The following is a 487,587-nucleotide window of genomic DNA, read 5'->3' as shown; positions in this document are numbered from 1 at the left end:
GTTCATTGCTCCTGTGTCCAGACTGTAACATTACAGAGCATATTTAAATGAAAATCCTCATCCACTGCGTAAAAATAACAACCCCAGGACAAAAAATATGTTCAAATTGTAGCAATTATTGCTCTTATTTCCATAAAGCTTAATCCTACCCTGGGCTATTAGACCAAGTCTTTTTAAAGCCATGTTGGACAGAAGGGTTTACTGAGATCAATCTGGAGGTCACCCAGCGCTTTCATGTTGTAGTTAGAGCCTCAGTAACTTCAGGGGGTCTGTGCACAGGCTTCATGGCAGAATCAGGATGTCAGGGATGAGGTAAAAGAAGTAGTCCTGGAATAACCCAATGAACTTGTATGGTAAGGCATGGAAAATGCTTGGTTACAAGCTTGTTACTTCATTCTGGAGTGAGGACAGCAAAAATGAAGAGAAGGGAAAGGTTGGAAAGGATTGTTTAAAGCGAAGCTAATGATAATAAAACAGCACATGTGGAAGGTAGTAAATGTGCTGGGATGGGATGGGCAGCCATTCACTGAGCACTTTATGCAGATGGTAGCTAATAAACCAGCAGTGGTTGGGAACAGAGCTCGTCTCCTCTGTGCATTCCACCCTTACTTGAAGTAAGTTTTTTCCTCCTTATTTTTTTAAGGGAAAGACTTAAGTGATGACGTGCAAATCCAGGGAGGTGAGAAGTATTGCTGAAATGAAGCAGATCTCATTTCATTCTTGCAGGTATCGTGTTAGTTAAACTGCAGAGAAGCACAAACACAGGAAACAAAGATACTCACATCACTGTCACATTGAGAGTTTTCCTCACCTTGTTCTTGCTGCAATTCCAGTTGGTGGGTGATGAGAGCGTGTAGGTGATGCATCCATCCATCACCGGGATAAATTTAAACTGGAAAATGTGATAAATTGATCAATTTAATTGGTTTAAATTGGAAACAACTCCAGTTCTTCTGCATAGCAATTATATTGTTCACTTGCATTGTCTTAAGAGCCCAGAAAAGACCAGTGTCCCCCTCTTGCTAAACTGCAGCACATGCTTTGAACAGATCCCACCCTGAGTAGACAACACACAGGGAATTGTTCCAGGTTTCCAGGAAGTCAGTGGCAGATCAGGAATGGCCCACACTTGCTGAGCCCCCAAGTCATTATACAGTCCCAGTGTCAAACTCCAGTGCTTTTCCAACCAAAAGCACACTGAACTGAGGTATTGATGTGAATGTACAGTTGAAAATGGCACTGGGGGCATTGTTTGTACGTGCACTGCAGAGTTCTGTCACTACTCTGGCTTTCAGGGACCAAGATAAGGGTACACTGAGGGAGCAGTGTGATTGCCAGAGCCCCTGGGCTCCCCAGGGAGAGAGGAGCTTTGCCAGAGAGATGCTAATAACAACAGGATGTCAGAGAAAACCAGTGCAGGAACAAGCTGCCAGTTCCACAAAGCAATCCTATGCAGCTTCAGTGCACAGTTTGCGCTTATACTCCTTGTGGAAAAGGCAAGGAACGGAACGTTGGGTGTGGATACAAACTCTCTCCAGCTTTGGGGATATTCTTATTCAGTGACTATGGTTATGGCCATTTTTCCCCTCTTTCACTCAAAGACAAGAGTTGTAGTTGGTGTATGAGACACTGTAACAGCACAGTTGGTTTGCATTGTGGAAGGGTCTGTCCTCAATACTTCAGACCAGCTCTTTGCTATCCAGGACAGACCCTTTCACCCTTTCAGCTGGTCTTCTACAGCTGTCCCCTGCCTGTTAAGTCAGATATTTAGCTGGATTATATTTGTGTGGAGTGATGAGCTTTGAGATAATGGCTGCTTTGTGCTTGGGATGGACAAAGGGAAGAAAATCCAAAGAGAAGGAAAGAGGGTAAAAAAAAAACATGGAGCAGAAAGGAGGAGAAGGGTTTATTTGTACATACAGACTGTAAAGCAGTGAAGAGCCCTGGCAGTGTCCTCAGTGAGGTGGGGGAATCTGCCTCCACCAAATTCCATAGGGGGGTTGAGCTACAGCCTCTAATTCAGTCTTCAGCTCCACCGAAGCTGAGGGCATTTGATTTTGGTATCAGTCCATTGCTTGCAAAGGTAGCTTCATGGAAGCCCCTTAAGGCTTCAGAGCTTGAGAACTGGATGGACTGGAATGCTATGGAACTAATATGAGTCCAGTTCCAATTAAATTTGGGTAGGGAGGGAAAGAGATGTTGCGTGGAAGATGTTAGTGAGTCTCACGCTTTGTTGTGCTGGAACTGGAATGTTCCTCTCAGACTGGCATGTTGCCCCGGGAGGGTGGGAAGCACCAAACTGGAGCCTGTACCTTTCAAACTCCCCACCCAGCCCACTCCCCATTCATGAGATGTTTGATCCCTGAGCTCACTCCTGAATGGGGTCCAGGTAGCTCCTTAGTGCTTCAGCTGCTCATCCTGGAGCCCTGGATCACAGACTCCCCTCCCATATGTTTCCTATTAATCCTAGTCTTGCCTTCAGAGAAGCTTGCTATGGGGATAGAGGGGAGTGGGTTCACAGAGAGGGATGCTGCTACTCTTCTCCATTGCTCCCCTTTTCATTCTTCAGAAAGCAGGATTCTTTCTGCCTATATTTGGCTGTATTTGCACTGAACTGCCAAGGGGTGGAGGATCTCTGCTCACCCACTGCTCTTCAGTAATGCTGGCTCTTGGGAAAAGGCTCTCATGGGCTCCTGGTACTTCACAGATCCCAGGGATTTCATGTATCCTTTAGAGGGAAAACTACTGAGGTGTCTCAGCATTATGCTACAGGTCATCCTTGCCCACAGCGTGCAGTCACCAGGATTTTCTGATGTTCATAGCAGAAGCAGAGCTGCTCTTCCCCAGTCAATGGCTGGCACATCTCAGTCAGCACCAAGCCAGGCTGTCTCCCAACAACCAAGGACTCTCAGGGCTCAGTCATTCGTTCCAACTGATTACACCTCCTGTTCTTCTAGAGAGAAAAACCAGAAGCCTAAATTCTTGGCCTCAGAGGCATCCTCTTACCACAAGCCCCTGAATCCAGTTCCATGTTAGTGTGGAAAACCACTTTTTGCCAGTTTGGGGTTTATGTAGTTTCTCATTCTCTTGAATGCCCTTCTTGTTCGTGTGCTGACAGCCTCCTGCTCCCAGTGCTGGGTCAGCCCTGCAGTGGCTGCATGACACAGGATTTGAAATGGTAGCTGCTTCTTGGTGTCTTGGCCTCGAAAGTGGAACTAAGCCTATTATAGCAAGGACAAGATGTGGAGTAACAGAGGCCAAGTCTTGTAACAAACCAGGCCCTCCATGTGTAGCATCTGTGCACCGCTGACTGGGAGGCAGTACATGGTACACCAGACAACTGCTGACCTTTGGGCAAGGCAGGCTCTGCCCTGGCCTCCTCTCTGCTGTTCGTTTGGTGCCTGCTGTCTTTGTGCTTCTGCTTCCCACATGTAAACCAGGAGGAGTCTGTAATCGCTCACTGCAGAATGAGCCAGAAGGAATTCAAATTATGTGTGTAAACTTTACAGCCTTTAGGATGTTCATTAAATCACTCACAATGCTCTCAATAAAACTTTGCTGACGGGATAGCCAGGTGAGGTGGCTCCTTGCTATGTTTGTAAAAATACACCTATGTCCTGCATGTTCCTACACCCTGGACTTTGGTTACTCTTTTAGACATACACTTCTCCCAGGGCTCCTCCCAGACTCTGAGCTCATCCATTCTTAGGGCAGCTGAGCACTGTCAGGATCTTCATCACCACCAGAGAGTTTTCTTTGATGATGCTCCTGGCAGGGATGCACTTTGGGCAAGAGAACAGAGCTTCACATGTGTGTCAGCCTCCACACACACCAGCTTAGTGCAGGCTTCTAGATTCCTTTCACCAGGTGCTTTGGCTGCTCTAAGCTCAGACCGTCTGTGTTTGCAGGAAAGAAACATAATTCTTCATGCTCTTGCTTGACTGTGGTGCTGGTTTTAATTTGAATGCCAGAAAACAGCAGAGCTGCAGGCACCTATCTGTTGTGTTGGACTATTTTACCAATGGTTCAGCTAGCTGAGGGCTCGAGACAGAAGTGTTACAGAAATGTCAGCCCCAGCTCCAGCTGCACTCAGTGGTAAAAGAGTAACTGACTTCAGGAGGAGCTGGATTGGGACCTAAAACAGTGAGTGCAGTGGTGCTGCAATGTCTTTCATCTCCAAGTTGCTGGGTGAAATCCAGACTACACTGGTAATGGTTGGGAAGCTGCCAGCCGCTAATGATGTGGAACAAGTTGGTGAGTCCTTGCTCCAGTCTGTAGGAAGCCACCAGACAAAACAAGTCCCAGGAATAGCCAGCTCAACCCTTTCCTGGTTGGGTTCATGCTGTACTGGCAAGGGAGTAATTTAGAAACTTCCCCTGATGTGGCTCCTGTGGTGTCTGATCTGTGGAGGCCACAGTGCTTCTGTGAACATTTATCCTCATGAAATTCCCTGGAAATCCTCAACATGTTATGAAAACAGTGTCTGGAACATAGAGCTTTCCCAGATCTGGCCCACTCTCCTGGTGCTTTGATACGCTCACAGTGTAACCACAAAACCTGTCTTCCTCTTTGATGTCCCTGCCTGTAGCTGCATCTCCTGGACTCGATACCTACACTCTGCAGCGCTCACTCTTGCAGGTCCTATAGGTGAAGGGCACTGTGTGGCAGAAGAGCAGACACATCACAGTGTGGGATACCCAAGAACTCAAATTCAGTGGATGGCTGAAGCAAGAAAGAGATTGACTTTCTAACAATATCCCCCTGGGCATGTGAAGCAGTGTGGGAGATTGGACAGTCAGTGTTTTTCCCTGTTTGAGATCAAGACTGGAAAGCAATGATGAGGAAGGAGAGGCAGCCCACAGCACCGACCATCTGTACAGCTGTTAGTACAAGCAAACATACCTCCTCGTTCCACCTGGCTGAGGGAAATGAAACTGAAGGTGATGACAGCCAGGAAACAGGTAATACTTTTGCTGTCTGGCTCAAGTGAGGTGCTCCAATAGCGCCTATGGCTTTGTTTGCCAGGGCTTCAGAAAAAGTCAGCAAAGCCTGAGCTTTTTAGAACTGATCTCCCCTTTGAGATGTGTTTTGTGAAGAGGAAGCCACAAGACAGAGCATCTTCAAAGTGTCCAGGGAGGATGATAGGCCTATATGGACAAAACTGGACAGAGAACATGCGCAGGATCTGTTAAGAGATCAAACTTCACATGCCCAACTCCTCACTGCGCTAAGGCAGCTCTGCTTCTAACACTGCTCTTACAGTGCTCTCTGCTGGGGAATGAGAGGTAGAGGCAAGCATGGCTGCAAGTAGCCTTTCGTCTAGAAGGTGGATAAAACCATCACAGGCTAAGGAATGGTGTGCAAATTCAGCTTCTGCATTGCTGCAATGAATGTATACAACGTCCTCTGGCCCACCAGCACAAACCAGCCGAACCTCTGCTCCAGGAATAAGTTTCTAGTCAATGCATAAATTTCTGGAGCCAGTGACCTGTTGCTGTTCTGGTGGTGTGACAGTGGTCCCCAGGCAAACAGGCTTCTCATGCAGCTTGGAGCACATTCAGGCTGCCCTGTCAAGACACCCAGCTGGAAACAACTATAACAGGCTCTTTAGGGAGCTTGGCAAGACAGGATTAGTGCCTTTCACCGCTTCCACTCTGCTGCTGACCATGGTAAATAGGAGAAACAGTCTCCCTGGGACAAGTGATCACCTAGTAAAATGGAAAGCCATATGCTGTTGATCACCTAGCAAAGGCCCTGCTAACCTCGGATTTGGTGAGGGAAGAGCACTTTTGTCACCTTAATGTATGTAATATTCAGATTGGTGGCTTGATGGAGAAAACCCAACACCTTTCTGTGCTTCCAGAGGGTATTTCCACCAGAGGGCTCTGCGGACAGACCTTCCCGTTCAGAACTGCCTCTAGTACAGATGAGCTACTGGCTGAAAAGGTACAGTTTTAGTCAAAATCTTGGTTCCAACCAGTATGTTATGTTCTGGTAGAGTCCTCCCCTTTAATTAGTATTCTTTAAAGGCAGTGCTGCCCATAAATAGCCTGTAGCTACTTTACTGACATAGTATAACCTCTCAATAGCTTGCAACTTGTTCCTGAACATTCTTAGCAAGGATAAATTGGGATATGTGGTCTCATACCCTACAGCAAATAGAGAACTAAACAGAAGTGTTCATAGGTAGACTTGGTATTTGCCTAAACAACCTACATGAGCTGCTGCAATGTATTGAATTTAACTGAAATCTATGAACATCTAAATTGCTCTGCTGGGCTGTAGGTGTGATGACTGAGGAGTCAGCTCTGCCAGTTCTGTTGTCTGAAGCAAGACATCCCCTAAATTGCTTGCACATAAATTATGAGAGCTCAAATACCAAACTTCAGTGGCTGCTGCATGTCTCTCTGGCAGTACCAAGGGCATAAAGTGAGTGAAGATGCTTCTGTAAGAGTCTGCCCTTACAGCTATTTTCTATTGCTGCACATCTTTGCTTTTGTGAGGGGCCACTGAATACAGAGTGTACATTAGGCCAAAGATCCAAACAGTGTGAAGTTTGCTGACCTTCATCTGTCCTGCCTCCGCAGAGCCCACATGGAAACAGAGAAAGCAGAAATCAGGCCCTACAGCTTTAACACTGAGAGCAGTAACACGACCTCCCTCCTACACACATAACCCTGCCATGCCAGCCAGTGAACCGACTCCAAACAGCCTTGTTTCAAAACACCACAGCTCTGGCCACATCCTTCCCGGGTCTCTGCTCGCAGGCAGTGCTGCTGGAATCCCTCGTGCAGAGGCTTTTCTGGGCTGCTCTTTGATGAGTGGCTGTCTTGAGCCTACGCCTCCCGCACACCCCGCTCCGGCTGAGGGCCTGGCGCTTCCCTCCTGCCTGGCAGCAGCTCTTGTTCCTCACAGCAAACCCACTGCCCGGTGTCCAACCAGCAGCTGCACGAGATCCTTCAGTGTGCACAGCACAAGGGCAGGGAAAGAACAAAGGAATGGCAACAGAATAAAATCAAGGGAAAGGACACCCATCCCATGTTTTCCATTCTGAAGGATCCTATATGCTCCAGTTAAACTGGGGTTTCCCTCCTTATTTGTGCCAAGAAGGCACAGCTTCTTCTCTCCTCATTCCCCCTTGCCATAGCAACTTCCCATCCTTTTTCATACAGCTTGCACAACTCTGCCCTGTCAGATCCTGTCAGGATCAGCTTCCCCCATGTCTTTGTGCTCCTAAAACAGCTGACCAATCTATTTCCTGCTTAAACATTTCACCTTCTTTCTTTCCCTCCCATGTCACAGTCACCCCATGCAGTGTTGGCCAGGAAGGCCGATTTTGCCTTCCTTTCTTCTGCCCCTGGCTTGAAGGAGATTTCTTCTGTCACTCAGGTCAAGCTTCTTGTTTCCACACTGCAAAGGACAGCCAGGCACCTCCCCAGGTTACACAAACCCATCTGATCGAGGAGCTGTTTTCCTTAGTTTGCTGGTGGGCTAGAAATAGCCTCCTCCTGCTGCACCTCCTGTTGTGTTTGTGCATGTTGATGCACTGTGAGAGGCTGCTTTGCCTCTGTGGAACTGGGAGCACAAGCCTGGGCCTTAAAACTGGGTTTGATGTGGGGGGAGCTTTTCTCTGGGCACATGGGAAAGCGCATGGCCAAACCCCATTGAACTATGTGTGTGTATGTATGACAGGGCTCTGTGTGTATGGATACAGAAGGCTTGTAGTCCTGTTGTTGTGCATTTGTAGTTTATGTATGTGTGTAAATGAGAATCTTTGGTCCAGCTTTCACTGTGTGAATTACGTGTGCTTATGTCAATCCTTACAGATTTGCAGCGTGCCACTGTTGTGTTGAGCTGAAGCCTTGGTAAAGGGGTCTCTACAGCCAGCTTGGTTGTGTTGATGTTATCAGGTGCTGTAGATGTGTTTACTCAATGTTTGTACCTATCTGGAAGTTTTATCACTGGGATAAGGTGGGTATTTTTTTGGGCTGGTGAGAGGCACTATAAACAAGGTGGGCCTCCAAAGATCACATGGTGGTGGAATCAATACCTCGAGCAAAAAAGAGGTATGTTAATAGTCATCTGCATTCTGACAGCCCTGCAATGGTTGGTTACCAGCTCTCTTCTGAGTCATCCTTTCTCCAGATTTTTTTATTCTTAGATTCATTTGCATGACCTGATAGAATTACACGTCAAAGAAAACTCTTCCTTTATCTCACCACTTGACAGGCCCAGCATCCTTGATGTATTTACAACTAGCAAATCCATGTTGCAGTCTGGATCTCTGGTACATATTCTCATATCATTACAAAGAGTGACTTTATAGACTCTCGATGACAACATGGGGTCCTCACACCCCAGGATGTGTGGGGACCAGGTAGTCAGAGCTATAACTTTGCCTCAGATCCTATTTGCACTTAATGCTGCATTTCCTTCGTTTCAGCTACCTCTATAGATGAGGGATCCCATCACCCTTGTCCACTACACTGATTCTGCTTCAGCCACCACACAGGATCACTTAGAAGCAACTGTTCTTTATAGCACCATCACCTCATAAAGAAACAGAAAGGTCTAGAAGGGCTGTGCTTTGAGACTGAGGACCCAGGACAGGCACATCCAAACAGCATGACCGTGGTGTGGACCCAGGTATGGCTTCAGTCATGGTTTTACCCTCAAGCCGTTTGTTCCTCTGAGGATGCTGAAGTCTAAATGCTGGGAATGTGCACACTCAGTTTGCAAACTCCAGCACCTGGCAGCATCAGGACAGGGAAGTTTGGTTTGTGCCATAAGGCAGGAGTGAAGTTCATGTGTGAATCTGGATTTAAGCTAGGAGGTTGTTTGTTCAAGCTTGTTGTCAAGGACAATAGAAAACTTGTGTAAATGGAAAGTATGCAGCCCTATTTTAATGTTTTCCTCAGGACTTTAACTGTCATGTTGAAAGCCAGACATCTGTAAATGTCCTGCCTGTGAAATTAACCCACAGCATATAAATTGATGGCATCTATCCTACAGATGAGTGTAAATCACTGCACTGGGTTGAAGATCTTCCACTGACTTGAGGGGAGCATAAGTTTTAAAAGCCTCATGTCATGTGTCCCTCCAGTACAAATACTTCTACAGGTCACTGTTGAGCCACCTCTGAGATCGCTTACCCAGCAATGCAGATGTCTGAGCTTTCCCCAGGGCATTCAAAGGACTTTGAATATGTAAACAGCACTTTTGATATTTTTTTTGTTGGATTAGTCACATAACTGAGATATTTCCTCTGTTCTTAGTATTATAAAAACAGAAGAGCCATCTGCATAAACAAGAGCTTGACATTTTTGGAATCCCTGGGGAGTAGGGAAGGACAAGGACTATTTCCATACTGCTCGCTGGATGCCCCCATTCAGACGTGCTACAGCACAGGTTACAGCACAGCATGGTTTCCAGATGTTTCTGTGTGTCCATGTCATTGGCCCATTTAGCACATCTATGCTCTTCATGCAAGGTCTTAGTTTAAATAAGCTGCCTAACCCATACACCCTTGCCATGTAGGAATCAAGAGCGTATTATGAAAGGATGTTTTATCTGCAAGGAGATGTTGCTGCCACAGCAGATGGGATTTACAGTGGTGGAGCTGTGCCTGGCTGTGCCTCACACCACAAAAGACCAACTGAGCTTTCCCTGTGCCAGTTTACATCCGTCCCTGAGTGCAGGTGTACACCTGAAAACGTGGGCCCGGAGAGGGCAGATTGAGCAGCTGTGGCTGCCCCATCCCTGGCAGTGTTCAAGGCCAGGTTGGACACAGGGGCTTGGAGCAACCTGCTCTAGTGGAAGGTGCCCCTGCCCGTGGGACTGGAGGAGCTCTAATGTCCGCAGCGGCTGTCGCTGCTCTGGGGTGACCAGTCACACCGGTCTCCTGTGTATTGCTGAAGAGGCCGTGCCTCACAACGCCATCTTGTCTGTCACTGCGGGGCCGGAGGGGCTGAACCGGCAGCTCCCCGGCCACAGCGGGACCCCATGTCGACGCCCCCGCTGCTCAGCAACCGCCGCTCCCCGCCCGCTCCCGCTGTGGCACGGCGCCGATAGGGGCGGGGCCGCCCGCGGTGACGTCACGCGCAGCCGTTTGACGCATCACGTGCGCGCCGCGGCCCGGCCTCCGTCTGCAGCTGCCGCCGGCGGAGCCGGAGCCCGGGCCGGCAGCAGCGGCAGCAGCGGCGGAGGCATGGCGGGCGCCCCGCAGGAGAACACGCTGCTGCACCTCTTCGCCGGGGGGTGAGTGCGGCCGCCGCGGCGGAGGGACGGGCCAGGCTGGGCGCGGGGTGCCGGCCGCCGGGGGAGGCCGCACGGAGAGGGACGCGGTGTCCCCGCGGGCGGCGGCTCCCCGCCGGCGTGCCCGCCCGCTGCCTGTGCTGAGGGGCGGCCGGGTGGTGGAGGTGGCTGCGGCGCGGCCTCCCCTCCTGTCACCTCCCGTCCGCGCGGCCCACGGGCCGGCAGCGGGGAAACGGGCTGTGGTGGCCGAGCGCAGCCCGTGCTGCTTCACTGTCCCCTTCAGGAGCCTGTGCGCCCTCAGAACAGCTCGGGAAGCGCGGGGCTTTCTCCTTGTGCCCGTGCAGAGGAGCCGGGCAAGGGGTGCCTCTCCACAATTAGAAAATACATCCTTAGCAAGCCAGGCAGGAAGGGCGAGGAAAGATCATGGTGCGACTTGAGGTCATCGCTGGGCAGTCACTTGGGCTGCTCTGACATTTAGCTATATATAATTACCAAATCTTACAGAGCTGTGGTATCCAGCTCTGTTCAATGAAACACTTTAAGCCCAGCTCCTTCTGGAATAAGCAGGAGCTGAGGGTTGTCATCCAAAAAGCATTGTCCAGATAGCTTTTGGTAGCTTGATCTTATAAAGGAAGGTGGTTATTTGCACAACACTTCAATAAGCTCTGTGTAGGTGACAGTTAATAGTGGAGGCGCTGAATAGCGGGGGCTGTGTAACTGCCTGATCCCTGTAATTATATTGAAAGGCAAGTACTCCAAAAAGGGAAAAGGAGTGGGGGGAAAGAGAGATCGAGAAGGTGCTGGTACCTCAGAGCAGGTGACTTGGCATGTGAAGAAGTGGCCAGGCCACTTCTTAGAAGTTCTTGCAAGGCCTTGTAAACTTCTTATTTTTGTTGTGTTAAAGGCTTAACAATCCCACCCACCCCAACCCACAAACCACCAACCAAAACCCGTCCCAAAACACCTTCGGAATTATTTTTACGGTAAATTTACTAGTAGTCGAGTAATACCATTTTATGGTGTAAATTAAAAATAAATACTTAAAAATCACTGTTACGCAGATAGGAGGTGCTGGTGTTGGTGTGTGCACTTCTGTCCTATTAGAAATCTTAATATTATATTAATGGCTTAACCTATTTGTAGAATATCCTGGAGCGGTTGTCAGCTGAGAAGAGTTAGGAAGCCAACATGAAACTGTTGTTAGTTTAAATCTGTTTAATGGTGACCCATTGTTTCTTGTTGCTGAACAGGAGACTTCAGTCTCCTCTGACATGTCCCTAGAGCAGTAGGTTCATTTAATATAATATTAAACCCAACAGAGACCCTGCCCTTCTTCTGCTGACTCGAATATGTGTTAAGTCCTCTCTTCCCCTTGCCTCGCCCACATGCGTTGGCACAGTACCTGGAGCCTGGGACAGAAACTGGGCTTGAGTGTACACATGCAACTGGTTTGGATAATAACAGTGCTGATCCAGAGCTCTGGGTGTCCTCACACAGCCCATTGGACTATAAATAAATAGGAATTTGAAACTCATCAGTGTTTTAATCTGGTGCTGAGTGATCAGCATCTTCCTTACTCATTTAATGTGCCCTCCACATTCTCTAAGGATCCCAGTAAACGTTTGCTGCAGCACGCCCACAAAGTCACTGGGTCTTATCTGGTTTTGAGGAAGCATGGAGAGAAAGAATGGAAAATTGGTAGGGACTATCCCACCACCCACCCTGGTATGATAAGATTGATCTGTTTCTAAAGCGGCAGTGGAAATACAACACAGAGGGGAAAAAGGTGGCCTTTTAGGGTATACGAAGGTTTAAAGGTTCATTGCTGGACCCCATTCTTGCTACTTAAAGACACACAGAAAAGTGTACAGTCATTTATCTTGCTGTGGTGTTACAGGCAGGAAAATGAGACAGCGAATTTAGTCTTCGCATGCACTAGCTGATGCCCAAGTGTTTGGTCCACCACACACCTACCCACCCAACCATCCAAACAATGGATTTCAGAGCAGTTCCCTGTTCAAGACCATGAACTTCCATATCCTGTGTGCGTACACTTCTACTGATGCTATATCTCTGCTTTTCAAGTGAGAAATGCACATTTCTTGGGGCTCACTGGATGGAACAAGAAATCAAACATGATTTTTTGAGCTGTTACCCAAGATGTTAAACACATTTCTCTACATGTAAGAAATGTTGTAGGGAATAGGTGATGTGTTTGGAGGGGCGCTGGACCAGCCAGCTGATAGGCAAGTTAGAAACCCAAATTGTAGTAGATACGAAGCTCAGTGCCATGTCTACCTTATTAACTTCTATTTTGAATAGGAGTAGTGATAAAGGATGTCTGCTCAATAAAATCTGATTAAAGGAGCTCAGCTGTGATAATATTTTGCTACATCTGTTACATCATCAAAGGAATTCTAGAAAGAATTGTTAGTGTGTTAGTTCTTGGCTAATAGTCTCTGTGGAGGTCTTTCCTCAGTCCTTCAAATACCTTTACACTTTCTCTTAGAGAGGTCTTCCATAATAACTGGGTTGTGTTGTGACCTAAAGTTGTTTGCAGAACCAGGACCTTGGATGAAATTACCCCTCCAGCAGAAGAAAGTGCTGGAAGTTCAGAATACTGTATAAGTTGTGGAAGATGCTAATCTTTGTTGAATTGTAAAGCAAGAGCAACCCATTCACTTGAAAGAATTTTGATAGAGACATTATTGGGATAGTTTCCTGTGAAGGTGAGGGTGGGATGCAGTGTCAGCTGAAGAAGATGTAATACAGTGTCTGTGCACAAGAAAGGCAGCCTCAGATAATGACAATAGAAGTGTTTACTGCTTCAGAGGCTAGGAGTGATGAAATGCACTGGACTATTCAGAAGTGTTCTCCAGTTGTTGAAGGAGATGGCTTTCATTAGCTGATCACGGGCAGGCAGACTCATTGGCTTCCTTTTGTTTCTCTTAGTTCCTTTTAAGGCTTACGATAGGAACAGCAAACCAAAGGGGCCTGGCATTTTGGTGGGAACATGACTCTGAGGGCAGGGAAGATTTCAGGAGCAAAACCATCCGTGTCTAAGTTGCACAACAGATGTAAGCATGTTTACAATGCTGGTTCCTGCTTCCCTGCTGAGGTCAGTGCAGTTGTTGCTTATTTTTGTCTGGGAAAAACTTTGGACTAGGCTGCAGCAGAGGTTACTCCATGTTCTCTTCCCAGGTGAAGTAATACTGTTTGCTGCAGGGATTTCCTAAGAAGCTGTATTTAGAGGCTGCAATGACCTTCATAGAAGTGGCAAAGAGCAAAAACTGGGAACAAACCTTTTCTCTTCATTCCATATAGGTACAGTGTGGTGTGTGTTCTTTAGCAGTTTGGTTCAAACTGGGGGAATTGCTCATTTGAATAAACCCATGTTTTGACTTCTTTTTGTCTTGGTAACTCCCTTGGCTCTGAGAAGCAACCTTAGATACCAAACCTTACTTGAGCCACCTGTAAAAGAGTTGGAAATATACTTTAGGGAAGTCGGTGACATCAAGCTGCTTTGAATTAGGGGCATGGTGACATCTGTCTCCATGGGCACAGGTCGATTGTCACTGTCGCTTCGAGAAGTGTTTGATGCACTGGGTTGCTGAGAGCCGTGTTTAAAATGTTGAATTTGACCTGAGTGTCTAGTACAGGTCACAGAACTAATGCAAAGTTACTCCCTGAATTAGTAACCGAATGAGTTGTGGGGAAGAGGACTGGAACACTGCTCCCACGCACGTTAATTGTTAAGCAATGTGCTAATGCTGACAGATCATTTGGGAAATGATGTTTCTGTTTGTAAACTGGAGGGAAGCAGTCTTCACCTGAACTATGTGGCTGCTCTACTGTGTGTGCTCCTGGACAACTAGAGGTGGTGATGAGATTGTTTTCCAGCCCTCTGCCTTGTTTAGGTTCTTGGGTGCAGTATGTAATTCATTAGCAGTGTATCAGCTCAAGGAACACAGTAGGTGCCTACGGGAATATCTGCACCTGATGATAATGTTTTTAGCTGGAAACTTACTGAATGCATAACAAGTCAAAATTAAGGCATGAGGAACAGTCTGTATTGGTTTAGTACTTAGTTTTCTTAGGGCATCTGAGAATGCAGCAGCTTGTTTTGTTCCCAGTCTTGACAATGCAGTAATGAAATGTCAAAGCTAGAACCTGCTTTGCTGTTTGTCATGCTAGAGCATGAAGAGTGAATTAACACATGCTTCCCAGCGTGGTTCTTAAAGCAGCCCATTAAATATAGTTGTCAGACTATTTGTGCTAATGCTTCACGTGTTTCACTTGAATCCTGTCTGTCAAAAATTCCCTGTTAAATGTGGAGTGTAGTTGCTTCCTTTGGGAAGGAAGAGGTGATTTCAAATGCTCACACAGCCAAATGTGTGAGGCTGGCTTCTAAGTCCTGGTTGCTCTCACCAAGCAGCTCATCGCCTTTGCTTATGATCTTGGTAAGGTCAGTGGTGCCTCACTGAAAGATCTGGTTCTATTGTTCTGCAGAACTTCCTTTTACATTCAGCATCGGGTTGTTACTTGGTTTAAGAATATTACAAGTGATGAAATCCAGGACAGATGAAGTCATTAAGAATCTTAATTAAGATTCTTGCCATCTCTATTAATTGTGCTAATGGGTGCTGAAAGTTTATTTCAAATGCCAGTCATGGGTACACTGGGGTGGAATTTGTCAAGATAGAAAGCTGGCAGCAAGAGGAACATGGGAATTAGATTCTGACATTTGCATCCTTGGCATGTTTTTTAAACAGTGTTTTCTTTTTATGGAAGTAAATATTTTTCCTGTAGCTGTTAAATTACAGTATGTTCTGTATCTCCATAGACACAAAATATGTTTCATTAGTCTCACACCAAGAGTTTCCTTGGTTCCTTTGTTTGGACATCACAAAGCAGAGAAGTGTATTTTCCTGCTGTAATGGTGATACATACCTGGCCCATCATGCAACTAGAGGGGGCATTCAAAGCCTGAAGTGCAAATACTGTTTTTCTGGCAGTAAGTGACAGGCCAAAGCAGATGAATTGTTGGGGGTCTCACACTGAAGAGATTTTGTATCTGTGATGCAGAGCAGAGCTGGGAACTTCTTGTGACCTGTTGAAGATACTCTGCTGTAGTGTTTTGTTTCTAGGGAGGTTTCTATCCTTTGACTAAGAACAGATTCAGACATTGTTTGGGGTTTTTGCTAGAGGCTAGTGCAGTGAGCACTGCTTAACATCTCTGCAACTGGACTTCTGCACTGATGCATCAGAAAAACCCAACCTGGCTCAAACCAGTATGAAGGTTTGGAGGTTTTGCCTTGGTTGCAGCATAAAATTTTCCCAAATCAAGTTTATCTGCTGCATATCCATGGCCTGAACCTTTCAAGGTTCATGGCTGTTTATATAGCTGAGGAAAGCTGGTTGTTTCTCCTTTCTTCCCAGAGGTAGGTATCTGGAACACCCTACAAAGTGTTTCTTTTATGCACAGTATGTTACTTTTCATCAATCTTTGCAGGGAATAGAACAACACCAGGGTATGATGCATAGAATTCCCATCTGGTGGAAGATCAGCTCATCTGAAAAAACTGCCCAGTACATTACTTGGAACTATCTGCCACGTGTTTGTATTTGGGACATAATGTTTGCACCCTGCTGACATTCTGCCTATTGCTCTGTTAGATAGTGCTTTGTTAGGAACTGTCACACTGACAACATAAACTCTGAGTTGTCAAAACTCGTGATGCAGATATTAACTCATTGTGTTGAATAGCAGAGGATTGCATATGCATCACCAGCAGTACTTAAATAGTAACGGGTGCATAAAGGAACTGGATTGTCAAACTAAAAGGATGAAAGGGAAGGAGTGGGCTAGAAAGACAAGAAGAAACAGCAGATGGAGTTTCAGTGTCCTGAATGCATGAGTTGTTCCTGTGAAAGTATTGTTTTAGTGTTCATAAATGTGAAATAAATGAGGGCTGAAGACAGTACACCGTAGTGGAGCATTGGTAGAGAAATGAATTGGGAATGTAGGCAATCAAATTTTCTTCATGGAGTTGCCACAGACTTACAATTTCTCTTGAGTATGTTGATTTGTCAGGGGTTAGTTGTACAGACTTGTGTCTGTATTGGATATACATAGCAACAAAGGTGGCAGCAGGGATCTGCAAGAGGGTTCCTCAAAACACTTCCTGCTCCGAGCTGTGGGAACTGGAAAGGTTTTGCTGGAGAATCCATTCCTGACCTGTCTCTTTTCCCCCAAGATCGAATTTCGGAGAACCGGGAGCAACATGAGATGCATCTGCCAAAACAAAGAAGGAGAAACTGAAGCGATGTCCTCCAGAGTAGTATTGCCGCAGCAGAAGGCTGGTGTCCAAGCCCTGGTTCGGTACATGATGTAATCAGAGGCTTATACAGGCTAATCAGAGGCCTGATAAGGTCTCTGTGAACGCTGTCGTTTTTGAGCCAAATGACACAGCTTCAACTGCTGTGTACCTAGTTCCATGAACAACTCTGTGACTTTATTCAATGGGCATATGTAAGTGGTTTAGAAGGGATGAAGACAGCTCTTTCTTACAGTATGTGTCACTTTGGATGTATGGTTTGTCCCTAGTTGAGGCTTTTTCCCCTTTCAGCAGGGAAGAGGAAGAGGCAAGAACTCAGAGGAGAAACTCATTGAAGCCATGCTGTTAAATCATATTGCTGGTCTCTTGGAAACACGGTTTCTTCTGTTGCATGTGTTTGCATCTGAAAAACATAGCGTTTGGGATCGTGTACTTGGACAGACTCTTGTAGGACGTGAAAACCATAGCGAGGAGGTTGTATTCCCCAGCCATGTGGCCTGGGTGTCCTTTTGAACTGTATAAAGAACCTTAATGTTTGTGGTTGTACAGCCAGGGTGGGCAGGCTTCAGGGGTTTGGCAACGGATGGTTTGTGTTTGATGTAAGACTTACTGTTTCGGCAAGCAAAATAAGCTGTACCAGATAAAGCATTTATAAACTAGGATGTATCCACAGCCTGGGTTTTTCTGCTGTTCTTTTAATTGCCCTTTTCCTGGTGGTTAAAAAAAGATTCTGCTAGTAAAATAGTTCATGTATATGTGGGGCTTTAGAAAATATGCATTAGTACCTTTACTAATAGCCTTTTATGGATCTCTGTTCCCAAATTAGTGCCTGCAGACTTCTCCTGACTCTAGCAAGCAATGGTACTTTTTTATGTGCAAGACAAATGATAGGATTTTTCTTTTAATTAAATCTCCTTTTCATGGAAAACTACTTAAATTACAATTTCACAGTCATATCTCAAGTGAGTTCAGTTGTTGACTCATGGTGGTTTAGAAGGAAAATTGCAAACAGAGGTTTTTAAAGAAATCACATGCTTTGATACCTGTGCAAGCAAAGAAACTATTTCCTAATCAGTGGGTCCAGTTGTAGTAGCTGAAATCTAGTTAAGCCTTCTTAAAGCCCAACATGTTCGATTAATAACGTTTAGAATTGTACCTTTTAGCCAACCTCAGCATCATGTTTAATTGTGAAGTTGGGCAGAAGGGACTTTCAGTTACCAGAGAGCAACAGCAGCAGAATGAGAAATAGTTGACCAGTCACTTTCCAGATCACTGATGAAAATGACGATTAGGACTCATACACCTTCTATTCTTGGTCCAGAGTGCTTTTTGTCAGGCTTAGTCAGATGATGAATGATATATTAAGATGAATATATCCTGATGGTAGAATCATTTATTTCTTATATAGTTTTTTGTATGTAGGAGTGTGTATAATCTTTTATTTCAGTTATCAGACTATGGGAATTCTGGTTTTTAGTAGCCTTTCTGTCCCGTGATTCTGTTTTGCCACCATCCTTGCAGCTTCCTTCCCTCACCCCCCCAAAAAAAAGTTGATATCCATTGTTTTTCAGAGAGCTTAACTTAGTGTAGTTACAATATTTCTCTAGGCAGCTGTTTAAATCATAAGCACTGAAATGGGGAAGAATTATTGCTGTGTTTTCAGTCTACAGTGTCCTAATCCCCAGTGGCTTGTTCTCATCTGCCAGCTTCCTGCTTCCCATAAAAAAAGTCCATCCAAGGGTATGTCTGTTTTAGGACAGCTTGTGAAACATGGATGCCTCTGAAGTTTTTACAGGTAGAATTCCACATCCTGGCAGAACATGCAACCAGCAGACGGTCAGTCAAGGACCCTTTGTTAGTGCTGGGTATCATCTTTGTGTTTACCAACCTCATCACTGCACGTGATCATTGTAACAGTTTCTCAACCTTCTCTCCCCTCTCTCAGGGCTTGGGAACAGTCACCTTTGCCTAATGCCAAACCTGCCCTGCTTCCTAATAATCCATCCACAACACAGAGCAGCTGTGTTCAGGTTTTATTCATACTCCGTGCTGTGTTTTGACACATCTGTGCAGCTGTTTTCCTGACTTTGTCTTCTGTTTAAATTGTGTTTTCCAGATGCGGAGGAACAGTTGGTGCCATCTTTACCTGTCCCTTAGAGGTAATAAAGACTCGGCTCCAATCTTCAAAGCTAGCCTTCCGGGCTGTCTACTACCCACAAGTCCAGCTGGGGACCATCAGTGGTGAAGGAATGGTCAGGCCAACATCTGTATCACCTGGGCTCTTTAGTGTTCTCAAGTGAGTACTGCTCCTCCTGTCATTCAGTATTGCTTGACACCAGTGAGCTGAGTTCCAGTTCCTCTCTGCAAACACAGAATGCAAATTTTGCTCCAGACTTGCACTGGAAGGGTTTATGTCAGTTGGATTTCTGCCTTCAGCAGTAGAAAGATGAATTACTCTTACAGAAACACATACATATTCAGGACTCCTGAGCGTTCCTTTGGACTTCCACAGAAATTTGTTTCCACCATTTAGAAACTTTCCAAAGTAAATTGATTTGAATAAGTGCCTGGAGGGGTTTGTTTTTAAATAGTCTGCTCAAAATGAGGCTTTTTGGCAGTGAGGAGTTTGTAGGGATCAATACACAGGACGTACTGGAAACTCTTGATAAGCCCTTGCTTGAGGGAGCTATGACAGAAAATATTCTGGAGGAAAGGGCTTTCTCTCTTTCAACACTGGGAAGTGTTGTCTTTGTCTCTTACTGGGAATAATCATGTTTGCAGTCTCCTTTAAGCACTTTAACAGGTAATCCTTACTAGCTGGGGCCAGTTCTTGGCAAATGACTGCAGGCCTGAATAAGCCATATAGGCTGTATGTTTTCTTTTTCCTGGAGCCATTCCCAGTTTAGCTTTGAGTGAGAAATAGAGATACTTGTGCTGTTGCTGCCCATGCTGTTTACCTGTTTGCTGGAGGGAATCTTTAATTCCTATCTTGAGGCGCTCTCTCTTTGGAGCATCATATAAAAGCTGGATCCTTTCCTTCACCAGCATTGTACCAAGGTTTCTAATTCTCTGCACATAGTGATGCATGTCAGCCCCTGATCTCTCTTTGCATCTGGCCTTGCTTTGAGCGTGAGTCTGAATCAGATGACCTCCAGAATTCAGTGTTCCCATATATTTTGAGTTACGCTTGTCTGCACTCTGGTGTGGATGATCTGTAACTGAGATTTATGGGAGTGGGGGAAGGACACTGCAAAAGCAGTCTCACTGAAATAGAATGTCTAATAGGGTCTTGGAAGCTTGTGTCTTTTCCTCAGCTATTGCTGACTTACTGAGCTCTCTGCTATTAGATATTGTCTTTGCCAATTACTATGCATCAATCCTTTCTCACCTGCATTACTTATGATCTCTGTTAAAAGCCTTCTATGTGGTTCAGACTGCAGTAGTTGATGCTCCACCTGTTCCCTTTTCAGATGTGCATTCATAAAGAAGAGGAAGTGTGCAATCTTTTAGCTTCTAACTGCTGAAGAGTTTTACCAGCAGCTCTGAAGTCCACATCTCTAGTGCTGCATTTCATATCAAAACACCGTGAACTCACTTTTCAGGTCTCATGCAAATGGACTGAATTTGTTTGAATCACTGGGCACCCCAGGGTGATGCCGAGAGGTCCTGTTTAGATCAGGTAGCTGAAATGCCAAGGAAAATAATGACTGGCAGAGCAAGCTGAATGGTTTTACGTAAGGCCAGCAGCTTGGCAGGCTGCCTGGGGAGAAGCTGCACAGTTATATAACAGCAGAGTGCTAATTCACATTCTCTGCAGAGCTATCTGGCTAGAGTCATTCAGGGACTTGAGTTTCTGTATTGTAAACAGTGCTGCTTTCCCCTGCCAAACGTTGCTTTGTCTATTCAGAGGTGAGTCTAGAACAATTCGTGACTGAAAATAGTGCCAGTTGCCTTTGATTTTTCATCTCCTTTCCCTTGCTATTTTTTCACCTTGCAGCATTGGACTGTAGGCAGCTGTAACTAAAGGAAGTGAAAACTTCAAGGCACAAAGCTCTTAATTCATCCCCCTGGGCCCATCTTTTTCTGGAGTTGTCTTCTTTCTGTAAGGGAGAGAGGAAATGTTTAAAATTGGAGCAACCTTTTAATATAGTTATTAATAAGCTCATTAGATTTGATTACTATGATCTTGACTTCATTTCACTTCAGGAATTACTCAGCTGTCTGTATCACCAAGTTTTCCGCCTGCTTAATTCAGAGGATTGAGAAGTGAGAGCAAAATAGTGATGCTTTCATTCCCTTGCAGGCAGCATCTGTGAAGAACAGATGATGCTTTTGATCATGATCTTTCTGCTAAAATACAAATGTAGGAAGAAAGAAGGGAAGTTAGGTCCCTCGCTTTTACTCTTCCATCCCTTTCTTAATCCTGGGCATGCATGCATTGCCAAACTGGACACAACTTGGTCCTTCTGGTTTGGGAAAGTTGTGTGGCTAAAGAAGCAGCAATTAGAGCCCTGCATATAAAATCGCTCTGTAAGAGTTAAAGGTGTTGAGTATGAAAGCCCCTTAACTGCCATAAATAGCAAGTAAGTAGGTACTCAGGAGGGCAGCTTAAGCCTGCTGCTGAACAGAAAGCACTCCAGAAGGACACGCTGGTTTTGTCTAATCCATTTAAGATTCTGATGAGTTACCCCAGCTGGAATCTGCAGTCGTGACTGCTAAGTGACAAAGAACAAGTAGTTGGTGGATTTGTCTCTGTGGAGACACTCAGCCCTGGAGTTTACACAGCAAGTTCAACTCTGCTGCAGGAAAAGGGTTTCAGAGGCTCCTGTATCATCATCTGCCTTATGAGCTTGGTGTTGGAATCTGTGGGGAATGTTCTCAACAGTGCTAATGATCTAGCAAGTTCCAGCAGGTGTATGTGAACTTCCCCTGGAGCCTGGTGTTACCTGGGTTTCCTTGCATGGGTTTCACATGGTGACTTCACCTAAGAGAGCTGCTGTCTAGCAGATTGTGCACTGAAATCCCAGGGACTGCTGGACTGTACCTGGCTTTCACTGGTTAATACTTAGCCGTTGACTAGTGTTCAGCTGTTGGTTTAGTCCTTGTAAATATGCCTGCTGTTAGTAGTACAAGGAATTGGGAAGATAAGTCTTTTTTAATGAGGCACTCCAGCGAGGTATTATAGAGAACTTGGCAGCTGCTGGGGAAGCTGTCCAATCAGTTTATCTTCTTCAGAGAAGTCCTAGCCCAGAGTGCCTTCTAAGGTGTGAGGGAACATGGGTGGAAATGGCTTTTGCAGAGCTGCAGGAAAACATCATTTGGTGGTGATCTTGCTTTAGACCTGATCACGAGGATGCTGGAGAGTGACTCTTCATCAGGGGCTGTAGTGATAGGACAAGGAGTGATGGGTTTAAACTGAAACAGGGGAAGTTCAGATTAGGTATAACAAAGAAGTTCTTTACTGTGAGGGTGGTGAGGCCCTGGCACAGGTTGCCCAAAGAAGTGGTAAATGCCCCATCCCTGGCAGTGTTCAAGGCCAGACTGGACAGAGCCTTGGGTGACACGGTCTAGTGTGAGGTGTCCCTGCCCATGGCAGGGCGTTGGAACTAGATGATCTTAAGGTCCTTTCCAGACCATTCTATGAGGTCCAGTCCTGACAGTGATTCACAGCAGTACCTCTGTACCTGGAGTTTACTTTGAAAAGATGATATAAACCCTTGAATGCCCTCAAAACCGGGTACCCTGAACTACCTGAGGAGTCACAGCTTGTAGTATGGTTGCCACGTTCAACTTTCACTCTGGGTTAAAAACACATCACTAGGTAATTGTGAAGGGGAAAAGGATTTAATTTTTTGTATGTCTTTATACAGGAAGCAAACTCCTGAATTGCTTAGATACAGAGAATGCCAAAAATATTCCTTGTCATCAGTCAACTCTTACTGGGCTCTCCAAGAAACTAATTCAATTCCTGACAACTTCCAAAGAATGGAAATTGTAACCTGGTGCCACATGGCACCCATTTGCCTCTAATGCTGAAGTTTTATAGTGGCTTTTATTCAGCAGTGTATAATTGTGCTAATTTTGAAGTATATTATTATAGCTTAAAAGCTAATAGCTCCACAATTAATACTCATTGCTTATGTACAGTTCTTCTGACTGTCTTAACAGAACAAGAAGTATAATTTTTAACCTAAATACTCTTTTTTTCCTGTTTGCTTTTATTTTAAGGTCAATTCTGGAAAAAGAAGGACCAAGGTCACTCTTCCGAGGGCTGGGTCCAAACTTGGTTGGAGTTGCACCATCAAGGTAATAGTTAAACTGTTGCTAAAAGCCACATTTAAGATACCAACCCAAATGTTGCTGAGCATTTGTGATTCAGAATAATAGGTCAGGAAGTTATCCTGTCTGTAAACTGGGATTTATGACTCTATCTGTGCACTGTGCTACCAAGAAATACTTCTGAAATCCTGCTTTCCAGTTGTATAACACTGAAAGGTGCGGATTGAACAAGGCACTTCAATTCCTTGTCAGTGCAAGAGCCACATATGATATGCTTGAGAAAAGAAGAGGAAGTAGTGCAGAAAAATCTGCAGGATTAATATTTGCATTTTTCTAACGTGATCTGCTACTTCTGTGCAAACACATAAAGGTGTTGCCAAACACTGAGCAGGAGCTGGATGCCAGGGGAGAGGAGGTACCTGTCTGGTCCTTCATTGCTTACATTAATTGTTCTCAGATCTAAATCCACAGCTGAGGGGGAAAGATTTGCATTGTCCAGTTCTTGGCAGGGTGAAGATCTTTGTGCCTAGTAAATGCTAGAACTGGTTAGCAATCAGGAAATTGGCAGCTCTCTTCTGCTTGAGGTTGAGCCAGTTCAAAAGGAACTTGAAGAGCGGTGTACTCCCTCTCTGGCCTCCTGCCTAGTAGGTAGGATGTTCTGTCCCGGAAGTGGGAATCCTGTTCTGCACAGGGATCTGAAACCAGCTCTGCCTGCTTCTTTATGCAGCTCCTGCTGTTGTTTGTGTTCCTTCATATTCTTCCATAAGATTGGAATAAGGTTCTTTATGGAAATTCACAAATTGTAGTCAGCATTATCCGCCTTTTTCTAGCAGTTCAAGGAGCTGTGATCTGAACACACTTGGTTCAGACAGCTTCTCACTCATCATATTGATCAGCTGAGCTCCCTCTATTCCTCAGCATTACATAGGGATTTGAGGTGTGTAAAACCTTTCCAGTCCAGGGTTAAGTGTTTAAAACACAAAGTGCTGCTAACACAGTGCTGAACAGATTTATGGAAAACATAGGCTCCAGGTGGGAAAGAAACGTTCCCAAGTTTACAAAGTGTGTTTAATGCCAGAGCTGGTGTAGGTGTCCAATCTAACTTGCTTTGGCTGCAAGACCCATCTCAGAGTTGGTGTGAAAGTGAAATATTTCTACCCTGTGGGTGTCAAGTCAGGTGGTAGCACTATAGTGTAAGAGAAAAAACCCCAAACCAGCAACAACCCTGAGTCCTTGTAGGAAGCAGTCATGTGGAGGCCTCTCTGGAGACAAAGCCTTGGGGTTTTGGGGGGGAAGAATAGTAATGTGGCTTTTCTTCTCTCTCTTATTTGTTTCTTTTTCTTCTTTCCCACAGAGCTGTCTATTTTGCATGCTACTCCAAAGCTAAAGAACAATTTAATGGCATTTTCGTGCCCAACAGCAATGTTGTGCACATCTGTTCTGCAGGCTCTGCAGGTATGTATTTGTAATCCCTCTTCATATGGTCTGCAGCAATACCCCAGTGTCCAGGGGGGCAATACTTGCATTGGCTTTGAGATGCACCTTAATTCTTCAAAGTATTTATTGCAAGCTGTTGTTGGTAAAAGATTTCCATCCCCCTCAATAGTTAGGAAACAGATAGAATGAAGCATAAGGTGAGGATTGAACTTTTGAGTCTGTCTGTACAGGACCTAGGCTAACACACCAGTCTTGGCTTCCAGCTCTGCATAGCTGTGGTATATGAACAAGCACAGAGGCCAGTATGTGGTGCACTCTGAACATGTACACTTAGTGTGAGGCTGTATATGCCAGAAAACAGGAGTTTGCTGGCTCCTGACTTACTTTGCCTACAGAAGAACTGTTTTCATGTTCAACACTTCAAAATATTTCTAGATGGTTGTTCACTAACTTGGAATGATCTGTTTTCCAGCTGTGATGCTGTGGTAATGTCTCTGAGTACAAGAAAAAAATAGTAGACACCAGCAAACTTTGATACTGTTTTAGCCAAATTGTTTTAGGATATTGTCTTTTTCCTACCAGGATGGGAAAATAGTTTGTTCCTGTTGGAAAAATACTGCAGAAGAGCTCCACTAGTTCAAGGGTCAGTCACCAGAGTGACCACTAAAAAGAGTCTTTCCCAGTTCATTATGGGTGGATTCTGTTAATGAGCTGGCTCAGTGGCACCATCTAGAGCCATGGGGAAAACGAAAGACAAATACATGTGTGTTTCCCCCACAGGTTTCCTTTTATCTATCATTCTAAAACCCAGTCAGTAAGGTGCCTTGTCTGCAGCAGTCTTTAGAACATGAAGTACACACTAAAGTAGGTGCAAAAAGGAAGAAGCCTTTAAGAAATTCCAAGGCCATTAGTCATTGCCTCCTGAAGTTTAACATGGAATGGTTCTCTGGCAAGGGAGAGGTTGTAAGCTGCTTACCTGCATGTCTTTTGAAACCTCTAGATAGAACTGGTAACTAGAACTGTCCCACTACACAATGTGTGAAGTTCATGTCTGCCATGGCAATACACTGGCCCGTATTTAACTATACTTCTGGTTTTCTTGTCTCTTTTTCAGCTTTTATCACAAATTCCCTCATGAATCCTATATGGATGGTGAAAACCAGAATGCAGCTTGAACGGAAGTAAGTAACCGATTGAGGGAGATTGGATGCCACTGAGTGGCTAAGGGAGGCTCTGGAAAACTGAACTTCCATGGTTTTATTCATGGCTCTTTGTACTTTGATAGATCTTGCCTAGTGGTTTCCCTGAATTGCAATTCCACTTTTCAAGCCACCATGCTTCTGCCTGGTGAGACTAAAGGTTTAAGGTTCTGTGTGTCCTCCTTCAGATTGATGCACTGTTACCATTGAGAAGGCTGTGGAAGTTGCCTTGAGTGCCGAGTTAGGTTCAGTTTCTGGTTTCACTGTAAATCTTAAGTAAAGTTGGACACAGCATTATTTTTTCTCACAGATTCCTGCTTTCAGAGTCTTCTGTACTTCAGGGGTTGATGTTAAGGATAAATATATCAAGGGCTGAAATGCTTTGCTACAGCAATAATAGAGGCTACGGAAAGGTCAGAAGAGCTCACGTGGGAGGCTGAGTGTGAGGTTGCAGGCTGTCCCATTTGGCAACCTCAGTTGTACTGATCCTAGATCACACTAGATCAGACTGTGTGTTACTGCAGCAATCCAAGGTTCTGGTACACAGCTGTAAAGAGAAAGGCTGATAGTTTTAAGCTGTAATGAAGCCACATAAAACATTCTAGAGGCAATAAGAATCTGTTGCAGTGGCTTAATGTTCTTCCTTCAGCACTATATTACTGTTAACAGTACCTCCTGAAGACAGAGGGAATTCAACAGCAATCTTTTAGCTAAGTGATTCACAGTCACTGGTGGATATTGTAGCAATGAGAGACTCTGCCAATAACGTGACTGCTTAGAATGGAAATTCTTTCCTGCAAGGACATGTTTAGGTCAGGTGAGAAGGATCCTTTAAGGCACCACAACTTATAAATAATTTATAAGACTTAATTCCAGCACTTCACAGGGTGGCACCTTTGAAGTGAGAACTGCCTCTTAAAATAAAGGATCATTTCTCATGTAGGGCCTCTGTGGCTTGGCCTGCTAAAGGTGGCTTTAAATGGAAATATCAGTTAAACACAAAGCAGTGTCTCTTCAGTGCTTATTGTCTTCTAAAGCATTGGTGTGAACTGTGATAGATTGTATAGAACTGAGCTGAGAGAATTATTACATGTATTGGTGAATTAGCAGAGCCAAGTGTGCACTGTTAACATGATAGTCCTGCTCTGTGCAGCTTTCCTAGAAGATTCGTGGACTAAAACTTAGCAGAGAACCATTTCTATAGTTATAACACCTATTAAAAGCTGTGGGCTTTTGAAATATTGTATTAATTCTTTTTGTGGGCTCATTATGTGCTTTGTTCTGTTTTGTTTTTTAGAGTCAGGGGTTCGAAACCAATGAATGCTTTGCAGTGTGCTAGATATGTTTACCAGACAGAAGGTGTCCGCGGCTTTTATAGGGGCCTGACTGCTTCCTATGCTGGGATTTCTGAGACCATTATCTGCTTTGCTATTTATGAAAGTTTAAAAAAGCACTTAAAGGAAGTGCAACTGCCCCCTTCTCCTCCGAACGGGACCGAAAGGAACTCAACCAACTTCTTTGGACTGATGTTTGCTGCTGCTGTTTCCAAGGGCTGTGCTTCTTGTATTGCTTATCCACATGGTATGTTAACTTTTCCATTTATGAATCCAGTAGGAGCAGCTGTTGCCTGTAATCCAAGACAAATGTTGGGGCTTAGGGCTGTAAAATTCTTAGTCGTTTGAATGGCCATGTTACAGTGGTGTGTGCATATGCATTGGCATGCTCAGTACCCACCATTCACAGCCATGTAGTTGGTGATGGGGAGTTCGTATTTTAAAAACACCACCAAAAAATGGCAAAAAGAAATTGAATGCCTGATGCTTCTGTTCTCACTAGTAGCAGTACTCATCTAGCTGAGTACTCACGGCCTTTGGGATGCTGTGATCAAGCAGTGAGAAACACTTGTGGGTTGAGCAGTGCTATTCTTTTTGGACAGATATGAATGTAATCATGGTTATATATAAAGAGCAATATTGATGATGAGCATCAGTGAAGCATTTAGTTTGGTAGTAGCTTGAATGAGCAAATAGTCTGTTTATTCCAAATGAAAGAGAATTCATCTTTAACTTTGCTTCTTGCCTGATGGGCAGTGTGCACAGGATTCCATGGCTGATAATATGGCAGGCAATTGGTACAGAAAGGTTTTCATGTCCCTCACTTCTGCCTGTGCTTTCATGGTAACGGGATGTTTCTCAATGGGAAGGTTTAAGTCTTGTTAACTTTGGGCTCTCTTTTATTTTCCTGCAGAGGTTATACGGACACGGCTGCGAGAAGAAGGCACTAAGTACAAGACCTTTATTCAGACAGCACGTCTGGTAGCACGTGAAGAAGGGTATTCTGCCTTCTACAGAGGACTCTTTGCCCAGCTCATCCGGCAGATACCAAACACAGCCATTGTGTTGTCCACCTATGAGTTAATTGTCTATCTGTTAGAAGACCGTGCAAAGTAGCAGAGCCAAGACTCTTGTTACAGACTGTAGACCAATTTCTTCATTGAACAAATAGTCCTTTAAGAGACTGATGCAGGTGGCAGTGCTAGTGGAAAAACAAATCTGTGACCACCTGCTGGATATTTCCTTTTGGATTCATGCTTTCTGAAAGGTCTTGAGTCATTAACGTTAACAGTTAATTATAACTTTTTTTAACTTAATGATAGTTAAACTGTTACTAAATTAAATTACACTATTTAATTTAAGTATATGTTTGTCCTTTTCCTTAAGCACAGCCATATGTGGTCAAGGAATGTACCTCATAGTATCAAATGATCTCTTGGACTGGTGTTCATTAAAACTGTATTAAAACAGGAGAAGAACTGGTTTGGAAATGTGCAACTCTGTTGTGTTCCCACTGGAGTCATGTCACTTTAGCACTGTAATAGCCTAATGCCCAAATAAGTTTGAGAGTTCTTCTGGTTTATTCAAGGTGCATCATTCATTGCTGTGTGATCATCCTGGAGTGTTCAAGTAGGACATTCATAGTATGTTTCTCTGCTTTGATGGTATGAGATATGCACACCAGAATCTCTTAGGAGAGCCATGTATTCTGGCAATGTTGTTGAAATATGATTGTGGGAGGCTTCTAGTAAAAAATGAATTACAGTGCTGTGTGTACCCCTGCATTTGGGATACATGCCTATACTAGTGTGTGGGAATGGATCTGTCATGACTTGGCTTTCAGACTTTGCTTTTGTGAGGGACCAAGAGCATAAGGACAGTCCGTGGCAGTGGCCTGGTTGCCCTGCACAAGGCAAGTCCGTGAGATTCAGTAACTTGGTCATGTATCCTGACCTCAGCCTTTTACTGTTATGGGGCTTTCTTGTGTTACATTTTCCTTATATTTCAATACTAGGGGTCTGGAGATTGGAAGAGAGGATAAGATAGGTCCCAAGTGCTATAGACTTGGGAATATTCTGCTTTAGAATATGATAAATATGTCCCTCTTGATCTGATGTCTTTGTAGAGCAGTGCTTCTGATGGGCACGAGATTCTGGGTTATCTCATGACCAGCTCTCTGGAGTTAACACCAAAAAAATCCACATGTAAACAGTTTCTTTACGTCATTACTTGATTTACCTACTGAAGGAAATAAGGAATTGCTAGCTTAGTGCAGGCTGTTGACAGTTCTCATGTTTCATATAGAGAAGATATCTGCCTTCCCCTTCAAAGACATGATATCTAAGGGGTATTCTTCAACAGTAGTCATAGTACAGTCTTAACTATCAGTTATAAATCAAATATCCTGCATGGTCCTTTCATAAATATTGGAATATGCTTTTAACTTCAGTAGGCTCTTTACCACTCATATTGCAGCAGTACCTTGTGATTAAAGTATTGTATATGAATAACTACTTCTAGTGCAGGACAAAATACCTGAGAACTCGGATGTAGATTTGTGTTTTGCTTTGACCATGCTATGCTCTCCTGTTCATTACTGTCATTTGCTTTGGCAGCTGAGACAAACACTGCAGCATTTGAGCCCAGCTTCAGCCTTCCCTGCTGTTCAACTGAACAATGAGCTTCTCATGAGCTGAGCAGGTGTTGAGTTCTTGAGCATAAACCAGAGTTTACAGACATCTTTGACTTCAAGGACCACATACAGCAGACCATGGTGTTTGGACTTGGAAGGATCATGCAGACCATTAAGAAACAGCCTAGTAGTGAGTGTTTTATAAGATGAAGTTTTCAGGCTAGTGTTTTGTTGCAGGGATATATATTGGGTAGATAATTGGATTCAAACCCTCACGACTGTTCTCTTTCGGACCTAACTGATGACTGGTACTTGAGGTCACATTTGACATCAATGTGCTGGAAGAGCAGAGTGCAAACAGGCTACAATGTCTGTATACCTCATTATGAGGCAAAACTGCAAAAATAACTGATTTCTATTATGTCTTACTGAAAAGAACGTATCACATTACCCCTAAGCTAAAATAGGAAACAGTTGAGTAACTAAAAACTGGCATGGCTTTTTTTCCGGCGCCGGTGAGCAGCAAAAGCTGTATCTTTATAGGAGGCAAAACTGTCCTACAGAGCTGCTTCTATTTTTGAGAACTGGGGCACTTGTGTTCCTACTTTGAAACATTTTCTGAGATTTGCTTTCTTAAATTAGCATTCCTCTGTAGTTACAGTACAGGAGCTCACTCCTAAAATCTTAGTCAAATGTGTAGGCTGCTGATCTCTTTTGAGAATGAGGGGAGGGAACTCAAACCATTTTGGGGAGTTTGGGACTTGGGAAGAGAGAAAGCAAAAGAAAAAGTGAACACATTTCTGTTCTGCCTAAATCTGATGGAAAATCAGGAATTCTGCTGGTTTTTTTGTTTTCTTCTTTAAGCTTTGCTACCAGCCCTGACTGAATTAGTCTTAATTTGATTGGAGGTTAATAAGCTCTATTGGGAGCTAATAGAATTTCTGAATGAGTATAATTGAATCCTTGTTCCTTCCTTCCTCTACTAGATTTTTAAGAACTCACCAACCCTTGCTTCCTTAACTCTACAAAGAGTTAACATTTTTAGGTGATGCTCTGTGAGCAATCTCATTGATGTCACTGAGTATGGAATTAAGCCTATTACCAGAGGGAAAAATTTGAAGTCGTTTATTCCAAAGGGATAGCTGGATTTAAAAATAACCAACCTTTCTCTGGTCGTGAAAGAAAAACCAAAAGCTCTTTTCACTGTTCATTCCACTCCAGCTCCCACAGCAAGCCAGTTTCATGGAAGGTAGGTAACCATTTGTTACTGGTTAGCAATTCCTGGGCTGTTTCTCTCCAGGTTTAGGCTTCATTACTAGACTCTTTCTAGCTTCATTATCAGTAAGGTGATGAAACTATGGTTGTATCTGAAGTGACCTCAAAGTTTCCATTAACTCTCAGGACTGAGTCTATTCCCATTCATAAATTGACAGTTAAATTGAAATTACCAACACACTGCTGCTACAATAGTATGAGCTACTTGTGTTGGTTAATTTAGCTTTGGAAGCTGAATTTCTTGGGCATATAAAGATGGCTCAGGTCCTTATACTATACTGCCTCCCTTTAGGTATCCATGGTTCCCTTGATTTCCCCCCAAATTACCTGTATTTACTGATGGTTGTGATACACACTTGCATTCTGGTTGTGCCCCTTACCATGATTTATAGCTGTTTTGCTCAAGTTCCTCATTAGCTCCTTTAAGGAGGAAACTTCTAGCAAACAATGCATCTGTGAATAGACTGATAGTACAGATAGGAAGGGAGGGACTTCTGCAGGGAAAATAGACAAGCTCACAAGTGCAGCCTGATGTGCTAAATGACTGAGGCGTTGTTCTTCCTCCTTTCCATATCTTTTGGTCTCATAAAACAATCCCTAAATAATCAAGTTAAACAATGGAAGAGAGATGGAAAAAAATCTGTCCACTTGAATTTATCAAGAGGAAATAAGTGTTATTACATAGAATTCATTTCCATGGATAAATCTGTTGAGAGAAAGGGAACTGTTAAGACCCCAACCACAGTTAAGACCCCAGCCACAGTTAAGACAAGCTTAGATGTACAGCTTGCTTCCAGTCCAAGTATTTGTCTATGAAGAGCTTTCCCATTTGTGGCTTTTTAAGAACATGAGAATGACACAACTTGGTTCTCCTCGATTTTAACCAGTTCTGGCTCTTGTGCTGAGAAACTTCTGGGTTTAACCAGGAAAACAGCAGTGCAATTAGAGGCAGGGTCAGTCACATACTTTGAAGAGGTTTTACTTCTCACTCTCCCAGGGCATGGCTGTCAAACCACCAACTGCCTCCAGTTCTGCAGAACCAGTAAATCCCACCCCTGTGTGCTGAGAGGGGCAGAGCATAAATGGGTGTTACTTTGCTTTCTAGAGGAGAGCTCCTGAACAGTCTGACTTGGGAACTACTCCCAGCAGAGACCTGAGGGATTTCTGCAGAGCTGTGTTTATCTAGAGAGGGACAGTGTAGAGCAGCAGGCTCCAATTTCTGGCTCACAGGTAACAACCTGCCCACAGAGCCCTGCGCTTTAACTCCAGCTCCTCTTGCCATACGGTCCCTTGGCTAACGTGAGGTGTTACTGCAGTGATTTACTGGGTAACTTGATCAGGGACTACACAAGGGATAACCTGTGCTTTAAAATCAGTGGGGAGGGTACAGTGGTGTAACTGGAGGGATGGTCCATTCTCCCCAGGCAGCTCCTGACAGAGCATCTAGTCTCTTGGAACTGTCTCTTCATCCTCTGCCCATTCTGTTTCCATAATTCTCTATCACAAAGCACAGCTATCCTTTGTCCTCAGTAATCAGAATCATAAAGTCATGGCATGGTTACATACAATGTAAGTTAGATTTAATTGCCTTGCTGCAGACCCCGTTGTTTCTGGTTTCATTTATGCCAAGTGGGCCTTGGGGGGGAGGACATATCCGCTCGCTGCAGGTGTGGGTTTAAACCCCTTTCCCAGGCTTAGGCCTGTCGCAGCACCAGCCCGGCCGCTGCAGCCGCCCTCACCGGGGTTCCTGGCTCCATCCCCGCCAGGGCCGGCACCCGGAGGCGCTGGGGCCGCTTCGGTCACGCAGCACGTCTAAATATAGCACGAAGCAGGGAGAGGGGCGCGGGGCCAGGCACGCCGGGGCTCCCCCCCGCCCCCCGGAACGGCTGCGGGCCCGCCGGCCGCCCCCGCGGCCACGATCTCGGCCTTTGCGGCGCTGACTCACGGCGCCGCCGCACGACTCCGGCCTTTCACGCCGCGGCCCCTCCCGCCCCTCGCCGTGACTCACGGCGCCCGCCCCCGCCGCGGCGGACCGGAGGGGCGGAGCGGGGCGGCCTCGCCGCGTACAAAGCGCCGCCGCCGCCGCCGAGGTCACAGCGGCGGCCCGCGTGTGCGTGTCGGGGGGAGAGCGGCATGGAGGGAGCCGGGGCGCTGCTGGCCCGCGGCCCCGCCGCCGGGTTGGGCGTCACCGTGTGCGCCGCCGCCGCCGGGCTGCTGCTCTACCGCATCGCGCGGAGGTAGGGCCGGGAAGGGAAGCGAAGGGAAGGGCGGGAGGCGGGCAATGGCCGGCCGGATGCGGGCCGCGGCGGCGGGAAGGCTCCGCGCGGGGCTCGGCGGGGTGTGGAGGCACCGGGTGGGGCTGCGGGGCCGGCTCGGGCTTGTCCCTCTGTCCCTGTGCGGTGCTGCTGAGCCGGGTGTTCGGGGGGAGGGACCCTCCCCGATCGTCCGCGGCAACAAAAACGTGTTGGTGAACGGCTGGGAGCGTTTTAACGTGTCCCCTTGGAATCGCTTCGTGCCTTTGTGTGCCAGAGCTGGACACCAAGGGCTTGCCGGCCCCCTGGGGGACCCGGAGCGTTTCCCCCCTCTAGCCGCGGTGTGCGGGTTTTCCTCTAGTTTTCGGACGTGTTTGAGCAGGGAAAGAGAATGTTTTGCTGCTTGCGGTGGTTGGTGTGGAGGTGAAAGCGTGAGCGCAGGGGGGACAGTGGGAGAGGGCCGTGGAGATAACAGGTATTCTAGTTCAGCGCCAAAACTTGGGCAATATGGTGGAATCAAAGATGACAGAGGAGTCAGAGTTATTAGTGACCAGAAGCCTTTGGTTATTTCTTAGTTGCACAGAAAGTTTCTGACCTTAGAATAAATTTAAACAGACCAATTGAAAATAAGGTTTGAGAAGCATCAGGAGAGAAGTCAGCATACTGATTTCATAAAAGGACTAAAGCTTAATTTGAAAGGAATGTAGGAATATATGGAATCGGAGGGACTTCAGCCTTTATAACAATAGACCTGAGCAGTCTGTTCATCTTCTGAGTGCTTCTGTAGGAGAAAAAAGCAGTCCCAAGGGCTCATTGCATTAAGGTTCACTTCCAGTTTACACATAGAGGTAGAAGCATGTTTCTGCATCCACAATAAAATACTTACGGTTTGCTCTAAAGCATTTGGTGTTCATGTAACCATCTAAATGGTCAGTGCTGCATTAGCCTATCTACAAGACTTGGCATTTCTATGGCATATTTAGGGCAGCTAGGAAATACTAATAGCCTAAAGCAATGCCCAGTGAAGCAGGCAGTGTTTCTTTGACCCAGTTGAGGCTAAGATGCATTTTGAGGGAAGAGATTGGTTTTGTTTTGCTTAAGTTCATCAAACGGTCTCTGGAATGGAAAGCATTTCTTCTAAGTCCTTGAAGGCTGCCAGTGAGCTGCAAATGTTTTCGGGAGATAACCTTGATAATTCTTTGGGGCTGCATATTTGTGTTTCTCAATGTTGTTCTGATGTTACCTGATTTCTTACTTTGCCTCGCTTAAATGAATGCTCCATCTGCCCCATTTTCAGCGTGAGTGCACTTACAGATCTAGCAAGATGCCTTTGCTACCCCCTGCAGAAAGGGAAACAAAACATATCAGAGCAGCCTAGTGCAAAGTAGTTCTGGAATATCTGTCAATATGTGGAGTTACACTTCAGTAACTGCGCCAGCACCCAAGACTGTGCTTTCGTATCAGGAAGAACAAGATTTGATGTCCAGGTATGCACAGGAACTCCTTAAACCTCAGGAGTTTGGGCCAGATAGGAAAACTGATGTCTTGTGGTCTTTCTTCAGGATCAGCTTGACTACTTGTTTGTTATCTATAGTTGGAAGTCAGGTTGCTGAATTCAGACTAGCCGCATTTCCTTCATCTTTTGTGCCTCTCCTGATTGTCAGCTACCGACTTGTCAGAACCAGTATAGAGTAACCCATGAGTATCTCTTTCTTGGGGCTCTTTGGGTCAGTGATGGCAGAGACTGCTCCTTCTGCAAGTCGAGATAAGCCGTCACTCGCACGAAGAGGCCAGTAGGAACTGTTCAGTTAGTTGAGAAGCCTGTCACGGATACTGAGATAGCAAAAAGAGGCACCTTTTCTGGAAGATCCTGTCCTGATGGACTGATTTCTCCAGGTACTAAAGTATGCTAAAGCTGCAGTTTCATGAAGACAGCTTTTGAGGGAGACAGCACAGGAGGTGGTTATGACTGCGGGTCTGTGTCCCTGCCTCGGTCCACTGGGCACCTTTTTCCCTGTTAGAAGGCACCAAGTCTGGCTCTTGGGAAAGGGGATAGGCTGCATTATAACCTATTGAATACTTACTAGAAATCTGGTCCTGTGGCTGAATCTTCAACCCTCTCTGCAACTGCTAGTTCTGAGCTAATGCATCTCTGATATCCTTTGCCTGCTGGTATCTAGACAGCTGTGATGTGTTTTTCTCATGTTGGAAAATGGGGTTTAGCATCAGGTCTGTGCTGGCAGACCCCTTTATTGATAGGTGATGGATATGGGCACAACCTGGAATCACAGCAGCTCAGGGAGCTGCCACCCAGGAGCTTCCCTGTCTGTGAGCTTCTTAACTCACAGACCGTGCTGAGAGTACTGTGCCATGGCCTGGGTCTGTACCTTGGTTATGTCAAACTGCCATCAGATGTTGTTCTGATCAAAACTGGTCTGTGCAAAAGAGCTTCTTTTCCTAGTGTGGGGTTTTTTTTTTCCTTCAGATTTGCTGGCATAGCTGTTTGTATAATGGCTTTGTAATGCAGTTGTGCCAGAATGAAGAGTGTTGCTTTAAGTGCTTTTAATGGAGAATTGTTTTTTCTTTTAATCCTTGGCAGAGGGTGAGGGTAACCCAGTGAAGAACTGCACATCCACTTGAGAATATGGAAACCCAAACATCTTAATCTTCTGACCTAGCAGTAAATGAGGGGGGAAATAGAATGAGGGCTAAATAAAGTATTAACAATCCATATTATTATTATTATTATTATTATTATTATACTTGCACTTATCAGGGAGAGTGTTGTTCTGGCAAGCCATTAAAAGTGTGGAATTAAGCATGACCTTAAAGGCATGCATAAATGGGAATAGTGGAGACTGTTGGGAGTTGTAACATAAGAAGGAACTTGTCTTCCTTCCAAGAGAGGCACAAACTAGTTGCTAAACAGTGTTTGTCAATGGCTCTACCTGCAGTCTGATTTTTGTTACCAAACTAAAGGAGTCCGATAGCCTCTCACAAAGGAGTGTTTTATATCGGACATTTAGGTGTTGATCTCCTAACTGAATTTACTCCCATTGTCCCCCCAGTGTTGTCTTGAGCAAAGATCTACCTGCAAAACAATTTGTCCAAACCTGGGAATGTTTTCTAGCTTCTTTGGGTGTGCAGCCCACATCCTGAGCTAGCACAGCAAGCCAGCTCTTAGTGGAATCTTTCTACACAGGAATTCAATCACTTCTTGTTGTTCGAGTTTTATTTTGTGGGGTGGTTCTTTGCCCAGTGAAGCTGGTTCAGGTTTATACAGTGTTAGATTCTAAACTCCTTCGGGGTGATTTGCCTAGTGTTTCACAGGGGTAAGTGCTTAGTTTTGCATTGCCTGTCTGCTCATAACAGAGTATCTGACTTTGGCAGCAGTGTGTGCTCTAAGTTACCATGTTCAGCCGCTGCCTGAATTCAGTCAAGGTATATACAATACCAAAGTCATTAAATCTGTATTTGAGAGTCCTTCCAAATGCAGTACATGGTTTTTGTTTTTAAAGTCATGCCCAGTTACTAGAAAATTAGCACCCTGCCTACACGTTCTTGCCTGAAATGACCTTTGTTGGCTTTTTCCCTTCTTGTTGCATACAACAGGTTGGGAACTTCTGATTTTTTTGCATCTATTTCTATGGCAACAGATTATAAGTTCACAAAAGGAAAGGCTTATTGCTTTTTATCCTAAACAATCCAGGACTTAGCAGTTTCTTTTGCATACATTGTGAGAATGAAGGGCTGCTGTGTAACCCTCAGTAGCACTTCCTCAGCATCAAGAGAGAAATGGAGTCCTCTTTGGAAAAGGTGGGAAGATCTCAAGTATATTAAGATTGTTCTCAGATAGTGTTTGACATTGGTTCTTTGTTTGCTTTATAGCATGTATGCTTTGCTATCCTTTTTGGTGTGTGCTTTCCTCTTCTGTGTTACCTTTGAAATTAGTGCTTCTACCTTCTCTGTCATGTCATGGAAGTTAGAGCCTGGTGGTAGGTGGGGACTGAAGTGGTGTCTGTCTTATTTCCATGGGTGCCAGAGGGTGGTGTCACATGAAGGTGACACCTTCAAGGGCCAGTGCAATAACCTGCATCAGAGGATGGAGTTTAGGTTGTGTTTGCTATCAAAGTCTATGCTCGCGGTGCAGTAGGATTTGTATTTTGGTGGTTGACATACTGAAACTTAAGTGTTGTATTTTCATAGCTTTTACACCTATGATGGTGAGATAAAACTAGTACCAACAGGTATTGCAGGTGTCCATTCTTCCTGTGGCTGTGGACAGCAGTAGCTCTTGGATAACTTGGACTAGCAGCCTTGATTTCTGTCTGCTTTCAACTTTCTCTTTCTTTGCCTGTCAGTTTTAGTAGCAGTATTTTTAACTCAGATGACTTACTGGTTTGAGCCCTCTTGGCAATGAAGAAAGTTGAGCAGTGAATATTCATTTTAAGAGGGGTTGTGGGTGTGTGCATCTATTTTGAGATGAGAATCTGTCACCCTAGTAGCTCCAGCTATTTTCTTTCAGCATCTGGCAGGGAAGCCACTGTGCACTCTGGCTTCTTAGGCTTCAGTTCAAGCTTATCCTCATCACTAGTACTGAAACAGGAGGCCTAAGCATCACCTGAGGGTTTGGTCTTTTATGGACCAAGTTTCAGAACATGGTCTATGGAAATGGGAGTGGGGTTGTAAGCATCCAGCTGCAGAGGTCGTGGCTAAGAGAGAAGCCAGCTTAACTTAAGAGGAGACCTACCTGCCCATTTAGTTGCAGGTTGTCAGACAGCATCTCTGCAGTATCAGAAGGTGTTTCTCTAGAGAATGTTGTAGCAGAAGAGAACATGTCCTAGAGCAGGAAGGAGAAAGAGACGTTGCTCTCATCTGGTGAGCACTTTGGCTGCTGTGACTTGCATTCCAGGCCCTTGGTGAGCCTGCTTTTTGCTTTCCCTGCTACTTCAGAAGCTGTCCATGCTTATTGCTTGCTGGAGTTGGGCAGCAAAGGGTGATGGCAGCTGGGTCCATCTGTCTGCATAGCTGCCATAGCAAGTCCCTGCCTGGACTTTGCCTGAGCAGCTGCCCTCCCTTGGAGGTGTGATTGGGTTGGTTCTGATAAACCCAGACAACTGGGCTGAGTTGCCTTAACCTGCCAGGAGGCTTCCTCTTGGATGTTGCACCACGTTTCAAGACAATTCAGACCTTTAGCAGGCAAGCTCAAGGGTCAGGCCACCGAAGTTCTGTGCTCAAACCTCTGTCACAACCTGTTGCAATGGGGCCATGTCACAGCTGGTTCTCTTGTAGTGAGTGGTGTTTTAACAGGATTCTGTTAAAGAACAAAGGGCTCATGGATCCAGGTCATTAGTTTTTTCATCTCTTCCAGTGCATAAAAACTGGGTGTTGATTCCTCAATTCCTTATGTGTCTAAAGCTCTGAAGAAACAGCTTTTTGCAGTGCCTGAACCTTAGCATAATTTGATATCCTTCTTTCTAACGGGCAGGACGGATAGAACTGTAACCATGAGCCCATTTCCTAGTTTTCTGGGTACCATCATATGCAGTTCTTGTGGATCCTAACTTCCACTTCCCAGAATCCTTGCATATTTTGACACTGTTGATTATGGAGACGACTTGCACCCCCAAATATGCCCCTGAAAAACAGTGAAGTGGGTTATTCACAAGGTGGTTATTAAAGTTCTGGCATGTCCATGGTATTAGCACAAAGAGATGAGCATCAGGCAGAATTGATTCCTACTTTCATAGTCCATCTTTTCACTGCTAAAGTGACTACTCTGAGTCATAGCATCAAACATGCTGAATGGGAAGATTGATTGTTATTCCAGCCTCTCTTGCATTTCCCTGTTTGAAAGCCATCACTTTCCCCTACATCAGCTGAAATCAGTGCCTGACATGTTTCCTTCCCTAACAGGAAGAAGCCCACACACGTGACGGTGAACTGCTGGTTCTGCAATCAGGACACGGTAGTGCCATATGGGAATCGCAACTGCTGGGATTGCCCCAACTGTGAGCAGTACAATGGGTTCCAAGAGGTACGGGGACAAATTGCTTGATGGGTGGCTGGGAAGGTGCATGGTGCATGCCCTGTGGAATGGGCCTTGTGGGGAAAACCCTCCTCCTCATCTAAGGTGATCCAAGCCCAGTACAGATGAATATCCAGGGTTTTGACAGTGGTAGATCTGTGCTGAGCGTTTGTGAACTGATCACTTGATAAAATTTGAGGAAGAATCCTCTGTACTGGGATGTGCTGATGTAGAATGGTAAAGGCAAATTTTTCTCTCTTGCTTCAAAGGGCAAAAAGTGCCTGAAGAGTTTTTCTTTTAATACATGGAACAGTTATTCCCTGGTTTTGCATTTAGAACAGCTGAATTGCTGTATTTAGGGTATTAAATAACAAAGCCGGTCTTAAGCCAAAATCCACCCCCACCAGCTGCTTGCAATAAGAGTACAGAACAGTGGAGGAGGGAGAAGATTTGAAGCATTTTGTCTCTTATTTCCTTTGTTGCATAGGTGAATGCATGGAGCGTAGAGCTCCTGACAGAGCTCAAGTATTCTTGTTATCGATCAGAGGATATCGAGTGTTGAGTTTATGATCTCATGTTTGCTTTCCCTCCTGCCTCCCCCTTTGCTTCTTGTCAGAATGGAGACTACAACAAGCCCATCCCTGCTCAGTACATGGAACACCTTAACCATGTTGTCTCGGGTTCTATGACTTTCTGTGATCCTACCAAACCACAGCAGTGGGTGAGCAGCCAAATTCTGCTTTGCAAGAAATGCAACAATCATCAAACCACAAAGATCAAACAGCTGGCTTCATTCTCAGCAAGGGAGGAGGTGAGTGTTCCTTAGGGACTGGTGGCACAGGAGAATGTTTGTCCAAGGCATTCCAGTGCATGTATCTGCTATTTCTGCTCTGTTTAATTCCATGCTGCAGCCTAGTAAGCAGGAGAGAGAGGAATTTTTCAGTGTGCTGTGGAATGATGCTCCAGTAGTCTTCAGAAGCAGTATGTGGCACTCCAGTGCAGAGGTTACTGATTAGTGTTGCAAACTTACCTAATCCAGCTCCGAAGCCAGAATGTAATAACCTGTTCCAGATGGACACTGGAAGTTGAAGCTCAAGCCCAAAACCAAACGTGTACGTTGCTGAGATCAGCTTACACCTCCAGTACTTACATTGACCCAGCTGAGCTTACAGCATCTGGGAGGCACAACAGCCTGCTAATCACCTTGAAGCCTTAATAGATTTTGTTTTTCCTGAGGCCTTGGCTGTGCTGCTGTGCTTTTACTAGTGGAGTGAGAGAGGAATCCTGTGCAGCCACATCATCTCCCTGGTTAGGCATTCGTGCCTAGGAGGGCAAAGGGATTTTACAGTTACAGCAGCAGGATTTCCTGCTGAGCAACTTCTTGGCCTTCCCGTTACTTAATATGCGTGGAGGATAGAGGGGTTTCTCCTTCATAGTTTCATGGCTCCCAGGGTTTCATGCACTGAATTCATGCACTCCTTTGCTTTCAACTATGGTAAAGCCTTGGGGTTTTAAGACTGTGCTATAGTGGGATGCATTCATCCTCTGGGTTGCCTAATCCAGTCTGCTTTGTGTAACCGTAATGAATTTAATCAGCATGACTCAGGGAACAGATATAAATTTGATCATGAGAACTTCATTGGCTGATTCCCTTTTTTCAGCTTTATTTCTAGTCCCTGCCCCTTGCCAGACCTATTCACTTGCTCAGCTAACGCCAGCCTTTGGCCCCTTTCTAGTCCTTCAGTGCGCTGCAGTGTCTGTGCCAGCTCAGAAACATAGGACTGTGTTGTGCAACATAGATAGGTTTATCGGTGACAGGAGCGGCCTCTCAGCATTGCTGGCCTGTCCAGTAAGGGATGAGTCTGCTGCTACTGGTCTCATCCATGTGATTCCTTCTCGATTCCAGCAGATGGAGCCTGTGAAGCTGCTGCAGCAAGTCCTCAAGCAGCTGCAATGCATCTTCGTACTTCCCTCTCCCAAAGAAGCTGCATGCTCTCAGCTGTGTGCTTTTGGTACAAGGACCTTGAGAGAGGCTGAGGTGGAGATGGAAAAGCCTTAGAAGCCTCCGTGATAAGAGATGTGTGCACTATAGTGACACTGAGAAATGTACCTTTGACCCTACTCGCTGTTTTTACAAGCGCTGTTAATGATTTATGCAGCTCATCTCGCCAAGGCCTTCAAACAGTGACAGCCTTTGAGCCTGGGGCTGAGTTTTGGGAGGAGCTTGTTCCTTTCTCCAGCAGAGTGCTGTGAAGGGCAACATGTCTTTTGTGTCCACTCATTTGAGGAGGGGAAGAGCAATGCTAGTATTTGATCTCCTGTATTGAGTTCATAAGGTCTTGATACCGGGCCACAGAAATTCACCATCCTGAAACTGGGTCAGAGCAGCCTTCTCAAGGGCTGTTTTGTCTTCTGGGAGCTGTATGCAGAGTTGGTTGTATGGCTGGCCTGCAGCTTGGTCACTGTTCAGGCCTGGTTTCAGGGGGCTCTTCCTCTGGAAACTGGAAGCATTCCTTGCTCACATGTCAGTAGCAAGAGTAGTGGTTGAGGGACCTGCAGTTCTCACCTACTTTTCCTCTCCTATTCTCTCACCAGAACAAATATGATGAGGAGATTGAGGTGTACAAGCACCACCTGGAGCAGACCTACAAGCTGTGCCGACCGTGCCAGGCTGCTGTGGAGTATTACATAAAACATCAGAACCGGCAGCTCCGGGCGCTGCTGCTCAGCCACCACTTCAAACGCCGTGAGACAGACAAGACCTATAGTCAGGTACATGTGGGAGAGAGGAGGGAATTTAGGGGGTAGTGAGGAGAGCTGGAAGGAAAATAGCGGGACAGGCAGAAAGGGGGAAGAAGGGAAGCCAGTTTGTGACTACAATGCAGGAAACTATAGATTACAGGGGGAAGACAAGAACGATGGGAAGTGAATTATGACCACCTCTTTCCCTCACTGCCCTGCCTGAGCTTGGCTTCTGCTCATAGCTCTGGTGTTTCTCTTGGCTAGTCTTCAACATCCCATGTGGTGTCAGTACAGAGACTTAAAAGGACTTGAGCAAAACTGTCCAGTAAACCCTATAGTCTGGAAGTGCTTCATAAAGCACCATTTCAAAACCTTGTTGGAGTTCATTCAGGTTTTGACAAAGTCTTTCTCCCTTTCTCTGCAGAATTTATGTTCATCCACCTCTTCTGCTTCCATAACCACACCAGCTCAGGTGATACTTCTGCGGTTTTTGGCCTTCCTCAGCTGTGCTTTCCTGGTTCTGATGGCCTTGTACGGGTCAGGCGACCCCTTCTCACTCAGCACAGCGCTCCCTGCTCCCATCTCCTCTGGCCCAGCATCCACTCTGAACAGGACTGGCACAAGCTCACATGGAGACTTGGAAAATGACTCTTCCATGACGGTGGCTTGCTGGCGGGAGCTGCTCCACCTGCTTCCAGAACACATGGTGGAGAACCTGAGTGCAGCATGGGCTTACGGGAAGAACCACCAGATTGCAGTCGCTGTCCTTGGGCTCTTCACCTGCCTGCTGGCCATGTTCTTAGCTGGGCGGATCAGGTGCGTGGGCTCTTCTCTTCTGGTTCACTTAAAGAACAACTGCATTATGTTGGAGGTCTTCTGCCTTGTCTTGACTCTGTGAACCAGGGGGTGAACATGTGCCAGAGTGGCACATGTAGTATTGGGTGGTACCGTTCTCCTTGTTATTCTTTGAGTTGCTGGCCTGCTGGATGGCAACAGCAGAGCTTACTTTGGATCTATGCCTTGGTTTGTTCCAATTTAATCTTGAGTTACCATGAATGAACAACTCCCAGCGCAGCTCTAACCTGGTAGAAAATGGGACTGACCTATTCAGGTACTTCACTGCAGCAGTGGCAAAACCATAGTAAGAGATAATAGATAACCTGCTCAGTCTGTGTACTCTCCCCACCTTTTCCCCATCTTCCCTTCTTCAGGACCAAGGCGGGTTCGTTGGTGTTTAAACTCTTACCTTGTCTCTTGTTTGGTTTCTTTTTGGCATTGCAGGCTCCGGAGAATCGATGCGTTTGCTTCAGTGTTGTGGTTCGTAGTGATGAGTCTGCATTTAGCTGAGAGGTACCTGAAGACAGAAACACCCAGCTGGCTGGACACAGCCAAATTTGGCACCACATCCTTGTGCTGCTTGGTGGGCTTCACCGCAGCAGTGGCCACGCGGAAGTCAACGGGCCATCGGAGATACCGGCCCCGAAGGTCAGAGCCCGAGCAGTGACGCTGGGGGAAGGAGGAAAAAAAGCCTTGTGAACTCTTTGCGACTGGTGCTTCTCTCTCCTCTTTTGAGTTTCCCTTCCTCTGTTCCTTTTTTTTTTTGCTGTTGTTTTTTAATTAGATAAGCAGTGAAGATCTTTTCTTCCTTTTTAGATCTTATTTTGTTTCCCATCCTTGCTTCCCACTGTGCTGGCTGCTTGGAGCATTTCCACTGGTGCTAGCCATGGAAGCTACTCCTGCTGCCTCCATTCTCCCTTCTTCCTGAATCCTACGTCAGCAGTGCAAATATCCAACTTCCCTAAAGCCAATTCTTCCAGCAGCTGCTTCACAAACTGCTCCATAAATGCAGCCTCCTTCCCATTCTGCTCCTCCAGCCAAAGAGATTCTGGCTTCTCCTCTCCTTCTGGTTCTTCTCACTGCCTGTCCATCCTTAGCCAGTCACAGAGGAACCCTCTGCCTTGATCCGCCATGGGGCCCAGGCCACCTTCGGTTTTCTAATGGTGCTGGTCGTTTTAATATTGAACTGATGGGAACTTGCCTCTGGATTCCAAGTCCTCGTAACGTGTGCTGTAGTGACACTGCATGGTGTGCAGGCATGCGAGGGAGGGGTGTCCATAACCTGGTGGTTCTTGCCTTCTACTGTGTAGCATCACTTAACTGCATGCTCTCGCTCTGCCATTCTCCTGTGACTCCTATTTTAAGTGGAGAGGCATCCTTAAGTGCTTTTAACTGGAACTTCAATAACTTCCTTAAAAGTGTGCTTTAAAAGGTTCTGTAGCTCAGGGTGTCAATTGAATATCTGAGAGTGCTCAGCTGGTTTAGGCTAAAATTTCAAATCTGCCAGTGGCTGTTGCTTTCAATGTTGGTTCTCTTTGGGATTTTAACCCACCCCCTGAGGAGCATCTGTGTAAAAGCACAACTGGATAAAAATGTGAATGTGCCTCCACTTCTGTAGCCTTAGAAGGAGAAGAAATATGGGACTAACAATCTCATGGTGTATGGTCAGCTTTCATTGTACATCACTACTTACCCAGTCAATGGTTGAGAACACAGATTAGGAGGATGTGCTATAGGAAGGGGTGGGAGCCTCTGCTGCAGGCAATAGAGATGGATTTTTCTTGTTCCTTGGAGGGGTTCTCTTTTGAAGTCTGGCATTGATGCTAATGCTGCTGAACAAAGGGGTCTGGAAATTGGGATTTGGAGTTGAGCGCCTGGCAGTCCTCCACTGAAAGCTGGGATAACTGGTTGTTACTGTGTGGGGAGGAAGGAGCTTTCAGCTGGTTTGGTTTTTGTAGGATTAACTTGTTGGGGCCTCTTAGGATAAGCAGTCTGATTATCCTGCAGTGGTTTTTGCAAGGCACTCCATGAGTTTCTCATGCAGATTTAGGTCTTTTGAGAGGAAATAGCATTGTTACGGGAGATCTGCTATTTTCTGGTCAGAACAGCACAATGGAACTTGCCACATTAATGGCCTGCCAGAAGTTAATTGGGAGTCTTGATCTTCCTATGTACAAACTCTCAAATAGGAGCTCTCATTATGAAGTATCCGCATCTCCTGCTGAACAGTTCAGACACTACTGGATGCTGCAGATGCTGGTGAAATTCCAGAATCTTTTTTAAATGAAACAAAAGGTATTGTATAGCTTTGCATAGTTGATGTTCTTCAAACCGGTATCATTGTGAAAGCAGAAAGGTAGCACTACCCAAAGCTCTGTAGAGATTCAATAACAATAAGCCAAGTTGAGGGTGTCATGGGAAGGTTCAGCTCCTGGCTGAAGGTCCATGTGCCTCTAACTTAACAACTGGCATGGGAAGGGGACGCACAAATCTGCTTCCCACCTGTGCTCTCCTTTGGAACTTCCTTCCAGTGCCTTCAGATAACTGCAATATCCACCTCCAAGCAAAGAGAACACCTTTCTCCATTCTGGTGCTTGTCAATGGTGCTGCTCTGAGGGTTGTTTACTTACTTATCCGCAACAGGAATCCAGCATCTGCAAAGTCTGGTTCCACTCTTCCGTGTTCCCATCACTTACCAATCCTGACCCAAAAGGTTTGTCTTCCAGCTCACAGTCACGCATTGTTTCTTGTTCCAGTCTCAGACTTCCAAAATGCTAAATTATAACCATTATGTCCCATTTTCCACTAGGACACTATTGAATTTAGAGATTTGTTTCAAAGTAAATACTACAACAAGCCATGTGACTTCATCAAAGCAGGAAAAAAAGCCAGCAGGGTCCTCAGTGCTGGGTTAGACTTTCACAGTCCCTCTGGTACCTCTTTCCTACTCACCATTAGGAGGTTTAATGGGAAACATTCCTTAAAAATCCAGTCTTTTTTTCTATACCTATCAACCTATGGGAGCAGGGAGCAATGTAAAGACAGCAGTAAGCTGGGGAAAGGACAGGAAGTGGAAGGAAAAGAAAGGAGGACACTCATGATCTTGCCTATGGATGTGCTGTCACTGTCTACTCAGCGTTCCTTTCAGTGCAGCGATGGCTCTAATGCTTTCAGCCCTGGAGAACTCCTCACTGCAGCAGCCCTTCCAATGCGGCTGTTCTGCAGCCCAATTAGTGGATAAAGCCACCTAATGTAGTGGGCACTGGAACCAAAGCCAGTGCCTGCTCTGTTGTTCTCTAAACAAGCTGCACAGAAGACCCAGGAAACCTTGAACTGTTATGTCCATTAAGTGAAATAAGACATACCTAGTCTCTTTTTTTCCTTTCTCCTTTCTTCCTGCTTCAGTACTTTCAAGTTTTCCCCATAAACGTAGGAAAAGATCGTTTCTATTTAGCTGTGATTGTCTTGTACACTACAGGCTGTCCTGAAAGTTCCTGCTAGCTTCTAGCACATGAACATACCTGGTGTGGCAGAGGTGAGCAGTCCCTCTTGCTGCTGTCAAGTATGTCCAAGTGATGGGAGGACTCTCATGTTTAGAAGGATATATTGAGACTGCTAGAAGGAGGAGAGGGGAATGAGCACCTGACAAACTTGCAGTGTGTGTGATGGTCATGGCAATGTCATGCCTGATTTCTCATGGCAATATCTTCTTTTTAATAAGAATAAAATGAATCTGTCCAAATTTTCTTGCCCAGTAGCAAAAGAAACACTCTCCCTCTAAAGATGTTCGTCAGCCTCTGCCCATGTTTTGCTTTCAGGAGCTGAAAGTCAAAGCTGTATTAAGTTTCACTTTATTCTGTTTCATGTGGCCTCCTGTGTCTTTTGAGCAGCTATTTTCCTCCCTTCTTTTTAGCAGCACCTTTTGGGTTTTTTCCTTTCAATTTAAACAAGGCCCATCTTTGGGCTCTCTGGGGTCTGGCGCCTTTTACCATGTTTTGCTGTTAAGTGCTACCTTGTTTGCCTGTGCCTGATCTCTTCTATTCTCTTCCCTTTTCTTCCTGTGCAGTACTGGGATGGGGAGCATGGACACTAGGCAGCAGGGACAGGCAGGTGGTAGAACTGTGGGATTTACACTGTGAAACCTGAATAATACTGTTAAGAGATGGTTTAGCTCTGTTTACACAGCAAGTGCAAATCTATACCCAGTTTAAAATCTTGTCCTCTGGGAGATCTGTTACTTGTGACATGCAAGCAAGAAATCCATTTGTCTTCAAACAAAAGTCTTTATGCAGATTAATACAAACAATGTATTTTTACAAGTTGAACTAATTTTATATGTCAGAACATCAGAAAAGGACTTTATTTCATGGCCAACCTGTACAACTGATGGCCTGGTCTCTGTGGTGCTTTGTCCACTACTTTTGGACTCATAATTGGAAAGATTTCTCACAAAATAACAAAACACATTGAAATGTGGTTCAATTTTAATGCCAAAGAAGCTTTTGTCTTTGCTCAGGTGTCACCTTATTTTCCCACTTCTTGGTGCCTCAGCATGTCTGTGCTGCTGCTTCTAAAAGCAACCAAAAACCTCAGAGCTGCAAAAACAAACTTGCAGCAATTGGATTTGTGGTCTTTTAGAGACTCTGATGCTGACAGTCTCCTCTCTTTCTGCTGTTCTCACATGCTTTGTCTCACTTGCTTTTGCTGATGGAAGAGGATGATTGATCTTTTGAAGGAGAGGGGGGAAAAAAGGAGTAGAAAGGTGTTCTATTTCTATAACCTGCTAGCATTCCATCTGTACCCATTGCATCTCCTTAGACAATTAAGCCTGAAGATCAGTTATAAGTTGGCAGTATTTCACTGTTAACTGCTTCTGGAGGAAACGAGGTTAAAGCACCCTCGAATCACAGAATGGTTTGGGTTGGAAGGGACCTTAAAGATCATCCAGTTCCACCCCCCTGCCACAAGCCTTTACTGTTCCTGCAATACACTATTTCAATGCCAAATAGACTATTCTAAACACTGTGCCATTCTGTAGGTTCTGTATGGAAGGTGCTTTACCAACTTTGCATTTTTTACTTGTGGTTCAGTGAGGATATAACTCAGCAGTGAGATCTGTCATCTAACCCTGCCTGACTGCTGCCCCCAGTGAGTCCAGCAGAAGAAAATGTATGCTTCCAGCTCAGGTATTTTGGTGCCAGTCCAACATCTGAGCACAGTGCTGCCAGCTTCCTGAAGCTGAGGTGCTATTTTGTATGACACATGAGTATACATTTCCTGCTGCTGAGGGGGTAGTAGCTAAACAGAGCTTGTAACTTTCTAACGTGGCTGACACAATAATCATCCAGAACCGATATGCTGTGAGCTCAGTGCTTTGAGCTTCTTATTTTCACTTAGTTGGACTCTTATTTCAGGCCACAGAGAAATGTGTAATCTGTGGTCACCAGATGCAGCTTTGTTGCCCGAGGATTCTCCCAGCCATGCAGGCCAGAACATGCAAACATCTTAATATGATTAGAGGTTTTTAGCCCAAAAACCTCTAATTTCGGGTGCTACTTTTTTACACTGGCCGTAGGCTGGGTGTCTGGAGCAGAGGATGGTACTGCAGAATGCAGCTCAGGTGGGGAGGGTTTGTGTGTCGCTAGAAATCAAATGTGCTCCAGCCTAGAGTGGCTCACTCTGGCTCTCACAGTGGCTGTGGCTGATCTGCCAACTCGGAAGCATCTTGTACCCTGCCCAGCAGAGCTGGACATATAAAAGGGCCGATGGGAGTTCATTAAGTGCCTTTCCCTGGACAAGGTTTTTGACAACACTGTGTTGCTCTGCTTCAGTGGAGCTGATGCAGCTGCAGCTTGGGACAGCAGTGCCTGTATGTCTGCCAGGCTGGTGCTTTTGTCCTTCACGTGCCACCAGTGAGTGTGGCTGTGAATAGGAGGACACTTGGGCTGCACTCTTAAGTTTCTGAGCAGCTCTGCAGACTATAGGGGGGTTGAGGGAAAACCCAGAGCAACCAAGTGAGCATCTCTGCTGCTGCTGCTGCTTCTGGTCTTCCTGAAGCCCTCACTGACATCACTGCATGCAAACTGACGCCTTTGTGGCCCTTTACAACTCTAAATGCTCTATATTTATATCCCATTCTTTCCTTTCTATTAGCTCCTCCTTGCCTACATCTGTGCTTTGCATGCCCTAGTGGACTGAGCTTGGGTATGTCAAAGGCTGAGGGCAAGAGGGGGCTATAAAAATGGTGTAGTGGTGTTTTATTTTGGCCTTATGACTATTTTTCCAGTACGCTGAGATGATGTGAAGCTAATAATCATGCTTAGATACTGTAGAAAGTATGTATTCATGTATTGTGGATAAATTATTTATACTCTTATAAAAAATTAATATAATTAATAGCCAGATGATTGCTCAAGACTGACTCCACTCCTGAAAGCAGGGAGCTGTGGTATATGGCTTTGCTTTGGTTTTTAAAGAGATGCTTTTGAACTTGTGTGCTGTCACATATAACCTGCCAGTTCATTCCTGGTGTGTTGTCACCTGCAAGTACATTGGGGCCTCTGAGCTATAGCAGATGCTCTCATATGAAAGGGGCAGTACTCAGTCCTGAAGTCATCCCCTGTAAAGCCTCATTTGGGACCAAAGCTATCCAGTGCCCAGGCAGGGAAGAGATCCTCTGAACGCTTTTGTCATGCCACAAGTCTAGACTGTTGTAGACATGGGATGTGCATATACACACACACTCCCCCTACCTTTGTGCTACCAGCTAGCAGAGAAGGCAACATTGATGCCAAACATCTGTGTCTACTCTAGAGGGTATTAGTGCAGGACCTGGCAGCTGGAGCATTTTCATCTCTAATTCACCCCTCCTTTTGTGTCCAAAGCAGGACAACGTGTAGGAGAAAAGAATTCTTAGTCTTAGCAGCTAAAGTTTCTAGCTAAGTCACCTTAATGTGTCTGAGACCTGTGCCCCTTTTAGCATTATTCTTCCCTCTCCCTGTTTTTTATTCACTATATTGCTCTTTACCCCTAATTATGTCAGCATATGGAGGCACAGCTTATGGCCCTGACGGATGTGATGCAGCACACGAGACAAGTGACTGCAGGTCAGCTCACACAAACGTGCTTATCTCACTGCCAGCACTAAGTGAGCTGCTGCTGCAGGCAGGGCAGCAGCACCCGTGCTGCCTGGAGAAAATGGTGCAGTCATACGTGGGTAACTCATAGCTAAATTATGATGGGACCTTAAGTCCAGAGCAAACACTATAACCCATGACTGACACACAGTGCCCTGGCTGCCTCCAGGCAGATGGAGCTGAACACATACAGCACATAGAGCAAGCTGCCTGGCTGTGGCTGTCTTACCATCTTACTTCATGTGCTGAATTATCCGACAGAAGGAGTGGGTCCATCTACAGCCCTGTAGTCTGACCTGACCCGTGCTCTCCCATGTCTGTATCCCAGGGCTGATGCAGCATCCCTGGTTAAAATGTGAACTCGAAAGGCACACACGTGTGGTGGTGTCTGTGGCTAAGAGGGAGGAACCGGGACAAGAGGAGGGGAGGCTCTGCTGGCAGGAGGTTTTTCTTCAGGACAGTGTACGGTCCCCTACCATGTAATATTCTTCTTTAACCTTCTATTTATTTATTTTTAAAGTATCTGTGTAGCAGAGTTGTGCCCAACTGTAGTAACGCTGTGACCATTGTAAACACTGAGATACCCAATTTTTGATGTTCACAATACCAACTTCTGAAATAAACGGCTTCCGGGCCCTGACTATTTCCACAAACTGTGACTCCAGAGCCTTTTTTTTTTTTCCCCCTTCCTTTTTTTGTTACTTTTTTTCCTCTGTTACCAGACCCACTCTTACCACATGCACAAATGGCTTAGAGCAATGCAGTAGAGCAGAGATGCAGCTGCACTGCTCCATTCCAGGGCTGCGATGTGGCTGCGTCCTGCCTTATGAGCCTCTTGATATCCTCAGCTTTTTCATCTGCTTCTCAAAGAAGTTTTAGTTGATTCACCATTCTTGGGCATGAAGTGCATTCCCATGGCAGCACCCCTGCTTCTTAGCAGCATCTACCCCTCTTGACATGACAGTGGTGAACACTGAAGAGTAGAGTACACAGGACTTTTCACATGTTGCAGGAATTCACTTTGTTCAGAGCACATCAATATTTAAACTATTCTTTGGTCAGCACTCAATCCTAAGGCATTAATGTGTTATGCTTAAAACTCTTCAGCTCTTCTTTGCTAACTAGAAATATTCCTTTTTTGAATGCTGCCAGACAAAAGATTCATCAGCTGCCCAGAGGCTCTGGCTGCAGTTGGGAAGTGGGGCTGTTGAGTAGCAGAGCCCATGGAAGTCTGATCCTAAAAAGTTACAATCCCAGGAAAGAGATGGTGGTTATGAGTGATAAATGACTCTAGTATCTTCCAGCCTATTAAGTGAAAAACTGCCAAAAGCCAATAAGCCAGATAAGGTGTTTTCCACTGCAGCAAGGAGCTGTGTGAAGTTGGTCCCTGAGCCCAAAGACACAAATAGTGCAAAGTTAGGAAAAAAGAGCTGTGTTGTCACCTGGTGATGCTCTACTTTGCCCTTCACAGACATGCCCCAGTGAGTGGTAGGTATCACTCTTTCTGATACCATTCACATCATAGTCCTGAGCTGCACTTACCATTTCCTTTCCCATTCATTTCTTCTTACAAAGCTGAGATGGACATGTACATCTGCTGTTTACATCTGTGTGTGTGGTGGGGCAAATGTGTCTATGTATGTGCACTAAAGGCCTCTGCATGTTTGGGAAGCATGACACCCTTCCCAGGTCCTCTGGAACCTGAAGAGGTTGGGCAGTTTCTGCTGCAAGACTGAGGAGTTCCTTGCTGCTGTTAAAGGCATGTCCTGCTTGCAAGCACCAGGAAGCTGGTTGGCTCAGATGTTGCTCAGCCTGATTAAGCTGGTCGGGATTGCTGATGTCTGCCTCGTACTAGCAGATAAGTAGTTCCATAAGATATTTTAAACTGTAATCTTAACTCTAGACTGCTTCTTCTGGACGTGCTAGCACTGCATAATCTTGCTGCATCACCTCTTTAACCTCCAAGAGAGAATGGCACATGCATAAATCGTCTCACAGCACAAGGTTGAGATATGTATATTCCTTCATACTCTGATTTACTACTTTCCTCTGACAGAAGAAAAGCCACGTTGCTGCTCTCATCTGTCTCTGTTTTCATCAGAAGTAAGCTTAACCCTCCAAATGTTGCAGCTTGATTGTATGCTGCAAAGTCTGATCTCTCTGTTGTAAAATATATATGCTTCATACTTGGTTAGTACTTCATCATGACTTGACAAGTGTATTACCTATTTCTAACTTAACAAAAACCTTACAGGAGATCCGTGAGAGATCTTGTTCATATTCTAGACTTTCCTTCCTGTACTTTTTTCAATTGTTCAAAATAGTACAAAATTCCTATACTTTGAACATTGCAACCTTCTTAGAACGCTCATTTTGATGGTTTGATATGGACACAAGTGAGACCCCAAAGCTGACCCCTCATTTCTGATGCAACACAGTCAAGTAAACCTTACATACAGACTAAATCAGTGCATGATTACAAGGCGCAATATAAAGAAGGTAAAATTAGGAGTAAATTTTTGACAGGTTGTTCAGCTTAGGTTGATCTTTAAATTTTAAACCATTGCAAAGGTAGGTGAGGAAATGGGGTATCAGAAGTTAATTGCAGAGTTTATTTGCATATAGTAACTGAGTGTGAAATACTGTGAGAACTTTAAAATACAAAGTCCTTTCATACAGTGGACTAGAAGTCAGTTTGTATCGGTAGTACTTCAAAATCAAGCTAGCTGGTACAGGTACCCTTAGTACATTTTGTCTCTTCTCTCTGGTCGTGTGTTCTCGAGGTGGACACGCTGTTCTACAGCTCCACTCTGTCACTTGGAAAGAACCCATTGAAAACAACTCACAGACCTAGAAATACAATGGCCATTATTATTGCCAATGTAAATTTTTTCCAGTTACTGTAATGGAGATTGGTTTTTACTCACTAGAAGCCAGGCAATTCCTGAAGTGTATGCTACAGGAGCACAGTTCCCTCTGAATGGCTTTGCTAGTACATACTTGTGGCTAATTATGATATGAGAAAGGAAAATGTAATGCTTTAGGCCTCAGTTTAGGGTTGGAAAACCCAGGTTTGTGTCTATCTTCTATCATAGGATTTTTATGTGACCCTTGACAAGTCACTTAGCTTCCTTTTGCTTCTCTTTCCTATCTGTAAAATGAGGGTAGCGAGTCTTCATTACCTCACATAATAAAAGCAAATGTATTAAAGAGGCTTGAATGGTAGTTTTAAAACAGAGCTCTTGTGCCTACATCTTTACCTAAACACCCATAAAAATACTTTTCTTTAGACTGGCATCAGAGGGAAGATGCTGATTCTGGTTTCTAAAGACAAAAAGACTTGTAGATAACTACTTGCTTCCCAGCCATGACATTTCTAAGCATGTTGTTTGCATGTGCACACAACAAACGTAAGGTGTACTCCATCATTGGTCCTATGTGTATCTGCACTTTGAAAAGCCTTCTGGTGGGCTCTGGGTAGTTTCCTCATCCAGGGAGAGAACCAAGGTACTGTGTCTATTTGCACCCGAATTCTTAAACTCTTCTACCATTTTTCCCACCCTATCTTGTGGGACAGGCTGCTGCACAATAATTGAAGTAAGGTTGAGCAGTTCTTCCTTCCCTGGCTTCAGAAGTGTAGGAACATTCCCATAAACTCCTGAGCATTCTGCAGCTTGCACTCCTGCACTGAAAAACTGGTTCAAACCTGATAACGCAAAAAGTACAACTGAGAGAGAGGTTACTGGAATGTTCTCATTGCTAAATGTCTGTCATGCGTGTCATTTGCAGGTATCTTTCTGGGGATTCCATTACTCTCTTCCCCAGTGGCACTGGGACTGGCTTCACTTCCCCTGCTACATCCCTCTTTGTCCCAACACCACCCAGTATTCTCCAGCTGACAAACCAACAGCTCTTCAGGTCCCCACGCAGAGCTTCTCCTTCCTCTCTTCCTGGACGTCTCAACAGGGCACTCTCGCTGGGTACCATCCCCTCCTTGGCCAGAGCAGGTACGTGTGTGCCCAATGGAAACGACAGTGGAGTGGTGCAATGCTTCAGAAGGAAATGGGCTGGGAGGCATCCACATAGAATCACAGAATAGTTTGGATTGGAAGGGACCTGCAAGGTCTAGTCCGACTCCCCTGCAATGAGCAGGGACTTCATGTTACAGTCCTGTTTAGGGATTGCTGCTGCATTGGTAATTTGGGGTTTGGCATTACAAAATTATGCAGCCTACTGTTGCCACCTTGGTGAAACAGCAAGTCTCAGTGAGTTTGCCTGCTGTGGCTTACAGAAAGCCAGAGGCTTCTCCAGGCATTCATGGCAGTACAGCACAAGCTACAATGTGTGGGAGAGAGAAGGAGCAGTCAGACGTGGGAATGGAGAAGAGCAGCGTTAGGAAGTGGTTGGGAGCATGAGGATAACTGATTTGGCAAGAGCGATGACTCCTCCCCTAGCTGCTTTGTGTAGCTTGCTTTTCTTGCTGCAGCTGAAGGGAGCAGAGCTGAAGCAGGCTCTTCTTGAAGTCTGGATTTGATATGCAGCAGCACAACTATTCAAACTGCTGTAGAGACCCCATTTCCTCCTGTTTTTAAGGGCTCTGTGTGATTTAGGGAAGATCTATAGATCTAAGGAAAGACTCTCTCCCAGTAACTCAGTAAGCCCTCAGTGTTGCTGTGCTTGAAACTAATAGATGGGAAATAGCATTCAAGTGCTACCCTCCATCCAAGGAAAGCTAAGCTTTCCTGTGTCTCTAACTGATTACCATAAGGTCAGAGGCCAAAATGGGGCAGTTTCTGGGAAAACACTGCAGCAGAGAGCAGTCTTGCAGGGACTTTTACTTCATTCAACTTTTCTCTAGCTCTTTCTGCTGGCAGTTTTGCCAGATCCACTAAAAGAACAAGAGAAAGACCAGCCAGGCAGCGTGGCAGCTTTGGGCACAGCCTGCACCTTCCTGGTTCCCAAACTGGCATGGGAAGGGCAGGTGTGGATGCACCAGACGGCTGGGATCCCCCCCGCATGCAGAACCACCCCTGGGAGGTCTGTGCTTGCTTTTGCTCATTGCAAAGCCAGACAGACTGAACAGAGCATGCTGTTGGGGCTGAGTATAGAAAGATAACAATCATATCTTCACCTCCTTTCTTTCAAAGCAGAGGCACCCCAGCTGTGATAGAGTCACAGGGTAGATAAAGTGAACGTGATGTGTTATTCAGAAGTCACCTAGCAGCTTTGCAAGGAGCTGGTGAAGAAGTTGCCACCTTTGGAAGCTGCCCCATCCTTCTGTTGCTGCCTTCACAGCAACTAAATTGTGTGTATACTTGTCATCTACTCCTATGCAACGTTAGGTAAATTATTATAAGCCAGTTCTGTGGCAGCTGGGAAAAGTGGATTATCCTGATGCTGGCATATAGCCCACCCAGGAAAACAAAGACATTTTTCCTGCCTGCATTTACCACCCATTCCCCTTCTGAGACAGATGACAAGCTGATGCAGTTACATTTTTGGGGTACAGACTGATTCAGCTGGGTTCAAACTGTTTCATTTTGCTCTTTAGATTCTGGCTACTTGTTCAGTGGAAGTCGCCCAGCCTCACAGTCATCTCAGTGCAAGGAATCTCCTACATCAGGTAATGCACGAGGCCTTCCAGAGCAACTCTCTTTGCAGGTTTGCAGGAAGTGGGTTGAAACACATGATCCAAGTTTAATTCTTTCATCCCTGCTCACGTCCCAGTGAAAACGTCAGGTTTGCTGTTAGAAATGCTGCAGAGGGAGTTCCAGCTAAGAGTGGGATTGCATTAAAATAAGGTGCTGGATGTGTTGGATGTCCTTCTCCGTGGGAGAGGTCACACTGAAACCAGTGAGACAAAGCCAGGATCCCTTCCCTGCTCTGCAGCTGAGTTGAGGCTGCTTTGACAGGAGACTAAACTGTTCCTAGCACAGCTCTTCTGTTTCACTTTCTGAGCCAGAGAAGCTGCTGCCCTGTCTGCTCTGCCCTTTTGCTCCCGTGTCCTCCAGTGACCTGTCTGTTGCCCTCCTGACCCCAAATGGATCCTTTGGCGGTTTGTGCTGCTTAAGCATTTGCTGCTGGAAATACAGGTACAGCCTGAGCTAATGCAAACCTCCTCACACGCTGATACTCTTTGCCAACAGCCTTTAAAGGACATGCCAGAACAGTTCATTCACCTGCAAAACAGGCTCCACTGAGTGGACACAACCGAGCAGAGAGAAAGCTCACTCAGCTCCTGATAAACCCTTCTCTAGTCTAAGCCATTCTTGAGTTACCAAAGTGCATGTGGAATTTCTCCATGTTTTGCCATGTGGGAACTCAAATGAATAAAGAATTTTAGTGGAAGATATGTTGGACATTTGCAACTCCCGTTCCCTTTTCTTATAGAATCATAAAATCCCAGCCTGGTTTGGGTTGGAAGGGACCTTAAAGCTCATCCAGTTCCAACCCCCTGCCACGGGCAGGGACACCTTCCACTAGAGCAGGTTGCTTCAACCCCTGTCCAGCCTGGCCTTGAACATTGCTGGGGATGGGTATCTTGTAGAACTGTTAAAGAAAACAGTGCCTATTGTGTGGGACTATAATCTCATCATTTTCTCTTTGGGATGTTTCCATTGCAGAGCACTTCTCCCTGCTGTCAGGGAGCTGTGCTCCCTCCCGCATCCCGTCCCCAGCACCGTCGGTGGCTGGCTCTGTGACCTCCAGCTCGGGTTCCCTGCGGTACCGCCGGCCGCTCATCAGCCCTGCCCGCCTGAACCTGAAAGGACAGAAGCTGCTGCTCTTCCCATCTCAGAACGAAGCTCAGCTCACTCCATCTAGCTCAGAGGAGCACACCCACTCAGACAGCAACATCTTTGCCACTGAGCTGCCCTCCTTTCCAAAGAAGAACCTCAGCGAGCGGGGAATTCATGGTATGCTGGCAGCTTGCTGCCCTCTTGGAAGTGCACTTGTAGGAAGGAGTTGGCTTGCAAGCAAAGCCGCACATCATCTAGGTGACACAATAGAAGGGAAACCTTCAGGAAATCCTAGATGGTGATGACTGGTGGGCTACCAAAGCTCCCTTAAGAATCCACTGGCCTGGAGAGACTCTTGTCTGCCAAAATAGATGTCCCATTCTCAGTGGTGCCTCAGGGATACTACTGCTACTGTCTGCACCCTTGTATGGATAACTAACCATAGATGTGGTGATACTTACATGGACAGTGCATGGGACAAACATGCAGGCAGCTTCTGCTGCACAGCAGTGAAATTAGCCTTTTGTTTCCAGCCCCTATCCTCAATCCTTTCATGATTTTACCATTACTCATGTTCTAGCTTTAGTCTGGTAACTTCTGCTACTTTTGGCTTCTTCTGGTGCCTTCTGAATTTTCACCTTTTTCTCTTTGCAGATGTGAGATCTGCTGTGGAAGGAGGGAGTATTTGCAGTGATAATTCCATCAAAAAGGAGGATCGCTCATCGCACTCATCTACCTGTGTGGTCGACACAACTACCAAAGGGGAAGATTTGGCAGGCTGGAGAGGTAGGTGCAAGTCATGTGAGTGCTTCCTCTATGTGTGAGCATTTCTGTGGGGGTAACAGAGATCTTTCCTGTGCTGCAGTAGTGATCTGATCTTCAGATCAAATAAATAAGTAGTACCAAGTAAATAAGACAGTAAATAAGACTGTCTGAGGAATATTGACAGCGTATTGAACTGAGACAGAAGGAAACGGGTGGAGATGTGGGTGTTGAGAAGAGCAATGAGGTGAAAACGGAACCAAAGAGAGCAGCTGAATCTTTCCTGACAGGAAAAATGCTTCAGCAATTTCTGCTTATGGTGAAAATGCTGGGCAAAGAGAGAGAAAGAGGACAATGTTTACTGCTATTTATCTCATCAATTCTTTAATCTCTCTTTCTACTATTCCTTTTCTTTCTTTGTGTTGTCCTCTTCTACTAAGGTCATTTTGGTAACTCTGCTCTCCGAGGCCTGCTGGCCCTGAGTCTGACTCTCAATGCTATCTTCACATCAGCCTATGTCTACCGGAGCCTGCGCTGATTTGTGCCAACACTCCCTTTATTTCTGGTTCCACCTGCTTCGGAGGAGACAAGGATTCAACCATGGCTTCATGTCTAATGGCCGTGCCACTGGTGCATGCTGGTTTTTAACGAACTGCTGTATACTCAACTGTCATGACAAGGAACCCAGTTGCTGCTGCCATCACTTCCAGGTAGAACATATCCCAGGATTGTCCCTGGAGGTGGCAGGATTCCCAGAGAGCTCCAGTTCAAAGTAAGAGGCCAGTCAAACGGCCCTTGTGCTTGCTTTCAAAGGAACTGACCTGAGAGACAAGCCTGAAAATGTGTAAGCTGCATTTTTAGGACCCTATCCCCAGCTCTTCTTTCTGACACATGAACCTCATGCCGATGGTGCTGGTAAAATGAGGAGAATTGGAACAAACGACCTGGAGAAGAGGGATTGCTTAGTAGCTGGTGCTGCGCTTTGGCTACTGTAGCAGCATTCCCAGCTTCTTTGCCCAATGGTTCCTCTTCTCTCTTCCCCTTGGCACTCTCCTCTAAATTATCAGTGAATTTTCTTTAGTTGCCTTAAGCCTGCCTAAGCACATGGGTGACCTCGGCTGCTCTGTCATGTTCTTGCATCTTCTATGTCCACGTGCTTCCGCCTGGGCTGTGCCCTGAGGCCACTTTCACCAGCTGCCATTCTGGTCGTGCTGGTTCTCAGAAACTGCTCTCTGTGCATCCCTCCAGCCAGCACTGTGCTGTAGGTGTGCACAAACCCCAGACAGGCAACCTTTTGTGGTTTGCGTTAGGAGGAGGAAGCCTGTGCTTTGCTTTACCCAGGAGGCATTAATTCTGTTACAGTGAATTCTGTAGTGAGGAAGGATCCCCCTGTGATGTGCACCACGGTCAAAGGGCTTCAGCTCACAGCTCTGCTGGTGCTCTCACTTGAAGCAGCTTGTTCTTGCTGTACATCGCACAAATCTGTTCTATTAGAAGATACATGAGGAGCTGTCTTGATTGCAGACATTTATCCATAAACCTTCAATCTAATATTGGGATTTGCTAAGTAACCATTGAAGATACTTCTTACTTAGTTAAATGCCAAGGTGCTCTCAGTTGGGAATGCCAAACCTGCTTCTGGACAATCCAGCCTTCTGGATAGATTCTTCTTTCCTAACCCAAAGGAAGTAGCCCTAGATTTTCAAAAGCAGCTTATCATTTGGGCACTTATGCTTTTGGTGAGCCTTTAGCATTGCTTAGAATTCAGGGGCCATTTAGAGTATTGTGCTAAATACTCATAATCATATAGCTAATCTTAGGAACAAAAAAAGTCTTGATGTTTTGATTCTTAAATCCCAAGTGCAGAGAGAAGATTTACAATGTGTCAAGCACACGTGCTCAAGAGAGAAAGCCAACTGCCATTAGCTAGCTATTTCCTGAAGCAGGACTGACTTTATTAAGATGTTTTTTTTATTGTCTTTTCTTTTGGGCTCCTTTACCTCAGACTCCTGCTTCCTCTCCCTCACCCCGTAGTCCTGTGTTTGCATCTTGAATTACAGTGTTACACTTACTGTGTCTTTTCCTCCCTTTCAGTTCTGCTGCTGTTCCCTCTCTTGTACTCTTGCATGTGCACAGAAGCAAAGTGTATCTCTGCTGGTAATTCTCTGCTCTGAGCCTGAAATTCACACCTCAGAGTGATGAGCACCCTTTCTTTCACTTCATTGTTTTTCTTGCATGTTTTGAGTTCCTAACACGCTTAGTACATCATGGGAGTGATAGCCAGACTCTTATCAGCACACTGTATGACACATTACATGGGGCTTTACTGCTGGTGATTCAGGCACTGAAAAATTAAGTCTCTCTATTCCCTTCCATTTCTTCCTGCATTCTTTTAGCAGCCCCTTCCAGCTGCTGCTCCCCATCCTCCCTTCCTGCTCATCGCCTGCTCTGCATCTTACAGGCAGAGGACAGACCTCTGCCCACACGTGCTGATCTGAGAGACTCCGGAGGTGTCACTCCTGACCCTGCACCTTTCTCTTGGCCTCTTTAGAGTGTTGGTAAAGGGCTGCACAGCCACCACCTCCTATACAAAGGCCTAGATCCAGGATAGAGACCTGCAGCAGAAAGATGTGCTGCAGGTTGATGATGAATTCTTTTGTAACCTGCATGAATTGTTGTAGCCAAACCGGACCCATAACCTTGCAGTTAAGAGATTTTTGTCCCTTTTGTAGACTTCTGCAGGCTCATTTGAGCATGTGTATAGGCAAGATGCTAGCAGACCAACTTAGAAGCTTCTATTTAGACTTCTGCTGTTCTAGTTTCATGATACCCTGGTGCAGTGTGTGACATCCCATTCATGGATCCTTGTCCTAACTTCCAGTGTACCCAGGGGCCTCCTATGCAGAGACAAGAAAATGCTGTGGGTTTGCTTGTCTTTATTATGCCAACAGAAGTGCACTGTGACTTCATGTATGCAAACTTCCCACCTCCACCTCCCAGTCTGCGCTGAGTCTCACCATCGCGCTCGCCTGGAGTCCACGTTGGTCTCTGTCTCTACCAGATTGCAATACAAATGTTCTCCTCCTTTCCAGCAACCAAGGAGCTGCAGCCTCTCAACACGCCTCTTCTTGCTTGTATTCCAGAACAGGAACACTTTAACCTGTCACTGCACTTCTGGGTCTGCTCACTGAAACTGTTCTCGGAAGGGTGACTTTGTCCAAAGCGATAGAAGGACTTTGGATTTTATTGCTGAAGAGGGAAGACAACCAACTATATTTCATTCTGGTGCTAGAACACTCTCCAGTGGTGCTTTCACGGTTGTGAAGCCTTTGCTTGAGCAGCACACACAAGTACAGGGGTGTGTGCATGTGTGTGCACGTGTGCATGCATGTGTATGGAAACATTTGGAGGGTTTCATCATTTCAGAAGATCTGAGCCCATGTTTGTCTTATATTGTTGGCCTTAATCTAGCTCTTAGATACTGTGTCTATCTTGCTGCTGTTTTCTCTATGAAGCTGGTTTGGAGGAAACTGAAGTTTATGTGGCCCCCCTGTAAAAGTCTGTGACTGATGATGTTGATCTTCAGACAGGATTGGTCAGGGGTGAGATTTTATTTTTCTAATGTCTTTCCTACTGTAAAAACTGTTGGAGTGTATGGAATGGAAAAGATCCTGACAAAACGGTCTGATAAAGATTCGAGCATTACTTAACACCAACAATTAATGATTGTGTGGGAGATAAATATGCTCCATTTCCAGACCTTTTCCATTACCTACCTTCCCTTGAAAACATCCAGGTACTTTTTCTTTGGCTATGAGCTTGTGGGCATGTTCTGAGACCTTGCAGAGACTTTTGCTGATTTTGCTGTTTGAATTAGGAAGAATTTGGATTCTGGAGTCTGGTTCCAGTGCCGCAGTGTGGGCAGTTTGGCAGATGCAACAAATACAATGCACACATCCCTTTGATGGGATACAGAGTTGGTAGAACAAGTTGCTGGTTTCTGAAGGTTATCATATCTTTTTACATAAATTTTTAGCATGACATTGGTCACTGTGGCAATGTGGAAATCCCTCATTGCTGGCATATGTAGGCCAGATTTACTGAATTTTAGGCTGTGATTTGGCCTGTGAATGTTTTATTCCCAGTCCCTCTTCTCGGGTGCTGGGAACACCTGTAAAACACTGCTGAACTGACTGGGTTCCTTAAAACAGGGCAGCTGGAATGAAGGGCTTCTGTTGCCTGTCGATGCTGCTATATTATTTTCTTCCAAGCACCATTCCTGGAAATAACTATGGTCTTAACCTCTCTCACAGACATTTGTTAGAAGGTTAGAAAGGGCCAATCTGGCCAATACTACTTTTCTTTTCTTTAATATACTTTGATTCCAGAAATTACCATCACTGTGTCCTGTGGTGGGACTAAGGGACAGAGTACTTTGGGATGGATTGGGTATCTAGAGAGGGTGAGGAGGTCAGTTTTGAGTCCTAAACCTTATTTCCTGTGAAAGACAGACTGTATGTCAATGTGTGTGTACTTGTTTGGGGAGCTCTGACACTGTACAGTTTAGTTAAATGCGCTCCAGGGGAGGCGAAACTGTTCCTCGGAGGTTTTTAGTTCATGCTTTGTGTTCAAAGAGGAATATTTTTCTTTAAAAAATAAAAACAGATGAGTTTTCACCTCAGTGTGATTCTGTTTCTGGGGAGGTGAATATTTGGGGGGGGAAAGCGAGACATTGTTTGTGCGTGTATGTGTGTCTGGAAAATTCTCTTCACTCTTTTAAAGCTGGCAAGAACTAAGAGAAAGCACAAAGCTTGGTGAGCTTCCCCAAAGCAAGGAGAAGCTTATGACCATGATTCAGAGATGGAAGGCGAAGCACATTGTTATGCTTTGAGGGCTTTCCAACAATGTAAAGGGAAGTCATCTGCCATTAACTGATGTTCTGAACTTCAAACCTTAGGATTTGTGCTCATTTGGCACTTCAGGGATATTTTTCTTCTGTGAGATGGAGACTCTTCCCAAGATTTTGCTTTTATGTATTATTTTATGGTCTTTAATTTACGTTTTTATTTTATAATGTAAATTAAGATGGGTGGCACAAGCTTTTATAGACACAGGCTTTCTGAGCACAGGCTTCAAAGGCTGTAGTTTTCCTCAATTTATACTTTTATGACTCATGGTTTACTTTGTTAAAATGTGCTGCTAATTTGTTTTAAAACCTGGCAATGTGTTCTATCTTCTCTTGAAATACCTGGAGAAATTCTGTGTACTGCTGTGCAGGAAGCGATACACTTCCCTCCTCCTTTCTCCCCCTTTTCCTTCAGTTTTAGAGACCAATTTGGTTCTGGATATGTTTTTATTTTCAACACTGGTGTTGTGTTGAATTCCTTTTCCGTTACACAGAGCTAGCAAAAACCTAAACTGTGGTCATACAGGTGGGTCTTCCTGTGCTCCATCAAATTGCTTCCTTCTCCTGCTGTTACAACCAGTAGGGATGTTTCATGCTTAATAATTTAAGTATTTCCATCTACAGTGGAAGTGTTCTATCCAAAGTATTTTAATTTAAACCAGGAGACATGGCAGTGTTGTTTGACCCAGCACTGAGCTAGTGTTGGTAGTTTTGATAATCTGAGAACAGCAGCCTGGTAGTCATCGATGTTCTTCTGTACAACCTTTGGAAAAGAGGAGCTGATTCCTTCCAGACTAGTGAGTCATGATTTCTTATCATTAAGGGTTGGTGCTGGGGTTTGGGTTTTTAACTTCATTAAGGGTGATCAAAGAAACACTTTTCAAAGGAGGACGTGTGTTTTAATGACATTACTGGCATCATCCCACTAAGAATTCTTTCTGCACAGATGTATTTTGAAGCATTTTGGGTGCATCTGGAGACAAGGTTTTTCTTCTGCGAGTTCACGTATGTCTTGCTGCAAGTGTCTACCAATGGTATTTACTGACCTCTCATCTATCTGTACAGAAACAAAAGGGCCTGTAGTGACAGGACAAGGGGGAATGGCTTTAAACAGAGAGAGGGGAGATTAAGATTAGACATATTAGGAAGAAGTTCTAATGTCTAATTAGGAAGAAGCCACAGGGAAGCTGTGGCTGCCCCATCCCTGGCAGTGTTCAAGGCCGGGTTGGACACAGGGGCTTGGAGCAACCTGCTCTAGTGGAAGGTGTCCCTGCCCGTGGCAGGGGGTTGGAACTGGATGGGCTTTAAGGTCCCTTCCAACACAAACCAGTGGGATTCTATGATGCTGTTTGGGGAATCGCAGTGCTCTGCTCTGCTCCTCCACCTCTCCCTCGGTATCTGCTGGGATGCTGCGCGATGTCCAAGGGGCAGAAGCATCCCTTGTAGGTCGCAGCTGAGCTCCTCACCCCACGGGAAGGGCAAGCAGCGATACCCTCGGCCTGGTTTTGCTGCAGGTGCTGCCTCAGCAGCGCTGAGCTCCGCGGGGATGCCCTCGCCCTGCCCCAGGAGCCGGCGCGGCCGGTGTCCGTGTGTCCCCCCCCTCCCCCTGCGCCGCCTGTGCCCCGCTCCTCGGTGTTTGGGTTTGCGGAGCCGAAGCGACGTCCTGACCCGCCAGCGACCCCGAACAGGCCGGGGGGGGGGGGGGGGGGGGAGAGGGTTTATTGGGGCAGCGGCGGGGCCGGAAAGCACCGGGGAGCACCGGCCATGGGGGAAGCAGACCCCGGGGAGGCGGCGGCGGCCGGCCCAGGCTTAGGGGAGACTCCGCAGAAGCCGCCCTACTCGTACGTGGCGCTGATCGCCATGGCCATCCGCGCCAGCCCCGAGCAGCGCCTGCCCCTCAGCGGCATCTACGCCTACATCGCGGGGCGCTTCCCCTACTACCGCTGCTGCCCCAAGGGCTGGAAGAACAGCGTCCGGCACAACCTCAGCCTCAACCCCTGCTTCCGCCGCCTGCCCCGCAGACCCGGCCCCAACGGCCCCAGCCGCGGCGGCGACTGGGCGCTGGACCCCGCCTTCCACGACATGTTCCCGGAGGGCGACTATCGCCGCCGCCGCCGCAGCCTGCCGCCGCGACCCCCCGCCCCGCCGCCGCCGCCTCCCGCTGCCGCCGCCGCGCCCTGGCCGCTGCCGCCGCCGATGCTGCCGCCGCACCCGGGCTGCCCGCACGGGCCCTGCGCGGCGCTGGCGCTGCCCCGCGGCTGCCGCTGCCCCGAGCCGCCCGCCTGGAGCCCGCCCGGCTTCCCGGCACTGCCCGCCTGGGCCCTGCCCGGCCCCGCGGAGCCGCAGTGGGGGGTGACCTGCGAGCGGGGCGCGAAGCCGCACAACGCCTTCAAGTGAGACCGCGGCGGGGTGCGCGGTGCGGGGCGGGCCGTGTTCCGCCGGCAAGAGCTGGAGCCCGCTCGCGTTTCGCGGTGCTGCCGCATCGCGGCTCAGTTTGAGACTCAAAACCGCTCCGCTGTTGGAAGAAGACTGGGTTTGGAAGTCTTGGTTGCAGTGATTAAGATGTGCCACCTTGTTTCACTCTTCTGTGCTGTGAGGAGAGTTAATCGTGCTCTGTTCTGCTCTATCAGGTTGGATTTGGGGGTGGGGGGGGTGGGGTGTTACGATTCTATTGTTTAAACTTTGAGGCAAGCCTGAAAGGCAGCTGCAAACTGAACAAGCTCATCAGTGTCTTGGGTCTTCTCGAATCCGAAAGTACCTGAAGGGTCATGTAGATGCTCAACCTGAAACGGGTCATGCAGGGGAATTAATTTTTTGAAGTGTCCTTAAACTCATTTTGGAGCTTTTCTTCAAAGGCTTATGAAAAAGCAATATATGTTTGGGGGGTTTTTGGGGGGGGGGGGAGGGGAAGGGGGAGGCGGGAGGGACACGGGATAAAACGCACCAAACCCCAGATATCTTTAGAGTAATACTGGAATCTTGTGGGTTTGTATTTAAAATGAATCTCTGGGATTTTTCATACAGAAAAGGGTATTTTATATTGTTGTTCATTATATACATTTACATATATATTCATTGTTAACATGTTTCTTATAAAAGATGTTATAATTACTATGTAAGGGTCTTTTCTCTTTCTGATTTCAGAGGGAGTAGTTTCTGTGCTTTTCCCTCAAAATAAGGGTTCAGAGGCAAAATAGGCTTCTAATAAGAACCATGTTCTAAGTTTAAGGGAGAGAAGAGTCCAGATACTGTTATGTGAAGAGCAGCACTTGGATGTTCTATTTTATTTCTTGTTTATTAAATAGTACTTCCTAAGAGTTGTGGCTTCAGAAAGAATGTAAACTATTTTGATGCTTTCTTGATGATCCCTAAAAGAAGGTGCAACTTAAATCCAGTTTTCTAGTTATTATACTTAAACTTACAAAGTGATTCTGAATGTCATCTTTAAGTTCTAGTGATATGATATAAATAATGCTGGAAATGCTGTTAGATATAGCTGGGACAACAACTTTATGGTGGGATGACAACATTAAAGATACTGTGGTTTTTATGATTTTTCAGGTTGCTTTTTGTTCTCTTTTTATCTCATTTTTCATGTAGCTCCTGATAATGTTGAACACTAAACCACTCACTATACTTCGAAAAACTGTATTTGGACTTTGGTTGTCAGATCCACCAGTGCTTAAGAATTGTTGCATTTTGTAGCTGGTAGTAAATCTGTATGTAACTGAAACAAATTCTTCCAGGGTTTTTGTTACAAATAAAACATGGTTCTGTTGTGTTTTGGAGAAGTTTTTAAGTCCATGCTGTGATTTAGAGCATGTGTGAACAACATATGTATGTGAAAATAAAGCTGCTGAATTTGGGGTATTAAGATTGACCTCTGCACTCCCATTAATTCCACTGTGTGCAGAATTGGGGAAATAAGAGTTTCTGAAGGTCTGACTTTCTTTGTATGTGCTTCCCAGGTTGTTTTATCAGCTAAGCACCGAATGCAGGTTACTTAATGTGATGACGTCTCAGCTGATGTTTGGCTTTTCTGTAAAACAGACCTTGCTCTTCAGAGCTTGAAAGAGTAATAACTGTTTTCTTCTAAAGGACTCCCATTTTATTCTAAAATAATGGAGGCATTGCATAGGAAGATCAAATCAGTTTCCTGGATAATTGTTTTGGTTCAAATAGAATTGCCTTAAGGGCATGGTATAGCTGGTATTAGTACAAATAGACCCAGAATTTCTTCTTTTGATATTTCTTTGTACTACTCCATTGTAGGTGATGTGTAAAGAGTAAGAATCTCCACAGTCATGCACTCATCGTACACTCATGCATTAGCTAATTGTTAGTCCAGGTATTAAATAAGGTTTTACACATGCATAAACTGACTTTGCCCTCATGCATGAACTGGTTGTGTGTCAACTTTTAGCTCATGTTGGACTCAGTATGCCTTCAGGTATAAACTAATTGTGTGTAAACTAATTGTGCCATCCTGCTTGCAGAGTGTGGTGTAACTGATCTTAGTAAGATGGACCCCGACTTTCTACTCCATTGTGTAGATACCTTGTGAAGGGTGAAAGCATCTGCTTTTTTGTGTGTGTGCACTTTCATATGTAGATCTCCAGAGCTAGAAGCAGAAAGAAACCAAGTCTTGGAGGAGACTTGCTCAGGGTTTTCTCTATGGCCTTGGCTGCAGTGCCACTGGATAGGCAGTCGTTCACTGGCTCCATCACACTCCAACCCCATGAAAAATGGGATTTTTTGTTTCCCAGGTAAAGTTCCAGTGTGTGGGTTCTCCTTGGAACCCTGTGGTGGGCCATGGCCCTGCTGCAGGCAAACCAGTTACTTATTGCCAGTTACTACAACTTGTGCTCACTGATTTAGGTACTGGGAAAAAAACCCCATAAACAATTACACACTTAAGGAAATGCCTTTCCTCCCTCAGGCTCAGTTTAAGCCAGACCCCAATGCTTCTCCTTCCTAGTCCCAGCTTCCCTTGTTTTTGCCAAGAGTTGTGCTCAATAAATCCCAATTCCTTTGAGGAGGTAACAAGGCGTGCAGGAGGTTGGTTATGTACATAAGGATTTCTGTGTGCTGCTCTGGGTGCTTCTTACTGGGTTAATGCCACCTTGGCTCCCAGCAGGGTGTCTGCGTCACCTTAATTGTGCTAATTGTGCCCTCCTGTGCAAATGCAGCACAAGCTGCAGTCCATCCCCAGTGCAGGCTGCAAAGCGAGGCCAAAAAGGCAGCTTTTTGAGAAGGCTTTTCTGTTGTTTTTATATAGAAAACCTTCTCTTGGAGAGGGGCAGCAGCGGCTCCAGTTCCTGAGGGGCCGGGTGATGGTTTCTGTCAGGTATCCTGCTGTTACCACTGGTGCAGGGCCCGCCGGGGAGCAGTGCTCTCCCCTCAGCACCTCGGAGCACACGCAGCTGCAGCCGGTCTGTGCTGATAGACCCAGAACCTTCTCTGAGGTGCTGTGGCGGGGCTGAGGGGAAAGTTCTGGGCATGGGTTCTGCTGGTTCATGGCTCTGCAAGATGCAGCTCTTGGTGTGGAAAACAGGGATTGCCTTTGGAATAAAGCTGTCTGCAACCGCAGGAGGTGTCTGGCATGGGATGGCTGAGGTAAGTGATGGCAGTTTTTACCTCCATAATGGTTAATGTTGTGACCTCATGCCGGTTTGTGTGAGAGGAGCTCACTGCCTTCCCCCTTGTGGTGTTCTGTTGTGTGTACCCCCACCAAATACATACACAAAGCTACTTTTATGCGAATTTAAGTAAAGATTGCTCCTGTCCCTGTTACTATCCTTGAAATTAAGATATTATGAGTGTATAAAGTGAATGTTATAGGCTGAGGAAAGCGTCCTAGGGGAGGCTGTGTGTGTGTGCGCCTCATGAGGTACTCACAGCTTTGGGGGTTCAGAGGGAGGAATTTGTTGCTGATTCTCCTTAGTGTGTGTTGTGGTGGCCTCAGGCCTGGGTCAGGACCCAGATGAGAGGCAGAACAAAAAAGGTATTTACAGCTGTTTGAAAGAACTTACAACTAATCAAGCACTCTACTGTATGTGTTGTCCAGCTCATGTAATCCTGCACGGAGCCAGAAATAGCATGTCATATTTAAAAGTGGACCTTACTGTTGGGTTTTTGTGGCTTCTTTTGGTTGTTATTTCCTGTTTTAACTTTCAGATGACTCTCTGACTCTAGTGTCTGGGGCATCATTCTCACAGGATAGATGATGAGCACAGTGGAAATTATTAGCTACATCTGGTCCAAGGTTTTCAAAACTAACAATTTGTGTCCTGGACACATGATTTTGTGATTTAAAAGTGTTTCAGTTTGGACTTCTACAGTTGCACTTGAATTTGGGAACAGCTGATTTATTATTAATCCCTTGTCTTTGCTGATTTAGTAGCTGGAAGCGTTTTGTATGTCTGAAATCCTTCAAAGGCTGGTTTAGCCTCCATCGTTGTGTGTGATTCTCTGAGCAAATAAATGATCTTCCCAATTGAATTTTGGCTTTTAAAGGGTTTGGGGGAGGGAAGTGTTCTCAGTGTTTGGTTGGTTTGTTTGGTGTTTTTTTTAAGGCTTCAAGATTTCCAGAAGCAGTTTTAGTGTGTTAGTTTTCTGGTTGTATTTAACTATAATTGTAGTTTACGAGCAGACTTCTGTGTAATAGTCTTCACAGCTACAGCATTCACACCCGTGACATTTCTATCCTAAACAATGTTTACTGTCTAGAAAAGGAAATTGTGGTCAGTATATAAACCTTTGCTTTATTCAACGACTGCACTACAGCCTCTAGAAATGACATTTCAAGCTTTATGTAATTACAGATACATAGCCTGAGCTCTGTTTATATGTTAGGTTGCTGAAGAATAGGATGTAGATGTGGATGGGGCTAAATCCTGAAAAATAATACTGTGTATTAGAAACTGGAATGCCAAGTCCTAACATTAATTTTTTTTCTAGAACTTTGAGCATCACTTGTTGTTAAAAAGAGATTTCTTGGGATTAAGCAGCGAAGGTCTGAAGGGATAGCAGCAGTGCTAAAGAAGAGGTTATCCCTGTCTAATGCCTGGTGTATACATTTCCCTGCTACTTGTGTGGATATATGTGGCTACATATACATACAAGTTTGCTCCTGCAACTGCCCAGAGAAACAAATTGAGTAAATTAAACTGTCCCTTTCATCAGGGTAAAGCTGCTATGCTCTGGTTGTACAGTAGCTCTGCCGTGGGATCATAAGGTAAAACCAAAGTCATGTGTCATGCTAGCAGCCTATTTAAATTGGTATGAGTGATTTATTTGCCAGCGCCTTTTTGGTTCCACAGCTTTTCCCTTTGTGATTGCCACTAGATGGTGTGTTTGTACCAGCGTACCAACGGCAGGGACCGTTATTAATGAGGCTGAAGTGGGCCTCGAGTGAAAGACCTCAGCATCTCCGTCCCCTGTGGAAAATGAAACAACAAATACGTGTTAGAGCAACATGAAAGGGAGATTCTAAAAATCTGCAAATGGAGATCATAGATTCACAGACTGGTTTGTGTTGGAAGGGACCTTAAATGTCATCCAGTTCCAAGCCCCTGCCACAGGCAGGGACACCTTCCACTAGAGCAGGTTGCTCCAAGCCCCTGTGTCCAACCTGGCCTTGAACACTGCCAGGGATGGGGCAGCCACAGCTTCTCTGGGCACCCTGTGCCAGCGCCTCAGCACTGGGAGTTGGGAATATGAGTTCAATTGCCATTCCACCTGCCGTGGTTTCTCCTGCTTGCCCCTTCCCAGCATCATGCTGGGCTTAATCAATTTTTCTTAAGGTGATGGGACCTATGGGCAGGTCTAGTCCAATATAGATGGAATTTATTGTATTCCTTGTAAGAATAGTAAGGATGCACATGGCTGAATGGCCATCTGTGGTTGAAGTAATTAGATTGCAAGACCACATTGTAAGGGGCCTTGTTCTTCCTCTTATGCTCCTTATTGCATCTGCTTTGTCCTTTTTCAGGTTTGGCTAATGAGCCACAGTGCCAATAGCAAACAGTTAATGTCTCTGACAAGGGTATCTTGATGTGAATGCCACAGAAGTTAATCGTCTCTTCTAGCTGTCTGCCTTCTCCAGAGGCTCCTTCAATTGCCAGTTGAGATGGTCTCTTCCAAAGAATGATTCAGAGCATTTAGATGAAGGTCCTGCTCTTAATCACTGCTTGTAGGAGCATTTATCTTCATCAGGTATTTAAAAAGACAAAACAAATAACCTAATTGCCTGGGAAGTCTCACTGGCCAGCTCTGCCAACAAAGGGAGGTGCTAAGAATCCCCCTCAGCCTCATCCATGCACCCTCACACATGTCCCCCACTCCCTACCTTACTTCTGTGGCTGGAATAGAAAACTGCAGTGTTGGCTGCATTTAAACCAGGGGGATTGTTCATGATTTGTGTGGCTTTTTTAGCAGCTTAGAAGCATTGGGGCCTCTCCTGTGTTTTGCATCCTCTAACAGCAGAGGGGCTTACTGGAAAACCTCTTGGGTTTGTGACTGCATTCAGAAAACTTAACCTCTGCTTATTTTTCTTCAAGTTATAGCCTCGGTCAACATTCTTATAGGTTTTATAAATAAACCCCAGCACAGCATATCCCTTTGCAAGCAGTACAGAGACTTTGAAAATGCCTAAGAAAATACTGCATTCCCCTTTCCCACCAGTAGATATCAGACTGTTTAATTCTTTTCTGTTGTGTTGCCTCACATCTGTCTTCACTCCTTCCCCTTTTGGTTTTAGCAAGTAAAATAATGGGTTTATGTGGTGTTAACAGTAGAAAAGGACAGTTTGCCTGGGCATGGTGTGGAATTAGTACAGATGTAAAGGACTTTTGGCAAAATCCAAGCTAAGAACAGTGTAGGGAGATGGCCTATAATTGATCCTGAGCTGTTACTAAGGGACGTGCTAGGTCATTTTGCAGCTTCATGTAACGAACAGTTACCTGCTATGGCTCAGGTTATGCACGCTTATCCCACCTGCATTCACACTGGTCTCCAGAAGCACTAACCAGGCTGTGTTTTGTGTTTGGCTTTTCCCCTTGCTTTCAGCATCACCAGGATTCCTGTGACATTGCTTCTTTTCCTTTTGTTTTATCCAGTTAGTTGGTTGACATAAACATAGACGTGGTTACCTGCAGGTATAAAGTTGGAATTACTTTGTATGAAATAGAAGCCAGGGTCTTTTCTTGCTTGTCAGTGGTTTGCTTGGCCTTTCTGTCCCTTACTAGTGTTTTTGCCCCTAACTGTTGTTTCCTCATCTCCACCCTTTTAATCTCTTAGCCTGATGTAGAAGACTGAAAAGATAAGGGTATGAGCAATGAAGACTCCTGCAAAATAGAAACCTTTCTGTCAGAAGTTGCCAACAGACTGTGAACTGGGAGAGCTGTGAATGCTGAGAGCTGTAGGCAAGCTCCTCAATAGAGAGATGTGACTCAGAATCCTTATTTCTTAAATAGGTTATATATGGGTGTAAAAATGATGCTAAGAGCTGTTTTGATGCAGAAGGTCATAGATGAAGCTCAAACAGTCTGTAGAATGGTCCTCAGTAGGTATTTGAAGCTGCAAATCTGAACTTGGGGGTGAGGGGGTTACATACTTTTTCCTTAGAGTTTAGAGCATAAAATGGATGCAGAGCTGCCTGTGGAACGATGTCTGTTTTGAGCTGTTCCTTTTACTCTGTGGCCCTGGGACCTTTGGAGCAGGAGCTGGTCTTGTATTGCCTCCCAAAGCTAGTCTAGCTTTAGGACTTTCCCTATACATGAGGGACCAAGAAAGCCCTGTCCAAGCTACAGGGAGATCAGTGTGTTAAAAAGCAAGCTAATACTTGTGAGTGGCCTAGTGCAGAAGCTGCAAAAGGGACAAATGGGCAACAACTTAGTCTTGTGTCTCCCTTCAAAAATCCCTCTTTAGCCTACAAGAACTGCGATGAAATTTGCTGAACTTCTTGAACCTAGTGTGCTCAAAGTGGTGGCTAATAGTGGTGGTGGAAAGGCCAGCAAGGGATTAGTAACTCGGGAGAAGAGAAGGGGAGGCAAGGAGCAATCCCAGTTCTCAGTGAGAGTTACAAAGCTCTAAGAGGGGAATATATGGGAAATGATGCTTCAGGCATTGTCTGGAGGGAGGTAAGGCACAGCTCCCTTTGCCCCAGATGCGTGCTGCACCCTTTCTGGTCTGTTTTCCCCTCCCCAATGTCCCTTGGCCATCATTCTCTGTACTGGAGGGCAGATGCTGGTTGCAGTCAGTTTGGCTTCTCTGCGAGCGTGGCAGGGGGGCTGCATACCCCACACAAGTCTGGAACAGGCCCTGTGCCTTCCTTGCTCCTGGCTGCTGCGTGGTCCCCATCAGCACAGCCTCCTAAAGCAGAGTGTGCAATAACAGGAGCTCTTCACACTCAATCCTGCCTTTTACACCACCCAGGAATAGGCAGCGTGCGCAAGGACTTGTGCTGGTAGCAGAGTATAGCGGGCACTCCAGGAACTGCTAGTACCTGTGGGTTTAGTCTGGCTCAATACATCAACTGCACTCCCACCTCTTCCCCTTCCACCTCCAAGACCAGCAGAGTCTAGTGAGATGCATTTCCCTTCATGCTGCTGGATTTCCCCTCCCTCGGTGGCTCTCTGGCCATGCAGCTCCGTAAGCAGTTTCCCGTCACAGCACTTAGAGCGTTTCTCACCGAGAAGGTGGCCTGTGGTAAGGGGGTGGGAAGGGAAGAGGGGGTGGGGTGCGTGCTGGGGGAGCTGTTGCTGCTGCAGTTCTGTGCCTCAATCTGTATTCTCTCTCTTCTCTGCATGGCTTCCTGTTTTTTCACACCACTGCTCTTTGAAACAACAAGCAGCAAGGAGGGCAGGGGGTGGAGGTTAGTGGGCTGGAAGAAGCCTCTGCCAACACTTGCTACAGGTCTGGGTGCAGGCATTGGGAAAGATGCTTATCTATTTCTACATTGTGATCCTGTCTCTGTGTACCACAGAAGTGGCTCTGTGAGGAGGTGGTGCTGTGGTATGCATGTGCTCCTTGCTCAGTGCTGCAGGATTGCAGCAGAACTGTCCTTCAGTTTTCCTATTTGGCAGTTGTCTCCTTCAGCTGCTCTTGAATGCACATAACAAGACTTTCTCCTATACTTAGACATCTTGTGATGTCTAAGTCAGTGTAGTCAGTGCCAGAAGAATGCTGGAGGATGAACCACCAGTGCTGACTGCTGCAGAAGGCTGGACAATTCCCTGAGCAGTTCACTGCGCGGGGAAGTGATTCCTAAACTCCCAGCCAGACAGCAGTTGCTAACAGCTTGCAAAGAACTGAAAGATCTTGAGAGATGTGACTTCTGTTTTTCAGATGCCTGACAGCAGTCATAGAAAACAAAGAAATTGCATTAGGAGCTCTGCTGTCAGCGTAATTCCTGTATTTACTGCTGTTTTCTCCCCTCTGTTTTGAGAGGGGGAAATGGTCTGTTTGCTCATCAGGAAAAGGCAAAACATGAAAACAGTGATGTCTGGGATATGATTGGGATGAGGAAACTGCACCATGAGGTGTCCTGCTTGAGTCAAACCTGTAAGAGAGTCCTCTTCTGAACAGCAGTTGTTAATGTTGCTATTTGAAGAGATTTTTCCATTCTCTCACAGGATTAACATGAGTGAGTCTGTACTCAGGTTAAATCTGTAATTCATCTTTGGTACATTAATAACTTGCAGGGTTGAGGGAGCTGTTCTACCATATAGGACTGGTATCACGTTTGCTTTAGTATCTAATCTGTGCTGTTTTTCAACACCATGTGCTTTAGAGAGAGGCAGAAGTCCTGTGCTCCAGTCAGTACAATTGTTGCAAAATGGGAGATGATTTTTAATCAGCAATCATTCTTGCTGCCTTGTCTGCCAGGAAGATAAATTCTCTAGAAGCAAAAATTTCTGAGGAATGGCGCTAGATGGCTACGGGTAACTTTGGTTCAAGGCACGAGATAAATGGGTGCTTCTGAGATGCTGTTTTTACTGGTGACATCAGAGCCTTGGTTTGCTAAATGACTTCAAAAGCTGCTCCTCTGGATAACAGTTGCAGAGTCCAGAGAAAGGTAAATAGAGGATTAGGTTGCGAAGTCTTGTTCTGGCAATGGTCCCTCTCTGCAGGAGGCGGATGGGCAGCCAACTGAGCACAGCTGCTCCTGGAGCTCCTTCTTGCCAGACAGTGCTGTAGGAAGGAGATGAAAAATGGGAAAGATTGCATCAATTATTAAGCCTTGTAAAAATAATTAGCAAGACAACAGCAGGCAAATGGGCAGGGAGGAGAAGAAAAACAGCTGCCAAAGCGTGAAAGGATAGGACTTCACTAGAGATAGGAAAGGAAGGGAAATTGGGTAAGGCACCCCTTTATTCAGTGGCTGGGGAGAGAGATGAAAAATTAACGTATGAGCTTTGCATATGCACATTAGGGGAAGGAGGGAGGGGACATCTCATTTAAGTTGCCCACCAAAGGCTCCTGTAGATTGAATGCCATTTTTGTGGCTTTTCCACAGACGTTACCAGTGGTACCAGATATGACCAGGGATACAAGGAGAGGCAAGAATAGATTGTGCAAATGTTTGTGGAGAAGTATTGCCTGGTTTTTCAGTATATGAACTGGTACCAGGGCTGTAGAGGAACTGGCCAGAATGCTGCTTGGTCCAGGTTCCCAAATGGCAGGAACAGGCTTCCATTAGGATTCAATTTTCTCCTTCATTTTACAGTTTCCTTCAGAGCCCCCAGCAAGCACATGAATGATTTTTGCACTGTAATGCTGTGGTCTCTGATCTGTGGGCAGAGCTGTCTACTGTGATACAAGGATGCAGTGAATAAGATTTAACAGTGAGGCTCTGCTGCGTGCTGAATGTAACTTTGTCATTGGTGATTTCAGCATGATGCCTGTTCATGTCTTCTAGATTAATTCCTAGGGTCATTATTCTCCTGGATTTGTTTCCCATGACAGGTCTTCAGGCACCTCCGTCTAGAATTTAGCAGATGCTCTCTCCTCACTTAAGGCAACCAGCTAAAAAGGGGAGGAAAGCACTGCAGGGAGGAGCTAGTCACAGCCAGATGACTTCTGAGCACTTGCAAGCTGTAGAACTGCTGATATGCTCCTTTCCTTTAGGGAGAGTCAGCTACACATGTGTAGTAGAGGGTGATTCAGTCACCCGTGATAAGATCTAACAGCTCTGAATTGAAGTAAATAAACAAGTATCAGCATAAACCTCTAATGGGTGTCTTTACTAGAGCTCAGTTGCCTCTGTGTAGTGGAAAGTTTCAGGGAAACTTTGGGGGAATTTGCACACATGAAATCAGAGCTGCTGACTCTTCATTCAGAGCAGAGACAAACATTGTTTTCAGAATCACTTGTTGCTGCCTTTTTTTTAATGGCCTCTTCCTCTATTTTTTTTTTTTTTGCAACATAAGAGAAGCAGTGTGACTGGTTTTAATTTTCTGCCACGAGCCTGGTCCCAAGGGAGTAAGTGGGGAGTACTGCTGGGCAATTCACACTTAGCATCTTCTCATGGTGCTGCCATCACGGAGAAAGACCACTTTCCCCTGGACCCAGATGGTGGGAGCACTGTTTAGTGCGCTCATTCAGTTGCACGCGGGCAGAAGTACCAGGACATGTGTACTCATGCCAGCTTGTAGCTACAAGGTCTCCAAAGTACAGCCAAGTAGCAGGCACAACCATCTGGCCATGAGGTGGAAGCACTCATCATCAAGAAGGTGATACAAAATTAATCACGGTTTGATTGTCCTGTGGCTGCTCATTTGCTGTCTGAAGTGCCTGAAGGGGAAGACTTTGCTCTGTGAGCTCTTTCCTGTGCGAGTTTGTCAGGTGTCCTCATCTTCGCTTTGTTAAACATAGCAGGATTTCACATCCTACATTTTTGATCATTTCTAAACTGAATAGATTTTTGCTGCCTTCCCTCCTTTGATCAGCTGGACCCCAAAAAAGAGGTTTACAAGAGGAGTAGGGAAAAATGCTGTGATGCTCTGGATTGAGCAATTCCCAGTGCCAAGTGAACTATTATCACCAAACATGCTGGGGGAGTCCTTATCAGAGATAAGGGAAGAGAAAGGTTCAGTAGAGACAAGCAGCCATAGGGGACAGGAGCTCCTCATTCTGGCAATGGGATCAGATGTATGTACTTGTCCATCTCCCTTGGCAAAATAATTTCAAATCTCTGTGGGCTTTTGCTGGTTGCCATTCAGCAGAGAAGAAAGATGAGGTGTGGGTTTTGAGGGGTTGGTTGGTTTGGGTTTTTGTCATTTGCTAATGAGGCAGCTACTCCAATCTTCATGTTTGCTATGTGGATATTTATGTGGCCACAGGGAAAAGAGTCTCTGGTGTTTCAGGCACAGAAAGCAGTTGCTAACCTCCATTCCCCTGCTGCTGCATCTGACCTCCCGACACAGGGAATGCGCAAGCAGAGTTCAAGAGAGTAAGCAGCAGCAATCAATAAAGCATTGAAGGAAGAGAAGAATGGTAAATAAATAATGTGCATGGAGGAATAGTCAGGGCATGACCTGGTAGCACTGAATGGTCTGTAAGTGGGTGCTGTGGCTGGGGTTGTAATGGCATGACATTAAAAGCCCATATGGCATCATCAGGAGCTCTGTGTTGTGAGAGGGCATTCGTCTGGTTCCAGCGTGTGAGTTAGTAAAAGAGACCAGTGTGACAGGCTGGAAAATGGCACAGAAAGAGAAATGCTTCTGTGAAAGGAGAAGTCTGAGGAAGAAGAAGGATATATTTTTAGTGCCAAAGGGCTTGTGAATTGCTTTTGCTTTTGCCACTGAAGGGATCACGTGTAGTAGCTAGGTATGTTTTTGTGGGGGGCTTTTGGGGATAGGGAGGAAATGTCTTTAGAGGCCCCTTTTCATTGCAAACTGTTCTTCAGACAGTTGAGTGAGCATCTCTGCTCCCCAGAGGGTCCCAGAGGAGCCTAACATGAGCAGGTGGGTGGTGTGTGGTCGCCACAAAAGCAGGCAGGAAATGCTGCCATTAGGGGCTCATTGGGGTGAACCTGTTGGGCACCTCACTGATGAGCCACACATCTAGCGAGTAGATAACCACAACAAAAGGCGCTGTCAGTCGTGTCGTACTTTTGCTCCCCAGTTCTCCAGCCTGCGCAGCTCGAAACAGTTGCTGATACAGTTTGCAATTGTGCAAGCCATGTGCATCTGCACCCCAGTGACAACGCTGGGATCGCCCAGCTGCAGAGCACGGCCCTCTTCGTGCTACAGGCAGCTCTGTGCCCATAAGCTATTTGGACAGTGTTGAAGCCAGTGCTTCCCAGAAAAACATCTACTTAAAGACTTGGCATCTCTGACCTCTCAGAGCAAAGCAAGCAGTGTTTCCTACTGCTCCCTGTCATGGGAGAGCTGCTCTTCAGCTCCCAGTTTGAAATGGGATGGTAAAGAGAGACTCTTTGCTGACACTAATTTAAATGGAATAGTTCCATTTTCTGGTCCCTTGTTTCTTGTTGCTAATTCTTTCAAAGCTTTTCTTCCTAGAAGCAGGCTTTTATGGTCAGGTCATTGGAAACAAGCTACATCCCCTCTTGTGGTGCTCTAGCAAATGGCTGTATTCAGTCTGTGTTTTCAAGTGGTTTCTGTGTTTCTTGGTATCTCCAATGGGAACTCCAGATCATTTTGTTCTCAAATTTGTGCTAAGCAGCGTGGCTTGGCAGTGTGCTTTGGCAGTATTACTGTACATCATAGCACGTCCAGTGAAGCTGGTGCTTACGGAAAGAGGCCGCACAGATTTCACTAAGTTTTTCCATTACATTTCCAAGCCTAATTCTGAAAGCATCACCTTGCCAGAGTTGTGCAGAACTCCGTGGCACAGTCTCCTTTTTGACAGCAGTGTGTACCTGCCTTCTTCCTGTAGGCATTCAGGCGTCATGCCTCTTGCTGCCTGGGAGCTCTGCTAACTATGTGTATATGTTACTGTCCTCTCTCCTCAACCCTGCCATTTTATCCAGGAGACTTTCATCTGTGTCTTTCTACCCATGGCCTTCAGAAGACCAAATGGAAAATCTGGCTCCTGACTGTAGCTAATTTACACCAGTCACTCAAAACACTAAACAGAAAGTGGGTAGGAGGAAGGAAATGAGTGGTTGAGTGTTTTCCTGTTGCAGGTAGCATGGAAATAAAATAGGAAATTCAATGCAAAGTTATCAGCCTGCTGAGCCCTCACCAGCACCGCAGGCTGCAGGTACCTTAGGGCTGCTTTTGTTGGTTTATTCCTGTTAGTGTCAGGTTAAAGCTGGATTTAAGGTCTTTGTGAGGGTGCAGAACAGGCTTACAGCAGAGACTGTTTAGAAAAAGGACTTCCAAGCAGTCTGGATAAGAGTGAAATGTTTCCTGTTTATAAGAGATGGGGGGGTGGGTTGCTGTGTGCCTGTGATGTTAATACGGAAGCTGGCTATTGAGGACCTAGTGGAAATAAAGTTGCATCAAATTCAGTCTAAAATCCTCACCGTTTTCCAACCAAGTGACTGAGCAGTTGTACATGCAGAGGTATGTGAGGGGTAATTCATATTCTATCACTATCCTTCTGTTAAAATGGAAAAATCACTTAGGTGAAGCCTCATTACTCAGGGCTGTAAAATGTACAAATGTGAAGGTAGACTGCAAGCTCTTCTGGTAAGCAGTTAAGGCTGTCTGCACATGGAGACTGCTGTCATTTGATTTAATAATTGATATTCAGTGTTGTTTACCAGTATGGACTGTTTTATTATCTGTTCAGGAGCAGGTGACTTATTTAAGTGCTAGACTCAGGTAAACCACCAGTTAAATGAGTGGAACCCCTTCTCCCCGCTTACTTTTCAAACATTCAAGTATTTTCCTTGAAATAAGCCCTGAGAAATGAGCAGTGTGGTCATCCTGGAAACTTGAAGGAAAAAGATGCTAAATAAATAAATACATTTCACTTTTCCATGGGTGGTTAGGGAAAGTGAGTTACCAGGAATGCTGTGCTTTGGCTTTGAAAGGCAACCATTGGGATGAGGACGTGGGCAACATCTGCTCAGAAAGAAGTAGCATGTCCTGTATGTGCAAATCATAATGACATCCAATTTGTGCAGAAGAAAAGCAGCAAACTCTGCAGCTATTGGTAAAAATTCCAGATGACCCAAAAGGTTGTTGTACAAGATACACACATGGGAGTGAGTTGGGGTTTCTGTCAATAGCTTACATACAATGCCTATCTTAAACGTGCCTTCTGTATGTCTCGCTTTGCTGCTTTGCATGTAGCTCACCTCTTATTTTGTATGTTCATGTAAGGTGTTGTGTGTGCTCAGAGGCACACCTCTCCACCCTGTGTGGCAGTGTAAGGCTCATGGCTGGCTACCATAGCGTCCCATTTACCTGAGTGAAAAAGTGGATGTGGAGAGTGATGCCACTTCTAAGCATTCTAATAGGAAGAAGGTTTATTCCTAGGGGTGTATCTACACTCAGCTGGGCTTGCAGAACACCTAGGCTTTGCTGGAGATGTCCATTCCTACCCTTGTAAAACATCAGGCTACTGGATGCCAGCCTAGCACTGAGCAGCTTTTCCAACCAAACTGTGTGCCAGAGGACCCATCCCAAGGACTGGCTGAAATTATCCCTCAGGCTGTGATTTCCTGCTCATATCCACACTGGAATGATTTTGGGCTGGTGGAGAACTTTCCCAAAGGCTCTTCCCCACCAGATTCCCCTATATGTCTGGTTTTAGGTGACTGGCTTTAAAGACTTTGCTAGTTTGTGGTACTCTGGTTTTCCCCTTTTTGATAGCAGAAAAAGCAGCAATGAAGACAGGGAGGAAAACAAAACTCTCATCTCTGAAGTGACCCAATACTGAACGTTGCTGTTCCCACTGTCCTGAAAGGGAAGCTAAGGCAGCAAGTTTGTAGCATGGCCAGTAGCATGGAAAGAGGCAGGATGAGACCTGCAAAACTCCTTTGAGGCAGCAAATGTAGCTGCTTAAGTGCATCCTGCTGATGTGAGGGGAGACCTGACCTCACTCAGATCCTGGCTGGTGCCACATTTGAAATGATGATACTGCAATAATAAACAGTGAAGCTTTTTGTTTTATTTTGAGAGGCACACTCACCCTTGTAGCATGTAGTGTAAGTGCTTAGCATAGTTAATACTTGTCTGGTACAGTTTCCCAGTCCTAGTTCTGTTTAGGCTGGCTGCACTGTTTGCTTCTATGAAATACATCTTCTCTTCTTTGTAAGAACTTTTCAAGACTTAATGAAAACAAACATTATCTATTTCTGGCCCAAAATTTGAGGACAAAAACTTTGCACTTTCCTGCTACCGAAAAGAGTTTGTTTTTCCTTCAACACTGTTCCCAGGGTAGAAGCTGTAGCTTTACCTCCTGCTATGTAAATGATTCTTCATTGCTCTGTCTCAGGTGGAAATTCCCCTGGTCACAGATGGAAATCTTACTCTGCTAACAGTAAAAATAATGATTTTCTTTTCAGCCCAAAGCACTCTCTCATTTGAGTACCAAAGAAATAAACTCTTCACATTCCTTTTCTCCTTGTTGTCACTGATGACTCACACAATGGCCTTTGCTACTTCTTTCTGACTCTTAAGTGATTTTTCAGGTGGCTGCTAAAAAATGCTTCAGACATTTGTCACTGGCATCTGCCTCATTTTGTAACACAACACATTCTGGGGGTTTTTATGTGTATTTGTTTGGGTTCTGGATGTTGCTTAGTTTGGAATATCCACTTTAAACATCAAATAAAGCAAAACAAACAAAACCCACCCAAATATAACAAACTCATGAGGTTGTGCAAAATATTTAGCAGGGGAAGGCACCTGCATCTGGCTGTGTCATCAGGATGCAGACAGCCACCCACACTGTAGTTGGTGAGATCCGGCCTTACTGGGAACAGTCAATAAGGACCCCCAAAATTCCCAACTTGGATGAAGGACTTTGTTTTACTACTCTGTCACTGAGGTCTAGTTTTATATTTTTGGGGGAACCCAACACTCATGGACTTGAACAGTGCTTCTCAGGGTGGGAGAACTGGTGCTGCTCTTCTTCTGGTAGCAGAGAAAAGGATCCAGAATCCCCTAACAGTAATTTCAAGATGAAACAAGGTGGTTTTGTTAAACAGGCAGTTACAACTCATAATGGAAATCTGTGGGTTTACAGATCACTCAGTTTCTGCAAAAAGGACTCCCAAGAAATGCTTTTGCAAAACAACAGAGGAAAGTTGTTTGTTCCTCCTGAAGAACCCAATAGTCAGAAAAGGGATGCAGCTTCTACCCATGTGTTTGACATTCTTTGGTTTTGTATCCAAAACCCATCTTCAACAGGAGTGAGGTTTTGAGAGGCATTTCTTGTGTGTGTGGAAATGCTGTGTGTGTGTGTGCAATTATATTTTGGAGTGATAAAGAAGTCAGTGATATTCTGTGTTGAGACACTGATGCTTTGAACCTGTGTAGCACCACCCGTCACAGACCTCAGATGACTTGTACAAACAGCAAAGCTTCACAAAATGCCCTGTAGAATGTGGAGAGAAGCAGTGGAACGACTTACTAACAGCTGTGGCATCAGTGCCAGTATGAGCAGTTTAACATGAGCACCTTACTCCAGGTCCTGTCCTTGAAAGCATTAAGTCTTGGGTTTTTGAAGCAGTGTGTGTAATTTTGGTGGGGATTTTTGTTGGTGTTGGTTTGTTTTTGTGTGGTTTTCCCCAAACCATTTTATCTTGTGTTTTTGCAGTCAGCAGCTCAAACTGTATCCCTGATATAGCTGTGGGCTCACGTATCTCACAGAACTGGGTCAGTAGCACCTCCTCCTATCAAGCATTTGACTCTGTTCTCTGGGATGTTGTGCTGCAAGACCAACAATTAAGAGAACTTGCTTTTTCCTTAACACAAGACTTTGGCACAGGCAGAGGTTGTAACATTGAAATTCTGATGAAGAAGCAGTCAAGGAGGTATCAAAAGAAGCCGCCTTGTTCATTTTGGTCACCTCCTAAAGAGAACTGCCTCCAGGGATTTTTCTCCTTCAGAAATCCTTTGGTATTGCTGCTGATCAAGACAGGAATCTCAGCTGCTTGCTTCAGCTAACTCAGGTCAGTCCTTGTTGCTTGTTTTTCCTCTGTAAACATTCATGGGGAAATCATAGAGGAATTTTGTTCTCAAGTCTGCAATATTCTTCTTTTAAATGTGTAGTCACACAAATAAACAGAGATTTTTGTCTGGGCAAGGACACCAAATGATGCCATTCTGGCCTTCAGCAAGAGAGCTGAGTATCTTTTTTTTTTTGTCATCATTTTTCCTGAGTGCCCGGGCTTGAAACTATTTCAGAAGCTCTTTGAACAAACAGGCTGCTCAGGTCCTTGAATCCCACCCCCTAATAATTCACCATCACCTCCTGTACAGTTCATGGGATTTCACTTAGGCAGTTTTTAATTTGAATGTGTGTCCATCAAACAAAGAGGAAAAACATGCTGGGACTTTGTCATGGTTTTCTGCTCTGAAATCTCTCTTGTGGCAGTGTCAACAAGCAAACTGTGGCCTTGTTCTTGAAAGAAAAACAATTAATATTCTAAACACTGCGCACTTGGCTGTCCCCAAGTCCAAGCTACGAAATAACTGGAGCATTTTCCTTTGGAGAAAGATCCTCCTCCTGGGAAGGTTGCTTGAGCATAGATGAAGAACAGGAGAAAACCAGAATCTGTTTGAGGGTTGGTTAAGGATGTGTGCTTCAGGATGTGACAAGTTAGCAATGCATGGAGGTGGGATTCCCTTCCTCAACCCTGGCAGGACCCATCATTACCATAGGAACTATGGGATCATATTCCTTGCAGGTCTTCCCTGTGTGGTCATTGTCCATCGTCTCTTTACATTTCCATCAGTCATGGGTCCCACTGCACTTGATGGCCTTTGCCCAGTCTCCCCCAACCTGCTCGAGTTATTCTGGACCCAATGGGGTTTTTTAAGTCACCATTTCCTCCACTTTTCTTCTTCTTTCTTCTTCTCCTCACTAAATATTTAGATGTTCAACAAGTAAATTCACATTATCCTAATAAAACAAGTCCTTTAGCAAGGACACCAGAGATTTAACCTGAGTTTTCCACAATTCCCCCATGCAGCTTTTGGCCAATTAATTTGAACAAACAGGCTGCTCAGGTCCTTGAATCCCACCCCCTAACAACTCACCAGCACCTCCTATACTACATAATGCTTCTGGCAAGGTGAGCAGTTTGTGTCTAACATCCTTCCACACTGCTGTGCTGTATGAATAATCATAATGGGCTTGACATTAATACATAATGGGGCTTGACATTAAAATTGTGAGTCCATATCTGAATTTCCCCAATAAAATTTAGGAGGTTTTGGGTCTGCAGCTGCTTTAGATTAGTCAATGCTTTCCTTAGAGCACTAGCAGTGATTTTTCAAAGTGACGAAGATCTCCTCTTCCCCTCATGTTTTATGTTGTGTCCAACTTGAATAAACATGTATAAAACAGAGCAATATTAAACTGTTTATGAAGTTCATTGTAATGGATAAGGCTGTGGCAGCTCTGGCTGTTTGAAGATGGAGAATTGGAAAGTTCAAAATAGGAAAACTAATGTGTACAGCAGTTGGAGGCTGTGAGGTGCAGTTAAAATACTTCATACAGTTTGTCCTGATACCCTAACTTCCCTTCAGTGTGTACAACACTTGATTTGCAAGAGAGCCTGGGTGCCGCGTATCTATGTATGTGTGTGTGTCTGTTTAATGAAATCCCAAGAGAGAATGAAAAGCCTGTAGTAGTGCAGCATTATGCTGTAGCATAAAGACCTTTTGTGTAAGATGCAAAAAGACACAGTGATCTTCAAATCTTGAAGTACTGTTTGGTTTGGCCACAGGCATTTCTCAGCAAGGGATGTATCCTGTGGCTGTACTCGCATGGGTGAGCTTTGCTGCTCACCTCTGTGGTAGCCAGTGCAGGTCAGGGTTATACACTTCATGTAGCTATTTCAGAGCTTGTTGCCAAAAAAGCCTCTTTTGACTTTTAAATAAGAGCAAGTTACCAGCTGTAACTGCATAGCTGAAGCAGAAACGCGGTTTCCCGCCTGTTGGGGAGTGTTAACCACATGGAGCAAATAGTTTCAACTCTCCTAAAACTGCTCTGGCTTCCTGTTTGTTTTGTGGTGCAATTCAATGTGGTGAGTTTGGTGGGTTTTTGTTTGTTTGTTTACCCCATACCCCAGTAAGTGGCGGATAAGCGAGGCTGCTTCTGGCCTTGTCTGCAGAAGTGGTGGATACAGCTTCATAAACATTACTATTTAGTAAGATTGCCAACATCTATGTGGCTCAGGACACGGAAGATCCTGAGGTGTGGTGGTTTTCTCTCCAGGTGCTCCACTGGCAGTTGAAAACGTTCTTGCTGGGCAATCCTGTAAATACCAAAGCACTGTGGTTACATTACCTGCTTGTTGTCATCCTCCTCTGTCTCCCCCTGTTCCTTTTATCCTCCAAAAGCTGGCCAGATGTGTCATCTAGGCTATGAACCTTGGCTACATTTCTCATGCAGCAAATTGGTGTAGAGAAAGGATTTGGAAGAGAGATGGTGAGGAGCTGTACTGCCAGTGTTTCCAACTGTGCCCACTGCGTAAAGGGATGCTGAGGTGGTGAGCAGATATACCAGAATGGTGTACCTGGGGCAGTGAAGAAACAACCTGAAAAAAGAGGAGCTATGAAAGACTAATAATTAAGAAAAAGGGCTCAAAAATGGCTTTTGTTGAAGAAAAGGGGTGTAAAAAGAAGGTTTTATGTGAATAGTCATTTGTAACTGGGCACAGCCATAAGATGAAAAGAAAATTGCACTTTAGATTTGGCTTTGGTAAATACACAGTTGGCAGCAGCCCTTAGCCCTAGTCAATCCCTGCAGGATATGTATCCCCATCCACAGGGATTTCTTCCTCTCTCCAGTGAGCTCTGGACACTCCTTATCCTGCCAAGACTTGTACTCTCAGCCAGCAGTTGTGTGATGCAGAATGTCTGAGAACTCATCACCCCTTTCCAGTTGTCTTTGTGCTCTCTGCACCTTTATGTTAAGCCTGGGTAGTCCACAAGCACATGTTCTTTGTCATGCAGTCTGAGAGAACATCCCTTCTTGCTTTCAAGTGCCTTCATTTATGCATGAAAAATGCTAACTTGTTAAATGAAAATCAATTTTTGTTATCCAGCAACTATGTCCATGTCTGTTTTAGACACTCGGTTGTCTTTGCCTGGTGCTTAGCTTGGAGTCAAGCTGTAGTTGTTGCACTTTGCTTTATCTTTTGTTATTGTAGGGCTCGGAACTGGGGACGGATCTGCCATCTCCCTGTGGCAGAGACTGGAGACAGTCCCTGTGGCCCCTCAATTACGCAAACAGTGGCCGTTCTTTGCTCCTCTGCACTGTCCTAATGAATTGTCCATAAAATTCAGATCATGGTGCAACAGTTGGGAGCACTACGTTGAGGTCTGCATCCTTTGCCAAGCAGGACAAGGCTGACCCCTGGTTCAGCAGGAGCATGGAATCACATTTGTGGCAAATTCACTGGGAAAAGTGACATGGAGCACATGCCCACAGCATGGCAGGAGAACTCAAGAGCTGAGAATACAGAATTAACCTTCCAGAGTTTATGAACAGCTCTGGGTAAATTTACACCTCATTGGCATGGCGTGGTGATGGTCTCTTACAACTGGCATGGCCAGCACATGCCTAATATTGGATGCACTTGGAAAAATGCCACGTGGATGCCACTGGCTGCCTTAGCAGTGTTTTCTTCAAATGCATTGGCACTGTTTTGTTGTCAATAAGAGAGGAAAAACAACTGACTGAGCTTTCCCTTCTGTTCTTCCTGGAGGTCTCGGATCTTTAACCTAGCAGGTAGCAACTGTTTTCCTGACTTCCAGTTCCTTTGTCCATTCCTTATGGTTTCTGTTGTCCAATTTCTTACAGGCCGGGTAGGCAAATGTCCTGTCAGTGTTTGGTACAGTCCTATATGTGAAACGTGGAGATGAGTAGAAAAGCTGTTGAAAAGGAGAAAAAGAAAATAGCAGAACAGAAACCAGAATTCCTGTAAACAGTCTGTTAAAAATATCATCAACACATGTCAGGGCTGGTGATTTAAAATAGACAGTTTGAGCTTTAAAAGGTCGCATTAAGGCATGATAGTAGATTCAAATGGAGTCGAAGAATGAATGTTTCAACAGTCACACTTCGTACTGATGGCAAGATTTCTGTGTTGCCAAGTAGTAATGTTCAGGGGGAAAAAAAATGAGTCAGATTGTAAGAATAATGAGCTTTTCTTGGATTATAACATGGAAAAAAAAAGAATTTATACCTTAATCACGTGCCTCCACCAGGAGAAGATTTAGGGAAAATGGTGATTTGGGGAGGACCAGTCGGGGCAACGTGCTCTCATTAACTGTATCCTGTGCCAAGGTTGGTTGTTTCCATGTGCAGGAGTGAAATACTTAAAAGCATAAACCCAGGTTCACAATCTCTAATTATTTGTGACCCAAAGTGCAGTGGGCACTTCTCAAGTGCAAGAGGAGATGTGGGAAAAGAGAGGCTTTTCAAGTGAGCTTTCAAATGGTCTTTGGGTACCTAATTGCTGTTGAAAATTTAATGAGACAGAGGAGAGACTGTCTTTGAACACTGGAAACATTTCTTATCCCCATCTGCTGCTGCTTTGGGGAATCACCACTGATTTCCTGTGACGAGTCAGAGCGATGCTCTGTGCAGAAGGGTGACAGCAGCCCCACTGAGAAGTGGCTGACCCTTGGGGCACTGGTGGGATAGACCCCTGTGCCATGGGTTGGTGCCTGGGTGGGTGAGCTTGGCAGTTCCCTGCAGCCAAGGGGCCTGCACAACAGGTTGGAGAAGAAAAAGATAAGGGTCGATTACCTGTGTGGCCTGTGTATCCCAGCACATAAAGCTGTGCTGGGTTCCTCTCTCCCATGGTTAGCAGGTGCTAGTGAAAACACCAAGAGTGTTACAACCTAGTGTTACCCTGCTCCTACTTTGGGAGCACCTTTCCTGCCTTGGAGACATTTCTCCTTGTCCCCCAAATCACTTAACTCTCCTTGGTTTGGAGTCATCCCCGTCATAGAATTGTTTGTGTTGGAAGGGACCTTAAAGCCCATCCAGTTCCAACCCCCTGCCACGAGCAGGGACACCTTCCACCAGAGCAGGTTGCTCCAAGCCCCTCTGTCCAGCCTGGCCTTGAACACTGCCAGGGATGGGGCAGCCACAGCTTCTCTGGGCACCCTGTGCCAGCACCTCAGCACCCTCACAGGGAAGAACTTCTGCCTAAGAGCTCATCTCAATCTCCCCTCTGGTAGGTTAAAGAGGGTATCATTGCACAAAACTTTTCAGATGAAGAAAGAACAAGTGCATGGTTGAGATTGTCAAAGGAGCCCTTTCCAGGGAAGGAGTGAATCCCAAACCATCTTAAATCCCCTCTGTTTGTAGTTTTATACATATGTGTTTAGGGCCTGCCTTCAACACGGTGTCCTATAGCTAGACCTGTGACTGTGGTAATAATGGAGCTGTTGGCTGGTGCTGCCAGCAGCATGTCCCTGATGCATCCACAGTGTCAGCTGCATCAGGATGGTGGCAGCTGTGGCCATTTTCAATGTTTGGCTACCAGGCAAATTCTCCTGGGGCCGTTACATTGCTCTGGGCTGCCTAAACCAGTGCTGCACAGGTTGCTGGTGTGCAGCGTGTACCTGGAGTGACCTGTGCGTGACAGTGATGGAGGGTGACTGCTGTGCAGTGCTGCAGTGCTGGAGCACAGTGCCACATCCCTGCTGCAGGGTTACTGTACGGTTACTGGGAACCGGTGCAGAATGGCTGGTGCGGGGCCAGCAGTGCGTGGTGCTCGGCTGGTGCGGGGTCAGAATGGCCGGTGCGGTGCCAGCAGTGCGCGGCGCACAGCCGGTGCGGGGTCAGTGGTGCGCGGTCGGTGCCGGGGCTCAATGTGTGCAGTGCGGGGCTGATGCGGGGTCAGCGGTGCGCAGTGCGGGGCCGCTGGTGCGGAGCTCCATGTGCGCAGTGCGGGGCCGCTGCGGGGCTCCATGTGCCCGGCGCGGGGTACCCGGGGCGCGGGTACCGGCGGGCCAGGCGCGCTCGCCGGGTCGCGGGGGGGCGGTGCGCGCTCGCGCGGCCCATTGCAGACGGTGCCGGGGCGGTGCCGCCCGCACCAGCCGGCAGCGGGGCCGGGGCCGGGCCGGAGCGCGGGAGACACCGCGGGCGAGCAGCGAGGTGAGCGCCGGGCCGGGGCCGGGGGGAAGCTGGGGCCGGGGGGAGCCCGCGGCGGCGGGGAGGAGAAGGAGGAGGAGCAGGGCCCGGCAGGAGCGGCCGCCGGTCCCCACGCCGGGCCGGGGCTCATCGCACCCCATTGCCGCGGCCCCCGGGAGCCGCTGCCGGGCATCGCCGAGGTCCCCGCGGCTGGCGCGGTTCGCCCTGTCCTCCGCGTCTCGCCGCTACGTGTGTGTCTGTGCTGTTTGCGGCGGCAAATCCCGGTTACTGCCCGGGCTCCTTTAACAAACTGTGTGCCTTAGGAAAAGCACCGCTGCTGTATGAATGTGGGGCGTTTGGAGACTCGGGTGTAGGTTTTAGCTGCTTTGGGGTCAGCCCCTGAAGCTGTATCCCTCCCCGCAGGAATAGATGCTTGCAGCAGCGCTCCTCTCTGTTTCCAAGGTGGGTGGATGGCACTGGTGTCTCTCTTTTGGCCAGGAATTGGATGGTGACCACTCGTGTCACCTGCTGACCGACCTCATGGGCTGCTGGGGGGGGGGGTCTTGTCCTGCTGAGATTCCTGCCCGGCCTTTACCTGGGGGGATTGGCACTTGGCACCTTGTCACTGCAATGAAGAGTCACCCAGAGGTTTGGCTTGCCTGGCCACATCTGGCCATCGTACCTGCTCTGACATTGCAGTCGTGCTGCCTGGGTCCGTCACTAACAGCGGTGTGTGTATCTGCTATGGGCTAGCTTTGGATTTTCTGTTTTGGCAGGGCACGAGGAAGACTTAAGAGCTCTCCAAAGAGAGTCTCTAAGTGTGGTGTGTTGTATGTGCTTGAGGTGGGAAGTTAAGTTGAATGTAGCAGTGAAAGGTCATTAGAAATAGTTGATTTTTTTTGTTTTCATCAGCAAGATGTACTTGGGTTTCTGGTCTTGTCCGCTCGTGGGAGCAGTTGAAAAAGACAAATTTCAGCGACCTCTTCAGCTAGAAGCTTTCATTTATCACAACTTCCTCCAGCTCCCAGTCTCTGCGTGTCTTAGCAATAACAGCAAAAGTGCAAAGATCCCAAGTAAGCTTGCCAGAATTTCAGACTTGCAACATCCTTTGTGAGATATACTTGTGTATATGAGAAAATTGAAACACGGAGTTGTTGTTTGAAGTTACGCATCCAACAGTTGTCAGGGTTAGCGATGGAACCTTGCAAGTTGCCAGTTTCAAGCTCTGGCTTTAACCACTAAGTACACTGTTTTCCACTAGATGCCTCCTCAGCCAATACTGAAAGCAGTTGATTGACTGTTAAACTCGCTTAAAAGGCTGCTTGAAAGTTTCCACCAAGCAAGGTTCTTTAGGCCTCCCATCAGATGCTTTTCTTACTCCCTGAGGTTCCTCCATCTCTCTCTAGTGATACTGTTGTACTTCCAGAATGAGGTATGGCTGTACATTTCCATTTCTCTTAAGTTGCTTTACCTGAACTCCTCTTTCCCTCTCTCTGGCTATTACTTGTGGTTCCTGCCGAGCTTGAATGATGGTGTATCACTCTGATGCTCTTTCTCTAGTCGCTCTGGAGCCAGGAGCCCCACAGCCTGGTTTTATCACAACATGTACATTCTGCTTGCCTATCTCTTCCCTTGCTGACAACCCCTTTCATCATCAGCCCTGCACACAAACAAGGTTAGCTCCAGTTCAGATTACATTAGCGTACTTCTGCTTCCCATTACTTTTCTCTGTGAGCCTGTTTTATGGGGTCTGCATGTGTAAGGCGGGCATTGAGCAGTATAAATGCTCAAAGTAAAGGAACCTTTATTTCATAAAGGGAAAAGCACAAGCCAAGGGATTCTTTGGATTCAGTGCTTGTTCAAAGCCTGATCTTTGTAGTCTCCATATAGCTAAAGCAATTCCTTGGGAGGTGGAAAAATCCATGGTTCTCCACTGACATCTGGATGCAGGGAAGATGCTGATTTTGGTGTGTAAATGCTGGTTTGTATCAGCCCCTCTGGTAGGGCAGGGGATGCTCTGTAGTGCTTTAGAGGCCTGCAGAGTTGGCTGTGTGTGTTTTCATCCCTTGCCCAGTTATGCTGGGCACATTCCTTGTATGTCTACCTCAGCCTGATGGTTTGTGTAAGCAAAGTAGGGAGTAAAGGTGACTAATGGAAGGCTTAGAAATCTCTACTAAAAAGCATTATCAAAGCAATGTAACTGTGTCTACTATGTAGAGTTGGATAAACAACAAGCTACCGTTGAATGAATGAACCAGTGCAGGGAATTGTGTGGCAGGATATGAGAGATCAGCATACACAACAGAAGCTGTTAATATGCAAAAACCTTTATTTGATTGTTGTATTTGGTAGAAGTCTTATTATGCTAAACCAAGTAAAGGAGATTAGAGTATTCTACACTAGATTCATTTCATTGAGGAAATGAACCCTGAAGATACAAGGTATATAGATTTTTGGGGGTTGTTCAGTACTTGGATGCTTCTCCCCATCTTTTCAAGGGGTCCTAGTCTTCTCTTACCAAGTCTTACACTTGTGTATATGTGTTGAAGGAGGAACCAGAGACAATTAGAGCTCTGGGGCAACTCAGCCTATACTGAAGGTCCCGCACTGTGACAGGAACTGAAAGAGAGCAGTCGTGGCCTAACAGCACAGTTGGGACCCAGTCTGTTCTTGGAGGGCAATTTTACAGCCTGTCAATGCTCCAGTGCCTTGCCCTAGCATACAGCAGACCTATTTTCCCCTGTGACCCTCACCAAAAAAGCAAGCCCAAGTTTAAAACCCTTTTAGAACACTCATTGAGATAGGACTGCACCTACAAAAACTTAGGGTTGGTCCAAACCTAAGTGTATCAATTATGTGCTTCAGACAAGCCAGTCCTGTGTGTACAGCAAAATTCCCGTGCTCTCCTCCCCCAGCTAAGTTGATGCCTGCGATGAAGGTGACTTCCTGCTGTCTCCCACGCAGCACTCATCACCTGTGAGCTCCCTGGCACTTGTTTCTCATCAACTTGAAAGGTATTTGTGTAGTCCTGGGGTTTAGTAATTTGGTAATGTGTTTGTGGGTGTTGGAGCTTCCGTGCCTGTCTGACGCTGCAGCCTCACAGAGGTTTGTGGAGCACTGTTCCATGTGTGAGTGTGCTACCTTGCTGCTTAGTTGTGTTCTTGTTCCCCTCAAGAAGCTGCATGTTGTGAACACCAGAGCTGTGGTTGATAACTGTGTAAGAGGAGAATTGTGTTAGTGTGATTCGCGTTGACTGCTGGCTTGATAAATACTGACTGGGTAATTTCAAATGCGTCTCTTACACTCTGCATAAATTTGCCTTTCTGTGCAACTGTTTATTCCTCAGGGTGCGTGAACTCAAAACATATGCTACGTCCTGTTACTGGTGGTGTGCCTGTATTTGTTACATGGCATCCAGGAATACTGGGGTTTTATGTTCTCTCCTGGCAGGCTGGTGCAGGGACTAGTCCCATGTGTGTGTCAGCTCTGCCTTGGCCGTCTCTCCCCTTTACTAAAGATGTACATTTATTAACTTCACATTAATTAATGCCAGGGGAAACCTTAGGGAGGTCAAAGCAGTCTGTAGCTTTCCTGCAGAATAGTGTATTGAGGCAAAGGAGGGAGAGGAAGCTGAGGACTTGTCGTCATCTGAAAGCTGGAATTTTGCCTCATGGTTATTTTCCTCCACCTCTCTTGCTGCCCAGTGATGAAGAGGTCTGGGCATTGTAAGATGGGTTCATTGCCCATACAGCTCTCAGTAAAGAAGTGATTAGTACCAATGGATTCATCTTCCCCTATGGCTTCTCTAGGATATGACTCTGTATCCCAAAATCACTGAGAGCTTACGGAGCAATTGCCCACTACCAGGAGGTTTTCCTGCTGTACCAGAGGCAGGGTCAGTGTGGAATGGGTCTGTATGTATTTCATTCCTAGTTTCCTGAGAAAGTCTGTAGTATACAGGTTTTTACTTTCCCCTTACAAAAATATTCCTCATAACAGAAATACATGTGGAGAGGAGAGTACACTTGGATTATCTGGGAATTGTGGAGAATAGCTTTGTGTTTGGACCCATGGAAATCTATTGTTGGGTGCACGCTTGATGCTTTGGGACCTGTGTGGTGTGACAGCATGATTTCTCTTCCTCATATGTGCTCTGAGAAGTCCGAAGTGATTCTGTGCCCTGCAGTTGGAGAGCTTGTTTGTCTGCAGGCTGAAAGAAGCAGCTGTGGTGGCCCCACGGACCTCAGTCACAGCCCATGCTGTGCATCAGCCAGTGCACACACTGTGTGTCCCGCTGCTGGGCTCTCCCACTGGGTTGGGACTGGTCACTCCTTGCATTTTCTTAGCATGATCTGAGGTTCCCGTCATGTGTGCTTGCTGCTTTTGGGAAAAGAGCTTCCATTACTGCCTCCCTGTGGGATGGGAAGAGTGGTTCTTTCTTTAGGGCAGCTGGGGCCCTGCTTATCCAGAGAGACTGAGGAAACTGCATCTTATCTTCATGTGCCAGCAGCAATGCCCCCGAGACACTGCCCCTGCAACTCCTGCCCGGGCAATTCCCTTTCCTGGAGTCAGCACAATTGCGTGGCTTATAGAAGGCCTTCACAGCACATGACCTTGGGTGTCCTGCCCAAGCAAGTACATACCACGGGGCAGTTTTTGGGTCAGGCTTGTGTACAAGCAGGCCCAGAGGAAAACTGCTGCGTGAGATGAATTTGAGGGCCTGTGGTTTCCTCAAATGCTGTGTGTATACCTCCAGTATATGAAGTTCACAACATATTTGGCCTTCACAAGGGCCAGGTCTTTAGCTTGGGTGTACTCATTGTTATGACTTGGGCCACCCAAACAAATCCTCTGGCCACCCAGTCTTGAGGTTTATCTCTTGGATGGAGTGTATGTATGTACCAGCTGTAGAGCAAGAGCTGTGTGTGTTCTGGTTGTCTGTTCTGCTGTTCAGCCCCTACTACACTGCCTGGCGTCCTTGGAGCTGGAACTCAGCAGTGTTCCTGCCTGGCACTTGGAACGAGTAGTTGAGGGTTGTGGGGGATGTGGCTGGTGGGGGAGGAAGAAGTATTATAGGAAGTTGTAGGTGGGGGAATGTGGAAGTATTCTAGCAAGAAGATGTTGTGTAGTATATTGCAGTAGAATGAGTAAGGACTGGGGGTGTCTTGTTGTAGAGAATGGGTGGCCTGGTGTTGATAAGCAAAGGACCTTTGATAGCCTGTGTACCTGCTTGAGGTTAGCTCTGTGGGTTTGCATCCCACTAAAACCCAAGCTTCTGTCTTTCTCTTGCTTGCCCTGGCTTTGAGAGATCTGAAAGTCATGCAGTAAACTACTTTGTTAAGTGTGGGTTGATTAACTTGAACCTCAGGCTACCATCCCTGCCACAATATGGGATTTGTAACACTAATATGTCCATCCACCAGGATGAAAGGCTGAGAGGATGCTGGGGCCTTTAAAAATTGGCAGCATCCTGAATTTAGTAATGGGAAGGGGGGTGGAAAGCAGGGTAAACAAAGCATCAGAGACCATGCAAGTCCGGAGTTGTTCTTCCTGTGGCATATTCACTCCCGGTTCTGTTGGAAAAATCCCTCTACATCGGGAGATCATCAGTGAGTTTGGAAAAACGAAGGTATTGAGCAACCTGAACTTGACATCGTAGTGTTAATAGCTTAGATAGATACTTCACATGTGGTGGGGTGTGATGTCGGGTAGAAACCCTCAGCAGAAGGAAGCAGTTCAGTCGTTGTCCTGTCTCTGCCGCACGCAAAGAGTTGTGGTAAATGGCTCGATGTCCAGTTGGAAACCTGTAACGAGTGGTGTCCCTCAGGGATCGGTGTTGGGACCGGTCCTGTTCAACATCTTTGTCGGTGACATGGACAGTGGGATTGAGTGCACCCTCAGCAAGTTTGCCGATGACACCAAGCTGTGTGGTTCGGTTGATACGCTGGGGGGAAGGGATGCCATCCAGAGGGACCTTGACACGCTTGTGAGGTGGGCCGATGCCAACCTTATGAAGTTTAACCAAGGCAAGTGCAAGGTCCTACACCTGGGTCGGGGCAACCCCAGGCACTGCTACAGGCTGGGCAGAGAAGAGATTCAGAGCAGCCCTGCAGAAAAGGACTTGGGGGTGTTGGTTGACGAGAAGCTTAACATGAGCCGGCAGTGTGAGCTTGCAGCCCAGAAAGCCAACCGTATCCTGGGCTGCATCAAAAGAAGCGTGACCAGCAGGTCGAAGGAGGTGATCCTGCCCCTCTACTCTGCTCTTGTGAGACCCCACTTGGAGTACTGCGTACAGTTCCGGTGTCCTCAACATAAAAAGGACATGGAGCTGTTGGAGCGAGTCCAGAGGAGGGCCACGAGGATGATAAGAGGGCTGGAGCACCTCCCATATGAAGACAGGCTGAGAGAGTTGGGGCTGTTCAGCCTGGAGAAGAGAAGGCTGCGTGGTGACCTCATAGCAGCCTTCCAGTATCTGAAGGGGGTCTACAAGGATGCTGGGGAGGGACTCTTCCTTAGGGACTGTAGTGGTAGGACAAGGGGTAATGGGTTCAAACTTAAACAGAGGAAGTTTAGATTAGATATAAGGAAGAAGTTCTTTACAGTGAGGGTGGTGAAGCACTGGAATGGGTTGCCCAGGGAGGTTGTGGATGCTCCGTCCCTGGCGGTGTTCAAGGCCAGGTTGGACAGAGCCTTGAGCCACGTGGTTTAGGGCAAGGTGTCCCTGCCCATGGCAGGGGGGGTTGGAACTAGATGATCTTAAGGTCCTTTCCAACCCTTACGATTCTATGATTCTATGATTCTCTGCTGGTCAGCAGAGTCATGGTAGTTTGCTGCTTTTATGCCATTGGGCAAGGCCGAGGTAGCAGATCCTCCAGAAACTTGCTGGGTTTGTTGTTATTGAGCAGAAGCAGCTTGTTTTGCTTTATTCAAACTTGTAAACCTTGCCTCCTCCCCCTTTTTACTTCCCTCCTTCTTAAGGCACATGGGTGGTTTTGTGGTCCCTGTATCCGGTCTCTGTGTGACACAGTGTGTGCGCTGAGGAAGCGGGACAGATAAAACATAGCTCAGACTTCTGGGAATCCTCACCTCAGTGCTGATGGGGAAGTGCTGCGCTCCCAGGCACTGGCAGATAAGATGCTGGGCTTCTTGTCATACTGAAGCATAGGGGCTGGCTCACGAGAGGCTGCCAGCAAGACTTCATGATTTGGGAGACCCAAATCTTCAGCAGCATCTTGCTTAATTTCTCTCTAAGTTTGTACACTGACGGCTGCAAAGCCATGTTTTAAATTGTGAATGGGCAAATTTGGTGCTGGTTTCATGGCCTGAGGATACTTGACACAGAATTGCTCGGGACATGTGGAGGGCTGCATTTAGACCCAGCAGTCAGGCTGGCAGGAGGCTGAAGCCTGGCTTTCCACAGCAGCCACGAGCCATGGCTCTGTGAGCACCCTCCAGGCTGTGCTTCTGGTGTGTTTCTCTGCTGACCTGGTGGAAAAGCTGGTAAGTGAGAGGGAATTTGGGTGAGTTGGTTTCTCTGCTGAGGTGGTTGAAGAGAATTAGTTATAGTACTTACCTGTCTCTTGCTAGGAGCTAATGCTAACAGTTCTAATCTCTTCCTGCATATGGGAACACCACACTGCTGCTTGTTATCTGTTAGAGGAGTTTTATACAGCTGTAGTATTATCTTGTGGGCAAATGGATGGAGTAGGAGGGTTTCTTTGACTGTGGTGTTACGTGTCTTTAAGAAAGCAAACGTACGATGGGCTTCTGTTCAATACCTTTTGTTTTAGCTGTGCATGTGTGCACTTATCCTGTCTTTGAAACCACCAGTCTATACCTGAGAGCATTCAGATTCTTTTTCTCTTGAGTTCTTTGGATACACTAAGAATAAACTGTAGAGCCCTGCCAAGTGAAAAGGTGCAAATGGAATTAACAAACCTATTTTGATTGCCTCAGCCTTACGTATTTTTCCTGTACTTGGGGGGGAGAGGGTGATATACAGTGGAATATTATTTGTGTGTATGAAAATGCACACTCAGAACCAGCAACATCTCTTTCTCCCTCTTGCAGACTGGAACTGAGCTCTGGAAAAACAAAGTGGAGCTTGGAGCATGTGGCCTGAGGACTGCCTTACCAAGCCAGGGGTAGGGACTTACTGTTTGTGTTGGCTGCTTGGTCGTAGATGAGCTTATTGGGACAAGTGCCTTTGTTCTCAAGTGAAGGTACTTCTTTAATTCCTTTGTCAAATGCAGATGTAGATGTTAATCCCAGTCTTGAAAGGGTTGCACTGAGGCAGAAGCAAATGCCATAGCAAGAATGCCTCTGTAGCTTAAAGACACTGGGCTGGAAGTTTGATTAAGTTGCACATTTTCCTGAGCTGGGGGGATATGCTGAACCTTCCTTTCTTTGTGTTCTTTTGCATATTAATATTAACTTTCTACAGAGCCCCGCACAGATCTGAGGAGATATTATGTAGTCATCAGCAACAGACCTTGTTCCCCTTTCTTGCAGGTGGTAGCTAAGAAGTGAGCAGGATGCCCCCAGGCATTTACTGCCCTATGGAATTCTGGTCCAAGGGGGAAAACCAAAACATCCAGGTGGACTTTCTGCTGCCCACAGGCATATATTTAAACCTTTCTGTGTCCTGCAATGCCAGCTTGGGCACCATCAAGCAGGTAACAGTCTTGTTCCACAGTCTTATGTGCAGTAGTTCCCAAATAGTCAAATACAGATGCTGGACGGACTCAAAGTATTCAGGATGCCAGCTTACAGAAATTGAACACTGAAAATTGGGAATGGGAGTGATAGAGAGGATTTTACTTAGTGCTTCTTTGAGGAATAAAATACTGTAGTTGAAAGCCTGTGTAAATGAAATGTAGCTGCTTCCTTGTTTCCCTGGGCTGGAAGCCGGGTTAGGGGAGAGTGAAGGAAAACAGTGGGAAAGGTTTTCTCTGCAGCAGCAGCCTGGCCTAGATGAGTCACAGATCACAAGGGACAGAAGCACAGTGCCAGATTATTCCAGGTTTTCTCGGGCTGCAGTTTTCAGGTAAAAAAAACCAAAACCAACCTAAAAACCATAAGTAGAGCTGACCGGTTCCAGCTGTTAAGTTACGGGTCTGTGTTTCACAGCCAGCGTAGGCACTGGGCCAGACCAGAGGCCCATCTACTCTGGAGTTCCGTCTCCTGTAGCAGGCACTTAGGATGAGAGTGAAGAAATGAACAGTGGTGTGGAAATGCCATCCCCTGGGAGTGAAGGATGGAGGGTTCTCGGGTCTTGTCATAGATTTTATGTTATTGGGGGCAAGTTATTTAACTGAGTTTTGCTTCCAGTGGGAGCAATACCTCTAGTTCACAAGGCCAGCAGTCAGCCAGTACTTACAGTGAGGTATTCAGGTGGGGGATATTTAAATAGTCAGGTTGAAGGATTTACTTTGCCTGAAACAAATGGCAAGCATGAAAAGAAGGCAAGTTAAAGGCACTTGCAAATAAATCTGGCCAGCATTTCAGCACAAGTTGGAGCCACCAGGCTTGGCTGAAAAGCAGCCTGTGATTGCAGCTCCAGGAATGCTGCGGGAAGGTTTGGCTGTGCATTGCCTTTACCAAATGGTGTCTCTTGGGGGAATGAAGTTGTGGGGTGGCATCAGAATCATTTAGGTTGGAAAAGACCCTTAAGATGAGGAGGAGGATGATGTTCTGGCAGTGCAGCAGTAGTTTCACCCTGCTGTTGCTCTGGCCCAGGTGGTGTGGAAGCATGCTCAGTATGAGCCGCTGTACCATATGCTCAGTGATCCTGAGGCCTATGTCTTCACGTGCATCAACCAGACAGCAGAGCAGCAGGAGCTGGAGGACGAGCAACGGCGGCTTTGTGACATCCAGCCCTTCCTGCCGGTGCTGCGGCTCGTGGCTCGGGAAGGAGACAGAGTCAAGAAGGTTATTAACTCCCAGATCAGCCTGCTCATTGGAAAAGGTCAGTTCCCATCACCAGGAGTGTGGCAGTGGTGTTGAAACATGCTTCTGTCCCAGACAGCCTTGCTATGTGTGGAATAGTGATGGAGCCATGCTTATGCAGGTGATGAAATGAGCAAGTTTGGTCTCTGGTGGATCTGGTAGGGGAATAGTGTGTGTGCAGGCCCAAGAAGGGTGGTAGAGCACCGAAACAGGCTGCCCAGGGGGGTTGTAGAGTCTCCCTCTCTGGAGACATCCCAAACCCACCTGGACACGTTCCTGTGTGACCTGCTCTGGGTGGCCCTGCCTTGGCAGGGGGGTCGGACTGGATGATCTCCAGAGGTCCCTTCCAACCCTAGTGATTCTGTGGTGTGTCCTGCTGGCAGAGGGCTATAGTAATTGAGTTGGGTGCATTTGTACATAGTAAATAAACAATCGCTCATAGCTTGGCTGACTTCTCCTTTTGGCCAAACTGTGAGCATGAGGTTAGGAAGACTGTTTCACAGACACTTGATTACCAAAGGCTCATTTCCCCTATTGGGTGCAGATGCTTATTTTGCCTTTCTCTCTTACTCTCCACAAGGTTTGCATGAGTTTGACTCAGTGCAGGATCCAGAGGTGAATGATTTCCGCACCAAAATGTGCCAGTTCTGCGAGGAGAGAGCAGCGAAGCGGCAGCAGCTCAGCTGGGCAGCTTGGATGGAGTACAACTTCCCCTTGCAGCTGGAGCCCATGGCCAAAGGCCCTGGCACTGGCCCTCTCCATATCCCCACCAAGAACATTTTTGTCAACGTCAAGTTTCAGTCTGGAGGGGTAAAGCACAATCTTTTCTGTGGCAATGTTTAACTGGTTTGTGCTTTCCTTTTGGGAACCTTTGGGAATTTGGAGACAGAATAATGTGTGCATGGACATTGTTTCCATGTGTTCAGTGTTCATCTTCATTCTCCTGTGGAGATGGTTGGGAGGGAGACTCTGAGCCTCCAACCAAGGGAGCTGTTCTCCTTCCTGAACATGCATTGGGTGTACTGGTTAGCTGGTAGCTGAGGTTCCTGCATGTACATGTGGCAGAAAGCTTTTAGGGAGAGGAGCACAGAATCCAATACATGCCTTTCCTTTTGAACCCAGGAGTCTGCTCAGCTCATGCTCAGCATATGCTGCTTGCCCATGGGCCTCTATCCTTGCCTGCTACCCTTGGGTTAGTGTCATTTTTGCATGTCATGCCTGGCATGAGGCAGGAGTCACCCCCATGGGAGAAGGGCCTTCCAGAGCAGTGCGTTTGAGCATGGTGACCCTAGCCACGCTCTGCCTTGCTGCTGGAGTGACAGTGGGGTGATTTTTAATGACTGGCAACCACATGAACTGGTGATTCTGCTCGAACTGGACTTGAAGTTCCTGATTTCCAGTCTCATGGTTGCGCTGCTGAAAGATGCTCCTGCCCAGTTTGGTAAACATCCCTGCTTATTTGCTCATGTGTGTGTGGGGATAATTCTGCCTTCCTATCCTTCTCTTTATTGTCAGTAGCAGGAATGTTGTTACCTACCTGCTGAGCTACTGCTGCTCCTTGTGCTGGTTTCAGCCCTGTGCTGGTGTTTGACAGTGTATGCTGTGTTGTTGGGCTTGCAGGAGAGCTTCACTTTCCAGATCTCCCCAAATGAGTTCCCCATCACATTAATGAGCTATGCTATCAAGAAGCAGGCTACTGTCTTCCGCCATGAGACACTGGAGAAGCCAGAGGACTACACCCTGCAGGTGAATGGGAAATGTGAATACCTCTATGGGAACTACCCCCTGTACCAGTTCCAGGTGAGCCTTGTGTCTTCCTTTAGCAATGAGTCTGTTCCCATTGCTGGGAGGGTGGATTGAGACCTGTTATCCTCCAGCCCAAGGAGGCAGCGCTGTTTATAGGAATGCAACACATCAGTGGCAGGACATGGATGCTTCTTAGGGGATACTTCTAACAGCCTAACAGATCCTTATGCTTTTGGGGGCTAATGATCTAATTCTGTCCCTGGGTACCAAGTGCTGTGTAAATGCATTTACAGGCTGTGGTTCTGGAAATGTCTGTTTGCTTGCATGGTGGGCTGGGGTTCTCTTTCTGAAAGCTGGGCAAGTAATGCTGTATCCTGTGTTCCCCTGGCAAGGCAAACTGCTGTTGGGAGTGCTGAATCCTCCTCAGTGTTTTCCCTTAATGCAGCCATTTGAGTCAGTTGATGAAATGCCAGCTATAAAAGGCACTTCATATTCTCAGTTCTGGCAACATGAGTCCACTGAGTTGCAGGTTTATAAAGCCAAGAGGAGATAAATTAAAACTGATTTTTGGTTATTGCTGTGTCCTTTCCTTACTCCTTCCACCTGTTTTCTGCTCCAGCCAGTTCTGATTTGCTGCCTGCTCTTGCCTGGCTCTGTTTCATCCCTGCTGACTCTCTCCTCTCTTTGCAGTACATTCGCAGCTGCCTGCACCGAGGCCTGACGCCCCATCTGACCATGGTACACTCCTCCACTATCATTGCCATGAGAGACGAGCAAACCAACTGTATCACCAGCCCCCCCAAGACTGCTACCAAGCCTCCCCCGCTCCCCAAGAAAAAGGTAAAAGGGGGCAGTGACCCAGCAGGGTCAACCTCAAATCATCCACTGATGGAGATGCTGAGCTTGTGTGGGAACAACAGCTGGTTCTCCCTGCCCTCCTCAGGACAGGTCCCTAGCTAGGGTTTAAGAGCCAGGGATTTCCAGTCAGCCTTCCAGCTCCCTCCACAACTTCCCTGGTGTCCCAGACCTCATGCTGCCCGCATGCAGTGCAGTGCTCTTTCCTGTTGGAGCAAAAAGCATGTGATGAAGAGATGAGGTCTGGTGCTGGCTTGAGAAGTCCTTATTGCACTTATTTCTGATTGGAGGAACCCTTTTCTCTTTCTAGCCAAACTATGGTTCTCTGTGGTCCTTAGAGCAGTCTTTCTACATCCAGCTGGTGCAAGGCAGCAAGGTCAATGCAGATGAGAGGATGAAGGTAGGTACTGACTCACTTTGGAGTTTTGGTTTTGTGTTCTGGCTTTCCCAGCTGCACGCCTTGTTTGTGTGGTGAGGAAAGCAGGGGCTGACAGTTTGGTCTCACGTGATCCTCCCTTTACGCTTCATTCAGCCTTTGGGCAGTTTCTAAACTGCAGCACAACAGGAAGGGGAAGGGAACTTGCTAGCCAGCAGCCCAGCAATGCATTCTTAGAAGCACTGCCCTGCCAAAATGGGAGTAGCAGAGCTGCTGCCCTGTAGGAATATGGCTTGACAGCGGCATGGAGGGACAGGGAAGTCTGCAAAGGGCAGAGGAGGGGAAATTCAGCTCTGAGAAGAGAGAATGATGGGAGAGGTTCTGACAAGTAAAGTAAAGAGAGAAGGCATGATGCAGCAAAGCCCTGGGATTTGCAGGATGTCTGCCATGAAGGGAAAGCAGGTGAAGGAGGAGAAAGGGAAGGGAATGGCTGCCCCTAGGGAAAGGAAGGAAACAGGGCAAGAATATCTCACATATGTAGGGCAAGGCTTTATAAAGAAACAGGTAATCAAATAGTTAGTTGTTCTGCCCAGTGCCCCATCATTTTGCAGCTCTTCTAATCACATCTCTTCAGCAAACAAGTCAAGTCCCCGCGGATTCATGGCATTCTCTTCTTTCTCCTTCCCTCAGCTGGTGGTGCAAGCAGGGCTCTTTCATGGCAACGAGATGCTGTGCAAGACGGTGTCAAGCTCTGAAGTGAACGTGTGCTCAGAGCCTGTGTGGAAGCAGAGGCTGGATTTTGATATTAACATCTGTGATCTTCCCCGTATGGCGCGGCTCTGCTTTGCCCTCTATGCTGTCATTGAGAAGGCAAAGAAGGCACGTTCCACCAAGAAGAAGTCCAAGAAAGCTGTAAGTAGAAGCCAGCGTGGGGCTGAGCCAGGTTTGCCAGTGCTGGAGGGCACCATTCTGAACCAAATGCCTTTTGCTTTCAGAATAAGACTTCATTAATAAAAGGCCTTAGAGAATGATTGCCAGTAACATCTTCAACAGGAACAGGAAACTGAGGAGTGGCTGCTTGTAGAAAAGATAGTTTAAATGTAATTTCTTGTCCAGAAAGACCATTAAGAAACATACCCAGCATCTGAAAGCACATAAAGAGGAATCATTTGTGTCAGTGTCTCTGTATTTTGCTCCGCAACTTCCTTGTTTTAGAGTTGAGGTTAAACCATCTTCTGTGTTGCATCTTCTTTCTAGTAAGGTCTTTCATCCACATCTCCCATGGAGCAAGTTAACAGTTAAGAAAGGGGAAGAAAATGAGGAATGTAAAAACTGCCTACAGCACAGCTTTTAGGAGAGGTAAAATGAGAGTGCATCTAACCTTGAATTTTCAAGGTTACAGCAGCAAGATGCTGCAAACTGAGGATGGAAAGTGTTAAACCACTTTGGAACCTCTTGTTCTGAGCTTCTGAATCAGAGATGTAGCGATATTTCTCACTTTCCTCATCTCTCTTCCAAAACTTGTAGTTCATTAATAATTCAGTAACTAAAAGTAGATCTAAGTGTAGCCTGTAATTGAATCACTGGTTTCCCAGTGTTGTAACTTAAGCATGATGCCTCCAGCTCTTTGCACTTGAAGAGTTTTCTTCATGAGCAACAAATGCATTTGTTCCTCCGAAAATTATTGTTTTTGTAGCCACAAAAACACTGTTTCCATGCTTTAAAGAGAGGGTTTAGTCATGCCATCTTTACTAGAGTGCAGAGAAATGAGGGACTGGCAAATGCGATCACAGCTTTTCAGTCTCAGTTCTGCTAGCTCCTTTTCGCTGCTGAAGGGTTCACTGAGCTTTGTTGTGTTCACATCAATAGGGTTCTCAGGGTTACAGTGCATTAATGTCTGGGGAGCAACAGGCAACCCACGAGTCCTGCTTGTGTGAACCAATTGCTGGGTTGGAGACTTCAGACTGGGAAACATTCGGAGGCCAGGACCAGGATCAACCCTTTTATTGTTGTTTTTGCACTTAAGAATAGCAGAGCTCCAACTCCTGCTGGCAGCTTTTGTTGAGCAGAATATCTGATTCATCCACAGCCTGCATTGCTGTGGTCACACTGGAATAATTTTCAGGTTTGAAGCAGTCAGAAGGAAATCTTGCTATTCTGATTGACAAAACATAACCAGCCTGGTTAGCTGAGTTGTTAAGAGGATTTTGTTCACGTGTGTCCTGGTACTGGAGAAAGATGGATGAATTCTGGTGAGTTCTTAATATCAAATCACAATATTTGCTGGAGCTAAGCTCTGCAGAAACAGATTTTTCCACATGGGCAGCTGCAGCAATGAGTGAGGTGCCAGATCCCATTTAAAATGGTTGGTGAGAGGAGGTTACAGTCAGAGCACACCCTGGTTTTTGTGTTTGATGAATAATCTGCTTGCTTTGCTAACAGAACTGAGAGGTTAGTTACAAGCATGTTGTTTGTCTGTGTGTGGAGCAGATAGGTGGGACTAAATGATTTCCTACCACAAAAACAGGCACACTTGCAGGCTGACTGGGATGAGTCAGAGGGTTAATGTCACCCAGAGGGTTGGCTCAGTGTTTCTGTAAGTCATGCAGGAGATATTTCTGTCCTTTCAATGCTGAATCGTTGCTTTGCTGGACTTTATCCACCAGAAATCTTGCCTTGTGTTTTGGCAGGCTCTGCACTGTGGTTTGATGTCACTTACTCTGTGAGAAAAGGTTATTGCTGGTGGTGTTTTGTTTGGCTTTTCCCTATGATCTAGAGGCTGATATGTCAAGTGGGATTTCACTAATCACATCAACTCAGAGGTTTGTGAGAGGCCACTTGCAAGTGATTAATTTTGTGGCATTAGAGGAAAATGCTGACTTTGCTACCTCCACCAAGTCCTTTGGTGGACCTTTGGGGTAAGCCTGATACGTACTTTAGAATGTCTCAGTGGAACAAAAGGATGCATCACTGGGGTTCCCTTCAGATATTCCTTTCTTTGGGGTGCCTTTGACTACAGTTTTGCCTCACAAGCTCTTTGCAAGCCAGTTTCTGTGCTCACGTCTGCTTAAGCCTTGGTGTTTTCTGAGCAACTGAGTGGATTGCTGGTGTGGCTGAAGCTGTTATATGAAATAAACTGTTATATGCAGTAAACTGTTCCATTTGGGGAACCTGACTGCAGGAAATCTTAGGTCATTTGTGGAATATATGTCTGCCCTGATGGCAGGGAGACAGGCTTCTCTGCCATGTCCCAGTCCTCCACTTCCAAGATGAGACTGGTTTATGTGACTGCGTTGGACTTGTGGGTTTTATTTTGGGGGGGTGTGGTGGGGGATTGGCAGCATAACCTTTGGTTTGTATAGATAGTGTTTATGACTGTAGAGAGCAGCCAAGCCTGTTCTTCCCATTATCAGATATATCTGGTGTTCCTTGCCTAGTTTTCTGAAGTCACACTAACTCTGCGTTCCCTGCTTCAAAATTAAGGTTCTTCTCCCTCCCTTCAAACTGTGAAATATATGAAATATGTGTGCCACAGCTCCTTCAAATACCATGGAGTGTGGACTTTCAAGGCCTTACAGGCAACTTAGATACTCTTCAGCTATGCAAAATGAAGAAATTTTAGACATATTTGAGGGGAGAGTTTGGTGCCATTCAGCACTACACAAAAGGTTTTGGCAAATAACTGAATCTGATGCCATCTTGTGCTCTGATTTTAAGAGAACTTAAAAGGTAAGCAGGCAGGCATGGCTACCTGGGGTGGTATACTCTTTATAGGAGGCCCTTGGTGAAGGGGGTACCTCTTGAGTGGGAAGTAACCTGCCTGTAGCATTCTGTGTAGCAGCCTGCAAACTTGGAAAAGATCAAGAATATATAACTTCTTATCCCTGGCTGTTGTGAGGCCTTTGCTTTACATGGGGATATCTCACTTTGTTGTTAAGAACTAACTATTCCCTTCATCCAGCTTTTGCAACTACAGCACCCAAATGAGCTTCTTTCTTTGCTTTGCAGGACTGCCCCATCGCCTGGGTGAATGTCATGCTCTTTGACTACAAGGACCAGCTGAAAACAGGGGAGTGCTGCTTGCACATGTGGTCCTCCTTTCCAGGTATGTCAGGAAATAAAGCTACTGGGTTGGTTTGCATCTTTAGCCCCCACCACACAGACAGGAGATTCCCTGTATTGGTGTCCAGTAGTTGTAGGAGGGCCCATAATAGTTTGGACTAGCAGACCTAATACAACTACTGTTCTATCTTGTGATGACATCTAGAACCCTGCCAAGGTGAAGGCCTTATTTGCTTGGCATTGCACGTATGATATAAGAGGTTGCTCCTGTCCTAAAGATGTCATGTACACCTCACTTGTGAGAGGTCAGGGAAGTGAAGTGAGCTGTGCAGGGCCAGGCAGTGCCCATGACGGAGCTGGAAGCAGCCTGTGCTCTACTTTCTGGACCAAAGCTTCCAAAGATCTGGGTTCATGGGTTTATGTACTTTGCTTTCCAGATGAGAAAGGAGAACTTCTGAACCCCATGGGCACGGTACAATGCAACCCCAACACAGAAAGTGCAGCAGCCTTGGTCATCTGCTTCCCCAGCGTTGCGTCGCATCCTGTGTATTACCCGTCATTTGAGCAGGTAGGGACATTCCCCAGCTTTGCTGTGAATTCCTGAGGAAAAGCTGCTCTCCTAGATGGGCATTTGTTTAAAAAATGCACTTAACTGAGCCGCCTTTATGCTGCAGACAGCACTAGGCTCTGCAGGAAGGAAGAGGAATAAAAGGGGAAATGAGTGAAAGTAGAGAGCTCCCTCCCTTTCAGCACAGGGTGATAACATGCTGTGTGATTATAGGGATTTTCCATCTGTCACTGCCACTGGCCAGACACTTAAAATGGAAGAAGAAATTTGCTTGTTACAGGAAAGGAAGGAGATTTGCTGTGCCAAGGACATAGATGCTCCTTCATGATGCGTGTTCTGGCTCAGAAGCTTTACTAGATTGTGCCCACGTGCAGGGTGGCTTGGGCTGTGCTGGCTGCTTGGCAAACACACGCCTCTTCTAGGAATGTGGAACAACTCATGTCAGCCTGGAGCTCGGTGACCCACAGCCCCTGTGCACAAACTATATGGGTGTGCAGCTGCGTCCCCTTTGGGGAAAGGACTCATCCCTTCCTGCTTGTTCCTATCAGTAAAGGGGCTCTATGGGCAGATAGGTTACACCTCAGAGCAGAGGGGTCCTGCTGAGTACATCACCTACACTTGGGCTGTGAGGTGCAATTTCCTTCTCCAGAGGTGGCCAGTGGCTGATCTCTAATGCACTTAAGTGATATGCTTGAATGTGATATTTATCTTACTATCACTTAAATGCCTGAAGTGATGGTGAGGCAGAAGTACAGAGGAAATGAGAAGACTTTCTCAGACTCTTTCTTTGTGTCCCAGCTGCTGGAGTTGGGGAGGAATGGAGAACAACCCCGTGCTGCACCAGAAGATCCTGAGGAGGTGAGTCTTCTGGCATCAGTTTTTCAGCTCTGTGCAGGCAATGTGCAAGTCTGGTTTCATAGATCAAGTTCTGTGTTTCCACCTTACCTTCAGTCAGCTTTTTTTCACCCAACTGAGTTGTGCCCCAGTCCTGTAGGGGCTCTCTAGGCTGAGCAAGTTCTCTAGGTTGAGACTGAGCCCCATGTAAGCTCTTTCCTATGATTCTCATGAGCAGAAGCTGCAACTGAAGGAGATCCTGGAGCGGAGGAGCCACACTGAACTATATGAGCACGAGAAAGACCTGGTGTGGAAGATGAGGTACGATATTCGTGACCAGTACCCCCAAGCTTTGGCAAAGCTGCTCATCATCACCAAATGGAACAAGCATGAAGATGTAGCCCAGGTGAGGATGCTGGGGTTGGCAGCCAGGGCTCCCTTTTTGGTCCATCTTCCAGTGTCTCTGTTCCTGTTTTGGGTTGGGAGGCCACCTTAGCAGGGGATGTTTTGCAGTGCCCCTGTGCAGGTAAGTTTGGCATCACTGAGGATGAGGAAGATTTTCTGTTCTCAACCATTGTGACTGTATGCTGAGTGGTACCCAGCTGAGTTGAGGGTTGGCTTTGCTTGGGTCTGTGCCATCTCCTCTAGAAACTGGAGGCAAGAAAAAATCTGCTTAATTCAGAGCAGAAACAGGATCTGGATTAGATCTTCTTAACTGATAGTGAGAGATCAGCACTGGCTACCTCAGGGGGTCAGTGAATCTCTTCCACTGAGAGCATCAGACATCAGCTGGGGATGGCGTCTGTGCTGTTCATCCCTCCTTGCTTTGACAGGGCCTTCTAAAGATCTCTTTCTAGTCTACGTTATTATGCTGCAGAAAAGGGCTTTTTCCCAAAGAGCTCATTCCACTCGCTGTGCTATAGCAAATGTAACCCTGCTGTGGACTTTGATGGTTCCTCCTGTCAGCCTTGCTGGGAAGTTTGGACTGGTGGGTTTTGACCTGGTGTCTGCAAACTTGCTCTGAGGCATCTATAAATAGCGACCTCCCCCACAAAGGAGCTGCTCTTCCATCAGTAGAATTTTAGATTTATATCTATTGCCATAAAAACCTTGTTCCTTTTTTTGTTGTTTTTCCCCTTACAGATGATATCCCTGCTTCAGACCTGGCCAGAGCTGCCTGTCCTGAACGCCTTGGAGCTGCTGGATTTCAGCTTTCCTGACCGTTATGTTGGTTCCTTTGCTGTCAACTCATTAAAGAAGCTGACGTAAGTGTTATCCACAAGGGATATGCAGAGCCCTTTCTATTTCTGTGCAGGGCTGCTGAGGGGGACTGTGAACAAGGCTGACAGTCTTGTCTTTACAGTTCTTGCAAGTACACGTGTTGCAGTAAAGATAAGCTTGTCTTTTTCCTTTCTCTCCCCAGAGATCACGATGTGTTCCAATACCTGCTACAGCTTGTCCAGGTGCTCAAGTATGAATCCTACTTAGACTGTGAATTAACCAAGTTCCTGCTGGACAGGGCGTTATCCAACCGCAAGATCGGCCACTTCCTCTTCTGGCATCTGAGGTAAAGAGCAAATGTTTTGGGCTTTTCCTCAGGAATCAAGTGAAACCAGCACTTACTGGTTTTCTTATTGCTCTGGGAAGCGAGGCAGCAAGCAGCTCTGGATGTATAGATGAAAACATACTTATTTAAAGGCTGTTGGCTGTCCTTCAGCCAGTGTCTTTCACCAAAGCATTGGTGGGAGTTCCTTGCTGTCATTACCAAAACCCAGGACTTGCTGCTTTTTACTTTGGGAGACTGAAATAAGAATTATTCAAGGAGGACACAAAATCTTTTGTTTGCTATTTGTTTCTTTTGCTGTTGTAGTGGTGTTGGTGTTTGGATTAGGTTCTGTTTTCAGAATTTGTATATAGTATATATTTTAATATGTATGCATGTGTATAGACATATGTGTGTATACAGATATGTGTGTATACAGGTGCCTGTGTGTTGAAATTTACCGTGGACATCTGTGGCCACCTGCCAGTTCTGAGCCATATGCTCCAAACTGTCCTTGACTAATGTTCTCAAAGGAGGGGTTAGCAATTTAGTCATCCAGAAAGATGTCTCATCATTTCAAGCAGTGGTTTTTCTACTGGGGTGGGTGCAGTATTTTCTCTCCCCAGTACACAGAATCTAAACAGCAGCTAATACTCTGCACCCTCCTCTCCCCCTGCTCTTTGTGCTGGCATGAATGGAAGAATTAGTCACTCACTGCAGTGAGTCAGAATTGCTTTACCCTCCTTTCTTTCTCTAGGTCAGAAATGCATGTTCCTGCAGTTGCCTTGAGGTTTGGCCTGATCCTGGAAGCATACTGCAGAGGCAGCACCCACCATATGAAGATCCTGATGAAACAGGTAAAATCTGCTTTTAGCCATGAGCCTGACTTCCCTTTTCCAATTTAATGGTATCAGCAATACAAAAAAAGCCTTACAACTGCTATATTGGTTTTGGCATATCCTATTAAGAGCCTGGAGTTCCCCCTCACATGTGACTTTACTCATTTCTTAGCTGCACGTGCCCCAAACTACACTGTGTGTCTAGAATGGTTTGAAATGGCACTTTTGCATAACCAGGACTGCCCAAAAGCACTGAAGGCCAGGGGCTATAGGTCTCATCCTCTTTTCTAGCTAGTGCTAGTCCTGCGGTGCTTGATAATGTCCATTTTCCCTGGTGCAGTCACTGCCTTGCAATGCATCTGTGCCCAGCAAAAATCCATTATTGATTATGGATCTCCCTCAAGCAGACACTACTAGATTTGTCTTATTGCAATGTGTGATATTGCCCCAAGTCGAAAAGGAGGCAAGAGATAGAACCAAGGTTTATGTTTCACAGTAGACTTTAATAGTTTTTAAACCTTCTCCAGGAATTTGCTATCTGTTAACCCTGTTCCACCCCTCCCTTGTTTCAGGGAGAAGCACTCAACAAGATGAAAGCTCTGAATGACTTTGTTAAAGCAAGTTCTCTGAAGGCCACCAAGCCTCAAACCAAGGAGATGATGCACGTGTGCATGAAGCAGGAAACTTACCTTGAAGCACTTTCCCACCTCCAGTCCCCCCTGAACCCCAACATTATCCTCGCTGAAGTTTGGTAAGGAAGTTACTGCATCTCTTAGTTTGGGCTGCAGGCTTTGTTCAGCAGCAGGGCTGGGTTTCTGGTCACCCCAATGTCCCCTTTCCTCATGGAAGTCCCCAGTCTGAGCATTTGCTGTTGAATTTGAAGCTTGGATGGCTGCTTTTTTAATAGATGGAAACTCCAGTGGTGATGTTTCTGTTTCCTCTAGTGTGGATCAGTGCACCTTTATGGACTCCAAAATGAAGCCTTTATGGATCGTGTTTAATAATGAAGAGACAGGTGGAGGTGGAGTGGGAATTATTTTCAAAAATGGAGATGGTAAGTCTGCCAAGGACATGAGTTCATAACAGTCTCAACTATTTATTGGGGTGAGTGGGCCTGGATGAGGACCATTAAGATGCTGTGTAAATGAGGACCATCAACGTGCTTGAATTTTCTGATAGTAATCTAGAGATACATCAACTCTTCTCTAGGTTTCACTTGCTGCCCTTCTCATTAAGATTTTAGCCCAGCAGTAGCTGGATACCTTTGCACAGTAAAAAGAGACCTGATGTGGTCTGAAAGAGCTACTGCGCTCCAAGCTGTGCAGGGTTGGAGCATTTGCTGCTCACTGTTGTGTCCAGCCTCATGTTCTCTAAAGTGGTACACTCACTACTATGGGAAGAGCTTTAGCAAAGTGAAGTAGTGTTTACCTCCATTAGCAGAGTCATGTCTGAGTTAAGGCATCTAGAATGGTGGCTTTATGCTATTAATTACTGCACTAGTAGACACTGGTGGCTGCTGCTGTTCTTTACTAGCCAGACCTAGTGACAACTGTGGCAAAGGCCCCTCTAGCAGCCTGCCTCAGGGGCGGAACAAGTGCCACTTGCAAGAACACAAGAGGAGGGGATAACAGGAGGTACTTATGACCCTTTTTTCCCTTGTAATGCTGCACAGATCTTCGTCAGGATATGCTGACTCTGCAGATGATCCAGTTGATGGACATCCTGTGGAAGCAGGAGGGCCTGGATCTGAGGTAATGTGCACACAGTTGTTCTACTGTGATGATATATCATACGTGGTAAGGCCATTTGGTCTGCAAGCTCTTTTTGTCCCTGGTGAGTCGGTCTAGTATTCTGGGAGCAGCTAGTCAGGTTTTGTGTACTAAGGAGTAGAAATATGGAGTAGATATGGCAGAGAAGGGAAAGCTTACACATCAACACGTCCCCATTCTGGGCAAGATTTCAGTGGAAGGGTTTCTTTCATCTCTGCAGGATGACCCCTTATGGCTGCCTCTCCACAGGAGACAAGACTGGGCTGATAGAAGTAGTCATGCATTCAGACACCATCGCCAACATCCAGCTGAACAAGAGCAATATGGTGGCCACGGCAGCCTTCAACAAGGACGCCCTGCTGAACTGGCTGAAATCCAAGAACCCAGGGTAGGTGGGCTTACCTTGCACTTGGTGCTGCCTTACTGCTTCCTTCCAGCTAGAGACACTTCCTGCTTTGCTCAGTTTTCTCCTTCAGTTATGCATATTTCCAAGCTGTCCTACAATATCCAGCTGCTTCACACTGTCTGGCACACCAGAAGGCATCATGTGGATCTTCATGGGTCTTGAGCAGACATGGAGGCAACTGGGTTACTGTCGGCAAGCTTTTTTTGGTCTTTGATAGCTTAAGATAGCACTGGCCACAGGCTGGATACAAACCTTCATCTTCCCATTGGTCCCATTACTTTCTCCAGAAACAGACAGTCAGTGTGGTGGCAGCTGGAAAAGGGGCAGAAGGAGTAATGCCAAAACTGGGAGGTGAAAAAAGCAAGCAGCATAAGAATGGTGCAGCTTGGGGTCTTACTAGAGACGGAGGCAGGCAGCAGCAATACATCAGTGCTATTCCACTGGAACAAGGCACCACCACGAATCATCCTAGGAACCCACTTTGTCTTTTGCATATATAGAGATCTAGAAATGAGTTAAGTTTTAATGAAACCATTTTTTGTTGAGGATCTGGACACAACCTTATCTGGGCCCCTCCAATTACAGATACTGTTATTGCAGCTTTTGTAAAGCAGGGAAGGGAGTTCTGCCTCTGGAGAGCCCTATGGAAATTCAAACATTCCCTTCTCCTGCAGGTTTGCAAGACGGAAGCTGTAAAAACAACTTCCCCAGGGGTGAAGTACTGGTGTTCAAAGCACAGTTCTCATTCCATCTTCTTTTCATCCTCTTTAGCGACGCACTGGAACAGGCTATAGAGGAGTTCACTCTGTCCTGCGCTGGGTACTGTGTGGCGACGTACGTGCTGGGGATCGGGGACCGGCACAGTGACAACATCATGATCCGGGAAACTGGGCAGGTATGGGGCTGGCTGCTGCTGTGGAAGTACTGGAAGAGGGGCAGGAATGCTACTTGGCAATGGATAGATATATCCCAGTGCAATCCTAATGCTAAGGGAATGTACCTCACCTTCCAGCCAAGAGGCAGTACTCTCAATAGAGGATAAATAACAGTTTATAGTTTGAATTCCAATTCTGTGAGCATTGCTACCATCAGCTACTGCTGTTAACACCAACTCTGAAATTCCAGTGGAGACGTAAAACTGTGCAGATGCAGACTCAAACGCTGCACTTACCAGTCTAAAGACTTACTTGGCTTCAGCAGTCACAAATTGCTTGTAGCTGCTAGATAAGATCCTCAGTTACTTACCCAAGCTGATGTATTTATAGTCTTCCTCCTAGGAAAATACTTTGTTTTATTTCTTAAATGAATGCAAGTGATCAGCTTGGTTTTAATGTCACACTGATACTTGTACTGATTCCTTCTCTATTCCACAAGAATAGCTACCAGTTTGTATCTTCTTGTACAGTTTGGAAGACAAAGGGCAAAACTAGGAAAATGCCTTTGATAACAGGTTGTGCACTAAACTACATCACTGATATTTTGGTAAAGGGGAAGTCTAAGCTATCTTTCTTGCTTAATTGGGAATTATACAAAGCTTAAACCAACCCTGTGCTGGATGGTGCAAGGTGAGTCTCCTGCAGGTCTGGTGAAGTCAGCCAGGTAGTTAATATGGGAAAGTAAGGAATTGGCTGCTTTGAGACTCGTAGCTCTCAGGTACACACAACTACCTGTACTCTTCCTGTGTAGCATCCCGCTCCTCTGCATCTTGACCCCCTAAATCAAACAGTCATGGTCAAAGCAAGCTCGTAGCGGCTTGGTTTTGGGGTCACAGCAGAGACGGAGACGCTGTATCATTTGCTAACAGGACACTAATGTCCCTCCATGGGCTGTCACCAGCAGCAACCCTCATCTGGGACTGCCTCTTCTCATCCAGAAACGTTGGGCAGGGAGGTTACAGACTCTGTCTGCAGAGCAGAGGCCACTCACTTACAATCCACTTGGGGGAGCTGATGCCCTGCAGTGCTCAACTTTGGGTTTTGTTACCCGGAGCTTACAGCGGCTCCCCAAAATTGCCTTAGTGTGCAACGTTCTGCAGAGGATCCTCCTTCCCATCACTGCACTGGTGCTGCAATGGCTTCACTGCGCTTGGTATTTAAAAAGATAAAAAGAGGGGGAAAAAGCCTTACCTGAGCAAGTGGTATTTTGGAGTAACTTCAAAAGTGGAGATCTTACCCATCACCCTGTGCTGCCCATTTTAGTTCTCATTTTGCTTCTAGTAGTGACATACTAAGGCTTTACAAAACCCAAAAATCTCTTCAAATATACCAAGTATTGAAGAAATGAGTAGCTTTTCTGTCCCATCCAACATCGAATTACACTGGAAAGTATCTTGGCAAGTAAATGCTGCCTCTTATCCCAAAGGAGTGCCATGGGAGAGGTCATTTTTCTGCCTCATAAAATCCTATGGTCAGTATCTTTTGAATACATTAACGGTAAAGAGACCTCAACACTGATCACCCGAAATAAATAGATGCTATTTAAAACTAGTTATTTATTTTCTTCCTTACTTTCAGCTGTTCCATATTGATTTTGGACACTTTTTGGGGAACTTCAAGACTAAATTTGGTATTAACAGAGAACGAGTTCCTTTCATCTTAACCTATGACTTTGTGCATGTCATCCAGCAAGGCAAAACTAACAACAATGAGAAGTTTGAGAGGTAAGTGTTAGCAGTTAAACTTCAGCTTCTTAAGCTCTGAATTTTCAGTATTATTTCCACCAATTCTATGTAGCCCACAGCTGGCTGTACACATGAAAGTACATAAATTATTTACCCATTGGAGAAAGTGGAAGAGCTTGGCAGCCATCAGTGCAGACAGCAGGGTTCAGACTAACACGTAGTCTTGCTTTATAAAATGGTAGAGCTTGCAAGTGTTCATCCCTTTGCCTCCTCTTCCCTTCTGAACAGGTTCAGGGGTTACTGTGAAAAAGCCTACATGATTCTGAGGCGCCACGGGCTTCTCTTCCTGCACTTGTTTGCACTGATGAAAGCTGCCGGCCTGCCAGAACTCAGCTGCTCTAAAGACATTCAGTATCTAAAGGTAAGAGAAGCAGAGCCCAGGTACAGTTAAAACTGGATACCTGATCTTGTAGCTCGGTGAGGAGTTCAGTGTGAAAGGACATATTCTTAGAAGCAAATGAGCTCCAAAAATAGTGAGTAGACATCCAACATCCCTGTGCAGCACATCAGAAATGCCAGATACTGGCACTGAGGATGTGGCTTCAGATTCTACAGTACAAAGGCAGTAGGTACACGGTAGAACCAGCTTGCAGAGGAGACAGAGCTCTTTGTTCCCAGCTTGCCTCTTAAATGATAACATCCTAGCCCTGGCCAGCTGAGACAGGAGCTGCATACAATGTGCTCAGAGTAGGATGCATGCATTTATTTACCATGTTACTACAGTAACAACTATTAAAAACAATTAACAGCTACTCCTTTCCTACACAGTGCTCCATTCAATGGAGTAATTTCTTAGTGAGTAAGCATTTTAGTAGTTAACTGTTCAGTTGCACTTCCAGTGAGGCCACACTGATTTCTGCCTCTTCCCTTCAGGATTCCCTGGCTCTTGGGAAAACAGACGAGGAGGCACTGAAGCACTTCAGACTGAAGTTTAACGAAGCCCTGCGGGAGAGCTGGAAAACCAAAGTGAACTGGCTGGCACACAACGTGTCCAAAAATAACAGACAGTAGAGCAGTGTCAGCCTGCACACCTGCTCCAAGAGAATGTAATACCTGCACTGAGGCCAGCAATTGCAGACAGGTTTCTAAAGACTGATGGATGTTGCCGTGTTGAAGATCCCTGACCTGCGCTCCCCAACATCAGCCATTGCTGCATGACTGAAAACGTGGTGGACTGTCACCAGCCCCATCATCGTGTCTGCTGTAGGTCTGGGGACAAGGGAGAGACGTGAGGCAATAAAATCACTGCATACAGTGAAAGGTAGGTAGAGGTACTGTACACTTCAGAACTCATTAAGCTTCAAATACATCTTCTAATGGAAGAGTTCAGGCACTTGTAACATCCTTCCAGTGTGTTGATGTGTATATTTGTTTCCTCAAAAAATTAGCTGAACACTGAGAATCTACTATCCCTGTAGCTCTTATACTATAGCCCATCTTTTCAGAGGCATTAACTTTCAGTATACACCAAGGTAGGTCAGCTTAAATCATCCCTGATGCTGACTGGGACAAATTGTTTTACCCTGCATTGTGACAGTAAAAATGTCCATGTTGTTGTATTACCTGCTCCCTGCTACAGAGGCCAAAGTGTTCTGAAACTGAACTGGAACTCACCTATTGCTGTCAAAAAGCTGATGCCACCAGCACAGGCTTGTGTTGGCCAAGGGGTTATGTATTTTTGTTTGCTTTCCTATGTCAGAATTTAGTTGAGCCTCAAGCAGGTCCAGGGTTTCTGCATTTATTCTGGTTTTAAGCCTGAAAACAGTAAGTTTGAATTATCAAATTGGCATGTAATGGTGGTTGCTACACATACGTCCTGTTGGGGTACGCTAGAGCTAGTTTGCCATCTGGTTTCCCAGGCATACAGGCACTGGCCTACACCTCTGGGATCCCTGGGATGTAACACTGTAATTCCAGTGTCAGCTGGGACAGATGCTGCCATTCTGTCCCCAAGTTACTTGGCCAGTCTGCCCTCCTGTGTCGGGACAGAGGGGTGCCAGATGAGTGGGTTTAACACTGAACAGTAAGTTCCATTGCAACAAATGTTCTCATCTTCTTACAAATGTATTCCCTATTCTTTCCACACTCTTCTTTCAACCATGGTCCACAACTCCTTTTATTAAGCTGTCTCTCTGTCTGGGGGTTCAGCCAGAGAGCATCCTGTAGTCATCTGTGCTAGTACCTAAATCAGGACAGCCTATACCAGCCTCTTCCCCTTCTCACCAGTTGCTTCCCTCTCCTTCCCAAGCAGAGTCTGTCCCATCTCCCACAGGGTGCTATAATCAATCATGTATTTCTACTCATGTGTCATGTTTGTCTCCAGCTACTGTCCTCACCTGAGCAGTTCTGAGCGCTGGTGTTATGCAGGGACAGATGAAAGGAGCCACTGGTGCCTCACATGAGCAGAGCGAGGGGCATGAAGCAGGCTGCAGCCTGCAGGTCATGCTGGAAGATAGGTGGAGGAGCTGGTTAGGACCTGCTTCCTGCAGACGTGCCCTGGGGGGGAGTCCTTCCCTTTCCCCATTATCCCCAACATCAGGTTCCAACGGAGGTGCTCCATTCCTGCCTTTTAAGCAACAGTCTCATTTTCAGGACACCCCTGAATCCTCTCTTTGATTTGTGCCCCCTTAACTAGGTTGAGCAATTTTCTTTTACTCACAGAACTTTCTTTTAAAGTCTTATGTAGGTAAAAAACCCACCAGCCATTTCAGAGCCTGTTTCTCAAGTGACAAGAGGTGCATGTATTGTCCAATGATGGGCTGACTACTCCCTCCTGTAAATCCAGCTTTCATGTCTGGCTTAAAGTTCCCATGAAACCCTCATGGTTAGGACAGAGACTGAACTGGCCTGTTTGTTCCTAATAAATCCTTGGATACCGGCGGATTCCCATACAGTGCAATGCTGTTGCCAGTTTAAATTCCGATTTCAAGTACTTACTGTTTCTTTTCATAAGGAACTTACTTATGCTATGAAGTCTGTTCTGTACTGGTTCATATATATTAATATAAACCAGGCTGCCTCTCACAGAGCACCCATTACTAGAAGCAGCAGATACAGCTCATTTTATCTCTGTAACCCTTGGAGCTCCCCTTTTTCTACACCTTTCAAATGATGCCATTTGTCACAGAGACATGGCCAGGACACTTTAAGACCCAATGGTATATATGATCCAAATTACTTTTGGGGACGCTCCTCTGTAGCAGTTCCTCAGCACACTTTTAACAGTGAGCACTGAGGTATGGCTGCAGTGAGTAACTGGTTTTGCTGCACTTTTTGTGTTTCAGACCCTACTTAGTTAGCTAGAACTGAGGTAGCTCCATGTCTCCCTGTGACTATGCATTTGAGCCTAACACTAGGAAAACAGCAGTGGGTAAATGTGTACCAACTGTCTGGCAGGAAACACATCATTTACTTAGAAGTATATAGTTATTATGAAACTAAACTGGTCAAATTATGAGAGGAACCTATGAGACAGACTTTTTTTTGTAGCTGTTTTTTATCATTTTCTTTCCCTGTGCCAGATTATACAGCCTCAAGCTTCACAGGCTTGCAGGGTGCTGGGTGCCACAAGTTAAATGAGGAGTAGGAAGATGCTTCTATCTCTTAGACAATCCATTATCAAATGCAGAAGTTTCCATCCATCCAACAGTGAGTCTGGGCTGTTGTGCTCCTTGGGTTTTTTAACAACCAGATTTGTGGAGACCCAAACTTAAAGGAACAGATAGAAAATTTGCCACAATTGTGGAATAAAGTAAGGTTGGTGGGATCCTCCTGAAATACTAAATAGGAAATGCAAAAAGGAAAATAAGGCCAACACTCAGGCTCTAACAGGAGTTTTGATACTAGAAAATACTGCAGGATTCAGAGCTCTTGCCATGCTGATCAGTGAGAGAACAGCACCAGCCTGAATCACTGCTCCCTCAGCAGGGAGAGGCTGACCTCCGCCTCCTGTTCCTCCCCTGGGGTGGCGTGTCCAGACGCTGTCTGCTTGCAGAGTCCTCTGTGGCCACACAAATTTTAGAGACTACATAAATATTGCCATTTCCTTCCTTACTAAACTGATTTACAGAGCAAGCAGCATGCAAAAATACTAGGCCCCATGCAAGCTGAGATGCACTGAAACCACAACCCCCTCATCAGTGGTTAGCAGATTCTTGTGGAAGGGAAGAAACACAATTGTGTACACGTAAAAGCAATTCTCTTAAGTTGCCACAAATGAGTACCAGGATCCTGCCTGTGGCAGCGCATGGAGGCAGTCCCACCCAGCAGGCTCCTTAGTCATGCTTGGTACATGGTGTACAGACTCACAGCTGCTGTTTTGGTCCTGTTTCCAGACACCTCAGGGCCCCTGCATAGTTCCACAGCAGCACAAAGCAGCAGTGGCTCTTGGCATCTGTCCTTCCTTCCATTTTAGAAGTGCAATAAAACAAAGCCCTAGCAGTATAAATGGCAAAACCCGAGCAATTCCAAAGGTGTTTCTCAATCCAGCACAGTTCTATGGAGAGGTTACTCAGTCTAGAAAATGGACTTACCTGCAAGAAGCGAACACACCAGTGAGTTGGCAGGAGGCCCTTCCTCATCCACCACTGGAGCAGCTCCTGCCCGATGCGCTGATGGCTACACGCTGCGTCAGCAGAGAGCCTCTGACTCCAAACGTACAAAGCAGCAGCTCCCCTGATAGTTGAATTGTACTGAAGATTAAAACTTCAAACACTTTCCAAACTATGACATTTCACTATAAATAAGTAGCTTCTGGTTTTATAAACCTGCTCACAATGACACCCCTTTCTAGTTCTATTTATTTAGAGATGGTTCTGTGTTATTTTTGTTAACTCTGTACAAACTGATTGTGCTCATTCTGTTGCCTTTGACAAGAAGAAATATTTTTTTAAGCCAACCTGTGGTTCTGTAAGAAGAGAATGTTTACATGTTCAACCTTCAGTTGCTTTAGGTACATGTTTTGTAAGTCAAGAAATAAAAGAGATGATTGATAAATTGTACACATGTGGCCAAAGTCTTTCTATACTTGAGAGCTCAACACAACCAGCACAAAACCCTCCTACTGCCACCAGGGAAGCAAATTAACACACACTTGATGTAACTTGACACAACTTTGTTCCATTCAGCAAGAAATAAATGCAAACACCCTTTAGAACCAGAAATTTATTGTAGCTTATAGACTTTCCAAACTGACCTGTTACCAATATACACATCTGAAAAGTTATACCCACAGTGGCTACAAACTGCATCAGGACGTTTACAACCTTTCAGCATTACCATTAAGTCATGATCAGTTTTGGTCTAAAATACAGCAGCTACAGCAACAGTATATGGAAGGATAAGTCTTCTACACATTAACACAGGACAACTGTCAGACATAAGTTAAAAGTTTCCCAGTTTACTTAAAACTAGCAGTTATATTACCACGTAAGTAGTCAAAACCATTTCCCCATTTTAGAAATCTAAAATTTTACATTAAAAAAAACAAACAAACAAAACAAAACCAACCCCCAAACCCAGTAAGCTCCTGGTGTGGGTTCTCCTCCCTGCTTCCAGGTCCACCTACTATTGGAAAAGGCACTCCGCAGTCAAGCGTTACCCCAGCTAAAAGCCACCGGTAGATCCCATCACACAGCGCTAGGTGAGAGGAGGTCTGCTCTGAACATCAGAACTACGGATCTGGATCAATCCTTAGCTTTTATGACCCTCTGTACCCCACCCTTTGGCTTGTTGTTGCTCCTCCAGCACAATGGCCCTGCCTGGCCTGCTGAGAGACACAGGCTGTGCACCGTAGACAAAGGCAGACTACAGACAAGAGCAAGAACTGGAATGTTGCTTACCGTGCTGAGGAGCCAGTGGAGTCCTAGTCCCCTGTCACAAGCAAAACAAGTTACTCTTTTTAATCCACCTCCAAATGTAAAAATCAAATAAGCAGATATTTGTTATTCAAGGTTCTGCATAAGACCAAATAAAGTTAAAGAAACAAGCCCTGCCTTGCAAAAACCACCAGCACTCTCCACCATGGGGCCACAACCTCCTTTTCGTACCTTTCAGCTATTTCTTTAGAAAAGAAGTCCTTTGCAATTCCAAGTTAGAACTTTGATCAGAAACAACCAAAATCATCTGCACTTGGAATAGTATTAACATGATTCCCAAGGTTTTTCTGGTTGGATAATTTATGTTATAGTTTTTCACCAGCAGGAAAACACAATTACTAAGTGTAAACAAAGGCTTAACACACCAACAGTCCAAGTTACTGTACAAGGGGCTACAGGGAATGAGCAGGAGTGTGTTTAATTGACTGGTGTCAGCTATGCCCCAAAGCAGGCAGCCAGCACACCCAGCTGTGCACACACAGCCATGGTGCACAGGCACACAGGTCTCACGCTTCCCACCTTCAGGTACCAACATATCCATAACTGAACAACTAACCCCCCCTGCCCGCAGTACAAACAGACCATCTTGGTACTACAGACAGCCTCACTGTGATGAACAGGAGCTGTGGCCACCCACCACAGCAACCACACACTGCTTTGCCACCATCCAAGTAGTGTTTTTACCCCAATAACTTAAACACCCTTGTGCCAAGAGTTTTAACTGGAGAAGAAAGAAAAGGAAAACCAAACTGTATTGCACAGGGCAGCTGAACCTCTGCAGAGGTTGCTGAAGCCTTTACAGTTTCTCACCAGCTTGTGTGTTCCCTCTGCAAAAATAAAGGAGATTAAAGAAAAGGAAAGAAAAACTAAAGAAAGACCAGAGCAGGGCATGAGCAAACATGGCAGTCAAGGCCAATGACACTGTATTACTGAAACATCTACACTAGATCACGGTGCCCGTGCTCCTGCTGCAGTAGTACGAGACTTGTAATATTTCATGCTGCATGATTGCTTTACTTGAGCATGTTTGAAACCCCAAATCCCTGTTTTCACTACCACAAATGACATAATTACATAATTCCAAGATATTTACAAAATATTAAAAAGTCTGTTAATCTTCTACATATTATCCTCATTCTGCCACTTTACACATGCACTAATTTGGGGGAAAGAAAAGAAATCAACAGGCTGAAATGAGCAGCTTTACCCTTTGTCAACAAGCAATCTTTGCGTCTTTTAGAAAGAGAAAATAGGAACAAAGCCAAGTTCGTTTCACTGAGCAAAAAACAGACAGTTCAGAAATTCATGTGCAATGGCTACAGACCTGTCGAGTCACCCAGCTGAGATGACATGAAGAAAAAAGTGCAAGGTGGTTCCTCACATAGCGTAAAAACAAATCCAGTCACTGAGGCATGGCTGAAGGAGGAGAGGGGCTAACTACGGCTCTAGGAACAGCATCAGGAACTAGCTGACAGAACACAAACACTGGGATGCGTGGGGCTCGAATCTACTGGCCAGAATGAATTTTGTTTTGTTTAAACACCATGAATCCTTGGTAACAATGGAGTGTGTTACAGTGGAGTCTTCTAGAGCAGAAACATGAAGACAAAGGGAACAGCTAGAATCAGTAACTGAGGGTAGAGTCATCCCATTCCAGCTGTTGCTGTCTATTAACATTCTGTTGGTCCTCCTCCTGCTCTCCCTCTTCCTCCTCGCTGCTTTCAGACTCTGCACTAGTGATGTCATCTTCTTCTCCATCTTCACTTTCTTCCTCCTCTTCCTCCTCCTCCTCTTCACTGCTGTGTTGATCCTCGTAAGTCTGTTAAGACAGAAATTACCCATTGATATACTGGCCAAAATCCTTTTTATTCTTCTGAACTCAGGCACAAGGCACCATATTGATAAAGAGCTACTACAGATTCCTTACTGGGATTAGACTTCAGCAGCACTTAAGCAAACAGGAAAGAAAAAGGAAGTAGAGCTCTTTAAAACACCTTCGTAACATTGCTACCAACCCTGTCACACTGAACAAACTAATTCTGAAGTGTGAGCCAGTCCTTCAAATTCTACTGGAAAAGACCTTTCAGTAAAGTCACACAAAGAGCATTGAGGCTGCACATCTTGTTCCTGATTTCCTAAACTCAGATGTCAACCACAGGAGAAACATCATAAACATTGATGTTCCAACAATAAAGTCTTGCAGCTGGAAAAAAGCGGAGTGCAGTTAATGCAGCACAATGAACCCCCGTGCTGGACACTGGCCTGTAAACCCAATTAGGCATCATGAAGCTATAACCCCTTCAAGATCCCAGACACAACTGCTTCTAATTTGTCACTTCATTAAAAACTCACAGTTCGTGTCTCTACTGGGTGTTCAGCACTTGGTTTCGCTCCACTGTGTCCATCACACCCATTACAGCTGGAAAAGAGCGTTTTTTGTTAGGTGCCAAGACACCAGTGTTACCTCCATGGGGTTCACAGTGATGGTCAGAGCAGAGTCATCCCAGTCCATCTCATTTTCCTTTCCAGTGTCCTGGTCACGCATCGTTCTCTGATGTGCAGCTCGGATTCGGAACACTCCCAGAATAATCATGAAAACCAGGAAGCTGACACAAACTACAATCACAACAGTGGCTGTACTTGGAACGACTGCAACAAGAAAATAAAAGGAGTTTCTTATAGCTGATGTAGATAAGTACCTCTTACACAATGCTAGTAACTAGTCCTCTGTTCCTGCAAGAGGGAAGTGGCATTACACAAACAGATGTAGCTACACAGAGGCAGTCTGGCTGAAGCCACTTTAAAGTCAGTTGGAGACTAAGAACTTAGTTCCTTAAGTACATCAATCTGAAGAACTGACAACACATGGAAAGCAGATGCCACCACACACACAGAGAGATGCCTCTATAAAATGCCTGGTTTTCTTCCTCTCATATCCCACACCCATGCCAAATTCATATAATTAAACCAGAAAGGACAGATACCAAGGGAATAGTGCTGCATGTCTTCTCTCATGCTGTTCAGAAGAAATACTGCTCCAGTTCCTCACAGTCCTTTTACCTAGGTCTTACAGTCCCCCTCAAGACTAGTATGCCTCTCATTTTCCAAGGAAGAAAAGAGTATTTCATAGACCTCTAGTAATCCCCTCCCCGCTTGGGCAACAGCAGAACAGGACTGAGTAGCCGCTTAGATTAATAGTGCAACACACTGGTTTAAATGCTGGGAAAAAGAACCCAAACGTCTCTGCAGCCAGAAGCCTCTGTGCCATTTTAATACCAAAAAAACCCACAGCTGAACTGCAGAGACTGAGAATTCTTACCTGAAAACGGGTGAGGATTAGCCAAGTTGTGACCAGAGAGATCAACAAACGTGTGGTGCACCGGATGCACAAACTGTGGTTGTGCAGCTATGTGATTGGCGTGTTCAACTGGGTTAGCGGTGTGGATGACGTTCACCTAGAACAGGAAGAAAACATTAAGCTCCAGAAATGCAACAATTCACGTCTGAAGAGAGAAAGAAAGAATATAAATATATAGAATACAATATGTATAATATAAATAAATAGATATTTCCCAGAGCAGGCATCCAATTCTCCTTCAACACAACAATGGCTTGTCTCAGGGGACACCCATCCCTGTCAGGAGCCCCTCAAGTTACAATTCCTTGTCACAAAACCCTCCAGTTTCACAGCTCTCAAATCTGTTTTAGTTTGTGTACAGACACTTCAGCTTAAAACAGATAAAGCCATTTTATAATCAAATTTGATAGCCGGCCATTTTAATCCTGAAGTAACAGCATCTAGAAAGATCTGTAACACATTCATCGCATTTTCTTCACTCTCATCTTTTCTTATTCCACTGTGTATCTTCAGCTAACAGCAAAGAAAAAAATCCTTATTATAGTCAAAGGGTTAAGAAGAATAAAACCATTCTTCCAAGTTTAACCCACACTGGCTTTTAGGAACAACTGCAAGCTCATCATATGCACAGCACATTTCACATTTCCTTGCCAAACAAGCAGAGCTAAATATACCCTCCTGCAGTGGAACACTGCGATACAGGTACCCGACCAGCTGCACAACAGGAAGAGAGCACATTTACTACAGGACAAGGAAAGCATTTGCAGTTCAACAGTTTGCTAAGATCCCAACTCAAGCTCACAGAATTTCCTCAGGAAACAAACCCACACTACTTAACACAGAGATTTCTGTTCTGCAACACAGGAGGTTCTCCAGCCCACCACAACCACCCAACTGGTGGTAAATACTATTAACTTCATTGCCAGCCCTTTGGTCAGCTTTAAAGTGTAGAATTTCAAGCTCGTAGCTGAAAGATGCAGAGATATGTGACAGTTCCTCTCCATATAAAGAACTTCACATTCCAGCCTTTATGTTATCTTTGCTGGACTTCCATATATTTGATATAAACATACTAAATAATAATTAGCCTGTACTTTACTGCAGAGGAAATTGCAATTTTAGCAATCTAAGCATCCCACAAGCTAAACAGTAAAGGGCCCAGCAATTTCATCTGCAGAATCCCAGAAATTACACATGGAGGCCACACAGTTTCTGATAGCACCACTTTTATTCTATTTGCTAGTTTTTTGCTAAATTAACACCCTGTCTTTCCAATTCAACCTTTTCACCTTCACGCTTCCATTAGCCATACCAGCCAACCCCCTGTTTAGGCAGCCTTATTTAAAGCTGAAATGTGGGATTAAGAACACATTTCTATATAAGATACAGGACAAAAAAATCCAAGTCAATAATTGATCAATTATCTATCAGTTGAGGCTACAACTTCCCTCCTCTTAGCCATCCATGCTCTAAAACTTCTCAGTGATCACAGCTTACATACCTCCACTTTAAACTCGTTGCTGACATAGCGACCATTAAGCTCAGAACAGACTAACTTGAACTTTCTGTCGAAGAGGGAAGCAGTGTGCCAGTTTCTGTAGTGTATCAAGTGCAAAACTTCTTCATAACTAGCCATAGTATCAACCCCTGTGGAGAAAAATAAACAAGTACAACAATTACTTTGCAAAAGACTAGTACAACATCGTATACTCCACAAATATTACTCCTTTTCTTTAAATAAGTTTTCTTGGCTGACAGATTTCCAGTTAGTAGAAAAAAGGAAACACCACACGCATACATGTATGTGGCTCCACTGAAATTCTGTGGATTGATTTTGGGATAAAATCCTCGACCTACTTAGACTTTGAAGGGATTTGGGAGCCTTTCTTTTGAGAACATTAGCATATTCTGAATATAAACTAGAAAGGAATAATGCATGTTCCTAAGCACTGGACTATTTGTGCAAGGAACAAGTGTTTTCTGGGGCCAAGTGCACCTTCATTTCTATAGACCAGAGGTAACCTGCAATTTGGGACATGAGAGAATAGAAAGGAGGTTCTAGAATGATGCATTTTCTAGAATTACAGCTTTCCACAAAATAGTTGTCACACATTTGAGCCTGAAACTGGTCACAAAGTATTTGTAGTAAGGTGTTACAAACCATCTCTCTAGCACATAGTTCTAATTGTCACTGTCACTTCAAACCCTTCCTACAAGACCACCAGAAGTAGTAACCCCTACCTGTGATTATCATGCCCAGGTTGGAACTACTCATCTCGATGCCCTTCTGCTGCAATCGTGTCATATCAATCTCCAGGCTTTCCTGTTCCTGATTCAGTTCCTCTCCTAGCACTGTCACCTCACACGTATCCAGGTTATGCATGATCTCTTCAGATACCAACGACTCTTGTACTGAAATGCACAGAAAAAGGCAGAGCAAATATTAAGATGTGGCCCTGAAGTTAGGAGAGCAAGGATTCATGAAATAATGATTTTAAAAAATATACCAGATACAAACAAGGGTATTTACATGAAGGTAATGGCCTGGGGTTACTACCATTTCCAGGCACATTTTTGTCAGCCCAGAGCAGAGCATCTACACCTTCTCATAAGAGACCTACAGCTTCTTTTCCCCTACTAGACTTTGTATCAGAAGAGAAACCTATGCCTCTTTGCAAGAAGAAGATCCCCCAACATGATCACTGAATGGGGTGAGGTTAAAGGATGTTACCTGTAGGATCTTCATCTCCATCTCCCTCTGGCTCCACCTCCCGTGTAATGGTGCTTATTATGCGAAGCTCAGGAAAGAGGGCAACACCCTCAGAACTCTCAAACTCTGAAGCAGAGCGGGCAAAATGGTTGATGCCGCTAAGGCTGATTTTTGGTTCCTCTGGTTGCAAGACCATTACATATCCCTCCACAGAAGGAATGGAGACACAGGCGTCTTCGTTGAAACATCTATGAGATACAGAAGCAGTTTTGCACAGTGAAGGAGGCTACTGGAGAGGGAAGCACAATTACGCAGAGTAATTGCTTTATGAATTTTTGAAAAGCTCTGTCTCAGACCCAAGAGTCTGAGATAAATTCATCAACTGTGTTGGAAAGTAGGAATTCCCCACCAAGGGAGCAATCTTTCAATTAATTTTTACTTACAGTTAACATTTGGCCCATTTTCTAATGCTATGACTAACAGCCACAGATAACACCTTTAATGAAGGCTGTGATACTGGAGACATACTCACAGCATACCATTGCAGTAAGTTCCTCCTTATCTTACACACTCCTTACTACATTCTCAGGAAGCAAAGAGAGTGCTGGTGCAGAAAACATCTGCTGTATTCAAATGTGTGATAGTTACATACAACAAGACTCCCTTATTTATCTCAACTGAGATATATGAACATTGTTCAGGCTTTGGTATCACTGTATAGTGACATGTTATTTCAGAACTAGGACATACTTGACAACACTGGTGATCTTAAGCCTCCGAATTCCAGGCGTTGGGAACTGGCGGGAATTCAGATAGGAAATGTGCTGCATGGCCTTGTCAACTCTGTCAATGTCATCCCCTTCCACAGTCAGTGTTGACTGACTTGGGTTCATGTGGATCTGAAATAACAGAAAAAGAATGTAAGAGAATGCCCCAACAGTAACATGACCTGGTAATTAAAACCGGAAGCTCAGCACTGCTTTAGCCTGCAAACGCTAGGCCTTGGAGTACACAGTCAACTTCCCTATTCACTTCCTTATTTCAGTGGAATGTATTTAGGGTTCATTCTTTAAGGAAAAAAAGCCTAGGCACCTAGCATAGTTCTGATGTGAAGATTCTAGTAATATGGAAGAGAGACAGCTAATATAAGGGAGAAATTTAGCTCTGTTCACACATCCTTGCTACTAAAAAAAGGCATGCAAGATAAGCCTCATTCTACTAAGCTGCTTGTTAAGAATATCTTTTATTAGTCAAACTGGTATAGCTGCTAAAACAGAGGTTTACAAATATGGATTTTCTCTTCAAGACTTGAATACAGTAACTTTCATTCTTAAACTCCACTAAGACCATGTCTATACAAGAAAGATTTCCTAGTTTCCATGTAATTTTAATGCAAAATGTCACAATGGATTAGCTTGTTTTATTTGGGACACCCCTACTAGCTCTGCCAGCAAAAACCTTTAACTATTATCAGCAAAGCAACATACACACTCCCCTTTATTCACATGCAATTTTACCTTCACGCCTTTGCCAACACCATCAGCCATTTGCAAATCCAGTCCCTCCTTGCAAGTGTACAGGCAATCTATCACCTTCTTGTTCTCCAGTTTACCAGAACGGATCATCAAACCTGCCAGATTGCCTCGGAAAAACTGAGCCATGCGGAGTTCACCACCTTCATAGAGGGAGGAAGGAAAAATCCTTACATGGTTTGATTCTTTCAGCTTTTTCTTGTGTAAAACGGCAAATATGCCTTCTGGTACCACAGAAGTATTATATACATGCGGGTTAGTTTTTAACATCCATATTGGGTGTTAACCTTGTGATTATGTTCAAGCATAAAGAAAGAATTCAACAGTTCCCCATGCATATGGCCTTCAAAACACGTGGGGCCATCTCGAACTGTGAAACTCAGGCTAATATTTCTGTAACAAACATTTCCAACGACATCGCCCATACAGCGAGGTGGTGTTCTTCAGAAAGGACAGACAGAACCAATGAGATGAACTATGAAACCTGAATCTTCACGTTGAGGTAACACCTCCTACTACTTAATTCTCAACAAAAAGGGCAATGCCCATCAGGACAGAAAACAACAGCTTCATTCCTCTAGATGTTATCTATATCTAAACTGATCATCACAGACTCTCTTTACACTCAAAGAATAGAAAGAAACTTCACAAAGTGATTCAGCTCATGCTCAAAAAGGTGTCTTAAGAGTTAACTGCTCCCCTGTAAAGGTGCCACCGTCTTTGCATGGACTCAAGTAAGCAGTTTAAGCTCAGGTAACTCCCTTTAGATACTGAAGTCTGATGAACTGCAACCCAATAAGCTCCTCGTTGCTTAGACCTTTTGAAGATGACATCCCAATGGCCACTGAGTCCATCTTGCTGAATAACGGGGGCCACAGAACCACCATCCAGAAATTTGGATTTCAAGGTCAGCACTTACTAAGCTACCAGAGTTTTAGAAAGATGTCTGAGCTTGTTTCTAAGATTCTAAGTGATAGAAGATCCCTGGCATAACTCAGTACTATTCTCAGTAGTGAACTGTCCTGTTACAAATTATCTATTTTCCAGTTTAGACTTACAGAGCTCCAGCTTCTACCCTCTGGATTCTGTTGCCTCCTTGCCAAATTAAAATGTGATGCACAGCTAGAAACCTCTTGTCAACTGTATCTAGACCACTCAACTTTACAGAAAGAGTACGTATCTTGAATGCACTTTGAGAAACACACACTAATTTTAAGCATCTCAAGGCACAAAATCCACTGAACTATCAGTAAAACTTCTAAGAAAATACAATTGTGTAGCCAACCTGAAATACCTGGAGCCAAAGATTTTATGGCCATTCACTGTAAGTAGAATTTTATATCAACTTCTGATCAAGTGAGTATCCACCGTAAATTCCAGGTCTGTCTTTGAGTTATATACGAGCAATCTGATGTAAATATGAGTGGGGAGCAGTTACCTGACTTGCAGAGGTTTTACCCAACCTACTGAATAATGCTATGATCACGCACATACCTACATATATGTATCTCTATATAGGATGAGCAGTTATGTTTTAACAAAACTGGCTGAAAGACATTATAGCTGCTATTTTACAATCACTTATTTTTACACCACTTCACTGCAATCACAATGGTTGCAGATTTGTACATGGATGTGCATTCGGGTGCAATCAAAACAACAACCAAAACCACAAAAATAATAAAAAGAAAGCAAAAAAATCAGCTGATGAAGCTCTGGAAATAGACGCACAATGAAGAAACAAGCCTAGGAGAGGATTATGTGAAGGTCAATGGCCCGAATGCAATGCCTGCATTTCATGCTGTGTGCGAGATGAAGCAATGTCTTGGCTTAAAAATGAAACAAAACAGTAGGGAAAAAACTCCAGCAACCTGCAGAGGTCTCAGGCACAGTTTCATTGTCATTTTCATTTCCTGTATATTCTGTAGAAAAGCAAGACAAAGAATAGGACAATAGGGAAAAGTCCAAGTAGTTACAATTCGGCAAACTCTCTTATCACAGAAAATACAAAGCAGTGCTTCCCCCCCAAAGCCTGCTCATACTCGACCCAACTACTCAAGGATTACAAGTTGTTTGCAACATGAATAGCTGCAATGCAGGGAAGAAGCACTACTATGTCATTACAAGAATATAACATTCATGACAAGACAACCTGAAGAGCCCCATACACAAGCTGCAGTAAAACCAGTCCCACTGGAGAACACTTTACCCACAGATACCCCATCTCACACAAACCACTATTAGTGATGAGATACAGACCTATCAAGTGGCTCAATTGATTTTCTCCTCTCCCAACTACTAAAGGGGAATTTAAGGTGAGATCCAGCCTACATCAGCAAATCACCACAAGGTATTAAATGCTGATCAAAACCAGCCATTACCGACACAGAATTTTTATCATAATAATAGTATTATCTGTATTAAGCAGTCAATTTATCTGATGGAAGCGTCTTGGGGGAGAAACACCGAAAGTGAAAAACAGCTTTTAATCTTTTAAAAGAAATGTCAAAAGAACTTTTTCGAAAGCCTAAAATCTCTCTTTCCTTAGAGGAGAGCTGTGTTTGTAACTTAGAGCAGCCTGATTTGTTTTCAGATCTTAGTAAGACAAAGAGGATGGCCTTAAGCAGTAACTTCACTCCTTTGGCATACTTTTTCTCACCCCTGTGTTCTAATCCCCTAAAAATCAGGCTTTTAATGGAATTTTTAAAAGGTAGCACCTCAAGTTCTTGTATTCCAGAATTTTAATGCTCCTACTTCAGTCTGCTGTCATTAAAAAGAAAATTCATGTCAGAAGAAATTAAAGAATCACATAATAATGCCAATAGGAAAGCACAGTTTTTAAACTAAATGTATATGCTTTTGTTAGGATGCAGAACATATGTGGAAGCCATTATACAATCCATACACTTAGCTGAACAGAGATTCCAAGCTCCAGTTTCTTGAAAACCAGCTACTATATGTTCCCTTTGAGTTAGAAGAGATAGTTGGAAAGTCACAAACAGGATGAGATGAATGATGGGGAAAATAACTGACTCAAAGGAAAGGACAACAGAATGAATTTAGCACTGAGATAACATTAAAACTTGTCACAAAGTAGTAAATTTGATGGAGATGATATTTTTGATAATTTAACCTTCATTCACACTTCAAAGGCTTAAAACTCAAAGCGAAAACAGACATTATAAGATAGAAGACTGTTAATTAGATTAAAATATCTCAAAGCTTTCCATTTCTCGTTCACTCACAAGCTACTTCTATGCATCACTGCAGACTGCAACTACAGCCTATATTCTGCAATAAAACATGAATGATTTAACACTCTCTTATCTCTGACCAAAAAGATCAGCTTTATACCAGCTAGGGTGTAATTTAATCAGCAAGCAAACACTTCAGGACTGTGAAACTAGACCTTTGTTACAAAGATCTCTGATAACCAGCATCCAAGCTTAGATGCATTCTTCTCCTTTTTCTCAAGCTTTGAAGAATAGGTTTCACAAGTATAAGAGCACATGAATCAGCATTCTACAATTTGCAGAATATTGTGATTTAAGCCACAGTCTGCATACAATAAAGCAGATGCTTTCTATGTTTATTTTTATAAGCAGAAATGGCAAAATATCCAAGAGACAGCATCACTGTGTTGCTCAGCTGAATTGTCTGTGGGTCATGCCTCCATTTATGAGAACACTTTCTACCGTATGCTTTTCAACCTACTTGAAATTAAGTGTTCTGCTTAGTAATCTGAAGTATTATGATGTACTTTTACAACTGTTATTAAAAATAAGCCATCTCTATTCCCATGGTTACCACAAAAATCACTTTGATGGGATGCGCTTGGTGAATAGCTTCATATTTCACATGCACCTGTGGCCAACGAGCAAGAAAACACTCATGGAAAAACTGACTAAAAGAGGAAATATGTGATAATAACTAGGAGCAAAAATAATCTGCAGAAGACAAAACAAGTAGTCCCAGGCTGAGCACAAAGATTGCACTTTTAAAAAGTTAGAAGTATTGACAATTGTGAATAGTTACCTTGCCAACATGCTCCAACTACCAGCTGTGTCTCTATCTTTGAAGGATGAAGTGGGTAGTCTTCAGTCACAGGGAAAGGATCATAGGAAACCCCATCCACATAAAGAGTTACCACTGGAAATTCCACACTGACAACATAATGATGCCACTCCTTGTCACACACCTGAGTGAACCAAGATTTAAAAATTCTACTTTAATTTTGTTTCTTAATCACAGTTGAGTAACTGATCTGGTACTCATTTTGCATATACACCAATGACCTATAAGCCTATACAGACAAACTTTGTCTCATACACATGGCATGCATCTGACAGAAACAAAACAGCTGTCAAACTTCTATAAATTCTTTTCTTCTACTGCCAGTGTTGGAAGCTGTGTGTAGTTCTGCTCCTTTAATTTTTATAATATCTAATAACAGCATATTTCAATTTAAAAATATGTATCTACGTGCAAGCACCTTCTGAAATAGTTATAATACAACTTCACTTGACAAAGGACCTGTACTGGCTGAAAGGGACTGTTTAGAGAAAAATGTGACTATTTTCAATAGAAAAAAGCCTTCCACAACAATTACAGAGAGAGCTGATTAGTTTTGGTAAGTAACAATCTTCCCATAAGGACTATGGGCTTTTTACCATTGAAACAGTAAACATTGCCCTGCACAGAAAATAGGATAGCCTTAAATATGTTAGAAAGTAACTCATCACTTAGGTAACTGGCAAAACTGACCTGTAACAGTAACCTAAAGCAATGACAACAACCTTTATCAATTTACAGATATACAATGTTATTTATCACTCAGATCCAGAGGGCTAGAAAAGCACACAGTTCCTTCTGTCTCACTCTTCATGGTCATAAACGTAATGAATTCACAGAACTAAGTTCCACAGCTCTTAACAGGACCAAAGTGAGATTAGTTATCACAGCCTTCACATTCACATCTAAAATAATTAAGTATGTATGACTGAAAGAATACGAACAGACAACTCCTCTCTCTGAACAGGAAGCAGAAAGTACCTGCATCCCTCAGAGGCCTATTAACTCTTTTTGTGGAGTAAAACCTAATTAAGAAGCCTGATTTGTAGCTGCTGCCCATAATGTGTAAAGAGTCACAAATTTTATTTCAGTGTGTAAAAGGTTTAAGAAGGTAAGTTCTTCTGTTATCCTATTTTAATGCTAAAAACTGGAATACTTCCTGCTCTCCCATGCACACTACCTTATACTGTATTTAGTGAACACAACTGACGTCATAGCTAAGAGACTGACATTGTATTTTCACATATAAACCCACATTTTCCTACCTTTCAGGACAATGACTTGTAATTCATGAGTTTCACTGGGTTTAATAAAACTACTAAAGTAGTATTTTATATTCAAGATGAAAAGGTGAAACTGAATCTCTCTCTGACACTTCAACACCAATAAAATGAGTATTGTTGGATTCTATAAAACATGACATCAGGAGTCTGGAGTTGCTAAGAGCATTTATTAATACTTATACTATCAGGGAGTTCAGTCTCCAATGGCTTTCACTGCATTCTAACATCCTACCCAGCGTCCTTCCAAACTTACTTGGTTCAGTTTCCAGTGAAATTCAGCAGGTTTGTATGTTTTTCCCTCTGAAGGATCTTGGCGGAAGAGGAAAACAAGTCGGCAGTTGTGCACGTAGAGTGTGTAGTGGTGCCGGTTCATATCTGCATGAGAGTTTGTATTAAACATCATTATTTTCTGTAAACCTTAAGAACTCCACAAAATTCACCTGTTCTGCAATTTCATACATGAATTCCCAAGTAACTGATAGGAAGAAACAAATGTAGAAGTAAATCAGACATTCTAGAAGGAACACAAAACATTTACAATGGTAGTTAGGGCAAACATCTTTGAAGAACCCATGAGTAATCCACTGTACAACAAATAGACATGTCACAGATGAGCCTGTCAGCAGGAGAGAAAGAGAAATAGCTCTGTTTGCAAACAGAAGAGCTTTTTTGTTACGAGTGAGTAGCTTCTATCACATCTAGTTACTGTTTTGGAACATGTACACATGATGGCAGGTAGACATGCTTTCCTAAGAGAAAACTATAGAGTCATAGCTCTGAAGGACGGATCATTTTAAATAAATACAAAGGTGAAATGCTAGAGAAACGGGTAGGAAGAAGGAAAAGAAACATTCTAGCTACATCATCCATTCCATGGCATGGAGGAGTCAAGAAAGGAGGCAATGAAAAAAAATACCAAAATCATGTCGATCTTTCAGCCTGACAGCATTAAATCTGACTGTGCTGCTCAGTGCAGTATCGTCAAACTTGCTTCCCTCTAACAAATCTAGTTCCAGTCTTTCAATATTGCATCATATACCATTGAAATGAAGGCAAATGATATTTGTACTACCAGAAACTCTGTTGCCAAAATTATATGGTAAGGTCAAAGCAAGGAATAGAAAAGGAAAACTTGTTTTGAAGGTCTGCTTCCCGTGTACTTTGAAACAGGAAAAGCTGTATTTAAATTTGCCTTTTTTCTCCAGTTCATTCACTTCCATGAATTCAAAGGTACGGGTTTTGGTTAACAAGAACAGATGAAGGCAGGGAAAAAGAAGAGAATATCTGTACCCAGTTCTGCATGTCAGTCACTTTTCTCCTGTTCAAAGAAATGCTTTTGGGATATTACAAATACTGTTAAATTTTTCTTATTTTCAAATAAAATTTAAAATCTATTCAATGTCATTTCCTTTGAAAAAACTTGGCAGCATTTGGCACGAATTATCTTTCTGATACACTGAACAAATCCACTGCTCCAGCTAATGAAACCAAGAATTCTTTTACCCCCATTAGACAGCAACTATGGAAACAGGGTTATCAGATTTGCTTCTTACTAATAGCATCTCCAAAATGATTGTGTCTGCAGCATTCACAGAGACTGAGATTATGCACAGGGTGAAAAAAAACTTCATCACTGGAGAGAGAGAAATTATCTCTTCTTAGAAAAAAAGATACAGCAACAAATGCTGCCACTAAACCTGAAATATGTATTTTAATGATTTTAGGCAGCATCAAGAAAAAGGCTATCTTTGGAGATGCAAAATCAAGACTGCGCTGTGAGGATAAGTCATCTACCAGAGCAAAAGAAATGCATGATGTAAACTGAAACAGAATTAGAAAAACAAGTCTGCCTAATCTGAAACTAGACAATCTAAAGTCACACCTATAGATAAGCACAAGAAAGAGTGACTTTCACAATCCAATTCACTTCCAAAAAACCACTAACCTAGAGGAAAAAAACTAAGGATCTCACAGATGCTGCCACAGCATATAAACTCAACTCAACCCAACCCAACCCAACAATGAGACTGTTCATAATTGAAGTATTGACAAACCTGTCTTGTCTGAATTGCACAGAATTGTCTCTTTCTCTTTGGTTCCAGGCCCATGCCTCATCCATACTGAAATCATGAAGGGCTCTTTTAGATTGACTGTGACAACACCATCTGGAATCTTCACAGCTTGCGTGCCATTGAATTCAAAGACTTGGTCACTGTCGTGACCATTATCTGTAGGAAGTCCTATTGTCCAGTTAGCAGCACTGCTTGGAGGTGGGAGAAGCTCAGCTGTGCCAGAAGCAGCACCTACAATAAAAACACCCAAATGAAAAAAGGTAGAAACTAAAATGGTCTCTGCTAGTTTCAAGCTAAACTGTTTTTCTGAGCACTAATTGTTCAGCACCATCAAGATTATGCACTACCATCACCCATCAGGCAATTCTCCTTTTAAATATTGTGGCATTAATCAGAAACATGTAATAGTCACAATGACTTCTATAAATTTAACTTCTGGGTAGACAACTAATCTCATTGAAATTGTTTTGCTTACTATCTCTGCAGCTGTAGACCCTTATTTTGCCTCTATCTCAAGAACCATTACATGAATAGCACTTGTCCCTCAGGCCCATAAACATGATTTTCTTTTAACAGTACACTAGTGTAAGATTAATATCCATTCAGTTGAAGAGGGCTGCATAAGCATCCCCTCCCAGATCACTGCCCAATAATATCACAGTGAGGAGCAATGATACCCAGCAGATACTTAGATTGCTGTTTTTTCAAGCCTAAATCATTAATGTCACAGTGACCTCATTAGGGAATAGCCTGGGTCTCTAGGGTTACATCATATTCATACTTTCAACTAACTTCAACTGGAGTTGAAGACACAGATCATCAGTGACAATTTGTCTTATCTCAATTCTTCCATATTGGCTACAAAGGATTCATAAACTTTTCATAAGATCTTTAACTGCAGCGTATGTGGATACCAAGGTGCCCTTTATTCCCAGAACAAGCACAGTATAAATGTAGCTGATGCAAGTAAACTGTTCTTTCCAAAGCACACTTTCCTGGTTTTCCATCCACTTTTTCACCAAGTATTTCTTAACTGCGTCCTTCACATCCATCACTGTCCTTGACTGTGGCAGGGGGGGTGGAACTAGATGATCTTTAAGGTCCCTTCCAACCAAACCCTTCTAGGACTCCATCATCATGCCCCAGAAAAACAGAGCCCTTCCTTATATATAAAATTATTTCAGTTCTTGAACATGAATCTCAAGTGAGGGAAATTATTAGTCTGTATAAGCTAGTGGAGAGGCAGAAGAAAGTGATTCTTTACTGCATTTGAGAATTACTTCGTTACCACTTTGTTACATGCTTTTTATTGCCTGCTAAGAAAAAAAGTTGGAGGAAACTACGTGCCAATGAAGACTGTATCTACTCAATTGATTTGTGGTCAAACATAATAGTCAAAGAAAAACTAATAAGCCAGAGAGATGACTTTATCTGAACAAAAGCATTCTTACCACAGAGTCTGTGAATGGATTTCTCAGAGTAGGTGTCTCTGTCACAGCCTTTACCAATATGGTTAGTTTCTAGTTCAACCGTTGCTTGAATTGAGGTTACTGGCTCATCACACATCTCCAAATGCATACTAGGGAAGAGAGCTAATGCACCAGTACCAGGCTCATATTCTATTCTTTTGCTCCAGCCTGTATATTTATACAAAGAAACAGTATTAACAGTCTCTCATGTTTAACTGAAGGTACCAGCAAATGCTAAAAGCAGACAGGCAGAAGATGAAACTAACCTTGCCAGCCAGGCTTGCATGTAGGCTTAATGCTAATTTTAACCAACACATCCTCAGCAGCTCTCTTCTTCCCACAGTCATATGCTGTTACTGTCAGTTTATACTGATGTTCTTTACCATAGTTTAACTTTTCTGTGTTTTTTATATAACCTGACACAAGGGAGGAAAAAAAAAAAAAAGAAGAGCAATAATCAGACCTCAATTTCTATTCATTTCTCAGGGTCATTGCCACATTAAATACACCCAGGTACCACCTCTGTTCTTCATACAGGTACCAAGACTTTAACAGACACACCTCGAGTGAATTAGCTCTTCACTATCTGACTTTTCAATGCCTGACATCAGGCCCAGCTCCTTAAAGATTACATAAATCCAGAGATGAGCACACGTACACAGAACAGCAGATAGATACTTATCAGACTCTTAGTAGCTTACTACTCAAAATGAAACTGTTCAGAGGTGGTAGCTGATACATAAATTGTTTGGCATGTGCCAATGACAATTACCCATTGGCAATTCCCCAAAATTATCCATTGGATTCCCAAAAAACTCAAACTAAAACCCACTAAAAACTGGTTTGCTGTGCTTAATCAGCTTGCTTGAATATTTAGAAGTAGTTCTATAGATCTTGAAGGGTCCACAGATCACCTGTGGAAAGGAACGACCTAAACAAATCACTGCACTTCAAAAATCAATAACCATGATAATCTCCAGAGCCACATATGAGCATCTCAAACGTGAAAAGCACACATGGAATCCCATTTTTTAAAGCTATCATAATACAGAATAGAAAACTACAGGGCTGGGGAAAAAAGCCTACTAGGAGCTGGTTTAAAACATCATACAGCTACCAGAATTCCTTTATTTTGAAAAGCATTTTACAAGAAATAACACACATGCAACACACCATCTGCTCCTGACATCAGCTGACAGCACATGTTATTGGCACTAAAAGACATCTCACTTTTCATTATAAAACTGCTGAAGTGAACACCTCCATTTAACTATGTTGTAGGAAAGGGTTAAACCAGGGCTGCTGCAGTTTTAAGCTGAACTGTTTGAAGTCCTATTCTTAGAGTGGCAAATTATAGTAATTCCCACTTCATTTCACATCGTTTTCTTACCATCTTTGTCAATAGCAAAAGGTACATCTGGAGTTACAATTTCATAACTGCAGATCTGGCTGAACTGAGGTGAGCAGTCTGCATCCACCGCTTCCACTTTGAGGATGTTGTCATACCTCTTCCCTTCAATAACTGTTGCCTTGTATGACTTCTCTTTGAACACAGGAGCATACTCATTAACGTCGTTCACCTGAATATGTACTGTTGCTCTGGAAATAAAACAGAAAGGTCAGTTCCTATATACTGCAAACTCCTATTCATGCAAGGAATCTGACAGAACAGCTCCCTCTTGTACAGATGAAGCTATCCTTCAGAATTCCAAGAACAAAGTGACCAGTGACTAATAAAACTACCAGTCTCAACCACCCTGAGAAAAGCAGCGGATGTTTTCCCAGTGTGTTGCTATATAATTCAGTGTAGTTCCAGGTTATTGCTTACTATTGTTGTTTATTTGCAAATAAAATTCAAAACTTTGTACTGCAACCATTAAATTGGCACCATTTTACAGAAATACAACAAAGTACAGCTGTGACAAAACAGGCTTTTACTCCTGTTAAAACAGCACAATCCTTTTAGTTATTTCCTGCTGTCAGAGTACTTGATACAAACACCTAATTTTTATTTCATGTGAACAAGAATGACAGTTAAGACTGGTCTTAGCATAAGAGCTCAGTCAAGTGCATTTGATTAGCTTGCTTTGGCTAATGAAGTACTGAGCTGTGCAAGTCAGTGAAAACTAGCTTATTTCTTGGATGTAGGAATGAAATTTAAATGGAAGAATCACAGAAGTGGAAGAAACACTTTAACACATCATATAGCTAAGACAGATTATCCTAAACACATTGCAGCTTGAATTACATCATTTCACGCTTGTCACCGATTGCTGGTATATATAGAATAGGAAAATAATGCAGTTTCTGCCAATAACCAAGAAAGAAAGGTGAATGATGGAATGTAAACTAATAAAGAATTCAATCACTACAGCCCTTCCATTAAAGCAAAAGTCTTTCATGTTTTATTTTATCCTATGTGCTCAATAAATGTCACCAAAAAATGGCCTTCTGTACTAAACAGCTTTATACTCCTGACTTTAAAAGCTAAATTCAAGCTAAACTTTTAAGGCCAGGTTGGACGGGGCTTGGAGCAACCTGCTCTAGTGGAAGGTGTCCCTGCCCGTGGCAGGCGGTTGGAACTGGATGAGCTTTAAGGTCCCTTCCAACCCAAACCATCCTGGGATCCTATGAATCCCGAGATGGTTAAAAGCCACAAAAAACCCACAGACAGCCCTGGGCCAGGGAAATTTCCAGAGTGGTTTGTAGGTGCAGGTCTTGGAAACCCATCATTCCTGCTGTGGGTAAAGAGTCGCAGAGCATGCTGCCAGATCTGCACTGCTTCATTACACAGCCATGAACTTGGATAACCATAATTTTTACTAGACTTATCAGAAGTTTGTATCTCAACCAGCACAGGCAGAAAAATACAGCTAAGTTCCACAGTGCAGAGAAGGAACTGTACGCTATCAAACCAAAGAATATAATTCCAGCCAATGCAACAAAACATTTGTTGCCTACTTTCTCTTTGAAATCTTTCTTCAAAAGTCAAACTGAATATCACACAGAGTTTTCCATAAGTGTAATTCTTAAGGAGATAACATTCTGCTATTTGAAGCATACAGCTATAGAGTAACAAGGTCATATTTGTCACCAAGATGACTGCTGCTGTCTATTCCTCATCTTATTTATGCCCTTCTTTGCTTCACACAGATGGTAATCTTCCACATGCTCTGCAGATGTTTACACCAGGGTGTTAAAACAGTTATTGTCAAGTGGATTTTCTAAAGAGCATTTTACATTGTGGTTTTTTCTTTAGATAAAGACTAGCTGAAGATTGCTTTGTTCTCATTCTTTAATCTAGGCAGAGATGAAACTTATGCTATTGATCTGGCTTTCTTCAGCGAGGCTGTCTGGAAATTACAGCAACATGTTTTCCATTTTGGCAAGTTTAATATAGACTGACCTCTTGAACCAGTTTTTGGTTTTAGAAACTGAATTCTGGAACAACATTCAGTCTTGGAATCCCATGCAAACTCTATATCAACTCTAGATGGATTTTAACTATATCTGCAGTTTTCCTGCTTCTATCTCCACCCTATTTTCTAATGCAAATTCAGAGACATCAAAGTACAAAGCAGTTACCAGGAACAAGATGAGCTTTATGGTCCAACCCTAACCATTCTGTATGATCATCAAGAATACAGCTAAAGAGGTGTCAAAACAGCTCACGTTCATTTTGCTGCTATTTATATCACCATTATAGTAAAGTCTTCCAGTAGTAACACTTGGTTTACATTTGCTCTAAATACACAGACCACAAATCACCATGAGCAGGAGACTCCTTGAAACCAAACTTCCCCTCAGCCCACCACAGATTTACTTACTTGTGGGATTTCTTTGCATTTGCTCCATCTGGTCCCTTGCCACAGTCATAGGCCTGTATGGTGAATGTGTAGTCCTTCTGTAGCTCGCAGTCAAGCTTTTCTTTAGAGCGTATTATTCCCTCCCCAGTGGATTTATCCACTACCACTGCTTCAAAGGGAACATTCTGCCCGTGAATTTTAAATCCACAAATCTCACCTACAGATTCAAAGTAAGAGAGGTTAGAACTGGTCAAAATTATTCCACTTTTTTGTTTGTTTTTTAAATAAATGACCAAATATTTTGCAGCCAAGGGTTTGTGAGGGTCTGTGGACAAAGCAAGAGCATTGTGCTTTAAAATGGGTGATTTCTGGGAACTTTAGTAAAAAGAAGCATACGTCTGCCTTCCAAGCAACTGGTTTACTTTGCATCCATTCATGCAGGAATACAAAAGAGAAAAAGAGAAATGTAGACAGGCATTTCACAGGAGTACTTGATATAGCTCTAGGGTAAGAGATCTTATGAGAGCATACAGCCAAGGCCACTGGTAATATCTTCTATGCCAAGCTACTGCGAATAGCCGGGCAGCTTGTTCATTTTGACCAGAGCAAAAGGTTAAAATGCACAGTTACAAGTCAAGGGATGAAAAAGCTTCAAGTACAGGTTCAGCACCATAATTACAGAAATTCTGTCAACAGATCAAACAACAAAGTCTTCCTGTGCAATGTACCTGGCTAAAATTAGGGAATCAAAATAAACTACTGAATGAGAAAGGTAGAAATACCAACTTCTCAGGCATCCATTTCAACAGCTATCTACTAACATAGACAAAATCTGTTAGTCAAGGAAGCTCTCACATGGAATGATTTAGTAGGCTTTCCCTTCTATTCAGACTCTTCACCCTAACAAACTTGCAAGGGAAGCACCTAATACATCATTTTTAACTACATCTAAACCTAAGATGACACTACAAGACCTCGTGCTGGCACCAGTAGGTCCATCTGTCAACCCATTATGGGGAGTGAGCCTAGCACACCTAGCTGTGCTGACAAAAGGCACTCAGCAAACACTTTGACCACCTGTACTTTGTTTTGACCTGCGTAACTTGTGTTTTGAAGGTGATTTTCTTACACCAACATAAAACACTATTTTGCTATTCTAGTTGCAGTGGTACCATAGTACTAAGGATGCACTCCTGCTGTAAACATGGCTAGAGGTAGTCAATAAAAGGTATTTGATTTCAGATTTTAAGCTACTGAAGTACACTGCAGGGAAGATGTTATAATGCTTCAGCAGTTAAATATTACTTTACAAAGCATATGAAAAAAAGATGTCCCAAAGAAGTAAGCTATCAGTGGAAGTATCAGAAAACACTAATTTGCCCCAAAACAACTTCTTCGGTGTCCATACAGTGTACAATAATCCCAAGTGGTTCAAATGGATGTCTGATTTACAGATATTTCTAACCAAGGGTTTGGTTACATACAGATTTTATCAATATATTTTAAAATAGAAAAAAACTGGGAGAATAAATGGGACAAAAGAGCATGACAGGATCTTCTGTTTAAGTGCTGATTCCCCATTTCATAACCAAAGTTAGTAGGTTAATATTCATAAAAGGCATAGAAAGAACCCTTTATCACCTTCTTTGGTGACTGTCACCTCAAAACTCTCTAAAGGGAGAAAAGATAAACCCAAGTCAGTAACAGGAAAAGTTGAAAGGGAGCAAATAAGGAAAAGGCAAAGATGCACACATTACACAGAAAAGCTTTGGAAAAATTGTCTTTTCAAATTCCAGTGGAGATTTGCTGTAACTGTTACAATTTTAGAGTTTTAGTTTTGTTAAATACGATTTAATCTTTTAACTCCAGGTTGCCATTTGCAGAATTTTGAAGGATTTAAGTTCATCAAAAGGCTTTTTTCTTTTTCCCTTTTTTTTAAATACCAACTGCTAAATATATTTTCAAAATTCCATGTTGATGAAGAACTAGAAAGTAGAATTTATCAGAATTTATTATACTAGTCTATTTAAAGAAGACACATTAAATAATTTAAACAAGCTTTTACCTATTATACTGAAACCACCACATTTTTACAATTAAAAAGCTACATATTCCCCTTGAGTTCCACGAAGAAATAATAATAAATTAAATAGTCATGAGATTTTTGTGCTTCCACACACATTTTTAGCAGTTTAGGTCATATAACACTCCACATTTGCCAAATGTAAATTCCACACCAAGCTCAACTTGACAGTATTGCCATAACTCATGATTAAAAAATATACACACTAAATTGTGATCCTGCTGAACATAAAAGCTTTAATGTAAGACACGGGGAGTGAGAGGGGGAAGCTATATATTTTCCTAGCAGCGTATTGCTTTTCCAGGTTAAACAAGCAACCTGCAGCTTCTATCATTTTATCCTACTGCTTGAAATAGTGTAACGCTGGAGAGAAGAGATTCAGGTACTCTAATATATTCATCTGTTAGTACCAAGGACGCCCTAGAATAGCCTGCCTTGCTCCTCCAGCCATCCCAGAAAAGTACAGCCTTGTAGTGTCCTGCATCTTCCACACTTAGGAGGAGATCTCAGCTATAACTGAGTTTTATAGCAGTGTTAGATGACCGACAGGCACTTGGAATGGTTTCACAGTTCTAATGAACAGTTATCCCTGTTCTTCACTCCCCTGGAAATCATAATTTGTTAAACCCCCAAACTATCACCTTTTACGTATCATCCAGCATATCAAATATTATCATCATCTTCGACCTGAACTCCACTACAACAAAGACCTGTATCCTTAAAATCACTTTTCTCAGATCTCCTGGTAATTGTCTCACATTTCAACTTGCAGTAACACAGTTAATTCAAGTCTCTAGAGTGGCCTTAGAAAGAGATGAGGCACTATAGCTAGAAATATTTTTCTTAGGCAAATTTACAGCCTAAAATTGAAGCAGAAATATAATTAATGCAAGTTACTTTACAATGTATGATGCCTTCATTTTAAAAGGAGGCAGTTTCTAAATAGCTCTCAATAGGTTCTCCCTCAAACTCCCTTCAGGTAATCCCTAGATTTATAATCAGCTCTTTTATTTTAATGCACTCTTGTGGCACCCACATAATTTATTTCAGTCTATTCTTACACAGAGTATAAATATAATCCCAGATTTTAATGTGTTTTGGCAATAGGATCACTCAAGTAAATTTTACACTGTTTAAATTCGTGGCTGACACCACTGATTAGCCAGAAGTGACATTCCAACTGCAGGCTTTTAAATATTGCACATCTTTGACTCCTCTACACCCACCTCCCTGCTCCCTTCCAATAACTCCGGGAGTCAAGCATTGTGTGTGAACATGAAGATTACAAGAAAATAAATGTAAGGGAACATTAAAGCAGGAAGCCTGATAATGGGGAGAAGATGGAGAAGTAGATTAATGCAGCAATTACCTCTTGGGAGAAGGGGAGGCTGTTAGAAATTGGTCAGTTCTTTATCATCTGAAGCGACCTTTAACTCTGGCAACCAACCCCAATGTGGCTGCTAGGAAGTTCAGGCTTAGGTTTGGCTTCTAAGCATAAGACATAAATAAACTCTCTGGTAATGGTCTGTGCGCCTCCAGATGCTTTTTAAGGGGTAAAGCTTTGGTTTGCCCTGTACTGTATAGCTTGACTCCTGCCAGATGTTTCTCAGAACAATAACTGACCCAACACAATCATATTCTCTACTTCATACACAAGTAAGATTAACAAAAAGCCTTTTTATGACTACCCAGACAAGGTTCTTGTGGCTGAAAAAATTATCACGCATAAAAACTTGGGTGTTACTTGCAAGTGCTCTAAATAAGCAAATGCAGAGCTCCCAACCTAACAGGCTTTTTGAGCTCCCTTCTTCAAAGTGTCTCTGCAATGAAAAGAAGCAAAAAGGAATGATTCTCTAAAGTACAAAATATTTCCAAATTTAAAGCTCCCTTCCTTTCTCAAAAATATATTACAGACTGTTACAGAGTTCTTTCAAGACAAAGATGACATTCTACAGATTAATATTCCCATACATGGATATTCATTCTCATCTCAGTTATGAAATGCATCTATTTATATAATATAGGTAAGGCTCTTCTGTGACTGTAGAATTCTTGGCAGTGAACTTCTACTGCCATTAAGCAAGCTTGGTCCCATACCACGCTCCCTAAGGTTTCATGCTATGTCATATGTGCTTAATGCTTTTTCTCCTTTCATTCTGAAGTTGAGATATATTACTGAAATAAATTTCTACCTGTCCTGATCTTAGGACAGACTAATGATCAATCTGTAAATTATTTTTTGATTTATTGGAAACTGTTCAGCTGAATATACTGTGACTAGGGGAGCACTTCACAGTGCTTCACTCAGCTGTAACTGCAGTTGAAAAACACATTTTACAGGTAACATTTTACAGCTAACAAACACAGGTTTGTGGAACTTCCATTACACAGAAAACATACAATAATTCTCTATCCTAAAGACATTCTGCATTTCTCCTTTCTAGTGTAGCAGTGCCAAATGACAGTGAGGATGCGGTAGAATTTTAAGGTTTTCTTGGCTTTTACTGTTTTATCTCTCTCTGTACTGTTACAATATAATGATGTAAAATCCTTCATTGTATTATATAAAGAAGGTTCATAAGCTATTAAACTGGACATACAGTATTTGACTAGATACTCCTTAAACTCTGGAGTCAGCTACCCCTCTGCATTCCCATGCCACAGAAGGAGAGGACGGGTATTCTGCTAGCTCTAAGCAGCAGTCTGCATGACAGTCATGGGAAGCCTTCAGGAAAGCCTCCCACTCCAATATGTGTAGAATGCTTCCTAAACAAGTATTTTTCTTAGTACCATACAAAACTGTTGAAAAGCAAAGCCATTTCCAATCTCACAATTAGTGATAATTCCATTCCATTTTGTACCACAAGAGGTACAAAACAAAATGTCATTTCATGCATGCCTTAAATTTGGTGCAAAAATGGCTGAAATACTATTGCAACAAATTTCCTCTGAGGTTTGCCAACCAGCTGTGCAACTGAATCCCTTGCTGGATGGGATGAGATCAAAATCTGTATCTGTTTGATGACACAGTCTCATTCATCCTCTCTACATATCATTTCTTCATAGCCACCATCCAGCTGAGCGCTGCATTATACAGAGGCTGACTGCAGACAGGACATCAGTACACTCCCTGCCCTGAGCAAACAGGGGCTGGTGGTGCAGCACAGACACAGCATCAGTGCTTGCCCACTACACATGTGAACCCCACAAGCCTCTGGGTGGATTTTTAGGGTTTGTTTTAAAGAATGAATAAAGACTCTGCAAGATCATTTCAAAGCTCTACGTGTATTCACGCTCTAAGTCAAAAAATTCCTAACCCCCACAAAAATACTTCCTGCATCCCAGATTCGTAAGGGGAAAATGAAGTATTGTGGCTGAGAAGTGGTTTTCTCTAAGGGTGAGGTGGGGGAAGAGGGATTCAAACCGTATTACAAACACATCAAACCAATAAGGAAACATTTCCTTCCACAAGGGAAACATTTCAAACACCTTGCTAGCGAGACTCTGTTATGCTCTCGTAACATTCATCTATGTGAAGGCATTCAGAATGCAGTAAGAATTCAGTTCCTTTTTGCATAGTAAAGGGGAAATCCGTACTGAGAGCTTCAGACATCAAGCTGATTTTAGATACGAACTACTCAAACATACAATAGAAAATGTAGCTGTCCTTTATGTCTTCAGCAAAACCATTTAGGATCAAATTCCAACATGACTCAATTTGTAACGTAGAAAAGTTTCACTGAGGAATGAGAATGGTCATTGTCTTCTCAAGCAGATGTGAAACACTCATGGTACAAAAGACTGACTCCACAGGGTCTCTACACGTTGGGCAATATGGTGAGGCAACCTGCCATGACTATATTCAAACTCCATTTTCAGAAGTGTGTCATTCCAGATTTAAAGCCATCTATATCACCCTAGAAATAAATGTCTTTATAACCCTACTTATTTTTGTATGCCTGAATTTTAGGGTCCTACCCACAGCACAGAGTGAACAAAGCAATAAAATATTACTTTTGCTTGCCCCACAGTTCATCTTACTACAAAGCATTTAAATGGACTAGTTTCAAAATGTTTCAACATCTCAAAACTGAAATAAAGCAAAAAGCTCTATTTAAAGTATTTTAAACCTGCAGACAGTTCAGAAGCTTCACAGCTCAGCTGGAGGGTACAGTTAATTAAATATCAACCTTTTGAAGCCTGAATAAATTTGATTTATAAGTAGGAATATACCAGTTAGGGCTGAAACAGCCACTTAATCCCCAAACTGCTTTGTTTTGCTGGGAAAACATGTCACTGATCTAATGGGCTTCTCACACTTCCACACCCCCATAGATGCTGCTGGACAAGAACAATGCTGTTGTCCACTCCAGGACACGACTACAGCCCCAGCAGCTAGAACTGATAACGCTGATTCAACACGTCTCCCACATCTGGTCTCCTTAAAGACAGATTCAAGTATTGTTCCATTTAATGGGAGACAAATACTTTTATAGATTCCCACAGCACATTCAAAATTGATGCAATTCAAATCCAACAGAGTCATATCCAGGAAAATTTCTTTACAAAGTTAGGGTGCTGGACTTAGAATTGCGCTATTTTAAAGCCATTGTTCTGCTGCTGGTTAAGAATTGTTAGTTTTTGAAAGCCAAAATAGATAATCTTTATACAAACGCTTAATAAAAGCAACTCCCAGTTGATAAAAATGTTCATGAAATAAAGCAGGTTTACACAATTTACATCAACACAATGGAAAAGCATCTCTCATTTGAAGAGATGCTTTGACATTGGATTTTCCTCTGCAAATTTGACAATATATTTGGAGATATTCTGCCAGTACTTTCTCAAAGCTTCACGATATCCAGCACTCATCAAAACTTTGCTATCCACCAAGAGGTACAAAACTGCCATCTTCAAAATCTGATCCATGCTGCCAAACTCCCAGCACCTACATTTAAAGCACTTGGGAACTGTGAGAGATGATTCACATTCCCCTAATCTCCACAGATGCAAGTCAACCTTCTTAAACCTCTTTTTACAAACACATTTCCCAGCACAAGCTTCTTCATTTTGAAACTTCTCATTTCCTAGAGAGCAGCTTTACTTCTAGTTAGGATTACTTAATTACCTCTGCTATGCGTATCCAACACCTGAAAAAATTTGATTTTCAGAGGTGTACCATTAGCTCGGAACTTTCTGAATTTGTAAGGCAGCCTTGGAGATAATTACAGCCTCAAAACTGTTACTTTAAGTACTACTTGAACAAATTGTGACTGAGTTGCCAGAATACTGTAGCACACCATGCAGTCAGCATGCTGAACATGTGAAATGGCTGTTGATTTAATCATCCTCTTGTTCTATCACTTCCTCCTTGAAGCCAGGCTAAGCAATGTTCCCCAAAACAGCTACTGTCACATCCTCTAAGTATTTTACTGGGATTCTTAACTCTAAAACTCTACCTAACCAAGTAAGCTTCTGGAAGTGTCTAATTTAAACTTGTGTTGTCCACTACAACTAATTTAAATACCTGCAGATGCCCAATGGCATTCTTCAGAGTTTTCTAATATTCTGTTAAACCAAAAGAGTGTTTTCCATAATACTGTATTTTTAATACAGTTTCCAGAAGAAAACACTACTGAAGTTTATAATAAAACTCTCATTCGTCAGTCCTATGTTGAAACTGAAGAATCACCCTACATTTTGCAAATCTCTCAAGTATATTCTTTGCTAGAAGAGAAAAAAACCTTTTCTTAGAGGTAGAAGAGGCTGTCCCATATGTAAAAATACCCCAACCTGCTAAGCCAACTGATCACAGAAATGCAATTTTAATTCTGCTCATTACTGTTTTCAATCTGTTAAGAAACAAATCAAAAGCACTAAGAAAAGCTAAAACTCTCTTCAGAAGGGTAAGAAAATAATTGTTTCAGAACTCCCAGACTGAATGCTGTGAAATGTGGAATTCAGAGGATGAAGGAAAAGGTAAGACACTATGCAAAAAAAACCCAAAAACACAAAACCACAAAATTCCCCCCCAAAAGCAGAATTCACATAAGCACATGACACTGAAAGAAACACGGAATACCTGCAATATAGAGCACTCTCTGGTTTGGCTCTTTAGCTACAGCTGTGTATTTACAGCTGTAAATATGAAATAAAACTCTGGACCATGCACAAACATTTCCTGGGGTCTAAAAGCTTTGAAGCATTACGCTGCCGTTAGGGAAAACACAGTAAGTAACACACAGCATTCGTCCTCAAGAAAGCATTTCCACTTCTCAGAAAACAAATGCAGATGAATTCTTTACCTGCAAAACGCAGAGGTGCATCTTTGTCCAGGGCTATCAAAGGGGGGTCCAGGAGCACTGTGTTGTCGTTTTCCGTAACTATACCATGATAGGTTGTTTCAATCCATGGCTTATGCTTGTTAACTGAAAGGAAAACAAAGTACAAAGTCAAAACGTTTGAAACTGAAAACTTCTTTTGAAAATGCTTTAGAACGCTGATTTCAATGCTTTCCTCTTTCCTTTTTCTAAATCTGCATGTGCATTTTACTAAATTAAAACTTTGAGACAAAATCCTGGCTAAGTATGTTCAGAAGAGTTCAGTGTCCCTGCAGGCTTCCCAAAAGTAACTCAAAGAACCTAAATTAGTCTCTTAACTATGTTGGGAGTTAAGATATCCCTGAAGTGCAACTCAAAAACCTTCTAACAGCGATGGGGAGCCACTGCCATCAGTGTCAAGTGTGACAACAGGAAAACCTATATGAAACACAAGGGCTTCTTTACTTCTCTGTGACTCGGAAAACCTGGGATGTAGTTGGTGGACTGTTCAGATTGTGAAGGCTGCTTCTAGTTTCAGCATTTTCTCTTGTGTAGGGTTTTTTATCATCATTGAGAGAACAGGTGGAAAAGAGATCAAACATAAGTAATTTCTATACAAATTTCTATACAAAATTCATACTAATTTCTACACAAAAATAGTTATCACAAAAGATACAAAACAAAATCAGATGTTATCTACTAGGTTATCATCTACTACCTGACAATCCAATGCAAGACAGCCTTGATTACTAAATATTTATCTTTATGTTATGCTCTCCAAGACAAATACATCTTGTAGTCCATGGAAGCAGGACAGGTAGTGTAACAGCTACTCACTGACATTTGAATGTATTGCTTCTCTTGGTCTAACTCTCTTCATGCTGAAGTTCCACATACATCAGTTTCACCTAAATTGTTCTGGACAATGGATATCTGCTACTTCAAAAAACTCCTTAGGATACCACATACTACTGCTTTTTAAATTAGTATTATTTTCCCAGATCCAATTCTGGAAGGTTGTACACATCTAGCTCCTTACAACCTATGGAAAACGTTCATCTAGAGGGCCTTAAAACTGCTCCTTACCAGACAAAAGAATGATCTTCGGCAAATGATGTATAGTCACGAAATTCTTTGCTGAAGGTCAAAACAAACGTACCAAAACAGCATTCAACAGGTGACATAACCCAGATTTTGGTCTTCAAGAGATCACGTACTTACAACTTCTGAAATAAATGCCTGTGCAATCACAGCAAAGTATATTCTACAGCTAGAACACCATTACACAGTTGAATCCTGCTATTTCCTGCTTTTTTTATATTAGACAAGCAGGTTCTCAAAAGAGGCAGAGATGTAAGGCTAACCTAGACTTCTGAATCCTGCCTCTCTAACAAACTAAAATGGATTCCTGATGTCTCTCATATGATTACCCAGGGGAGTTAAACTAAACTGTGCCAAAAGGACACTTAAGCAAATGATTAAAAATGATAGAACTCACACAGGAAACCATAATACTCTCCCAATATGCTTTTGTCCGCAATCTTTTGTTACTAGCAACAAACTGCTAGACAGGATATAATATCTTCATACATAATAATGCAGCAAGAGAGAACTCACAACAAACTATTTTAATGCAAATAGTGTTTAATTACCACCGTGTGGTTTTACTCAGTATGGCAACACTATCTTTATTGCCTCAATTGCCTCACATGGGCATGCTTTCAATATTCAGCATACCAAACAGCCAGCTCAACATCAACCACATGGTTCTATTTACCCAGAGAAGTACACTGCTGCAGCACCCTCCAAGGAACGTGTTAAAAGGAACCCTGCCATGCTCAGAGGGACTAACACATCCTTCCTCCCTCAGAGGGAAGGCACCAATAACTGTTAACGTTTGAGTCTCCAACAACATCTCTCAATTCAAATCTGGTCTAAAGAAAAGTGTTTCACTAATACAGCTATGGCTGTTAGAAGCACAAGGAGAATGCAGTTGTGTATGGTTCTGTCAGTGCATCTGGGGTGGTTACACCTCAGTTGAACAGCTCAGACCCCTCCAGCCATTCCTCTTAGTCTTCGCAAGGACCTAGTACAAAACACTAAAAAAGATTTCTCCCAAACCCCTCTCCACCTCCATTCTAATGCTTCTAAATGTAGATGACAAATTAATTGGTTTCAAGCATTGAGAAACCTTCTTCTGATTTAGCAACCTACAGTAAATCCCACTACTGTAGGGTAAGGAAGTCCTATAAAAGCTTGAAGCACTGCAACCACATATGAACAGAATTATGAGTATGTTAAGCATCTGCAGAGTCTAGTGAACCTTCAAACAACAGGCGCAGTTAAAAGCAAAGTCATGTCCTTTTATTGTGCTGCAGACAATAAAATCATAAAGCTTAAACCCCTTTGTGTTTAGGAAGGCTAAAACATCACCAGATTTTAAAACGTAAAGCTTAAATCCCTTTGTGTTTATGAAGGCTAAACATCACCGGATTTGAGAACACCAAACTTACTGCTGAATATCCAGGAAAGGCCCCTTATCCATATTTGTGATCTCCTGACTCCAGCATAACTACACACTGTAAGAAATTCTCCAGCTAGCATTCGAAATATGAGGCACAGCTTATGAGCGATACATTACCGCTGTCCCTGAACCAACCGCGAAATTGAACCAAGTATTATTCTGATCTCAGATGGCTTAAATATTATTCAATGTTGGACTGAAAACCAGCCTTTCACATTTTTTGCCTCTAATTGTCACAAACCTCCTGAAATCTAGAGAAAGTTGTTCAAATAAACTGTTCAGACTGTTACTTTCAAACCAAAAGTCGGCCCATTCCAAGCTTGACACTAACAAAGTGCCCTGAGCTGTTAATCTCTTGCCATTTAACTGGGATAAACTACACTGGTTTCCTTGAAACACAATATTCACACTATTTGTAAGCGCCTCAACTGGAATCTGTTGTAAATCCCAACTAGCATTTAATCTAGTCAAGTGGGGGAAGCTACCCTGGCACCACACAGCAAGCTGACTTCTACTTAGTTGTTGGTGGCCAAAAAACATTTTAAAGCCAGCTGAGCATCCTTCTTTTTCCAGCTTGCCAATTGAATTGTAACAACTCAGGGCAGAGCCTTTACTGCTGCCAAGCAATGGCTGAACATGCATCTGCAAGGTGAGCACAAGCCACCTAATGGGGTTTATCTAAAGATAACTGCTGCTAAACTATAGGAGGAAAGGGAACTGGTACCTGATGTGATGTGTGCCTTGAATACAGCTACTTAAAGTACGCCTTTCTTTAGGTAAATGTGTTCGGTTCCCCATGAATGAACAGAACAGCTTTTATAGTACTGACTGGAACTGCAGAAAAAGGAATGCACGTCAAGGAAAGGATGCCTCACCAAAAGTAATACAGAACACAAGCCATGAGATTAACCAAGAGCAACTCTTCCCTGCTGTTTAAAAGAATTAATGAATGTAAATGAATATGTAGGCAGGGCAGGGGGTTTTAGGACTAGTATGGAAACTTTAATCAAAAACTATAATCTTAAAACAATCAGAATTAATCCAGTCTTCTTATTTGAATGTGAACATATTAAAGCTAAATGTACTTATCAGAGTCCTTTCCAAGGACTTCCGTTATCTTCTTACAAGTGGTCAGAACGTTAATTTGACTTAAATGGGATCTGGCACCTACATAACTGAAGATTTAGGCATACCTCCACCAGAAAAGGCTGTAACTGAAAATACTTTTTCTTTTGGATAACTACTTCTAATATATAGCATTGTTTAGCCACGCTATCTTTAGAACTAGATGAAGATGATGTAACAAGTACTAGAGTTTGAAAGCTAGGTGTTCAACCCAGTGACAATAAGCATACTCCTTTGTAAAATCCACACTGGAGACTTCATGAAAAATCCAGAGATTGCATAAAAAGAGAATTATAGTCTTCATCAATTCAAATGAACGGCTCACAATGAACTGAGTGAACAGGCCTTTACTCCTGTCCTGAAGGTCTGACAATAATAGATTACTGTGCACCCTTTTAATTGTCTTTCTCTTGATGTAAAAGAGGTAAGCGTGCCTTTCAGAGAGACACTAAAAACTCTGAAGTATGTCTTACCTTGACTATTCATAATTTAGTTCTGTTCTGATGAAATTCCATGCAATATCATTAAAGCAACACGTCTGTGTAGTACAGAACCACAGAAAAATATAACTCAGCCAAGGAGTAAAGATCTACACAATAAAATAACGCCTCCTCCACCCTGAAAGTAAAGTTTAATAAGAAAGGGTGTAGCACAGCCTGATTATAACATGTGTTCCGTTCCTGCCCTAGGCTCAGCCAACCTGCAATTCAGAGCTGTGCCTCTTATAAGGGTGAGGATTAACTTTGTGTATAAACAACTTGAAATATCTCAGTGGTTCTGAAAGAAAAGATCTATTGTACTTGTTTATTAAATGGGGTCTTCTCATACCTCAAATTTTATCAAAAATCATTGTCTTACAACCAGGTACAAACAATAGGATAAAACTGAACACAAGTTTTGCTCAAATGCTGAGTTTCTTGATAGCATGGAACTTTACAGTATGGGTTTCCAAGACACACTATAATTCCCATTACTGGGACATGAAAGCTGTAGGCACTAATAGGTTATACAGAGATGAATCTGCACAAGGAAAGGGATTGGGTAAAGGCATGGGCATCCACAATATTAACCTCTATGGTTCCTAACTGAAGGAAAATCAGGTGGTTGAAATTCATCCCACAATTTCAGATCTCTATCTTGGATTCTTCGCCACAGTTAAGGAGCATTTGTAATGTCCGCTCTGAAAGTTCAACTGTCATACACTGGGAGCACAAGGTAACATTTGTAAGTTGTCAGGTACCTACAGTTTGAGCCTGCACAGTTAACACTAATTCTCCAAACACCATATTCAAACTAATGGCTGTAAGAGTTTAACAGGTTTTATTAAATTAGAGTTTGCCTAAGGAAAAATCTCTGGTTTATCACCACTTACAAAGAGTTTCCTATTGTACGCTGAACCAGTGGCCTAAACCTGATTTTATTTCTACAAAGATACATAGAGGTTTTGCTATAAGCCTGAAACTAAGGTACATGTAATCACACACAAACTAGTCACAATTTTTAGTATCCACAGCTGCAATAGAAGAAATGTTCAGAGCACCAAAGAGGATCTACTCACCACATTTCAATTTGGAGAAAAGCCTGGCAGGGAAAACAGCAAACCAAAAATATTCCACCACAAAACAGTCTAAACAGGATTAAGGCAACAAAGCCCTAATTTTTAAAGTGAAATTTAAGATGTTTTAAGCGAAACAGAACACTGAAAGAGAAAACTGTGAACATTTAATAAATTCTCTCTTAAATGGGGCTAATTCTAGGGCAAGAATAGAAATCACTTTCTAACTACTGTCATATTTATAAACTTCACTCCTTGAAAGGGAATCTTATTTACAAATACAGCAACCATCATCCCAGTCTAGATGGCACTTCTGGCTTTATCTGTTGATCCCATTTAAAAACAGGGAAACCAACTGGGAGCTGCAGCAGCAACTTGTTTTCAGCCTGAATACAAAGCAAGTGAGACAAGACCTAACACTATAAACAAAAGACAGACAGACAGTTCTTCAAAGGCACTCAGGTTTCTAATAATCCTTTCTAGAGGCTCCTAAGGAGGTTGAGTCCCTGCTGAAGCCACTGAGTCAATCAGAACGAATCAAATGAATTAGAGTGCAAAATAAGATTTAAGACCAAGGCTTCCGACTTCCTGAACTCTCCCATGTTTTGAGGCATCACTATGCCCCTTAATATCACCAAATTTGAGAGACACTTCTCTGAATGCAGCTAAATACAATGAGATAAGGCTCAGGAAAATGGTACAGTGCTTTTGTTCAGGAAACGTCAATGACTACAGAAGTTTTTTCTCCTCTGCAGAACAGTTTCATAGCCACTAAGCCATCGGATACATAGATTTTCATGGCAGAAAATGCTGCTTTAATAGAATTCTAATTTAATTTGTTTGAGATAAGGTGTTGACATTATGCTGTCCTGGGGCCTGATCTGGGTTTAACTCCAAGCCTTCTAACTGCCATGAGAAATGGAAGTCCATGAGCCTAGCTTCTGTCCTTCTCCTAAAAAAAACGAAACCCCAATCCTCTCTGCAATCTGAAACTGGTGATTTCAAATCCACAGAAAGGTTATATACCTACAAGTCTAGAAATGTTTCTGTTGATAAATTTTCCTGCTAACTTGGCACAGACAGCACAATCCTGCAGTCTAATAACATGGGAGAAGTGAACTGGCACAACAGTATTCCAGACACACAAAGTAAACCATGCTTGCCCTCCACTTCCTCCATTTCCACAGCAGTGTATTATTTTATATAATATGTACAGGAAAAGAGATTAAAATAGTTTGCCTAAACAGATGGCTGTATATTGTGCTTTTCCAAGCATTATGCATCATAGAAAGGTCTAGCACTAGTTAATTCTGTCTCTTCTCAGTACTCTCTTACTTTTATAAATCCTTAGAGGTGGGAAAAAACCCAAAAAAGCCACCAGAAATAGCAAAATTATCTTTTAGATAGTCTTAAATTTCCTTGCCTCTAGAAAGGAGATAGAAACTAACCACCAGCCCTGTATTATGAAGGCTTTCCTGTGTCAAAGGAACATCTGCAGTAAGACCGTGGTAGTGAGAAAGTGGTTTGTGGTTTAGATTTAAAACGTTCATAGCACCACATAACTTCCTGAAATAATCACAGATCAGCAAAGCTTCATCAAGATAGTATTATTTTGATCAATACCCTTCCCTAAATGACCGTAATTTGGAAGGGACTCAAGGCAAGAGAGGTATATCCCTCTACCTGGTCAGTAACCACAGAAGCAGCAGCCATTAGCTGCTCTGCCTTCTCGTCAGAAAAGTCATTCCATTCCACTCCCCATTCAGCTCTGTCGGTAAATATCCAATTGTTTCACTCTGACAAGCAGTATGTGAACACACCACTAACTATTGCTTTTCTACTGCAACATTAGTCCAACAAGCTTAGAAATATTTAGGTCAACTTGACCAATCACAAGATAAATTCAGTGAAATTGAGAGTTCTACCGAACAGGAATATACCTCTTTAGAACCTGAAACCAACAAGGGCTTTGAAAGTCACAGATGAAAAAAAATGGCACTGAAAACACAGCCCAAACCTGGAAGTTTACCACAAATGCTTCCAAACAATTGTTTCTCCTAACAACAGGGAAATGAGTTACCCGAGCAGCTTTCCAGGTGTTCTCTAGAGCTCACCTGTTAAATGCATCCTCATGTAACATTATTAACAGGCCTACCTGGAGTAGCCAAAATGCCCTGAGGACTAAGGCAACTGCACATACTAAGGCAAAGCAGATCTCACGCTGTAACTCAGTTATGTGTGATGAAGTTTAACAGACCAGGACCTGCAGTCCAACAGCTCTGTAGATTAGACTGGAGACAAGCACAGTCCCTCACAAACTGCAGAAGAGCTGACAGAGCTGCCTAAATTTGACATTTGTTTCCAAATACATATTAGCTTCTTTGGAAATGGTTTTTGATCTTCGTTTTATTCATTATTTAAAATGATGGAAAAGCCTGGCAATTCAATGAAACTGTGCTGCCGTACTGGTGGGGTAAGCATTAAAATTTCATGGTTGCAAGGATGCTAGTGAATAGGTTGAACTTCAGAGATCTTATACAGGTAAATCACAGCCACTATCTAAACAGCTGGCTGCTGACTTATTATAGCAGCAGCTTCTTGATCCTATGTAGGGAAATTGCAGCAAGATGTGTCCTTAATGACTTGTTTCTGTTTAAGATCAAGAACGTCCCTTTAATGTAGCAAGCCATTTTAAAGCCACACTTCTAATCTACGTTCAAATTAAATACAGGATCTCAAATCTCATCATATGATCGAGTAAATCTTGCAGAAACGGCCTTCTCAATTCAAGGGGTAACCTTCAGGTAAGGGAGCATTTGCAAGCCTCTTATGGAAATCTGCTCAGGAGGAGACCTGCAATGCGTATACTTTTACTCTACAAGATCAATCAATAGCCACCAGGCCACCGTTTAAAAACGCCGTATCGCTCCATGTTTCGCCAAGCTCTCCTCGCTCACAACCAAACGAGTGTTCTCCACCTCAGCCCGAAGGCTCGGCTCCCCGGGGGCTCACCGAGGCGGTTTTATTCCCCCTTCCCACGCCGCCGGCCACCGCGGCTCTCCCCCGAGCCCGTCGCGGCTCTGCCGTGGCGCCTTTCCAAGCGCTCCCGCCCGGGTCCCACAGGCCGGGCCGCTCCGGCTCCCGGTGCCCTTCTCCAGCGGATCCCCCCCCCCCTCAACAAGTGCGGACCCCGCCTGAAGGAGCCGTTATGTAACAGGCGGGCGGGCGGCCGGCACCCAGCGCCGCCGCGCATCCCGCCGCAGCCGGGCCGGGCCCCGCGGCCGAGGCCTGACCTTCGCGATAGGAAGGGGCTCGGGGGGCTCAGGTGAGCACCCTCCGCCCCTCTCTCTTCCCTCACCGCGGCGCCGCAGGTGCAACAGCCGCGGGTCCCCAGCGAGCCCCGGGGAGGGGCGGCCAGCGCCCTCCTTCCCGACCGCACCGCCGCGATGTCCTCCTCCGCGCTCCCCCCCACCTCAAAGGGCGAACAGAGCCAAGGGCACCGTCCCCCCGCCCGGCGGGTCCGCCTGCGGCACAGCCCCACGGGGCGCCCGGGGAGCGGAGGCGCAAGCCGGTGAGGGGGAGCCCGACCCGCCGCCCCCCCGCCCGGTGCTGGGCATCCTCCCGCACCCGCCCCGGCTCTGTTTACCTCGAGCGGCCGCCGCTCCTCCGCAGAGCAGCGCGGCGAGCAGCAGGCAGGAGGCGGGGGCCGGCAGTAGCGAGCGCGGCATGCCCGGGCGGCGCGGCGGCATGGCAGCGCGGAGCGGTGCAGGGCAGCGCGCACCCCCGGCTGCCGGGGCGGCTGTGGCGCCCCCGCTGGTCCGCGCTCCTCTCTGCGCCGGGCGGAGGGCTCGGGCTCGGCCCCGAGGAGGAGGAGGAGGAAGAGGAGGGAGGAGAAGCGCTGCCCCGCTCCGCTCGCCGGTCCTCCCCTCCCTCCCCCGCCAGCGGCACCTAAAATGGCGGCGGCGAGCGCGGCCGGTCCCCCCGCGCCCGTTCCCAGGCGGGGGAGGGAGCGAACCAACGCGCGCGGGGGATGCGGGAGAGCCCATGTGCGCGGCGGGGAGGGGCGGGGGAGAGCGCCGCCTGCTGGCGGCCGCGGTCCGGCCCCGCAGCCGGCACCTCCGGCCCGCGGTTTTGGGGTGGTTTGTTGGGTTTCTGGGTTGATTCGCAGCAGCTGAACCTCCCCCGCCTCGCTGCAGCTGCGGGCACTCGGTAATCAGCGCTGAGGTGCTGCCCGCTGGAGCCTGACCCAGCTGATTAACCAAAGGCTGATTAAACCCCCAACGTTTCAGAAAGTTCAAATCTCATAAAGCTATTTCAGTGTTTTCTCCTTAACATTCACAGATCGCTTCAGCAAAAAGCTGGTTTTTAACCCAATCCAACACTGATGCCAAGCCCACTAGAGGCCAGCCTGGCACAGGGAGCGGGATGCACAGCCCCGGGTCATCTGCTGGGCTCTGAACCACTCCAGCACAGATCAAACTGCCAACACCTGCTTGCAGCAAGCACTATGAAACACATCAGTGCTTTCTTACAGTGTTTTCAAAGCTTTAGAACTGCAATCCTGTGGAAATGTGTCTGCTTCAAAGATAAACGCACCTTAGAGCACCTTCATGCCTCTCCCAGTTGGTGCTTGTAGACTCAAAGGGGTTCCTTGGTGCTCATGCTGCAGAGAAAGTCCTGGGATGCAGCATTAACGCTGCCCAAAGGGAGGAACAGCAGCGCTCACAGTTCAAGCAAATACTCTGCAGAGTGAGAAACCTTTTTTAATGTAGTTTTACTGACTTTTATCAAGGCATAAGACTATTAGTTCTGCTTGGAAAAATTTCACAAGTACTATCTAAATCAATAAGTTTCATATGAATAATTAAGTTGCGCAGAACCTGTCCTATAACAAAAAGTTACTGGCTCTTTGGTCAAAAACTTCAATTAGAAAAAGTTTCAATAGAAGATGATCAGAGTTTTGACAACTAAAATGCAACCAACTTATTTTATAATTAGATATGACTACTCATGCTTTGTACCTATTAGCCATTCCCCTCCCACAGGGAAATAAAAATAAAGTCCAGAATGTTCAAGATCCCAGAGCTGTGGTATTTCTTTATTTTAAAACACTATGCGATTTAAATGCCAAGATGGATCTGTTCTGGAAAAACCTCCTCCTCCCTCCTGCCCAAGGCAAGCCCAATGCTGTTACTTGACCTTGCCTGCTCACTACCTGTTTGCCCCTACCTGAGGCCTAAGGTGAGAAACCAGGGTACTCACTGCCCTCAATGAGGCGCTGAGGTCTCAGTTGGCAGAATCTGGTCTGTGGCATTTGGATATCCAAAGACAAGCTGTTCTGCCCATCCATTCTCAAACCCAACCAGCTTTACTTGCTGTTTCTTAAGCATATTTCTTAATGTGAGTGTGTGCAGAGCAGAAAAGGAATTTGAAGAGAAACAACGCAATGAACAATACCGCAGTTACTATCCTTTGCTGTGGAGGTACCCCTTAACCAAGCAACCAAGTTACTCCACATTTACTCCTCTGACTGTGCTGTAGGCCACCTCTATCAAAAGCTAAGACGTATTTCTTTTTTTAAACAAAGCCTCAGTCTAAACCCCCTTGATTTCTCAGGCTGTCTAACATATGCTGGATGGCAGATCATGTCAGAAGAAGCCCGTAGCCCATCTGTTGCCAGCTAGCTGAGTCTTTACATTCTGCCAACTTAGCTTCAGCTGACAGTATGCTACATTAGGTATTTTTCTTTTGTATGGAGAGTAGTAGGGCTGTCCAGCTCAGTATGACTCTCAGACTAACTTAATACGTGAGTAAGAACCAGCCCATTAATAAAGATTTGCAAGGCAATATATCATCAGCTAAAAGAAGATTGCCCATTGATGAATACATGATGTCACACAAACCTATTTGCCCAAATATTGGATTTTGATTAAGAATATAACTACGTACAGATCTTGAATGTTAATATAAAAGCACCTGAAGAGGGCTTGTAAGTCAGTGGCCAGCTCACATGCAAATATATTCATATATACTCTAAAACACTTTCTGCAAAATAAATTATTACCTTTAAACTGAAGAACAATCTAAGTTCAAGAAGTGTGGCTGAAAACACAGTTTAAAGAGCAAAATTTGCTCTGCAGTCCACCTGGGCTGTGTCACGCATTACAGCAGGGGAAAGCACACTGTCATCGACTCAGTAAGAAGACGGCTTCAGTGATACCATCAGGACTCCTTTAAATGATTCTGATTCTGCAGAATTAGGAAGGGGAGACATTTTTAAGTGAAAAAATGCTATGCCCAGGTAAACCTTATTTATTGTACAATCACGCTACCAGCTCAGATGAACTAATCAGCTGAATCAGTCATGATGAAACCGAGAAATTTCCAAGGAAGGAAAAGGCACTGATTGCATTTCACTCTCTAAGCAAAACTCCTCCGACTCAGTTGTGACTAAGGCACTGATTCAGTAAAGCCAAGAATTAGCCTGTATTTTAAGATCGGTTGGATGATTTTGTTTGGTTAGATGACTAAGTGGTTTGAACGGGCAGTTTCATAGTTGAGCATACAGGTATTATGGGTACTCCACCTGTGCTGGAGACATCAAAATGCAATTCTGATCCGTATCACACTGATGCCCCATTGGCATTTACTCTAAAAGTATGGCAAATACAACATCCTCTCAAATACCTTTTATTTCATAAAGCTAAATCTAATTTAAACTGCCCAGTGCGAGACCTGCTATGCACCAGTCCTGTTTGCTGTTAAACAAAAGCTATCCTGTTTGCCAGAGGTAACTGCATTTCACAAGTTGACAGAGATTCTCGCTTTATATGAAATGCCACATGCCATTATTGCAGAGAAACGCAGAGAACCAACTTCAGCACCTTCATTTTTACCACTTTTCTCCCTCCTACTCTCTGACCTGCTTCTCAAGCTCAAAAAAAAATCCCGACAAAAAAACCACCATTGATTTTTATTTCATTGGTAAGCAACAAAACTGGAACAAATGGCTCCTGGCAGAACATGTTTTCCGTTACAGCTGAAAACCTATTGGTCTGATGTCCTTGAAATGCACAGTGTGACTAATGCCCAGCTTGCAAGGACCCAGGAGAACACATTTATTGCACTTGTCAGAATGGAGCTGAGCAGCCAGAAATTAAAAGATAAGGTGATAGGTAAAAATGAATGCCTTTGCTTGCTACTTAAAGGAAGCCAGTGAATACCATAAATACAGAGAGAAGCGAGACGTGCTCAGTTCAGTCACAGCAGATCTGATTGTTAGAGCTCAGGATCATAAAAGATTTTGGATACATGTGGAATATGCACTGTTACTTCTAGATATTAGATTTTGGCCCTTGTTCAAAAGGGAAGGTATGGGAAAAGGGTCCAGAACTCAAATAGTCTATAATTAGGTTGAGAAAATGGTCCAGTCTTTAAATAAAGAGGCTAGAACTGGTTGTGGGCTTATTTTCATCTCAGTACAATTCATGTCCTCATACTAGTTTGTTCCCAGATTATGACTGCTTTTAATGGGAAGATAGAACTCGGAACCCAGCTTTATCTCCTCCACCGAGCATTTGGTTTATCACAGCTGCCCTGAAACCACTTGTGAAAGGGAACCAATTGCCATAGAGACTATGCAGTAATTAAGCTCATGAGAGAGCTGCATGCACAGCCAAGCAAAATATCAGATGAAGGCAACAACAGACCAGTTTCTGAGGAGCTGTATTACAGCCCCACTCCAGCTCCTCCCATTCCCACCAGAGAAAGCAATAGGAGAATCCCCAAGTATTTGGGGAATTTGAATTGTAGTATTTTTTGGTTCTGATATGGCTCAATCTGTCTAAGCCAAGCAGGAAAAATGAACAATAATGACACTGAGAAATAGATAATTCAAGGTGAAGATAAAAAGTTAATCCTGCACAATGAGATCTATGAAACCCCAGACTACTCTTGTAAAGCAACAGGCAGAATTGGCATCTTTTGGGTCACTCAAAAGATAACTCCACAACAAAATGCTAGAGCAAGGAAAGAGCTTGAAGAGAAAACACAGAGAGATGACTTGTTACATCTTTTCTAGCCTTGCTGTCCTTAATATACACAGTTGCAATCCTCTGAATACAAAGAGGCACAAAATTCATGTGTTTTTAGGTTCAGTGGATGAAGATTTTTGTTTTTAATGCTTTGGAACCTGACTGCATATATTAAGAGGAGAAGGAATTAGAGGACTGGTTTTCCCCACACTTGAAAATTTCCAGAACTGCTTTGATCATGTGTGAGAATTGATTTAGGGGATGCAAATGAAGGCCTTGGCAATCTGAAGAAGAAAATCTTCTCCCTTGACATTTCTGAATGTTCAGAGAATTCTGAACAAGCTATTGAAGTATGGGTTCATCGGAGAGACAATAAGAAATCAGAAATAAGCAAAGTAGTACATAAAAACAACTAGATATCTCACAAGAAAACTAGCAGCATTAGCAATCTCCCTTGTTTAATCCTTTTTTTCCCCCCTTTTTAGACTTACCTTCTATTGCAAAATATGCATCTAGAAACATGAAAGCAATGAGGGAAAGATGCAAGGCTTTCCTTACAAAGAGCCTGAATATTCTGCAGCATCATTATAATATTTTACAACTCATTAGCACCTTCCATCCTAGGATCTCCAAGCATGTCACAAGCTTTAATGAATGCACTCTCACAATAGTTCTGTGAAGTAGAAAAGCAGGTGTCTAGATATTGTGGTGACAGGTACATGACAATTGAATAAGACAATTTCTAGGCTTTTCATTTGCATACTTAGGAAAGCAGGGCACAAAAGGTCGGTAAAAAATCAAGTACTGCAATACTTTGAAATACCTTGAATTAAAAAATACTGTAATACCTTGAAATACCATCAAGAGACTCGCTTTGAAGTGCTTAGTTAAAAAGTAATACTTGACTTAAGGACCTCAGTAAAATTTAGGCTTTATTAATGCAAATGTTTGCATCTAACACCACAATGGCTATTTTAAGCTGTATTATATAAATAGAAGTGGAGTCTGAATGAAACTAGACCTGTTTCTTAAAAATTCATTTCCTTACTTGAAGGGGTTCTGAGGTCTCCTTGAAACCACTGAGTCTCTGCAAAGCATTAAATAAATTACTTGTAAAGCTTAGTAAGAGACCGCTAAAGACAAAGAGGGGGAGAGTAAAGAAAGTGAAACAGCATCAGGTGTTCCTCCTCTAACTCCATAAAATGAGAATTGCAGTCAGGTGCTGTGGATGAGCCTTTCTACAATGTGTATCCACAAAAACCAAACCCATGAACTCCAGTGGTTCTATGTTGTTTCTTCATGTCCTGTACTAACTTATTCTCAAGAGCCAGCACAGTGGGCCATGCCCACATTAAGAATTACTTTAATTCCCTCATTAATATAGAAAACTGAACTAGTGATTTATGCTGGGGATGAGAAAGGGGGGGGGGGGAGGAGAAGGTCATGGATTTTCTTTCCAGTTCTATCACAGACGTTCCTTTGGGTCAGTGACTTGCCCCTACCCTACCTATTTCCCTATCCAACAACCTAATACAGTAACATACCATGTATAAAAGGATGGACAAACCAACTCAAATACTTGCACCAGGTACTGGTGACAATCTTTAAATTACTCAGCTTACAGATTTTTTGTATTCTTTAGGATTCAGTGAACATTTGGTCATACAATGAAGTCGTCTTCTTCTCTCTGCCTGCCTTCCTGCAAGGGAGAAGAATCACATGCATGAGTATTCCCCTCCCTAAGAGCCATATGGGAATGTAAAGGCATTCTCTGAATTCATTACCCTGCCCCACAATATGATTCCCTCTTTGTATGGGCAAGAAAATGGATGTTAATTTATTCCTTATTGCTAATTTGAAAAGGAGCACACACACAACAGTTCCATTGCAGAGACTTCTATCAAGGGTGTAGTTTAAGTCCAATTATGTGCTATTAGTACATTTGCTCTTTGTTCTTGTGGCATATTAATTACATGTCTGGTATTCTGGTAATTAACACAATTATACTCTTTATTTTCCCCTTTCGTTAGACAAATTCTTACATTTTATTCAGATAAGTAATTTTCCGTAGGTAAAAGGAGCCAAATTTTTACATATTAATAAAACCAAGCACGGGGTTTTTAAGTCGGCTTAGACAGAGAAGTTCCAGCAGTGTTCTTCAGCAAAAAGAAAAGCAGATGCTCTCCTGTTGGGCTGCAGTGTATCTCAGAGACTTCTAACAGGAAACCAAATTACAAGGCTCTACTTGTGTATCCAGCATTATAATCACTGGCTGAAGCAGCAGGGCCATAAGGACTATACTAGTACCGCCACACACAGCTCTTCCAGCAATGTCATTGCTGCTGTTCAGGGGCTCACTGTTAACAAGATCTTTCCTCTCCCACTGACATCCATGAAACTCAATGGCGTTTAACCAAAAAAAAGTTACAAAGGGTCAAGCAAGATGGTTTACAATTGCACAGATCATCCTCAAATGAACACTTACCAGCATTCAGGAACAAGACAGAACAAAACAAGCACAGTACGGTGGATGGATTTGACTAAATTAAGTATGTATAGATGTACTCTGCAGACATCTCAAACATTTTAAGGGTATTTTTTATTTTGAATGGTTGACCATTAGACTGAAATTATCTAAGGGCTCTCTGAAAACAGGGCTTTTTACATCATTATTATTTCCCATACAGTCCAGAAACCACAACAACCCCCCAAACTCATCCTGGAACCCAATTGTACTGACCCTGTTCAGAGAGCACAGAGCGCTTGTCCTAAGTATTTGCAAAGGTAAGATGTTGTCAGGACAGGGCTGCTGTGTTCTCTTCCTGACGACACCACTGACATTCTACCCGCAGACAAGTCCCTTAATCTCTCTATGCCTCATTTATCCTTTCAGTTTAATGCAACTTGCCTATTCCACAAGGATATACTAAGATTTCATTAATTGTTTCTAAAGTACTTTAAGATCCTGGGATGAAAGCCTCTCTAGAAATGCAGAGTATTATTATTTTCATTTAAAAGGCAGCATTTATAAATTCCCTGTTATTAAATGATCATGTATATCGTAAACAGCCAGGCCCAAATTTCCAAACAAATCTTAAGCAGCACAAAGTCTGATACTATTTTAAATACACTATGCAATAAGAAACATTCAGAAACAAGAGTATTATGAAAGAGCACAAACACATTATCATGATCCCTACATGACTGTTCATTGGCTTCCAGTTAATATCCTATTTTGTCTGTATTTTCTAGAGAATGCATCCTAAGACTGTAAACTCTTAACACTACAGCCTAGAAGAAAGCCATTGTGTCTAACTTTTTCTTTGGTATTTGTGGCCTCATTATTAAACTGTATTAAAAACATTACAAAGATGCAGCAAAGCTGCTTTTGTCTTTCCTGCCTTTTTTTTTCCTGGAAGCGTGCAACACTTGTCAGAGCAATCATGCATCTGCATCAAATGTTCAGTCTTCGGACTTGTGCTGGAAGTACCTTCAGGACCTATGTAAGGGTATGGAGAACTGGGAACAGTGGCATGCCAGAAGAGCAGATTATTCAATATTTGATTCTTTCTTCAGTACTATTCTTTTCAGTCCTTGCAACCACTTTAGGAAGCTGAAGTTATACCACTATGCTGCCATATTCACATGAGAAAAGACTTGCATCTCCTCTTTTCCTTTGAGTGCTATTAGCAGACCAAATCTAATCATGACCAAGTCAAGCAGACACCACCACTACAGGACAGACAACCAGCCCTGGTCTTCCCATTATCAAAACTCATTCTACTGACAGTCTCATGAGGGGCACTGGAAGAAAGGTCAGCACAGAAACTACTTTATGAAAGACACTGGAGAGGAGCCTGTTTGTGTTAACTGTAGGCTGTTCATAGGTAAATGAAATAAAACTACCCTGCAGCAACTGAGACTCAGAACCAGATGACTCAAAAGACAGAGGGTCAGAACTCATTTTCTTCTTCATCCCACATTCCACAATTTTCTCTAGAGCTCAGCCTTTTTAAAACAAGGCATTTTTAAACATTTGCCCACCTCTCTCTTAATAAGTCTTAAATAAAGGTCAATATGTTCATGAACTGTCTATACAGAAAGCATTTAGAGTAAAGGCTCTTTACTGCCCATGCAATTCTATTAACCAGATTTCTACTAAGATCCTGCTGTGCAATGCATGCCATGCAGTAGGCCTGTAAAAAGCACCACGTTCTGTCTCTCTGAGGTTGGCTTGCTGGGTCAGAGCTGCAGGCAGAGGGACTTATGCAAAGGCATTAGAACCTTGGTTCAAACTCCCAACCCCCTGGAAATAGTTCTGAATTCTCACAAACTTAACTTTGTTGTTTATCCTTCTGTGACATGCAACGACCAGACTACTACGATGTTGTGGTTTAACCCCAGCTGGGTTAATTCATAGGTTGCTCAGCTTGTATATGCTTTAACTACTGAAGTCCTTTTGCTTGTAATTAGACTAGAAACAACTTCTCCTCCATAATTGTGCAGTGTGCTGAATGGATGCTCAGTGGTAACGTACAATAGGTGCCAATGCTGTAGCTAGAGTCCTCGGAACAAGTCCTTCTGCCTGCACAGCCTGTTAAATTAGTTGGTATCAGTGAATTGATTTCCAGGATCTGGACCATAGATTATAAGCTTCCCGTATCGCCTTGGATCTTGAAGGTATAATTTGAATTTTCATCATGCAATATTAGATTTCATATCATTACATCCAAGTGCCTCCTACTCCTGAGAAAGCAGTGAGCGGCATGGTGCTGTAAGTGGGCCCAATCTTGCAGTCTCTGAAGCTAATGTGAACACTACTATTTATATGTGGAAAAATGGGATCAATTTTACTAAACAGTTCCTCTGAGACAGAGTTCTAGTTGCCTTATTTTCCACATCACATAGGGTTTTTAAAGACAACAAAAATAAGCTAAAAATCCATTACATTGTTTGTCTTGCAATTGGCTTCAAGCAAACTGGTGTTCTTCCTCTACATGTAGTATTTGACATGAACTCCACTCCTGGCCTGCTCAAATTCATCACATCTGGCAATAACAGTCTGCAGCTTTGCTAGACATTTCCCACATATCCTCAAAGCATTTCACATGTTGATATATTAAAAGCTTCACAAACCTCTGCAAGGCACGGTCAATACCTTCACTGTCTGCTGGAGAGAATGATGAAGTTCCTGTTTACCAGTCACAGAAAGGGTCTGAGACTAAATTTAGAGTCCCAATTTCTGAGGCTGTGCTTTAGCTACATAAACCATGTCTAGTGCTTTAAAAAATCCTTTTTTTAAAACTATCTGGTCCAGGAGGAAACCTCCCTTTTACATTTTGGTTGTGGTTTTTTGCTTGGTTGGTTTGGTTTTTCCCTGTCTCTAGAATTCCAGAGCTCCTAGTTTCTTTCCAGCAGTGCCTTGGCTATTGAAGTTAGTCTCATCAGACAAGAGCGCGGTGAAACTCTTTGTCATTTCACACACTTATTCCTATTGTGACAGATAGTGGTTGTGACCCTTCCTTGCGGCAAGCCCCTGCCCTCCTGCCCTTCACTCTAACTGCAGATTTGCTAATCACGTTTTGACCACCCACCCATCTAATCGCTGCAAGCCATGGAGCCGGCCCTATTTCCAGTGAAGAGCAGCATAACACGCAAATAGGACACTTGTGTTCTCTTCCGTATGGAGGGGATCAGAGGATTAAGAGGAACAGTCAGCCCTGATTAATGCTGCTGAGCAAGAGCTCCTTGCCAACAGCAGGGGCCGATTGCCGCCCCGTGGGGAGCTCCAAGGCAGACAGTCTCCCTACAAGGACATGTCGGCCTCCTGTTTTTAAAACTAGATGCTGCTTTCCATTGCTACTCTGCAATAGAAAGGAGGTTAAATGCTGAGAGCAGGCTGTCCTGGGGTGGGATGGTTGTGTTAAAGAAGTGGAAAGCTGCTCTGGAGACATGCTGAAGATAAACAGAGGTTTGTTTCTATCACTGACTTAGCCACTGACCTGCCACCAGTAGGAAAACAGCAGAATTCTATTCAGAAGCTTTTATACAGGCTGAATAGGTGTTATTATGAACATAGAAACCTTAAAAGGGAGCCAGCAAAGAGTTGTATTGTCTTAAAGCAGGACACAAACATACACTCAGAGCTCAGGCTCATGTACCCAGCAGAACCGACCTCATGATAGTTTGTACTCGGCACAAAGGATGTCCCCCAACCAACCCAACATATGTAAGTGAATCTGAGCGATTTAGAACAATTACCCCATCCCAACACGTGCTGCTTTAATGTGTTTATTAGATTGTTAACTCCATGTTTTCCTCCACTTGGTGAGGAAAGATAAAACATTTCTAGTGACTTTTTCTAGAGGTTGTGTCCCCCTCTTTCATGGGATCAACTTCCACTGGACCCAACACGATCTCAAGGACCATCCTAGCACCTGGACAAACATTCAGCAGGCTTGAATTTCCACTCCAGCTGTACCTTTTAACATCTCAGGTTTTCTCTTGTTTTCAGTATGGACAACGAGCTTTTGATATGAGACTTCCTACCTTTCCTCCTTCTGGTCTATCCACTATTCTTCTGTGTCAAAGTGGACCAGCTGAATAAGTGGAAGGACACAGTGTCTTCTGCAAAGGAAGCAGGGGAGGCTGTAAATCCCACGTTGTGTTAAATGACTTAAGCACAGCGCTTTGCACTGCCTTCTAACAGCACCCATTTCTCCATGTTTACTGTTGCTTCAACGACACATTGCCCACTGAGTGTAAGTAAAAAGATTATGAGATGAGACAGGCATATCATCCTGTCTGAAGCCCAGCTTACACTGGCAGCTTCGTGCAGCACGAGGAAGAGCCTGTGGGAATGCTGGTGTCTGTGTAATGTTACATTAAAATACAGCCCGTGACAGGTCAAGTATTTGTTGACCTGATCTAAAAATGAGTCTGAGTGCCCAGTTTTCACCAATGTGAACAGGAGGTATATGGTGACACCTAAAATTCCAGAGGTTCTGCAGTGACTGAATCCTCCTCAAACTGAGCGAGATGCACAGGAGCTGGTCTTTCTGCCACAGAGTAAACAGGATAAATGGAACAATGTGACACCTTCTCCATTCGTTAAAGCCATGATTTATGTACAAGATTATTATATGCCATTCTACAGACCTAATCCTAGCCCCTGAAGTAACAGCACAGATTAGTGGTTTTGACCATTTCCTAAAGTGATGTCACTGGTAACCAGTGAGACATCTCAGACAGAAAAGATATTTGATCAATGAAGGGGAAAAAATCCCCTACGTATGTGTGGAATAGCCATTTTCTTCAGCGAAAGGCACACAAAGCCACACATCATATGCTAGATATGCACAAGAGAGTTCAGCATGAGAATGCCTTTATACCCTTTTCCCTGAAGCATCTCCGCTCCCTTTGCTGCCCAGCTCTCATTCTGCCTGACAGCTCCTTAATCACAGCATCTCTGTCAAATGCATAAAATATTATTTAACCTCCAGCACAGAGGAAAATGCATTTATAACCTACTGGGTTTTCCCCTTTAATTTCTCTCTTTCCACCCTTACTGCTCCTCCTCTCTTTTTAGTAGCTCTAAGCAAGAATGGTGCTAACAACCTTCATAAAGATTTATTCAGGCCCAGACAGGAACTGACTCTGTTCACTCTGTCAAGACAGGAGACTGCCGAAACACCACACATGACCTCTTCTTTCTACCCAGGTGGCAGAACGCACTATCCATCAGATCACAACAGCAGCGTGGCCTCTCCTGCGAAGATGTCAGTATGTGTCATTTTAGAGTTACAGAACTAATTTAATTGTGGCAGAAGCACAACTAAGTCACTACTCAATCCTGCAGACTGAATGTTGATGATGATACCTAAGTCGTATCTAATAGTACTTGTGTTTCAGAGATATTTTTGTGGCTTTGCCCTACAGCAACCTGATGCAGTTCCTTCTGACTGAGCTGAATTCAAGGTGGTGACTTCAAGCTTCTATCAGGTCTAGGATCTTACTATGTCAAAACCCTAATTATCTACAATCCATCTCACCAGTACTTAAAGCCATGGTGCTTTTCCTGACAAATTCCCTATTTAAACCTCTAAGGACAGAGGAAAGGATGTTCCCTGTAGAAGAACTTGAGCTGTGGATCTTTGTACGCATAGCAGTGGTACCATGCTAGTCAACTGTTTACTAGAACAGGTACCTATCTGAGCTCTGCTGGTTTTGGTGTCTGCTGTTCCTGTTTGTTACTGATATGTAGTTAATCTAAACACTTCTCAGCTACTAAAGTCTTGCCTCCTCCTTTTGACAACAGCACTGAAAGTGAAAAGACTGCATTTAATTCCCTGCACTGCTCCAATCCTCTGACATTTAGACCATGCTACATTTAGAGAGAAGAGGAAAAAAAAATTTCAAGTAAAAATGATCACATACCTACACTTCAATCCAAATGTCCCATTTAGTTTCAGAAGACTGTGACCTGAAGGTCAAGGTCAGACTAAAACAAAAGGCTCTACTGAACGCCCATATGGTACGAGCAGCTAAGCATGCTACAGAGCCAGCATGCAGCACAGTTCCTTTTAGAGGGAGGCTCTGAAGTCTGGTGCTGCTGGCGAGGCAAGTCAAAAGCTTAAGATCCTGTCTAGTTTAATTATCATCCTGCTCCAGGCTCAAAGAAGCTTATGAGAATACAACAGTGAGGCAGAATCCTCCTCTTCTGCTTCCACCTACAGGAATTCATCCCTTTCTGACCTGCCCCTGTCTCCCTCCTCACACACACCCCAGAGATTTAGCAGCATCTATCCATTAAAAAAATTAAACAACATAACAGAGTACAGACTATGCTATGGACTGTTATACTTGCACAAGAGAACTCCATGCCTAGCTGTGAGCGGTGTCAGGCACACACGTGAGGGATTAACTGCAGACATCGATCAGGCGACACATAGTTAATGTCCGTCTGCTCCTGGCACTTGAGGTACATGACAAAAGACTGAAGGAAAATACTTGGCCACCACTGTCCATTCCAATCACATTCAATGCAATTTACACTGTGCCCTCTGGTTAGGAGGTCACAAGTAAAGCTGAAAAGGGATTACAGTGCATCCTCAGCAGCAACACAGGCTTCTACATCATTCCACAATCAAGCAACCTCATGCATTCTTCTCCTTCATGGGACAAATGTATGTTCATAATAACATCCAAAGCTGCTCTCATCTGAGGCAGCATCCTTCCTCTGAAATCATGGAAACTTTCCATCCCTTCACACAGTTAAAAGCCATCAGTGACAAAGTAGGGAGACCATCATCATCTTACCCTAGACTATAAAGACAGCGACAAGTTCCAGTGCCATCCTCCCTTGCTCCTGTTGGCAAACTGGACATGATTAAGCTGTTTCAGTTCCAGTCTCAGGTTGCTCTGCAGTTCTGGACCACAATTATGTATTTAGCTTCTCTGAAGGAACAGATTAAGGGGCAGGGCAAAAAAGCCCTTTTTGAGCTCTTGTGCAGCTTAAAACAAAACCCATGGGTAGAACAGCTAGAGAGCAAGATTTTGGAGCCACATTCTTGCTCTGGTGTATCTCTACATCAAGCCTTCATGTGAACTTATATTATCCATGTTCATGTCACAAAATCCCCCCCATTTGGGGAAAGATATTTTTAGAATAATCACCCTTGTTTCTTTCATTAATTAAACACTGCATGCATCAGGAGAGCACTGAGTTACGTCACATCCAATAAGAGCAGTAAAATTACTTTCACCCCACTGCAAAATGGGAATGTGTTTTATGTGACAACATGTGGGCTACAGTGTCAGCAGCAAACTCTGCATGCTTGCATAACTTCATTATGATTCCTGTCTTCCAAATTTGAAATTAGCTATACAAAAGTGGTGTGGAATGCAAGTAAAATGCAAGGAATTAACTCTTTGCTTGGGGCTAAAACCCAAAGTTAAGCCAAGAACACTACTGAATACCTATTCAGATATAAATCTAGCTAAATGGGTCCTTCATAGTATCAGAGACTCAGCTCAGAATGCGATGTAAACTTAGGAGCCTCAACTTAGGAACCTCAACTCAACCAACTTAAAGTGATAAGGTTACTTGAAGTAAAAAATGAGTTATTAACCAGCTGCGTTACTCACAAGTGAAGGGCCTTTTACTTTGGGGGGGTCCAAAGAGCTCATGTGTAGCCATGACATGCACAACACAGGGAGAAAGCTGCTTGCCATGCACGGAGTTACATGTCTCCAGCTGCTCCCATCACAGGTACAGACAAGATCATGTTCTGACCCTGTAGGGATTGCTGCATTAAAACTGCATCTGAAAAGGACAGCAATCATCATCTCAGGTGAAAAACTAAAGAAAACTATAGATGCCTCAATCCGCACCTAGGTTGGATTTAACTGTAATTGTTAAACAAAAGCTTAAAGTCTATTTTCTGAGTTTCACAGGCCTCTGGTTACAGATAAGCTTTTAGTAGCAAGGAGAGTTAACCTGGAACGCATCAAGACAGCAAAAAGCTCTGTGCATGTACCTACTTCATGCTGATACATGAGGCAGCTTGTAAGCAGGCCAGGTTATAAAGCTTCAAATAATTTCTTTTTTTCCCTCTTTTCCAGAATAAACAATCCCCCAAATTGAAGTGCTTCAGGCTACAAAGGAAACTAGCCAGGTTGTTGATAACAAACTGCAGGAATTCTGCTTAGGGCAAACCAGCTGCAGAGAAAATGAAAGCAGAGCACAGAAGACAGTAGATGATTTCTGTTTTGTCTTTGTACAGGAACCTACTAAAGCCTGAAAGGGAATGGATCCAAGCTCCTCTCTTACCTTGCTAAGTAACAACAATGCCCCTCCCTGTTATACAGCACTTCTAGATTTGTCAAACTGTGGAAAGTATGAGCAACAAGGAGGTTTAAGGGAAGCTGTAGTGCAAAGGGCCTGTATAGACCCACTGTATTTGCACAGCAGGTCTAAGGCAGATCTGGAAGCACCACAGTAATCCAGTGACCTATTTACTGCAGCTCTGAAGAAGTCACAGATACAAAACCTGCAGGATGCACTATGGAAAACTCATCATGGTAAAATTGGACACATTTTAACACCTTTAAAAGCTTGTTTTGTGCAAGACCATTCATATTGCCTAAGTTTACTGAAATACCTCAGCCAGGCCCAACTGACAGGATTCTTAATGCTACTCTGTGGCAGAAGGTGAAATAAAACAAATGGAAACATTCCACCTAAAAGAAATTAAACAATCAGTTGTATTTCCCGTTGATGCTGTGAACAGGGAAGGATTTGCCCTGCATACAACACATACCTCTGGCTGCAACACTGAGTAACCAAGAGGTCCAGTTTCATTCTAGTGTTGAACAGGTTGATGCTGAGGTTAGATGTATACAAGACTGCTGTCAGTTGAGTTAAAAACTGACTGTGCCCAGCAAATACCCCACCAGGCAGCAACTGTGCAACACTTTAGTGCTCCTGTTACTCTTAGACCTAAGCCAACTATTCTGCAGCTTTAACAAACCTTCTTAAAAGCTCTTTATTAACAATTAAGCTTTGGAACACTCTGATACTGATGAATAACAGTGGGGAAGAGATGCTTACTCACTATGGGCTCTTTCTTTTGTTGAGACTGAATACAACTGAAGATTTCTCAAACCTCCAGAAATGGTTCTTACTGCACTGCTGGTTTCTGCTGGTCCCAGTGCCCTGCAGCCTTTTTTGCTGTCAGCTCTGCCACACAGTCCTTTAGGAGGCAAGAGACCAAGAAGAAAGCTGAAGGACTGATCTTTGAGTAATCCAAATCATACATTCCCCTCATTGCCCAGACATTCAGTGTATCTTTCACAAAATAATTTCTATCAGACATTGCATACATTTGATTCAAACCTTTCAACTTTTGGACTTTTTTCCCCTCTTGCATTATAAATCACTGATAACTTCAGACTTCTTGTAACAGATTCTCAGTAGCTATAGAAATTTATATCATATACAACCCTGAAGTCTTATTTAGGATGATCTCTTCTATAGGTGACGGGGTCTTTGAATTTCATCGGCCGCTTAATCTTTAGCCTTCACCAGAACTATTTAGGCTGCTAGTGAAATGGAAATATAGACCTTACGGAACTGAAACAAATTTAATGGTAAGGCATTAGAAACTTTCACACAGGCCACTAAACAGCCAGGAGGAGACAACTTAGAGTAACTACTTACCTTAGATAGGAATAGGAACAAAAAGCCAGAAGAGTCAATTTTATTTTATTAGTGGTCCAGCTTCTTTCAGGCACAGCTCCTTCCAAAGTGTCCCTCTGTAACTCCAGGGTTTATTTTAGCACCCGGGAGAATCAATCTGAAGGTCTATGTGAACGGTGGAGTCTCTTTTCATTTACCACAGGCGATGTGCACAGACACAATGACTCACCAATAACTACAGCAATTGCTACTCATCGTGAGAGAGATGAGAGGAGTATTTGACTCGGCTCTAAATCTTTTCCTCAAGCTCTGGCAAACACTGTGTGTTAGATGATAAGCCTGGTGAGAGAAGTATAACAGCCCATTCTAAATATCTAAAGGAACATGACTCTCAAAAAGACCACCCAAAGGATGCGTGCTGTTTTTGGAAGATGCATCTAAAGCTTTTACACTTCCTTACTGAATGCCTTAAGCACTATTTGGTTGGTAGTTGAACTACATAGCCTTTTCTATTTACAAATGTATTTCAGTTTCAATATTTCTATACTCACCTCTGACCTTTAAAACAGTGGATTTCTTATTCTTCTTAGTCATGGTTTGCTTGAAAAGGCAAAAGCACAAAGGTAAAGCTAGAGAAGTTTCTATGTACAGTAAACAAGTCCACCATGCTGATGGACTGTGTGCAGGTTTCTCTACCTCCCAACTGATCCAGGCTCCACATTTGTCACAGGGGTTTAGTTTTCATAGCAAGAAGATAAATACTTAGCAATATAATCCAAGGGGAATATTGGAAAGCCTCTTTTCCACTACTGTCTCCCTGATACACATATGAATTCTTTTTTATGTATCTTCCAGCCCTGATTTCAAGTTAAGAAACCACCAGCGAGGAGCAGAGAGCACACAGGTACCAACACAAGCACAGGTATTCTCAAGAGACTACATCTCCTCCAGCTTCTGAGTCCCATATCATGTTATTAAACAACACCTTTTCTCAATATATCCTTCTCAACATACTGCTCAAAACTCCAAGTTTGGAGTCTATGTCGAAATCTTCCACAAAGGTGAAACAAGTATTTTCCATTTGGCAGTTTAACAGTATAATAAATCAATAAGAAACAAGAGAAGCTATTAAAAACTGTATTATTCCCCCCCAACAGTTACATTTTTTAGTGAAAAGATTAAACCACATAAACACTTCACTCTTCTCCTTGAAAAGATTTAACAGCTCAGAATTGCCATAGATACACATGGAGGATGCATGTTAGCTTGACAATGACAGGCCACCACAATCCAGCCCATACATTCCAGCCAGCAGTCAGAAACACACATATCCCCTTAAATTAACCCTTTAAGGGCTGCCCCCCTTTGCACCAAAGTTAAAATTAAAGTGCCTCTTAGGCAACCAGGTCAAAATTTAAAGAATCTTTTGGGCTCATTCCTGGTTTAATGAAGAAATTTCTTATCTGGCCCCAACAAACAGGGGTAAAAGATTGACTTTCACACTGAACTTTACAAAGCTGCAACTGAATCACAAGGATCTTTTCCATAAGCAATGTATAGTTGTTCTCATCACACAGTATTTATTTGCTCAAGATCATTTCCCTCCTTGTGCTCACAAGCCCATTCTCCCTTCTGCATGTATTCCATGGTTTCTCTCAAGTTTTCTCCCCAGTTTGAGACCATAACAGCATCCTGTTGTCATAATTTCTTCCCATGAAAACAGTCACATTGTCACAGTAAGATTCTGGAATTGTCACTTCCAATAATTAACAACCATACAAAAGGAACAAGGAGTTCTGCTTTAATAGGTTTTGAAACATCTTAAAAGTCAGTGCAACCCACAGGAACACATAGAAGTATTGTAAAAATGACCTGCACACAGGAGAGCAAAGGAAGTGCTAGGCTTTAGGCAGCAGTGCTAGAGATTTCATGTGCAGGTTCCTGAACAGTCAATGCACTTTGGGAATTTCACTGCAGGGTTTTCAGTTTGTAGATGTGCATGTGTGTGTGTTTTAAGACCCTGCAACTACCAGGAGAGTAAACCTCAAGAGTGTCACCTGTACACTTAGTACTGGACAGCTTAATGCAGTGCTACTGCCTCTTGGAATGGTGCCTAAAGAAAACGGTATTACCTTAGGATCCAGATAATTTCCATATCACTGAACAGTTGCAAGGAGCCAAACCACATACAGTTTTTCACGTGACTAGAAACTTAGTTTATTAAAGCCCAGTGCAAGTTGGATTTAAGTTAATGATCATTAATTTCAGTTTATGTGAGAGCTACTCTTGTGCAGCAATTAAAGGGTTAAAGTGGAACCATATGTAGTATTTTTAAACAAGTTCACATATTCTCTATACAAATTTGGCAAATTCATGTCACAGCCATAGATCTCATTCTTGCAATTCCTGCAAAATATCTACAGCTCCTCTGTCAGAAGCAAAGAGAGAAGCCACCTGAAGCCAGGTCTACCAGGAGTTCACGGCACAGCCCACACAGCAGCACAGGATGGCTGGTGATCTCCACGTTCCAGCTTCAACAGGTAGACTTATTGAACTAAATATGCTTTCGACACATGCTCCCAAAAGAGCTCGAGGCCACAGAGCAGACGAGTATGGAAAAACTGATTGCATCGGAAACACTGCAGCCAACAGGAAATCAAAACCATGATTTCAAAGCCCACCAAAGTAAAACCAAAACAAACCCCCAAAAGCAAGCATTTATATGTGTGTAGATGTAATAAATATTGCAAAGCACATTTGTCTTTTTTCCCCCAAGTCAATAAGTAATAAAGAAATAACCAATGCACCAAAACATCAGCTTTCTGCAATGAAAATGTTGAAGTCAGTGAAATACTTGCAAGCCAACTGAAGAGAAAACATTTGCATTGTCAACCAACCACAAGTTGCTTCCAGTTCTACGCAGCCAAATCAAACCCTCTTCAAATTCACAAGTTTGACCTAAATAAGCACCTCAGCATGAAAAGCTTCTTTAAAAGTAGAATGTCAAGAGACTTTCTTTAAAATATAAAATAAAACGTGAGATAAAAGGTTTTCATTGGTCAAGTTTGAAAAACCATCTTCCTTTAGGTAACCACAGCCTGTCCCTTTGAGCCAATCAAAAATACACCTTTAGGTTTGTCCTTAATTAACACAGCCCAGCTGAGTAGCAGAAACTTACAGGAATAGATGGCTGTGAGATGCATTCTGAGGGTTGGGCAAAGGGAAACAGAGTTACAAAGGAGAAGGAATACCAAGGAACAATTAGGGTGGGCAAAGGAACTTATTAATGCTCAGCCATCCTCCTCTATCTTCAGGAATCTCACTGTCCTCTCCAGTTCTGTGTTGTTCAGGTATCCTGTGGTTACTGTCTTCTGTCTTCTGTCTCTGATCTGGAAAACGCCATCACAACATCCTCAGCACCTGTAATAACAATGGATACAGGAAAACGTGTGCCATAATTACTTCCTTCAAAGAACAGCAGATAGATGCAATACCCAAATTGTCATTCTACACATCCATAAGAACAATAGGAAAGGAAAAAGAGGACAGAAAGAAGAGAAAGTTGTGTTTTCTTATTTTTCTGGGACTGGAACTTGAAGTGGTCTAAACATTTCAACAGCAGATCTAAAACGTTCCTTTGCAAGCCTAAGGATATCAGTTTGTTTTTAAAGAAAACCAAGAATTCCTTGCTGTCACATATTTCTAAGCAGCAAGACTTAAAAAAACCCCAAACAAACATGGGATTGTCACCACAGGCATGTAGAGATAATTATTTTCTGCCCCTGTAGACTCTGGCACAGCCTAGGAGACTTTCTGCGCTTCCCTGAAGTATGAGGAACTCAACTGTCCAATAAAACTTAAACTGCCCTATGCATCACAATGGCCTTTTTAAGTGATATTTAGATATTCTTTACTTTATGTCTTTTTATCTAGATATTCGTTACTCTCTGCTTTTAAGAAGAGAAACTGTTTAATAGGCCAGCTGAAAGGTTTTTGCTTCCTCTTCCCCCAATGCCCTTTTTAAACCAACATGTCTCAAAAACGTTCCATTCTCTAATGAAGTGCAACATCTTCTTTCAAACCGAAGGCTTCCATTTGCCCATGGAACAGATACAGCTTTGCTAAGTAATGCTTTTATCCCTAGCCTGAAGAAATCTTTTCCAGAAGAATGTGTGGACTCTCTCAGTTATTGGATTTTTTTTTTCCAATTGAGGCTCTCAACTGTGTGTAATAACATCAAAACCCATGTACCTGAAGCACAGAAAGATGTTCATTACCTCCCTATAACCTTCTCCAGACTTGTGTCATCTTTTGAGTGGGCATTTTATAGTACAAAGACCTGAGTGGTTTGAGAAATGTGTCTGATACAGGCTTGTAAAGAACACTCCATGCTAAGCTCTCATTCTTCAAAGATACCTCGAGATCTTCATTAAAAAAATCCACTCTCTGCACTTCCTAACTATAGAGCATGGCCTAAGAGAAGAACAAGAGAAATGTCTTCAGGACAATATGGAAATAAAAATGTATCATACACTAGTGTCAAAGCAATCAATATCTCCAGTCTAGACAAGAGCTGGAAAATAACCCTGAAGGGCTGAGGGCAATAATCTTAAGTTCTTGTAAAAATGTTACCCCAAGAAAGTCAGATAAAAGTAAATGCCTTCTTTCATCTGCAGATCCTCCAACAGCATTTATCTGTCTGACTGGAAAACATGATGAATCCTCCAGTCACTGCCTATATAACTGCTAAAAATCATCTCCTCCATTCAAATGCTGGTGTTTAAGTGCAACAGATGACTCACAATGAACATTTTGACCTTCATTCACTATTTTGGTCTGCCTGGGATAATTTTGCTTAACAAGTTTTTCTTCAAAGCTTCTATTAAAGGATTAGACAACAAAGTGGGAAACGCCAAAAGCAACACCGACTGCCTGTCCCATGCAGGTAACTGATCAGCTCTACAGGATTCTCTTCCTGGGGTTTGGAAAGTTCAAATTCAACCTGGATGGAGCATCAGCATGTAAAAATTCTCCATCTTGTACTCAAAGCACATCAAGAAGCAGATCGCAGCTTTGTGCCTCAAGCAATTTCTGCCTATACACCTGCATACAAGGTGAAAAAAGAGGGCTAATAAAAATGCCTCATCTGTTATAACTACATGAATTCCATTTCTCAGTTATCTAATATCTACACTGCAATACAGAAGGAAAAGTGGCCAAAAAATGGGGGAGAAGGTTGTAAATTCCCCTTACTAATACTCTTAAAAGCCTAAATCAATGCTTATGAAATGCAACTTCATTTATTTTTATACACTGCATAGTTTATTTGTTATACACACTCAAAGGAGGAAATATTAAGGACCAAGCAGTAGTTTGTTTTTCATGAGCAGGACCCCTGTCTTCTAGAACTACATCAAAACCGGCTCTGATGCACCCTCCTGCCAACACTCAGAAGCCCTGCAGTCATCTCCCTTTTCATCTCCTCCACAAACTGTTTCTTCCCTGATCAAAACATAAATGATATATAGCACTAGGATCCGGCTCTGAATTAACAAGTTGCCATGTTGATTTTTTTGTTTTTAAATGCATAAGAACTACGAGCCTCTAAAAAAAGAAGGATTTGATTTGCAAGGATTGTGTGCTAAAAAGAGGAGGGAGAAATGACACTTGGAAGCGTTAAAGCAAGTGCACATATAGCACAACCTATGTCACTGTGTTTTACGTGCATCCCCCTCTAAAGAGAGGAGGCTTTGCTATGCAATTCCAGCTGGAGTAGCCTGGCAACCACAAAATCACAGATGACGTCGCATTAGCACAAGGGATGAGCTGGATTACTTAACAGATGTTGACTGTTTTCCCAGGATCTCCCCCTTCTCCAGGCTAAAGATGAAACAATTCTCACAAGCATCCTTACAAGTTTCACATCGAAAAGGCAATTTCATTCCAGATCATCATGCAAACACACATCAGTGTTTCTGCCTCCCTGTGCCCAGCACCCAGGCGCTTAAAACACAGGATGAGCAGAAATAGCTTTGGGCACAAAGGATGTCGGGAATTCTGCAGTTCGTTTTGGCTTTCACAATCACAACAGCTATCGCCAAAGAGCAGGTTCACACTCAGACAGCTCCTGTTCTAATTTATAGGCCCACCTGGCACTGCTTCAATACCAGCGTCACTGTCAGTATGAACTCCTGACAATTTGCTATTTGCCTGGACTTAGAATAGGAAAAGGGGAGGGTGTAAAAGAAATAAATACAGCTTGTTGATATGACCGGAAAACAGAAAAAGCTAAAGTCTAAAACAGTGTTTTGGAGGAAAAAACAAAAGTACAATAAAGAATACACTGTAAACGTGTGGAAAATGCTTGAATACACATAGTATTACTGCAATATTATTACATGCATCCTAAGGGAAAAAGTAGAACAGTGGATGAAAAATGGGTCTAAAATTCTGTTATGAATTCTAACTTAACTGCTAAGGACATGTAGTGACAGGACAAGGGTAACAGCTTTAAGCTAACAGAGGGGAGATCTAGGTTAGATATAAGGCAGAAATTCTTCCCTGTGAGGGTGCTGAGGCGCTGGCACAGGGTGCCCAGAGAAGCTGTGGCTGCCCCATCCCTGGCAGTGTTCAAGGCCAGGTTGGACACAGGGGCTTGGAGCAACCTGCTCTAGTGGAAGGTGTCCCTGCCCGTGGCAGGGGGTTGGGACTGGAGGAGCTTTAAGGTCCCTTCCAACACAAAGCAGTCTGGGATTCTATGATTCAGGTTTCAGGCTTTCACAGCCAAAGCTAACTGCACAATCTGTGTGCAGCAACCTTGTTTTATCACCAATGTAATAACAATAACTACAGTTTTAAAGTTACCTGAATTCATGAACAAAGTGTGTATGGTTTTTTACCTTATCAACAAAAAGCATGCTCCCTCTCTGATTTTCTTTAGCTCTTTATAAAACATAATTTCCCATATGGTACTTTTTAATTAAGATGGACAATCAGTACAAGAACTAAGATGGGTAAACAACTGGTTAAGGAAAGATGATGAATTGTGTTTGAAGAGATAATAATCATTGGGCTGAAAAGAAGATTACAACTGTGCTTGCTCAACAGTTGGCGTTTGCACCAATTTTACTTAATACTTTCATAAATGATACTGGAAATGTAGTCATACTTATGAAATGTGATGGCAATGCAAAGTTAGAAAGTTCTGCCAAAACACCAGGGAGCAGCAAAACAATGAACAAGAATGAACAGGAGAGCAGTGGAGACCAGAGGTGGCAAAAGGGCTCTAGTTTTTCCTTTTAGAAAGGAAGAAAGAAAGAAGATAAATATTAGAAGTGATATATTTCTATGTCTCAAGGTAGAGTTTTAAACAACATTAGCAAAGAATGGATTTTATACATAGTTCTGAACAGGTTTCTTTCCTGCTCCCTCGGTTCCTTTTGTTATTTGGTAGAAGCACTGATGTTCTCATTTGCAGGAATTACATGCAACCCAGCATTTGCAAATGCCTCAGGCAGTTGCCTTTAAAAAGACAATTTGATCTATCAAATAAAAGATAATAATACATTCCAGGTAGACAAGTGGGTGGGTAACCTGAAGGCACAACACCCAACAGAACAACATCTTGCAGTAAAGTCTCAAGCCTATGCTGATTTCTTTCACTCCCACATTAAAGATCCAATTTTATCCTTAGTGAGGTGATACCTTACGACAAAGTGGAGTCATCCTTTGTCCAAACAACAGCAGCCACATCGAAAGTTCTTGCAGGCTACCAAATCTGGTGCTAGCACAAACAGGACCTTCTACTTGACATCAAAACCAATGGTTCCAAGACAGTATCAGCCCAATTACTCTCAACACATGTATCATGTGGGTACTGCACCTGCTGGTGCTTGTGTTCACTAACAAAAGAGACAGTTCATTATTCAGCACTTCTCCATTCTTCATGAGCATCATGGCTCTTGACTGGGATGTAAAAGACAATTGTATTTCCCAGATCCAGAAGCAGTTTGTTCAAAGGACTTGAGAAAAGGGCAGATACTTTCACATTCATAAGCCGAGTAGTTATAATATAACAACCTCTTGAAGAGCAGTAAGTCCCACCAGTTTTAGCTGAGCATTTCAATGACCTGAATGGAAAATTTCTCTGCTGAACTGAGTAAAGGTAAGAGCACAGTAGGCAAATGAAAGAGAGACACTCATCAGTGCTCTCAACCTTCCAGAAGCCACTTATGGAGCATGATTATTTCTGAAGATGCCCTACAGCAAAAAACCAAGGGTGATATTTGTCCAGAAAAAGGTTATTCACATCCACATTTCTCAGCACAAAAGCAGGTTTTGTTCAAGTCCAGTCCTACAACCCAAACTATCCAGAGCTAAATGGAACCAATCTAACAAGTCTGTTCATTAAGCAATTCTACAGCTGCCTATGCTCCTGTTCAAAAACAAATAGTTCCAGAGAATAGCATAGGGGTTTCTATGTGGTCAAAGGAAAACAGGGATTAAAGTACTAGTGAATAGAGCTTCTGCTGTAGTCCCACTTGGCTCCTACAGCGGATGTTTTCTTTCTAATCAAGCAAAAATAAAACTGCAAAAAGCAGAGCACAGGTTGTAAGTTAATCTGCACGTTGCCAAAAGCCAGCAACTAAGACAATAGGATGGTGAAACAAGTTTACTTTTAGCACATCCTTCACTGAGCTTTGCACTTCCAGTAATTAATGTATAGAACAATGAAAAAGGCACACTTATACCTGACCTTCTACATTCTATACATACGAGTTCTCTCTCCACAGCTGTCCCTTTTCTGGGCACATACTTCAACACTGATACAGAGACTTACATATACTCAATAAAATAGTCCCTATCTTCTTTCCTGAGCAAAGCATTAATTGCCACAAACTTCCAGACATGCAAATACTTCTTCCACTTCTGCCTTACACTTTACCACCCTCATCCTTCCTAGAAATTCACAAGAATTAACTGGGGGGCCTATGTCCTACCTTAAAAGCAGTAACAACAGTCTTACCCCGCTAACTTCCAAAACAATCCTGCTGCAATTGTGTTCTAGTGGCAGTTGTTTGGATTGCTGCATGTAGCAGCTCTTCTACAGCATTTCCAATTCAGGCTTAGCAAGCCAAGATGAGCTGAAGGTCAAATGACTTACAGCACAGCAGTACAGACTGTAGGCAGCCACTGAGCTCACCACAGGCAACTGCTCATCAGTTCACCTGAGAATCAGAGAATTTCACCTAGATGACTGAAGCTAATGCTTTCCACAGCAAGTACTCAGCTACAGCGACATCAAGCCAGGATGGTACAAGCTGGATTAAAACCACACTACTTTAGCACAAAGGAAGATGCTGACACATCCAACAGCTGCTATTTCCAAGTGCTCTTTGAATGATGAATACATACATACACCTGATTTGTTTGTAGTTACCTGCAAAATTAAACCCAAAAAGCCTTTCTAGATCAGAAGGTTAAGCCTGTCATGAATTTCAGAAGGCTGCCTCAGGATCTTTGCATACACACATTTCTTCAATCACTTCCCAGCAACTATCTTCTAAACATTAACTTCTCTCTGCAGTTCCCAGCATCAGTATCCTAGTCTGGCATTCTAAAAATACAACATGCCCTGCTGAGGGGAGGAGCACAATAAAACAAGCACTGTGTTCAAAAGAAAGAAGCCACACTGAGAAGAGCTCCATCTCTATTTCTCCATCACTATCTGATATTTCATAAGCAGGTCCCCTCCTAACTCCATGAGTAGCCCGGGTTCATTTTTAATGCCCTACCAGCCAGAGAATGTGTCAAACCCAGCCGAGGCATGTGTCTGCACCGCAGCTTTGCCCTCCCCAAGGGACCAGCTTGCTTCAAGAACCAGCACGACACCCCTGTTGCTATAGGAACAACAGAGCAGTAATCACCAAGGTCTTAGTATAATTCACATATCATCCTTACTAGCTGCACAGCTTCCATTTGCAGATTTGCCAGAGCAGCGACTTCAGAAAGCCAAGTGCTAGCCTACCATTTAAAATGTAAGTAACTGGGACACAGGAAACAGGGGTTTTTATGCAGGAGATGCTTCTGTGTGTATAACTTCCTGAGAGGCATTTTGCTTGTATTAAAAATAAGTGAGAAAGCCTTAATTTCATCCTTTCAAGCTCAAGAAACCTAATGAGCCTGAGCTGCGCTAGTTCTCGCTGCAATGCAGGGCAGACAAGTAATATGTTGATATCTCAAAACAGCTCATGATTACATCCACTCACCAGCATTATACACTGGTTGAACAGAGATGCCTTTGGGTTCTTCAGTTATTCTTGGAGCCATAAAAACAAAACAAGCAGCAACCCACAGATGTTAGCTAAAAAGCTCCTTGAGTAAACAGAAATGCCCTGTATTTTGCACTTTCATATAGGTGTTACCAACATTACAGCAATGATGGAAAAATAAAATGGATATAAAAAAATGTGAGCATGACATTAATGTTTATTCTCTTAATTCTAAATGTAAGTATTAAATACCTTACACCTTAGAGGTTTATAACTGTTTTTCGTGCTTTGCTGGGATACTGAGATCCCATCCCCTCTGCTACCAGCCCACCTTTCAATGGATAAGAAAGTGTTCTTAATGCATCAGATAAGCCTCATAACTGACATGGATGCAACACGACTGTCTGGATCAGCTGAGGAAGAGAATGGGTAACAGACCAAACTATTAATAAAAACAGCTAAGATAACAAACTATGAACAGGATCCAGATATTGGAGCTACCTAAACATTCCTTGCTCTTCCCATCTTGGCTCTTTCACAGATCTGTTGCTCTAATATATGCTGCAGCTTATGAATGTTAAGACTTTAGAACACATACTAGAAAGATATGCACTGATTTCATTTTGATATTTGCTACAGCACATTAGACAGCAACGTGCCATTACTACCTGATGTACACAAAGATACTCACTAATGCAATCAGAGTAAGTTTGAGTTTCCTTATACAATGCAGATGCTTCAAGGGTGAAGGTGTTCCAAATGTATGTTTCAAATGTAAAAGGAAATCTATCAACAACCCTAAAAACACAGTAATTTTGTATGGCCGAACTGTTGAATTCCTTTTGAAAGCAAGATGGGAGATAAAAAGAGAGAGTTGAAATTTCTCCTCTTCCTGTAAAGATATGCACAAACTAAAGGGAAGTCTTGGACTTCAGGCTTGCTTGAAAATTACAGAGCTATTCCAACATACTTCTTGCTCAAAATTGACTATTGCTGAACCCTAAGGCAGTAAGTGGATTATCAGGGAGAAACTTTAAATGTCAGAGACGTTGTTATGAATATTGGCTCACTGAAGGTTTATGGCACAAACACTTGAATTCAGCAGGGACAAGCATGAACTTCTTCAATGCACTGTCACACTGCTGCACATATTATCTTGGACACATAGGTTGCAGTGACTCCCTGTGGTCAAACAGAGTCAAAAAAGAAGCTGACAGATCTTTATCTGAAGTTCTAGCAGGGAGCAGCATACAGTGCTAAACCCTGCAGTCCTACCTCAGGTCAGTACTATGAGGCCACCAGCCAGCTGCTCTAAGGCAATATTTCATGGATGCACAACAACAGCATAAAAATGGTAATAGAGGCTGTGATACACTTAGAAAATTCTAGACCATCCATTCTCTGTACTTTTGTCAAAATACAACGACAAAAAAAAGAAACAAAATGACCTTTCTGTAATTCTGGAGCCAGACTTCAGCATTTTTAAGTGACACACAAAAATCTGCAGGTCTCTAACAAAGCTTTTGGAGTGCTAAGGCCAAGAATGTCATTCCCTTTTTTGGAATGAAATGGGGGTATGAAATCAGCTTTCTGCCTTTTGCATGCCTGCTGGTGGAAAATGACTCTAAAGATAGGTCTGGGACAAGTTAGGCTGAGAGCAATCTGTCCTACTACTGGAAGAAAAGATTGTGAAATCCACTAGCATACTAATACCTCTTTGGAAGTTACCCCTTAAATAACACACCTTTTGGTTATTGTGTAAGGCAAGTTGCACAAAGGAGAATAAAAAAAATCCTCCAGAGGAGATTAAACGAAAACAACATAAAAGTAGGGAAGAAAATTCCTTTAAGCAACCTTGAAGGGCACAAAACATTTCAGTACTTTAGCGTGTGGACTTGGGCTGCGGTTTTTCAGCGCAAGATAATGCCATCTAGTGGCAATGGAATCTCCCTTTAGATGGAAAACTGGCCACCTGTGAAGTTTGTATTCTCCATTTCCAACACTTTCCTAATCCGACCCTACCTGAAGGTATAGACAGCAATGGCCACTGCTGCATGAGCCACCACACTTGAGAGCAGAATTATCATATCTGACTTTGAGAAATCAGGAGAGATTTCTAAGGAAATCAAAGTCCTGAGCAATAAATTACAGTTGCTTATGTCTATATAGCACACAAAGCTTCATCTTTCTCCAAAAGAAATGGTATCTGGCTAGGTTTCCTCATTTCCATTTGTTCTTCATGCTATTCACTACTTCATTTGGAGAGATGGCATACCTGAATATGAGAAGAACCAACATCCTTTCCCCTTTCTCTAAATATTTATCTACTTTCTTTCTTTGGTCTTTATTCCTGTACCAAGAAAAATCTTAATGGTCAGACCACCAGATTAAGGTAGATTGTGGAATCAAATCCAGGCAATATAGGAGTGTCAGATTAGATCATAGCAGGCATCAGCAGGGAGGACTTCACTTCCCTGGGGACAAAGGTTTAAGAATCTTCAAGAACTTCAAGAAAACAATGACAGACAAATCAGCATCTGTTCAAACATGGGACAAAGACAACTTTCTGAACAACATATGAAGCTCTTACATTTCCTGTATTGCATGGTTAGTGAGTGTACAAGCAGACCAAGTAACTGCTGGTTTCCCTTTTGATTACATTTGAAAATTATGTCAAAATTCATTTTTTTGACTCTCCAAAGCCCACGGCAAAGTGAGAAAATCTAATTTTACAGATAATAAAAGCAGACAGTTTAGACAAGAAAGATCAAGCTGTGCAGGAGCACAGCTGTGCAAAGCATCTGTGCCCCCTGGCTGGACTTCTGCTTTTATTATCTCTTCTTTGCCAAACTGCAGGTAATTCAACATGTATTTTCATTGTGAGAAATGGAACTGTGTTAGGGATAATGCTAAAAAATGCCAACTGCAAATCAGTCAGTCTTAACTGAACATGTCTATACGTTCTTGATGAGAAACAGGCAAATTTGCACTTTGGACTGGCAGAAAAGTATAAGAATTCTGAGCCAAAATATACAAGTATCTCTATCTCCATCAATCCCCCAGCTATGAGAGGAATGAACACACAGGCTTAAAACTGAAGAGCAAGTTTGTGCAAGTAATGGGTTTTTTTAATGTCTTAGATGTGTATTAAATTTCTGCTCAACTCAGTTCTGGCATACGAGTCTTACAATTTCCCTTAAATTCTGCATAATGTATGTGATCTGGCACAAGGCCTGTGAAGGGGAGAAAAATCAGAAACATTCAGGTTCAGAAGAGATCAGTAGATTCGGAGCAGCACCACACAATTGTTTACCAAGACCTCTGCAAAGAATTCACAAAAGCAGCATGTACTTCATCCTCTTAATGGGCATCTAAACAAACCAAAGCAGATTTGTAAACTTATGTCTGCTACCCCTGTCCTGGAATTAATTACCTTGTGCAAATTGAAGACATGCAATGGGGAACATATTCTTCCCATTGCTAAACTTTCCCTCTTTCTCTGCTGGAATAGTAACATTGCACTTCCACATTCATGGAAATGTGAAGTTAAAAAGATGTTGTTAGATGATTCCATTTTCTTTTGTGAGAAAAGTGTTATCAAGCAACTAGAGTCATAGTAACTAAATTATCACATGCATAAAACTGCTTTTGCACCTTAGAAATCTGTACCTACTTTACATTTTATTTTGTTCTAAAACTCCCAGTTTGAAGCCTACAAAGAAAGTGTTTGCCACCCTCAGTCTTGTTCCTTTTTAAGCACAGATGTCCAGTTTCAGAATAAATATAAAATTCAGATGAAAGTCATCTTATGCAGAGGATCCACACTGAATACAGCAAGACACATCCAGAACTACAGGACCTATGTATACTTGAATTTAACTTCCCCTATAGCAAAAAGTCAATCAGGTTAAAAATTATTTCTATTTAATGTATTACATAGAGTAGGAAGATATATACACACACACATATATATATGTGTATACAGACATATATATATATGTACAGCTATGTGTGTGTGTGTGTATATATAGAGATATATATACATGCATTAAGCCCACGGGACTATGGCCATCAATGTTTTGAGTTATCATGGAGCATAAGATGTTAAACAATGCTCTTCATCCTAATGAATCTTAGGTATAGCTAAGTGTGACTTTACCTGTCAGAATAAAACCACCTGTTGAACAGTACACTGTAGTTCTCTTCCAAAGACTGTAGCAGGCAATATCCCAGATCACAGGATGGGTTTAAGTATGTGGCGTATCATCGCAGAAATACAGGAACCTAAATTTGGTATTTTCTGAGACTGTTCTCACAGATTAAGCAAACACAAGGCGAACAAATCCAGTACTCACCCTGATCAATTGAGTGTTGAGGAAGCTGGCTAAGTTGGCTATTCACTACACCCGCGTACGTGCGCAAGAACTCCTCTTCACTAGCGGTGAGCTGGAAAGGTACAGAGAGTCAGTCAGCAAAAAGGAAAATGAAGAAAGACTGAAGATATCTCCCACTTCCTAACAAGAAATGTCACAGTTGCCTCTATTCTACTCTTCAACAGCTTAGCCAACTGTGATTTGTGCAAACTGTATTATAAGCAAGGACACAGCAGCAAAGCGGTACTTCATGCATTCATGGAGAGATTCACAGTTGCCTTACAACAGTTGCTTTATTTTGCTGGTTTTCCAATAATGAAAAACTTTGCTGTATATATAGAGAAATGATAGGAAGCTTGGATTTAGTTTATGGCATCACAAGTCTCATAATATTTAAGCAAAAAGAAATTGTGTTTAACTGCAGATAATGGTTATATCAATGATGGCTTAAACAATTCAGTAATAAAACCAGATCATCACCTGCCCTTCTCAGAAAGCACTATGAAAGTTACTACAAAATTATCTGGAAAGCTGCAAAGTATGAAGGGCTATGAAGGTGCATCTTACATTTGATCCCATCTTCCTTAGCATGAGTAGGACTCGCACTTTCTGCTGAATATACATCTCCTCCGGACTCTTTCCGGGGACGCCCTCACGGTTCATTCCCCTCCTGCCAGCTCCTGGATTTCCTGAAGAGAAAGGAACAGAAAAAGACAAACTACGGTAGGTAATGGGGCGTAACAGGAATAATACGCAAAGCTTAATTGCCAAAGTACCTATTTTTCACCATTGGGCAGAGCACTTAATAGCCTGGGGGATTAAGGAATCACATGCTTCATCAGAGGAACCCTTAAAAATGTTAACAGCTAAATTAGGCCTTACATACCCAACTCAAAGATTCAAAGAGGCTGATGTTCACATCCCTACTAGCTCATTGTCTGTTGTCACATCTACTCTGCCCAAGTAGAAGAAGATAATTTTAACAACCAGATGAAAGAAGCACCCTGAGAGAAGCCTGTGGTTTGGGGTTTTTCCCATAAATAAGCACAACCAGCATGAGAACAGGATGCAGAATGCCCAGTCATCAAGACTGCAATGGCTAAACAAATGCTGGTAGAACCAAATAAGTCTGTCTCCTCTCTCTTTTTTCTTTTTTATATTGTATAAAAAAGGTCACTGCACTTTTGTAGAAGTTAATAAAATGTATTAAGTGGTTTTGGAGAGAAAGAAGAGCTAAGAGGAGCAGGGATGGAGTAGAGTTTATCATCCTTTCTTGTATCATTTAAAAGCTGAAGTTTTGTTTTTCTATTTCAATAGAAGGTAATTACATTATGGTATAAACAGACTATGCTATCTAAATTTTACAGCACAGAGCATGATTATACTTTGTTGTCTGAGTATCTGGTAATTATTTAAGTTCTACAATAGGGTGTTTACCAAGACAAAGAAAATAAAAAAAGTTCAGGCATTCTCTTCAGCTACTATTGAAAATTAGTTTGGAGCATGTTTATTAAGTTAACAATAGTAAAAAACTTAACTTCAAATTCAGAAAATAATGGTGCTTCAAATGACCCATTAGTACAGTAGTGCAACAAACTGAATTAACCTCTTAGAAGTAATGTGGGAAGAAATGTAACCCTGCTAAGGAATCTGTGGATAGAGGTGTAAGCCACTCTTCAACCATGCACAGCCCAGAGAAGTGGCTCCAGACTAAAGGTCTCCCATTAGTTTTCATTCATAGGTCTGGGTCTGGTCCTGTATTAAGCTACAAATCTGGTTTCCTGAACCTTAGTAAGGTAAATAATAAGGGCATACACTACACGAGGCACACTTACTGAAGACTACCACAGCAGGCTCAAACACACTGTTTCCCATGTAATGTTCTCCTGTAGTCATTACCAACCTCTCCCCTCACTTTATTTTCATTATCACTTTTAAGGGAAAGTCATCTGGGTGTGGAAACGGTTTAAAATTACACATAGGCCCTCCTGAGTGAGTCACAAGTAATGCAAACTTCAGCGGCAGCTGCTGGGATAGGCTTCACCACCCACATTACTTAGCACGAAGATAACAGAAGCAAGAAGTGGAGAAAGATATATCACCAGTCCTACTCAAGTAAGTTTCCAGTGGGAAGATTTGAATTATGCTGATTTGCTACAGATGGCTCTGCTTGGAAACTTGCAGCCTGTAAATGTGCAAGGTGGTCATATTTTTTTTTTGCTACAATCAGCGAACTGCTTTCTGAAGGGGGAATAAAATGATCCCATATTTTTGTGCAGTGTCAACTCAAATAAGCTGATTGGATTATGTTACTTAAGCATACACTCCACAGTGCAATTTACTGAGTGCTATTGACAAGTGACGTCAATAGTAAGAACAAAGTAAGACGGCAAAAAAGAGATTTAAGTTATGTCTATCCAGAGAGTGATAAAGCAATAGATGCTTATCAAGATACCAAGTCTGAAAGGTTTGACAGGTTCTTAGTATTATACTAACACATCCTTTTTTCTTTTATCTGATTTTTTTTTATATAGTTCCTTGAAGAGGGAAGGTGCTGCACTAGTAGCCAAAGAAATCAATTTAGACAAGAAAAAGCACAAAGCAAAAACCTGAAATGTGGTAATTCACCTATTGTTGAAAAATTGAACAAATTATATGGGATATCTATCAATAGGTGGCACCAAACACAAGCACCAAGCAAATGCCATGGCTGCCCCATGCCAGCATCCCTGTACACATCAGATATTACAAGAGATTTGTAGTCTATACATGACATTATTGTTTTCCATCATAATAGTCTTCATGTTGTTTATTAATCCTATTAATAATCCTATCTAAGCCTGGTTCTTCCAAAGCAGCTGAGATGGATTTATCATTACTTAACAGAAAGGCTAAAAATACTAAAGCCTGCTCATTCAGCAAATGCTTCACAAAGTGAGTAAGCAACTAACTTTGGAGGGGAAAAGTCCTCAATATGGCTCAGAAGCTATCGAAATATATGTGTAAAGAGGTTAAATTAAGATTACAGAGCAACAGTACTTTGCTCTTCATACACCGCACAATTATTCTGGGCAATAGTCTCAGCCACCACAGCTTTTCCTACTTGATGACGTTAAAGTAGAAAGACAAAACTCCTAAGACAGTATTGAGACCCCAGCATGAAAAACTTTAACATATCTCTGCTCCTTTTACGTAAAACATGGTTTAGGATGACACCACCACCCATCACTAACTTTCCAAAGCCACTTACAAAGCTACTCTATGCCCAGGTGACAGCACAATCCAGCTTTACAAATGAAGGACTGAAAAACCTTATCGAAGTCCTTATCAGCTTTGCCTTCTCAAGGAAGCAACACGTATATGTTATACATGATGAAATGTGAGCAGTATTTCCCTAACCCTACAATTCTTTCTGGCACATAGATGAAGTCGTTCTTCCCCCATCCCCAACCAATAAAACATCCATTTCCCTGCCAACATACCTGCTTCTAAAAACCACAGAAGATCAGATAAGCCCCTTGTTCAGTCCTGATTAATGATCCCAGCTGGAAAAAACGAGGAAACTGCCCTGTGAAAACAAATGAGCAAAGCGTTACAGAAATACACAAAGCTGCAACCCAAAAAGACCCTTCTTCATTCAACCTGCTTTGAGCCACAGTCTCCTTCAGAGCATGGTCTAGCCACAATTCATTACACTGTAAGCTTGTCTGGACTTCGTAGACCCTTTTTACTTTTAAAGAATAAGTTTTTTAAAGGTTAAGACATTCTTCATCTGCAAGATATACACCCTGACCATACCAATGACATTCCCAATCGCTTGAGAACTGAATGCATTCAAGCTTTGCATTCTTTACGAAGCTTTCAGCATCAAACCCCACTCCCTGGAAAAAGCAATAAATGTTGTGACATGTAATTTCTTCTAGTACAAAAAAAATAATTTAAAAGATAGGTGTAGCTCACCAAAGATTTGAGGCAAACGAGGGAGAAATGTAAAGCATGCTGAGTTTGACCAAAATTACTGGTTTCAGCTATGCGTATGTTATCTGAACACAGCAATTACCAAGCCTGGCACTTGAAAGCTGGGTTGGAAAACCGTTTGTGCCGAATCTTTCAGACCAGCCTCACTGTTCAGTCCCCAACAGCTAAAAGTTATAAACTTCATTTGTTTTAGACTCATATTTCTGAACATACTTCACAACTGACACTGGGTATCAGGGCATGGTAAGAATTTCTAACTCTTCCTATCTATCACATTAGCCTCTAAGACAAGCAGCTCAATCTCGCAAATGAAGTAACAGTTCAAACCCTCTGCAATGTGCAATGAAATACCAAGTGCCTGCTACTCAGGACAGCATCACAGCTAGAATCATGTCATTAATAGTCTAAGTTGCTGTACTTGTTTCTGATTAGGGAAGATACATATATATACACCTGCACCATTTGTTAATGAAGTCCAGCTTAAATTTACTAAACATACTCTCGAGTGGGTTTTCTGTGGTCGACAAGAGAAGGCAGATCTAGACTAATGCAACTTCTTTCATGGCTGTTTATCACCCCATGCAGATGTCATTACTAGCAGGGAAACAAGACAGGAGTAGCTGGAGCTACTCAACTGTTCTGTACACAGGTTCATCAGAGAAAAGCTGAATCCAAAATACCTGCTAGCTTCACCCACAGGTTCTCTACGGTGTCTCTTACAAACAAGTGTTGGGAGCAGCTGAACTTAATCAATGGCTTAAAAGAACCATTTCACCTCTCCAGGGGAGAAAAACTGCCTGCTCTGAAAGGATTATTTAAGCCCTACCCCACTAATTAGTTCCCACTGTTCTTGCCCTCTCAATATGCAATGTAGTCCCAAGAAAGATCAGCTACAGCACTGACATCAGGACCGTTTGCAGTAACTAATTGCTGTTCTCATTTCTATGGATTTCAAAGACACCCCTCACAACCACCACTGTACAAATACCACACAACTGCGTGAACTCCTTCCTAAAGGAAAGGATCAGGGCATGGGAAGTAACCACTTCTGAGACGCATTTCTGTCCTACTGACAGTAACAGCAGTTAAAATTCCCCACGCACACCCTGAATTGCAAGTAACAGTAATCCATATGCAGTTATTATATTTAACACCAAACACAAATGAAAACAGGAACATCAAACGTTTTCCTAACGCTGTAAATTGAGAGGAATCCAGCTGAGAACTGAAACAGCCACCAAAAGCCATTTTCCAGCCTGAAGGCTTCTATCAGGGACAATTCCACTTCCAAGCAAAGCATAGTCCCTCTACAAGGCAGCAGCAACACTCGGAACATGCTTTGTCCCATCCATGTGGTTGGCCCCAGCTCAGCGCACTTCACCACTGCCACAGCAAATACATGGGTAGAACATCAAGCTTGCACACAAAAACTTCTCTGCTAAACCGTAGGGCACATCCTCTGAACAACAAGTGCCTTTACTGCTAAAAGCTTCAAAAATGACTGGAGTAAATATATAAGTAATCAGGTTTCATTACTTTTTCTTTAAAGTATGAGAACAAAATCAGACCTGGTGACCAGTGCAAAGTCACACAAAGGTTCTCCTACCAACTTGATCCTATCTAAACAGCAGCTTCACACTTCCAACATTTTCAACTACACATCAACATTTCCACATTCATCTCTAACAGATCCCAAGAAATAAGATCTAAAAATATTTTGCAACTGTGTATTTTGGGGGTGGGAGGGAAGAAGTGTAAAATATGAGAAAGAGTTCAGCAAGACAGCTGAGGAACAGCTGAATCACAACCAGCACAAGTTCTGCTCAGTCTTAAGAATCCCAATCGACCCGTGACACAATGATCCATCCTTGAAGCATTTTCCAGGTCAGATAATTCTTTGCCTCAGTTGCAATTACCAGCTCTGAACTCTGCTTCTTTCCTTACCTATATCCAGCTTCCATTCCTGCAAGGTCAGAACACTGTTTATCTTAGTTATGTTCAGATCCAGTTTTTTGTCTCAGTCTCAACAACTGGCGACTGCTTCATTGAGTCTATTATCGCTGCAGGACTCAGTTAGGTCAGCATCGCTTCATGCTCACACAAGCCTCACAACACATCCTCACTACACCAACCAGCACTTCTACCATGGAAGGCAACATTGAGATTTTCCTCTGGTCATGAGGTTCTATCACAGCTTAATTCATACCATGTGCTCGCACAAGGGAAAAGAATAACTGAAGACTTTTCCACTTAGATGTCACTAAAATACAAAAACATAAAAGCATTTCTCAAACTTAGAATTGAAACTCTTCTTGTCCCGATGGGCTTGACTTCTCAGCCAGGATTTAAAACAGATAAATCCATGCAAGGTCCTTTACCTTAGAATTGAAATAAGAACTATTCTAAGCACAAAAACTGCAGTTTCAAATTCATCCTTCACCTTCTGTCCTAAAGAATTCTACTTCCTTATAAGGGTTTACATGTAGGTCAGAGATTGCTATGAAGAGTATTTTTTAACATACAGAAAAACTTAAAGCAGTGAAGTAATATTAGTAAGTTCAGAGATGTCCACATTTGAGATGGAAAAAGGTCAAAGCCTTAGCTTTAGGTTCTATCACTTAAGAGATCACGCTGCTTCCCTAAACATGGCTAGGTTAAATCAGTTTTTAAGCTAAAATGTAAGGCACACTAATTGAAAAGAAACATTTAAACTGAAAGACAGTAGATTTCAGTTGGGTATAAGGAAAAAGTTCTTCCCTGTGAGGGTGCTGAGGCGCTGGCACAGGGTGCCCAGAGAAGCTGTGGCTGCCCCATCCCTGGCAGCGTTCAAGGCCAGGTTGGACACAGGGGCTTGGAGCAACCTGCTCTAGTGGAAGGTGTCCCTGCCCGTGGCAGGGGGTTGGAACTGGAGGAGCTTTAAGATTCCTTCAACCCAAACCAGTCTGGGATTCTGTGATATGTTTTTAAAGTGCGTGTAACTGAATTACAACAGCATAAGGAAACTGAACCAGCCTCAGGATGCAACATGCCACGTGCCAGATGCTCCAGCACTAAAGGAAGAGATGCCAAAGGCTGATGAAACCATATAGAATGCCCTGTTCTCTCAGGTCTGGAACTGGTCTCTCCAGATAAGGGTGAGGTGGATGTGCAAAGCCAACAGGAACGTTTGGGCTGCCAATACCTTATCTATTTGGTAGCTAAGCACAGTTCTGCTCTCCAATGCCATTATTCAACTCCTTTCTCACGAAAAAGGCTAACCTGTGCATCTCAAAAGCTGTAGTTTCAGTCTGAAATGATTACATTCTTCACTAAACTGTGCTAAAAGACAAAATCCTACAAGCTCGTCCTGTTGCATCCCACACGCTGCAAATGGACATAACTGGGTCACCTAATTTTCCCTGTTTGGCAGGAATAAGGAATGAAATTTAGTTCTCATTAATTTTTAATATGATTCACAAGACAGAATAATAAATGAGAAAGATCTATATATTACAGCCAAAACAGCCAGCCTAGCTTTGCCAAAGCAGTAAATTTGAGTTTAAAAATATTCCCTCCCTTTCCCAAGCAGTAAACTTGGGAAGCTGGTCAGTAAACAAATGGGAACGCTGTCCTGTCCTACAGCACTTGGTGCCCCTGTGGCTGCAGAAGGGCTGGTGAGGATCACAGGAATGCCTTCTGCTTTGCAAGGCCCAACATGTGGACTGGGCAGAGCCAAGCATGCCTGACATTCCCATCCTCATCCCTCTTTGTCTGCCTACCAACCCATCTCCTTGGCTGCAGAAAGAGTATGTGCAATCCTGTTCTCTTGGAAAAGGAAGTGGAAGTATCACCTTCATGCAAACACTGTAGACTGAAATTACTTTCTAGCAACCTCATAAGTTAGATGTGGTTTTGGAACCAGAAGATGTAGATACATCAACACCGAAAAACCAAAGGAGAAGGAGATGAAGTATTTTTACCTTTTCCACTATCATTAAGAGATGCTTCCCTACCTCTCCATACTGTTCTGGTCCTGAAAATTTCAACATTTCAGGAAACATGAAAATTCAATATAATCCTTCCTAAAAACCAATGTAAAAGACCATACCATCTTTCTCTTCAATTACTGACTCTGGATACACTAGTATGTAATGAAAAAATACTGCCTTTGCAGTTATCTCCCCTCCCCTTTGTTTTCCTAATTCAATTTAGAACATCGGCTACTGTGTTTTGACTTTAAAGAAAACCCAGACAGGATAAATCTCTACTCAGACTCAGTTTAACTCACCTGTTTTACACACGGGTGGAAATAGCTCCTAAGGAAACTCAAGTTCACCAGCAAGAACTGTTTTGACTGAACGCTCTCAGCAGAGGAGGATTACAACACACCACAGCTGAAATTACAGATTCATAACTATGTATTTCCCTCACTTCTGCCTATACTCTTATGAATTCAAAACCTGGACAGACACCTCTGCTGGACAATGCCACAGATGGGTTCATTATAAGGAACTTCTAAATTACTCTGACTTCCCCTCACCATCCCTTTAAAACAAAGAAACAAAACCCCCCAAAACCAACAAAACCCATAAAAATTTCACATCCCAACAGAAGAAGAAAAAAAGACACACTAAAAAATGGTATGTTTGTGCATTTTGCATAAGGGAAACTACTTAAGCATCCCATTGAATGTTAAAGACATGCTTATTTAATGCAATGAAAGCAACACGAGCTTTTCTTCCTTCAGATTACATATTCCCAACACTCTGTAACAGTGAGATTCCTAACATCCCCATTTTACTGGTATGGGAAAAAAAAAGAATGAAAAGCTGAAGAATTCACACAGTGTAAATTAAGGGGGGAAGCAGTAAGCTGTCAGTAAATGTAATATTTTACATATTCGATCTTAATAATTTAGGGTACTTCGGGCAGCCATCTGGCAAGCTCTTTAAAATGTAAGCCACAGCTGACTACCTCTTTAATATCTTGTATCATTTCCAGTTATAGCCAAAAGAAATTCAACAGCGGTTAGTCCAGCTTCCTTTTTTTTCCCCTTTAATCTGCCCGGTTCTGTTTAAGGCAGCTAAAAACCTCAATTAATGGGATAGGATTGTAAAAGCTCAGATAAGGAGTTATGGTGAACAAAACCAACCGCTGCAGGTTTCCTTTGCACTACACAAATTGAGTTAACAGCCAGCATGAAAAGGTCCCTCTGACTCTATGATATCGTTATTCAAGGTTAAGCTATTAGCCTCCACAGTTACATTATTGAGTACTTCAGTGGTTAAAGCACGGTCATACTGGGAAGCTTGTTAAGTGCAAGGGGATGCTGCACCTTTAAGCCTTGTTAATTTTCAAATGACATTTTACAGAGAACAGCCAGAGTCCTAAAAACCTCCCAGGCTGGAGCCTGAATCCTGAAGGCAGGAACCAGAGTCTGCAAAATCCGGCTGCAAATTTTCCTCTAATTCAATCTGACTCATGACCTTCAGTCACGGGCAGCTGGAGACTGGATTAATTCCCATCTCCAGAGAGATATGACAATGAAGAATTCATAACAGCTACCTATTTATAGGTGAAGAGTAAGAGCTGAACTATTAAATACTGATTTTTTCCCTTGTTTCTATGCTCAGTGTTATCTTTTAGCTGACTTGAGAATGTGAACCCCAGGGTGGGATTTGGTCCATTTACACCTGGAGCTCCAGTGGCAGGTTCACATCTCTCACATATTAGATTTAAATTTTTAACAAAAGGTGTACAGTCCTTCCTCTTGAGGAGGGACAGGAAACAGCCCCAAACTTGCCATTTAGACACAAAAATCTATAAAAACAAGCAAAGGGTTTTTTTCCCCAGTGCTGGATCACCTTTCAGAGCTTCAAAAAGGACTTAAAAAGTAGCAATGAACCACATTCAAAAAAGATTCCCAATATACTAAAACAGTTCTTACATCAATGCTTAAGCTACCAATAAAAACCCCCAAAATCCTACCATTATAATGACAATTTTTATGAAATTAATGCTTGCCTCCTGACCTTCAAGCACCCACAAACCAGTTTAGTTTGAGGTGGTTTTTTTGCTGTACCACAGCAGCAGTCTCTCAAAGGAAAGACATCTACCACATCTCGTAGAGTTAAAAGAGGCAGCACAGGTTTTTAGGTAGTTCACATCAGTCAGCTTGAAGCCTCTGAAATTAAATGTAGTAACAGCAACAAACCCTTAAAAAAGACTTCCATTTCACAAAAGGTACTTGCACTTCAAAGATGAATTTGTCAGAAAACCTTCAAAAAGTGACAACACTGAACTACAGCAGTTTATACACAAATTCTATCCCGGTTAAAGAAACGATTCTAGAAGATTACAATACTTTACTCAAGATGGTCTTCAAGAGCCGGATTGCTGAGTGCTGCTCTTGTCCCAGTCACCAGGATCTTTCAAGGAGGCTCATGCACCTCTTCCCCTATTTATAATAATGCTACAAATCCAGCCAGGAAAGCAGGCACTAATGATACATAGCCAATGGTTTTAACTACCAGGTATCCCACGCAAAAGAATTACAGCTGTAAAAAGAGGTGTTACGCATCCCTCAGCAAAACAAAACTGTATGGCAATGCTTTCTGTAATATTCTATCTTTCAGAAACAGACGTAAACTTGAGATGCCTTTTCTTCTTCAGAAATGAGCTTTATTTTCATAGTTTGATTTGAACTTGAATAGTAAACCAGTGAAAAAATGGAGCATCAATAAGGGTTATTTTATCACCAGCTTACAAGAATCAACAAAGCCTTTTCAATACACCTATCCCATTTTATATGGCATGCTATACACATTGTACAAACATGTACCTATATAACACCTCCACCTATGTAGTATCATATTTTTGGACTATTAATTATTGACACCAATGACAGAGCCTCCTGCAGCACGTCTGTTCTATGATCATTGCAGAAACTGAAGCAAGGCCAATACACAAACATGCAAGAGGAAGATCGAGACCATTAATTGTGGTCACTTCATCTCCTTGTGATGTCAATCAGCTTTATGATCATGTTTCTCAAAGAAGCTCTGTAAGAAGTGGTAACGCTGGGTCATAATCCCCTGAAGATTTATAGATTATCAGCATTAAAACTGGGGTTTACTGGAGATTGCCATTTATGTTACAGAAACCAAACTCCACAGGCTAAAAAACAACTTAATACAAGGGACAAACACCCGACACTTATGAAGCATCAACACTGATAAAAATTAGCTGACTGTAGAAGCAAGAAATTGGCTCAGTCTTCATAATGAACCTAAAATAAGCCTACCATGCCCACACAACAGAGTACAATGTCAAAACTGATGCAAGCATGTGGATATGCCCAAGGTGCAGCATGTTTTTTCTGCCGCCTTCAGTAATTCTCAAGCAGCTTGAAATGGAACAAGAAACAGAAATATGCATGGACAAGCAGACATTTGGAATTACCACCTGAGCTAATGGAGAAGCACATCAATGTTTGGTATGTTTCCAACTAAACAGTTTCATTAATGCTGTATTTGTATTCGGATTTTGAAATTAAACTATGTCTATAGTGCAAAAATTTGATGTTTCAGTCAACTTTAACAGGGCAAATGACACCATTAACCTATCATAAACCATTACAGAACAGTCTAAAATCCAAACAGGCAGAATTCCAGTATCTGTAAGTTGTTTAAACAACAATAACATTTAATTTCAATTCACAAGCAAGCAGTAAAAGCCTCCAAAGCCCCAGAAGTTCCCTATGTGGAGCCTGTGGTCTAGTGACCAACTTCTCAGCAGCTCAAGTACGCTACATTGTTCGATTTCACCAGAAATGGCAGAGCAATGCCTACCAAAAGGACTTCTCTCCACTATTCCACTCACTGAAGCACCATGGTACATATTTACAGGCCTTTGGTACTCATCAGCACAGTATCTTTCTACAGATGCCTGGCATATTAGAGATAGCTTTCAATTTAAAACGTGACCTACGCTGCCCTGTAATTTATCCTGACATCTGAACATCATTAATGTCAGATTATATATATTTTACACTGGAAATGCCTACAGATCTTTTATAGTTGAGAGATTATGGCTAACTAGGGTTTTTTAAGCAATTAAAACGTGAGCTGTTATTAGGTTGGTGACTACTTAGCATTCTAATGTTTTGCAATACTGTATCAAAGTAGAGTGTTAGGACCAGAGACTCTTAGATTAATAGTTCTTGACTACCAAAATTGCCCAACCATTGGACAACAACATGAAATATTGTTATGGCCTCATACATCAATAAAATTTGCTGTACAATGTGATACATACATCCCTTGTGACATCTACTCATCTTGCCTCTTCAGGGAAAAAAAATCAAAGCAATAAGAATTCTTCTGGGCTGCTTTGCCCATGGATGCTCTGCAAAACCAAGAATGTAAAGAAGTGGTTTTGGATCTGAATCAATGTATGGTTTAATTTTCAAGCCATTTGAAGAGGTATTTTATTAACAGCTCTTGCTGACAGTTGAACTAAGAATTAATGGCTATTTGTCTAATACGAATATAGTCCTTGATCATCCTTTCTGCACTAATCACAATACAAAACCTTTCTGATCTGTCAGCATCACTAACATTACAGGAACAAGAGCCCCCTGCTCCTAGGACCTTCGCAGAATACTACTCCTTGGGAACTTTCCTCAACACTATTTCGCAAACTGGTCTTAAATAGCTGTTTTAATCACATGTACAAAAGGATGCCAGTTCCTCTCTTCAATGAAGGGCTTATTAAAACCAAAAAGCACAAGGAAAGGAGTGTTGTTAGCTTTTTAATGTCACCAAACAAGATCATGCTGCAAAGATACCTGATGGAGAGAGGAGGAAGGAAAAAGAAAACCTTGCCAATTTTAAAAGAAGACCTGTAATGTTCACCAGTTTAAAACAAATTCCTAATTACACACCAGTTTTACCACGGATATTTTGATTTCTATTTTTTTTTTTTTTTGGTAAAGTGGAATTACAAGGAAGGAAATCTTGCCTTCAAGAGGCTTCCTATTTCTCAGGAAAAGGGATGCAATTTCCTTCCTCCCTAGCCACAATTCTGAATGTTACCTTAATTATATTAGCCTTGAACTGTGACATAAACCTGTACGAGGTCATTGGCTTGACAGCAGAAATCTCCCCTTAGCACTATTGTACAAACACACATGGCCTGGAGAGCAATAAATTACCTACAACAGGGGATTTTCAGGAGTTATATCAAGTCCCAGTTAGTGCTGGGACTGATTAATCTCAGAGTACAATGAAAACTGGAAGAGTCACGAGCAAGACTGAGAGCACACGCATGTTAAAGGCAAGCAAGCTGAGCTGCATGGAAAACCATGTGGAATTGTGTGGCAAGTTTGATTTATTCAGAGATCAACACTAATGAAGTTAAATACTTACAACTGATTGTTTCAAGATCTCCTAGATACGTAGAACTGAATGCATTTACAGGATAAACGGCAATCACTCTCCTAAGAATGGGAGCATCATGCAGATGAAACAATATGTATTTGATTAATCAAACCCCAACACATACCAATAATAACAAAGGGCCTTAAGCCCAGAGACCATCAACAACAAGGCTCAACACAAGGCTGATCCTTCCACAAGTTAAAACTACTGTAGGAGTCCAGACCACTTCAGAAAGTTTCCATGAGCAGGATTGCATGCAACCACCACCGACTGAAGGCAGAACATGGAAAGCGAATTACTGAAGCTGCACACAGATTTCTGCACTTCCCAAACTGTTACTACATTTACAGTACAATTTTATTGTATTTAGTTTCTCAACAAAAAGGAGTTTATAGTAGTTACGGCAGAAAGTGCAGCTACCAGGAAAAGAACAATGAAGTGGGCATATGAAAAACAAGGTGCTAAAACTGCATTTCTCCTCCATGCCCAATTACACATACAGAATGTTATTTTATGTTTAAAACATATTTTGTAAGAGGTAGCGAGCTATGAATCATGACAGCAAAACATTAAGAAACCCACTGCAACCAGTTTTATGTGCATTGTGAAAGGTTTATTTTGCAGTCCCCTGAAGCTGCTGACCAAATTTTCAGTGATAGAAGTTCTGTTTAAAAATCCTGATGTTTCTGACCTTTGAAGTTCAGCAAAACCTCTCACGAATTCCACATAAACCAACGAGTACGATTTGGCATCTACAGACATTCCTGAAAAAAGGCATCTAAGCAGATGTGAATGCTCTTATTTTTCTCCATTTGGCATCAACTCTTAAGGTTAATTATATTTTAAGTGTGCTATGGCTGATCATTTTTGCATAAACATTCAGTTAACCGTGTTTACCTTGAAGTCTGATATTGCCTCCTCTGACCAAACAAGGAAGCTGTCAGTTTTCCATATAAAATCCAGCACACTCGAAGTTAGGAAACTCTATTAAAATTACATTAGTGTGGCAACAGGCACCAAAGATCACCACAGTTACACCAAACCCTTCCATCAGTGAATTACCTTCAACTGTTTCAATATTTATGCTGCTGCTTTATAGAAACTCTGCTGCCAAAATGTAGGTCACATTTCCTTTAAGGGAACACGGGTGCATGTACATACATACTTATTTAAAGCTTAATGAAATTAATTAAAAGCTCTTCACTCACTTCAATGTGTATTGAATCAGGACCTGAATGAGTTCAGAGACAAAACAATTACACTTTAATTAAACATCTTCACATTCTTGTGAAGCAGTCAACTAATTTTATAGAAGGATAAACTGATTCAGAACGTTTCACAGCTTGGTCATGATCGTAAACAGAGTTCTCTAGTGGAAGGTGCACCTGTCTGTGGCAGGGGTCTGGAACTAGATGGTCATTAAGGTCTCTTCCAACCTAAACCATTCCATGATTCTGTGATTGCTAAGTTGCTTCTGTATTTGTTATCTACCCTTGTAACACAGAGAAAATGGGCTTTCTGAAAAAACAATTTAATTCTTGGTCTACATATTGCAGCAAATAAAACCAGAGCATCCCAAGACAAGTGCAATGGTTGTACAAATCTATTGGCTCTATTTCTGTTCCCCAGTCAGCAGCTGATTGAGTCAGTCACAAGAATGCCAATAATGCAAAGAGTTAAAATTTTTAGGGTTTTTTTCATGGCAGTTTATGTCCAGATGAGATTTTTATGCTGGGGGGTGTGTGTGTGTTTGCTTTTAAAATAGCATTAATAACCATGATATATCTATATCATTATGTTTTTAAAAGAAAAATAGGCTTGGCAGATTTGGTATTCTATAAAACCTTGAAAATACTTATTAAAAACCAAGAAGTCTGATTATACTTCCTAAATTCAGACTGACATTTAAACCATCCATGTGACAGAATGTGCGCACTGTCACATTCTGTCACAGCACCAGCAGGCAGCAGAAACAAGCAATTACCTTTCCTCTTTTTTTTCCTTACATAATGCTTTCCCAACACCAAGTCTGAAAATAAACACCGGAGTCAGAAGTGTTCTTCTTATTCAATTACCAACTAACATTTTGAGGTCATTTTTCTGATCTTTGGTTTCTTCTCACCTATTAACACTCCACAGTTTTGCCCATTCTGGTCTATCTGCTCTCTTATGCCAATCGAACTTCATGGAGAGGCCACGGCTCTTTAAAGGGAAAAAGAACTGTAAGGCTCATCCATTCTCAGAGATATAACAGCAGCAACAACTAAATTAAATGAAGTTTGGTGGTAAAATGTTTTTAGTACATTTAAAACCTATTTATGTATCATTTCTGCCACATACTCAGAAACAAGACCATTACGCTACCAACATTTCTTAGGATGTGGAGTAGGTGACAAAATGTTTTAATTCCAAAACCTAACATCTTTCGTGTATATCAGCATTAAAACATAAACATCTTCTGGGACTATTCACATACTTGTAAACATGCTATAGCTTTACTGGTATTAAATTAACAGATATTATACTGATGGTTATATTAGTAAATATATACTATACCATACTGGTGGGTTATTCTAGAGGTACCACACTGGTAGTTTAAATGAAGAACATGATTGACCAGCTTTACCATCATGGCTATTCACATGTTTGGAAACATAACAGAAAAATTAATTTACTCTCACTATCTGAAAATTGAATTATAACCACTGTAACACACCAACTCCCAGAACATCAACATTTGGTGTATTTATTAGGATCACAATTTTTCCAATTAAAAACCTTAAGATCAGGTTCAATCTCTTCTGCGCTGTGTACCCAGTGGTGTGGTATGCTGCACACGGCTGCATTTCAGCAAGAAATCCCATCTGATGACAGCTTGCAACAAAAAGAAATGTAGTTTTGCATCTGCAAGTATAGAAATATTTCTGAAGATACCAAATCCTTCTTCTCTGGGAAAAATTCTACTGGAAGTTTCTCCTAGCATATTCAGCAGCAGTTTCTAAAAGCCTATCGCCTCTCTGCATGCACAGCACTTGGACGCATTATTGATGCTCACAACTAGGTCAGATGCTCAGGAAGGATGCTCTGTAGTCAACAAACTTAGGAATTGAAGTACTTACTAAAAATCATAAATGTTTATGTTGGTTACAGACAACAAACATTCTGGAGAAGAAAAAACTCATATTAAATTACTATAAATAGATCCACTTCACACAAGTTGTTTCCTAGGCAGAGCACCAAGCTCTAACATCAGTTTCACCGTACCAAACACATTCAGATGTGTAATAAAGCTTTAATTTGCCCATATGCAACTGCAGGATGGTTTTAGCAATAGATGTATATCACAATGTTTGCAATTACAACATTTAGGTTTTGTTGCGGCTCACTTTTGGTTTATCTAAAAAATGACACAGATTGTTTTGGAAACCTCTCTCTCCTCTTGCAAGTGAATTGCTCAAAAACCCTGGATGGGGGAAGGAGGAAAATGGCAAAGGATGGAAGGGAGTAGAAATAGGAGAGCATGTAGCAATAGGACAAGGGGGAATAGCTTTAAGCTGACAGAGGGGAGATTGAGATTAGATATTTGGAAGAAGCTCTTCCCTGTGAGGGTGCTGAGGCGCTGGCACAGGGTGCCCAGAGAAGCTGTGGCTGCCGCATCCCTGGCACTGTTCAAGGACAGGCTGGACACAGGGGCTTGGAGCAACCTGCTCTAGTGGAAGGTGTCCCTGCGCGTGGTAGGGGGTTGGAACTGGATGAGCTTTAAGGTCCCTTCCACCCCAAACCAGGCTGGGATTCTATGATTTATGAAATCAATACGACTATGGATTTCCCATAAAATTGGAATTCAGCACTTGCTTTCTGTGCAGCCCTAATACTCACCATTACTATGTTGTATTGTCTACTGAAACGTATGAGTATTAACCAATTCCTGTTAAGACAAGAGGCAGAAGCTTCAATTCATTCTGTGAGCAAATCGCCTTCTTTCCCCTTATACTGCTTGTACAGCACGTGGAGCTCCTGTGCTCAACTGTTCCCAGGCATTCAGGCAAAGGACAACCATGGTCCATCCAGGACGTATTTATTACAATGACTGCTATCAGGCTATGGGATGATTTTCCTGGTGCAGATTTCAGTATCTTCCCACTTGGATGTCAAAAAGAATCCTGCAAGCACTTTTATATCCTCTCTAACTTTTCATAACTTTGGTCTCGATGCTTAAAACGAACTAAAAGACAACAACTGCTGCTTTGAAACCATACCGGGTAAGCTGTAAAACTTCAGCCAAGTTAACTTGTTCAAAACAGCCTTTGCTGTTGCATTCGTTTAATCCCACGTGCTTCCTTGTAGATTTACACTGTTCTGATGCACACATCAACTAAGAGCATGCAAACCCATTTACCAACAGTTGTAAAATATGCTGTAAAATATGAAGCAGCTGCCAATTTCTCCTGAGATGCCAGAGACACAGTAAAAGAGATGACGTTTATTCAGTTAATGGCAAAGAGGAGCAACCTCAATGTACCTGAAGTACACCTGCCACCATCTGCCAGCCAAATCTGTCTGTCAAGGTAAACAGCAGCCTTTGGGTTGATAAGAAAATAAAACATTGAAAAACAGTATTTAAACTGCATTTAAAAAACAGTAATGTGTTGCTTTCTGTATGCCCCCTCACCTGGAATACCTGTAGATACAAAATGAACCCCCTGAAGTACATCATCCAGCCCCACTTTTCACTGTTTAGGTAGCATTTCTCCTTCAGCAGACTATTCCACATCATACACGAGCTCCAAAAATACTGAGGGCAAACAACATAGACAGCTTGCGAGATCAGCAGCCAACAAAAACTAACCATAAAATCTTGATTTTGTAAATGTATTTAAATATTATGATCTTAAAATACTCCAGGGACATGCCTACCACCATACTGTAGCCAACTCGGATCAGAAAACCCAACCAGCGTACCTAACTTGCCTCTAAAGCCTGTTGGTTTTGGAGTTTGGTGGTTTTTTTCTAAACCACCACATCTGCAGAATGTCTTGCTCTCATCTCGCAGAGCATCAAAGCCGATTTTGTTCAATGTGCCAAGATGAGGAACGATCAAATAAAAGATGATATACAACAGAGCAAAACATTCTCTTCTTGAAGAGAAAGCAAATGCAAGTCTTAAAGTCAAATGTACCCTGATAAATCACATCTGGATGTTGAGCAGGAACTAAGATCATCTCTCATCTACTTCTGGAGTACTAATATATTCTGACTTGGAAAATGATGCTGTTCCTCTCTCCTGTATCTTTCCAAGAGACACGTAACTATTGTGTGCCAACAAATGCTGTCCATCTTTACACTAAATTAGGGAGCCCTGCTTCAGAAACTCTAGAAACACAATTTTTAGCAAGGTGGAGAATTACCTCCCAGGGAAGCCCCCTGTTAAATACCGGCCGAGAAGCATTTTTCCCACGCGAGGTACCGCAGCACCACACACTTTCCGTTCCACAACCCGAGGCTGCCCTGAGCAGGGGCGTCCCGATATTGTGTTTTATTGCCTGCGGACGTGACACCTGCCCTCCCGACGGCTCCAGCGCACCTTCAGCAGCTTTAACGTGGGGATGACTTCACCTGCCACAAAAATGCAGCCATTGCTGGGGTGGGACACGGCCGCCGTGGAACAGGGTGCAACATGACGTAAGAGATGATGCCAGAAAATTAAACAGGCACCTCCTGTACCTGTGCTGCGAGGCCACGGCCTGCCAGCGACCACGGCCGCCGGGCCCCGGGGAGGTCAGGGGCCGCGGCCCTGAGCCGGGCCGCGGAGGGGGACTCGAGGGCCGGCCCCGGCGGGGCGGCGGAGGGGAGGCGGGGAGGCCCGGGGCCGGCGGAGCGGCGCCCCGGCCCGGGCGAGCGCCTTTGTTCACGGCCGGGTGCCGCGCACAAAGGGCAGCCGCGCTCACCTGCGTGCGGGGCCGGGGCGGCCCCGGCGGTCCTGCGGCACGGGCGGCAGCGGCGGTAGCCGGGCGCGCTGAAGGCGGGCGGGCGGGCGAGCGAGCGAGCGGAGCCGAGCGGCCGCCTCCTCCGTCGTGACTCACCGCGGCGGCCCGAGGCGGGACGGAGGGCGGGCGGGCGGCGGGAGGGAGGTGCCTGGGCGGCTCCGGGGGAGGGACCCGCCGCGTCCCGGCGCCCAGGGCAGCGGCAGCGCCGCAGGCACCACCCGCCGCCGGCCGGGAGGAAGTGGCGGGGCGGTGGTGCCGGGGGGCGGGGCCAGGCGGGGAAGGGGCGGGGTCGGCGCGCAGCCCGCGGGCAGGGAGGGGAGGGACGCGGCGCGCCCAGGCGGGAACCCCGACGAGGGGCCGGGTCGGGCTGCGGGTGCCCCCGCGACCGGTGAGATGGGGACCGGTGACACCCGGGGCGCTGGCGGGGCGCACGCAGCCCGATTCCCGGTGCTAGCCATGCGCTTACCTGAAGAACCATCCCTTGGATCGGGCTCTGAGTGACGCGGTGCCGAGCGGCTCCGTGAGCTCACGCTCCCCCTCCAGCCGTCCTGGTCCACGGGCAAGGCCGGGGAGTGCAACCGCTCCGGTAGTGCCGTGTGTGCTAAATCACAGCATCGTTAACACGGGTTACACCACCACTTTTCAATGCTAGTATGCTAAGAAAGTTAAAGACACTGCAAAATCCAGCGCAGCTTAACTCAAACTAATTCAGTAAACACTGAAAATGCCATCTTGTGAGGACCTCCAACTAGGCTGAGTGTCCACCTGGGCATTCAAGCACTCTAATCCTTCCCCTAGGTAGGCTGAAGCAGAGTAAAGCCGCAGCAAACACAAAGAGGAATTAATGACAGAAAAAAAGAAGCCACCAAAGGTCCATCACCTCCTGCTCCATCACTAATCTGCATTTTGGTTTCCCAACTAGGCTTAACAGTAACACTGCTCATCTTAATGTGCACTGGTGGGTCAGCAAGGCAGGTATCCTGAAGATAAGAATGCTTTGCGTATTGTTATTTAGTAAAATGCACCCGTTTTCCACTCGGTATTTAACTTAATTGCACAAAACCAGTCACAGCAATGCAATAGGTGGCATTTCCTTTAACAGCTTGCTGCTTAATGACATCAAAGCCCAGTGCCACTGAAATCCACACGCCACCGCCAGCTAATGAGGGTCTTAACATGAAAGCCTCTGCAAAGAGCAAACCCAAGCTGCCGACAGGAACAGGAATGGTGCAAATGTGCTGGGATCCAAGATCACTAGCACATACCCACAGCACAGCAGGCAGTAATGATTATTAATTATTTAAGAAAAGAACATAAGAGCTCCGGCAGAAGCTGAAAAAAATATGCAGAAGTGTTGCTCTGGGATCCTCCAGTTGGATTACTGTTAATTAGCACAGTACATGAGTCTGAGAGAAAGATCTAAAAGCATCTTATGCTAGTAGGAACGTATAATTAAGCCATCATTTGCATCATTGCAATAGTATGAGTTTTCTTACTGATAACATCATGGGCAAAACATCATTTTATGACTAAATATTGTCTAGCTCTCCTGCTCTCATTTAGCTGAGTGCACAGCAGTGTAATGCAATCTTATACAGCATCAATTTAACATCCTGCGTTTACTTAAAAAAGAGCTTAGCAGAAAGAGACACTAAAGGCTTCCTTTCTTAAAACACTGAGTCTAAATCAACTTCTGCCTCAGCATAGTCTGGTACATCAAGCTTACCAAGATGTTTAGCCATCAAGCAAGATAACATCTGGCCGTTACAGCAGTCACTTGTATCATCATAAGATGTGATGAATGTGCAAGAGACCTTGTAATTCCTACTTCCACAACTGATCTAGAATGTTGTTCATGCCTCATGGGGATGCACAGACCTTCACAAAGTAAGCAGAAGATACAAGTGCACTGCACTTGAGCAAATCTACTCTCTTACTAATCCTCACACTACATGCCTCAACCGCAAAATGGGAAGAATACAGCTTATCAGCTGGGGAATGTTAGCAAACATAATTATCTAAAGGTTAAGTCTCTCTAACGTTTTTACAAATGTTGTATAAAGATTGGGTATCATTTTATAAAAGTTTAACAGATTAAATGGATTTTTTCTTTTCAATCTTCAGTTTAATGAGGCTGCTGGTTGTTCTAGTAAGCCAAAATTTCATGAAACCTCCTCTGAATCCCTGCTTCACTTAGAAAAGCCCTCTCAATTCACTCTGTCCTTCTCTGATCCCCAATTCTTTATCAGCTCTGAAATTCATTTAGGGTTCCTCCACAGTACAGCTGCTTCCACCCTCCAAGTCCCTCTCTATATTTGTTGGCATCTCTCATTAAGGGCTTCCAGCAGCATCTGTACACACAGCCTCTGCTTTCACTATCCATCTGATTTAACCGCACTGAACAATAATGAAAACTCTTTCCCTGGAAGATGTGTTTGGCACCCAATGAGAGAACTGGTTTTAGTTTGGAATCTTTTTTGTTTCAGACTTAGTCTGACAATTCGAATCCATCAAAATCATGCTTTTATGCCAAAGCAGCACAGCGTTGCCTGAAAATTAAATACAGTTCAACCAACTGACTCTTTGCATACTTGGCACTACAATAAATGATGGACGGTTACAAGAACCAGTTGAAATTTCCATGACTGGTGGTGAGCACAACTTGCATAGATTACAAAGAGTATAGTAGAAAATTAAAGCTGCCTTAGTTAGGATATTTAATGTTTCTACAGACTGTGCAGTGAGGAGGTATGCAGAGATATTTTAGCAGGATGGACCAAAAAGCTCTTCAGTGTAAAAAAAAAAGGCTGTGACAATCTCTTTTTTGTTAATCCAGGCTTAGTTGTACAATAAGAAACCTTCCAAGCTGCAGACTTTATTCAAAACCAGAAGCGTTCCCAGACTAAATTTGGTATTTATGAAGTTGCAAAGCACACACTTTTATAACATTCCAGAACTTCATTTCAATCTCCACCTTAAAAGGATATTAACTGGACAATTAAAAGAAAAGCTATTTACCCAGACATTAACACTTCTGTCCACAGGATTTGCAGGTGGTTCTGCCTGATGGTTTCCAGTACATCTGCGATTACTACTGACCCAGTTTTGGAGGCATGTTGAGACATGATCTTAAACATTATCAAGCAGCAAACTATTCTGATAGCAAGATAAAAAGAGATGTCCATGATTAGAACTTGTTTTAAAAATAAATGTGCCATTAAGTATATCATTATTAGCACATTAGTGTGTTAAATTACAGCAGATATTTCAGTGCATGATACAGCAATACCTTATAGTTATATCCACTAATGTTATCCCTGTGTTTCCTCTTTTAAGACCTTATTTTAGAAATGACTTATGCTGAAACGTTTTTATTTATTCTGTCAGATAGTGTCAGATACTTTAGGCCACCTTTTCAGATGCTCTGAACATCAGAGCATTTCCTGCTTGACCGAGATAAGAAGTTTAGATGCTTAAGTTATGGGAGAGAAATCTTGGGCAACATAAACCCCAGCAACTCTCCCCTCTCCCTCACAGGCACAAAACCCCATTAAAGTTAAAATCCCTACAACCTCACAGCAAGACAGTGTGTCGCATTTTCCATGACTCCTAAAGAAAAACTCAGCTATGAGCATTCCTATTCCTCTCTCATGGGCAGATGAGCAGACAGAATTGAAATAAGAGTTTATTTCCCTAATAGAAAAGACTTCTCCAGAACTCAGCGATAATTTAAAAATGATGGAAGTTGTGAAACTAAAAAATGCCTGCAGGCTGGCTTTTCTTTCTTTACAATACAAAAACTTCTATTTGTCCTTATAGAGGAAGGGAATGGCCCTACTGGAAACAAAACCAAATGGTTCTATTTTAATTTGCCTACCATTTCAGCCACTAATGATACAGCCTTAAATGCCTGGTCAGCAGGGAATCATTAGTAGAGACTTCTGTATCAAAATGAATTTGATTTTAACAGGCAGGAGAACATGATGAACTAAGGAATCTCTTAAGATATCTTGTATTTTTCCTTTAAGACAAAGATAACTTGCTACTTTCCATTCAAGATCAAAGCAAGGAAATAATACAAGGAGACAAAGACAGAAGAAAGAGAGACAGAGCATTTGAAGCTTCAATTTTCTCTCTAACACGTTTTCTTTTAGATCAGTACAATCACTAGATTCGCCCTATAGAGAAGGAAGATTAAAAAAAGGAAGGTTATATACGGCTAAGAAGAACTCTGGGCAACTTTGCTGACGTGTTTAAAGCTACTGTACTTTACGGTTCTTATTTCAGAAGTAAAATGATAAACAAAAAACAAAGCACTTTTAATCTTCAAAGCAATGCATGATCAATAACAACTTCATAGCACTCGATATTCAAGTATCATAATCTCTATTTTACTCCAGGAGAGAAAGATGTGTAGAAAAGAAGTGATCTGCCTGGGTCTAACTGGGGATGGAACTCAAACATCACAAGCTTTTATGTTAAATGACAAAACCATGCTTTCATTAGGGAATTATTCTTCTGTTACCAGTTTTTATTTGAGCAAATCATTATTATAATAAAAGGATTATGGACTTTTTTTTTCCCCCAGCTCCTGCAGAAGCATTTGAGATGCTAGTGGAGGTACATCCCAGGATTATTTGGCTAATATTTAGCACAGCACACCACTTAATTTACAATGCCTCTGATATTAATCTAACCACTTCAAGTAGGTTACTGAAATAACTATTTGCTAGGGTCGGCACATGAATAACTTCATAGTGGCAGCAACTTCCTTGATGAATTACCTTTACAGTCAGGGCATTGTGCAGAACATATCCAGGCTCTGGGTTGGAGTTTTCTGACCCTTCACAACTTTTGAGAAGGGAAGTCTGGCCTGGCACAGTGAATCTTGGAATAATATTGGTCACTGATGTCAATCTCATCTCTGTCCATCTAAATCACGAGAGATCTTTTCAAGAACAGAAGGAGCACAACATTACAAAGATATTCAGTCAAAGATGTATTTAATAGGAATTTTACAACTGCCTGCAGCACAGAAACTGCAAAAGTCCTGAAATATTAGCAAATCAATAAAAAGCGTTTCTCCAGGAAATGTACACCTCAAACTACAAGGGAAAAGATTTCCATATCATTGTACTGTAAACTTACTGTGATCTGTGGGAGTGCTGAGAGATTCCATTTACATACTAATGCCACAAGCAAGCTGGGCGGTGTGGGGAGAGAAGAGTTACTTAGCACCAGTAATGAGCAGAAAGGAAAAGAAGGCAGCTACAGTCCCCAGGGACTGTTTTGTTTTCAATAATTTTAGACTGTCTAATAATGCCTTTTAATAAGCTGCTCTCAGCTACAAAGCTGCAATCAGCCCTTGTCAAAGAACATAATGCTGCCTCAGACAGCAAAACAGTTTTGATATAATGGACAAAGGACCCCATCTAAATAGAAGCTTCTTAAAAAAGAAATGAGAAAAAAAGTTCCATCAGTGTTAAGACATAAGTTATGCTGTCTATACTGTGTATCCTTTCATTTCCTACACACTAGATTTCAAGATCTCTATTAAAGCAAAATACATTCTAAACCCCACATTTCCTGGTTTACTCTACTCCAGTCCTAGTTTATAAGTAGACTAACTTGCTTATTTATAGGGTATTTATGCCCCAGAGTGCAATTCAAGTTATGACTGATCCTGTTAATTTTCTGGTTTTAGTCTATGCTACCCACTTAGTCTCTAAGTGACTCCTATATGACACCGAAATTAACACTGCAATAGGCTATCCACATTTAAGACTATTTCCACACCACTCAATTTAAAGCAGTTCTCACAGAAGCTCAAGTCTAGCTATGAGAGCTAAAGATATATATATGATAGGTGAAACATGGATGTTCTACTCCATTAAACCCAGGATTCCTCAAACAAGTGGGTCACCTTCTCTGCTGACAAAGGCAGATCCAACTCCACTGTTGCCAACAGCCATGTCACCATAAACTGCAACTGAATCTACCCAACCTTTGGGTTTAGGAGTTGGTTCATAAACCATTACTAACTCAAAAAGAATTCAGTATCATCCATTTAGTACATGTATTTCTTATAAATCAAAGCACTAACAAGATGGGAAGAAGATCACTTTTTTCCTCTAGGAATTCTGATCTTTCTGCTATTATCACCATCCTTTTCTTTCCAGGAACAGACTTACTGTGATGGCAGTTAGCACATTTTACAGCTCAGTTCAGAGATGACTAAAATTTAAGACACATTGCCTGAAAAACACCCAGTCACTCAAACCAGCACAAAATCTGTTTGTCCTGAAGATACACCAATCACCTTAGTCATATAGGTAGAGATCTCTCTATAACCTCTTTTTAGTGTCAGTTTTTACATGCTAGAGAATCAGCATAAACCACTGTGGCATTTGGTTATTGCAGTTTGTGCTTATTTAAGGAAAAATAAATTTATCACTTAGAAAAAACAAATTAAGCAGCAAAATGGCAGCTTTTTCATCTCGATACATTTCTGCCCCACTTTATGGGAAGGGGAACCTGTGGCAAGTCCCACTTTCTCTGAGGGGTGCCAGATAATAACAGCACATCAACACACGCACAGCCAAACCTCCTTTTGCCAATGACATTTCATAATGCTTCTTCCACTTGTGAAGCTCTCCAGAGAAAGGAAGTGCTAATTCCTGGTAAAACATCCAGCCCAAAGGACCCAAATCTGTCTAGTGTTTGAACTCTTTCTGCACAGAAATAGAGGGAAATTGCTTTTATTTGCATGAAGTTAGTTGGGTTTTGCATTTTTTCCCCATTTATTTACAGCTAGAAGCTGTGTACTTTTCTCTACCTAGTAGTAAATAAAGAGAACAGGTATGAAATTCAGGGGTTTTTTGGTTGTCAGTATTATCAGATCAGTGCCTGAATAACTGCCTTTTAGAGCAGGGTATAGCAGACCTGAAACGCATGTTTCTCGAGCTGAAAAAATTCTCAATGAAATACAAACTCAAACCAAATGCAAAGTACTGAATTAAAGTGTGAAGCAAACAGTACTTTAAGAACAAGATCCCCAACACTGATTCACAAAACATAGTTTATCAGGAAGCTAAACCACGCATTTAGAGTCCCAGGTACCTTCTCCACACTCAAGAGTTAAAGATTCAACAAGAGGAGATTTAAAATCCTCCTACACGCTGAGATTCAGGATTCTAATTGCTCTGTGGAGGCACATTCCCCTCTGCAGAGCACTGCCACCTGGTAAACAGACTGAGCACCACTTGCACGGACCACATAATGAGAGTTTTCCCTCCCTTTTAAACTTGTTTCTGTTGCAAGCTGTTTCATGCTACCTCCAAAATACTGGGAAATAACAGTAGCATGTAGTTCTACACCCAGAGCTGAAGTAAGAGGTCACAGAAAAGGCTTCTCATTGCCATTTCCTAGCAATTCCCTGTCATTTCAATACACAAGGTTAAATCACTCCAGAAGCCTCCCTACAGGGCTCCCATTGTTTGTCAGTCAAGGCTAGGACACAATGGCGCTCATTCATGTGCACAGCAAACAAGCAGCTCAGGGCCCACGACCAACATACAGTCTCATTTTGGTTCTTCTGCAAACAGTTTGTAGAAAGATGGCATTTCAAATAAACTATGTCAATTTTTCCAAGTTTCAATGCATTCCTAGTACAAACTAATTAGTAGGGAGTCCAGGCAAAAATTAAGACAACTTGAGAGCAATGTGAAGAATCACCCCAAAAACCACTCACTCATTAGGACTGCTCCTGAAAAACATCTGCTTGCTACAACCACATGCAAAAAAGATTATGTTTTAATAGTTAGAGAAATACACATTCAGAAAAGGTCACACGAGCTGATTCTTCCCAAAGACAGTCATACCATGCTTTTGTTTTTAGAGTACCACTTAGTGTTCAGCCTCAGAGCTTGTATGAGTAAGGGGTACAGACACCAGAGTTCCAAAGTGCACTTAAGGCTGTTTACTTCATATCTTCTGGTTAAGAACCCAAGAGGTTTAGGGTTTGGGCTTTTCTTTTGTTTTGCTTTTCTTTTCAACGTGTTAAAAATAGAAAAACCAAATGCAATATGACAGAAGTCCAGTGCTGCTGCTAACTGGAGAGACACAAGCCTCACGCACCTCTTCATTGTTTTGCCTTTTCTACTTCAAAACTTGCTAGAGCAAAGACTTTGTCTCCTGATCCTATGAGGGGGGGAAAAACATTTTCAGTCAGTATTAGTAGAAATTGTGCATTTCCTTATATACAATTTCAATCAAGCAAAACATCTGAGATCAAAAGAAATCAAACCTGTATTTTGAAAAGCAGAACACTTGAAATAATTTAAAATAAAGAGACATGCTGGCTTGACAGGCCTGAAACCAGCCACGTTGAATTGCTGGTTAACTGGGATGGAGTTAACCATCCCCACAAAGCTCCCACAGTGCTGTGCTTTGTATTTGTAGCTAGAATGGGGCTGATAACCCACTGATGTTTTGGCTACCGCTGAGCAGTGCTGGCACAGCATCAAGGCAGTCTCACCCCCAAAAGCCAATAGGCTGGGGATGGGCAAGAGAATAAATCTTCTGGTTTTCCTTTGCTTCTGTGCACAACCTTTGCTTTTCTTCACTATCCTGCCTTTATCATAACCCACAAGGTTTTATTTCTGTTTTCTCTCCCCTGTCCTGTTGAGGAGGCGGAATGAGAATGCAGCTTGGTGGCCAGCCAAGGTGAGCCCACCACACAGCTTCTAACAAAGCACCCTTTCGAACACAAGGGTTCTCAGCTTGCTTTACACTCTCAGGAAGAGGAGTACTGAAAGGTAGGTCACAGGGACAGCGTATTTGTACCCTGACCTAGTCTGGCACATTCCTGCCATTCATCATTCTTTCATCACAGTTCTAACTGCAATGCTAGAATGAACTGTTGCGCTTATTTAGTGCATTTTATAACTGAACTTTTGGTCTTGTCAGTATGATTAGAGTTATGACAATCATGGCAAGAAGAGTACAGCTCTATTTTGACAATGTGCCAGTAATTGCTGAATTCTCTTCACCAAGCAAAGGAAAATGCTCTCCTGAAGAGAGTCCTTAATGCAACAAAGATCTGTGTAAGAGAGTATCTCTGCTAGAGACAGACCATTCACACCTTCAGCATCACAGGCAACGCCTGGCATTTTATGGACATTTGGCACCGGATGTATTTGCCACATTACCTTTTCCTCAGGGATAGCGTATCAGAGTTTCATAGTTAATAAAACAGAAAAATGAACATCAAAATTTAATGGCACGAATCTTCTGTTTGTGTTTTCTCTTTCATAGGTGAATCATGGGGATTGCTATTAATCAGTGTTTGATGAGGCAAAGAAATGGGAGTTATGGGAATAAAAACTTACCAAGGTCAGTGGAGACTTTCTCAAACTGGCTCAGGGCTGTACCAGCATTTGCTGACAAGAACGTCTCATCATCTGGAGTAAGCTACATCAAAAAAAGGCCACAGCTGTGAAGTTGGTACCTTAACTGTGCATATTCCCACCACTTCAATTCCCACCATCTATATGATCATACACATGAACTACCATAGGTTACAGCAATTGTCAGTTTGCAGGTTTTTAAGTGGCAGTGTTATCAAGTATATTAAAAGCTAAAGTAAAAATGTAAGCTCCTTCCCCTACCACTGAATGTCTTCTCCATGGCGCCTGTCAGCCCAGGAAGGACAGCATATGCAACGCCAGACACACCTCTACAAGTTCCGCTGTTTCAAGCTGACCTCCAGTAATAGTTTTTGATTAAAAGATCACCCTGTAACTCTGCACCAAAACTACGCAAAAGATGTCAATTACTTTTTTGTCATGTGGTCAATACAGTAATGAGCTAAGATCTAAGGTCACTTCATACCACGTACTAAGGAAAACTGAACTGCAGCCACCACCAGCTTTGACCATGTTAACAGTCCATGACCTAGAAATGGTTCTGTTCCTATAAAGTGACATTTGCACATGTACATTTTGCTTTTATGTACGTGCTCGATGCCTCGTGACAGATGCCCATAAAATATTTAGAATAATGAAGTAGGAATCTATATTTGGCAGGTTCAGATATTCTAAGATAAATGAAGGAGTTTTAAGTAGTGTCATATATCCTTATTAAAGCAAAGCACAAGGGTATCAAACTGTCCACAAGTGTGTGTATGTCAGGTTTTTTATTAAAAATACAGCAGAAATCAGGTACAGGCATTCAGAATGATGTTGGAATGAAGAGAAAAGCACCAGTTCCCTCCCTTTACTGGGCTTTGTAAGCAAGCATCGACCTACTTCACATTTTCCAGGATTGTGCAGACAAACATGTAATATTTACCATCATTTTTCACATTCAAAACGATATGGAACTCCTACCCTAGCGAGTCCTCTGTGGAGTAGGTTACTGATCATTTCAAAAGATAAAGAGGTTGTGTCAAAGTGTGGTGAAGTGGCTTGTCTGAAGCAATCCGAGGAACTCATGCCAAGCGGATTAGATATCTTCACACATTCAGTTCATAACCGTAACTAGCATTTTAACCTATTTCCTCTCTCACAGTCAAGCATTAAAAGCGTTCTGAGGAAAAGCATTTGCTAGTGTTACTTGGAATACAGCTCCTTTAAGTACCACACTTGATCTTTTCCATTACATTCCCTCGTTTCCTACAAAAGTTTGAAGTACAGACATACACTGCAACCCATTTTCTTCATAAAGCATCAACAAAAAGAAGTAACAACAACTCTTCCTCCCTCTAGTGGTAACAACCAGGGACTGTTCTGCCACAGGCTGGGGAAGCAATCAGTTCATCACACACCTCTCCAATTTATCTATCTTACACCAAGAGGTAGGTATAATCACCAACACAAAATTAAGTAAAGCTCAATGTATGTCAAAGTGTCATATAGCTCCTGCCAGGTGGATGGGTGGTAGTTAGCCAGTAAAAGACTTGTTTCGTAGCTTTTATAAATACCATCAACCTGTACCGGCTTCTATGCGATTCACTCATATGACCCACCAAAGAAAGTACTTTTAAGTATCAACAGCCTTATATAAATATACCTTTATATATATATTTACATATATATAAATATATATAATATATAAACATACCTTATATAACTATACCTCTGTGATACCTGTTCAGCAGCAAGTGCTTCAGAAAGCCTAGCATATGGAAGATTTACATACTACAAAAGCAAGCTGCATTTTATCATTTGCTCATGAACAGAAGTTGTGATTTCTTATTTTAATGACTTCAAATTCCTGTTTGACATATATATAGAAATCTCTATTCACCTAACTCATACCAAGAGCTTACCTTCTCACCAAGCTTTCTGAGTGCAGTCAGGATTTCCACTTTCTGCTGCGTGTATAGGTCTCGTCCCAACTTCCCAACCATTAAGTCCCGGTCCATCTGTATACCAGGGTGAGGAAAAAAGGCCAAATATATGAGCTTCCCCTAGTTTCACTCAAGGCAACAGCATGAGAAGTGCACTAGCCTGTAAGATCATCAGTAAGCATGGTACCCACAGAAGTAAGGGACAGAGCTACTCATAATTTAAAAGATGGCCATGGTTTTTCTGAACATTCAGCAAACACTCTGCACCTAACCTTAGTGCTCCTGGTTTCTCCAAACCGGAATCTCTTTTAATCAAAGACTGCTGTCCATCCTGCTTTGAACACTGGGAAGATTTCAAGGCCAGGTTGGACACAGGGGCTTGGAGCAACCTGGTCTAGGGGAAGGTGTCCCTGCCCGTGGCAGGGGGTTGGAACTGGATGAGCTTTTTCCAGCCCAAACCATTCTATGATTCACATATCACTGATACACAGAGAAATCACTTTTTAATTTCACTTTATCTGGATCTCAGGTTCAGTCTAGATCTCTGAAACATCAAGTGCACTCTCCAGGCCCTCAGTACAATTACAGATTCATACTCTTCAGATGTTCTATTTGCAGTTCACTATCACATCTTTGTTTTGAAGCAGCAAGATGGAAGATAATTCAAGAAATACACCCTGTTGTCCCCGTTACCTCAGTAAACATTTAAAACTGAATACATTCTGAAAGAGAACTCCTCCTGATGCTGTGACCAAGTTTTCTAACACACTTGGTGCTCTCCATGCAATCATTATACAGTTAAATCAGTCAGTCTAGCTCAAAGAAACAGTAAAACAGAAACATTCACCTCTGCCAATCTTGTCCTCAATTGCCTTGGTTGTTTCTTTGCAAACATTCTAATTACTTCTGGAGTTTTAAATGCTTGGCTGATGGCTGCTTGTATTGCCTGCAAGGGAAAGAGCAAGACTGACCAGTACTAGTAACAGTCACAAGCTACACAATGAGATTAATGAAGGCAGGAAAGCATCATTAGTATCCTCTGCAACATTTGATACAGAGAGCTCTTCTTTCTCATAATCATGGAAACGAGATGAAAAATAAATATATGACCTTTATGCAGGGCTTGAAAAAGGTACTAATTAGTGCAACTACACTGAGAAAGAGCTGTGAAACTTTTCATTACAGACCAGGTTTTAATTTCTAATAATTTCAAACATCTTCCTGATATTAGCATGTCACAAAAGCATGTGCTGTGCTATCTTTAGCAGTTTTAATGCTCATACTGATGATTACAGCTCTTCTAAGAGTAAGCAGAATGTCAATGATGAGGCAAATCTCCTACTGTTACTCAAAATCCTCTACAGAGTATCAAAACTATTATGATTAAATCTCCCACAGTTATGTTTGGACAAATCATGATCTCTCTGGAAACAAAACCCTAAAACACAGGGCTCAGAAGGAACACATAATGCTTTAACTAAATATCTAAAAGGAGAGAAAATAGATCAGAAGTTTGGAAATTGACAAAAAATAAGCTCAATTCACTGAAAAAAACCTGAAGTCACAGAGTCACTCCTACAACCTTTTCATTTGGACTGGTATGGATCTGAAACACAAATCAGCAATAAGAGCACAGGAAATGCTACCTCTGTGCTTTCTAACAGGTATGAACTTTGTTTCTCATGATATAATTTATCCTGGGTTATCCTTCACACCTTTAATATTAATTTGTATTATTTTATGTCATTTTCTAATATTAAGGATTGGATATATTTAGTCCCTGCAATTTCCCACAGTTTTTTCTACAGTGTTATGGTTATAATTCAACATTTTCTTCCCTTCAAAATGGATTTTCCAAGTTTGAATATGTATGCATATATTAAATAATAAAAACATTAGATACCTAGATCTGGCTTTCACACCTGCCTCTCTAATAATTATAATGAACCACCTGTATCTATTTTCTGTTTCACTGAGTTCAGGCAGAAGATGTAAGACATCATCCTTACCAGTTGCATCCCGCTGAGCTCATCCACCAAAGTCATATCTCCTGACATAATCTTCTTCAGGGAGTCATTGATCTCACTCAGCTGTTCCAGAGTTTCTTTTTTGGTCTCTTCATACTCATCTGCATCTAGCTCCTCTCTAAAGAGGATCCAACAACACACATTATTTCATAGGATTAAACCTGAGATGTAACATGGAGCAAAGGATATCAGGGAATACCATGGAGCTAGCTTCCTCAGACAGCAATGAAAACATTAGTATCACTTCAGATCATTCTTCTCCAGCCCTCTTAGGTACTGCTTAGCTAATGCATATGTAGTTCTCCTGGTTGTCCACCACCTCCCGGCCACCCATGCACGTGTGTTGTTTGTATGAAGTCAGTTGTATTAAAAAGGCCCTGACAACTACGAGATGCTCAACACTTAGAGCAGTATTTAAAAGGGTATTTTGGATCTCAACAAAAACACACAGTGCGATTGTCTTGCTCAAAGCTCTGGTGAATGCATCTCCACACCCCAAGCCCATCAAGTTATTCAGGAATAACTGATTCTTCTGTCTAAACCTTGCCCAAAAGAACAGCCCTACCAACCCTTAGCAGTTATAATTATCTTGGAAAAAAAAATGGGTGCTGCTTGGACAAGTTATCATTGTAGTCAGAGAAGGCATCTAAAACCACACAGGATGTTTTAAGTGCAAGTACTGAATCAGGAAATAAAACCAAAAAAACCCTAAACCAACCAAGCAAACAAAAACCCTTTTCTTTGGCAATTCAGTCTACCTCAAATTTATTAGCCCACAAGGAACTAATGCAAAATCACTTGAAACAAATCACATCAAAATGTTAGACCAAAAAACCCCCACAAAGCCAGATTGAAACATCCATAATTATAAGACAAAACAAAATAGACACAAGAGCTATTTGCTAACTGCTATTAAAAAAGCCCACATGAAAATTGTGAATTCTATGAAGAGCTATTATAAGTTAAAAAGTCACAATGAACTTCAGTGAAAACAGTAACAAGTATTTCTGCGCACACTTACCTCAAAAAGATGCTAAACAGAATAATCTTAATAAAAGAAAGATTATTAAACTTATTTTTACTAGCCAACACAAACATCCTCCCTCATTTTAAAAATACAAAGCCACAGCAAAACACAAAATAAAACAAAAACCCACAAGATTCTTTGAAAGGGACCAGTTTCTTCTGCCAACGACTTAAGAGAAATATTACCACATAAGAGGAAAGAATCTGTTTTTCTTACCTACATTCATCCAGATCTTGAAGCTGCTGCATTAATCTATCCAATTGCTCTTCCAAGTTTTGTTTTAGTTTACTGGTCTCTGTTGTTCCTCTTGAAGCCATTTTCTGTTTTCACGTGAAAATTGTAAGCTGTTACATGACACTCCTAGGAGAAAGAACATTTTATTGTTGTGCAGCAACAACTCAAACCTTATTTTGATGGAATGTCTAATCAAAACACTTGGGAGATTCCTGCAGTGGAAATACAAGAGTGTTAGGCTGGGTCCACAGGATTGGTATCTCAGTAGCAAGAGTCAGACAGCCAAAGAGCATAAAACCAAACCAGTTCCAAACCAAACATCAGTCACTGAAATGTGGAGGCCCCACTAAGTGAAAAGCAGATTCTACTCTTCAGCGGTCCCTTAGGAAAGTATTTAAAGAGACAACAACCCAGATGCAGGTGTCTGAAACGGTCAAACACCTTTGAATCACAGGCTGTGGAAAACTGGAGCGCTCTGGAGAACATGTATGTGTCTCTGGATATGAAACAGCAACAGTCCCCATGGGACACCTGTCATGGTCCTTGGTCCAGCGAGTTCTGAGAGTCCGCACCAAGGCCAGCGGTAGCCACACGATGAAGAGGGGAGCGAACACGGCTAGGGGAGGACGACCGACAAGGAGGAACCTCGGCGCTACCCGAGCCCTGCCCACCCCACCCTCAAGGCCAGGCTCCCGCCCGGCTCTTCCTCCTTCGCGCCGGACTCGCTCCTCCGAGCAGAGCCACACACCCAGGCAGGAGGGCGCGACCGGCCACCTCGGCCCCGCACAACCCCAAACCGCTGCCCGGGCCCCCCGCGCCTCACCTGGGGCAGGCCGCGCCGGGCGGGACCGCCAGCACTGGCACAACGCAAACGGCGGCGAAGCGGGCCGCGTCCCACAAGCGCCGCTTCCGGCGCGGCGGGGCCAATCGGAGCGCGCCGCCGTCGCACTTGAGCCAATCGGAGCGCGCCGCCCCCCCGCCGCCCGGTGCGGCCTCTCTGCGCGGAGCTGCCGGCGCGGCCGCGGGCGGTAAGCGGGGATAGCGGCGGGGTCGGGGCAGTGTTGCGTGTAGGCCGCTGGCGGCGCGGGGCTGTGGGGAGGAGGTTACCGGACCGCACGGAAAGCGGGAGCGGTTGGCGTGGAGAGCTTCCATCAGGAGCCTGCGCACCGCTAAGTTAACGTGCTTAGATTCTACAGGCGTGTAAGCATATTTAGTAGCGATTTACCTAAGACATATAGAGCGGATTGACCAAAGCATGCTCAAAATTGCCTGCTTGTCCACAAAAGCCAACAGTCTGGGGTTCTGGACCATCCCCAAACCTACTGCTGGCATACTTTGTTGGTTTTTAGGGCAAATACTTGTCCAACGCAGCTAAGCGCCAGCAGGACTGCGAGTGGTACACACTAAACATGCGTAAGGTTATGTAGAAGCATGATGAGATGGTATATCAGCATATATGTAAAGGAGTACATCCGAAGGCACCTCATTTTTCCTTCTGAAGAAGAAGGGAAAATGATCCAGGATGCCCCACATGCATGGAGAATCGGTGAAGACCACTTTACTTTGATCCTCCATCTTCAAGAGATTTTACTAATATTTCATTTAGTATTTGGCGTAAGATAGTATTATTTCAAGACTGTTCTAAGTTGTGTGGAACTAAATGCCTGTGTACAGATCTCTCTCTGTATAGCAGGAGCTGGGCTGCTAGTTTAGATCTTGTGGTCAAACTGTGATAATTAAGAGTTGTGTCAGGCAGTGCCAAATTACACTTAATTCATCAAAACTACTCATATTATACAATAAGAAGAGGCATGGCTTCATACACAGCTCAGGTAATGGCTGGGCTTCAGTCACCACTGGAACCTTGTCCTTTTCTCTGCTGAGATGTGCAAATTGCATAGCTTTTCTCCAAAAGTTAGAGCTACATGAAGGTTATTCCACAGAAAGCAGATCCCAGCTCTTTTGGAGCTGTGTTGGTTATGAAGATGACAATATCGAGTATGATACTGTGAAACCAGTGCTGGACAGAGGATGTCTCTGTGAATGAGGAGACTGAGGCTGTGGGCAAGCTACTAAATCAGATTCTTAATTTCTGTGCAGATATGAAGTGCTACAAGGTGAGTTCATGATACAAGAATTGCCTGTTTCTGAAGAGTCTCCAGCAGCATCAAAAAGGACACCTGGCCAATGCCAGAAAAGGCACTGCAGATTTCCAGCTTAAAATTTTCTGCTCTTTTTGCCCTTACTTCTTTAAGGAAAAAAAAAAACCCCTTTTCAGATTTGCAGCATGAGCCACTTTCTTTAGAAAGTGGGGCTTCAGACAAAAGCAAGTCTAACTCCTTTCCCTGGCTGTTCCCATAGTAACTCTCCTAGCCCATGCCCCATGAAGGCTGCACTCCAAGGAACGCCAACACTTCAAACGCTGAACTACTCTGCAGTAATAAAGAGTATTTCTAAAGTCTGTAAAACTTGAAAGCCCAGAAAAGTACTAACACCTGCAAAATGTGAAGCCTTGCAAGACTCTTTTATGCAAGGGCTGTTTGATGTTGGTGCATAGTAGCTGATACGAGGTTAGCTGTGATGACATCTTACTGCTGTGGTGGCTGCGAACATCACTCAGCCTCTTTGTAAAGGGGACAGAACGTGAGGGTGACCTTGTGGGATTTTTCCAGGCTGTGGTGTTGCTGTAGACACAATAGCAGGCTATTCGTGCTCAACGCAGATGTCTCGGACAGCCACAGCAGGAGGATGGCCTGTAATATATTCCAGTTTTCATTTGTGCAAGGCCAGGCTAAGGGAAACTGTCCTGGTAAGTCAGAATATACTTGTGAAAGAAAAGAACACTGAGAAGCAAAAATCCATGTAGTGTGAGGGGCAATGAAATAGTAGTGTAATTTCCTTATTTTCACCAATTCTTAAGCAGCTTTCTGAAAGCAAAGTTCAAAATTGCATCAGTGCTGTTGTATTAAAAAAAAAAAAAGAAGAAAAGCTGGTATTTAACTGCAGATTTTACTAAACCTTTTAAAATTCACTGGTTTCTAATCATCTGTTCCACTGATACACCTACCACTTACTTCTGGAACACCATGTAGATCAGATGTTTTCATGTTTAGGCCATCGCACTTTCTTCCCACATACCATAAGCATGCAATAGCTAAATAAATCCCAAATGAACAAATGCTAACCCTCCTCTCCTCTGGAATTTAATGCAATATAATGTTACATTTACAGGTTTTGCTGGAAAGACTCACTGCAGTTTAGAGTAGCAGCTCTGGGAACTGTCACAGGATGTTCTTCCCCGTCTTCCTCCCCATAAGCACTAGAAGTAAGGAAGTTGATTGGCATTGGCATTTTAAATAACCAGCAAAGTTCTAATCAACTTTGACCTGCAATCGGGACAGGTTATCTCTCCTCATGAAGTTTTTGTGCATGAGCTGCTTTTCTTCAGTGGGCAGTATGCTGTCCCCTCCTTAGGCAAGCAGCCTGTTTTCAGGGATTTCATTTTTAAGATGTTTCCTTTTGCATATAGGAGGGGATTGCAGCTGCAATTACGTATGTCTCCTTCCTAACACACTCACTTTCCTCTACATCCTTGATTTCTAAAGCCTCACAGAAGAATTATCCTCCTTTTTGCAACACAGTGCCACTGTTGGCTCAGCTCCTTGCTTTGTACCGCTATCCTGGGATAACCAGAAAGAACTAGATGCGGTGGTTTTAATCTCTTAGAAATTGGATCATGCAGTATCATACAAACAATCACAGGCCAAACGTTGATGGAAGGAAAAGACAGTGTTCGATCTGATCTTGAACTCTTGCGCTTATTGGCAGCACAAATAAGTATGAATAACTTTTTTTGATCTCATCTCTTCTTGTAGTGGCTGGAAACTAGCACCAACATTCTGCTCTTGACTCTGTAGCTGCGAGAAATAGCTATGGAAGACTCCGAAAAGAAGACTGAAGTAGTCCTGCTGGCCTGCGGGTCCTTCAACCCCATTACCAACATGCACCTGAGGCTATTTGAGCTGGCTAAAGACTACTTCCATGAAACAGGTAGGATGGTAATTTATATTATTCAGGACAGCTGTGATAACTATTTTTTGAAACACTTAATTAGAAATTGAAGCTAGTATGTGTGTCTGTATCATACAAAATCGGGTAGGCCAAATACATGAGAGAACAGCCTTATAGATCTGTTGCTTATTACTAATCTTAATGTATTACAGTTTTTCTTTATTTAAATCTCTTTCTAATATATCTTACTAAATATTTAATTGTGCTGCCTTACACACTGGAAGAAGTGTACTGTACTTTTCCACTGGACTGGCTGTCAGAGCTGGCACTGGTATTCTTAAGAGATTGCAGTGAGTAATGCTTATGTCCTAGTTTAAATACAATACAGTGGAAGTAACATCTGCTCGACCACTTTTCATGTTCTCATGTTATGTGTTTTTTCCACAGGAAAATACAAAGTCATCAAAGGAATAATCTCACCAGTCGGTGATGCGTATAAGAAGAAAGGTCTGATCAGTGCAGATCACCGAGTAGCTATGGCAAAACTAGCTACAAAAAACTCTGACTGGGTGGAAGTGGATGATTGGGAAAGCAGCCAGAGTGAGTGGTTGGAAACACTAAAAGTTTTAAGGTATTCTTCAGCCAAACCCTAAAAAGTCTCAAGAACCTATAGAAAGATAAGGAATGGTGCTAGCTCTAACAAGCTAGAATAATAGCAGGCTAAGCCCAAATCATATGAAGAGACTCAGGGAATCCAGAAGTACTATTTATATGAGCATTGTAAATGAAAGATTGCACTATTAGTCTTAAACGTACAGAAAATGAGACTATGATAATATTTTAAGATATATTGTTTCTTTGCCTTAATTCAGTTTTTGTGCTGAAAAGGTATTCACAGGGAAGGACAAGAGACTAGAATGGGGTAGACACATGCAATGCAAGCTTCTCTTGTTTGATTCTGATTGTGCTCTGCTGCCCATTTCTGTATTTCAGGGCTGGCATGAGAACTGTCTGAAGGAATATCTTTAAGTTTTTTACTCTTTCAGTCACTGAAGTGGTTCTTTTTAAAATGAATCGTTATTAAAAAAAGAAACAAACCAACCTTATAGTTGTTGCTTTGAAATCTTTCCACTTTGACCATCTTATGACCCAGCTCTCACAAGTCCCTGTTCCAGTAGATCAGTTCTTGGATGTGAAAGTTCTGCAGGAGGAAGCAGTGACAGATCACTTAGTAGACCATACTCTTGCCTATATTCTCCTGCATCTTTAAAACACCTAAAACACCTCTGTTTTGCAGGTACCATCAACAAAAGCTTATATCTCCTGATCCCACAAATAGCCTGCAGAATGCTATACCTTTAACAAAGCCAGGACGGAAGAGGAAACAGGAACTAAATAGGCATGAGCCCGTTAAAAAGAAAAATCAGAGTCCAGATATAAAAAGTTAAGTCTGTTTGGAAATTAAATGCTTAACAATAGTCACTATTTCAAGGGAGTTGTGCTGATGAGTAGCTTTTTTTAATGCTAGTTCTTGGTGCTGATTTCCCTTCAATTCCACAGCATAAAGCAGTAGGCTTTGTAACACGACAACTGTAAGGGTAAAATATATAGGACATGAGCACTTTGAAGTTTATTTTCCAGTCCTTTTGGATGAAGGGACTCCCATAACTTATTTCCCCCAGAAAAATCCTGTATTAAGGCTACTCATTATAAATTATAAACTCGGAGTCTTTTTATTTCATTCCATTGTCTCATATTAACCAAAGATTAAAGGTAGCCTAGAAATTAAATGTCCCTATCAAGTTGGCTAAAATCTGGTGGCCTAAACAAAGCCCTGTTTCTCACTTGTTTTTCTGTTTAAGGTGTCCCACAGCTTAAACTGCTTTGTGGAAGTGACATGCTGGAGTCTTTTGGGATCCCCAATCTGTGGAAGTTGGAGGACATCACTGAAATTGTGGAAAATCATGGCCTTGTATGCATCAGTAGAGCTGGAAACAACGTTCAGAAATTCATCTATGAGTCTGATATTTTGTGGAGACATAAGAATAACATTCACCTTGTGGAAGAATGGATCACAAATGACATTTCCTCCACCAAGATTAGGAGAGCACTGCGGAGGGGCCAAAGCATTCGTTACCTAGTGCCTGATGCGGTTGAAGCATACATAGAAAAACATAACCTATATAGTCCAGAGAGTGAAGACAAGAATGCTGGGGTTGTCTTGGCTCCCTTACAGAAGAATGCAAGGGATTCCAAGAACTAACAACTAACAACTAACTACACAACTTTCTGCTGTGAAAAAAAGCTACAGTTCAGTACAGGAGAATATGTTTTTTAGGGGTTGTTTTTTTGGTTTGTGTTTTTTTAAAGTTAAGAGCAAGCTAATTCTGTGGCTTTAGTACATACGTAGTTGCTGTTGAAGTTTGGCGCACTCAATGATTGGACCTACACAAACTTTTAAATCCAATAATAAGATTTTCACGTTTAAACATTTTGTTACAGTGCAGTGAACTAAATACAAGAATTCACACTTGCTGATGAAAAGTAAAAATTAACGAACAAACCAAAGGAGAATGTTTTGATTGGTTTTAACTCAGACTGCTCTGAGTCCTATTTTTTGCAACTTCCAGTGTCTTAACAGACAAAGCCATTTTATTTCAAAATGTACCACTTACTGGTAGGAAATCTATTTAACTTTTTAAGAAATTGCCAACATGTACACCTCAAAGAAACTATTTTGCTCTATGCTGGAAGGGAAAAAAGTTGCTCCTCGCTGAAGTGGTGCTAGATATACCATGCTTTGAGCTGCCTGCCTTTCAGATATGCAGCTGTTTGTCTGCTCTTGTGCAATTTGCTCCCAAAATGCCTTGTGCTTTACTTCATTCATGTTTCCAAAGCTGTACTTTAAGCTCAGCACTGTTCCCATGGAAGGACAGACCTACTTCAGAAACTGGTTTATGGCTATGGATTTAATGAATAGAAATTAGTGTCATTGCACTGATTCTCAGACAGTTCTCCATTTATTTCAAGTAATAAATGAGCTTTTACTTTTGAGCCAAATGTATATAGCCAGAATTGTTTCCTGTAACTGGAGTTGAAAAGAAATAGTAGAATATTAAGACTGTGCACAAGTGAAATGGTTTTCTTTGCTAGAATTCTGGTTTTGAATCTAGCAGTATATTGTCTGTGTTATGTGAATATAAACTAGAGAGGCACTGTGAATGTCATGCTCATGGAATTCTACCTCCCTTTATTTGCTGTCATCCCATCTGTTTTGATTATGTGCCTTATAAAAAATGTCACGGTTTCCAAGATGCTCGCTAGTGGGTCAACAGCTTTTTCGTACGATCTCCACAAGATAACTCTGTTCACATTTTACAGATCACCACATCCAGCAGAATGGGAGATTCTCGGGGCAGGTAGCCTAGAACCAGGACATGTTCCAAGAACATAACTGTGACAACCCATCATCCTCCTCCCCTGGGCAGGGGATCCTCAAAGAGCTGAGGGAGCAGTCTAGGCATCTCTAGGAGCTTAGTGGGAGTGTTGAAGCCAGATGCAAAACACAGAATGTTACAGGCAGCCCTGGGGCCTGTGAGGCTCCTCTAAAACCCAGGAGGGGAGTTGAGACGCTGTTAGGAAAACCTGTAACCCCCAGTGGAGCTAGCACTGGACATGAAGACTTGGAGCCCCACATGAAATTCTGCACAATTACTATACACTAGAAGATCTGTGTTCTAGCTCTGGCTGTCTAGAGAATCAACATGGAGATTGGCGTAATATCAGATCACAACTTGGAAGTGCATCTGTAACTGCACTGTGACAGAAAGTACCATCAAGGATTCTTTTGTTTTTTCTTGATGATTCCTGCATCAAATGTGCTCTATCTGCCATTTGTCCCCTAGAGTTCAGGCAAGCTTACACTGTCCTTTTATCATCAATAGTAATAAAGGTACTGATGGTAAATTATGCCCCCTGCAACACCTTAGCAATCAAACTGCCATAACTGGTTGAAGATACCTATATTGTTGATGGTGTGTAGGAAAGCACAAGACCCACTTTTCTCTCCTGCTTGCTGTCTGTCTTTATGACTGACAAGAATAGAGAGCAAGAAAGATTTCTTTTCAGCACTCAAGTCAACTAGTGTGCTTCTGAATAACCAGAGCACATCTTTCCAATAAGAAAGCACCCTATCGATGTGGTCACTTTTCAGAGTAAAACTGCACTTTAAGTCTAGGTTTATTCTTCTAAACAATGATGCTGTTGTGTGTGTTGGTGCACTTTGTGTAATTCTAGAGAAACTGCGAATTCAATAGGATGTTTTATAAAGCTTGGGTCTTCAAACAGTTACATTTCACTGGGTTTTAATGTAGTTATGTGTGATGGGTCTTTCAATAAAATAAATTGCATGTAGTATGCTAATTTTAGTCATGCTGTTATTAACCAAATCTGATGTCTGATGACTATGTGATTTTTAAGTAGGTAGAATGGTGTCAGTACAGTTTTGTATATACAAAATAGAACATTGTTCAAAAATTACACTGACTGCTGAATACTGATCTTTCATTTTACTCATGGGATCCAGAAACCTGCCTGGTACAGCACTAGAAGTAACCTCACCCTGTGTTCAGTTATTAAAATCAGCATCACGGTCAGTGATGTGGCAAATTCAAAAATGTTAGCTATGACTTTCAAGAGTGGAATAGACCTATAAGAGAATCTATATACTGGAAAATGTCAAGTTTGTGAATAATGCAGTTCACTGAACTTCCTTATAAAAGAATTATAATGCATTCATGAATGTTGTGCAAACAAAAATGAGGGTTTTTTTTACATCACTGCACTTAGTTCTGCTCTGTTAAGAGAACATGGGGCTCGTACACCACCCATGTAATCCAGACTCAAAATATTTTATAAATACTGGAGCAGTATTTATAAATACTTCATCTACTTCTGAAATAAGGGCACAACCTGAATGGAATGAGTTAGATGCTCCATGCTGCACAGCAATTAAGATGGAAAAAATACTTTCCACAAAAAGAAAATTGGGGACTTTAGTGGAGAAAGAAATGAACCATCCTGTGACACAACCAGGGCACGCGCCGGTTCTTACAAAACATTCTGTAGGCAATTCTTTGGCTGAGCCTTGAAATAGTAACCCTGGTAGCCTTTATAAGTCTTAAGTTTGAGATTAAGTATTGATCTACAGAAAGAAGCACCATATCCCAGACAATCTGCATTATCTTATCTTTCAATTGTAATGTTACATCCAGGCTTTTACACAGGCCTCATCCAAGTACTGACTTCTCTTTGCTTGGAAGAGTCAGTATTGCAAGAGTGCTTTACTACCATACTACCATACATAGTGTTTGTAATAACAAATTATGGGTGAAATGTTACTATTTGCATCCAGGCGAAACAGTAATTATCATTTCTCTGTGCTATTCCTAGCTTAGTATAGGATAGAGAACAATGTCCATCTGCAAACAGGAAACAAGCGTTGACGTCCTAATTTCCTACTAGTGTGATCTGTGAGTCATATAGGTCAAACTGTCAGCTCCAAAAATGTAGCTAAAGTTCAGGGAAGTGTAATTTTCTTTGCAAAATGTTATCTTTTTATTCAGCCTAACCTGAGCCAGTAAACAGCTAAATGTAGTAGTTATAGGTGAGTTTCCTCATTCAAGATTCAGAATAGCAAATTCCCTTTCATTATGGTAGCAATACAGTTACGATTTCCCTTGCCCATCAATTTTGGGGTTTTCTTTTAATGTAGCCTTCATTGTAGTTCTCGTTATTCTTCCATGTGACCACTTAAAATGTGGGATTAAGCTAATGCTCAAAAAATATGTGTGACTTTAGGAACAATTCTTTTCCCCATCTTACTGATGAGTAAACTGAGGTATGAAGTCATCTACCTGTCCTGTACTTGACAATTCTGGAGTGCCTAGTTGTTCAGGATTGTGAAATATATATTTCCTTCTTGGTAGGTTGTAACAATAAGGCATACAGCTTGCAAAAAGTAACCACAGATGGAGGAACTGCAAGAGATTGGAGAATTATGTATCTTCTTAAGGAAAAAAAAATCTCGCTTCCAAATTCCTTACATATCCTTTCTGTTTGAAGTCAAGCATTATTTATCCACTTTTCCAAACACTTTGCTGGGTCATCACTTAGGAGATTTTTCACTTTGATGAAGATAAAAGTCCAACAATGAAGCTTACCTGCTGCATCCTGTGCTCTACTCCCTATATGCGATATTGGATCTAATAAAGCACCAGTGGGAGTAACTTCTGTGTCATCTTTCCTTTACTGTGTGTTTCAAGAATAAAAAGCAAAGGAGGGAGCTACATCTTCCATATACACAAGAGTAGCTTCTGAATTTGTTATTGGCTATTTTTAGGAGTAGAAAGTGGATTGCATGAACAGGTATTTGTCCTCTTTCCCATCTAGGAAAACAAATACAGAGCTGCAGAACTGGGAACAGAGCTCAGGCCTCTGGATCTGCTGTCTCATGCCTAACTGTTACATGAACTTTCTACCTGGTAAGGCATCTGAGCAGATAAAGAATTTTTAATGTATATATTCATTTAACTAGGATATAACTAAGAGCATTAAAGAAATCAGAACACAAATAGGTCAACTGTGGCATAGTAAAGCTGTGTTGAGAGTCACATCAGAAAATAACATACACAAACAGGATTTGTCTGACACTTTTCTATTATAACCACTAGACAGTGATGCTCTCTGTTCATTCTGTACTCTTCACTCCAGACATAAACCAACAAGATAAAATGCTTGTCTCCATTACTGTGTCAGAGGTACTGCTTTAAAATTTGCTGATACAATACCACCCACAGCTTAATAGTCAATCCCTGCCTGTTCAATACAAAATACAGCTTGTATTTCCGTGGGTAGACCACCTTTTCAACACATATGTAGATCTCAGATCATAAAGCAACAGTTCTAATACCCATGCAGGGACTTTTAGTAATGACAAAATGTGTCCATGGTTCCCTTCACAGTATACAAGAGTGATCAGTTCCTCAATGCAAACCAGTTCTTGGTTTGCACTGCAACTCTTGGGCTGTTAACATTTGCTCCACAGAAAGATTTCAGTAACTGTGAACTTTTCCCTCCAATGCAGCTAAAGCTGATGTACAAACACCCTCTTGCCTATTGGCTCAGCAGAAATACCCTTCCCCTCCATCAGTAAGGCTCTGGGGTGTAATCCCACCCACAGTGTTCCTTATATAAGGCCAGGTTGGAAAATTATTTCTTCATTTTTGATTTTAGGCCAGAGGTTGACTGCATCTTCCTTCCACAGTCTGGCAATGCCTGCGGATTTCAATGGGACCTGGAACCTTGTCAGCAATGACAACTTTGAAGGTTATATGGTGGCCTTAGGTAGGTGCAAATACCTGGTTCTATCCTTCTTGTAAGGGTCCTCTTGAATTTGAGAAGTCTGAGTTCTTCTAAAACCTAGATATTGCTGAAGCTTTTTTCTCTGGTAACCAATGGAAGAACCATAATATGGAATGGCAAACAGACAGCTTTAACTACACTTTATAACCTGTCACCCAAGTGTCAGGAATTTCTCAGCCTAACACTTGTTAAAAGTAGAATGTTTTTACAGCTTTTGTCAGAGACAGGGAAGAGCTTGCCCTGTCCACTCACCTTCTCTTGCCTTTGAGCACAAACTTACAGAACCTGTGTCTAGGGTTAATTAAATACAAAGTAACAAAAAAAAGTTCTTGGTTATTTGCCACTTCCAGGGAGTTGTTTAGTTTAGTGTCATTTACCTTTAAACAACTTACAAAATCCTTCTCTCATTACTGTGACTTGTTGATCAGTCTCTTTAACTGTCCCTTTTCTGGAGTGCTTGAAGCTAACCTGTTAGCTTGCTCAGATGTCTTACAGAGAGAGATTAACAGTGCTTTAACAGGGAGCTAAAAGTTCTTGGTACTTTATTAGCTTTCTTGTACAAAGCTTATTACAGATGGTGACAGCAGAGAACCTTGTGTGCTGCCTTCCCTTCTCCCTGCCTCTCCCACCCCTTTCTGCCTTTTGACTTGTGTAAACTGATGACCAGCTGTGTCCTTTGTTGCTTATTGTACACACAACTAGAATGAAATCTGTTCTGTGGATGTATCTATGCTAGGTGACCTACTTAAGCAGGCTAGTTGATACCTTTAACATGGTGATAGAACTCTTCTCTGTTTCTAATCCTTCTAATCAACAAGAAAAAAAACGTTGCTCTCATAATGAGAGCTTATTCCTCAGTTTGAATACTAAGTAATATATTCCTAATGTTTTAATGTCTTCAAATGGAATAGGGATTGTCTGTTCCTCGATAATAAATGTTGTTGAAATAAGTAAAGGGCTTCTTACAGTTAACTAGCAATCTTGTGAAAAATGCAATTTGTTTTCAGGATGTAACTGGGGGAACTTACTTAAAAGTAAAGGCAAAGAATCCTATTGATGATTTACAACCTATCTATCTTTAATTACTCCTGCTTGGCTGCCAGTATACTGAATAAAACAAGGACTGAAACCAGTATTGTAGAGCTTGAATGAAAAGCTTTTCTGCCAGGGTAAGTAGAGTCAGGAGGCTAATATCCAATCAGCTGAGAAACTAGAGGGTTATGGATAAGGACATGGCTATTACAAGCCTAGCCATACCTTCAATTTAATACCAACCTCTAAAAGTAGATTTGTAAGTAGTTTGTATATATACATTCTTACAACAGTGTTTAGGCTTCCTGGGTATGGCTGTTGCTGATACTGAATTCAAACCCCTCTATGCTAAAAATAAACTGGTAACCACGTAAAAACATGACTGACAGATTCTGGCACTTCTATAATGCATACAGTAATTAAGCCCCACTCAAACACAGACTGCACAAGTAGCCATGTGGTTCAACACATGGTAGCTGAACCCACCCTGTCAAGATCATAACTCCATCCTGCAGAAAGTGAGAAACTTCTCATGGTCCTATAAAACAAAAGCTTTAATCTAGATAATGAAAACAACTAAATTAATTAATACACATTTTACCCATCCCCTTCCCAAAAACTTTGAGCATGCTATTGGGATGCAGTGTAATTCGGTTGCCTGCCAACTAGATGGCTGTTCCTCTAAAGAAACAAACATTCCCTGGAGAAATAGAAAAAAGTTCAGAAGCACTGCTTTAAACTCAGTATTACCAAGGACATCAGGATCATTACGGATCACCAGGAAATCTTTTGACAAGTGCGATAGTTTCTAGTTGCACTTAAAAAGTGTTAGTGGCAAGTAGCATGTTCTGAAAACACGACTGAGTAATTAATTTTAAGACTGTCCTTCATTTTACCCTATTTAAGGTACAGGGTGAGAAGATTTCTTATCAATTCACTTAATGCCTTTCCTCTCTCAAAGGATGGGAATAAGCATTAACTACTCCCTCTATCTAAGCAGCAGGTAAGCAAGGCTTGCACCAAGCTTAGGGCGATTGTGTGGGAAACTAACTCCCCCCAACTCCTAAAAGGACTCTTCAGCCTCAAAGTCCTAGAAATCTTGCATAGGAATTGTGCAACAATTGAGTAAACTGGTTTCCAAAGAGCACAATGAACAAGAACATGACTTAAACTGCGTAATATACAGCTTTAAACAAAAAAAAAACCCAACAACAACCAAACCACAAAACCTTGCATAGTAGTAAGGTAAAACAACTACCTAAGAAATGCTTCTAGTAGTAATAAAGGCTAAGTCCTGGCTGTCAAAATGGGTGCTGATAAATACAGCTCTGACCTTTTTGCCTCCTACCCAAGGTATCGACTTTGCAACACGCAAGATAGCAAAAATGCTGAAGCCTCAAAAAGTGATCAAACAAGAGGGTGATTCATTTTATATCCACACCACTAGCACATTCAGAGATTATACACTTCAGTTCAAAATTGGAGAAGAGTTTGAAGAAGATAATAAAGGCCTGGATAATAGAAAATGCAAGGTAAGACTGAATATATAAAACCACGAGTCCATGACAAAATTAAGATGCCATCATCAATGCAGCTACTTGAGCTGAAATTGTTTCAAGAATACTATTTGTAATGCAGTGCAGAGGTGGGAGCCCGAGTTATAGGCACAGAGTTTCACTGTCCATCAGGAGTAGTATTTAGGTCCCCTTTTATCCAGGATAAAAGGGCATTGTCTACGAGTATATTGCAGAACTGAGACAAAAAAGTACAGAAACACTTCTTTGTTTCCTCTTCCACAGAGCCTAGTTACCTGGGAAAATGACAAACTTGTCTGTGTCCAGACTGGTGAGAAGAAGAACAGAGGCTGGACTCATTGGCTTGAAGGAGATGACCTCCACCTGGTATGTACTTCATATTTCTACTAATTTTGTATCTATATGACAAAAATAAGATCTATAATGTGGGCAGGGTATTCACAAGTCTACTTCTACCCCTGTAATATTTGTAATGGATGGTACATAGAAAGCACATTCTGCTTTGATTTTAGTTTAGGTGGAACAACTTCATTATTTCAACGTGATGTAAATTGAATTTGGAATGTTAATCATAACTTATTAGCATGGCAGCAGAGTGGTGGTCAGTAGTCATGGCAAAGGTTTTACACTCATCTTTAGAATCAGTTCCTTTGATTACTATATACATCTATAATTTGGTTTTGTTTGTAGGAGCTTCGTTGTGAGAATCAAGTATGTAGACAGGTCTTCAGGAGAGCTTGAACATATATACTTGTTCCTACATGGAGAAACAGCTATGTACAGGAGACTCTGCATCCTTGTGTCCAGCAATGTTTTTATGGAGAAGAACTGATTCCTTGTACCTGTGAAATAAAGGTTGTGATGTCTCTGGCTCAGGAAGTAAGTCTGCTGTTGCCAGTGTCTGATTTTTGCTAATAAATGTCTAAAACCAAACCAATCTTCAGTACCTGACTTCTGAATGTGGTTTTGGAGGAAAAAACAAAACCAACCCAAAATGTAAGTGATATGGCTTGGGTCTCCAGTTAACTAAAAGTGTAAATCAAAACAAGAAAACCTGTCTATTCTAAAGGGGTGTGCCAACATCAAACAAAACAGAGGGGAAATTGTGGTAGAGAAGTGAAGATACCAAAGCAGACAAAGGATACAGATTTATTATTCAAAATGCTTCTCTTCAAGATGTAGAGTAGTAGTTAACTCCACTTGCTTGTATCTTAAATGTGTAATGCAAGGTCCTATATTGTTTTCTAGCTGCTTTGTTCTCAAAAATAATTAGGTTCACCTTACCAGAGGAAACCAGCCTGTGATGAAATCCCAGAACAATGAAGATAGGTCTGAGTTCATTCTGAGCAGATTCCAGCCTGCAAAATAATTGAACTCCATAAGCACGTACATGGTGGGAAAACAATGCTGCTTTAGTTAAGATTTATTTGCATACATCTGTTCAATTAGATTAAATGGTTTTCTTTTTGACCTTGTGTAATGCTGCACAGAGAAATAGGCTTTCTTCTGCCTCATGTAAACACGTGTAAGTGGTCAGATCAATGTGGTAGTTACATGCGAAATGAGTTGCTGCATATTTTTGCTAACACTAACATTGCAGGGATTTTATCACTAGTGGGAAGAGAAGAGTTTGATTAAATCTAGCTTAATCTTAGTAGCTTAATTACTTCCTATTAAAAACACCTCTGAAGTAATCCCTGACATTTTAAAATGTTAGTACCACCTTTCTGATAATTCCTGTCAGTTCAGAATTCTTAAAGCTGCCACCAGAGGCAGACAACACCTGATGAAGCACGGAGGCCTTTTGGTTAGACTGAACCCCCCCCATATGATTACTAGAGGCCTATGTAAATTTAAGCTAGCTTCCAAAACATGAAGAAAAGAACTAGTACCCTTTAGACAGTTAGGGAAATTTGGGGAAGCAGCCTCAAAATGGTGTCTATTCTATAGATCCTGACAGTGTCTTTCTTCTGGAACCGAGTAGTTTTCATTTATTTGAAAACAAAATTACTGTTCCCATGTGATTCTAATATAAATAACGAATTCGTGCAGCAGACCTAACGTGTCATGTTTATCAGCGATACACAGCACCAGTAACGCACACTTGGCTACTCCACTAGGTGGCACCTCTGGAACATATCGAGTCCTTATTGAAATTGTAGAGGTTCCTAACAGCAGTATTTTAAGTGTTAAATATTGCAGATCTCCTAAACCCCACAGCTTTTAAGACAGGCATGAAAAGCCATACAGAAAAGCAACGATGACCTTAAGAACTCTATTAGTACGAAGAGAGACTCCAAGTAGACATCAGAAAAATGCAACCTTAGAAACCTGTGTGACTAGAAGTGCAATAATTTGCTAGTAAGGCTGCTATTAGGAACTCCTTACTGTTAGAAATATAGAAAAGTTATTATTAGCAGTGATATTACTTTTCTTCCTACTTTAAACTGCTGATTTGAAAGCAGGCAATGCTATGCAGAACTTGCTTGAGGATGCTTTGGAGATCTTGAGGATGAGAGAAGGTACTACAGTGACAAAACTGCTTATCCCAATTTCATTTCTATGCAAACGAAGTCACATGCTTTCACAAAATACAAATTAAACATCTTGAAATGCAAGGTGAAACAAGTAAGGGAGCAGCCACATGTTCTGGAAGTAGGGGGAAAGAAAAGACATTAAGACAGCCTTTGCCAAGAAGATTGGGGGTTGGAACTAGATGATCTTAAGGTCCTTTCCAACCCTAACTATTCTATGATTCTATGATTCTGAGATATGCACTTCAACTATAGAACTGAAGGACAAGAACAAAACTTGCCAGAGGAACACTTGAAAGGTTCTACTCAAAGGTGTTTCACTTCAATTATCTTACAATATTGCTTTGACAGTGCAACTTTTTCATCAACCAACCTCTGAGGTTTTTCAGTGCAACTTGCTAACCATGGGTATTATGATGATTTTAAGGTATGCCAGCTGCATAGCAAAGTACTTTATAGAAAGGTGGACAGAAATGTGTTGCCTTTGGATTTTACAATCAAAATAGATAATGGAAAACCAAAAGAACAGCCAGGATTCACAGTCTCTAAAACACTCTAATGACGAAAAAAAAAGTTATATAGGTGCTACCTAAAAATATAAGGAGTCAAATCACCGAATGTGGTTCTTATTATTGCTTCTAAAAGTTGGTCTTTGTGACAAAATGCAGACTGCTTTTAAACAGGGCACATAACTCTTCCCTGACATCATCAAAAGTACCTTTAAGGTTACTAATTTTTACTCAGAAACTTTTAAGACACAAACTTGTGTGTAGTCTTCTAATAATTTTCTTGCATACTATTCTGTGCAATGACTATATAATACGGACTAAACCAACAGTGTAGCATAAGAGCAAACTGCAAGTGCAATCATGCAAAAAGCCTCTGCTTTGGATTGTAGTCCCAACTCCATTGGAAAAAAAATAAATAACAAAGTGAAACATAATCCCAAGGAAATAAAGAAACACAAAACAAAGCATAATCTAAAAAATTTAAAGTAACAATACACATATGATCTACAAAAAGTCGGGTGATACATATTATGATCCAATTATTTACAAGATGCCCAGAACGGGCACCTTGATTAAGTCATCAAAAACACAAACATAGAACAAAAACATTGTTCAAACACCTTTAAATCAATACAATATGTTAAGATGTACTGGCACACAAGACCAAATATCATAACTGCCTCATATATGCATAAAAAAACCCTGATCGATTTTGTTGCTTTATGATTATGTGCAGTGCTTATGGAATGACATCTTAGTTCTACACCTTGCTCATACAAACCAGTCTAATTCCATCTTAAGAACATCCTGTTGTCCTTTTATAGGATTCTTTCACTTGCTGAGTCAAACTACACTGCCCTGTGCATAGCTGCCTGTTAAGATATTATTAGTGACTGTTCATCCTGGGGCAAAAACCTGCTGATGCAACTCCCTTTTTTTTGTTCTCTTCCAAAATGCCAACTTCTCAAAATCCTTTTCTTTTCCACCTACAAGCATTATAATGGACCAGACAAGCACAGCTAGAAGCGAACATCCAATTCACTTAAAGCCAACAGAGACCTCGCTTTGTTCTCAAGCGCAGTTTCATTTCAAAGGTGAGGGGAAAGACGATGAAAACATTAATATTTTTCACAAAAATACGACTCTGTGGTATAATGAAAGAACTAGGTGCAGGAAAGTTTGTGTTTCTACAGAAGAAAAGAAAAAAATACCTCAGGTCCAGACTGCACTTAGAAAAGGCTGAGGGTCACTGAGGGTTTAGTGCCTTCGTTGGCGTGTTACACAGGCTGTAGTAATTAGACAACAAGCCTGTATTATCTCAATCACTCATCACCGAGGAGCGATCTAACACCTTAAAAGAGCGAAGAACGTCCGGACCCATTATGCTGTGAAGAGCCCAGCGGCCGAACGCCAGCCTGGCTCCCGCCTCCTTCCCGCCCTTTTTCCCGCCTCAGCCCCTCCTCCCCCCAGCACCGCCCTCGCGCCCGTTGCCATGGCGCGAGCGGGCCGCCCCTCCCTTCCCGCGCGCCGCCTCCCCGCGCTGCCATTGGCCGGCGCCTAGCGCGGGGATCCGGCATGCCCGGCTCTCCGCGCCGCCGCGCGGTCTCACGTGATCCCGCCCCAAGATGGCCGCCGCTGCCCTCTTGTTTTGATGAATAATCCCCGCGCGGGGCAGGGGCCGCGGCGCGGGCGGGGGCCGAGGCCGGGGAGCGCGGACGGCCGGCGGCAGCGGGGCAGCGGCTCCCCTGAGGCCGCGGCAGCGGCAGCTGAGGCGCGGGCGGCGGGCAGGCAGCGGGCCGGGGGCGGCGGCGGCGGCGGCGGCGGCGGGGCCGGGGCCAGCTGCCGGTGGGCGAGGCGCGGCGCGGCCGCCCCGGAGATGCCCTTGTGAGGCTCCCCGGGGGTGCAGAGGCGACAGGAGAGCGCTTCCTCGGAGCTGCCCCGCGGCGGGGCAGAGGAAAGCGCCCTCCCTCCGTTCACCATTAAGAGGAAGGCGATGGAGGAGCTGAGTGCGGATGAGGTGAGTCTGAGGGGCCCGGGGCCTGAGGGGGCTGCCGGGCCCTGGGGGTGAGGGCGGTGGGCTGCTCCTGGGCTCTTTTTCTGGCCCCAAGGGGAAACCTGTGTGAGGGAAGGAGTGTTACTGAGGGGTCTGCTATCGCCCGGGGTCTGTGCTCGGTGTTTCTCGTGTCCCTCCTTTCTCTGCTGTCCCTGACCTGCGACCCCTGGCTGGTCATTGGGGTTGAACTGCTTCTCCCCTTGTTAATTGTTTATTCCCTGCGTCCATCTGCTAGGTAGTTTTTGTCTGGAGGATGTCTCCTTCCTGCGGCCAACACTCAGCGTTTTATATGTTCTTTGTGTATGACTTAAAAAAATTCATACTTTTCAACATAGTGAACACTTAAAATCTTGCTTCCTCAGATTCCTTGCTGGGAAGCAAGTGGATGTGTGTGTGGTCTTATATTTAATATAATTTCTTCTTGAAGCTCTTTGAAACAAGCTTGCCAGTTTTCTGATGCTTCTTTTGATTCACTTTCTTAAAATATATCTTTTATTCAATCTCTTGTTCTATTTGTTATGTTGTAATTGACAAACATCTGACATGGAATAATGTGAACTGTTCCTTGTTTCTTCCTTTTCAAGGGTGGTGTTTTTCTTCTTAAATATAAGACTACGGTCTTATGTTTTGCTCATGTATTGGAGGACTCTGAAATGAATTCTCTCATGATACTGATCAGGATATAGGGAGTTTCCCACTCTCCTAGTGTAATGCCCAAATAATGTACAGTTTTAAAACTTCTCTTATCTCTTTAAAATAGTGTTTTCATATTAAAGTGAATTGCCTTCATGTAAAGTGTATTGTATTGGACCAGCTGCAACATAGGCTCATTGTACTTACACTCCAGGAGAATCAAAATAACTTATTTTTATCCTATACTATATCTTATGGTGGGATTATAGGGCAAGGTTGCAGCTGTTGTCACTCGCATTTGTATTCTTAAAGTTAAGATGTTTTTGTTTATGTTGTATGTGACAATTTAGCAATCCTACTATGTTGCAGCAGAAACTAGGATGAAATACTTCATGCTATTTACTTGATGAAGGTCCTCATGCTCCATGGAAGCATTCCAGAGTATAATTCCCATTGAGGAGAGTTGGATAGGACACTGCTGTTGTAATTTCTACTGTGAAAACGGATCTCTGATTTTATAGATGTATTTCATGAACACTTTGTTTACCTGCAATTCTTCTGTTTGTTAACCTGCATCTGATTGTGAGGTGTTTTATGATTAATTTCAGAATCATTTAACCTATGTAAGCTTGTTTGTGTCACTGCTTCAGCAAATTACTGACATCATCAAAAACACTGCATCATGGAACTGAGGCTGCAGAAAATGTGTTCCCCAGTAGGGACCTCATCTACCTTTTCTGGCAAAAGATCTTAAGGTCCTTTCCAACCCTAACCATTCTGTGATTCTATGACTCAAGTTCTTCCCAATACAGTACAGCTAGGACCAAAGCTGACCAAGTCTATTAAGTGATTGCTAGACACAAGCTTCATCTTGCATCATTTTAAGAGAGTCATGCTGTCACCTTTTATTGTTAATGAACCCCTCACTGAAAAGTCGGAGCCAAATCTGTTTTAATATTCCTCCACATCTCCACTTCACTGTTACTTGGTACAGTGGGTGCTGCATCAGAGGTGGACTGTGTGGAAAAATAGCCTTCTAAAATATGTTATATGTGACTTCTACCTGATTTAAACTGTCTGTCTGGCAGTGACTGAAGGTGAAAAAACACTCAGCTGAAGTCGAAATCAATGGCAAGCCTCTTTTAGTTTAGATTATCTTCTTATATGAAGTATAATTAAGTATAATATTAACAGATGTAACTTAAAAAGAAGAGAGACATTGTAGGATTGATAATGGCTTTGGGATTATAGGATATAAGCTTTAAGAAGATATTTTCTATTGCTATCAATGGTGTCTTTCACTGAAATTTTCACAGTATTTACTTTGTGAAAGCACTAGAAGCTGCCATTCACTACAGACCACACTAAAATCCTTAGAAGGGGAGAAAAGAAAATTCCTTTTTAGTGTGTGAATTTTGGCACAAGTGATAGCTCAAGATGAGAGTAGGGACTGCATAGAAAAAGGCAGAATCAAGCCAAATATGGCATGAAGTGCAAAAGAGTGAGGTGAATTTAGGATCTGCTAACACTTACGTGATTTTTTAGTAGTGTTTCTCAGCACAGAGCATGACCAGTGTCACCAGAAAACGAAGCACTTCTTAAACCAATTTAACATGCTCTAATGAGTACAGGAAAAATAAAGCTATCCGTTCAAATTACCCCTTATTATATAGATTTGGAACTCTTCTATGATTATGGTAGGATAAGAAATTTCCTTAGTTTCACTAAACAGTTGCCAGTAAAGCAGATGAAAGTGCATGAGCCTGAGGGACCAGTCTTCCTGGTTGCATCTTTATTGGTCTGATGCAAAATTAAATTATCAGTTAACTGTCTTTAACAGGGTGCTGTTTTTACATTGCTAGTTGTAATGTGTCCACTAACAGCTTTGAAGAAGTCCAGTAAGATCAAAAATATATATCTGAAAACTACTATGTGAAGACATAGTCCAGATGTGTCCAGCAAAAACCATACTAATCAAAACACAACGTGCTTCTTCCATTCAACCAATTAGATTTTTTTAATTGACCTTTTAATCTGTATATTATGGAGTCGTGCTGTGTAGGGAAGATGGGCATTGTCTGTTCTGTAGCCTATGTAATAATTAGTAGCAAATAACTTGTTGCTGTTGGGTAATATAACAATACATAAGAGCTTTGTCATGTCACCACTGCAAGTAGTTATTGCTGAAATCAGGGGTTAGGTATTATGGAGGTATCCTAAACTTTCCTAAGAAAATATTTAAAAAACCCCAGCTATGTGTTTCTTCATGGTCACTTGGAGAGTCAGTCTGAAATGAGAACAGGTCACTTCGAACTCCCACAATTCTAACCCATGTTATTTCTGTTATGTGAAGGCAACAGGTTGGGGCCTCGTTTGTGCCTAGTATTGTGCAAACAAGCTACATGGTCTGAGTCCCCTGTCAGTGCTGTTTAAGTCTTAAGGCACAAGGAAGTTAGCTGGATAGAATGTGTGCACCGGTTTTATACTGTATTCTCAAACTTTTCTTTCAGCCTGCACCTTTGCCTCTCTGGCATAATATCTTTGTTTCTCCCTTTTTCCCTTCTCTTACTTAAAACTTTCTAATCTTCGGATTAAATTTCAGACTTCTGAGATAATTTTATATAAACCTAGAAGAATATGATATCTCAGGGTATCCAAGAACCAAATCTGGTCTTTTAGCAATTGCTAAATGTACCCTCTGTTGTGAAAGCTGTCTGTTTTGGTGGAAAAAGTATTCAGAGTTTATTTATATTTTAATGTTAATTTGTTCAGCAGTGAGGAAGATAAGTATAATTTGCTTATCATCCTTAAAGGGGCAGGGAAAAATCCTGTATTACTTTTAATTGTAATGTGCAGCTCTGTGCAGATTTCTTTGTTCTGTGCCTTTTCCAGATTTTTCAGGGCAGGTTTCACTCTGGGGGACTGGTCCCTAAGAAAAATGGATGGTTGATGGACTAAGTTACAAATACAAGGCAGAAAGTGTGCCTTCGTGTCCTTCTGTTTGGACAGTGATGGTTTTGGTGTAACTTGGGCATTGATCTCCCCTCACTGTAGGTGAAGGAATGCTGAGTGGCACAAAGAGCCTCCATTATCTGCTTGAAACTGGGAGATGATGAAGAGAGATTTTGTGCAAGTCATACCTTGTGAGGGACATGACCTTGTTTGAGTAATCAGTGTTTGACTGTATTTGGTAAATATATTGATTATCTGTGTGTTTTTCCCCTTGCATGTTTCCTTCCTGATACCAGATTTGGAGCTAGCTAGCCAGAATGAATATGAACAGTTGTGGAACAGTTTCACACTACCTTTATTTTTCTTGCCTTTTATGTAATCTACATCTTTGTCCCTCAGATACTGCTGCATATATGGGCTGTTTGCATGTGTATTTGTATTTTTTATCCTCTGTTCCTCCCTGCCATTCCTTTAGCTGAAAACCACGGTCACAGATCAGTTGAATGGTAAGGAAACAGATTCTAAAACTTTAATTCAATCCCTCTAATTCAAATTTTCAATTTAACTGGATGGTTTTATTGATAATATTTTTGGTACAGCTTTGTAAGCTATGAACACTTCATTTGGATTCACCAATAGGGAAACTGGATGTGGGGACATGTAGCCAACACAGCATTCTGAGAGCACATCTTAGAGCCCCTAATATATAAATACAGCTTCTGCTTACAGTAAAGCTGAACTATTTATCTATGTAATAAGCTCCCCTGTTTTGCTTGACAAGGAGGAGGGATTAAGACATTCTATTTTTTTTATCTTAAGAACACACACAGAAAATTTTATTTTCTTCCTGTGGTGATGCCTGTCATGGAGGGAGATGTGGTTCCAGACAGTGTTTTCCCACAGTTCTTGAAGTCTGATTTAATTTGATCTGTTCTTCTTCCTGTTGGAATAGGTTTCACAGGCCATTAAATGACTACAGTGCTGTAGTGCGGACATTGACTTGACACAAATCTTTTGTTCACTCTTTCCCTTGCTTGGCAGTTCTTTAGGATTATGAGCAGCAATGAAAACTGATACATTGCATACAATGCTTGAGTATCTTAATACAAAGAGGGAATAACATGAATCGCTTATTTTTGCACGGAGTGGACACCCTCAAACACGATACTTTTATTTTGTGCTGGGCCTATTTCAAGCTGAAGATGCAAGCTTTAGGAACAGATCCTCTGAGGCAGTCTGCGATAATAAATAATTTCTTCTCTGCTTTTCGTTTATGCTTCAAGTTTCACTTGAAGCACTTAAAATTATGAGTTTATAAGTTTTATTTAGTCTATTTCCCATGTATAGTATTAGTGTTATGCGGTCAAAGGCAGATGCTTCTCTGTCTTACTAGTAATATAAAAAACCTGTTGTTTTAAATTGTGTGGTGAAATGTCTCTAGGTGATGAGGGGATGTTGTTTACTGTCTGTCTTTACTTCTCAAGATGCCTCTCTCCAGCAGATGACTTGCACGGGTGACTAGTATCATGTGCTGTGAAATTAAAGCAAAGGTCACGTTCATATTGTCCCTTGTATCAGATTAATACAGTTCATCAAATGCCAAAATAAATGGGGAGGAGTGTTACAGGTTTTGAAATTGCTGAGCAGTAAATATTAAACTTGTCTTACACAACCCTTCGAGGGACAAACACTGTGTTCTCCAGTGCACGTGGTTTTCCAAGGCAGCAAATACATACTTACAAGCTAAACATCAAGGGTGTTGCAGTATAGTCACACAGAGGAACAGCAGTAAGAGTCACCTGAGTTTAGCAGGTTATCAAATAAAGCGTCTGTATTTGCAGTGTCACAGGAGTAAATGCCCCCACCACGTAGGAGGGCCAAAGGGCAACCTCAGGGTGCATGTGCATATGTACAAACAAACTTACTTATTTGTTGTTGTTTCATTTCCCTCGTGCAGATCCGTCGGCGGCGCCTGGCTCGGCTGGCGGGGGGACCATCTTCCCAGCCTACTACACCGCTTACATCACCGCAGAGAGAGACCCCGCCTGGACCTCCTGTAGTAGCACCAGCCCCAGGGCCATCCCATAGTCTAGGCCTAAATGTCCATAGCATGACCCCAGCTACCTCTCCAATTGGGGCATCAGGTAGGCTGGCACGTTGGTGACAAAAATCGTTATTGCATGTCTACTGAAAGTTGTTATACATCTCCTGATCTCTAGAACATGAACGCTACTATTGGTGTTATTTCTGCTTGGCTAAAAGTAATTTTCAGAAAGCAACGTTCTAAAATGGTGAATGAAGGTACTTTTTGTTTCATTTTCCAAATAATAAATGGTTAGATACAATTGCTTGCCAGGTCTAAGTAAACTAATGGCATTTAAAATATGGGTTACCAAAGCTTAAAGTAGATTGTAATACAGTTCAATATTACAGAATATCACAGAAGAGGAAGCCAGTCTGTCAAGGAGACAGGGGAAAAACCCTTCTCAGTCTTGCAACAGAGTGTTTATTGATTGGTTTCTATGTACATTTTAGCAATCAGTCCCAAGTTCATTTTTGATCTTTAATTACTAGCATTTGGCACAATTAAAAATAGTAGGCAGTGACTGTGCATTGTCAGTGTAAGAATAAAGTATTTGCTTTCTCCTTTGTATTGCTTTGCCAATTTCTCTATTTACTGGATCGAATACAAGTAGGATATTTACAGAGGGTATTTATTTCAGAAGATAATACCGGGTCTATTAAAATCAGACAAAGGCAGAAAGCACTTTAGAGAGGTAAAGACAATATTCTTACATGTAATACTACTTTTGACCTAAAAAACACCAAAAAAACCCCTCCAAATTTTGATTTCAAGTTGTCTGTTTTGGAAGTCAGACCAAATTGACACGTTTTCCAGTGTTGTGATCTTTATCTGAAAACTTAAACTGTTTTGCATGTTCCATTAGTGAGCGAAGAGGTTCACAAAACCAGTCTCAAAACAAGTGTCATGATTGTTTTGAACAGGTTTTCAATATGATTTCCAATAATTTGATAGAAATAGTATTTTCCCCAATGCTTCTTGATAAATATGCAGAATTCATCTATTTACCTATTAGCTTTCTGAAAATCTGTTTTTCCCCTTGACAAGTACAGTAATTTAGAAGCCTAAATCTTGTAATTTAATTACAGTGCTGCTCTGAAATACCTAGAAGTGACTCCTTCCTGCTTGCTTTGTTGCCTTGTATCCAAAGCAGGACAGAGAAAAGCTATCAAAAGCATTTTCTGAGAAAAGCTCATTGCAGATGGAATTTAACACTGCGTGTTGTCCTCATGATTATAGGCAGCAACCCAGAAGCAAAGGTGACTTTAAGAACAGTGCAGAGTTCACTTACTGTGTTCACTCGGCCTCGTGACTATTTTAATCTACCTTAGGTCTGACTTTTGCCAAAAGGAGTATTTCTCACTGCCTCTCCCTCTGCTGTCCATAGCAGCTCTGTGGTGAGGTGGATTGTGGGCTTAATCCAGGCGAAAACTAACCCAAGAAAAATAAATGGTTAGTTTTCAACTGCATGAGGTCCTGTTCCATCTTCCTGCACAGCTCTATGACTGCTAATGTCAACAGAGCAGGAAGTGTGGAAGGTTGAGCAGGAGGTTGTACCTGAAGGTACAAATGTGTGTGTATTTGCAGACAGGTTTATCATGGTTAGAAGTGGTCAAATAGCCAAGACCTCAGAGACTTCTGGTTGAAGAATTCATGTATCTGCCCTGTACTATACAGACCGGATTGTTTGACCAGAAACAGAAGTTACCTAGTCAGGATAGTGTTTGCTTCCTACAGTGCCATTCATTGCAGCGATTGAATAATGCATGTCTTTTTGACACCAGGGTAAGAGATATGGTTAAATTGGGGAATAGACCGGGGGAAAAAAAAGTTCATAACTCATCATCTGCTGTACTTACTTAGTATAAATGAAGACTCAGCCAATGCTGTGTGGTTTGCAGGAGTTCCTTTGAGCAGTAGACTAAAGTGACTGCAGAGGGTTTTAATTCGTTTGGACATACAGAGAGCAGCCCCAGCAGAATAGTGTACTTGTAAGCATCCATTTTTATAAGAAGCTGCATGTCATGGTGAGATCACACGTACACATCGATTTCATGGAAAATATGATCATTATTTGTATGTCTTTTGAAAATATTGTGGAGAGCCTAAAAACAGTGTAGCAGGGACAGCCACACATACTGGCTGTGTGGTCTTCATAATTTTTGCACGTCTCTGGTGTTGTCTTTATTTAAGGAAAATGGAACTTTATTGTATACCTGATTCAGTGAAATAAATTCTGGAAGATACATGGTAAAAGGGTGGTAGGTAGAACAGTTTGTTTCAAGAAGCCTGTTAATGAGTGCTGCAGTATGACTGTTGAAGTACATTTTCCTGGCAGGGGGAGTAGAATGTAGAACAATGCAAATCTTCACCCTTGTAAGCCCTATTCCCTCTGGTCTCTTTATCCACTGACTTAAGTAGCTTTTTCTATGGGAAGATTGAGGAGGAGAGAGGAAGGACTCAAGAAAGACCATCCCTTTATAACTGGGATATCTTAAATCAGTGGCATGCTGGAATATCCTCCTGAAGTCAGCCTTCCCCTGCCATGGACAGCATATTTCTGCTGGTGTTATCTTTAGGGAATATGCATCATTGAAATTCTGCTTTGGAAAGGTTCTTTTATTTAACCTGATGGACCTGAGCAGCTTTGCTCAGTTCAGTCACTATACTTGATATTTCTGTATCCTTGGTTTTGTGGGGAAGCTGTCTCAGGCTTTGGGCTTGTGTCTCGAGCATGCACTGTCAGTGTCAAAGCTGTAATAGGTATCACTAAAATTCCAGGACTGGATGAAATAATGAGCTATTTAGAACTGAAATGGAGTTTTCCTTGTTGTTTTCGTCATTCATGGGTGAAATCTTATGCAGACATTTAATATTGGCAAATAGGTGTTGAAGTGAAATCTAACTTTTCTTGGAGGATCTTGGTTCCTATCTCTATTCTTCTCATACTGAAAACCTAATGGGCTTCCAAAACCAGATGTTGTTTGAATGTTGTTAATGAATAACACCCAGCTAGTTTGGAAGGTACTGACCATAGCACAGAAGTTTTGAACAAACTGAGTAAAATTTGTTTAGCAAGTATTTTGTGATACGTGCAACTTACGCATTCTCTGTTGTCCTGCTATACATTCGAGTGCTTTTAAATGTCTTTAGTTATAAATATAACAGAACTATATATACTATAACATAACTATATGTACTTCTATATATATATAGACAATCTGCTTGTTAAATTCCTTTCTGAATACCAGTGCAAATTAGTTTTATCTCACACATCTTTTCCACTTCTTATTTGAAGATCTGAGTGTTTTCTGGATACTGACTGGTTTCCAGCCTAATTGAAGGAGTTAAATTGAAACTATTTTATACCCAGGGAAGTAAACCAGGAGTTTGAAAGCAGTAGAATGAAGCAACTTTTCCTACCTCCCATGCTGAATATCTGGCTGTTCTTCAGCAAGCTAAATGGGATTTTTCTGCTTTCTGCAGTTTTGTTCCTGTAAAATGGATTGTTTCAAGACCATGAAAAGCTTTGGGAAGGGTGTTTGAAAACAAACAGCTTGTGTCAAAGAGCATAGTCCTGATTTGCTCTGTTTTGCTGCCCCCCTGTAACTTCAGAATGTGTTGCTGCTGTAAATGTGGGACAAGCTTGCATGTTTCAGTAGTAACACTACTGGAATTTAAAAATAGGTTGTCAGTCTGGTTTTACACTTCTCACCTGAAACCTAATACTGTTTGGGGAATGTCTTGTAAACTGCAGGTGGAAGAACCCAAAGGAGTGAAATGCACTGCTGCTTTATCTTTAAACAAGCAGATGAATGGTACCTTTTCTTCTCCTCCTTCAAGGAGTCTGTTTACTGACATGCATATACCTGCTATCAATAATCTACAGTTGCAGCTTGCAGTTAATGCTACTTTATTATAAATCATGACTTCAGGTAGTGTCACTAGGCACAAATTTTAGGAATGGACTACACTTAAGAGCCCTCTCATTTAGGTGTTTGTAGAAGCCATTCAACGTGCGTTGTTATTGAAGGCAAGGCTTTTTCTGCCTTATTTGGACTTATGGGTATAACTTTCCTCTACCATGCTAGCATCTAACACTTCTCTGAAGTCTTAATTGCAAAGTGAATCCATCTGTTCATACCCAGACATTCATCAGCCCTGCTCCAAAGCCATTATATTGCTCCCGGTTTGCTGGTGTTCCACGTTGTGTATGTTGTTAGGATCTCTTGGATGCATATATTCTTCTTGTGGAGAAGGAAAAGTACCAGTAATTTCCCAGTACATTGAGTGAGGTTTTGTGGGAAGACTATCAGAACTGAGATTAGTTTTGTCCTGTCTCCTCGCCCAAGTTAACTCCATTGTAATGGCTCAGTGTGAAGTCCTATTCTGATAGAACAGACTTTGGAGGGACTTTCACAAGGTTTTAAGGTAGTATACAGAGCAACCTGATAAGCAATCAGTTTTCCAATGCTTTTATTTTTTATGGGAGTGAATCCCTGGGCACTTCATGGATGCAAATTTAGTTTTGTTCTCTGTCTTGTAATGCAGGTAAGCGTTCTTATATTGCTGCTGCAAGGGGAGGTAGAAAATGTGATTATCTGTAGTCAAATGTGAATATTACTAACATTGAATTCCTAATGCATTACTAAGAATGCTTAAGAGCTGGATGGAGAAACAGTATTTCCTCTCCTTTTCCATCCAAATAACTGTGTAGTGCCTTCTTATCTCTGTAGTAGTAATCTTGGTGGTGCCTTTTCTCTAGGAGTAGCCCACCGAAGCCAGAGCAGCGAAGGAGTGAGTTCACTCAGCAGTTCTCCATCTAACAGCCTTGAAACACAATCTCAGTCTCTCTCTCGATCGCAGAGCATGGATATTGATAGTGTCTCCTGTGAGAAAAGGTAAAAAATGCAGCTTGTCTAAGCCAGCAAATACTGTGCAATGCTCATCATCAAAACCACTTACACAGGAAAATATTCTGCCATTTCTCACTTCCAACTGTGTTAATGCTAAAGAGGTTAATGCTTAAAAATGACACACTGTTTAGACCACCGTAATGCTTTTTCTAGACTGGTTTTAATGGGAATTCCTGACCTAAAGTGGTAAAAAGTCAAAACATTATCTTAAACAGTAAGAGATGAGCATGTGTGGTGGGGGTAATTCAGCTACTCTATTTAAAAAAGTAAAGGTTATGGGATTTCATAGCTGTGTAGTTTGTATTGCCAGCTGAAGAAATGTAGAACTGTGTTTCTTGAGCTCAAAATAGATGTAATATGGGAAGCATTTACCAACTAGTGATTTTAATTGCTGTTTGTGCATATAGCTGTTCCTGTTGCATGGGTTTTTCTTTGCTACTTCTACTTAAGGTGACACTCCTTCAGTCAGCATCTTGCAGAGGACTGTCTGTGGCTTTCTATGAGTTAATGGGCTTCTCTTATTTCCACTTATAGTATGTCCCAGGTAGATGTGGATTCAGGAATTGAAAACATGGAGGTGGATGAGAATGATCGCAGAGAGAAAAGGAGCCTGACGGATAAGGTTAGTCTGGTTTATGTTGGTTGGATGGAGAAGTAATGCAGAGTTTCAGCTTGCAGTGAGTTCAGTTACCTCCATATTTCGAATATGTGCTTTTTGAGAGGATGGAACTAGCCCTCAGATGTCATCTGTGAACAATTTCTTCACTAAAATCTGTGGGAAGGAAAAAAAGTCAAAAATTCCAATATCAAAGCTGCATTTCGATTGTCTCAAACTGGTTTATGAACGATAGTTGAAAACTCTGAAGAAAATGTATTTGTTATATATCCTACAACAAAGTGACCTATTAATGCTGAGATCTATTTTTTTAATATGCAGTAGGCCTGAAGAAGTATTTCTTAAGAGGCTTCTGGAGGTTGTTGCAGCATTTTTGTGTAACATTTAGAGGTCTGCTACCAAAGTACTGCTTCAAATGTTACGTATGTTGAAGTAATGCTATGCAATAAGCTTTTCTTTATGATATTATAAGAAAATAAATAAGAATATTTAGCTATCAAGGTTTAGACAGGTGGTAGAACCATCTAAGGTAGGAAAGCAAGAACGCAAGTACAAAGCTCAAATTCACTCCTAAAATTGTCCTATTGTTTGATTTTTAAGGCCCATATAAAATAAAGCCATAAATAAATGAGACATTATTGTAGTGGAGAGAAGCTTCTACAACAGTTCTTGCAGTGCTCGTTAGATGTCTGTCTTTATTCCTGCACTGTCAGTAATAAGGTCAGTTGGTAAAAGCCTGGCTTAAAGCCATGTAGCAATAACCCTGCCGCAGAATCCTTTCCAGTCCATTCCTAGCTGCAAATTGGGCAGTTGGACAGCTTGCCTGTGCTACTGTGAAATAAATAGCTTGGAATCAAGGGCAATCTTGAAGCAGGGGGAGCAGTGGAAAATAAAATACAGCTTTACAAACTTAATTCAATTCCTCTTACTCATTTGGAGATACCAAAAAGTTAAGTGGATGGGAAACGGCATAGTCCTCATTTATGAGCAAAAACCTTCTTGTCTGGTTATCAGCATTGGAAATGATGTCACTAATAAAGTCGTCTTTGCAGAAATAGGTAGGAGAAGCACTTGAAAACAGTAAAATATCAGTGGAGTGATTAAGTCAATAAAAATTTATTGATGTGCCACAATATATGTTGTATTAAGTAGTTTGAGGGAAAGCTTTTGAAACGGGTCCAGTGCTGGTAGTTGCTGGAAATCTCGGAGAAATCTAGGCTTACCTGGTGACCATTATGAGGTCTCAAATTTAAAGGGAAAAAGGGAGCTTTTTAGTGGCAACCTTGTTTTTTTCAATCTGTGTTTTGTTCTTCCTCATTGACTTCTTTTCCAAAAGAAAAGAATATTGCTATCTCCAGTATAATACACAGCAGTACAATGCGTGCTTCTATTAGCCAAATATCATCAACTTTGTTTTGGTCTAGTAAATATCTACAACTCTTGCAGGAAAATAGCCTCCAAACTAAAACTTTTCTGTCTTTTAAATCCTATGTAGCTGAATTATCTGGTTTGTGTATTATGTTGCTTTTACAGCATTGGTAGAAGAGTGGAGGGAGGACACTTATGTTGCTGGTTTGTCATGTATGTTTTGGACATGTTTTAAATGCTACCTCTCCTGACATTGCAGGGGTAATTCCTTGAGGTTTATTTCTTTGTATTCCACCATTTTTTCAGGTGCACACTCAAAGCTGCCTTAGGATTGCAAGAACCCTCCAATTTAACCTCTGGTAGCCACTATATAGTACCATTCTTCTTGGAGAAACTAGCTTTTCATTCTGAGCACAGTTTAAATGACCTTCATTATTTTTGGTAGAAAGGGGAAGGAGGCAAACTCTTGAGTCTCTTGTTCTGTCCTGAATTCGTTCAAATGAAAGATGTCTTTATCTGGGCAAAGATTTGAAAGTGGGAAGGACTTGGAGAAGCTTGTTCCTTCCTGTGCTGATTGTGACTTGACTAATATAATCGCAGATAAGTTGATGTTTTTTTATCCCCCCCAACGAAGGAACCTCTGTCTGGGTCTGAAGTGTCTGAGGAACAAGCTTTACAGCTGGTCTGTAAGATCTTCAGAGTCTCTTGGAAGGACCGAGACAGAGACGTTATCTTCCTGAATTCACTCTCTGCCCAGTTTAAGCAGAACCCAAAGGAAGGTGGGTATCTGAACTGCTCTCGTTGTTAGGGGTTGAGTGCCATGTTCTCTGTTCTTTGTTTTGAGCTTCTTCTCCCTTTGCTTCAATGCCAGAGCCACCTCCTTGTGGTCTTTGCTTCATTTCAACATCTGCCAGCAGCAGATGTAGCAGGAAGTGGAATCCCCATAAGAGGAACATGGGACCGATTGGTCATACCTCCTGTTTCAGTTGGTTGCTGTGCTCTTGTTGGTTAGCTTTTCTCTGGTTAAACTAGTGTGCTGATGTTGCAGTGTTACTGGATCCATTTTTTTCCCCCCAAAGAGCTTTTACTGAATTAGTTGGTTGTCCTGCATTGTAATAAACATTCAGCAGTTAATTTGATAAGCTAAAAATTCCTGATTATTTTATGTATCAAATTATATTTTTTGTGTCAGCTCTAAGATGACCAAATTCCAAATAGTTATTTTATCGGGGGTATGTGTGTGTGTTTATGACACAACACTCCCAATTCAACAGCAGGGTGGGAAAATCTGAGAGGGACAGACAAAACGACTTTAATAATCAACAATAACATCAGGTCATCTGTGATCTTCTGTGTTTTCCATAAAAGTTACGTTTTTGTGTAGCTGTAATTCCAGAACCTAGTCAATATAGAGAAAGTGGTAGTTGATACTAACTCTCTTATTCTTAACAGTGTTTTCAGATTTTAAGGACTTGATCGGGCAGATTCTGATGGAAGTGCTGATGATGTCCACCCAGTCGAGGGATGAAAACCCCTTTGCCAGCCTGACAGCTACATCCCAACCGATCGCTGCAGCTGCCCGCTCTCCTGACAGAAGCCTGATTCTAAACATGGGCTCTAACCCAGGAAGCAGCCCCATGTTCTGTAATGTGGGCTCCTTTGGTTCCAGTTCATTGTCCAGGTGACTTCTGATTATAACTGAATACTGATTTCACTTGAATATTGATTGTTAGACTGGAAGAAAGAGAGGGACATAGAAATGCCCCAAGAACAATGAATAGAATAGATTTTTGAAGTTCATCACACTTTTTCATGTCGATGTCCCACCATTTCACTGTTTTTGATTACGTTGCCGTGGCTAGAAGTGTATTTGATAGGTCAGAGCCACGTAGCTGGTTCCTTCTGAGAAGTATCCCTGACTTGCATCAGTGGAGGCTATGACTCTTACCTTAAAAATGTGTAGATTGTGGCAGGATTGTTTTATTCACCAATAACAAGAAGGAATAATGTGTGTGAGCTGCAAAATTACTGCTGAAGAGTCATCAAAAGGGCAAGGGTTTCTCTTGCTCATTTTATCTTTTTCACCCTTTTTCTGCATATCCTAAATCATTGCTTTTTGTTTTTTTCTTCTTCCCTTGTAACTGGTTTAGTCTCTATGGGACTAGTCCAGCTCCTACTACCAATTTCACAAGCTATGTACCAATGACTGGTTCATCTCTTACCCCACCAGCCAGTTCAGTTGCCACTACATCTGTGCCTTCCATTACTGTCAGCTCTCACCTCACAGCAACAAGCCCTTCTTGGATGCAGCCTTCTTCTCCGAGGTACCGACCGTACACTGTTACCCATTCTGGAGGCTTTTCAGCTTCTTCCATCCCACGTTCCTCGAGTATTTCCATCCCATCTAGTTCACCAAGTCCTCCAGCCATGGCTGCTAGCCCTCCAGCCATGCCACTCACCCCATCCAGACAGAGACCCACAACAATGGGTCCACCTTTGTTTACTGCTTCACCCAGTACCTTGCGCAGGCGTTCTTCTTTACTGAACAGGATTCCTTCTAGGTATTTCACAAGCACAAAAGAGTGTGTTTGATGTGTGCTGTGCAGGGTGTGGCATAATCATGCAGTTTGGAAGAACTTAATGTCTGTGCTGAGCTCACCCTACTTACCCTGAGTTGATTTCTGTGTTTTGGTTTGTGCTAATACATTGACTTGCTAACAAGCCATCTTTGCCAATACGTTAAACCTGCTCATGCGAGCATTTGAGGTGTAATGTAATTACTTTAAAGGTAGCAATATTGTTTTGATTTCCTACTCTTGCATCCATTCCAGTTAAACTACTAGCTTTCTGTTCAGTTGCTCTTGCTGGATAGCAAACCAAACAGACCTCCTGATTTGAAATCAGTTTTCTCAGTAGGGCTTTAGTTAATTTGTTGAAAGCTGTTACTTGCTGAAATGTGTTGGATTTGATTCCCTGGTGCATAGATTTAAATTACAGATTAGCCTATTTCAGTATGTCAGGCCAAGTACTCCTGCATTTTCTCTTTTGGCTGCTCCTGCAATCCCCAGTCCCTGCAGGAGGGAGAGATGTGCATGCAAGATTTTGAGACCACTGCTATAAAGATCAGCAGCTCAGAACTGTAATCCTGTGTGTTTGGTCATGTCTAAACATTCCCACTTAAGACCTAATTTTTATCAGGTCTCAAAAATTCTTCGTAAGTTTTTGGTTTGTGATCGTGTGATGTTTTGATATGTGGATAACTTGTAGCAGTGTAATAGAGCATGTTAGTATAGTCTTGGTTTTACTGACAGGAAGTTATCCATTGTTTGCATGTTTAGAGAAGATTATTTTTGGCAGACTTGAAAAGAAAAGCTACCATTTGCTTTTGGCTTAAAAAATCTGATGGCCTTCTTCATTTTTGTTATGGTAGTATATACGACAACCCTTTCTCCCTCCTCCTCCTTGCCGTTTCTGATGTGTCTGAGGACAGTAGTGATGAAGAAAATGAAGATGATGATTTTTCTTGTATCCAGTTTGGGTCCAGGTATTGGAGAAAGAGAATGTAACCTGCATGTTTGGTTGATTAGGAACTAACAGTCTGTGTAGGGTCAAGTGTTCTTCAAAGTAACCTGGGAAATGACTAAAGCCAAGGATGTGACTTGGATGGGTTTTTAGGATGATGTATAATGAGTGCTGGTGAGTCAGCTCTTTTTTGAAGAGATGACTAAGATGAAGGCAATGTTACTCATACTGCCTTTTAGGTTTAATGAGCATAGTTTCTGAAATGATGCTTGAGTGGAACTCCTCATTGACTATATGAGTACAAGGAATATTATTCACCCATGGTTGTAATTTTAAATCCAGTGGACCGTCATGCATATGTTTTCCTATCAAAAACTGGAAAATGAGGACAAAGGGTACACATGTATAAAAGATACATTGGCAAATAGCCAGCTGATGCAAATAGTGTGATTTGGTGGAGGATTCATTGCTGTTTGACAGCTGAGGATCACTCCTCTGGCTTGTAAAGCAAATACACCTGAAAGTTTAAACTGGTGCTTTGACATAGCAGTAGAAGCTGATACACTTGGAACAACCAATAATGGAGGGGGAAGAGTCGTATATTTTACTGTTGAACAGAGACTTACTAATCATATAGCAAAGCCCTTTAATTTGTGTGACATGACGATGTACACAACCAAAATGAGAAATGATAGTAGTGAGCTCTGTTCTGAATAGCAGAGATAGCTGTGCAAAAACCTGCAGAGCACTGGATATGCCAAGGAAAAAAAAAGCTTTTGGAAATGTAAATGCAGGGTAGGATCTTCTCTAGTCTTACATTCCATTGCAGAGTAATGCTGCAATGTCTTGGCTGGCACAGAAATATTTTCCTAAAGAAATGCCCCATTCTTTTTGTATCACTGGAAGTTGGAGAAAGGAATAAATGTTTTATATGAAACCCATGTATTTTAGGAAGACTTTTGTGGAAAAGGATATTTCTGTAGTCTTGCTGTTATCTTTAACATTTTCTATCAGAATTCAGACCCCTGATCATGATTTTAGTAATTTTGAGGTGTACAAATGTACAAGGGAAACAAGAGCTTTAAAGACTATATTCGTGTTGAACAACTGGGAGTAAGAGTTGCTCCAAGACTTTCACTCCCCTTTGAAATGTTTTAGTTAAAGCAAAAGTCAGGGGAAATCTAATTGCTTGAGCCTTCTAAAACTAAGGTAGCTGAACATGTCAGGAGGATCTTAATGATGTCAGGGAATGCTCAAAAAGACTCTTCTGTGAGATGATCTCCACCCCCCCCACTACCTTTTGTGTCTGTGGTTGTTCCTGTGGTATGTTGGGACACTGCTGCTCAGGTCAGACTGTTAACTAGAAGACTTTCCAATAGCATCTCTTTTCCAGTCTAATTTCAAGACAGTGAACTTGATAACACAGGTTTAGGGGTTTTTGCATATGTGGAATTTAGGATGATTTTTCCCCACGCTTTTATTTTTATCCTGTTGGCAATTTAATCCCAATGTTAGGTTGAGTTGCAAAGCCTTTGGGAAGGATTTCTGAGGCTGCTATGCTTCTGCAGTCTTAGTTTGTATATTATGTCCTGGCATTCTGCAGACAGCAGTAAAATGTTAGTTAAATTACAAACATAGTGACTGTACAATTATGCAACAACTTGCATTCTGGAAATACCAACGCATTCAGTATGTGTATGAAGGATATATGAGCTTTGCATTAGAATAATTTCAGTTATTGCTGCAGTGAAATCTTTAACAGAATGACTAACTATAGAAGTAGTAGGGTTTTTAAATAGATTTCTATGTTCTTAAAAGGGTCATTTTTAAGCTGAATGTAAGAAGAGGTTTAAAAGAGAGACTATAGCAAAGAAATGATTTCATGGTTACTGAATACTATTTTAATCGAGCTCGGTTTACATGGATTAGTTTTAATTGAGAAACTGAAAACAAATTCTCTCTCTGCAAAAAGAGATGGCTGCTATTAGAAGTTCTGTTCCTTAACATGCTGAGCTACCAGATGCTTAGCAGCAATAACCTTTCCCTGACTTATTGGCTGGACTCTAAAGCTTGCACAATAGCTTTGTACGGCTTGATTATGAGAATGTAAATTATTTTACTGTTTAAAGAAAACTCCAGTTCTGACAGTTTGTTGTTTCAAACATGCTTTTAAAAAGCTGCATTGAAGGAAACGAATACTCTAATTTTCCAGTTTGAGATCTGGGGCTTATAAATTGGTTCTTCATTTCCATCCACCCTGCCTGTACACAGCCTGTTCTTTGAGGAATAGCCATAGAGCAGCCAGATAATTGCTTTTTTTTTTTTTAAATTCCATTTACATAAGTGGATATATCTTGTCTTAATTCCCTTCTGTAAAATGAGGATTTTGCTTTTAATTAGCTTTGCCAAGCTGTTCTGTAGAGAAGAATTCTGTTGAGATAACAAGCCTGAGATGGAGAGTCGTGGGGTGTGTTCTCACTCTTGTATTTAATTTCTCTCTGGGCTCAAGCATGGTTTTGGGGATATAGTTTTCATGTTTACAGTATCAGTGTTTTCTTTCTCCTCCACCTAAGGCTGTGCTATTTAAAGAAATGGCATCCTTTACTGTGAGGGAATTGAAATGAACTGAGTTGAAATTAAATGATCTTTAATGTAGGAGTTCTAAAAGGAACAGTTGCTTTGATGTATCGCCTCCTGCTTTGTTTGTTCTCCTTCCTTAGAATATAAAAAGTGGTGTCTGTAGCCCTATCTGTTGTCTAAGGTCTCTTCTCTGCAGTGGGAGGATCTTGCCTTCCATGAGTTGCTGGTGTTGACAGAGCTGCTGAGATCTCTCTCTCCCATTTTGAATGCTATTCACAGACATGATGCAAAGGTTGCATCATGGCATGGAAGTGGTGTGATGTCCTGAGCCTCCCAACAGTTTTGGTGTTGGGTACAAATTAAAGGCTGTTCATTTTTGGTGTTGCCACGTGAGAATAAGATTTGTGGATTCCCATCATGCACCTTATTGCTGTCTTTCAGATACATAATTCATTTAATAGATAACTGATACTTCAGTCACGTTACAGTAGAGCTGAACTTCTAGAGTTGGACAAGCTGTTCAATGGAGAGCTCTTTATAGGTCACAGAAATTATCTTAACTATTGAGCTGTGTGTGATGGGATGGAGTCCTCAGAAACTTGACAGAGCAAGTCAAGAGCTCATGAATTACTTGATTGTGCACAAGTGAAGAACTGTATCTAACACTTTGTTTCTTCTTTTTGTGGGTTTTGAAGTATTGGAGGCTCTGGCAGCTCAAGTGTTTCCGATTCCTGCAGTGACCACTTCACCATTGAAAATTGTAAGGAGACAGAGATGCTGAACTACCTCATTGAGTGTTTTGACAGAGTTGGAATAGAGGAGAGAAAAGCACCAAAGGTATACGTTTCAGATGAGTGAAGTTATATCACTGCTGTCGCAGACACTCCTCTTACTCTACTTACTTTACTGGGAAAATCGATAGTTCTTTTTTGGGGACACAAGTAGATTGACAGAATTGATAAGGTCCTTTTTGACTGTTATTAATTCATCATATTTTGAATTGTGTGTATGTTTTACATCTCTAAAATAAGCACTGTGTTAGAAACTGTTCTTCCCCTTTTCATCTACTGCACTTTATCTGAGCTTATTCCATGTAAAACATACTTTTGCAGGACCAACTCCCTACCAGCGTTCTATATTCTGTCAGTGTTCTATATTCTGTTTTAAGCTCTTGCTTGTAGGGGAAAAAACAAACCACGCTTTATATATAGAATCTGAAAGGCTTTTAGCTGGAGTAGTGCTACTCTTAGTTTCCGTATTACATTCATATTGCATGAATAAAGAAATTTATCGTATTTCCTGTCTGCTGTGTCTCTGAATATGTCTAGTTTATATTAAAATAACTTTTATTTTTATCAGATGTGTAGCCAGCCAACAGTTAGCCAGTTACTGAGCAACATCCGATCCCAGTGCATTTCACATGCTGCTTTGGTGCTACAGGGATCCTTGACACAACCAAGGTAAATAGAGCTGATGGTAATCATGAAAAGAGACTGTTCTGGGGCGTTTTGTTTTCTTCTGAGGATTAGATAAGAAAACTGAGATCAGTTGTTCGAGCAGGATACATTTATGTGCCAGAGGAGTAGTTTATTGCTTTACCATTGTAGAACTATATTGTTCCCACTAATATGTTGGAGGAGAGCAGTTCAAGTGTTTTCTGATTGTGTTTGGGTAAAATCACTTTTGATTTGAACAGTTTAAATGGGGGATCTGAGTTAACCAAGATGTTTTTTGCCTTACCTCATGCATAAACTATTTTACTTGCAGATTATTGGGGCACTACTTGTGTGAAAGTCAGTAACTAGTAGAGCTACACCTGAGCAATAGTCTTATCAAAATGTATAGCAAAAACTATGTGCCATAGCACATTGTTTACTTCAGAGGGCTTCCCACAACAGATTTGGTTGTGTAAACCTATTTGTAGGCATTCTGCACTAACTCCCAACTCTGAGAGTTCAAGGGCAGTTGTTTCACTAACAGCCCGTTTAGCTGGAACAGTGAAAAGGGCTTTAAAATAGGATATGTCACTTTTACTAAAATCTGTGTAATTCTGGTTTTGTGTTTCCAAACAATACTGATGTAACCTTTAAAGGTTCACCAATTATCCACTGTGCTTTGAGGTTAGTTTTGTCTTTATGTGCACCGGGGTTGGCACTAGAATGAGTTTTATAGATGTAATGAGGAAAAAACCTCTCTTTTTTCATAAATCCTAGGGAGCAGTTAAAAGTAATGACTGAATTAATTCCAAACAGACTAATGTTACGTTCTTTTCTCAGTCTGGAAAAGCAAACATCAGGAACTGTTGTTGCTTCACTAGTTTAGCCTAAAAAAGGTATTTTTTCATTAAAAAGGAGTAGAAGGGAGACCCAGTTACCACACAGGAGCTGTTGTTTGCTTGCAGCCTCATTAAACTAAAGAGAGATGCTGGCAGCAGCATCTGGTTCAGAATAACCTTTCCACAAGTAACTTGAAAAGACAAGGTTAGTTTTGAAAGGAGTAGGTGTGTCTCCACGTTGATAATCTGCTTTCTGGCACATCCTTAGAAGTGATTACTCTGACATTTTTGCAAATACTACTGCAAATAATCAGTAGTTTTTGCTTCATTTCTTTTTCTTTTATACAAATCAAGGTCGTTGCAGCAGCAGTCTTTGCTGGTACCATATATGCTGTGTAGGAATCTCCCATTTGGCTTCATCCAAGAATTGGTGAGAACAACTTATCAGGATGAAGAGGTGTTCAAACAGGTAAGGCATGTAAGGTGAAACCCAAATAATTGTATGATTCTACGGTCTGCAGTCTACAAGAGAGTGGATTTCCAGAGGTTTATTCTGCATCTCACCTTGCTTTGGGGGCCAGGAACCTGTTAAGCAATTGGAGTTTGGTTTTGTTCATTTTTAACTCATTTAGCATGTTGTGAGTAAGACTGACTTTGACTTTCATTATTCACTGGTTCTAATTTGTTAGTAAGCACTGGAGGGCCTAGTAATTAAGACACAAAACTAGCAAACTTCTTCTAGCCCGTATAATGTTAAAGCAGATCAGCAAGGTTGTAGTTGTCTCTACTTAGCACTCCTGTAGTATTATGCAACTCAGCTGTAAAGGGGCCTTCAGAATGGCATTTGAGCCTTCCGATCTTGAAGAAAAGATTACAATAGCTGATCTTTATGTGTTGTGCAAGTACCTTTTAATAACTTGCATCTCTGTCTGGACACCTTTTAGTAGAGGTTCATGTAGTTGAAAGTACATTTAAACATCACCTACCCTGGAGAAGAGAACCATTCCTCCAGCTGAAGCAGACAAAACCTCTTTATAGTCCTTTTCTGTAATATGATTTAATAAGAATTTTTGTCTCTTCATAGAAACAACATAATATACTTAAAATTCAGTGGGACCTCTGGTTATTGTTGCAAAATAAGAGTGTATTTTGAGAGGGTATAGATGTCAGAGCTATGTGATTGGGACTTACTAATGGGGTATAATTACTTTTGATTCCTAAGTTCCTGTCAGGTCATTTCCTCTTTCATAACAATCCTTGTCTGCTGCTCATTATCTTTACTCTTACCACAGCTAAAACTTACCAGCACCAACTTGCTAACATGACATGCAAAATTAAAGCTATGTTATTACCCAAGTGTATAGGCAAATAAATTACTATTCATTTGAGCAATGAAGTTGTTAGAGACCTTTACAGACCTTGTGCTCTTGCTTGTGTATATAATGTACATGCTTGCACACTGCATACAGTATTTGCAGTGATCCTGTATGAAATGTGTATAGGCTTCCCCATGCAGAGAACTTGATGGAACAACATCTGATTTCTGGCAGTGTGCTGACATGACTATTTGTCAGCTTCAGCTCCTATCTGTTAGCTTTGGGTCCAAATCTAGATGTACATGTTGCTGTTTGATTTTGTTGTTTGCAAAGTAAATGTTTGGGGACAAGTTAGAACATGATCAGGAAAAATACATACAAGTGCTGGAAAAGTAGTTCTTATGGATAAGTTGTTATGCCCAGGCATCAAGTCAGTACCTCACTTGCGCTATATGAAGCAAATTGGTTTTTCGCTTTGAATAATCTCTGAAGTGTTTAAAGAAAAGATCTTAGTTTTCCTTTTGTGTAACTTGCCATACTGGAAGAATGAGCAGACATTTCATGCTGTGTACTGCAATAGTGTCATTTGATTGCTTCCTGTTCTTGAATGAAGTAATCTACTTCTGCTTTTACAGATCTTTATTCCCATCTTACAAGGCCTGGCTGTAGCTTCCAAAGAGTGCTCCCTTGATAGTGACAATTTTAAATATCCCCTTATGGTAAGGACTGTGCGTTTCTAGAAGCACTTTCTTTATGATTACTGATATCTTATGCAGATTCTATACAAGATAATATACTTCAGTATTTTTGGCTAGTGGATTACTATTAAACTCTACGTTGGAAGCTAATCTGGTAGGTGATGTGTTCAAGACCATTATAATCTAGTAGAGTGGGAGGCCAGTAATATCTTAAGCTTAATGTACAGCATTTGTGTAGTGGGTTATTCAAGTGTTAATATGTATTCCTTTATGTAAGCTTAATCAAATGTATGGATTTCATCATAGATACTAGTTATAATACTGTAAGTCTGGGAAACAAGGCCCAATATCCATACCAGTGTGTGTTTGGACTTTTGTATGTGGGAAACTAAAATTTATTGTATTAAACCCAAAATTATTTGAATCGGTGACTGTTTAATGTCAGAAAATGTCATAATATTCCCTGGCTGAAAAGTTGGGAGGTTTATTTTTAGGTTTCTCTAAGTGCATACTTTAGTCCTAGGTCTGCCTCCCTCCTCCTGCTTTTATTGACAAAGCAGAAAGGTCGTTTGCAAAGCATGCTTGGCCACAAAAGAGCAAGAGGAATTCTTGGCTAAGCTGAGCTTTGTCAGCCAACACCTTCAGATTTTAGGATCTTCAATGTATGATACAAAAAAGGCTGTTAGATCTCAGATTTCATTTGTGCCTCAGGGTATTAGCTGGGCTGGGGTGTTGCAGAACAAATCACCTAAGCAACTCTGGGATTTTTGCTGGTTCTCTGTTACTCCTCCCAATTTAAATTGCAAACTGTGGCAAATTTGGCTGTTGGCTACACGAATGGGCTGTTTGAAAGTGATATTCCATTTTGATCATATCTACTTGGGACATGCAACAAAAGGATGGAATAGTCATTAATAGCTGTAGTATAATTGAAGAATGAGAACATGTAATAGAGGAGAAGGGGGATATGTGAAAGCCTACAGTATTTCTGTGTTTTCAGAATCATCTGTTATAACTGCTTTCTTTTTTCTGTGCTGCAGTTGAAAGTGAGTTAGAGATCTTGGATAGGATTCTTTGTTTCTGGCTTCTGTGTTCATCTGACATTTTTCCACTCTGATTCAAAAGACAAAGGCCTTGGTGTATGTATAGAACAATTGCTCTATTTATTATTGTTACCGACTTTTCCGTAGCAGTTCAGGAGTCCAGCAGAGGCATTGTTATGTTCTCAGCAAACAAACAAGTTGCACAGCTAATTTTTGCAATAAGTGTAATCATTTATTATCCTGTGAGACATGTTTAGCTTTTCTGGGACAACTTGGAACAGATGTAAAAGCTAAAATGGGAGCAGGGTGTGCTTTAGCTCTTTTTGGACCTCTTCAGCATTGTAGAAGGTGAAAGTTTTTCCACTGATTGAGAGGGAAAAGGTTTGGCTCTTTACCATGTTAAGCTGCTTGGTTGCAGACAGGTTACTTAAGAATTACACGTAAAAGTAATTTTTCTTGGCATTTCTTTGCAGGCACTATGTGAACTTTGTGAAATCAAGTTTGGGAAAACACACCCTATGTGCAGTTTGGTAAGTGTATCCAGCCTGGGGTTTTTTTTCAAGTTAAAAGAACCATGTAAATTACTTTGGTTTCGGTGTTGTACAATCCACATTGATGATGTTCTTCAGAACTCTAAACAGGGGCTACATGCTAAACAGTAGTTTAAATTAAACTGGTGATGGGAATCCTTTTCCCTGAGAATTTACAAAAACTAGGACAAAAAGGACTTGCTTTGATTGCTGAAATCCTGAGGAGATGTTTGCATTTAGCTATCAGCATGACTGAATGTTAAAGCATTGAGGGCATGTGGCAAACACTGAAAGGTGACAGCACGGATAAAGCAGTGTGGCTGACATGGCACCTTTGATTAACTTGCTGTTTCTCCTGTTTTCTAGGTTGTCTCTTTGCCCTTGTGGCTGCCTAAATCTTTAAGCTCGGGTGCAGGAAGAGAGCTGCAAAGACTTTCCTATCTTGGAGCCTTCTTCAGTCTCTCTGTCTTTGCTGAAGATGATGTAAGTGTTGGAGAAGGATGTTGATAGTTGCGTGATGGGTTTCTTTGTTTTCCCTTGCCCATTATGTTTGATACATTTGCCAATATTCATTTTACTTTCAGAACAAAGTAGTTGAAAAGTACTTCTCAGGGCCTGCCATTACTCTTGAAAACACTCGGGTGGTTAGCCAGTCTTTGCAACATTACCTGGAATTAGCAAGGGTAAGTCATGTCATGTTTAAAAAAATAGACTAAATATTTTGGGGTTTTTGGTCTTGACATAGGCGAAGAATATAATATTAGAACAATAATTTGTTAAACAACAAATCTGTCGGGATATGAGTGGAGAGAATTAGGGTTAAAAATTAGTGCTACAAATACTTGTCTAAGGTTGTAAGCCAGTTCAGAAAATACCAGAACAGTTAGTCATGGATTGTAGCTCACGTTAAAGGATGAGTGAAAAAATACATACTGGATTAGTCGTGTGAGTGTTGCACTTTTCTATATATACATCTTTTCTGCAATTAATGTCATACCTAATATATGCAGATAAAATTGACAGTAAGACCATAACAGAAGCTGTAGTTAGTTTTGTGGGACTTGTAGAATGTAGAAAGCAGGAATGTGATGGTGAGAAGTATGTGCAACCTGACAGAATGTTTACTTGACATTCCAGCAAGAGCTGTTCAAGATCCTACACAGTATTTTGCTGAATGGTGAAACTCGAGAAGCAGCTCTCAATTACATGGCAGCTGTTGTCAATGCCAACATGAAAAAGGCACAAATGCAGGTAAATAAAGGGGGACACTTCATGTGGTTTGAGGATCTAGTCAATGCAGAAATAGCAGTTGCTGGCTCATACACTGGTGGCACTTGAATGGAGGACAAAAGAATTTTGAGTGCCTACTACAACAGGAAAGAAGCCCTCTCCTCAATCTTTTCTCTCTTTCAATACATTTCCATTTCTGAAATTATTCTGTTTTACCTATTTATCAGCTTATTTCCTCTCTTAGGACTGACATACACCTTCATTAACAGCGTTTCTCTATGCTTAAACCTTTGAATTTCTCCCCCTGCCCCATGTATGGGGGCTTCATGCCAATTGGCTATGTTTAAAAACCTTATTTCCTACATAGGAAATTGCTCAGCTTTGTATGGTTTCTGTAAAAGGAGCAATGCAGATAGGAACTGGTGATGAAACAACAGGCATGTTGTTTTGCCATTGTTGAATTAACTCATTGCACTCATTTCCTGTGCTAAAATCTGAGCACGAATCCTGAACAACCGAAGTTTGCATCATTGATGTCTTCAAGTCCCCATTTCAAAAGCAAACATTTGGAACCATTATTAGGGATATTTCTGTGAAATTCCAGTGAAGAGGTAATAGAAAATTCACGCTTAAGATAAAACTTAGAAACTGAAGCTCAGCAATTATCTGAAACTCTGTGTGTATTTGTGGCAAACCATTCTTGAAAGAAGCCCTTTTAATTTCTTAGGTAACCTCCTACTTTTTATATGTTTCATGTTCTTGAGAATGACTACTTGAACCATAAAGATAATCTGTAGGTTAGTAAGTGACCTTCCCATTGTCACAAAGGTCTCCTTACAGATCCACATTCTTCATGATTTCTATCTTTTCTTCAATGTGCATAATTCATTTATGTCAAATACTGTGAAAGCAGAAGAAGATAACCTCGTACTTCTAAGCTTATCTATTCACTTTCTTACCCCACAGACAGATGACCGTTTGGTATCTACAGATGGCTTTATGCTCAACTTCCTATGGGTACTACAGCAACTAAGTACGAAGATCAAGCTGGAAACGGTTGATCCCATGTACATATTCCATCCCAGGTGTCGTATTGACCTCCCAACAGATGAGACCAGAGTGAAAGCAGCAATGGAGGATGTTGCAGCCTGGATCGCTGAACTTTGTGAGTACTCTTGCTGAGACACGTTAAGCACTCACTATGCCCTCTGGTTTTGATACTGCAAATAATTGCCTTGTTCCTAAATGCTTTTTCTTGGTGCTGTCAGCTCTTACTTGTTTTAAGGCAAGTTGAGTTCAAAGTCTCGCTCCTGGACAAGTTTATCTTTTAATTTATTCATCTATGCTGCTTGTTTGTTGGTTTGTTTTCCAGACAGGGATCCATCTCCATTTTCTGAGCCGAAATTCCCAACAGAATGTTTCTTCCTAACCCTGCATGCCCATCATCTCTCAATCCTGCCAAGCTGCCGCCGGTACATACGCAGGCTGCGGGCCATCCGGGAACTCAACAGGTTAGAACCTGCTAATCCTCTAGTGCATCTGGAGTCCTACCAGTGTCTTCTGGCCATGGTGGCAAGTCCTGGAAGCTAAAGGAAATCAGAATGATAGTTTGGGTAGAACTGTTGCTGAGTGTGAAATCAAATTAACTATTTGTTAATCTGCTACTTATGGATTTTTGCTTACATTGAGAGACTGTGGCTTGTATTGGGAATTCAAATAACAGTGGGATGAAGGATATTGGTTACACAAAGCAGCTCCAATTGGTGAGAAGACCCTTCTATTTAAAAGATAATTCAATTCTCTTCAGAGCATTTTAGGATCCATGACATTACTTAACACTGTTTATTATAACTTAACCTGCTGGTATGTGGACGTCAGTGCCTCGGGCTCTTGGGCGCAGTGTAGGAGTGCATTTAGTTACCTGTCTGATCATCAAATCACTGTAGATGACTTGTGCTTTCAGAAGCAAGAACTTGTTAGTTATGCCTGAGCTGTTTCTTATGTCCCAGAAGATAATTCCTTGGCTTCTGAGGTGGGATAATGTGTCGTACTCTCAGGGCAGAGGGAGGGAGGGAACCCTTCAGCAGTAAACTCTTGATGTTGTCAATGTACAGGTAATTCAGCATGTGGTTTACCAGTTAAAAAAGTTAAGTTGTTGACAAGAAGATCCTGCTGGTTTCTATTTCTCTTGGCATAAATTCAAATAGACTTTTATAGTTGTTAAACCTCGACGAAAACTCTGTTAAAATTAGAACAGATTTTTGATCACCACTATTTTCCATTGTTTATAAATGCACTCACTGCATTTTGGTAAATGTCCCTTGGCACTAATGCCATGAGTTCATTACTGGATTTTTGGGCTGCATTTGTTATGATTTCATTTTTAGTTTTTAAAGCACAAGTAGGCCAAAAACCTGGGAAGCTGCAGGGACCAGAGCAGGAAAAGTCAGTATATCTTAAAGAAAAAAGGATTTTCATATAAATAGCCTGTGGATTACTTGTAAATAAGCCATACATTTGGTTTGAAAAAGGAATTGCTGCTTTGTCCTTATTTAGAATTGCTGCAAAGGAGTTGCTTATGCAGCAATCTCCATCTAATGGGGCAAAGAGCTCTTGGCTTTTACTGACATCAGTAGGAGCTCAGTGTTCAGTGTTTTCCATGAATTGCAGCATTGGGCAAGGTAATTAGATGTTGGTGATAAAGAAATGACACTGGATGTTTTTCTGCTATAGGCAGGGATTGATGTGGAAAAGAATCTGTGTTTAGAGGAGGGATGAAAAGGGATCATTTTCATATAGTTCAGTATAATGAGTTTTGTTCTAATCAGCTGCTCTTTCTAAAAAGGATTAAGGTATGGGAATACATTGGGGGGTTTTTAATGTAAATGGTGTGTGTAATCATAGAATCATAGAATCGTAAGGGTTGGAAAGGACCTTAAGATCATCTAGTTCCAACCCCCCTGCCATGGGCAGGGACACCTTGCCCTAAACCATGTGGCTCAAGGCTCTGTCCAACCTGGCCTTGAACACTGCCAGGGATGAAGCATCCACAACCTCCCTGGGCAACCCATTCCAGTGCTTCACCACCCTCACTGTAAAGAACTTCTTCCTTATATCTAATCTAAACTTCCTCTGTTTAAGTTTGAATAATGTACATTAAGTTCCCTTCTGTGGGGCAGAGTGGGAAGATGGGTAAGGGAGGAGAGGTAATACCAGCCACCTTGATTTACTGGTCCTGATGCTGCCAGGGAGACTACAGACTGTTCAAGTATTGTGCTCCGCTGCAAACCTGAATTTTATGGGGAGTGGAGCATGAGAAGGGCTGAACAAATCTGCAAAATAGCATTTACAGCAGCGGGAAGTGGGAGGATACACAGGGTGCAGACTTGGACCTTTGTTGGGAAAGGTGTTTCTAACAAGTCGTGTTGTCAGCCACGTTTTTCTTCCTTAGATGATTTTGTTTTCCATTTCCCTTTCTGATGTTAAAAGATGAATGAGATCTCTAAAGATCTCATAGTTAACTGGACCAACCCTTCTGTGTGTTAGGGTTAATTTTAGGGTCAATTTCAGGACTTCCTTTAGAGTGACTGTAGACTTCAATGTGAAAAAGAGAAAAGCAAATACTTTTGTTTTTTAATACAGTGGATAAAATTAGTTTTTCAGGCAGGATAAATAGATCCCTTCTGTGTTTCATCCCTTTTTTATCTCTTTGCACTGTTCTGATTTGTCTGACGGATGTATGTTGGAGCTAGTGTATGTAGTGCCTTCAGCTGCACTGTGCAGATGTTCAGTCTGCATTTACAAAAGCAGTTTCTTTTTCTTGCTATGATGATAAATGATTTCTTCTCAATATTTCCTTGATATTTAGCAGATAAGTAGGTTAAATGCCTTATAGATGGCAGTACATATCCCCTCTGTCATGATAACCAATTGCTGTGTGTGGTTTTCAGGACTGTTGAAGATTTGAAGAACAATGAAAGTCAATGGAAGGATTCTCCTCTGGCTACCAGGCATCGAGAAATGCTGAAACGTTGCAAGACACAGCTCAAGGTTTGTAAGTGATTCAGTTCTCAGCTAAATGCCTTTGTCAACCTGTCTGTCTCTTGGGTCCTGATGGTTAAATGCAACTTGAAATGGTGGTTTTGAATCTATGAACCATGCGAGCACTGCACCAGATGGTGGTCATGATACAATAGAACATTAATGGTGAATTTAAAATTCAGAATAACAAAAGAAAGAGGAAAATACTATTTTTATTGGAGAGAGAACAAGCAAAAGGATTGTGGCTTGTTCAGGGGTAGTTGTGTGTGCACAATCCATGCCTGAGATGGAACTCTCCAGTCCCTCGTCTCACGTAGAATTCTTGCAAAGATGAGTGTGTTGGAGTCCTCTTTTGAAGGTCTGACCTGTGTAGGTGTTTCTAGTATAAATTGATGCAAGTTTTCTGAGCTGTATCACCAAAATGCCTTTAACTGCACGTTTTCCTACTTTGATACCACTGTTACTTCTTTTATTGTTCCCCTAAAGCTTGTAAAAGGCTCCTGTGTCCCTGCAACTCTGAATTATATGCGTGGTTTTGATGTGCTGGCACTAATATTCCCCGTTTTCTTCAAATGAGAGCATACTTTAAGAAGAGACCATTGCATAATTGTCACAATTCACAGATACATTGATTACGTTGGGTAGGCTTGACCTTCCTTTTACGTTGTCTTGCCCTGGCTTAGTTTCTCTGTGTGTGTTCTGCAGAAACTGGTGAGGTGCAAGGCTTGTGCAGATGCTGGTTTGCTGGATGAAAACTTTCTCAGGAGATGTCTGAATTTCTATGGCATGGTGATTCAGCTGATGCTTCGCATTCTTGACCCTGCCTATCCCAAGTGAGTGTCAGGATTATCTCTGTAAGTTGTATCCAAGAGATTTCAGATCGTGTCAGATTCTTTACTGGCTTCAGCAGTTCTAAAATGTTAATATTTGGTTTTGCAGTGTCTGCATTCATACGTGACTGTTACTTTATTTATGTCAGCGATACACATTCTTCCGTGGAATATATGTCTTATTTATAGTTCAGGGTTCAGCTGGAGGGCATGGGGAGCAACCCTTGGGTATGCTTAATATCCTTGAAGTACTGACATGGAGTTTTAAAAGTTAATATCAGAACTCTTGTCAAGTGTTCCCATAGGAGAATTCCATAAGAGATCTTGTGACACTTTCTACTTAACCCTGCAGTTTTACTGTCCTGTTTGTTGTCTCTCTTATTCCACAGCATAAAATTGCCTTTAACTCCCGAAGTTCCGAAGGTATTTGCTGCATTGCCAGAGTTTTACGTGGAAGATGTTGCTGAGTTTTTATTTTTTATTGTACAGTAAGTAAAGTTCTATCTAAAGGGACTTTGTACCCCCATTTACCCCTGTAACAGGTGGTGTGCACAGAAGTTTAGGGTTTGAAAGTAGTTTTCTAGCTATTTTGTAGTTAATATTCTGGTTTTTAACAACAGCTGTAAGATTATGGCATTGGCTTTACTGAGTCCAGAGTCCCCGCTCTCATGAGTGATCTGAACTTGATGTATGTCATAAATCTTGTACAGACAATACAGTGTTGGGGCTTTTCATGTTGTTTTCCTTATCTTCCTCTTTTCAGATATGCTCCTCAGGTGCTTTACGAGCCCTGTACTCAGGACATAGTGATGTTCCTTGTTGTGATGCTCTGCAACCAGAACTACATCCGAAATCCTTATTTAGTAGCCAAGCTGGTGGAAGTGATGTTCATGACAAATCCAGCTGTTCAGCCTCGGACTCAAAAGTTCTTTGAAATGATTGAGAATCATCCCCTCTCCACCAAATTGTTAGTGCCCTCCTTGATGAAGTTTTACACAGGTAAGTCTATAGTTGACCCAGTGTACAGTAAGCAAGAAGTGTTATAAGGCAAAAGGCTGTGTTAGTTGTAAGCCTTAAAGCCACAACACAAACCCAAAAGCCAGGTAGATCTTAAGTCTTGTAAAGATGAGGCTTTGTTGCTCAGGAATCAGGGGAAATAGCATTAGGTGGAACCTTGAGAATTTTAATCCTACAAGCTGCTGTGCACTGACAGCTAGCTCTGTAGATTGATGTGACAGTTGGTTTTGGGGTGTTCATGTGGCAAACTGGAAGCTTTTTGTTTGCTTTGTAAGGGAGTATTGGGATTTTAAAACTTCTGACTGTAGTTTTGCTAGTCCTGTAGATTTGGATGCTTTAGAGAAGGGTTTTGCACCCACAGAAACATCTGTTTTTGCAGTGTTCCCAGAGTTTTCTTATTAGTGAAATTTTAGACTGAGATAAAGAGAGGAGTTGAATGTAACAGAAAGTTTTGGTTTCTGAGGGTTTTTCTTAAGAAATAGGCTGGTTCTGGATTAGAAAATGGACAGTGCTGCTGCTTTTAGTGGGGATTAAGATGGAGACTTCTTGAATGTGAATTCAGTTTCATCTCTTAAAGCTTGGTGCTTGAAGCTCATCCCATTGGAGGCAGTAGGGAGAGAGCATGTTGCAGGTGAATCCTGGTGGGAAAGTGTTGATTTCAGGTCTGGGCTCTGTTTTCTTGCTCAGATGTTGAACATACTGGAGCCACGAGCGAGTTCTATGACAAGTTTACAATCCGCTACCACATCAGTACCATTTTCAAGAGCCTCTGGCAGAATATAGCTCACCATGGTACCTTTATGGAAGAGTTCAAGTGAGTAAGAAATTGTGTCTAATGCTGCTTACTGTCGTGCAAGCTGCTCGGGCAATGACCTGAGGAGATCCTTACCATTGGGAGTGGGTGATGCTGTGTTCCATTGTAGTTTCAATGGCAACCCCTTCCAGTGGAACTGGAGTGTTTCTAAACTGAGCTCTGGACACCACAATCAACTTGGCTTGGGGAATGGGATTGTTGTTTGAAAGCAGCAGTGCAGGAGGAGGGTTGCTGGGTTGCAGGCTGGCTGCACACCCATCTACTCTGCTGTGATAACCCTGTTTCAATGTTTGCAGCTCGGGGAAGCAGTTCGTTCGCTACATCAACATGCTGATAAATGACACAACTTTCTTGCTGGATGAGAGTCTGGAGTCCCTAAAACGTATCCATGAAGTGCAAGAGGAGATGAAGAATAAAGAACAATGGGACCTGCTGCCCAGGGTGAGCAGAGCTGTGTTTCAAAGTGCCTTTTACTTATTTCTAGTTTCTTAATATAAGACCATTAAAAAACCCATTTTAATAAGGGGCAGCACCAAAGGGCTCCTCATGAGAAGCAGTTCTCAGTGCTTTTTCTTGCTGTCAGTATGGCTGCGGTCACTCTGGATGACATACTACAAAAACCCATCTTGCTACATAGTTATGTTGTGGGTGGCAAAGTGCGTGGTGTGAAGTGGAAGTAGTATAAAGTTTTAAATTGCTCTACACTTAATTCTAAGTGGAGAAACTGAGGCTTTAACCTTCTTGAAGGAGGTTTTGGAAGATGCTCGCCAGTTGAATTGGCTTCAAGGAACAGAAGCTTTTATTTTGTTCATGCATTGATCTAGGGTGGATTTGATGCAGGCCATTAGAGCCCTTTACCTCTGATCAAACAATAATTGTGTGTGTTGACCCACCAATGTCAGGTATTTCTGTTTTAAGGTTATTGATTTAAAAAAAGAAGTTGAAAAGAAAAGCTATAAAGATCTTGTTTGTTAAACTGATTCTGCTTTGCTCTTCTGAAGCCTTCTTGTTTGTGCCTCCTAGCAAGGTAAAGCCATTACCCTAGTGACAAAATGCACTGGTACGTCATCTACAGATTGTCCCAGTGTGGAGGTTTTATTCCTTATGATGGTGCATAAATTAGAGAGAACCTCATTGATCCTCAGGTCCCAAGGTGATCTTGAGGCATTGGCATTTGGATGGAAAGGAAGCATAACCCAGGTCTGCAGCTGTGAGGAGCAGTTACAGGGTGTAAACAGACTCAGTGACCACTGGGTCTTGTGGTACCATCTGCTCTGATTTAGTGCTGCAGAAATCTGGAAGATTGCTGCAGACTTTAGTACTGAGTAGAAGTGAGCTGTACCTTCAACTAACAAATGTATCACAGCTGTATTTGAACTGCCATCTGCTCTTCTGTCTGTCTAGACTATGTTGGCATTATGGCTGTTTTGAGGGGTGACGATGTAGGGAATTCTGTGGGCTTGTAACCACTGAAGGTTTCTTTTCTAGGAGCAGCAGCAGGCTCGGCAGTCCCAGCTGGCTCAGGATGAACGTGTCTCTCGTTCATATCTTGCCCTGGCAACAGAAACCGTGGATATGTTCCACATCCTTACCAAGCAGGTTCAGAAGCCTTTTCTCAGACCTGTAAGTCCTCCTCAGATGTAACTTGGTTTCTGGCTTCTCTAAAATCCCTGTTGTTGGATAATAACCAGGAAACGTTTGGTAGCCCTTTGTCTCCATTTTCCTCCCTTTCTCCAACTCATAGAAATCTAATTGCTGCTGAAGTTACTTGATGTTAAGTCAGTGAGATGGTGTGATCCTTTCAGACAGAAGCTGTTTGCATTCATTTTTTTTAAGTGGAAAGCGTGCATAAAGACACTTCCTGCAACCTACAAAAGGATAACTTTATTAGTTAATAATTTCTGATCTTGCTGTATGCAACTCCAGTGATGATAATCTTTATTGCTCTTTCACTTTGGACTTGTAGGAACTCGGACCACGACTGGCTGCTATGTTGAACTTTAACTTACAGCAACTGTGTGGCCCCAAGTGCCGTGACCTGAAAGTCGAAAACCCTGAGAAATACGGGTTTGAACCAAAGAAGCTGTTGGACCAACTGACTGACATTTACCTACAGCTAGACTGTGCTCGCTTCGCTAAAGCAATTGCTGATGATCAGGTGAGCTCCAGAGACATGAGAGGGGGGAGGACAGAAGCACTGTGGACAAAGAGGACTTTGCAGAATACTCTAGAAGAGTTTCATCTTACTGCCACCCAGTTCCATCATACGCGCTTGCCGTTTGTTATCTTTCAGCAGATCAACCCTGTCCATATTCTGTCTGCTCTTTGTAGATGGGTAGTGTTTTGCAAACCTACAGACACACACAAACATCTGCAGCACTTCACAGGTGTAGGAAATTCCCTGAGCATTAGTTGTTTATTAGCTACAGCCTCATTGTAAATTGGCAGAAGTACTTTGTTCTCATTTTCCAAGTGGGAAAACTGAAGCATACAAAGAGTTTTGACTCCTTTCCCCCTTCTTCATCAAGAACACATGAAACAGAGCTGGGACTGAGAATAAAAGCCTCATTTAGCAATCCAAAGTTCTTTCTCTAGACTAACAGTTTCCAAGTGGTATTCCCTTTTCCATCATTTTATTAAATGGCTGTGTAATAAACTGAGGAAGCACAGCGGATGCGAGACAGTTAAAGGTGCCCTTGAACTCCTCATGGTAGTCTTCAGAGCAGAATGTTAATTGTGATGATAAGTGAGCTGAACCTCACTTCTGTAAAGCTGTCAAACAACTGACTCACATCTCTCCATGCCTGTGTCTTATAATACAAGCTTGTCAAAATCTAGAGGGGAAAAATGTTCTCAATGGCCACTTGAAATTCTAGTGGAAGCTGGTTCACAACACATGAAGCTGTATTTGCATGCTGAGTGGATCAGAGGTGTTTGAGTAACTTATGATCCCTTTTCTGTAATTACTGAAGTCCTGATAATTGCAGATAGCATCAGTAACACATCTAAAACAGGCCTTACGTGTTTGCATGTGTATAGTTAGCACACAGGGAATGTTGTGCGCTGTTCAGTACATGTGAAAGTGAGAATGTTACCCATCATTCATTCCTCCATGCCACAGCGAAATGCACCACAGTGACAGAGGGATTAAAGAGAAAGCAGCCTGCTGGTGTGGGAACTGGAATAAAGCTTAATTAACAAAGTGGCCCTTCATTAAAAAAAGGGGGTGGGCTGACCAGTATCTTAGAAACTGTCAATGACAGGAAAGAAACACCAAGGAAATGCCCAGTTGGTTAATGGCTACTGGTATTGGGAGGGAAAAAACAAAACAAAAGTTGCTTGATCATGGCAGGGTTTCTCTAAAGCATTTTGATACATCTCCCATTTGCAAATCCTAGCACGTATCAGAAGGGATCTGAAAACACTTCTAAAGCCCTGGGCATGTTGCCATAGCTCTGTTCTCTTGGGCTAGAAAGGAGTTTGGGTGGGCACTGCGTGTCCCAAGTACTGAATGGTATTTCATGATGCGATGTAGTGTAGATGAAAGGAGGGCTGTGCTGAACATTTTAAAATCCCCAAGGAAAACAGAAATCTGTGAGGCTTAGTGTGGTTTTGTTTTGTCATTTAATTCAACCTTGCTCTGCAGTGTAAATAACAATTTATTAGAAGGCTTATATCAAAACATGGCATTGTGAACTGAGAAGAAAATGGTGTCTTTAGAACATAAGCAGCTTTCAAAAGCCCTTGCCTAACTTTCTGTTTTTACATGAAAGCAATGCTTGCTCCAGTAGAAACTATAGGATATGCAGTTGGTCCCTTTGAATGTTGTACTGTGCAGCTGTACAGCTCTGACTGCACCGCCTGGCAAGTTCCCAACCAGCATTAGCTCCCTCTGAGTTGCTTTACTATTTCTGTAACATCGTGGGGTGGGGTTTTTGTTTGGATTAGGAGAAACAATCACTTCTTTCCCATTGCTGCCTTGCACATTATCAGAGAAGTTAAAAGAACCAAAACCACTTTTCTTTTTACGCTGTGTTTTCAGCCAAGACTTGTGAGAACAAGAATACAGACAGGAGTGGCAGGATGGATGTGTTGTCTAAGGAACAGTGCTAATAATTATAGTCAGTCTCTCTGAATGTCTTAGTCATTTTGATGAGGTGATGTTGCCTTTTTTGTTGTTCTGAACAGTTCTACCACAGTGAAGACCAGTAGAAAAAGCCCAAGTCCACCCCAAAGATGGACTGGATGAAATGTTACTTACTACTTTTCCGTCTGATCTGATGCTGAGGTTTCATTGGTTCCTCTTTCTTAACCTTAAAAAATACATTAAAATCTCTTTAGAATTTTTATGGCGTGTTAGGATGATACAGCTCAGCAAAGTTGTCTTTTTATGCTTTGCTTGTAGAGGTCCTACAGTAAAGAGCTCTTTGAGGAGGTGATCTCCAAGATGAGGAAGGCTGGAATCAAGTCAACCATAGCAATAGAGAAATTCAAACTGCTGGCAGAGAAAGTGGAGGAGATTGTTGCCAAGAATGCCCGTGCAGAAATTGATTACAGCGATGCTCCGGATGAATTCAGAGGCAAGTTGAGATTCCTAAATACTGGCTTGTTAGGAGAAGAGGGATTTGGTTTGTTATTTTGATTCTAAACACTAGTATATCTTAATAGAAACTACGTTTTGTTTAAGAAGCCTTGCGTCCTGCTCTGTTTCAATCAAATAGTTAAGTAAATAGAGAGAGCTAAGAGTTTCTTTTGGTTTTCCCTGGGATTGTACTGTCCAATCGTATCCATGTTTTCCTTACATGTACTTTAGCACAGTTAAAACAAAATCATAATTTGAAAATAGGGTGAAAATAGCTAATGCTTTGTCCGAGTTCCGGAAGGGAAAAGCAGTATAAAGGCTAAAGTCCACTGCTTGTACTAACCCTTTTTTGTAACTCCAGCAATACACCTGATTGGGGACCCTGAATAATCAGTTCTGTACCGTGGTTTTGTGTGCAGATAAAATTCACAGCTATTGTCTTCAATTTCATAAGACCCTTTGTGCCCCCAGACCCACTTATGGACACCCTGATGACTGATCCTGTGAGGCTGCCCTCTGGAACTATTATGGACAGGTCAATCATCCTGAGGCATCTGTTGAACTCTTCCACTGACCCTTTCAATCGTCAGACGCTGACAGAAAATATGCTGGAACCAGGTATCTGTTTAACATTAACCAGTGGAACTGCTACAGACTGGGGGAAGCAATTTGCAGGCAGTGTGTTCTCACAGAATCATAGAATAACGGTTTGGGTTGGAAGGGACCGTAAAGTTCCAACCCCTGCCACGGGCAGGGACACCTTCCACTAGAGCAGGTTGCTCCAAGCCCCTGTGTCCAACCTGGCCTTGAACACTGCCAGGGATGGGGCAGCCACAGCTTCTCTGGGCACCCTGTGCCAGCGCCTCAGCACCCTCACAGGGAAGAGCTTCTGCCTCAGAGCTCATCTCAATCTCCCTTCTGGCAGGTTAAAGCCATTCCCCTTGTCCTGTCCCTACAGGCCCTTGTCCAAAGCCCCTCTCCAGACTTCTTGTTGGCCTCCTTTAGGTACTAGAAGACTGTTATAAGGTCTCCCCTGTGGCTTCTCCAGGCTGAACAAGCCCAGCAGCCTGTCTTCACAGGAGAGGTGCTCCAGCCCTGTTCCGTATACTGTCAGAAGATAGTGGTGAGGCCTCAGTGGAGGTAGCAGTTCCTTCATCTGTGTGCACAGGAAACTTAATTTCTTCTGCTTTCCTTTTTTCTGGGAAAAAAAGTCCCATGACCTTGCCTTCATAACAACCAGGCTAAAGGATATTATTGTGGTAGGGAAATGAGTTGGTCATTTACTCAAAGCGGTGCAGAAAATACATGGATAGAGAAGAAAATAGTAGTAGATATTCCTGATCAGGTTTCTGGAAAAGAAATCAGTCATTAGGAGCTTTCTTATAGTAGAATACTTACAATTTAACTGCAAATAAGTAATTCTTGTTTTCTCTCCTTTACATTACTAGTGCCAGAACTTAAAGAGCAAATCCAAGCCTGGATGAGAGACAAGCAGAACGCTGACCATTAAGAATTCCCTTGCAGTGCACGCCGACACCAATGGGAAGAGCAGGGCGTGAGCTGTTCGGGTGGTAGTGGAGCAGATACCCTTTGCAAGCTGTTGATGGGATTAGCATGCCCACTGGCACTGGCTTCCAGTGGTGACCAGAAGCATGTGGACGAGGACGAAAGCGGCTTAATTCTTGTACATATATTTAAGTGATAAGGATGGTCAATAACATGGAGGACAAGCTAGGAAGTTGCTTATGTTACAAAACTGTCCTTCAGTATGTCACGTTTTGGAGTTTTTACAGCTGAATTATTTTAGCAAAGATGAATGGATCAGGGCAGCATCCCTTCAACCTTATTTTTTACAGCCAGATATCCGTTAATTTGATTGTGGTTAGAACCTTGGACATTTTGCTGCTAAAGTAACTTTTTCCTCTTTCCCTCCTTTTTTTTTTTCCTCTTCCTCCCATCGAACCTGCACTGCTGTCCTATTTTTCTTTTTGTAATGCAAAAACAAAAATCCCTGTGAAAATCAAAATCATTCCCCTGCCCTCAAAAGAACATATTCCATGGGATAACTGTGCCTGCAACAAAGTGTTAATCTTGGGATCGTATTTTTATATTACACATATTTGCATATTTGGTTTTTAATTGGTGTTAGACACAAGGATAACTTCAAAAAAGGAACGATTTCACACATGGATTTTAATTTCTGTTCTTTGAACTGTCCCTCTTCTTTCTGTTGATGTAGATGCTCTGGTATTTTTGAAAAGCCTTGAGATAGAAACATGTTAAAACAGCTGCTGTGGATGCAATGCTCGGGAATACCAGGATTTCAGTGACTTTTAAAGAAACAAAATCCATTCTTTCAATGCTGCAGATCTGATATATGCTAAACGACAGTTCTGAGCCATTAGAGCTTGTCTGCAGAGAGCAGATTCTTTTACTCTTGGAGGTTGCAGTTTGGGGCAGGGGGTCATTTTTTATGTTGCGTACCAATTTGTATCCATGGCTTGGCCTTACCAAAGCAGAAAGGGTGCAGGAAATGTAGAATTACATTTTTAAATAAAAAAATAATTAAAAAAAAAAATATTCACAGACCTTTTTGTATTACTGCCCCCTGCATCTGATACTTGAATTTCCTTTTTAAAAAGGATTTGAAACCACAGTGTTTTAAGTCTGAAAAAAAAAAAAGGTTGTTTTTTCTTTTCTTTGTTTTTTTCGCTGTGTCTTCTGTTCGATTCCTGACTCTCTTGAACTACAATAAATGATACACACTCGCACAAAGTGGTTCCTTTTGCCTTTCCTTTAAGTGTGCCACTGAAGGTATAAATCACACAAATGATGGGGTTGGTTTGTTCAGGTTTGCTGGTGGGGATTTAGGATCTGGAGAGAACTTAGTGAATTCTGTGGAACGTTTCTGTGCACACAGGTCTCAGTAGTACTTCAAACTAATGAATGTTCCCAAGTGGGTGATTCTTACACCTATTCATAGCTACGTGACAGTTGGTGACAGGCTCCAGGGAGAGTTTTGGTCAGGTTATATATAATCCAGTGCTGACCTTTATGCTGTGCAAGTAATTGTGAATTAAAACATGTAGTGGGGTTTGGATTTGTTTTTCTGGTGTGTGGGTTTTTTTTGTTGGTCTCTTTTTTCCCCACAGTGTGTGGTTTGTTTTCCCCAAGGGTGGGAGGAGGATTCCAAAGTTGGTGTCTGCATGGACTGTTGGAACAGAGAAGCTTGTGAACGGACTGGTTTTATAGTTCCTTAAGTCTCCTTTCTTCCACAAATTCAAATTCCTCCCTTCTTCAAAAGTCACACAACAAAGTCTGCTATGCTTTTATGTGCAAGCTCTCATTCAGCAAGCAAATCCATCATGGTTTCTGAATGTGTTATAAGGGTGTGCAGTGAGCTATGAACTTCATAGAATCACAGAATGGTTTGGGTTGGAAAGGACCTCAATATCATCTAGTTCCAACCCCCTGCTATGGGCAGGGACAAGGTGAGTTTTCTTTTTCAGTAAAGATGTAATTATTTTTTACATCAAAAAAACCCCTTTTAAATGTTCCACTGTCAGCTCATGATTAAGGATTATAGCATGTAATCTCTAGAAACAGCCCAGAATTTATCTATTATTCGATGGAGGACAACTCAGCAGTGTATATTTGCTTTTACTGGAGGATGATGTTTCACATCATAACTTTTTTGGGCAAGTTAATATCAATAGTTTTTATTGACAGATTATGAATGTACTGGAAAGGTGGAAGAAATACCTTCTAATTTTCTTCAGCTATTACAAAGTAGACACACCACCACCTTTTGTGAATAAGGACTAGGTTGTGCATTTAAATACTTTACCAGAAAAATCAGTATGGAATTAGCTCTTTTTAATGCAAGTATAAAATGAAAATCCTGTATTTTTAGTATTCATTTATTCCATTGTACCAACTGAAAGGCTTCTCTGAACAAATTCAGGATGTTTCTCTTAACCTTGCCTGACAGGAGGAAGTAGAAATATTTACATTTGGTATGAGATGTGTTAACACAATGCCCTTCAAAATCTCTATTTGTATTTATTCTTCCATCATATCTGACTTTACCCTGAGGAATATAAATAGCAACATGCATTACTGAACTGTTTTGTCTAATTATGGCATACATTTATCAGTTGAAAGTGTATCAATGCAGAGATTACAGAAGACAGGAAGGCTAACGTTAAGTGGCTAAAACAATTTTATTTGGAGAACTTGTATCAGGTATTTCAAACATGTGAATTCAGACAAATGCTGTCCCAAATTCAGCATTTGTGGGCAGAATAATGACATGTATTTTTAATACAAGCAACCAAAACTACCAGTACGTTGCTGGCTTCTGGGTACAAAAGTGACTCAAAACCCTGTGCTTCAGTGGGTAGTGGACACTTGAGTGCTTGAAAAGGAAAGCTGAAGTTAGTAGATTAAGAATAAATCTCCCACAAAAGCATGCAAGTGTGACACTTCTTAGTTTAATTCATTAACTACTACCTGCAGCTTTCTGTGATTTCCCTCCCTCTACTGACACATCACTGACCTTCAATCCAACTGTAACCTTATTACAAGACAGAGGCTTTATATTAGAGATCACAGAAACTATCAATTGATGAAATTACCTCTGACATTTACATGTATCTGGTACCTCTGAGCTGGGAACAGCTCATCCCAGGAATGACCAACTTGCATCAACATTGCAAAAGGTGCTTCTGTTGGAAAATTGGAAGTCATAAGATTGTATTGTTGGTCTCTACTTGCCCTCTAGCTATGCAAGTAGAGAAATTCCTGGGTCAAGTTCTGCAATACAAGTCAGTACAATTGATTCTGTTGTATCACAATTTATGCTTATGCAATAGCACGATTTTCATCAGTCAACTGTTCCCTGCTGGCAGCAAGGACAGCCTAACGCTGGTAATAGCAGGATGACCACGCTGCTTCAGCCAGCAACAGATCAAGTCCAACAATTCCCAGAGCATGGCACTGCACTGTAGGTGTCTTCCTTTTCATTATCGCTCAGCTAAGAGCTTAAAACCTCCCCTTTTTCCTGCATTTAAACAGGCTTCCCCATTTTAGGTAGCATCTCTCAGTGATTTGAGAAATCAACTATATTTGGTTTTACTAACAGACACATTTTTCACAGTACTACTTGCTCTCACTTCTCTGCTATAATAATGCTCAAGAACATGTTTCTTGTGCTGGGGACCCTCATTATGTGACTATTTTCTTGAAAAGGAATGTCTAAATTCTAGTTGTAAACATGCACATGCTTGCAGAGAACTGGATCTGCTTCTGCTGTTTCGCAGAGTTATGTGGTATTGGTCAGAGACATATAAAAGGAGTAAGAATGGTCTCTTTCCTATAGGGGAATGGACACTTTTTAAAGCAGGATTCACAGGTAGTGCACTGAAGTAGAATTCCATTTATGTACATCGAAAAAAATAAGTTAATTCTAAGTTACCCAAGGAGACCTGACTTCCAAAAATGATACTGAGAAGGCTGGTCTAATTAAACTGAGATAAAATACCCAAGTTCTATAATTAAAAAGGTATCACAACCTGCTAGATGAGGACTGCCTTAATCCTTGACCACCTTTCACCCCCATACTTGGGTGTTTAAAGAGGAGTTTTCCTTCTGTTGCCCTTTGCAGTGGGTGACCTCCAAGATACTACATGTGCCATTTGCCTTTCACCCTCTTTCTCAACACATAACTAGACTTTCTCTGGCCATTTCCAGCAGATTTTTCAGCACTCTGTAAGCAACCAACGGACTTAACGTACTGGAACTGTTCTATGCGAGTACTCACCAAACTTAGACATAAGGCAGTGATGCAGGAGCTACTGTTCCTAGGAGACACTACACAAACTTTGCTGAAGTAACATTAATCATGTTGTCTGTTACCACAGAGGACTATAGCACACACCCAGTATTCTGGAGGTTTGAGAGGGTTTTGAAACAGGTTTTGGTGGTTTGTTTTTTCTTGCGTGTGGTGGTGGTTTCTTTCCCCAGAGAAATTAGAGCTGACCTAATTCTGCAGAGCCCTAGATAGAAGGTAGCACAGTTACACCACACTGAAAACACAATCATATGTCCTGTCAATACAAAGTCTTTCAAAGTTCTAATAATGGACATACGTCATTCTAGGACGTATGAAAGCCACCTACTTCTGCTTTGCTGGTTCTGTGGCAGTGTTTGCCTACAACCCGCTGTTCAGCCCTGTATTGTTAAGCTGTTGTGTTCAGAGGTGTAACGGCAGCTGCTACCCACACCCAGTGAGACTGGGAAGAGGGAAAAGTCATTTTTCACCGAACAGAAAGTAACAAATGAGTAATTCTCCCCAAAACCTGAGCTTGATGTGGCACATGAGACGCAGCAAAGATCAATGTCATTAACAGCCAGTTGGTGAATTAAAACCAACCCTGTCCTGAAACTAGAAGTCTCAGGTCCTAAAGGTTCTCAACAGCTTAAATCCAATTTGTATATGATGGTGTGCATATGGAAAATATGTAATTAAGGATAATTAGTGTAGTATTATTTTCTTAAACACAAGCCTTTTCCTAACTAGAAATGATCAAAGTGCTAATGGCTAATGGAAAGGAGGATCTTTACAGCTGAAGTTACTGCCACAAAAATAAATGTTTACTATGAGAACGTGTCGAATTATTGAAAGTACAAGAGTTAACACAGCACCATTGACCAGAACAGTCACACAAAAATAGGAGTATACGAGAACAACTTAGGCTGCTCCAAAAAACACTCTGAAGGCGGGGGAAGGGAAAATTAATCCCTTCCCTCTGAGCTACCACCAAATTAGACTCAAATTCCAACCGAATCCCCCTGAAGCCGGCTGGGAGCCGGCCAATTCCCTGCTTCAGCCACCGTTTGCCGGCAGGCAGGCGTTCCCCCAGCCAGCCGCACGCATTAAAAGGCTGGTTTTAGTCACAAGTGCCCACTTTCTGCTCACGTCTCTGGTCACGACCCACGCCGCTCCCGAAGCCCACCGCAGCCTGAGGGGGCGCGAACGCACACACCGCGGCGGGGCGGTGATACGGCTCGGTGCGCTCCCGGCGCTCGTTATAGGTTAACAGAGGGAAGACGCGGTATCCATTCCCAGTTCTGATTGGCTCGAGATGGAGAAGACCCGGCTCCCCGTGTCCCCGAGGCTCGGCGGAGGGATTGACTCAGAGGGAGGAATGGGGCTGGTCATTGCGGACGGGCATTCCAGAGCTGTGACTGGTTGATAGCTGTGTCAGCCTGTGATTGGCACGGCGGAAGGCGGGCATACGTAGACTATTCGCCTGGCGATTGGTGGGCTGCAGGGAGGAGGGAGCTGCGGCGCGCTGCTATTGGCGGAGCTCACATTCCTCCCGCTGCGGGGGCGGGCCCGGAGCCCCGCGATCCTGTCAGTGTGGGAGCGGCGCTGAGGGGAGCGCGTCGCTGCGCTCGTTCTCCCCGGCGCGGCCTTTCTCTTTTCTCCCTCCCCTTTTCTCCCCTCCTCCTTCCCTCCCTCGCCCTTCCCGCTTCCTTCCTGGCGGCGGGAGGGGGTCTCCCAGCCTCGGTGGAGGCAGCGAAGCGTGATGGAGATGGCCGGCTTCTTCCCTCTCCTCCGCCCCGCGCTGCGCTGCTTCGCCGGCCCCGCCGCCCTCCTCAGCTGCTAACAGCGCCGGCGGCCCCCACTGCCCGCGTCCTGCGGACACCCCCGCCCGTCCCCAGGTGAGGCGCTGAGGGAGCTCAGCCCGCAGGGGAACGGCTTCGTGCCGGGGCGGGGGGTGGATGCTGTAATGCGGTGGGGGAGGCGGATTTACGCAGCTGTTCGATGGGAGCAGTGGAGGGGCACGCCATGGGTGGGATGGGGCCTGAGAGGTGGAGGGGGCGGAATGGGGTGTAGTGGCAGGACAGGCTGCCCCGGAGCTGTCAGGGCAGCGGCACAAGGGCGTGGGGCCTGACTCGGCCTTTCCTCCCCTGCATCTGCCTGATGCATGTATTTGTCCCCTGGGACGCTGTCTTCCCCTTTCCCCCAGGCGCCCCGAGCCATGGCGGTGCGGCCGCTTCCCGTCCTTTTCCTTGTCTGAATCCCGTCCGCTGTGTGGGTCGCGGATACCGTCGCGTTTCGTCGTCCTTTTTTTTCCTTTGTGGCTCGGATGTGGTGGAGGCGATGATCGCTTGTTCGGGAGGCAGGCGTAGTTCCTCAGCCAGCTGGAAGATGCCAGAATGTAAAAGGATTGTGGTTTTCAGGGTGTGTTTTGTGGACCTGTAGGTAGTGGATCTGTCCCTGGATTCAGAACAGCACAATTCCTGAGGCAGCCATATTGGGATGATGATCCGACAATCCTCTGTGAGCCAAGTCAGGAGGCAGGCATCGGGAGACCGGCTGACAGGCCTGCTACGTTTGGGGTCATTGGCAGAATATGGGTATGAAATGGAGATTAGAGAACTAGAATTGACCAGAAGAGGACGGTGAATTTGCATCTGTTCTCTGAAATGTAAAATATGATCATACCGAATTTTAAAGTACATTTCACTTTCAGCTTCTTCTTAGCTCAGTTCTTTTTGCTATTGCACAATCCAGGACGTTGGTGTGTTGATAAATAGCTATATGTTTATACGATTGGATTTTCAGTGCGGTGCCAAGTTCTGCACCACTGTTTTATCTGGCATCTTCCCTCAGTACAAAGATAGCAATCCGCAGCGTATGAGTTCAGCTGGTATATCAGACTGTCATCACTACCTGATCCTTAGTGGAGGCCCTAAAATAGGATTCACTCTGGACCTCTTGTTCGTAAACCCCTGCTGTTCTGAACAGCTGTTTCGCTAACTTTCCATATACTCATCTCTCTCCTAGTTAATTTTCTTTCTTTAGAGCTCTTGTACTGATTAAGTTACAAGCAATTTTTTTGTTTAAAAGTGAGCACATTCTCTGGTACACATACCTATGCAAATATGCCACAATGGCTGGCTATTAAATAAAAGTGATGTTTCTTGATTTGTGATGTGTTTGTTCTTTTTTTATTTGAATGTAGAGATACAGATTCTGAACATCATTTTTGCAACCACTTTGAACTCGTTGCAAACTTTTTGAGTATATAAATAATAATTTGACTCTAAATTTCTGCTCTGCTTGTAACTTTGTTTCAAAAAACAGCAAGATGTCCTGTATTTTTACAGTGGATAAAAACTGGTTTGCCAGAACTTACATCCAAGGATCCAAGCCTTAATGAACAGCCTGTTTCTTTAAACATCTGTGAAAGTCCAAATCTAGTTACAAGTGCTTTGAGACCATGAACAGTGATTGACCAACATCATTGGGTTTGTCAGCTTGAAAGACAGAAAGCAAACAAGTTATTTGGGTGATTTGTTTAATGACACACTTTAATATTAAAACCTCACTGTATGACTTACAAGGTGGATAGTGGGTATCTTTTAATAATAGTTAAAAATAAGTGTAAAATTAATATGTAGGATTTGCTTTCTGCTGATAGAGCTCACTAAACAAGTCATATATTACCTACCACCTGTTCTAGAGCCAGTGGTATATCTTGTCAAAGACTCGAGCATGTAGTTCCCTTTTTTACTTGGTTTCTGGTTGGATTCCTATAGACTGAACATTTGAAGATACACAGTTAGTAGAGTCTTTCCAAGACATTAGGAGAATCATCCATTTGAGCATGGAAAAGCTGTCTCTTACAAAGATTGTTCTTCTGAATTTGTACCACAGGCTGTATTGCACATTTTGTTTTACTCTGTTGTAAGTCTCCTATTACCACTGTAGACAGTGTTTTGTAGTAATAAGTGATATTACTGGGAAATGTGAACCCTGAAAAACCAGTTGCAATTTATTATCCGTGGTGCCATGCAGCTTGGTCTCATTTTGCCTTATTTTATCATTCAGTACGATGAGGCCAATACTGCCTTGATAAAATGTTACAACCAGTTAAAATTGCTGATAAAGTGGAAAAAACCCTCAAAACCCCAACAACTTAAATTTATGGGAAGTTTGGAAAACTATATCAGTTTTGGTTAATTTTATTAATGAAAATTAAATCTTGCATAATGAGATAGTGTTCAAAACATCTGAAATTCATGTGCACCTACAAGTAGGCATTTTGCTTATTCAGCTATGAAAAATAGCAGAGTTGAGAATGAATAAGATATAAAATTACACCACATTTAACTTTCTATGAGCACAAAAGTTAAGCTTGGGGAAAGTTGGTAATTGCAGAAGTCTAGCAGTTAAATTTTTATGCTGTTGTAGGTGATTTTGTGACCTGTTCTGTAAGAATTTCTTCACAGCTGTGTTTCAAACAAGGCTGTCATTTAGCTAGTGCATATGGAGTCTCTTTTGGTGTGCTTCTCATGCTTTCTTCTTGTGAATAGGGTGTCCTGAGGTACTCAAGAATTATGTTTTTAACATGATTCTTTCACATCTTCTGTTTGCTGGTTTCTTAATATACTGGTTATCTGCAGAAATGAATGTAGTATTCTGAGAGCTATTTCTATGAAGGCATCAGAAAAAAAATCTTTGCATGTGGGACTCTTCAGTAAGAAGGGAGAATAAGCTCCCTATGTTTCATAAAGAACTATATGAGAATGTATTGGTTATATTTTTGGTTTTTTGGGGGAAGAAAGATCCCCTTCATCAATGGCCTTCCCTTTATTCGTTGGTCCTTGTGGGAAGTTGACACAATTATGGTTTCACATTAATGTGGGTAGATGGGAAAAAGAAAGATGAGAACCACTAAGCCACTGTCAGGTGGAGTTTCTGTCATGTGCTACACCCTATGAAAATGCCACCTACTCGTAGTCTTGCACAATCTGGCAAAGTAAACAGTGTCACTATGAACTTGATAATAACAGAGTTTGCACTTGATAGATTTCTTCAATTGTGTTTCAGAAACAGAAAGCTTAGTAACCCTGTACGGTAACATTCCTGTTTTCTTGCAGCAACGTTCAGGGTCAGTTGAATAATACTACTGGGATGTATCAGGATTAGTGTTGTCACTTAGCTTTCATGTGAGGGCAGAGGTGCTTATGCAAGGGTCACGTTAAGAAGGGAGAGCAAAAATTCCACACAGTACATACTCGTGATCAAGGCTTATAATGAAGCTGTATGTTTGATACACTTTATCATACAAAAAAGTAGGCACCTCTGAGCAAGAGTGAGTAAAGCAGCCTACCAACAACCCAGAATCCCTCTTAAACTTTGAACATCATGGGAATTCATTCCCATTACTTCTTTGCTCTGTTCCATGTATAAGTTTTTAGTGAAACTGCTTAAAATTCTGTACTTGCCGAAAGCTGACTTTGTGGCTGTCTCATGAATCATTATTCTACCAGTTTGCAGTACCACTGACATTGAAATTCAGTTGGCTTGTTCCTAAAGACATTCCTATTCTAGTCTGGTGAGATACCTCAGGTACCTGCTAAAATAAGGAACACATTAAATTACTTCTACTTGGTGGAGTAATTTAATTTCTGCCTTCACCATGTGATGACATTAATGAAGTAATGCAGTTTTATTAAAAACTTCTTGTTCTTTGTGAAGATGTGTCATAACTTGAATTAAGCATGTATAAATGTTTTTACCAGCTGCAGAACTTTCTTTACAGCTGAAATGCTTCTGCTTTACATCTGCTAGTAAGATTTGTGCTTTTGTGTCACTGTGATTACAACCCCAAAACAAGCATTTCCTTAGATACGTGGTGTGTAGGTAACCAGAAAATAAGATGTCAAGATTTGGGGGCCATGCAGGGTGACTTGTGCAGGGCAGAGTTCTGCCCATGTTAACTCAGATTCAAGAGAGAAATGACTGTGAGTTAGAGCAAAGATTCACCTGGCCCCAAGCCCTGTCTTCAGCAGTGGCCACAGCAGGTATTTAGAATATAAGGGTAAATCAACCATGTAATCATGTTTTCTCAGTAAAGTCTTCCAGGTTCTGAGGGTCTGTGCCATGGAAGTGTTCCTAGCCAAAGGTGGTAATGCTTTGCTAGACCTCGATGGCTTTTTCTTTGAATCTATCTTACTGCTTTTTGAGTCTGCTTAACTTCAGTACCAACAGTATCATGTGGAAATAAGTTAAACTTATTTAACTTAAACTAATTGTAGACTGACTCAAAAACTTGCTTCTAATGGGACGGGTTAGTTGAGGACAATACAGTTGAACCGATCTTTATTAACTCTGCATTTCAATACTGTCTCAGACATGCCTTGAAGTTTTTGTTGTGGGTATTGGGGATAGTTTCCTGCCAACTAAAGTGCTTCGTCATTTGGATGCAGGAGGATTTGAATAAGTACTTTGATAATGAAGATGAATTTATTGGTGAACATTTGCTGAAGATGAATAGTAACATTTGCCCTCAAGGCAATAATTTTTGATTCCTCTTCTTGCTTAGAGAGTAGCATGCCCTTTAATCAGTAGATATACAAGTAGTTGATGAGTTTTACTTCCTTTGAGAAGAGGACATTCCCAGGACTGTAAAGGGTTCTTCAAGGCTATTGGGTGTACCCTGTTCTCTGGAATGCTGTGTATTGAAAGTCAGTGTGGTATGGCCCAAAACACTTGTGTTAGTTTAATATTATTGCTATAATGCATTGTGGCAGCAAGGGTTGACAGCTAGAGAACCTAGATTTGTACTATATGGTAGCTAGCTCATGCTGAAATCTAAGTCGCTGTATCTTTGCTGCTAAAATTATCTTTGTTAGGTTAAGCCTAACACATGTTGCAACCAGATCTTCATTTTGGTATTGGCATCCCTGCTTTCTGGGAAGAAAACCAAGTAATGAAAACAAATATGTTTGTACACTTCAAAAAACTGCTTCATTTGACAGAGACTTTTGGCTGGGGAGACATTGTACAGGTGCTGTATGCTGCAGAGCAGAAATTGCAGTTATCAAACAACGTTGAACCTTCCTGATTTTATCAACATCAAGTAACTAAATTCTATTTTTCTTTTTAGAAAACACCAACAAGAAGGATAACTTGAAACACTCCTGACCCCTTTGCTTTCGATTTCTTGACTGCACTACAAGCAACCAGAATGTCGGGGGCTTCAGTGAAGGTGGCTGTTCGGGTCCGGCCCTTCAATTCCCGAGAAACCAGCAAAGAGTCCAAATGTATCATCCAGATGCAAGGCAATTCAACCAGTAAGTTTGTTTTAATCTCATAAGGGAGTCTTTCTCTCTTCTTTCCCTTCCTGCTTAATCCTCCTCTCTTTGTCGGACTACACCAACTGCTGTGTACATTATATCATCTGGAATTACTCTTTTGTGATATCTTTTCTTCTGACGCTGTCATTACAAACTAAATTGTCTCTGAATTTGACTGGAAAGTCTAAATCATGAGCGTCTTAATTTTGATGCAGTAGTTTAAGGTGTTTGGTTGTGGTGAGTTGAGAATTCTACAGAAAGATTAGAATACCCGAGTGAAAATCTTGTTAACTTCCATGTGTGGAATATCATGTGGACTGACAGATAGAGGGATACATTGCAGACCACCACATGATAATCATTGAAGCATAACTCCTCCTTCGGGCTGGTGTTTTAGTTCTTGGTGTGCTTATTCTGCAGTTGGTGCCTTTGTTCAGGAGCAAGATTTGAGGGAGAAAACTGAGGAGAAAAAGGATGTCAAGTTTTATGCTTTCCAGATTAGATCTCTAAACAATATAACAGACTACATAAAATCATGAAGAAGTGTTAGGCTTCTTGCATAATTATTGTGGGTCTAATTTGGAGGAGAAGACTATGCTATAGGAACTGAATATGGCACACCATTTATCGACTGGTTTTAATTAATTTATTTTACATGCTTCTTAAGGTCAAGGCAGTATTGGTACCATTTGCCTCAGCATTGTTGGTGATATGTAGCCTGATAGCTGTACTTGTAAGTTGCTCTTCTTATGGTAGTTTTGCATTGTTAGGTAGTCAAATAGAGTCATCTTGTCTGTAGCTGTAGGAAGTAACACTCCAAGAGCACTGAGGTACTTTGCTGTCTGAGTACTTGAGCATTTACTCATGCTTGTTAATACAAAGGAGGTTTCATACAGGCTCCTCCCTTTTTTTGGCTGAGGTTGCACTTCAGCCTGCTTCTGCAGGCTGGAATTTAAGTCCTGGTTGTGGTAGCTTCAATCATATACAATGTTTATGGTTTCATTGGAAGAGAGGCATTGTACGGAAGAGAGGGCATTAAGTTCTTATCTTCAGACCTTATATGGAACATTACCCAAACAAACGTGGGGTTTTTTTTTCCCATTGGATTTCAAAATTTCCATTTAAAATGGGGAGTGAGGGGCAACAGGGAATGTTTAGAAGTCATCTCATGTAGAAACAGGTGCTTGCATCCCAACATTGCCTGCCAACTTCCAGACCAAACCAGTGTAGAATGGAAGGCTCCAGTGGATGGCATTTGTTATGGAAATGCCACCAAGCTCTGAACTACAGCAGCACTGCTGGGTGCCACTGTAATAGGTTTTCTTGCTGCTGTCATGACATGACAGCAATCATTTTAGACACTAAGATTTTTGAACTCCAGGAGCCTGTGGAAAAAAGCTTGTTTGTGGTACAACGAAAGGGGTGACCAGTGAATCTCTGACAATCTGTCTGAGTTGAAATGTGGTGTAGACAAAAGGCACTGGTTCTGTTTCCGAATGCTAGAGCTGCACTACAAAGACATGTTTTCAAGAAACTGCATCAGCTTTCAGAAGGAGAAAAATGCTTCCTGATGTATCTAGTTGGAAATTTCTTTACAGCTTTTGCTGTATTTTGTGCTCTGGAAATGTTCTAATCTGTAGCCTTCTATTTGAGTCCTATGGCTCTGATACAAGATGGGTGATATGACAGATGGTGAGGTTTAAGTCATCAGGGGCCGTTACAGACTGTGGGAAAGGAATCATTAGTTGCAGTAGTTTTATGTTCTTAATATCTGGGATATTTTTTTCCCTGTATTTCCCTCTCAGAGGAGAATGCAGAAGAAAGTAATAGACAGAGGAGTAATTTTATTCATTGAACAGAAGAGATTCATATAATAAAAGGTAGAAATAAGGCATTGTTTGGTGGGGAAAAAACCTGAGCAGAAATCTTTTCTCCAAAGACTTTTCCTAATGAAGTTGTCTGACACACACAACTTCAAGCTGAAATTCTGGTCTGCTTTTGGGCTACATGTTAGATTTGAGGACGTAAGTACCGTTGGTGTTTCTGCCAAGGATTCTTCCTTTTTCATGATCCCTCGGTCTTTGCAGCCTCAGAGTTACATTATTGAACTCCTTATTAGTAAGGTCTGGACTTACTGGCTAAAAGCTGACTACAGAAAGTGACATTAATGTATCTGACTCTCAGATCTGATGCAGCAATTTAAAAATAAAGGGAATTCAGTAGTAGTAATTTTGGCCTATGGAGTTCCAGCTTCATAACTCCGAATGTGCTGGTGAACTGATCAAGGCTTAGGTATCTTGCCTCTGAGAAGGTTATTTTTGCATTTGTGCACTAATCAAGTTGACAGGAGGCAAATCTGAGAGGCTGGTGATATGTTGGGTAGCGACTATTTTAAGCCTCCGAGACAGTTAAAGTTCCCTTATCGTGGAATTAAAGCCTAATGGACTATTGTGATGATCAGGGTTGATGAAACAGTGTAAAGTCTGATAATGAAGAAGGAATTTTGATTGTTACTTAGATTTTAATTCTTTATGTGTTGAGTGGCCATGATGTTCTATGAATCCTTTGTGGGTCCTGAGTATAAACTTTGTACAGGTTTTGTAAATGTATTGGCTGAGAAGGCAGAGACTATATTACAGTGAAACTGAAGCAGAGTATTTAGGATTATTTTAAGGAAAACGATAATAAGGTGTATCACAGTGTATCACTATTTTTTTAGTGAATGTATGAGAAAAAGAGTGGGTTTTGACATGCATAATGAAGTATATTCTTGAAGTCAGATGCCACCAGGGTGGTTGCCTAAACACGCTGCTTTTGTTTGTCAGGTTTTGTGTGCAGTTGGCTGTTTACAGCTTTTGGGATTGCCTGTCATTCATGGTGGGCTTGCCAGCAAAACAAAGCATCCTCCTGATGTTAGAAAGCTTATTCTCAATTTTGTTACACAGTTTAACTTTGCCTTAGTAGCAAAACAAATGTAATTCTGTTGTGGACTGAGGTCTACAGAATTAAATTGTCATCGTATCTGGCTTTTATGTCATTTCCTTGTGCAGACCAAGGCCTTTAATCAAGATCCATAGTAGATCTCTGTCTTTATGGTTTGTCAGTGTTAAAAAGTTATAATGTAGCTGAATACAGTTCTATATATGTCAATATCAGAAAAAGGGAGTTCATACATGGGTCTTTAACCCACAATGTTAAAAGCACTCACTGCTTTTAACACCCACAATGTTAAAAGTCCACTGCAACTCGGACTACTATTTTTCTATTGGAAGGATGCAAAATATGGGAATTTTGAAATTGGTACTGGAAACATTGTCTTTTTTTTTTCCTGTCTTCTGCACTAAAATGACAAGACTATTTTTTCCCCCCTCCCTTTATGACTGCAGAGGTATGGATGTGCAGTAATACAGTATCTTGCACTTAAAGAATTGTCAGGCTTTGTTTTTGAAGTACATGTTTGAAACCTGGAATTCTGCAGTCCAGCTGAAATCACATGTGCTGACTGCATTGAGGGGCTGGTATTTTGGCAGAAGGCCTGTGCTGCTCAGCTCGTATCTAATTGCAGATGGTATCCATTTGAAGGATACTGCCAAAAGTTCTGCAGTGGAAGGGGAGAAGTGGGGGAGGAGAATAGAAGGTAATAGAGGAATTCTTAAAAGACAGAAGTTGGAAGCTCCAAAATCCTACTACTTAAGTTAATTTGGGAATGCAAAATGACTTCCAAAGAAAGGATAGTGTCACTATCAAATTACTAATTAAAAACCCTACCAAACCAGTAACTGAGTGGGATTAACTTAAGAAAAGACCATTGCTTTTATTATTATCACTTAGATATGATCTTCAGAAGCATAAGGTTTGTTTGCAAAAGTACCTGCTGTGGAAGTGGATTCAGTCGACCGAAATGCCTTGTTTTCCTTTGGAGTTGTGTTCTGAAGAGCAGAGCTATGTTGTCTGTTGTGCAGAGGTCACCAGCAGACATGGGCGTACATCTGTAAGTCTCACGTGCATGTACTCAGGGCTAGGGACAGTGTAGCTGTGCTGTAGCGTTGCCCCTAGTGCAGTCAGCCATGCTAAGATGAGAGGAGAAGTTGGTGGGCTCTGAGGACTCATATATCATAATGATACTGAATTCCCTAGGGTGATCCCTCTGTTAGCAGTCCTTACTGCTAGCAAGCTTGACATTGCAATATATATATTTTGTTTATTACAGAATATTTTCAAGTGAAACTTGGCATCATTGGGCTTTTAAGTTGCTTTTTGTGGTGGTGGTTTCTTGATAAAATCCAACCTAATATTAAAACAGCCTGAAACGTCTGCAATAATACTGTGTTCTTTTCCTCTGAGATGACTTTGTTTGGTTTTGTTAGTCTTTAAATGTAGCATCTTTAATATTTTCTTTGAATTACTGGACAGGTGGTTTATTGTCCTCTAGGTCAAACTCACAAGCAGCTTTTGGAAATGAATAATTCAAGAATGGGTCAAGGTTGTCAGCATATCTTGACTGAATATGTTTTGTCTTTAACTCCTATTTTTTCTCTTTTATTTGGAATGATTTACACTAATGCATCTTACCCCCGAGGTACTAATTTCTTATTGCCTGGTCACTTCATTCATTCCTGTCTTTCTGCTGAGTGGGAGAAAGATTCTGCCATGTAATACACAGGATGAAAGGTGAGCTACAGATCTGAGAGTATTTTGTGTGTCAGTAGTTCGTGTCCTCATTCTTATATCAGGTTTTGAAATGTAACAAAAATAAACAACATTGGAAGCTGCTGCCTTGGATTATTGAGATGAGAAGCTGAGCCTAAAGACTTCCCTCGGGTTGTGATTTTTCAGTGTGGGGTTTTTTTTCGTGAGCGTGTTTTGTCTTTTTTTGGTGTGGAAGTGATTTGATAATCATCTCTGTAAATAAATAATGCTTAAATAAACACAACTCAAACTGAAGCAGAGGCTAAAGCTAGTAGCTACAAGGCAGCATTTAAGTATTCGTCACCAGCAAGGATTCTAGCTAGCATATTCTTTTAAAGAGCTGCATAGAAAACTAAATTAATGAAGCAGGGAAATAAGTATCCAACTTGGAATATGTTCTCTGCAGTAGGTGAATGAAAATAGGTTTTAGCATCTTGTGGGTGCCATTGACAGAGTAAAACAAAGTTCTTAAATTGTAATTCACCTGGGACTATCGTATATTGTGGTTCTCCATAAACGATATTAAAGGAGAGATGTGCCTGCACAGTCCAGGTTATCTTGAAAGATACAAGTGCAACTGGATCTTCAGGTTAGGACTGAAAATTGCCTGTTTGGATTTGAACTCAGTCTCTGGCTCGGCGATGTTGGAAGGTTCTTTTGTGGACTGCTTATGGTATGTTGGATGTTTAATGAAAATAGGCACAGTGGAGCAGTCCCATCTGCCAGGAACAATAGTCCCAGCTGCTGCTGTAGACATATGGCAGTTGGGTTCTCAAGCAGACATCCTTGGCATCAGAAAAGCTCCGTAAGGCATTCTGGAGTTGATTTGTAGAGGCAGAGGAAAAAATGCTTTCCTTCTAACTCTTGTTTGGATTTTTTTCTCTCTAAGGTTTATGAACCTCTGGTCTAAACCTAAATATTTAAATAATAACAAAAATTAATGGAAAAACATCTAATTTCAGTTCCTTTTCTGTCTGAGTTTTTACTTTATTTTCTTTTAAGACATGTCCTGCTTGATGCAGTTGTTCTGGAACAAAATAAAAATGGGTGGGAGAGCAGGACTTAACTTAAAAAAGGCCTTTGATTTACGGTGTCTATGTCTAAATGAGTGATGTTTGAAATATAATACTGAAATTATGCTTGAAAAATAATTCAGAAGTCAAAACTATTGAAAGCTTCACAAGCCAAGGTAACCCCGTCAGTAATTCAGCCAGTACTTTATTGGTGTACAGTGACAGGGGATATTGCTAAATTTTGCCTCTTTCATTGTGAAGTAGCTCTAAAAAGTAGTAACCTTTTTTGAAGAAGCTTAATCCTAAGAGGAGGGGGAAGCGTGGCTTGCTAATTTTTTTCTTTCTGATCTAATTTTTAACTGTTTTCTTCATGAAAAGACACATTGAATGGGAAAAAACCCTATTGTGTGCATATGCCTTCACAAGAATAACTGTGGGGTTTATTTCTGCAGTAATATTCTGTGAGCGTAGTTTGGATAATTTTAATGAAGGAACTTGTATCATGGAAATAATCTTTGGTCTAAATTGCTGTTGAGAAAAGTCTTTATAAGAAATTGGCTTTTATTTAGACTAGCACTGAGTACATGTAGATAGTAAAGTAATGGGAGTTTATGGAGCATATGCTAGGCAAGTAAAAGAGTTCATTGTAGCTGTCTTCCCTAATTACTTTTTTCTCTTGATGAGACATTTTCAATGAAAAGATAGAATAGGTGGGAGGATTCATTTTCATAGATAGATTTCAGTCTTTCAATCTGTCTTTTTAGATTTTAGGTTTCCCTAAAAGCATAAGCATACCCCATTTCTGATGACTGGTGCCTGCCAAAAAGCATTGGTTCTTAAAGCACGTCTTGTGTAATGATTTTTCGGCATAAAGTTTGGTTTTCTTCCCCCCCTTTTTTAAGTGTTTCCAGTTTTTTATGCTCGTATCTTGCATAATGAGGTTGTCTTAGGAAAATAAACAGCAGTGGAGGAAAGGCACTTAACCCCTACCGTGATTTTCTGGTCTGTAAATCCTCATTACTGTGGTTGAAATGAAATGAATGCTTGTCCAGTATGTTAATACTACATTGCATTCATGGTAGGTGTGTTATCAAAGCAGGCTATTTAATGAGGAGATAAATTGTATCTCGTGGAGCATGAATTGTATCGCAGTTGAGGTTGAATCGGGAAGTGGTTTGAAAGGCAAGTCAAAAAAGTCTCAGTGTTACCTAAGCTGTTCTAATGACAGTCCTGTTTCCAATTACTACAGTTGTTGCAAGTCCTGTAACAGGCAAGAAAAGGCTTGAATGCAAGTTTGTCTCAAAGAGAAAATGGAGACAGTTTCTTTTCTCTTTAAATAGTTGCTCCAAGGAGTGGAGTTTGGTGGGGTTCTATCTCCTTTGTTTTGTGTTTCTAATAGTACTGTTGCCTGCATTTAGCAGACAACAAGCAAAGATTCCATATGAACATTAGAGCTCTCTTGCCTTTTGCAGGGTTAGGGATTTCTATTGCTTGTCCATAAGAGGGTCTTAATAGTTGTCTCTGAATGCCCATCGATATTGACAGTTCATACGTTTTGTTACAAGTTCTGAATATTTTTGGTGTTGCAGAAGAAATAAACTGGAATTTTTTTAGGTGCTTGGTGTTCCTTCTAAAGCCTTTCTCGTGATGGTGTAAAAATAATTCAAGAAGTGTTAATCCTGCACACTGTTGAAAAAGAGAAAAATATTTTGGAAGATGACTTTGGGGAGGTGGGAGAAGATGAACATTTAATGATTTTTAAATGTTAGAGGTACAACTAATGGGTCTGGAGCAAGACTGTGGGATGACTAGGATGTGCCAGCTAATGTTAAATGCAGTTGGACTACATTTAAATAACTGTTATGGAGTAAAGAGGGAAAATATTACTAATGAACCCAGAAGAGCTTTCTGTCAGTGGTGAGTAAACCTTGTGAAATGAAATGAAACCTTCAGAATTAGTGCCCACTGACAAAGAACCAGGGCTTTAGAGATATTCTTTTTATCAAATGTTTAAATAATGAGCCACCTTTCAGCATGCGTGTAGAAGTAAAGGAAGCATAAATCATCAATGGGAACTACTTTAATAATAGGATTTTTTTCACTACATGAATCCTTTAAGATACTGAGGCTGGCACAGCTGACTCCCCAGGGTTCCAGTGCTACATGATGTCCTTTTAATGTAGTGCTGGCATGTGTCTGAAGGTCAGAACAGCCTTTGGAGGAGGCCATTGGCTGTTGGACATGTAGTTAAGTGGAAGCAGGGGGTGAATGTTTTATCTGCCTTGAAGCAGAAAACATAGGAGGGAAGGATTCAGTTCAGCTCCAAGTGCTAAGCCAGCTACATACATACACCTAATATGCATGTTCTGCAGTAGGATGTTTTCAGGTTATCGGTTGACAATGGAAGTTTGGGAATGGTTTTGGTTCAGCTTTTCGGATAGGTAGAACAGTATGGTTTGGCTCGCTCCTGCTTGGTGCAAAGCCTGCTGGCATGCAGTTCTCCAAGAACACCAGCTGTAGAGCTGGTATTTATAGCACTTGGATCTGCAAGAGCAGCTGAGGATGAGAGCGGCTTTCTAGCAGCTTCTGTGAGCAAGTATTTGCCTTGCGCTGGTGCTATTGAGCCGAACTCCCTCCCCCATCCAACCTTTCTCCCAGTCCAGGGTTGAAATTCCACAGTGGGGAGAGAATCCGGTTGAATTCCAAATGAGCTGTTCTTAGCTTCTACTTGGTTTCCTTCCCTTTTAATGATTTGAAAAATGCAAACAATGCTTTGAAAAGCAGGCACTGCTTTACAAGCTGGAAGTGTCCATTTCCCTTCATTTATCTCTTATAATAACAACCCTGAAAGTCTCCTGTAAAAACAGTATAGCTGTATATCTCATGGCAACCTGTGCCTAGGAAAGAAGCCTGTATTAAGTGTGTCTTTGGGGTGTTATTCACGTTCCAGCAAATAAAGAATGCCTGCTCCACCCTGCTCTCGGTAACGAACATGTTCTCATTGTTGTCATTCCAGTCTACACATGGCGCAGATATATTTTCCAGACCTGTGCTCTTTTTAAGAGGCTGTCTATTTGATGTTGATTTGGTCCTGTGGAGTCCATTCTGAAAGCCCCAGATCTTTTATGTTGGTTAAATTGATTATTCAGACATCATAAAATAAAACTACTGCTTATATTGATTTGCACAGAGTTTGAAGAAGGTACAGAAATGAGCGGTTGGTATTTGTTTCGCCAAATGTTACCCCTTCCAGAGTTCTGTCTAGACTAGCATGGGTTTAGAAATTTTCTGCCTATTTATTTACCAATGATTAATGAGAACAAAAGCAAAGGCAGGACAGGGCCTTTTTTCTAGCTATTCTCTTAATATCTGGTAGGAATGTGTGCTCTGTGTAGATTATTGCTGTCACCGGGAGAATTACTGAGGCTGGTGTGAAGCTTCCTCCATGTGATGAAACCTAATGTTATTTCATTTTAGAAATTAAAGAGGCTTTGTGCCTTGGGCACTGACAGATGCGGCAGTGAGATGGGAATTGAAGATGTATGACAGAAAGAAGGCTGAATTGCACAAATGCTGGAAGTTCAGTTTCTCCAGTTGCATACCTGACTTTTGCCATTATTGTTTGGTGTTTATCTGATTGGCAGTTGACAGGTTTTTTGTTTGGTTGGGGGTTTTTGTGTGTTTTTTCTTTTAATATTAATCTATCAGTTTGCCTTTCCCTCCCCACTCCAGCACAGGCTGTATATCAGCTAATCCCAGGATTTAGCACAAGTTAATTCTGTCTGCTGGTGTTTATCTGAAGGGCAAACTGCAGTTAGCCAGTTCTTCACTGGAGCACCCTACAGTGACTAATGTGTGGCATGTCTGATGGCAGAATGCCCTGTAACATGACTCTGATTGTGAACAGAGGTGGAGCTGTTGAATCTAGTGACGTGATTTTAAATGCAATGAGGGATAAGAGAATCATTTCCATTCTTACCTCTTGTGTGCTTTGTGCTCTGTCTCTATTCCAAGAGCTTGTTGTATCCCCAGATACTGAACTGCAGGTACCTTCTGACCTGCAAAACTAGTGACATTCAGGGGAGCAGTGCTGACTGGGATGAAAACAGATTAGGCTCAGACTGCAAATTCAGTGTCATAATCTGACAGGAGATTTAAGTGGTTAAGAAGTAGTCTTGGTCATTCTTTGTGCCTGCAAAAATATTTATGTGGCTGAGTAGATGGGAATGGAATGAGGGGGCTGATCTTGGCTGTATTTGCTTGCCTTTTCCTTCTCTGTAGGTTTCCCACTGTTTGTTTACTTGGTTTTAATGGAGAATGGAAATATAAGTGGAGAACTGAAGGCTTGAAGTGGGAATGTGTTTGTGTATGTGTTTAGAAGGGGTGAGAAGACAGAGATTGCTGCTTCAAGTATCCTAGAAGACTATAAATTTGCATCCGTTGTGCTGCACACGCCGGTTGTAATTGTAAAATAAAATGTGTATTAGATGTGTGCTTTTTGAATTTCAGCTTCAACAAATCAAGATGTCCCAAATGCCAATAGGAGTGCAAAATGATACGGTTTACAAAATGTATGGTTCCTGTTTCAATCGGGAAGTGGTCTTTCAAAGTTTGCTAACAGTTTGTGCTGAGATTAAAGACTAGCAATGAATTTGATGTCATCGACTGGAAAGGTTGAAAGTGTATGTTATTTCTGTGCTAGCTGATAAAACAGATGGTGGATGCTATGAAAAATGTTAATTAAGGAACAAGTAGGATGGACTGTGGAAGTACCTTATGCCAGGAAGTGAAGTTGCCTGTTTAAGAGCATGCTAAAATCCAAAGGTTTTGCGGAGTTTGGTTTGTTACTGTTGATACAGCACATCTAAAATTGGAATCCCTTCATTGATGGTGCTCCTGCTTTCCCCTTATCTTTTATTAGGCTGTACTGCTCCTACTATATATTTCTATACAAGGGCAAATTAGTTGAAGTATGGGAGTCTTATGTAATGATACAAAATTATATTATTTGGTGTGAAAAAATTTGTTTTAAGACACTTGGTTTTTCCTTACCTTTTGGTCAGTGATACATAAACCGTAACCTGTGGTTACAGGTATCAACCCCCCTACTGAACTTATGCAGCCAAGAAGCTAAAAAGAATAGTTTAAATGATTTGAGTTTCAGAGAGTGTGTGGATTACCTCTGCTTAGAGGTACCTCAGATGGTGTGAAGCAGCTCTGTGTGGCTTACTATGTAACTGCAAGGAGAAATAAGCTTTTAAGATGCAAGCTGTGTCTCTAGGTTGGGATGGCAGTGGGTATTAAACTGCTTCAAATGAAATGGTAACGCTACATAGCTGTTCCCACAGTTGCTTTTGTTTGAATTTTATATCAGTTTATGATATGTAATTACTTCTACTTGGTCTATTTGTTTACCAAAGTAGAAAACTGGTATAAGTATTATCTTTTTAGGTGAAGCATATTAATCAAAATTTCTGGAAATTCAGAATTCAGATAAAGAAAAGGAATAATATGGGCATTTATCCCCTTGACCAAATCAACAATTGTAGAGTATATTTTAAAAACATGACTATTCCCATGCTTTTTTCTTAGCCTTTCATTCCAAAGGTAAATGATGGACACTAACTCAAACTGTGATTGCTGCTTTAGATCTCTGAAGAGTTTCCTAGACACTGTAGTAGGAAAACAGTATCTTCAACTTGTTTCATCCTTTCCACATTTCTGAGTTATGTGTGTAACCTTTTTCAGTAGCAATGGTATAGGAGATGGTGATTTTGGAAAATACCGCTTCCAGTTCCTGTTTGATGCAGAAAACTGAACTTGTGGGAAGCTGAAGGATTCCACATGACTTAAGAAGTTGGCTCTTGGTGAAGCAAGGGGCCTAAAAAAGGGTTTGAGTTCATCGGAAACTGGCTGCTTAGGCTAACTCCAACACTCATAGTTGCTACGGTGCCATGTTGATGGTAACTAATTATAGCTGGGGCACAAAGCTTTAGTGTCAGTTTGCAAACAGAAGAGTTAATTGCCACATTGGACCTTTGAAATAGCAGATAAACAAATTTATTCTGTAAGATAAAAAGGCCATTAATGTGTTCCTGCTGTGATCGGCTGCCTTATTGCCTTTCTCATTTCCTCAGGCTCTGTAATTAAACCATTAGCTTGCGTACCATGCGGTGAGTCTGCTGCGGTGAGAGGAGATAGATGATGACCTAGTTCATGATTCACTAATCTTGGCCTTGCATGGCTTAAAAAACAAACAAGAATAACTGAAAAGCTTTTTGCGTTCTTTGCATATTGGAGACTCTGGAAACAGTCATCTTTTAGGATTCTATTTGTTTCCTTGTTCAGCTGAAAGCACAGCTTGCTGAATAACTTGGTGCATAGAATCAGAGTTGCCACTCAGTCTACTTTCTGTATTATCATTCCTTTTTTTTTTTTTTTTTCCAATATGGCACATGGACTTTTAGGATAAAGCTTACCTGTGCTATGAGAAGTCTTTTAATTTCTTCAGAAATATCCCTTAGCTTCCTTTAAAAGTAGCCAGATTTCATGGATTTCCTTGTTCCTCCAAAGAGGATGCTTGGTGCAGTAGACACCTTCAAGTTAGATCCGTTACTTCAGTTTGAATTCCTGGCTTCTCAGCTGCCTCACTGTCTTCTTTCAGGTGTCTTATCTCACATTATTGCACACCTGCTCAATTGATTCAAACTCAGACTGTATCAGTCATGACTGATGCTAGTACATACCCATTTGGTGCTCAGTGTTCCAAATTAAGAGGGTTTCAAGCTGATCGAAATCCACTGAGTTCATAATCTTATATCTTCTCACTCAGTCAGCTCTGCTGGATTTGTTTGTAGACAGACTGAGAATTCTGTTAAACCAGTGATTCTGAAAATGAAGGATGTAGGCTCTGTGTAAGAAATGGGAATGGGGATAAATAGACTTCAGGCTTGGAGTAGCAGCTGGGTGAAAAGGCTGTGACTGGATCATAGTAGCGAGGGGCAGCATGCAGAGTTCCTGGCAACCAGGAGGTTTTCTCTGACCCATTCCTGCTGCAGTGGAAGGTTTTGGCCAGGCAGCTGCATTCCCAGCCTCTGACAGAGCTGCCTTCTTGCACGTTAAACTCCCTTTCCTGATATGCTTCTCTAGATAGGCTTTGCAAAAACATGCATCCTAGAAAGTAGTTTTCAAAGTAGTGAGCTGGGCGTGGAGTTCAGTGTGGAGGAGCTGAGGAAAGCCTGTCTGGGAAATTAATAGTAATAATAAATGGTATAAAAAGAAAATGGGGCAGAGTGGATTCCATAAATCACAGAGCCTGACCTTCGCCCTTCACAAATGTGCTGGATCAAATTTAACCTTGAAGCAAGCAGGATGAGGCTTTAACAGGAAGCTTGTAGTGCCTTTCCAGGCACTAAGCCTGTTGCATAGTTAGAGATCTGACTTTCATGGGTGGTCAGTGTGCCTTTATTCACAGTGAGCTGAGTGGAAAAGCTGGCTATTCTTCTGATTAAACATTTGGCTTCTTTGCTTGCTTTCTTGGTTTTGACTAATACTGAAATTTGTGCTGCTTGTTCTGTTCTCCGTTTCTGACACAGTAGAATCTTAGAAGGCAGTTTAACTCTTGTTTCCTTGGAGAGACCAAGTGCAGCTTTGCCTTGGCCAAGAGAAATGTCCTTTTTGCATATAAACAACAATATAAAAATGGAAGACAAACCCCTGATGAATACTTGCTGTTTCACTGTTGATTCTAAGAGGAGACAAATCAATCGTACCATGAGGTAAATAAGTGAGCTCAAAGCTCTCTTTTGTGATTTCATTTGCATCTTAAAGTAAAACTGCGCTGATGTGATGTTTGGAGTAACCAATGCATGTTTTCAGATTGTAGTTAAACTGTGTTTCTTGGTCAGCAAAGTTGTAACTAGGTTTCTGGTTGTCTTGATTGCCTTCGCAGTTTGCCAGGCTGTGAGTTTCTCGTTTCCAGGGCAGTGTTGCAAATGCAAGGTACCAATACAGGTAGTGGCTCCTCTCTTTCCCTAGCCATGACTTGCCTCCCAAGAGTAGCATAAAGAGTTCAAGTTAAAATGATTTGCTGCTGAGAATAAGCCACAGAATGTATATTGTCAGGAGAGGTGCTGGCAATACACTTCTGTGTTATCTGCTTGGAATTGTGTTATATAGTACATAGGAATAGGTTCTAGTACATAGGAATGGGTTCTATTTGTTGCTGCTTTTGTTGGTTAGACTACTTTCATTTGAACTTACAGCCAAAAACAATTGAAGAAAGTAATGTTCACTCCCAAAGGTTGTTCCATTGAACTAATGCAGACATTGGTTTTTATTTGTACTGCTTTTTTGGGGAGGAACTTCGTGTGAGAGCTTTGATGTTAAATAGTTGAATGAGAAGTTGTTGAATTGTAGCAGTCTGGAATACATTGAAAGGAGGGAACTGAATTAAATTTGGGGCAGGGGACTTGTCTTTTGACGTGGTTATTAGTTCACTTTAACTTTAGAACAGGTCTAATAGTGCGTGCTGTAGATGTGCTGGTATTTGGTCAGAACTACTAAAGGGAACCTAAAGCCATACATGATTGCTTAGGTTACCAGTTTGTTATGTGTTGATGCCCATGTTGCTAGCCAAAGCCATAAGCATTTTTGCCATTTGATACTGTACTAGTGCAAGGCGTATTATTCATTGGCTTTGCATGTCTGTCAGCTTTCATAAGGCAAGAATGTCAGCACAAGGTGCCTCCAAGTGAAATGGAGTTACTCACAAGAAATAGAGTAGCAACTGTTGCTATTTGCAATCCAGTGATCTTTCGTCCACACTGTAATCTTGGACAACAGCCCTGCTCAGGGACACAGCATGTCGTAGAGGAGTGATTTAATTTAATGTGTAACCACATCTGCAGAGATTTTGGTGAAAGATGACATTAAATTCATAATTGAAATGATAAGAGATGTGGGTGTTGTATTATTAGTACTTGTCACAGGAGGAAAGGGAGGAGCCCCAGTCTCCCAAGGCATAGCCTAACTGGCATGAGTATGTGAGAAATAAGCTTTCTTTGTTTAGGATGGCTGGTATCACAACGGAAATCATCCCAAGGAAGACTGTCACTATGCTTGTATAGCTTTTTTCTTTGTAGTTTTTTGTTTGCACATATTGTATCACCCCCAAAGGCAGATTGCTGCTTCAGGTACAGAAGGGTGTGTGTAAATCTATGGTGGTTCATCTGATTTTGATACCTCATGAGTATGCCTTTTTACAGCCCTTACTTACACAGATGGTGTTGAAAACAGCTGCTGGAAATAATAGATGTAAGTATTTCCAGCACTGTAGTGCTGAAAAGAAGCAAGCAGTAGAAATTCACTCCTGCAGCAAGAGCTGTGCTTATAAATTACCCTTCTTGAAATACAGAAACTACAGACATTGTGCATGCCTTTAAAATGATAGCTGAATCCATTGTCTATTACCCCCCTTCCCCAGCAAAGGTGTAGGAAGCTGCTTTGTTGCTGGGAAAGAAAAAAATCCCAAAGCAACCTAAAAGGTATCTGGAAGAGCTGTCATTAATTGTGGGGAATGCATATGTGGGGATCATATATTGAAATAATAAGAGGATCTGAGAAAAGGAAAAGAGCATAAAATTTACAGATGTGCTGATATGAAGAGAAAACAGGGCTTTTTGCAAAGCATGTTCATTCTGGTATTTGTCAAGTGTTTAGTGAGTTCACTCAGCTGAAGATTCTTAGAATCTTATGTACAAATTCCTTGGAAAGAAAATGAAGTCAAGGATTGCAAGAGCTGAAAAGGCCATTGGAGGTCAGCTTTGTGAATAGGGCTTACAAAGACTGTAACATAGGAACTGTACACAAGTGTTTTTTCATTCTGGCTTTGTTTTGTGTGTGTGTGCCATCATATATTATAGGGAAGTTCGAAGAGGAAATGTACACAAGTTGGTATGGGGTCCCTGTGGGATTAAGTGGCTATCTGCAGCTAGAACAGTTATGAGTATTACTGTTGGTTCAATAAATCAGTCCTATTAACAATCTGTCTGTAGGCTTTGTGCATATAAAAGAACATTGAAGTAAACTATGCACATAATCCATGAAATATCTGTAAATGCAACTTTCTCATCTTTCACCATGCCCTGAAAATACTGAGCTTCTTAAAGAAAATCTTCTGCAATGAGCTCCTGTACTGTGTAACATCTATTTCAACATAGACTTGAGTTGTGCTGCTATGAAACCACCAGGGATTCTTGAACTCTGTATTCTGTATCTTCCTTCTTGCCAATATCATAGAATCCTAGAATGGTTTGGGTTGGAAGGGACCTTAAAGCTCATCCAGTTCCAACCCCCTGCCACAGGCAGGGACACCTTCCACTAGAGCAGGTTGCTCCAAGCCCCTGTGTCCAACCTGGCCTTGAACACTGCCAGGGATGGGGCAGCCACAGCTTCTCTGGGCACCCTGTGCCAGCACCTCAGCACCCTCACAGGGAAGAACTTCTGCCTAAGAGCTCATCTCAATCTCCCCTCTGGCAGTTTAGAACTGTTCCCACTTGTCCTATCCCTACAGGCCCTTGTAAAAAGTCAGCAGTATTCCTTCTAGGATTTTTTTTCCTTTGATTTGTTTCAAATTAGGCCTATGGAAATGCAGTGTTAGGAAGCTGTGAGTCTATTGCTTCAATCTTGTTACTCCTGTGCAGTGTGGCAATTCTGTGAATACTCAAGATTCGCAGATCAAGTTGAGGGTCAGCAAGCTCACTAATTATGGTCCTAAATGCCAACTTAGCTAAAAGTTTGTATTTTGTTTCCTATAGGTATTATCAATCCAAAGAATCCTAAGGAAGCACCAAAGTCCTTCAGCTTTGACTACTCTTACTGGTCCCACACATCGGTAAGTTCTTTTACAAGAAAACCATGGGAGTGTGTTGAGTTTGTTTTTTTTTTTGGGGGGGGGGATGTTGACTGCCTTGATTTAACTACATTTTCCTCTAATCATGCCATCCCAGTCAGATGTTTCTGCACTGTCTCATCCTCACTCAGGTTAAAAGCTTATCATTGTATGTTGACTTGTCCTATTTGGGGGAGAGCAGAAAGCTGCACTCCTGGAGGTCCACAACAAGTTGTAAATATTTGAAAGGTTGCTGTAAATACTCTCCAAGGATGTTCTGTTCTTTAAGGATGTGTGTGAACCACAGTTAATTCAGTTTTGCCCCTAGACAAGTGAAAGCTGCTCGAGTTCTTATAGCTCAAGGTGAGATGTGGTCTGGGTTCCCTTCACGTATCTGGAAAAGGCAGAGTAATGATCCATGTTTGCGATAGCTGCAAAAGCAATGAACCCTCATCCAGCTCCTCTGCCCCACCCTGCTGTGAATTGGTGCTGAGGTCTTGCTGACTTCCAGCAATTGTTCTACAGCAGAACTGTGTTGTTCTGCCATCTACCCCTCCCCTGCCTTATTTTCTCAAAAGATATAGAAAGAAGGGATAATTCATGTCTCTGATTTTAGTAACTTGGATGCTGCAAGTAAGACAAGGAGATCTGTGGCCAACAAGATTGTTTTCATGATGAAAAACTTGGATTTGTGCAGCTCTTTTACTGAATTTTCCAGAGCAGCCATGCAAGAGGATTACAGGATCAGTTAGAAGAACATTATGAACTTAATTCCTGAAAATTAGCAGATAAGCAACATCAAAGAAAAGCGGTCTTGTAAAATCTTGATCCCACCATTAGAATGTTGGCACATCTAAATTTGTCCTGATTTTAGGAGAATGTAATATTAAAATCCAGCATTTCAGGAAGAGAGCGAGTGCTAGATTAGAAATAACATAGTCACATATGATATAGTGATACATACTCCTACAAAATCAAGTTTCAGTGTTATGTCATCTGTGGAGTCTCTTGTGGTTTGTGCAACGTAAAACATCTGTGTAAGTAATCATTACTATGATGATTTTTTTCAAGTATATTCATCAAGTACTTTCCTCAATCATCAAGACATGAGAAAAACAAACATAGACACTGAATCCAGCTTTCTGCCTGTGTTTTTGTGTCTTGTACCATGCCTGGAGCTGCACCTTGGATTTCCTCTAGTGACTGGATATTGGTGTCTGATCAATACAGTGCCTGAAACACACTACTTAAAAAATAGAGAGTTCATTTTTACCATTCATGAAGCGTTGTTTTGAACAAGCTCTGTATTTGCCTTGAGATCTGGCAAGTATGTTTTTATTGACACCTTTAACTTGTGATTTCTTTCTGTAGTCACCAGTGAGGTTGTAAATAGAAAACTGCATTGGATTAGACAGTGGGATCAGACAGCTGCAAGAAAAATGTGGTCATTTTAATGGTTTCTTTACACTCAATCTTAAAAAAACCCAACAACCAAACAAACCTAAGCAACTTTTGCGTCTCTTTTCTCCCTGCTACCCTTCAGAACCCTTGTCAAGACCAGCCACTGTGGGGTTTTTTGTAGCTTCCAGTCCTTTATTCATGTGTATTGACTCTCTGAACTCTACTTTTGGTTTTCTCCCCCCGACTCCCTCCTCCTAGACACGCTGAATCTCATTTGTCAATGATCTTGCTCAAAACTTTTCCAATAGTGTCAACAATGTTCACAAAACAGAATAGGTTGGTTTCTTTGTGCAGATTGTTTCCTCAGCATTGATGGAGTGCTCCTGTATTGTCGTTCTTCTGCAGCTGGTACTGCCTTGGGAAAAAGCTGTGTGCAGAAATGTGCACGTTTGTGTGTATTTGCTTCTTCCTAAGGGATTGACCCACAAAGGAAAAAAGTAGGAAAAAAAACCAACCCAGTTGCTTTTTGAAATGTTACTTGAATGATAGGATAAGACTGTACTTATGCTGTTTTCATGTCTTTGCAGCCTGAAGATCCCTGCTTTGCGTCTCAGAGCCGTGTGTACAATGATATTGGGAAGGAGATGTTGCTGCATGCCTTTGAGGGCTACAATGTATGCATTTTTGCCTATGGACAAACTGGAGCTGGGAAATCCTACACAATGATGGGCAAGCAGGAGGAGAGCCAAGCAGGCATAATCCCCCAGGTAAAACAGAACCCAGAAAGGGGATTTGGTTTTATAGTATGTTCAGGCACATGCTTGCTGGTGCACTCCTTTTATATTGCAGTAACAGTTAACAGAGAACCACAGCTTATTCTGAAGTGAAAATCTACTGGAGAAAAAGCATTTAAAGTCATTTTCCTCTCTGTTACTTTTTAAACTTGTACTATGCGCTCTGTATATTTTTCTTCCATCCAATTTCTCCACTTTGCCAGCAAACTAGCAAATTAAGATGTCTTAAGATGTCTTCACTGTGTTTTTTCTCTGACTTCAGCTAGGACTGCACTTAAGACTTTGTATTCAGCAGGAATTCAAAAGGTAGCATTACTGATCATCATGCCAGGAACATCTTGTGCAAACGAGTTTCCCAAAGCTAGAAACTGAATAATATACCTTGATAAGAAAAGTGTATGAAAACATTTTGAGATCCCTCCACAAGAAATACTTCATAATTGAGTATTCTATAGCTGTTGGTTGTGTGGCACTTGTTCTAAGCGCAGGCCTTCCTCAGTGTGTAGGTGCTGACAGTGAAGCAGGTTTGTTGGAAGATAATGTGTTCCTCCATTCCCAAAATAGAAACCTGAGGTTGGGTTTCAGTTTTAATAAACAAATATGCTGAACAGCTTGAGTCCTCATTCTGCTGCAGGTTTGCAGGAGACATTGGCCCTGTGCCACAGGTGTGAAATAGAGGACACAGAGTGTTGTTCTCTGTTAATAGCATGAGCATACATCCTGAAGTAGGTTGCAAGTGTTCTGGTGATTAGCTTAAAATAACATTGGAAGAGCTAACATGATAAAGGACAGAATTCTTCTATCTAAGCATTTTGGTTTTATTAAACAGTGTTTTTATTTACAGTATAACAGGTGAAATGAGCTGAAAATCTGTGACAACAGCTTCATGCTAAATTTTTTTGTCGTAATCTTGATATTCCTATTTGTTTTTCTAAAACTTCAAATACATACAAATGAAACATATTGTCTAAAAATCTTGTAGATTTAATAATGCTTCTGTTATCTACTAGTTTTAAAACAAAATAATTTCCCTCTAATTTCACTGGGAAGCCTTTCTATAAAGGTACAGAATGAACTGTCTGTTGAGGGAGAGCTTGAACAGTTGAGTCTGTTCTCACATACACAGAAGGTACAGCACAATCATGTTCGAAGTAATATAGGTTGTTGACATTAAATTCTTAGATGTTGACAAAAATTCCTGTCTGCCAGTCCCTAGTGTGGAACTTTGATACTTCGACCATGTGTCGACTGAATACTTCAGAGTCTGTATTTCCCAAATTGCCTGTATGCTTCATAATCTGTTTATTTTTCATACAGTGGCTTGTAGATTTTTGTTCCATAAGCCTCTTTCTACTCCCTTCCTCTCTGTACCCATGCTTTCTAATCTCCAAATAGATCTCCATGACTACTGAAGTGCCCACTGTTCATCTCTTCTTCCTTTATTATCTCAATTTTAGGTGTCTCATTTCAGGTATTTGTAGACAAGCACTCTTGAAGCAGTAGACTGTTTATAGTTAAAACATCCTTCATATGAAGATACTGTTAACAAATCTTGAAATCATTTCTGCCTGTTGATTTAAATCTGAACCCTGGAACCTCAGCACGCTGAATAAACAGACTTGTTTTTATGAGTCTAGGAGAGGATTAAGGATTTTAATAATTCCTTTCTAAAATTAGTGCTTCCCATTTCAGTTGTTATAGGCTTTTTCTATTTTATAGTACAGAATAACAGTGTTTGTTAAACTTAAAACAATGGTTGAGCTACTATATAAAATAAGGTTGAGTGATAGTGATGTAGAATTGAGATAAGTCTCTTCCCAGCGAGGCTGTATGTGGTTGCTGTAACAGGTTCTTTTTCTTCCCCTGCCCTCAATCTAAAGCCAATTTAATGACGCATCATAGTAGTTACTTGTTACCACTCAGGAAAGACTAATTTCTGACTCAGATTTTGTCTCTTTCCAGCTGTGTGAAGAACTGTTTGAGAAAATCAATGACAACAGCAATGAGGAAATGTCATATTCTGTAGAGGTGAGTATGGTGAGGGATCAAAGAGTATCTGTGTGCTGGACATCAAACTGAGCTTGGGTGCTGCAGTATTGATGTTGCATTAAGATGCTGTGGGGTTTTTAATTTCATTTTATTTTAAGCTTTGTGTCTTTTCTGTTTCATGTTTGAGGCAAATGTAGTTAAAACCTGTCTGGGACACTTTCCTTGCCAATTGTTACAGTCATAATTTATACCCTATTTCCCAACAGGACTTGTCTACATAGCTCAGACATCTGTTACCTGACATCTGTTAGCAGGGTTGGTTTACAGAGAAAAATTGTTTAAGCTGTGCGTACACAAGAAGTTTGTCAGTGCTTAATTTTTCTTAATTATTATCCTTACTTAGGTTGGGTTGTGTTTAGGTAGTGGTTTTCATTTGCTATCCTACTACACCATTTCTTTTTCTGTCTTGTCTCCCTGCACCAAACAAAAATAAAAGCAGCCACTTCATAGAAAGACTATTTCCTGTCTTTTACTGTTTTTTTTCCCCCAATCAGTGTTAATGGCTTGACATGCAAATACGTTGTAGGAAGAAAGGAAGAACAAAAAGCTGGTAGAATTCAGATGTGATTATTATTAAGAAATGTGAATTTCAATCACTGCTGCTTCTAAATCACAGAACTGGAAAATTACTAGTTCTGTGGCCCTGAATCTGTCCGTTTTAACACTTCATTTAATTGCATTTCATTAACATTTGATGACCTAACGCTTGAATACCATAGGGATATCACGTTTAGGATTTGTGTATGAGAAGATTCCCACATTTTCCTGGTGTTTTTTCTGTTTCATACTTGTTTATGGTTCTGATTATGTCGCCAAGAATAGACTTGTGCATGTGAGAGAGAGAAATAGTCTCTCTTATAATGGAAATCCAAAAGAACGAACATCTGACATATGAGCAGAAAAGGGAGTCAGGAATAGTGATGAAAATGTATAAATAGTGTTATGTGATCTGTTTTGGGTATAGAATTCATTTATCTGAATTGCACTTAAACAAAAAGAGATCTTCAATCTGTGATTTTCTAAATTTAGAATTTAGAGATTGAAATTTAGCTTGCATCTGTAATCTTTCCCCAGAATGAAGTAAATAACTTCCTGTCTCTTTTAATATTTAATATCTTGACGGCTGCAGCTACCAAGTACCTGTTGGACTGGGATAAGCCTAGTGCCACGAGAAAAATAGGAATTAAAGAATGCATTTAAAAATAAGCTCAGCTTTATAATTTATTTCAAAGGGTGCAGATTCCAGATTACCATAGTTTGAATAATTGTACTGATGACTCAGGAATACAGCAGGATGTGGGTATAGCTTAGAATCAAAAGTTGCTTCTGCATATGAAGAAATTAATTCGTTCTTCCCCTCTTAAGTTTGCTGTGGAGGCTCATAAGAGAGATTCCTTGTAAGCAGATTCCTCTTACCATCTGTCTTGTTTGCCTCTTTAGAAAGATAGTTTTGCTGCTGTGCCATATTAAAGCTGTTAAGATGATTGTGAACTCAAGTGTGTAATTTTTAATTAAACACCAGTGCTTTTTGAAATGGTTGAGGGATCTGTATGTGAATGTGAGTGTTGCAGCTTGTGCTGGAGATCTGAGGCATGAGACTAGTGGCTCTTCTTCCCTTCTGCCATTGTCTCAAGCTGGTAAATGAACTGAGACACTCACCTACAGCATTCCTGTAATGGACTGTGGGAGTTTCTACCACTGGCACCCTGAAATGCTGCAGGGCTGCTTGCAGAGGAAGCCTTAAGAAACACTAAATTGTCCATGCAAATTCCTGTTTTCAGGTGAGTTACATGGAGATTTACTGTGAAAGAGTCAGAGACTTGTTGAACCCGAAGAACAAAGGGAATTTGCGGGTGCGAGAACATCCTCTGCTTGGACCATATGTGGAAGATCTGTCCAAGTTAGCAGTCACGTCTTACACAGACATTGCTGACCTCATGGATGCTGGGAACAAAGCCAGGTTAGTGATGATAGCACATTGTATATATTTATCTCTGTTGTGGGGATATATGGCATATAGCAGCAAATCTAAAATATCTTTGGTGATGCATTGGCACTTTTGGAAGAAGCTCAGGAAGAGTATTATACGCCTCAGGCTGAGGAGTACTGTTGAAATGTGCACTGATCAATGCTGTTAAAAGGCTGAAATTGATTTGTGTGGGGAAGCAGCACTGCAAATCACTGTATAGATATTTAAAGCTTGTAATGGCTTGAGATGAGGTGTGTAGATAATTATACTGGCTTTTACTTCTGCCTTTGTTGTGTACTCTATCACTATATTGGTATAAATACACATGTGAACACAGTCTCCTCTTTCATTCAGTCAAGTGGCCAGGACTTAAGTTGCCATTTTAGCTTTAGGTTCTGATTCGTTAGTAGTTGTTTTCATGTCAGCTGTAGGCTCCATTTAACAATGTGTGGGAAAGATTGATCTAAATGCTGCTTGTGTTTTCTTGGGTGTTTGAGTGTAAGGTAGATTACTGAGTACACAGATTGAGGAAGTCTCTTTAAACTGTGATGAAGATGGGAGTAATTCAGGTGTGAAAAATCACAGGGTTTGTTAATGGCATTTGAGGTGGCTTTGTCTTGGTTACAGGGCAGAACATCAACTATACTGCCTCTTCGTCTTATTCATCCCCAGCTGCTTTCAGCCCTGCAGGTAGTTGTACTTTCAGCACAGAGGCTACTGTTTTCTAAACATGTCTATATCTGTTCATATTTTAGGACTGTGGCAGCTACCAACATGAATGAAACCAGCAGCCGCTCTCATGCTGTGTTTACAATTGTCTTTACTCAGAAGAAACATGACACAGAAACTAATCTTTCCACAGAGAAGGTATGTTACAAATAAGTGGCTTTCTGATTGTTTTTCACAAATCTTCCCTGCAATGACTTATTCTTATTGGCAGTATGATGATAAAATGAGAATTAATTGGGTTTTCTGGTGTTCTCTTTAAGGGTGAACTAGCTGTGTGCCTTGACAGGGCCTTTTTATTTCTTATGGTGTTTTTGTTTGAATGTAATCCTAAAAATCCCGCACATATTCTCCATCTAAATGGAGAATATGTGCAGGATGAGAATATAGAGATGTAGGGAAATAGGGCCTTAAGGACTAGGTTCTATGGGGAGTGATATAGGAAATAAAAGAAGTTAATTTTCCCTAGTCTTGTTCCCAAAACTTTCTGTGGTTTTGCTTCTCAGTGCAAAATCTTTGCCTCTTTAGTTCTTTTCTGCAGGCACAGGAATTGGGATGAGTGAGATTTAGGCACTTTTTTGAATTTGCATATTAAAAGGAGGTGCACTGTTTAGCATGGGATAGCTTTTTCTGCCTTTTGTTACTCTGAAATAGAGGCTATGTGCAGAAGTAGCTGAAATACAGGTAATGTTCATGTTTCTGAACTGACTATTGTGGATAGCTCTGAAAATAATGATGTATCGAAGACAGCACCCCCTGTAAAATTATCATTAACAGACATGCAGTCTGTTTAGTTAGGCCAGTGCACTGTTGTTGATGTCTCTAGAGTCAGGATGAAACATTAAGTTTCTCTTCTTATGAGATTCTTGTGCTGTCAGCAGCAGTTTTGACTTCTCTTCTGCTCTGTTCACACAAGACCTCATTCTCTCTTTTTAGGTAGAGGGGTATATTGATACTTAAACTAGAGTATAATCCCAGACACCTCTGATCCATAAGATAACAGCATCAAGCTAATTGCTTGTGAAAACTTTGACCGTAGTTTTAAGCGCACTGTGGTGAGTCTTTTAGACAGTAGAGTTATTCTCATGCTATAGAATTCTTTGAAGTTTTGTTCTTTAGCTCAGCAAGAGCTAATTGTCATTGTTGATGTGCTTTCTCTCCTCAGGTCAGCAAGATTAGCCTTGTGGATCTAGCTGGGAGTGAGCGAGCTGATTCAACTGGTGCCAAAGGAACCCGATTAAAGGTATTGGGCCACCAATGTATGGGGGAAGAAGGGGACGTGGGTGCACAAGCTTCATGTGGGCTCTTGGCTTGACAAATACTGAAGAAAAGAAACAATTGCTATTATAAGTATGGAAAAAACAGTTGCAAAACTGAAGACTTTTTCCCCTCTCTGATCGTGAATGTGACAATTGGCTTCTTAAGTCTGCAGAGGTTCATGGTTGAACAATTTTAATTACTATATAATACTGGGTTTTCTTTTCCCAGGAAGGAGCAAATATAAACAAGTCTCTCACAACTCTGGGCAAAGTTATTTCAGCACTGGCTGAGGTGGTAAGTACAGCATTTAGTTACCTGCAACAACCTATTCAAAACTTGTAAAGCTGAGACAGTAAAAGCTGCGTACAGCAGAATCATTCATGTTCTTGGCTTAGCATTCTGAGCCAAATTAGCTGTGTGTATTTTGGTAGATGAATTGTGTTGATAGTTTTCTGTGAATGTCATGCAGGCTGGTAGAAACTTTGTTGATAGCTTGAAGCATGTGTTTGTTTAGCTGTGAGGAAGCCTTGCAAAAGAAGCTATTGTTTGTGTAGAAGACATCTTCACGTAGCAAGCTTTTAGTCCTGCAGGGCAGTTACTTTATTTAAAAGAATAAGTTTAGAAAACTAACTGCAGGTTTGTTGTTAAACATTTTAGAAATACTAGTGTTGATTATCACTGGCTTTTTTTTCAATTGCAAGACTTAATAATGTGCTGAGTTGAGTGAGCATATGTTGAACACAATGTTGTACTTTGTCTTTTTTTATACTCAACTGCTATTTAAAAACCCCAAGGAAATTATTGCTGTTCCTTTTCAAAGTGAGTTCTCAACAGCTTGGGCAGGTTGAGTATACTTGAGTGCTTTTTAGATTTATCTTTTTTTCATGAAAACTCTTCTCATTCATTGGGCTTCTCAAGAAAAGCAAATACTATCCAAGACAACATGGCAATTCTGTATAAAACTCTGTTAAGAAGCTCATCTTGTGTCTTCTTCCTCTTTCTTTAATGCTTTCAACTTAGGATAACTGCACCAGCAAGGTATGACGGTCTGAATAGTAGTGGATGTTGTCTTGTTATGTCTGAGTGTAAGATTTTATTCTCTTCACTTAGGAATCAAAGAGCAGGGATCTTTTATTTCAGATCCTTGAGAAATTCCTGTGACTATAAATTATAACCATGAAGCCTGAGAATTATCAGTGCTATAATTTTAAAATGTTCTAAGGTTGGGGATAAAGTAAGGAAAAGTACACGTTTAAGTATGTATTTAGGACTATTCTTTTATTGCATTCCTGCTCCTGATTTGGTGACTTACCTTGGGAATATTTGCTTTTCATATGGATAACTTTGTCTTTGCTTTCATGCTTCTACTCCCCATACTTTTCTCTTTACCCCATATGATGGATTGTCTGTGATCAGTCAATTCTAGTTTTCTTTAGCATCTGATGATTAACAGCCCTTTGCAATTTTACTCATCCATTGTAAGGTTACTCACCTGTGGCAAGGGACAGTAGACCTATTGCAATTTAAGCAAGAGTGTTAGGTGGAGTTTCACACAAATGATAATCAGGCCTTTTATTGCAAAGCCATATCCTGTGTTAAATGTTGGGTGGAATAAAACTTGTGGCATCTCTTGAAGCGAGATGCTTGCCTGTTAACTATTTGTGTAAACAGATGACCCAAGCATCACATTCTGTTATAGAGCTTTTGAAGTTAATCATTGTTTCATTTAGACCAAATAAAGAAGCTGGGGAAGTCTGCCAAAGCTGCTGAGAAGGTGCTTCTCTTGTGTGGAAGTTCTGTATCTGTCACTACTGATTGTAGGATGGGATAAAGGATTGTACTAGGATAAAGTACTACTTAGATACTTGGGTATCCAAGTACATACACTTAGGTCATATGCCATGTGCATCTGTATCTCTGTAGCTGTGCAATCTCCTGTAATAGACTTTTGACTGCTCTAAAAAGCTGTAACTTTTCTAGCAAAGGAAGAGTGAATCTCCTCCTGAACGAGTAAGGTTTACTGCCTAAATTGTCTTGGAATGGTGTTAAAACACGGAATTTAAATGCCAGGAAGATATTCTTCATATACAGAAAAATCTTTCTGAAGGTAGTGCATCAAGGGAATTCTCTGCATTATCATCTGTTAGATGTCTGAATACGTTGCATATTATCTAATATCAAACTCAGTTATCACTTGTACAACTGAGGATGAGCCGTCCTTCTGTTTAGATAACATACGTGGATGCTGTCATGGTTCTTTTGATATCTATTCTATGATTTTTTGTGTCTTTAATTTTCCATTTGATGTCTACTTTTCAATAATGTGTTCTTTTCTTTGTAGAGTAAAAAAAAGAAGAAGACAGACTTTATACCATACAGGGATTCTGTACTAACATGGCTTCTTCGAGAAAACCTAGGTATGGCTGGTTTCCTGTGCCAATAGGGAAAAAAAGTCTTACTAAATTTTGTGACTGCTTTTAACTCAAACTTGTATCAAGTATGAGATTAAATAATTTTACTAGTCAAATCTGACTTCCACCTTTGGTTAAAGTTACAACTCTTTCCTATGATTTTTGGTATGTTCCTTAGAATGTAGAATATATCTGAATTCTATAATTTATTGAAAATAGTGTTGATGAATACTGTAGTTTCATCTGAAATCTTGCCTGTTTATTGTAGGTGGTAATTCCAGAACTGCGATGGTTGCTGCTTTGAGTCCAGCTGACATAAACTATGATGAAACTTTGAGCACTTTAAGGTACTTTCTTTTTATTTGAGGTGGATATGGGTAGCTGTGAGCTCCAATAGCCACATTCTGTCCTTCAGACTTTCGGATTATTATGCTTCGAGAACATTTGTAGGGAAGATGACTATACAAAAATTCAATTACCCTGAAAGAGGAAAACTGATCTATTTTGCGTGAATAGGGAGCTAGGGATTTATTGCCTACTCTTAACTTGAAAAATCAAACTCTTCTTGTGTTCATATGTTCTGTTCCAGTGTGGTCCCTAAAATTGAGCATGCTGGTCAAGCTGAGGCTTCAAAGCACTGAATAAAGAAAGAAGGAAAGAAAAATGTATTGTCTGTTGTACATATTGTTAATCCATCTTGAATAGGACTTTTTGGAGCAATACCCTGTATTAAATATGAGTTCAACTGCATGGCTTAGTATAATCCAGGATTCTTTTCTGACCTGCAGCTGCAGCTTAATGTCTCCTATATTGCTGCATTCCTGTGTTGCATCTCAGCACGTACATGCTTATTGTAATGTTTCACTGGTTTGGTCTGGTTTCAGATATGCAGATCGTGCAAAACAGATTAAATGCAATGCTGTTATCAATGAAGATCCCAATGCCAAGCTGGTGCGTGAGCTGAAGGAGGAGGTGACAAGGCTTAAGGATCTCCTGCGTGCCCAAGGGCTGGGAGATATTATTGACAGTAAGTGGATTAAATAGACCTTACCATCTTGAGGTTGGTCTGTCTTACAGAGGAGGGAGGGCTGGGCCTGTGAGACGAAGGGGTTTAAAACATGGGAGTTAAATGTAGGTGCTGATATTAAATTTGAACAGGGTTTTAGAAATGACTTTAAAAAGTCCATCCTAGGACAGTCTGTAGAGTTGACAGGCCACCTTCAAACTCTCCAGGAAAAACATGGAAATTGAGTTTCCTGTTACTGTAGAAATGATTTTCTGTAAGGGAATTTACACATTCAGGAGTTGCCCTGATGTCTTATGGAGGGTTTTTTGTCTGGCTGCCAATAAAAGGAGGATAGAAACTTGATTTCATACTGAGAAACAAAGCATCTTTTCTTCCTCCTTAAAGGGTTAAGGTTACAAGTTGATACCTGGCTTCAATGCTCTCCTTGCTCAGAAAAGAAAACGATGACTAATTCCTGTTAGACAATGTCCTGAGTGACAAACCATTTGTCATCTCAAAATAACCAGCTATGAAACAGCTGCTTGTGAATAAATAATGAATTCTTTTGGGGCGAGATTTTGAGTTAGGTTGGCAGAGCAATATTGTACTCGTTTGCTTTGCCAGCAACCTCTTAAAGCACCAGAACACATTTGTGCCTGAATTCTTTCCTTGTCTTCATTCCAAACAAGGCAAATAATAAACCAAAATTTAGGCTGCTGCATTCTTGTCTAATACAAACAATGGTTTAATTCCTAGGGAAGGAAATGCCCATAAAAACACAGAATGTATTCCAGTGGATTAAAAGATTCTTTGACTTAAAAAAAGGGGAATGTTCCATTAGATTCTGTTCTGTCAGAGCTTATTTGCTTGTGAAGCAGAGGTCCTGACTGAGTCACAGACTGCTTAAAGATGTGTAACATGTATTTACCTTTTTGTTTGCTTGTTTTCAAGAGAATGGGGCCAGAAGACAATGAAATGCAAGTGTGTTTATGCTTGGTACAGTCTGTGTTTTTTGGTTCTAAATCAAAACTGAAAAAAATACCTTTGTTATTGAAAACTGTATTTTGTTTCTTTAGATATCAAGTAGTATTTTCTTCCCTTCCTGTGTCCTAGTGAACCTTCAATTTTGATCCTTCTTGTGTTTTCCCTCCTGCTTCCTTTCAGTTGATCCAATGGGAGATGAATACTCTGGAAGTGGAGGCAAATGTGTGTATTGTGTGGTTCTCTTTTTAACCTGCTTTCTCTGGGTCAGCTTTTAACTGAGCTTTGCATGCCAGCATTTCTCATGGGGAAATCCCAGACAGAACACTCACTGTGGAATGCAGTGCTGGTTCATGGAAACTAGCTTAACCAGCATTCTTAGATTGAGTCGACAGTCAAACAGAAGTGCAGAGTTTCAAATACAACATATGTTCATTGCTTTCTTTTCTGGCAGGGTATAGAAAGGAGAGTGGTAGTTCTTTAGTCTGTTTTCATGACAGGCAACAGTTTAGATTGGAACTAGAAAATCTTTTTCTGACCTCTCTCAAGTTACTCAGTTGAAACAGCTTCTGCACACTTAGCTTCTGGCCTTTCAACATCTCTTTTCCACCTACAAGTATTTGTTTTAAATATATCTATTGATATAGAAATACATCTATTTCAAGATGAAATGCTACCATTTACTCCTGGAGACTGAGATTTGTTTATTTATATGGTCTCTTTAAAAACATGGACATCTTATACTAATGGAAGTTGCTTATTTGAACTCAAATACTTGGTTGCAGATGATTAACTGAATAGGGTTAAAACAGTCAGCAAATAACATTTTATTTCTGTCCTACTGTTTGCTTCTGGGAAAGAAATATAACTAGTCCATTGCAGGAGAAATGTATTCTATGTAAATTAGGGGTTGGTAGACTTTTTAAACTCTTTCAGTCAGTTTTCTTCGCCCTCACTCAAATAGTATCAACTGGAAGAGATCTGTCTGTAATTTCCTAGATTTAAAGCTACTGGTGGTGTAAAGACTCATCCTGGCCTTGTCTTACATTCTGATGCTGCTTCCAGCGTGTGCATATGTCATCCGTGTGAAAGCTGCAGCCTCCAGGAGAAGCGTGCATGATGTTGAGGGTTTTGGTTCTCTCTGGTCACAGCAACTGAAAGCTTTTGCAAGTGCCACTTCCTTTATCTTCAGGGGTGCATGTGTCTGTTGGCCTCTCAAGACTTCATCCTCCCTGCTCTGTCGTGCCTGCTTTCCTCATCCCGATGGCATTCCCTTTCCTTAACCTGCTTTTCTTCTGGTAAACTCCCACCCCTGCTTCCTGTATTTGCAGATGGTGGTTTTCAAACTGACTTGATGCAGTCATGTTTTATGAGGCTGAAGCAGCAGGTTGAATGTGGAGTGAACTAGAGCATAAGGCTGACAATAGCAGAATTGTTCAGGGGAAGAGTAGAGGAGATGTAGGAGGACATGGAAATTTATGCAATGTCTGGGAAAGCATCTCATTTTTGTAAGTGTGAAGCCCTTGTTTATAACTTGCAAGGTCTGATTTGAGCTGTTCTTTCCTAAGGATGCTTATTTTAAAGGATTTTTTAACAGAATTTTAAACCATCAAAATTGTTAAAACTGATCTGTTGTCTGATATTTCCAAGTTAAGATTTTTTTTGGGGGGGTGTATGTGATTATTCTGAGAATATGGTTTACAGACATAGCTGAGAAACTAAGATTAAAATAAATTGCCTTTGGGTATTTGTTCTCAAATCATTCATTCACCTTTGCCTTGCTTTCTGTTTTACGAGGAGGGATCTTTCAGGCCTCCGGGTTTTGAGGCTACAAAAGCTGCCTTATTAAATTTTGGGGTTTTTTTAAGGCCTCCCTCATCTAAACTAAGACCAAAAAGCTTTAAAGCACCTTCAGAAGTCCAATAACCTTATCAGATATTTCACTGATCAGGTGTCTTAGCTTTCCATTTTTCAGACAAGGAGGGTGAAGAAGTAGCATAAGGATGTTGTTATGAACTTGTGTCCTCCCCAGCATGGACTGACAGGTGGTTTACGTACTCTTGTGGGAGAACTTAAGGAGGGGTAGTTCTTTGTGGCCTGGGTGGTTCAGCAGCAGAACCACTGCTGTGACAAACATTTACTTAATCATGATTTTAGATTAAAGGAGTCCAGAAGAGAATGTTTGGCTGAGTTGAGAATGTCACTCGTGTCACACTGAATCTGCTCCTGGTCTGAGCTCCGTGGTGCTCAGTTTAGTGTTTAGCTGGGAATAGGATGATTGATTTTTTGGCAAGTGTGTAAATTACTTTTTACAAGCTTTTTTGTTTTTGATCAAAATGTTTTATGAAGAAGTCCTTACTAGTAATCCTCAGGGTCTGACCTGAGCTACCCATATGTTGTGGATACTAAAAAGATTTGTTTCAGAACTGCCATCTAAAAATTACAAAACTTGTTGCTGCTTAAATGCTTTCCTCTTACACTGGTATTTCCTTCCTTTCCTTTTTCCTCTTCCTTCCTTCTTCCTATTTTCCTTTTCCCCATCTTCCTGCCTTCCCTCTGTCTGTGTGTCTCTCTCCCAGATTTGAAAGATTTTCAGAACAATAAACATAGATACTTGCTAGCCTCCGAGAATCAACGTCCTGGCAATTTTTCCACAGCCTCCATGGGGTCTCTCACTGCATCTCCATCCTCCTGCTCTCTCAGTAGTCAGGTGGGCATAACATCTGTGTCCAGTATACAGGAAAGAATCATGTCAACACCTGGAGGAGAAGAGGCAATTGAACGTTTGAAGGTGGGTATTGCTGTAGATTGAGGAGTCTTGGTCTTTTCCAAGGCTAAATAGCAGTGAACCTGGGAGAACTTTCCTTCATAAATATGTCCAGTATGCTACTGTTTCTATAGGAAGCTGTCTTAAAGCCACTTGCACCTTAAAAAGGGCACTTAACAGTAGTGGGCTAGAAGCTGGATTTATGCACAGCCTTTCTTGTTAGAATTATTTAGCTTTAATTGTAGTCTGGAGCTACAAGTAAATTATAAATGAAAGTCTTGATTTGTGTTTACAAGTCCTCTGATGCTGTGGTAATTACGGAAAATATGATCATAAGTATAGACTTCAGGAGGCCTGGTCAGCACTAGTGTGGACAAAGTCTGCCTGGCAAATGCACTCAGCTTTCAGAAAACCAAATTACCCCCAGGTTGAAAGGAACAAGGAAGAATAATCCTGCCACTGTTGTGTTCACCCAGCCCCCACAGATTAAAATGTGAAGCACACAGAATAGTATGCTGTACCCAGACAATAGCAGCCTTGTCCCAGTTCTGCATAGAACTGAACTGCATCAAAAGTGCATTACAGTGAAGTATTTCTTGATTTTTATGAAAGCTCCCCCCCCAGTCTCCATGGGTGGATGAGTGGGGAGAGCTGGCTGTGTTGAATCTCTGCTTCATTCTCATGTCTTGTCCATGAGATGCTGCCACAGGGGTTGGAATGGGCTGGAACACACACTGCATATCCCTTTCCGATTGGAAACCTGCTGTTGCCATGGAAATAACAGTGTGGTCTCTGCAGTGCCTTGGCATCCAGTTACTGAATGATGTCTGTAAATCAGATTTAAATTAAAAAAGGGGAGGGGGGAAGAGAATATAAAAAAAAGGGGAGGAAAAAGGAAAAAAATGAGGTGGTTGAAATGAAAATCTGACTGTGGTTAGATATGAAGTCATCTTTTCATCTTGGCTTGCTTTGAAATCTATTTACCCTTTTAAAAATGAGACAATTTAGAGTTTTGAAGTACTGAGAGTAATTTTTATATCCAGAATAAATCCGAGGTCTAGAACTGAGCATAAACTTTAATTGCTTTGTGTGTTCTGGAAAGAACTTTGAGAGGAATTGTAACACGGCTTCTGGGGTTTTCACGCAGGAATCTGAGAAGATCATTGCAGAGCTGAATGAAACATGGGAAGAGAAGCTGAGGAAAACTGAGGCCATTAGGATGGAAAGGTCAGGAATCAGAAGTGCTGTAGGTGTTGATGGTCTCTAGAAGACAAGGAAGTGTGGAAAATGCTGAATGTTATTCTGTTCAAAAGCAATAGTGCTCAGTGATAATTCTGCTGATGTTAACAGCAGGGGCAATGCTGAGAGCTGTATTTTTTTTCCTGCATTCCCTAAAGTGTTTACTGCTGTAATTCAGGTAACATTGGCTACTGCTACATTGGCTTCTGCTGTGAAGCAGCATCGAGTCTGGGTTTCTTCCATCGCCCTTTCACCATTCTCTCACATGCTAAAAATGCTGGCCCTTAAGTTAAGCAGAAAAGGTTAAGTTTTTAGTACCAGTGTATCTAAAACTATGGAACAGCTTCAACTTCCCAGCTTTGGTTTGAATTGTGTCTTAGAGCAACAAGACAAATGCTTAATAATTGTCAGAAAGTGGGTGCCACTAAACAGAGCATTACTTATTATATGAAAAGCTTACAAAATATGTGAGGGAAATATTTTTGCCTGGAAACAGTGTGGCTGAACTGTCCATAATATAATGAAAGGTGTATGAAGAAAGTGGATAGAGATTCATTATTCACTAATGGAGCCGAGGGACTTTAAGACAAGCAGGTGATTTGAAACAAATAGGAAGTTCTCACAGTACCTAGGTAAGCTGTGGAAGTCTTTGCTGCATTATGTTGATGATGCTAGGAGTTGAATTAAAAAAAGATGCCAAAACCTCAAAGAAACCCCCACCAATAAAACCACTTTGGATAGGTTTTTAAAAGAAATGCCACCATTAATTCTGGAAATTCCTTAGGAAGAGATTGGGAGACACTCTGAATACTTTGGGAAAATATCACAGTGTTTGCCATGTTCTTGTTGTTCTGTGTTGACATCACTGTTGTGCTTTTTCATAGCTAAGAATAGTGTGTTACATGAACAGTTTAACTGGACACAATCCTTTTTAACTCTTTAAGAAGGAGAGAGTGCTTTCTGTATTAGTAAAGGAAGAGCCAGTTAAGTCTTTGTAAATTAATGGATAGTAGTAGCTCCTTTTACTTAAATTTAGAACAGATTTAACCTTCTTTAAAGAAGCAATGAATGTAATGTCCTAAAATGTACTTACCTTGTCATACATTATTGCACTAAAATGCTTTTGCTGTTCTTCAGGCCTATAAATTCTAGGGCTAAAGTTTAGAAACTTACCCTATTGTGTTATGAGGTGGTGACAGTCCTGGCTGTATGGTGGGTGGATAGGCTGGTTGAAGGTCTAATGTGGCTTTCATTAGCCCTTACTTTGTCTAAGAAGCCTAAAATATGGTAAATATCTTGCTTTTCTCTCTCAGGGAGGCATTGTTGGCAGAAATGGGAGTTGCCATTCGGGAAGATGGAGGAACACTGGGAGTCTTCTCACCTAAAAAGGTAGAGAAAATTGATAAGTATTGCATCATGTCCTTGAAAGGCTGAACAACCCGGGAGGAGAGGGTGATGAGGGACTACCACTCACACAGGGGCTTGTATTCGTGTAAGATACAGAAGAACATAAATTAGGTTTGGACCCTTAGTAGCAGTTCCTTTTAAAATATCTTTGTGGAAATAGCTTTAGTATTAGAATCTCTCAAAACACTCTACATCTAAGGATTATTTTGCCCATAATAATGAAGTTGGACACTTCCTCATGCAAGCGATGCAACATAGTACTTAATGCTTTTAGCGGAGCTGTGGAAAGAATTGCCTGTGGTAGCTTCCATTGGTCATTAAGGTAGGGAAGAATGTGCTAGTCTAAGACATTGGTGGAATAGGAGCAGCATGAAAAGTTCATGGGGAGACCAGAGATATCAAAAATGGTTCAACTTTTTGTACCTTCCATTAGAAAATCTGTACTGCAAGTGTTTGCAGCTCTTTGTGTATCTGTGGATTTGGTAGCAACTCAAAATGCTGCCTCTTAGATTGTTGTTGCCATTTTCTGTGGTAGTTGTCTGTGACTTTCATGTACTCTATCTATTCTTCTTTGGGATACCGAGAGAAGTCTGAAGTCTTGTTTAGGTGCTCTTCCTTGGATTTGTTTATCAGTCCTTTTCTAGCCTGAAACTTGCATGTGCAAGCGTGTAACAAACTTGATCTAAGGTTAAACAGGGACCTATCTAGAGGCATTGCACAGAAATACAGAACAGAGTTGCTTAAAACATTTATTTCTTCACTTGAAGAAGTGTTAGAGTGTTATGTCTGGAGTAGGTTATGTCTGATTTCCTTTTGGTGTCTACTCCAGAACTGCCTAAGGTTTGTAAAGATGCTAATTCATTGAGGGTTCTTTATATTTCTTTCTCTTATGTTATGGATCCTCATCTCCTTTTAGATTTTCCCTCAGAGGCCCTCATCTCTTTTTGATGACTCTTTTGGTGCATTTTCAGCTGATCAGGTTTGTGTATAAATGTCATCTGGATTAAGTAGCTGCTTTGGTAATAGATAGTATTTACCCATATAGGATTTAGTAGGAGAAGTAAAACTCCTGACCTAGTCCTCTCTGCTTCTGTTCCTTGCTATCCTTGCCCTTCAGTTGTATTAGTTCTCCTTTTAGTAACTGTGGCTGCTATTGTGAAAACTTAGGAGATGTAGATAGCAAATTTGAAGGTGTTTTTATAAAGACTTGGCACTTCTGAGGTACCATTATCTACCTAATCACTGTTTTTACCAGCCAAGCTGTAAATTGAACTCTGTAAGGTAAATTTTGCCCACATCCCAAATGAAAAGGTGTCACATTGTGCAATCATCGCTGTGTCTACCAGATTTGCTATTGATGGCAGGAAACTTCTTGAAATGGATCATGGAAATGTAATTGCTTGTGCTGTACTCAAAGATGGGAGCAGGGAAGATTCAGCTCATGCTTGAAGAATGCTGTGCAGGAGAAAGTTGAAGACATAACTGTCTGTGGATGAATACTAGATCTCAGAATTAATGAATAGCCAGTTTTGCTGGCATCATCTTTCAAGTTGTTGAGTTTAATTTCTTACAGAGCTCTCTGTTGCCTGTGAAAGACCCATTCAGACTTTGATTTAGTGTAGTAAATGAACTCAGATGCTAAAACATGTGTGCATACGGCACAGCATTACTTTAAAAGTGTCCTAATGGTACAACTCATAGTGGTGTTACAGCAGTTGACTATGTCTGGGATTTCATTTCTCTCCAGTTTTCTCTTGATTTAAGAGCTTTATGCATCTCCAAATGTTGATTTGGATGCACTGAATAGCGATGACAACATGGGACATCTTCAGCTGTGGTTTTAGGTGGCCCCTGTATTTTTCAGAGTGAAAAAGGTGTCTTGTTCTTTCCCTGTTTCTGTCTTTGTAGTTAAGTCTTCCACTGGGCAATTGGCAGACTTCATTCATAGACAAATTTCAGTGTGAACATCCAGTAATTTTTGAGCTTCTGTAAACTGAGTGCTGTTAGCACCTCTCAAGTAAATATTTTGCACCTAGAATAACTTGATGGAAGCAGTGGTCCTATGGATTTGTACCAAATTTCTTTCTTTTTCCTAAATTTATTCTATTTGAGGATAACAAAACCCAAGTGGATTGTTAACAGTTTTATCTTTTTTACCATCTTTCTTTAATTCTGTTTAACCATTTTTGCCTTTTCTTTTGTGCTTGTGCTTACTGCCATCTCACTGGCTAGATTTTCACACCAAGGCCTTGTGACTTGTTTGCTGATTCCAATGGGGTTTTTTCTCCAAAGAAGGTTGGTTTAGTAACCGTAGTGGATTTAAATGTAGAAGAACTTTAGATGAAGAGCTTCTTAGCTGTTTGTATCAGACAATGTTGGTAGTTTTAGATTTTCTTTTGATGTTAACAGACTTTTCCAAATGAGCACATGATGTGTATTGCCCAGGTTGATTCCACATCAGTTTCAAAGTTTTACTGAAGCTTCTTTTCCTGCTCTCGGGCTTCCACTGTCAAAGTTTACAGAGACTTTACAAGAAATCTTTTTTTACAGCTGATGCCTTTATTCCCTCTCGATACATATTTCAGATAACTAAGCAATCTGAGCTGTATTTCTGCTGATACTTTGTGATGCTCTTCAGTACTACAGGAGGTTATGTTTGAAAAAATGCACTGTGGAATAACCTCACTATTCTTAGCAAAACTGCTGGATTAATACCCATCCTCCACAGCTGTGGCAAGAAGCCCTAAAGTAGGTCCTTAGTTCTTAATTAACTTTTTATTCTTTCAGACTCCTCATCTTGTAAACCTTAACGAAGATCCCCTCATGTCTGAATGTCTGCTTTACTACATCAAAGATGGCATTACTAGGTGAGGATCGGTGCTAATACACTCTGCTTCTTTGCTTGCTTAAATCCCCATGCTGGAAACACTTGTACTATGAGCTATTCAACTTGCAGGTACAAATGAAGCATGAGATTGCTGTAGGTGGAAAAAGTATAGAAATACTTTTTACAACTTTACTTTTAAAGCACAAACTCAGCTTAAAAGTAATGTGTGCAGTCACTTTATGAGAAGTTCATTACTACACCTGGGCAGTGAAAGAAAGCTTGATATCCCTTCTAAGATCTAGGAAACCAAAAGTAATAAAACTTACTGAAAATGCCTTAGAGATTTTGCTGGCTGGAGGATGAAAACCATAATAACTTGATAAAGGCACCTGCAATATGAATGAGTGTTCACTTTGTTATTTAAATAAACTGTTATCCATGCCTCTGCACAAGTAATGTATTCTGCATTCACATATGTGAGATTAAATTTAATTGCCAGACTTGGAATTTAAAACAGATTTTATTCCAAAACTTGTTGTTGAGACATCTGGAAGAAGAGGAGGTGATTTTTGTTACCTTTGGAGCACTAAGCCATGTTTGATTGCATAGTTTGTATATTTCTGGGGACCAAATGGAGAAGAATACACAAACAGGTGCTGTTGTGTGTTACTACTTAATATGCACTGGATCTACTGAAAAGAACATCAAACTTGTAGAGAATTCAGCACAGAATAATGAATAGAATATCTTAGGGCTTAAGAAATCATTTTAAGTTTTGAGCCTAGCTAGCTGACATTAGAAATGTGTACAATAAGAAGTAGAGCAAGAAATTCATCAACATTAAGACATAAAATTCAGTTGTCCCTATCTAGAATTGCTCAAATACTTGAGTAATAGGCATAAATCTTCGTGCTCCAGGGATACAGCAAGCATCTCGCTGCCTGGAAGCTGGATGAAACTGCTCGTGGCATCAAATTGTTTAGCAAATGTCTCCTGAGCCATTTTTCCTCCTTTGTTGAAGTGCAGATGGTGATGATTAGAAGGGGTGATCACTGTATGCAAGCTGAAACCCACCACTGGAAGTTCCTGACATTTCTGTTTCCCCTTCCGCGTTTCTTTGCTAAAGGTAGAAGAGGGTGCACAAGAAAGAAGGAAACACATTAAATCCAGAGGTTTTTAATTCAATTATCTTTATAAATTACATATTTTAAGAGAGAGGAAACTTAATCTTTTGTCAGGCTGTTACCCTCCGGTTCATGGTAAATCTGGTAGGTTCTCTGCAACGCAGAGTTAAGTGTTAGTTCAAACCTATAAACTTGAAAGATAGTAAGAATAGTTTAGATGTTTTTCCTGGATATTTCTGGGCTGCATTGTCCTACAGAGTTGTAGAAAGTGTCTGATTTGCTCCTGAAATATCTTCTGTTGGACTCAGGGTTGGCCAAGCTGATGCTGAGCGAAGGCAAGACATTGTATTGAGTGGGGCTCATATCAAAGAAGAACACTGTGTCTTCCGAAGTGAGAGGAACAACAATGGTGAAGGTAAAAAACTACTTCTCCTAGCAAAATATTGTGTAATCTTTCACTCCTTGCTTGATAGGTTGCCAGGAAATACTGATATTTGAAAGTTTCTCTTACCTGAAGTAAACAGTTTTGACTTGCTGTTTTCTTAAGTCTTAGGGGAAGAAAATTAAGTGATAATAGCTTCAAATTACAGGCTGCAGTCGGTGTAAGAGTTAACTTCTGATCTTGGTTAACTATAAACATGAAAATTCAAACAGAAAAAGGTAATTTCCAACTGCAGTATGTGGAGATGTCAGTAGTATTGATTTTCTCATAGGGCTTTATTTCATTTATAGCCAGCATAGCATCAAGGAGTGATTCACTTGTATCTTGTTTTGGTGTTAGCAGGAAGATGGGCAGGAAATGAGAAGCCTCTAGGGTTTGCACGCTTCTGTTTCTCTACAGCGTTCTCCAAAGTCTCATTTGTCAATGTTCTTTTCTCCATAGTTATTGTAACTTTGGAGCCTTGTGAACGATCAGAAACCTATGTTAATGGCAAGAGGGTTGTGCAGCCTGTGCAGTTGCGCTCAGGTAAGAAATGTTAGAATGGTTTCTTTTGTAGACTCTCCATCTCGGAGTTGTCCATACATGACATTTACATCTTATATAGAGAATGCTGGGTGCTGTTAAAGGACAACAGTGTTGCCTTTTTGGAGTGTAGCTTTTAAACAAAAGTTGGTATCATTCTTTTCTTGGCAGCAGTTCGTTTTCTTTCCTTCTTTGCTGCACTAGCTCTAAGTGTACTTTAATATTCACTGCCACGCAGCATCCTGCTTGTCCTTCTGCTTACCCTGATATTATTCAAATACATTCTTGCCCAAGCCTATTGCCCTTGGCAGTCTCAGTGAGACAGAGCAGACAGACTGCCAGTTGCTGATGGAAAATTCCCAGTTTCCTGGCAAAGCTATGGTATGACCCTCTGCAGTACAACAGCTTCTCTTTGCTCTCATTAGATTTCCCACTCAGTCCCCTACATTCCTTTAGAAAGACATGTGGGGGAGGAATTGAGGAGGAGGGATTTCCCTATATTATGGGTTTTAACTTGTCTCTTTCAAGCTAGGATGCTTTCTGTGTCCCTCACCCATTTTATTACTGGTAAAAAAACAGAAAACAAGCAACAACCCCCACCTCTGAATTATTTGCACCAAGTTATAAGTGAGTATTTTCATGGAGCTGAGTGTAGTGACTTCAGCACAAGTCTGGGCAATTGAAGGAAGAATAGTATTTGCTGTTCTGTGCCTGCATATGGCTCATATTGAGTACCATGAGTTTATCATTTAGTGCAATTACTTTCTCTTCAAAGAAGCATCTATATGTAGTTGAGTTACTAGAATACAGATATGGTCTCTGACATCTTTAAGAGCCTGTATTTTAGTAATATATTAATAAGGGCAATTTTGGTTACTTTGGAGGTCTATTTACTAGAATGCCTTTTTAAAATTATCTACACTAATATGTTCACTGGAAGAGCAGAGACATTCTACTGTCTTTAATCACACACATGTCTCAGGCTTTGTGGGCATGTGGTATCTTTAGGATTTCAGTGAAAGACTTAATAGTAGATTTCTTCAGCTCTTTTGACATTAGTGTAAAAGCTATAAAGTTCTTCCATAAATCCCACTGATTAGGATATGTTAATCACATCTTAAAGAAAAGCAAGCACCGTGCATTCTAGTGTTTGAAGTTAGGCTTTTCCAGGCTGAACATTCTGCTGAAGTGGCTTTTGTCCATGTTTTGGCTCTCGCTGGAGGAGAGAGATGGAATTTCATGCTATGGTTTATTTATTGCAACTGTTGGTCAGTCTCCAAGTTTGTCCTTTAATTTTTTATAAGCTCTACTGGGATGTTAGATCAGACCCATGAGGTGATGACCTTTCTGAGCACTGCTTATCAGCAGTGGCTTGTTCTGTACAAACCAGGCATTCTGCTTTTTTCCTTGTCACCTACTTAACTTGCATGTACACAGAAATCCTTATAGGGCAATCTTTTCTTATGCTGTCATCCCAGAGGATACATGGGATGAATCATTCAGTGATATTTTTCAATAGTTTTGGAATCCTTACCTGAAAGAGTTAATTTCTGTTCCTATATTTAGGAAATCGTATCATCATGGGTAAAAATCATGTCTTCAGATTCAACCATCCAGAGCAGGCACGAGCAGAAAGAGAGAAAACACCATCAGCTGAGACTCCCTCTGAGCCAGTTGACTGGACATTTGCTCAGAGGGAGCTTCTGGAGAAGCAGGGCATTGACATGAAGCAGGAGATGGAGAAAAGGTAACAACTCAAAGTTCTACCTGAAACAAGGAGTCAGCTGGAGGTTGTATGGGTGGTGTCTGTGCAAAACCTAAACCTGGGTTCCGCCACATAGCATCTCTGCTCCCTCTTGTGAAAGTTCAGAAAGCTTCCCTACTTCAGTGTTTCAGTGCTGTAGCCCCTTTAAAAACCACAGGTAAGCACTTGCCACTGACCCTATAGACCTTTTGGTAAAGGACTGAACTGCAATTATAGCAAGTTTCACTTCTATAGTGTTATAATAGACAAATGACAGTTCCTTTTAAGTGGAGTGACTTTTACTCTTGTAACTGTAATTCAGTGGGTTGTGCATATAGAGTACGCTAGCATGAAAATAACGACCTCTTGACTACTTCTACTCTTTTGTTCATCTCTAGATTACAAGAAATGGAGATATTGTATAAGAAAGAGAAGGAGGAAGCTGATCTCTTGCTGGAGCAGCAAAGGCTGGTATGTGTCCTTACTTCAGATTACCTATACCTTTGGCAAACAGTAATTCCTGTCCTTGCTTAGCTGAAAGTTTAGGAAACCTGCTTGGGTTGTCTGCACAATGCAGTTCTCTCTTTGCTTTCAAATACTTTGTGTCTACGGTGAATTATTATCAGCGTGAGTGAGCTCTTTCATGTTAATTCAGAGATTGTAATTGACCATGAAGAGTCTCTTGTTGAGACAGGTTGGATTTCTTGCAACTTAACCTGTAAGAAGGGCATTTCTATGCTCTTGTGTTTTTTGAAGTACCTTTACAATAGTCTAAACAGCTACTTCTTGGGATGTTTGCCTTTATTTTTGTCTTGGATCACCAGAACATACTAATTTTGTGCTGTCAAAGAGATTCCTAGAACATTGATACACTAGGTTTATTTTTTTGAATGACGTCTGAAAATGTTGCTGCATTGTGCATGTTTTAACCCTTCTCCCTCCCCCTGCATGGAGTTCCTTGTAAGGGTCTTAATGGTACACATGCCGATGGTGGGCTTGTGACTAAGGAGTAGTGTGTAAAGGGAATGTTAACTCAGAACAATGGGAATTCCACCATTCCACCTATTTCTTAAATAGGAAGGCTGATAAATTCAGTCTGATATAGGAAGACTTCAGTCTTCTCATAACAAGTATCTTCTGAATTGCATTACAAATAGAAATTCAGGCAGTCTTCCAGCACCCTGTGAATTTGAAAACCAAGCCCAGGAGTGAAACCCAGATATCCTTAAGAAACCCGAGTCTCCTGATTCTGCTTTAACTGCATTGGGTTGTCTTTTAGCCAGAATGCAAATGTAGTTGTGCCTGAATTCTCATAAAAAATTCAGAATCATGATTCATTTGTTTGTAGTATTAGTTTGAGACCATAAAAAACTGTGGGTTAAATGCATGTTGGGTTTTAAACTGTAAAGCTCTTCCCCTTCTTCCCAGAACAGAACAGAGCAAGGTAGTGTGGCTTCCACAGGAAGAAGCCACATAAATTCTTATTTTTAAGTTTATATTATACACTTAAAGACTTCTGCATCTCCAATTCTTTCATTGCAAGGGACTAATTTCTTGGAGAGGAGTGGCTGCAGGTTTTGAACCGAAGCAACACTTAGTTCAGAAAGGAAGTTAAGATGTGACTAATGTAATGTTTCATCTCTGCAATTTTATAGTTAAAATTGGCATAGCTGAAAGTAGTAAGGCAAAAATCAGTTCAATGTGTAAAGGAGATGCAAATAATGGAATTCCCTCCCTTAAATTTTAGCTGACGGGCATAAGCTAAGCTATTGTGTGAATTAAAGATGTGAGAATTGGCTGTCTGGGGAGCTGCTGCAAATAAGGCTGCGTTTATGAAAGTGTTGTGAAGGGAATTTGTTTCCCCGTATATGTAAGATTAAGGGAAAATTCTTTAGACAGTGGGTCATTTAATTCTGTAATAAAGTTGCTGATTACCTTAAGCTGGTTTTGTTCTGGCTGATTTCAATTAGCGGACAGAGGTGGAAGACTATCCTACATGCATTATCCATGTAGTTCCTGACGGACACCTTCCCTAGTTGTAAGGGATCATATTAAATGAGATTGTTGGTCTGTTAAGCAGTATTCTGCTTATCACAGTGCTTAAGAATATTTCAGATGACAGCACAACTTCTTGACACATCTCATAATTTCTGTGTCACCATATGCAGAGTCTGGAATGGACAGGATTAATGCATTCATGCAACAGTTGTTGAGTAACGATTGGGAAATCTGGGAATGCATTTCAGCTTGTGTACCTTAGAAGTATTTACATTGCTGTGATATCCAGCTGCAATATCAGGTTCTCTAACTTACTGCTATGTAAGACTGATATTGAAAGAGAAATATTTTTCTTGGAATATAATCTTGGATATAAGAAGCTGGCTAATCCTGTTTACCAGATTGTTTTGGGTTTGTGCTGAGATTCCAACCAATTTTCCAACCAGTATTACTAGGCAACAGAAATAATCATTCTCCATTTTAGAAATGGAATGTGACAATGTGTTTAATAGTGCTAAAATTATCTTCCTGGTTTTCTTGGTCATAATGCCTGTGACCACTTGATATTAGACTGTGGGTATATACCAATATTAGTTGGTCTGCTTAACCTCTGAGCGCACACAGGGCAATGACCACAGAGTGTCTCTTAATCAGCTTTTTATACACAAGACATGCTTTACCCATAAGTAGTAATATGGTATTTTTGTAACCTATAAGAATAATCCTGTGGAACTTGTGACTTAATGTTTAATAGTTCATGTTTTGCCTTTCTGGGCATAACCATGAACGTGCACATTGTACAGTGTCTTCCTCCAGGGCATCTTCTGTTTCTACTGCAATATGCAGTTTGTTAACTGCTGTTTCCTTAGGCCACAAATTTTGTCAGCTGTAAACTCACAAAGAGTTTATGTTCTGTTTCTAAATCAGTGTTTTGTTTCTATTTTGACCTAAACTAGAAGTTGATACTCTAATGCTGCTCTTAAATATTAAAAATACATTAAGTCACAAGAAACTCAAATAATGTGAATCTTAGGCTGTGGAGCTTGTTGACCATAGAACAGAACAGTATTTCTTCTATTCTCTTTCATCATTCCCAAACCAAATTATATTGTATTCCCCATTCTTTGTGGTCTTCTACCTGAAGTCTTAAGTCTAGGAACCTGTGGTTCTGAGTCAGCGACCTGGGTTTCCTTTGGTTTTAGAGTAACTGGCTGTTATTGCTCCTGATTTCTTATGTTTTATAACTATGTGAAAAATAGGGATGTTAGATAGAGGTTCATTAAAGACCAAGTGCTGTGTTTTATTGAAGATGTTTGGATCACAATAATATGTAGGACTTCTTGTCTATTAAAGAGATGTCTTAATCCTTTAAAGAAAAGTAGGCTGACTTTAATTCCTGGTTGCAGTAAGAAATAATGGATATCCTTAACTTCTGGTGGCAGTAAACCTGAACAAACATTCCTAGCATATGGAAACCTGAAGCACTGCTCATTAAAATTCATTTAGCAAAAGGTGGAAAACTTGTAATGAAGAAGCAAAACATGCATAATTCTTAGCAAGTGTGTGGAAGCTCCAGGCTCTAGGGTTTGAGAAGAGGACAAATCAAGGATATCAAATAGAGAATTTGTATTAAAACAACATATAAAAACAATAAGTCATTACTGCTTCATTCTTCTGAAACATTCCTCGGACAGACAAGACTGTTAATGTTGGTTTTGCTTTAAACTAAGCAACAAGGTGACAAAAGGGGAGAAAAAACCAAAAAGCAAACCACAGCCCACCTCTGAAACTCTGATTCTGGATATCCTTTTAGCTTGTAGGAAGTCTTGGAGTATGAGCCGCTGTCTTCACCTGTCATAGTGGCACTTACAGTCCTTTTAACATTGAACCTTTCGGCTGCTTCTGTTTCATTTTTTCTTATCGTCTAACACTTCTCTGGCTGCTATTGTAGTGAAGTGGATTCTAAACTTGAGCATCCCTGCAACCACGTGCAACGTTACTAACCAGTGTTAACCCGACTTACTCTGGCTGCTCATGACATCTTCTATGATGGCTGTTGTGTTCACCTACCTGGGGAGGATTTGCTGAAAGAAGCAACAGCAGGCACCAAGGCAAATGTGTGTGGCGGGGATTTGCATGTCTTTCTAGCATGTGTGAAGTGCAGTTTACACTTGGTTTTCAATATTTTTTTCACTAGGAACTTGGTTTTAGTTGATTTATTTAAAGATTTTTTGGAAGGGATTGGGAGGGAAGAGTTCAGATTATCTGCTATTTTGAGATGATGAGACTTAAAAATAAAATGTCAATCTTAATTTAGTGAAGAGCTCCAATTTTGACAGTCCGTGACTCTTGAAGATACATTTTAATGTCCTAACACTCAGTCTTCAGGGAGTTCCTTATCACTTGTTCTATTTTGGTTTTTGATTTAGTTTTCTTTGCCTGCTACTTCTTGTTTAGCTTTTCCATTTTCTTACAATTTTAATTTTGGTTATTTTGGGGCCACTTCTTGATTTTTGTTTTTCCAAAGGATGCAGACTCTGATAGTGGGGATGATTCGGACAAGAGATCGTGTGAGGAGAGTTGGAGACTGATCACTTCCCTGAGAGAGAAGCTGCCCCCCAGCAAGCTCCAAACCATTGTAAAAAAGTGTGGCCTCCCCAGCAGTGGGAAGAAACGAGAGCCTATTAAAATGTACCAGATACCCCAACGTCGACGCCTTAGCAAAGACTCCAAATGGGTTACCATCTCAGACTTAAAGATTCAGGCTGTGAAAGAGATTTGCTATGAGGTAGCGCTCAATGACTTCAGGCACACTAGGCAGGAGATTGAGGCTCTGGCCATTGTTAAAATGAAAGAGCTCTGTGCCATGTATGGGAAAAAAGATCCAAATGAGCGTGAATCGTGGCGAGCTGTTGCTCGTGATGTCTGGGATACAGTAGGAGTCGGAGATGAGAAGATTGAAGATATTATGGCCAATGGTAAAGGCATAACTGATGTGGATGACCTCAAGGTGCATATAGACAAATTGGAAGATATTTTGCAAGAAGTGAAGAAGCAAAACAACATGAAGGATGAAGAGATAAAAGTCCTTAGAAATAAGATGCTAAAAATGGAGAAGGTTTTACCTCTGATAGGGTCTCCAGAGAAAGCTCAGTCAACCATTGCTAATGCTAAGTCTCCAAACTCTGCCAGTGTGGTGGATGCGGATAAGAAGCCCACGGATGACTTAAAAAGAAGCGAGAATGATGAACTTGCCAAAGAGGAGCGTGTTTCTCAGTTAATGGCAGGTGATCCAGCTTTCAGACGTGGACGGTTACGTTGGATGAGGCAAGAACAGATCCGGTTTAAAAATCTGCAGCAGCAGGAAATAGCAAAACAGCTCCGTCGACAAAACATGCCTCACCGATTTATCCCGCCTGAAAATCGCAAGCCCCGCTTTCCTTTCAAAAGCAATCCCAAACATAGGAACTCATGGAGTCCAGGCACCCATATAATTATCACAGAGGATGAAGTTATTGAGGTTCGAATCCCAAAAGAAGATGATAAGAGCAAAGAGGAAAGCAAAGAGAAGGAAAGCAAAGCTGCTCCTAAAGACCCTCAGCAGCTGTGGAATCTTTATGGTCCCCAGAGGAATCAAGATAACATCCAAATTAACAGGCAGCAGTTAAACACGCAGCCACAGCCTAGCAGCCAGCAGCAGCCATCACCTCAGTTGCGCTGGAGAAGCAATTCTCTCAATAATGGCTCTCAGAAAGGCTTGCGGCGCCAGAGCTCGGGCTCCTCTGAATCCCTGCACTCCTACAGCGGGCAGCAGAACCCAGACCTGCAGACTTTCCAGCAGAAACGGCACATCCACCAGCACCGCCAGCCTTACTGCAACCACAGCAATGGAGGCGGTGCAGAAGGCAGCACAGCCAACTCCCACCCAAAACAGACTGACCGGCCTAACCACTATAACCAGTTTGTGACGCCCCCACGGATGAGGCGCCAGTTCTCAGCACCCAACCTCAAAGCGGGCAGAGAAACCACAGTATGATTAGTTGGCCAAGAGTAGGCTGGGGGAGGAGGGAAGCAGGGGCAGTTCTGGGTTATCATTGAGAAACAGCCAGGATTGGCTTTGCTTATGTCTTTGGGTTTTGTTTGGCCAGGTAGAACTTGACACCCAAACACAAGGTACTGGCCCTTCAGCCCGTTCAGTTTGCATGTGACTTGTTGAGGTTTAAACACTGATTGGAAGAACATCCTGAAAAATTAAAACCTTTTTTCCTAGACTAGAAGACTTGGAGGGAGGGATGTGGAGGGGAGAACTTCCCTGCTAGCTCATTTACCAGGGTTTTTTGTGTGTGTCTTGGAGTATTTTTCTAATGCTGAAAATATTGTCTGGAACTTACAAAGTGCTACCTTCCTCCTGTGTTCTATGTAGACAATCAAAAGAGGAATTTAGTTTATAGCATTGAATGTTCCTTGTGACCTTTTTCTTAGCAATAAGGAAACTGACCATCTGGTTTTAAATTGGTCTGGCTCTTCAGAACAATATTTTCCACTCTTAACTCCAATTCTTAATAGTAATAATAATCTATAAACCAAAAGTTGTCGGCTGACGAGATACGTGGCTTTGTTTTATAGAGAAGTTAAGAAGAGCTATTGGGTCACAACAGTCCTACTCCCTGAGTAGATGTCTTTTTTTTTCTTCTTCTGCTTAAGTTCATGATTATTGGTATTAAATTGCTGTGACAGTTAAACCTGCCTGAATGGAATTTTATGTCAGAATATATATATATTGCTGAAGCAATACTTTGGAAATAAGCTTTTTCTAATTCCCTTTGTATCTCTAAATATCATAGTTTTTAATTATTATGAAGAGATTGTGGAAAGGAACTACGGTTTTACAACACTCTGGTGCAAGAAGAAGCCTCAGAAAGCTGATTCTTTCTATTTTATGTTTTCAGCTTTCTGAGGCATAAGCCTGGGGATGTTCTTGAAATAGTTATGAAGATTTATAGATCACTACTTTGAATTGGCTGAATTCTCCTCAAAGATGGGAGAATTGGACTGCTTCACCTTAATGTGATACCTCATGTTAGTGCCTCTGGTCTTGGATTAAGCCCCTGGTTCAAGACTTGTTTAATAAAGGAGAAGGTGACTTTGAGGAGAAAATAAGATTCGTTTTCCTTCTCCCCACACTCAAAATGCAAGTTAAAATGTTTAATATCTATTTTGATCTGAAGAGGGTCTATACTTGCAGGTTATTTCCCATAAAACAAGTGCTTGCAAACCCTACTTCAGATTGTTTCAAATGAATTAGAGGAAAACTATTGATTAAGGAATAGGCTTTATGAGCTTGGAGTTTTATCTCCATTGGGGAGTCCCAATTTTAATTATAGAAGTTGTTCTTTCTGAGTTTGTTAAAGTGCAAGACAAAATTGTGCTTACTTCTGAAAATCTGTGGACTTAAGTATAAGCCAATCTAAAGCTTTGAGGACTTACTTTGGTTTTAAATTTGACTTGAATATGTTTTTAAAACCAAAATTGGCTACTATCCCAGATTTGGTAAGATAGGTCCACTTTGCAGTCTGTTTGTGCTGTTTTGCACAAATAATCCTTAATTTACTTGAGATTGCTTTCTTTTTTTTTTTTGATGAAATATAAGCCCTACTGGTAACTGTTAGTTCTGTGTGTTTCAGTATAGCTGTAGATGAGTAGGAAGTGCCTTGAGCTTACTTTCCATCTTGTTTTTGTTTCCTGTCCTCCTTTTTTCCCCCTCCTCACCTGTGCACGCTGTTGGTGCTGGTTGCAACACATTACATAGCAGCCATGCACCATTTATGTATCTATTAATCAAGTGTCAACTCTTAAGTCTCTGCACATGTGTTACTGTTAGGATACTGGCCCTCTGAGGAAGGAGATACAAAAGTCAGTCCTCTAACTGTCCTAAAAGAACATCACTTGGGAATTTTTTTATGGCAGGTTTAACTTTGTGTCCAAATCCGGCTTTGTAACTTGCATTTGTCTCATGCTGTGGCCTACTTGAACAAAGGAAATAAAGCATCATATCCAAAAATGTCTTGATTCTTAAAGAAAACAAGCCTTGTAGGTGAGCAATACTTTCTTTGAGCTTGAGTCAGAATTGCAAAGTGAGTTTTGGGCTGCAAGTACTATTTTGCTGTTGCCTTTATTTTAGAATCCAGTTTTAGTAGTACATTGCACTTTGGTTTTGTGCATGTCAAGAGTAATGAGTTCTTTCACATCCTCAAAAAGGCTTGGACTCTCTTAAAAATGTGTGCTGGGGAAAATCCTCCCAATTCTGTAGGAATATGTGAGCCAAGCAGAGTTAGTCTGCATGGGGTAGGTCTGGAGCGAAGATGAAACCAATTTTATCATGTCCCATTTTTGCTGAGGATTGTGGCTGCCTATGTGAAATCACCATGTGATTGAGCATAGAGTAACTTTGAAGTCCATGCAACTATGATGTGTACTGACATGAGATTAAAAACTCCTGCTACTTGATGTTTTAATGCTAGACACTAAAAAGATTTTGCCAACTTCAGCTCAGATATCTGAGAAGAAATGCCTGTAAATGCCTGGGTGGTGGTGATGATGATGCTGAACAGTAGGTTGCATCAATCTGTCTTGCCCCACTGCTTTAGGGCAGCACTAGAACAACCCTGCCTATTCTGATGTTTCATGATTTGACAGAAAAGGGTAGTCAATGTCAAAACAGGGTCCAGTCTGCTCAGAGGAAGCAGCTTTTTTGCCTGGCTTTTAGGAAGATATTACAGAAATGAAAATTGGAAAAAAAGGAATGAATGTGCTATAAAAATAATTGCCCACTCTAAGAATGGAATGTTAATTACAGCGTAGTGCCTTATCTGATAGGGGAAGCAATGCAAGAACTTGTGCATCTCTTGCACTATTCAGAAACACACACACCTCTCACTCCAAACTCTGTATTAACGGAGCTAATGAACAGTAATACAGCTTCTTCATAGAAGACAGTGTGAAAAGGCTTTCAGGTTAATGCAGATGTGGTATCCATGAAGGGGGTGCTGGTTTAGTAAGCTTCATTGCCATTGCTAAGTGCTGATGTGCTGTGTGCTTTGACAGCTGGCTCATATCCACCTGTGCCTTAGAGATGATTGCTGAAATATCCTTTAGGACTCACTAGGGACATGTGGATTTGGGGGTGGGGGAAGTGCATGTCACTAACGCTCCTCTGATTGACTACAACAGCCTTTCTCGAGCAATCTAAATTTAGGGATCTGTCAAATTAGAGGATGCTATTTTTATCAGTACATTCAGCATAGTTTCAATATCTCCCTCACTGTTTGTCCTTTATCCTTTATATGTTGAAATTCGTTCTTTATCCTTTATATGTTGAACTCTGACCTGGATACTTCCCATTGAACCACTTCAGGAGCTGCCACATGAGAAATCTATGCTGTGTGTACCTATTTGTACTATAAAGAAAGCAGTGAGCTGCCTTTGAATTGAATGGGATTTTTCAGATCTGTCCATTGTTTAAGAAAAAACAAGTTGTGGATTGTCTTTAAGAGCAAGCATCTGCCTTGTGAAAAGCAGAACTGGTTTGTATTGTAACAAGTGCTCTTTCAATAAACTATGGAATACTCTTGTAAGTGTCAGACTTGTCTCAGTGAAATGGAAATGAAATTTGATTGCAGGCTTCTCCTGATTTTACTTTCTGTCTTGGGGTTGGTGTTGTTCTGGCAGAGTTAAAGAGGTTTCTCTGATTGTTCCTCAATCTGATTCTTCTAAGTCCGTCCACCCTGATTTTTCTGCTGCTATGTGAAAAGCAGCCTACACAGATTTGTGTCTATTGTCACATAGCTTATTTAAATCAAATTCTAAATTCTGGAAGAAAATACAGAGCTGGCTGCTCTCTATCTGCTAAAGACAAAAGAAACAGACTTTTTTGCATACCTCAAATACAGGAGGGAATCACACACGCTGCAGTACCTTTGTGGACATCACATAGATCCAAACAATCAAAGTTGTTATGGTACAGTGTTCTGCTTAAGAAGCTGGTCCAGACTGGTCTTAAAAAGCTTGGCCCTAGTCTAAGTGTATGATTATTGTTTTCTGTTTTCGTAAAAATCTGATTGTTGTGGCTTTAGATATTTCTATGCCCCTGGGCAAAATAAACTTTGCATTCCCCTTTTCCACATTCATGGAGCTCATGATTTCAACCAGTTTGAAGCTGTACAACAATTGGGTTCCAGGGAGTCTAGGGCATGGTCCTTCAGGGCAGCTTCTAGATGTGTTTTTTCCCTTTCTAGCAGTTGAGGCACCTTTACATAGTACATACATAGTACATACATAATACACACTAAGTTATGTGTGTATTATTGCTAATCAGATGTGGAAATGTTTACCTGGAGAGCTGACTATGTCGCAGTAGAGCAAACCAACCCCCGTTACAGTGCAGTCAGTGCATCTTGTGTGTGAACCAACCTGAAATTCATCTTGCATCTATTACTCAACACTAGTTATTTGTAAATACTGCCATAGTTTCAAGTGCCAGGAGGCAATCTCAGTCATGGTTTGCTGCTTAGGGAGATGGTACCCATTTTGTTTTTTCATTACGGGAAAAAAAACCCCACTTCAATTATTTTATATAGTTTTAGAATTAATATTTGTTAGTGTGGAGTCATTAAAAAGTGGCTGCTTATATTAAGCATTTATTTATCTAGGTTTTTTTATTTAAATATACAGAAGATACACTTACTTGGCTCACAGGACTGAAAATAGAGAAGACAAGCAGCAGGTCTTTGTCTTTGAATGAATTTGATGTGCCTGGGTTTTCATGCTGGAAGTAGAATTTTCTCAGTGGAATGCTCCTGATTTTTGACCATTACCTCTGCAGCTTTTCAGTTTCTCCAGAAGAATCTGATCAAAGATTCTACTTAAACACTAACTGAAGAGCTTTTCATTTCTTCATTTCTATAATCTAGCAGCTCAAAATGATATCCTCAGATTATCTACTTCACACTACAGGAAAACAAATCATTTTGCCCTTCCTTGCAAGTAAGAGAAGCTTGTTTCTGTCACTTCACATCTGACCTGTTTTACCTTTGTTTCAAATGTAATGGTGTTATCTACAAAGATTGGGAAGGAAGAGATTAGGGAGCATGCCTCTATGTGAATGAATTTTTAATAGGAGTGCTCTGGGTGTTTCAGAACTGTAGATAAGTCTGAAACTCCTCATCAAGTCTAGAAAAGGTTTTTTTTGTTAATCATTAAGATTTTCAGAAGGAATATCAAAAGAAGGATGTATGTTTCTTTTACTTGTAGTTCTTTTGCTGCTGGGCTAAGGTTTACCTACACTGTAAGTATGTGGCCACTGTGGAGTGAATGGAACAAACACAGATGCAGAAGGAGCAAATAAACTTTCAAGAGGAAATAAGAAAATTAAAACACAGCCCTCATACAAAGGCCATATATCTTTAATAGTTCAGTTTTCTCTCCCTATAGGTCATGGGTATTAAATTCATGGTATTGAAGATTCTGTACTTTTGAAGAGCACAGCTACCATTTTTTTAATGCTACCTCCAGGAAATAGAAACTTAAAGGAACATACTTCAGTTTATCTCATTTCCAAATACTGTCTAAAGGTCTTTCTGACTGAACTTGGGTTAAATTTGATGCAATCACATTGTGGCAGTGTGAAGTACTGTACTTACTGTATAGAAACAAGTAATGTAGCTGTTTCGGTGGGATGCTTAAACAGGATGGAAGGAAAATGTAAAGCGTTCCTTCTATAGTTGTTAGACTTAGGAATGCGTTACTGCAAACAGTGCATTGGAGAGGAATTTTAGGAATTGGTTCTGTGGAAGAGAGAAGGTTGGAGTACAAGATGAATGGCTTCAAGAATTCTCCTTAAGAAGTTGTAACTCTTGTATAAAAATCTTGAGAAGCCAGTTTAATTCGTGTAATAAATGCCAAAGGATTATCTTCAAACAATAAAATACAGCAGTGAGGTAGACTCTGAGACCAGGATCTGTTCTAAATATCCTGAATTTGTATTTGTTTTATCATCAAATAATAAAAGGGTCATTAGGTCTTGGTAGCATTTATTTCAAGGCAGAATTGTGCTGAATGAGAAGAAAATGCTCTTACACCAGAAGGTATTGTTGAAGTGCTCCTTGTGGGGAAACCTCTGCACAGACTTCTCTGCCCACTTGCCAGGGTGGTGGTACTTTTTTTCATCTGATATATTAAATACACATGTGAGAATGCTACTTTGCATTCCAAGAGGAAAATCTAATTGAAAACAATGTCTTTCCCCCAACTGAAATGACTTTTTTGTATCAAAAGGCAAATCAGTGGTGCTGTTAATCCTCCTGTTTGAGAAAATGAAGGTGAATAATCCTCCCCTTTTAAATTTATTTCTGTACTTTTCTCTATTTCTGCCTTTTTCCTACCTCCATGAAAGCAGCAAGCAGGTTCCCCAAAAATCCCCTTTTCCCAGTCTTTAGCAAAACATAAGTCCTAAACCTTAGCCTTTTACAGATACTATGAGCATGTGTATCTGATGATTTTAAACAACACTGCTATGTTAATTCTATTGGCCTCTGTCTTCTCTCTTTTCAAGGACAGATTATACTAAAACAATAGGTGTTGGTATGTGATCTCTGAGCATTAATGGAAATGTCTTTATGTATTTTTTCTCTGTCTCTGTCATTCCATCTGAGGTGTTAGTCTCTCTTCACTGTTCTCCTTGCTTTTGTCTGTCCTCCTACACGGTATCTCCTCTCTCCCCACAGGACTATGAGAGTAAGCTGCAGGCCCTACAGAAGCAGGTAGAGACAAGATCCTTGGCAGCTGAAACAACAGAGGAGGAAGAAGAGGAGGAAGAAGGTGAGTTTGAAGCTGAAAGTAATTTGGATATAGTCAAGCCTAAAGGAGCAGTTGCTACAATATCTTTGCAATAGATAGAAAACTCAGTTTGGAAAGCTGTGAAGCACTTCATAATTTCTTGATCTGTAATCTTCACAGCATAAAGATGTAAAATACCTATTCATAGAATAAATTCCACATAAGTAGTAGATATACATCCCCAAATTCAATAGATGCACAAATGAGATTATTTTAACTATAAGCTATGATTTGTTAGTCTTGAATTTGAAGGAATCTATCTCTTCTTGGCTCTCACAGAGTTCAGATGTCTTAAACCAAATAATACTGTTGCCTTTGTTTCCTGGTTTTGATTTTGAAGTTTCTTTTTGCTCTTTGGTAGGAATTCTTGGAATTCACACTGTGACATGTCTGTATAACTCCATTTCTGACAGTAGTTTTAGTTTATTATTCCCATAATACTTGCTTTCATTCCACTGTTTCAGCATTTGGCTTCAAAAATTTTTAACTAATTGAAAATAATAGGAGTAGAATTTACTTTGTTTTCTCTGTTTCAAATCTCCTTACTTGCTCATTATATGTCCACTGCCAGTGGTGAGGAATCCGGTTTTTCCTCACTGAATAATGAAAATGCAGGGGTTTGTTTTCTGTTCTTCCCTTCCAGAAAAGATGTTGAGAACTTGATGATACAGTCAGCAGTAGTACTAGATACTGCATGTGGTGGTTTAGAGAAGTCACAGTGCTTTATTTCTCTGTTTCTTTGCTCTTCCTAGTGCCCTGGACACGACACGAATATGAACTTGCACAGTGGGCTTTCAGGAAGTGGAAATTTCATCAGTTTACTTCACTGAGGGACCAACTCTGGGGCAATGCAGTATATCTGAAAGAAGCCAATGCCATCAGTGTAGAATTAAAGAAAAAGGTAGGGACATGCCGAGTAGCTTTTTGAATTTTCTGACTCATGAATTTTGACTGTATAATCTTGCTTCAAACACTTAGAGTTACTTGTAGTCTTTAAAGTTACATGTCTCTTGCTTATTAGTTTGGGCTTTAAAAGGGTTCAGAAAATCACGAGCCTCTGATTCAGGCTTCTGGCTGACTGAACATCGTCCCATGCAAATCTGGTTGATATATTCTCCTCTTCTTCAATTCCCTTGTGCTGCTGCTGTCAATATCATAAACACATGTACATATACATCTCCCCAGGGCACTGTCTTTTCCTTTCTGCTTTTAACTTTATGTGGTCATTCATCTTCCCAAGAGAAGTGGGTGCTGCAGGATGTGCTAGATCTATAGTTTTTCCAGACATCTGCTAGCTGTGACAAAGGCAAGATACTTGTATTAAGCTGAAAAATACGCTTTATGCCATTTTGAGGGGGAAAAAAATGATGTGTAAAAAGCCCTGAATCTGTTCAGAGATGTAAGTCAGACTGGCTTCATACGTTGCCTTAGATGAGGTGTCTGTCCCGTTTGTGATGCTGATATCCGACTTCTCAGAACTAAAGTAATATTTCCTGTTCTTTTCAGGTGCAGTTTCAGTTTGTCCTGCTGACAGACACCCTCTACTCACCCCTGCCACCAGAGCTTCTGCCCACTGAGCTGGAGAAGATCCGGGACAATAGGCCTTTCCCCCGTACAGTGGTAGCTGTGGAAGTCCAGGATCTGAAGAATGGAGCAACGCATTACTGGTCCTTAGAAAAACTCAAGTATGTAGATATTAGTGGAGAACAAAATTCCTGATATCCAAGGAGCTTCACTGAAAAATGTCACCCCTTGCTGTTCATTCTGTATTGGACTTGTTTTTTCTGTCTTCCCAAATGCCAACTTTCTAGACAGTGTGGTATGTTTTAAATACCAGCTTTCTAGATTCTTTAGACAAGTGCTTTTGTTCTCCAGCATCTTACCTTGCCTCCACATTTAATTTTTGTCACTTAAGGTTAGACTTTATTTTTTAAATCCAGTAAGGCTCATCACAGCTCATCTGTGCATAATGGTTTTCATTCCTTGCACTGCAATAGTTTCCTTGCTGCCTGTTTTTATAAAACCTGGCAGTTTAGGGCATAATTTAGAATAAGCTTAAATAAAAACTTTATTTCTGTGGAAGCTACACAGATTCTGGCTGTAATCTGAATAATTTTCATCATATGTTTACAAATAGGCAAAAAGACATTTGTCTTTTCCCCATTCTCTAAATACTGACTGAAGAACTTATTCTTCTACTAATAATTTCCAGATGAAGGATCTTGCAGTGGGAAACACTTCTTTTCTTCACTAAAATAAATAAATAACTAAAAGTCTATAATGGAATCCATTCACTTTTGAATTAAAATGCCAACATTTCTGGAGTGGAATGCAATAAACTGCCTAGATTACTCAGCAACTTTGATGCAAAAAAGGAAGCAAAGAGCTATGCAGGTGTTGGATGTTTAAGAAGAATATTTAGAAGTTTGAATGAAATCTGAAATCTGCATAAGCTTCTGCAGTGACCTTGCTTTGTGTTTAGCAGCTTTAGCTACGAAATTGTTCCCAGAATCCCTAATATGTCAGAGAATCCCTACAGTACCCAACTTAGGGGTATAGACTCTTCTGTTCTTTATTCTCCCATTCCTATGTGTGATTTGGTGTAGGTGAAACTGGGGTACCCCACTTGGTGTTCTCTGCCTTTTTTTTATTCACTCTGTATTAATTTTTAACTCCTGTTTCTCCTACACAGGCAGAGGTTGGACCTGATGCGGGAGATGTATGACAGAGCTGGAGAGATGGCATCTAATACCCAGGAGGAGAGTGAAAGCACATTGACAGGCAGCGACCCCTTCTATGATCGCTTTCATTGGTTCAAGCTTGTTGGGAGGTATGTGACCATGATCTCGACTGCTGGTGCACTGGTAACTCTTGTCAGCTCGGGATGAACTTGGACTTTGAATGTGGGTATAAACTGTGTGGCCATTAGTGTTAGTTGTGTGTGGTGTCTTTCTGGGATTTCTGGTAGGCTTAAAATGTAGTGAAGAGCAGAAAATACTCTTTAGAGTGTTGCCTATTCTGGTGTAACCTTGTAGAACCTGATTTGATTGAACCCTTAGTAAGTTACAAGTTTATTTTACGAAAATGTAGCTAGCTAAGTTCTATCTGAGGTCACTGGAGCAGAGCTGTGAGAATAATGAACAACGCTGGAAACTGAGGGGAAAAGTGGTCCAGAGCCTTTCTTAGTGTATGTGGTTCAAATAGTTTGGTCAAACCCTATGGAAATATCTAATATCTGATGGGATTCTTTAATATTTCCTGATGGCAGCTGCATCTTTACAGTATTTTTTATTTACAAAAATGCTATGTGTTGGAAATAAGAATTGTAGCTGTGTTAAATGGGTGTGCTCTCAATAACTGTATGTTCAGCCATGTATATACTCACTTTTCATTTGCTTTCTGCTCAGTTCAAGGATGCTCTCCTTCCCAACTTTGTTAGCAAGCTCTTCCTTTACATTTCATTGCAGTCCCGATGGTTTGAAGCCTTTGCTTGTTGTTCAGGTGGTCTCTGTGCTGCTGGCAGCAGACGGCTGTTAAATGAAGCATTCTTCTTTCCCCTCCCCCTGTTAATTGGTATTCCATTAACTGATATCTAGCTCCCCCATATTCCATGGCTGCGTGAATGAGCGTCTTGCTGATCGCACGCCCTCCCCCACTTTCTCCACGGCTGACTCCGACATCACTGAACTGGCTGATGAGCAGCAGGATGAGATGGAGGACTTTGATGATGAGGCCTTTGTGGATGATACTGGCTCCGACGTTGGAACTGAGGAGGGATCAGACCTCTTCAATGATGGGCGCGACCCGTTTTACGACCGATCCCCTTGGTTCATTTTAGTGGGAAGGTTGGTGAGGTTACTGTGAGAATGGCCAAAAGGGACCAGCTCTTGCTGTACACTGCAGTGGCTTTGCCTTGTGCTGCACAGAATATCTGTCAAGCCAGCCAAAATATCTATATACATAAATTGGAATTGCCAGAGAATGAGTGTAGTTTAACATTCAGTTTTAAATTCCCATGTCAGAGGCCATGAAGACCTAAATAATGAGAAAATAACCTTTAGATGTGACAATGTGAGGAAATCTATTTCTAGAGAACTGTCACAACATAGAACAAATATGGTTTTGCCTGTGTAGACTATTTGAGCATTATTTATGGAATGCTCTATTTAGCCATTGCAAGATCACTGAGCTAGTACTGTAGCATGTAGTTTTCTCCCATAGAAGAGAATTTCAGAGTATGGTGGAAAGTTTTCTAAGTCCAATCCAATAGATCAATTTTTTGAAAACTCATCTAACATCCTCTTTCTGAAGAGAAAAGATGGCACGAGGAGAAAGAAGAATGGTCCTTTCTGGAGGAGGAAAAGAGTATTCTTTGAGATGATTTGGCTTCTCAGATGATGCGTGACTCTTGGTAGCAAGTATTACATAGTGAAAACTCAAGTTGCATTAAAAAATGCGGTACTTTGCGCTGTTTCTTCACAAATCATCTTGCTCAAACGTGTTATTCATGACAAGAAACATGTTATTTAGTGACTTTGTTCCCCTCTCTTCTGCTCCCACTCCCCCAGTTATGCCTTTTTGATCACTCTGTAAGCCAATCTACATGTTAAAACACTAAGGGAAGTGATTACCGCAGGTGTTGCATAAAACAGACTGCAAGAGCTTGCCTCTATCCTTTTCTGTGACGAAGCAGGGAGGACTTCATGGTCAGGAAGGCAGGTTCTTTTTGCAGTTTCTTCAAATGCAGGAAACTTCCTTGCATTATTTGTGAAAATGAGGGACTGAGTTTGTCAGTCTTTTTACCAAGCTTTTAGATCAGTTTAGCTGTATTGTCTAACTTCATTCTTTGTCTGTAGTGGACCTATTTATAAGCTGTGATCAAAACTTGGAACTTCCTTGATCTAGTCTTTGAAACAAAAATTACAGTTACTAAAGATGCAGGAAATTGCATTAATCCTCTTTGATCTCTGTGAATTTGTGCCCTTATGTGCAATGTCTGATAATGTGTTTTATAAAACTTAATCCTTTCAGGTTAATCTGATCCACAAGAGTCAGTTTGGGAAAGCCATCTTAACTGGCTTGGATGTGGTCATCGACTAGTCACAGCATGTGTGTGCTGTTTGCAGTGGCTGGGACTGCTTTCTGGTACTAGTGCTGGCATCCCAGCACACTCTCCTGTTGTGCATGTTCTTTCAGAGCTGGACCTTCAGTGCTTGGGAAAAAGTTGAGCTATTCATCTTCATTTCACAAACTCTTCAGGAAGCACAACACAAGCTGAGCAAATAGAGTGTACAATGGAAACAGTCGTGCTTCCTGGCAGTTACACAACTTGCTTCCCATTTCCATGTATTAAAAAGAACACTGAGCTCTGTCTCTACAGACATACGAAGCTGCAGCAGTTAAGGATGTTAGCCTAAACCATGCAAGCTGCACATAGTAAAGAACTTTACTTGGGCTGATTGCATTGAGGAGTGAAACTTCGTTTGTATTATCTCTGAGTAGACAGCTGAATGACTTTTTGCAGTTGTTGGTTTCTCTTCTGTTTCTGTTCTTGTTTCAGTCTTCTTTTGTGCTGATTGTCTCACAGAAAGCAGTTAGGCTGTTTAGCACCACTGAGTAGAAACTATTTTGATTCCTCAGTGTCTTGCAGCATTAGAGTTCTACTTCTGAACAGTGTGACTTACAAATATCAGAGGGTATGTCCATCTACATACATATTGTCTTGAGCACAAGGTAGCATTGAATTTGTAACAAACCCCAAATCCCTTAACACTTTAAACTGTACTGTTTTGTATGTTGTGGAATGTGTAGGACAGAAATAAAATAGGGTTTAATATTTTTTGGGGGGTTATCAGCAATAATGAGTCCAGGTCACGAAGGAGAGGAGGAGGAGGAATTGCTCACGTAGTTATCCAACTCCTTGGGCATCGCAGTATTTCTTTTTCTCTCTCTGCGCTGTGACTGTCTTATTTGTACCTATTAAAGAGAAAGAAAACAAAGAGCTGGTCCCTTTAGCCATCTCTTCTGGCATGCTGGGCTATCTTTAAGGCTGATTCTATTTAGTGGTGTGACATAGCAAGCATTTGCTATGTTTTTAAGGGAGGTGGGAAAGGCCTACGGGGTATTTTATTTAAATCTTGAATTGATGTGTTTATTTCAAAAATATCCGTCATCATTCTGAGTTCTGTTGGTTTTGTTTTGACTTTTTATTTTAAAGAAATTTGTGTTTGTTAAATTTAAGTTCTAGTTTTGTTGTCAGTATGCCATTTACCTCACCAATCTTTCTGCTAATACAGCTCCCCCTCTTTCAGTCTGCTGGGCTAAGGTGCAGGGGGACACTTGCAGATAGGATGTTGGGGGAGTGGGAGTGCTCCCAGATGTGGGAAGAGGAGGAGGAGAGCCTTAACATTTCATCCACTCCTAACTTGGTACTGTCTTGTGATGAAGCAGATGGAATGGCACGGGAAGGCAGAATTGCTGCATAAACCAGCTCTTTTCTCTGTACAGCAAATGTGCTCTTGCTCTCCATTCTACAGAAGAGATCCAGCATTTTCGGCACCAAACAGGAGGCTTAAAACTTTTTGCATGATGTGCTTTTCTTTCCCTGAGTTGAACTGATTCCAGGTGGCTGGATGGAGGGAAGTTAAGGAAGATGAGAAATACTATTTTTTTCCCTTGGGATGGTCATTGAACTGAGGTGACAAAATTGGAGTTGCTCACAAAGCTGAATGCTCTGGCTGTCATGTGTTGAACAGCAGCTTTGGAACTTTAGCCATGCAAATAAATATCTATTTTCATTTTCCATTCAGTTAATGCTTTCCACTGGTTTGGCTTTGAAGTAGGAATACTTCTGTAATTACTGCCTCTTTTAGTTAGTGAAGCTGTCTCATACATATCAATGCAAGGCTACTTAGATTCCTTTCTGTTGGGGAAAAATGTCCGTTCTCCCTAGCTTGAAATGTGGTTTTCAAACTGCGTGTGTTTTCCATGTTGAGCACATAACTACATACCTTCCTGAGCTCCATCCCTGGTCCAGTCCAAGCGAACGATCCCAGTTTGTTAGTGTGAGGGACTGTTTTCTTTCTGGTGGAATGCTGCTTTCTCAAATGAGCACCACCTGCAATTGCAAAGCTAAAAATGAAAAGATTTTCTAAACGGAAAACAAAAAAAGAAATTAAACTTTCAATTTTTTTACTTGAAATTTGGTCTCTTCTCCCTCCCTTCCCCTGCTTTATCGGTGCTTACCTCACTTTGGAGCAGACTGAAGAGGAATTAGATCCTAATCATAGTCAAGTGTTACGTTGCAGTTGTTCTTTTGTTGTTGTTGTTGTATGGTTTTGTTCATTTTTTTGTTTTGCTACTTTTATAGCCTTATTAATCATTCTCTTCTCTATTGCATTTTGTCACCACTTTGGTTTTTAGTAGCATTATTTTTGTCCCTTTGGTTCACAACTGACACCTGTTTGACTACCTTGTCATTTCAAGAGAATTCATTCATTCTGGGAACGGGCATGTGAACCCAAGGAGAAACACTCACCTTTTCTAGCTCTGGTCCTTAGCTGTGTGTCACAAGGAATTGAGTTTGGATCAGTCTTGCTGTGTTCACAGAACAAATTCCATAGCTATGTCTCCAGACAGAGGCAGTGAACATCTTCATTTCTCTCTCAGTCCTCTTTGGTCATGCAGGACTCGCCCTATGAATATTAAGCAATAACAGTTATAAATCTGAGGAATTAACTATACTTAATAATAAAGACTAATAAAAAGGACTGCAAGAAGGAAACCTTAAACAAATGACTGGTGTTTGGTATAACTTAATATACATAAATTCATCAGTTGCTTAGTCACTTTGAATGTAATAACTGGTAAAACTCTTGGTTAAACTTCTATGCATCTGAGCACTCTTCTGAACTCTGAAACAGCTCCCTTAAATCAAGTCTTCCATTTGTTCCCCTTGTTGAGAGCCATTCTGTACCTGACCTGTTGGGCTTCTCAGCATCTAAGGTTTTCTCATCACACTGCAGTGTGGTGTTCTAAGAACTTTTGCAATTCATTGCAGAAATGTTAAATAACTTCATTAGTCTAACTTTTAATTAAAACTCTGTACAATAAAATTTGTTAACTTATTGTTCCAAAACAGACCCTGCATGATTATAACTTCAAAGGTTAGTGTTACGGCAGGATCATCCAGTACTGGGCCTAAATGCTGCTTTTCCTATTTTAATTGTAATTTCTAAATGATTGCTTGACAGTTCTGTTGTGTTGTTTGGTTTGGTCTTTATAAAAAAGGAATAAATATAATACTCCTAAAGATATTTAGCTGTGAAGACCATCAGTCTTCTGCTATCCATATACCCAGTGAATCTTCCAAGAAACCTAAGAGATGACTTATGGTTTATTGGGGGTTTCTGATTACTCTCTGTATGGTGTTATCAAATGAAGATAGAGAGAGAAAACATTCAGTCAGTCTGTTTTGAAGGGTGTTTTTATATGTTCAGTAAAATATTTGAGGCTGTGTGAACACAGTAGATCAATTCCCTTTTAATTTATCATTTCAAACCACTCACGGGGTGGAAAACTCAATCAATTCTTTATAATCAGTAGCTCCTAAGTAGACTTCTACCATCTCGCTAATGCTCCATTTACAACTGTAGTACATCTAAAATTACCTTCTATCAAGCCATCATCTTCAAGTGTGTCCTTCATATGTTCTGTAACTCACTAATATAAGCCCTGTGTCTCCAGTATATTCTGATTTAGAGCATTTTGTGGCTTCACTTAGTTTTGACACTGCTGCAGAGCCGTGTGTGGACAATATGGATACATGGCCACAATGCAGGTCTAATAAGTGGAGTAAAGTAGACTGAAGATTTGAATGTCCCATTAGCCAACCAAATACTGCAGTCTGGTTTTGCAGATGTTTGCCTAATGCTGTTTGTGTTTTCTTTCCTTCCTATTACCAGAGCATTTGTATACCTGAGCAATCTGCTGTACCCGGTGCCTCTTATTCACAGAGTGGCTGTTGTTAGCGAGAAAGGAGAAGTACGAGGATTTCTGCGAGTAGCAGTGCAAGCTATAGCAGGTGAGATACTCTGAGCATTATGTTGCACCTCTTTGGTATGCTATGAACAGTTGCAGCTTTAAAAACCAGGCAAACAAATCAAACCATTCTCTTCTGTACTCAAACCTGAACAATTTCAGTGTTGCAAAGAACACTTGTTCTTTATTATTAACTTGCTTTTGATTTTTTTCCATTGGTGTGAATCATATGGGCCATGCATGAATAAATCTCAAAATAATGCTACTGATCAGAAGCTTTTAAAATGATGGTGTTGACCTCTGAAGTTTATATCTGGCAGTTAATGCAACACTGCTTTTGAAGACAGTGAAAGGGCTGACTAGTGTCAGTAAGTTAAAAGCTAAAAACCAAGTGAAGGTTTTCTTTTTGACACGCAGCATAAGCATAGTATAAAGAGAAATCAGCAGCAGTTTTCCATTTCATTGCCTCACTAAAATGTATTGGGACTTAGAAATTGTTTTAACATACTGTTTAATCACCAAGAATTACCAACTTTTCAGAAGAGAAGGTTAGGTACATGAGGATGGTAACTGCTTCATCCAGCTTTGAGCTGCCATTTGTGTGTGTGCCAGAGTTTAACTGTAGTCTGCTAGTCAGCAGCTAATATACTTTTCCAGTATGAGGTGAGCTAGTTGAGTTTTACTCTTGGTAGTTAGCCATGTGCATGGTGGTGAGAGCACACATACTTCCCATAATTTGTCCTTTCTAGCACTGGCTAACTGCCAACATTTCTGTATTCTTTAGGCAGGGTAACCCTGGAAGTTTGACTCTCCATGGGAACTTATAATGAAATCTCAGACTCTGAAGAAGTGTAAGAATCACTCTGGCAGGAACTAAACCAGCAAGTGAAATAAAATCTATTTAATGTGTACAAAAGTCCCATTTCTAGTTTGGTTTGGTCTTCTTAGCATTGACCAAATATTTCCAAATAAATGCTCTATTTATCCATCCATATAAATAGAATACACCATGGCTAATAGAAATTTAACTGGGGACATCTCTTGAAAGAAGGCTGTGGCATTATTTGGTCCTTAGCAAAGCTTTGGAACACATTCTGAATCTTGGGATTTCTCCTGCAAACATGCATTTACTGTGGAAAAAATACCTGGTGTTTAACCAGGCCTCGTTTTTCCTCTCCACAAAGAGGAGGAGGTTAAATGGACAGACTATACAGACAGGATCACCTTTCAAACTTAGAGCATGCACTTGTAACACTAGCTAGTGTTGCTGCTTAGTTTATGGCTACAGAATTCTAGATGACAGTTTAAATCAATGTAAGTATACCCTCTATGTTGGTCATTGAATTATGGTATGTTAATTTATCTCAGGTAATCAGAATCATAAATAAATAATCAAAATGAGTACTAAGTTGGTTTTGCATTCAAAATTCTCTGAAGTTAAGTATATTCATTATGAAACTTCAGAGTTTGTCTTGTTTTCCCACGCTTGAGTTCATGGTGGACAGATTTCTGCTATGATTCTTCCCAGCACTTACTCTAATGTGTTATTGCCTGACTGGGACCAGGCCTCTTCTGCTTTACAGACTGGTTTCCATTGTAATCAGAATTTCCATGTAGATAACTGAGGGTTTTTCCCTCTCCTCCTCATCATTGTTTTTTCCTTTTCTGTTTTTCAGCTGATGAAGAAGCCCCAGATTATGGATCTGGCATTCGACAGTCTGGCACAGCTAAAATTTCATTTGACAATGAGTATTTTGATAAGGTAAGAAGTCTTAAAATTGACTTCGGTTTCCTTGAGTGAGTAGTTTGTGCTTCTAAATAAAGAATAAGTATTGTGGGGGAAGAAAGGGATGTCAAAACCAGAGTCTGTTACATGCCACTTCATTTAATTTTTCAGAGTGATTTTTCTTCGGTTGCAATGACTCGCTCTGGGCTCTCATTGGAAGAATTAAGAATTGTGGAAGGGCAAGGGCAGAATTCAGAGGTTACAACTCCTCCAGAGGAGATCAACAGAATGAATGAGCTAGGTAAGCAAGAAATATGTAGTAGTTTTGGAGAACTGAAGGGAAATCTGGCACACTTTCAGTCAGTGACAGAAAGGAGTTCTGAGCGTCCTTTAAGAATATAATAGGTAGGGAGAGGTGTAACTGATGGGTTGTGCATGTGATACATGCTGGAGTTATTCAATTGAAGAACCATGCAGAAGAAACTGTTTCCAGGTATTTGGATCTTTTGATTGTCAGCAAGTAATTCGGGCTTAAGAGAAAAACAAAAAAGTGTGATGGGACTAAACTGTTCCTGAAGGAATATTTTAAGAAAAGAAAGGGCAGAGTGGAGGAGAAAAAGAAAACAGTGATTTCATGTGGGATGTTTGTGTCTCCCTAAGACTTGAAGTCAGCCACTCTGGATGGAAAGATGACTATGGAAGGATTCACTGAGGAAATTGGTGATCACTTGAAACTGGGCAGCGTGTTTACCTTCCGTGTGACAGTGCTGCAGGCCAGCGGCATCCTGCCTGAATACGCAGATATTTTCTGCCAGTTCAAGTAAGAGTTTGTCCTTCTTTACATTACCAAGTAATGGTTTGGTAGAGAGTGCAAATAACAGTGGGCAATGAGGGTCTGACGGAAAGCTTTTTGCATTGCTGGCACTGTGGTATAGCAGAGAAAAACACCCTGTCAGTTACTGGAATTCCTTTATGAGCAGTACCTGCTTTGTGTCAGGATGGTATTAGGGAATAAAGTTTTGCAGAAAGGAATTATGAACCACAGTGAACTCTTCAGTGATTAGTTGTAGATATCTTAACTTTTTGCTTTGTAATGGCTTTTAAGGTGGAAAAATTGGTATTAGATGGTGCACATGCTTAATTAGAATGAAAGCTATAAGGTCCTTGAGTAACTCAGTAGCTTTCAAGTGAAAGTTTCTTTGGCTTAGTTTCTTATGAAAGGGAATTAAAAATAGCAGTAATGGACACAAAACAAGTACAGGAATTTTGGTCCCAAAGACTCAACTCCCTCTATAGTCTTAGCAGAAAAAATAAGAGTTCCTTTCAGTGTTGGGTTCACAGCACAGCAATCTTCACTAAATGGTTCTATGGAGGTTTATTTTGGGTTTTTTTGTTTGGTTTCTTAAAGCTTTTTACATCGACACGATGAAGCTTTCTCAACAGAACCTCTTAAAAACAATGGTCGAGGGACTCCCCTTGGGTTTTACCATGTTCAGAATGTAAGTAAAACTTCACATGAATAGTAAGTGCCTGTTTTAGCACTGGGAGTTGTTTGTATCCTTCTTGTTATAATCATGAGAGGTGTATGGGAAAGGGGGGAAAGGGGAATATTAAGAACAGACAGTAGAAGGAGTGATCAGGTGGATGATATAATCCCCAGTGGAGAAGAAAATACAGAATGATTCTGTATGGCAGATTTAACTCTCCTGTTTCACCTCTACTTCCTGCCTTTGAATTCTCTGTTTCCTTCCCAGGATGTTCAATGAAAACAATTTAGAATTCAGGAAATAAAATCTATGTGAATAGCAGTGCTTATGATCTCAGATGAACTGAATATGTCTATTTTTATGAACTGTGTAATCCTTTGGTTACATGTAGCCTCCTTTGCTACTTAAAATGACTAATATTGAGGCTTTCATTTTCTCCTTTATCAAAGAGTGGAATTAATGCCTAAACCAAAAAGGAATTTCCTCCCAGTATGTCTCATTTTCTTTCCTTACTTTGCCTAATAGATTGCTGTGGAAGTGACGGAATCATTTGTGGAGTACATCAAAACCAAGCCTGTTGTGTTTGAAGTCTTTGGACATTATCAGCAGCATCCTCTCCATCTGCAAGGACAGGATCTCAACAGGTATTGCTCACTATTCTGGCATAAAGGCTGTTTGTGATCATGCTCAGGTGAGTGGGCAGTACTCTTTCATACTGCTGATATTATATAGGCACACCCTCACAAATAGGATTCCTGAGCGAGGTGGTAAGAGTGCTGGCAGCAGCCTATTTACCTAGTGTAGTATCTGTTGTTAGTGAGTGATGGAATTGTTCTGCCAGCTGAAACATGGAAAGCTGTTTTGCCAATACAGCTGTATCCACCCTACAAACACTTTGGTGGTAGAATATCGTACTCAGAACTAGAGTGGTGATCTCAGCGAGTTCTGGTAAACCTTAACAGTGCTCTCAGATGCAGTGTTCCCTCAGGGCAAGTGGTCTGATTCATAAAGGTTGGATAACAAAAGAGGAGAGTCAGAGATTAGGGAGGAAAAAAAGGGTTCTCAACCTCTTGACAAACTAGTGCCCAAGTTGCTGAATTTTTGGAATGGGGAAAGGACCCCTAGTGTCTAAGTCCTCAAAGCTTAAGAGAAGAGGCTGAGGAAGCAGGTGCTGGTTTTAAGAGGAAATGCCAGCTGAGGCTTTTCCTTTTCTTTAAGTTATTTTGGGAGATGCCTGTTACCTGCTGAAATTTTCAGTACAGAATGGGGGTAGAGTGGTTGGAAATTGTAAATAATTTTTTACTGACAGCTAGGATTAATTAAGTTAGAATAGAAATAGGACATCAGTTAGTCTGAGACGTGTGCTGAGTCCACTTGTTTTCGTGACAGGTAATACTTTACTTACCTGTCTTTGTGGGCTAGTGAGGATATTTTGAAAGACAAAAATGGGTGGAAGGACTGTACTGGGGGTCTGTGTGTACATAGATGCACATGTGTGTATTTGTATAGATTTTTTATGTTTCGCTCCTCTATATTGGTAACTTTCTTCGTTTCTTTATAGCCCTCCACAGCCTTCCCGAAGATTCTTTCCTCCCCCTATGCCGCTCTCAAAGCCAGGTGAGAACAGTTCTCTAACTCTGTACACCACATGTCTGCTGCTGAAGGTCGTGGTGTATTCCTAAACTGTTCAGGACACCAAGAAATGTAATGGAGTGAACGTTGCAAAGGGCATTGGATCTATCTTTGCTGGCTGTCTTCCTTTTTATGTGTTCTTTTCAAGCCCCTCTTGCAGGAAGTGCTTCTTGGTTCATTAAAGGGTAGAATTTCATTCCTGAGGTGTTGACCATCTTCCATGAGATCTGGCTATGGCTTTTTATGTGCTTACTGAGCACTTGACTGAAAATTTGCTTATTCATTAACTGCTTCATCTTTTTGCTTGCTAACATTCTTGTTCAGTGAGTCAGTCTTGTTGAAATGATCCTTGGTTTTCTTTGCCTAATTGTAATAATGCATGCTGAACTCTTTTATGCCTTATATTTTTCATTTCACCTTTTAATTTCCTCCTTCTCCAGCTTTCTCTCACCTGCATATTTCTACCATCCTTTTTTTGTGTGTGTTCCATTCCCTCTGCAGACCATGAAAGAAAAATTGAGTTGATTAGGTATCTTATGTCTGGCTATGTAAACGTGCATGTGCTGAACACGCTATCCGAGCATGCCAACGTGCTTGCATCCTCTGCCGTGGCTGCTTTCCAGGATGGAGCTGACCAGCTGCCACCTTTTCTCTTTCTGCCTGTTCCCAGTTGTCAGAGTGAGCGGGCTCCTAAACGAGATGGTTAGTAGCCAAAGTTGATCTGTGGTAGATGTAGAAGTAGTTCCACAATGTGCTCCAAAATTCCTTCTTCCTTTACCGTGTAGTATTCTTGGGACTAGAAACTGCCATGGTTGTGGTCATGGAAGGATGATGCTGTGCTTAATTTAGGGCTGTTCTAGAGAGAACCTTATAGAGAATCCATAAACTTCACTGTGGTAGGCTTCACAGATTTTTCTGTGTCACTGGATCTATTCCCTGAAACTTCCTGGATCTCTGGGGCTTTTTTTGTGTGTTCTGTACATAGTTTTGTAGTACTGGGATGAGAGATGCTGCATATGAAAAAACAGCTGTAGAGGGAAATGTTCTGCTGTGTTCTGTACAGGTTTGCTTTTTGTTCATCATCTTTTTTTGCCACTAATACTGCTGTTCCTCACATTAAAAAAAAAACCACCAAAGAAACCCAGCCCACACACTGGTTATTAATTGTGCCAAAGCAAGGCCATGAGAACTTCTAGAACTGGCTTTCATGTTTAGTTAAATGTGTCTTTCTGTTGTTTTTCTCTTCTGGTGCTTTTGAGTGTCTCTGCTTAGCAGTAAACTTGAGTGACTTGTGTGTTTGTTCCTCTTGCTATCAACAGCAGAGTCCAGCTGGAATGAGTTCACGTGCTATATGATATGATGGGTATAAGAGAGTGGCTACCTTGAGTAATGAATGGGAAGAGTAAATGATGACACTGAGGCTTACTACCTAGCATGATGGAGTTGTACTGCTGTAAATAACTGATTCTTGTAAATTCTGTCCCTCTGAGGAAGCTACCATTTTATCCAGAAAAGAAACAGAATTATGTATTATTACTATTATTATTATTATTATTATTATTATTACTTTTTCAAAGAGACTACACAGGCATACGTATAGGGACATTTTCTTAACTGGGGACTGTTCTGCTCTTCCAGTGCATGGGAGGTTAAGTCATGGTGGAACTTGAAAGATACACAGAGTTGTAAAGATAGAATAACCTAAATTACCGTTGAGCAAGGAAAGAATGGGGCTTGAGAAGCTAGAAGAGAATAATTGTTTGGCTTCATAAAAGCAATGAGGTTAATAAAAGGAGGAAAAGATGGTAAATCAATTGGAGAGTTGCAAAAATACCTGTCACAGTACACAGGAACTGAGCTTTCAATATGTTCCCATTTAGAAATTGAAATGAGTGAACAGATAAGAGAAGTCATGTAATGATAACTACAAGGTGTGGTGTAAGTATGTGTGAAGAAATATCAGGTTATTTTTACAATTTCACTTACCCCATTAGTTTTTTTTAACATGGTTTATCCCTACATTTGCATGAAAGGAATTGGAGAGGATCTGGCCAGTAGTAATCACTAATACCAAAACACAAGGAGCTCAGAGTCAGACTTTGGTAGGATTATAGCTCTGGAATAAGTCTTGTTCAGCTTTTTTACATACACATTATCTAAACTGGTACAGGAGTCAAGCAATCTGTAACACAAAGAAGAGAGGACTGAAGCTTTAAGTTCTTGTTTTTCGTTTTTTTTCCCTTCCCCTTTCCTTGTGTGGGGAAGGGGAAATGTACTTCATGGGTGAGTACTGTTGCAGATGAACAGACCTAAGCAATTCTAAATCACCATTAAGCCATAAAGTAACTGATGTACATTTGGAAACCTCTTTTTCTGTGGATCTAGAGAGACTGCATATTTCTACAAGCTTTTTGGATACACTTTTGATTCAATATTTAACTCTTTTTTTCTTTAATCTAGTAACTCAGATTTAAAAACCAACACTTTGATAAATGGTTGTTGTAAGCAACAGTTTTCATGGCAAAAGATGTGGTCTGCACATAGGATCACTGAAATGAGCCCTTGGGTAAGCTTCACTTGTTCAGTCTTTGCAAATACATTTTTTCTTTTCTTTCTTTATTTAAGTGCCAGCTACAAAGCTCAACACTCTGAGCAAACCCAGCTTGGGCCAGAGTGTGAGCAAGTACGACCTCCTCGTCTGGTTTGAGATCAGCGAATTGGAGCCAACAGGGGAGTAAGTCCAGTATTCATCTTTTATGCTTTAAGAACAGTGATTAATGGGAGTTTGATCTTTTACCCTTTGTTCCCTTCACACCAGGCTGATGTTTAGCAATTGGTATCAGGCAGTAGCCTGGCTGGTTTGTAGTGACTGGGTGTGAGTTCTGATGGCATTTATTGTCCCCATTGGAAAGGACTGAAGAGGTAGAATGATCTTTCATGATCCTTCCACTTCCTTACCTTCAGTAATAGAATCATAGAATCATAGAATAGTTAGGGTTGGAAAGGACCTTAAGATCATCTAGTTCCAACCCCCCTGCCATGAGCAGGAACACGTCGCACTAAACCATGTTGCAATCCTTCCACTCTGAAAGCCCATGCAAACCAGCTGAATAGGTGCTGGGAAAACTTACCCTACTTAGGCCATGAGTTCAGATTCTTTGGGTCACTAGAAACTTTATGCTCCAGGCCCTATTTTATGTTCACCTCTGCTACAGAGAAGGGTTTCCCCTGACAGGTCCTTAGGGATTATATTGAGAAACAAGTTCCACAGAGTTATCCAGAAGTGCAGGAAGTACAGTATGTGACACTTCTATATTTCACTGATACTGTGGTGGAATAAAGAGTCCAGTCTGAGAGTCAGTAGAAACACTCGTGTTTCTTCACTTACTATATAGAAAGGTAACTGTTGGCAGGAGAATACAGAGTAAATTTGCTGTGCTAAAGTGTATCTTTCCTGCCTGTTGATTTCACTGTCTCACACAGGTATATTCCTGCTATTGTGGACCACACTGGAGGCCTACCCTGTCAGGGGACGTTCCTGCTTCACCAGGTACTAATGAAGGCTGTAGAACAGCAAGTTTCATCTCTGAGGGGGGTTAGAAGGCTAATGACTGGATTTTGCATCTTTCATGTCTTCTCCTTTCCCACACAGCTGTCTAATAATAGCTGTAGGGTCAGTCATCTTTCAGTCTGTAGTTAACATGTTAGCTTTGGGCTATGAGAATATGTTTGGCCTCTAGTCTGTTGCTTATCATTCCACTCATGGAAGATGAAAGCCTTTTAAGAAGCAGGAACCTTCCGGACCAGATTTGTGCCTTCAGAGTTCTCCCAACATTTCTAGCAAGGCCACAGAAGGATCACATGGACTCAACTTTCATTGGTTCTTTCTCACTGCATGTGGCTGTGAGGCAGATCTACAAAATAACCACATCTCAGTGCATTTTAAATGCCTGTAATAATCCTTAGTAATAATTTGTCTTTAGCTAGATTCTAAAGATACTCCTAGTTAAATATTGTTTATAGGTTTACGTTGTGGTTTTTCTACTCTCATATTCTCCGGTCCTTTTCATAGAGTTTATCTGTGATTTGCATTTCTTCTGTCTTTTTAAAATTATAAGAACAGTTCTTATAGCTTAGGAATAATGGCCATATTCCAATGATTTCCTTATTAAAAATGAAAAAAATATTAGTTCTATATTTACTAGTGTCTTCATCAGTTACTTGCACTTCAAACCAGAGTAATTGTAGCCTCTCTAAAACCATTATCAATCCCATTGTCAAATCCACAACGTAGGCAAAAACACTTTTCAGCTTTGGGAAGCTACACACAAAGCACCTTCTCCCTGGGTAGTTGTCTTCTGCATTTGGAAGAGTGGAGTCTGTTGCAACCAACACCTGGGGAATTTTTCAGATGTGGTCTTTATTTCTATTCTACAATTTTACCTTTTTCCCAGCTATTACAGAGTTTTATTATCTTTTGGCTTGTAACAAACACATGTGAAAAGAAGGAGAATGTCTTCATGAATGGTTGCAATTTTCTAGTAACTTCTTTTGGTGTATGCAGTTGTTTTGATGTATACACTTTAATATAAGTGTATATAACCACACATGAACTAAGTATTTGCCTTTTTTATGTGGTCAACTCTGATATATTCAAGGGACCACACACATCTTTGAGAGCATAGCAACAATTTCAGGACTGTTTTAGGTTAAAAAACTCTGCCTTTGTGAAATGAGGAGAGAGAAGCATTATTTCTGTTCCATATGAGAATATAATGTTCCTCTTAAGTTAATTTTAGAGCCCTGAAGTGCATATGTGCTTGTTCACAGTTAAAAACTAATTTAAATGATCTTATTTGCCTCATTTTTGCAGTATAAGTGCAAAATAGATGATGTTTGTGTGTGTGTGAGTACTTCACCAGTGTTTTGTTTTTGAACTCTACCAGGGAATCCAGCGTAGAATCACAGTCACCATTATCCATGAGAAGGGCAGTGAGCTGCACTGGAAAGACGTGCGAGAGCTGGTTGTTGGTGAGTCTGTTGTTTCACATGTTGCTATGGAAGGAAGGAAAAAGCACGAATGGTTATTTCTCTTTGTATCAGATTCTGTCATCTTTATGACTACTGGCTGTGAGAGGAGGCTTTTGAAAAGGATCCAGAGGAAAAACTAAGTTTTGCAACTTCCACTCACAGTTGCTTGTTAATCACATAGTCTGAAATGATATTTGAGAAAACAAATTCTTTCTGTGTTTAAGATTTAGTTCTAGTTGCTTCCCCCTCTTACCTTTTTCAGGGCGTATAAGAAATAAAGCAGAGGTAGATGAAGCTGCTGTGGATGCTATTCTGTCTTTGAATATTATCTCTGCAAAATACCTGAAGTCCTCTCACAGCTCCAATAGGTAAGTGAATAAACTGAGCACTCTAGCAGGAATCTGAAGTTTCTTTGACCTCTGATGTATTGGCAGGATGTCTGGAAAGCTGGGAATGCTGCTAATTATTAAATGTAAAATTCCATAGACACAGGGCCTAGAAATGGAGAATGAACGTTACCAGATACTCTTGCTAAAGCTGAATTCCATTGGTCTGGGTGGAGGATTTCTAATGCATTTGCATTAGTTTCCATGTGTAAGCACCGTAGAGGGAGGATGGAAAGGAACAGCTTAAGGGACTCTCAGGATTTCACCCAGAACTTTTAAACTGAGATCAAGGTTTGTTGCTAGAATACAGCAGTGAAGTACAGGGGTGATCTTGGGGATGTATTTATGGAATTGTACATACTTGTATTATTCCTGGAACAAGCATGTGACAATTTAAGCAAGAGTCATGCTGTGTAAATTAAACTTCATAATTTGTGGATTTATATAGATGTATCACAAATTAACCCCAGTTCTAATAAGGGGGGCTCTGTTCCATGTATCTGCAATCATTTGGGCGACAGCAGGGCTGAGAGGTTTCTGGCTGCTGTCTCTCTCATTAGGGTGCGTTGCTGTAAAGATCAGTCAGACTCCACATTGTTTTGCTTCAGTGTCTGCAACAAAGAGCAGGGAAGCGGAATGCTGCATTGCCAGCACAGCCTCTCCCTGCTCTGACATCAGCCAAGTCACTTGACCTCTCCTGGCTGTTTAGCTGGTGCAAAGCAGGAATATCTCTGAAATTTAACTCTGAATAAGGGTTTCCGGAGGGGAGGGGGTTGTTTTGGAGCCCATCTCTGCTGCAGCTGCTGAATGCTGCAGGCAGTATCCATCTAGGCACTGAAATGGCTTCTTCCCTCTCCATTAGAGGCTTGGACTTTGAAATTCCACTGCAATATTAAAGATGGAATCAGAATGCCACTCCTACAGCTGAATGTCTTCCTGCCACCTAGTGTCAGTAAGCACGGACAGTGGCAGGTTTTAGCAGTTACTCTCTGCCTCCCACTGAGAACTGGGTATTTTACATTTAGTGTATTTGGATTAATGGGTCAGTATAACTGAAACATTGCTGGTTTCGAGTCTGATGCTCTTGGATTTGCAGTTGGCAAGCTCTGTACTTCCTGTTCTCTCACAATTTCAAGGAATTCCTATATAGCTCTGTAGTTTCCTATTAGATGAACCACTTGGGTGAAGGATGAGTGTCAGTGAGATGTAGCTGTTGACCACATCTTGCCAAAATGCCAAGGTTTAAATTGTGGGATGAGTGTGTGGCAGGGTGATGGAGTGGGATTGAAGCCCTGGTAAAGGATTATGTGTGTTTTATGTTTGCTCATTGTCTGCAGACTTGTTTTCTGGTTGGTGTGGGTTTTTTGTTTGCTCCGTTCCTCTCGGCTGTTGCTTTTCTGTTCTGCTTTTGGCTGGACTAACTGAAGCTCTTTCTATGTTTTCACAGGCTCTTTCTTGATAAGGATATGCCTAGGTATTTTCTGTTTGCTTGCTTTGTACATAAAGCATTCTATTTTCAAGAAGCTTTATGTCCCATATGTATTGCTGCCACTTCCCTTTTAGCTTTTACTAATTTCTGTTAGCACTCCTCTTAGCTCTTCCAGAAGTAGTATACATCCTCCTCCTTTGTGTCAAGGGTTTATTCAGGTACAATTCAGTGGGGGACTTGTAAAGGCAAACTTTCTTTGACGTGGAAGAGACAGCTTCCTTTGTTGAGTCTTCCTGGTTCTCAAAATGTGCTGTCAGAATATAGTCCCTATTTGTAGTCCTTGCTATTTTCTTCCTTTGTTCTGTATCAAAGAACTAAACTTGGATTTTTTTCCTGTCTCTGACTCTCTAATGCTTGCCATGTTTGAAGTACCAAGTCAAGGACAGAATGATTAGGTTACTTGAAATTCCAGCTCAGAATTGCATGGAACAAAAAGCAGTGGCTGCCATGTGACTGTCATTCAACCTCTGTTCTTAGGTTGGATTTGCATCTGAAATTTAACCATGTGGCTGCTACTTAGTTTACCAGTTGGCAGAGAAGTGAGACATGTAGTAGCTGCTCAGACTGGATTCTTCTTTCACCTTCCAGATTGGGTCAGAGCCAAGCATTCTGGCTGCACAATCTGGGGCAATTTGCACTCTTTCTGTGTTCTGCCTCTTTGAAAAAGAGCAGACTTTGTCTTCAATGCTCTGAATTCACCCCAAATGCTAAAATCCACCTAAAAATCAGTTCTAACTATACACTGGAGCCTTTAACCTGTTTCTTCTGTTTTCCATGCTTTGCTTGTTCTCTGCTCCATTTTCCCTCTTGTGCTATTGACTGTGCTGAAAGAAGTTTGCTCACTTCTAGTTTTTGTCTCCCTCTACAACTATTCTAGCAAGTTCTGGTTTGGACAGGCAAGACTGTATATTTAACCTTCTGGCTAGACAAAATCCAGTGGACTAACTGTCTTGAAGCTATACTTGACTTCAGCTTGATTTTTAACCAGAAAGCATCATTTTGCTGACATTTAGTTCTGCACTGACGAACTTTTACACCTGTGTCCTCTCATGATGAGGAGTGATGTTTGGCAAATGGTGCAGAGCTCATTCAGGGATGAGGTACACTGGCTTTCCCATCTGTGCACAACCAGGTTTTACTACTCTTTCTTCCATCCAGGTAGTAAATCTGGAGCTTGCTAAAAGTTTAAAAGATTGCTCTCATAACTAAGACACGATGGAAGATTAAAACATAGGGACTTAGCACAGGTAAAGGGTTAGAGGACAACCTATGGCATTTGCCTAATCTAACTCAAGTAAGGATGAGTACATTACAGTGCTTTTAAAGTTACCAGTTACTTAGCCTTTAGAATATATTTCTGTGTAGCATTTTTAATAGAAGCAGGACATGTAGAAGTAATTTCTGCTTCAAATGCAGACAGTATGTTTAGCAATATGCTCAGATTATATTACTTGACTGCACAGTTCATGGTGTCTCAAGGTACTGGCTGAGAATTGTGTAATTGGTATCAGGCAAAGGAGATTCTTGGAAACTCTGAGATCAGAACTTTGTTTCTGATATGTCTGCTCTTGGGCTGCTGCTTGTTTCTTTTTGATTTGAGTTTTGTTATTTCTTTCTTCCACCCCCACCCTGCTTTTTGTCATTTGTCTCTTGTTTCATTTTAGTTGGCCTTGGGCATTAGTAGAGAAGCTCTTCAGAGATAGAACTTGTTTTAAAGAAATACTATACATAAAGCACTTGCTTTTAGTACCACATCATTTGGACTTGAAATGGGATGGAAAACCTCAGTGGCAAGGGGATTTGGGAGGGAAATTATATGGAGGTGATGAAGAATTCTTTTTCTGTTACCAGTGTAGAAAAGCAGGCTGCATTCCTAGGACTTCTTTCCAAAGGAACCTACATGGGATCAGTCTCTACTTGTGAGAAAGGAGAAAGCTCATTTCCCATAGCCCCTGTTCAAGAGTGTGTAATGGTGACTCCAGATCTGATGATTTAGCTGTCCTGTGTATGATGCTGTGTCTCACTTTTGCCTTGAACAGATGGACTTTCCTGATTGCTGGGGCAGAACTGTGGGAGCCTTCAGCTCCTTCCTTTCAACTGCAGAAGTTTGTGTTTTTAATTAAATCTGGAAGTTTTTAATTAAATCTAGTAGAGACATAGAAAGAAATCTTTATCTTATCTATCACTTGGTTATAGGACTTAACCCTACCTATCAGTCATTCTGGTTTGAGGTAGAAGTAAGGTATCTTGGGAAAGAAGAGAAGGTCTTTGCTTCAACTATTTGTTATCTGAGCCACTGAGAGTCCTAGTGGATGATGTCAAGGATGAGCCGCTTTACACTGATCAGAGGGATGCAGAGGAACTCTTACTATTGAGCTTTTACTGTACTTTTTTCCAGGACTTTCTATCGGTTTGAAGCAGTTTGGGATAGCTCCTTGCATAACTCCCTTCTTCTCAATCGAGTGACACCATATGGAGAGAAGATATATATGACCCTTTCTGCTTATCTGGAGGTTAGAGACCTATGCCTTCCTGTTTGCTTGTGACTCAAGAATAACTATTTGAGACAGTAGACTCTGTACCTGAGATAAATACTTACTGGACTAAGTGGTTTTTGAATCCTGAAGCCAGGCAAAGTCTTTATTCATCTTCTGAGAACAGGGTGGAAAAATTTATTCACAGTTAAAGTGTTACAGATGTCAAGGTATTACTGCCCCACAGCAAATGTGAAGTGAAACTGGTGATCTCCTTCTCTTTCTGTGCCTCATTTTATCTATCTTTGTATCTGAAAATCCATTGAAATCAGCAAACGTTGCTATGTAAGTACTACTAATGTTACAAACACTGGCCTAACTTTTGGCTTTGCATGTAAGATACTTTTATCTTGTGTAGTACAAGTATTTCACCTACAAGATGCATCAAGTAATTTGACAGTTCTGTTTCATGGGAACACATGAAAACCCTTTACCAAAGACCCAAACAAGAACAAATTTCATAAAGCTGTCCCACTAAAAGAAGGAAGCAGCATAACTTGGCATAGTTGCCTGCAGCCACTCATTCATTGCTGTTCCTTCTTTCAGCTTGACCATTGCATCCAGCCTGCTGTTATAACAAAGGATGTTTGTATGGTCTTTTACTCACGAGATGCCAAGATCTCCCCACCACGATCACTGCGCAATCTCTTTGGCAGTGGCTACTCCAAATCTCCAGATTCGTAAGTTCAGTTGCCAGTTTTGGTATCTGTGTTTTATGTCAGTGTATGCTTTTTCTCTTAGAGGGCACGGGGAGAATGCAGCTTAGTTTTCTTTATTTCTTCCTTGAAATCCTACCTAGTTCCAGTTCTTCAGTCTGGTTTTGGACATCCATTCTTGCATTTATTTCAGTGAAACTCTGATGGCTTCTCTCTTTATTAACCCCTTTTCCAGTTTTTTGACTGAACAGTTGGGTACAGAGATCTACTTTTTTAAGCTTGTGCATAGATGACCCTGATCCTGATCTGGAATGTACCACAGTGGCTGTTTGCTGAGTCTAATGGGGGGTGGGGAGGAGCATGGGGGAAATGCAGCTTTTAGAAATCTTGCAGTCCTGGCTATTTTATGTCAAGATTAGAATTCAAATGTAGTTCTAAGTAACAACTATACTTAAACTTCTAATTTGGAGACCACTTAACTAAAGCTAATGCACTTTATATCTGAAGTTAACAGGTTTTTTTCCCCTCTGGTTTCTTGTGAACAGTAATCGTGTAACCGGGATCTATGAACTAAGTTTATGCAAAATGTCAGACACGGGAAGTCCAGGTGAGCAGTGACTGGGTGTTCAAGTGACAAATATGAAATACTGCAGCAAATTCCATAGGCAGAATGGAGTAAACACTTCTGTCCTGATGGGAAGCAGTTCCTCTGTTTCATAGGAGCAGTGGAACATTGCTATTCCATTAAAAAAACTTTTATGCAGACTTTTATTTTCCACTTGGGTTTGTGTTTACCATTGGTGAACCAAGGATTCACTGATAACTTTACATTTGCTGACATGGGTATATCAGGAAACTGAGCATGTGCCTGAGTCATAAGCTTAGGGGTCATAGTGCATGGCTCATAACTAACACAGGTGAGACTTGTATTTGCAGCTATAGAGTTTAGTCTTGGTCTGTTGAAGATACACTGATACCTGATGCAAGCTTGAGAACTTGGAAGGAATGTAGTTCATGTAGTATCAGTGTATTTTTCCTTTAAGACCTAGCAATTGAAGTTCTTGTGTTGAATTAGACTGAACAGGAGTTTGCATTATATCCTGGTCAGTAGAAAATATCTGAATGAAGAAAACTGGATGAAATCAAATCTCTTTGGAATGTGTGACTGCTGTTAATGGAATCATTGCCATGTTTATTTCCAGCCCAACAGCAGAAGTGTTAGTTCTTCACAGATTGCTAATTGGTAGTGTGTTTTAGTGGCATTGCTCAGACTCTGTTTTTAACATGTCTGATGTTATTTTTCACTGCTCAGGAATGCAGAGGAGGAGGAGGAAAGTCCTGGATACATCTGTAGCTTATGTGCGAGGAGAGGAGAACCTAGCAGGTTGGAGGCCCAGGGGTGACAGCCTCATTCTTGAGCATCAGTGGGAACTGGAGAAACTGGAGCTGCTGCATGAGGTGAGTAAAGAAATGGGGGAAGGGGAAGAAAAAGCACAGCTGTACCTTTGAATTTGCCTTTCGTCTACCTCCTGTTCGATCTTCTGAGCTGAACGGGTTCCCAGAGGGGAGTTTGTTCCCAAAGTCAAGATTTAAGTAAATTCTCCAACAGAGAAGATAGAAAGTGTCTACTGCTGAGTAGAATCTTCAGCTCAGAACTCAGTATATTCAATTTCTAGTGCCATTGTAAACTCTGTAAATGCTTACTGGTATGACTCTTAAAAGAATGCATAAGAATTCAGTGCCTATAAAGTAGGCAACATCCTGGAGCAGATGACACTGATTTCTTTTCTTCCTAGGTGGAAAAAACCCGACACTTCCTTCTGCTTCGTGAAAAGCTTGGTGACAGCATCCCCAAGTCCCTGAGTGACTCACTATCTCCCAGTCTGAGCAGTGGAACCCTCAGTACCTCCACCAGCATTTCCTCACAGATTTCAACTACAACGTTTGAGAGTGCTGTGACGCCCAGTGAGAGCAGCGGCTACGACTCAGCAGATATAGAAAGCCTGGTGGATCGGGAGAAAGAGCTGGCCACCAAGGTATAACATGAGAAAATCAGCATGGGTCTAAATTGGGTTGCCAAAGATGATTAAACATTAATGATGAGTTTCCCAGCATGGTGAATATCCAGTATTGTGTGAGTTTCTTTTTAATGTGAAATAACCCATCCTCAGCAGCCAATGCTGGTGGCTCGGTTTGTGCTACAGCTGTACCTTGTCCCCCTTCATTAGTAGTTCTGTAAACAAAACATTCTAATTTATCCTTTTTATCCTGTTTATCCTTTCATGAGCTGCCAAGTTTGTCTTGGCAAAGAGCCTCTTGTGTTTGAATTTCTCTGAAAATCTAAATTTAAAATCCTTTTCTGTGTGTTGTTTGTTTTCCTCCCCCACTTTAGTGTCTGCAGCTTCTTACTCACACTTTCAATCGGGAATTTAACCAGGTGTACAACAGCATCAGTGATTGTAAGGTAAATATTTCATGCAAGGTAAATATTTCATGCACTATATTTGTAGTGCAATAGCAATATGTTTGTAGTTTGTGGAATCTGTTGATAACTGTGAAGAGACAAAACACTTCATATGAATTTCTTTTCTTTTCAGTCTGCTGGAAGCATTTGGCTGGAATTATTCATATTGCAGGAATTAGAAATGGTGTGAACTTGGGCTATATATAGCTTCTAGTTAGCAGGCTGGAAGTGCTCTGTCTTTCCCTATATATACTTTCCTGATGTAAAAGGATAAATTGGGTTTTTAAACTCTGACTTATAGGTACAGGGGACACCAAGTTGCAAACTGGATAGTCTGATATTCTGTTGAGGGAGTCAGGGTGTGAATAATCAGAAGTTTAGGACATTAGTAACAAGCTGTGCCTACAAAAGTGCCATTGTATTTTCACCCCTGGATGGGTTTATGATGGTTGTGTGTGCAAATTTGACTACCAAGTGGGGAAGTGGCTGCTAAAAACACCTTCTATTATCTGAGCCTCCCGCATGCTCAGTGCCATGCTCTAGCCTGGACTGCAGCAGCTACCAAAAAATGCATCTCTAATATTTTCCATGTATTTGTCCTTGTAGTTGTCAGATATTTCCCCCATCGGGCGGGACCCATCCGTGTCAAGTTTCAGCAGTGCCACCCTCACACCTTCATCTACCTGCCCCTCTCTGGTGGATTCAAGATGCAATTCAATCGACCAGAAGTAAGTATGGGGTATTCATAGAAACACGTTACCTCTTGGTGTATCACAAATCTCTTTGCTATGTTTTCTGATTTATTTTTCTCCTCCTTCCTTCCTTTTCCCTGCTTTCAGATGTTTCTCTGTACAACCTTATCCTCTCCAATCACTCTGTACAATTATTTTTCCCCATTTTGTTCTTTTGAATTACTTTTTCTTTGTGCTGAATGAACAGTCAGATGTTCATCATTCCAGTGACCGGTGCAATGTCAGTGTGCAGAGTCCACAAGTTTTATGCAGAGCTCTGGTAAAAAGGCCTATGAACAACAACCCAGAATAAACCAGTTTGGCCAATAATCTCTGTTTATATCTCTCAGCTGTATCTAGAGAAGATATTTTTGGTTAAATTGGGACTAATTACTTAGTGAAAGGCATGTGATTTGTAGCTTCTCAGCCTAACATCCCTGAGAGGAGGAGTGCTGATGAAGTAATACATTTTACATGAAACCATAGTAAATTGGGCAAGAGAAGTGAGGGAGAAGTGCTGGGGAAACAACTTACTAGCAGTTATTTTAAGTTTTATTCCACAGACTTCAAGGGAAACTATTTTATTACTTTACAACAGGATCCCAATGTCATACAAAACTGGAAGATGAAACTTGTAAGACAGACAAGGCTGTAGATGCACTTTGAATTCCATTATCACATTCACAATTTGTTGTGATTTACTTTTCTTTATCCACTCTTATTTCTAAGAACACCAGAAGCAAATTCTCGTGCCTCCAGTCCCTGTCATGAGGTGGAACAGTTCCAGCTAATTCCTACAGTAGAAACTTCCTATCTTGCCAGAGCTGGAAAGAATGAATTCTTAAACCTTGTTCCTGATATTGAGGAAATCAGACCAGGGTGAGTTTTCTGTTGTTGTGTGACCATGGCTTCCTGAGAGCTGTCACAAGGGTTTTCTGAGATTTGTAGGGTTTTATGCCCCATTTGAGGAAGATAAATCAAACAAGTGATAGCAGAACTGCAGTCCTGTGTGATGGAAGCAGGATCGTTGTAGGTTGTGTTGATATTTGATCTCTGCAGCATTCATTCCCTGCATCTACTTAATAAACAGGATTTTCAGTGACTTGAATATAATGTCTGCTATCATCAAAACCATGGCTGAAGCTCACTGAAGTAGAGATCTTTGTGGCTCCTTCTTTCTGTCAGACCTTTGCGTAGTTCTTGAAGACAAAATTCAGTTTGCTGTAGAACTTTTGCTTAATACTGTTGTAGACAAAATGTACCAAGGACCAAGTGTCTTACACAGTGCTTTGCAGTTAATAGGGATACTTAGTAGGTGTCTTATTTAGGGGAAAATGTATTCCTGTTTATCCGTGGGTTTGTTCTTTTCTAGCTCTGTGGTCTCAAAGAAGGGGTACCTCCACTTCAAAGAGCCACTCTCCAGCTCCTGGGCCAAGCACTTTGTGGTGGTTCGCCGTCCCTACGTTTTCATTTACAACAGTGACAAAGATCCTGTAGAAAGAGGAATCATAAACTTATCCACAGCTCAGGTGGAATACAGTGAGGATCAGCAGGCAATGGTAAAGGTCAGTCTGCAGCTATCATTTACTTACCCATAGAGCAGGAATGTTACAGGTGGTAGTGCACCCATACAATCCTGTGTGTCATCTCTGATCCAAGGAAAATGCATCTGTGTCTTGGACAATGTCTGGTATCTGATGATTCTGCCCACAAAGTCCCCAGTTTGTTCAGGGTTTCTTATGTTTTGGACACAGTTGTACAAGAGACCAAAACAAGCTCCTGTTACACATTGTATTTTGCTTTTATGAGCATATGTTGGTACCATCACCCTTCTATGTTTGTTTTTTATAGTCTTGTTTCTGTGGTGTTTTGGGGTTGTGTATTTTGTTTGTTTATTTAGAAAGAAAAAACCCAAAGCAACACACACAAACATCCTGCAAGGAATCAAATTAACTTTACTGGTCCATCTCAGCTCTTAAAGTCCACACTTATGAGTTAAGCCTATAATTTGTAGAAGATGTCCTATTTGATTGACTAATAATATCCTGGAAATGACCATTGAAACTTAAATGAAAGACTTTAGGTCTTGTGGTGTTCGGGAATGTGCCATAGCAAACTCTCCCTCATAGAGGAAGTGTGCATCATGTGCTTGTAGACTTTAGTGATTTAAATTGTCCTTAATATTCCAGACACCCAACACATTTGGGGTATGCACAAAGCATCGTGGGGTCCTGCTCCAGGCCATCAATGACAAAGACATGAATGACTGGTTATATGCCTTCAATCCACTTCTTGCTGGCACAATACGGTAAGAGGCAGCTCATGGGCAGCCAGTGCTGCAGAGCACAAAGACAGTGAGAGTCGTAAGCAGGAGGCTGATAGTTTGTCACAGAATTTAACCTTGTTCTGTATTTGATGGGATGGGTGAACCGAAGGGCGAGGGTGGGCAACAAAGGGAAAATCAAACCGACCAAGTCCTGTGCTTGAGAAGTGCAGTGGCTGTTGCTTTGCCTTGTGACATTCTTGGCAGATGCGTCCAGTTTGAACATGTGTGGTAAGCTTCAAGCAATACTGCATGTGGAGGCCAAAAAATGGTTTCCTTGTATGGCTGTTGTACAGATTTATAAAGCTTCTTACTCCCTCTGTGCAGGTGGGTCTGGGCTGTGAGCTAAAGCCGAAATTCTCATTTCCTTCCCTTTTCTTGAGCTTCTCTAGAAGCCATTCCTGTAACAGAGGTCACACACACACCCTGCTTGCTGGAGAGGTCTTAGTACACTACAGTAGCTCTTCATTTCTGTTAAAAATAACTAAAAACTAAACTATTATTGTACAACATCAAATAATTTCTTAACAGTGCAGTCCTTAAAAGATCCTGTCTTCCTTTAAAGGAGCACAGCAGAAGAGTAAGAAGTCTTTCTCATTACAGCCCTTGATATGTTTTACGTATGGAATAAACTAGGACTATACAAAGTGATTTAAGAAAAAGGTTGGAAAAACTGTGGGAAGAACAATAAACTTGCAGAATTCAACAAATACTTCTTTACTTCTCTCTTGTGCAGGTCAAAACTGGCTCGAAGACGCACGGGCCAGCTGAAGTACTGAGTCCATGTAATGTTCTCATCTGTTCTCCCTAACTCACCTTCTGATAGATGAAGTGTTACCTCTCATTTTCTCTTTGTGATTCTTGACAGTTTCTCTTGTATGTAATCCTGTGGCTTAACATCCCCTCCCCTCCCACCTCCTTCAGCACATTTTCTAGGTATTCTAACCGTACCTTGTTTCTTTTCACTTGTACTGAGGATCGTACTAGTAGCATGTGGCCAAACTAAAAGAGAAAGAAAAAAAAAAAAGCAAAAAAACTGGAGTGATTATGCACGACTCTAAAAAGAAAAAAAAAAAAAAAGTTATTTATTTTTTTTCTTCTAACAATTGTTTTCCCATTTCCAACTGACCTTTCGGAGTCTGTCCCACTGTCCGTTGTTGTCTGTCTGGACTGCTGCAGGCTTTCATTCAGTTTGTGACTTGGCAGTAGTCATTGGTTCCCTCAGGGCAACGTTCTAATGCCAGGGAAAGAGAAATTCTTCTATGTAGGCATTACCCAGCGAGGAACTGCAATAGCTTCTCAGGCTTTCTGGATCCAGCCTCTAATTTAAACTCTGTTGAAAGCTGATATTGGACAAATCTATCTGGGCAGACTGGATTTTGGACTTGGTGCAAGTTTTTAGTTTCCAGGGTCCACCAGGTTAAGGCATGAGCTGGTAAAGGATAGGGAACAAACCAAGAGGGGCTGGCTAGAATAATCTGCCTTTAAACTCTTGTGGGGTTGCAGGTGGACAGTGCTTGGCTTTAACTCTTTCCCAGAACATTAACACTCACTACTCTGCCTCTGAACTGAGGAGACAGAATTTGTGCTGATATGAGGAAAAATAAAACACATCGATCAAATATTAGGTATAATCCCTAAAGTTAGATTCTCAGCCTCATATTTGGCAGATGGAGAGTGTTAAGTGGAAATGAAAGTGTGGTTGTTCCCTAGAGCCCTTTCAGGAGAGCACCGCAGGAGGGCAGTGTCTCCTCTTCTGCTTTTCGTCCTGACTGCAGAGTGCCTGGAGCGACAGCTCTTGCCTCTCTTGGAAGGGATGTACGGTTGTCACTGGTATGTTGGGATAGACTGCGGCATCATTCCGCAAGGCCTGCTTTATGCATGTGTCTCTTATCTGCAATACTCTGGTGACATCCCATCTGTTCATGGGGAAAGCATCCTCTGTGTACAGAATACTTTCTAGACCCAGCACTTGCAGTATTCTCCAGGGAACAGCAGGACACTTTCTATTCCTTTTGGAACAATTGTTGAATGTCTCCTAATTTCCCTGCTACAACTTTAATCAGCTAAAACCCCCTAGTTAGTTTTAACTTCAGAATTGATCCTCCCTGGAGGACAGATCAAAAGGACTCTGGTCCTGGTCAGTGGGTTTAATAATTGGCTTCTCGTTGATCAGCTGGGTGGCGTTAGTTCTTGACCTACAGTGTAAATTCTTCTTGTGGCCAAAGTTCTGGTCCTTGCCCCAATAAAGGAAGGCAGAATGAATTTCCTTTCTGAGAAGTGAACTCATCTTTCTTAGTTAGGTTTTCAGGGAGGTCGGGAGGAGTGGTGGTTTCTTTTACTGTGTTTCAGACTGCTGTGCTATACTTTATTGACTACCCTGGGCATTGACAGGGCTAGCTGTGATCCTGGGGGATGGACAGGGATTTCATCCTGAGGTTCTGACCTCTCAAGGGAGAGGTAAAAGGGTTTTGTTCCACTATTACAGTAAGCACATCTAGGTACACTCCAGCTCAAGAAGGTCATTTGGATTCAGCTCACTCATCACAGATTAGAAGTTCTGCGGCCAAAAGTGGACGTGGGACTGGCATCAGCTGAGCAATTTTTAACTTTATGGGGTTTTCCTTCTCCAGTAAAGTGCAATGCATGAGACCTCCTAACAGTGTGGTTGGCAAAGGAGCAGGGAGATGGAGTCTGACACTTGCTAGGACATGTCTTTATATATCTCGAGATAGGACTCAAGCTAAATCATGTGCTCATGCTATCTCCTGTGGTCCTCAGATTTATTTCAGAACTGGAAGCCAGAGTGAAGGAGCATCCTGGGGACCCAGGAGCATAATAGGGATTTTATTTCCTTTTATTTTTTTTTCCTTCTGGTTTTGTCTTGTTTAATTGTGTGTGACTCTTAACACAGCGATGATATTCGTTTGTTATGCAATGGACGATAATGCACTTCCAGTGTGTGGATACATCAGATTTGTCAGTGCTGCAGGAGGGCTCCTCAAGCTGGAGCTAAGCCAATCTCAAGAATTAGGTTAATTTTAAGCACTAAAGTTGTTGCTGCCATCACCACCATGTATAATGAAAGTGGAACCAGTTTCAGGAGGCAGCAATGTAGGTGGTGGCATCTTGTGACACACTTGAGAGCATTTTAAGTTTTATCTTTTTCTTTTAACTAGAAGAAAACTAGTTTGCTAAGTCTTTGCTTTGGATAAGCCAGAAAATGAATTAAGGAGATAGAGGCATTGCATAGAAACATGATTAAGGGATCTTCCTTTAAAAGCAGGAAGAGATGGATGCTTATTTTATACAGAGCTGGAAGTGTTACAGCCGTGTTGCGTAAATGTTACTCTTCTGTCTACAGACTGCAAGCAGCTTCTGGTGACTTGATGTCTCTGTGGATAACAGATCATCAGAAGAGCAAAATTCTATTTTTAAGCATCAGTATCTCTTAAAGCTGCATAATCTGTGACTAAAGATTTTTGTTGTGTAGAGTTCAAATGGGCATTACTGTTTTCAGGTCTGACAAAGGCATACAGTTAGAGTTTCTCGCCAATTACTGAAGCCTATGTTGAGACATCAGTTTCCCTGCTTAAAACTGGGCTGAAACCAATTCAAGTTTTCTTTAGAAGGATAATGAAGCAAAAGATTTTCGTTTACTTTAAAGCTTCTTTAATCTAGCCCAACATGTTAGACATGTCTTTCTAGAAGCAGAGCAAGAAGGGAAAAATGTGCTACGCTGCCTTCTCTTGGCATTTAAAAGTGCACTCTTGGTTACCTACTGCGTGTGCGTGAAGTCCTGGAGTCAGACAGCTCTTGGGGCTCACCCTCTGGAGACAAGGCATCATGCCATGGGCCTGCCAACCCACTGGGCATAAGCACTGGTAGGTGTTCTTGGAGAGAATGAGTGCAACACTGTGCTGTGTTTTAGGGTTTTATGTTCCTCACTAAAAAAAACAACAAAATTGCCTTTTTTTGTCTGTTGAAAATCATGTCGTTGATGTTGAGGCTTCTTGGATATTTTAAAACTAAGCTAAACCTCCTATACTGTTTTTTAGAAATGCACTTTAAGTACCTTTTCAAAGAAGATTCCTGTATTCTGGGATGTAGAAGGGAAGGGAATACTATTTCCAGACCACTAAGAAAGGGGTTTTTTTGGTCAGTGTCCAATAGTCCTTATTACCGATTCACAAGGTATTTCAAAGCAAAGACTTCACTTTTTGCTGCTTGTACCTTATTTACAGGGATTTAATTTTATGTAATGTATTGTATATTTATACCTCTGTAATTAATTGCACATTAGATAACAGGATTAGCTTTGGTATAACACCCATTGGTACTATACAATCAACTAATACTGCGTATGCCTATGCATCTTTCTGGTACTCTTGCACAGCCTTAGTTTGTGTTAGTGTAAACCATGGTGGGTGTTTCTGTTGAAGATGCAGCTGTGAACGTGCTGCTGGAAGGAAGGATACTGCTGCTGGAAGGAAGGATACCGCTGCTGCTCTGGAATGGTTTGCTGAATGTACTTCAAAATGGGTCTCTAACGAACGTGTGCGTTGCATCTCTCCATTGTAGTTAACCCCAATATGTGGTCTGAACTATACTGTATGTAGCAGGAATGTATTAATTTTGTGCTTCCTTGTTTAAAAACATCAGCTGTTCAAGAACAGGATTGACTTATTTTTTGTTCAGAAGGCCATTTATGCGTTCTAAGTATTTGAAATCCAAACTAGTCCAACCCTAACCAGATGGTTTTGTCCAATGTTTTTTGGAACGGTTTTTAACTCGACAGGATCAGCTGTGTATTCAGAAAACCGAGGGTGTGGAGGTTGTATAAGTCTTCAATTCTTGATGTTGCCAAGTTATTGGCCTGATCCTGAGCAGCACTGAGCTACCTCTTGCCTGCCCTGAAACCAGGCGCTAGAAGCAGAGGGAGTCTTGAATGCTCAGCACTTCCCAGGATCAGGTCTTAATTTTCCACTCTGCTTGTTCATACTTCATGTGCAGTTGATTAAGGTTCTTGCATTTGGACATTAGCCATGCTGTTGCACTGACATACACACTTTTAATTGCAGTCCTCATTCCCCTGTTTGATCTCTCTGTACACAAGGTATACAAGGGATATGCTGTGTAAGTGGCCTTCTTGAACAAAGCTCTTTGCAAACTGATTTCATCCCAGCGAAGGAGTGTATCAGCAACACTGTACATTAATTTCAGGTTTTCATTTTCTTATTTTATTTTGTAAATATATCCGAGATTTGGAGCTTGAGTATACAAAATGTAAATATAGTTCATGTATTTGTACTAATTCTGATCCATTTGCTGTATAGCCTTAGGTGTGCAATGCAGATATCTAACTGTGTATGGTAACCTTGCACCACTGAATTGTTAGTGACCGAGGTGAAACAATAAAGGTACAACCAGTGCATTAGCAGATGCAACGTGTGCTCCTTTTATTATGACTTAATTACTAGTATCTTACATTGAGGAGTTGTTTTCAACACCTGTCCTGAACAAGCTTAGGCTTTTGTGAGAAGAAATTTGTCTTGGCCGTTGTTGAGAAAGATGAGAGGTCTTTATCGTTCCTCATCCTTTTCCCTTTATGTTATGCAGAATTTTGGATGCTTTCTAAAGCTTCTTTTGCTTGAAAGATAAAACAAGGCTGTCACAGAGCTGCCAATGCTCCATTGACCATTAAAGATGACAGGAAGCTGAAATCAAACCATCAAAATGTAACAGCAGAGTTAAGGAGCCAGCTCTGTGGACAGAGATGTGTCAGGGAATCCTCAGGAATCACCCACGTCTTGGAAAGTTCTTTCACTTTTAAAAGTCATGGTGAGGAAACCAGACACGGCATTCCCGGAGCACTGAAATCCCCCAAGAAGGGGCCGCCGTCTGATGTCAAACACCTCTTTAACTGTGGAACAGCTCCTTGATGGCAAAATACTGACACCGGGCTGCTGGCTGGATCTGTTCTTTATCTGAAAAGCTGTCATGGGCAACTTGCTGGCTTCTTGCGGCTCTTGTTGGTTCCTTATTTCTTTCCCCATTCAGCACGTGAGTAACCTATTAACTTTTGTGGTTGCTCTTCCAAGAACTTGGTTGATACTTCAGAGAAACCACTATCTGTTTTACTGCATTCGGGTTCATTCACACCCACAAGTGGTGGATTCCCCAACAATGGACACTTTTAAGATTCAGCTGAACAGGATGCTAGGCCATTTAGCCTAGGTCATCCTTGCTTGGAAGGGTTGGACCAGGGGATCCTTGAGGTCCCTTCCGACTTGGGCTTCTATGGTGCTATGGTTCACTCAGTGCCCAGAAATAAGGTGAACCAAAAACTTTACAGCCAGTCTTCATGTTCAGAATTTGACTTTAATAGAAAGTAAAGATGCTTAAAGATGGTGCATCTGACTGACCCTGGCAGTGCCCAAGGCCAGGTTGGACACAGGGGCTTGGAGCAACCTGCTCTAGTGGAAGGTGTCCCTGCCCGTGGCAGGGGCTTGGAACTGGATGAGTTTTAGGGTCCCTTCCACCCTAAACCCTGCCACGATTCTTTCTTCCCTTCAACCCAATTTTAATCTCCTGCCGTGCCGACAGGGGCAGGTTTCTTTTATGCTGCCCGACTTCTAGGGCACACAAGGACAGATGGAGCGCTGTGCCCCGCGAGGTGCCGCCGCAGCCCCTGAACCTCGGCAGTGCAGGAGCTCCGTAACCCCAGCCGGGACGCACCGCCCCCCCGCCCGCACGCTGTCCCTTTAAGAGGGCGGGGCCGTCGCCCCATCGGCCCATGGGCGGAGGGCGGGGCTGGCCGGAAGAGCCAATGGGCGCGCTCGGCTGCAGCCCGCCCCGCCCGCGCGGCTGAGGGCCCGCCGGGCGCCCTCCCGCCTCAGGCCGAGACCCGGGAGCCGCCGCCGCCGCCGCCATGGCCCAGTGAGTGCGGGCCGGGGGTGGGCGGGAGCTGAGCGGGACCCGCTGCTCCCCGGGGCTGGTTCCGAGTGCCGGGAGGGAGGAGGAAGGGGAGGGTGGGCCTGGGGCCGCCCGGCGGCGGGGTGGGCGCTCACCGCTGGGGGTCCTGCGGCGGCTGAGGGGCGATGAGGAAAATGGGCCGGGAGGTTTCCTGGGTGAAACCGGGAGCGATCGGGTGTGGAGAGGTGGCTGCGGGGCAGGAAGCTCGCTCCTGACCCGGGGAATAGGAGGGGACGGGCTGGGTTTTGCTGCCTGCACGCCCCTTAGGGGCTGAATTAGGCAGCATCTAGCAGGATATCCCGTTTCCCCCTTTTTCTTTGCTCACCCCAAACCTGAGAAGCAAAGACAAAGCTGTGGTGTCCACACACGGTGTTCTAGTGCAGCAGCGGTGAAATGGGGAGCTGGGGTAGAGCTGGGTCCAGCAGTGGCACGTTACAGCCACTCACTTCACTCCTGCTGCCTGCTGCAGTGTCGCGGCTGGTTTCTGAACCTCTTCGTGTGTCTGGTGTTTAGGAAGGAATCTTGGTGAGTTGAGGCATGTATATGTTGGTCTCCACTCTGCCTGCTGGGCTGACTGGCAGCCGCAAGGATCTCTTACTGTAATAACCTACAGAATCAATTCACAGCATGTACTGCAGCCTGGCAGTAGCTGAATCACTGTTAATGAGACTTACATGGCTTTTTATTTCTTCCGCATTCCAGAGCTGACATTGCTTTGATTGGACTGGCCGTGATGGGTCAAAACCTTATTCTGAACATGAACGACCATGGGTTCGTGGTAAGCAAAGGAAAACGTTGTTGAGAAAGGCGGACTTGGGATTGGAACTGAGCATTTGTTCCATGTGATGGCCTAATGGGTGTTGTTTTCTCCTCCTGGGTATAGCCTAGGCTGCCCTTTGTCCTTTTGCCAGAGAAAACCAGCAGTGCATGCCCGTACTCTACTGGCCAACCGATGTGTTAGTTATGTGTGGCTTTGTGCTAGAGCTTGCTTTGGGCTTGGTTATTACTGACAGGTTCCCAAAGCACTCACAGACACACTGCAGCTTCATCCCTCTGCTCTGTGTCTTTGGGGAAGGTGGAAGTGGGAAAGCACATGATGTTGAACCTTGCTTTTGTAATCTGCAGCCTGAGCTAAAGGAACTGTTCTGTTGGCAGCTTTAACGTGTTTTCTTGCTCCTCCAGGTCTGTGCTTTTAACAGGACAGTTTCCAAAGTGGATGACTTTCTGGCCAATGAAGCCAAGGGAACCAAAGTGGTCGGTGCTCACAGCCTGGAGGAGATGGTCTCCAAGTTAAAGAAGCCCCGTCGCATTATCTTGCTGGTGAAGGCTGGAACTGCAGTGGATGACTTCATCAATAAATTGGTGAGGCAAACGTTATTTCTGCCTGGTTTTTGAAGTTAGCTCTGGAAGATCTCAGTTATTCATCATTAGAGAGGTTTTGAATACATGTAGAAAAACAAAATGCTGATTTACTTTTGATAGGTGCCGTTGCTGGAGACTGGGGACATCATAATTGATGGTGGGAATTCTGAGTATAGAGATACCACGGTGAGTTTGCTTTCTACCTGAAGTAGATGAATAAAATACACACGATTCTTCCTCCTCTGATCATCAGAATGGTCAGTCAATAAGATGCCATCTCCCCTTTGCTCAGGGAAGGCCAGCCTGAGTTATCTCTGCAAAACTGAATTATGCAGCTTATTAAAAAACAATTCTTACAGTAGTTAAGGACTGTATAAAAGTATATTTTTATAGAATTTACCCACATCACCGAAGAATATTTTTATTGTCATCCTTTAAAGAGTGATGGCCTTTAGAAAATTTCCTCTTACAATCTTAAAGAGTTTCCAGGGAGATTTGAAAAGGACATTTATAGGTTTGTTGTTTTATCTCAATCCTACATGACCGTGGGGCAATCCAGTAAGACAGAACTGCTGCTCTGGCTGTCTTGGTAATGGGAACAGCAGGGTAGTTCTCTGTTTTTCAGAAAAAACAAACCCAAAACAAAAGCCTGCTTGTGATCAGGCCGTAACTACAGAAGTTATGTTGCATATCTGGGATGCTTACATGAAAATATTACATTCAAATCAGTACTTGTGAATTTTAAAAGGGGGTCTGGTATTAGTCTTTCTGCCTTGGCATCCTGCTCTTGCATAAGTGTGTAGGCCAAGCCAGAGTCAAAAACAGGCACTAAATGAGGATTATTACTTGGGGAGCTTGCAGCTCCTCTTAGGGATCTCAGCCTGTGCTTCTCTCCCGCTCAGAGGGAATTAGTTTCCCTTACAGTTGTCCACGCTTGCACCTTTGCTCTGTAATGAACTCAGCAACTCCACCTTGCGCCTAATCTGCCTCTCCCCCAGAAGTATCACCTGGCACTGAATTCTGAGCCTTTTTCAGCCTCAGTACTCCTCTTTTCTGTCTGGTGCTTATAAAGACTTCTTTTTCTCAGCATATCTATTTTGCAAGGATCTGTGTCAAATCAACAGGAAGTTTCCTAATGTTTGCTTTGGTGTATGTACATGCTTTCTCTGAGGTTGTCTTCTAACATGTCCAAAGCAGAACTGAAAATCTAATTTGAGGTCTGAATTGCTAACCTTTATTTGTAAGGCTCTGGCACTGAAAGAAACTAAATAATGCTGCTCTGCTCTTTGTTCCAGAGACGTTGTAGGGAACTACGGGAAAAGGGCATCTTATTTGTTGGAAGCGGTGTTAGTGGTGGAGAGGAGGGTGCCAGATATGGTCCTTCACTCATGCCAGGAGGAGCCAAAGAAGCCTGGTAAGCATGAGCTAGTATATTCTCTTCAGAATGGTCTGCAACAATTGTCTTCTATTCACATTGAGAGTTGAGGGAGGGAGGGAAGGAGGAGGGTGTGGGTGTGGAGAGAACAAGATATGTTGCCATCTCGCTTCCTCAAGGCTCAAGATTTCTCAACCTAGCTGGAGTCATGGAGCACTGCTGAGCTTTCATGGCAGGCAAAAGAAAGGCAGGTTTTTCTTCCAGCAATCCACAGGCAAAAGTAATACCTACAATAAATCTGGAGGGAGAAATGTGTGCCAGGGGAGAAAGGAATTTTGCTTACGTTTTGAACAAGTATTATTTCTTGATTATGACTTTCCTTTTGGGCCCCTATGGACTTGGAAAGTTGTTAACAATGAAACAGGCAGGAGCAAACACCCCTGCAGTCACACACATCATCTGTCAAAGGAGGTTTCAGAACGTGTTTGTACTATTGAATACTTTTTGGCTGTTTTCTGCCATGCTGTTTTGTACTCGTGACTGTAAAGGACCATACATCAGTGTTCATATTAGGCTTTATGCCTGGTTGCCCATTTTCTCTGTAGATGTGGAATGAAAAGGCATGCCCAGGCTTTACCTGAGCTTTAGAAGTTCCTGTCCGTTTGCGTTAGCATTTCATACCAGTATCAGCCTGTTCAAATTTGATGGCACAAAGCCAGAGACATCATAACGGTGATCTGCTGTGTGATCATCTCTTTGCCATGAACAGCTCAGTAAAGACAGCTTCTCTTTGCCACCCTTACCTGAACATTGCCCCAACACTTCCCCAGCACCCGCAGCCATGTGCCACCCAGGCTCCTTTCCCAGTGGTCGCTTTAGGTTGCTCCCATCTTGGCATTCTACTGCTGTCCTGTTGGCTGAGCAGTTTACTACACCTGGGAGCTTGGCAATGACAAAAGCTCCTAATTCCTGCAGTAATGCACAGAACCATATCCTGACTTGCATTCATGGAGTTCCTTCCCTCTTTCCTTGTCCTCCTCCAGATCACCCTGGATTTTTCTTGTGGCTATAGAGCAGAATGGATTTTGTTTCATCCCTGCCACTGATCCTCTTTGAGCATGAGTCTGTACCAGAACCTGCCTTTATTTCCCCATTTCTAAAATGGAGAAAATAATATTTGGGCTCCTATAGGTACATTAAGACTGTCTTCACAGTGCTGTGTGACATAGGTTCTCCCCATTTCTCGCAAACAGTGTCTAGTTCTGGGAAAAACATACATTTTATTTGACATTGCTGTGTGGTGGGTATCAGCCTGCCCTCACCCCAGGTTACAGAAGGATGCATCAATGGATTTTTTTACATTTCTTTTGGTGTTTGTGTCCTCTGCCTGTCTGCTGAGGCGTATTATTTCTCCCCACAGGCCCCACATCAAGACCATATTTCAAAGCATTGCTGCTAAAGTGGGATCTGGGGAACCTTGTTGTGACTGGGTAAATATTTATTCGATACTGACCTTAACTTGTGGTTAGATCCATGCTTAGGTAGTTTGGTTGCTGAAGCTTATATGTGTTTGTCCTTAATAAAACCAGAAACATCAGTGGGCTGATTTTCTGTCTGACTGCATTCAATTCAGATCTACCATCTTTGGTAATTTAGCCCACAAAATGGACAGATGTGCTGGGGGAGCTTGATGGATCTGGGACTCAGTGTTTTCAGTTAGTGCTGGGTTTACTTCCTTCCTTCAGGCAGAAGGAAGCCAGAGGCAGGTGTGAAATGCTGCACGTGGTGACAGTGATGTTGCTGATGGCATTTTTGGATGTTTCCTGACAGGTTGGGGATGAGGGTGCTGGACACTTCGTGAAGATGGTGCACAATGGGATTGAATATGGAGACATGCAGCTGATCTGTGAGGCCTATCACCTGATGAAAGATGTGCTGGGCATGGAGCATGACGAGATGTCCAAGGTGAGCTGTAGGTCGTAATGTCTTGCCTTCTTGAGCCATGGTGGCTGTGTGCTGTTGAGGGAGGCAGCTGGGCATGGGTAAACCTGCTTGTATGTACATGAGGTTGATTTTTCTGACATGTCTTCTGCGCTTTTCCTCCTCTTCCAGGTATTTCAGGAATGGAATAAGACAGAGCTGGACTCTTTCCTGATTGAAATCACAGCCAACATTCTCAAATTCAAAGACAGTGATGGCAAGTACCTCCTCCCAAAGATCAAGGACAGTGCTGGACAGAAAGGCACAGGGAAGTGGACAGCCATTTCTGCCCTGGAGTATGGAGTCCCTGTCACACTCATAGGTAACTGCTTCCTTGATCTGCCCTTGGCTTTCCTACCTGCATGTTATGAGCATGGTAATAGGTAACCCCAGAAACGAGCCCATGCTGGGGCTTGGCTCACAGTAGAAGCTCTTCTGGGTGTAGTAGTTGCAGTGGTGTTGCCCTTGAAAGCTGTTACTGGTTTTCTTTACCGGGCTTTTTTACCTTGTTACCCTCAAATGTCAGTAACAGTTACCATGCCCTTGTCCACAGTATCTTCACCAGTGCTGGCCATGACTTGGTGATGGGGAACACAAGTGTAGTGCTAGAAGTGTTATGGTAGATTGATGGCATCAATTAATGAGTTCCCCTCAGTAATCCTCTACCTTATCTGCTACTCCAAATCCCAGCATAGCCTTAAAAATGTTAAAAAGAAAGACAAGAGGTGGGGCAGGACACCCTAAACCCCTGTTGCTTGAACACTGCTTGATAAGTACTTAGATGTTTCTGAGGAATAAGAATTATTTTTCAGATATCTACCCAAGTCTTCTGTCTGTGTTCCTGTATAACTTGGCTAACCCAGCGTCAGTGTGACTAAACAGGCACACGAGGGCAGGGCTGCAGTATGGCTTAAGGAGCACAGACAGGTTGTTTGAGAAGAGCGGCTGTTTTTTCCACCACAACAGTTGATTGTGGTGTTTCTTTATACACTTGGACTGCTGCTGGGTTTTGTTTTGTGGCACATAAGGCTTCTGATCCAAAGCCAAACTAATGATGGAAATGTATTTTGTAATTGCTTTGAATTATATCCCGAAAGTGTGAGACTTTACCTGCTCATGCACATATCTAACAGTCATGTTAACTACCCTTTTATCTTTATGGCCTCTGAACGGAATTGTGCAGAGGAGTAGTAATACATCTGCAACACATTCTGAGTGCTCTCTTACCACAGGTCCAATGTAGTCTTTCCTGTTGAGTAAGTAAGATGACTTGACAGGTTCTTTGCTCTTGGATTGGCTTTAATTCTCATGCTTTCACTACCTCTTTTTCCTTTGCCTTAGCTGGTCAAGTCTTTTTGTATCAGAAGATAAGAAACTATATTCAGCAGGCTAAAAGAGAGTAACTGCAGTAATAGCTATCAGAGAAACACGGCTGTGTTCCAACAGCATATTTTTACAAAGCGAGTTTTGTGAATGGCTTTAATATTCTACTACAGCTACAATCTTTCAGTTCTAGGCTTGAAATGGTGTTTCTCACTTGTGCTGGGAATGTTCTTCTGTTCGGGGTTTTTGTGCAGATTAAGGGTGGAGGAGACACTCCCTCCTCAGCCCTCTGCAGCGCCAGGGGAGCTCTGTTGGGTAACGATGAGTTGATAGGGGAGGACGTGCAACAGCCCTTGTGCAAACATGGCTGTTCTTAGGGCAGCTGCTGTGTGGTGTGGCTGCACACGCATGACTTGCAGGCTTCTGGTAAAAGCAGAGTCATGCTGCTCTTGCTTGTTCCTGTTCCCCCCCACATGCACTTGTCCCCAGCGTAGAAGGAAGTTTATGCAGAAATGGAGAAGAGGCAGGTCTGATTTTCTTACAACCTCTTCATCCTCCTGCAGGGAGCGTCCAGAATCTTGTGAAAACATTATTTGCTTGTCTTTTTATTTGGGTTTTTGTGGGTTGGTTTTTGTTTGGTGGGGATTTTTTTATTTTGGTTTATTTTTTGTAATTCATGACTCACTTAAAAGGTGGAAGAAAAGTTCACTATGAAGACTATAATAAACTTGATTGCTTTCCTTCTATCAGACCCTAGAAAGGAAATTTACACACACACACACCCCCCACCCCCATTTAACAATACCATCTTCAATTGCAAAGAAGTACCACTTAAACCAGCATGATTAGGGATTGACTGAGCCAGATCAAGAGATTGGCATTCAGGCTTTCTCTTTAGGAGCTGAAGGTACTGCTTGGCTAAGTCTTTAGCCCTGGAAAATGACATTTACTAACCTGCTTAGTGATGTTATAAAACTTTCTTATGGGCTTCTGAATACCTACCAGACTAGTAAAACTTATTTCCTCTTATAAGTTAACCAGCTGACTTATTCTTGGGTTTAATTGCTTTTATTTTGTATGTATTTCAAAGCTGATCTAGTTAATATGAGTTGGCATTTATGCAACAGCTTTTTATCTTCAAACACTACAATACTTGGTGAAGTCTTCAGCCTTGCCTGTCCCTAGACTGCAGTATAACAGCCTGTCTTTTACAGATAGGGAGAGATTTTAAAGTAAATACTTAAAATCAGGAGCTGATGAAGGTTTCTGAGGAGAAATTTGCACATGGATGACTTGTGACTTTTGTTCTTTATCATGTGAAAGCTGTATCAGTGAATATATACCCAGTGGTTATGCTGAGTGGCAGTTTGGTCCCTCAGTCATGCTGTTGAAACACTTGGATGTACACCTCTCTTCCCATGTGACTGCTTCATGATGTAGGTGGCTCATCATTCAGTGGTGGCTCTCCCTCTGTGTTTGAGGACAGGTAGCTCAGACCTTAACAGTGATACTGAACTTCCTAATTATCTCCTCTTTTCTACCATACTTCAGGTGAAGCTGTGTTTGCACGGTGCCTGTCGTCCCTCAAGGATGAGAGAGTACAAGCCAGTAAGCTGCTGCATGGGCCTAAACCAAAGCAGTTCGGTGGCAACAAGGAGGCCTTTCTGGAGGACATACGCAAGGTGAGACATTGTTCTTGCCAGAGTGTTAAAGCTTGCTGTATTAAAGCTGCATATTAAAGCAGGTTTGGGGTGCTGTAAACTCTGGTGAGGAGCTCCTGTATGTACATTTCATGACAGTTGGTCATGGTGCATTGTCTAGTGATGTCCACAAAGCTTAAAGTGACCAATTCCTTTCCTGACCAAAGGATAGTCCTGAAGGAATTGAAGTCTAAGCCACAGTGGGCAGTGACAACTAGCTGGGGTGCAGAGCTTACTTTTTTGCCCCTCAAGACTCTTATCTTTGTAATGGGGATAATGGCTTTTGACCTCTCTCTGTTGAGACCAAACTCTCCAACAATTAGAAAGGGTATTTTGGTTCTCAGCTGGAATGTGGCTACTGTACTCGTCGCTGATGAGATGTGGACTAAACAGAACATGTGGGCTGTGAAGTTTCTCATTCAGCTTTGTGGGATTTCACTTGGAATGTGATTTATTAATTTTTTTTTAGGCCCTGTATGCTTCCAAGATTATCTCATATGCTCAAGGCTTCATGCTGCTGTGGCAAGCAGCCAAAGAATTTGGCTGGACACTGAATTATGGTGGCATTGCACTGATGTGGAGGGGAGGCTGCATCATCAGAAGGTAATTAAGAGGTAACTTAGTTACTGAGGGGAGAAGAGCAGGCAACTTAGTTTATGCGGTGCTAGACTGACAAACCTAAAGGTTTTCTGGGAAAACCCATGGAGTTAATCTGTTAATAAGATACTGAGAGGCTGTGTATAGGTGGCACTAAAGGTTACTAGATAAAGCCAATTTTCTGGTGGCTTTTTCCTACTACTACAGATTTTCTTCAGTCTTTGTTTTATTTGCATCTTTCTCAATGTTTGGAATCTGAGTGTGGCTGAGTCAAATTTTGACACTGTAAGTTTTGGATTCTGGGCTCTTGTTAGAAGCTGTGAAATTTTATTCCTGGTTTACATGTGTTCTGCCTAGTGTGTTCCTGGGAAAAATCAAAGATGCTTTTGATCGAAACCCTGAGCTCCAGAATTTGCTGTTGGATGATTTCTTTAAGACGGCTGTTGAAAACTGCCAGGTGAGTTTCTAAGGAAGGAAAAGCAGAAAAACAATAGTTCGCAGTCTGGACTGTCTCAGCTTCCTTCCCAGGAGTTACCTTCACAAGTACATTTAGACTGAAAAATGAAAAGGTAGAGAACACCCTTGAAACCTATTTACAGAGCATCCTTAATCCAAAAGATCTCTAAACCTTAAGCTCTTTGGGACCGTGTATGTGTATCTGTACACATATAATGTATGGGTGTAGGTACCCTCGAAGGTCCCCTTCTTTAGTAGAACATACCAGTCTTAGAGGATCAGGACAGGAGAAAATTGGAGCTGGTTGAAATGGATCAAGGAGGTTCCAGTGATGAGGCAGGCTGCACTGAGGTCCAAATTAGGATTTACCATATACCAGGATTAGTAACCTGTCGTTGAAAAACTGCCCACAAAGGCCTCCTGCCTCTGTTTCTTCAGACAGTTGAGAATGTTAGTTATAAATGAATGGGAAAAAGAGGGGGGGGTGCATCACTGAAGCACTACTTCATAAATCAGCATCCAGATACATCAAGCAATGAACCAAGGCCTCATGTGATGTTTCCAGGTGTATTCGTATTGTCAACCTAAAGATAATACAGGAGGAAACGAACATAGAGTCCTTGTTGTGTCACGGTTCTCTTTCATACTAGCCAGGCTACCATTAGAGACTCAAAGTTTCCATTTTACTGTTACAGCAAAGCCTTAGGCAGAAATGTTGCAATTCCAAAGAACCACAATGTGAAGACAAAATGTCTAGCCTGTGTGAACATTCTCATCACTGCACTCGGGTGCCTGCCATGCATTTGGATGTCAGTTGTGCAGGGTATAAAGCTCTGTTCTATTACCATTGTTTGCAGTAGCACCAGAATAACAGTGTTCCAAACCCACTGTTCATTAGACCTAGGTCTGTCCAAACAGTGTCCTCATTTGGATGGAGTCTTTTGGACTCCATCCAAAGAACTAAAACCAGATTATCTGCCCAACAAAGAAGTCATGAATTATCAGTCATAATTCTTTTAACTAAAGCTGAATATTCCATGCAGGTTGCTAGATCAGATGTACAGTTGAAATGAGGATTTTCCACATGTCTGAAGTATTGTTGTGACATCTTATGCCTTTGGGCAGGCTTTGTGCTGTGCTTGATGAGAGGTCCTGAAAGTGCCTCAGAGTTTACGCAGTGTATTCCCCACTGTGTTCGTGTTTTTGGGATGCACTGACTATGTTCATGTGAAAGAACAGCATTCTTCCTTGAGGCTGTGGTTTGATTGCACGTAGAGTGTATGTCTGCATTCTGTTGTCCTGTTTGTTAACTCCTTCTTACTTGACGTTATATTGGTTCAACCTTTTTTTTATGTAAAATCAGGAATTTGCTCAGACTTGGTCATTAGATTTCATACAATGTGAAATAGGACATTGTCGTGGTTTAAGCCCAGCTGGTAACTCGGAACCATGCAGCCGCTCGCTCACTCCCCCCAGCTTCTTCCTCCCCCTGCTCCTGGAGGGATGGGAAGGAGAATCAAAAGAATGTAACTCCCACGGGTTGAGATAAGAGCAGTCCAGTAACTAAGGTATAACAAAAACCATTACTGCTACCACCAATAATAATAATGATAAGGGAAATAACAAGGGGAGAGGATACAATTGCTCACCACCCACCGACTGATACCCAGCCCGACCCGAGCAGTGATCTCTGCCTTCTGGGTGGCTCCCCCCAGTTTATATACTGGGCATGATGTGCTATGGTACGGAATACCCCTTTGGCTAGTTTGGGTCAGGTGTCTTGTCTCTGCTTCCTCTCAACTTCCTGTCCTCCCTGGCAGACCATGAGACTGAGAAAGACCTTGGTCGGAGTGAACATTACTGAGCAACAACTAAAAACATCAGTGTTATCAGCGTTGTTCCCAGGCTGAAAGTCAGAAACACAGCACTGCACCAGCTACTGAGAAGGAGAAAAATGACTGCTGTAGCTGAACCCAGGACACACATGCTGTGACACTGAATAGTTCATAGCCTGCATGTACCTCTGAGAAATCACTGATTAGTGTCTCCCCCTGACCCTTTTCCTCTCCCTCAGGACTCCTGGCGACGTGTGATCGGTACTGGAGTACAGATTGGCATCCCTATGCCCTGCTTCACCACAGCACTTTCTTTTTATGATGGATACAGGCATGAAATATTACCAGCTAACCTGATTCAGGTAGGTACCTGAAATAGTGTAGCAGGTCTTCTAGCTGGTGCAATACCGTCATGTTGTTACTTAAATACTGGTCTAAAGGCCATGATGGTGATATGTCCTAATCACTTCACCATTGTAAAGATAAAGGCATTGATTGCCTAATATAATTCTGCTAAACCTGAAATTCCTGGCAATAAAATACTATGGGATGTCTGGATAAAGAACACTGGAGATACTGGTATGACAGTGCCCACATGCGTTAGTATTCATCTGTGCACCAAGGGTAACATATCTTTGCATGAAAATCCTTTATAAAGAAGTATCTTTGAATCTTTGGATACAAGTGCTTGGTTTTTAGATCAGTATCTAGCAGAAATAATACACTTGTCTTTCTACAGAACTCATAATTACTAGATATTAGTAATTGTGATTTTGCTAATAAAGAGAAAAATGTTTGAATGCTATGATATTGGAGCCAGACCTTATTTCTAGTCAAGTATCAATAGGTGCAACTTCTAGTACTCATATGACTGTGATATTCATGTGTCTGTTTTGTGTGTGTTCTTATTCTAGGCTCAGCGTGATTACTTTGGTGCACATACATATGAGTTATTATCGAAGCCGGGTGTATTTATCCATACTAACTGGACAGGCCATGGAGGAAATGTGTCCTCTTCTGCCTACAATGTGTAATAGAAATCATTCCTCTTGAAGCCAAGATACTGTAGATCTCAGATGTTCCTCCTAGAATATCACTTTTTACTGTACTGTGCTAGAACTTGTGTTTAGACACTTTTGTAATAACTTGTGGGTATATTTCATATATATAGATCAATATATATATATAACATAAGAAAGCTAAATAAATTAGCTTATAAATGCATTGAGGTGTTTTGTTTCCATTGCTGCTGGCCAAAACTGCCTAAAATGTCTTTGTGCTGTATTTAATAGAATACACTTTATAATGATAATATCTTTATTGCATTATAGTGCATAAACTCATAGGGATCAAGATAGAGATGACTGTTGCAGTAACTGATAAAGTGGAGACAGGCAGGCAGCACGGTAACACTACACAAGATTCCAGGGAAGTAAAGACCTTTTTTGGTTGCTATTAACGATGAATTCCTGGGCATTCACCTGCACAGTCTTTCACACTGTGAGCTCTGTTTGTTCTCCGTTACGGAGCGGGGTAGATCATGGAGAAACTCGAATGCAGGTCAAGATACTCCTGTCACCAGCCAGTCTCCCTCCAACTGGTGTTCCCAGTTTTAAGCTCTTACATAAACTATTGTCTTAGCTGTGTGCTTGCGCTCTTTTTCCCTAATCTCCCTGCTTCTTTGCCTCCTCTTCCCATGGGGCAATTAAAGATACCATGCAAAATTGGCTGTATTTTATATCCTCTTCCTGCAATGCCTCTACCAGTCATCTTCAGGGCTTCTGAATATTCACCAGGGTGCTTAATTTCTGATCTAAATCTACCTTCTTTCAGTTTAAAACCATTCATTCCTCTTTTATTTTCCTCATAACCTCTCAAGTGTCAAATCTTGTGCTGTGCACTGATTATTATGTTATTTTTTTGCTTTATTTATTTCTCTTAAGACAGCTACTTAGTTATTGCCTGAATACCTCTATAATTAGCAGAAGGTTAAAGTTAAAGCAGCTTTTCTGCAGATTGTGTTGTAAGATTTAGGAATTCTATCAAATAAATGTGTGACAAATTGCGGGCGATAACGATAGCTGGAAGGACACGAACATCCATAGAGCGCCTCCCTCAGGGCGGCCCCTCAGCCGCCGGCCCGCCCGCCATGACATGGCGGCGGCGCAGCCCCGCCCCTCCGCGCTGGGCGGGAAACGCAGCCGGGCCGCTGAGGCCGGCGCCATGGAGGCGGCGGGCGGCGAGGAGCGGTTCCTGCTCGCTCAGGTACGATGGGGCTGGTGACCCGGCCCCGCAGCCCCGGCCGCGCTCCTGCCGTGCCGGGGCTGGCCCCAGCGCCGCCCGGGAACGGCCCGGCCGGGACAAGATGGAGCCAGGGGGATGTAAAGAGGCATGGGGGGGGGGAGTATGAGCCATTGAACTGTAAATGCGCTGTTCTGGGGTGCGTTGGGGTCCGCAAACAATCGCTTATCATAGAATCCCAGACTGATTTGTGTTGGAAGGGCCCTTAAAGCTCCTCCAGTTCCAACCCCCTGCCACAGGCAGGGACATGTTCCACTAGAGCAGGTTGCTCCAAGCCCCTGTGTCCAACCTGGCCTTGAACACTGCCAGGGATGGGGCAGCCACAGCTTCTCTGGGCACCTTGTGCCAGCGCCTCAGCACCCTCACAGGGAAGGGCTTCTGCCTAAGAGCTCATCTCAATCTCCCCTCTGGCACCTTTTTGCGTCCTTTTCAAAAGTTTTAATGATTTACACAAGAGCCAGTGTCTCAGCCTGCAGAGAACTGACCTGTGCTGCCTTGGATCCTTTCAGAGGCTGAAGGCTGCGGTTCACTACACTGTTGGCTGCCTGTGTGAGGAGGTTGCAGAAGAGAGAGACGTGCAATTCAGCAAACAAACCATTGCAGCTATTACAGAGATCACCTTCAGGCAGTGTGGTACCGACGTTTGCATATTATCTATTTGTTCAAGAGCAATTACTGGAGAAACAATGCTTTAAAAACATAGCACTGGAGCTCGGCATTGCTGGTGCACTGTTTCTTGAATTAAATCTTTAAAAATGTGAGAAATAGTAACTATTTTTTAGACCTGGAAAAAGTATTTAAATGGATGTGGAAATACCGTGTGGGCCCCCTGCCTGTGCAACAGAGTGGCATGTAATAACAAGTTATGGTCACTTCGCATCACTAACTTGGATAATTTGTAGTTAACACCTTTGTAACAGCTAGAACTGTGTCATTTATCAATTCCTACTCAGAGTTAGCCTTTTAAAATATGTGGTGTCTTTGTTTCTCCAGAGACCTTTGCAAAAGACCTTGAAGTGTTTGCAAGGTAGGTACTGGAACACTTGATTGTTACAAAGGCTTTATCTTTTGTGTTCAGCTCCAATTACCAGATAATCTTTCAAATATATCTTGTAATTCAAATTTTGAAAGGTTCTGTTGGCTGATAAATAGTGGCTGTGAAGTTAGGAGATAGATATTCCCTTGTAGGTTCTTCCCGATCCTGGAAGTTCGTTTATGTGGTACAAGTGACTGTTTAGACTAATGACTGTATCTAATTGTTAAAGGCATTGATACATAGCAGTACTGGATGGTTTGGGAGTGACAGATGCTTACTAGCACGCCTGTGTTTCATCCGGTTGCTCCAAGGAGGTAAGGGAATGTTTTAAGGAGTCAAAACTTAAGTTAGTGAGCTACTGGCAAGTTAAGAGGGAACGGACTAGTGTTGCTTGAAGTTCTGGTTGCTAAATCCCATGGTTTTTACACAGGAAGTGTGGGAATTTAGATGTCCACGTACAAACGTGTAAAACAGGTTTTTGCATGTTATAGTTGGAAAAGATAGGCATGTTTGGTTTACTGGGTCCCTATCAAGCCCTTTTAGTGTTCTGAATTAGATGCTGTATGGCCTCTTACAATCGCTGTGGGCAAAAACATTAAGGGGTATTTTTAATTTTATGCAGGCATGCAAAACGAAGCACAGTCACTATAGAAGATGTGAAGCTTTTGGCTAGAAGGAGCAGTTCTTTGGTGAGCTTCATTGTATTTTCTGTCTTGCACTATGCTTAAACCAATTGGTTAGTTCCTAAGAGCATTTAAATGAAGGCTATAGATGATGAAGCAACTGTTGCTTAAGCAATTTCACTGGCTTATTGATGATGATGGGCACAATCCAGTATTTTTAACTTTTGATCTTATTTTGCTTCATGATACTGCCTCACAGATCTGGTTGCAATTTAAGCAGCGATGTTCTGGTTGCAACAGGGCTGCTGAGGTTCCAACTACAGAAGTGCAACAAACAGATGCATTACAGCATTGTCGGTCTTGGAAGTAATTCAGTTGGGTTTTTTCCTAATCTTGTGTTCCTGTTTTTTTAGCCTAAGGTCAGGAAAACCTTTAGTATTTACAGTAAATAATTTAGTATTTAGGCACCTTGAGGTGCCATGTCTCCTAACATTAATACAGGGATGATTCACTTTATTGTATTCTCTCACGTGCTGCTCTGTATGATGTTCATTGACTTAAATTCACTAATCTGTTATGACATACCTGTAAGTCCTTCCATGAAGAAGACTACTTCCAATACTAATTTTAAATTTGTGTGAGGAGAGTTTTTCGTTCCATATGTGATTTGAACTATACAACATGAACTTCCTTGAGAAGGTACAGTAAAAGCTGGAGCTGAATCTTGTGTTCCTAACTATCATGTGCTCTTTGTGTCAAGTGGGTGCACAGGAATCTTGCAGTGTTTCTGTACTCGGGTTATATCTTGGCAAACTACAACTCTTGAGTAACTGCTAATGTTGCTCTCTTGGTTCTAGACATGGATGTATCATACATTTATAAATCCTTGCCAGGGCATTTCAGTATTTGAGGATGTCCAGCTTAGACTCAGGGCTTTGTGAAAGAATTAAAACTAATTGATGTTTGTCAGCCTTTTTGGAGCCTGTCTTTTTTGGAGTAAGAATTTGCCCTGTTAGTTTCTCTTTAATGTTTCTAAGTTCTCTGGAATAAATGAACTTCCTCACTAGGTGACTGATTAGTTTACTGTTCTCAGCTCAGGTATATCACCGAGAAGAGTGAAGAGCTCGCGTTAAGTAACATGGAGCAAAAGGAGAAGAAAAAGAAGTCCAATGCAGTTAAGGAACGGAGAACTGGGGAACATGAAGCAGCTGTAACTGAAAGTGAAGATTTCAACATGGCATGACTTACCTTTCAAGTAATGTCTCTGGTCATTTTCTCTTACTATCCTAGAGGGACCAGCTAGCCTACTAGAGATTCCTCTTGCAGGTTAGCAATGGTAATGAATGTTTAGGCTTTTAGGTGAACATGATTAGTGGGATTTTTTTTTTTCTGTTGTTCCAAACCTGGAAAGTCTGTCAGAATTCAGTGAAGTTTATAGCCAAAATGCCTTAACTGCTCACAAAAAGGTAAATTACTGTTATTAAAAAGAAAATCCTTTAAAGCAGAACATTCTCACTGACCAGAATACCTCAGTATGTGCAATGCTCTCCATGCTTCTACTTAGTTTCTCCAGTAATTGATTTCTTGTTTCCATTTTTGATATTTTTGTTTAATAGCTGTATCTCTTACTTGTCTTGACAATTAAAACATGTTTTGTGCCATTTTTCACCTGTGACTCTGCTGGTGGACTTTGCTTTCAGTAAGTTTCATTACATTTCTAACTTTACTATGATAACGTGTCTCCAGAGTGGTGGTCAGAAATGTATCTCCATTGTCCTCTGCAGGACTGACAGAGCCTTACCAAGCGCTGCTGATGCAAAAGCAGAAAAGCAGCAGATTTCAAAACCTAAGGTGTTAGACAGATATAGCCAAGTGAAATGAGAAGGCTGCTTAAGCTGTTGTGTGGGCAAACTATCAAGCAAGTATATGCTCACCAAGGATAGTCTAAAATATGCATAAGATATGAAACCCCTCCATTTGTTTTTCCCTTAAGGCTAGATTGGAAGGACCATCGCTGCCTTCCTACAGGAATGATCAGCATGGTCTCTGTGACTCCATCTCAGTGTTTGTCTGGAAATAGGTGAGTTGAATATTCCCAATACATACAGGATTGAAGTAATTATGCTACCTGCTATTTTAAGTAGATGTGAAAAAGCCACAGGTAAAACACTTCTTTCCTCTTGTACAGCTTAAGGAATAGAACTTCAATTGCCAAGTTGAGCTTGAAAGAAGCAAAAGCATTGCAGCTTTGAGCAAGACTGAAAAACTGGTTCATAATGGAGAGAGTGGTGATCACAAGCTGAGACATAAACTCACAGAAAAAGTGTGCTGACAGCTAGGCTGCTCACTGCATGCTGTTTCAATTGGTGGGCAGTGTAATCAGCTTTGAGTGTGACAGAGCATGCCTCCAAAGTTCTGTTAATGCACAGCCATCTACGCTGTTTCAGAAAGACTTGAACAGAAGCGTGTAATAAGTAACTATTTAAAGCAGCAGGAAACCTTTTTACCTGCCATAGCTTATAATGGTACAAGCCAGAAGGGTATAATATAAAAAGCCATTGCTTTAGCAAAACAAACTGACCAAAAAGTTGACTGCAAGCTTCCTCATTAAGTCCAGTCATTTCCCATGGGTAGCTTCACCTGAAGTCACCCTGAGTGTTTCTGCTTACCTGCTCAAAGGCATTAAATATTTATTAGTTACCCTGGCAGTTTAATTTTGAGTGTGCCGTAATTCAACTGGAATGTCTACATGCAATGGTTTCATCTTAATGCCCTGCTGTAGGAATACTCATCAGCTGGCATCCAGTAGCATTTCAGGTTATGTTAAATCATACCTTTTTGCGTGGGGGTTTGCATGATACCGGAAAACACTTGTTTTCCAGTAGAACTTCCACCAAAGTTTCAGCTCACTTTTCAGATTTTTTTTTCATTGACATCAATTCTCACAATAGAACAGATTGTGCCAAGTGAGAGCTCTGGTGCAGTGTCATCAGTATGAACATGCATGCTACCTAAACACTTTGGACAGGTTAAATACAGAGTACTTCTGTATTTAACTCCTTCTTCTTCTAGCCTTAAGGCAATACTGTACTTAACAGCACCTTCTTTAACCATAGCAGCTGGTGGAAATACCAAACCTAGTCCAACAGTAAGGTATAAAGGTTTTAATGGTATTAGAAAGACTTTAACAAATTTAAAAATAAGCCAGTTAATACAAAGGCATCAGGATACTTACACTAATGATTAGGAGAGTAATACAGGCAGACCAAAACCAAGTCTTCTGCCCCACAGCCTTACAAAGCAAGTATTTCCACCTTTGCTGTGTTTTACAAGTTAGTGCTTACACGGCACCCAGGAGGCCAGAGCTCCTTACAGAAAAAGCACAGAAGTTAAAAGACTTTGAACTGACTTTAGCTGATGCAATGAGCAAGAGAATTCAAGTTCCTGGATCCCAGGCTGGAGCTTAAAGCCAGAGAGCAGCTGGCTAACCCCTCTGCCCTGTTCATTAACTGCCTTGAAGTGTCTTCACCAGAGGTCTTCCATCCTTTCCACTGGAAATGGCAGAAGGACAAAGAAAGCAAACTGCTCGTGGCTTCAAAAGCCAGATCCATCATTATCAGATGGAAGCTGCTGGCTCCCAATCAGGTATTCAAAGCTGATCTCCTACATGCTGTGTTTAGCAATCCCATTGTTCTAGTTTTCTGCAAAAAGTCAAAATCCCTTTGGTTACACATGATTTGAATCATCACAGGAGTTTAAGCCTCAGGACAATGTCCAGATTTTAGTTGGCTATGACCACAGCATGACCAGCAGACTATGGCTCCCAGGACACGTCTTTGCTTGTATTGATTCTAATACAAAAAAGAAAAGATTGCAAGCAGCACCACAGTCTATTTTTTACGTTTTGAACTAACCCAGTCTCCCAAGGGTAGTGTTTTCTTGCCCTTTGATGTGCTCCTTAGGGAATGCAAAGTCTGCACTTGCTGTAGACGCTTGGAGAGCTCCTGATCACAGGCTTGCTGCAGAGCTTCAGCTTTCTGCTTGTCCCATCTCAGAGCTGAGGCCAGGGCTTGTGCATCTTCTTTCAAGACCAGCTATAGCAAGACAAGATATCCAACAGTCTTTTCTGCTGATGCTCCACCACTAACCCCTCAGCCCACATTCAGAGCAGCAGCAGAGACACCTGTTTAGTACTGGTATTTGGTACTGAGGATGTTCCCAGCTTTCATCATCTATCCCATGGGCTAGCAGGTTTTCAATATTCTAGCAACACCCAGAGCCTGAAGCTATAGTCAGATGTACAGAGGAAAAGAAGCAATTACTTAATTTCTACAGCAGGGAAAAGCAAGAGTAGCAAGTTCATAACATTAGAAAGAACACACTGAGTAATGATTAAAGTTTACTTAGACTTTTCCAAGCCCTGGGTTTATTTACATTGTTTTCTAAAATAAGGAGGTTTTTATTTTGGCTTGGGATGTATAAAAGATGCATCTGCATACAAAAAAAGGAACCCCAGCTTGCCTGTAAGACAGCTGAAGCACTGGCTGAGTAGGATTTGGCAGAGATCAAAACCAGAATTATTTTGTGGCTTTTCAGAGGACTTGGACTAGCGTCAGCTGGCTCTTACAGAGGAGCTCCAAGCAGGTCTAGTGTTACTGAGGAAGACAGATAGACTAAATCTCACTGCTTTGAGACTGAGATATATTGACATTAAAGCCTCCAGAAGCAAGGACAGCTTCTCCTATCACCTCTCTCTGCAGAGGGAGAGATTTGCCAGGCTATGGTAATGTCATTCTCACCCACCTCGAGATCTTGACTGTCCAAGCAGAGCTCTGGAGCAGGTTTCTCTTTCAGAGCAGCAAGGATCTGGTCACTGAGCACTGTTTTGGCTGAGGTGCTGGTACTGCTGGTACCCGTGTCAACCACATCCATCTCTTTTCTTGGTACAGCCTCAGATTCTGAAAAGCAGCAGAATCATTATAGCCAGTGACAAACACAGGACAGGAAGAATGGCCTGGACTTCTTTGGGATTAATGACATATGCATTCTATCTACATGCATCCTCTCACTTAGGAAATCCATAATGTTAAGGATGACTACATGACCTAAGCTTTTCTTCCAGTATTCTACTTTCAGACACTGTGAGGAATGTAACACTGCAGTGAGGGGAGGACTGCTCTCTCCCAGGCAGGGAATTCTTCCACTATACCAGCTATTACCTCGACCACAGTAATAGCTGTTAAGCAAGTGACTGACTGTAGGCCTTCGCTCTGCCTTATTCCACTCAACTATTTCAGGCATCTCGGAGAAGCTCCTTCTCTAGCATCCTAATGCTCCCTACCTGCTACTTTGCTTAAGATACTGTCTTCATTTTTCAAGGCCTTTAGGTAGAGTTCCAGGAGCTGTCTTGACTGGCGTTCTTCTTCTCGTCTGTCCAGCACTTGCTGCAGGGTGTCCTGCAACACTTGGATTTTGGTTTGACTTTGGGCAAGTTCTTCTGCCAGGTCTGCATGTGGTACATCAATAAGCACCTTAAAACAATGAGAGTGCTCCTGTTACAGGGATTGAGTAACTCATTCCATTACGCTGATTACAGAACAGACAGCAAGCCTCTACCTTCAGTAAACCCAGCATCTTTCACAAGGTCTCTTATCAAAGCAAGTCAGCCTAGTTAGGCTGTAAGAGCACTCCATCAGTCTCTACCAGAAGCCAAATGGCATCAAGGAAGGGGTGGATTTTTACCAAATCCTGGCAAAGTACCACTTCTTAGGAGTGCATGGGAATACACAAAGGAAAGTTGGCCTTCGGGAAGCTGGTTTTAAGGAAGGAGCCCGCCCCAGTTGCCATTTGGCCAAATCCTGGCTTTTTGCCCACCCACTGCCAGAATTGGAAAGACATGCTGTGAGGGACAACCAGTGATGAAGAGCATCCTCCTCAGACATTGGTGTTTCCTCTCAAGGAGAAATTTCACCCTAGCACCACAGCCAAACAGCAGCAGCTGAATCCAGCTTGAGATCTGGATTGCTTATTCTGTTCTTTGCCAGCTACTGAGATAAATAAATGGTGGGCAGAGACAAGGACAGGAATGAGAAGTTTTCCCACTGTACCTGGAGGTCTTCTTCAGACATCAAGATGATATTGGACAGGTCATCCTTCAGTTGCCTAGCCAGCTGCTTCCACTTCTCTACACCACTGTCCACTTCGTCCATAGACTTGGAGAGCCAGGTTGTTCCACTGTCTGACACAAGAGCCATCAGCTTCACGGGTCATTCCTGATCCACCTGAGACAGCCTGATTTCACCAGGTGTACTCCAATCCCCCTCCCCTTCCATGCTCCCTCAGCCACAGAGTACCTGAGCTTCTGCTGGACCATTTCTCATTCTTGGCCAGTGCCACAAACTTGGTATCGGGTGGCAAACACATAAAGTAATCTTCATCATCCACAATGGTGCCATCTTCTGCCAGTACTAAGGTGATGGGCTCCCTGTCCTTGTCAATAGCCAGAATGCCACTAGCTGCAAGACAGAGAAAATCCTTATAGTGAATATTAAATATGAAGCTGTGGCTGCCCCGTCCCTGGCAGTGTTCAAGGCCAGGCTGGATGGGGCTTGGAGTAACCTGCTCTAGTGGAAGGTGTTCCTGCTCATGGCAGGGGGTTGGAACTGGACAAGATTTAAGGTTCCTTCCAACCCAAACCACTCTGATTCTGTAATTCTGATAAATTTTTGATATATATTCTAATATATATATGTATTCTGATCTATGTGCTGCCGCTCTGTTACACCTGTCACAGGAGACAGGCAACTCCCGGCAATTCAGGACCTGTCTCCACACGGCGCTACACATCAGCACATACACACGACTTTCCCGTCCATAAATCCATATTCCCGATGCAAACCTCGGCAGGCGCGCTTCCCGCCGCTTGCTCCCACCTTCCTTCGCCCCCCGTGCGGAACCGCCCCCCACAGCCCCGCTCTCCCGCTGCCCCTTCTCCCGCTTCCCCCGGGTGCCCCAGCGGGGGTCCACCTCACCCTTGTCGCGCAGCTCCCGCAGGCAGGAGGCGGCCACGCCGTGCTGCTGCCGCCCGTCCCTCCGCCGCACCAGGCAGCGCTTCAGCGCCGCCGCCATAGCCGCATCCCCAACATCCCCCCGTCCCCGGCCGCGGGGCGCGACGGGACGGGCCGCGGGGAGCGCCGGGACGTGCGGGGCCCAGCGAGGGGCTGCGGCGTAGGCACCGCGCTGGGGAGCGGGGTTTGTCCTCTGGGCTCACCGTGCCTCCATAAAGGCGCTGTGGAGTAAAGCTACGGAAAGCCCAGCGTTGGCAGCGGTTTAATTCGGACTTGATGATGTTAAAGGTCTTTTTCACTCTAGTTGATTCTATGATTCTAACAGGACGAGTGTGCCCAGGTGCACTCCAGTAAAACATTCCCTTCTGAGCGGCGTGCGCCTGGAATTATCAATGGAAACGAGCAGTAAATCCCTATCGGAGTAGCCCCGGGGCGGCCACAGTGCAAGGTGTTCCTCAGGGCAGCCCCGCAGTGCTGGACTCGTGCTCCCTGCGCTTCCAGCCTCCTGGCAGCCGTGGGGTGGCGATGGGCGGCACCCGCCGTCACACCACCCAGGCCAGCGGGAAGCCCGGCAGGCTTCTCCAGGGAGGAACTCTCCCCTGGCAGGCAGGCCCGGAGGCGGCAGCGCACAGCGCCCCGCAGCCCCTGGCTTGCTCTGCTCGGTCCCCGCCCCGAGCCGCAGAGGCCGGTAACTCACGCCAAGAGTGGTTCTTCGTGGGAGCGCATCGGTGCCTCGGCGTTCGATTCGTTCTGCCTTGCAGCGCGAGCCGGTGGCGGGGCGCGGGTGGGGTAAACGGCGGTGAGGGCGTTGCATCGGTTGTTCGGGGATGGATTAGCCTGGCCTTGGAAGATGGCCTCCTCGGAGCAAGCGGAGCAGCCCAGCCAGGTGAGCGGGGCCGGCGCTCGGCCCGCTCCGCTCGGGCAGGGGGCGGCGGGGAACGGCCGGGCGGGACGGGGTGGGGCGAGGGCGCGGCCGCCCCATGGGGGAACGGGTGAGGGGAGAGACCGACGCGCCTGTATTCAACACACCCCCCCCCCCCAACACCCGCTCCGGTCCTCCCGGTGCCGCCGCCTCCCGCCGCGCCCAGCTGCCTCCCCCCCACCTCTCCGCCCGCGCGCGGCCTTGCCGCCGCCCGCGCGCGCCGCCCCCGCACCTGTCGTAACGGTCACTCGTGAGGGGGCGGCTCGCGCCGCCTCAGCCCCGGCGCCATGGGCCCGTCCCCGCCGCAGAGCGCAGCGGGGAGCGCGGTGCCCCGGCACGGCACGGCACGGCTTAGCGGCTCTCGGCGATGCGGTCACCCCAGTGCCCTGTGGCACCGGCCGAGCTGCGCGTCTGGCCGAGTCGGCTTTGTGGTTTGGCGTCCTGCCCTGTGCGGCACTGTGAGGTGATGCGGGGCAGGCTGCGCCGGGCAGCCAGGGCGGCTCTGGGGGGAAGAGATGGGCAGGCCGGGCCCCTTTCGGCTTAGGGTCTTTGAAATAAAGCAGTAAAGCATTTGAATAGGGAAAAAACCCACAAAAAAGTACAGTCAGGGAGAAAGAAGGCGATTTATGTGTCAGCTCTGTTCTGTAGAGTGCCAGTTAGACCAAAACGTTGTCTCTGCCTTGCAACTGTGAGGGAGAAAGATCCTTGAACCAACAGTGTAACAGGGCAAAGCAATGATGGATATAGTACAAGCATTGTCAAAAACTGAATGGGGAGGGTGAAAGAGAAACGTAAGTTTGCTGGCTTGAGTGTGCGCTCAAGAAATGTACTAAAACCTTTAGATATCTTTAAACTGTCACCTGAAATGAACAGGGGAGCCACAGGGAAGGAGGATGCAGTGTGTAGCATAGGTTTCCAGTCACCTGCACTGGCTTGCTCATGATGAGCGTAACTTGTGTTTCATTGCAAACTCTACCTGCCTCAGTGGCAGCGCTCTCATCGCACCAGTGTCTCTGGCAGACTCCTGAGTATGTCATACCAGTGGGATTTTGTAAAACCCTTTAGGTGGCTGCAGAGGACCTCCCTGCAGGCAGCAAGAGATGAAAGGTCTGGATATTCCAGCAACAGGGAGGAAAACAGAGCAAAGTCTGCTTTTATGCGCAGTCGTTCAGATCCAGCCATATTTGACTAAGTCGCTGCGAACTTCTCTGTTGATCCTTTCATTTTGGGCTGAGGAGGCTGAGTTTGCAGAGAACATGGTTGAACTAAACTGAAACAGAAGTGAATTACATGAAATTTATACTCTAAACAGCACAAATCTCCTAGGCTGTGAGAGGCCATGTTATCACACTCACAGTGGGCTTGCTGGGCGGTTTTGCATTGGCTGTGTGCTTTCATCAGTTGTAGTTTGAGGTGCAGGCATTATAGTCCATTCCTCATGCTTCCAGTGAGTGCTTTTGGAATGGGGAATCCTAAAACAAACCGTGACTGATCCATAAGCCACTTGGGCGGTCTACGAGGCAGCTGCCTAGAGGTTTCTGAGAAAGAAAGAAATCTGGTTAATTGGCAAATGAGGTTGCAGATTCTCTTGAGTGTGGATATCGTATTCTGCCATTGCACCCTTCTAAAAAATACATTTATTTAGTGGGGGTTTTTTACCTCAAAATAAGGCTTGATGTTTGGAAGTGGAAAAGTTGTGCTTTTTAATGAGCCTCATGAATGCAGCCAGAGCATCCCCCTTGGCTTTAAACTTAAGGACATGAATAAAGTCACTCTGTCACTGTCTCCATAGTGAAAAATGGGAATGGTAACTCTTGCTGTGTGTAACAGGGAAAGCTTTTCAGGCGTTGTCTGTGAAGAACATAGTGGAGTTAATGCTTGTGCTGCTTTCCAAATCGGGAAGAGTTTAAGATGAGGCAGGATACCTGGGCTGGAAAGTTAACTTTTCACCTCAGAGACTATTTGTGAGGGCTGTGCTGAGGAGGGAGGTGGTCTGAAGCCACTCTAGGTGACAGTGGTCAATTAACACCTTTCCTGCTGGATTCTGTCACACTGTATGTAAAAGTGCTGGCAAATTGGTTGCACCCCTTTTGGCTCCTGTCATGACTTCATTGGTGGCAGTTTGAAGGGCAGCTCTGGTGGTCTGCCTTGCTTCAGGTATGTGAGGTAATGCTGCAGTTCAGCTAAAGCATAACCACACTAACATCTACCCCCTCCACACATGCCCCAGGAGCAGCCCTGCTTGGATATTAACTTTCTTCCTTCCCCAGGTTGTGTGTAGACAGAGGGAGGTTCTGTCTGTCCAGGGCTGTTGGCGCCTACTCATGACAGATGTCCCCATCCTCACCACCTAGTATGTGTCTTAAACTGGTTGCACATTCCTCATCCAGAACTCTGGCTGAGAAGCTTCAGTGCTCTCAAATTCTCTTGGCTTGGGTGGGATTTGAGAGTCTTTCAGCTTTGGCCAGAAAAAAAGGGTGTCATTGAGAATATATAGCACAGTAGATGAAGTCTTAAGGGGACAATTTTGGAATAAAACCAATGAAAATGTCTTTATTAGTCTAGCAAAATGTAAGTGCCACTCTCATGCAACCACTGCGGTTTTGGCACTGTGAGCAACGTGCATAAAAAGTTGTCCCTGTTGCACACTAAATATTTAGAGAATTTCAAAAATATTTACTTTCTACCACTGAAAATGTTTATTTATTGTCAAGCATTCAACATAAGGCTGCGAGCAGTAGCCCTGCCTTGGTTAACATGTTTATGTTTGGGTCCTATCTTGTTTCCTGTTACAAATCTAGTTAGTTTAGATGCTAAAAGGGAGTGTCAGATATCTTTTGCTTTATTATCTGTTTTTCTTAGTTTAATTTTCTCATTCTCATGAATTAATATATTGCCTCAAGCAGTGTGGGGAGAGGGGGAGTATAACAGCTCAAATGAAATCATTTACATAGATAGAATTAGGCAATAAACACTTCTACCAGAGATTTAAAAATGCTCATTTTTGTTTAGAAATCATGTTTCTTGGGCCTTTAGCAATGTCTTTACTATAAAATATACAGAAAGAAAGATCCCATCACTCTTTTACTATCCCTTATAGTAAAAGAAAGGGAAGAGCAAGATAATGGTATAGCCTGTGAAGCAGAATAGCCGATTTTTCACAGGTATCAGTATTTCTTTGATGCTGAATGCTTGGACAGTGTATGTGGTAAGGCTTGGCTCAGCCAGCCAGCAACCCAGTCCTCTGGCATTCCATCTAGCCCTAACTCCCACTGGGAGAGAAATTGAAATTCTTTAACATTAATTGGCATAATAGTGGTGTGGGTTTAGATAAATATGTCTAAATTTTTCCAAGCTGCTCAGTTTTGGACACAAAATGATACCTAATTATCTGTACAGTTATGTGCAGAGGCTGAGAATTCCATAGCCTGGAAGTCAGGATGTAGCTGGTCTTGGAGTCATAAAAGGCTTGAAATTGTTAAAGTCAATGGCTGAACCATTGAGTTGGTACTAAACTGGTAGTACAGCCATGGAGGTCAGATAAGCAGAGTGGGTTCTGGATGTGGGATTCTTTTGTTTGTTTTATGACACTGGAAGGCTCACTATGCTAAAACCAGACTGCACAGTAATTTAATATAAGAGGCTGAGAAAGGAGAGATGACAAGGTAGGCAGAATGCATTGGTGTTCCAACATCTGTTATACTTGGTGATGTTCTCTTATGTGGTTTAGTGGGGAAGCAAGCAGAGTACTAAAGTCCAAATCTTACTTGTTTTCTTTCTAAAACTTCATTATTCCAACTTTGTATCAAGTCTACCATCTAGCTGCATTTTTTTCTTCATGTAAGGAAGTGGTTCAAGCAAATTTCAGAGATGTTGAAAGGTGCCTGATTTGTTGCTCCAGAGACTGAATTCCTTAGTTGCATTGCTACTCAGTATATAGGTAAATTTTCCTCACCACTTTCTTGTAGCTCTTTACTGTTAAGCCTCTGTATTCTCTGCCTTAAAGGATGGCTTTTTATGGTGAAGATAAATGTTCTCTGCACTATGATGTCCATTGTTTTCATTAAATACAGGATATTAGACAGCGATTGCATGGAAAGAATAGAATCCTCCCTGACTTATCTTGGAGTTAACATGTTCTGGGGAGTTACTGTCCCCTACTTTATAAGACTAGTTCTTTTGCTGTTACACTATGCCTTGTACTTGAAAATCTTGCTAGAAGGAAAATGCAGATCTCATTTAGAATATTGGTAGCTTTGGACAATGCAGACAAAGTACCATAGATTACCCGACTCATTGTACCTATGTCATTGGGTTATGTACAAGCACATATCAGAATTTCTGAGTATTTGTCTTCAGGATCAAGACTGTTACCTGTCAATATAATACATGTTTCTCACAGTAACCTTGGCTTCATTTCAAATCCTTCTTTGAGCAGTTTCCCAGGTTGGCTAGATTTTATGTGGAATGTTTATTGTCTTTGTCCATAAATACTGGTGCAGCTCCATAGGGCAGAACATACAAGCTCTGTTACTTGGCGTGCTCTGGGAATTTTCTGAGGATATGAATTCTGTGGTGGCTTTTCTTTCTTTGTACCTCCGTGACCTGTTTGCATCACACATCTGTAGTTTTTATCTTTTCAAAGTCAGCCTAAGTAGTTAAAATGCTTTGGATTTTCACTGAAACATGCTGCAGAAGAGTAAAACGTGTATTCTTAGAAAACACTTACCACAAGTGGCTTGATGGAACAATTCCATTAAATAGTAGTTAACAGTTGTAGGTACTTTATTGAAGTATTCAACAGAATTTTTTCTGTGCTGCTCTGCCTGCCTCTTCTAAGCAGTTCTGACCCTGTGCTAACTGAATTTGATGAATTTGACTTCAATGTGCTTTGAATCAGGCACCAGTATTTTAGAGTATGAGCCAGGGTGAGATACCTGTGTTAGTCCTGGGATTTAATAAAATAGAGCATATTCACCAAGTAAGTTTATCCACACCCAAACCAGGTTTGGTTAACTTACTAATAAATCATACAAGCTGTATTCTAGTGTTAATTCTCATGTGTTTCCATATTTTTGGAGGAGTGGATGGATCTTGAGACTGTTCATTATTTTTCTTTCATCCAGCTATAAAAGATTGGAAAGCAGAAATACTCTGCATATAAAAATGGGAAGCCAGTGACAGGGTTGAAGAGAGAAGTGCCCTTTTCTTGGTATCACATAGCGCTGTCTCCACTGCAGACAGAGCAAACAACATGACTACTAGGGAGGTGTTGAAGCTGATATTTGCAGTGCTCATGTCAAGTGAATTCTTAGTGGCTAAAATTATTACAGCTATACAATGAAGTAACAAAAATGATGGTGACTGCACATAAGGAGACTGAAGAGCCCAGCTGTGAGATCTTGGCTGGGGCCTGGTGATGATGCTTAGGTCTGGAAGCAGCTGAGCTGCAGTATAATTGAGTTTCTGGCACCCTCTTGTGGTAAATACCTATTTTTATCTATATTTTTTGAGTGTTCTGTAGATGGGGAAAAAAAGGTATTGAGATACTTTGAAGGTGTAGTGCGTTACATAAAAGTGATGAATAGAATTGGAGGACAGAAAGTCACTTAAGGACCTTGATGCTATCACTTAAAAGTTTTATCTTTCCCTATACTCAGTGAATAGAATCCCTTTTCTCTAACTGAGCCTCAAAACTTGACTTCATTACTAATCAAACTGCAGTTTTTTACCATTGAGGTGACCAGTATGTGTCACCTCTCCTAAGATAAAATAACCCACAGTGAAGGCAATATGGTTTAGACCATCTTAACATCAGGTGAATCCCATTTGACAGTAGATGGTTGACCAAGCTAAGTTTATTTTATGGTAAAACTTAGGTGTCCCTACCTTGGGAGAGCTGATACATGCCAGTCACACAAAGGAGATCGAACTGCTTTTTTGTTTTTTTTTCCTGGCAGTGAAGAAAAGCTCTGGGAGTAATTCTGTAAAACTTGGGACTATGCTAAAGTGTTGTGCCTCTTCTTGATGAATACAAGCAAAACTGCATGTGAGCCTGGAGAGTGGAAGCTCCTGAATCTTAAGTCTAGTCCAGTCTTTGGCTTGCTGGCCTGCTTTAATCACAGTTTGCTTTTCTCCTGTGTATCAGCCTTTCCTAGTGTACAAGGAAGGGTGTTCAGCATCTGCCCTAAACTATGCCTTTGATTATGTGTGGGAAACAAGGATGGTATTGGTATTGCTGACATATTTGAGGTTTAGTTAAATCATAGTAATTTTGAAATCCTTAGAAGAATAGTGCAGAACAGAAAGGGTGCATTACTGGATCATGGAAATGAGGGAAGCTTGGCATCAAATTAAGTTTAGTCCTTCTAAAGAGGAGAAAGTGAGCCATGGGATTAGAGCGAGGTACTTTTACATCCAGCTCAATAGCAGTACCTCAGGTTTCTGCAGCATTTCTTCCCTTTAGTGTTGCAGAATTCTTTGTGGATGGCAAGTACTCAATCAGGTCCCTTTGAGACAGGCAAGTGATTATCCTCATTTCATATATGATGAAATTGTCCTGTCTTACACCATGCAGCGTGACAAGTGTTGCAACCAAGAGTTAGCTGACGGATTCCCAGTTTTGTTCTGTTTGTTCACTGCTCCATGTATTTTAGAGTTTGAGTTAGGGTGAACATTTCTTTCATGACATCCCTCAGCAGCCTCTTTGGGTCTTAACTTCTGGCTTCCTAAAGCAGGTTCTGCCAATTCTGTGAATTCTGTTGTTTTAAATGGGGACTTCTGGAACGAATTTTTTTTTCTGTGATTCTGACCTTTTTCTCTTCAGTCCACCACAGAACCGGTACCGATAACAGAAACAAGTGTGTCTGCCTAAATCCTGCCCATAGGAAGACAAGTATTTCTGATTGTGTCCATCAGGTGGCAATGTAACCTCACTCTTCTTTTTGCTTTACAGGCTGGCTCCTGCCCCGCAACTGAAAATGCAGCGTCTCGGGAGCCGCTGGTAAGTTCTTCAAGAAGCAGCATATAATTTTTTGCTGATAACATAATATAGATCAGTTATTCTCTTTGCTGCATAATTTTGCATCCGTTGCTTTGCTTTTCTAAGGAGCTGGTGCTTTGTGAAAAACGGGTAAAGTGCCTTATGTTGTCCTGCTGTTGACCTTTGAATTCTGACCTGTAGCCATAACCTCCTGTCTTTCTGGGGTTAGACATGGGTCACCTAGGCCACTGAGTTGTCCTTGAGCATGGACTGCTTGTCCTAAGGGTCTGCACTCTTGATCAGTGCTTCTTTAGTAAAGAGTCTGAAGACACACCTGTGCAGCATAATTTAAATTGAGATTCTTAGTGCTATTGTCTAATAAAAGCCCCCTCTGCAGTTCAGAGACCTCATTCAAACTGCCTTTATATTCAGATGTACCCAGAGTGAGCTTAGAAGTGTCTGGCAGCTGGCAGTGCGTGGAATCCAATGTTTTTACTCTAGAACCGTTTTGGAAAGAGCTTGGGGGTTTTTTTTGTGTGTGTGATGATAACTAAAAGAACCCTGTTTTGTTTTCTTTTTTATGGTGATGCAGGGGTGGGAAGTGAGCCACTACTTTCTGGAGCTGCAGTATATATTTATTTTTTTAAACCTCCTCTTTCTTTTTTTTTTCCCTTCCTCTTCAGCCATCTACAACTCAGTCAAAACCTTGCCAAAATTCTTAACCCATGTTATTGTCCTAAACATATAAATCTCTAATTGAGATTCTTCTCTGGCTTTCATTTGCTGATCATAGTGAATACAAGCTGTTTGCAGTGAGAAGACTGAAGTACTTTCCATAATGGTGTGGCACTGGCCACATCAAAGTATTTTTACCTTGTAACTCTTATCTGGAGAACACAGAAGATGATTTTTAAAGGAGAGAGATGCGAGTAAAGACTGTGAACTGGGAAGGAAGTAAAATGCATCTAATGAAAGGGCTGTTCGTGAATTGTGTTAAGCTCTGCAGTGAAAACCTCTTTAGCCTAGTAACACTATGCCATCCCATAGACATCTGTGCGTGAGATTAACCAGAGTTATTATTAACACCATGTGCTTTTTGATGGATTTTGTGGTTTGTTGTTTTGGGGGTTTGTTCCCCTCCACCTTAGGAAGGTCATAGCAGGCAGCAGATCATCACGTCCTGTACTGGTCAACAGTTTGTTCTCTTTCTCAAGGCGGATTCTAACATTACCTTTGATTTAATTAATTTCTTACTGTATGTGCAACTGAAGAATTGCTCAGAGGAAGCACATAGCACTTGTGTATCTTTCTTTATATGTGTATATTCCGACCACATAAAAATATTTATACATTTAAAGAACTCCAACATAAACTTTGCTCTCACAATGGTGAGTCTAGTGTGTGAACTAATTAAAGCCCTTTGAAAGGTGGAGGTTTTCTCCTTATTTTTCCTTTTCATATATTAAACTCTCACAGTCTTTGTCACGTTTGCTTAGGAATCATTATTACTTCCAGCTGAGTACGCGTAGAAGCCTTATTAAATGAGCAGTTCAGTTCTGTGAGCCAGATGACCTAACTTCCACCACACTACTGTGGCTTCTCTGTAGCCAGGATCATGCATGCTGCCTTCTAATGCATGCAGTAGATCTCGATCCATGAAGCAGACTTGTAGGCACATGGGGCCATGTCATAAAAATGTTTATGGAAACACCAGAACAAACTGTGGCATGAATCCAACAAATGGCTCTGTATGGGAAGACATTTGCTCCAGCATATCATTGCTGACTTCAGATCTGGTGCAAAGCAGTTGAAGAAGACTTACGGAATCCAGAGGAGGGAGAAAAGAGTCTAGTGGCCAAATTCTGCTCTGTACCCCTTCAGCTTTTTTGGCTTAATTGGTGACTGAAAGTACTCAGTGCTTTGCAAGGCTGAGACCTGTTTGGAACATACCGGTGGTGTTACACACAAGAATAAGAAAGCAATAGAATTAAAACATCTTGTGTCATATCAGCAGATGCCACTATAGATTCAAACTGATTTTGTGTTGTATTTGTGATTCTAATGGGCACTGTATCCTGCCAGGTGCTAATACCTTCTGCTCTGTGCTCAGTGGCACTGTCTTCTGTGTCCTCTGTACCCCTACAGTCTGCTGCTTTCAACAGGAATCCAGGAGAAGTGATGATTTCTAGCTGTTTGCAGGAGGACTTCAGTGTTCTACAAGATCATGTAGCAGATGTAGTCTGACGCATCATATTGTGTCCTGCATTTTGGGTCTTCAGAGAATAGCTTGCTAAGGTTTATGGCCTTACTGAGGCCTTCAGAATGGAGCCCTCCAAACTCATGTCGCACTCCTTATTGCTTTTTCTTCAATCCACTTCTGATGTTTTGAACTACCAAACGGGAGATAAGGGGCTCCATGTCCATGCTATTAATCCCTTGAGTTATCCCCTGTCCTTACAGTAAACCGTCCTAACTGAAAAACACTCCCTAATAAGAGGTCATTGTGTTACAGCACTGACAGTGGAGAATGAGCTGGAGGGGGATGGGGAAAGCTGTAATTTTTGCAGCAGAGAGCAGACACTCATTTCCCTGCCTGTCGGTCTTGCCCCATTAAAATTTGCCGTGTAGCTCCATAGTGGGAAGTGTAACCTTGTGTTAGCAGAGTGTCAGCATCTCGCTCTGCTGCTGTTTACAGCCACGTTTGTCATCGTCAGTGGGGGATCAGCTTCTCCTTGAGTCTAGCTTATCAATGAACACTGCTGCATCCCTCTCTGCTTCTCCATGCAACCACCTCTGATAAGCCTCTGAACACTTGTGGAATTGGAATAGGTTTGTCTTTTTGCAGCCACTCAAAGTCCTGGGCTGTGCAAAAGGTGTAACTACACAGGACAAATCCCCTTTCCGTGAGGTTAAAGCATTAGAAAATCCCCTTTTTTTCTTGAATCTTTGTTTCTTCACTCTAATTTCTCTCTTTAATGTAATCATGTAATCTTTTTTACTTCTCTTTTTGGCTTGCTTTGTCTCTCCCTAGCGGCCTCTTTTAGCTTTTTAACTGTATTGTGCTGCTTTTGAGATGTTATCAAGAGCTTGAATATGTTTGCCATTGGCCTGTGCTTTCTGCCTTACCCACTGCAGTTCAGATTGGAGCTACGAAGGTTGTACATATGACAGCCTCTAACATGAGCCTGAGTTGTAGGAAGAACCTAAGGAAGCAGAGCTTGTAAGTGAGGCCTTTCCACATGCTGCTTGTTTGTTGTTTGTTTTTTTCTTTTTTCTTTATGCCACAAAGCATATTCATTCCCTTGCTGGTGCTTGGTATCTGGAAGATGTACTAGTTGTAAATATAAAAGTACTGGTTATAAATGTAAAACACTCTCTTGGTTTCTCGCTAAGTTGAAATCCCTGGATCACGAGATAAGGACCAGGATATTTCTTTTACAGGTTTATTTAACTTTTCTTGTTTTATGTTTAGCATGTGCTGTTTCTTTCTGTTTCTTGCTGCAGATGATAGCAGCACTGAAATATGGACATTTTATTCCCTTTCTAACATGCTGTCCAAAGGTACAAGGTAACAAGACTTACCACTGCCTCTATAGCAATTAGTGTAGAGTTTGTTAGGCTGTGCTGAAGCCCTTGTGGCTTTTCCCCACCCTTTGTTGAACTGATTTTCAATTTTTTATGCGTCATGATAATGGCCAGAATACTTCTGACACCCCTTTTTGTGCACACATAATAGGGTACACTGCAGACATTAGTTATTGTGTTTAGGGAACATGTCTGTGTTATCTCCATTTGCTAGAAAAGCTGACTGAGATACAGGTTAACTGTTTGTTCGTCCCGCAAGATGATGCCATAGATGTAAGACCTGGTCTGTTGGCCTGATAAGTGAGGTAATTTCCATTTCAGGGCCTTCATTCTGCCCCTTTTATTTCTTTGGAAAAGCCTCTAGCCTTGCACATGTAATACATTTGTTTTAAAGTGATTGTGGTATACTGCTGCTTCCAAAGTTCATCCTTTTCCTGGGTTTGAGTACTTTTCTGGTGATTGAGGGGTAATGAATACATGGAGAGCAGAAAAGACACCTCACATTTCTATACCCAGTGTGTATCCACAGGCACAAAGTCACGTCAATCAGTATGTCCATGCTGAACACATTCAGTGTTTGTACCTATCTTTGCTTTCCTGAACCATCAGTTGACACCTCAAATTGAAGCTGTGATTGGAGCTTGGTTATGGGTATATTTAGTTCCTCTAAGTTTTTTGTGTTCAGTTGCTATGTTTCCTTGGAAGTAAACCAGTAAAATTTGTGATGTGTGCTTAGGATGGATAAAACTTGAAATTGAAACTGGACTTTTCTCAGCTGCTTGGATTTGGGTACTTAGCATTCAGTGACAGACAATAGAATTACTAGATCCTTTCTGTTTCATTGCTTCCTTTTAAACCTTATCTATTCTGTTAAGCTTCCTTGTAAGTAGACTGTGGTTAAAGAGAATTTCATTTAGGTTTCCGAGAAGGGAGCTTTGCAATTGAGATTTGAAGTTTGACTACTTTTAGCTCTAACTGCTGTAATTAGAAGTTGATGGAGCCTAAACACTATCAACACCGTGGTCTTTAACCATGTGAACAAACCATGAGTGGGAATGAGGAAAGGTTACAAAACTGTGTCATCAGATTTGAGAGAGCTTGTTGGGACTAATGTTAGTTAGTTATAGTACTCAGAATCCACTTTTTACGAATAAGTCTTTGGGCACATTGAGAATCCATGTCCCTCTATTTCTTATGAAGCAGTAAATGCACTTTCTGCCCTATCAAACCCTACAGAAAACAAGATACATGGGAATTTTTTAAAGATTCTCCTTTGCCTGAAATTGTTGTTTGAAATGAAGACAAGGACGGTATTTTCACTGCAAAGCTCATACTTTGTTTTCTGGAGCACATGGTTAGGCAAGGGATACCATGGAGTATCCTTTTCCTTTCTTTTAAAGTTCAAAGGTCCTGCTCTAGATTTGTAGAAAAATTTGACTTTTTTCAGAAAGACTTTTGTTTCCAGAAATGATGTGAAGGACTGGAGCGTACTGGGGGGACACTCCCCGTCACACTTTTGCTTTCCATTTTCCCAGCCTTTGTTGTTTAAGATGAGATTAATACCTGTTTACTGTACAAATCTTCTGTCTGCCACAATGGGTTTGTTGAGAGTGGTGGCCTACACTGAATGATTCTCTAAAAGTAAATCCATCCAGAGGGGGTTTCCAGGCAGAGTCTGACAGGCAGAGTCAGTAGACAACTAACTTATAGCCCCCAGCGAAACATCAGTCAGGATAATTTACCACTGTCAGCAGGAGGGAAAGAGAGACTCTCAGCTTTGTGACCTCCCGTGCAGGCAGTAACCCTAGTGGTGTGATAAAGCTGCAGTTGGGCTGGGGAGGCCCTGAATGTGTTGCTGTGGAGTCCCAGTACTGGAAAATAATTCTATATCAGGCTGTGGAGGGCAATTGCTGCACAGATTGCAGTTTTATTGGGCCACGAACATGGAGCCAGAGTTGTGTGACTGCCTTACAGAACATCCTTTGGTTTGCTATATTCCTTAGGAATTCTATAATTTACTTAAGCAGACCTCTCTTGTGTTTGACCTTTTGATAAGTTTGAGATTATTGGGGTTTTTTTCCTGTTTTTGTCTCTTACTTCTGCATGTTCGTTGACTTTTTTTGTTGTTCATGCAAAATGTGCTCGCTTTATCTGTCAATCCCTGGACTCTGTTCATGTAGACAAATAGGATGCACAATGCAAATTCACTTACTGATAGTTAAAGGAACACTCTCATGTCAAGTTTAATCGCCCACCTGAGGTGAACAAGACAGGCTTTTTGGGGGATTCCCTTAAATCCCAGTTTTAAAAGAGGATGGACTATCATAGTTTGGGATATAAGTTCTGTTGTAGCATTATATGTTAATGTATGAAAGCTAGAAACTTGCAGGAGTCACAGACCAAAGCAGGTTAAGACCCTTTCAGGCTGTACAAAATGTAATAATGGCTTTGCCTGTCCCTAAGAGTTTACAGGTTAAACAACTCTTCAGAGCCAGTGGGTGAGGCAGCCTAACAACTAGGATTGGTACCATCATTTTCTACTACTAACACTGTGGTGAGTATTTGTGCAGAAGAGAGTTCTGAAAGCACTTCCTACTTGCTTTTCAGACAAACCAACATTACTGGTCAGAAGACTTATAAGATGGTTTTTAAATAGTTGTAATACTCTTTAAGTTGTTCTTTGAAAAAAAAAAAACATGCAAAGAAATTTAAGTACTAGGAGTCAGGTTAGAATCTTTTTTAATGTTAGGTATGATTTGACTCCCAGAGATCCCATGTCTCTTACTGAAGGTAAAATGGAAGCTGCAGCACTTTGTGACATTGCAAAAAAACCCCAAGAACACTGGCACACAGTTGGGAAATACTTAAGGTCACTTGATATTTTCCCCTTGAGAAAAATGTATTTAATTTTTTATGTTCATATGATGTTTTGGAGGTCTAAACATGCTACACCTACAAATTATTTTTTACAGATCATGGCCTGCTTTGCCTCAGCTGGCTGCTTTGCATGGGTTTGCAGCCCAGCTCTTTGCCTGCTCAGAAAGATTGGGAGCACTTTGCTGTGTGCATCCCAGCTCTTGGAATGGGTCCTGTGAATTTCAAACCATTGACGGCACACAGCAAAGGAGTGCCTGCACAGTGTGCACCTTGGTAATGATGGGGTATGGAATCAAGGTGAGAGAAAAATGTCATTTCGGCTACATGCGTGTGGAAAATATGCTATGTGCAGAACAACTTGTAGAGGGCAGCAATTGCCCACAGTTCTTTCTGCTTAAGGAGGGAAGGGACCAGCTTAAGAACTTCACAGGAGTGTCTGCCTTTTTAGCTTCTTGAAATAACTTTATGGAGGAGACTTGTTCTTTGGAGTGTCTCTTGACTCCACATTATTAAGTTCCTAATCTGGAAAGTGTTTACTAGAGATTCTTAATTCTTCTCCTATCTCTCATACCACTGAGCAGTTGGACTTCTTTGCCGATATCCAGATGATGTCTGTGTCATTGTTACTGCAATCAAAAGAGTCTACTGACAGCTAGTGATTCTTACAAGATTATAACTGCCTACATGTGATAACTTGAATAAACTTTCCCCAACTTTGATGCACAGAAGTACATCCTTCAGCACTTTCAGAACCAAGATTTGCCAAACAAGGAAGTTGAGAGTTGGTATTATTTTTGGATTTGGAGTTCCTAACCAACTTACTTGAGATTTTCCTTGCTTTTCATGTTTCTAGTATTTCTCCATCACTTACATTGCAGATCCTTCCAAGCATCTGAATAGTTTGGGGTTGTTTCTGTTTTGGTTTGGTTTTTTATGTGTATTTACATAGCTCTTCTCCTTGTACTGACCATGTTCTTTTCCCATAGTATACCACTGCTACTTTGACAATTGCATTTCTGGAAAAGTAACAATGAAAATATGCATAGTTTTTTAGTAAAAGGATTTTATAGCTGGAGAGAAGCAAGAGAGGGAGCTTCATATCATCAACCGCACTCACAATATGCCCCACTTTTTTGTATTATCTGTTTTATCTTTTGGTCAGAGCAGGATTTTCCTCTGCTGTCAACTTGCTGCTCTGTCAAGCATCTGAACGACCTGAATGATGGTTGGTATTCCTTGGGATACCATTCTACAGCAGAGTACATCTTGCTGCAGTGGAGTTTCCCTGCTATACAGTGAGAATTTCCTGTGTCTTCTTTCCAGCTTGCTTCTCCTGTTTGTTTTGTGTGCCACCCTAAGTGGTTCCTTTCCTCCTTAAGCATCTGCACCCTTCAGATGTTTGCAGACAGTTATCACATCATTTCTGCTTTCCCCCACCCGCATCCTGGTCTCTTAGCCAAGCTCTACATATTTAGCTCATTTAATCTTTCCTCATAAGTCAAGCCCGTAATTGACAGCTCTGACATGAAGAGTCGCATTGGTTACACATGCTGCCAACAGGATATAAATACTTTCTGTGCAGTGATTGAGAATTACAGTCAAGACTGAGACAAGCCCCCCCGACACTGTTTTTTTTGACAACCCCTTTCTCAACATCAGGTTGCCACAATCCTGTAAAGATGGATTTAGTTCTCACTCCAGTGGTCAGCTACTGAGCACCCAGTATGCTTCAAAGGAGAGGTATTAGGTCAGTCAGGAAATTCAGTACTAAAGCCCCATGGGATTCCAGTCTGACTCTAAACTCTTACAAAGGTGGTGGTCTCCTCTATATTTCTCTTGCCAGGCATGCAGGTGCCTTAGGCTGCTGAAGGTCATTCCTTCTGGGAAGGCAGAGCTCAGCTCCGTGCAGCTTAGTGCGTTACCTGAGGTGCAGGGGTCTTGCTGTGCACATGTGAAATGAAAGGTGCTGCAGGCGGTGCCCATGCATGTGTGTAAGCACTGCCATCAGGAGGCTCACAGCTCTGGTGCTGGCCTGGATTCGTTGTGCAGATACTCTTGGCACTGATGTTCTTCAGTGTGTCTGCCAAGAGGAAGCTGAGGATGCTATTGATCCGATTGGCATAGCTGTGAATAAGTTCGGGGTTCTTGCTTATACATGTAGGACCTGGGAAGAGGCTTTTAGTCTTACCCAGAAAGGAATTACTGCGCTGGCAGAAGAGATAACTCTGTTCTGTGTGTCCATGGCTTGGTACATACAGATCTGTTTCCAGCTAAACATATTTGGAGGTAGCTTTAGGTTACTTGTCTCCTCATGTTTGTTGCATTCTCTTGAAGAAAATAGGTGCAGCTAACTAAAGTTGAGGAACTGGTAAATGAATTGTCTAGCCTCTAATGTTGCATTCAGTGAAGCTTCATATGATACAGCTTCCCCAGCGGGGCTAGTTCACAAACATTACATGTATTATTGCAAAGCGTGCAACATAAAGAGAGCATTTATGAAAGGGAATATCAGAGGAAACATTATAGCAGGGACCTTATAGCCTTTCCATTATTATGGTTTAAATCTTGACATGGTCTTTATTTGCAGTGACACTGGGACCAGTAAAGAAGTGTTTTTTCTCTTCCCCTCCCCTCCCCTTTCTCCCATCTCCCTTTCATTCTTTTCTTCCACATCCTGTTCTGAAGCTGTGGTGCAGAGATACAAATCGTTAAACATGCAAGTAGTCAGAGAGCCAGGTTTCAGTTTGTGTGGAATCAGCCCCTTTTGACTCAGAAGTTGGAAACCAGATGACTCACTGAGATGCATGTTTGTTGTTTTTAATAACTGTCATTTTGCAAAATATGGTCAAAACTTCAAACCATGACTTGTGGAGTAGGGGTGGTGTGTATTTATTTTTAATTTGGGAGGCTATAAGCTGGAATGTGTTTGTAGCTGCAGCCTGCCCTTAAAATCTGAGATAAAATAAATTAAAGCATTGACAATGTAAAAGATTTTCGAGATAATTTTTTCCTGTTACCTGAAAAATACTTCTTTTTTTTTCTTGATCAATTACTTGAAAAGGCTCCAGGTGCCAAACATCTGGTGGGATTTTAGGCCCCTGGTTTATGTTTATGATTTTTAATATATACCCAAAGGGACAGGTTTCTTACAAAGAAAGCAAGCAGATGTTTTTCATTTGTGGAGTTTTAAAGAATAAATGCCATTCCTGCTTTATCATTCCGATTTCTAGCAAAATTGTCATCTCTCTCCTTTCTTCTATAAGCAGCTAGCAAATGTAGTATTTTAGTGGCAGAACTCCCTATCAATAAAATCTCTTAGCAGTATGGAAAATATGAAAATTTCTACACATTTCATTTTCTAGAGATTTATTACTGCTTGTACAACAGTTTGTAAACTATAAGCTCAGTATTTAGTGCTTTATGAGCTTTTTGTGGTTTACTTTCTGATTTGCCTTAAGAAGCCCTGTTTTAATTTATTGAAGTTCTACAGGTTTGTTTTGCAGGTCAGTTAATTTTAAGGCACTCCATCACAGAACAGAGCTATACCAGTATAAAACCTGCATATGTGAGAACACAATTTCACCCTAGATATAAAACTGTATGTAGTAGTCTTATGACAGAAGTCATTGTGGTCATGGATCTTCCTCCAGTTCAGTTTTCAGATTTGGATGCTTTGTAACCGTTTCTATCATGATTTATATTATGGTCTTTTGCAATTGTTATTGCAAAATGAAGTGCTGTGGTATAGTCCAAGGGACTGCTAGCCTACCTCAGCCTGTTGCTTCTTGTTAGAGAGCAAAAAAGTAGCTACTGATTTGAAACAGAGAGTTCAAGTTCGGGTCTTCCTTTAGACTGAGATGGGACATCTCTCTAGTGGTAGAAGTGCTAGAAGAAGCGTACCGCCTTCAATCTGAAGATCTATGGATACATGTGTTGGCTCCTCCTGGACAGCTGTGGTTTACCTCTTTCGTTATTCAGGAAAGAAACAGGTTTTGGTCTGTATTTTTTAAAGTGAATGTATTTGCTTGTGAAAGATAGTGAAGTGATGGCTTTGGAAGCTGAAATCCTCTTCTCACAAAACTGAAACTGCAAGCTGTGATAGCAGCATTGCAGGATTCCCCACTGACATGATAGGGAAGGGACCCCCCGGGTCCCCCAAGAGATGAGAGGAGAATTTGGTCTCTAGTGCATTCAATACTTGACTTCCCTCTGAAGCTGCCAAGAAGGATGCCAATTTTTCCATTTAGCTGACTATTGTATAGACCTTAAAAGGGAAGGTTTTAATGCAGTTGGCTGCGATATAGACTGTTAAAGGGAAGTTATTTATTTTAACTGGCTGCTGTATGGATTATTACAAGGGCATTCTTTTAGCTGCAGTTGCTATATTGACTAGTGAATGTGCCGGGCTGTATTGCTACTAGCTGTCATATTGACTGTTAGAGAAAAGATCTGTATTTAAGCCATAACACTGCACTGGGATCTCCCAGGCAGGATATTAATGCTAATTCATCTGCTCACCCCCTGCTGTGAGTGTTATTTGTTTAAATCTGTAGAATCCCACAGCGCATTTATATCCTCGCTAGAGTGAGCTCCGCTCCCTGTAATTATTTAACATTATATGCTGATATAAATTGTAACAGTTAAAGAATGGTAATGAGTAGCAAAAAAACACAAACTTAACCTTAGAAATGGCAGAGTCAGCTCTTAAAACAACAGCCAGCAACTTTCACTGTTCTCTGTCTTTTCCCAAGTCCATATGCACAATATTGTGCATACATTATGTGTGTGCGTGTGTGTTCATGCTCGCACTGGCAACTGTGCCAGGCAAGGCTGTAATTATGCAGAACGTACTGTGAAACTTATGCACACACTCATAATTACATACAGTGCCTACGTACAGCAAGTTTTATCTCTCTGCAGCTCAGCTTCTTGATGAGTTGCTCTGATAGGTGATTTGAAGTTGGGGCTACCTTACTGGCAGAGGAAATGGAGCCCCTGGATTCTTCTCACAGGGAACGCATGTCCGAAGGTTAAGCTGGAAGCCATCGGGTGTCACTGTTGCTCTGTGCAGGCTCAGCCGGCGGTGGATTTGTCTGGCAGTAAAAACTGGACTTTGAAAGTAGTATTTTTGGCTATAAACATCTAAGGCATTTACGCATAATTTATATATAAAGTGCATGTCCATACAACACCACTTACGTGTGGGTGGAGTGAGCGGAGGTAGCTCTATTGTGTGTTAGCTGAATTTCTTTGCAGTTTCTGTTGCCTATTATAGCATTCTTGTCCCAAACTGACATGCAAGATGGCCAGCTACTGCGGAATAGCTGTTGCATTCTGCTCTAGAAGTGACTGTAGTTCAACAGCGGAGGTGACTTGTATATAATTTCCCTGTGAACATTAAGGTGTGGGTAAATTTTGGGGTTTATGATGAGCACAACCGTGGTGTAGGAACAACAGAATTATATTAAGTTCAGATTTTTTAAGAGCTTGAGGCTTAAAAGGTACCGTAGAAAATTTTTAACTGTAGTATACGTGTCAGAGCTCATAGGAAAAATAAGTTTGCATTAAACCAGTTCATCAATAGTATAAGAAACTTATATTTAAAGTATAAATATACTTATACTGACTTAAAATGGAGACGACAGAGAAAAGCCATGTAAATAGCAAAGAAAATGTATTTTAAAGAGACTTCTTTGTAGTCTCTGTCCCCTCTGATTTTCAGGTAGGGAGTAAAAGCTGGCGTAAGAGGAGCTGAGCTTGTACTTGATTTGCAGAGTAGCGTGATGGTCGGTTGGGCTGCGTTGGCAGCATGGACCTGTGCCAGACTTCACCACAATTCATACTGTGTCAGTTTAATAAATGCACTACTTAAATTATGAAATTACAAAAGAAAAAAGAGAATGCACTTATTCAGACTCTTAATACATTAAAAATAAGGCATTAAAACACTGCCTTTTTTTTTTCCCTTCCAGAATCAATAATGAACAGGAAGGGTTGTAGACATTAACAGTCATGGACATTCAAGCTCTTATACATAAATTATCTTAGAAAAATGCACATAAGACTTGAATAATGTAAATACATTAATGCATTTAATAATTTAAACATTAAAGCGCATTCAGGAATTCGTGGCAGAAGCTGTTCTGAGATAAGGAACGGTCCTGGAAGTTGTGTGTCCCAAGATCGATGGCTGGTTTCTCCTTGAGAAAACTCTCTGGGGAAGTCAGGCAGTACAACTAGAGTGACCGCCTGTCCTACGAAATCCCAGGACATTAGCCAGCTCTTTTGCTTTTCACCTCCTATTCTCTCTCCACCACATGCATGAGCACATAGATTCAGAGTATCTCATGGTCCAGACAAGGCCAGTGTGCATTTTGCCATTTCTTTTTTTTGCACGTGTGGTGCAGTTTGTCTGGAAATTAAATAAAACAGCTTCAGAGATGGAAAGTGTCTTGGCAAAGGGTAAAATACCAATAAATGCTAAAGAAACTGCCTGCAAGATGTTCTGAGGTACTACTGCGGGGTAGGAAGAAGAACTGATCGGACAGTATCTGGACTCTGATCCACTACTTCTCTTGGGAGGCAGAAACATGGAGTCTTAAGTACAAACAGTGGAATGGGAATCCTCTTCTTAGAGGGCATTGCATGGACCTGTAATTCAGACTCCATCCTAGGTGTTGGTTGGAGAGAGTGAGGCTTGGGGAAATCATGCTCTCCAGGAATGCTTGGCTCTTTCTTGAGGCCCTGAAAACCACAGAGTTGTCTCTGATGTAATGACAGGTTAAGGGGTTTTATTCTGTTCTTGCCTCACTGCTCTTTGGATTGAAGCACCTTCAGCACTGTAGCAGCACCTAACTGGCACACCACTGTCCCCCTCGTGCAAGGCATTTTCCTGAGGATTTTGAGCTGTGTCAATTTTGTTGATGTAATTAAGTTTGAAAGGTGCTGTATCGACCCCTCATGCCATTTCTCCTTGGTTCCTAGCCTTGCTTTCTTTGCCTCTTCTGCAGGCAGGTGCTTTGGAGGTCTTTTGCACCCTACAATCCCACTTATGAAGTGGTATAAGGTATCCTGCTTAGGCCTAGATACTGATGGAACTAATGATGGATCTAATAAAAAAGAGCTTAGTCTGATCCCAAAGGGAGAAGAGTTGGGTTGGTTAATTAAAGGAGCCTGGCACAGGGCACCTAGTAATTATAGGTGCAAGAAGTCTGAATTTGAAGAGGACTGTGCAGCTGGAGAAGGATAGGGAGGCACCCAGAACTCTGAAGGCTGTGGGCAAGAATGCAGCAAAACCAGATCTGGAAATCAGACTCTGGCAGAATTCCTTGGTGAATTCTTATTTATTCCATTTTTTAATGAGGACCTGAATCTCTCCTCCTGCGTTTATGTTTTTGCATGCACATGCGTATGTATAATTCCAGTAACGCCCTATGGCTGGGAGGGTGATTTTATTAAAGACCAGAAGATTGAGAGGCAGATGTTTGAAGAGGCACAGGCCTTGCCCTGTAGTAGTTTGGAATAATTAATGCTGACTGCTGCATTGGTTGTATTATCGATGCTACTGGGTCTTTATCTCAAGTATCATCTCAACACCCATGAGTCTGTATCACTGTAGGGCAGAGCTTTTGAAGGCAAAGGGGCTGAGGCCACCAGGACCTGCTGGGAAATTGCTCCTGAGCTCTTATGTAGGTGTGGGGTGGGGAACAGTTCTATGTCATCACATTGTCATCACCAGTGCTATGTCTCTTTATAGTTAAGTTCCTTAAAGCAGCATTTCTCAGGCTTAGGTTATAACCCCTAAAGGAGTACAAAAGGCTTCAAAGGAAGTCACAAAGTCACTAGCCAGTAAACAGCTTTCTACTTGTAATTGCTGTTAGGATTTCTGTTCCTCCTCGTTTGTAGAGTTAGCATTTATTCCAGTAACTCTCATTTTCCTGAAGGAACTTGCTGCCATCTCGGCTGAAGAATGTGGGATGAGCAACTCCAACAGATGAGTGTAAAAGGGAATCAAAGCTTGCATAAAGTTTTAGTAAATTTTATTTTCCAGGGACAAGCTCTGCAAATGTTGCCTGAAACAGGTCTATTAACTTTACTTTACAAGATAAAGAGAGTTATTTCATCCCTGGTGGAGTTCTCAGTAGGCCCCATCTGGAGAAGGTGGGACTGTCTGTACAAAAATGTATGGTTTGTTTTAGTGTTCAGGACTAAGTAATAAGGCAAGGAAACTGTAGCTCTTATTCTACCCTTAGAGCTGACATGCTGTACACTGGTAGGTGGCTCACCCTAGAAAATTAAATGCTAGTTCAAGGGATTCTACATCAAACAGTAAAAAGCACCAGTTTTGTCAAACTACAAGAGATGATTTCTTCACAGAAGAAAATTGCTTTGGGAATTTGATTTGTGTACTGACTCTCTGTATGTGCTCCTTACCTATCGTGAGTGTAACATAAGCAAATGTTGAGACACCTATTTTTGTGTTGCAGTGGACTAGGGGAATGCTCATGGTCATTTTTTCCAGTTCAAGGTGACTTCATAGCTTCAGTTCACCTGTGCAAAGCCAGAGCCCTCAGTTTTCCCGTCTCAGGCAGGCAGTACCCCTGTGTACATGGAATAAATTTTGAGCCTCCCACACCTGAAAGGGAGAAGCATCGCTGGTGGTAGAACAGGGGTGTGTCTGTTGCATGTGGGAAGCTCCTGCAGGGGATTTTTCATAATCCAGGGCCTGTTGAGGAGAGGACTTGAGTGATGGGATGCTCTGGATGTGGCCTGCAGGGAAAACAGAGGAGTGGGTGGGGATCTCCCTCGGCTCTCATGGCTTAACGGCCACATTTAGCTCTATTTAAGAGGCATAAGCATTTATAGTAAATTCTACTGCTATATCACAGCCTGCTTTTCTAGCTTTGTCTCCATGGGGGTATTCCATGCTTTATCCCATTTCACAGCCTGAACTTTTCCCCCTATTTAGAGGATTATATGGGGCAGAGATGTAAGGAGAAAGGGAATCTTGCCACTACTCCACCTCTTTATCTCTATAACTCCATGTATATCTATCTGCCTACTCTCACAGGGGCCAAGCTTTCTGCCTTCCAAAACCCTGCTCTGAAACTGCTGATTCAAGCAGGTAGCAACTTTAGGACTCATTCTGGAATAAATGCCTCCTGCGTGCTCCCCTGGCACTGGGGTTTCCTCTCTGATTTATCATGCTCAGGTCTGCTAATGTCCCTTGACTAAACTGGGCATGGTGTGATGGTGTGAAGGTCATCTTATATGTGCCGTATACATTTCCGGAGACATGATGGGAGGGTAGGGCATCTGAAGCAGCATATCCTGCTGGGAAAAGGAGGAAGAAAAGGATAGTCTGGCTCTTCTTTTCACAGCCTCTTGTGGTGGGATGAAGGTTTTGACAGCCTAATTCAGCATTTAGAGAAAGAACCAAGCAGAAAGATTCCCCCTCACCCACTCCTTGCAGCCCAGCTGTGACAAACTGACAGATAATTAACAAATCAAGACCTCCTATTAGCCTTGTCCCTGATGCATTAAAGCAGCTCTTATGTTGCATGTGTCCTTTAGCAAATGCCTGTACTTTATGGCTTAGAGTGAGGTGGGTAGATCACTTTCGAAAGGCAGAGGGTTCTCTAAGGTGTCAATGCACAGATATTTCCAGGAATGAGAGAAGTTGTTTCTAAACGAAAATGGTGGACAGTAGCTGGGAGAGCCATACCACAACTGAATGGAAGCTACTCGAATGGTACAGTGTGTGTATGGGGTATCTCCTGGGAATACAGGACTGAAACGGATGCATGGAATTATTATTGAGTCCTTCTTGTTTTTACAGAAAGCGACACAAGTTGAAGCAGCAATTGATAGGACAGGTTTTCTGACTCGGACTAACCAAGCCTGCAAAAATTACATGTCAGGAAATGTGGTTTGTGGTAGAAACAGATCTAATGTTCAGACCTTAATATTACATTGTGGGTAGTGTATTGGTGCCCTTCCTTTCTGTACTCAAGTTGCTGAAACTGCATGGGTAAGCCCAAACAAGCCACCTTCTCGTTGCTTTAGCTCGAGTCATTTGGAGAAGAATGAGGAAGAGTGTCAATATCCTTCTAGTTCCAGATGTTAAATAGACACAAGCCATTGGTTCAGCTTAACACATGTTAAAGGAGAGAGAGATATCTAATTGCATCAAAGCCACTCTTAAGTTCATGTATGTGGAGCCCATCAAGCTGAAAGCATCCAGACAGCATCTGCTGTTATCAAATCACTCTTGAGTCGAGCTAATTAAAATAGAGCTTCATTTTTCTGAACCATTGTTTGGCAGGAATTCGAAACAGGTCTAACCCAATTTCTGTGTGTTTATGAGCCTTTATTATATCAAAAGTACTTTTCTGTAAATGTACAGGGCAGTGTTAAATGAATTGATCCGCACTGTATCACTGTAGATGCACTATGGACTTCCTAATGATTTCTCTTCTAGCTTTTTCCAGATATACCCCAGAAAGCTTGCTTTGTCCCTTATCGTGTCATCTTCTTTCTCTGTTTTCCTTTCTATCTCACTCTCAAGAAAGTAAATGTCCTTGTATTTCTTTCTTTCATATCCTCCTCCTCCACTCTATTGGGATTTTTGTATTATTAAAACATTTACACATTTGCTGCCACATGCAAATGCAGAATAATAAACCAGGACTCTGTATACTCCAGACAGGAGCAGGAGGTCTCTCACGACTGATTCTTACCCAGTACTCATCCATGTTGATTACAGGGGACAGAGGTGTTGAATCTGTTTGATGTAGGAATATTTTTTCCCCTTAATGTTTTATTTTAAACAATTTACATTGCGTGTGCAAATTCTAGGTATCACATTCCGCTTTATAATTTGCTGCATACCAAGCACAAAAGTTAAAGAGATGTAGAAATTGCTCCCTGAAGACAGGTTGGACTCTTTGGCATCTAAAAGCTAATTCATGAATATTCTTTGCAGAACGAGAATACCACACATAGGGCCAGTGACTTCAGAACACGAGTGTGAGTCGCAGCCCAGTGAAACAGTGAAGTCAGGAAATAACTATTTTTCTGGTAGCCAGTATAATCTGAGGATAATATTCTTAAATCTTAAATTTATTTCTGAACAGTGGATTCAGATTACAAAAAAAAAGGAAGTTAAGGATTAGCATTAGGTAAAAATCCTGACAGTGATCTGTCATGAAATCTTCAAAAAGTAGGAAAGACTTTTGGACTCTTAAAAATAGAGGGACAAAATAAAAAAATAAACATTCTTTCCGAAATATAAATACAAGTATAAATATAAATATAAATACATTTATATACTTTCCATTCAAGGAAGTTTACTTCTTTTAACTCAGTTAATTCACCTTGGAATGGAATTTAAGTGCATTTTATTTTGCATATAATGGAGTCTATTCTGAAGGCATATATTTAACTCCTCTGTGTAAAGCTGAAGAGCAGCATGCATAATCTGATACCAGAAGCAATTGCAACATTTTGCTATAAGCAAACCAATGGGTAAAGTTCTATTAGCTGTTCCCAAACCTATGAAGAAGTATTGTGTCTCTTTGGTGGTTTTACAGAGATGAAGAAAATTGTGACTCAGAAGTTTGGTCTTATGGTCATTGACAGTGACTCTCTCCTGATTCCTCTTTTAATAAATTTAAGTGAATTTAATGCTGACGAAAAGCAGTCAAAGGATAGAGCAGAGACATTGTCCTCTGTGCTTTTTCTGTAAGTCTTTTAAGCAGACCTAATCTGAGGGCACCTACTGCTAGGGGCTTGACTAATCTCATCATTTATTCAGTTCCTATCTTCTTTTCTGGGACCATGAAGGTCTAGAGTGGGTACTTGTCTTTCTAGCAACTGTCTCATCAACACGGTCACTTTCCCAGCTGAGGAACATGAGGCAATGGCTTTGAGAGAAGAATTTCTGGTAGAGCACAGCAATAGAGGTAAATCCAGATACTCTTACACGCAGAAGTAATTCAGGCAGCATTTCTGCTCACATCATGGTGAGTACAGAATAAATGTGTCAGATCTAAGAATATCTTCATAGGCTTCTCAGCATTTCCTGCATAAGCAATTGTTGCTGTAGTTGCTACTGCAAAAGAAGTTTGTCATTCTGGCAAGAAGCACTCCTCCTTTTTTTGTTTTACAACAACAACAACGAAGTCAAGCATTTGGTGTAAGGATCCAAAAGCCCAGGAAATGCATCTCTAGGGCTCCTCATCAATTTGGGACCTAATGAAATATAGAAAATACTCAATAAAAGCACCTTTATTACTTTAATGTTTAAATGTGGAGTTTTTAGCCATGAGGTTAATGTTTTTGTATCTTTTTTTGATTTGATTGTGAGCACTTTTCCAGGTATCTCTGCCACTTGAGCACTAATTGGATTTCCACAGATAAACGGTGCTAGCTGCAGCCCTTACATCACTGTGTTTTTACTTCATCATCATTTTATTTGTTTTTACTGTAAAGGTTAATAAATCTTGGTATGTTTAGAGTATGAAACAAGGCAGGCAGGCTAAGAACTACAACATGAAGTGGTGAAGTTTTATATGCTGCTTTCTCGAGTCTGAGGGGTGGAAGGAGAAACAGTGTGCCCTGTGTGGTTCTAATGGGCTGCTGGGTATGTTCGCCAAGTAGTGATCCATAATCCTTAAGATAAAAAGCGTTGATCTCTCCACTAGTTCTCAGACAGAGCTGTAAGGCATTTGAATTGGGTTACCATTGATTTAAGGTGGGGAGAAGACTGAGTAGCATGGGTCTGCTTAAAAAGGGATATGTGGGATTTATTTAAGTTTATTTAATTTTTTAAAGAAAATTGGAAGCCTTTCAGTGCAACTGCACTTGAGTTCCCTCTGGATTCTCAAAGAAGCTAATAAAGAACTTGCCAATATTTTAGGGATGAATTGAATGGCAGATTTGAGTCGAGATTTAGGCTGCAAGTAAATTTCAGTAAGAATTTATCAAGGTCCCAGGCGTTTGCTGTCTCACCTATTTATTCATGAAAGCATGTATTTTTTACCATTCCCATGGTTTCCTGGGAAGCTGAGTTTGTCTTCCTATCACAGTAGAGATAACCCTTAGTTTCCAGCCACGAGGGCAGTGTGGAAGCCCTTTTTGGCCTAGCAGGAGTGAAATGAGTGCACTTCAAATGCTTCTCCCCAGTTTTGGACTTTGTGGCTTGACTGTTGCTGTACTTGGGCCAAAGCAGCATTAAAAATTGAATCTACTTTTTTCTGTTACAAAGATAGAAAAATGCCTTGTAGCTCCTGTGGATCAGCTGCAGAGACTTGAGAAAACTGCAGAGTACCAGCTCAAGCTTTCAGTTCTCTGTAACGACAGTGGCCATTCTTACACTGACGTTAAGCCCTTGCTGTGTTATTGGACCCAGATTTCAGAGGGGTTGTTAATGCTTTCTGAAGCATTTGTCACGGAAATGGCTGCTTTCTTTTTTTTTTTTTAGCTGAAGTAATTGTTTATTAATTTTTCAGCACATAAAGAGTGTAATTATAATAGTCCCTGACATGTACTGGCTGTGCCAAGGTTTAAAGAAAACAAAAACAGTATAAGTGCCACTTTGAACCTTCTCTGATTTTGTAGATCTCTTGGTTTGGCCCCAAATTTCTGTGTAGAAACTAGGGAAGAGCACCCTGGCTTTGGTATGTTCTCTGTAGCACTAATTCTCTTGGACATTTTAGCTCAGTTTAGGATGGTCTGGTCTTACTCAAGATCCAAGAGAGAGTTGTTGATCAGTACAGGTCATTTTTTGGTACATACAGTGCTGTATTGGTTAAGCAGCATCCTGAATTTGTCGTGACACCTATATGCTTTGTTTCTTTAAGTAGTGAATGTAACATCCATGAAAAATGCCAAATTGACCCCAGGGGAAAAGGAAGTGGACCCGTTGTTTGCAGAATATTTATGGTATGGACAGCTACAGTGGAAATGTTCCTCATGTTTGCCCTTATATTGTCTTTCACTCCTATTGTAAAGGGAGCATGTGAAGAAGTGACAGCGAAGCTCCATTGCTTTTGAGGCTGCTCATGCAAGTTCCTATATATGAAGGAGAAATTGTGTGATATGAGCTTCTTGCTGTTGAGAACTGGACAAAGACAAGGGACGCAGCTGCTTTCCAATCTATAAAATTATTCCACTTGCAGTCCCCATAGACAAGGCAGCTCTGGCCAATCACATTTCTTGCCCCTTACTTAGTTTTTCCCTTAATGGGGCAATTAACAGCAGGAACAAAGTGCATGGTCTGCTCAGGCTTTATTATTATTTGTGTTGTAATAAATGGCTAGGAGGCCAGTTGCAGACCAGCACCAGGCACTGTGCGAATACAGAGGAAAAGGAGGATTCTTGTCCCAAATAGCTCTAAGTAAAATACTAAATTTACATAAAGGTCTTCTGGTGTTTTAAGTCTTTCTCCTCATGCTATTGCTTCGTCTGCTGTGGTTTGCATGATTTATTACACACCTGTCACAATTTCCAGCTTCTTCAACGTTTCCAACATGAAATCTTTTGTTTGTTAGATTCTGGTGATCCAAGTGGTTTCCTCCAGTATCTCCTTATTTGTTCTGTCATTCAGCTCTTCCTTGTCATAATGCCATCATAGCCCCCTGACTTCACCCTAATTGTTCAGGGGTTTATTGCTGCAAGGAAAACACTCATTTTCTAATCTACATTTCCTATGGATTAAGAATTCTGTTAAATGGGGTTCTTGAAATAGCAGGTTTGAGGAATAATAGCTTGCTGATTTTTTTTCCTGCCTATTTGAGTCATTTCAGTCTAAAACATCTTTATAGTATCTTCCACAGATGGGTTCTACTTTTGATCCTCTTGCACTAAATCTGAACCATTGTATTACCAGTATTTTCCGGTCCCTTCACTGTGGAATTAGAAGGATCTAAGTAAGTCTGAACAATGATCCTGTTCTGGTACATCTCTTTGACTGATTTAGCCTTCTGGAGTCTACCATTCAATAGTGAATTTAAGTACTCAGGCACAATTGTTAGATATGATACGGACTTCCTATCCTTACGTCATCTTCTAGCTCCCTCGCATGTGAATGAACCTCCAGCAGTCCTTGCCTGCCCTGTGGTTAGAAGAATGAAAATGTAATAAATTACAGCTTCATTGGTTTTTACGTTCTGCACACATGAACATAATAGGGTAAAAGAGATTTCTTTCAAAACCTGTTGTATTTGAACTCTTTAGTAATGGCAATATGGAGAGAGGAGTGAAAAAGGTAAGAGTTGGAGGTGCTGCCATCCGCCCCCTTGAAAGCTGTATCATGCATTTTTTTAAGTTGTGGAACCACGGAATGATCTTAGTTCTGCTGTAGTGAGCATCTTGGACACTGAGTCATTACATTCTTTTGGAGTGATTCAGCTCAACAGCTTGACACTTGCATTAATTTTACAGCACAGAGTCTCAGTGATCCCTAAGCTTCCTCCTGTAAGAAGAGAGAAGCAAAATGTATAAATTATCAAGAAAAGTTCTAAAAATCAGATTCTCATTGATAAGTTTTTACTCTTCACCTTTTCCCTGGCATCTTTCTTGGATCCCTTGGACCAGTTTGTTAACCTCACCATGATGCACTAGCTTCACCCACTCTTGGAAGCTAGATACCTTACCTCCTTGCATAAGACACTGACCTTCTAGTCTACATATTACCACGGTGATCCAGTACATTCAGCACTGAGGTTATTGCTAGTTTCATGTAAACAGAACTTCAAATAATTTGCTGCCAGTTGGATTGCAAACATTATGTCCCTCCCCACTTCACCCCCCCACCTTGTACATCTTGCCGCAATACCTTCTTTGGTGGTACTGGTGATTATAGGGAACTTGCAACTTCAGCTTAGGCAGAAGTACAAACAGGGAACTTGAAAAGTTTATTTTTTCTCTGAAAATGAGATTAAGTCTTTTCAAGAAAAAGTTAAAATGTTTAAACTGTAGAAGAAAGGGTCACACTACTCATTGGTTAAAATTTATTATGGCTGCGCTATCAGTTTAATACATTTAGTTTGCTTTTGTGCTCATATTTATTATGTTTTTCCAGCATTTATTACTTCCCCGTAACATTTTGTATTGTATTAAACCTGATATTATGAAATCTCACTAGGAGGTGTATTTCTTTCTAGAATAAAAAACTACATAGCACGTTTTCTCTGTGTATAAACAGTTACCGTACATTTCTTTTAAAGCGTGTGTAGAAGTTTCTTGTTCTTTTTAGCTTTATGCATGTAAGTATTACTTGAATATTATTCCTCTTAAAAAGAGAGGAATTTTGTCAAGATGTCCACTTGGTTTTAAATCGAATCAGAAAAAAACTGAAGATGGCAGAGATATTTCACTTTGAAAGGTGACTACTACACAGACGAAGTTGCTACTTTTCATAAGGGCTTTTACTCCATATATCAATGTGTTTTAAGAGAGACTTGGGTCAATAATACCATGCTTTAGAATTCCCTAAATACATATTTACACAATAGACCTTAAAATATATTAGTCTATCATGTCAGCCCCTGTACACTTCTATCAGGGATGTTTTATGTCCTTAACATATGATACAATAAAACTTTATTTTATATATCATTTTTCATACAAATTGTATTCTAGAATGCATCGTGGGGTTAAATAAGACTTTCACAAGGTTAAAATTAAAAAAAGCTGAAGGGCCAGGAAAATTAAGGGCTTTGCATAGGAAATAGTTATTTGACTGAGTGATAGGAATCTGAATGGAGAGGCCACCGAGCCAGGAGAGCCTGTAAGTCTGACTGGAGCTGCAGATCAGGATCCCTGGAAATGGAAGGTTATGTGAGGAAAGACTGGTTCTGTGTGAATAAAGAAGGTGGAAAGGTCACGGCTCTGTGAACAGCTGGAGGAAGTGTGAAGTGGCTCCTGGAACAAAGAAGTTGAGAACAGGGACTGTATGGAGTCACTTCTTTGTAGTGGGAATAGTGGAAGAAATGAGAGGAAAGTGTGTTGAAGGGAAGGAAAGCATCTGAAAGCAGGCTCTAGCTAAACCCATGGGTGAGAGGGATGAAACGGGATACTGGTGTGCACTGGAGGCTTTTCAGCTGTGCATTCCTGTTCATCCCAGCACGCGTGGGGAGTGTCAGGGTCCTGGCTCCGCGGGGGCTGGCCCTGGAACCAAGTAGGCACAACAAGCTGACACAAAGACAGCTCGCCTTGGAGTTTTTCTGGCTTTTATCATTTTATTTTTTTTTGGTCACCCTATTAATGTAAATGAAGTAAGGCTTTTTTGTATGTGATAATTATAGATAAATGTATTTAAAGTAGATCTGGATTTTGTAGTCCTCAGGAAAAAGAGGAAGAGTAATTTTTCCCCCCGTTCCTGTCATGTGTTCATTTTAATGAGCAATTTTAAAAAATTGAAAATAAAAGAGGAAAATGAATAGGTGTTGAACCAGCCTGTGATATGTAAATGCCAACTAGTAATTACCTAAAACCTCAATTTTCTTTCTGTTTCATCTTGCAAAACATTTCATTTCCACTGAGTGAAAACACTTAATTTGGGCTTCGCCGGCTGGTGAGGTCTGCCTCCCCTCAGCTCCCCTCTCCTCCCCTCTTCCTTCTCCCCTCTCCCTTCTTCTTCTCCCCTCTCCTCTTCCCAGCGCGGCGCCTGCCTCCCCTCTCCTTTCTCCCCTCTCTCCCCTTTCCCCTCTCCTCTCTCCCTTCTCCTCTCCTCCCCTCCGCCCGCCGCCGGTCTCGGCTAGGGGGAGCAGTGGCTCCGCGCTGCCGGGCTGCTGCCGCCCCGCCGGCCCCAGGCGCTTCCCCTCCCGCTGCCCTGGCGCTTCCCTCCGAGTGCTGAACAGAAATTCACCTGCCCGAGCCCACAGCCGTGACTCCTGCAGGAGCCCTGTCCTCTCGCTGTTAGGGATAAACCCGTGCGTGGAATCTGGTTCCTTACTTTTTGTCTCATCGCTCTTAACGTTGATGGTTTTGAGTTAGATGTCATTCGTAGAACTCTCAGTTGTCAGAGTTTCTGGGCATCTGGGATTTTTCCTTTTTAGCTTGTATTACCATTGGGGGTATTTTTTGTTACTATTCTGTATTCCTCTAGTTCCCAGTTCTTAATCTCAAACACGGTTTGAAGCTTGTTTCTTGCCTTTGTTCTTTTCTCATTCTGACTCCTGTGAATCTTGCTTTAAATGGTATTTTTTTCCTTTACTCTGTTTTACATGAGGGGGTTTTTATTGTTGTTATTGCATTTTTAAACTTTTGTCAATATGACTTTGAGATCTGCCAAACTTTGTAGATTTTCAGGTCCTCTCACAACAGAAATAATTCCTGGGGTTCTATATGGTTTCATAGAAATGTCAATGAAATCATAGGAGCTTTAAAGTGTTTCCTCTCTGCTGACCAACCCGCAGGTAATTTCATTAGAAATAACAAGCAGTTGCTGTGAAATACAAATTTCACAGGAATTCTGGGGCTCAGAACACTGTATTGGGAAAAGGTTTGTCCTGGGAGGAGGAGACTTGTGTGCGTAGTGTCCCAGGACCCCGAATCGGAGAGAGCTCAGGCTGGAATCTCAGGGAACCGTGCCTCTTTAGTGAGATATATGGCTTCATAATTAGCCCCTTGCATTTTTTCCTGAGTGCTAGCATCAGCGTTCTATGATGTGTTTCCCTGATTAACAGCTGCTTTGCAACTATTTCCGTGTGCCACCGATAACCATATTTGTCAAGTCGGTCCTGGCAGAGCACTGATTTCTTACTAAAATGCCGCATTTCTGTTTGAAGGGGGTTTCCTGTTCATTGCAGTGCCAGGCTTTTAAGTCAGCCCTTGTTAAAACGTAAGTTGGCTTTAGCCTGATGCTTGTTAACAGGATTCTGGGTATCTCCTTTGGAGTAGGAGTGCAGAAACCTTTCACAGACAATTTAATCTTCTGAGCCTTGCAAACACACAGCTTTACGCTGAGGGGGTGTTGCTGTAGGCTAATATATTGATCAGTTCCATTTGCCCTATAGCTGTGGCCTTCTGCTCTGGCTGAAATAGGTTGAGTGTTTGTTGATACGGCCATATTATTATTTTTTAATACACAGGGAAAAAATTAATTCCAACTTCTTTTACATACGTCATGTATATTGCCAGCGTTGATTGCTTCCGCACATGTAATGTAAACTGTCTGTGCATAGTTCATGGCCTGTGCCGCCTCTGCTTAATGAAAAGAAGTGTTGCATTTAAACAGATACAGATCCACTCAGAAAGACAAAATACCATCCCTTGCAACGTATAATTCAGACCCAACCTTTACATCACAGGTCATCTCAAAGTCTCAGTCTATCAACAAATGCTGTTTAGTAATAACCTACAGAGGGTTCCCAGGATTAGGAAATCTATTAGAGCTCTTACGGGCTGTGCTCCTGGTGGCTTTTAATTCTGTTTTCCACGTGGAACTCTGGTACCAAATCCTGTGGAACTTTCACTGATGAAGGTGATGTTCTGTTACGTTTTCATTAATTGGTTGGATTTGGGGGTTTTTCTTTCTTGAGATGGTAGAAAGTGGGCATTTGCCAGAGTATTTTAAATTTGATGGTTTATTTTTCTAATGCTAGTAACTGGTAAAGTAGCTTAGATTGTTTCACTGGAAACCCTGCAGCTTTGAGCATAACAATAAATAAGGCTGGGTTTACCTTCCCCATTAATACAAAAGGGAGGGAAATTAGGAATGAGGGACCTTGGCTGTAACGTCAGAGCGCTGTGCATTGGCCCAGGATGCCGCCAGCCTGCTGCACTCCCACAACATCTGCAATAAAGTTTCTGTCTCTCTTTTATATCTTTGACATTGAAGCAGAATATTTGGCCTGAATTTATGTAATTTGGTCAGGCACAAATATTATTTATGAGTAGTTGCATTCATCTTCTAATTAGAAAATCAAAGTGGACGACAGGACCTGCTGCAGGGTTCCACCCATCACCACCCAGTTGGAAAAAAGGCTTTTGTATCGTGTCAGTGCAGGAGAAGTGGTGGGATAGTGAGTTTATGGGATTGACTTGCTTCTGAAAGCCAAATCCAGTGTCTTTTATTAGGAGAAATACGTACCTGATCCACTAGATAAAACTAGTTTGCTGGCCAGCGTGTGCTGGCAATCTAAGAATCAGAGTAGTGATACAATGCGCATTATTTGGCAGTGTCCTAATACCATAAAAATTTGGAGAAGTGTTACAAATGATACAGAAATAGTATGGAACAATGTTACCAGCTGAGTCAGAGTGCTATTTGCTGCAAGATTTTTTTGGCTATACACAGGGCTGCAAAGTCTTCTCATCTTCCTCCTCCTTTTTCTGTTGTTTAAATTACGGGCTGCAGTTGCCCTTGTTTGTGCAAAGAAAATGATCCATAGAAGGTAGGGAGGTTCATGTGTATGTTTGTTAAAAATATTGCCATTTTGACATGGCCAAAATTGCTTCGTAAGTTGCTCGTGTATACAAGATGAATTGTAAAAATGAAGAAGTTTCAGCTCAGCCTATAGGAGGAACGTTCAGAGGTAAATGCAAACACAGATATGAGAAACATGGGATTATTGGGAGAAGGAACACACGTCCAGCATTCTTTTTTCCTGAAGTTTGTTGTTGCTTGAAATCTTATTTTGTTTGAAGATTCAAACCATTGCGAATCCTGGAGGAAGCGATGCAGGGGCAAGATAAAATACAAGTTTATTTTGGAGTGAAATTTACTACTGAAATGTTTACCTTTTTACAAGGCAAAAATAAGTTTTAATAAAGGGTTTGAATCAATAAAATGTTCACATGGTTGGGACTGAAATAGCACAATGAAAAGTACTGCTTCTTTCTTACAGGTTTTTAATGCTTAAACCTTGATAATTAGATAGGAGAGCTTGCAGAATTTCAGGGCTGCTGTGCCTGTGTCTCTAGCTCGCTAAATGTGGGAGGGAGTGTTGAGGAGTTTCTGAAGAAACAAACAAGTAATTATTGTTAGAAGGAAAGTGGGTTTGATATGTTCACATATCTGTTGGTCTGCTCATTTGGGCATCTTTCTTATTCAGCAGATTATCTTAAGGTTGTTAGTTTGGGCACTTTGTATTTCTGCATCTGGCGTAGCAATATCAGCACAGTTTAAATCTGTGATTTGCCTGTCACCTGCATTTCAGCTGGAGACAGATCAAGTGCACATAAATGAAGCTGAAGTGTACTTTATGGGAGGTATTTTGTGCTAGTATTTTATGGTTCAGAATTACTGAATGTAAACTTAAAGGGGGGGGAAAAAAGAAGGAAAACAAGAAAAGGCAAAGAATTAAAAATACCCCATTCATTTTCTCCTCCCAACTTCAAAGTGTGCTGGGACTTTGTCAAATTCCCGTTAAAATAAATATGTCAATTTCATCTCTCTTCCAAATTCATTTATCATGCTTTTTTAAAAGGTGTTTTCTGCTTTACCTGATGTTTAAATTGGATTCGCTCGTTTATGCTGTTCTTTGCTGTATCCCCCATGTTTTTCTTAAATGAATTAGTAATGACAGCGTACTCCATCATACCCTCTCTACAGCCACTTTAAGGGAAGCCTGGTGATCTAAACCTTTTAACCTATTAAAGATGATTTTCCCCAATTGAATCAGACCCACCACAGGTGTAATAACTAATCATTTAAACTACACCTGCTATTATGTATTTTTAAGCCATTATGCATGTTGGATAGATGATAATTCATGTTTATTGCATTGTCCAATGGATCCGTTTTGCCTACACTAGGCTGATTAATGTATTTAAAGAAATAAGAGATGCAATTTAAAAGAAAAAAACATTGATGGAATGCACTGAGGAGTACATTGAAAGTGCCATTAAACCCATCAGAACTTTGCTCTCTGACCAGAAATGCATATTCGAAGGGTTTGATTCAAACACAAAGTGAAACTTGGTGATTTCAGCAGTGCTGCTGGGGTTTTTTTCCTTCCTTTTCTGCTGTGAAAAGTTTTGAAAGCCTTTTTGGAACTGAATTCGAGAAACTTTTCAAGACCTACTTGACATAGGTCTACAGTATATCACCATTTTAGGAGAAGGTTTATGCCGCTGTTTGGGGAGAAATCCTCTTCCATGCATATGCGTGGTTATTTTTAGCTCTAGAGGAAGGAAGTGATCTCTTCCACTTGTTCACATGGATGTGTCCATCTCCTGAGTGCGTCAGGGACATTACTCCCCCTGATGCCACAATCAGAACAGATGTCTTTGTATGAAGGTAAAGTGAATCACCAGTGGAGCAACATGTAATAGTGTGTGTAATAGCGTAGGAGTATATTTAACTTCTCACCTACCCATTCATGTCATGAGAAGTGACTCTTTTGATATTTTTGTAATGTGATCCAAAACATGTGAAGTTGTTTCTTTCCCAGTCATGACAAGCTGAGATTTATTTATTGCTTTCAGTAAATTTGATGGCAGAAAAGGCCTTAATCTCTTAGAGTTTGAAGAGAGCTTTAGGTCAGATAGAAAGGAAGCATTCTTACTAGTTAGCCTAGTTACCCATCACGTGCATTGGCTCTGGGTTGCCCTCAACTATAGGCACCAATTTAGATAAGAAGGTCACAGTATAAATGTCAGAAACCCGAAGAATCTTAACAGAGTTTTTGTACCGGTTGAGCTGTTCCAAGAGTAATTCAACAAGAAACCTCTAGGTTAGAATACCATAGTTGTGCTGTCTGATTCGAGTTGAGGCACAGCCTCTGATGCTCATTGAATCATTCTTGAAAGTTGGATCACTGTCAGCTCCAGACCATCTCCATGTGTTGGGTGCGATGCCTTTACTTTGCAGTACAAAATGCGTAATGTAAAATAGGAGTTTGACCATTCCTAACTTGGATCTTTTCTCTCTTCTATTTTTCCAACCCTTCTACCCTCATCAGATTGTGACAGCAGTGAAGTTTTTACAGAACCCACGAGTCCGCCAAAGTCCTATTGCAAGCAGAAGAGCATTTCTGAAGAAGAAAGGTATGGACTCTTTTGTGGTCTCAGTGGTAATGAGAGCGCTTGAGTTAGTGTAAAACCAAAATGTATTGCTATGGAAAACTAGATGTTAAGGACAAAGTACAAAGGACAAAGTCTGTCTCAAAAAAAAGATTTGAAGTTTGTAAGAAATATTAGTCTCTTCCAAACTGACAATATTGGCACCAGATGTGGAATTACAGACTACAGAAGGCACATTGGAAGTTTTTGGGTTAACTGTTATCAGATCTTTTCTGCAATAAGGACGGTTTAGAGTTGTGAACTAGCTGGTCAGTTCTAACCTTAGTGACATTGGCTTTAGAATGACCAGCTTCTAGGTGAAAAGGTTGAATGTTTCTGAAGAGAGCCAGAGAGAGGAATGAAGGGCAAAGGACTTGGTGAAGGTAAACAAGGTCGGGCTAAGGTCAAGCTTGGGGTCAACCTGACTTTCAGGCTGAAATGGTAAACTACTGACTGAGTTTAGCCCTTTCTTGTAGCAGGGATAGAACAGATCCTGACAAATCCTGTATCGTCTGAGACAGATGGAACATACTTTGCCCATTGCCTACTGAGAATTTATTTTACTTTCTGACTCATAACAGAACTATCTTTTGTTCTTGGTTTGGTTTTTTTTTTTTTCTTTCTTTCTTTCTTTCTAAAGTTTTTAGTCCACAACTTACAGTGCATTTCAGGTGAAGTTCAGTCCATATTATGCTGCCCTCCTGGGATCATATTGCTTAGATCCTTACCACAAGATGTAAATAATCTTACCTTGGGGTTAATTACATGCATTATGGAGCGTTTTGAGCAGTTGGAGTGGTATTGAAAATACAAACTCCAAACTTCAGAGGAGAGTGACCTACTTATACATGGAAGTCATACGTACTTCAGGGTACATCAAATTCTATAGCTAAAGATCTTGAGTTTGAAAAGTAGAGAAGCCTATGAAATTTATATTACTGTGTTTGGGTTTACAAACTGTTTATTGAGAGGCCCGAGACCGGATGTCATAAGATGGAGAGTTCAGGTTTATGCACCATTTTGCTCCTCTTGAATAGCAAAGGGTGTAGAAGGGAATGGCAGTTCAGTGTTTTAGCAATGATGTCATGGCAAGTAGTTCATGGCCACAGCTTTTTGAGTGTGATGCCCTCACTCCTTGTCCTGATACCAGTTAGAGAACATTGCAGTTGCGTAGGTATGTTGCTTGCCTTGCCCTGCCATTAAAATTTGGCATTAAAATTTGGAGCCTGTTGGCTGCTGTGCTCCATGAGTTTTTCCTTGAAATATGTGGACCTACGGGGAGTAATTAATCATAAAAGCTTGGGGATTTCAACTCTATCACTGAAGCAATGAAGCAAGGGAAAGCTGAGCCTAAAAGCTGTGCTGATTACCCGGGGTAACCTGATACAAAATCTATTGTTGCCGAGAGATCCTTAGCCCCAAGTATATCGTGCAATATTATAACTGCCTGATCTTCTTCTGTGCTGACAATGACCAGTTATTCCTCATTTTCTCTCTCAACACAGCTGGGTTAGAATTTCATTTGCAGAAGGTATTTAGAGCAATTTAGAGACAAATGTCTCTGGTGTTTGCTCTGCACTTCCCCACCGCAGGCTTCGCTGAACAGTTTTTAGTATCAGGAGCTCCATCTAATCTGTTTAATTTTAATAAATCCCTGACTGGGAGAAGAGGAAGGGTGGGGAGATGGAGGCACAGAGAAACTGTGGCCCGAATAATACTTCTTATGAATTACTTGGCTAATAATTACTAAAGAGCAGAAATGGTTTGGTAGAGCTGTTTGTTTGTTCCTGTTTGTTAATTAGCCCTCCTTCCCTTTGTGCTAATTGTTTATTTGAAAACTTAGCAGTAGGAGATAGGAAGGAGCAGGGTCCAGTGGTGCCTGTACCCAGCAGTCACTGGAAATATGTCCATATGGAATCTGACCACTGAGCTGACAACGTGACCTCTGTTCAATGCTCAAGAGCAGGAGGTGCATACTGTCATGGTACCTGTGTGCTCTAGCAGATGGAGGCAATTATTCTTGAAACATAGATGTTGTGGCTAATGTAGTCCTGAGTAAAGGGGGCATTACACAGCTTGGTGGGCCCCCTATTCTCTGATACACAGTCACGGTCATCCCAGTGATAATGTTTATCCGCACCTTACAGATAGCGAGGCTGCCTGGAGGAGAAGTCCTCACTGCCAGTCAAAAAACCATTTTCTGTAGAGAAACCATTTCAGTTGCCAGAATCTCTTTTAAAATTATCTTTGCAGGAAATAATGCAGAGGTACCCTTGTATTTTTTATAGTGTTACTCTGATCCAAGTTTCTTCAAGCAGAAATTGCAGTAGAAGATCCTCTTATGGGCCCCAGAAGAATTTCAGTAGAGGGGAATGTTCATATCTATAGTTAGCTCTACACCTTGTATGAACTTGTCCTTTGTAGTTACTTTCATGGAGCCATACTGGAGAGGTCTGTGACTCCCCACTAAGTCTGGTTAAAAACTCCTGCAGTGGAGATGATCATGTGTGTGAATGCAGAAGGAAAAGACAAGGTGCCCTACCCCTGCGGGAGCCTTCCTTTACTCTGGCTACGGGGACAGGACTGCATTAGCTGTGGGTGAGCTTTCAGGTCCTGCAATCCTGATTTTGCCTAAGAAATTCCACTTGGGAGACTTGCAGAGATGATTCTGCCTTGAATTACATTTTTTTTCCTTCTTTTTTATGAGCATCTCCTTCCTAAAAAAGCCAATCAAGGTTAATTTCCGCTTAATATTATTTAATATTTAATGTAGGAACTGGATTTTGTTTAATACATTTCAGCGCAGTAAGAAATGAACGTTTCTGCCGGCTCACCAGCTGGACTAGGTTTGGTTTCTTGTGAAATAGTAGTGGCAGAGGCTGAAAGTAGCCTTTCCTGGTTACTTGCAGGTCAGGGCTTTGCTGAACTGCTCTCTCTGGAACATGGGATGATAGTGTTGATGACAGCTGGGAGAGTGAGGGTGTCCTGGATTTGTAAAAGTCTTTCAAAAGTTGGATGAGATTTCTCTGTTGTCTTAAGCACTTTTAAACTCCCCGATACAGAGGCATTAATGAGAAACATGAAGTTATTAGAATCATTTATAATTTTCTTTGAAGCTTACACTGGCATTTTGTGTAATTTATGACATTTCCTCCTTTTTATCATGAACTTCTTCAGATGAAGGGAAAAAACAGCTGTTTCCCCTCAGAGTATCTGAAAGAAAAGAAAGGAAAAAAAGATGCTGTTTGTTTTTTGTCCAACTCGCTGATTCTGCTGATGACACGCCACAGAATCAGCGGCGCCTTGGGAGTAATTAGACAGCATGTGGGGTTTAAACCCTTGTGGAAATGTGTCTGTCATCTAACTGTTGTGCCTCAGATGTCCTGTACTGCTCAGTTACCCATCCGGTAACTCATGTGGCTTGTTAATTTTGTCTACTCTGAATCTGTAAGTTCTGGCAAGATAGAGAAAGGGGGTGGAAGTGCGCTATGCATGTGGAGCTCTATTTTTCAGGGTGCTGGTCCTTTGGGGCAGGGAAGGGAAAAACTGCTCGATATACAGACTTACAGTGTAATCTTGGATGAAGAACCTTTTTCTTCTTAGTTGCCTGTTCTCTTTATCTGAAAAAATGAGTACAGTAATGCCTTCCCAAAGTGGGATTGTGGGAACAGCAAAAGCTTATGAGCAGCTCAGAAGTAATAGTGAGGGGAGAACAGAAGTGCATTAGGGCAAGTAAATGTGTAATTGTTGAGTTACATTGGGAAAACGTCCACCCAGAAGGTTGGACAGTGTTAATAAGATATGCTGCCTAGATTGGCCTTTTGTATATGTAAGTAACATAATGGGCTGCATGCTTCCAAAATGGGCTCCACGCTTCCAAAAGCACTCGCAGTCTTGCTTGGTAAGATGAGCTGGAAGTTGCTGCAAGTGTTACCCTTTTGCATGTCGTATCTCCTAATCTGTTGCATTACCTTGGCTGGTAGGAGGTAGGTTACTACACAAGGGTTACCTGTAGGTCTTGCACGGTTTCTTGCAGTGCATCAGAGTTCCAGAAAGTGTTGCCAGTGTCAAGATGCCAGGCTATGATGATTTCTGAAGAGATGAATAAATGATTTAATTGTACATGCCCCTTCCTAATCAGAGCTCAAAGACACTTGATTCCCTGGAAACAAATACTGTCAGTCCCAGAATCTCCACTAGAAAACTGACTTCATTTTCTTCCTCTTTCTGTGGTCTGCATTCTTGGAAGTTGAACCCCTGTCTTTTCTCCTTTGCCAAAGAAACCCAAGTGGATCACCTTGAGCACCCAAGACAAGGGGGCACAACCCACTCCTGTAGGGCTTTAAAGAAAGCAAATTCTTCAGCAGATTTCAATTTCACCCTCTTTTATTACTTTTTTATAATTTCAGTCCATTTCATGAGGCAGTTTGCATGTCCTTGAATGGAATCTCGTTACCATGAAAGCTTTTTTAGCATTGATTTCATAACAGTCTTAATTTAATAGCGCCGTCATTACTGAGAAGCCCTGAGAGTGAGGCCCTGCCTTTCCAGGTCACTGACCTTTTAATTACAAACCTTGTTCTGATGGTCAGGTTATCGACTGGACAGCTCCCAACTCCGGCCCCCAGCGCGAAGATGAAAATAACTGCCTTTCCTCCCCCACTTCCAGAACAGGGAGGAAAAGAAAAGTAACCTCTTGTGTTTCCAAAATTAATTTTCTCCTTCAGCTTTACTTTGTAATTAATTCTTTAACATGTCTCAGTGAAGCTCGAACAGTTTTTACAAAGCTTTTCCTTGAAAAGATAATACAATGCAAGCCAATAATGTCCAGTGACAACTCATAAAACAAAATATATAGTTAGTAGCCCATGCTGTCAAAATACCTATTTGGGCCAAACTGCTATGGCTGCCCAAACCGTATGCTTGTCTAGAAATGAACATATTTCATACACGTACGTGTATCGCCTCAGGTTTATATGGAGAGCATGATGTCCTGTGGTCTGGGATATCACTGGGGTCAGCTGTCCCGGCTGTGTCCCCTCCTGACTTCTTGTGCACCCCCAGTCTCCTCACTGGTGGGGTGGGGTGAGGAGCAGAACAGGCTTTGACTCTGAATAAGCACTGCTCAGCAGTGACTAGAACATCCCTGTTTTATCAACACTGTTTTCAGCACAAATCTGAAACCAGCTACTATGAAGAATATTTACTCTGTCCCAGCCCAACCCAGCACAACTGTACAACTGGTGGTGTGAGCACACGCATTGGTCCTGTACTTGCAGATGGAGTAACTTGTTCTCTAGCTGTCTAGTAAGTGTTTTGTGCCTGCACAGACCTCATCACTTGCACTTGCAAAGCCACAAGTGAGACCTGGGATTCAGATACTGATAACAAAAATTTATTGCAGGAATATACTTAATGTATGAAGCATCTAGAACAAATCGCTTCAACACACAACGAGGGAAGGTTCACTAGTGTGGGTAGAACCAGGCAGGGTGTGCTTTCTGATGATGAAAGAAGTTTGCAACAAGTATTGAAGTAGAACAAAGTAAGTTTAACAGCTTGTGTAGACTTACAGAAATGACTGTACAGGTTAAACAGAAGTCAGTGCTCCCTACATTTTCATACTAAGATCCTCATTTGAGGATCTTGGAGCACATTGTACCATTAACCACTGAAACTGCAGCTATTTGCATGGAGCATGTTTGATGATGTGTAGGGTTATCTAGTTCTCAATGTGCTTTCTGCTAAAAAGCATCCACCTCTGAGGTAGAGGACAGCAGCTGCTTAACATCTCTACATGTTTTTAGGAGAGGAAATGAAGAATACTTTATCTAAGTGATCTTGCAGAGGGAGCTTTAGGGATAGAGAATGTAATTACTGACTAAAAAATTTACTAAGATTCTTGAAAAGCACTATGGGATATTTAATTACTAAAGATGCTTAGGCCTCTGTTTATGACTTTGCAAGACAGTTAATGTGCCTTATAATAATTTGCTGAGGTTAAAGAAAAATACGTCTTACACCTGTTCATGCAACCAGTTTGTTCTTCAGGTGCCTCCCATCCAAGCTTTGAGTCAGTACAACTCTGCATAAATGGAGAAATCTGGTTGTCTCCCAAGGAACTGGTGAGGGATTCAAAGAGTGAAGAGTGAGAGAATTAATGCTTTCGTTGCTAACAAACTCACACAGTTCCTGTCTGGATCAGCATTATCAGTAGTCATGTCTGGTTTTGGCACTCTGCTGGTAAGGTTCAATGTAGAGGGAAGATTTCCATTGCTGGAATCTCAAAATCCAGAAGAATAGGTGTGCTCATGATCCAGAAATTAGTTCCACAGTTCTGTATTTTGTATTACTTGCCCTCTTTTTTTCGTTCCTGAAAATGATTGAGAATCTCTATCCATCTGCTGTGAAGGAGATGGCTCCCTGTCCCGCCAGTCTTCTGTCTGACTGTCTGTCAGTTGCTGTTCAGTACCAGCCTGTTCATCATGCTGACTTTATTAAAGACTGGAGTCTTTAATATTGTAACTGATAATAAAAGAGATTGCTAGAATAATATAATATATACCATAGAATCACAGAATCATAGAATGGTTTGGGTTGGAAAGGACAGTAAGATCGTCTAGTTCCAAACCGCCTGCCACAGGCAGGGACACCTCGCACTAGACCATGTCACCCACAGCTCTGTCCAACCTGGCCTTGAACGCTGCCAGGGGTGGAGCATTTACCGCTTCTTTGGGCAACCTTTTCCAGTGCCTCATCACTCTCACAGTAAAGAACTTCTTTATATATAATACCATATATATATATAAAAAAAATACCATAATATTACAGCAAACATATTTGGGAAAATGTTTTTTAATTGTTATGAAATCAAATGCAGAACATTTTTGGTGTTTTTGAAGGAACACTTTCTGTATGATTAAATTGTGTCCTAGGAGTTTGTTAATGAGCTTTACCTGGAACTAAAGAATTCTTTCATAGAAGTGCTTGTCACTAGCAGGAAAATACGTCATCGTTGTTACTGGATAGCTCCAACAAGCTTGTCTTCTTGCATTGGTTTGTACCTGCACATTTGGCTTGAATGCTCTATAGACTACTGGGTCTGAACTCAGTATGTTTTGGAACAGGAGGGAAAAAATCCTCCTTGGGCCTGTGTAAAGGGAGCAGAAACAGTCATGGAAAACTTAAGGCCTACCAATCTTCACAGTGTATTGGTTTAAGAAAGTTTATTTTAAAGGTCTTTGATACAAGATCTGCTATTTAATACTAAAAACATTAAAATCTCAATGACTTTCTTTTTGGTTTCTGCATGAAGTGTTGAGAAGGTGTATGACACGAGACACCCCTTTGGTGTTTAATAACGTTGGGAAGAAGACATTGAGGAAGTGACTCTCATATTTTACATCCTCTAAACACCTGTATGTGTGTTCTGTAGCAGAGGATACAAGTCACATTAGTGGTAATATCCTTCCTCTCTCACTTCAGGCTCAACCTGCAGTGATCTTGAACCATTTAGATCTATACTCCAGAACAAGAGAGGCGATTCATTTAGAGTGTGTTTGGTAAACAGTCTGCTCCATCTCCTGTTTCTGTTGCGCCACAGAAATGCCTCACAATTTCAGTGAAGAGTCCAGAATCACCTTTGCCATGTTTTTGTAGCTTAACAATTATTGATAAATTGGAACAGACTGCTTTGGTGCCCAGGAAGTTATGCATGCTACAAAATACTGGTTGTAAGCTTAATTTTAACAAATAATTGGAATGTCATGGGTTTAATGATGTCTCTCCACTTGGCTATCTGACAATAACTATGTAATGTAAAAGAGCCGTTAAAAATGGCTTTGCAAAATTAACTCCTATTGCTCACTGAGTGTGTTTTGAGTCATATCTGCCCCTTGTTTACCGTCAAAATAATATCTCTATTCCTGGTAGCACTGAAAAAACAATATGATTACAGCAGAGGGAGTTGAAGTCTATTCTAGAAATAATGCTAAAATAGGCAGTTATATTCTGAGTCCTCAAACTGCTAGTCTTAGTGATGGGCAAAAAAGACCCAGATCCTAAATCTGACTTGTAAATTTAAAAATCTATTTATCATGTTTTCAAACAAAAGTGAATGCAGGGTGCCAAAAGAAATCTGTAGTTCTAGTCTAAGAGCAGGCATTGAAGATCTGAGATACGACTACTTGCTTGGCTTTGGGCAAGTTCCTTGCTTTCAGCTTTCCCGTCTGTAAAATGAGGTTAATGACTAGTTTTGCATTATTGACTTAGTAAGATTTATGTTAGCTGTGATTCTAAACTGCTTTGATACACTGGTTTCGGAGTTGTTGGTGCTGCAGCGTGGGGTTTTTGAAGTTGCTTGCTGCAGTAAAAGCCACACTCGCAGAGAGGTTGAGAATTTACTTCCGTCAGCTGTGTATGGGAGGGGAGAGCTGCAAACTTTAGAATGTCAGAATGTCAAGGCTCAGGCAGATTGCGTGCAATCCTAATCCAGCCCTGCAGCTTTGACCTTTGAAGCAAGCTTCACCTTGAGACAGTTGAAGAAATCTATGTACGTTTGTATAAAAATATTTTTGTGATACAAGGAATTTTCTCTTCATGGTCATCCAGCCCAGCGTTTCCCCACAGTCAAAGGAATTCAGTTCCTGACCTGCTCGTGAATGAACCTGGTATTCTAAGTCTAAAGAGACAGCCTTCTCTCTGGGGGCTAAAACAAGGAGTGTAATTAGGATAATCTGTGTTGCTCTTCTGCTGAAATCCATCTCAGACCTAATGATACTTTCCTGCTAGGAAAGATAAAATAAGTTCCTGTATGAGATAATTCTCTAGGTTCTCTTAAGCAGAGTAGAAATGTTGTCTAAAACTATGTCTCAGATGCCTGTGAACATGGAATCCTGCTGTTTGCTTTACTGCTACACACTGTTTCTTCTGAATTTTAATCTGGAGTTCAATCATTCTTTCCTTAGCTAAAAGGGGAATTTAGGTTTTGGTTCATTCTTTCTGATAGAACCTAGCCCAGGCAAGACTCCACTCCCCGAGGAGGAGAGCAGAGAATTCATTCTCAGTGAAATCTGAGGCTCTCTGAAGTAAAAGCTGTTGACTTTGTCATACCGTGCGAATGTGCATTGCTTTTAGCAAGACAATAAAGGGTAAATGGGGTGATCTCTGCTCCTGTGGAGAGGTCGGGTGGTTACATTACACAATCTTCTAGAGCATCTTGCAGCAAATACATGGGTTATATTAAAAGTTGCAATCATATCATTTTTTAAAAGTAAATTGCTGACCTTATGCAGTGGAATCAGCTTTATTGAATTTCGCCAAAAATGCGTTTATAATCCCCCGCCCCTGCATACACATGATATTCATGTCCTTGCTGCCCATGTGGAAATGTCCCTTTTTATGGTGATAAAATTAAATTTGTCTTTGTCTCTGCCTTGCCTCACCTTTTAAGATTCCATCCTTAAAAGACACCGGTGGATATCTGTACCAGAGGGTGAAGATGGGCAATATCCCTGTATGGCTGGCTGGCTGATTGTGAGCCAAGTGCCACAGAACAAATAAATAAGCTTTTCATATTTAGAGGACAAATAAAGCTGAGGACAGGTGTAATAGGGGAATTTTCTAGGAGTGTTGTGGCCTTGCCATAGGTAAGAATTTATTTTCACTTGGAAGTACTTCTGCTTTGCTTCTGTATTTTTTTTCTAATTGCCACGCAGTACAAAATGTAAAGTCCGCAACCAGTTATTGTGCTCCTCATGTAACACTGTGGTACATGTCCTCCTTCAACAGTAACTAACTGTAAAACCCTTCCTGAAGTCATTCGAGGAAAGGAAAGTTTTGCAGCATGCTCAAGAATTTAACAAACATGTATCCCATTTTCTATCCCACTTTGCATATTCAAAGCACTCTACAAATATGAACTAAGCTTGTGCCATCTTTTGTGGAATGGCAAGATTATAAAATTCATTTAATGTACTTCCTTAGACCTTTACATTCTCCAAACAGTTTGCAAACACCAGATTAAAGAGGGAAACAGAGGAAATGCCATCTCAATTTTAGGTGGGGAAACTGAGTCAGGTGAATTCAGAACAGTTCAATCTGAGATGATTCTGACTCCTAGTCATATATATCTAAATTTAACCATACTGTGCCATACTGTCAGTGTGATGTAGTGATGTTTATAGCATGTTCAGTAAAATTCCTCAAAGCATTTTCATGTTTATCCTTTCCAGACCCCAGCTGCTTTGGGGGAGTGGGAGACGTTAAGCTGGTTTTGTTCAATAAAATCAACACAAACCATCTAAGTAAATGAAGGGGCAGGTTGGTCTCTGCAATCCTAGCATATATCCCTTCCTGCAGCATCTCTCCCAACCTCTCTTCCTTTTTATGCAGCATTTAAAAGGCTAGTTGCTCAGAGGCACAGGGAAGAATATCAGAATATCATTCTGCTCCTGCTCTTCAAGTAACCAGGAGAACGCAGCTGTTAAACTCAGAAATATAAAATACATGTTTAAAAGATGACTCTGTATGTATTTAAAAAAGAGAGCGAGAGAGGATTCAAGGGAACCAAAAAATAGCAGGTTCCATTACTGTAATTAAATGGCAGCATTTAACCTATCAGGCCGTTGCGTGGATGTGAGAGACGAGCAGGGAGCTGCATTTGAAATGATCACCGTCTTCCTTGGGGGATAGAGTAGTTAAATAATTTGTTTGTGAGGTGTGAGTTCAGTGTCGGGTAAAGCAAGTGCTTGTGTGTGTCTGTGTATCTTAGAAGCTAGGGATGGCTGTGTGTTTACTGAGAATACCCTGGAGGTTGGTATTTACTAGCTCATGCACTGTCAATAAGAACACAAGCTGATCTTGCCCATTTGTTAGGTTATCTGCAGAGTCAGGGCCTCACCTGGTCCCAGATATTGCATCATAAAAGAGCTTTTTTCACACTAGGCCACCTGAGACAGGAGGAGCAGTAAAAGAAAAACAGGGGGAAAGGGGAAAGAAAAGAATCTGAGTCCTTTTTGGCCAGCTTCATCTACTGCGGTGACTGTAAAGGGTAAATTGTTCTATCTGGTCATTGGACTTGGCACTCAGGAGTGTGGGGGCTATGTCATCCCTGGGGAAATAAGGGCAAAGCTGCTGCTCAGGTCTACCCTTAAACAGCACGTCAGACAGTCGCTTCCCCTGCAGCAGTGTTCTGCCTGTGCCTGGCATGATTCCTACGCTTCAAAACTGTAGAGTATAAAATCACATGGAGAGAGAGGAATCTGCAAAGTGCATCCTTGGCCTTTCATCACTGACCCGACTCTGTGAAGAGCTCTTTGGGCAGCCCTGCAGAGCAGTGTTGATCAGCCTTTTGGCACCCTGGAAAGGAGACACTTTCTTATGTAGTGCCCAGAAGGGAACATCTTCCCATTTTTATTCACTCTCTTTTTATTTGTGAGGTGATTCCTTTGTTTAGGGGCTAGTCCTGGAACTTCAAGAATTTTCCTCATACAGTAGGAGTTTCTAGTAGTAGCAAGTTTTTCAGCTGCTTCACCTACTGATCTGACTTGTGTTATGTTTCAGGAACATGCCCATAAATGTTTCTTAATCTTCACTCCAGTTGCTATGTGAATTCTGTGTAGCCTGTTCTGTTCTAATTCCTGGGCTGGAACTTTTGTGAGGATCTAGAAGGCAACAGACTGTTAAAAAAAAATAGATATTTCAGTATTTCCATTTTAAACATTCAACCCCAGAGACTGGATTTCGAGGGCAACACTTTGCTGAAAGAAGACCAGAGAAATGCCACGTATTTCCACACCCAGTCAAAGCAAAGCATGAATCTGAGTCCTCTGTAGTTTGGTGAGAGCTGGAAATGTGGAAGTATTTCCAAAGATGATCTACAAGCACAAAAAAAAAGGATAAGCTTGTTACATGAATAAATTACTTGTTGCAAATGCCTTCCCTAGCTCAAATGCATAGAATGTATGTATAGATTCTCAGAACTATCAGTCTTTGTAAATGATAATTGTGTCAGTCTCAAACGTTTTACAAAGGATATTGTGTAATATTATTCCTGTTGTACAGCTGTAGAAACTGAGGCAGATGGAGGTTAAATGACCTACACAAGGTCAATAGCAAGGCTGGGAATAGAACACAAATGTGTAGAGGCTTTTTATTACACTAATAAGGAAACTCTGGAGGTGTTTGGCATGGTAATCGGAACCCCAGAGAACTAGAAGCAGTTAGTATGTTCTGTGCATGTCCCGAGGGAGCAATGATGAAACTCCTTCTCTACCTTACCACTCCAGTTCTCCGTGTGTGGTCACCATAGTTTTTCCACCACTTAACCTCGTTATTTTTAGTATTGTTAGCATTAGTCGTCCTTTGGGCGTTTAATCCAGACTCCTTTCATTTTCTCCAGAACTGGGAAGAGCTGTTGAAGGCACATCGGGAGAAAAAAAATCACAACAAACAAACCAGAAGACAAAAAATTGATCTTTTGAAACTCCTGTGATTTTGTGAACTTGTCCCCTAATGTTTTTGTCTTTGCTCTTCTTTTGTCCTGAAGGACCCTGCTTGAATGTGTTCATCTTGGTTTCTTAAAAGTCCATTTGCTATTGTTTCTTTCTTCTCCACCCAAGATTAACATCCTGTGTGATGACATAGATGGTTGTTGTCTAAATGGACGCGATGCAACCAACAAAATCGTGAAGGGTGGGTGGAGAAATATTTATACAGTTGTGTTAAAAACTACAAAGTAGGTTTGCCTTTTAAACAGAAGGTATTTCAACACTGTTATTGGCAGCATCAGCCTTTAATTTTACAGGTGGCTAGCTTTGTAGTAGCATTCAGCAAACAATATTTTAATGGCATGTAAAAAAATTTCTTTAAAACAAAAGAAAGAAGAACGAGGGTGATTTACAATCTGTAATGAATACTTGCTGACATGTCTTTTTATAATGGTGTATTCGCGTCTCTGTCTTTCTGGGAGAAGTGCAAACCAGATTTACCTGAAACATTTCTACCATACTAATCAAATATGTAGTATTTAGGTGTATTTTTCTTAATTGAGCTTATCTTCTCAGGGCGATGTTGCCTGACTCCGAGGTGTCTAACATTGATTCCACTTGATAGAAACTGGGTTAGAGGAGCAAAGACGCTCTATAAGCTTGTGAGAAATGTGTGTCAGAAAAAGGAACTAGACTCCTGTGTTCATGTCTGCTCACCCACTGTTGGTTTCTTTACATTTCCATATATTTTTCCATACACACTTCCATGTATTTTTACATTTTCTTAGGAACATTCAATTGTAGCTACTGTTCTTATGCTCCTTATAGCAACTTCCTGACAGCAAGTGCACAGTGTGCACTGTCGTAATGCGTATTCAGTGTTCCATTCTGTGTGCTCTTCAAACACTAAAAGTTCATTTAGTATACACTTTATATGATTTTTCATGTGATAAGTCTGGACTAACAGGTTTGGTTTGTTACTTTCTAACGTTTAAAGTTTTGAAAGTAAAAGAGGAAATAAATAACATTGAAGCAAGTTGCTCTTTTCAGTTAATCCTTGTCTGCAGAGGCTACTCTGTGACAGGTATTGTCTAATGTAGAAAAAATCCACATCCTCTTGTTAGTGTGTTTGGGGCAATCAGTGATTCCAGAGTAATACAAGGAACTGGGAATGGTGCGTCAAGACAGACTCTCATTCTTATATATAAAACTAAGTAATCCTTCAGATATTCTGTCAAATCTGGTTAAAGAATTCCTTACAATGGCTTGAAATTGCTTTTCTTTTACACAGTTCCTTTCTTTTGAACACAGAGTTGGAAGAGAGTCTGGTTCTAGAATTGTAGCCCAGCCTAGTCCTGTAAGAACAGAGCAGCAGTGAAATCTGGCATTATTCCACATTATGGCCAGTCTGCTAGGTCAAATCTAATACAGACCAGATTCAGGCCCATGCCACCGAAAGGCCTGGTTATTCTTTGCTGCAATATCAAAGACGATGTTGGAGTTCCAGATGCCTGGTTGACTGCAGATCCTCCAGACCAGCTCCTTCTACTTCAGCGCTGGAATTCTTGTGACATGCTGGTTCAAGTTGTTGGAAATACAATTTAAAATTGGAGTTCCAAAGGTAGATCAAAATCAAACCTCCTGTATTACCAGGGTTTTACCTTACCCAGATTTAAGGCAACCTCTGTCTTTCTCCTTAGAAGCTCCTAAAGATAGTATCACAGATCAAAGAGTAGCCAAAGGCCAATCATTTTGTTGCTGTTGCTCAACAAGCTGCTTAACAAAATACTTTTCTTTCACACAAAGTAAATGGATCTAAAGCACAAACATTTTCTGTTGCCCCTGTTACTAAAATTTGTGTCAAGTTTTAGTAATGAAGTTCAGTTTCTAGGTTTTTGAAGTGCTGTGTACCAAACAGTTCTACTTTTGGAAATGTAGAAGAAACTAATATCCTTTCACCTTTATAGAATTTTTTGTTGTAGTTCCCAATTTAATAGAAAGTAAGTTTCATAGACGTGGTGTGTACTCTGGGTAAGTTATTTCATTTATGTGTGTTTTTCTTTCCGATGTGGTTTTTCCCCTTCACATTGACTGTTGAACACTTTGGGTGTGCCTGCCTTGTTTCTGCACAGTACCTGGCACAATACCTGCACGGTGAATGCCTTTTGGGGTCTCTAAGGAGTATTACAAGTAATGAAGATCAGGAACCATCACCATGAGACTTGTTTCTCTGCAGAAATAACAACAAGCATTTGCAGATCACAGGTTGGGTATGCTTGAAATGCACCCATTTAGTGTGTCTAATACTTGTTTTCTCTGCATAGTTTTATTTCTAGGGAGGTTGTCAGTTGTGGTAACAAATTATGACAGCACTACGGTTACTAGAGTAGTGTCTTTTCCATCATCTGGATTTTCTGCCCTATACAGGCTTCTTCTAAACAAATGTCAGAGCCCTGCTTATGTTCTATTCCTGATAAAACACCTTGGAGTTGGCATCCTGGCATAGAGCCATCAAAACCTTCAAACCCCAAGGTAGATAATAATTTGAAATCATTTCAAATATGGAGAGGATTTTGTTCTCATGTAGAGTTCTCACATCATGTTGGCCTGGTTTCGGCTGTGTCTCGTCATCTCTAGGAGAGCAATAGACGGATGGACTTACTCTGCCATTCTCCACTCAAAGGAGGCTTTCTATCAGGTACTGTCTTCTGCTTGTATGATAATAGAAAGGAAAAGCTGAAGGCAAGTGACCTAAAAATAAAACCTGTAGATGAGGATAAAATATAGTTTCCCCTGTTTTTAGAAGGAGAGATCTTTATTTCTGTTACTAAAGAATTGTTTCTTCTGTCTTTTTTGCTGACCATGGTATTCTTAGAACAGCTCTATAATAAAGAGATCTTCAGAAGAAGGTATCCAAGATTGAATTTTCTCTGTGGTTTTTTGCATATACTTGTTGTATAGGAATTCATCTGGGCTTTGTAACAAAACCTGTGGTTCTGTAATTCAGGTTACTGAGGACTTCTGGGCATGTCACATTTGATTTAGAGTCATGTTGCTCTCTGCCGTTTTTCTAATTTGAACTTCTCGTGAAGCAAAAATTGTGCCTGTTGAATTACGCGCTCTGCTACCTGAAGGTTTGTTGTAGATTAATTCAAAAATAAGGTGTCCAAATCCTGGTAAGGCTGTGGTAGCACTGCATCTAATAGGACTTCTGCATTTCAGAATCCCAAGAGTGAGTCCCATTATCCAGCCACTTTGTCCTGCATGTTGTTCCTCGCATTCTTTCAGTGCTTTGGCCCCTGAAATATAGAGCTCAGTGTTGGGAGCTTTCACTTAAGGTATCCCTTCTTTTTTTTCTATGTTGAACAGAGATAACATACTTCATGTAAGCAAAGAGCTTACTTTACATTAGAAGAGGAAGACCTGACCTCTCTTACTACAAGTGAAACTGTATTTTCCCTGCCTTGAAACTACCAGTGAAATACATTTTGCACTGGCTTATAATGCTGTGATTTATGCTGTGATATGCTTTGTGATATTACAATGTCCTTTTGCCTTTGTGTTTGATTTTTTCCCCTCTAATAAATTTTAGTGGGTACATTGTCAATGAACAGGGGTATTTACCCAAAATGCCCATAGGAGAAGGAGGCATTCTCCCTCCTCTTTGCTGCCTCACAGAAGGAATCCTATACATTTCCCCTTCCCTCCCCATTAATCTTACTGCAATTTTTTTTCTATGTCTTTCCTCCTTGGTTTGAAATAGTATTAACAAGGGAGATATTTTTAAATAGAAAACAACTGGAAGGAAACATATTTCTCTCTCTCTCAGGTGCATACACAAACACGTTGCACACAAATATGAATGAGTGACCAGAAGCAACTTTTTAATTTTACATTTTGAACTTCTCATATCTAGAAAACTGAAAAGTTGCACTACTTGTTCCTGTTTTTTCCATTCCAAGCCACGCTAAGCAAGTAATTTGCCCTTTCTTATTCAGAGTGAAAAGTCTTTGATCCAGTTTTCGGAAGACAATACTCATTTCATACGAATATTTAATCAGTAGAAAATAGGGAGGATTTAGTTTGTTTGTTTAGTATTTAACCAAGTGAATAAGGCAGATTAGGGGAAGGGGGGAGACTGGACCCATAAACAAGGTGATATATAATATTTTTTTTCGTTCTCCTTTTAAATAAATACCGATCAGCTTTATGTTCAGAGACAATAGGAGCCGTTGGCTTAAATTTGCAGTTTACTGTATTTATGGCTGTAATATCAAGGTGCTGCCGTCGTAATTTCATGCCCCAATGAGAAGAGCAAGGTCGAAGCAAATGCTTCCATCGGCATCTGCTAACACACTAACTCATAAACAAGGCCCGGCTGGATCAGGTGGCACGGAATAATACAGGCTAATGAAATACAGCACAGCTTTCCATTACTGTTAGTTTTTACAGTGTCGTCATTACGTGTAATTTATGTTTAAAAAATTCAATTTTATACAAGGCTCTGGGAAATAGGGGTCTGCAGGTCACCCAACGACTTTTAACGGCTCTGAGAGTCCTTATTGCACTCTCCTGTTCCAACAAAATGTTAATAATAAATAATAAAAAAACCCCTCTTTTACTTTTTCTCTGGCTTGCATATCTTGCTCTGTCTTTTTAATTACAAGTGGCTAAGGGGAGTTTGGGGCTCTAGATGATGTCAGGAGTTATCCCCTTTCCTGATGCTCCCAGAGGGGGGTGACTATCTGCTTGCTTTGCTTTTGTCTGTCTATCAATCACCTGGGGTCCTGTAAATGGAGTAAACACAGCTGAGGAGAGGGAGATACTTAACAACCTCTCTCCCAAACCCTCACCCTCTGACATTGCCCTCCTCTCCTCCATTACACTTCATTTTATTATAGACTCCAAAAAGCTTGGCCAGGAAGAGAAACTGCTGCCAGGTCTATTTATTTATTTATATCTGTTGTGCCAAAATACTTTTTATTTTAACCTTTTCCTTCCTGCTTGGCTCGCTGTAATTCTCCGTGTTGTACTGTCAGTCAGGTTTTTCCTTCCTTGTTTTCGTGCTGTGCAACAGAGGTTAGAACACCTTTATCAGTTCTGATTGCTACTTAGTCACCCTGATGGGTTAAAGTATATAATGTTGCTTAAAGATTGCAATTGCATAATTAACAGGCTTGTAGATGAATAAGGCTGTAAGAATTCAAAGCTCTTTCAGTAACTTTTCAAATCACTTTTATTGCTGTGTTTTTCAGCGTGACTGTTGAGACCAGTGAATTTCCCTTTGATGTTGGGGTTCCTTTAGACAAAGTTTGAACTGGAAGTACAGCAGCAGGATGTTTACATTCAAATACAGTGCCTTAATGTAAATGAAGAGTAAAAAAAGCAGAGTGATGTTTCTGAGACCTTGGGGTTTGTTAAAATGTTGGCTCGGGCTCAGCCTCCTGAACGCCCCACGAACCAAGATGTGTGAAAGGAAATGGATCAGGGGACGATGCCTTTTGACCTTTTGCAAATGCATTCAGCTGAGCACGGAGTAGGATATAGGACAAACATTTGATAGAAGCATCACCCAGTGCTGCATGTAACTGACTGAACAGGTGGAATCATTAGTCTGGATCACATCCCAGAAGGTTTTTATGATGATTTTTTTAAAATGTGCCCGTGTTCTTTCTGAGCAGAGTTGACTCAGTGGCTTCCAGGAACAGGAGTGTAATGTCGTTCCAGGGTGCCTACCAGTAGATCTTCCTTTTAGTCGTATGATACCATGCACTAACTTCAAGTAGTCACATAGTTTGTTGTAGCTAAACAAGTTGTCCAGTTCGATTTTGCTTTCTTAATAGAAAGCGTGTATATGGGTGAGGAAAACAACAGGAGATACAACCCCCTGCCCTGCTCTGTCCCTGCCAAAGGGTAGGTGTGCTCATTGCTCTGGGGTGGTCTGTCAAGGTGGTAATAAAACTGCTTTTAGAAACTCACAAAAGGAATTTAATTCATTCCACCACCTTTCCCTATTATGGCAGAATTCTCAATTTCTTCCTAACCAGAAGTTTTCTCCCTAAAACTAATGTTGCCTTCAGATTGTGAAAATCTCGCATGAATTGCTGGATTGAGCAGTGCAAGGAGGAATATAATGAAGAAAAAGATAAGCTCAGTGGATGCGATGGGAAAAAGGGTTGTCACTGAAATGTCAGAGCCTGTGTTAGAAAGGAGAAGGAAAAACTTGGCGGCTCATCTGGTTAAGCTCATACAAGGGTTTTGCATTGCAATTATTGCTACTGTGTTTCATCCAGAAAATAGAGAAGAATGGATTTATGGTAAAACAATGGATTAGGACTCATGTCTCCTGAGTGTTATTTTCTGACTGTCAGAGGTTTGGTTCTGACCTTGGAGCACTTCTCATATCTGTATGTCTCACTTCTTCCTAATCTGTAATGACAATAGTACTCCTCTGAGTACTCCTCTACTTCAGAGTGGTCATAAGAGGAACAGTATTTTGATGTATGTGGAGTCCTTATATCAGATAGCAGTAGATATTATAAAAGGGCCTAAATAGACAGTCAAGTCGTAGAAGTTCTTGGGCAAAGGAGCTTTTTATACAACACCCGAGGTGCAGGCACGAAGAGTTGTCTGTGACAACCCATTGTATTCTCTGACTTGCTCTGATTCTGTGTTTGACCACAACTTACAGGGGCTGAGTGACCCCTGAAAACTGAATGGCCATGGTGACAATCGCAGTAGAGGGTCAGCAAGAACCTTTGAGTGCAAAAGAGTCATGGGTGCTGCATTCTTCAAATCAACACCTTGAAGCCTGAAAAGGAAATTTGAAGGCTTTGTGAAAATTATGCCTAATTTTTTGTGATGGCTGTGGTGCTGTAGAGGAATGAAATGGATGGTTGGGGGAAGGGAATAGGTTTGCATTCTGTGGGGCTATGAAGACAGTTTCCTTTCATCCTTCTCCTCAGCTCAGTCCTTGCTCGGTACCCTCTGCGGTTAGATTATTCCTTGCAGATAGCAATCAACTGGAAGGAAGTGTGTGTCTAATTTGCATGAGATTATTTAAAACAAAAAAAAAAGGTCTGCATTAGTCAGGGTGATGGTAAACAACGCAAAGAGATGCCTTTTATAATATAGCTGTGGCTCAGCTTTCAAAGCCAAATATAATTCACTTACAATTGGCAGTTTCCTTTATTGTTCCTTTTAACCTTTTGCGTTCTGCATGGTCTTGATCTTGCTGCAACTCCAGAAGAACTAAAAGGTTTGTTTTCCAAAGTGTTGAGAAGGTGGATTTAGACCCATTCTTCTGTTAAACTGAAACATACCTATTTGAGAATTATATTAGACACAAAGCTCCAGTGTTTGTGGCACTGCTTTTGCATCCAAAGGAATCTTCCTGCTAGATTAGAACAATGAATGGACCATGAACACTTTTTAATATAATGCAGTAATAGAAGGACTTTGAGATATTGGAACAGATGACACTTTGATCTGGTTTAGAAATTCCCACTTTGCTATGTAATTAATATATCAAGATTGAAAAATTCGGGGCATGGAAAACTCATACAGTGTGCATACATGTGTGTAGAGGGTGAATCTGAAAAACATCCAGTCCAAAGGGAATTTCGATGAGTTGTAATTGCCTGAGGACAGTCTTAGAATGTCTTGTACATTTTTGTTCCTGTGTGTGAGAAATGACAACCGTGAAGGCAGGTATATCTCTGAATCCACAGATGACTAGTTGCAGTGCAGACTCACTCCATATATATGCTTAAGGAATCAGCTCCAGGAGATTGTTCCCTTGATGCTTGGAGGCCAAGATGACAGGGCCTTAAAAACATCTTGTTTGGATGAATAAAAAGGTGTTCCAAGGTGATGGCAGTCCCAGCCCTCTCCTCTGATAATTAAGAAGGGATGTAGCTGTTATGTTCTTTTGTACCATGAACAAGACCACTTCACAGGGCAGCAGAATAGACCAGGGTTGTAATACCAATTTGAATTTGCACTACTTTGCACAGGATTCAGACCAGGAATTCAAATGTGAAAGGTTCTCCATCATTCTATGATTCACATCAGGTTTTTCTCCACAGTACAGCAGGGTTTTAATGGAAACAGTGATACTTGAGTGTCCCTAGTTGGCAAGACCAGAATAATCCTAGAAGTGTATTTTATCTCAAACAGGATGAGAACAGAAGGGGCAGTATGGTTAGGAAACAATAAGCATCGTTTCTTGCTCTTTCTGTAGAATGAGTTAAGGATCCTCCATAACTTCTGTATGTTTCTAAGTGTTAAATATTATCAGATTTGCATGGAAGTAGGACAAAATGCCCTATTTTAGTGGGAGCCACATTTGCAGCCAGCAGCTAATGTTGTCTCCATCTTTATGAAATTCCATACTTGCTAGTGATCTGCAGTGTTGGCATGTGTTTATGCTTTCTCCTACATTGGATAATTAGGAGCTGGTTAAAACAGTTTCTTTCTGATTAGGACTTTTTAACATGGCTTAGACACCATAAATATTGCTTTTGTGACTAGAACAATGGGCTGAGTTGTGTTCCTGTGCCTTTTATTACTCTCACTGCAAGTCTTGTTCCATACTGTTAAGTGGGGTTTGGTTCCTTACTGTTTGAGGCATGTATCAAATACAATTAAAGGGATTGCAGGACCAGAGATTGGGAACTTCAGATTTCTGATGCTGTTTCTGACACAGACAATATTCTGCCATGTTAGAGAAATCACCTCATTTCTCTGCGCAACAGTATTTGCACTATAGAGTAGATAGAATAGTATCTGGCAGGAGCTCACAGTATCTCATACTCACAGGAATAGGGAAAAGATCTGTTAATAGTTAAAAAGCCTTCTGAATACCAGAAGCACTGTGCTAGTGCTTTATGATATTAAATAGCAGTCCTGAGACACACTTGTGTATTTATTTCTGGCAATACTGTTTGTGCTACAGATTATTCCGTCTAGAACCCCAGTATGCAGTGAAGTTTAAGATCATGAAAAAAATCATCAAAACTTAGGTAATGCACCCAGAAGCCTGCCCATTTTCCATATTGTATCTCCCTTATGTTAAAAAGCCAAGTGTTTTAAAGGATTAAGCTGAGGATTTTCATCTACCAGCAGTACTTCATGGATCTCGAGTGGAGGTGATGGAAAGCATTCCCCCATTTTTCTCCCACTGCTGTCATATGCCATTTTCCTCACTGCCTCACATTTATTCTCACTTCCAACCTTTCTGAATGTTTTTGCGTACACGCTGCCTGTGTAGTAAAAGGTCCTGGATCACTTCACATGTTCCTCATAGCAGGGACACTGGCTTTTTACCTGCTTCTGTGCAGGAGAATAACAACAAATAATACACAACTGTCCAGGCCCCACATCACGGTTGCCATCTGAGTACTAAATTCTTTTTGTAGAGGATGTTTTCTCCTATTGGGAAAAAATAATGCAGCTGTGCTTCCTTCTTTACAGATGCTGGTCATCATGGATCCTTTAGCTGCTTTTGTTTTCCCCCTGGTTGGCCAAATCCTTTCCATATGTTGTGGCCAATTACAGATGGTCATCCTGGCATTTCCTGATGGCAGAAGTGACTGCACCAACATGTACCATGTGTGCAGCGTTACTACAGCTCTGCGTGAAATAAAAGCCAGGCTGCCTTAGGGCAATCTAATCACGCAGCAATAGGCCGGGGCAATGCTAACGCTGAAAGTTTAGGCTTGGCCTTGTTTTGATCTGTTTTGTTATAGTTTTATTTCCTCCTTACATTCTGTGTCCCATTCATACTAATCACAGTCAGTCCTGATTTTTTTCCTTTTTATTTCTGCATTTGTCATAAAATAAAGCAAATTATTCCCGTCTTCGGAAACGATGTAGACTAATTAGTCGTCTAACCCAATAATTAGGTTTTTGTTTCCCTGTCTGTTTTCATGCATTATTGTTAGTTTTTTCCCCTCTTTTTTTTTTTTACACCATTACAGATTAAAATGAGCCACATTTGCAGTTGATGGTATCTTTTTTTCGGGGGAAGAATGGAGAATTGCAATAGAAAGCTACTTCAAAAGCAGCAATAAACTCAAGGATAAATTAAGGAAATTGAATGAGCCACATTTGGAAGCAGCGTTGAGGCTAATATTCTGTCGCTTAAGGTTAAATTGCAACAGAGAAAGAGAGAGGGAGACATTCCAGTGAATCCAAAATTGGGGAGGCATTACTGCTCAAGTCAGTGCCAAAATCCTTTGCAGCTTGAAAGGGTTCTGCCTGGCTTGAGAATTTAATTATGCGTGCATCAAGTGGGTAAAGGTGCTAAACTGATTTCATTTCCTCTGCTCCCCCAGGCCTGACAGATGAAGAAATTGACCTGGCTTTCCAGCAGTCAGGCACAAGCACGGATGAGCCACAGTCCCCAGGTCCTTCTACACAAGTGGTGCCAGCTCAGCCCTCTCACCCAGTGATGTATAGTAAGTAACACTTCAAAAAACATCTGGTTCTGTTGCTTTCTGCAGTGATTTCTCCAGCAATTTCACAGATTTCTGTGCCAGATCCTAGATTTCAGGTCAAATAATGCCATACTGTTTGTCAGAATCGGACCCCAAATGTTACTTCAAATGCTCTTTATAGTTGTTGATGCCCATGACAAGATCATATTACCCAAGGAAAAAGAGATACAAATGATCATTGTCTGCAAACAAACATCATACATACTAGCCTGTGACACCCCTTGACCTGAAGGAGTATTGTCAATACAAATTAGATTCTCACCCACTATAATGCTTGAAAAAAGCATTTAGTCAGCACAGGACTCGGTCTTCCTTTCTCAAGCTTAAGGTCATGCTTCCCTTCATCAGTAGGGTTTTCTAATATTTAGATCATAAATATGTGATAGAGCTGATAGATTCTTGGATAGAAGATGCTGTAAAAGGGCAACACTGTTTCATCTTATTGCAGCAGTGGACTCTGTTCAATAAGCTGTTGGACATTGACACAAAGTTTTGTTTTAGCTAGAGGACTAGTCAGGCAACCAATTAGTTCATAGAATCATAGAATAGCTCAACTGGAAGGGACCCATAAGGATCATGGAGTCCAGCTCCCTGCTCCTCGCAGGACTAAATAAAATTAAACCATATGAGTAAGAGCATCTTCCACATGCTCCTTGAACTCTGACTGTTAATGCCTTGAACAGTTACTTGAAAGAAGTGTATTTCCAGCATGAACAGCGAGCTGGAATGTAAGGTCTTCAGAACTTAGTCTGTGGCTTCCTGTACGTGAATTTAAGGCCAGGCACAGTGGAAGCCCAGAGTGAATGAGCTTTAATACTGCTGTCACGTTACAAATAATAACAACCAGTTAATATGGATCCCTAATTTTAACAAGCTCTTCCTCTTCAATCTTAAATAATCTGAGGGGTGACAGCAGAAATTCTGTGTAGATTCCGTGGATGTGCTTGTATGATTTTGTGTACAAAATACACTCTCAAAGAATTTTTAAAGTCCCAGCATAATCTGTGTAGTCTCAAAATTTACATATATATTTGCATTTTAAAACAAACCTCGCAAAAAAGTATCTAAGCTCCAAACAATAAAAACCAAAGTACACACCATTAAAAATCCATCAAAAGAAGCTGTTTAGCTCACATGTGTGTCTGGCAGTTTGAAAATCACTTCACTTACCTGCCAGGTATTAAGAATAAGGTTTTGATACTGCTCCTAAACAGCTCTAGGTCACATACTGACTAATGTAACAGTCCATTTAGGGCTGTGTTTATTAGTTTATGGCATAGGTTTCCTATTGCTAGAGACAACACTAGACCTGCTTTCTGAGTTTTTAAATACTCTGGTTTGGCACAGTGTGATGGAGTTGGGCTCAGAACTGGAATATTTCTGACTGTTGTACTGTGCTGGTGAGCTCAGGACTGAATTCTGCCTCCTGGGCTAATACCTGTCTGCCATAGTTCACAGAAAATGCCAGAAAAGCAAAATCTGCTCTCACAATGAAGAAACAGTGCTGGATCCCTCTTGGTGCTGTCCCTAATTCTTATCACAACCCAGTATTGGAAGAGTTAATCTTCCTTTATTTTATAGCGTTCCACTACTAAGAGTAGGGCAGGAAAGAAGTGTGCAATTCAAACTGGAAAACATTGTCATCATTATTAACCCCTGCAGCTTTATCACTGTATGGGTTTTCCTCCTCTTACTATTTTGGCTTTCTTCACAGCCCCAGCTCCCAATTTCTTCTTATACTAGATAAAAATCTTAACTAATATTTAAACACCATAGTGTTTCCAGTAACAGCCCAAAGAGAGGTCTGAAGGTATTGTTCTGTAATGCTCAGAAACCAAAGATGAATAAAAATACCACCAAAGTAAAGCTTTTGTAGGCATTGTAAAGCAGTGCTCCAGCTTTGTGATCAGATTGCTGCTTTTTAAACCATTTGAACCAAAAGCTTTTGCCCGTTGGTCAGCCCTTTTTAGCAACCCCCAAAACAGGGGAAATAGTGACAATAGATTTGTTAGGTATTGTTCCTCCTCACTCCAGCCATTCTTTGTAGACCTTCTATTTAAGTTTAACCTCTTAGCGTATGTAGAAAAAGAATAAAAAGCTAAATATATGTGGTATTCATTTGACCAAAATAGTTGTTTTGATTACATGTCATCTGTGCACTATTCTAGTCCTTGACTGGTGTAGTACTGGTGGTGTTAATGATGGATCCATCTTTGTGTCTTCCTGCTATGTGCTTTCCATGGTATCAGAAGAGCAAAAAGAGTATGTGGATTTCTCTAGAGCGGATGGATGTGACTGTGCAGAGGCTCTCTCAAGGTGCCTTGTTTGCTGTAGGTTATTTCATCAGTTGGATGATAATTCTGTAATGAATATTTCTGAATTGGTCCAAATCTGCTCCAGGACAGTTGTTTCTGTGACAGTTTACTAAGTCGATTTATCTTTCACAGATTTGTCAGGGTTGTCATGTACAGAGAAAGACAGATACTACTTTTTGTCTGTTACGCTTATCTTCTTACAGAGTATTCATGACACTAGTGTTGGAATGCTTCAAGGTTTGAAGTTCAAAAGTATATCTGAATGACTAATGAGATAGGTAGACTGCTGAATCTATAAGTTGACTCGTTGGTGGGAACAGCTCACACTGGAAAAGCTTATATTGAAAAAGATTATGAGCTATATTTGCCTTCCCCAAAAAAGACATCTGAGTTTCTTGTGAAGCACCATCTGATCTGCTGGAGTTTAGGTCTTGAAGTCTGTGAACCACTCTGTGTTTGATATTTTTGGTTCTTTTTAAGTTGGTTTTTTTTATTTTTTTTTGGAATAGTTTTGACACCTCTACAAAAAATCACAAAACTAGAGAGAAAGTCTTACCCCCCACAGAGCAAAAAGGAGAAAGAGCTGAGGAAGGTACTGTGCTGAAAAGCAGTGGCTAGTGCCTTAAGAAACCTACTTTCTTCTCCATCTCTCCTCCCCACAAGGTGTTGCTGCTTCATGTTTAAAAATTATGTTAAAACTCTGGTTGCCAAATACAGAAGTTGAGGATGGCTTCAGAACCATCTCAAGGGTTTATTCAGCAGGAATGGAGCAAACAGCCAAGTTGGTGATCTCGGCAGCAACGCCTGTGTAGGATGTCCACTCTCGTGGGTCAGAGCAATAAATCCTGTGCACACCTTTTGATTTTATTTATTTAATCTCCTACTGTCGTCAGTCCAGTTTCTTCTCATTTTTAAAGTTGCAGGAAATAATTCATATCATTTAAATCCTTCCTTTTGTACAAATGGAACTGCTATTGTAGGTATTACTTCGTGTTCTAATGTTTTGTTGGAAATAGCTGTTACCTACGTAAGTACTTTCTTATTCTTGAAGTAAGCATATATATAAGCCTTCAGTGTAGCATAGTTCTAATATTGCCAACTCCTCTTAGTTTGCTTTAAGAGAAACAATAATAACTTTGGGGAGGAAGAGACAAAAATTAAGTTAAGTTTCTAGACACTATATTTTCACTCAATACCATCTCTACTATTTCCCCTCCTGTTCTGGAGGAGTAATTCCTTCCCTTCAGTTTGTACTTTTGCCAAGAGGTGTCAAAACTGCTTAAAAAAAAAGCTTAAAAAAAGCTTGAATTTGATTAATATAGAGAAACAAGACTTTGCCTGACTGATAATAAAACTGATAAATGACATTTGAATTACTTGTAGCAGTAATTTATTACATAAAATATCTTTTATTTGACATGCGATTAGTTGCTGGAAGCATCACTCAATCTGACTAGTTTAAACATGCTCTAAAATGAACCCCCAGTAAAAAAACAGGGCTGTCTGCTGTTGGCATTATGAAATACACTAATCCAGCAGTGAGGACAAAAATCTGACTTTAAATATTTAAATGATTAATTGGGTTTATATTTTTTTTTTACCTTTCTAACCCCTATAATTACAAGCAAACTCAGGGGAGTTTCTAAGCAAGGTGTGCAAAGCTGCCTCTTCCTCATCCAGTTCATCACCAGTGTTATTCCCCATGGTGTTCATGGTCTCCATTTATAGGGGTTTGTGCAGATTTTACACCTGCTTAAAAATCAGCTCCAGTGACTGCTTTTCTTGCCATTTGGATCTTCTTCTCCCACCCTTGCGTCTTCATTACGTGGGAGGCTGTAGAATACAGACTGTTTTCTCTTACAATTAAAAATGGTACCTAGAATCCAGAGTCTTTTTTTTCCCTGATGTCTTTCCATGGCTTCACTGTTTGCTCGTGGAAAACCACCTCTTCCAGCCTCAGTTTCTACAATTTAAATGTGGGTACTAGTGATGCTGACCTTACTTGGATGCATGAGGCCCAATGAATTGATATCAGGAAAGTTAATTCTGAGATGAATGGGGATCTTAAAAACAGTGCTTACTCTGGAGGTGCAATATGCAGTTGCTTCTGTGAAAAGTAAATATACTTACACAAAACACAGACTTATAGCTGGAGAAAATACCTGCATCCCTTCCATTTGCCTTTTGAGGGTCTCTTATGTGGAATAGTTTGTTACTTCCCCCGTGCCTAAACTGGAGAGTAACTGGGCATGTTTTTTCACGTTCTCTGAATTCTGTTCCACTTTTACAAGTGGGAAATTGAGGATATGCAAAGAAGTCAGTGTCAGCACTGAGGTTACAGCTGAGAAGCTTCTAGCCCTCTCTCCTCCCCATGTTTTAGATTAGAGTATTGCAGAGAAAAAGGAAGATTGAGTGTGGATTTTAGGCAGAGCTGTGACATTCTTCATAACATTGTAAAGTTGATGTGGTCAATGCAGAGCCTTTACTGTGTCCCTCACTCACTTTTCCTCTCCACCCCCTCCCTGTTTTTTTTTTTGCCACAAGACAGAATTATTTCACACATCTCTAAAATGAGTAAAATGGCATTTCAGCTTCTTGTCTTTATAGACTCTCTGAACTTTAGGAAAGATCATTCTGGTCCCTTTTCATTAATAATGAAAACCAGGGGGCAATAAAATGTTCTTAGCTCAAGCATTATAGGAATGGAGGGAGAGATGAGTGAGGTGAAAGGGCAAAGCAGACAGGGTCCTACAGGTGTGTCTGCTCTCTTCTCAGAGGTCACTGCAGCAGGGAGGTACTTAGGGACAGCCAGTCAAGGACTGCCGTGGACAGGGCACCATCAGACCCACAGACCCTGACATTAATGAACCCTTTACAATAGGCAGTTCAGCCTGGAGGTGCATTGTCATAGAAGGGGATAACTTCAGTCGCAAGTTCAGGGCAGAGAACTGGACAACCAAGAGACTTCAGACACCTGAAATGACAGTGGAAGCAGGGTAAAGAGGGGAAAGTGGGATGGATGACTGGGGTGTGCAGCAAGATTAGCCAGAGATCATTTTAAATCCTGACATGTACACAGCCAGTTACTGCAGCTTAGCTGATGTGTGTTAACTCATTAAGTTAAAAAGTTATGATAATTTGATCATGTGCCTAAGCTCCAAAACTGCAACTGCAGCAACCCAAAATACTCCTGGTGACACTATTCACCAGTTCTCACAGAACTGCTTTAATTTGTTCAGATTCTAACCAGTGGATAATTTGAGGAGCTGTGTCCTAAAACGTTGTAAGATTCTAGTATTTGAGAGCCAGTGCCTGTTTGCAGAGCCCTAGGGGTGGGATTAGGAGTAATTCTTGCAATGAAATGCCTGTAGAAGATCTCAGCAACAGAAAAACTGGCAATAGGTGAGCAAAGTGGAAAGGAGAGAAGCTTCCAGCCAGTTCAGCCTCCCTTTGAAAGCCTAAATTGAAACTTTGGAGAAGAGAATGCATTTCTGAGACATTGGAGGTTACATGTAGATTTGGATCTGTCTGTTTGGAGACTGTACACCGGCCTCCACCTCATCAGTTCTGCCCACATCCTGCCACTGAACTTTAGGAAGATCACTTTGCATCCTTTTTATTATTAAAGAAAACCGGGGGCAGCACAAGATTCGTTAAGGGAACTGCGAGGGAGGTGAAAGGATAAAGCTGGTGGAAAACTACAGGTATCTTCTGATTCTGCTCGAAGGAGCAGAGCACACCGGAGCTTTGCTTTGCTCGGTGGAGTCTCCCAGCTTCTGTGCAGAATTGTGTGTTAAATAGCTCAAGCTTTTATCTACTTCTTTACCTCTCTCTGTAGCTATTTAATGGCGTATTTTCTTTCTGCTGTTTATGTTTGTTTTGGTCTCTATTTGTAATTCAGGCTTGAAAGACATTGGCCCATAATTGCTGACACAGTGTTCATAAACCCATCGACTGCCCTGAATAGATTTCTCTTCTTTCTCAAAACCCGGCTTTCTTTTTTTCTGCATTCTTTTGGATCTCTGGCTCTGTCCCCATTTTCAAAGATTATGATAGTGGAGAACAAGAGGTGTTCAAGTAATGAGCTAACCTTAGCTAGTACTGACGCTGCAGACAAGTATCTGGGGAAAGTGCGGGCAAAACCAGCTTGATGGAACTTCTTAAAGTGCTGCTGTGATTTGTCTCTCTTTGACACTTTGTGCAAGGCCAGTGTCAGTGCTAGAGGTCTGGACAGATGTTTCAGTGTCCTAAGGCCAGAAGCCTGCACACTGCACCTGAGGGACTACCAGCATCCAAATTCCCCCTGCTCAGTAAATCTATGCCTGCTAAGAAACAGCAGAACTGGCATTATTCACTGCACTCTTCTCTGATAAAATAGGAATGAAAATGTTGTCACCTACAGTTCTGACTATGCTTATTTCTTCATTTTGGCATTTAGGTCCACCTGGCTCCAGATGGCGAGATTATGGGGCTTTGGCTATCATAATGGCAGGAATTGCCTTTGGGTTCCACCAGCTGTACAAGGTAATATCTCCCTCACTACTCTTGCACTGTGCTCTGAGAGAAAAATGTCATGCTGCTTGTGTCCACATGATCATGTTGGGTCCAAGTTGGTGAAGCATCTCTGTTCTTACTGGCACTGCCACTGGTGTATGGGAGAAATACAGACACTTAAGATGAAAATGCAGACAAGAAGTGGCAAGCAAACAAAACTAGATCTTACAGTGGATCTCAGACTGCTAGAAACAAGGTCACTTTCATCGTGTATATATATTTTGGGATTTTTTAAGTTGGGGAAACTGAGCACAGTTCAGGGAAAGGATTCTCCCAGCACTGGCCAGCAGGCATTACGACCATAGCCCCAATCTAATGATTTGTCCACTGATGATCCTGCACCATAGGCAGGGAAGAATCTTCTTTGACTGATCAGAACACTGCAAAGGAGGTGCTGATTTCCAGGTCTGCCATGTATCCTGTAGTTCTATTCCGGTGTGCTTAGAACAAGGTAGAACAAGAGTGTGTCTGCTTGTGTATTTTAGAGACAGCAGCCCCTTCTTATTTCTTGTGCAATGTTCCTCCAATTGAACATACTCTTTCACTCTGGACTGCTTTCCAGCAGTGTGGTAAGTGACATTAGATAATGTCTTTGGTAAACAATCATATTCTGTGGCTACATAGAAAGACATTAGTGGTTGAAGTCAACATAGCAGAGTGTGAAGAGCTTTGGTTCAGCAGAAGTTGTGTTTTGTTTTTGAAAAAGGGAGAGATATGAAGACTTAACAAGAGGTTGATGGTTTTCATGTTTTTTAGTTAACAATTACCACCTTGTTTAGTAAAATCTATTTTATAAATAAAAGTGTTGTCCTTCCAGTTAGAAACTACTTTTCTTACCTTGTCCTATCATTAATTTTCTGGATCTCAGGCTATGAGGCCAGATGAAGCAGCATGTTCCATCTTCACAAGTAAAGTTACTCAACTTAAGAGAATAGCTTTTTATGGAGATACATTGTCCCTATGTTTTTATATTAAAGTAGTGATGCCAACCTTACTGATCTTTTCATTCTTGCTAAGAATGGTAGATCTTGTAAGTGTCCAGAGAGATGTGAAGACAACAGCTGCTGGGCCTTGCAGACCTGAACATCTTGCTGTTACTAAGTGACACATAGCTAACACATATTGATAATTGACATAAATTTTTTTGTCATAATGTTAGTGATGCTGTTAATATATCCTACTGCTGTATTCTGTTTTACAGATCTTGCTCTGCTGTTTATCCAAACCTCATATTGTGTGCCTAGCAGAGACTCTTATTCTTTCACAGGAGTAAAACATATTTGAAAGAGTTGATAGATTCTCTCTGCCCTTCATGGGATTTTGAGGGAGTTTGCAAATACTTATTTTTGTATGAAAGATAGGATGCTGGGATACAACATAGTTGGCTGTGTGTGTTCTGTGAAGATTAAGAGAGAAGTGTTTATGAAAGTCATCAAAAGCTATTTGCTTTTCAGAATGTCAGAGTGTAAACTTGTACGTGTACATGTGCGTTGTGAGGGTAAGAGCTGTGCACAGCAACACTGAAAGCTTACACAAGTGCTAGGAAGTATAAAAGAAGTGTAAAACATACAGCAGTTTGGATGGTCAGGTCTGCCTCAGAAACCATCCTGTATATTTGCCTGTGCAGTGGGTGTACATGGATCAAAAGCTGGGATGAAGTAGCATTGATAGGCACTATCAGGGCTATTTCCACCTCCTAGACCATTCTTCTCTCCCATTTTTTTCACCTGCCATGTTGTGCTTGGATTCCTCTGGCCTTTCCTGGGCTTTTCTCCTCTTCTTCACACTTCTGCATTTCTTGCCTTGTGGATGTAGCTCAGATATTGTGACGCATCAGTGTGATCACATTTGAGAGCGTATGATCTGAAATCTTACTCTATGTATGATGGATGTTTCTCTGGGCTTAGAGCTGTCCCAGGAAGTCTTAAATGGAGTTAGGAACTGATTTTTAGCACTCCAAAAATTTTACCACAGAACTCGTATCTTCTCTTTTGCAGCTTCTTTCAACACCTACTGTAGAGGGAATTTCTTTCCTCAGCCAGGTGTGTGGATAAATGATCACTGGCTCTGTGATAAAGACTGAGGTTTGGGTGGTGGCCTTTGAGGATGTTTCAGGTACATTAGAAAAGACTGTTTGCATATCCCTATTTCCTAAAAAACTTTCTGTACTCCATACAGAAATACCTGCTTCCTCTCATCATGGGAGGCAAAGAAGACAGGAAACAACTTCAGAGGATTGAGTCAAACATCGCTGAGATGAGTGGCAGTGTGACACAGACAGGTAAAGATTAATGACTTCATCAATTCAGCCCTCAAAGCCTTTCTCCCTGTAGCCTCCATTCTGTCAAGCCCCCCACCCTTTTCTTTCCCTCCATCTCCACTTTATGTGGTGACTTCATTTATCTGCTCTGAGAATCTGTTCACATTTGCAAATGAAGGCGCCGTCATTTCGGTTTAATTTGAAATTGGTTGTTTACTGTCGGCGCGGCCTCAATTAATTATGTTTTTACGGAAAGGCTCCCAACCTCAGAATATTAATAAGGAGAATAAAATGACAGCCTTTCGCGGGGCTGTAAAGTTCAGGTTTAATTTCTGCTTCTCACATGTTTTCAGGGGCTTTTTTTTTTTAAGTCTTTCCCCTCCACCTTCCATCTAAAAATCCGGGGAAGGGTCAGGAGAGTCTGTAATTACTGTGCCTCCCTGACCTTAGCCACCTTCTCTCTTATTGACTCTATAGGGTGTCTGTTCATTACCTGATGCCCTAATGATGGTCTGGATTAGCTGTTGCCTGTCACACCAATAGAGGTTTTAATTTTATTTTACCAGCTTGTTTAGTGCCTGGAAGCTTTGGATAAAGTAGCAAAATAGTAAAAGTTGGAGTCCAGCAGAAGTCCTTCGGTGCTTGGTGGGCTGTAGGAGGGGAATACAGGGTGTTCTCTTGCAATAAAAGGGGGAAAGTGCAAAGTATATTCAGTTGGAGGGATGAAAAAATTATGATTTTCAACATTAGGTTTGTTAAAGATGTTGGGGTTGAAGGAGTTGGTGGGTTGAGAGTGGGAGGATGCTCATTACATCTCTTAGAGGAGGGTGTGAAGAAAAGCATCCTTCATTTCTCATGATACCCTGAGGTCAGTCCTGAGACCAGCCTCTTCCCAGACTGGAGGTATCCCCAGTGTTTGCCTGTGTGAGGCCCAAGATAGATAAATGATGCAAACATTGTATAAGTTCAGGGAGATGTACAAATCATAAACCAATATAATTAGAAGGGAGAGGTTTTGGACGGATATACTGTGGGGTATAGACATCTATACAATGGAAAGATAAACTAGAAATACTGGAGGTTAGATGCAGTGCAGGTAGATTACCCATAGTGCAGATAAATCATATGGATTAAAGTGAGCAGGCGGGTGTAGATAAATTAAATATAGTAGGAATAGAGGCATCTTTGTAGCTAGACAGCAGGAAGGGCGTGTGTGAGTGTGTGTATGTGCATGTATCTCAGTTTAACACTCTCCTGCTTTTTCCTTCACAGTGACTCAGTTACAGACAACTTTAGCAGCTGTCCAGGAGCTGCTAATCCAGCAACAACAGAAAATCCAGGAGCTCACCCAAGAACTGGCTGCTTCTAAGGTACCCACTCCCAACTCTTTACTTTTAGAACATCACCATCTATCTTCTTTGGAACATGCATGCCTTATTCTGTGGGCACATGGAAAGCACCTTGTTAGGTTTACAATCCAGCCTTCAGCTGTGTCATACCGCCAGCCAGTTTCTCTGCATCTGACTTCTCCATAGGCAGTCTGTTTAAAGCACTCTGATATTAACTGGGTACTCAGTGAAATATATGTAACTTCTGAGAGGGCTTTGCTATATAGCTCTGGATGCAGTCTTTGTGTCTGAGGTCTCAGACCTTTTGTCAGCTCTGTATCTTCTGCACTGCATTTGAGATTAAATAATTGTGCTGTTAGTCCACCGACCAAAAGAGGCAAAGGCCAGTTGTGCAGAGGTTTTGTTTGTGTGTAATATGTAATTTTACGTGTTCCTATTTCTCCTGTACCCATATACATTGTCAAAACAATGACTTAATCCTGTTCAGCCAAGCACACTCTTGAAGTACTGTATTTAAGTTACTTGTTCAGATCCAGGCCTGGTAATGGCTGAATATTCTTACTATTTGGTTTCTTGTTTCAATGATTTTGGTCATTTTAGTGTAACAGGTAGCCCCATCACAGCCACATTAGTGATGCACAGTTGCTCATTTCCCTTGACTCCTGACTTGACCCTGGCAATAAAACCATCAGTTCTGACTAGTTTGTGTTGTTACATGTGTAACTACAAGTGACCACTTTTAACCAAAATTGATTTTCTTTCTGGTGATGAGAATTAGTGTTTTTCATCTCCAAAGTATTTTGCAGCCATTGGCCTAAGCATTCTATCAGCCAGTGAACGTTGGTTCCGTGTGAGCTGGGATGGATTTGAACCAGTCACATAGAGATGATCACAAACTTGTGATTACTCATCTTTATTCTCTACAGGGAGAGATTTATCTTTTTACTGTGAAATCCCTTAGACAATGCTTACAGTCTTTTACCTATTGCATGAACTGTTGTCTTCTCCCCTTACCTGTACTTTAATCTCATACAAACCCTTTGATGGTATGTAGCTGGTGGGCCACAGCTGACTGTGTGGTGTGCACACTGTACAGTAGGAATCCCTCAGTGGCACAGCTGTAAACCCAACCATGAAAGCCAGTTTATGGTCACAACACTCTACTTCAATTTTCCTTGGGAACTGTGGCCTGTCAATGGCCTGGAGCCAGTACGGAAATTGGAAAACTGTTTTCAGGTCTTAAGTGTTAAGATTAAGACCACATGTTGAGCTTTAAGAAGGGAAAAGGGCATAAGAGTCTTGGTGGTTTAGAGAGTCTTGAAGAAGTTTTTCCTCCCCCCTCTGTACCCCCTGCCCTGAAATGGTAGCACACATTGTTATGATATCTAAACCTCATGTGTACAAAGAAAAACTTGGGCAACCCCACAAACCAAAGAATAAAAGCTGTGTTTTCTCAGCTGTAATGTAAGTTTTTATATCTGTTTTTCAAACTCCTACTGGCATGCTGTAAAAAATTAAAAAGAGGGACTTTAAGTAATTAAAAAACATACATAAAAATTCAAGGCTTGAATTTTCTACAACTGTTTTTTAAAGAGACCGGCTAAAAAGCCCCAGATGTCAGATTTTATTTCTAAATCCTAGGCATCTGGCACCATATGTGTTTTGGAAATTTGAGTCCTTTGCAGGCCAGTGAGTGGAAATCACTCCCTTGTTAATGCGCTGCTGTAGCTTTCAAGGTCTTGGAAAGCCAGAACAGTGGCTCCTGGATTCTTGCTGTCTGAGGGCTGGGAGTGTGAATCCCAAGGGAACGCATCTGTGTATATCACAGCTACTACAGACTGAGCCTCTCCCAGCTCGCTGGGTTCACAGCCCAGAAGTCACTGCGAGAAGTGCTGGCTGTGAAGGTGTTCAGGGTTACTCAGCACTAGCTGAAGGCTGTTTAAAGAATAAGTAGGAACAATCAGTTCTGGCTACATCTAGTAGGAATTGCTGAGGAGGATTTTTGTGCTATTCCAGTTCCGGCTTCCTTAGTCCAGAGATTTATTAGGAGCATCTCTGGAGTGATGCTCACAAATGGCTTCATTCTGAATTGCTTTTAGCAAAAATTACTATGGGAAGCGCTAGACATGAGTATTCTTTGGTCCCATACTCAGCCCATCATTACAGGAATTACTAGGGTTTAGAAAAAAGTGACATTTATGTACTTTCTCCCAGTTCATACTTTGATCTTCGTGTCTTCTTTTTCACATTCTAGGCCACAACTTCCACCAACTGGATCCTGGAGTCACAGAATATTAATGAATTGAAATCTGAGATCTACTCATTAAAAGGACTTCTCCTGAACCGGTACAGGTGGAATGTGTGAGCAGATTATTGTGTGGGGAGGGTTGCTTTCTGGGATCCTTTCAGTCATGGAAAGGAAAGGCAATTCCAACAGGAACTAGCTCTATATCCTGTTATTGCTATTTTAATAATACCATTTTGCACTCCACTATCACTTTCTATTTGCAGGTCTCAAACTGCTGTTCAAACTTGCCTTTAATCACAGAGCGCTTTGAGTAATTAATAAGATCTTTCCTTTTTGTTTATGATAAAGGAATTCTGTGCCATTCCCCACAGTCAGGATACCTCTCACCTAGTCTGAGGTATTGACTGCATCTGCACCTGCATTCTCTTACAGAGAGAGTCACTTCTGGATACAGCTCAGCTGATCTGTTCATGCTTAGGACATAACCAGGATGAAAAGAATTGCACTTCAGCAGAGCCCGGTTCTCTCGAGTAGCTAGCTCAGGTATAGACAGCTTATAATGTAGCAGATGTCTGAAATGAGGTGATAAAAATCCCAGCCTCTGGGACAGTCATAAGAACAGGGATCAGATTTCTAGTTCTTGAGGAAATTCTTTTTTTCCAAGTCCATAACTTAAGAGTTTACCTAGCTTCCCAGCTATTGAACCATTTACTCCGATATGACTCTCTTGCCTCCTTCTACATGTAACTAAGTCTTCTCAAGTCATCTGTTTCCTAGGAGATGGACTTCAAAGATCAATCTAAGATTGGACTAGCCATGTTCTGGATCTCAGCAATGGGGCTTTTCAGATGTTTGAAAAGTGTATTGTCTTTAATATCCTTTTAAATTCTCACTACACTTCCCATTCCTCCCAAGAGTCACTGGAGAAAGCTTTGGAGGATTGAGGACACTAATACTAAGTTACTGTCTGTTAATTAGTAACAGTTACTGTCTGTTGATTTGAGTCATACTAGCATCACTGCTGGGGGGTGAGCATTACTTAGTGGCACCTCTAAAGCAATGGGAAAGTTGCAGCTGGCGGGTAAATACTTTTTGGAAAAAAGAAAACTTCTGGGAGTGGTTGTTTTTTAACAAAAAGGCAGTGACAAGGCAGCAGCAACACCAGAGCCAAGAAAGTCTCCAGATTGAAATTGTTGTTTGCATTCATGATACTGGTTGAATAATGCAGGCATTAGGTTATTGCAGTCACAGGATCAGCAGAGTTCTTTGATGGCTGCAGGTGGGAGGAGGAAGAGGGAGGTGAGAGCAGCTACTGTTCCTAGTTCAGTCTAAGCAAATGTAATCTGCTGTGTTTGAGTGCTCACTTTAGGAGAGCAGCTAGCTTTCATCTGCTCTGTCCATGGCATGAGCCAGCTCACCAGAGGGACATGAGGATTTCCTGCCACACAGCATCCTTTTCAGACCTGATCTCTTCATACTCCCACTTTTCACATAAGCAAGGATGCATAGGGAGTACTGGATCAGACATGCTTTTTTGCTTTGCTCTTCATGATGAATGACTTTCTGAGGGCACCAGTGCTCCCCACTACGCTTACATTTGTCCTGTCTGGTACTTGGATTCCTGTTAGGGTTGGACTTCAGCCTGCCACTATCAAATCTTTAAAGCCCACCTGGAAGGGACTCAAGCACAGAGCAGCCAGCTTTCTCAGCTGGTGCAAGGTAGTATGACTCCATTCAAGTCAGAGAAGCTGAACCAGTTTGTGGCAGCCAGGAGCTGGCCCAAACATGTAAAGTGCATGCTGGGACTAGGAGATAGGCTCTGGATTGCAATGAGCCACAATGCAATAGCTGAGTATCACAGTGGAGGTGAGAGCCAGGTGGTGAAATTCCTTGGCTTGGGCACAAGGACCTGGTGTGTCTGACTTCTTGATCCAGTGGGAATTTTCTTTACCAATTAATTAGTGATTGTTTTATAAAGGGACACCCATGTCTTTCCACAGGCAGCATTCCTGAGTGCTAGCTACTGTGCGACACTGGCCAAACCAGATCATTTTAGTAGTTCAGATTGCCCAGCTGTGATATTTTCCTTGGGTGCAGGCTCGATTACTGGGTGCTTGTAAAGCACTTTGAGATTCTGGCTGAAGAAGTGAAGTGGCCTTGGGTTTGTTCATTTATGTCAATGGAGACTTGCAGTCTCAGTCCTGCTTTACATGGCTTCCCCAGTGCAAATACCATTCTCTCTAATGATAACCCCTCAGTGTTTTTAATCAAAGCCCCTTTCTCTCCTTTTCTTCCCCTCTTCCCCTCCCCCAAGGAGGCAGTTCCCTCCCTCCCCTTCGGCTCCTAAGATCCCGTCATGGCAGATCCCGGTGAAGCCAAGCTCACCCTCCAACCCTGTTGTTGCCAACCATAATAGCAGCAGTGACATCTCCCCTGTCAGCAACGAGTCTACCACCTCATCACCAGTCAAGGAGAACCACAGCCCTGAGGGTTCGAAAGTCAGCTGCCATCTGCTGAGCACGGAGGAGGGCAACAAGGCAGTGATCGACGTCAAGAGCCAAGTGCGCATGGAGGTGCAGGGGGAGGAGGAGAAAAGGGAAACCAAAAGGAATGAAGAGGAGGAAGAGGACGATGAGGATGATGACGTTAGCCATGTGGATGAGGAGGAATGTCTGGGTGTCCAGACTGAGGACCGGCGAGGAGGGGATGGTCAGATTAATGAGCAAGTAGAAAAGCTACGAAGACCTGAGGGGGCCAGCAATGAGAATGAGATTGACTAAGACACCCTGGCTTCTGCTGCTGCTGTCCATCTTCCCTAGGCTCCTGCACTGTCCCCGGTGCCTCTCCCATTTTGAGGAGAGAAGTGCCACCATTCCCTCCCGTGGTCCTCCCATGACTGACCTTGAGCAGGGTCATGATTGCCCAGTGAACAAGGGGGGCCCTGTTTCACCACAGGGCTTTGCAGCATTGCAGTGGCTTCTTCTCCCCTCCCAGACCTTCTTCCCTTGAGCTGGGGTCACTGCCTAGGCTGGAAGACCAATCGCCTTACCATGCACCACACCTAGAGAATCAGTTCTCTTACAAAAACACCATCTCTCCCAAAGCAGCCAGCCTCTTCGCTGCATCCTAGAGTCCTTCTAGCCAATTTCAGAAACCAATCTGTCCGGAGCTCTTTGATTTCACAAGCCTTTAATCCCCACAAAAGGCCCAAACCAGTTCTCTGTTTCCCAAAATAACCCTCTGGTTTATTTCTCAAACTACTTGATATTCTGTTGCCAAAAAAAAAAAAGAATGTTTTAACCCTGAATTCCTCATCAGATCTCAGTCTTGGCTCTTCCAAGCCTTATGTCAAGCCTCAAATTCCTGAAACTACCTAGTATCTGAAAACACTAAATTTCTGTGGGGTCCAAAGAACAGTATTTCCACCCCACATACTTCCACTCATCAAAGTGGCCTCTTGCTAGGGACCAAGTCCAGGTTTCATGGCCACAGTAAAATCCATGAGAACAGGTGTCTTTGTTACTGATTGCTCCCCAGTAAAAGAAGGTTTAAAAGAAGCTGACTCCACTCATCCCAATTACTGCCCTTCCTCCTCCAAAGACAAGGAGCTCACATCAGCTTTTGACGTAGTAGCCCTGAATGAATACGAGGTGATATCAGATGCTGAAATAGTTGGTTAATTCTGAATCTTTGCAATGGTTTTTAGCCTGGTTTTCTCCCTAAACGAGGAGAAAACCCATCTTAAATAACCAGTGACAGGCACCTCCTTCAGCAAAGCAGTCTCTACAGAAGAAAGAACAGTTCCAGCTCTGAGGTTAACCACTGGCCCTTCTTGCCCAGTCCAGCCTTTTCTTGCCCCATTGGGGCTTTACACAAACGAAACCAGTGAATTTTGAAACCTCTCATTTGCAGCATTGTGTTCTCAGCTGGTAAAACGGTGGTGTCCAATTATATTATTCACTGCATCAGAGCCTCTTAGCAGAGCAATTCTTGTAACAACTGAGTCTCACTGTCCTCACCAAGCAAGTGTGCTCGTCTGTGTGATCATGTATAGATTTCAAATATAAAATATGATTGTATATAATTGTAATAAATATGAGTTACCACTATTTAACACCAGGCTATTACTGGATTACTGTGGCTCTTCTTTTGGGGGAGAAGAATGCATGCAGGGTGGTTAAGGGAGGGAAAAGGGACTATCACAGAAATTCAGTCTTTATAAAATGTTTTCTGAAGGATGACTCTGGTTGATTTTCTGACTGCTCCAATACTAGGTTATATCAGCAGGAGGCAGCGTGGAGAACAGTGTAAGTGCAATATAAGGTAAAATATTAAGAGCAACAACAACGCCGTAATGCTGGGTTGCCTCTGGTGTTGCAGAGGGCAAGATGGGTGTATCATCTGGTGAGTAAAATGCAGCTATTCCAGTTCCTGTCCTCCCAGCAGGAGGCTCTGGAGGGTGCAGAATGCAGCATCCCACTCCTTCCACCCCCGGCAGCAGGAGGTGCTGAAGGGAGTGTGTGAGATATCCCACAGCCCCTTGGTCTTATCTACCAGCAGGGAATGCTGCGCCGTATCCCATGACTGCTCTAACCCTGCCATGTCAGTGCAGAAGCCATTGAAAGAAATGGCGTGCAGCAAGTAACTCGTAGCTACTGCAGTCCCATCTTTGTTCAGCAGAAGTATTTGGCTCCCTTCTTAAAAATGAGGGATTTACTTGATTCCTGAGTATTTGGGTGTCTGGTACACAGTGACATTTTCCTGCTCAGGGGGAGCGAAAGGGACCTTCATATTACTGTATTTAGACCTGCTGCTGAATGTGATGATTTCTCATGCCTTAAATGGACGAATATCTTCCCCAGGAGTGAGTGAGTGTGTGTGCGTCTCTCTCCCTCTCAGTCTCTCTCTCCACTGTTTAACGTTCACAAAGAACGTCACGTTTAGCTAAAACAGGGCAAATTTGAAAGTGTTTAAAAGGAAAGGCTTTCCTTAAGAGATGGCACTTTTTGTTTCTCCAAGCCAAGAATCCTTGTGAAATGAAAACACGACTGAATGCAGGGATGTGATGAAAAAGTATTGTCCTGCCTGTGTACATTTTATATACATAGAAGGTTTTGAAAATAGAAAGTGCCTGGACAACAGCAGTTGGTGAAATGTGGAAAATATGTTGCTGAGGTATGTGCCTTGCAGAGTGACTTACGAGGTTTACAGTACAAGCATCCCTGCGGGTTCAGTTTTCCCCCCTTTTCCTCCATGTTGCCAGTCTTCAATTCATTTACCTCAAGATTTCTGGTGCAGAATAAAAGGCAGTTTTCTTCAACTGCTCTCTTCCCTCCCTTAGTTTGTGCTTCTTACAGCCTTTACCAATTCAATAGGTCATTGTTTTTCCTTTCCCCAACCTGATGAATCCCAGAAATCTCCCATCATAGCCATTGTTGCTCAAAAAATCCAACTCTGGGCCTCTGGCTGCTGATAGGATGTTTGTGTACTTTGTTGAAGAGATCCAACCCACCAGCAGAGAATTTGGAAGAAGCCAAGGCCTTCTTAGCAGCAGGTATTGTTGTGAATCACGAGTTTTGTTCCTCTGTCTCGTGTTCCTTGTCTTTCCAGCATAGCAACAGTTGTAGGGTGAGTGTTTTGGTCCTTATGAACCATGTAGCCTGACTGCTAAATTGTAAGTAACTTCTTTGTATTTTGCTAGAAAAAAACCTACTTAGATGAGCTGCCCTGTGAAATGTTTAGCCCACTGGCCAATAGGCACTGGGAATGGCATCATATTAGCTGAAAGATGACCAGGTAGCAAACCTTTTATCTGCAGAACAAGAGAGACAGCAGCAGCAGCCACCCACCATCTGGCTGTATGCAAGTACTCTGTTTTCCTGTGTCATCAGCCTTTGTTTTGACACAGGAAGAAGAATAACACTACCCTGGTTGGTGAGTTCAGTGGGTTCTTACAGGTCCTTGATACCATACGGAAAGCAGGTGAAGGGAGCTTCCCCTGAACACTGTTATTTGACCACATTTCAGTGAAACCCTGTGAGCCTGTGCTCTCCCTCCTAGAGGAAACAATAACAGGCTGGTGCTTTCCAGTAATTTGAGGGTATAAAAGCTCCCTTTTCAGTAACTGCAAGAGGAATGTGGGGAACTCAGAATACATGACTAAGCAAGAAAGGGTTAAGAGAGGTATCTGCTGATCTTCCTCACCCCCAGGTGTGACAAATAAGTTCTATGTGCATCTTCATCATCAGAAGCAGGAAGGATTCTTTTATTGCCATTTTTGTGTTGAGGATGTAACCTAACAGTGTTGATGACCAGAAGGAGGAGGATGGACTGTAGGATCCCATGTAAACTTGCTGCTTTCCTGCAAAGTATTTTCCTTATAAGCGTGCCTCAGTTTCCACATGTAAAAAATACTGGCTGGTAAATGCAAAGATGTGTCAAAGACAAGCTGCAGACAAAGCCAACTTTGGGAACCAGGTTTCATGCTCACACAAAAACCCCAACCCCCATTAACTGCTGTGCCCTGGAGCAGGACTCCAGCCCCCATTGCTGGCTGTGCTTTGGAGGAGAGCAGTGCAAGGCTGCAGCATGCTGCCCAGCTGCCGCCAATGTCCCCTAATAGCCCTTACTGGGGGGGGGACAATAGTTCCTGGGCTGTACAGCTGTGTGAGAGGAGCTGCCCTGCCCTCCTGCAGCAGCCTGTGCTGGTCACTTGGCCATCTTATTCTGGTCTGGAGGCAGGCATTTTAGATCTGGCCTTTCCTTCTTGCAACTCAGGTGATTCTGCCAAGTAAGTGCTTTTAATAACTATGTTTTCTCTTGATTTTGTTTTCAGTAAACTGGGGGACCTGGGGCTTGCTGGAAGGGTTGCCAGAAGGTCTATCCTGATGTGTACTGCTGTATGTACATGGTATATACTGGGATGCTGCCTGGGGCAGAGAGGGAGCTGTGAAAAAACCTGGTGTGTGTCTACCCCGTGGCTTTCATTTGCAGTGCTTGCTACAGAAATGGAGGCTGCCTTTGCTTTTCCTTTGGTGGGGCATTGTGATGCTTGAGCAAAACAAAACCCAGGGAGCAGATCCAGAGTAGGTTTTTGTTGTAAACCTGTGGTATTAAGGTCTCCATGCTTATCTAGACCCTCCAGACTCAGCAGGTTGTGGAGTACATAAGTGTTTTTCCCAAAGGCTTTGACAGCAGGAAGCTTTGGAAGGTCCCTTCTGTGTGGTGGTGGTTTATGTGAAGCACAAATTGTATGTCGTGGTGACCCTGTGCACCAAAAAGTGATGTTAAGCTTGAGCTGAGCGTCTTGCAGCCTGGACTTGATCTCTCATACCAACAGGTTGTAAGCAAGTGCAGAGCAAGACAGGGGCTTGGCCTCCAGGGATTGAAAACATAAATTAAGGGATGCTGGGAGGTTGAACACAGGAAATTATTTACCTGAGGGTACAGGAGAGAACTTCCCACTTTCTTCGTTTTCCCTTGTATCATCTTATCCCAGACTGTGCTGCTTCCCACAGGAGCCAGCCTCTGTAGGCACCTTTAGAGCATGTCCACTTATTATGCTGATGAGAGGCTGGCTCTTAGCACTGTGTATCCTCTCAAAAAATGAAATAAAGTAGTGGAAATGTACCCAAGGTGAATTTTGGGGTATGAGGGAAGAGGGATGATGCAGATCTGGGCCCAACTCTTCCACGTGCTGTGCAGTAGGAGCTCTGAACTGCGCACTTGTGGATGGAGGGGCTGGCATGGGCTCTCCCAGCGCAGGGAAAAAAACAATCCCATCTGCAAAAGGGAGCAAGCACTAACCTAATAAAGGCACCAGCTGGACGGAGGGAAAACCAGCTCTTTGGGAAAAAAAAAACCAGCCCACAACCTCCTTTCATTAGAAAAATAATATATTTCATCCAAATAAGGTAAAAATATTTGAAATGGGGCAGAAGTGAGCACTAGGCAGCATCTGTCAGGCCCTTTCTGAAAAGGGGAAGATTATTAAACTCAATTACAATTTATTTTTGTAAAGTGTCTTTCAGACTAAAAATCTCCCCAAATGCTTTGCAAGGACTGCTCAGGGGTTACTTACAACATGGAGCATCTTAGAAGAACGCTCCTGTTTCCTCACCAAGCCCCCTGCTTTTCTGCATCTGCTGAAGGATTTAACCCTTCAGGATTTTACTTTTTTTCTTCTATGTTTGCACAAATAATGAGAGATGGTTTATGATGCTGGCTGCAAGCACATACCTGAAGGGGGGGGGGGGGGACGACTTGACATTGTATTTTTTCCTGGTTTAGGTAAAATACTTGCTTTTCTTTAGGACTCTGTCTCCTGAGGGAGAACGTGATTGGTTGGATAGGGCTGATTCAGAGGACCTAGAAGTACAACTCGCTTATTTGTTGCCTGTTTTTCCTTCTGTGCCTGTCCCATTGCCAGCTTGCTTGTCTGCCTCTCAGGCACTTTGTCTGCCTGGCATGTCTGTTCTGTACAGCATCCCTGTTGTTGGGTTTTCAGTGTTTCATCATGCCTGTCTCCTGATGCCTAATGCTCTCCTCTTTCTTTCTAACACTTCAGAAACAGCCTGCTTCCAACTTTATCCTTGCTTCTGTAAGTTAGTGCTGAGGTTTTTATCTGTGAGGAACTCGAGTAACACCTCTTTAAAATTAATTTCTTTAAGTGATTTTTAGTTGAACCAAGAGCATATTCTTGGGTGGACATTCTTCCATCTCTTTGAACAGATTGGCTTTACTTCAGCAGCTTCAACTGGTACATGCATTCACAAAAGACTCTGTGTGAAACTGCTGCAGCTTTCCTATGTAGATGACTTACTCTTTGCTTCTTTTCCCTCTTACAGTATCAACAGTAGATTTCATCTCTGCATGCCTTTTGCCTGTTTGCTTTGTATATTTTGTGTCTGTGCATTGCTGTGCCATAGTATCAATGCTTCCACTGCAGCAGCCAGCAAGTTTTGGGTGTGAGATTTGGGTTCCTTCTTGCTTCACAGTCTCTTCTGTTCCCCAGAACGAGCTAGGTGCAGCTTGATATTTCAACTGAAACTGGAACATCACACTATTGCATCTATTTCTTCCCTCCTTTATAATCCAACTCTCAAACCCACAGGCAGAGCTTGCTAATCTGTGTAAAATAGAGGTGCGGTGGGTGTCCCCTCTGTAGTTCTGCAGAGGGGATGATGTGTTAGCTGTGGGGAACCATCTCTGTGTGGTGGCTGTTAAGGCCTCAGTAGGTGCTGCCTCTGGTTCCCTTCCATCTCATGGGTGCAACAAGCTCCAGCTGAGACATGACTTGCAGGATTGGTGCCTGGTAGCTCAATGAACAAGCTTACTTCCTTGTGAGTGGCTCTCAAACTTGCTTTGGCCACAGACCAAATGGCTTTGTTTTATCCTCTTTAATGTGTTGGACTGTAGAGCTCTGATGTTTAGGCACAGCTTGGCTGTGGCCTGGGATCACAGGAGGGTCTTAGGGGCTGTTGGTGACAGCAAGGGCTCAGGGCAAATGCTGGTAGCTGGCTTCACAGCGAGAGCACAAGGCAGCACCCTGCCCTGTGGGAAGGGGGCAGGGAAAGGCTCAGCCTGCCTGTCAGATAAATCTTGGTCTGTTTACTTAAATCCTCAGTGTTTCTTCATTTGTTTGTTTAAGAGTTTCCCTGCCAAAAAAGAGCAAAAGGAAGGAGGGAAGCTGCCTCTGTTGGCCACCCCTCCCCAGCCAGGATGGGTCTGGGGCACTTCAAGGGCCAGAGCACCCTGCCTGCGCCGGGCAAGGTGAAGGGATCTGCCTCTGGAGGCAGATGTTCCTGTCTTCAGAGTGAACACTTGGCCCTTGGAAGGGAAGATGCATGTTAGGGACTCCAGTGAGCCCACTTCTTGCCCCAGGGCTGGCATGAAGAACTTGTCATCCCTTCTAACACTGCTGTACCTACAAATGCTGTTTAGTGCCTTTCTCCCCTCTTTGCCCTCACCCCTTTGGTAGAGACTGTTTCATTCAGAGTTAGCTGTTGTCAACTTTCAGGTGTTGATGAAGTTTGCTCAAGAGAGCAGAGAGAGACCCAAGAAGCAGGGGCTTCCTGCCTGGATGTTGGATGTCCACATAACTGTCAGCAACAGAGCAGCATCTTGCCTATCCTTGCCTTTTCATAGATACCCATAAAATATACCAGGTATAGTGAACATCCCACATGCAATTCCTTCACATGCTGCTGTGT

General features: G+C 42.0%; 15 protein-coding genes across 44 annotated transcripts; 11 read left to right on the top strand and 4 right to left on the bottom strand.

The window, feature by feature from the left end:
* Positions 1–10,118: 10,118 nt before the first annotated feature.
* SLC25A33 (solute carrier family 25 member 33) lies at positions 10,119–28,338 on the top strand. 2 transcript variants are annotated; one of them, XM_030507668.1, is made up of 7 exons: positions 10,119–10,257; positions 18,709–18,888; positions 22,821–22,898; positions 24,226–24,326; positions 25,423–25,489; positions 26,805–27,088; positions 27,755–28,325. In XM_030507668.1, exons 1-7 carry the CDS (start codon positions 10,208–10,210, stop codon positions 27,955–27,957), a joined length of 963 nt encoding a protein of 320 aa, XP_030363528.1. In that variant the 5' UTR covers positions 10,119–10,207; the 3' UTR covers positions 27,958–28,325. The 2 variants fall into 2 exon arrangements, with proteins under 2 accessions (XP_030363528.1, XP_030363529.1); XM_030507669.1 differs by lacking the exon at positions 10,119–10,257 and adding an exon at positions 13,456–13,578 and having other exon boundaries at positions 27,755–28,338.
* On the top strand, positions 28,031–61,918 carry TMEM201 (transmembrane protein 201). Of its 3 annotated transcripts, none has more exons than XM_030507666.1 (11): positions 28,031–28,108; positions 38,917–39,037; positions 39,645–39,839; positions 41,624–41,800; positions 42,195–42,586; positions 43,052–43,255; positions 53,533–53,750; positions 55,295–55,366; positions 56,367–56,657; positions 57,135–57,266; positions 57,683–61,918. In XM_030507666.1, the coding sequence occupies exons 1-11, from the start codon at positions 28,095–28,097 to the stop codon at positions 57,778–57,780; spliced, it is 1,914 nt and encodes a 637-aa protein (XP_030363526.1). In that variant the 5' UTR covers positions 28,031–28,094; the 3' UTR covers positions 57,781–61,918. The 3 variants fall into 3 exon arrangements, with proteins under 3 accessions (XP_030363526.1, XP_030363527.1, XP_030363525.1); XM_030507667.1 differs by lacking the exon at positions 28,031–28,108 and adding an exon at positions 28,426–29,660; XM_030507665.1 differs by lacking the exon at positions 28,031–28,108 and adding an exon at positions 32,763–32,985.
* Positions 61,919–63,912: 1,994 nt separating this feature from the next.
* On the top strand, positions 63,913–64,545 carry LOC115617470 (forkhead box protein E3-like). Its single transcript, XM_032920330.1, has one exon. It carries the CDS (start codon positions 63,913–63,915, stop codon positions 64,543–64,545), a length of 633 nt encoding a protein of 210 aa, XP_032776221.1.
* A 17,653-nt stretch (positions 64,546–82,198) lies between these two features.
* Positions 82,199–121,028, top strand: PIK3CD (phosphatidylinositol-4,5-bisphosphate 3-kinase catalytic subunit delta). Of its 5 annotated transcripts, XM_030507626.1 has the most exons (25): positions 93,783–94,024; positions 95,374–95,895; positions 96,466–96,539; positions 96,907–97,070; positions 98,134–98,362; positions 98,924–99,153; positions 99,964–100,143; positions 100,780–100,929; positions 101,255–101,344; positions 102,011–102,232; positions 105,329–105,425; positions 105,820–105,950; positions 106,749–106,808; positions 107,023–107,190; positions 107,928–108,049; positions 108,208–108,351; positions 109,085–109,184; positions 109,739–109,917; positions 110,111–110,220; positions 110,839–110,917; positions 111,156–111,323; positions 112,113–112,236; positions 113,855–114,000; positions 114,250–114,382; positions 114,895–115,361. In XM_030507626.1, the coding sequence occupies exons 4-25, from the start codon at positions 96,930–96,932 to the stop codon at positions 115,030–115,032; spliced, it is 3,141 nt and encodes a 1,046-aa protein (XP_030363486.1). In that variant the 5' UTR covers positions 93,783–94,024; positions 95,374–95,895; positions 96,466–96,539; positions 96,907–96,929; the 3' UTR covers positions 115,033–115,361. The 5 variants fall into 5 exon arrangements, 4 of the variants coding, with proteins under 4 accessions (XP_030363487.1, XP_030363485.1, XP_030363489.1 ...); XM_030507627.1 differs by lacking the exons at positions 93,783–94,024; positions 95,374–95,895 and adding an exon at positions 82,199–82,246; XM_030507625.1 differs by lacking the exons at positions 93,783–94,024; positions 95,374–95,895 and adding an exon at positions 88,337–88,419 and having other exon boundaries at positions 114,895–121,028.
* CLSTN1 (calsyntenin 1) lies at positions 119,167–157,810 on the bottom strand. Of its 2 annotated transcripts, XM_030507630.1 has the most exons (18): positions 157,452–157,810; positions 148,587–148,709; positions 140,220–140,415; positions 137,783–137,991; positions 136,659–136,808; positions 136,375–136,560; positions 134,906–135,154; positions 133,105–133,226; positions 131,533–131,695; positions 129,369–129,419; positions 127,483–127,640; positions 126,716–126,864; positions 125,987–126,213; positions 125,497–125,667; positions 124,757–124,902; positions 123,217–123,352; positions 122,362–122,546; positions 119,167–121,716 (listed from the first exon to the last, which is right to left on the bottom strand). In XM_030507630.1, the coding sequence occupies exons 1-18, from the start codon at positions 157,552–157,554 to the stop codon at positions 121,522–121,524; spliced, it is 2,919 nt and encodes a 972-aa protein (XP_030363490.1). In that variant the 5' UTR covers positions 157,555–157,810; the 3' UTR covers positions 119,167–121,521. The 2 variants fall into 2 exon arrangements, with proteins under 2 accessions (XP_030363490.1, XP_030363491.1); XM_030507631.1 differs by lacking the exon at positions 129,369–129,419 and having other exon boundaries at positions 120,298–121,716.
* Positions 157,811–175,160: 17,350 nt separating this feature from the next.
* Positions 175,161–208,184, bottom strand: CTNNBIP1 (catenin beta interacting protein 1). 2 transcript variants are annotated; one of them, XM_030507826.1, is made up of 5 exons: positions 208,027–208,184; positions 192,164–192,249; positions 189,249–189,370; positions 188,664–188,754; positions 175,161–177,457 (listed from the first exon to the last, which is right to left on the bottom strand). In XM_030507826.1, the coding sequence occupies exons 3-5, from the start codon at positions 189,342–189,344 to the stop codon at positions 177,399–177,401; spliced, it is 246 nt and encodes an 81-aa protein (XP_030363686.1). In that variant the 5' UTR covers positions 189,345–189,370; positions 192,164–192,249; positions 208,027–208,184; the 3' UTR covers positions 175,161–177,398. The 2 variants fall into 2 exon arrangements, with proteins under 2 accessions (XP_030363686.1, XP_030363687.1); XM_030507827.1 differs by lacking the exon at positions 208,027–208,184 and adding an exon at positions 204,201–204,282.
* Positions 208,185–213,051: 4,867 nt separating this feature from the next.
* On the bottom strand, positions 213,052–241,181 carry LZIC (leucine zipper and CTNNBIP1 domain containing). Of its 5 annotated transcripts, XM_030507823.1 has the most exons (9): positions 240,958–241,181; positions 237,988–238,061; positions 227,817–227,915; positions 222,686–222,829; positions 221,425–221,560; positions 220,263–220,361; positions 219,395–219,490; positions 217,455–217,536; positions 213,052–216,264 (listed from the first exon to the last, which is right to left on the bottom strand). In XM_030507823.1, exons 4-9 carry the CDS (start codon positions 222,784–222,786, stop codon positions 216,206–216,208), a joined length of 573 nt encoding a protein of 190 aa, XP_030363683.1. In that variant the 5' UTR covers positions 222,787–222,829; positions 227,817–227,915; positions 237,988–238,061; positions 240,958–241,181; the 3' UTR covers positions 213,052–216,205. The 5 variants fall into 5 exon arrangements, with proteins under 5 accessions (XP_030363683.1, XP_030363684.1, XP_030363679.1 ...); XM_030507824.1 differs by lacking the exons at positions 227,817–227,915; positions 237,988–238,061; positions 240,958–241,181 and adding exons at positions 218,680–218,738; positions 223,527–223,633; XM_030507819.1 differs by lacking the exons at positions 227,817–227,915; positions 237,988–238,061; positions 240,958–241,181 and adding an exon at positions 223,527–223,633.
* On the top strand, positions 223,659–231,253 carry NMNAT1 (nicotinamide nucleotide adenylyltransferase 1). 3 transcript variants are annotated; one of them, XM_030507817.1, is made up of 6 exons: positions 223,694–223,731; positions 225,935–226,028; positions 226,579–226,753; positions 227,162–227,345; positions 228,012–228,157; positions 228,577–231,253. In XM_030507817.1, the coding sequence occupies exons 3-6, from the start codon at positions 226,636–226,638 to the stop codon at positions 228,975–228,977; spliced, it is 849 nt and encodes a 282-aa protein (XP_030363677.1). In that variant the 5' UTR covers positions 223,694–223,731; positions 225,935–226,028; positions 226,579–226,635; the 3' UTR covers positions 228,978–231,253. The 3 variants fall into 3 exon arrangements, with proteins under 3 accessions (XP_030363676.1, XP_030363677.1, XP_030363678.1); XM_030507818.1 differs by lacking the exon at positions 225,935–226,028 and adding an exon at positions 224,804–224,820 and having other exon boundaries at positions 223,713–223,731; XM_030507816.1 differs by lacking the exon at positions 225,935–226,028 and having other exon boundaries at positions 223,659–223,731.
* RBP7 (retinol binding protein 7) lies at positions 233,989–237,636 on the top strand. Its single transcript, XM_030507825.1, has 4 exons — positions 233,989–234,118; positions 236,522–236,700; positions 236,968–237,069; positions 237,394–237,636. Exons 1-4 carry the CDS (start codon positions 234,046–234,048, stop codon positions 237,442–237,444), a joined length of 405 nt encoding a protein of 134 aa, XP_030363685.1. The 5' UTR covers positions 233,989–234,045; the 3' UTR covers positions 237,445–237,636.
* A 117-nt stretch (positions 241,182–241,298) lies between the features above and the next one.
* Positions 241,299–280,894, top strand: UBE4B (ubiquitination factor E4B). Of its 4 annotated transcripts, none has more exons than XM_030507810.1 (28): positions 241,299–241,763; positions 247,342–247,528; positions 252,233–252,368; positions 252,918–253,005; positions 255,002–255,146; positions 255,820–256,048; positions 256,518–256,691; positions 261,165–261,306; positions 261,829–261,929; positions 263,099–263,213; positions 264,696–264,779; positions 266,275–266,331; positions 266,698–266,814; positions 266,916–267,014; positions 267,469–267,582; positions 268,528–268,726; positions 268,934–269,072; positions 271,512–271,611; positions 272,308–272,435; positions 272,822–272,920; positions 273,196–273,431; positions 274,137–274,263; positions 274,560–274,704; positions 275,752–275,886; positions 276,230–276,421; positions 278,669–278,843; positions 279,317–279,463; positions 280,294–280,894. In XM_030507810.1, the coding sequence occupies exons 1-28, from the start codon at positions 241,740–241,742 to the stop codon at positions 280,353–280,355; spliced, it is 3,696 nt and encodes a 1,231-aa protein (XP_030363670.1). In that variant the 5' UTR covers positions 241,299–241,739; the 3' UTR covers positions 280,356–280,894. The 4 variants fall into 4 exon arrangements, with proteins under 4 accessions (XP_030363670.1, XP_030363668.1, XP_030363671.1 ...); XM_030507808.1 differs by having other exon boundaries at positions 256,518–256,928; XM_030507811.1 differs by lacking the exon at positions 256,518–256,691.
* A 5,340-nt stretch (positions 280,895–286,234) lies between these two features.
* KIF1B (kinesin family member 1B) lies at positions 286,235–381,096 on the top strand. 10 transcript variants are annotated; one of them, XM_030507800.1, is made up of 49 exons: positions 286,235–286,573; positions 291,814–292,000; positions 308,523–308,599; positions 310,585–310,764; positions 312,754–312,819; positions 314,622–314,800; positions 315,565–315,676; positions 316,701–316,778; positions 317,024–317,089; positions 317,816–317,833; positions 319,137–319,212; positions 319,475–319,553; positions 320,091–320,233; positions 321,377–321,418; positions 323,851–323,984; positions 325,108–325,187; positions 326,513–326,588; positions 329,394–329,473; positions 330,866–330,972; positions 331,441–331,524; positions 333,088–333,268; positions 333,664–333,736; positions 346,045–346,138; positions 346,909–347,057; positions 347,663–347,841; positions 348,849–348,986; positions 349,753–350,001; positions 355,120–355,238; positions 356,872–356,957; positions 357,093–357,222; positions 357,582–357,741; positions 358,330–358,420; positions 358,934–359,052; positions 359,970–360,025; positions 362,666–362,774; positions 363,524–363,590; positions 364,987–365,071; positions 365,334–365,439; positions 369,345–369,459; positions 370,027–370,160; positions 370,682–370,743; positions 371,449–371,594; positions 371,933–372,172; positions 372,529–372,600; positions 373,207–373,328; positions 374,061–374,210; positions 374,704–374,896; positions 375,521–375,639; positions 376,391–381,096. In XM_030507800.1, the coding sequence occupies exons 2-49, from the start codon at positions 291,895–291,897 to the stop codon at positions 376,431–376,433; spliced, it is 5,370 nt and encodes a 1,789-aa protein (XP_030363660.1). In that variant the 5' UTR covers positions 286,235–286,573; positions 291,814–291,894; the 3' UTR covers positions 376,434–381,096. The 10 variants fall into 10 exon arrangements, with proteins under 10 accessions (XP_030363660.1, XP_030363657.1, XP_030363658.1 ...); XM_030507797.1 differs by having other exon boundaries at positions 323,773–323,984; XM_030507798.1 differs by lacking the exon at positions 317,816–317,833 and having other exon boundaries at positions 323,773–323,984.
* Positions 381,097–382,491: 1,395 nt separating this feature from the next.
* PGD (phosphogluconate dehydrogenase) lies at positions 382,492–394,481 on the top strand. 2 transcript variants are annotated; one of them, XM_030507813.2, is made up of 13 exons: positions 382,492–382,593; positions 383,332–383,407; positions 383,812–383,991; positions 384,112–384,177; positions 385,287–385,405; positions 386,787–386,856; positions 387,197–387,331; positions 387,479–387,668; positions 390,221–390,351; positions 390,839–390,972; positions 391,324–391,423; positions 393,497–393,619; positions 394,172–394,481. In XM_030507813.2, exons 1-13 carry the CDS (start codon positions 382,586–382,588, stop codon positions 394,289–394,291), a joined length of 1,452 nt encoding a protein of 483 aa, XP_030363673.1. In that variant the 5' UTR covers positions 382,492–382,585; the 3' UTR covers positions 394,292–394,481. The 2 variants fall into 2 exon arrangements, with proteins under 2 accessions (XP_030363673.1, XP_030363674.1); XM_030507814.1 differs by lacking the exon at positions 382,492–382,593 and adding an exon at positions 383,136–383,154.
* Positions 394,482–395,391: 910 nt separating this feature from the next.
* On the top strand, positions 395,392–398,892 carry CENPS (centromere protein S). The gene is made up of 5 exons (XM_030507815.1): positions 395,392–395,522; positions 396,068–396,191; positions 396,552–396,585; positions 397,217–397,283; positions 398,311–398,892. The coding sequence occupies exons 1-5, from the start codon at positions 395,412–395,414 to the stop codon at positions 398,458–398,460; spliced, it is 486 nt and encodes a 161-aa protein (XP_030363675.1). The 5' UTR covers positions 395,392–395,411; the 3' UTR covers positions 398,461–398,892.
* A 1,474-nt stretch (positions 398,893–400,366) lies between these two features.
* Positions 400,367–404,429, bottom strand: DFFA (DNA fragmentation factor subunit alpha). Its single transcript, XM_030507637.1, has 6 exons — positions 404,249–404,429; positions 403,571–403,732; positions 403,325–403,455; positions 402,559–402,748; positions 402,021–402,175; positions 400,367–401,311 (listed from the first exon to the last, which is right to left on the bottom strand). Exons 1-6 carry the CDS (start codon positions 404,343–404,345, stop codon positions 401,108–401,110), a joined length of 939 nt encoding a protein of 312 aa, XP_030363497.1. The 5' UTR covers positions 404,346–404,429; the 3' UTR covers positions 400,367–401,107.
* A 409-nt stretch (positions 404,430–404,838) lies between these two features.
* PEX14 (peroxisomal biogenesis factor 14) lies at positions 404,839–481,500 on the top strand. Of its 2 annotated transcripts, none has more exons than XM_030507636.1 (9): positions 404,839–405,170; positions 412,162–412,209; positions 441,564–441,648; positions 464,489–464,611; positions 471,404–471,489; positions 473,698–473,800; positions 475,052–475,149; positions 477,383–477,474; positions 479,691–481,500. In XM_030507636.1, the coding sequence occupies exons 1-9, from the start codon at positions 405,135–405,137 to the stop codon at positions 480,154–480,156; spliced, it is 1,137 nt and encodes a 378-aa protein (XP_030363496.1). In that variant the 5' UTR covers positions 404,839–405,134; the 3' UTR covers positions 480,157–481,500. The 2 variants fall into 2 exon arrangements, with proteins under 2 accessions (XP_030363496.1, XP_030363495.1); XM_030507635.1 differs by having other exon boundaries at positions 404,949–405,170; positions 477,383–477,489.
* Positions 481,501–487,587: the final 6,087 nt, after the last annotated feature.

Source organism: Strigops habroptila, chromosome 16 (assembly GCF_004027225.2).
Source record: "Strigops habroptila isolate Jane chromosome 16, bStrHab1.2.pri, whole genome shotgun sequence".
Taxonomy (NCBI): Eukaryota; Metazoa; Chordata; class Aves; order Psittaciformes; family Psittacidae; genus Strigops; species Strigops habroptila.
This window is presented reverse-complemented; position numbering and strand designations above follow the sequence as displayed.

What these genes read in the sequence shown, in the direction of transcription:
- PEX14 (XM_030507635.1), top strand. Translation starts at nt 405,135, where the DNA reads ATGGCCTCCTCGGAGCAAGCGGAGCAGCCCAGCCAG. An exon ending in AGCATTTCTGAAGAAGAAAG is followed by an intron (nt 441,649 to 464,488) that starts GTATGGACTCTT and finishes CTGCTCCCCCAG; the next exon opens with GCCTGACAGATGAAGAAATT. An exon ending in TGGCAGTGTGACACAGACAG is followed by an intron (nt 473,801 to 475,051) that starts GTAAAGATTAAT and finishes TTTCCTTCACAG; the next exon opens with TGACTCAGTTACAGACAACT.
- NMNAT1 (XM_030507816.1), top strand. Translation starts at nt 226,636, where the DNA reads ATGGAAGACTCCGAAAAGAAGACTGAAGTAGTCCTGCTGGCCTGCGGG. An exon ending in AGACTACTTCCATGAAACAG is followed by an intron (nt 226,754 to 227,161) that starts GTAGGATGGTAA and finishes TTTTTTCCACAG; the next exon opens with GAAAATACAAAGTCATCAAA. An exon ending in TCAGAGTCCAGATATAAAAA is followed by an intron (nt 228,158 to 228,576) that starts GTTAAGTCTGTT and finishes TTTCTGTTTAAG; the next exon opens with GTGTCCCACAGCTTAAACTG.
- CTNNBIP1 (XM_030507826.1), bottom strand. Translation starts at nt 189,344, where the DNA reads ATGAACCGTGAGGGCGTCCCCGGAAAGAGTCCGGAGGAGATGTATATT. An exon ending in TAAGGAAGATGGGATCAAAT is followed by an intron (nt 188,755 to 189,248) that starts GTAAGATGCACC and finishes GTACCTTTCCAG; the next exon opens with CTCACCGCTAGTGAAGAGGA. An exon ending in TCAACACTCAATTGATCAGG is followed by an intron (nt 177,458 to 188,663) that starts GTGAGTACTGGA and finishes TTGTTATTACAG; the next exon opens with GTGCTGAGGATGTTGTGATG.
- CLSTN1 (XM_030507630.1), bottom strand. Translation starts at nt 157,554, where the DNA reads ATGCCGCCGCGCCGCCCGGGCATGCCGCGCTCGCTACTGCCGGCCCCC. An exon ending in AATGCAAAGAAATCCCACAA is followed by an intron (nt 137,992 to 140,219) that starts GTAAGTAAATCT and finishes TTTTATTTCCAG; the next exon opens with AGCAACAGTACATATTCAGG. An exon ending in ATCCATTCACAGACTCTGTG is followed by an intron (nt 135,155 to 136,374) that starts GTAAGAATGCTT and finishes TTTTTATTGTAG; the next exon opens with GTGCTGCTTCTGGCACAGCT.
- LOC115617470 (XM_032920330.1), top strand. Translation starts at nt 63,913, where the DNA reads ATGGGGGAAGCAGACCCCGGGGAGGCGGCGGCGGCCGGCCCAGGCTTA.
- UBE4B (XM_030507808.1), top strand. Translation starts at nt 241,740, where the DNA reads ATGGAGGAGCTGAGTGCGGATGAG. An exon ending in AAAGGAGCCTGACGGATAAG is followed by an intron (nt 253,006 to 255,001) that starts GTTAGTCTGGTT and finishes CCCCCAACGAAG; the next exon opens with GAACCTCTGTCTGGGTCTGA. An exon ending in CTTGACCCTGCCTATCCCAA is followed by an intron (nt 272,436 to 272,821) that starts GTGAGTGTCAGG and finishes CTTATTCCACAG; the next exon opens with CATAAAATTGCCTTTAACTC.
- LZIC (XM_030507823.1), bottom strand. Translation starts at nt 222,786, where the DNA reads ATGGCTTCAAGAGGAACAACAGAGACCAGTAAACTAAAACAAAACTTG. An exon ending in CAAGATCTGGATGAATGTAG is followed by an intron (nt 221,561 to 222,685) that starts GTAAGAAAAACA and finishes GATCCTCTTTAG; the next exon opens with AGAGGAGCTAGATGCAGATG. An exon ending in AGCTCAGCGGGATGCAACTG is followed by an intron (nt 220,362 to 221,424) that starts GTAAGGATGATG and finishes TTTCCCTTGCAG; the next exon opens with GCAATACAAGCAGCCATCAG.
- TMEM201 (XM_030507665.1), top strand. Translation starts at nt 32,882, where the DNA reads ATGGAGGGAGCCGGGGCGCTGCTGGCCCGCGGCCCCGCCGCCGGGTTG. An exon ending in CAGACAAGACCTATAGTCAG is followed by an intron (nt 41,801 to 42,194) that starts GTACATGTGGGA and finishes CTTTCTCTGCAG; the next exon opens with AATTTATGTTCATCCACCTC. An exon ending in CAGCGAGCGGGGAATTCATG is followed by an intron (nt 56,658 to 57,134) that starts GTATGCTGGCAG and finishes TTCTCTTTGCAG; the next exon opens with ATGTGAGATCTGCTGTGGAA.
- CENPS (XM_030507815.1), top strand. Translation starts at nt 395,412, where the DNA reads ATGGCGGCGGCGCAGCCCCGCCCCTCCGCGCTGGGCGGGAAACGCAGC. An exon ending in GATCACCTTCAGGCAGTGTG is followed by an intron (nt 396,192 to 396,551) that starts GTACCGACGTTT and finishes TTGTTTCTCCAG; the next exon opens with AGACCTTTGCAAAAGACCTT. An exon ending in CTAGAAGGAGCAGTTCTTTG is followed by an intron (nt 397,284 to 398,310) that starts GTGAGCTTCATT and finishes TACTGTTCTCAG; the next exon opens with CTCAGGTATATCACCGAGAA.
- KIF1B (XM_030507797.1), top strand. Translation starts at nt 291,895, where the DNA reads ATGTCGGGGGCTTCAGTGAAGGTGGCTGTTCGGGTCCGGCCCTTCAAT. An exon ending in GCTGGGAGATATTATTGACA is followed by an intron (nt 320,234 to 321,376) that starts GTAAGTGGATTA and finishes GCTTCCTTTCAG; the next exon opens with TTGATCCAATGGGAGATGAA. An exon ending in TGGTTCATTTTAGTGGGAAG is followed by an intron (nt 350,002 to 355,119) that starts GTTGGTGAGGTT and finishes TCCTATTACCAG; the next exon opens with AGCATTTGTATACCTGAGCA.
- DFFA (XM_030507637.1), bottom strand. Translation starts at nt 404,345, where the DNA reads ATGGCGGCGGCGCTGAAGCGCTGCCTGGTGCGGCGGAGGGACGGGCGG. An exon ending in GCGGGAGCTGCGCGACAAGG is followed by an intron (nt 403,733 to 404,248) that starts GTGAGGTGGACC and finishes TCTGTCTTGCAG; the next exon opens with CTAGTGGCATTCTGGCTATT. An exon ending in TATCTTAAGCAAAGTAGCAG is followed by an intron (nt 402,176 to 402,558) that starts GTAGGGAGCATT and finishes GCTGCTTTTCAG; the next exon opens with AATCTGAGGCTGTACCAAGA.
- RBP7 (XM_030507825.1), top strand. Translation starts at nt 234,046, where the DNA reads ATGCCTGCGGATTTCAATGGGACCTGGAACCTTGTCAGCAATGACAAC. An exon ending in TGGATAATAGAAAATGCAAG is followed by an intron (nt 236,701 to 236,967) that starts GTAAGACTGAAT and finishes CCTCTTCCACAG; the next exon opens with AGCCTAGTTACCTGGGAAAA. An exon ending in AAGGAGATGACCTCCACCTG is followed by an intron (nt 237,070 to 237,393) that starts GTATGTACTTCA and finishes TTTTGTTTGTAG; the next exon opens with GAGCTTCGTTGTGAGAATCA.
- PIK3CD (XM_030507625.1), top strand. Translation starts at nt 96,930, where the DNA reads ATGCCCCCAGGCATTTACTGCCCTATGGAATTCTGGTCCAAGGGGGAA. An exon ending in AACTCATTAAAGAAGCTGAC is followed by an intron (nt 108,050 to 108,207) that starts GTAAGTGTTATC and finishes TTCTCTCCCCAG; the next exon opens with AGATCACGATGTGTTCCAAT. An exon ending in TATTTTCAAAAATGGAGATG is followed by an intron (nt 110,221 to 110,838) that starts GTAAGTCTGCCA and finishes AATGCTGCACAG; the next exon opens with ATCTTCGTCAGGATATGCTG.
- PGD (XM_030507813.2), top strand. An exon ending in AGTCCCTGTCACACTCATAG is followed by an intron (nt 387,669 to 390,220) that starts GTAACTGCTTCC and finishes ACCATACTTCAG; the next exon opens with GTGAAGCTGTGTTTGCACGG. An exon ending in CGGCTGTTGAAAACTGCCAG is followed by an intron (nt 391,424 to 393,496) that starts GTGAGTTTCTAA and finishes CCTCTCCCTCAG; the next exon opens with GACTCCTGGCGACGTGTGAT.
- SLC25A33 (XM_030507668.1), top strand. Translation starts at nt 10,208, where the DNA reads ATGGCGGGCGCCCCGCAGGAGAACACGCTGCTGCACCTCTTCGCCGGG. An exon ending in GTTGGAGTTGCACCATCAAG is followed by an intron (nt 22,899 to 24,225) that starts GTAATAGTTAAA and finishes TCTTTCCCACAG; the next exon opens with AGCTGTCTATTTTGCATGCT. An exon ending in TTGTATTGCTTATCCACATG is followed by an intron (nt 27,089 to 27,754) that starts GTATGTTAACTT and finishes ATTTTCCTGCAG; the next exon opens with AGGTTATACGGACACGGCTG.